This window comes from Eretmochelys imbricata, chromosome 2 (assembly GCF_965152235.1).
Source record: "Eretmochelys imbricata isolate rEreImb1 chromosome 2, rEreImb1.hap1, whole genome shotgun sequence".
Classification (NCBI taxonomy): domain Eukaryota; kingdom Metazoa; phylum Chordata; order Testudines; family Cheloniidae; genus Eretmochelys; species Eretmochelys imbricata.
In genome coordinates this window covers 104,800,460-105,363,616 of record NC_135573.1, presented here as the reverse complement: position 1 = coordinate 105,363,616, position 563,157 = coordinate 104,800,460, and the positions used below count along the sequence as shown (strand labels likewise).

At 42.5% G+C, this 563,157-nt stretch overlaps 2 protein-coding genes across 3 annotated transcripts; both read left to right on the top strand.

Moving 5' to 3' along the window:
• The first annotated feature begins 125,140 nt into the window (after positions 1 to 125,140).
• On the top strand, positions 125,141 to 383,119 carry CARMIL1 (capping protein regulator and myosin 1 linker 1). Of its 2 annotated transcripts, none has more exons than XR_013345180.1 (38): positions 125,141 to 125,230; positions 134,005 to 134,102; positions 234,537 to 234,587; positions 239,055 to 239,114; positions 241,569 to 241,690; positions 244,433 to 244,530; positions 244,871 to 244,941; positions 245,063 to 245,136; positions 252,182 to 252,257; positions 256,758 to 256,846; positions 259,917 to 260,011; positions 265,492 to 265,578; positions 270,049 to 270,152; positions 273,633 to 273,710; positions 273,800 to 273,876; positions 276,820 to 276,924; positions 282,425 to 282,494; positions 288,162 to 288,243; positions 289,059 to 289,158; positions 289,249 to 289,303; positions 297,288 to 297,460; positions 298,683 to 298,751; positions 302,499 to 302,592; positions 307,354 to 307,452; positions 309,830 to 309,958; positions 310,261 to 310,392; positions 315,710 to 315,885; positions 319,939 to 320,026; positions 325,117 to 325,266; positions 349,870 to 349,936; positions 350,247 to 350,443; positions 358,696 to 358,802; positions 360,456 to 360,885; positions 367,094 to 367,172; positions 370,306 to 370,536; positions 373,298 to 373,438; positions 377,249 to 377,456; positions 382,111 to 382,199. XR_013345180.1 is itself a non-coding variant. In XM_077810553.1 (38 exons), the coding sequence occupies exons 1-38, from the start codon at positions 125,191 to 125,193 to the stop codon at positions 382,245 to 382,247; spliced, it is 4,278 nt and encodes a 1,425-aa protein (XP_077666679.1). In that variant the 5' UTR covers positions 125,141 to 125,190; the 3' UTR covers positions 382,248 to 383,119. The 2 variants fall into 2 exon arrangements, 1 of the variants encoding a protein (XP_077666679.1); XM_077810553.1 differs by having other exon boundaries at positions 377,249 to 377,395; positions 382,111 to 383,119.
• Positions 383,120 to 400,717: 17,598 nt separating this feature from the next.
• SCGN (secretagogin, EF-hand calcium binding protein) lies at positions 400,718 to 453,837 on the top strand. The gene is made up of 11 exons (XM_077809095.1): positions 400,718 to 400,790; positions 401,692 to 401,762; positions 427,183 to 427,275; positions 427,499 to 427,588; positions 429,154 to 429,210; positions 430,703 to 430,780; positions 444,937 to 444,992; positions 446,487 to 446,532; positions 446,631 to 446,690; positions 447,390 to 447,458; positions 453,709 to 453,837. Exons 1-11 carry the CDS (start codon positions 400,718 to 400,720, stop codon positions 453,835 to 453,837), a joined length of 822 nt encoding a protein of 273 aa, XP_077665221.1.
• Positions 453,838 to 563,157: the final 109,320 nt, after the last annotated feature.

The window sequence follows — 563,157 nt, the reverse complement described above, 5'->3', positions numbered from 1 at the left end:
TCCTGCAGGACCCATGGGATCCCGCAGGACCCGCGGGATCTCAGTCCCACTGTAGGGCTCTGGGGTAAAACTAGTCTGTGCAGGAAACAGAACTTTCTCAAGGGACAGTCTGAGACTGTAGAATGAACTCCCAGAGGAACCATCACAAACCTCAACACCTTCTGTTCCAAGGTCATGGTGCACTTCTTCACCCTTCTCTTGTCTAACATAAATATACAGTGATGTGTTTTGTGTGTGTGTGCACCTGTGCATGCATGTGTGTATAAAGGACAACCTACCAAAATGAAACACTCCACCCTGGGGAGAGGATAAGAAAACAAACGCATAACAAATGTTAGTCATGTTGCATAACGCACTACTGGAAAGTACTCAGTAACTATGCCTGGACTGACAGATACAGAGATTATAAAGCCAGAAGTGGCCACTAATCATCTAGTGTGACTTCCTATATAACACAGACCATAGGACTTCCCTGAATGTAATTCCTGTTTGAATTAAAGCATATCTCTTAGAAAAACATGCAAACACAATTTAAAAATTGCCACTGATGGAGAAGCCACCACAACCCTTGGTAAATTGTTCCAGTGTGTCATCATCCTCACTGTTAAAACTTTGCACCTTATTTCCAGTCTGAATGTGTCTAGTTTCATCTTCCAGCCATTGGATATTGTACTACCTATCTGTGCTAGATGGAGAACCCATTATCAAATTTCTGTTCCCCATGTAGGTACTTATTAAACTGTGATTAGGTCAACCCTAAATGCTTTGTTAAGCTAAATAGATTGAGCGTCTTGAGCCTATCACTATATGGCATGTTTTCCAATCATTTAATCATTCTTGTGACTCTTCTCTGAACACACTTCAGCATCCTTCTTGACCTGTGAACACCACAAACAGACACAGTATTCCAGTAGTGGTCACAACAATGCCAAATACTAAGGTAATATAACCTCCCTATTTCACTTGATATTCCCCTGTTAACACATCCAAAGATCACATTAAGCCTTTTTGGCTGAAGTTCAGCTGTTTTTTCAGAGTCAGTGCTTCCCAGGATAGAGTCTCCAATCCTGTAAATATGGCCTGCATTCTTTGTTCCTAAATGAATGACCTTACATTTAACTGTGTTACAACACATATTGGCTGCTTTCGTCCAGTTTACCAAGCCCTCCAGATCGTTCTGTATCAGTGACCTGTCCTCTTTGTTATTTACCACTTTCCCAATCTTGATCAGTGATGATTTCATGTTTTCTTCCAGGTCACTGATAACAATGTTAAATAGCGTAGGGCCAAAAACTGAATCCTGCAGGACGCCACTGAAACAAACATGCTCAGCGATGCTTTCCTATGTACAATTACATTTTGAGATCTGTCAGTTGGCCATTTTTAATCCATTTACTATGTGCCATGTTAATTTTGTACTGTTCGAATTTTTCAATTGAAATGTGGTGGTGTACCAAGTCAAATACCTTTCAGAAGTCTAGGTATATTATATCAGCATGGTTACCTTAATCAGCCAAACTTGTAATTTAATAAAAAAAAGACATCACATTAGTTTGACAGGATCTGTTTTCCATAAACCCATGTTGAGTGGCATTAATTATATTGCCCTCCTTTAATTCTTTATCAATAGAGTCCCATATCAGCCATTCCATTATTTTGCCTGGGATTGATACCAGGCTAAGAGGCCTATAATTACCTGGGTTGTCCCATTTACCCTTTTTAAATATTGTCACAACTTTAGCTTTCTTCCAGTCATCTGCAACTTCTCCAGTGTTTCAAGAGCTATTGAAAATCAACATTAATGCTCTAGCAAGCTCTTCAGCCAGCTCTTTTAAAATTCTTGGATGTAAGTTATGTGGACCTGCTGATTTAAAAACGTCTAACTTTAGTAGCTGCTGTTTAACATCCTCCTGCATTATTAGTTGAACAGAAAGTATTTCATGTCCTATGATTTGACTACATCATCTGTTTCCCCCAAATTCGAAACAGAAATATTTATTGAACACTTCTCCTTTTTCTGCATTACTGTTTATAATTCTACCATTTTTATCTAGTTAATGGACTGATGGCATTATTAGGGTTCTTTTTGTGCCAACATACTTCAAAAGCTCCTTCTTATTGTCCTTAACTCTGCTGGCCATAGGTTCTTCTTGTGTCTTTTTGCTTCCCTTATTAATTTTCTGCAATTTTTAGGTTCTGATTTATATTCATTACTTTTCTTCCACTTGTTTTATATATATATTGTATAGCTGCCTTTTACTTCCCCTCTTAAAAATGTTCTTAATTCCCAATTATAATTCTGTTTTAAATTTCTCTATTTTCTGTTTTAAATTATTTCTCCCAACTGCTTTCTCTCATAATTATTTTCAGCTCTGTGAAATTGTCCCTCACTATGGCAATGAGCACACTGTAAGAACCGATAACAAATAGAAGAGAAAACAGAACACAGTGTCTATGCACACTGTCACGCTGTCTGGAGTGGCTCATGACTGTGAGTGCCTACCTCAGGGCAGACTGTAACGGCAGACACCCCAAACTGCCGGTGAGTTCTGTAATTAGATTTCACCAACCCAGTAACAAATGTAAACTCCTGGATCATAACAGTCTTACCATGGAGTCACAGACAGTCCCCTTATACCAGGGATGGGCAAACTTTTTGGCCTGAGAGCCACATCTGGGTATGGAAATTGTATGGCAGGCCATGAATGTTCACGAAATTGGGGATTGGGGTGCAGGAGGGGGTGAGGGTTCCAGCTGGGGGATGCAGGCTCTGGAATGAGGCCAGAAATGAGGAGTTCAGGGTGCGGTAGGGGGCTCCGGGCAGGGGTTGGGGTGCGAGGGGGTGGGGGCTCTGGGGTGGGGCTGGGGATGAGGGTTTTGGGGTGCAGGAGCAGGTTCCAAGCATGGGACCAAGGGGTTTGGAGAGTGGGAGGGGGATCAGGTCTGGGGTAGGGGGTTGGGGTATGGGAGGAGATCGGGGTACAGGCTCCAGGCAGCGCTTACCTCAAGCAGCTCCCAGAAGCAGCGCCACGTCCCCACTCTGGCTCCTATGTGGAGGTGTGATGCCGGCCAGGCGGCTCTGCAGGCTGCCCCGTCTGCAGGCACCGTCCCTGCATCTCCCATTGGCTACAGTTCCCAGCCAATGGGAGCTGCAGAGCCAGCGCTTGGAGTAGAGGCAGCATGCGGAGCCCCCTGGCTGCCCCTACACGTAGGACCCAGAGGGGGGACATGTCGCTGCTTCTGGGAGCCACACGGAGTGGGGAAAGCCCCAACCCCACTTCTCGGTGGGAGATCGAGGGCCGGATTAAAAGGTCTGATGGGCTGGACGTGGCCCATGGGCCATAGTTTGCCCACCCCTGCCTTAGACTCTGCCGTCTCTCGTGCCACGGAGACAAATTTTTGTATTTAGTGATAAATAGTCACTTACACCACAAATCACAATATTCAGGTTGCTTCCAGTCCCAAGAGACCAGTCACTTACCCCAAATCAACTGGTACCCTAGATCTTACACCAAAGACAACATCAGTAGCCAATCCTGTAATAAACTATCTAAACGTTTATGAACTAGGAAAAAGAAATAAGTTATTTTCAGACTAAAGTAAGCAGACACACATATACACAAATGAGTTACCATCTAAATCCTAAGCATGACAGAGTTGTAGTGATTTGTCTATTCAAAGTGTCTTTCAGGACAAACCTAGAGGTAACCTCTGAAAATCTCTTTTCAGAGAGTCTCTGGCCCTGTCAGAGTTCAAACAGCAAAGGGAGATGAAAATTTTTCCTGTTACTTTGTTTTATTTCTTTCATTCAGCTTCCAAGTCCTCAGGACAAACTTCCTTGCACGTAGCATTTCCAAGGTGCAATAAGGCCATTAACCAATCCTTTGTACTGCAATGTTCCTTGATGGCCCTTCTGATTCTGATAGTCCTTCTGGATGCGTGGGGGAGCAGGGACAATTCCCATGCGTGGGTTCACAAGTTCAGAGCAAACATTTTCAAAGTTATAAAGTAAAACTTACGTATTTTCTTATAGCATGGAATAACAACATTACAAGTGAGATTAATGCCTGCAGCAACTTATAAGCATTTCATACAGTCTAATTACTAAACACATTCTTATAAGACGAATACCTATTTTGAGCAATACTATCATACAGGTGAACTGGTCTGGTCTCCAGATATGAATTTGTTAGTTTTTAGCTAATTTGTTAGTTCTTGGCAAGAACTGGCACCTGGTTTGACAGCATCACAAACACTTTTGTACAAAGCCCACTTTTAACTTATAGCTGAGAAAAGCTTATTAAGCAATATTGTTCATGCACACATGGAAGCCTGTGTCTGAAAATCAGGATTATAGAAATGTTACCCTCCATTTTATATATGACACTTAGTTACCACAGTAATGGGCACATTAGACCTGCCTGCAGATAGTGTTATCTCATGAATTATTTGGGAGAATAGACCCCACAAAGCAAACTGGGCTCTTCCCTTGCCTGAGCTGTGTTTAAGACAACACTCTAAGTTCTAAAAGAGAGAGGCACATTAATATATTATAAAGCAGTGGAACACTCAATAATTAATTTTCAACAAGAAGAATATTCTATTTCAAGAGCAACATAAAAGGACTTTTGGATTCTCTCAGTCTGTGAGCAGAACTCTGGGGAAGAATTTGAAGGATATTCAGAAATGGGATAAAGAAGCAGGCTCAGATTTCTCTGCAATTGTGTACTGAGCCCTGGACACAGAACAGCATCTCTTTTAGAAAAAGAGATGGAGCCATTAGCGTACTGACCCTATGCTTGACATGAAAGGCGGAAGTTTATCTGAGCCTAGTGACAAAAATTATAATCCCTTATAGGTATTCATACTTTTCTCAGGTGGTGGCACCTTAGCCTGATCCAAAACCCACTGAAATCAATCATCAGACTCCCACTGAGTTCAGTAAGCTTTGGATAAGATTCATCATGAATGAATAACTTCACTGCCAACCGTATGCACACACTTATTCTAAATTATTTACACTTTTCACTGTGAAATCGCTTTGTACTCTTTGCTTATGTGTGTCTTTTCTCTTTGGGCAGAATTTGGCTCACTAGTATTAGAATCCTGTAAGGCCATAAAAGACTGCAGAGAAGCAGGGTTTGCCTCTGCTAATAAACTCAGAATGAGCTATTAAAAATGGACACTACTGATCTTTGAAAAACCCTGTGTAAAATCAGAGAGCAATAGCTATATGATTGCATGCACAATGAACAAGTGGGTATACAGCATTTCATTACTTTAAATTCACTGCATTATTACTGATTACGGCCATCCTTGGAAATAAAATTACCTTCTGAGACAACAGGAGGCAAAGTGTATTAGATCCACGTATTTCACAAAAATAAAAGCCATTTTAAAGCAATAGTTCATCTCTACAAATATGTGCTCCGTATATTAAAGCAGTCACATTTGGAAGGGATTTGCTTTTTAAGTGGGAAAGTTAAACAAGACCCAATTAGCATTAACGATCTGCTTGTACTAGTAGTTGGGGAGCACAGGTTCTCAAATCACTCCCTGTGGCTTCTAGCTGAACTGCATATGTGATTAGGCTGTTGCTCCTGCAGCTGCACAAAGGTCAAGAGGCCTAGCGACAACTGAGTGGAATCAGACAACAGGTCTCACTCAGCTCATCTTCTTGAGAACAGGGTTAGATCCTAGCAGGATTTACAGATGTGCTTAAGCAGGTTAGGCACCTAATGCCCATAGCAGCCAGGGGAGATAGGCACTGTAGCAACGGGATGTGGCTTCCCTCCAAGACAGATGGGGAGGAACCCCCGCCTGTCCCAGTGTTTTGTGGCCAGAAGACTGGTCAGCATGTTTTGGTCGGATCCCCTCAGACCCAGTGGTGGAACCATCTGCCACTGTTAGGGCCCTGGGCTAGGACTCGGTGGAGTAGGGTGGGCTTGGGTCCCCTAACCTCCTGCAACCAACCCCATCCCCTTAGGCCATCAGGCCTGCGTTTGTCTGCCATCTGCCTGAGTTAGGACATCAGGTGAGCAACAAGGGTGATGTTGTAGTGGGAGTCTGCTATAGACCACCGGACCAGGGGATGAGGTGGACGATGCTTTCTTCCGGCAACTAACGGAAGTTACTAGATCGCAGGCCCTGGTTCTTATTGGAGACTTCAATCACCCTGATATCTGCTGGGAGAGCAATACAGCAGTGCACAGACAATCCAGGAAGTTTTTGGAAAGTGTAGGGGACAATTTCCTGGTGCAAGCGCTGGAGGAACCAGCTAGGGGCGAGCTCTTTTTGACCTGCTGCTCACAAACTGGGAAGAATTAGTAGGGGAAGCAAAAGTGGATGGGAACCTGAGAGGCAGTGACCATGTGATGGTAGAGTTCAAGATCCTAACACAAGGAAGAAAGGAGAGCAGCAGAATACAGACCCTGGACTTCAGAAAAGCAGATTTTGACAACCTCAGGGAACTGATGGGCAGGATCCCCTGGGAGAATAACATGAGGGGGAAAGGAGTCCAGGAGAGCTGGCTGTATTTTAAAGAATCCTTATTGAGGTTACAGGGACAAACTATCCCGATGTGTAGAAAGAATAGTAAATATGGCAGGCGAGCAGCTTGGCTTAACAGTGAAATCCTTGCTGATCTTAAACACAAAAAAGAAGCTTACAAGAAGTGGAAGATTGGATGAATGACCAGGGAAGAGTATAAAAATATTTCTCGGGCATGCAGGAGTGAAATCAGGAAGGCCAAATCACACCTGGAGTTGCAGCTAGCAAGAGACGTTAAGAGTAGCAAGAAGGGCTTCTTCAGGTATGTTAGCAACAAGAAGAAAGTCAAGGAAAAGTGTGGACCTCTTACTGAATGAGGGAGGCAACCTAGTGACAGAGGATGTGGAAAAAGCTAATATACTCAATGCTTTTTTTGCCTCTGTCTTCACGAACAAGGTCAGCTCCCAGACTACTGCACTGGGCAGCACAGCATGGGGAAGAGGTGACCAGCCCTCTGTGGAGAAAGTGGTTCGGGACTATTTAGAAAAGCTGGATGAGCACAAGTCCATGGGATCAGATGCGCTGCATCCAAGAGTGCTAAAGGAGTTGGCGGATGTGATTGCAGAGCCATTGGCCATTATCTTTGAAAACTCATGGCGATCGGGGGAGGTCCCGGATGACTGGAAAAGGCTAATGTAGTGCCCATCTTTAAAAAAGGGAAGAAGGAGGATCCTGGGAACTACAGGCCAGTCAGCCTCACCTTAGTCCCTGGAAAAATCATGGAGCAGGTCCTCAAGGAATCAATTCTGAAGCACTTAGAGAAGAGGAAAGTGATTAGGAACAGTCAGCATGGGCAAGGGCAAGTCATGCCTGACTAATCTAATTGCCTTCTATGATGAGATAACTGGCTCTGTGGATGAGGGGAAAGCAGTGGACATGTTGTTCCTTGACTTTAGCAAAGCTTTGACACGGTCTCCCAAAGTATTCTTGCCAGCAAGTTAAAGAAGTATGGATTGGATGAATGGACTATAAGGTGGATAGAAAGCTGGCTAGATTGTCGGGCTCAACGGGTAGTGATCAATGGCTCCTTGTCTAGTTGGCAGCTGGTATCAAGTGGAGTGCCCCAAGGGTTGGTCCTCGGGCCAGTTTTCTTCATTAATGATCTGGAGGATGGTGTGGATTGCACCCTCAGCAAGTTTGCGGATGACACTAAACTGGGAGGAGTGGTAGATACACTGGAGGGTAGGGATAGGATAGAGAGGGACCTAGACAAATTAGAGGATTGGGCCAAAAGAAATCTGATGAGGTTCAACAAGGACAAGTGCACAGTCCTGCACTTAGGATGGAAGAATCCCATGCACCGCTACAGACTCGGGACCGAGCGGCTAGGCAGCAGTTCTGCAGAAAAGGGGTTACAGTGGAGGAGAAGCTGGATATGAGTCAACAAGAAGGCCAATGGCATTTTGGGATGTATAAGTAGGAGCACTGCCAGCAGATTGAGGGATGTGATCGTTCCCCTCTATTCGACATTGGTGAGGCCTCATCTGGAGTACTGTGTCCAGTTTTGGGCCCACACTACAAGAAGAATGTGGAAAAATTGGAAAGAGTCCAGCAGAGGGCAATAAAAATGATTAGAGGACTGGAACACATGACTTATGAGGAGAAGCTGAGGGAACTGGGATTGTTTATTCTGTGGAAGAGAAGAATGAGGGGGGATTTGATAGCTGCTGTCAACTACCTGAAAGGGGATTCCAAAGAGGATGGATCTAGCCTGTTCTCAGTGGTAGCAGATGGCAGCATAGGGAGTAATGGTCTCAAGTTGCAGTGGGGGAAGTTTAGGTTGGATGTTAGGAAAAACTTTTTCACTAGGAGGGTGGTGAAGCACTGGAATGGGTTACATAGGGAGGTGGTGGAATCTTCTTCCTTAGAGGTTTTTAAGGTCAGGCTTGACAAAGCCCTGGCTGGGATGATTTAGTTGGGGATTGGTCCTGCTTTGAGCAGGGGGTTGGACTAGATGACCTCCTGAGGTCCCTTCCAACCTTGATATTCTATGATTCTATGATAGCCCATTTGGGGTTGTGCCCCTGCTAGGGGCCTGCACCCTCACCCTTTTTGGTGCTGCGTCTCACCTAGGGGCCTCTGCCCTTTAGCAGGTTTTGGTTGTGTGTCCTGACTGGGAGCCTGCACCCCTAGCCCGTTTGGTGGTGCATACTGTCTGGGGACCGGAGTCCCTAGCCTGTTTGGTGCTGAGATCTGCCTGGGGGCCTGCACCCCTATCTATTTGGTGCTGTGTCCTGCCTGGGGGATTGCACCTTTAGCCTATTTGGTGCTGCGCACCACTTGGGGACTTGAACCCTTACCTGTTTTGGAGCCATGCCCTTTAGTCTGTTTTGGAGTTGTGCCCCACCTGGGGACCACCGTCCTTAGCCAGTTTTGGTGCTGCACCCCGGCCTGTTAGGTGCTGCACCGACATGGGGCCTGCACCCTTAGCCTGTCTGGTGCTGCGTCCCGCCTGGGGCCCTGGGCACTTAAGGGTGCAACACCAAATACGTTTAGCCTGTTTGTTTGATGCTGTGCCCCGCCTGAAGACCTGCACCCTTAACCTGTCTGTTGCTGCTCCCCTCCTGGTAGCCTGAATCCTTTTGCCTCTTTAGTGCAGTGCCCCACCTTGGGGACTGCACCCCTGGCCTGTTTGGTGATGCGCCCTTTAACCTGTTTTGGTGCTGCATTCCATGGCCTGGGAACCTCAGCCCTTAGCCTGTTTGATGCTGCACCCCCAATGTGTTTGTTTGGTGCTCATCTTCTACTTGTTTGTTTCATGCTCATCCCACATGGAGCCTCTGCTCCTGGCCTGTTTGGTGCTGTGCCTTTTAGCCTGTTTGTTGCAATGCCCTTCGTGGGGGCCTGAGCCCTTTAGCCTGTTTGGTGTTACTCCCCACCTGGGGGCCTCCATCCTTAGCTGGTTTTGGTGCCGTGTCCCAGCCTGTTTGATGCTGTGCGGACGTGGGGCCTGCGCCCTTTAGCCTGTTTAGTTCTGCTTCCCGCCTGGGGGCCCGTGAACTTAGCCTGTCTAGTGCTGTGCCCTACTTGGAGGCCTGTGGCTTTTAGCCTGTTTTAGTGCTGCACCCCTCCTAGGGGCCCTCAGCCCTTGGACTGTTTGATACTGTGTCCTTTAGCCTGTTTATGGTGTTGCCCTTTGTGGTGGCCTGCTCTCTTTAGCCTGCTTGGTTTTGCACCCTGTGTGGGGGCCTTTTCCCTTTAGCCTGTTTGGTGCTGTGCCCTGCCTTGGGACTGCGTCATTTAGCCTATTTGGTCCTGCGTCCCTTGGCCTTTTTGGAGCTGTGGCTTGCCTGGGGGCCCCTGTGCCCTTAGGCAGTTTGGTGCTGCGATCCACCTGGTAGTCTGCCATCTTTAGCTTGTTTACTGATGCATCCATTAGTCTGTTTCGTGCTGTGCCCTTAGCCTGTTTGGTGCTGCGCCCTGCCTGGGGGCCTGTGCCCTTAGCCCATTTTGTGTGGCAACCTGCCTTAGGATCCGCATCCTTTAGCCTGTTTGGTGCTGTTCTCCCTCCCCGCCGCCGGGGGCCTGCACCTTTTACCCTGTTTTGTGCTGTTTTCTTAGCCTGTTTGTTCCTGTGTCCTGCCTGGCGTCCAGCATCTTTAGCCTCTGGTTCTTCTCCCCGCCTCGGGGCCTTGGCCCTTTAGCCTGTTTCGTGCTGCACCCTGCCTGGGGAATTGCATCCTTAGCCTGTTTAGTGCTGTACCCCACCTTGTTTAGTGCTGTGCCCTTAGCCCAGTGGTTCTCAAACATTTGTACTGGTGATCCCTTTCACACAGCAAGCCTCTGAGTGCAACCCCACCCTTATAAATTAAAACCAGTTTTTTATATATTTAACACCATTATAAATGCTGGAGACAAAGCGGGGTTTGGGGTGGAGGCTGACAGCTCATGACCCCCCATGTAATAACCTCATGACCCCCTGAGGGGTCCTGACCTCCAGTTTGAGAACCCCTGCCTTAGCTTGTCTGGTGCTGCACCTCTAACCTTTTTGGTGCTGTGTACCGCATGTGGGCCTGTGCCCTTTAGCCAATATGGTGCTGCATCCTTTAGCCTGTCTTGGTGCTGTGCCTTTAAACTGTTTTAGTGCTGTGCCCCTCCTGGGGGCCTACTCCCTTTAGCCAGGTTTGGTGCTGTGCCACACCTGGGGACTTGCACCCCTACCTTGTTTGGTGCTGAGTTCCCACTGGGGGCCTGTGCCCATTAGCCTGTTTTGTGCTGCGCCCCACGTGGGGGCCGGTGACATTCAGCCTGCTTTCTGCTGTGCCCCTAGCCTGTTTGGTGCTGTGCTCCACTTTAGGGACTGTGCTCTTAGCCTGTTTGGTGCTGCTCCCTTAGCCTGTGGGCTTGCGCCCCCGGCCTGTTTGGTGCTGCACCCTTAGCTTGTTGGGTGCTGTGGCCTGCCTGGGGGCCTGCACCCTGCCTGGGGTTAGGGCTCCGACTACAGGCTGCTTGGTCCTATCTACTGAGCCAGGACCTTGAAGACTGCTTGTTACAAGAGCGAGGGGGTGTGGCCTCCCTCCTGGCTGAGGGGAGTTATGGCCAGTACCTCCTACAGGCACCTAAACACATTTGGGCATCTGGGCCTGGGTGCCTAACTGACTTAGGTGCTTTGAAAATCCCACTAGTCACCTATCTGTATCTCTACGGATCTGAATATTTTTGTAAATATGGCCCAGGAAGACCAGGGGCCTGATACCCTTTCATTTCTGCTAGAAGACCACCTTCATTAAAGCCAGATTCTGCCATCATTGTTCATGCTGAGCAGTAGTTTACTTGGAACAGTCACTGAAATCTGTTGGAGTGCTCCACAAGTAAGAATTACTTGTGTCCCTGTCATGCTGTCTTAAGGCAAGTTTGACTGGACATTTTGGAGCAAACAACTGATCATTTTCACTGCAACCAAAGTGACTGATTCTGCCAAGAAACAGCTCCTCCTATTGCAGCCTTTTCATCTTATTTTAGAACAAGAAGTGATTTTAAGATGTTGAAATTACACCAGCTCATATATCCTCTTCTATACCTAGTAACCTCATTCATGTCTGCTCTCATATACAGATATGGGATGACACCTTGGTAGGTTGGAAAACTACATGTTTAATGCAGATTAAGGAAGGAATGACTGATTTAATATAGGTTTCAGAGTAGCAGCCATGTTAGTCTGTATTCGCAAAAAGAAAAGGAGTACTTGTGGCACCTTAGAGGCTAACAAATTTATTTGAGCATAAGCTTTCGTGAGCTACAGCTCACTTCATCAGATGCATTCGGACTGAATGTACTCCTTTTGATTTAATATAATCATTGTCACTCTGCATATATATTAAAAATAGCTAAATGTTCATGCTGAATTACTGTAGTATGAAAATGTCATGATTGGTTTACATTTACAATCCCTCTACCTGTATGTTTTACACTGGAGAGGGAGGCGCACCAGTGAGAATTATGTGCATGTCAGGAGGATATGACAGAAATATGGTACAACCAATTTAAATGAAGAACTAGTGAGAGAACAAGAGATTTCCCTAAGACATGCCAAACCTTCATGGACACTGAAACCTTCCAAAAGATATACAGCTAGTCATTAAATAGCATCCCTGTGCACTGAGATGTATAGGATTGAGACCAGCTGACCTGTAAACAGGAGAGGTCAAATTCTACCCTGTCCTGAGTAACCTCACTGACTTAAATGGTGGTGCAGGAGCGTAAATCATGGCAGAATTTAGCCCTGTAAGTCTGTATCTCCCTCGTTTGTATTAACTCCATAGCTATAGTTAAAGAAGCAATAAGAGCAGGTGATACGTGCATAAATCCAGTCAACAGATCAATATATTATACCTTAGACTTGGTTCTTAGGATATTTCTGTTCAATAGTGGTTTTAATATCTAATGTTTAATGGCTTTCCTGACAAACTCTACCAAACACACACTTCAATTCATAGTGAGCCAGTTCTGGGTCACATTAAAGTTTTTCTGAGGAAGCACGATGTCTCCTCTGTAACAAGCTGCATCAATTCTGCCTCACAAAATGGCAGTTACCCGTGGTGACAGGCAGACTTTTTAGCAATCTAAAGAAAGAAAGTAAAGTCATAACAGCCTCCTCAGCCACAAGTGCCAGATCTTAATAGAAAACCACATGCACAAAACAACGGCTACCTAAACCACCGTGCCATCGCTAGGCCTAAAGGCAGACTGAAAGGGGTCAAACAAATCTAAAAATTCCAAATGCCACTGGCTTTTCCTCACAATAAGCTTCAGGGAGCGGGAAAATTAGAGCCACGGCAATGGTTGGTGAGACTGCCACCATCAAGCAATGGTTGCTTGAATAAAGGCTAAAGACCACCCGTTTGAGGGGCACTGGTGAGCTACCATCTCACAAGATAAGGTGAGACATGTCAGGATGCAGTTCTGTAGCCATTCCATGTACAGATTTCCCCAAGAATTTCCAAGTGCAAAAGCAACAGCAGCAGGCCCACAGATTTTATTTTCTGGGCCTCTGCTCCATGTGTCTATATAGCAAAAAAAACCCCCAAAATAAACAAACAGACTCCACAGGGCTCACGCTATGGGGCTAAAAGTAACAGTGTAGACATTCAGGCTCGGGCTGGAGCCTGCACTCTGAAACCCAGCATACCCCATAGCTCAAGCCCAAGTCAGTTGACCCAGGCTCCAAGTTTTGCTGCTGCAGAGATTTTTTTTTTTTTTTTGCAGTGCAGATATACCGGTGATAACACTATATTAATCACAGCAATTTCCTAACAACCTGGTGGTATGTCTGGAGCAATGCACCTAATTTCATATGAATTTTCTGTGAAGTTTTATGGCATTTCCTTGAAATACATTTCAGTGAGTTCTCTTGGATTTCACTAATCTGATATACTATGTGTTCCTGTGATTAAAAATGATGTCACTCATAGCTACAAGGCATGTTTTCATGGTTTATTTATGCTTTCCTTTTTCTTTGTGGTGGATGAAGGATGAGATGAGAGTTCATTATGGAAGGGATGGAAGCAGACTTGTTTGTTTTTACTAACAATGTTTTCTACATGATAAAAATAATAATCTCTGCTTGTACAGGGATTTAGGTATTGAATTTCTCTTGCCCAGTGAAATGATGACAAGCAGATTCCCTTCATTAAGGGAGCAATGACTCTTTCAAGAGTTGTCAGCATAAGCACAAAGTATGATTCGTTCAGAAGGATTAATACATACTGACCTAGATTTGTTCTCATAATTGGTGAAATATATTGCCAGATAAAATAATTTATGCTAAGTATTTAGGAGAGACAAACCTACCTCCATGTAGTGCAAAACAAACAAGACTTAATCTGAGCCTTGACCAAAAATTTGGATCTGATTTCCTACCCAGATTACACCACTCAAAAATTCAATCTAATCACCCTAAACCTTGGAAATAATTGGAGTTGGATTTCCAAAATCTCCAGGTTTTTGGAAGGTTCTAATTCAGAGTTTTGATTTTGCCCATTACAGAGGTACAGCATTTAGATCTACAGATTAGTCTTGGGGGGAGGGGGGCTAATTCAGATCCATCTGTGAGAGACCAAGTTAGATTTTTGTGGCCTCTTTACAGCTCTAAAATTGCAATTGTTCCACGGTGCACAAGGAATTCAGCCGCATAAGCAAAACTGCTAATCCTTATTTATGCTTGTCTCTTTCACCAAATGAAGTTGGTCCAATAAAAGACATTACCTCACCCACCTTGTGTCTCTCATATCCTGGTACCAAAGCGGCTACAACAGCACTGCATACAACCCTTATTTAAACAGAGCTTAATTCTCACAGATGTTATTAGAAGCTAAATAGAAATTTACAGAGAATAGTTAACTATTAATTCCCATGAAAAAAAGAATGAAATACACAATGGCATTTCATCTCTCATCATTCATATATCTGAGAGGAAAGAAGCAGCATAAATAAAATATGAATTAATGCCTTCTAACTCAAATCATCATTTTTGTAACAGGAAGATGTAAGGAAACACCTGAGAATTCAGAGGAATGAATTCAAATTATTCAAAATGTGTTCCATAATAATGATGATTCAGATTGGTCCAATTCATCAAAACTGATTTGAATTTAGCGGTTACTCTAGTGTTCCAAAAACTGTTTAGCTCTTAAAACCTACATTACCCAGTGAATAAATGTTTTGAGAGCTGAAACCAGCAGCATTTGTGGTACAACTAGAGAGTCTGATTATAATATCAGATACATGCCAATTTTACACGGAGTTAACTCCACTGACTTCAGTGGCATTGCTTGTGATTTAAGCTATTCTAAGTAAGACTGTAACTGGACCCAGAACGTTTGTTTGTAAGAGGTTTTAAAATAATGTTTTAAGTTTGATTAAACTGCACTATTGCTTTGGTTAAGTTTTAATAGTATGAAGTTTATAACCATTTACATCTTTCAGATCCCTCCTATCATATATGGACATAGGTCTTGGAACATACAGGATATAATACCGTTCAAAAGCTTTTTTATAGGGCCATATCCTACTGTCCTCACTCAGTCATTTCTCAGGTGAAGATCCCACTGAAATCAGAGTTTTGTCTAAGTAAGGAGCTAGAGGACCAAGGCCAGAAAATTCTAAGACTGTCTTGAGTGGTGCAAGCTCCCTCATCTCCTGTTGAGGCAATGAAAGTTTTTTCATTAATTTCAGTGGCAGCAGGATGAGGTACAAAGTAAGGATTTGGCCCATATAATTCATGCATTACTATCCTTAAAAAGGATGCCAACAAGAGCGGCCCCCCAAAACTCATAATGAATATAGTCGTGAATCTTACACAGATATCTGTTCAGTAATCTGAGAATATGAGCTGGCCTATTTATCCTAGAATACAAACTAAATAAATAATACAAAACCACTACAAAGGAGAGTAAATGCAAATGATATGACATCATTGTGCTCTGATGTCATGATTAGGAAGTGCTTTTTTAATCAAAGCTTTGCTAATGTTCTGCGTCTGAAGCTGTGAAAACAATGACTTCCCAGTTAGTAATTAAAATTCATAATCTCTGTCTCGGATTGCTGGGATGGGAACGAGTCCCTCTAGGGGGTGTTTCAGTGAAGCTGTTTATATTGGCACATTTTAATGTTCATACAACCTGCAGGTATCAAAACGATCATTTCTATTTATTAAGGTTCTGGAAGCAGAACTTTTAAGAGGACAACATATTTTGTACATTTAGAATTTGTGAAAGTACAGAACATAGGCAGATGGAAAAATTAGTGATTTTAATTTTTTTACTATTGATGATACTTTGAATTTATATAGCATCTTCCACTAGTGACGTATGTATTCTAAACATTTTATGGATGGGGAAACTGAGGCACAGAGTAGTAAAATGCATGCCCAAAGTCACAGAGCAAATCAGTGGCAGAACACGGAAAATAAACTAGAATGAACTCCTGGCTCAAAGCACTGGAAAAAATGCCCTTTGAGGGAATAACCTAATCCAGACTAAAAATCACAAGGAACAGAGTGATTTCATGAAATTCCATGTTTGAGAAGAAACTCTCTGTTTAATGGAAAACACTTTTTGCTCTCTTCTAAATGAGTAGGAAAATGATTAAAGGATTAAACAGACATCAAACTAATACAAATGACTGAACTATCTGTTTTATGTAAATACCAAGGTGTTCCGTACTCTTCTTTGCTGACCCATACAAAAATAATCTCTCACACCTTTTCCTTCTCATTCTCTTTCAGTAGACCTGAAGTACCCAAAGTACATGACCATGCCTGTGATGGGGCCTGTGCCCCTCACTGGCCCCTAAGGGGTTAATAGAGCCCTACCAAGGCTGCGCAAGAGGCCACCAATTGGAGAGAGGCTGCGAGGAGCAGCCAATCAGGGCCAGGCTAGCCCATATAAGAAGGGCTGCAGAGCAGAACAGCTTCAGTCACTGCCTAGAGCTTGAGGAGGAGGAAGGGCTGGCTGCCTTGCAAGCTAAAGGCAGCAAGCACCCTGGGCAGAGTAGTGCTGCAGGCAGAGACCTGGTGAGCTAAAGGCAGCTCCTGGCAGGCTGCAGGGATCTGCAGGCTCAAACCAGGGCAAAGAGGATGCTGGGGGCACAGGGAAGTGGCCTAGGGAAACTTACTGAGGAGACAGAGGGGATGCAGCAAGTGGCGACCATCTACAGGGTCTCTGGGCTGGGACTCGGAGCAGTGAGTGGGCCTGTGTGTCTCCCTCACCCCCTACCTTGCCACTGAGAAATTGGCAGACCATTGGCTGCAGGAGCCACTGAGGGAAGTAGCTGGACAGCGGGCTGCGATACTGTCCCCCAAGAAGCGGGGAAGCACAGAGTGTGACACAGCTGGAGGGCTGCGTCATGAAGTGGATGCTGCAGTCCTGAAAGTGACCTGGGTCCAGGAGCAGAAGTCATGGCGGCAAGACATCACCAGAAGAGGACGCACTGGCGAACAGAGCTAATCCCCAGGACAGCTGGCAGGAGGCGCCAGAGTGATGAGTGAACCCTGTCACAGTGCCATTGAAAGCAAAGTATTTCTTTCATGGAACAACTTGCAGTGAAACATTTCAGTATCACGCTTGGATTACACCCATTTTATTCTGAAGCAAATGACTGTTCACAAAAGTGGGATAATCAGACAGAAAACACTATTTAACGATACTACTCTGTATTTAATGTGATCAACCCTGAGCTCCGAAAGATGGAGCACAGGGGTCAGAAACGAGCTGCATCTCCCCAAATGGAGATTTCACTTGGCATGATGGAGTGGCCAGCTGGTGTAGCTGGCTCCTCCACCATCTCTGCAGCCCCTTCAGGCCAGTGTGCTGCACACTGGCAATCTGCAGCTCGTGGATGGTTGGGTGTAATGTAGAAGAGCAGTGGGTCTGCTCTGTACTATGCTGAGGGGGCCAAACTGGCCCTGTCTGCTCTCAAGAATAGAAAGCTGCTAATAGCTCCTACTTGCACGCAATGGATGGAGGACACAGTTGAAGACTAAAGCCCATGTATCCAAGCAATAGACCTCAGGACTTCTATAATTGTTTAACACACCACTGAATATACAATTTTTTTGAGGCGATATGTATCATAGAATATCAAAGTTGGAAGGGACCTCAGGAGGTCATCTAGTCCAACCCCCTGCTCAAAGCAGGACCAATCCCCAACTAAATCATCCCAGCCAGAGCTTTGTCAAGCCTGACCTTAAAAACCTCAAAGAAAGGAGATTCCACCACCTCCCTATGTAACCCATTCCAGTGCTTCACCACCCTCCTAGTGAAAAAGTTTTTCCTAACATCCAACCTAAACTTCCCCCACTACAACTTGAGACCATTATTCCCTATGCTGCCATCTGCTACCACTGAGAACAGTCTAGATCCATCCTCCTTGGAATCCCCTTTCAGGTAATTGAAAGCAGCTATCAAATCCCCCCTCATTCTTCTCTTCTCCAGACTAAATAATCCCAGTTCCCTCAGCCTCTCCTCATAAGTCATGTGCTCCAGCCCCCTAATCATTTTTGTTGCCCTCTGCTGGACTCTTTCCAATTTTTCCACAACCTTCTTAAAGTGTGGGGCCTAAAACTGGACACAGTACTCCCGATGAGGCCTCACCAAAGCCGAATAGAGGGGGAATGATCACATCCCTTGATCTGCTGGCAATGCTCCTACTTATACATCCCAAAATACCATTAGCCTTCTTGGCAACAACGGCACGCTGTCGACTCATATCCAGCTTCTCCTCCACTGTAACCCCTAGGTCCTTTTCTGCAGAACTGCTGCCTAGCCGTTCGGTCCCTAGTCTGTAGCGGTGCATGGGATTCTTCTGTCCTAAATGGAGGACTCTGCACTTGTCCTTGTTGAACCTCATCAGATTTCTTTTGGCCCAATCCTCTAATTTGTCTAGGTCCCTCTGTATCCTATCCCTACCCTCCAGCATATCTACCACTCCTCCCAGTTTAGGGTCATCTGCAAACTTGTTGAGGGTGCAATCCATGCCATCCTCCAGATCATTAATGAAGATATTGAAGAAAGCCGGCCACAGGACTGACCCTTGGGGCACTCCACTTGATACCGACTGCCAACTGGACATGGAGCCATTGATCACTACCCATTGAGCCGGACGATCTAGCCAGCTTTCTATCCACCTTAAAGTCCATTCATCCAGCCCATACTTCTTTAACTCCACCGCCTGAGTCATTTTTGTTAATGACTCATCACATATCTAAATAATGGTTCCAGGACACAGATGACTTAAGGAAACAAAATATACATTTCTCTTGGGAGATTAAGGTTTGAGTCTAACATCCCCTTTGAAGTGAAATGAGCACTGTAATTTAAGAGATCAGATTTAATCTCACAATAATAATGGGTTAGGAGTGGAGGTAGCTGGGATATGTATTAACTGTTTAAATCTACTCTAGTGTTTGGCCACCAGTTAACAAGTTTGTATCCAGCAGCTCAGACTCACTGTCAGGGCATCCTATGTGCATTGCCACAACACAAGCCTTCAGATCTTGTCTGCACTATAAAACTTGAACCACACCTGAGATTAGTTGCCTGCCACAGGTGACACTGAACATTGCTTAGTTTAGCTGCAGCTTCCGACATGATCTTCAGCAACACTTCAACTGCACCGGTGGCTGACCACTGGTGTCAGGAAATGTTTGATTTCATAGTGTAGACAAGGCCTATATGGAATCTTCCTGGTCCATAGGAGGTAGGTGGAGTGAAAGGCAAGCCTGCCCTTAGGTGAGGCAGTAGGAGCTGTGCTTCTGTAGGAAGGTACTCTTTGCACATCATCATAATGAAGGACAAAACTCAAGCTACCATAAATGAGATACTAATGGAGGTGACTGACTAAAATAAACTTAATTATGTTTGTTTATGGTAGAGTGGTGACAAAAAGTGTTAACACTCATCTCATCTGAATTATCACATAGCATTTTTTTTCTAGTGTACATGTTCCAGGAGGAAATTAAATCTTATGCTTGAGTAGAAAGGTTACTGAGAACTAGGAGAGAACCGAAGCCAGAACAGTTCCTGTTTCAACTAGCATATTTCATCAAGAAATTATCAAAACCCTAGCTACAAACAGCAGAATATTCTGACCAACAGCCCAAATAGGTGGTACCGATTGTGCTACATTAGCTAATTAATTGCATCTTAGAAATGTCTCACTGAGCAAAGATGGTAATTGAGTAAAATCATCAAGCAGTAGCAAGTTGTATATTGGTATGAATGTCCTAGCAGGAGCACCCTGTTTCACAGGTTTCAGAGTAGCAGCCATGTTAGTCTGTATCTGCAAAAAGAAAAGGAGGACTTGTGGCACCTTAGAGACTAACAAATTTATATTTCACAGTAAGCTAGCAATCCCAGCAAGACTATGCTGTGAACAAGGGAATCAAAAGGTACCAACACAGAACTGCAAAGGTTGCTCCAGCAACTCCAGTCATTGTCCCAGTGGGACTCTTTACTAATTACAGTAAAAGCTGTGCTATCCGCACTTGCTATCCCGCAGAAAGTTCTATTAAACGGCATTTCTTTTATCTCCCAATACAAATCTTCAGTCTAGTAACCGGGAATAGTATACAGCCCAGGAGATTATGCAGTTACACATTCTGCACTCTACTTTTATGCAAAAAAGGCAGAAGTATGCAAGCTGATACCAGGGATTTATTCAAAAAAGCAACTTCCAGAGTGTGTCATAGGGTCATTACAGATTCAGCCCAGTCTCCTACACCTTCTACATCAGGGGCGGGTAAACTTTTTGGCCTGAGGGCCGCATCGGGTTTCCAAAATTGTATGGAGGGCTGGTTGGGGAGGCTGTGTCTCCCCAAGCAGCCAGGCGTGGCCCGGCCCCCACCTCCCATTCGACCCCCTGACGGCTCCCCCAGGACTCCTGCCCCATCCAACCCCCTTCCCTGTTGGCTCCCCCGGGACTCCTACCCTATCCACCACTCCCTGTCCCCTGACAACCCCCGGACCCTCCACCCCTGACTGCCCCCTGCCACCCCATCCAACCCCCACATCTCATTCCTGACTTGCCCCCTGGGACCCCTGCCCCATCCAACCCCCCTGTTCCCTGCCCTCTGACTGCCCTGCCCCCTATCACCCCCTGCCCTCTGACCACCCCCCCCAACTCCCCTGCCCTCTATCCAACCCCCCCTACCCCCTTACCATGCTGCCTGGAGCACCGGTGGCTGGCCGCAGCTCTGCAACTGCGCTGCCCAGCTGCCCAGAGTGTTGTGCCAGCGGCACAGTGTGCTGAGGCTGCGGGGGAGGGGGAACAGCAGGGGAGGGGCCCGGGACTAGCCTCCTGGGCCAGGAGCTCAGGGGCCGGGCAGGAGGGTCCCATGGGCTGGATGTGGCCCACAGGTCGTTGTTTGTCCACCTCTGTTCTACATCTACAATGATAATTGATGTTGATAAGGATGACACTGAGGCACTGCAAGATCCTGAAGTGCCTTCTGAATCATCAAAGAAAGACTAAATTATGTTCAGTATAGTTTTAGTATTGTGTATTTTTAGTGATCTGGGTGTACGCCATGTGCTGCCCATAGTGATATGTAGTGTCATCAGATAACCTGCTGTGTAGAAAACTTTACCTCTATACACCTAAGTGCTTCAAGAAACCAACCACTCTGCAGTGCAGTACTACTACTGGATTGGTGAGTCCCTGTTTACTATTTTCTACATTATTCATTTTATTGTATTCTAATTCTTTGAAAATTGGTATTCTATTGGTAAGTATAACTCTTAGTTAACTGGAATTAGTGATTAACCAGCACCACCCTGTGATGGGTTCGGTCACAGAAACCCCCTTGGGACTGTCACCTCATGTGCTGAATTTTCCCTGCCAGCTTGGGACTCCAGTACCGTGCCTTGTTGAGCCAGATACACTAGCCTGCTGCAACACAGCCCCAGGATCTGAACCACGCCCCCAAAGCTGCAGGCTTTAACCAAAAACCACTCAGCTGGTCGCCTATCTCCAGCACCCAGACACCCAGTTCCCAATGGGATCCAAACCCCAAATAAATCCGTTTTACTCTGTATAAAGCTTATACAGTGTAAACTCATAAATTGTCTGCCCTCTATAACATGGATAGAGAGATATGCACAGCTTTTGCTCCCGCAGGTATTAATCACTTATCCTGGGTTAACTGATAATAAAATCACTTTTGTTTAAGAATAAAAAGTAGGATTTAAGTGCTTCCAAGTAATAACAGACAGAACAAAGTAAGTTACCAAGCAAAATAAAACAAAATACGCAAGTCTAAGCCTAATACATTAAGAAATTAATTACAGGTAAATCTCACCCTCCGAGATGTTCCAATAAACTCCTTTCACAGACTAGACATCTTCCTAGTCTGGGTCCAATCCTTTCCCCTGATACAGTCCTTGTTAGTTTCAGGAGGCATTTTAGGTGAAAAGCAGAGGTTCTCTCATGAGTGGGATACCCTTTGTTCTCTTTCACCCCCTTTTATAGCTTTGGCAAGGCGGGAATCTTATGTCTCTTTGGATCCCTACCCCTCCTTCTAAATGGAAAAGCACTAGGTTTAGGTTGGATTCCAGTATCACATGACACGGTCACATGTCACTGTAAGACCTCATTCTTCCAGGGCTGCCCCGCAGGAAGGAGGTTTGCAAGTAAACAAACCCATTCACAGTTCATTGGATTCTGAAGCACCCTTGATGGCTTCCACTTAATGTGTTTACATCAGTAATACAAGTTTATATCTTATTCTCCTAACTCCAGACACAGAAATAATACATGCAAACAAATAGGATGAACGCACTCAGTAGATTATAACCTTTGTAATGATACTTTACAAGAGACCTTTTGCATAAAGCATACTTCACTTACAGTCATATTTACACTCATAAGCATATTTCCATAAAATATTATGGAGTACAACGTCACACCCCCATTCCTCCAACATGCTGGATAACAAAGCTTTTACTGTAAATGGTTTGCATATTTCCTCTGTATAATAGATGAGATTTGATATGGATAGATTGCTTGTGTGTCTCATCAAGGTCTTTGTTACAAGTTATTTTTGGAGCCTGAGTTGAAGATGCTGTTTGTGACCATAAATATGACAGGGTGTGATGTACTCTAGGTGCATTTTTTGTTGTTGCTTCTTTTGAGATGATGATGAGCTAGATTTTGCAGGGATTTGCAGATCAATAACTTTTTTTCTTACTACTTTTTGGTATTTTTTTTTTTAATTGGAGATGTAATACATACAGTACACGGTAATATGGTCATTTTTTTAAACCCTCTCTTACTACCACCAGGATCTTCCTCTACTATTCTATACGTGCCATGCCTATAGTGAGCTTGTCAAATGGCTTAACGTTCTCAGCCTCAGGTTAGGCACTCTGGAACAACAAGTTCAAACCCAGGTACTGCTGACTTAGGTTGATGCCAAATTTTTCAAAAGAGCTCAATATGGTCAGCATGAAGCCACAGCAGTTAACATATCACTTGTGTGTGTGCATACTTGGCTCCTTGCATAGACATGGTCTGGGTGTGACTGTCTTTTGGGTGAGACCTCAAAATCCCCAAATTCCTGTCTGTTCTGCACGCCAAGATTCTTTTCCAAGGGTTCTGAATGAGAAATTTCTCTTCTCCATTGACCACTGTTGAGGGCTGGTCGACTACTGCACTGTATACCAGAGGTGGCTGCATTTCAACAATATTGAGGCAACATGTTAAGTTCTTTGGTTCCATCGGCATGAAATATGCTATATAAATTTTCTAAGCAGTGGCATTAAAAGTGACTTCTGATATCAAGTAGAAAAGCCTCATCATCTGTCTTGAAATGTGAAAATCACCCTCTAAGAGCATGGTAGGAAATGTACTTCCCCAAATTAATCCCTCTTAGTTTGTTGATTTTAATGGGATTGTGGCTACTTTCATCAGCGATAAATTTGGTTCAACATACAATACACTGCTCTTTCATACTTCAAGAAAACTAGGATATGTAACAGCCTGTTAACCAAATAAAAGGCTAGAATATAAACTGGTTCAGGGAAGAATTTAAAATTCCATCAAAAAGTACTCACTTTTCTTTACAAAAAGAATGCCCACAGATATGAGCAGCTGGAATTTCAGGGCTGGAGAATATCAGACAAAACCCAAAATATATTTGAAGGACAAAGCCGCACCATGTACTTCTGTTTCTGTTACAGCTGTTTCTGACACCTAAAATTCTAAGGCACCAAATTAAGCCCTCTTTGTGGCACAGCTGAGAATTGCTGAAAGTTTATATGAAGGGAGCGAGAAATGCCAACCGTCTAGCTATTAAAGTAGGGCATTTTCACAAATGGAGAGAAACAGCTGTTGAAGGAACTCCCCTCCTTATGGAAACTCAATATGCATATGCATGTGCACCCACACAATAAAAAACTGAAGCTAAGTTCAATAAAATAATTTGTGATCAAGAAGAGAAAGCAACTCCTGATTTTCATAACCATACTACCATGGCTCTGTTTGTAGAACTTTTTAGCTTTATAGCAGAAAATTTTGGCTGCATAAGAACAGATATGTAGGTAAAGTTAACTGAAACCAGAGGTTAGAACTGCTATCCTTTAATTCAGGTATTGAACAGAAATTTCTTCTGCCCAGTGGATCAAGTTGAAATTAAAAATTCTTTGGCACATCTCAAATAGGGTAGGGGACACAGCTGGTGTTCTAGTCAACATTATCTTCATAAACAGTGAATATCCAAGGCTATGTGGGCTCAGCTCACAGGGCCAGATTTTCACAACTGTTTAACTCCAACAATGGGGAGGTCCAGATCTTCAGAAGAGCTCTTTTTTAGGCACCAAAATAAGTGGCCAAATTTTTCAAGAGCTCAGTATGGCCATAAGTGTCACAATGGGAGCTACTGCATTTTGAACTTTTTCAGAAATCTGGACCCAATTTGTGGGTGCTCCGTAAATGAAAATCTGTCCGTAGAAACTCTTCTGAAAATATGTCCCATAATGACTGCTGCGTTTGCCATTAGAGTCAATGCATTACCAGTCTTTCTTATATAAGCAATATTAGATATGCCACAGTAAAATCATTTTTATTACTTCTAAATTCAGATTGGATATTTTGTTAGGAGGTGTTTTTCCCCAAAGGAACATAGGTGTTCAGCAACCACACATCTGGTTGGTTTCTCTGTATTTTAAACAGCTCTTGTATTTGGTGGTATTTAAGTTTGGATGTTTATCTAAAAGTTATGGTGTAGCTGAAACAGGAATTATTCTAGGGAAGTTCTATGGCCTGTGTGAGCCTCTAGTCTAACCTTCTGCATAATAGTGGTCCCTTCTGGCCTTAGAAACTGAATCTACGATCATATTTTCTCTCTCATCAGCTTCTGATTGTGACAAGGAATTCCTAAAGCCATGGGGAAATGAGGGATATTGCCATGGGTATAACATGAGAATAAATTAAAATCAGAATATTAAAAAAAAACTTGACAGTGATTCTCCTCAGGAAGCATATGGAGATGGGGTGGGAGAGACAAGAGATTACACAAAATGATGGGAATTTAAATGGCCATTAGAAACTTTAACAGGACTGTGTAATAATATACCAGTTTGATTTTACAGGAAATGAATGAAATAGAATGGTGCTGCTGCCTACTACTGCCTAGGAAAGCCTTTGAAAAACAAAGTCAAGACTAAATCTTCCAAGCAGTCAGAGTTACCTTCTTCAGGGACCTGGTTCAGTGCTCAAAATGAGAAAGAGCTCGCAAGAACGGAACTATTGCCTTTCCTTACCATATGTCCACCTCACAAACAACCGTGTATGGAGCATTTATCCTTGAGTGAAAGGAGGACAATTACAAACAAGTATGATTTGTTGCAACTAAAGAAATTACTTAAAGGATCTGGCTGGACTTCCTCTGCTGTCCTCACCCTTTATTACCTAACCTTTTACATTGCTCCTCAATTTTGATTCATTCTGTGAATTAAGCGCAAACCTTTCAGCAGGCTAGGCTCTAAGTCATGCTGCCACTTAGTGGCCACTATGGTTAAGAGAAAACAATTCAGCCCTTAATTGCTCAGGTCACCACATCTTGCTTTGCTGTTTAAAAATGTACTACTAGCAGGAACTGTGCTTTTAAAAAGCCGGATAGCTGGCTTTAGACGACACTCTCAGTTCCTCTCTCTCATGAGAACTGTTTCAGCCAAATCCCCCTTCTATAAAATAGAGAAGTGTGTCCCGAAGGCAGCTTGTCTGTCCAGCAATCCACAACAGGGAAAAATGGTGGCATGTTGCTGTTCTCTCTGCATGTTTATCAATACACTCTACACCCTTGCTGTGCTTTTCTCTGTGTGGGACCTGACTCTCACATGCCATGAATGACCCTATACCTATAACATGGATTTACTGGTATTTCTCTCCTGAGAATGTCAGATATTTTTGAAATAGTTCTTCAATATCTTCTGTGCATTGAATAATCTCTTAAAGGAAACATACACCCCTAACTTTCATTCAGATTCTTAAGGTGGTAATGTCATCATGTGGTTAGAGAACAGGTCTAGCGGGAAGTGAGAGTCAGAAGACTTGGGTTATATTCCTGACCCTGCTACTAGCTCATTGTGTAATCACAAAAGGGAAAGTCACTACTTTTCAGCAAGCATATTTTTCCCCACTTTGTTCCTCCCACAAACCCTACTAATCTAATGTATCTCAACAGAGTTATCACGTTTTTCTCCTTACATGTCCCTATTTATAGATTCCTACATTAACAGGTAGCCACATGAAATTACTCTTATATAGGTAGGGCAATAGCAGAACCACTTCCAATCTGTGAATGCAGTCCCAATGCCAAAATAGAATCTTTGCCTTTATCCCCCTTTATAGACTCATAGACTTTAAGGTCAGAAAGGACCATTGTGATCATCTAGTCTGACCTCCTGCACATTGCATGACTCAGAACCTCACGCACCCACTCATGAAACTCTGGCTGAGTTACTGAAGTCCTCAAATCATGGTTTACAGACTTCAAGTTACAGGGAATCCACTAGCTACATTAGTTTAAAATTGCAACTGACCCATGCCCCATACTGCAGACGAAGGCGAAAAACCCCCAGGGTCTCTGCCAATCTGACCAAGGTTGGTTTTCCATTCCTCGGATTATCCTAGTAGCCCTTCTCTGCAACTGTTCCAGTTTGAATTCATCTTTCTTAAACATGCGAGACCAGAATTGCACACAGCATTCCAGATGAGATCTCACCAGTGCCTTGTATAATGGTACTAACTTTCCTGTCTTTATTGGAAATATCTCGCCTGATGCATCCTAGGACTGTATTAGCCTTTTTCATGGCCGCATCACATCAATGGCTCATAGTCATCCTGTGATCACCCAATACACGCACACCTTTATCTTCCTCTGTCATTTCCAACTGATAAATCCCCAGATTATAGCAAAAATGCTTAATGTTAGTCCCTGAATGCATGACCTTGAACTATTAAATTTCATCCCATTTCTATTACTTCAGTTTACAAGGTCATCCAAATCTTCTTGTATAATATCTGGTCCTCCTCCGTATTGGCAATACCTCCCAACTTTGTGTCATCCACAAATTTTATTAGCATGCTTTCACTTTTTGTGCCAAGGTCGGTAATAAAAATGTTAAATAAGATTGGTCCCAAGTCCGATCTCTGAGGAACTCCGCTAGTAACCTCCCTCCAGCCTGACAGTTCACCTTTCAATATGACCTGTTGTAGTCGCCCCTTTAACCAATTCCTTATCTACCTTTCAATTCTCATATTAATCCCCATCTTCTCCAATTTAACAAATAATTTCCCATGTAGAACTATGTCAAATGGCTTACTGAAATCGAAGTAGATTAATGGGACTAAATCTACTGCATTTCCTTTCTCCAAAAAAGCAGTTATTTTCTCAAAGAAGGAGATCAGATTGGTCTGGCACAATCTACTTTTTGTAAAACTATGTTGTATTTTATCCCAATTACTATTCAGCTCTATGTCCTTAACTACTTTCTCTTTCAAAATTTGTTCCAAGACCTTGCATATAACTGAGGTCAAATTAACAGGCCTATACTTTCCTGGATCACATTTTTTCCCCTGTCTTAAAAATAGGAACTATATTAGCAATTCTCCAGTCATAGCATATGATTCCTGAGTTTACAGATTCATTAAAAATCTGTGCTATTGGGCTTGCAGTTTTATGTGCCAGTTTCTTTAATATTCTTGGACAGAAATTATCCCGCCCCCCCGATTTAGTCCCATTAAACTGTTCAAGTTTGACTTCCACCTCAAATGTGGTAATTTCTACCGCCATATCCTCATTGCCATTAGCCTCCCTGCCACTACCCCTAACCTCTTCATTAGTCTCATTGAAAACTGAGGCAAAATATTTGTTTAGGTGTTGATAATCCTTAATCTCCACCACCACATCCTCAGTGCTCCCACTTAGAATCATAGAAGATTAGGGTTGGAAGAGACCTCAGGAGGTCATCTAGTTCAACCCCCTGCTCAAGCCAGGACCAACCCCAACTAAATCATCCCAGCAAGGGCTTTGTCAAGACTGACCTTAAAAACCTCTAAGGATGGAGATTCCACCACCTCCCGAGGTAACCCATTCCAGTACTTCACCACCCTCCTTGTGAAATAGTTTTTCCTAATATCCAACCTAAACCTCCCCCACTGCAACTTGAGACCATTACTCCTCATTCTGTCATCTGCCACCACTGAGAACAGCTGAGCTCCATCCTCTTTTGGTACCCCCCTTCAGGTAGTTGAAGGCTGCTATCAAATCCCCTCTCACTCTTCTCTTCTTCTTCAGACTCAATAACCCCAGTTTCCTCAGCCTCTCCTCATCAGTCATGTGCCCCCCCCTAATTATTTTCGCTGGACTCTCTCCAATTTGTCCACGTTTTTTCTGTAGTGGGGGGGCCCAAAACTGGACACACTACTCCAGATGTAGCCTCACCAGTGCTGAATAGAGGGGAATAATCACTTCCCTTGATCTGCTTGCAATGCTCCTACTAATTCAGCCCTATATGCCATTAACCTTCTTGGCAACAAGGGCACACTGATTCCTATCCAGCTTCTTCTCCACTGTAATCCCAGGTCCTTTCCTGCAGAACTGCCGCTTAGCCAGTCAGTCCCCAGCCTGTAGCAGTGCATGGGATTCTTCCGTCCTAAGTGCAGGAGTCGGCACTTGTCCTGGTTGAACCTCATCAGATTTCTTTTGGCCCAATTCTCCAGTTTGTCTAGGTCACTCTGGACCCTATCCCTACACTCTATCTTATCTACCTCTCCCCTCAGCTTAGTGTCATCCGTGAACTTGCTGAGGGTGCAAGCCATCTTATCATCCAGATCATTAATAAAGATGTTGACCAAAACCGGCCACAGGATCGACCCCTGAGGCACTCTGCTTGATACCGGCTGCCAACTAGACATTGAGCCATTGATCACTACCCGTTGAGCCCGACAATCTAGCCAGCTTTCTATCCACCTTATAGTCCATTCATCCAATCCATACTTCTTTCACTTGCTGGCAAAAATACTGTGGGAGATACTGTATCAAAATACTGTATCAAAAGCTTTGCTAAAGTCAAGGTATATCACATCCACCACTTTCTCCATGTCCACAGAGCCAGTTATGTCATTGTACAAGGCAATCAGGTTGGTCAGGCATGACTTGCCCTTGGTGAATCCATGTTGACTGTTCCTGATCACCTTCCTTTCCTACAAGTGTTTCAAAATGGATTCCTTGAGGACCTGCTCAATGATTTTTTCCGGGGACTGAGGTGAGGCTGACCGGTCTGTAGTTCCCCGGATTCTCCTTCTTCCCTTTTTTAAAGATGGGCACTAGTTTTGCCTTTTTCCAATCATCTGGGACCTCCCCTGGTCACCATGAGTTTTCAAAGATAATGGCCAATGGCTCTGCAATCACATCAGCCAACTCCCTCAGTACCCTCAGATGCATTGCATCCGGCACCATGGACTTGTGCATGTCCAGCTTTTTCTAAATGTTCCTTAACCTCTTCTTTCACCAATGAGGGCTGTTCACCTCCCCATACTGTGCTGCCCAGTGCAGCAGTCTGGGAGCTGACCTTGTCTGTGAAGACTGAGGCAAAAAAAGCATTGAGTACTTCAGCTTTTTCCACATCATCTCTCACTAGGTTGCCTCCCCCTCTCAGTAAGGGTCCCACACTTTCCTTGACTACCTGCTTGTTGCTAACATACCTGTAGAAACCCTTCTTGTTACCCTTTACATCTGTTGCGAGCTGCAACTCCAGTTGTGCTTTGGTCTTCCTGATTTCACTCCTGCATGCTCGAGCAATATCTTTATACTCCTCCCTAGTCATCTGTCCAAGTTTCCACTTCTTGTAAACTTCCTTTTTGTGTTTAATCTCACCGAAGATTTCTCTGTTAAGCCAAGCTGCTCAGCTGCCGTATTTGCTATTCTTTCTTCACACTGGGATAGTTTATTCCTGCAACCTTATTCATGCTGCTTTAAAATACAGCCAGCTCTCCTGGACTCCTTTCCCCCTCATGTTATTCTTCCAGGGGATCCTGCCCATCAGGTACCTGAGGTTGTCAAAGTCTGCTTTTCTGAAGACTAGGGTCCATATTCCGCTGCTCTCCTTTCTTTCTTTTGTCAGGATCCTGAACTCAACCATCTCGTGGTCACAGCTGCCCAGGTTGCCACCCACTTCTACTTCCCCTACCAATTCTTCCCTGTTTGTGAGCAGCAGGTCAAAAAGAGCATGGCCCCTAGTTGGTTCCTCCAGCACGTGCACCAGGAAGTTGTCCCCAACACTCTCCAAAAACTTCCTGGATTGTCTGTGCACTGCTGTATTGCTCTCCCAGCAGATGTCAGGGTGATTGAAGTCCCCCATGAGAACCAGGGCCTGTGATCTGGAAACTTCCCTTAGTTGTCTGAAAGCCTCATCTACCTCATCCTCCTGGTCTGGTGGTCTATAACAGACGCCCACCACAACAGCACCATTGTTCTCTTGCTTTTAAACTTAACCCAAAGACTCTCAACAGGCTTTTCTCCAGTTTCATACTGGAGTTCTGAGCAATCATACTCTTACATACAGTGCAACTCCTCCACCTTTTCTCCCACGCCTGTCCGTCCTGAACAATTTATACCCATCCATGACAGTGTTCCAGTCATGTGAATTACTCCACCAAGTCTCTGTTGTTCCAATCATATCATAGTTCCTTGACTCTGCCAGGACTTTCTATTCTTCCTGCTTGTTTCCCAGGCTTCTTGCGTTTGTGTACAGGCACCTAAGATATCTAGCTGATTGCCCTACTTTCTGAGTATGAATCAGGAGGCCTCCTGTTACACACTCCTCCTTGTGTTTCTTCCCAGTATCCCACTTTACCACTTACCTCACTTCTTCTTTCCTTGTTTTCTTCTTATGTATATGGCTATAGAACTTTTTACTATTGGTTTTAATTCCCTTTGAAAAGTCCAATTCTGCTTGGCTTTTGGCAGTTCTCACTTTTTCCCTTGCACTTTCTGACCTCCAAGAGGTAGCTTTCCTTGCTGATTCCTCCCATATTCCATTTCTTGCAGGCTTTCTGCTTTCTCTTAATCACTTGCTTGAGATGCTTGCTCATCCAGCTTGGTCTGCAACCCTTCCCTATGAAGTTTTTCCTCTCTCTTGGGATGCAGGCTTCAAATAGCTTGTGCAACTTTGACTTTAAAGTAATTGCAAGCCTCCTCCACATTCAGATCCTGAGTTCTTTGGTCCAGTCCACTTCCCTAACTAATTCTCTTAGTTTTTTAAAGTTAGCTTTTTTGAAATAAAAGACCCCTGTTACAGATTATTTTTTGTTTATCCTTCTATTTAGTTTAAATTGAATTAACTTATGATCATTCGAACCAACGTAGTCCTCTACAACCAGTTCTTCTGTGAGGTCCTCACTACTCACCAATACCAAATCTAAAATAGCACCACCTCTTGTTGGTTTAGTTATTATTTGGTGAATAAATCTGTCAGCTATCACATCCAGGAAAATCTGGGCTCTGCTACTATTAGTAGCACTTGTCCTCAAATCTATATCTGGGAAGTTAGTCTCCTATAATCCCATCATTCTGAGTAGTATTTATTTCATTAAAAACATTAAAGAGGTCTCTCTCCATATCCAAATCAGATCCTGGTGGTCTGTAAGACACCCCAAGCACTATATCAGGGGAAACTCTAATAGCTTTCTTCCCCCAAAGTGATTTTGGCCCAACAGACTCTGTCTTATCCATTCCATCACTTCTAATTTCTTTACAGTCTCCCTCATCATTAATATACAATGCTACTCTACCACCCAGCAAAAAATGCGTGGAGACAATGACAAATCTCCCAGTGACTTCAATGGAGCTAAGATTTCTCCCATTATCTTGTATTGTGCCACTTAGTTGCTTAGTCTTACTTTCCTAACTATAATTTATATTCTTCTATAGCTAGAGATTGCGATGTCCAAAAACATAACTGGAAATCTTTTGCTACGTCAAAAACCCAGGTATATAATAGCTTCCCTACTGACACTCAAATGGGAGCAGGCTACTTATTCAAACCCACTTCTTCCATCTCTGCACTCACTGGTTTTAATCTGGAATTATATGATTCAGTTTTATTATTTTCCCTGATATGCACAATTCTCTTAGGAGTGCAAAAAAACCCATATTTTTTACTGTCCTGAACAGATCAAAGCCCCGAGGCTGCAAAAACTTATGCATGTGCTTAACGCTGAAGCACAAATAGTATAATTGCCTCAGTCTGTACAGTAAAATGCCAGAGTGCGTGACATCCCCATAGTATGAGTGAATAGCTGATACATAGTTGCATCTACCTCCTATAGAATAATTCTGCAGTTTCCTCAGTACCTATAATTATAGCATCTTTAGGTATTTAGCAAATAAACAAAGATGGTAAATAATGGGGAAAAAAGATGATTAGACCACTTAAAAACCAAATGAAATTATTTTGGGCTGATTAGAGTGCAGGCAGGAGCTTTAAGTGATAAAAACAAAAGAAGCTTCTTCATGAACATAGCCAAAGCTTGGGCAGTAATAATCAGACATAAATCAGACAAATGTGAAGAGCGCACTAGAGGAGATAACAGTTTATCTCCAGACCTTATCACACTTGCTCCTCACCCCTACCAAGGCACTTCTTCTGAAAGAAATGTTTGGTCTATATAATAGTAGCTCTTCTTTTGTATCCAAAACCATTCACTATTGCTAGCATATTGATTTGCTTCCCTGTAATTTTTCTTGTTCCACCAAGACCAGGAATAAGTGTTTGAAAATGGGTTCTGATTAGAAAGGAGCCAGGCTCAGGATAGTAGGTAATTTGGCTACCCGTGTTCACAGACACCAGGTCTGTGCAGGCAATCAGAGATCCAGTTATCTAACAGCACTCACCTGCTATTTCCCAGGTGTTATTTTCTCCTAAGAATCATAATACTCAAAAGAACATGGTGTAGGAAATGAGAAGCACCTTTGGTACCAGATTGTTCTACATGGGAATCTATACATTTGTATCTAGCTAGGGTTTTAATTCTCTGAGTTACAATATTTCAGAATCCTTTTTCTGAGTTCAGTGTGTCTTCTGCTTTCAGCCTCAATGTTTTTCATTGTTAGGGAAGATATAAAATATAAGAGGAAAAGCAATTGCATTATGCAACACAAATGGGGAACAAATATTGTGAGGAAACTCTGATCATCAAATGTGTTTTGTTTGTAGCAAACAATTATACATCTATTAGAAAACCATCAAAGACAAATGTAAATAACCAAAACTTTGTGGAGGTAAAAAAAGGACCATTATAACAGGGAGGCGGATTGCCCTGTCTATTAGTAAAGACAAAAGACTGTTTCAATATAATAGAGTGGGGAGAGGCACTCTGTATCCATTCACTGAGGAAACATCTTGTTGGTGTTTTTCATGAAAGATTGGATCCTGGCTCCTGGGAAGCTAGCCAGCTCTGCAACAAATTGAACTTTGGGGGTAACAAGGAAATACTTAAGACTACTTTTTAAAGTAGTGCTGAAGGTTTTCTGCCTTCTTAGCAGTTATATATTTTCTGAAGAATCATCTGCTAGAAATGGAGGAGTGAGCTTGATGATCCATAGCATGATTATACTGTATGTCTCCTCCTTGGGCCACATCCTTTCCCTTCTCTGCCCTCCTCCTTCCCCCACCTTCTGAGTGATATAGGAGTCTAGACACATTCCCCCTGAATCTGTACTGATAAACAGCTTCTCTGGACCCAGCATCAGATAGCTGTTAAATAATGGGTCCTCCAAGAGATGCTAGTACTGGATTTGAACCAAGATCTTTAAATACTGATTTGCTGCAATTGCTGGCTAGAAGCAAAGCAAGAATTTTGCTGGATATCCACACAAGACCAACCAGCGCAGGAGTAGAATCAGATTTTATCTTGAGAGGTGTGCTAGTGTCTGATTTGCCAGACATTATCTTCTTCTGTCTCCCTTCTGAAATAACTTAGATGCCAAGTTTTCAGTAGATCTCCAGGAAGTTTATTTTCATGTTCTGAAGTTTTGGAAAGATAAATGTTGTAACTATGGATTTCACTATTTCCTCCTGGAATATTGATCTCCTTATGGACTTGTTGAGGGACCCAAAGTCTAAAAAGGGCTGAATGCCATTGTGTCTCTTTGTAGCATAAAAATCCTGTGCCCTTTCCAAAATGTCATTCCACAGCACTGATTCTATCATCTTTGGATGCTACAGAGGGATTATTTATGGGGTTGGTTTATTTTAACTTCCTTTGGGAGAAGGACAGAATTGCCCCTGGGGCAATAGACGAGTTCTATTGTATATCCTTCCCTGATTATCTCAAGCACCCATTTTCTGAGGAGGTTCACGCCCAGATAAAGGCCCACCCTGAAGCATCCATCCACAGAGGTAGGGAAGGGGAATCTGCCTAGACTTGGGAAACCCAAAAAAGTATGAGCAGCTTTGGGGTTGAGTTTTTTCCCGGGAATCGCAGCCTTGGTCTTCCAACTCTCAAGAAAGGCATTAATGGCCTCTTCCTAATGTGTAATCTCTACACTGGCACCTGAAGCTTTAAAGGGATCACCTTCTGAGATAAGGTAGTTTGAAGTGTCCTTCACTGGAAGGAGAGAGGGACTTATTTAAAGCCCTCAGTAACTGCTTTATTTTTAGACTCCCCATAGAGCTTCCAACAAAATAATTAGTAGAAGTATAATCAGAGGTTAGCTTTCAGTTCCAGTTTCTTCAAGCTGAGCCATGCCACTGTGACACATCTTTTGAATTGTTGAATGTACAGCAAACCAGAGTCAGGTGAGGCATCCATCCTGAAAAAGCTGCTAGGAAAATCTAGTTTTAAGGTAGTATAGCTTGCAATGCAGTTGGGGTTTTGTTGGTAATGTCCGTCCGTCCATCCCACCCGCCAGACCTCTACAATAAGAGACTGCAGCCAAATGCACTCATGACTGATGCTGCTGTACCCAATGTGGCAAGGTACCACTTTTGCCATGTCAGCCTCAGCATTCTCCCCTCTGGTGGAGGGAGGCGAGGCCTGGACTAAATCAGTCCTATTCCAGAGGCTTTTAATTCTTAATTTTGTTTTTTTTTATAAGATGGGCCTCAGGGTAGGCCCGTGTAGTTCTCTTAAGCAAAACAAAACAAAAACAAACAAATCCCATAACACACAAGAAATATATCTTTTTTTCCCCCCTACTGGAGGGTTAACTTCTTATGCTGGCTTCTGGTTACCAGCCCTTCCCCAAACGGAAGTAAACTCAATGTTTCCCCTACAGGGAGGAGAACAACCCTCCATCTGGGGAAACCTCTTCTTGCTGCTGCTGCTGCCTCTAACTCTGCTGCAGCTTGTTTCTTCTCCCTCCTTCTACTCTCTCACCTGAAGAGGGATTTAAAGGTCATCAACAGCACTTAATTTGACTTAGGTATTCTAATTAACCTGAGGTAACCTCTTTTCAGCTCACAGGAAAAAAGGCCTTCACCAGTCTGACAGATATCCCTGCCCTCACAACCACTCTCTGATAGCTCCTTCACGGAGCCGTACGCATGGGCTTGTACTTGGCGTGGTTCACCCATGTCCCTTCTGTGGTGTGAGGGAGACCCTGGCACACATTTATCTGAAGTGTGCTAGGTTACAGCCCCTATTCCAGCTCCTCCTAGATCTTTTATTATGTTTTTGGCTGCACTTCTCTCCCCATCTTCTCATTTACACACACCCTATCCATGGCCCCACGAATTCGTGGGACCTCCTTGTCAACCTCCTATAACAGCAGGGAGAGGATATTGGCTGAGGGGGTTCTTTGCAACTCTGGGGCCTATTTCTGGTTCTCCCTCCATTCACGCATCCGAGTGGAGTTCCTCTGGGCAGTGTCCGCTGGCTCCCTTGACACCTTTGAGGAGTAGTGTGCGTTGTCCAGGGTTCTCTGCTCAGTGTCCCCTTTTATGTTCTCTCCTTTTGATCCTATGACCTTCACACCTGCCCTTGTTTTCTTTTTGTTGTCCCCCATAATCAGTTGGGTTCCTGGGCTCAGTGGATCCTCCCCAAAGGCTGAGGGAGGAGCCTTTAGCTCTGGTCAGGCTTACATCCGCCTACTTCCCCTCGAATTTTCAATAGGACCACTCTCTGATAGCTATCTGGTCTGACTTCATGTATGCAGTGCAGTTGTAGCCATGTCAGTCCTAGGATATTAGAGAGACAAGGTGGGTGAGGTAATATCTTTTATTGAACTAACTTTTGTTGGTAAGAGAGATAAGCTTTCGAGCTACACAGAGCTCTTCTTCAGGTCACTTTGTCACCCCAAGTTTAGTCTGAGCTGTGCTCTACCCCAGAATAGAGGGTGGGCTGGAGTTCCCCTACCAGCCACTGGGGAAGTGGCATAGACTGAGCAGTGCAGCAGAAGATTGCCATTTGCCTGGAGCAGCGAACCGCGGCCACTGGGAGCCGCGATCGGCCGAACCTGCGGACGCGGCAGGTAAACAAACTGGCCTGGCCCGCCGGGGCTTTCCCTGCACAAGCGGCGGAACAAGTTTGGGGACCACTGCTTTAGGACATGTAATTGCCCATGCCTACGTATACCTCCTATCAACTGTGAATACGAGGTAATTTTTTTTCTGTAACAACTGCCACAATCAACTTTTTTGAATTTTGCACAAAAAAATAGTATCATTATTTGAATCTGTTGTGCAAGTGGAGGGAAGGAAGAGGTTGCAGCTGCTATTCAGAGCATGCAGATAGAGCGGAGGGTGGGGGCAATGTTTGCCAAACAGGAGAGATGCATGGAGAAAGAAGGGAATTAGCAGATGGGTATGCACCCTTTGTGGCATAGGTTTGTAAGTAGCCAGGGGTCAGGGCTTCAGCACAAGATAGAAGCCTACCGCCTGGCTGATCCAGCCACCATTTTGAAAACATGTCTGCAGGGCAAGAACGAAAGGGGACCATGTTGCGGGACGGAGGGAAGGAGGGCAGCAGGAGGTGGAGACTTAGAAAGTCTCCTAGTTCATACCCACCCAAAATGGCAGCAGCCATGGGACACCCGGAACAGAACCTAGCACAGCAGTATAGCATAATAATAGTAAGTTGTGAAGATAGATACTTACCTCACAAGGTCCCTTTGATAGGATCAATAGGATTTTTATCCTGTGTCTGGGGCTAGAAATCAGGCTGGCTTCCTACATGGCTACTCTCAGGTTCATAAAAGCATAGGTGCTGGAACTAGGGGTGCTGCAGGACCCCTTGGCTTGAAGTGGTTTCCATCATATACAGGGTTTGGTTCAATGGCTCTCAGCACCCCCACTATAAAAATTGTTCCAGCACCCCTGCCTGAGAGCCAAAGTGATCCTGATTGTTCAGGGAGATCTCATCACGATCCTTATCTTCCTTCAACGACCCTTACCCTTAGAGGTTCCAGTCTCCACAGAGTCCTTAAAGACATCCACTCTCCACAAGGGCATCGGGCTCCGTAGTGATGTGGTGGCAAAAAATCTTGTCCAGCTCTTCATAAAATGGACAGATCAAATGTGCAGCACCAGACTTTCTTCTGTACATTTTTTCCTAGCTGTTTTCTTTTTATAGGACACTGGTAGGCACCCTGGTTGTGACCCTTTTAGGCACGTTTTTTGAGATCTCCTCAATAAGTTGTTCTTATTGCAGGATCTGCCTGCATCATTGCTTCTCCAGAGATAGTGAGGAATTCAAAGATCTCACCACAGCTCCAAGTGCCTGTGTAAGGCATGGTGGAATGTTGCTAGAGTAATGTCACTGCAGTGCTGATATATCCAAATCCAGGAGCAAATGGGCTGATCCTGGCCCTGTGCCAGTTCTTAAATGTGGGAGGGAACATGGGTCAACTTGACCCCTGAGCAGAGGAAAGTACACAGGGGACAGATAGATTGGTCACAGATTCCCACAAAGCAGTGTGGGATGGTAGTTGGAGGACTACTAAAGTAGGGCACAGCAACATTGTGTCCACACAAGCACTAGTCTGCACATACAGTAACTCCTCACTTAACGTTGTAGTTATGTTCCTGAAAAATGCAACTTTAAGTGAAATGATGTTAAATGAATCCAATTTTCCAATAAGATTTAATGTAAATGCAGGGGGTTAGGTTCCAAGGAAATTTTTTGGGGGGGACAGACAAAAGGCATTATATACTGTACTGTGGTTGGGAAGTGCCCCTGGCTTATTCCACACAGACACAGCCCGCTGTAGGCAAGGATGCTAGGAAGCACCTTCACAGCAGCAGTGGCAGCTTACCCGGAGAAGAACAGGTGCTGACTTTGCTGGGGGATGCACCAGGCCCGCCTCTTCCAGTCCCCGCTCCACCTCCTCTCTGGAGCATGCTGTAGCCCCGCTCCGACAAAGTCCTAAGCGCCACCAAACAGCTGTTTGGTGGGCTTAGGACTTTCTGGGAGGGAGGGTGAGGAGTGGAGACATGGCGCTTCCTCGCTCCTGCCCCTCCCTCCCAGAAAGTCCTAAGTGCTGCCAAACAGCTGTTTGGTGGTGGGGGAAGCGCTGGGAGGGAGCGGGAGGAGGCAGAGAAGAGCAACTTGTGCAATGCTCCCTTGTAAAATTGCTGCTCTTCCACAAAATCTTACATGCAGTGTACAGAGCAGGCAGCTGAATGACGTTATAAGGGAGCATTGCACGACTTTAAACGAGCATGTTTCCTAATTGAGCAGCGATGTAACTTTGAAACAACGTTAAGTGGGAGGACGTTAAGTGAGGAGTTACTGTACTCAGCCTGCATCAAACATAGTATGCTTTGAAAGAGGACTCCAGAATTTGAACCAAGTAGGGAGTTAGTGGGCTTTATTACTACAGAGTAATAATGCATAGTGTACTGTATCCTTTTTACACAGCAAGACCTATCAGAAACACTGGGGGGTAAGGGCTCTATTAGAAAGAGTAGGCTAGAATTACAATGATTCATTCATCTTGCTAGGGACCTCGTCTTCTTTTTGTACAGCACGTTTTGTCCTAATCAAATCAGGACTGGGAACGCCACCACCAATTATCTAAAATTAAATTCTTTATTCTATGAATAAATAATAAAAAGGTCTAGTTGCATGTGCTGACATTTCCATTCCTTAATATGTCTGGAATATTGGGGGGAGGGGTTATAATGATATTGATATGACAAAAATATTAAATTCCAGACTGAGAAACAATTGTTGCAAGCAAGGAATAAAAGTCTCTTTTTAGCTGTCCTTCCATCTTTAGCCAAATACTGAATTTCCTTCTATATCACCTATAAATGTTTTCATTGACCCTCTGAACCTTCTCTCTGAATATGGAGGAGAAAGTCACCTAGCAGTTCTTTTACAAGCTTCTCTCCAAAAGTACATTCACCCTCTGTTAGAAGCCCAGGGTGCGTTGTCATAACAACCGATAGAACACCATTTACACATCAGGTTCAGAAATGAGCTCAGCATAACAAAAGCTTTTCAGCACGGACAGTGGGGACTGAATGTAACATGAACAGCTGCAATAGAATTATAGCAAAAGTAAATGTGACTGGCCTAATACTACAGTTGTTATACAAGCAAACTCCCATTGAAGTTTAAATCCAGTTTTAAAAGCTGTGCCGATATCTTCCAAATATAGGCTACTTGGCCATCCTTCCCCACCCCCTCTTACTCGCATTCTCTATTTCCTTTTCAGCTTGAGCAGCAATGAAGTCAAAGTGCCTTCTGCTTGCTTCAAGTTTGAAGTGAGCAATTTAACACTGCTATTGTTTTTAAAAGAGAGGCTCTGATCCTGCTCCCATTACACTCAATAGGAGTTTTGATATTGACAGCAATGGGTCCAGGCTGAGGGGGGAATAAAGAGGTTTAAGCCATCTTTGCACCCTCCCAATTCTGGGCTGCTCCAGGAGCTGCAGTGGCACTCCAACCTAACAGAAATAAAGTAGAGCGAGTGCATCTCTTTTTGGTGCCACGAGTGGGTGGTGCTTGGGAAAGATCACTTCCCTCCCTGACCCATTGAGCCAAATGATCAGAAGGGAGCATAGAACCTAGGGGCGTTTCTGAGCATCTGAACTCTAATAAGGTAGAGCCAATCCTGCAGACCCAAATGGGGCAACTAAGCTCCCCCAAAAGCAAACAAAGCCCAAGGAGTTTTGCCTGAGGCACCCAGTGGGCCATGTATGATCATACTTTCAACGTCTGCACTATCAACTGAGAGTGGAGTCTCATTTTGTCATCACAAGTATAGGGAGCTTGTCTTGTGGACAGAACTCAGAGAAGCACTGCTTTTCTTCTCTTGCAATTACAGGCAAACTGAATTACTCCTTATATATTCTTCTTAGGAGCTTTCTTCTGTTTCAAGGTAGTCTGACATTTCTAGGTTACACTTTAGGAACTCAGTGTAGAAGCTAGCCTAAGTACTGCAGTTCCAAACAAAAAAATGCTTTCGTTGTGAATCAACCGGCCCCCACCCAAACACCAAGCATCGTTACAACCCAAACTCTCCTTTAAATACCAGAATAAGTAGGTTAAGGCTGGTCCTGGGAGTTATTTTATCTTCCATACTCTCAATCAGACAGATTCCTTCTGGCCTGACAAGGTGGGTGAGTGTAGGGACCCAGGGTGGCTTCCCTCCGAACCAGAGGGTAAAGAGCCACTCTCTCAGCCTGAGTGGGTGGGGCCAGACCAAGCTTACGCCAATCCCCGGAAGGGGAGGGGTGGGACAGGAAGTACAAAGGGCAGGGCCCTTTGCCCAGTGAAGAGAGCACCAGGGAGGGAAACAGACACAGGCTGCTCCCTTGAGATCCTGCTGCCGACCCAGGGGAGACCCTGGGCCAGGAGGAACCTGATCGGGAGGAAGGCCTGTGGCGACCAGGACTGCCAGCCGCTGAGGACCTGGAGGGGCCAGGCTGTAACCCGGGCCAGCGTGAGCCCAACACAGAGGGGGAGCTGGAGCTGCCAGCAGCGGAATACCCGGACGAGCTGGAGGGACCGGAGAGGCCCGCTTGAGAGACCGGAAGTAGCCCAGGGGCAGAACTGCACCGTGGGGTGAGTGTCTTTGGTCAGCGGGGCGCGGATGGTTCCCCGCTGACCCACCGGCAGGACCTTCGCCTCCCGCCAATGTCAGGGCCCTGGGCTGGAACGCAGAGGAGTTGGGTGGGCCTGCGTTCCCCTACCCTGGCCAACCTGCCTTGGCTAGCAGAACCACGCGCTACAAACCCGTGCTGGCACCCCCCTGCCTGAGGGGCGCGCTGCAGACTCGTGCCGGCACACCTTTTCCACTAATTCCCCAGCGCCCGAAAGGTGTGACTAAGGCCTGCCCGTGGGACCATAGCTCTCCATCGCTCCCTAGTGGCTCGGTGGACCGACTGAAACCTGTCACAAGTGGTGGAGAACGCGGGCCGGCGATCCCTATCCCTGCAGGAAGGGGTTAGTGCGAGGGAGCCTCTGAAGCTCCCCTACTGGAAAGATGGAGATGGAAAGGTTTATCACGTTCCTGGCTGAGAGCCAGCAGCAGCACCAACTCGTACAGCAGCTGGGCGCCCACCAGCAGCAGTTGCTTCAAATCCTGGGGGCCCAGCACCATGAACAACAAACCCAATGCTTCCAGCAGCTTGCAACCCTGTGGTCGGGCCATGGTGGGGCTCAACTGGAGAGGGCAGCCACCCTGACCCCTCCCGCCCCACCGATCCGTCTGGCCAAGATGGGGCCTGAGGATGACCCGGAGGCCTATCTGGTGACCTTCGAGCGGGTTGTCTCAGTGGCTGGTTGGGCACCTGAACAATGGGCGACCCTCCTCGCCCCATATCTGACAGGGCTGGCCCAGAATGCTTACCATGGGCTCCCAGATGATGAGGCCCGCATTTATGCTCGAGTGAAAACAGCTATCTTGGATGCCTTCGACATTACCCCGGAGACTTTTTGGCGACGGTTTCAGGAAAAGGTCTACCCACTGGGCGCCAGACCCCAGGCCATGGCCCAGGAATCGAAGGACGCAGGTAGCCGATGGCTACAACCCGAGCATCGAACAGCAGCTGAGGTGACTGAACAGGTCATCCTCGAACAATTCGTGCACATTCTCGCGCCCCAGGGGAGGGCTTGGGTGTTGAGGCACCGGCCACAAAGTCTGAGCACGGCCGTTGCGCTTATGGAGGACTTTCTCGAGGCAGAGGCCCCGACAGGACCGACCAACCACCCCCCAAACCCTGGACCCAATGCACAGAAACTTGAAAGGGGGGGGCCCACCTCCCAAACCAACGCACCCCACCGTACCTGACAACCAGATGGCAGCAGGACCGATTTTGCCAACACCCCAAGTCCACCTCACACTCCGCCCCTGGATGCTTAACCCGACCACCGGGCCCCAGCCAACTCTGCAGCCCCACCGGTGCACCCACGTGGCCGGGGTGCCCAGAGGTAGGACCTTGCTTTCGATGTGGCGAGTAAGGTCATCTGCAACGGGGCTGTCCTGCAGTGGACTGCAACTTTGGCCTGGTGTGCACTGGGGAGTGACGGGCCTGTCCGCCCTCCGTGGCCAAACTGACAGTTCCCATGGAAGTTGCCGGGATCAAACCCGTACTGGCGCTCCCCTGCCTGAGGGGTGTGCTACAAACCCGTAATGGCGCTCCCCTGCCTGAGGGGCGCGCTGCAGACCCATACCGGCGCTCCCCTGCCAGAGGGGCACCCTGCAAACCCATACCGGCGCTCCCCTGCTGGAGGGGCACGCTGCAGACTCATGCCGGCGTGCCCGGGACTTGAGGGGCGCGCTACGGACTCCGGCCGGCACACCTTTTCCGCTAATTCCCCAGCGCCCGAAAGGTGTGACTAAGGCCTGTCCGTGGGACCATAGCTCTCCATTGCCCCCTAGGGGCTCGGTGGACTGATTGAAACCTGTCACAGTGAGGTAGTATCTTTTTTTTATTGGACCAACTTCTGTTACGCACAGCTCTTCTTCAGGTCTAGCCTGACCAGGCTATCAGAGCCACGATCTGTTTCCTCCCATCAGACACCGCTTCAGAAATAATCTCTCCCTCTATGCACTGAAAAAATCCCGGCTGCCAGAGGTGCTGCTGCTGTACTGCAAAACATTCTGTAAATCTGGCCTTTTTAAATCAAATGTAACAATTTATAGAATGTGAGACCAGACAGAACCATTAGATCATCTAGTCTGACCACCTGCATATCATAGGCCATACATTTAACTCAAATGCCCCATGACTTCAGTTAAACAGGGCACTAAACTGCTGTGTGCCACAGGCAGAGAACAGGAGAGACTATGGTGGTACTAGTGCTGGAGGCCCTTGCAATGGCAGGGAATTGATTAGGTGAGATACATACAGATGACCCCACCAGGCGCTCTGCATCCGATGCTGCAGAAGAAGGCCAAAAAAGCCCCAGGTCCCTGCCTGGGGTGGCGATGGGGGGGTTGATTTAAATTACAACACAGAATACAAAGTGTACAGTACTCACTTTATTTTTTATTAATATTTGCACTGTAAAAATAAAATAGTATTTTTCAATTCACCTAATACAAGTACTGTAGTGCAATTTTTCTCATGAAAGTTGAGCTTACAAAAAAAGAATTATATACAAAAAATGTGGAATGGTGGCCGAAGCATGAAGGGACATATGAATGTTTATCTGGCAGGTAAATACGTTGTAATGCCGGCTACAAGAGTGCCATGCAAACACTGGTTCTCGCTTTCAGGTGACATTGTAAATAAGAAGCCGGCAGCATTATCTCCCATATATGTAAACAAACTTGTTTTTCTTAGCGATTGGCTAAACAAGAAGTAGGACAGAGTGAACTTGAAGGCTCTAAAGTTTTACATTCTTTTGTTTTTGAGTGTAGTTATGTAACAACAAAAAAATCTACATTTGTAAGTTGCCCTTTCACGATAAAGAGAACACACTACAGTACTTGTATGAGGTGAAATGAAAAATACAATTTCTTATGTAGCATTTTTACAGTGCAAATATTTGTACTCAAAATATAAAGTGAGTACTGTACACTTTGTATTCTGTGTTGTAATTGAAATCAATATATTTGAAAATGTAGAAAAACATCCAAAATATTTAATAAATTTCAATTGGTATTCTATTGTTTAACAGTGCGATTAAAACTGCGATTAATTATGATTACTTTTTTCAGTTAATCGCGCACGTTAACTGAGATTAATCGACAGCTCTATAAGTAACACTTCCTTATTTACTTTTTCCACACCAGTCATGATTTCATAGACCTCCACAATATCCCCCCTTAGTAGTCTCTTTTCCAAGCTGAACAGTCCCAGTCTTATTAATCTCTCCTCATATGGAAGCTATTCCATACCCCTAATCATTTTTGTTCCCCTTTTCTGTACCTTTTCCAATTCCAGTATCTTTTTTGAGATGGGGCAACCATATCTGCATGCAGTATTCAACATGTGCGCATACTATGTATTGAGGCAATATGATATTTTCTGTCATATTATCTATCCCTTTTTTAATGATTCCCAACATTCAGTTAGCTTTTTTGACTGCCACTGCATATTGAATGGATGTTTTCAGAGAACTATCCACAATGACTCCAAGATCTCTTTTGAGTGGTAACACCTAATTTAGGCCCCACCATTTTATATGTATAGTTGGGATTGTTTTCCAGTGTGCATTACTTTGCATTTATCAACACTGAATTTCATCTGCCATTTTGTTGCCTGGTTTTGTGAGGTCCCTTTGTAACTCTTTGCAATCTGCTTTGGACTTAACTATCTTGAGTAGTTTTGTATGATCTTCAAATTTTGCCAGCTCACTATTTATGCCTCTTTCCAGATCATTTATGAAAATATTGAAGGGCATCACTATTTACTGCTCTCCATTCTGAGAGTTGACCATTTATTCCTACCCTTTGTTTCCTATCTTTTAACCAGTTACCGATCCATGGGAGGACCTTCCCTCTTATCCCATGACAGCTTACTTTGCTTGAGAGCCTTTGATGGACCTCGTCAAAGGCTTTCTGAAAATATTATATCCACTGGATCACCCTTGTCCACATGCTTGTTTACCCCCTTCAAAAAATTGTAATAGATGGGAAATCATGCCTCACCATTTACAAAAACCATGTTGACTTCCCCAACAAATCATATTCATCTAGGTGTCTGATAATTCTATTTTTTACTATAATTTTAACCAGTTTGCCCAGTACTGAAGTTAGGTTTATGGGCCTGTAATTGCTGGGATCATTTCTGGAGCCTTTTAAAAATTGGGGTTATATCAGCTATCTTTCAGTCATCTGGTACTGAAGCTACTTGAATTGATAGGTTACATAGCATAGTTAGTAGTTCTGCAATTTTATATTTTAGTTCTTTCAGAACTCTTGGGTGAATACCATCTGCTCCTGGTGACTTAGTACTGTTTAGTTTATCTATTTGTTCCAAAACCTCCTCTAATGACACCTGTCTGTGACATTTCCTCAGATTTGTCATCTAAAAAGAATGGCTCAGGTTTGGGAATCTCCCTCACATCCTCAGCCATGAAGACCGATGCAAAGAATTCATTTAGTTTCTCCACAATGGTCTTACTGTCCTTGAGTGCTCCTTTAGCATCTTGATTGTCCAGTGATCCCACCAGTTGTTTAGCAGACTTCCTGCTTCTGATGTACTTTAAAAAAATTGCTGTTAATTTTTGAGTCTTTGGCTAGCTGTTCTTCATATTCTTTTTTGACCTTCCTAATTATATTTTTATACTTCACTTGCCAGAGTTTATTCTCCTTTCTATTTTCCTCAATAGGATTTAACTTCCACTTTTTGAAGGATGCCTTTTTGCCTCTCACTGGTTCTTTTACTTCATTGTTTAGCCAGAGTGGCACTTTTTTGGTTCTTTTACTGTGTGTTTTTTAATTTGGGGTATACATTTAAGTTGAGCCTCTATTATGGTCTTTAAAAAGTTTCCATGCAGCTTGCAGGGATTTCCCTCTTGGCACTGTACCTTTTTTTTTTTTTTTTTCCCTGTTTTAACTAACTTCCCCATTTTTGTGTAATTCCCCTTTTGGAAATTAAATGCTACCATGTTGGGCTGCTGTGGTGTTTTTCCCTCCCCTCCTCCTTCTCCCACCCCCCTGCCCCCCCACAGGGAAGTTAAGTCTAATTATAATGGTCACTATTACCAAGCGATTCAGCTTTGTTCACCTTTTGGACCAGATCCTGTGCTCCACTTAGGACTAAATCAAGAATTGCCTTTCCCTTTGTGGGTTCCAGGATTAGATGCTCCAAGAAGCAATCATTTAAGGTGTCAAGAAACTTTATCTCTGCATCCCATCCTGAGAAGACACGTACCCAGTCAATATGGGGATAGTTGAAATCCCCCATTATTATTGAGGTTTTTTTTATTTTTATAGCCTCTCTAATCTCTCTGAGCATTTCACAGTCACTATCACCATCCAGATTAGGTGGCTGGTAGTATATCCCTACAGCTATATTCTTATTATTCAAGCATGGGATTACTATACATAGAAATTCTATGGTACAGTTTGGTTCATTTAAGATTTTTACTTCATTTGATTTTACGCTTTCTTTCACATAAAGTGTCACTCCCCCACCAGCACAACCTGTTCTATGTTTCTGATATATTTTGTACTCTGTAACGATGCTGGTTCTGGTGGGACCCAAATGGAGAGTGCCAATTCAGGACAAATTGCTTAAAGCAGGGCAGTTACAGCCCAAGGCTGGGGTTTCTATGCACACCAAGGCAAACCAAATCAGCCAAACAGAGAAGACTTTGGTTTTACCCCACTGGCTAACCACAAGTCACACAAGTCCCTTAGACACACCAGTTTCCCAGTATCACCACCAATGCCACTTGTTATGGGGACAGATGGTTATGAAAACCAATACCCCAGTAAAAGAAAAAAGGTTCTCTCAATCCCAAAGGACCAAGCCCCAGACCCAGGTCAATATACAAATCAGATCTTACCCACAAATCACGCTATTGCCAATCCTTTAGGATCTAAAATCTAAAGGTTTATTCATAAAAGGAAAAAGATATCGATGAGAGCTAGAATTGGTTAAATGGAATCCATTACATACAGTAATGGCAAAGTTCTTGGTTCAGGCTTGTAGCAGTAATAGAATAAACTGCAGATTCAAATCAAGTCCCTGGAGTACATCCACAGCTGGGATGGGTCATCATTCCTTTGTTTAGAGCTTCCGTTTGTAGCAAAGTCTCTCCAGATGTATGAAGCAGGATTGAAGACAAGATGGAAGAGCTGTAGCTTCTTTCTTTGTCCCAAAGACAAGCTGTCCAGCACATGGCATGGAAAAACCTCAGAGTTCTGTCCATAGGGATGTCTTAGAATCCTAGAATATCAGAATTGGAAGGGACCTCAGGAGGTTATCTAGTCCAACCCCCTGCGCAAAGCAGGACCAATCCCCAACTAAATCATCCCAGCCAGGGCTTTGTCAAGCCTGACCTTAAAAATATCTAAGGAAGGAGATTCCACCACCTCCCTAGGTAACACATTCCTGTGCTTCACCACCCTCCTAGTGAAAAAGTTTTTTCTAATATCCAACCTAAACCTCCCACACTGCAACTTGAGACCATTACTCCTTGTTATGTCATCTGCTACCACTGAGAACAGGCTAGATCCATCCTCTTTGGAACCCCCTTTCAGGTAGTTGAAAGCAGCTATCAAATCCACCCTCATTCTTCTCTTCCGCAGACTAAACAATCCCAGTTTCCTCAGCCTCTCCTCATAAGTCATGTGTTCCAGCCCCTAATCATTTTTGTTGCCCTCCACTGGACTCTTTCCAATTTTTCCACAACCTTCTTGTAGTGTGGGGCCCAAAACTGGACACAGTACTCCAGATGAGGCCTCACCAGTGTCGAATAGAGGGGAACGATCACATCCCTCGATCTGCTGGCAATGCCCCTACATATACATCCCAAAATGCCATTGGCCTTCTTGGCAACAAGGGCACGCTGTTGACTCATATCCAGCTGCTCATCCACTGTAACCCCTAGGTCCTTTTCTGCCGAGCCATTCGGTCCCTAGTCTGTAGCGGTGCATGGGATTCTTCCGTCCTAAGTGCAGGACTCTGCACTTGTCCTTGTTAAACCTCATCATATTTCTTTTGGCCCAATCCTTTAATTTGTCTAGGTCCCTCTGTATCCTATCCCTACCCTCCAGCGTATCTACCTCTCCTCCCAGTTTACTGTCATTTGCAAACTTGCTGAGGGTGCAATCCACACCATCCTCCAGATCATTAATGAAGATATTGAACAAAACCGGCCCGAGGACCGATCCTTGGGGCACTCCACTCCACAATCATAACCAGCAAGCCATAACCTTGTCTTAGACACCTTATTTGACCCCCCTTTATACAAGATTTGGTGCCACTATAGGCCCTTGGTTGCAACAATGATCTATATGGTCCCAGTTCATGTCAGTAACGTCACACCCTGGTATTACTGTCCCCCATTGATTATCCTCATTCCACCAAGTTTCTGTGATGCCTTCTCTATCAATATCCTCATTTAATACAAGGCACTCTAGTTCACCCATCTTATTATTTAGACTTCTAGCATTTGTATATAAGTACTTCTTTAAAAATTGTTACTTTTCAGCTGTCTGCCATTACGTGATGTAAATGAATGGGATTGTTTTTCATCAGCTCCTACCCGTATTTTATCTTCCATCCTCTCCTCCTTACTAGGACATAGAGAATCTCCATTAATAGTTGAACTCCTTTAACCCCACATCATACGGCTTGTTTTCCCCTGGATCATTTTGAGGTCTTCCTTTGAACTCTTTCCAGTATCTCCCCTCCTTCCTTGAAGTGTGGACACCAGAACTGAAGACAGTATTTTAGTAGCCGTCTTACCAATGCTGTGTACAGGGCACTTCCCTGCTTGATATTCTCCTTTTTATACATCCATGCAACACATTATCCCTTTTTTTGCCACAGCACTGCACTGAGAGCTCACAGGCAATTATCTACAATGACCTCTAAATCCTTTGAGTCTTGAAAAGCAGTGACAGGGTCTCCCATCCTGCAGATATAACATGTGATCTTTGTTCTCAGATGTGTTACCTCACCTCTGGCTGTATTAAAATGCATTTTGTTGGATTATGACTATTTAAATAGGTGATTCAGATCACTCCATAACAGTATTTATTATCCCTACCAATCCTTGTGTCATCTGCAAACTTTACCAGCCAAGATTCTACCTTGGACCAAGAACCCGTCCCTGTGGGACCCTGCTCATTGATAACTACATTTGAAGATTATTTGTAAACCAGTTTTTAGCTCTTCTAACATGTGCCCTTTTAATTCCATATAATGCAAGTTTTTTAGTCTGAATACACTTCTATGGTCTGAAAAGTAATGTTTGTAGGCACTGTTATTATTTGGGTTCAATTTGAATCATGTAGGTTTTTCATTTTAAATAACTAGGTCTAGTTTAACTGAAATTTTATTTTAAAATGTACATCTATACAGTGAGTTTTATTCTTAGGGTATGTCTATACTACCCGCCGGATCAGCGGGCAGCGATCGATCCAGTGGGGGTCGATGTATCGCGTCTAGCCTAGATGCGATAAATTGACCCCCCCCCCCCCAAGCACCCTCCTGTTGACTCCTGTATTCCACCGGAGCGAGAGGTGCAGGCGGAGTCGACGGGGGAGTGTCAGCAGTTGACTCACCTCAGTGAAGACACCGTGGTGAGTAGATCTAAGTACGTCGACTTCAGCTACATTATTCACTTAGTTGAAGTTGCATAACTTAGATCGATGCTCCCTGCTCCCCCAAATTTAGACCAGGCCTCAGACAAATTTCATTTGATATAAGGTATAACAGTTACTAATTGCTCAAGCTGTTTTGAAACTTGATGACAAGCGTATATTTTATTTTTATTCTACATTGACTTGGCAACTTATGGAACATGTTTGTCAATTTTTTCAATAATTGTTTTATTGAGTTAACATCTTGAAATTATCAGTACAGTTAAAAATTACAGCTAAATTTATTCATTCTCTGTTTATAAATACTAATTGGCACCTACTGAATGCATATAGAGTTGACTACTGCTTTGAAGTAAATGGTGTCAAATCTAAAGTAAAGAGATTCAATTTCATAAACATCAAAGCATCTTGTGAGTGGAGCTCTGGAGAATGACTGATGTGGAAATGAGGAAGTGTTTGTTTCTCACATCAAAAACTGAGCAATGAAAATGTATTTTTCTGCTGTTAATTATGTCATGGAAAGACTTTTATACTTTATTGGGAGGCTAGTCTCCCCTCTGTGTTATGTGTAACTTCCATTAATGTTAAAGAGAGTAATGCACGTGCATCTCTTAGGGAAAAAAAGCTACATTCCATCACTGGGTACAGGGCCTATGAGAAACACTTATAGTCTGACCTCTCCCTAGGACCAGTGTCAGGCTCCTTTCGGAGCTACTGGGACTCAGCTCTGGTGAGCCTTACTTCCTATACTAGTTCGGGAAGGTGACTTCTGAATATAATTTTAGAATCCTGTGATTTAAAGTAAAAGCTCTAAATGACAAGTTAAGACCACATGCTCTCCAGTTCCATCAAGTGGCCTTAATACTAATTGCATAATGTTGTAACCTGCAAAAAATTAAAGATAGGATTGGTCATAAAAGTGGAAGAATGCATTCCACACTAGATATGCATTCTATTGTTTGGGTGCAGGTCTCCTTGAGGGAGGCTAGATTAGTTTTGTTCCTTCTGGGGCTGTTAAAATGTATGTTCAGTCATTATTTTAATGGCTTTCTTCTCAAGAGTTTTTCAAACAACACAATCTGTTTAGAGTTCACTTCCTCTCTGATGCTGCACTATTGCTTTACAGCTTCTTAGTCTTATTTCATGTCTTTAAAACTCTAGTATAACAAATTTTGGCTGGTTTTCTTAATTTCTGTTATGCGATGTTGTTGTAGCCATGTTGGTCCCGAGACAAGGTCGGTCTTTTCAATGTTCCACTAATCCTTTTGCTCTCAAAGGAGTGACACATTGAAGAACTAAGCTTAAATGCACAGACAAGAAATTAAAAGGAACACCACAAATTAAAGAGACAAGGTAGGTGACATACTATATTTCATTGGACCAACTTCTGTTGGTGAGAAAGACAAGCTTTCAAGCTGACACAGAGCTCTTCTTCAGGTCTTGGAAACATATTCAGAGTTTCACAACTAAATATAAGGTGAAACAGATTGTTTAGCATAAGTAGTCGGCACATATTTCAAGGGACCACTCAAGGAGAAGAGGCCCATTAATACCCTTCCAGTCATAGGGGGGAAAGGCAGCTGGGAGAGGTGTTGTTAGTGGGTTATAGATTGTTGCAGTAAGCCATAAATCCAGTGTGTTTATTCAGTCCATGATTTTTAGTGTCTAGCAAAGTTGTGAATTTGAGCTCCCAGGCTCATCTTTTGAAGGTATTGTGCAGATTTTCTTTGTGAATGAGAATTGAGAGGTCAGATATTGTGACAGTTTTGTGAAAAGTTCACCCACAGGTGATAGTTTGTGTTTTATCATTTTCCTGTGTAAGTTCATTCATGAGAGTAGTGATTGTCTGGTTTCACCCACATAGTCGCTGAGGCATTTAGTGCACTGGATGAGATATTCCACGTGTTGTGATAGGCATGCGTAGGACCCATGGATCTTGTAAGTGTAAGATGTGTTATGGGTGAGGGGGCAGTGTTGGTCATTGTAGCAGTGGAAATATGTCTATAGGTTTTACATCTGTTGTTCTGGCAGGGTCTGGTGTCACTTTGAGTTGGTGTGTCCTGGTCTATGAGGAGCTTGCTTCCAATGATGAGCTTGGAGAGTTGTCTGAAGGCCAGAAGGGAAGGTTCAGGAAATATTTCTTTCAGGATAGGGTCCCCACCCAGTATGTGTTGTAGTTGTTTTATGATATCGGGTATTGGTTCCAGTGTGGAGTGGTAGGTGGCAACTAGGGGTGTGCAGTCAGCGTGGGTTTTGTGCCCTTGACATTTTTGAAAATTTATTAATTTAAATAAATTCTGAATAGACCCCTTGAAGTTGGAACACTGTGCCTACACAATATCAGAACTTCATGAAGCTGTCTATGTATGTTATAATATTTTTTCCAAACAACATTCCCTTTATTTAACAGGAAAAAGACAGACCTTGTATCTAATATTTCATAAAGGCTACCAATATATATATATATATATTTAAAAGCCTACCACATTACCACTAACAATTAGGGGGAAGATGATAGTAGTGGATAGTGGCAAATACAATCTATTTTGAACCTTTACTGCACACTTAGGACACATCTACACTAAGAACTTTGGTTGATGCAAGTTACGTCGGCATAAAGCCGCTGCAGTTAGTACAGTGTTTGTGCACGTGCAACCTTGTATCAGCAGCGGAGTGCTTGTATCAATGCAGAGTGCAGTGTCCCAGGCGCAGGTATCCCAGTGTGCAACCCACCACTGTCCAGAGCACTGGTTTTTGCGAAGTTTAGACAATGCATGGTGCGGCCAAAACAAGTCATGCAAGAGACTGACTGGGAGCAAGGGGTCACTTTCCCAGCAAGTAACAGTCTGTCCCATAATGTCTTCTATATCCCATAATTTTTGCACCTTTTTAAAAAAATCCCACAAACCAGGGTGACCCTCCTCACTATTCCCCATCTCTGACAGAAACAGAGCCTGCACAGCTCTATACTGCTCTGCTGAGCAGCCAGTCTGATTTCTGGCAACAATGAAAAGCAGCTTAATAGCATGAAAGGCAGCCTGGTCTAATGGACTAAGTGCAGGGCTCAGACTAGAGCCCCGTGTATTCCAATCCCAGCTCTGATATTGACTGCTTCTATGGCCTTAGATAAGTCACATAACATTTCTGCTTTAATTTCCCTCATCTGCGAGATAGAGATAATAATACTTATCTACTTCAGTGAGGGATGGCAAGTTAATTTTGTAAAATGATATAATTTACCAGAATACCCTCAAACCCTCCAAAGGCTGAGGACATAGGATTCTCTCAATCCCTGTCCATTGCAAAACTGTTATAAAATGTTGGCATCTGTATCAACCAGCAAACGGATGTGATTTCCCATTCTGCATTAGGGAGAGTAATGGGAGACAAATACTCCCTCTGTGTAGGGTGACCAGATGTACCATTTTTATAGGGACAGTCCCATTTTTTGGGACTTTCTTATATAGGCGCCTATTACCCCCCCACCCCGTCCCATTTTTTTCCACAGTTGCTATCTGGTCACCCTACTTCTGTGCTGCGCCTCACCCTTTATATGTAAACCATTTCCCTGGCCCCCTGCTGTTACCTGATTCTGGTGATCAGGATTCAATCACATTTTGGGGAGGAGCGGCAAAAAATTGTTTTGCAGGCTTGTCCAAAGAATACTAAGTCTAGCTTCATCAGCCTGGTTGCTGCTAGCAGGATTTTAACTCAGTTTCCCAGATAGAAAAAAAAAAAAAATTCTGTTCGTATCAAACACTAGTGCGATAAAATGTTTACTTTGATTTTGCTAATGCAAGCAGAACCATGTACATTTGCTTGTGTTAATAGGCAAAAATTAAACAGAAGCCTTTGATATTTTAAAGTTGTCACAGAGAATCCATCCCATCTACTATATTGGATTCCCTTAGTCTGATCCGCAAAGCTACAATTACAATGCAAAAGCTTGCCTAGAGTTTGAAAATGCTTTTATGCAAGGAAGCATTTTTATAACAGAAAGCTTAAACTGTGCCTCTAGGAAGTTCTCCTCAGAGAACCCCATACAAAATGGTGATCACAATAATTGGGCCTTGATAGGACACTGCAAAATCCTCAGTCTGTCTTCCTGGATGACTACATTTGTAAAGAGAGGCCACTGTGGAAGGCTGGGATTCTAGTGACATCAGAAACCAAATAGTGATAGTTTCCTTGATGGGCACCAGGTGTGTGTTGTTTATAAAATTAATATTTATAAACAGAACAGGTACAGTGTGTCTAGCAATAGTGTAAGTTTTGCCACAGCGCCTCAACCTTGATCACTAAGAGCCGCATCTAGGCATGAAGGGAGTAATTCAGTCCTAGGGCCAGATCCTTGGGCTTGGCCTCTCGGTAGTGGACCCTCAAGCCACAGACAGGAACCCCTTTTGGTTACTATTGTCTCAGTCTGGATTCAAACTAGTAACCTAATAATAAAAGATTCCAGAGTCTAGAACCTCTCTCCTAAATCACCCACACAAGCCTCCCATTCTTTCTTCTCTTAAAATTTTTATTTCCATTTGAACCCCCCCCCCCCACCCTTCTGTGCTACAATGTTTCCCAAAGCTGAAGCCAAAATAAAATGCCTGCCCTGCGATCACATATGTACAAAGGGAGCACTTTCCCAACCAAAGAAACCTCTTTTTAAATTATTCAGAGCATCTCCCCTTCTCCGATTTCCCGTTCTTTCAGTTTGTATAAACTGGTGTAATAGTGCCAAATGCATCTAACCGCTCACTCAAGAGACAACTGAATTAGGGCAAGTGGATACTTATTAAATCAGAATGCGGCGCGTAAATGGGGCAGCCTGTGTTAAGATGTTCCCAAATAATTCCCAAACTATTTGTCAATTCTTTAGTTGTAAATAATGGGGAATTTAATTTGGAAAAGGTTAATATAATCCTAAATAAAGGTGAAACAGGATTGTTTGTTTTTTCTTCTGACTAGAAAATACGAATTGACCATAATGCCATGGAGTGCATAACTATTTGCAGTACACAAGTACTTGCACAACAGCAAATATACAACAGGTGACTGATCAGAACCAATGATTAACTCAGTAAATAAAGAGTGTAGGAATGTAGAACACGTCTGCTGAAATTAGTGTTTCTGAAATCTAGAAATAATACTTTGAATTTGAAGAGTTCTTAGTTTAAACTCCGAATTGGCTCCTGTGACAACATACTGTTCAAGAGGATAACTGTGAGTTTGGTATTCATGGGGCAGGACCGATCCTGGTATCGCTGACATTTCAGGATAATTATAATAAACTAGGATATTGAAAGGACAGTGATTTCTGGGCACCATACTTGGCACATAGCATGCTTGTTTTCACTGTAGTGTATTTTAACCTTTTGTAGTGTGTCCCACTAGGCATTTTCAGTTAAGTTCTCTTTTGCCATAGTTGGCCCATAACCTTAAGATGAACAGAGATAGTTTGTCATCCCTTCTTCATTCCCTTGTATGTCTCTGTCTGTCAACAAGTGGTCAGACACTTACTAAAGAAGTCCCCGCCCTGCTTACTCAATATAGGCATTACTGCTGCAGAGACTCAATAGAACCCAAAGGCCACTGTTCCCTCTTGTGAGCCAGCTAAAAGGGAGTCTTCAAAGCTGGGGCTAAACTAGTATGACCTGTCACCTTGGCTAAGACAGTCTCCGATTTCGACTACATTAAAGCAGCTGCCACTTCAGCGCAGGATATTCATCATGGCAGGGAAGTGATCTACCTCCCTGAAATAATGAATGATGAACACAACCCCCCTGGTACAGTATTTTCCAGTAAAGCCCATGTCAGCTCAGTGCTAGGTTTGAGTTCCACCAACCAAAGCAGGGGCCAGGCAGTTCTCCACACTGTGCCTGCAGTCTGTTAGGTTCCCAAACCAGCCCCCTGGGTTCAGTACAGCTGATCCCATCCTGAGGGGTGTATTCAATTCTTCTGGATTCCCCCCACCCCCCAATTTCTTTCCCCCGTTGTGCAATAAAATGATCCACGTTTCTGACCACCCCCACCAGTGCTGACCTGATTCCAGGGTCCCCCCCAGAGCGAGCTGTTGGGCTGGGGGAGTGTCCGAACTGCCCTGTGCCGCCGTCGGGGCTGGGCCCAGCGTAGCTGTAGCCTGTAGGGTTAGAAACGGTGCATGCCCCGGCCCCGCTAGGAGGCAGTGCGGCCGCCCCTCACCTGCCCCACGCCCCAGGTAAGGGGGGGCGGGGGGGCACGCAGACTGGCCAGCCCAGGGCCGGGAAGTTTTAGGGCTGCCCCGGTGCTCAGCGTCACGCCGGCGGGGCGAGAGGAGGAAAGGGGGATGGAGGGGGCGAGCCCCCCCCCCCCCAAAGTAGCACTTACTCCAGACCTGCCGGCGCCGAGCCCGCTGCCTCCACAGCCTGGTCCTCACCCAGTGCAGGCGCGGCGGCAGCTCCATGGCCAGCTGCGCGGGGCACTCCCGGGGGCGGCCCGGTAAATCCCCGCGCGGAGCCCGTGACCCGCCAGGGCGGCCGTGCCTGGGAGCCACCTGCCTGCCCGGCTCGCAGCCCAGCGGAGCGCTCCGCTCCCGCCGCCGGCCCCGGCCCCCTGTTTTATGCATGAAGCTGTTGGGCGCGTAATTTCATCCCAGGCAGGCAGCGGGGGCGGGGGCGCCTGCCAGCTTGGCTCCTGCCTCCACTTCCAGCTGTACTGCAGCAGCGCCCCGGGCCTGGGTCAGGGCACCGCTGTGCTAGGGCGATACCAACACAGAACACGGGCCCTGCCCTGGAGAGTTTACAGTCCAAGTACCTAACACTGTACCTAAAACCTGGGTCTCTAACTATATATTTTAGCAGCATCCCGGGGCACAGGCAACGTGATTTATTGGGGGGCGGGGGAGGAGGTTAAAGTTAAACAATAATACCGTTGAATATTGCTTGAATCAGAAGTTTTTTGAACCATGACTTAAAATTGTCCTCCTTTATTAAAATGAGCTCCAAACTCAATGGTTCCTTTGTTAATGCAATCCCTTAATTTTCAAGGGCATAAACCTCCCCAATAGTCTATGCCTATGAATATGTTTACTTGGGTGTGTTGTTACCAGCAAATATCCCTCTATAACAGGGGAAAGCAGGTAATCATGCACACAGCATATTCCTTCATCAGCTGAGGGAGAGGAAGAGACTTAAAAAAAAAAATCAATAATGAGTCTCCCTGAAAATGTATGAGGCAGCTTACGCTCCAGGTGCCTCAACTGTGAAGTTGTTCCCGATCTAACGTTCTGTTGCTTGAACATTTACAATTAGACAGTAGAATTCTGAGCTGTGCTAAATGTAGCCATTGAAACTCCAGACCACCTGACGCTTGCTTGGTTTCAGGTTTCCTTATCAGCTTGACATTCACACCAGGTTCAACAAAAGGTCCATTGGCTGATTTTTGTTTTTATTATGTAATTGAGTGAAATTTGCACTTTCACCATAACACCAAATGGGATGTAGCAGTGTTTCACTGCATGTCATTTTGGGGTATTCGGTCTAGAGATGGACCCAAGTCATGATGTGAATCCATAACTGGATTTCAAAAGCTAGGAAGTTGAGTAGTGGTTGAATCTGGAATTTGAGTCCAGGCCCATTCTAGTTCATTCACCCCAGAAAGTCAAGGCTAAACTCAGGGTGTAAGCCCAAGCAGCCATAGCTCTACAACCAATTTTGCCAAGTCTCACTCGCTCATTTGAATTTAGAGGTGCTCAGAAACTAAGGTGATGAGTGATATAAAATGACCCATAAATAACATACATATTATCCTTGTGATGAAGGATTTTGCTATGAAATTTAAGAAATACAAAATGATAAGCATATTAAACTTTTGAACTTCTATGTAAACTATATTTGCATCTTGAGGCAGCTCAGAATAGCCTTTCCACAAGAGTTTATATTGCAGGGAACAACCCAGCTCTCATAATATGAACTAGGTGACCTAGCAGGTCTTTTATGTCTCTCTAACGTATGTGATTGACCTGTCACACTTATCTGTTTCAGTTGCTTACCTTTAAAAATAGACTTTGAGGGTGAAATCTTGGCCCCACTGAAGTCAACAGTAAAACTCCCATTTACATCAGTAGGATCAGGATTTCACCTTTTGTGTTTACAGTACAAGACATTTGCACATGCAAAGTATATCGAGGAAAAATGTCCCTGACCCTTCAAGGCAACCAACATCGGTCCTTGACTCATTCCCTAGCTTTTAACCAGCTGAGACACCCATATAATGTGGACAAAAAGGCTCTCACTGAGGGACAAAAGGAACGCTGGGTAAGGCAACTTTAACTTCTTTATTTAGAATTCTAGGTTGCTATAACCTGTTTCACGAACTACTCACAGTAGTTCTGACATACATAATTTACAATAATAAATGATAAATAACATTAGTCACGTGTGGGTTGGAGATCAAATTGGATCTGAAATGAGAGATGTCGACGGGTATGGCTGTTTTTTTTTTGTATACTTTTGTATATTCAAACCTAAATATTGCCTTTAATATTTTTATTATAATCATAAGGAAAGGTGGAAATAAGAACAATAAGATAGATGAATTATGTACTGTTTCAAGGAAAATACCCTAAAAGGGCAAATACATCTTGCTTGTGCTGATGATAAATTATTTTCTCACATATTTGCTGTTCCTCCTCCTCCTCCTCTTCTTTTCTTTTTTTTTAAACACAAAAAGCTTTACCAAACCCTGGAATAAGGCATTTTGAACATTTTTTTTTTACTTTAGCGTAGGCAGAAGAGATTAATTCTACACTTGAGTGGTTCCTAATAATCGTTGGTATTATTATTTATAACACGTAGCATTTTGATGGCTGATTTGCATTAAATTATCTGGAACCAAGGTGCAAAAAGAAATTGAGTAAAGCTTAATTGTGTGACTTTTTTCCCCTCCTTCCAACTTATTTTTCTGTAAATGAATGTGAAATGTCAGAATCAAAAGAGAGAACAGCAGCATGTGTGTCTCACTGCATTTTCCTTTGAAATATTACTGTGGAGAAAGAGACCTTCAATTACACAGTAAAAATGGAAACTGCTGAGCCAAGTCACACCCAGTTGTGTTACTTTGAATCTCAAATCAGCAAGGAAAACTTTGGATCATTAAAAAGCAAAGGCTGTCAAACTCCACAAAGTTTTCAGGATCAAACATAACCACTTTAAAAAAAAATCTTTCTTAACTGAAACTTTCAGCAAAATAAATAAAACAACTAATGAAATATCAAATGTTTCATATATAATATATAAAATAAAGAGTTAAGAGACTTAGCAATATCTTATACACTAACATTTAAAGCAATCAAGAGATTTAAATTTTCTGTGGTCACAGCAGTGTCCCAAGGGATCTAACTGTTGTAGAAATAAAAGCTTCAAGTTGGCTATGAAGAGCAGCAATAAGTTTATCTATTTCTCACATTTCCTGCAGTCTGGCAATCCATTCTTTTTTTGGTAGGAATTTTTCTTTCTAGCTAGTAAGCAATATATTTCCTGTCTCTACCAATAATATACTTAGCCCTGAACATCCTTAACTATTCAGTTTTCCAGTAAATAATGAGGCATATCAACACTTTTTGCTGATCTATTCATATAGAAAAAAAGACCTGCTCTCCTAAAGCAAAGGTTAAAAATTAGGGTCAGGCTCTGTGCAAAGCCACATTTTCCCTACTGACAAATTCTAAAACTCTCTGGATTGAATTTTCAAAAATGAGTGTTGGTCTTCTGCTCTCACTGAAGTCAATGGGAGTTTCGCCATTCACATGAACAGGAACAGAGTTAGGCCAATGGCTGAGTCTTTTTGAAAATCCCACCCTCCAGGGTTTCAGCAACATATCTAGTCAAACCTCAATTAACCCAAAATCTGATTATCCAAATTGCAAGTGCAACCTCTGATTTTGGATGCGTCCATTTTTGAGTGCCCAGTTTGAGACATCAATACTTGATTTCCTAAGCTATTGAGCACCTCTTGCTCCTGATGATTTCAAATGGATTTCTGAGTGCTCAGCACTTCTGAAAGTCAAGCCCAACATGTTTCAGTTTAAGCACCACAAATCAGTGGGCCCTTAAACAAAAATTGGCCAAAAGCCTCCCTGATATGCAGCTTTTGCATTTAAAAGCTCGCTACTTAACCAAATCCTTGATAGTTTAGATTAATTGAATGTCTCCCATTCCGTTCAAATTACTGAGGTTTGACTGTACTATAATTCACAGAGAATATCAAAAGGCATTCTTGTTTTTTAGGGAGGTAGTACCCAGTCAAAAAGAATGCTGTTATATTCAGGTGTGTGAATTGAGACTACTTCTGAGAATGGTGGTAGAACTGTGTGTGTCTGCATGCACTTCCATACCACCATTATCCCCAACATCATGCTCACTAGTGGGATCATGATCCTCCTTCCATTGAAATTAATGGCAAAACTCCTATTGAAATCAATGGAAGTAAGATTGAGCCCCTGTGACACTTTCTTGGGGCACCCAGAACTATAGGTGACCTTGTTACCTTTCAGTGGGACTTGGTGGAGCCAAACTGGGTGACAGTCTTTTAGCCATCCCAGACAAACTTCCCAGGACTCTGGCAGCCCTTACATTGCCTTGTAGGTAACACTTGGTGCATCCCAGTTCCGGAGCCTCCTGGAAAAGCATTCCCCTTGAGCATCCAGGCCCTGTCATTGGAAGGGTTGTGAATCCTCCAGGATTGTCTTGGAGTCTCCAGGAATTAAAACTTAATCTTTAATTAAAGTTTATGTCATGTGATGAAACTTCGAGGAACATGTCAAACCAAAACTGGCAACCCTAGTCACTGGACACATAACATAAAAATGGCCATACTTGGTCAGACTAAAGGTCCATCTAGCCCAGTATTCTGTCTTCCGTTAGTGGCCAATGACGGGTGCCCCAGGGGGAATGAACAGAACAGGTAATCATCAAGTGATCCATCCCCCGTCTCCCATTCCCAGCTTCTGGCAAACAGAGGCTAGGAACACCATCCTTGCCCATCCTGGCTAATAATCACGGATGGACCTATCATCCATTAATTTATCTAGTTCTTTTTTGAACCCTGCTATAGTCTTGGCCTTCACAGCATCTTCTGGAAAAAAGTTCCACAGGTTGACTGTGCGTTGTGTGAAGAATACTTCCTTTTGTTTGTTTTAAACCTGCTGCCTCTTAATTTCATTCGGTGACCCCTAGTTCTTGTATTATGAGGAGTAAATAACACTTCCTTATTTACTTTCTGCACACCAGTCATGATTTTATAGACCTCTATCATATCTCCTCTTAGTCGTCTCTTTTCCAAGCTGAAAAGTCCCAGTCTTATTCATCTCTCCTCATATGGAAGCTGTTCCATACTCCTAATAATTTTTGTTGCCCTTTTCTGAACCTTTTCCAATTCCAATATATCTTTTCTGAGATGGGGTGACCACATCTGCACGCAGTATTCAAGATGTAGGTGTACCATGGATTTACGTAGAGGCAATATGATATTTTCTGTCTTATTATCTATCCCTTTCTTAATGATTCCCAACATTCTGTTAGCTTTTTGACTGCTGCTGCACACTGAGTGGATGTTTTCAGAGAACTATCCACAATGACTCTGAGATCTCTTTCTTGAGTGGTAACAGCTAATTTAGACCTCATCATTTTATACATATAATTGGGATTATGTTTTCCAATTTGCATTACGTTGCATTTATCAACATTGAATTTCATCTGCCATTTTGCTGCCCAATCACGCAGTTTTGCGAGATCCCTTTGTAACTCTTCGCAGTCTGCTTTGGACTTAACTATCTTGAGTAGTTTTGTATCATCTGCATAGACGCCAACTTCTGCTGGCACCGAGGGGTGCTTGACCTCCCTCTGCCCCTGGCCGTGCCCCGACACCACCCCTGCCCTGCCCCCCCATCCCTACCCCATCCCCATTGCAACCCCTTCCCCAAAGTCCCTGCCCGAACTCCACCCCCTCCCTGCCCCTATTCCAACTCCTTCCCCAAATCCCCGTCCCAGCCCCACCTCTTCCCCGCCTCCTCCCCTTAGCACGTCACATTCCCGCTCCTCCCCCCCTCCCTCCCGGAGCTTGTTACGCCATGAAACAGCTGTTTGGCGGCTGCAAGAGCTGGGAGGTAGGCGGAGAAGCAGGGACACGGCGCACTCAGGTGAGGAGGTGGAGGCAGAGGTGAGGTGGGACGGGGAGGGGAGGGGAAGGGAACTTAGCTGACAATTTTTCCCGGAAGGTGCTCCAGCCCCAGAACACCCAGGAGTTGGCACCTATGATCATCTGGAAAGTAGTTTTGTATCATCTGCAGAAATTACCAAATTCATTATCTCTAAAGAGTCAGTGAACACACCCGCTTGGTTGATTCAATAAAGAATTCACACTTAGCTTAATATTACAGCGCTGAGATTTACATATAATAAAACAAACAGACGTTTGTTAACAAACAGAGTTTTAAGTGATACTGAGTAAAGATGGTAGAAACAGAACTGGTCACAAGTAAAACAGAAGTATAACTGTGTATAACTCCAGCAGGCTATACTCCTTTGTCTCAATCAGTTTCTCATCTTCTGAGTCTTTTTGCAGAGCTTGCTGATTTTTAGTCAATTGAGGATTCAGATTTTTCAGGAATCACTTCCCTCCACCAAGAGTGCTTCTCAGTGAAATGGATAACTAACTGTCTTTCTGCTTCACCTCATATTTCTCCAAAACTTATTGTATTGACCCTAAAGACAAGTCAACCCCCTGTGATCTTGGTGTCCCATGCTGATCTCACATCACCGCATCCACCTGTTTTCCTGTTGACTTAATATGCAAATGGACGTTCATTTGTGTTGGTTTCACAATGCTTATTTTACATTAGAGACAGGGAGATAGTGATGGTCCCTCCTTTTTTGGTTGAAAATGTGTTTTTCCCTTTGATTTGTTACAAACTTTAAAACATAATATCACTGACTATCCATAATTCCTTATGTAGTGTTAATACAAATATTTTACAATTATTAATAACCAGTGTGTTACCAACTTTCATTTGATACCTTACAAGACACTCTTTACAGATTAATATTATGACAGCAATGTGTAAGGTGTTTATTAGGTGAACCACCAATCAGCCTCTATGTGCCAGCACTTAAAAGTGACTTAAAGAATGTCAGAGATATGATCTAATTACTTTTTGTCCTGGAGTGCTTTTCTTATCCTGTATGCCAGAAAATGAAAGTCTTAATTCAGCAGGATGCTTTCAATTTGGCTGGAAATGCCTGACCAAGTGATTGACTCCATAAATGATTTCTCAATGGATTTTTATATATCCTTCTGGGCTGGCCTGCAGGGCTTTGCTCATTGGAAAACTGTACTTTATCCCTCACGAGGATTTCCTGCATACTCCTTGCTGTTTCAGTAATCCTTTTCTGGATCCATTAGTGAAAGACTACAGGTTGAGTCTTTGCTAAAAAAAAAAAAAAAGTCTCTCAGCATTTTGAGTTTCTGACAGTATTTTTCTTGTGCCACCCGTCTATGCCCCATCTGTGTTCCATGTTTGTGTCCTGACAGGTTGAGAAGTAAAGTTGGTCCTCTTTCCTTGGCACAATTCCTAGAATCTTCACATTATTTGTCCACATTTAACTTTCTACTTTATGTTCCATGTTGCAGAAGTTCTTGTACAAAGATACCTCCCTGCAAGTAGTGAAGTCCGTAATCTCAAACTGAGCCCTCAGTTTCTGACATGACTACTGGCTCTTTCCCTAGCATGCTTTTGATAGCCCCATTCTTAGTGAATCTGTTTTATCAGCAGAGCTGATTTGTTGGGAGACTTAAATTACCCAATTCAGAAAGTGCTTTGAGTGCCTCAGATTGAAGGAGCTAGAGAAATTAAAATCATCATTTTTTAGGCTGGCAAACCTCTGGTGAGCCGAATGTCAGCGCACTGTACTTTAACACACATGCCAGACATCCATTTTCATTTTGGCTGTTGGATTCAATCTTAGAATCAGGAGTTATAATAAAAATGCTAGAAAAATGCTGCTAAACTATAATGATGCTATCGGATGTCATTATCATGTTATGAGTTGGACTGAGTTTAAAATCTGATTCAAACTGATGTGTGATGACACCCAGCACCTAAGATAGTTGTCAGGAACACATAAGGGGGCACACCTAAAACAAGGCTTACAGAGTCTGCTCAGAAACTAGTACTATGGGCGTAGGGAGTTTCCATTGGGTATTGTGACTGGGGGAGAGGGGAGGAGGGGCAGACAGCCTGAAGGAGCTACTAGAAGCTCGGTGTCTGATCCTGGATGCATGGAGAGGTTTTTGGGTTAGGTGTGCAGACTGAAAAAAAATGTTCTCGGTGCTGTGAGCCAAATAAACTGTTTCCCACTATTGGATTCCTTCTGCATTCAGAGACACAGGACTTTGTACATTCTTTGTATATAAACAAAACTGCATCATATACCTTACTGTCACCAATTTCTACCCCCAACTGGAACATCTCCTGGGCTCCAAACTTTGACTAGCTGCTCAGGTCACAAAGGGGCAATAATAAACAGTACACTGTATGTGTAAGTGATTTGTGGGTCAGAAATGCCAGTGAGCATTTCCATTTATCCACAACTCATCATGTTGAAATGACAATAATCCAGTGGGGAAGTTAAATCACTAGGTCGCAGAGTTCATAAATACAGTATAGGAAAAAAATCCGTGATGGCTCAGGATAAAAAACTGCATATAGTTTCTGTATATTCATGACGTTCTGTTCTTGTGCCACCTACTTACCAACTGCTTTATTTATGTCATCATTATTAGTGAACTGTCTTGGTTTATTTTTAAATATTAACTTTCTTTATTTAATGTTTCAGAATGAAATAATCACTAGTATATGAAAAGGGTATAATTCCATCTTAATTTTTCTGGTTATAACTTCTTGAGCTTGACCAGCCCAATTCTGTACTGTTCAGGCAAGGTGGGATGCCTTTCTGGAAGATATGCTTTAGTCAAACACACAAAATATTGGACTGAATACAGAGGTAGCTGGATGAAATTCTATGGTCTGTGTGATACAGGAGTTCAGACTAGATAATCTAATGATCCTTTCTGGCCTTAAAAATCTATGAATTCCCACTGAAGTCAATGGGATTGTACAGCTGTTAATTCAGGTCAAATTCGGCCCTAAATTATTTGTTGTCTTTTGGTATTTCCTCCGCCCCCTCCCCACAACTGGCTGAAGTAATCCTCCGGTGCCATAAAAGGGGAAGATCTTGGGATGCAGGGGGATGAGGAAAGAGAATCTTAAGTAACTCAGAAGGGGAGGTGGAGGTGTGAGCAAGTTTAGCCCTGGCCACCTAGGTATTTTTGATGATTGCCCAAGTAGAAAGGCCTGCATTACTTCTTCTTTAAATAATAGATTCTGATATCTATGTGAGCTGTTGGTAAACTAATATCTGCTGCGCTTGCCTACACAGTCATTACATTACTTCTGTAGAACGCCTAGTGAGCTCTTCAGTGTGTAATTATCTGTACAAACAATTAATTATACTATAAATTCTAGACTAGATTTATTTGCTCGGCTGATCATTTTTTTTCATTGTAATATACTGATTGGGTTTTATAGGTCCTATATGTCAACACTTATGTTGACAGGACTATTCAAATGATAAGAAATGCACAAGTCCTGGAAAATAATGGTTGCAAGTCAGACAGGACCTACTAATTGCTTCATTCAAGATGTGATACTATCTGTATTGATGGGAGGGAGATTAATCTATGTTAATGGATCTATCCCACTGAAAACAATGGATATGATTCTGGGGGGGAAATAGGTATGAATCTACAGCCCGAGTCCAGCAAGCTGGTCAGGCCTCTCAATAGCTGAACTACCATACATATCCTGTGCTGGAAAGTCACTGAAGATGAGATAGAAACTTGTGTATTAAGGTACTCCTTAGTTTTTTCTCTTAATGTAAACATGAGATACTCAAGGAAATCATCTGCCAAACAAACTGGGACCAAAAGGACAGCACTGTAGAGAAGATGTGATCCTTCCAGTTATGTAGAATTCCTACTCCAAAAACAAAAGCTGTTTACCATGGGTTCTGCTGAGTTTGAAACCAAACAAGGCAAATGATGTAGATGAAGGAAGTAAACTGGATGTATGCTGTATCTCAGAGTTGTGGACTGCCAAGACTGAAGGATTAATGTGCACTTCTAAAACATGTGGCAGAGGGAGCTTGAGTCATTGTTGCATTTGGGAGAACAAGGGAGACAATTATCTCTGACTCACATATATATTTGAAGGTCAAAGAGAAGAAATACTGGTTATTCATTGATTTCAAAAGGGATGAAATCACATATATTATGGCATACCTGTAAATGACTGATTATGTGAATGTTAACACTTATGAAAGAAGGCAAGTCACTCATATTTGACGTTAATTCTCTTTCTTGTGGTGAAACAAGTAATCAAATGTGAATGATGGAGGACACCTATTTAAAATATTTTACCAGAAAATTAGAAATGAGTTACAACAATTTAATATAGTTATTGAGTCACTGAGAATCAATGTCCTCGTGTATCAATATGACATCATGGAAGAATGAAGTGATAGTGTCTTCTATCCTCTTCCTCCTAACTGCTGAGAGACATTTTTCCTTTAAGATCGGAAGGAGGCTCTGTTCTTCTCTGAGGCTGGGGAAATATGACGCATCTAACAAAGTGTATTGTTCATCATTCCCCGTGCCATATCTGTCTGGCTCCCATCACCATTGTTCTGAACATCTCATATCCATAGGCGCTGACTCCATGGATGCTCAGGGACTGGAGCACCCATGGGGAAAAATTAGTGGGTGCTCTGCACCCACCGGCAGCCAAACTCCCCGTCCCACACCACCTCATCTCCTCCACCTCCTCCCCTGAGCATGCCGCATCCCCGCTCCTCCGCCTACCTCCCAACACTTGCCACTACCAAACAGCTGCAGCAAGCTCAGGGAGGGGGGAGGGAGGAGCAGGAATGTGGTGTGCTTGGGGAGGAGGTGGGGCAGAGGTGGGGCTGGGGCGGGGATTTGGGGAAGGAGTCGGAATAGGGTCAGGGAGGGGGCGGAGTTGCGATGGGGACTTTGGGGAAGGGGTTGGAATGGGGTGGGAGAGGGTGGAGTCGGGGCAGGGCCAGGAGCAGAGCGGGGTTGAGCACCCACCAGCCCCAGTAGAAGTCTGCACCTATGCTCATACCCCTGGGAGGAGGGAAAATGTTAATATCCTCATTTTACAGATGGGGAATTAAGTAACAGAGATAGTGCCTCATCCAAGTTTACACAGGATTCAGTGGCCAAGCCAGGAACACAACCCAGGTCTCCTCAAATCTAATGTAGTATCTTAGCCATAAGGCCATCTTTCCTCTCTGTGTCTTAAGTTGTACAGGAAGTGATCCTATAGTTGCCATTCTGTTTTCTCTGTCTGATACCATTGTAGCACTCTGTCCAGCTACAATGACAAGCTCATGAGATGTTCAGACCCTGTGCAAAGTAAGATGGCAACTGTAAATGTCATTGGATCTTTTTGTTTATTTCCACTTACATTTTTAAGAAAGTACCAACTAGAGTTGGAACAATTCAATTTGATTAATATCATGTACTACTGAATGTATTGTTGTAAGTCTTTTTATAAGTGAAGTGTATTGTCCTCCCAATTTTCCCCCATATGGTGGTTTTTGGAAGTACTGTACCTAACAGCAGTCCTTTACAGAAATATCAAAGAGAAGACCAAAGCCAATTGGCTGACAATGTGACCTCGCTACCAGAAATACTGTTTTTGAGACATGACACTTCCAAATGTAACATGAAAAGGTCTCATATCCCCACATACCCGTAAAAAAGTCAGATTTAAGGCTGAATTTAAACCTGTTGCAGGATAGAGCACCCATTGCGTATTTCAAATCTGTACTGTAATGTGCACTTTTCACCAGTTCTCCGACAAGCATAACAAAATAGACACAGTTTATCTGGGACATAGTAAACCATTATTTGGCCTTATCTATATGGGAAAGTTGCATCAGTATTACTGAAGGTGTGAATTTAAACTGATATGAGTTAAACCAACACAATCCCTTATGCAGATACTTTGAGTGGCTTTTTTTTTTTTTTTTGGTTTAGTTTAAGTCAATTGAGAACAAGTTTAAGTTAAACAGAAATAAGCGACTCTTAAACAGAAATAAGTGTCCACACAGGCATTCACACCAGTTTGACTATATTGGTATAAAAATTAATTTAAGTTAAACTAGTGAAACTTTTACATACGACACAGAACATAATATAGAATAAACAATATACGATTTCAATATAACTATTCATAAAATGTCTTGATGGTCCAAGTCTAAATGCCACTGGGTAGGTGTCTATATTTGAGAAATCACCACTTTAGTGTCACTAACTGGCACCATTGATGGCAGTATCAGCAGAGAACTCTGTGATTGCATGGGCATGGAGACTGAGCCATGGTCAGGGTTGGTCTCTTCAGATCAAAACTGGGACTAATTGATGTGTTAGTGTGGTAAAAATTGAACAACTGCTGTCTTGTTCTGTGCATAAACTCAGGAACAGCCTTTCACTGTTTTGACAGGCTCTACCCACCAACCCAAGGTTCAAATAGACTTGCACCTTTTAAGAACACTGAATTCACCCACATCTTTAGCTGAAATATATTCAAGTCTCCTCAAAATAAAATGCCTCGGTCCTGCATTCTACAGGGGAAAGAAATACAGTGTGTCTCAGAAGTCAGAGTAAATCAATTCATAGCTCTGTTTTATAAACCTGACGGTGCTTAGATATAATGAAGTAGCTAGAGCGTACTAGTTGAAAATGTTCCTTTTCATGCAGCTATTTTTGTAAATCCTAGTGCCAGCTATGCTGCATGCAGAATTCTGAGTGTGGCATTGCCAGTCTCCATGAAATTACTGTGAGGGAAACAAAAACATTTTATATGTTTTGCCGTCACACTTTTTTTTTTCTTCTCCACCTTATAAGTTTGGCATTAGCAAGGTGCTACAAAAATTATGCTCAGATTGACAATATGCCTTGCCATGTGTTAAGACTTTTCTTGGCAAATTGCAAACATTTCAATTTTTGTCATAACTGCCACAAACATGACAGATTTTTTCCTTCATCAGTAGCAAAGATCACTCTCGTTACATTCTGAAGTGGAGCTAAGATGAGCTAAGGCTTCAACTATGCTAACAGGGTATACTAATAAAAAGAAAAGGAGCTCTTTGTGATAAAATAACTTGCCTTAGGTGTATTTACTGTCCATTCTGTCTGCAGTGTGTCAAGAATAATTTCCAGTCAGTTTTTATTTGAAAATGATCCCAAAACCTAAAAGGAAAGGATGAATGGGAAATTAACTCAAAGAATTGTACTGTGCACCAACGGGATCCATTCATTTGCCATGGCAAAGACTGTCAGACAAACTAATCTAGTGCTGGTTGAATTTTGTTCATTGATAAAGTTTTATCATAGATAAGTGGGATTTTGTCAAAAATGAATTATTTTATGAAAAAAATATTTGACAATTAAAAAAATCTCAAAATGAAAAATTTGGGGTGAAATCAATTGTTAAACAAAAAGTATGAAGTAGTGAAGAAATTTGTAGTCTCTGTCAGCTTGTAACTTTTATCTTTTTTGCACTTAAAAAAGGGATTTTTTTTTTTTTAAAAAAAGACAGAATAAGGGGGGAAACCCCTTCTTTTCTCTCACTTTTTCCCGACTTGAAAAATGTGGAAAAAAGTCAAATAAATAATTTTTTAAAAAGTGAATGAAAATGCAGGGAGGAGAGAGTCAACACTTTCAAATGGTCACTTCCCCCCAACCCCCACCCCAGGAAAAATAAAAAGAAATTTATAAAAAATGTGACAGAAAATGTTAATTATATAACATTTTCTGTTAATGGATTTATAATTAATATTTATTATTTCTATAGTGTAATAGAGGAGCATGGTATTTTGCAGACAACTTTTTAAAAAGAGGGGTCCCTGGCACAAAGATGTTATTTCCTGATCTGGTCACCCTTACTCGTGAAAATGCTCTTTATGCAGACAAATGGCTCCAAAGAAATCAATAGACTTACATGAATATAGATTACTCACATTGTAACCCAGAATTTGACATTCCTTCGTGTAACCCCAGACTGTGACAATACTGCAGTCAGCCATCTTGTATGTTCATTCACTGCTAGCTGCCAAACACCACATAGCTAGGAACAGTCTTAGCCCTGAGAGGCAAGGCCGCGCAGCTGCATGTTTTGCAGTTCTGCTAATCAGAATGGGAGGATGCAACAGGGAGTTAATGTATCGTGAAAATAGAAGGAATGTTTGGACAGCCGACCTTGGTTTTAAGTGCCTCTGACACCTTTGATATGTACGTTTTATTGTTGTTCCAATGAGTTCTAAATTGCAGATGTTTGATTTTTGGTTGAGGGTTTTTCCTTTCTTGATGATCATGTTGTGTGAATTAATGGTCTTGGAGCAAAATCCTGCTCTGTGGTGTATTGGGGCAATAAGGAATGAAGAGAACACAAGGAGCCTCTTTGTTCCTCTCCCAAACAAATTTGCACTGCAGTAGGGCAGTATTGAGGAAGAGAGGCGATACTCAGTTCAACTAACACATCCACTGTCAAATTATGGCCCTAAGGAACTGAGGCTTGGTCTCTACTAAACTGTAGGGGGCGTACTCTCATTTTTGAAGGTTCAGTAAGGAGTGATCAAGAACCTGTCCCTTCCCTGTCGCCCAGGGCATCTTGTCCTCCTCTGAGTTTTCCATTAAGAAAGAGAAAAATTCAGAGGCAGCCCTTTTCCATTTTAATTTGCATTCTGTTGTTATATTGGAGACAAATATCAAAGCTACTGCAATGCTATTATACCAAAGGATCTATGAATGTTATGTGGAGTGCATCTAAGTTTCCTGACATCTGATGTTAGTTTCATGTCAAAAAGCTCTAATGGGGCTGCTGTGAAAAATTATAACAAACCTGCCCAACTGTAATCTTTCTGTGTCACTGTTGATAATTCTTCAGCAATATAGTTCCTCACCTACTGCATGAGTTATGTCTGCCAAGTTTTTGGCCATTCACAGTATTTTCAGATACGCATGGATGATATTTTAATTACTAGCCATGGAATAAAATAATGAAGATTTGGCAGCTAACCAGAATCAAGGCTGTTCCTGGCACTTGACATGCACATGATGCACCAATAACCCTCTAACCCTTTATGTTGCAAATAGCTTCTATAAAACAAATGTGTAGTAGTGAGTAAAATATAAAACAGTACCTGTCTAATGGATGGGCTTCAATGAACTATCCGGCAAAAAAGGAAAATAGAATTTTGGCTTCAGGTCTTTCACCATCTGGGCCTGGTAATTTACTAGGTTCTTCCTTTCAGTTTTAATGAACTGAACTGAAATCACAAAAACAACAAGGAGTCTGGTGGCACCTTAAAGACTAACAGATTTATTTGAGCATAAGCTTTGGTGGGTAAAAACCCCACTTCTTCAGATGCATGGAGTGAAAATTACAGATGCAGACATAAATATACTGACACATGAAGAGAAGGGAGTTATCTCACAAGTGGAGAACCAGTGTTGACAGGGCTAATTTGATCAGGGTGGATGTAGTCCTATCCCCTGATACTTGAAATCACAAAGTTATCAGGCTCTACATTGTACAATCAAGAAAATGGGTTTGGTTTTGTTATAAAAAATTTCAGGGCAATTGGTAAATTGATGTTTGTGTCAGGGAGGCCTGTTGCATTTGTGATGTGATTTTAAAAAATGAAAAATATGTGTGGATACGAGGGATGGTTCCAAGGCATACATTTCAGATCTACATCTGAACTATCCTGTGCAAGCCTATTCCTGATAGATACGATAAGTAGAGCATTGATTAGCGGACTCACCTCATTGTGTGAATGTCAGTTGTCCCTTGGGAAAGGGTGGTCCTAGCAATGACTGGTAGGTCCAGCATTGATGTAATTTTGTGTAACACACATGACATGAAGAAAAGTTTGACCGTCATTATCCTCATAACTGAGACTCTTCACCCACACACTTTAGAAAGAATAAAAGAGCCAGTCAAGACACAGGAAGAGAATTGATAGAAGACTGGGAGGTGGGGTGGAAGAATTGCATTGTAATCGAGCTAGCTTGTGTGTTTCAATTTCAAATTACTGTACATTAATAGAAAACTCCCCTGGAGTTGTTATAATAGAATCCTACTGCTGCTGTTTATAGTATGAACTGATAGTAGGTAGTTACTGATGTTTGTGGCAAACAAAAGGGTAGTAAGGATAGATGCCTCTTGTTTGTGTGACCTTGAATAATCAATTAGTAAATTATCATTTAGTAAATCAGTATGTAATAGGATGGATCATGACATCCCAGCCAGTACCGGATTTACCATGGCGCTGGGCCCACGGTCCAAAGGGGCCCCGGCCCAGCCTGTTCTTCTCTGTCCCCCGTCCACTGCTCTCTCCTGTGGGGGCAGCGGGCAGAAGCTTGGTCCTGCCAGTTCCCTCAGCAGGGCAGGCTCCACTGGCAGCCAAGCTCCCCACAGCATGCCACATTCCTGCCCCCTCCCTGCTGCCAAACAGCTGTTTGCTGGCGCCAGAGAGGGGGAGGAGCGGAGCCGCAGCGTGCTCGCCACTCAGGGGAGGAGGAGGAGAAGAGGCGGAGGCGGGGCCTTGGGGAAAGGGGTGGAATCAGGGCATACTCCATCCTGCCGTGAGCCACACCCCCAGCCCTCTGCCCTGACCCCTGCACCCCCCCAGCCCCCATGCCCTGACTCCTGCACCCCCCTCACACACCCCCAGCCTCCGTCCTGACTCCTGCACCCCCCCACATACCCAGCCCCTCCACATCCCATGCCCTGACTCTTGCACCCCCCACACATTCCCTCCCCCACCTTGAGCACCAAAGGGAGCTCCTGCACCTGCCCCCACATTCCTACCTGCACCCGTCGCACCAAATGGGAGCTGTCTCAAGTAAGCGCTCCACACCCCAATCTCCTGCCCCAACCCCGAGCCCCCTCCTACAGGCCAGACCCTGCATCCCACCCCCAGCCTGCTCCTACACCCAAACTCCCTCCCAGATCCTGCACCCCCAAGCCCTGTGCTCAGTGCACCCCCACCCCTCAGTTCACTGCAGAGAGAGATGATGAGAATGGGCTAGAACCAGGGAGAAGGTAGGTACCTGCTCTATGTGGGCAGGGGTGGGGGGGGGGGATCCTGTTTACCCTCTCCCCAGCCCTGCTGTGCTTGCAGTTTACCCCCAGTCCCTCCCTTGCTCCAGGGACCAACCCTAGGTCCCGCCCCGATATGCTTTTGCCCCCGGCCCCTGCCTTGCTCCAGTCAGCAGGGACTAATCCTCCCCCCATACCCCACTGTGCTCATCTTGCCCCTGGCCCCTGCCTCGCTCCAGCTGGGGACCAGATTTTTCCCCCCACCCCCCATGCCCCACTGTGCTCCTGCCCCTGGCCCCTGCCTCACTCCAGCTGGGGACCAAGTCTTCCCCCCTGCACCATGGCCTGCTGTCAGGGTGGATAAAAATCAATGACTAAAAAAAAAATTAAAAATCGGATTTTTTTTATTTAAATCAGATTTTTGAGGAAAAAACCTCTCTAAAGATAGTTTTAATTAAGATACATTATATCTCATCATGGAATAAGGATTATAAATTCTAATTCTATAGTAAGACAATATATTCATGTAATGTTTAAGAAAAGTTTTGTAAATGAGTTCTAATAGTTCATGGATTAGGGACCCAATCTTAATGGGGTTCCACAGGCTTCTGTGTAGATTATTTAGGTTAATCTTTCTATCTACCCAATGGGACTCGGTGCTCAGTCTAGAACAGGGGTGGGCAAACTTTTTGGCCTGCGAGCCACATCGGGGTGCGAAACTGTATGGAGGGCTGGGTAGGGAAGGCTGTGCCTCCCAAAACAGCCTGGCCCCCGCCCCCAACCCCTCCCACTTCCCGCCCCCTGACTGCCCCCCTCAGAAGCCTTGATCCATCCAACCTACCCTGCTCCTTGTCCCCTGACCGCCCCCTCCAGGGATTCCCACCCCTAACGCCCCCCGGGACCCCACCCCCTATCTAACCCCCCCTGTTCCCGCCCCCCAGAACCTCTGCCCCATCCAACCGCCCCTGTTCCCTGTCCCGACTTCCCCCCCCCCCGAACCTCCGCCCCATCCAACTGATCCCTGCTCCCTTTCCCCTTACTGACCCCCAGGACCGGCTCCCTTACCATGCAGCTCAGAGCAGCATGTCTGGCCACTGTGCCACCCGGCCAGAGGCACACACGCTGTCGCACTGCCCTGTAGAAGGGCACAGCCCTGCCACCCAGAGCACTGCCTGTGTTGCAGCTTGGCTGCAGGGAAGGGGGAGCAGCGGGGGAGGGGCCGGAGGCTAGCCTCCCGGGCCGGGAGCTCAGGGGCCGGGCAGGACGGTCCTATGGGCCGGATGTGACCTGTGGACTGTAGTTTGCCCACCTCTGGTCTAGAAGATACCATCAGAGATGCCTGTTAAAGAAAACATGTTTTTAAATAAATAATATATAGAGGTGAAAAATAACAGACCTCAACTCTATTGTCCCTCTGCAAATTTGTGTACACAGAGTCAATCCCTCACCTCTCTTTAAAAGTGAAAAGTTTCAAAAAGTTCAATGAATAGAACATTGTTGGGGGCGAAATAGATCTGGACAAGGAGAAGAAGTCTGGAGATAAATGTGAGAAGCAAGGGACATATGCTTTTTTGTTAAAATATTATGTTTGCTGTCGAAGAAAAAAATCCAGAATACTTAACATAGTTGTTTTAGTTAAATAAAACAATTTAAATGTCTGTCTGGTGATGTTCTCTTCCTAATACAGCATGGCAAGAAAATCCTCCAAATATTAATGATTAACCTGTTGAATTGGAGATAGTTCACCTCCCAATGACTTCATAAATATCTGCTTCAATTATCTTTGGTAAATGAAATAACCAAACAATCATTCATTTTCTGATATAGCTGTAAAACTCATTGGAAAAGTTTTCAAAATAAATCACTGTTTAAAAATGTATAGTGTGTACCTTCCAAAAATGAAACCTACATCTGTCTCTGAGTTGTGAAGAATATGTATTAAGGTTATAACAACCAACAAGAATGCACTTTTATGTAGAAAACCATGATTAAATCGAGTCCTCTTGACTAGTGATTTAAATCATGATTTAAATCGGATCCACTCTGCCTGCTGTGCTCTTGCCCCTGGCCCCTTCATTCCCCACAAATATGTTTGGTGCTGGGCCCACAGAAAGTTAATCCGGCCCTGATCCCAGCTACTCATAGACTGAAGAAGTTGTTTCTATGCGTTGTTGCTATTTTGGGAATCCAGCTAGCTGCAGAAGAGTCTAAACTGGAGAAATGGTCTGAAGTAAACAGGATGAAATTCAATAAGGACAAATGCAAAGTAGTTCACTTAGGATGGACCAATCAGTTGCACACGTACAAAATGGGACATGACTCCTAGGAAGGAGAACTGCAGAAAGGGGTCTGGTAGTCATAGTTTTATCACAAGCTAAATGTGAGTCAACAGAGAACACTGTTGCAAAAAAAAAGCAAACATCATTCCGGGATCTATTAGGAGGAGTGTTGTGAGCAAGATATGAGAAGTAATTCTTCTGCTCTACTCTGCGCTACTCTGATTAGGCCTCAACTGGATAGAGTATTGTGTCCAGTTCTGGGTGCCACATTTCAGGAAAGATGTGGACAAATTGGAGAAAGTCCAGAGAAGAGCAACAAAAATGATTAAAGGTCTAGAAATCAGAAATCAAGTCCTGGCACAAATTAAGCACTGCTTCTAGCCCTATGATTCTATGAAAAGAAGAAACCTGATACTGCAAAGTGTCTTGATAACTGCACAGCAGGGTGAAGTGGTTTTGGCTAGATTTTCCTAGTGTTTCCCTCATCCCACTAACAACATGTCTTTCTTGGTTGGTCTGACCTAGTTGTATTTCATCTGGGCACTGAGCTTACTCAAGTACTGGGACTGCATTTGATGTGACAAATAGGTAGAGTTGAGTGTTGTCTGCACACTTTTAACACTTGATCTGTGCCAGAGTGTATGTTGAATAAGATAGGAGAAAGAATCCTTTGTGGTCTTCTATAAGTGAGGACTGTAGAGGAGGAGAGGAAAATTAGAAACAGGGCAGTAAATTGGTGACATCAGTTACACTGAGCAACAGCTACTGCTCTCGATTATTGCATGCTCTAGAGTGGGTGAAAATTTGCCATTCTTAACTGAAGTTTTTGTTAGCACAGGGTGAAGAAGCTCATAACATCTATCCCTCTGCAGACAAGATAGGCATGGATGTGTGTCATATGTGGACGTTTCACTATCATTCAGTGTTTCCTGTAGAATTAAAGGGCTGAAATCCTGAGAATGAGGCAATTGATGTGTATCCCGAGAGACAATCCTGAGTATGGGAGATGTTGTCTATAAAGGAGGCTAACAATTCCTCCCAGGGAATAGTGCTGAGGGTGCAGTTCTGAGGTCTGAGTTGAGGCATTCTGGTTTTACAAACCAGTTCACAGTCTGGAAATGTTTTGGGGAGCATGACTTCATAGCCGCTGAGACAGTGGAGAAAGATCTCGTGGCTGTGGTGTAGGCTTGTAGGATTCCTTGTACTATAGCCTGTCTGAGTCTGCTTGAATTTTTAATCAGATGCGTATGGAATCATAGAATAATAGGGTTAGCAGGGCCTGCAAGGGTCATCTAGTCTAACCCCTTGGATTTGTTGTGTCTAAACCATCCAAGACAGATGGTTATCCAGCCTCCTTTTGAAAACCTCCAGTGAAGAAGGAGCTTCAGACTGCTTTCTTTATTATTCTTCTGTCATAGATTATCTGAGAACCATGTAATACAAAGGGGCAGTGTGGAAGAGGAGGCATGTTGGTATCAGTGTGGTGATAGATACCATGGGTTTTCCATTAGCACGTATTGGACTACCCTAGGATAGATGATCCATGTTGGACCCTCTTATCACTGACTTCAGTCTGCAGACAGGGATGGTTCATGTGCCTTCTGTAACTGAAGATCAGGTCTATCATGTGCCTTACTGTGTTGTGCTAGGGAGCAGCCTGAGGGGCACAAGCGGAGCTCACTCAGGGCCTGCAGTGTCTCCTGAATATGGTAATGCAGGCCAGATCAGAGATCAGGTCACAGATAATGAAGGGCTTATTGACAATGACCTATGAGAAGATAGAGTTGTGGATGGTGAGTCCATGTTAGGGCAACCTTTGATGGTCCTCCAGAAGCCTGGGAGGTGGCAGGTGTTTAACTCTCTCTGCCACTGTGTTGAGATAGAGCAGTGAAAAGGGGCAAAGTTGATGTAGCTGTCATGCTGTATAGTAGGTGGATGGTGGTTTTTTGTTTGTTTTTGGGGATGAATGAGTGTGGGAGGGAGGAGAATGAAACAGATGGGTGGAGAGATTGATGCTTTCCTTTAGGTGCCTGTGTGGTGTTGGGGTGTGTCCCTACATAGGCCCTGAATGGGTTAATGTGGGCCTGAGAGGCTTATTATGTTATCTGGCTGCACCTGGAGGGACAGCCAGGCTTAACTGATCATGAAGCCCAGCTGGGCAAGAGCAGGCTGTTTAGTTTAAAGAGAGGAAGTTTGTAGTGGGAGGGAGCTGGGCCTGAAAGTGGTGAGGTTAGGCCTAAAGGTCTGGTGAGGGGTGCTGGGCTGAGATGGAAGGTTTTCCTCACCTCTGGAAAATCAAGAGCTTAGTAGCGAGGGAGAATGTGTACAAAGTAGAAAAAAAGAAAAGAGTAGAAGTAAGACTCAGATTATGATGATGACATAGGCAAAAATGCAAACCTGAGCAAAGAAATAAACCAACATGTTAAAATTGTAAGATCACTAGCAAAGGAAATAAGAATAGGTGATGTTAACCCTGTGAAAGTAGCTGACTGGATTGAAAAAAGCATAGGGGACATAGTAAGAGCCTGAAGGTTGCAAGATGGGGATCTTTTAATTGAATGTAAAAACAAAGCGCAGGCTGATAAACTACTGAAAACTAAAACTTTAGAGAAAGTTAAAATAAGTTGCCAGCTATCAAAGTACTTCCCCAAAAGGAAGGGGGTATTATATGCGGTACCACTGGAGTTGACCAATGATGAGATAACAAAAGTAAGGGAATAAATAGTCTTAAAAAAAAAAAAAGAGGTGAAAATAAGCCATCAACAGCTGTACTGATTGCATTTAAGGGAGGGTCTTTACCTGAGAAAATAATATTTGGATATCGGATATTTAGAACCAAGGCATATATCCTCAGTCTCATAAGGTGTTGTAAGTGCCAGTGGAATGGGCATGTAGAAAATGTTTGGAAAGGGAAAATGAGATGCAGTAAATGTGGGGATGAACATTCCTATGATAATTGTATAGAATGGGCAGAGGTCAAGTGTAGTTACTGTGGTGGGAATCACCTTCTGGCACATAAAGGATGTATTGCAGCAAGACAAGCTAAAGAGATACAAAAGACAAAAATTGTTAATAACATATCTTATGCAAAATATGCAAGGAGACTCCCAAACATCAGATGGAAAAGGAAGAGAAAATTAGCACAGGAAAAGGGGAACTACAGATACAGCCTCATTCCATAACGAATATGATCAACACTGCAGAAGGAACAGATGATGATATATTAACTGTGAAAAAAGAGGCTTATTGCATTGAAGATAGAAATGATAAATTGCACGTTGTAAACAGGGAGAAATCAGAGAAGAATGAAAATTATAGCAAGGGCAGTGGAAAAATACGTATATGTTATAAATCTGTCAGTGGACTGTATTCATGAAATATTGAATGAGGGTAATGGTGAAATATGACTGGAATGGGAATCACAATCTTTTATTGGAATGCAAGAACTAAAAGAAAATATATGGGAAATGAGAACTAAACCAGATATCTCACGTATCTAAGAAGCATGGTTGGTTGAAAATCTTGTTTTTAAAATTTCAGGGTATATTGTGTTTAGGGAAGACTGAAAACGAGGTAGCGGAAGAAGTGTTTTAACTTTCATAAAGGAAGGATCAAACTACATAGAAATAGCGAATGAAAAATAAGTCTCAGACATAATGTTGTTGAGATCCCAATGCAGAAGAGAAATATTTCTTTAAGGATTTATAATATCTGTAACCAATGTGGGAAATTAGAAAGCTTGGAATTACAAGAAATAGTGATGAACTCTAAAAGATCACGTTATATGTGGTGACCTAAACCGCCATAATGAGTTGTGGGGAAGTAGGACAACCAATAGTACTGGCACATGCTGTCATAAACATACAGCTAAGGGTAGCATAAAATCCCTCCTTTACCTGTAAGGGGTTAAGGAGCCTGGTTGGCATCTGACCAAAAGAACCAATAAGGGAAGAAGATCCTTTCAAATCTGTGGAGGGAGGTTTTGTTTTGTGCTCTCTTTGTTGTTCTCCCTTGGACAGAGAGGGACCAGGGTGGGAAAAACCATCTCCTAAAACTCTACCTGAAATAAGCATCCAAGATTACAAAAATTGTAAGTAATAGCAAGGAAATGCATTAGCTTATGTTTTGTTTTAGCTTGTGAATTTTCCCTATGCTAAGAGGGAGGTTTATTCCTGTTTTTTTTTTTTTTTTTTTTGTAACTTTAACGTTTTGCCTAAAGGGGAATCCTCTGCGTTTTAAATCTTATTACTCTGTAAAATTACCTTACATCCTAATTTTACAGAGGTGCTTCTTTTACTTTATAATAGAGTTCTGTTTTTAAGAATCTGATTGGTTTTTCGTGTCCTAAAAACCCAAGGGTCTGGTCTGTGCTCACCTTGTTTACCTATTTGGTTGGTATATGATTTTCAGTACTCCCCAGGGAAGGGGGTGAAGGGGTTTGGGGGGATATTTTAGGGAAATGGGAACTCCAAGTGATCCTTTTCCTGAATCTTTGTCTAGCTCACTTGGTGGTGGCAGCAGTACCATCCAAGGACAAGGAAGGATTTGTGCCTTGGAAGTTTTTAACCTAAGCTGGTAGCAATAAGCTTAGGGGTCTTTCATGCAAGTCCCCACATCTGTACCCCAGAGATCAGAGTGCGGAGGGAACCCTGACACATGCCTATAAAAGTTTATAGATGAAAACAATCTAGTGGTTTTAAATGATTTAGATTTAATGCAACAGATGGTAGGTTTTCTTGCTTAGACCTGGGAGTTATAACAGCAGATATTGCAAGCAAATGAAACTGGGAAATACATAAGAAGGAATATGGAGTGTGCTCCCCACACTGGCCCTGCAAGAGTTGAATTAGGTCAGGTGGGCCCAATCAGCTAATTAGTCTGAAAATGGGGGCACTTTAGGCTGGAGGCTGCTAATTAAAGAGAAGCTCTCCCATGAGGGACAGGCAGGGTGTCTACAAAAGACAGGAAATTGGAAGCTAGGGAGGGGCTGTAGGAAGGCAGGCTGTAGTCACTCCCTGAGAGAAGGGAGTTGGAAGGCTGGCAAACCCAGAGAAGGGGGAAGCCAAGAAGGCAGGAAAAGGCTCAGGGAGAAAGCAGCACAGTAGGACAATGTAGGCCTTGGCTGCCAACTGGAGGGCCCCTGAGCTGGAACCTGGAGTAGAGGGCAGGCACAGGTTCCCCTGCCAGCCACTGGAGATGTGGTACAGGCCAGGCAGAAGACAGTGGACTGCCTGGCTGGCTTGTCTGGGAAAGACTGTTACATCACCCACAGAAGGGGAATACTTAGGGTGACCCAGCTGGAGGGCTTAGTCACAAAGAGGATGCTGCAGCTCCTGGAAGCAAGAGAGAGGCTGCAGAGGAGAAAATGACTGGTGTAACTGCTGGAAGGGGCATCAGCCTGACCAAGCAAATCCCCAGAACTGACAGGAGGTGGCGCCATCCAGCTGTGAGTAGAGCAACCCCATTACAGAGCAATCATTTCTCTATACATGTTACTTTTCAAGGACAAGGTAAGACTGAAGGTAATGGGAAATTACCCACCTGGAATTTTAAGAAAGCTAGTGGGGGAAGGGGTGTTACCTGGTATCTGTGAGGAAGATTGGTGCCTAGTCCCTGACCTCCTCACTCTCCACATCAGTTCGTCTCTAATAATTACTTTCCAAGCAAATTAGCAATAGGTTTATGTCATAAAAGTTTAAATTAATCTCCTGGATAAACTTCAAACTGTTGACTGTGGATTCTAATGAAAAAAGACCTAAGCCTGAATCACCTAAGCAGCTGAAGGGGGAGACAGGCCACAGCAGAACCTAGCCCAGCATATTGCAGCACTGCCTGAATCCAGTCGGTCTGTGAGGGATTCTATCTCAAAAGATATTCATGGCCTCTATAAAGATGTATGAAAAATAATCTACAAAAGACTACCATTGAAACCAGTGAAATTAAAGAAGAACTTGCCTTCTTAAAGCTTAGACTAAAACTGGAAGAAAAACAGGAGGACTTAGAAAACAGATTTCAAAGAAGCAACCTTCACTTCTTGGGTATTGCTGAGAGTCTAGAGTGGAAGGATATTAACAGTTTTCTTCAGAACTTGCTCTGTGACACATTTAAATTGGACCCCTAGCTGCCTCTATTAGATATTGAAAGGGCTCATTGAATGCCTTTTACTAGAAGGCAGGAGTCTGACAAGCCCAGACCCATCATCTTCAAGCTGCTGAAGTTCAATGACAAATTAATATTAGTGAATGCTGCCAGAAAAGCTGAAACCCTGATGTACAAAGACCACAACATTTCTTTTTCCTGACTTCTCTGTTACCTGCACACTCTACAGCAGTGCTTCTCAAGCTATCTGATGTGGGGGGGGCAGCCATTTTTTTCCAGTGTGCGCGCAGACCGGCAGCTGATGGTGTGCCGGTCCACGGACCACCACTTTGAGTAGCACTGCTCTACAGCACCCACCTTTACCTAGTTCCTAGGGCACAAGCTGTAACTCGGTTCATTTAAGAACTCACCCTTAGCCAATTCCCAGGGCTCAGGGCATACTCTTCTGTGGGTTTTGTAGCCCATAGGATTACTTTTCTAGCTATTATATCCTACTAATCCAGCCAGCCATATCAAATAATATGTTTCTCTTTCTGAATTAATCCATTTTATTCTTATATTTTATCAGTATTAATTCCTATGAATTTTAGGATGTGTTGAGGCATATGATATGTTTCCTAATAATTATACATAGAATACGTTTTGCTAAAATGCAAGAAGTCTACCGGCCTGTAAAATCCGCTATATAGCTAAAAGTATAATCAGTTAAGAGTAAGTCAGCATAAAAACTGGTAACCTTTGGCACGATAAGAATGGTCCCTGAACTTTGGGGAACCAAAGGGAGGAACTGTACACAACACTGAACAGGTTTATCCGGTATCTACAACCGGTTGGTAACCGCAGGGCATACCACAACTTGGAAGTCTCCAAGAGAGCCTAGGTTGGCAGTTTTTGGAGTGAGCTAATCCTTATTAATATATAGAGAGTAATAATAATCCACTAACCTATAGGATAAGGGTACCCATAAATTTCTTAGGGTACGGAAATAAGATTTGGGTATAGTAGGTTGGGCCTGAAGTACATAGCGTCAGGATCCCACAAAATTCCAAAATATCATATGGAAGGTTTTTGTTTGCTTGTTTGTTCCCCTCCCCCCATCTCTCTTTGAGCTCTCTTGTAGTCTTTAGCTCCTTCTTTTTTTTATTCGTCTATAGACTATAGAAAATCTTTTTATCCACCTATCGTTCTATCAGCTCAGCTTGTGCAGTATAGTATAACTACTCAACATTCCTAACTATTGGGGAAGCCAGCACCATCGTGTTATCGGGCATGCCATTAGTAAGGCTGGCCCTTCACCTTCTATTACTGGGTCCTCAAGGAAGAGTGAGAGTATGTTAAGTTAATATACATAATGTTACCCCCAGGAGTTCTGGAATTCTTTTACTGTTTTGCAGTTATAAGTTTCATAGCTTTTATTATTCTTTTGTTAACCTCAATAAAATTTTTATCAATTTGGTATTGTCCTCAGTATAAGTGTTTTTGCCAGGCACCCCGAGAGTCCTCTCCTAATATAGAACTCTCTGAGTTCTCATACCCTGTTGTCTGGATTGGACAAGAACCTATATATCTTCTGGTTGGATGCGATCAGTGTCAAGCCATAACAACTAACCCAACAAATTCAGGTCAACAGTTTGCAGGACCTTCTACCAGTGAAAGAGCCTTACACAGCAATATCTTTAACCTCTGTTTATTAACAATGACCAAGCAGAATACACACACCAAGCATGCTGTGCTCACCAATCCTGATCACGGAGGCAGTCTTTCCCTGTTGGCCAGGCAAGGTCAGTCTCATCTGGGTTCTGGTTGCTGCATGTCTCAGTCGTGCATAGGATTCTAGAAGCTCTGATGTTGAGCTATGTCTTGGAGGTGAGTAGTTCTTCTTCCAGGTATTTTCTTATTCTTTCTTTCCTTTTCCCAGCTGGTCGTCTTCTTGGACCCCCAGTTTATATAGTGAAACGAGTCCTGCTTAGCTATACCTTAACCAATCATTTTACTAAAATATTACAAAATAATTCTTTGACCAATCCTAATATAGTGCAAAAATAATTCTTTAACCAATAATACCCCACCACCTTAGCTGATTTAAAACTTGCATAATTACTTATGCAACAGACAGAAACAATGAAAGAACCAGACAGAAACCATGCAGATAAGCAATAAAGAGTGGGGACCAAAAAGGCAAAACAATACAGAAGTATAGATTTCACAATCAAAACTCTTGATAAGTGATTCCTTGCCAGAGATAGTGCTATCAATCAGTTTTCTTTAAACATCTTAAGATCTGTTTCTTTATCTGGTGGTGGTGGGTACTCTTAGGACAGGAACACATTCTTAACAGTCCGATATAACATTGTTTTAATGTAATTTAGATGGACTATGAAGATGCGACTTTCTGCTGCTTCTCTCATGGCTGCTGCTCTCCTAATAATGCTGCAGAACAAGGCCTCAGACTTTACATCTCAGCTGAGCCTAGCAAAAAGAGGGCTGCACTCAATGGCACAAAGCAGGAATCAGCAACCTTTGGCACACAGCCCGTCAGGGAAATCTGCTGGCGAGCCGGAACAGTTTGTTTACCTGCAGCGTCCGCAGATTCAACCCATCGCAGTTCCCACTGGCTGCGGTTCACCGTTCCAGGCCAATGGGGGACTGCGGGAAGCAGCAGCCGGCACGTCCCTCGGCCCACGCCGCTTCCCGCAGCCCTCATTGGCCTGAACGGCAAACCGCGGCCAGTGGGAGCTGCGATTGGCCGAACTTGCGGACTCTGCAGGTAAACAAACTGTCCCAGCCTGCCAGTGGATTTCCCTGATGGGCCGTGTGCCAGAGGTTGCCAATCCCTGGCATAAAGCAAATCCTGAGGGGGATCAATGTCAGAACAGCATCAAGTAGCCATACACCTTCACTGTGGATTTAGCAGGCTCCACAAGATTTTGCATAATCCCCTCTGAAGCGTGGCAGTTACTTCAAAGACTGAGACCAGATTTGACCAAAAATAGCAGAATGTTACTTTCTATCAAAATAATCCATATCTCAACTTAAAAACATCAGTTTGTTTTTGTATGTATCCTTGTATATAGGGTAATATTCACTTACATGATCTTCCAACACCTAGGAAATAACCAGCTTGGCTGAACTCTTCTGTTGATCTCTTTTGGAACTGAGCAAAAACAACAATTGTATAGCACTGCAATGCATAGATTAACAGTTTAATGCTAAACTGGGGGAGATAGCACCACCTAGTGACTGAAGTACTAAGAACACAGGAACATAAGAATGGCCATACTGGGTCAGACCAATGGTCCATCTAGCCCAGTATCCTGTCTTTTAATAGTGGCCATTGCCAGATGCTTCAAAAGGAATGAACAGAACAGGGCAATTACCCTCCCCAGTTGTCCAGTTCCAGCTTCTGGAAGTCAGACTTAGGGAGACATCCAGGGGATGGGGTTGCATCCCTGACTATCTTGGCTAATAGCCATGGATGGACCTATCCTCCATGAATTTATCTAATTCTGTTTTTAATCCACTTATAGTTTTGGCCTTCAACGTCCCCAGGCAACAAGTTCTAAAGGTTGACTATGCATTGTGTGAAGTTCTTCCTTTTGTTTGTTTTAAACTTGCTACCTATTAATTTCATCAGGTGACCACTGGTTCGTGTGTTGTAACACTTCCACATTTACTTTCCTCACAACATTCATAATTTTATAGTCCTCTATCATATTTCCTTTTAGTCCTCCCTTTTCAAAGCTGAAGAGTCCCAGTCTTTTTAATCTCTCCTCATATAGAAGCTGTTCCATACCGTAATCATTTTTGTTGCCCTTCTCTGTACCTTTTCCAGTTCTAATATCGCTTTTTTGAGATGGGGTGATCAGAACTAGGTGCAGTATTCCATGTGTGGGCATACCATGGATTTATATGACATTACTGTTTTATGATCTATCCCTTTCCTAATAGTTCCTAACATTAACTTTTTTGACTGCCACTACACAGTGAACAGATGTTCTCGGAGAACTATCCATAATGACTCCAAGATCTTTCTTGAGTGGGAACAGCTAATTTATATCCCATTATTTTGTATGTGTAGTTGGGATTATGTTTTTCAACATGCATTACTTTGCATTTATCAACATTGAATTTAATCTGCCATTTTGTTGTCCAGTCACCCAGTTTTGTGAGATCCCCTTGAAACTCTTCCCAGTCTGCTTTGGACTTAACGATCTTGAGTAATTTTGTAGAGTCTACAAAGGTTTCCACCTCCCTATTAACACCATTTTCCAGATCATTTATGAATATGTTGAACAGCACTGATCCTAGTGCAGATACTTGGGAGAGCCTGCTCTTTACCTTTCTCCATTCTGAAAACTGACCATTGATTCCTGTCCTTTGTTTCCAATCTTTTAACCAGTTACTAATGCATGATAGGATCTTTCCTCCTCTCCCAAGACTGCTTACTTTGTGTAAGAGGCTTTGGTGGGGGACCTTGTCAAAGGCTTTCTGAAGGTCCAAGTACACTATGTCCACTGAATCATCTTTGTCCACAAGTTTGTTGAGCCATTCAAAGAATTCTAATAAATTGGTGAGGCATGATTTCCCTTTGGAAAAGCCACATTGACTCTCCCCAACAAGTCCTGATAATTCTGTTCTTTACTATAGTTTCAAACAATTTGGCTAGTCCTGAAGTTCGGCTTACTGGCCTGTAATAGCCAGGATCACCTCTGGAGCCTCTTTTAAAAATCAACGTTATATTAGCTAGCATCCAGTCATCTGGTTACTCCTGGGGAAATTCTGTGCCAAAACAATTAAAAATTCTGAGCAGAATATTTTAAAATTCTGCATATTTTATTTGTCAAAATAACACAACATAATTTCAATTATTTTGGTAATTTATTTCAAAATGCCTGTCAACAAGTAGGTCTGTAGCAATACAGACTATAAAAATTATTCAGGAAATGTTTTTAATAAATTTCTTACTAGGCATATTAATACAAAACTTTGTGTATGTCCTGCATCTCTGAGAAGCAGTGTAAAGGCTTGGTGGAGTCGGGTAACAGTGGAGCTGAAGGAGAGAGAAGTAATTCCTGGGAAGGACCCTGGGAGTGAACTTGGAGGATTGTTGGGTGTGGGTGGGAGAAGTGTGGGTGGGAAAAGTATGGAACAGTTTTTGTGTTTTTGTTGGGGAGGGGTTGTTGGGGAGCCTCCCCATGTGGACCTGGCTGACCCCTAGCCTCTCCCATTCAGTCAGGCATATCTGCCCCTGTTCCCATATGTCCCTGCACCCCCACTCAGCCCTCAACCCCATGTACCCACTGCCCCTGTCCTCATGTGGCTCTGCACCCCCCAGCCCTCCCTGGTGTCCCAGCACCCCAACTCCCATTCAGCCCCCACCCCAGTCTATCCCCCCCCCAGCCTTTATGAGCTCCATTCTGTGACCCCAAGCAGCCCCATGTATCTTGATCTTTCTGTCTATCACATATCACATGCCCCCCTCACCTGGCCCTGTAGGCATATTGCTGTGAGAAAAGCAGCCTCTGTGCTATTCCTGTCAGCTGATGGCTGCTACAGTGAGCCAGCTGCCCTTTGTTCTGGCAGCACAGCAGCCCCTGGTGGGTGAAAGGCATAATTGCAGTGCCTCTCTGGCAGAATGTATTTTTGGGGGGAGAAAAAAAAATCTGCAAGGGACATGAATTCTGTGCATGCGCACTGGCACAGAATTCCCCCAGGAGTATTTGTACAGAGGCTGATTTAAGTGGTAGGTTCCATATCACAGTTAGTAATTCTGCAGTTTCATATCTGAGTTCCTTCAGAATTCGTGGGTGAATAGCACCTAGTCCTGGTGACTTATTAATGTTTAATTGATCAATTTTTTCTAAAACCTCTTCTACTGACACTTCAATCTAGGACAGTTCCTCATATTTGTCTCCAAAAACGAATGACTCAGAGGTGGGAATCTCCATCACATCCTCTGCAGTGAAGACCCAGGAAAATAATTCATTTCTGCAATGGCCTTATCTTCCTTGAGTGCTCCTTTAGCACCTCAATCCTCCAGTAGCCCCAGTGATTGTTGGCAGGCTTCCTACTTCTGATGCACTTAGATTTATTTATGTTATTTGGCTGTTTTTGTGTCTTTTGCTCTTGCCAGCAGTATCTTCAGAAATGCAAGGCCAAACTCTTTGCTGGCCTTGCTGTAAATTGCCACTGCTCCATTGACAGCCCCAGTATTGCCTACGCCAAACATTCAAAATCTGAGTCAGGCCTGAAAAAATCATGAGATTGGCTTAAAAAAATCACAAGATTTTTTTAAAAAATGTTTATTTGCTTCTGGTTTTGAGACTTAAAAATGCGGCCTGCATATGACTTAAAGCTTTTCTCTCTAACTCTGAGGATTAGATGTGTACTTTTTTTTTAAATTAAAGATGAAATTCTTATGTAATCACTTGACTTCAGGAGCTGGGCCTTAAAGTAAAATACCCAATACCACAAAACTCTTCACTTCAGTGGAGCTGTGGCAATTTAAATCAGCAGAGAATTTGGTCTGCAAAATGTAAATGATCTTAGAGATAAGCTTGAGCTACAGAGCTGAGATCCAAATCAGCACTTTCTCCATGGCATTCCACTCTGGGGCTTGATTCGGCACATTACAGATGGAGTAGTAATTATTTATTGTTTGCACCATGGTAGATAAGGGTGTCTGAGGTGCTTTTCATTCACTCCCTGCCTGAGAGTGTATAATTTTTAAACAAACTCTTGTTCTTATTCAGGATCCAACTCAGGCTACTCCATATCTCATATTTGGCACTAACAGAAATTTTACACAATACCTCTCATGGTTAAATATACTTTTCATAGCCTGTTCACTGTGAGAAATTTTTTTTATTCTGTGATCTTTTCAAATACTGAGCATAATGGATGCAATTTTTGTTTTAAACAATGAGTAATGTCTCCTAAGCAGCAGCCTTAAGATAGCAGAGAGCATTGCAGGCTGTCTTCTTTAACAATACACCTCAATAACACACTAAGGATTTGAAACCAGCAAAATCTTTTACCCTTGACATTACTGTGGTTCAGGCTATTATGTAAAAGATACTGGGATAACTCCAGAAGCACAGAAATGTCTTACTATAAAAATAGTATATTAACAGGAAAAGATGGGCTTACTGATATTTATTTTATTTCAGCGCTTGCTTAAAGTCAGTAACTCATGATCTATCAAGGGCATATTCCTGATCTTCGGGGTCTTCCTATACGGTAATTGGCTAAATTTCTATAGCTGATTAAAAGTAAGGCTAGTAGGGTCCTTTTGTGATGTCCACCAGGGTTCACTCTGGATTGAAAGATAGTTGTGCCGCTTTAATTCTCCAGTCTGGTGTACACTGTTTCCTGCTTTGCTGTATACGCTGCCACTCTGCCCATTCTCCCCAGCATCTAGGATACATGTCACTCCCAGACATATACCTAAATGCTATGCCCAGCCACTCTTGAATTACATATAGGGCAACACTCGCATATCCCTAGTCCCAGCCTTGCACCCCAGAAATGTAGGGTCTTGAACTGCTCAGTTACTCACTGAGCAATACAAGCTCATAGTCTGCCATTTTAACAAAGAAATTACCATGCAGCAGCCTTAGTAACCTGAGTAGATTCCCCAACCCTTCAGTCAAAACCACACTGGTTTAGATAAAACATTAAAACAAGTTTATTAACGATAGAAAGATACGTTTAAAGTGATTATAAGTGGTATAGGTATAGAAGATCAGAATTGGTTATAAAAAGAAATAAAAGATAAAATTGCAAGCTGTTTCCTAAACTTTACCAAACTAAGATTTGAAGTGAACAGCTTTTCTCACCCCCTGGATGTTGCAGGCAATTCACATTTTTTAATACACGGGCCAGATTCCCTTCCCAGCCTGGGGCCAGTTTCCCCAGTTCAAAGTCTTTCAAGCAATTTTGTTTCAGTAGAGGTGGGGGAGGAGAAAGGTGGACAGGGATCGTTGTTCCCTCTTTTTATATTCTGGCCCTTTTTACTGGAAAAGTCCTTGAAGTGTCAAGGAGTCAGGCTGCTCCATGGTGTAGGTGAGCTGCTGACTGTTCTTCAGGTGAATTTTAAATTTCTTGATTACAACTCCCCTGATGGTGAATAGCTGGTTAAACAGACAGTGGTCTCTTAGCACCTCGCTGGGTGTTGGCTACCCCTTCATCTCTGAAGAGCTAGACTGTGGGTGTTCCCCAGAATTACAATATGCTCCAGTAACAAACATTTAGCAAAATCTCATAACTCCATGTACAATGCCGATACACATATTTTAACAGGACAATAATGTTCAACATCTTATGATTTTCAAATGATACATCACAAGGCATACTTTGTACAAAACATAATTATGGCTGTGAGTCTGTCACAGAAGTCACAGATTCCGTGACTTCTGTAGCGGCTGGTGCTGGCTCAGGGGCTGCCCAAGCTGGGCCAGCAGCAGCAGTTTGGGTGTGTGAGAGGGGGCTCAGGGCTAGGAGCAGTGGGTTGGAGGGTGAGGGGGTGCTTACCTTGGGTTGGGGGGCTCCCTCGCTCTCCCTGGCATGGCCCTGCAGCTCCTAGGTGCAGGGGGCTCTGCACGCTACCTGCGCCCACAGGCCACGCACCCACAGCTCTCATTGGCTGCAGTTCCCAGCCAATGGGAGCTGTGCAGCTGGTGCTTGTGGTGGGAGCAGCATGCACAGCCCCCTCACCCTACCGCTGCCTAGGAGCTGCAGGGACACAAGGAGCTGGGTAGGGAGCCTGCGAGTCCCGCCAACCATCCCTCCCTCAGCATTAGTGGGGTCCCGGGCCACCTCCCCCAGCACCTGCGGCACTGCCAACCACCCTCCCAGAGCACCCACAGCCCCCCTGACCAAGTTTTAGTTAGGGGTATATAGTAAAAGTCACGGACAAGTCACGGGCTGTGAATTTTTGTTTACTGCCTGTGACCTGTCCATGACTTTTACTAAAAATACCCCTTGTGACGGGTTCAGTCACAGAGACCCCCTTGGGACTGTCACCTGATGTGCTGAAATTACTTCTGAGCCCATTGTCCCTGCCAGCTTGGGAATTCCAGAACCCTGTCCTGTTGAGCCAGACATGCTAGCCTGCTGCAACACAGACCCAGGGTCTGGTCCATGCCCCTAAAGCTACAGACTTAACTGAAAACCGCTAAGTAGCTGTCTCCAGCACCCAGTGAGATCCAAACCCCAAATAAATCCATTTTACTCTGAATAAAGTTTATACATAAATATAAATTTATAATTTATTCATAAATTGTCCGCCCTCTATAACACTGGTAGAAAGATATACACAGCTGTTTGCTCCCCCAGAAATTAATCACTTACTCTGGGTTTATTAATAAAAGTGATTTTATTAAGTATAAAAAGTAGGATCTAAGTGGTTTCAAGTAATAACAGATGGAACAAAGTAAGTCACCAAGCAAAATAAAGCAAAAACACGCAAGTCTAAGCCTAATACTTTAAGAAACTAATTACAGGTAATATCTCACCCTCAGAGATGTTCCAATAAGCTTCTTTCACAGTCTAGACTCCTTCCTAGTCTGGGCCCAATCCTTTCCCCTGGTACAGTCCTTGTTAATTCCAGTAGACCTCTCAGGTGCTAAGCAATGGTTTTCTCATGACTGGCCTCTCTTTGTCCTGCTCTACCCCCTTTTATAGCTTTGGCACATGGTGGGAATCTTTTGTTTCTCTGGGTCCGCACCCCTCCTCCTCAATGGAAAAGTACCAGATTTAAGATAGATTTCATTATCAGGTGACATGGTCACATGTCACTGTAAGACCCCCCTAGTCTCCATTCTTTATTGGCTGGCCCCCACGTACACAGGAAGGCTTTCAAGTAACTAAGGCCATTTACAACTGATTGTTTCTGGAGTACCCTTAATGGTCTCCACTTATCAAGTTTACAGCAGTGATACAAGTTTATATCTTATTCTTCTAACTCCAGCTATAGAAATAATACATGCAAACAAATAGGATGAACACACTTAGTAGATTACAAGCTTTCTAATGACAGCATACAAGGGATATTTATCATAAAACATATTCCAGTTATTTCATATTCATAAGCATATTTCTATAAAGCATATGAAGTGCACCGTCACACCCTCCTCCTGAACTTACTGCCAGAGACTTGGACAATGTCCATGGCGGAGGCAGTATACCTAAAATTCCTCTTTTCTGGACAGGGCATCTGCTACCCAGTTCTCTTTTCCTTTAATATGCATAATTTCCATGTCAAATTCCTGCAGGATCAGGCTCCAGCGTAGCAGTTTGGAGTTTGTGCCCTTAGTCCGGTTAAGTCATACCAAAGGTGAATGGTCAGTTAGAATCCTGAACCACCTATTAAAGAGGTAAGGCCTTAGTTGTTTGATGGCCCACACAATGGCATAGCACTCCTTCTCTATGACAGAATAATTCTGTTCAGCAGGGGCCAGCTTTTTGCTTAGGAACGCAATGGGATGGTTCTTGCTGCCCTCCTGTGTCTGCATCAGCACAGCACCCAACCCTGTGTCTGATGCATCAGTACACAATTCAAAAGTCTTATCAAAGTCAGGGCTAGCCAGCACAGGCTCTGCGGACAAGAGTGCTTTTACCTTATCGAAGCCTTTCTGGCATGCCTCTGACCAAATGACTTTATGAGGTTGATGCTTTTTACATAAGTCAGTGATTGGGGAAACAATGTCACTTAACCCCTCCTCAAACCTCCTGTAATAGTTTGCCAAGCCTATGAAAGATTGGACTTGCCTTTTAGTTTGGGGTACAGGCCATTTTATGATGGCTTCCACCTTAAGAGGGTCGGGGGATATTTTGCGCCCCCCCCCGTGTCCTAGATAGGGGCAGCCGAAGTCCCTTATCTTGCACCTAGAAGGTTTCACAGTTAGCCCATCTTCTTTGAGCTTTGATAGCACAATTCCCAGATGCTCCTTGTGGTCACCCCAGGTGTTGCTGAATACAGCAATGTCATCTATGTATGCCCTAGCATAATTCTGCAAACCATAGGTGCTGACTTCTTCTCTGCCTGGTGGGTGCTCAATCCCACCCCTGCACTGCCTCTTCCCACCCCTGCACTGCCCTTATCCCACCCCATTCCACCCCTTCCCCCAAGTCCCTGCCCCACCCCACCTTTTCCCACCCCACTCCCTTCCTCAAGTCCCTGCACCTGCCCTCCCTCTTCTCTGCCTCCTCCCCTGAGTGGGCCATGTCCCTGCTCCTCCCACTCCCTCCTGGAAAGTCCGAAGCTTGCCAAACAGCTGTTAGGCTGCAGGGGGTGAGAAGCACTGGGAGGGAGGGAGAGGAGCGGGGATGCGGCTCGCTTCGAGGGGGCAGGTGGAGAAGGAGGTGTGAGCTTGGATGCCGGTGGGTGCAGAGCGCCCGCTAATTTTTCTCCTTGGGTGCTCCAGCCCTGGAGCACCCACGGAGTCGGTGCCTATGCTGCAAACCATTTAACACTCTGTTGACCAGTCTCTGGAAGGTTGCCCCAGCATTTACCAGACCAAAAGGTAGCACTGTAAATTCATAGAGCCGTATATCGGTGATAAAAGCTGATTTTTGTTGTGCCTCCCCCTCCAAAGTATCTTTAGTTAGAGAAAAGGTACTGAGGTACTTGGCTTGGCTCAGAACATCCAGCATGTCATCAATTCTTGGCATGGGGTATGCATCTGTTACAGTGACAGCATTGAGTTTCCTATAGTCTACACAAAAACTTACAGTGCCATCTCTTTTGGGGACCAAGAGCACGGGGAAAGCCCATGCATTGTCAGATTCCTTAATCAGTCCCAGGACCAACATGCTTTGTATCTCAGCACGAATTTGCTCCTTCACCTTGCTGGTAGCCCTGTAAGGCCTGGAAGGGCGGCACTGTGTCCTTTTTTGTGAGGATTCTATGGGACAGCAATTGTGTCCTCCCTGGTTTGTTGGAAGATACCTCACTGTACCTTTGCAGCACTGATAAAACTCCCTCCTTTTCGACTGGTGTCAGCTCACTACGGAGTTCCATATTTTCCAGTGTTGACCCATCTTGGCATTCAGCCATCGAATCAGTGAGTGGGTGTGCCTCAGTTTCCCCTTTAACACAACAAATCATGTTTGCCCTGGTCACTCTACTGTGACAGGTCTTGAGTCCGTTTACATGTATCAGTTGGGGCACAGTATCATCAAGGGGCTTTTTAACACCCATAACTAAAACGTAGCCTCAATCATAATCCTATAACAGGAGTGAATATGGGGGTTCAGGGTGTTATTTTGGAGCACAGTGTGTCACAACTATCTCACAATGTGCTGAGCATCAATCAGTAGATATTCACAACCTTGTTGGATCAGACCTTTACTGACCTAAATGGGGGGAAATTTTCTGAAGGTGGAAGTGTGCTCACCTTTTCCAGCCCAAGTGGTTTCCAAGATCTCTATCAAGCATTCTTACAACTATAATACCCACCTGCTGAAGTGAAGAAACAGATTGACCAAGCCAGAAGAGTACCCAGAAGTCACCTACTACAGGACAGGCCCAACAAAGAAAATAACAAAACGCCACTAGCCATCACCTTCAGCCCCCAACTAAAACCTCTCCAACGCATCATCAAGGATCTACAACCTATCCTGAAGGACGACCCATCACTCTCACAGATCTTGGGAGACAGGCCAGTCCTTGCCTACAGACAGCCCCTCAACCTGAAGCAAATACTCACCAGCAACCACACACTACACAACAGAACCACTAACCCAGGAACCTATCCTTGCAACAAAGCCCGTTGCCAACTGTGTCCACATATCTATTCAGGGGACAGCATCATAGGGCCTAATCACATCAGCCACACTATCAGAGGCTCGTTCACTTGCACATCTACCAATGTGATATATGCCATCATGTGCCAGCAATGCCCCTCTGCCATGTACATTGGTCAAACTGGACAGTCTCTACATAAAAGAATAAATGGACACAAATGAGACATCAAGAATAATAACATTCAAAAACCAGTCGGAGAACACTTCAATCTCTTTGGTCACTTGATTACAGACCTAAAAGTGGCAATTCTTCAACAAAAAAACTTCAAAAACAGACTCCAATGAGAGACTGCTGAATTGGAATTAATTTGCAAACTGGATACAATTTAACTTAGGCTTGAATAGAGACTGGGAGTGGATGGGTCATTACACAAATTAAAACTATTTCCCCATGTTTATTCCCCTCCGACCCCCCGTTCCTCAGACGTTCTTGTCAACTGGTGGAAATGGCCCACCTTGATTATCACTACAAAAGTCTTCCCCGCTGCTGGTAATAGCTCACCTTAAGTGATCACTCTCTTGTTACAGTGTGTATGGTAACACCCATTGTTTCATGTTCTCTATGTATATAAATCTCCCCACTGTATTTTCCACTGAATGTATCCAATGAAGTGAGCTGTAGCTCAGGAGAGCTTATGCTCAAATAATTTTGTTACTCTTGACAGAGATTCCTAGGAGCTACTGTAATGCAAGTAATAATAAAACTCCAGGTTCTGGTGAAATACCTCCTCTTCCTGCAGTTACAGCCAGCATGGTCCCTGGGCCTAAGGAGAATGTACATAGGTCCATATTTTTTGAAGATGGGGTAATTGAGGAACAAGACAGTCTAACAGGTTGTCAGAGGTTATATGGGAAGTTTGCAGCAGAGGCAGGAACAAAATCCCAAGGTGATAGATTCACATTTTATCCCCTAGACTACAATGCTTCTTTGATGGGATGTCCACTCCACACAGGACTGGAAGGGGTTAAGGTGGCCAGATAGGCCTATTAACTCCACAGGCTGTACCTGGTGGGGGAGAGAGGAAATTGATCACAAACAGGTTCAGCTGGGAAGGAACAGGTGGGGCCTATAAAGCCTGGAAGCTGGCAACAGAAAAGAACTGCTGCTGGGAAATGGAGGTAACTCCTTGAGAAGAGGGTGGAGGGTTTGGAGCTGCTACAGCCAGAACGAGGAAGGGAACAAGGAGTTGTAGGGAGCAGTCCAGGAAAGGAGCAGTGAGGGGTGCAGGAGGAAAGGTGTGAGGGTCTGTGGCCTGTAACTTGGAGTGGGGGGCAGGCCTCAGTTCCTCTACCAGCTACTGAGGGCATGGCATAGACCAGTGGGGCAGTGAATGGGAAGATTGCCTGGGTCACTGTGGGAGTGACAGAATTGAAGGACTGTATGCTGGAACAGGGAATGCTGTGTGACCTAGCCGGAGGGCTGAGTCAGGAGGAGGCTGTTGTGATTCCTGGATGAGAGAGGAGCTGTAGAGCCGAATGAGAGATGAGGTGATGGCATACAACTGTGGGAAGGGGTGTTGACCTTGAGAGCTAATTCCCAGAGTGACCAGGAGGAGGCACCAGATAAGTAGTGGGAGGCGCACCCTGTGACAATTTGGTGGAGTATGTGGGCACTTGATCACCCCTGAGGGAAGGGGATTCTGTGGAGGATTGTATACTGAGTGAAGGGCTGTATGAGAGAGCCTCCCTGATGTAAGGGGACTGTGAGAGAGACTCTGTATGGCAGTTGTCCTGATACAAAGGGCCAGAGGTAGACTGTGCAGGACAAGTACCCTAGGGGGGAGTGAAGATGGAGATACCTGCAGTACAGGCTTTTGTGGCTGAGGGAAATTATCCTGCATCAGAATGCATCTGCCCTCCACTATAATTGGATGCCAGAACAGTCCTAGACTTGCTCTAGTTTACTCTAGGGCCAAAACTGTCCAGTCCCATAATCCAAGTGGTCATTGTTCTTATCTACTGATTTAGGTCCAGATCCAGCGATGAGTTCTGCATTGGCACACAAGTCCACCAATGAGGATCTGTGTGTGAGGTTGACGCCATGGGTGCTAGCCCAGGCCCTGGGGAGTGACAGTGGAGAAGACAACGCCTTTCCCAAGATTCCTGTGGAGGAGTGGGGACGGGTTCTCCCCCTACTGAGAGAGAGACCATGAGATATAGCACTGAATAGCCTGAGCGGCCTGGAGCCAGCAGTCATGGCTGACAGCTCCAAAACAGAGCCGTTAGTCAAAGAGGAGGATCCCACTGCGGCAAAGAATCCCCTTGGCAATCAGCAGGGAGAGGGGAGAAAACAAATTTACCCCCAATCTGTGGCTGGTTTCAAAAATATGTCTTGAAAGCAAATATTGTTCTTCCTTTCTGAATTAGAGAAGGAGTAATCATTATATACAAGAATGGTGGGAAACAGTAGGAAAAAACATAGCTTTATATCTGCAGGGGTTTACATGGCTCTTTAATCCCCTATTACTTAGCTTCTTTAAAGAAGGGCTTGTCCTATTAGGAAAGTCAAACTACAAAGAAAGTCCAAAAAAGAGAGGTGTTCCCCCCCCTTTGGGTAATATCTGGCCACTAGGTGTCACTCCTTACCCACAGGAAGAACAGTTAACATTATTGTTCTCACATAAAAATGTAAAAAGAAAAGGAGTACTTCGATGAAGTGAGCTGTAGCTCACGAAAGCTTATGCTCAAATAAATTTGTTAGTCTCTAAGGTGCCACAAGTACTCCTTTTCTTTTTGCGGATACAGCCTAACACGGCTGCTACTCTGAAACATATAAAAATGTAGTAAAGGTCAAGTAGCTTCCAGGGACCACAGCAATTAGGAATATGTAGAATGAAGAACCAATAAAGGTTAAATGAGCACAAACCAACACCCTGGATTGGAGGAGTCTTCCCTCTTCAATTCTTGGGGAGTTCAGATCCAGTCTTTTCAAGTTGGGCCTCTCTCTAATAAATTCATTTAAACAACTCTTTATTCTATTATTTATAATACGTTAACTTTCAGAGGGTCCTATCAAGTTTGGGGCCCAATTTTGGTAGCACTGTACAAATACATAGTAAGAGACAGCACCTGACCCAAACAGTTTACAAGACTCTAGAATAAAGGGTGGCAAATAATTTTCTTGTCCCAGGAAAATTTTTGAATTTCTCAGAACAGAAAAAAAGTCAAAATCTTGAAATTCTTCTCATACTGATAATCCCCCCATTAGCTTGGGTCAATCAAAATTTTGTTTTACTTAATTTCAAAAGGTTTCATTCTGATTTTTATCTTTTTTTTTAATTTTCTTTTTACTATAGCTTAAATTAAAAAAAATCATTTTGAACCAAAAAAAGTTCTGATTTTTTTTTCATTTTAGCAGTGTTAAAATGGGATGTTCTGACCATTCTGAAACTTTTTTCCAACTTGTTTTCAAAATGACAAATCCACCAAAACGGACCCTTTCCTGTGAACACTTTTGGTTTCAATAAATTTGGAATTTTCTGACCAAAAAAAAAAAGTTTTGTTGAAAAATTCCTGATCAGCTCTACTCTAGAGCACATGTTTCTGTTTAACAACAAGATTAAAAAGCAATCCCTAAAAGCTGCTGGGAGATAAAGTCAGAAATGTTGGTATCTTTTGGATAATGGGGGACAGAACAGTGAAAGGTATCTCATGCAGAAAAAACATTGTGTCAGACTTTCAGAAGAGTTCAAAACCCAGTGGATTCCATTTTAGGCACTTCCATTAGGTGGCCAGATATGCCAAAGTTATATATTCCTGCCAGCTAACCCTATATAAACAGCATCTTTATTTGTTGTTGCAGACTTCAGAAACTCTAATAGTTTACTCACTCCAACTAAAACACATCAGACATTTTTTCCCATTTGCCATGGTTAATAGAGGGCCATACACTGTAAACCTTACTCACTCTGGACAGCACTTACTCACACAAACAGTCCCGCTGGCTCCAATGGGATTACTTGGGTGAGTAAATGCCTTACTCACTATGAGTGTTGCAAAATCAGGCCCAGTAGGAAAACTGAAAAAATCCTCTGTAAATTTTGTTAATCTCCTTCAACTGTGCTGTATTTTCCAAGTGGCGAGCAAGGTCAGTGTGAAATGAGTTTTACACATAGAATATCAAATAACTATTGCTTTGGGGGTCTTTTGTCTCTGATCAGGGTGCTATCTTAGTTTGGGAAAGAGGGAAGGAAAGACTTGACCCTTTGTGTCCAGTTCACAGAGGAACTGTTCTCAAAGTGCATTTCTACTCTGAAAAGTGCCTATGTAAAAATAACATCTTCATACACAAAATTTATTCAGTCTTATCTGCTGGTGATAAAAAATAGTTTTTTCACTGCTTTTTTACTCCTCATAGCCTGGAGCAGCAAAACAGCTAAGAGTGAGTGTGGATTGTATTCCATGTAGTGCTTTGTTAATAGGATTGTTTATTAAATTCCAGTCAGTTAAACCTGTGTAATCCTACTGAAAACAATGGAGTAAGACACATGTCACGGGGGGGCATAATCTGAAGCAGGTGCAGGTATAGCCAAGGTCTTAGTTTTGCCTGCATAATATTTATTACTGGTGCTGCTGCATGAGATGGAAAGACTCCAACATGACTGTTAGGGCCCAGGCTGCATTAGCAAGGTTGGCAGTTTGAGAAAACACTTTTGCTCGCAAATGGAATATATTTAATGTAGAAATCATTGTGAGGCAATAAACCCAGAACCCTGCAGTGCTGTGTACAGGCTCTTTATTTAGAATAGAACTGTACTTTAAATTACTCAAGGAAATTGGCAAATATAGGTTGCTTAGAGAGGTGGCCTTCTGATGGTGGGGCAGATTTGTGACTCAGTGGGTTTGGAGATAATTTGGGGTGTTAGATCTGTTAAGACAAGCAGTTGCCTAATAAGGGTAGCTTCTTGTACAGGTTTATAAAAGTTACAGGTTTATAAAAGATTTTACTAAACAACTTAATCTCATATAACTCTGCAGCCTGGCAGTCCTGTGCATTTTAAGGTTGAATGTGCATCTTCAGCATGAGTGCCTTCTGCTGGTTACCTGAGGGGCAGAGCAGCTTCCATAGGTATCACTTCAGAGCGGAATCTCACCCAGGGGTAGGGCCCTACCAAATTTATAGCCATGAAAAACTCTGAAATCTTGTCTCCCCATGTGAAATCTGGTCTGTTGTGTGCTTTTACCCAATATTATACAGACTTCACGGTGGAGACCAGCGTTTCTCAAATTGGGGGTCCTGACCCAAAAAGGAGTTGCAGGGGGGTCAGAAGGCTATTTGGGGGAGGAGGGGGGTAACAGTATTGCCACCCTTACTTCTCCACTGCCTTCAGAGCTGGGTGGCCAGAGAGTGGCGGCTGTTGGCTGGGTGTCCAGCTCCGAAGGCAGCGCCCCGCCAGCAGCAGCACAGAAGTAAGCATGACACGACCGTACCGTGCTCCCCTTACTTCTGTGCTGCTGCTGGCGGTGCGCTGCCTTCAGAGCTGGGCTCCCGGCCAGCAGCCACCGCTCTCCAGCTGCCCAGCTCTGAAGGCAGTGCTGCCGCAGAAGTAAGGGTAGCAGTACCATAACTCTGCCCTAGAATAACCTTGTGACCACCTACAACTCCTTTTTGGGTCAGGACCTCTACAATTACAACACTGTGAAATTTCAGATTTAAATAACTGAAATCATGAAATTTACAATTTTTAAAATCCTATGACCATGAAATTGACCAAAATGGACAGTAGATTGGATACCCATGGGAGCTCTTTGCCTCACCAAAGCATTTGTACAATAGCTCCTGTGACTCTGTTCCCTGCTGTATGTGTAATAGCAAGACTTTAGGAATGGCACGTTTTCCTTAACCCAGAGGAAGAGCTCTTTATAGGCTGATCATCCTCATTTTAGAAATATTGCATAGTAAGACCCAATTTCTTTGCTGAGAAAAGAAATGAGTTTGTCAGATAGGTGCAATGCAGCCATGGAAGAGAGGAAAAATGAGGAGGAGTCAGAACTTGTTTTTTTCCTTTTTCTTAAATCATAGCAACAGGCTTCCAGGGAAGGGATGAGACAAAACAGGCATAAGCTCATTAGTGTGCAGGTAGCAAGTAAATAAGCTCCATCAGGAGACTTATTATAGTCATGTTCACGTTGAAGTGCTGATAACCTATATTTTGCTACCTATAAAGAACATTAAGTTCAGATTCCTTCTGATGCAGCACTGAAGATCGCAAAATAATCCTCCCAAATGAGCCCCACCCTCACACACTAAAATAAGGATTCCTGGAGCAACCAGCACACTAGATCCACCGTGCCACTGTTGGAAAAGATAATGCAGCAGGCTGCACTTTCTGTATCTGGTCCGCACTGCTAACTGGTCAGGAAAAGAGAGGTGTTCACTGCCCTGCATCCTGCCTGCCCCCTTTGACTTGGCTTGTGCCTTTCATCTGTCCTGTGCACTAACTACCCTGCCACCCTCTGAACTTTTGATAATCTTTCTGCAGAGCCCAGCAGTTCTGACACACTCTTCTTGGGCCCTGACCATGGTGACATGGGTTCAGAATTAACTCCGGAACCTCCATTTTTAACCTAAACCTTTAAACCTGAGTATTGTAGCCTATATTGTACAGTATACCTGCTGTGTGGAGATATCTGCAGGATGACCAAGGACGTTTCCAGCTTTAATTCTCATTACCCTGCCTTTGGTTGTTGTAAGCTTTGGGGGATTTATTTAAATTTATTATTGATGAATAATACCAGATGGACAGGACTGAAGACTAAGGATCCTCTATTTATCCGCTGTACAAGAGCAGCAATACCAGCTTTCCCCAAACTGTCTGATCAGCACGACTCAACTGTGACCTCCAGGGACTATTTTTAAGGCTGAGAGAGTAGCTCAGTCTCCATTCAGTTCTTGGCCTCTCTGCTGAGACTACACCCCGGGGTAGCAGTTGTTGTGGTGATGCTTGTAATGTAGACAGATCCTCAGCTGAGTTTCTGGTAAACCCCCAATTCACTTAATACAGGGCTTCTGAGAGAACTTTAGGTCACTTCCATCCTCAGGGTGATTTTAACTCCGGGAACTAGACTGAGCTAAAAAGATCCTGTGTCCCATTACTAGGCTCCTGAAGGGCTTCATATTCTCCGGCCTTGGTACTGTATACCAAGTACTTGTCTATATCTTTAGTGACAAAGAAGCTGTTATTTATCCTGATAGCAGGTATGATATACTATACAGATAAGTGAATGTGGCTATGTCTTTATTGCAAAAGGGGTATATTTTTACACTGAGACAGTGCTCTCTCAGTATAAAATCCTACTGGAGACAAGACCCAGTAGTTTTTGCCTTGATGAAACTAGTCAGGGTGGATCTTGATTAGCTACATCAGGTAAACACTGCCTTTGTCTCCGCTAGGCTTTTACAGTGAGATAGGCATCACAATGTAAAAACACACTTTTTTTTTTTAAGAGAAGACAAAGCCTGAAGCAAAAACCAGCCTATCTTGCTCAGTACTGTGTGCACTGTCTTGGATGCATTGCCTTCTTACCATAGGAAAATTATCTCTGAAGTCTCTGTGTGTACATCATGGTACAGAAGTGTTTTCTTAAAAGCACACAGCAAAAACAAAATGAGGTTAGCAATGATCTTTCTATAAAGGCAAAAAGCATATCTGTTTGTTGCAATTTGCATTTCACACCTTGCTAGCAGCAACTCTTCTATTTTTTTGTGTGTTAACTGAGCTGGCAATCCAGATATCTGACACTAGAAACCAACATAATTTTCCAAAGTACAGAATTTAACAGACTGTCAAAAAAAATCATTTTGACCTCCTGCTGATGAAAGTGGAGTTAATGTCTCCTATCAATAAAGAACTGCTAACATGTTGAAAATATGATGAAAATGAAATAGCACCAGAGCAAGAGAATTTTCGTCGTGTGTTGAGCACCTCATAATTTTGCTGTCAGTTGAAGAGCTAAGATTGCTACCAGCAGCCTATAATACACAATGAAAAGAATAGGAAGAATGAAGTTGTAAGGGAAAGACAAGCAGATGTGTGCAATAAGACAGGGAAGGAAGATGATAATTAAGTACCAGTTCTGATCAGTACATTAACCATTTAGGGCCTAACTAAAGATAGTTGATGTTAACCGGAGTCTTTCCATTGAAATGAAGATAAAGAAAGTTATTTATGAATGAACCTCTGTGCTTTGGTCTGTCACACAAAATATAATATGGTGATGTTGTGCTTGTGCTTTGAGAACTTGTGTGCATTATAGTGACAATAAAGATTGCCGAGTGACTGGGAAAACATTTTCTGAAAATAGTCAATCAAATGTATGAATGAATTTTGAATCCAGGGCAGTAATCCTTTCATATTTGTTTTCAGTGAACATTTGAACACTTGAGCCTCTAGTACTAAAAGAAAATTTTTGATTGTAAAATTCACATTTTGTTGGTTTGTTACATAAATCATCCTCTCAGGAAACAGAAATACTATCGTGTGACCTATGTAATTGACAAACACAGTGCAAACTGTGGACATTACAATCAAACACACAATTCAAAATTTGACACATGGTGGTCACATCCATAAGTCATATGGTATTGTTTCTGTTCTTTGATTGGATGACTTATGTAACTAAGAACAAACAGTGGAATGGAGATTGTAAATTGCAACTATTTATTCACACATTGCAGTCTGCAATCCATCAATTATTTTCTGAAGAAATTTGTGAACAATTTTTAATAAATTCAAACATTTTCTGATCTGTTTGTAGATAATTTACAAACAGAAAAAACATAACATGAATAGAATAAGTTATTCATTACATGTTAAAATCAACTCTAATAATAAGGCTTTATTTCATATTGGCCCTTGCACTGGAGCGTCTGTCTTTGAAGTGTTTTCCTCCTGTAGGGTTCTTAGCAAAATACTCCTTTGGAACCCTGGGCTTGATCCTGCTCCAACTGAAGTCAGTGGTGAAATTCCCATTGACTTCAGTGCAGCAGGACTGAGCATTCTAGGGCTAGCCTTGCACTCTGGTCCACTGTGGGAGGAGAGGATGAGGGCACTTCCTCTCCTTCCTTTCCAAGCAAGTAAAAAGGCAGCATCTCTCCTACTTTCCAAACCAACTGGCCACAAATGCCGCAGTGAGCAGCATGCTTTAGTTACATGCACATGCTGCTCCTGAGCAAAGGAGTAATATGGCTGTCAGTCTGGTGTTCTCTTGTGGCTATATAGTCCAATCTGCAAGGAGGAAGTTCACAAATTGATGTCATATCAGGAATATGTAGGTTCCCACTGAAGACTTGGCATGACACTTGGCCCTTTTTTCTCTCCATTTTTCATATGTCTTTCTCAAAGTTTACAACCTTTTATTGTTGATAGTTCTCCATTCAGATCTGTCCTTGGCTGTGTTTTCAAAGATATCCGTATTATGCCGCATGAGTTGAGATTTTGCTTAAGAGTGTCTTTTGAAGTGTTTACATTGACCATTCTTCCTGGGGTCTCTGAGTTTCAGCTCACCAGAGAGGATTTTTTCATAATTCTGTCTTCACTAGGGCTGTCAAGCAATTAAAAAAATTAATCACAATTAATCACACTGGTAAACAATAATAAAATATCATTTATTTCAATATTTATGGATGTCTTCTGTATTTTCAAATATATTGATTTCAGTTACAACAGAATACAAAGTGTACACTGCTTTATATTTTTGTTACAAATATTTGCACTGTAAAAATGATAAAAGAAATAGTATTTTTCAATTTACCTCATACAAGTGCTGTAGTGCAATCTCTTTATCATGAAAGTGCAACTTACAAATGTAGGGGTTTTTTGTTACATAACTGCACTCAAAAACAAAACAATGTAAAACTTTAGAGCCTACAAGTCCACTCAGTCCTACTTCTTGTTCAGCCAACTGCTCAGACAAACAAGTTTGTTTACATTTACGGGAGGTAATGCTGCCCACTTCTTATTTACAATGTCACCTGAAAGTGAGAACAGGCATTTGCCTGGCACTTTTTTATTTACAAGCGGAATGCCCCAGCGGTCGGTCCTGGGGCCGGTTTTGTTCAACATTAATGATCTGGATGATGGGATGAATTGCACCCTCAGCAGATTCGCAGATGACACTAAGCTGAGGGGAGAGGTAGATATGCTGGAGGGTAGGGATAGGGTCCAGAGTGACCTAGACAAATTGGAGGATTGGGCCAAAAGAAATATGATGAAGTTCAACAAGAACAAGTGCAAAGTCCTGCACTTAGGAAGGAAGAATCCCATGCACCACTACAGGATGGGGACCGACTGGCTAAGTAGCATTTCTGCAGAAAAGGACCTGGGGATTACTGTGGATAAGAAGCTGGATATGGGTCAGCAATGTGCCCTTGTTGCCAAGAAGGTCAATTGGGCTGTATTAGTAGGAGTATTGCCAGCAGAACAAGGGAAGTGATTATTCCCCTCTATTTGGCACTGGTAAGGCCACACCTGGAGTATTGTGTCAGTTTGGGGCTCCCCACTACAGAAAAGATGTGGATAAATTGGAGTCCAGTGGAGGGAAACAAAAATGATTAGGGGGCTGGGGCACATGACTTACGAGGAGAGGCTGAGGGAACTGGGGTTATTTAGTCTGCAGAGGAGAAGAGTGAGGGGGGATTTGATAGCAGCCTTCAACTACCTGAAAGGGGGTTCCAAAGGGGATGGAGCTAGGCTGGTCTCAGGGGTGGCAGATGACAGAACGAGGAGTAATGGTGGGGGAGGTCTAGGTTGGATATTAGGAAACATTATTTCACTAGGAATGCGTTACCTAGGGAGGTGGTGGAATCTTCACCACGTCCCTAGCACTGGAATGGGTTACCTAGGGAGATGCTGGAATCTCCATCCTCAGAGGTTTTTAAGGCCCAGCTTGACAAAGCCCTGGCTGGGATGATTTAACTGGTGTTGGTCCAGCTTTGAGCAGGGGATTGGACTAGATGACCTTCTGAGGTCTCTTCCAACCCTAATATTCTATGATTTTGTAGCTGGTAGGGTATTTATGTGCCAGATATGCTAATCATTTGTATGCCCCTTCATGCTTCTGCTACCATTCCATGCTGATGATGCTTGTTAAAATGTAGAAAAACATCAAACAATATTTAATAAATTTCAGTTGGTATTCCATTGTTTAACAGTGTGATTTAAAACAGATTAATTGTGATTAATTTTTTTAATCACGATTAATTTTTTGAGTTAATTGCATTAGTTAACTATGATTAATTGACAGCCCTAGTCTTCAGTAGTCCTGTCCATATAAGTTGAGCTTTGATATCAGTATGATTGATTTTGACTTTGATACTGATTGTTTTGCCTGTTTCAGGGATGTTAATGTTTGACCCTTTGTCTTGTCAGTGGATCTTCTGAATAGAGGAAAGGCAGCATATGTGAAATTTTTCTAGTTGCTTGATATATCTGAAGTAAACTGTCCATATTTCACTCTCATGTAAAATGGATTCTATCATTGCTGCATTGTGTATCATAAGTTTTGTTGACAGTTTGATAGTATGCTGGTTGAATGTCCTATGGTGAAGTCCCCTGAAAGCCTGGCTTTCCTTTCATGTTCTCTGTGATATTTCTTGATCCAGGGAACCATTACTTCAGATGATACTGCCAAGATATGTAGAGTGATTGATTGATGTTCTTTAGTTTTGCACCATAGATGGTGATGTTTGGCTCAGTGGTAATGGTTGATGGGGGCATGTTGGAAGAATATTCTAGTTTTTTCTAGGTGAGTCCAAACCGTTTAGTTACCTCTGAGAACTTGTCAAGGATAAGCTGTAGGTCACTTTCACTATAACTAGGAAGAGTACAATCATATGCAAAAAGGGCTTCACATACGAGTTCCTCAAGGACTTTTGTCTTTGCAGTAAGCCTTCAGGGATAGAATGCTTTCTAACAGTTCTGCAGATGCCCTTTTGAAGATTGTCAATTGCATAATTTAGAACAGCTGCAAAGAAGAGACAAAAGAGGACTAGTGCACAGGATATGTGTCCAGTACTGCTCATGCTCCCTACAACCAGTGCAGCTCCTTTAGGTAAAGTAGGATTTTGCCTAGAACAGTGGTTTTCAATCTGGGATCTAAGATGTACACCTCCATTTTAAATTTTTAAGGGTCCACAAATGAAAAAAGGTTGAAAACCACCGGCCTACAAGCTCTTATAACACTTGGTACAATGGTGTCATTTTGCACCAAACTAATGATCTGTTGCCATTGAGTATTTGAAAATGAGGTTTGAAATTACAGCCTGTAGGATCTATGCTCTGAAGGAAGACTAATTTGACTGCCTTTCAAAGAGGTAAAATCTACATAAGCAACATATGCATACATACTATTGGAAATACTATACTAGTGCGAGAGAAACTTTTTTGGTGATAATGCAATTGCACATTATTTGTGTTGTACCTGAAAGCTGGCAAATGAAACAACAAAAATTTAGTAAAAAGTAGTGATTTTTTTTTTTAAATAATTTGCTAAAGTTTACTGGTAACATTTATGCATCTGAAATAACTAGAGTAATTTCAACTTCATCATTGTTAGTTAGCTATGCTGTACTGTCTGATGTTATTCAGGACCCAGCTGCAGACAGGCTGGAAAATAGGAATTTACTGGCACACTGAAATCCCTGTTACATCACAATAATGTGATATGAAATTATTTTATAAATTTGGTTCCAGCTGTAAGAAGGAAATAAGATGCAACCCACAAAAGAGGGGGAAAGTTTCACATTAATGTGCTGGGATTTATGTGCTTAACTTGCCATGCACTAAGACAAAGGTATGTTGCTAATAGTAACTACGTAATCGTGTGCTCTTTTTACGGTTACCCTTTTCTCTTCTCATTCTGTTGCTTTCCTTACAGTTTGTTACTTCCACTCATTGAGTTACATCTAAAATTAGTTTCTAAGTTCCTCAGGGAGGGATCATCTCTCTCTCTTTGTTCGGTAACACATGTAGAACAACTTTGGGTGCTTTAGAAATAAGAGAAGATTACTCACCTTGTGCAATAACTGCGGTTCTTCGAGATGTGTGTCCCTGTGGGTGGTCCACTCCTGGTGATGGTGTGTCCCTGCACCTTTTCTCGGAGAATTTTGCAGAAGTGCCCATATGGGTCGCGCACACGCGGTGCCTGCCTTGCACACTGTTGGCGCTTGAAGAGTCGCACATGTGATCCGGACTCCTCAGTTCCTTCTCTACCACAGAGCTTCCTTCAAACTCTGAAGTAGAGGGGAGAGGGGTGGGTAGTGGAACACCCATAGGGGGAGACATCTCGAAGAACCTCAGTTACTGCACAAGGTGAATAACCTTCTCTTCATCTTCATCTGCCTGTGGGTGCTTCACTGCAGTTGACTGTAGAGCAGTGCCATCTTAGGATGGTAAGGGCTTTGGAGTTGGTAAGATTACTGTGGATAGTACGCCTAGGCCAAGCCGGGTATTTACTTTAGGCCTTTGTGATTGCATAATGTTTGGCAATGTTACGTTCGGAGGCCCAGATGACGGCTTTGCATATGCCTAAAGGGGAATGTTGTTTAGGGTATGTCTTCAGTACTCACCAGGTTGGCAGGCAGCGATCAATCCAGCGGGGATCGATTTATCGCATCTAGTCTAGACACGATAAATTGACCCCCCGAGCACTCTCCCGTAGACTCCTGTACTCCAGCGCTGCGAGAGGCACAGGCACAGTCGACAGGGGAGTGGCAGCAGTTGACTCACCGTGGTGAAGACACCATGGTACGTCGATCTAAGTACATCAACTTCAGCTACGTTATTCACATAGCTGAAGTTGCGTACGCTTAGATTGATTCCGCCCCTCCCCCGTGTAGACCAGGGCTTTGGAATGCTGTGGACATTGATATAGATCTAATAGAGTGCATCCTGATTTCTGATGGCAGTTGTGCACCTTGTAATTGATAACATAGGTGAATGCATCCAGATATCCATTTAGAGAGTCTCTGTGTGGTTATGGAGGTACCTTTGGAGTGTTCAGCGATAGATACCAAGTTTTAGTGAAACACTACATGGCTTGGTTCTGTCCAAGTAGAAAGCCAGTGCTTTTTTAATGTCCAGGGTGTGCATCGTAGCTTCGAACGAGTTCTCGTGTGGTGTAGGAAAGAAAATTGGAAGCTGTATAGGTTGGTTAACATGGAAAGATGAGTGTACTTTGGGTAGGAATTTAGGATGGGTACGTAATATGACTTAGAAAAGATTGCATATGGTGGATCTGCAATGAGCACCCCAATTTCTCCCACATGTCTCGCTGATGTGATCGCTACCAGGAATGACACCTTCATGGACAGGTATAATAAAAAGCAGGTTGCTAAAGGTTCAAACTATTTCCAAGTCAGGGCTGTTAAGACTAAGTTTAATTCCCAGGGCAGTGTGGGTGGCCTAACATCTGGGCAGAGTTTGAATGCCCCGGAGGAATCGTTTGGTGATTGGGAGGGCAAAGATTGTAGTGTTGTCTATCTTCTGGTGAAAGGCAGTGATAACTGCTAGATGTATCTTTATTGAGCAAATGGAGAGGCCAGATTGTTTTAGTTCCAGGAGGTAGTCTAATATCAGTGGAAGAGGTACAGATGTTGCATTAGTTTGTCTGGTAGTGCACCATGCTGTAAATCTCTTCCACTTATATAAGTAGGTTCTATGTGTAGAATGTTTTCTTCTGTGGAGTAGCACACTCTGGACCTGGTCAGAACAAGTTAGCTCGTCATTAGAGAACCATAGAAAAGTCATGCCTTGAGATGTAGCATCTTTATGTTCGGATGTTGCATTTGACCCTTCCGTAGTGTCAGTAGGTATGTGTGGAGAGGGAGTGTGATTGGAGCACATGCCGACATCCGTGTTATGTACGGATACCATGGTTGTCTTGGCCATGTGGGAGCTATTAGGATGACTCTGACTTTGTCGGTCTTTATTTTCTGTATTACTCTGGGTAGCAATGGTATTGGTGAGAACGCATAGAAAAGGTCTGTGTTCCAACTGATCAGGAACGCATCTCCCATGGACTGCTTTCCCAGACCTGCTCTGGAGCAGAATTTCAGACACTTGGTCTTGCGGGCAGTCTCAAATAGATCTATCTGTGTGTGACCCCACTTTTGGAATGCCTTGCAGGTTCTATTCCCTTTGGTGGTCATGGGGAAAATGTCTGCTGAGTTCATCTGCTGTGGTGTTCCAGGAATCAAGGTAGCTATGAAGCTGAGATATGGATATTGTGTTGGATACACCAATTCCAGAGTCAGATAGCCTCGGCGCATAGCGAATGTGATCGGGCTCCCCCTTGCCTGTTTATGTGAAACGTGCAAGCAACGTCATCTGTCATTACTGTTATGTTCTGGTTTCTTATGAATGGCAGGAAGTGGAGGGAGGCATTGCAGACAGCACGAAGTTCCAGCAGGTTTATATGTAGACTTGTCTTGGTTGTGAACCATAGTCCCTGAATTGTGAGATGTTGCATGTATGCTCCCCACCCAATGATGAAGGCATCTGTTGTGATCATCTGTGATGCAAGGTCTTGTGTGAATGGGATCCCGGAGCTCAGGTTGTGTGGGTGAGTCCACCAGGTTAGTGATCCTTGACCTTGGGGGGCATTGTTAATCATATGTTTATTCTGTGTTTGTTTGGTCTGTACAGAGTTGCTAGCCATCTTTGCAGGCAACGCATGTGTAAGTGTGTGTGTTTGGCCACAAATGTGTATGCTGCCATGTGGCCTAATAGTTGTAGGCATTCATGGGCTGTGACTTGTGGACCATTAGATAGTGTGGATATATGTCCATTTATGATGTGAACCTGTCTTGCGGAAGTGACGACTTTGCTGCAAAGGAAACAAGGGTAAGCGCCGATGAATTCTAACCGTTGAGTTGGTTGTATTGTTGATTTTTTTTATTATTATTTTTATTTTTTATGTTTAATTATAGACTGAGATTCTGGAAACAATCCATCGTAGTCTGGGTACACCGAATGGCATCTAGACGGGTGTGTGACTTCAAGAGACCGTCATCCAGGTAAGGAAATATTATTCCCAGTTTTCTCAGGTGTGCTGTTACCACAGCAAGGATCTTGGAGAAAACATGAAGTGCTGTTGACAGGCCAAAAGGTAGTACCTTGTACTGATAGTGGTCGTGCCAAAAGTAAATTTGAGGAAACGCCTGTGTGCAGGGTGTATCGTGACATGAAAATAAGCATTCTGCAGGTTGAGGGCTGAAAACAAGTCCCCCTGCTCCAGTGCTGATATTGTTGTTGTTAAGTTGACCATCTTGAATCTTTGTTTTTTCACAAACTTGTTCAGCTGAGGGTCACCATCCTCCATTTTTCTTTTGTGTTAAAAGGTAGTGGGAATAAAACCCCTTCCCCCTGTGTGCTACAGAAACAGTCTTCACTGCCCCCAATTGGAGGAGATGAGCTACCTCTTGACATAATAAGTGTTTGTGAGAGGGGTCCCTGAAGTGGGACGGGAGCAGGTGAGGGGTATAGAGAGAAAAGGAATGGTATAACCCGATTGGATGACTTCCAGGGCCCATTTGTCCATGGTGATACTCACCCAGTTCAGGTAGAATGGGAGCAAATGGTCTCCAAATAGCTGGGTGGATGGTGTAAGCATTGGAATGTGGGAGAGGTCTTCCAGACCCTTGACCAAGCCTTCAAATTTGCTTATTAGAGAAAGTAGGTTGAGATGCCGCTGATGATGGAGGGCATCGTCATTGTGGTTTCTGTCTCTGTCATTGCTGTAGGCCACTGGTGTTGCTGTGTGTATGTCGGGTATCTAGGTCACTGATATGGTTGATACCTGTATTGTCTCCCTCTTGTGGCAGGTGTATGGAAGCCAAGGGACCAGAGCATGGCCCACAAATCTTTCATCATGTGCAGCACCTCGTTGGTTTTGGCTACGAACAGTTTTTCTCCGTTGAATGGGAGATCTTCACCTGTACTCTGTATCTCCCGTGGAAATGTTGAGGAGTTAAACCACAGGGCTCGTTGCATGACAACAGCCATAATGGTGACTCTGGCCACAGTGTCAGCTGCATCCAATGTGGTGTGAAGAGCCGTATGTGTGATTATCTGTCCTTCAAAATTTAGAAATTTAAATTGTAGTCTCTTGTCCTCAGGGATGTCATTAATAAAGTCCATACATTTGCCATAGTTCTTGTGGTCGTATTTGGTGAGTAATGCCAAATAATTTGAGAGTCTAAATTGAAGTGTGGATGAGGAGTATTCTTTGAGGCCAAAAACATCCAATCTCTTATTCTCTTTATTGAAAGGGTGGAGCAAAAATGCTGCTGTTTGCCCCTTTGGTTCGCCGTCTCCACTACCAGTGAGCTGCGTGCTGGGAGCGTGAAGAGAAATTCTGATCCCTTCGAGGAAATGTAATATTTTAGGTCTGCCCTTTTGCAAGTTGGTGGAATTGTGGCTGGAGTTTGCCACACTGTCTTGGTGGGTTCCATGATAGCCCCATTGATTGGCAATGCTATCGTGGAAGAGGAAGATGTCTGTAGGATACCGGTTAACTCCTGTTGAGTTTCCAGCACTTCCTCCAGAGCAATCATAAGCTCATTAGCTACACTTTTGAACAAGTCTTGGGAAGTGGGTGAAGTCATCTGCCGTGGTCGGTGGTGGAGGCCTAATAGCCTCGTCCAGTGAGGAGGAAGAATTTTTGTTGGGTGGCGAGGCGTCAGGAGCAGTGTCCTTTTCCTGCTCTGCCATGGGTTCCTCCCATGTGTCCACTGCTACAGTCTCCAAAAGTGTAGGCGGAGATCTGGCGTCTTCCTTATGTGGTCTGGGGCACCGGTTATGGTATCTTCTGTAAGACCCCCAGGGACTCCAGTATAGCCAGTGACCAGGAAAGGGTAGGGGTGGTCACATCCATGGATGGCCATACCAAGGTGGCATGTCGTGAGCATATGTGGACCGTGATCGTAATGGTCCAGCAACAATAGGTGTCCTGATCGGGGAAGAATGTTGAGGGGAGAATACCTCTTCAACCTCCTCATCTTCATCACTGGAGAACTGGGATGGTAGGGGAGACCTTGGTGAGACACTGGTGCCTATGAGAGGGGACTCCGGGGTCAAGGAGACTGACAAATCCTTGTGGTGCAGAAAATGGCGTGGTGCTGAGAGCATCGGTGCCTCAGGGCAGGGTGCCGATTGCGCCGGTGGTGCAGTGTGCTGAGTCGGTGCTGTTGTCGCTTGTGTCGGCACCATGGCTCTAGAGGCATTAGTCTGCAGCGTTGAAATAAGAGCAGTTGCCGATGTTGTCTCCCTTGGAGGTACCCACAGTGCAATGGTGGAGGCAGGCAGCTTAGAGCCATTAGCTTCAGCACCAGAGCGGTGGGTGCTGGTGGTGCCGGAGTATCGTAGGTGCTGAGCCATGGTGCGTCCAGCAGTCATGAGAGCGATCTAGTAGGCAACTGTTTTTTGCTGGTCTACTCTCTGAGATGAGGAAGACGGACATTTTTTTTGCTGGCCTTTTGGCTTTCGGGGACTTTGGTGGTGAGGGAACTGGTGACCCGTGCTGGGAAGAGGGTTTTTGTCTTGGGTCAGAGGCTGATCTCAAGGAATTCTCCATTAATATAAGTTTAAGCCTCAGGTCCCTGTCCGTTCTTTCCCTAGCCTTCAGTTTGCTACAAATGGCACATTTCTGGAGAACGTGAGATTCCCCCCAGACAACAAAGACATTGAGTGTGTCCGTCTGATACAGGTATCGCCTCTCTGCACATCGTACATCTTTTAAAACCTGGTGAGCCAGGCATTTTTGCAACCTAATACTAACTTTACTACAGGATAAAAACAAGGATATATTTTTTTTTAAAAAACAAGGGACATAAAGCTAATAACTGAAACCTAACCTATATAATCTATGTTAACTCACTAATATATCTAAACGTATCTGTTTGAAACTAAAGATGTTCAACAGGGCTGCTGAGCTCCGTCTCAGCCCAGAGAGAGTTGAGACGGAATTGAGGAGTCCGGGACGCGTGTGCAATACTTCAAGCACAAACGGTGCACGAGGTAGGCAGTGCTGCAAAACTGTCTGAGTGAAGGTGCAGGGATGCACCATCACCAGGAGTGGAGTACCCATGGGACATTTCTCGAAAAAGAACTGAGGCCTCATTCCTTTGCGGAGTTTTGTTTGGGTGGACCATTGTGCCCCCACAGAGCTCCACTGAAGTTGGAGGGGCAACCAAGTGGTATGCTGCAAGACAGGAGGTGTCACTGGGGCTCTGCATGAGCATAAGGCTCCTCCTATTGCTGGGACCATTGTAGGACTGGAGTGTTATTAAAATAATAACTAGGTCCGCAGTGCTCCAGTGAGGTCTGCATGGAAGGACCCCTGTGTGTACATATGCGGAGCCTCACTGATATCTCCTGTTATCATAATTATAAGGCATTTGTCCCTCTATAGTACCTTCCACCCCAGAATCTCAAAGTGCGATATAAACATGAATGAGTGTAGCCACTTGTATCCTGTGTTTAGTAAGCAAATGTTACTACCATTCTTCAGATGAGAAAACTGAGAAGCTGGAGGAGTTTGAAGTACCTTGCCCACTGTCATATGGGAAGCCTGTGGCAGAGTTAGGGAGAGACAAGTCTTCTGACACCCTGTGGTGTATCTTAACCACAAGGCAGTCCTTCTTGCTTAAGGATGGGTGAAACTTAAAGGGCTCATGGTGCAACCAGCTTTAGATAAGAATCTAATATTTTCAGAACTTTATCAAAAATTACTCTAAAATTACTCAGATCTTCCTCTTCTTTCCCATTCCTATCACCAACACTCTCTCCCTAAATTCTAACAGACCTTTGTCCCCCATTCCCAATTCTCTTTCCCCTATATCACATTGGTAATAGAGGGTCAAGGAAGTCAGTCAAGCTGAGAAGTCTCTTAACTAGGGTATTGTTGACATGTGGTATGTTTGATGACTTCCCAGGTTAGAGGTTGTCAAGGTTCCTTCCCCACTCTGAACTCTAGGGTACAGATGTGGGGACCTGAATGAAAACCCCGTATGCTTATTTTTACCAGCTTAGGTTAAAACTTCCCCAAGGTACAAACTATTTATTTTTACTTTTGTCCCTGGACTTTATTGCTGCCACCACCAAGTGTCTAACAAATATAACCAGGAAAGAGCCCACTTGGAAATGTCTTTCCCCCCAAAATCCCCCCCAAGCCCTACACCCCCTTTCCTGGGAAAGGCTTGATAAAAATCCTCACCAATTTGCATAGGTGAACACAGACCCAAACCCTTGGATCTTAAGAACAATGAAAAAGCAATCAGGTTCTTAAAAGAAGAATTTTAATTGAAGAAAAAGTAAAAGAATCACCTCTGTAAAATCAGGATGGTAAATACCTTACAGGGTAATCAGATTCAAAACATAGAGAATCCCTCTAGACAAAACCTTAAGTTACAAAAAGTCACAAAAACAGGAATATACATTCCATTCAGCACAACTTATTTTATCAGCCATTTAAACAAAACAGACTCTAACGCATATCTAACTAGATTGCTTATTAACCCTTTACAGGAATTCTGACCTGCATTCCTGCTCTGGTCCCGGCAAAAGTCACACACAGACAGAGAGAACCCTTTGTTTCCCCCCCCCCCAGCTTTGAAAGTACCTTGTCTCCTCATTGGTCATTTTGGTCAGGTGCCAGCGAGGTTATCTTTAGCTTCTTAACCCTTTACAGGTGAAAGGGTTTTTCCTCTAGCCAGGAGGGATTTAAAGGTAGTTAGCCTTCCCTTTATATTTATGACAAAGGTTCCTCAGAACTCATTGTCCTGGGAAAGCTTTGGACTTTGTGAGATTTAAAGAGAGTAGACTAATCAGCAGAAGTTGCTATGCTTACTAGGACCCTAAGATAAATATTTGCTATGGTAGGAGACTTGTTGGGATGGGAGTCAGATCGAGAGAGCGGGAGAGAGAGGAACTCACCCAAATATTTAGACCCTAGAAAGGGGCTCAGGTTTCAGTTTGAAATTTGGGCTGAGGGTCAGGAGCATTATGGTTCTTTTCTGCACTTGTCTGGCTCACCCCTCCTTCTTCACTAGCCATGAAAAAAATCTGAAGAAAACTTTTTTCAGATATTTTAAAGAGTAAAAATCATTCGGACAGAGTATTTTTCAACAGCTCAGTTCTGAGGGATAGTTAATCTCACAGTACTGATAGAAACTCTATCAAACCATGTTTTTTCATTTTCATCAGAGTCAATGGGAGAGAAAGAAAGATGCATGCTAAGGCATTTCACACAATGGAGGTCTGCAGTGGAAGAGGAGAGGTAACTTCACAGACCTGAAAAATGGGGGAAGTTAAGTTAAAATGACAAATAGGTCAGGCAGCTGCAACTCCCACTGAGCACCCTTTGTAGCTCTTGGAGCGGATTCTCCATTGCCCTGCAGCTTGCATTGTCATTTACACTTGTGCAAAATGGGTGTAAATGTTACCATTCTGATTTGAATAGCCTGTTACTTGTACAGTACTTTATGCAGTGGTAGATGACAATACATGGTACAAGGTGGTGGAGAACCGGACTTTGTGTTTAAGAATTTGTCATCTTTGGCTGTCTATTCCCGAAACTGAAGCCATAAACATTATAACATTGTAACCAAATGTGATGGAACATGCAAAGGATCATGCCTTCATGTGAGAACTAAGCAGCAGAAGCAGATGAGTTCTTGAGAAACAATGATCTTGGAATATGGAAATTAACAGTATAATAATACAGTGGTGGTATAGCCAGAAATTCTTCTGAATAGACTTTTTAAAAGATTTTCATGAGGCATCAGCTGCTGTTTGTAATTCTTTTCTTAATGCTATCTTCAAAGTATGCCTTATCAAAATATTCATCTCTGCTGCTGTATTTATATTCAGCATATTTAAAATCAAGACAAAATAGGCTTTTTACATAGTACCAAAATAATCATAAGAGCATCCAGAAACCAAAGGAAAGGGTTTGAAAAGACTCACATTCACAGCTAAGGGCAGCAGTCTGTTAGCAAGTGTTTTGTTTCCTTTGCCAAATCAGTGATTGATTGAGTGCATGCAATTTTCCTTATCAATATTGTTGTAACGGGTTAAACAAAAAACAGGCACATCATCATTCACCAATTTAAGACATATTTATTTATTGTGCAATAAACTAGCTGTTTGTCTTCAGTTCTCTTGCAGCCTTATGTTTTGTGGCAAATCATCCATAATCACTGGAGTCTTTACAATATTTCTAAACAAATGCAAAATGTGGGCTCCAAATGTTATGTTTAATAGTGACTCCAAATCTAGGCAGTTAAGCTAAATAAATTGTGTAAAAATAAAAAAAGCCAGAGAGGGATCAAAATTAGAAGTCATGCTGATTATTTTTATTCTGAGATGAAACGAAGTGGTTTGACAAACTTCACAAACTTCTGAACTTGGAAGCACATGAGTGATTTGAATGTAATATTTCACTGAGCTCTGCACAGGTGGGTGTTGCCATCTTTTTGGATGTTTTCATTTCCAAAACTCCAATGATAGAAAAGAAATTTTTCCTGAGTTGGACAAGTCTGACTGATGAATATTGTAGGCCAAATTTTGTCATTGGCTAAACCCATTTAAATCCATTATAGTAAACAATATCCATGTGGTTGCACTGGTGATTATGGGGGAAGAATTTGGCCCTATGGCTCTATTCTCAGAAATATTACGTTCAGCGAGGGTTGCCATCCATGCTGATATTCTTGGGACAATCTGATGTTTATGGGTCTGTCCCATAACTGTAAGTTAGCTTTGCAGGATAAGTGTTTCAAATTCACATGATTTTCTACATCATGATGGTGCTTTGCCACCTGTTAACTTGACAGTGTAACTTGAAGGTCAATCCAGCTCCCACTGAATTCAGTGGGAGAGGCATCAAACTCTTGACATTGCATTGTCACTTCTCAGCACAACATCAAGATGCTTCAGTGCAAATATTGCGACACAGTAGTGCAAAGATGTTGCTATGTAGGACACAGTTAAGAATATGGAACTCTGTCCTATGACATAAAATATCTGTGGTAGATCACAATGGTTTGTCATAAGAACATAAGAATGGCCATACTGGGTCAGACCAAAGGTCCATCCAGCCCAGTATCCTGTCTACCAACAGGGGCCAATGCCAGGTGCCCCAGAGGGAGTGAACCTAACAGGTAATGATCAAGTGATCTTTCGCCTGCCATCCATCTCCACACTCTGACAAACAGAGGCTAGGGACACCATTCCTTACCCATCCTGGCTAATAGCCATTAAGGGACTTAACCTCCATGAATTTATCCAGTTCTCTCTTAAACCCTGTTATCATCGTAGCCTTCACAACCTCCTCAGGCAAGGAGTTCCTCAGGTTGACTGTGCGCTGAGTGAAGAAGAACTTCCTTTTATTTGTTTTAAACCTGCTGCCCATTAATTTCATTTGGTGGCCCCTAGTTCTTATATTATGGGAACAAGTAAATAACTTTTCCTTATTCACTTTCTCCACACCACTCATGATTTTATATACCTCTATCATATCCCCCCTTAGTCTCCTCTTTTCCAAGCTGAAAAGTCCTGGCCTCTTTAATCTCTCCTCATCTGGGACCCGTTCCAAACCTGTAATCATTTTTGTTGCCCTTTTCTGAACCTTTTCTAAAGCCAGTATATCTTTTTTGAGATGAGGGGACCACATCTGTATGCAGTATTCAAGATGTGGGTGCTCCATGGATTTATATAAGGGCAATAAGATATTCTCCGTCTTATTCTCTATCCCTTTTTTAATGATCCCTAACATCCCGTTTGCTTTTTTGACTGCCGCTGCACACTGCGTCGATGTCTTCAGAGAGCTATCCACGATGACTCCAAGATCTTTCTCCTGATTAGTTGTAGCTAAATTAGCCCCCATCATATTTCATGTATAGTTGGGGTTATTTTTTCCAATGTGCATTACTTTACATTTGTCCACATTAAATTTCATTTGCCATTTTTTTGCCCAATCACTTAGTTTTGTGAGATCTTTTTGAAGTTCTTCACAGTCTGCTTTGGTCTTAACTGTCTTGAGCAGTTTAGTATCATCTGCAAACTTTGCCACCTCACTGTTTACCCCTTTCTCCAGATCATTTATGAATAAGTTGAATAGGATTGGTCCTAGGACTGGCCCTTCCGGAAGACCACTAGTTACCCCTCTCCATTCTGAAAATTTACCATTTATTCCTACCATTTGTTCCCTGTCTTTTAACCAGTTCTCAATCCATGAAAGGATCTTCCCTCTTTTCGCGTGACAACTTAATTTACGTAAGAGCCTTTACGTGAGGGACCTTGTCAAAGGCTTTCTGGAAATCTAAGTACACTATGTCCACTGGATCCCCCTTGTCCACATGTTTATTGACCCCCTCAAAGACCTCTAATAGATTAGTAAGACATGATCTCCCTATACAGAAACCATGCTGACTTTTGCGCAACAATTTATGTTTTTCTATGTGTCTGACAATTTTATTATTTATTATTGTTTCAACTAATTTGCCCGGTACTGACGTTAGACTTACCGGTCTGTAATTGCCAGGATCATCTCTAGAGCCCTTCTCAAATATTAGCTTTACATTAGCTATCTTCCAGTCATTGGGTACAGTAGCTGATTAAAGGACAGGTTACAAACCATAGTTAATAGTTCTGTAATTTCACATTTGAGTTCTTTCAGAACTCTTGGGTGAATGTCATCTCGTCCCGGTGACTTGTTACTGTTAAGTTTCTCAATTAATTCCAAAACCTCCTCTAGTGACACTTCAATCTGTGACAATTCCTCAGATTTGTCACCTATAAAAGACGGCTCAGGTTTGGGAATCTCCCTAACATCCTCAGCTGTGAGGACTGAAGCAAAGAATTCATTTAGTTTCTCCGCAATGACTTTATCGTCTTTAAGCGCTCCTTTTGTATCTCGATCATCCAGGGGCTCCACTGGTTGTTTAGCAGGCTTCCTGCTTCTGATGTACTTAAAAACATTTTGTTATTACCTTTTGAGTTTTTGGCTAGCTGTTCTTCAAACTCCTTTTTGGCTTTTCTTATTACATTTTTACATTTAATTTGGCAGTGTTTAGCTCCTTTCTATTTACCTCACTAGGATTTGACTTCCACCAGATCCTGTGCTCCACTCAGGAGTAGACAGAGAGTTGCCTCTCCCCTTGTGGGTTCCTGTACCAGCTGCTCCAAGAAACAGTCATGTAAAGTATCAAGAAATTTTGTCTCTGCATTTCATCCTGAGGTGACATACCCAGTCAGTATGGGGATAATTGAAATCCCCAACTATTATTGAGTTCTTTAATTTGTTAGCCTCTCTAATCTCCCTTAGCATTTCATCATCACTATCACTGTCCTGGTCAGGTGGTTGATAATAGATCCCTACTGTTTTATTCTTATTAGAGCATGGAATTACTATCCATAGAGATTCTATGGAAAATGTGGATTCATTTAAGAGTTTTATTTCATTTGATTCTACATTTTCTTTCACATATAGTGCCACTCCCTACCCCGCCCCCACCCCCGCACGACCTGTTCTGTCCTTCCGATATATTTTGTACCCTGGAATGATTGTGTCCCATTGATTGTCCTCACTCCACCAGGTTTCTGTGATGCCTATAATATCAATATCCTCCTTTAACACGAGGCACTCTAGTTCACCCATCTTACTATTTAGACTTCTAGCATTTGTGTACAAGCATTTAAAAACTTGTCACTGTTTGTTTGTCTTCCCTTTTCAATGTGTCTGATCCCTTATGTGAATGTTTCTCATCTGATCTGGCCCATACTTTATCCTCTTCCATCCTCTCCTCCTGACTAAAACCTAGAGAATCTCTATCAATAGACTCTCCTCTAAGAGAAGTTTCTGTCCGATCCACGTGTGCCTCTGCAGCAATCGGCTTTCTCACATTGCACTGACTTCATTTTCATCAGGAGGGAGAATTCAGATTAGATGGTGCTCAGACCAGGGGCAACAGAAAGGTATGGAAAATGTGAACACTGAAACGAAATGTAGTGTATGTAAATACAGAATGTGAAATCCTATTGGTGTGGCTAGACAGAATAACCTCCGAGAAACCAAGTCAAATTCCTGACAGCCTACTTTATGTGAAGAATTTTTAATCTTATGTACTAGTGCTGTGGTTCTGGATTGACTACACTGATTTCCTCTCTTTGTGTCAATCATCTCCCTGATCAAAAGCCCTCTGAAGTTCCTGGGTCCTTCCTGCTCTGTTATTATCAGTACATATAAGCTGTGCAAGCTGCTGTGCTCTGTTCAGCAATCTAAGTCACACATGATCCAGCCCACTGCTCTCCCTGGCAGTTATCATTGTGTCAGAAACTACAATAAGTGAAGTAGTCTTTTTATATATATATATATATATATATATAATAAATATCCACTGTAGCCTATTAAATGACAGGCAAATCAATTATCCCTTTAGAAGACTTTTAAAGTGACTTCATAGACGAGGTCGTCTTCTCTGCTAGTGGGTGGGGGATGTTATTCTTCCTTAAAAAGCTTAGTTAATGAAAAATCGCTTCCTTTTTTTATCCACTGTCAAAATTCACAAGGCCACATTTTCCTCTCAGGAAGTCAAAATGCAATTATCCACTCTGTTCTTCTCTGTCTTACAGGCAGGAATCACTGCAGCATTTCTCAATTGTTACAAGGCTTTTACAGAAGGGTGAAGGGAAAGTTAACCTCTTTCCTGTTCTGTGGACATGCTAAATATACAGCAAATACAAATAATAATGAATAGGTCTTCACACAGAAATTGGACTGTGGCTGAGGGGAGCACTGGAAAGCATCATGCTCTGCGTGCAGATGGTCACTGATTCAAAACCTGTCTAATTGTGTTGCTCAGTAAGTGAAAGTGTTCTCTCAAAATACATGGTACATTCTCCATTTCTTGAAACCTTTAAATCAAGACTAACTGCCTTTCTGTATATGGATGCTCAACTGACCCCCCTCATGTCCACCCCCTCCTCCAGGGCTGTCTTCTGACCCTCTCCGCACTGACTCCCCATGCAGGCATTCACCTCATTGTCTGTACTTGTAGCAGGCCTTGAGGCTGTTGCTGAGGGAGTCTTACAGGCAGAGCAGAGGGGACTCAGGCTACTGGAAGCACGGTGGGGCCAGGTAAGCCCCAGGGGAATCCGTGGTGTAAGAGCCAGCCCCACAGCAGCAACAGAGAGGAGCAGCACTGACCACCGCACTGCTCACTCACATCTGGCTCTGGCATGATTCAGAGGTGTGTGGGGTGAGTTGGCAGGTCCAAAACTGAGTGACATTGCGACATGGTGCCCAGGGTTTACAGTGCTGCTGAGATTTGGCCCCATGGTCCCTCCATCATGGCAGACTGTGGGGCCAAACCTGAGTGAGCAGTGGAGCGGCCAGTGCTGCTCCTCCTCACTGCTGCCTTGAAGCTGGCTCCTGTACCAGGGGTTCCCCCTGGGGGGCTGCTCAGCCTTGCCATGCTTCCAGCAGCCGGGCTGACAGTGATATGCACCGTGCATAATGTGTGTAAGGCCGCAGGTGTATCCCGCACATCTCCTGGGTGCGGTGTTCCTGTCCCATCTAGTGGCACTGAGACCACTAGAGAGAGAGATTAATGAGTCTGCTGTACAACCTCAGCTAAGAGCCATATGGCTTTTAGCTCAAGCTGTAGAGGCTCATGCACTAAGCTCCAGAGGTCCCAGGTTCAATCCCACCGGCTGATGACCAGGGCCTGTTGGTGTTACACAGGCACTATTGCTTCTGAAAGATATGCTTTAGTCAAATGTAGGTTATTGGGCTCAATACAAGAGTAAATGGGTGAAATTATGTGGCCTATATTATATAGGTGGTCAGACTAGATGATCTAATGATCCCTTATGGCCTTCATAGTTTCAGAAATTTTAATTCTTTTTCATTCTTCTGCTTAATGGTACCTATGTATCCTGGTGCTGCATATGCACGCTCACTCTAACATGCATGGAGTACAATAGATCTAAGTATATTATTCAGAAACCATACTAAATGCATGTCTAATAAGTAAAATTGGAATGAGTGGGGGATGATAAATGAAATTTATTTGCTTTATATTTTCTTCATATGTTTTCCTCATTTGCTGTTGATAGATGTCCTTCTAGTTTACTTTTTCTTTACAGATTTGCATTGGCTATTTTTCCGAGAGAGATATATATATCTAATTTCATCAGTTATGCTAGTGAGCATATTTGTTTTGTGGTATGGCTACCTCAAAAATTATTTGAATAACTGGTGGGTGTTGTAGGGGTGAGGAAATGGGTGGTCACAGATTAACCAATACTCACTATTTCAAATGGCAAGTTCTGTTTCTCCTAAAGACCAAGGCATGCAAGTAATCCTTGTTTGCTGTGTTTTATTGTTAAACATATGCTGCTTGGAATTATGCTGCTGTTGCTCTTGTGGAATGAATTTGTTTTTCTCATTAGACATAAATAACTTTGATCTCCAAAACCTGTCACTTACTTTCAGAGTGTTTGAAATATGAGCTTTATGTATTAATCCACCCCTTCAGGATGTGGGACAGCCAATCAGGATCCTGCTGCAGTGAAAATGATCCTTTCAATGAAATTACAGGCCTCCACTAGAAGCTACTCTAAAAGTGTTACAGTATTCCCATTGCTGTTTTACCTCTTCCCTCCCACCCCATATAATAATTTGTCCTTGTTTTCATATGTATACACAATTATATGTATAATTAGGTTATTCAAGGGCTATGTTTTTGTAATTTGATTGGTATGCACTTGCAAAATTCTCAACATAAATGTGTAATGAGAAAAATATATTAAGATGTTATCTATTTAGTACTAGGAAAGGAGGGATGTTTGATTCCTTTCTGTCTACTACAAACTGGAAAACTTTTGCTTTTCCTTCTCTCTGAGACTGGGAAACAACCCCCAATAATGACATCCCTTCTTTATCTTCAGAACAGGTGCAAAACCAACTGACCTTCCCTAAAAAGAGAGATAAGTTATGGGAATGAGAAAGTGTTAGATGAGCTTTGGATCAAAGGTTATCCAATCCATTTAAAGGTTTAAACTGATCCAGGTTTGGCAATCACTTTCCCAGGCAGCAGACGAGAAAAACTGACTTCATGATCACAGTCACTCTATCATATAAACCTTAAAGAAACAAACAAAAGCCAAGTTCCTGGAATACAAATCCAGAGAGTACATGAGCAAAAGCAATTTCATTGCTCCTTTTACTCATGGTAAAAAGTATACATACATACATAAAGAAGTATACATACTTCTATCAGAGGTCCCAGTCCTGCAACTGGGTCTGCAGGAGCAGATTCCTGCTCCCACACAGAACTTCACTGACTTCATGTGTGCAAATGGGTTCTCCCATGTGGAATCAATTGCAGGACTGGGATCAAGATTAGATGACACAGTAGTAAAAATGAATGCTTACACTTCTTGTGCTAGCATTGTTGCAATGTTTCCCATAGGTATTACTGGTTAGGAAAACTGCTAGTGCAAATAAGGCCAAATAGTGATTACTGAATATGAAAAAGTGTAATTAATACAAAATCTTTTAATTCTGTTTATGTGAATTAAGTAAAAGGTGATATCCTGAAAGGTCCTGACTTGACAGCCCAGATAACTGGTGAGTTTGATCCACAATCAGATACTGCAAGGACAGCAATGTAGCTAGTTGTCCCCCCTTAGGCCTGTGTTCCCAGAGGGAGATACCAGCAGTAGTGGAGAGAGTTCCGTCTCCTTATACATTCAATTCTGTGGCCTCTCTGCTGAGGCTGCCAGTGCCAGGGTGCAAGTTATGATGGTGGGTATTATTACTCCAAATTATCACTTTTATGATTTGTGTTGTGGTAGAGAGCCCAATCTAGATTGTGACCCTGGCATACTAGGTGCTGTACAAACACATAGTAAGAGACAGCCCAGGCTCCAGAGAGTTTAGGGTTCAAATAGGCAAGACAGATTAGGGGAAAGAGAGGCATGAGTGACTCACCCAAAGTCGTCAGGATAGGAAACTGATGACTAGAGTGAGAAGCACCCAAATTTGATTAAAGAAATATGCAAGCCACATGATCCGTCTAGGAGGTGACACTGTGTATAAGCAATATGGGACATGTCTGATTGCAACACCCCTTTGCAAAATCATTTTTCAGAGGCGGGAGAAACTTTCAGAACTCAAACTGCTTCACAATTAGATCTCTAGTGAGGCGGTCTTCCGCCCCCCAAGTGTCCGGGACCCCTGCAAGGCATGTGGTTGTGTCATCCGGGTGATCCCTGTCCCGTATCTGCCCCCCCCCCCCCAAACTGTCTGGAAGAGAGGAAGGAGGCTGGGAAACAGGAAACCCTCCAATCCCAACCAGCAGATGGCCCCCTTGGTCTCTCTCTCTCTCTCCCGGCAGGTTCTGTGGCTCCGGCGAAAGCAAGGAGGGGCTGCTTAATGCCCCTAATTTGTCCTCTCTCTCCCTCTGCGCATGGCGTGTGCCTAGAAACTCTCCCGGCGGCGGGCAGGGCTGCCAACATGTCTCCCTGAAGGAGATGCTCTTGGCGGCGGGCGGGGGGGCGGCGCTCCCCGGGCGGGTGTGCGGCGGCGGCGGCGGCTTCCCGGCCGCGGACCGCTCTCGCGAGGGGAGGCGAGCGGCTCGGGCTGGGGCGGCGTAGAGCCCTCCCCGGGGCTGCGCGGGACCGGCCGGGAGCGAGGAATTTCCACCTCCGCCCACGCCTTCCGCTGGCGCCGCGGGGCCCGTCGCTGCCCGCCGGGCGGGGAGGGGAAGGAGGAGGAGACTGCAGGGGAGCGGAGAAGGAAGGAGCCGCGGGGGCTGAGCGCTGGAGCCGCGGGTGACCCGCCCCTGGAGAGACCCCGGCACCGGAGCCGGGCGGAGCCATGGAGCAGTAACCCCTTGAGCCCTTCCAGCGCCGCCACTTGTCCCGTCCCCCCCCCCCCAAACCAGCCGCGCGAGCCCGCCCGCCCCCGTTTTGCTGGCGCGGGGATTGGGACGAGGGAGCGAAAGAGTTTCGCCCGCAGCGCCGCCGCCGCCCCCCGCCAGGGCCACGATGAGCGAGGAGAGCTCCGAGGTGCCCCGGGAGCAGCTAGGTAAGAGCCGCGTTTCTCTCCCTCCTGGGGGGCGGGGGGAAGGACGAGTCTGTTTGGGGTCCGAGCCCGCTGGGGAGGCGGCGGGCAAGCGGTGAGGCCATCATGGGGCGGGTGGCGCTGGCCATTGCCCGCCGGAGCCGGGCCGGGGGGAGGCGTGGTGGGGAAGGTGCCGCGAGGGCGAAGGTAGGGTGGGGGATTCAGCGAGGGAAAGCCAGGCTGCAGCGCCTCTGTTTTTCCCTTGGCACTGCTGCTGGAGAGAGTTGCTGCTGGGGGGTGGGGTGGGAATTACAGCTTTTCAAGCCCTAGAAATAGCAGCCCAGTCCGGAGCGTTCAGCCGCTGTGAGCCAACGAAAACCGGAGTGAAAGCCCCGTTTCAGGGGCTGAAAAGTAGACCGGGCATGTCCCCACCCTGGAAACGTATAGTGACACTATACATGGGCCTTCGTGACAGCACCGCATACAGCAGTGGTTCTCAAGCGGGGGTGCACCGAGGTCTTCTAGGGGGTACTCAACTCCTCTGGATCAGTGTTTCTCAGCCTGGGGGTTGTGACTCCGGGAGGGGTCAGGGTATGGGTTTAGAGGGGTTGCAAATGCAGGGCCTGCATTAGGGGGTGGCAAGCAGGTCAGTTGCCCAGGGCCTCACACCACAGGGGGCTCCGCAAGGCTAAGTTACATGCTTCAGCCCCGGGTAATGGGGCTCTGGCTTCAGCCCTGCTATGCAGGGTACTGGCTTCAGACAAGGCTCACAAGTCAAAAACAGGAAGACAAATCAGCCTCCTGAAATCGGTACAGTAGTCTGGAAACTACCTGAAAGCGGTACAGTAGTCGTGAGAACCACTGGCATACACTGTATCAAGGTTGCAGTCTATAAACGGCAGTCCTTGAAAGGAGTAGCCTATAGATTCAACATGGAAAGCAAGTGGTTAAAGGACTGTTGTTTTTATTTAACTTGCAATAGCAAGAAAACTTATAGTTTAAAACTACTTTTAACTTCTCCATCTCCTTTTATGCCCTTATGCATATTTATGGTGCCATATACAATTGTTTGGAGCCCTTTGAAATACCTGTGCATAAGGGTATGAGTGAGGGAGGATATTTCAGAGAGCCTTAACTTTGACATTTTCTTAGCTTTTGACATGTTAGAACATACACTTAATTTTATTCCAGCATATATATCTTTTTGTAATTCAGTTCTCTGGGCATGCAATGTGTAAGGTAGTGTACAAAGAAAAAACTATTTGTTTATTACTCTCCACAAATCACAACTGATCACAAGTGGTGCTAAAGCTGCTTGAGAGCTTCTATGCCATGAATTATTAGTATAGTAGGTGGTGGGGCTAGGTGTAGACAGAGAACATTTTGAACAATCAGCTTTTTTTTGTCTGCCTTTAAAACAGCCAAATATGTTTAACTGTTGAGCAGCTAGCATGTGTTAACGTTGTGAATGGATTTCCACTATAAATTAATACGTGATGGGTTAAGGTGTGTCACTTATGCTAAGAGAACCATGGAGCAAAGCTGAGTCATTATGACACGTCTTCCACAAACAAGACATTAGATAGTAATAGATGTTGGTACTTTATGGTACAAACTCGAGTGAAATTTCAGAATTTTGCTCTGATCTTGCAAGCTTATCTACATAGGCAGACTTGCTATTGCAAGTTAAATAAAAACAGACTTCTAAGCACTGGCTTTCTATGCTGAATCTACAGGCTACTCTTTTCAAGGCTTGCCGTTTATATATAACAACCTTGACACACTGTATGCCAGTGGTTCTCAAGACTACTGTACTGCTTGTCACCCTCTCACTGAGAGCCAACTATACTTCAGTGGGTCCAGGGTTCTGTTCACACAGATCAGCATACAGTATTGGGGGCCTTAGTGCCTGTGTCTAATTCATATTTTTGTTTGCTTACATAATTTATTATGAAGAGAACACTCTGGTCATAGTGGAGTATTTCATAAGGACGAAAATTTAATTTTCTTGCTAGACAATTCAGGTTCCCTAGTGATCTGAGAGCTCTGTGAAAAGGACATTGAGCAAAACTTAATGGGTAAAACACAATGGCTAGACTGGGAATCAGAACTGCCACATGCTTCCTATGTGACCTTCAGCAGGTCACTTGGGACACAATATTCAAAAGCGTCTATGCTAATTTTGAAACACTTGCAGCCTGGTTTAAGTGGTACTTGGATCACAGGATGGGTACCCAGAAATGGAGACCATCAAAATAAGTGCGTACTTGAAAATATGGGCCTTAGCTTCCTGTTGCCTCATTTTTCTGGTCTGTAAAATGACTTGAAAAATGCACTTGCTAGTGATGGGTAGGAAACGTTCTTTATGTGGGGAATTCTGTAAAATTTTTAAAAAAAAGTTTCTAGCTCTTAGTTACAAAGATAACCTTAGTGTGAATTGGTGCCATGAATTTTTCCTGAGTCTCTACTCCAGTGCCTCTGATGGTCCTTTATAGCTTTTCCAGCCAACAGCACTGTGAAATGGACAAGTTTGTAATCAGTTTTGCTGTTGCTATTTAAAACCCTGTGTGAAACTGACAAGAATCAAGTCAACTTCATTCTGCTGCTGCTTGAGAAAGCTGTGAACAGTGGCAGAAACACTTGGAGCTATTAACTGGGGAGGAGGAATCAAAAGATAAAGGCTGGGTAAAGTTGTAGAGATACCACCAGTACTCCTCTGACAGCAGCCATGTGGCCTGGAGGGACTAAGTTTCTGACTACTGCTGGCTGGAAAACAGAATTCCCCTCCTGAAAAAAATTTCAAGTGTTTTGAAAAAAATGTTCATCCCAAATTTGCAGGATGGATTTGAATTAAATCGAAGTGATTTAAATCCATGATCCATAGTCATATGATTTAAATCCATAGTCAGGAAGACTCAATTTAATCATGGATTTCTACATAACAGTGCATTCTTGTTGGTTGGTATAACCTTGGTACATATTCTTCACAACTCAGAGATAGATGTAGGTTTCATTTTTAAAAGGTACACACTATACATTTTTAAAGTGATTTATTTTGAAAACTTTTCAGATTAGTTTTACAGCTATATCGGAAAATGAATGATTGTTTGGTTATTTCATTTACCAAAGGTAATTGAAGCAGATAGTTCACCTCCCAGTGACCTCATAAATATCTCAGATTCAACAGGTTAATCATTAATATTTGGAAGATTTTCTTGCCATGCTGTATTAGGAGGAGAACATCACCAGACAGACATTTAAATTGTTTTATTTAACTCAAACAACAACGTTTTGTATTCTGGATTTTTTTCTTCAACAGCAAGCATAATATTTTAACAAAACAAGCATATGAAATTTTGAATTTAGTTCAACATCCAATTTTTTAAAAATCAGGTTTGTTTTTGTTAAAATTGTTTTTAACTAAAATAGTTAATTTTTTTTGTAATATTTCATTTGACTATGTCAGCCAGGTCAACATGAGAAACTTAAAAGATTGGCTTCTGTTGCTAACTCAGTTGTCTTCACCTTCATTTTCCTGTTTGTTCATAATCTGGAAAAGAAAAACAAGCTTTCCTGCTTTTTTAGGTCCCAAACAATTTCTCAATTTGGAATGAATTAGTCCAAAGGAAATATTCTCTCTACACTTGCAGAAGAAGCTACTGCTGTAAAAAGTGAGATGATCACTTCAACAGTCTCTGAATCCAAGTGCTTAAGTGACGTCCACCAGTACACTGGTGTGACTTTCTTTAAAACATCATCAGCAAACATTTATTTCTTGAATGGTTCACTCTTAGCTTTGAACTTTATTATAGTTGGCATTATGGAGGGATGATTGCTGGAGGTCCATGTGATAGCCAACTCCTCTTCTTCAGCAGTTAACATTTGACCCTGGTACTGAGTATTGAGAATATTTGCAAGAAAATGAGCTGGAGATAGTGCTTGTCCCATTCGTTTTTTCAGTGCTTGTAATTTAACTCTGTCATTGCATAGTTCTCTTTTTAAGATCTCACTCCGTTCCTTCCAAATTTCAACAGCGTCAGCAATAAAACCGCTATTTCCCTGCATTTTGTTCAAGGCTACAGAAGTAGTATTCAGGGTACTCAGCATGTGTTCAACATTTCTCGTAAGCCCAATGTTGAGAACTTTGGCTGTGACAGTGCCATTTATTTTTTCCCGATTTTGTTCACAAACTGTCATCAGATTAGGCCAGTTCTTGATACAGTGCTCAAAACAGTCCACTGCTGAGTTCCATTGCACGTCTTGTGGGAGAGTTAGCTTGATTCCTCCCACTTTTTTCGGAGCAGCTGCTGCAAAGTGGTTGTTATGGAAGTATTTTGCAATTTCAACATTAGCCTTTATTTCTGGAGCACTGAAGTGTTCGGCTAGGAGGTGCATCAAATGAGACTGCAACCGCATGTTATTAGCTTGGGACTCTCTTCTAAATAATTTCTTCTCATCTTGGATACATTTGAAGAATTGTCTGTGAGCAAGCTGCGTACTAGACATTTGAATTTTTTTCCACAGTTTGTTACAGCTTTTACTGCTGCTTCTTGTAAGTATTCTGCTTTGTGTGCATTTCCTTATGTATCAATTGTTTCTGTAAGGAAGACATTCCCTTCTTCTGTTGTCACGTGCACATACAACAGGATCATTGTGGACGTTGCTCCACCCATCAAGACTCAGGTTAACAATTTCACTCTCTAGACCTTTTGCACACTGCTCAATTTCTCTTTCCTATACTTTATCCAGCAATTTGCCTGCAACATCTGCTCTGTAGGGTGGACTGTATCCTGTTCTTAATGACTGAACCATGTAAATGAAGAGGGGTTCTCAATCAAACGGAAAGAAGAGTTTGTTGCATAAACAAACTGGGCAATTTTTCATCAATTACCTCTTTTTGTAATCTGCTGGTTCTTATCACAAACTTATCTATGGTTGTTTCTGGATGATGGAGATTTTTTTTTTTCTTTTTACTACAGGTGATACACAGTGGCTGTGACATACATGATGTGACTGAAACACTGTCATAGGCAGATAACTTTGAAACTATAGAAAATGATGGGGATCTTGAAGGTGGATAGTCTTCAGAATCCTGTCTGTTGAGGATGGATTCTCCTAAACAAAATAAGTCAATGCAATTATTTAATTATTATTACCATACTGCTCATTTAGTATTACTCATTGCATTCACTGACACTCAGTACTACTTTAAAGGTGAAATTGTAAAAGGGAGATCTGCCCATTTCAGCTCTTTATTTTTTATCACAACTGCTTCTAAAATGATAGTATCATAGAGTAAGAACTATATATTTTTTGCTCAAACATGAGAATTCAAGAATAGTCCAGAAGGAAGACAGGCAGTCCTTAAGAAAGAAGTATGAAATAAAAAAGTTTACCAACCTGAAGATCCTGCATGTTCAGACATGTTCCTTTCATCATCTTCAACACAGCTTCCTCCTGAGAAGGAACACTTCTCATGATGTTGTTTCATTGAGGCAACCAGGCCTTGCATTTTTTTGTTGCACTATTTGTATTTTGCATGCATGCCTGTCTTACCCACAGGTAGAGGGACTTCATTAAAATATTCCCAAACTGGGTCTCTTTTATGGCCTGCTGCCATTGTAGGTTTTCCCTTCTAGTAAGAGCGTGATTTGGTAGATCTCAAATCAGTGAGGGCTACACTCAGAAAGACCTCAAGACTTCTGGAATATGCTGCTCAAACAGTTTCACTTTTGTTTCTACTGCCTGTCCCTCCTTTCTCACATTTATCTCCAGACTTCTCCTTGTCCAGATCTATTCCGCCCCCAACAATCTTCTATTCATTGAACTTTTTGCAACTTTGCACTTTTAGAGAGAGAGAGAAGGGATTGACTCTGTGTATACAAATTTGCAGAGGGAGAATAGGGTTGAGGTCTGTTATTTCTCACCTCTATGTATTATTTATTTACTTAAAAACGTTTTTGCTGTTATCTCTGGAGACACAAATCCAGGGTTTGAGAACTGTAAAACTAAGCATCTCTGATGGTATCTTCTAGACTGCGCCCCGAGTCCCATTGGGTAGGTGGAAAGATTAACCTAAATAATCTATGCAGAAGCCCCTGGAATCCCATGAGATTGGGTCCGTAATCCATGAACTGTTGGAACTCATTTACAAATCTTTTCTTAACATTACATGAATATATTGTCTCATACTATAGAATTAGAATTTATAATCCCTATTCCAAGATGAAATACATGATAGCTCAAAGATATCTTAATTAAAACTATCTTTAGATAGGTTTTTTCCTCAGTAAGCATTTTATTTAAAAAAAATCTAATTAAAATAAAAATTGATTTTTTTTATTTTTTTAAATCATTTTTATCCACAGTGCAAATTGGGATAAAAAGACAAAAATTTGAAATGTTTCATGGGAGAGAAAGTCTCTAATTCCATTTTTCAGGAGAACTGAAATGACATTTTTCAACTTACTCCCTAGGCTTGCCCAACTTCCTGGGGAGTGAGCAAGAAAGCCAATCAGGAAGTCCGAGCCCCTGGGAGTCTACCAGATGGACTGCCACAGATCCAGGGAGCCCAGTAACCTGTCAATCAGCCAGTGTGGGAGCATGCTTCCTGGCCAGCCACAGGATTTTCTGATGCAAAATTGAAATATTATCTCAAAAAAATTTAGATTTTCTGGAAATAGCATTTCCCATTGGAAAATCATTCCAGCAGAAAATTCCTGACAAATTCTGTTTCTGACTCATTGTCATACTACTGCTTTCTGCTTGCAGAAATCTGTGGCTTTGTCTAGGCAAGTATGAAAGGTGTGGTGTTAGTTCTAACACATTTTAACTAATACTTGAAAAATTTAATATAGACAGGGGACAATGCCTTTAACATGTGTTTAAACGGATTGAGTTAGAGCCTAGTTGGGAAGCCTATGTTTTGGCTTTTAACACCACTCCTTTAAATCTTAGCATAAATAAGGGCAAAGTGAAAGAAAAGATAATTTGCCTTTTAAAAAGTACCAGTTATGTACGTTTGAAAGGCCTTTTTCCTCCCAAGTACCATTTTTTCTCTCTCAAAAAAGAAAAGTGAATGTAATACTTATAAGAGGTGATAGATTGCCCTTGTGGCTGAATTCCTCTCTTTATCCACCAGTGACAGTAATAGTGTAAGCTTCCTGACATCACTTCATGGACAGGCTTGAGGCCTTAAGAGAAGAGTGGTTAGTTTGGTCTTTATGTTCATTCAGTACTTGGTTGCTGTGCTGAGAGTGTCAAAAATTATGTAAATTAATATAAGTTTGGGTGTTGGTTCCATGAGGTGCATATGTAACCACTAGGCCTTGGCCTGAAACTAGTACTGCATTTCACAGAGCCTCTGTACAGCAGTCAGTGGTTAACATCTGGAACTGGGCTGGATTTCCATCATAAATTAGGTGTGGAAAAACTCTGTATTCTATTATTAGAGCCATCTGACCACCAAAATATTAACAATAAAGGGCTGAATTGTGCTGCTACAGCATGTCCATTGACTTCAACAGGGTTTTCAGATGAAGTGAGAGCATAAGTTTGTTCATAGTATTTTAAAGTAGTGAAGAATGAGCCATTTGATTTTTCACATACAGTAGTTGGTTCAGCCAGGTTATAAGCGGTGCTCCCAAGGTGGCTTGTCTTGGGGATATTTTTAGTATCCCAATAGAATGGGAACAGTGTAGAGCAGTGGTTCTTAAACTTTTTTTTTCACAGACCACCTGAAAATTGCTGAGGGTCTCGGTGGACCACTTAATGATCTTTCCAAATATTGTTTGTACTGGTCGCTAACTATAGTAGAGCACTTTGGATAAAAACCCCTTAATATAAAGGGGTTAATATAAAAAAACCCTTAATAATAATCTTTTTTTGTTCTACAAATAAAAGCACACAACTCATATTTTAATATCAATAGCCTTACCTTTCTAATGTGATGGATGTGTCCTCTCTTCCTCGCTGCAGCAGCTCCTGAGCTGGGGCTGGGAAGGAGGGGGAGGTCTCGCCCTCTCTCTCCCACCGCGGCAGCCCCCAAGCTGGGGCTGGGAAGGAAGAGGGGTCTCTCCCCCGACACAGCAGTCACAGAGCTGAGGCTGGGGAGGAGGGCCATCTTTCCTCAGCAGCTGCAGCCCTGGAGCTGGGGAAGTTGCCTCTTTCTCTAGTCGCTGCAGCCCTGCACATCCCAAATCCCCCGCACCCCCTCTTCTCAGCCCACTGCCCCCTCCCATCTACCCCCTATTCTCCTCAAGGCCACCACCTCACCTTACATGTGCATCTTCTCCAGGGTACAGGCACCTAATAAGTGGAGCCACACCTGCATGTCTCCATTAATTAGGTGGGTGGCCCTTCATTCTCTTGTGTGTGGCTGCCCAGGCGTGCATCTTAGGGGGAACTATCCGCTGACCACCTGAATGGAGTTCACAGACCATGGACCTCAGTTTGAGAATCTCTGGTATGGAGAAATATGAAATGACATTCCGCTATGTGCAGCGTAAGACTTTAGTATAAGTCTAATCTCTACTCAGGACAACAGACTTGTTCATTAAGTAGCTGAGTATATGACAAACTTCTCATAAATTAATTGTGGCTTTATTTTTTTATTGGAGTCAGACTGATGTGTGTATAACCTATATTAAATGAGTGCAGCAGAGAGGTGCAGGGTGGAAAAATGTCAGTTAATACAATAAGACTGAGGAATTTTCCCTGAAAGTTTGAAAATATTGTTTGTTTTTTTAAACTCTTCTTGACAATGGAAGTATTGATTAAGGTGTTCTCCATTATTTCAGAAAGTATCAAGGATGTTATTGGGAGGAAGATTAAAATTTCAGTGAAGAAAAAAGTAAAGCTAGAAACCAAGGGAGATAAAGTGGATAACAAAATATTGGTAAGTACAGTATAGTAACTCTAATTAAAGTAGACGAACATTTAGGAGAAGCTCATTTCAGCTATTGTTAAGAAACTAATTCTCCCCATGGAAAATTTGTCTACATGTACTCTGAGCAATGTATCACTTGCTTTCTCTATTTTCTTGCCTTGTGTGGTTGAAAACTGTGCATATATCTCTAGGTTATTGGTTATAACATCCCACAGGTCATTCTTGTTGTGGTCTGACAAACTTTTGTGTGACCATATCCCAAAATAAAGGGGACTGTTTATGGATTCCTTGTGTTCCTTAGACTCTCATGGACATCAGTGGGAATTCTGAGTGAGCAAGAAACACAAGATCAAACCCATAAAGAATTGTATCTCTTTTAAGAATTTTTAAATTGTGTCAAACACCGTATTTCACTTGAGGCTAGAGACACTGCCAAACAGTGTAACACTAACACTGTCTAGTCTTTTTAAGAGATTAATCTATTATTTGTATTTGTTTGTTTGCATAGGTTGAGGCTATTATAGTTAAGAGTAAATGCTCTTTGTATGTGACTCTATCATTATTTCTAAAACTGTCCAGGAGGAAAAAGTAAAGTTAATCTCATTCAAGTATATTTTCCTGTTTTCTCAAGGCTAATATGTCTGTCCTTTTAGATAAGCAGAGAACTGTAGTAATGTGTTGGTACTGGTACATATTCTCCTCTTGCATACTTGGATTTGTATTTAAAAACAAACAAACCAAAAAAAACCCCATCACAACGCTTGGGCATTCATTTGCCAGTGTGTTTGATACGTACATGTGGGGAGAAGCAGAGAAAGATAATGAAGTACAAAGACTGTAAGAACAGATTTAAAAATTTTATTAAAGCTAACGTTAAAAAATTATATAATACATAGGTTGGGAAAAGTGTGTCTGTACATCTGGGTATAGTGCTTAAATCATCCACAAATATAAAGTTTTCAAAAGTCATATGATGCATAGAGTACATAATCAGCAATAATCCAAATTTAGGTGAATAGATTTAACAATACAGTTTAGATATTAGAATCCGAATGCTCTGGTACATCACTCATGAAAAGTTGTACAGAGATTTGGTTGTGAGAGGAGATTTTCCCTCAGTAATTGAGAATTAGGTAGGTTGTCCATTTAGAAAATACAGTCCATGAGGAAAGTATTTCAGTTACTTTCCTGACTGTGCTTTACTACTATAAAATTTTGCGGGATATTTTGAAACGGAATGCACTGTTTACTGTATCAGTAAAGTTATGGATTTCAAAGTTTTGTTGCCAAGAGCAGGTTCTTATAGTTGTGTGACAAGAGGCACTGAGTTGATATTATGTGTTTTGGAAACAAGTTTATTTCTTAAATCTAAATGTGTGAATAGTTTGCATTCTGTCTTTATAAAGTATGTTGGTTATTCCTGAGCAGTAGTGATGTTGATAATGGTCTATCTGTCTGTGAGGACAACTACTTAAGGAGTTTGAAATATCTTCTGCGTAACATCTGTCCAAATATCTTTTTATACGCAACTCTAGGGCCTACAGTTTCTATTAGGTTGGGAATGTGAATGTTGATTGATAGCCACTATTTATTTGAAAGCCATGTTTACAGAGTAGGCTGACAGATTCACTGAAGCAGGAACACTTGATTGACTTTTGACTTACACAGAATCATTATTGTTATCAATAGCAGAATATACTGTGGAAATATTGTCTACTGATTAGGATTGATGGAAAATACTCTTTAAAATGATAGTGTCAAGATTAGCCTGGGTCTGCGTGAGGCAGGTTTTATATTTCTTTTTTCAAGTTTTGTGACTTCGTGTATGAATTTTATTTTAAATGTATAAGCTTAAATCGTGTCCTGTCTGCACAGTGAACATTTTTATCCACCTACACACAGTACATGGCAGTAAAAGAATGTCAGGCTTTCAACCTGTACAGGATATTTTGAAAGGACATCAGTAAAACTTTTAAAAATGTGATGACTCAGATAATTTTGTCTCTTTTTTGAAATCTAGTCTCCTAAGCTCTCAGCTGGTGATTTTAATGTTTTATGACTGGCTAGATCTGCCTCTTTTTTTATGAGTTACAAAAGTGTGTGAACATTTATATAAAAATGTCTCATTCATTGCACAGGATGGACTGTGCTTTGGGGTTGAACCACTGAAGGAGGCTGTTGTCTGTAGGACTCCTGCCTCGCTTGTTGCAGAATTCGGAAGGTGTACACCTATTGCACACTGCCTAGAGGAACTCCGCTCAGAGGCATGAACAGAAAAGGGATGGATGGCCATCATGGCCATCGCCAGGAGGAGGCTGATGAGGAGGTCTTGCCACTGGGTTGGGCCATGGATGGGCTATGCATAAATGAGGAGGTTGGGGGGAGAAAGGCAGCCAGAACTGCATAAGAGGTTCTGGAGGAGCTGGAAGAGGGTCTTCAGTCAGTCATACATTTAGGTAGGGTATGCCAGAGTCTCCCTCTTGCTGCAGAAAGGATAGGTGTTGTGGGAGTTTATATACTGTGCCAGGTACGTGCCCATGATCATGGCTCCATGGAGGAGCAGCCAACTAATATCCCTGATGGGCCATGGAACCACAGTGGGGTACAGGTTGGCCCACTGGAGTTCTTCTCCCTCCTCAGGTGGCTGCTGGTCCCGCCATTTTGGTGTGAGGGTGGGACAAGAGGGGCAAGGAAGTAGATGGTAGGAAGCATGAACACATATAGAGGTTTCCTAGGCATGGTTTGGAAATAGTCTGTCTGGATGTCATTTGGTTGATTTATTACTTATTGTGGGTGGCCAAGGAGGCTCATGGGGATCAGGGTTATGTACCTGTTGTGGTTTCCAGGAGACAGTGGGCCTCAGACCACCCATAGCTAAAGACACTCCCCTTTAACCAGTGAGGAGGGGCCGATGAACCCAGGCCACAACTGAATACTGGGGACAACAAATGAGAAAATAGTAATGGGAGTGAAGATCATAAGGTATAAATCCACCCAAAACTAAAAGCCTGCCCCTTCAGCCAAGGGGGCGGAACCACTGATACCAGGCTACTAGTGACTTCTCAGGACAACAAATAAAAATACTGTATCATCGGGAGTGAGGTCAAAGGCTATTAATGAGGGTTCCAGAGGGGGACACCAAGCAGAGAATCCCAGACAGCACCCACTGCTCCTCATAGGTGTCTAAGGAGTCGGTGGACTCTGTGTGGAGGTATAAATGGACAAGGGAATGGAAATAGGCCCAACAGAGCACCTCCCCTCCTCCTCCTGCTATGATGAATGGCTGACTTGGCCAGTATCAGAAGGAGGTTGATGAGGAGGTCTTGTGACTTTGTGGGGCCATGGATGGAGTGTGCTAGGACAAGAACTGTGGGGAGAAGAACAGCCAGAACCTCAGTAAGAGGTTCTGGAGGAGCTAGAAGAGCGGCTGCAACCTGACGCAGTGTGCTGGGGTCTCCCTTTTGTCACAGAAAGTACAAGTGTCAAGAGTTTATGAATCACCACATGATGTCCCTGGTGAGCTGTGGTACCGGAGTTGAGTACAGACTGGGTCCACCGGGGTTCTTTGCCCTCCTTAGGTGGCAACAGGTCCCATGTCACTTGGTATTGGGGCAGGCTGTGAGGGCGAGAAAGTGAATAGTGTGACGTATGAGTGTATACAGATGTTTCCTGGATGTGGTTCGGAAGTGGACTGGCTGTTTGTCATTCAGCCGACTTAGGTTGCATGTCAGGGGTGGCCAGGGAGGCCCACAACAATCAGGATTGTAAAGGCAGAGGCTTGCAAAAAGAGAAAAGATGGTTTCCTGGTTCAGGCAATTTGCTGCCCTGGGAAACTGGATCCTATACCTTCCCCAGCCACAGAGTTGCTGTGTGATGCTGGGTAAGTTACTAAAACCAAACTTTTCCCCTGATGGTAACTAATGGTGTGTTCCTCTTGCTGAGGTTTCATTTGCAGAAATTCTGAGCACTCTGCAACCAAAATCAATGAGAGCTGTACTGTCAACATAAAAATCACGATTTAATGGTAAGTACTCTAAAAAAATCAGGTATTAGCCATCCCAAATTGGGCAACCAAAATTAATGGACATATTATACCTTAATCTTTTTATGCTTCAGTTCTAATAGTGTGCAATGAGGAGAACACAAAATATTGAATAGTTTACTCATTAGTTGAGCACCATCCATCTTGTGCACTGAATGAGGCAGAGTCCTGTAGAAAAAATGTTAATGAAATTAAAAACCATATCATAGTATATGGGCACAAGGGGGCTGATTTAAGCGTGCCCTTAATTCTGGCATTTCCTAGCTTTGGAGTGCTTGACTTTGCAACCTTAGCGCTCTTTTAGCATAGGTTTGTGTGCATTAAAACAGTGATGTTTAAAATATATTTGCCAAGGGTCAACATATTTTAAAATACCACTCGTTTTCCCAGTCTATACCAGTCCAGAGAGATTAAGTGATGTGCTCAAGGTCACAGAGGAAGTGTGTCAAAAGCTAGGAATAGAATCCAGGTCTTCTGTTTCCCAAAGCAGTGTTTTAATTACAAGACCTTTTATTCTTCCTTCACAGTAAAATAATACAAAAAACACCAGCTCTTCAAGAAAATGAAATTATTTAAAAATTACTGCACTTTGCAGGTGGCTAAATGCACATGACCTATGGCCTTGCAATGGAAAATATATTCAAGGTACTGTGGATTTAGGAGCATAACATTAGGCACTGAAGTTGAAAACCGTGAAGTTGTGACTTAGCTTGTCGCATATTTTTCACTTTTTATAGTGAGCTTTTTGCTTCCGTAGTTCCCACTTACCATTATTTTCAATTCGTCATAATGATGTGAGCAATAAACATGGCAAATGTGACTTACAGTAGAATCCCAGAGTTGCGAACACCAGAGTTACGAACTGACCAGTAAACCCCACACTTCATTTGGAACCAGAAGCATACAATCAGGCAGCAGCAGAGACTGGAAAAAAAAAAAGAAGCAACAACAGTACAGTACTGTTAAACATAAACTACTCAAAAAAAAAAAAAAAAAAAAAAAAGGGAAAGCACATTTTACTTCTGCAGAGTAAAGTTTCAAAGCTGTATTAAGTCAATGTTAAGTTGTAAATTTTTGAAAGAACAACCATAATGTTTTGTTCAATTACAAACATTGCAGAGTTACGAACAACTTCCATTACCGAGGTGTTTATAACTCTGAGGTTCTACTATACCTTAAATGCTGATCTCCAGCTTGCAGCCTGAAAACTGTAAGTTAGCTACAAGAACCCCAAAATTACTTCAATGAGAGTAGGATCAGCTCTCGAGTATTTAGGGCAGAACTTCAGCCCTAAGTCCCCCTTGTGCTATTCTGACAGAGCAAGGTGCACCGAAAGCTGCCCTAAGTGAAGACATTGGAAATTCCCCCATCCTGGAGAAATCCCACTCCTTCCAGACCCTTCTTTTTCTCTGATGTGTGAGGTGATTTGGAGGGTGGGGGAAGGGTGGGTGCATGGCTTGAGTGTGCTGTGTTCTATTGAGCACCATCAGTATACCACCCCACCCTGCCCCCAAAAGGGTTATTACAAGCAAGTGCAACTCAAAACAGACCTGAGGCTGCTCTGATCGAGGTTGTTTGTGGCGGAAAGATGGCTAGCATGCCTGAGGACCTGGTCTTTTTTGTTTCCCTTTATCTAATTAGATACAGACTTAGCCCTGGTCTATGCTTGGGGGGATGGGGGGGGCGATCGAGCTAAGTTACGCAACTTCAACTATGTGAATAATGTAGCTGAAGTCGACATACTTAGATCGATTTACCATGGTGTCTTCACCACGGGGAGGCGACTGCTGCTGCTCCCCCATCGACTCTGCCTGTGCTTCTCGCGGTGCTGGAGTACAGGAGTCAACGGAAGAGTGCTCGGGGATCTAGACTAGACGCGATAAATCAATCTCTGCTGGATCAATCACTGCCCACCGATCCGGTGGGTAGTGAAGACATACCCTTAGATTATATCTACGCTGGCAGAATTACAGTGCTGCTCAGAGAGCGCTGAAGGGAAACTGCTGTTGTGTGTTCACACTGTCAGCTTCCTGCGCAATAGCATGTTCACGCTTGTGGCACTTGCATCGCTATTCAGAGTGGTGCACTCTGGGCAGCTATCCCACAGAGCATCTCTTCCTCTTTTGTCGCTAAGAGTTGTGGGAAGGCAGAGGGGATTATGGGGCATCCTGGGCTCTGTCCCAATGGCCTGTGATGTATTGCTTCGCATCCCAGGAATCCCTGTGCTTCCATCCGCATTTGGCACAATCTTTCAGTGGTTTGTGTACTGTGCACCCTGCCTCTTCGGTCTGCAGGAATGGATCTTGAACTGTTGACCAATATGCTGCTCACTCTGACCAACATGTCACAAGTGGCAGTGAAGTTATTCCTTAAACTACAAAGGCAAGAGGAGTTTGACATTGATCTCACCATGCATAGTAGCTATGACACAAGATTGCTTGTGGCATTCACGGAGGTGATGACCACAGTGGAATGTCACCTTTGGGCTCAGGAAACAAGCACTGAGTGGTGGGATCACCTCGACATGCACGTCTGAGATGACAAGTAGTGGCTGCAGAACTTTTGGATGAGGAAAGCCACGTTCATGGGACTGTGTGATGAGCTCGCCCAAGCCCTGTGGCGCAAGGACACGAGAATGAGAGCTGCCCTGTTGCTGGAAAAGGGTGTGGCGATTGCACTGTGGAAGCTGGCTACTCCAGACTGCTACCGATCGGTCGCTAACCAGTTCGGAGTGGGAAAGTTGACTGTTAGACTTGTGTTGACGGAAGTGTGCAGGGCCATTAATTGCATCCTGCTCCGAAAGACTGTGACTCTGGACAACATGCTTGACATTGTGGATGGCTTTGCACAAATAGGTTTCCTAGCTGTGGAGGGGCGATAGATGGCACACACATTCCAATTCTGGCCTCAGATCACCTAGCCACTGAATACATTAATCGCAAGGGGTATTTCTCAGTGGTTCTTCGGGTGCTTGTGGATCACTGTGGGCGTTTCACGGACATTGACACAGGCTGGTCTGGAAATGACGCATGCATCTTTTGGAACACTGACCTATTCAGGAAGCTGCAAGCAGGGACTTTCTTCCCAGACCAGAAAATCACCATAGGGGAAGTCGAAATGCCCATTGTGATCCTGGGAGACCCTGCCTACCCCTTAATGTTGTGGCTTATGAAGCCATACACTAGGCATCTTGACAGCCGCAAGGAGCGGTTCAACAACAGGCTGAGCAAGTGCAGAGTGTGACCGTTGGGTATCCGCTGGCACTGCCTATATAGGAGGTTGGACCTGGCCAATGATGAGTATTCCTATGCTTACAGCCATGTGCTGTATGCTCCATAATATTTGTGAAGGGAAGGGTGAAAGCTTCACTCAAGATAGGGCTGTACCGCTGAGGCTCAGCGCCTGGAGGCAGAGTTTGAACAGCCAGAGACCAGGGCTGTTAGGGGCTCAGCACAGGACCATAAGGATCAGAGATGCCTTGAGGCAGCAATTTGAAGCTGAAAGCCGCTAACATTTGTTGCTATGCTTGGGAGTGCAGTGCCTATAATGCTGGGAGGAGATTGTGATGGATTGGTGCAGATGATGCACTATAAAGGTTTAAGAAAATTGCCTGTTGCTTTGCAGGGCTCTGTTTGCTTTCAGTCAATGGAATAAAGATTGCTTTCAAACCAACACAATTCTTTTATTAAAAAACAACAACTGGAGGAGAGAGACAAACAACAAAATGCGTCAGCATTGTGGGGATTGGGGGAAGGGAGGGTCCCAGGAGGAGGTGGCTTCCCGGGACAGTTAAAGATTTGTGTTTGTACAGGTATTCTATCCAACCTTGTCCTTTGGAGTATAGTGCAGCGGGTACTGTACTTCAGCAGGGCTAAACTGCAGAGGGACGGGTGTTGAGTGCAGTGGGTACTGGGAGTCCGCAGGGCAGGACTGTGATGGGGCACGAGTAGAATGCAGCAGGTATAGACTGGAGCCAGGAGGTTGATAAGAGTGTGTTGGCGGTGTCTGGGGGGGTGCGTGGGAATGAGTTTTGCGACAGCAGCTGCGGGAGAGGGCAGGCGCGGAGCTGCTCGGTTTGTAGTGCCTGGAGTGTGTCCTCTTGGCGCTCCATAACTTTTAAGAGCTGCTCAGTAGCTTCATTCTGGTGTGCCATGTTCTCCTTTCCGTTCCTCTTCTTGCTGTCCCTCCACTCCTTCAATTTTTGTTTTTTGGCCGTGCACTCATCATGACTTCACGCAGAAAGTCCTTTTTAGTTCTTTGTGGCTGTTTTCTAATTCTGCACAGCTGTTCAGCTGGCGATAACAAAGCGGGAGGTTGGGCTCCCAAGGTCATATCTGTGAAGCCAACATGCAACATTTTACAAAAGCAGTATTGTTTGCAACACAGAGACCACTGATTCAGTGATTTTAAAACCCTGCCACTATTCATATACCTGTCACTAACTGGCTGACCCCAGGCAAGCACACATGAGCCACAAGACCCCCAAAATGGTGAGTAACCTCAGGGGCAGGGGAAATCAGTGTTCCAGGTGCAGTGCTGTAGCCCCAGTGCAGAAAGCTGTATGCCTCTCATCGGGGTGGGTTTTTTTTGTTTTTTGTTTTTTAGAGCGCTGCAAATGTGCAGTTTCTGTGCACTAAGTGGCTTGGCAGTGTGTACACCTTGGGAGTTACAACGCAGTAAGCCGCTTCACTGCACAGAAACTTGCCAGTGTATACAAGGCCTTAGTCTTATTGGGATCAAAAAGAGTAGTACGAGCATTTTGTATTCAAGTTTGGAGATTTTTTTGTTTGTTTTTAAAATCCAGTTACTTGCATACTCTTTTTTTTTATTTTTTTTTAAGAGATCTACATGTATTTATTAGACTTAATGTAACTAGTTAGGACTTGATCATTCAGAGATTAAAAAAAAAATCATTAGGTAAAAACTATACATAGACTAATGTGGTCATAAGTGTATAAAACACCAATTTGTTCAAAAACAGTTTAAACCTCTTAGTACCAAGCTAAAAATACGGGGGTTCAATTTTTAAAATTTAATTATTTTTAGAATATGAAGAACAGAAAAAGAAGTGAGGCTTTTCTAGCCATAGTTTTAACACAGAAGTGGAATGGTGTTATGCATATTAAAACTAAGGAAATGAAACTATTTATATCTCATACTAATCACAAATTACTTGTTCACTTTATATAGCTGGTCCGTTTTTTGTTTTCCTAACCTCCAGGTCAAAATAGCTTGATGTGTTTTAGAAACTAGAAGTACTTTAGTAAGAAATTCCATTCAGGTACCTGTCTTATGCAGGTACCATCAGTTCCTTTAAATTGCAGGACCCAGGGAGTCATTTCTTTTGTAGTAAAACGTTGTGGTGCTATCTGTAGAACTGTGACTGTTGCAGCAGCCAGTATGGCACTCCCTCAGATGTAGGCTTTTCTTATCCACAGTGAATCCACATTTGAATATAAACTCATAGACTTTTAAGGACAGAAGGGACTGTCATGATCATCATGTGCCAGCAATGCCCCTCTGCCATGTACATTGGTCAAACTGGACAGTCTCTACGTAAAAGAATAAATGGACACAAATCAGATGTCAAGAATTATAACATTCATAAACCAGTCGGAGAACACTTCAATTTCTCTGGTCACGCAATCACAGACATGAAGGTCGCTATCTTAAAACAAAAAAACTTCAAATCCAGACTCCAGCGAGAAACTGCTGAATTGGAATTCATTTGCAAATTGGATACTATTAATTTAGGCTTAAATAGAGACTGGGAGTGGCTAAGTCATTATGCAAGGTAGCCTATTTCCTCTTGTTTTTTCCTACCCCCCCCCCCCCGATGTTCTGGTTTAACTTGGTTTTAAACTTGGAGAGTGGTCAGTTTGGATGAGCTATTACCAGCAGGAGAGTGAGTCTGTGTGTGTATGGGGGTGGGTTTTTGGAGGGGGGTGAGGGAGTGAGAGAACCTGGATTTGTGCAGGAAATGGCCTAACTTCATTATCATGCACATTGTGTAAAGAGTTGTCACTTTGGATGGGCTATCACCAGCAGGAGAGTGAATTTGTGTGTGGGGGGGGTGGAGGGTGAGAAAACCTGGATTTGTGCTGGAAATGGCCTAACCTGATGCTCACTTTAGATAAGCTATTACCAGCAGGACAGTGGGGTGGGAGGAGGTATTGTTTCATATTCTCTGTGTATATATAAAGTCTGCTGCAGTTTCCACGGTATGCATCTGATGAAGTGAGCTGTAGCTCACGAAAGCTCATGCTCAAATAAATTGGTTAGTCTCTAAGGTGCCACAAGGACTCCTTTTCTTTTTGCGAATACAGACTAACACGGCTGTTACTCTGAAACATGATCATCTAGTAATCTGACCTCCTGCACATCACAGGCCACAGAATCTCACCCACGCACGCCTGTAATAGGCCCATAACTTCTGGCTGAACTACTGAAGTCCTCAAATCTTGATTTAAGGACTTCAAGTTACAGAGAATCTACCATTTATTTTAGTTCAAATCAACAAGTGACCTGTGCACCACACTGCAGAGGAAGGCAAAAAAACCCCAGGGTCTGTGCCAATCCGATCTGGGGAAAAATTCCTTCCTGACCCCAAATATGACAGTCGGTTAGATCATGAGCATGTGGGTGAGACCCATCAGGCAGACACCTGGGAAAGCATTCTGTGTAGTAACTCTGAGCCCTCCCTGTCTACTGTCACTGTTGGAGACATTTGCTAATAGCAGTCGCAGATGGGCATATGCCATTGTAGGCAATCTCATAAGACCATCCCCTCCATAAATTTACAAGCTCAGTCTTGAAACACATTAGTTTTTTGCCCCCACTAGTCTTCTTGGAAGGCTGCTCCAGAACTTCACTCCTCTGATGGTTAGAAATCTTTGTCTAGTTTCAAGTCTATACTTGGTTGCCAGTTTATATCCATTTGTTTTTTTATCAGCATTGGCCATTACCTTAAATAACTTCTCTCCCTCCCCGGTGTTTCTCTCTCTGGTGTATTTATAGAGAGCAATCATACTCCCCTCACCCTTTGTTTGGTTAATCTAAACAAGCCAAGATTCTTAAGTCTCCTCTGTAAGGTCCGTTCTCCATTCCTCTGATTATCCTAATAGCCCTTCTCTGCACCTGTTCTAGTTTTGAATTAATCTTTCTTAAGCATGGGAGGCCAGAATTGCGCACAATGTTTCAGATGAGGTCTCACCAGTCCCTTGTACAATGGTACTAACACTTCCCTGTCTGTACTGGAAATACCTCACCTGATGCATTTTAGGATTGCGTTAGCCTTTTTCACGGCCACATCACATTGGCGGCTCATAGTCATCCTGAGATTGACCAATACACCCAAGTCTTTCTCCTCTGTTGTTTTCAGCTGATACATTGCCAAATTATAGCAAAAAATTATTGTTGTTAGGCCCGAAGTGCATGACTTTGCACTATTAAATGTCATCCCATTTCTGTTATTTCAGTTATCAAGATTGTCCAGATCTTTTTTGTATGATATTCCGGTCATTTTTCGTATTGGCAATCCTCCCAAGTTTGTGTCATCTGCAGATTTTATTAGCACACTCTTCTAGAGCTCAGGGAAGCTTAGTAGCTTATCTCTTTCATCACCAGAAGTTGGTCCAACAAAAGATATTACCTCGCCCACCTTGTTTCTCTCAAGTAGGGTGAGCAGATAGCAAATGTGAAAAATCAGGATGGGGGTAGGGGTCCACCCTACTCTCAAGTCACGTAATAATGAGGTATGTGATAATTACATTAAATGTGAAGGTTCTTTTAGGATAATGCTGCTTCCTCTCGGTTTCCCTGGAACGGAACCTTATGACAGCTGTTAGTGCGTGCCTATGAGGATGAAAGGAAAGTAGGAGTCAGTTTGTTTTTTGTTTTTTGTTTTTTTTGTTAAGTTTTGTGTTTTGTGGCTGTGATTGGTTGGTTGTTTTTGGTGTGTTGTGTTTTGGTGGTTGTGGTGTTGGGGTTTTTGGTTGGTTTTTGTGTTTTGGATATTTGACTCAAGAATAGATGATTGCATGACCAATTTGAGAGCTTAGCCTTATGATTACACCAGAATAGCAGCTCATTTGCATTTTCTTTCTTCTCGTTGTGGGCACCAGACATAAGTGAGAGTGAGCAATTAGCAGTCATTTATTCTTAACGCACACCAAGTATCTACTTTTGTGCTATCACTCAGACTTGCACACACTCCTGTCTGTGTTCTGGAGACACAAGCTGATCTCTAGTGCTTCATTTTACTATTTTAAAAGCTGTCAGGAATAAAAATAGGTAGGAATTCAGTCTGTGTCCAAATGGTTCATAGAATCTCTCCCTTGATTTTTCTCAACACAGAAAACTCAAATGCACCACAAAACCAATTATAGACCTAAGATACATCCATGATATATTTTAATCCTCTGGCCAGACACCTAAACACCCTCATAGATTCCCACCACAACTTCAGCAACCACCACCCACCCATCCATCAAACTTTCTCTAGAACACTCAGTATCAACTTCCTGGACACCACAATGAGCAATGGAACTGTACGGACAACTATATACAAGAAACCCATGGATCACCACAATCACCTCACACATCCAGTAATCACCCCAAACACACCAAGAAATCTGTTACCTTCAGCCAGGCACTCAGATAGTACAGAATATGTTCTGAGGAGAAAGTCTGACACTTCAATAGATTTAAAACTACCTTCACCAAACAAGGATACTCCACCAGAGAAGTAGATTGCATCATGGAATGGGCCACCCAAATACTCTGAGAGTACCTAGTTCAGTACAGAAAATAATACACCTCTGACTGTACACCTCTAGTTGTTATCTGAACCCATATAGGGTATCATTAGGCAATTACAACCCCTCCTCGATGGGGACCCCATCCTGAAATAAATCTTTTGGCCTTCAGACAACATCCCCAGCCTCACCAAAATCAGCATCAGAAACAAGTTTCCCACAGACCAGGACACATGAACTCAGAGTGGCTCCAGTCCTTGCCATAACAGATGGGAATCCTGTAGACCTACCTCCACTGTTATGAAGATCAATATACCGCATAACACACTTTTCAAGATCCATGAGTTCTACGTATGCCTTCACGTGTATCTCATCCAATGCACTAAATCCCGCAATACAATTGTGGGTGAAACGAGACAATCACTATGCTCTTGAATGAACTCTCACAGAAAATTACTAAAAGAAAAAAAACAACATATCCACGGTTGAATGCTTTTCACAAAGTGATCACTCTGTCTGACCTCTCAGTCCTCATTCTCAAAAGAAACCTCCAAAACACCTTCAAAAGATGAGCCTGGGAGCTTAAATTCATAACTTTAGTAACTCATCTAAAAATCCTGGGTTTAATAAAGACGCTTGACTTGTGGCTACTTATAACAATCTGTAATGCACGAACTACTTTTTTGTGCGTCTATGACTGCAGAGACGTTAGCTGGCCACTTTGCCTTGAATGGTCTCTTATAATACATGTTAACTACTTACGCTAAACAATCTGTTCCACCTTGTATTTAGCTGTGACACTGAGGGTATGTCTACACTACGAAATTAGGTCGAATTTATAGAAGTCAATTTTTTAGAAAGCGATTTTTATACAGTCGATTGTATGTGTCCCCACTAAGCGCATTAAGTCAGTGAAAGGCGTCCACAGTACCGAGGCTTGCGTCGACTTTCAGAGCGTTGCACTGTGGGTAGCTATCCCACAGTTCCCACGGTCTCTGCCGCCCATTGGAATTCTGGGTTAAGCTCCCAATGCCTGATGGGGCAAAAACATTGTTGCAGGTGGTTTTAGGCACATGTTGTCAGTCGCCCCTCCCTCCATGAAAGCAACGGCAGATAATCGTTTCGTGCCTTTTTTCCGTGCGGGCGCCATACTGCTTTCAGCAAACCGTGCAGTAGGACTGCAGTTATCCTCAAACAACCACTTCTGCTGCCACTCTGCTCTCCTGATGCTATGAATCCACCTCGCAGGTCCTCTATATGACCGTCATCCACTGCTTCTGCTGCCACTCTGCTCTCTTGGTGGTCTTGTAGGGCCGCTTCTGCTGCAACTCTGCTCAGCTGCTCTTGTCTTGCCATACCACGGCAAGCGTGCAGCCCGCTCAGCTGTTGTGTCCTGGCAGCAGACGGTGCAGTAGGTTTGCAAAACTGGTCATCCAACCACCACTTCACCTGCAACTCTGCTCTCCTGCAGATGCCATACCACAGCAAGCATGGAGCCCGCTCAGATCGCTGCGGCAGTTATGAGCATTGTAAACACCTCGCGCATTATCGTGCAGTATATGCAGAACCAGAACCTGCAAAAGCAGGTGAGGAGGCGATGGCAGCATGGTGACGAGAGTGATGAGGACATGGACACAGACTTCTCTCAAAGCACGGGCCCTGGCAATGTGGCCATCATGGTGCTAATGGGGCAGGCTCATGCCATGGAACGCCGATTCTGGGCTCGGGAAACAAGCACAGACTGGTGGGACTGCAAGTCTGGGATGATTCCCAGTGGCTGCGAAACTTTCGCATGCGTGAGGGCACTTTCATGGAACTTTGTGACTTGCTTTCCCCTGCCCTGAAGTGCAAGATGAGAGCAGCCCTCACAGTTCACAAGCAAGTGGCAATAGCCCTCTGGAAGCTTGCAATGCCAGACAGCTACCGGTTGATCGGGAATCAATTTGGAGTGGGCAAATCTACTGTGAGTACTGCTGTGATACAAGTTGCCAATGCAGTCACTGAGCTGCTGATATCAAGGGTTGTGACTGTGGGAAATGTGCAGGTCATAGTGGATGGCTTTGCTGCAATGGAATTCCCTAACTGTGGTGGGGCCATAGACGGAACCCATATCCCTGTCTTGGGACCGGATCACCAAGGCATCCAGTACATAAACCTAAAGGGGTACTTTTCAATGGTGCTGAAAGCAGGAGTCCACATACAGGTGTGGGGTAGTTGTAGGGGCACCCCCTAGAATTGCATGCAATTCATCATAGAAGCGTCATGTCTAGGGCTGTGACCCCGAGCGGGTGTTTGCCTCTTGGGTTTTTTGGTAGGCTTGACTAAGCTCCTTAAGTTTCATGCAGCACTGTTGCGGGTCCCTGTGATAGCCACTGCCCTTCATGCCCTTGGAGATTTTTTTCAAATATTTTGGCATTTCATCTTTTGGAACGGAGTTCTGATAGCACGGATTCATTTTCCCATACAGCGATCAGCACCTCCCGTTCGGTCCATGCTGGAGCTCTTTTGCAATTCTGGGACTCCATGGTCATCTCTGCTGATGAGCTCTGCTTGGCCACTGTGGCATGACCATGCAGGAAATGAAATTCAAAAGTTCGCAGGGCTTTTCCTGTGTAGTTGGCCAGTGCATCCGAGTTGAGAGTGCTGTCCAGAACAGTCACAATGGAGCACTGTGGGATTGCTCCTGGAGGCCAATACTGTCAAATTGTGTCCACACGAACCCAAATTCGACCCGGCGATGTCGATTTCAGCAGTAATCCCCTTGTCGGGGAGGAGAACAGAAATCTATTTTAAGAGCCCATTAAATTGATAAAAATGTCTTCGTTGTGTGGATGGGTGCAGGGTTAAATAGATCTAACACTGCTAAATTCGACCTAAACTCGTAGTGTAGACCAGGGCTCATTCTTTCCCAGACCTGAAGAAGAGCTTTGTATAAGCTCGAAAGCTTCTCTCTTTCACCAACAGAAGTTGGTCCAATAAAAGATATTACCTCACCCGCCTTGTCTCTACAATAACACTATCCTTTTTAAACAATCATGCCCTCTTCCCGCATACTGTACTGAATGTTATTAGTGTGTCCAAGAGTAAAGGGTATAGCTTCATCTTGTGTCTAAGGCTATGTCTACACTAGAGAGCTTACAGTGTAGGCATAGCCTAAGTGTTCCAAACAACACAATCAAATAAATGAAACTTAACATCTTTGTATTGTTGTATAGGGATCATAGATGATAGAGATGGGAATGACCTTGAAACTCATATTGTCCCTATCCTGGATCCCCATGCTGTGTTGTTTCCTAGAGTCTATTGCTCAGTGGATTTTTGTTTTTGTTTTGTTTTTTTTTCCCCCATGAGTCTACTTTTAAATATTCTAAGCAATAGGCTTCCATCATTTCATGGGAAGACTATTTCATGGCCTAATAGACATTACTGTTAGGAACATGTAGGGTAAATACTAGGAAAACCTTTTTTTAACTAAGAACAATTGAATGAAATTATATCCTGATATAAATAAGTCCTCCTCTCATTGGTGATCACAATAAATAACCCTTACAAGGTTCTTAAAAGTTGCCAGCATAGTGCATTATTCTTTAGAGGGTATCACATAGCCAAGATCTGTCTTGTGGTTTATGGCATTTGAAAATAGTCTATATGCTTTTGTTTATATATTTCTTTTCAAAATTAAGGTATCCCATATTTGGTTCTGTGTTTTCTTTAGGTGAATCGTAATGCATCTGTAATGTCTGGGTGGTACCTGGCTCTCACTAACCCCCCTCCCCCGCATCACTGCTCTTGTCTACCTGCTGACAGATGTGTACAGGCAGCCCCCTCACATCTCTTTCCAGCACAGCCTATTTCTAGGAGGGGAGTAGCACAACTTTGCTTCTCTTAACCCCCTCCGAATAAGAAGGAAGGGATTACTGGTTAACTCTTTGACCAGCCCTCAGCTGGTGTTAATTGGCATAGTTCCTCTGACTGCAATAGAGGTACATCAGTTTATTCTAGCTGAATTTCCTTACCATTTTTCTGAGATGCTGGCTGCTCTGCTGCTTGCTCTGCCTAGTCCAGGGCCAAGGAATTGGGAGGATGACCCTTTAAAAACATCTGTGTCATGGCATTTCATTCCAGTTCTTCCATTCCTCTCGTACGCCATCTACAGAGAAACTCTTCCACTTGCCCTACTGAGGAGCAGGCAAATAGGTTCAACTTCTCGCTTACCAGGACTGGGCTACGTACAGGTTTTTGTACCAATTTAACTATAATAGCAATGGAAATGGTTAAATTGTTGTAAACCCTTAGTGTGGACACAATTGTATCTATATAGAGTGTTTAATCTTAATATCTCTTATTTTAGTCACTTATATTGTCTAACATTGATTACTAGCTATAATGGTTTCTAAACTGAAATGGTATGCAAAAACTGTGTCGACCAGCCCTTGGACTGTAGTATCTTCAGTTGATAACAGTATTCCGAAGACTCATTTTTATTAAAGGGAAATAAAAGCTGGTATATATTGTCTGACATCACACTTCCAGCAGGAGAATGAACATGTGTGTAAAAGCTTTGAAACCCTGCTTCAGGCTGCCAGTTTTCTGAGTAACATGAATAGGCTTCAACACAACTCTGTTGTTCCTAGTCATTGCAGCATGTGTTGGAGTCTCTCTGGTGCCACACCATAAATAATGGACAGTGTTGTTCATGGGATTTAATTAGAACTGGAGAGGTAGTGGTATTTCTGAGACATACCTCCAACTGTTCCAGCATTCAATTTTATTGGTAAATATTCACACAGAGCACACAATCTTCCTCCAAACTGTAGGATGAGATTAAATAATTAATGTTATCCTAAATCTCAGTACCCTAAAGCAAATAGTTACAATTGGAACCTGACTGTTGGAAAGTCAGGTGACAGGATCTGAATATTGATCTGTTGTTTCTAGAGTGCCTGATTCTGACACCTTTCAATAGCATCTTTCCAAGCAAGCAGCTGCATTGATATCTGTGAATAAGGGTGGCTGAATGGAGCTCATAGTGAATGTTGCAACATGATTGCATAAAAGCCAGAGGATGAAGTAGAAAAAAGAATTTTATTGCCAGTTTCTTCTCTCAAACTCTCCCCCAGCTGGTGGTTGTTTTTTTTTTGTTTTTTTTTTTTTTTAAAAAAAAAGGCTTTTTTTTTTTTTTAATGGGCCTTGCACTTGTTATCTGCCTTGAAACAACTTAATGTAAAAATCTGTACTTTTTTTGTATGAAGTCATGGTGCACTTTAATGAAAGTGATGTGGAAGACACACTAAGCTTGAACTAGGCCACTAGGTTCACTAACTGAATAAGTTAGTACAGCATACCATGAAAAATGCCTTTTGTTGCTCTGAGCCACTCTCTTCAGTCATTGTGGCAAGAAAAATGAGGGGGGGGAACTCAATCGTCTAGTTTTTAGTAAAATATTTACTGTACATTGCCTGCTGTTCTTATCCATTTTTTCTAGTGGTGGTGGTATTTTAATGCTGTATGAAGTAATTAAATGCCAAGGATATTAAAAGTAGTTCTTAAACGTAATTGCTGCTGCTAAATGTTCTTCATACTGATAATAGAAGTCCCCAAGCTGATTTCTGCTCTTGTAGTCTGTCTAATCTCTCTGCATTTTTAAAGTACCCGTCCCTGTAGGTGCTACTAGTGTCCTCTATATTAGTAAGGGCTTTTGGATTCCTTTGTGACTTTTAAATTGGCAAAGGATTACTAAAGTTGAAATATTAAGGGCCAGACTCTGATGACTTTATACTCACCTTCAGAAGTACCTTATTCCTCAAGTAGTCTCAGTGAAATCAATTGCTGAGTAAGATACTACTCATGGTAAGGGTATCTGAATATGGTCCAAAAGGAAGACAGATGGAAAATTCATTAATCTTTCGATTTCAATGACGACAAAATGAGGTGAGAATCAATAGGCTAGTGCAAAGTTGGGGGAGCTTGCCAATGGCTGTGCCTATGAGTGAAGTTACAGAAGTCAGGGAGAGAACAGGCTTTCCTATTCACAAATGTGTAGTAAAATCACCTCGTACTGAGAGGAGCTTGGAATGCAGCAAGCAAAGTCACAGTAATGTCATAGAGACTTGGGCAGAAGGTTCTGGAAGAGTGGTGCACGGGCGGGATGAGAGCAAAGGGGAGACATTGACTCTATTTTCCTGCTCTAATATAAAAACACTTAGTGCGTATATAGTGCTGTTACTCTTCAGAGTGTCTCGCAAACATTGATTAATCTTGACAATACTCTTGTTTAAGCGAGGCTCACAGCTGATATAAATTAAGTGTGTGCGCGTGCACGTGCGTGAAAATATTTTTTGCTGGAGTAGATAGTTTTGAAAACTACATTAAAACATGTTGCTACCATAAACTGACTTCATATACAGCTGGCTGATCTAGATGGGGCCAAAGCAATTTAAAACATTGTGTTTAAGACTCCCGGAACCTGTTTGTGCTTTTTGGAACCATTTTATAATGTCACTTTATCCAGTCTGCTATCTGAGCAACTGCTTTGGGAAGTCATGTTCTACCCCTATTTTCAAATGCATCATCTTCTCCTATAGTGAGAACAGGGCCTTGGATATGATAAATGTGGGACATCTAGTTTCTTTTCCCAGAATGAATGTAATTATGACCCTGATCGCATACAGTCTCTGAGTATCACCCCTCAGAAAGGATTCAGTATCTTCATTTTTAATGCTTGCTTGGCTAAATTTGGGTTTTGTGTTAATATGGGGAGGAGGCATAGCTCAGTGGTTTGAGCATTGGCCTGCTAAACCCGGGTTGAGAGTTCAATCCTTGAGGGGGCCATTTGGGATCTGGGGCAAAAATTGGGGATTGGTCCTGCTTTGAGTAGGGGTTGGACTAGATGACCTCCTGACGTCCCTTCTAAGCCTGATACTCTATTATTCTGTTCTTTTTCACACTTTCATATTTGTGCCCAGTATGAAGTCTGAGCAGCTGATTGTCTTGAAGGGCGTGCTTTAATTTGTAAATGACTGACAAAGAAAAGTATTTAACCTTGGCTTTGATTCAGGGAGGAAGCTTTTTTGGTTTCAACAGTGAAAAGAAGAGAGTGGCTTTTTTCTCTCTAAGTAAAACATTAAAAATGCTAACACTGCTATTTCTCAACTTTAAATGTTGTCATTTGTACATGGAAGTTTGAAAGCTTTTAGGTGGCTGTAAGATTAACTCTAACATTGAATCTACTTTGCTGTTTAATCCATTGTTCAGATATGACCTCTGCTAATACATTCTCTGGAACATGCACTTTCCTAGTCCAGGAAGCAGCCTTTAGCAATAATTTACATATATAAAGGAGTTGTTTAACTAAGTAAATACTTCATTGTAGGCCTCTCTAGGGTGAGTATTTTTTCCACTGAAACACATAGTTTACCAAAAGTCCAAACTGTAATGCTGAGTAACTATATCTTAATATTCCAAATGGAATATTGTCTTTTGAAATCTATGCCATATAGGTCACTAAATTGAGCTCCTGTGGTTTGTACGTGTTAGAAAGTCTGTTAAACCAAATGTTATGGATTTTGTGTGCTACTTTCATGAAAGTTGCTTAAAGCTGCTTTAGATGGAGGGTCTCCGGTGTGGTAGACTTTTTTGAGTGGTTTTGGTGAGGAAATCTGGCGCTCTTCCTGGAGGGAAGTCTTTCAGATTCACTTGTGGGTCTGTCTTTTGAGGACCTGGGGGTGAGTGAACTATGGAGGTTGACAGGGCACTGTGGTCTCTCAGGGAATGTCTATGGTGCAGTTGAAAACCCATGACTGAGTCAGGCTCGTAGGGCTCAGCCGAAGGGGCTATTTAATTGTAATGTAGATCAATGGTTCTCAAATAGGGATACGCATACCCCTGGGGGCACACAGAGATCTTCCAGGGAGTACATCAACTCATCTAGATATTTGCCTAGTTTTACAACAGGCTACATAAAACTGCTAGCAAAATCAGTACAAACTAAAATTTCATACAGATGATGACTTGTTTATACTGCTCTATATACTATACACTGAAATGTAAGTACAATATTTATATTCCAATAGATTTATTTTATAATTACATGGTAAAAATGAGAAAGGAAGCAATTTTTCAGCAGTAGTGTACTGTGACGCTTTTGTATTTTTATATCTGATTTTGTAAGCAAGTAGTTTTTAAGTGAGCTGAAATTTGGGGTTACTCAGACAAATCAGACTCCTGAAAGGGGTACAGTAGTCTTGAAAGGTTGACAGCCACTGGTGTAGACCAGGGGCAGGCAACCTATGGCTTCGGCACGCGTGCTGATTTTCAGTGGCACTCAAGCTGCCTGGGTCCTAGCCAGTGGTCTGGGGGGGGCTCTGCATTTTAATTTAATTTTAAATGAAGTTTCTTAAAACATTTTAAAAGCCTTATTTACTTTACATACAACAATAATTTAGTTATATATGATAGACTTATAGAAAGAGACCTTCTAAAAATGTTAAAATGTATAACTGGCACGCAAAACCTTAAATTAGAGTGAATAAATGAAGACTCGGCACACCACTTCTGAAAGGTTGCCGACTCTTGGTGTAGACGTTTGGACTTGGCCTGATACCCAGACTCTAGGACCCTGCAGAGCCTGGGCTCCAGTCCAAGCCTGAACGTCTGCAACTCAGTTAAACAGCCCCTTTGCCAGAGCCCGAGTCAGCTGGCACGGGCCAGCCGCAGGTGTCTAATTGCACTGTAGACATACCATCAGAGGTTGATATCTGGATGTGTGTGTTTGGTGGGAGAGGTTCTGAGCCTTATTAGTTTTATAGCCTAAAGGGTACGAACAAAACCTGCCCAAAATTTGTATCCTTTTTAAAATATATTTTCTTCATTTAATACTGGACTTGCTTCAGTGAATGACTTAGTCTATTTAGGGTATGTGTTCTGCTTACTCCTGCCTCCCAGAAAATATTGCAAACAATTGTTTGAAATGAAAACTGATCTCCGGGAGATATGCATTATTTAAGGCAACAGCTGGCAGTTCCGATCCTCAGCATGCCGCCTTCCTCTCTGTAAGTGTTCCAGATTTTCATCATTCCCCATTGTGTGGAAGAAAAGTGATGCTGTCTGTAACATGTTGGTAGTATTTGGTTGAAACATCCCTTTCCTCTCTGTTGGCAGGTATAAAGCCTGCTTAGAAAGGGTTAAGTGGGTTCTGCTAACAGAATGGGGCAGATGACTATTACCCCCTTTCCTTAAAAGAGAGTTGGGCCTGGCAGCTTGAAGAGAGTGGATCTAGGGTGTAGACTGAGCAGTTCTGAAGGAGGGTAGGAACCTACTTGCACATTTCTTTCTGAATTTCTAGGCCTCCATCTTTCAAAATATAAAAGTTTTCATGGCACTGCTCAGTTTTAAAACTTGATTAGAAACCATATTAATTGGTTTAGTTCTATAGCAATTTGGAGAGAGAGGAGAATAAAAGATTGCTCTGTGAAAAGAAGCCCTTTCTTTTGACCAGCCTTTTGAATTTGTAATAGTGCTGGAAGGAGCACCGTTTTTCTGAATAGCATTCTCTGCCTTAATCATAGGGTTTTTGCTTACCTGGTTATTTTTGGGTGTTAATGGCATCACTTTTAAAGTGCATCAGCATTTGTAAGAGAGGGACACGGGCTTTCCAGAATTGACAACAAGAAGAGAAATAACTTTTTCCACATCCCTGTGTTGCTGTTTCTGAAGTGGTGCAGTGTTAGAGCTCCCTTTCCTGGAGCCGAGACAGGAAGAGCTGGCTCAGCCACTAGACTTGCACTCAGAAGCCTGACAGGAATTAAACAAGCTGCTTCAATAGTGTTTTGGTTTCTTCTCCCCCCCCCCCCCCCCCCTTTAAATATATTTTCTATGGATCAAGCAGAAGGGACTGGTCTGTACATTATACCAATCTAACAGGGCTGTTGTGCAGCTTAATTGTTTATAAAGTAATTTGATATCGTTGGGTAAAGTTGCTATGGAAGTGAAAGCGTATTATTTCTATTTATTGTTCAGATATGGCTGTCCTAGAAAAAATTCAGTATACGATCACTGATCTCGACAGGCTTTTTAGTATTTTTGCAGGAGGAATATTATAATTCTGGTAAGTCTCCAGGAGAGAAGTTGCTGAGAAGTAAAATGTTTGGGAGACCTGATGATGCAGAGACAGCACAAGACATTATAGAAATGTAGGACGGGAGGGGGCCACAAGGTCATCTACCCCTTTCCCCCCGCACTGAGGAAGGATCAAGTATACCTCCTAGACCTAGAGCCATCCCTAATAAATGTTTGTCTAACCTGTTCTTAAACATTTGTCAGCGATGGTCTAGCTTTGTAGTTGCGTTTCAGATTGGATATTAACACTTTGATCCCAATCTCTAAATTAAGGTTTTTAATAATATAATGAAATGTGCTGCAAAAATACTTAAAATACGTAGAAGCTAGATCCATCTTTGGGAAGCCTTCTTAATTGTATCCTTATAGTACATTGCAGTCTTTATTATCCATGTGACTTAAGGGACACTGAATAGGTTTGGATAATCAAGGTTCTGGATAATCAAGGGAATTTTCAGTGTAATTTAATGGATGTCAGGGGAATGTGACCTTCTCTTGGGTAGATGAAGTTCTGCATAATGGAGCTTAGTCAGATTATCCAATTGTATTCGGAAGGCAGAATTGAAACTTTGTCTGCGGTTGTAATTTGGTACATAAATGTTATACTTCTCTTATGACTAACAAACATAATATTTGTAGCAAAAATATTTGTAGTAGTCTAATTCTGTTTTGTTACAGCAGTACGGATTGAGAGTAACTATCGGTTTAATGAAATTGATTTGCATTCATACTTATGTGATTGAAAGTTGATTTTGTCCCGTAATGGTCAAATCCAGCCCTTTCTATAAAAGAAGAGGCTTCTTGCATATTGTTTGGTGTGCACACTTGGGGGAGAGGAATGGATGTGTGTTGCTCTGAGTTTCATGTGCAGCCCAGTGCATGCAGAGAGAGGGGCAAGATTAGAGAATCTGCTGCTACATGGGGCTGGGTGTTAGGTTTAGCGGTTGAGCCATCCTAGGTGCATCTAAACAAGAAAATTTAGTAGCTGGATTACAGCAACCACTAGCAATAGTGCTAAATTGCTTGAATAGAAAGGGTTCTTTTTATATTCAGTTATTTTTTATCACCATGTCATGAAAACTTGTCCCGAGCAGATTATATCCTTACATAGTAGTAAGAACTCCTGAACCCTGTCTACACTTGTAGTTATGTGGTTGTTACCACTGTACAACTGCGCTCTTGCTACCAGTTGCTGTAATATGGATACTATTGTTTTTTCCATATATAGATAAGATCCATTTGTAAATTGAAGATTTTGGTGGGGTGTGTGTGTATATATGTGTGTGTGTGTGTGTATATATGTGTGTGTGTGTGTGTGTGTATATATGTGTGTGTGTGTGTGTGTGTATATATGTGTGTGTGTGTATGTATAAAACTCAAAGTGTAGCAACATTTTCAATATATAATGCATTCAGCTTGAAGTGCTTTGAATCACACTGATTTTTTTTAAAGATCCGGTTTGTTACACCTTTAAAAAAAAATAAGCGACAGAGATCACTAAACTCTGAAATTATTTTGAAACAAGAAGCAAGAGGCAGCGAAATCAAATCTTCAGAACCCAGCATGTTGTCTCTTGAATCAAGATGCAATTCATTTGCTAAATGTGTGGTTTCCCTAGACAACATGCATATCTCTAGGTTTTGGTATGCTGATTTGTTTCAGTCTGAGCACATTCTCCTGTTGTTGCTCACTGTTTGAAATGTTATAGCCTGGTTCACCTTCTATGCTTTTGAGCCCTTGTAGCTTTATCTGTTTCATTTATTCATTATTAAACACACTTCGTTCTGGTTGAAAAGTGCTATAAAATCCTTTTCACTGTACTGCAATCAGCCAGGAACACACCATCTAGATAGTTTGGAAGGATTATTTTTTTAAATAATGTAAGATACTGTTCCCTAATTCAAGTCTACATTATCAATACAGTCAACTTAAAAGCATTGTGGAGTCTCTCTGCCTGATCCCTTGGGCATTGGAGTATGTAAACACATGGAGACTAAGTGTGAGAAATTCCATGATCCTGCATACATTTTAGGTCCTACGCATTGATATTACTCCAGACATAAAATTAGGTATTTTGTGTGTGCCATAAAGATCCAATTGTGTATTTAATGTAGTCTGTATAAAGTCTATGTTTGTATAATTTTTCAAGCTTGGGTGATTAAACTTAGGGACACGAATCCAAATTTAGATGCCTAAATAAATGGCCACCTTCTTTCAGTTGTGTCAGAAATCAGTAGCTAGATTGTTCAGACATCTAACTGCTGCATCATCGAGGGTGGCATGGTGTTGCAGTTAGGGCTGGCCATAGGCCAAATGGCATCCCAGGTGAGGAGCAGCTTTATTGCTGCCCCCGCCCCCCCTGTCATTTTTAAAATACCTTATTTTTTTTATTGCATTTGTAGCCATTTCACAATTTTGAAAGGGCCCGGTGTGGGGAGCCCGGGGTCCTTTAAAGTTCCACCCAAACCCTGCTGCTGGAGCCCTGGGGTAGTGGTGGCCCTTTAATTCGCCCCTGAGCCCCGGGGCTCTCAGCTGCCTCAGCAGCTGGTAACTCCGGGGTGATTTAAAGGCCCTGGGGCTCACAGCCACACACACAGCCTGGGGCTCACAGGCCTCTTCCAGTTGAAGCCACAACCCCTCAGGACTCTGGTGTACCGGTAAGTCCTTTAAGTTACTCTCACCTCTGAGTAGGTGACAGCCTTAGAATGGTAACCCTAGTCCTTTAGTTCAAAAAATCGCTTTTCTTGCCTTTGCCCTCACGAACGGAAGCACCGTGTCAGAGAGATCCAGAGACTGGCCAATGGCATTTTCCAGCGATAAAATAGCAAGCGATGTCAGTCTCTGGTTGGCCATCGTCAATCGAAGATATGTTTTAATGAGCATGAGCTTTGAAAAGCTGTGCTCACCACTCGCTACTGTGACCGGCAGCGTGAGCAGAATCCTCAAAGTTATCCACACGTTATGAAAATTATCCTTTAGCTCTGCATCATGAATGAACTGGAGATCTTGGAGTGGAGAGTGCTTCCCGTGTGGCAGAATGTGACAGATGTTGTCCCGTTCGACACAGAAGTCTTTATCATTGATGTCTGAATATTCCCCGTGTGTCAGTGTCTGCTGAAGGTCTGTACAATTGTTCAAGAGTGTTTTCCTGTCCGCAGGCAGCTTACTAAGGTCATACAAAACCCTTGAGGTCTTTTCATGGTGTTTCATTTGTCCATACCTTTCTTTGATGGGCACTCGAGCAGTGTCAACGAGCGAGCAAAAAAACCGACCTCTTGAATTTTTCTTCCAAGCTTCCTATCATCTGATCTCTGCCCTCGTAACCAAACTGTCTCTTCTTGCGATGAATACGAGTTTCCTTGAAGACAGGCTCAACTCCTACGTTTTCTGCCATTTCTTTGGCAGCAGTGACGGCATCTTCAAATCTGTTGTCTCTGTAGGCCCCAAGGCAGCTTTTCATCAAAGTAGTAGCAGTTGCAATGTCCATCGACTGACTTCGTAGTGACTTGCTTACAGTGTTTATTTGGAACAGGATATCGTGCCAAACCACAGTTGAGACCAGAAATTTGAAGTCAGTGGTGTGGTTTGCCAAGCTTTGCACCTCATGTCTGATTCCACCTTAGGCTTTACTCGACCACGCCAGTTCCATCAGGGCATCGTAAACCTCAGTCACTAGGTACCTCACTGGCCTTATGCTGTCAATGTGGCTCTCCAGTGAGTGTCACTTAGGGGTTTCATGATCAGATTACCATTGTCCATGAGGATCTTCCACCTGATAGTTGATGCTGAAAACAGGACGTATATCCTTTGCAGTATTCCGAAGAGAGATACTGAATCTAAAGAAGGTGACGCTGCATCTGACACAACCAGGCTGTGGGAATGGCAGCCACAAGGCATGAAGAAAGCTCTTGCATTCTGTGCAAGGATCCTTGCCTGGACGCCATTATTTCTTCCCTTTGTGTTCGAACCATTGTCGTAGCCTTGGCTAATGTGTGGCTAAGGCAAACACTAACTATATGGGTGGCTCTATTCAGTTCCAAAGCAACAAGATGCATATGCGAGGCCTGTCTACTGCCTTCTCATGGCATCCCCTATTAGCAGCTTAAAGCAAGACAAAAGTAGACAATATGCAGAATATAGGTTTGTGTTCTAAGTGATGATAAATGGCCCAATTTAGCTGTGACTTCCGTTATGGGTGTTCAGCCACTCTGAAAACCAGCTCACTTTTTTTTTTCTTTTAATGTGCCCAACTTATTAGGCACCCAAGTTGGGAATGTTTTTGGTATTAGTAGTCTTTATTATTTGTAAACAGTGAAAACAACAAATAAATCAAGGATTCTTGTCTCCTTCCTGAGTTCCACCCTGTTTAAGCATTGAATTGCCCATTGCATTGTTAGTTCCCTTAATTGAGATTAGGCATCTTCTGCCTCCCTTTTATTACTGTTGTAGAAGTTCCTTATATTTATCTTTCTTTCGCTTTGTTGGATCAGCTGTCCATCACTGTGTGTGTATTTGTCAATCATATTTGTATCCCTACTACAATAAAGTAGGTGATAGAAAAGGCCATGCTTTATTTTGCTTGCTTCACTGAACCTGCTTTTTTCCCCTTCTAAATTTAACCGACTTTTTTTTCTTCTTCTTTTGGCTCATCCTGCTTCTTGGTAAGCGAGCATCATGGTAAATAATAGGCTGACGTTGGTCTATATTTTAATTTTTCTTTGGTTTTTAAATGTATTTGATTTGGGAACCTTCTCCTTTTTCTTGGGAGAAGCCCAGCTCCTTGGGTCAGCAGCAGTGCACGGAGGCTGCCTGAAGACATGCTCTGGCTTCTGGTTCCAATGGCTGCCACAACCCCAAGGACATTTTACTATGGGAACTGTCTTATATGACAGCGAGGGGAATAATTGGCCCTTCCTCAAAAACGTAGTTGAAAGGCTGTTGGGAGAAGCATCGTCTCTGGGGAGTTCAGGCCTGTGGGATACTGCCCAGCCTGCTGAACTCTTTCTTGCTCTTCAGCTTTTGTGTAACAAACTGTAGCACTGGACTTGATGCTTCTGCCAGTGGTCCTTTGCTGCCCAGAAGGAGCCCAGATGTGCTCTCCCTCCTTTATCAGGATTAGACAATTTATCTCTTAAGTGGGTGAAATGAGGCTGATAAGGCAGTGACAGAGCTTGGTTTCCCTTCTGGAGACCAATCAAAAGGCTGATGTAGTCAGGAAAGAGTTGAAGTTCTGGCTTTAGGCTTATCCAGGCCTGCCTATGTGGGGGGGAGGAGAGCAAAGGGGGCAATTGCTCAGGGGCCTGAGCGATTTATGTTGCCCGAGCAGGCCGCAGGGCTCTTAGACACGCGCGGGGTGATACCGGAGGCAGCAAAGGCAGTCGGACAGGCATGTGGAAGCCCTGGCCATGCCGGAAGAGCGTGCCCAGCAGCGCAGCCGGCAGCAGCTCGCTGAGCACCAGCCAGCGCAGGCGCAGCATCACCCAAATGTCAGGGCTGGTGTGTGCACCAGCCGCTGCACAGGGTCCAGCTCCATGCCCATGTGGCGATGCCATGCCGGGCCAGCAGCAGCGTGGGGCCTGGCTCCAGCCTGCCCTGCACGATGCGCAGCGGCAGCTCATTGACTGTTCTGCCCTGGGGCCTGGACTTGCTGTCAGCAGGCCTGGGTTTATTAATAAGTTCAAGGAGTCTAGCGGCCTCAATTGCTGCTACCCCTGAACTGCCAGACAGCAGCTTCATGTTACCCCAAGCACTGATCCACTGAGAGGAGAATCAAGCCCAGTACTGTAGTACTGGTGTGTGTGTGTGTGTGTGGGCGGGGGGGGGGGGGGTGTTTGAGGTGATTCTGCTCTAGCCCCAATGGTGTAGATGAGCCGTAACGCTGTTCCGGTACTATTAAGCAGCAGCAATAATGTTGTAATCAAGCCAGAACATGCATAAATATATTCTAGATAGCGCATGGATGTATATCAGGCTCCCTAGCTATTGGCTATAGAGCTAGAATTCTGTGAGCTGGAGCCAGGGTGGATTTGATTTAAATCAAAGTGATTTCAATCATGATTTAAATCACTAGTCAGGAAGACTCGATTTAATCATGGATTTCTACATAAAAGTGCATTCTTGTTGGTTGTTATAACCTTAGTACATATTCTTCACAACTCAGACAGATGTAGGTTTCATTTTTAGAAGGTACACACTATACATTTTTAAGTGGTTTATTTTGAAAACTTTTCAGGCTAGTTTTACAGCTATATCAGAAAATGAATGATTGTTTGGTTATTTCATTTACCAAAGGTAATTGAAGCAGATATTTATGAAGTCATTGGGAGGTGAACTATCTCCAATTCAACAGGTTAATCATTAATATTTGGAGGATTTTCTTGCCAAGCTTTATTAGGAGGAGAACATCACCAGACAGACATTTAAATTGTTTTATTTAACTAAAACAGCAATGTTATGTATTCTGGATTTTTTTCTTCAACAGCAAACATGTAATATTTTAACAAAACAAGCATATGAATTTTTGCATTTAGTTAAACATTCAGGTTTTTTTAAATTGTTAAAATTGTTTTTAACTAAAATAGTTAAATGAAATATATATTGTTTTTTAAAAAAATTAAATTGACTGTGTCAGCCAGATCAACATGAGAAACTTAAAAGATTGGCTTCTGCAGGTAACTCAGTTGTCTTCACCTTAATTTTCCTGTTTGTTCATAATCTGGAAAAGACAAACAAGCTTTCCTTCTTTTTCAGGTCCCAAACAATTTCTCAATTTGGAATGAATTAGTCCAAAGGAAGAAAATATTCTTTCTACACCAGCAGAAAAAGCTACTGCTGTTAAAAGTGAGATGATCACTTCAGCGGTATCTGAATCCAAGTGCTTAAGTGGCTTCCCCCAGTCCACTGGTGTGACTTTCTTTAAAACATCAGGAAACATGTATTTCTTGAATGGTTCACCCTTAGCTCTGAAGTTTATTATTGTTGGCATTATGGAAGGATGATTGCTTGATGTCCATGTCATAGCCAACTCCTTTTCTTCAGCAGTTAACATTTGACCCTGGTACTGAGTATTGAGAATATTTGCAAGAAAATGAGCTGGAGATAGTGCTTGTCCCATTCGTTTTTTCAGTGCTTGTAATTTAACTCTGTCATTGCATAGTTCTCTTTTTAAGATCTCACTCCGTTCCTTCCAAATTTCAACAGCGTCAGCAATAAAACCGCTATTTCCCTGCATTTTGTTCAAGGCTACAGAAGTAGTATTCAGGGTACTCAGCATGTGTTCAACATTTCTCGTAAGTCCAATGTTGAGAACTTTGGCTGTGACAGTGCCATCTATTTTTTCCCGATTTTGTTCACAAACTGTCATCAGATTAGGCCAGTTCTTGATACAGTGCTCAAAACAGTCCACTGCTGAGTTCCATTGCACGTCTTGTGGGAGAGTTAGCTTGATTCCTCCCACTTTTTTCGGAGCAGCTGCTGCAAAGTGGTTGTTATGGAAGTATTTTGCAATTTCAACAACATTAGTCTTTATATCTGGAGCACTGAAGTCTTTGGCTAGGAGGTGCATCAAATGAGCACTGCAACCATATGTTGTTAGCTTGGGACTCTCTTCTAAATAATTTCTTCTCATCATTGTCTGTGACCAAGCTGCATACTAGATATTTGAATTTTTTTTCACAGTTTGTTATAGGTTTTACTGCTGCTTCTTGTAAGTATTCTGCTTTGTGTGCATTTCCTTATGTATCAATTGTTTCTGTCAGGAAGACATTCCCTTCTTCTGTTGCCACACAAGCACATATTAACCCATCGAGACTCAGGTTAACAATTTCACCCTGTAGACCAGTGGTCCCCAACCTTTCTGTGGCCAAGAGCACATCCATGCCTTCAGAAGAGTGTGGCGGGCAGCGATGCTTCTTGGTGGCATTTTGGTGGAGACACTTCTTTGGTGGCCAAACTCCTTGGCGGCATTTCAGCGGCAGCTTCTCCGCTGGAAGCGCTCCTCTCCTCTTCGTTCCTTGACACCGGCCCTGACAGCGGGCACACACAAATGCCACAGCGGGCGCCATGGCGCCCTCAGGCACTGCATTGGGGACCACTGCTCTAGACCTTTTGCACACTGCTCAATTTCTCTTTCATACGCTTTATCCAGCAATTTGCCTGCGACATGTGCTTTATTGGGTGGACTGTATCCTGGTCTTAATGACTGAACCATGTAAATGAAGAGTGGGTTCTCAATCAAACGGAAAGGAGAGTTTGTTGCATAAACAAACTGGGCAATTTTTCATCAATTACCTCTTTTTGCAGTCTGCTGGTTCTTATCATAAACTTATCTATGGTTGTTTCTGGATGATGGAGATTTTTTTTTTTTTTTTTTGCTACAGGTGATATACCGTGGCTGTGACATATGTGATGTGACTGAAACACTGTCATAGGCAGATAACTTTGAAACTATAGAAAATGATGGGGATCTTGAAGGTGGGTAGTCTTTAGAACGTTGAGGATGGATTCTCCTAAACAAAATAAGTCAGTGCAATTATTTAATTATTATTACCATACTGCTCATTTAGTATTACTCATTGCATTCACTTTAAAGTGCATTCACCTACTTTAAAGGTGAAATTGTAAAAGGAAGATCTGCTTTTTTCAGCTCTTTATTTTTGATCGCAACTACATCTAAAATGTTAGTACCATAGAGTAAGAACTATATATTTTTTGCTCAAACATGAGAATTCAAGAATAGTCCAGAAGGAAGACAGGCAGTCCTTAAGAAAGAAGTATGAAATAAAAAAGTTTACCAACCTGAAGATCCTGCATGTTCAGACATGTTCCTCTCATCATCTTCAAAAGCAGCTTCCTCCTGAGAAGAAATACTTCTCATGATGATGTTTCATTGAGGCAACCAGGCCTTGCATTTTTTTGTTGCACTGTTTGCATTTTGCATGCATGCCTGTCTTACCCACAGGTAGAGGGACTTCATTAAAATATTCCCTAACTGGCTCTCTTTTACGGCCTGCTGCCATTATAGGTTTTCCCTTCTAGTGAGAATACGGTATGGTAGATCTCAAATCCGTGAGGGCTATACTCAGAAAGACCTCAAGACTTCTGGAATATGCTGCTCAAACAGTTTCACTTTTGTTTCTGCTGCCTGTCCCTCCCTTCTCACATTTATCTCCAGACTTCTTCTCCTTGTCCAGATCTATTCCGCCCCCAACAATCTTCTATTCATTGAACTTTTTGCAACTTTGCACTTTTAGAGAGAGAGAAGGGATTGACTCTGTGTATACAAATTTGCAGAGGGAGAATAGGGTTGAGGTCTGTTATTTCTCACCTCTATGTATTATTTATTTACTTAAAAACATTTTTGCTGTTATCTCTGGAGACACAAATCCAGGGTTTGAGAACTGTAAAACTAAGCATCTCTGATGGTATCTTCTAGACTGAGCCCCGAGTCCCATTGGGTAGATGGAAAGATTAACCTAAATAATCTATGCAGAAGCCCCTGGAATCCCATGAGATTGGGTCCGTAATCCATGAACTGTTGGAACTCATTTACAAATCTTTTCTTAACATTACATGAATATATTGTCTCATACTATAGAATTAGAATTTATAATCCCTATTCCATGATGAGATATCATTGACCTATAATGTATCTTAATTAAAACTATCTTTAGATAGGTTTTTTCCTCAATAAGCATTTTATCAAAAAAATCCAATTTAAATTAAAAAAAATCATTGATTTTTATCCACGCTGGCTGTAGTGCTAGGGCTCTGTGAGCTATAGAGATAGCAAGATTGTTCTAGTGCCCTGTATACTATTCGCTTTTGGGATATAGTCATAATGTGCGGACTCCTCCTGTGGCTAGACAGTGCTTGCATTTTCCATGCCACCCCCTGGGGCTGAGCTGAGCCCATTCTCTGTCATTTTACAGACACCAGCTTTCACACTGAACCACTAAAGCATCTCCCTAAGGGCAGCCATGCTGCGCCCTTCACTGGTGAGTCCAGTCTGCTCAGTGTTCCCTGTACTGCTCAGCCCTCTGCCCAGCTGTGCTCCACACTGCTGCTCCTCAGTATCTCTGCTGCCTGGCAGCATCTGGTGCCCATGCGAAGAACCTGCCCACAGCAGCTTGTTGGTGCCTGCCCAGAACCGGTGCTGATTGCAGCCTCCTGGTGTTTTCTTGTGTATTGTAGTCAAAGCTGTACAAGGACCTGTGCTGTTCAACATATTCATCAATGATCTGGAAAAAGGGGGAAAACAGTGAGGTGGCAAAGTTTGCAGATCATAGAAAATTACTCAAGATAGTTAGGTCCAAAGCTGACTGAAGAGTTACAAAGGGATCTCACAAAATTGGGTGACTGGGCAACAAAATGGCAGATGAAATTCCATGCTGATTAATGCACATTGAAAAACGTAGTCCTGACTATACGTATAAAATGATGGGGTCTAAATTAGCTGCTATCACTCAAGAAAGAGATCTTGGAGTCATTGTGGATAATTTTTGAAAACATCTGCTCAATGTGCCATAGTGGTCAAAAAAGCTAACTGAATACTGTGAATCATTACAAAAGGGATAGGTAATAAGACAGAAAATATGTCACTATATTAAATCCATGGTAGGTGCACACCTTGAATATTGCATGGAGTTCTGTTTGCCTCATCTCAAAAAAGAGATAGAAGATACGGAAAATCTTCCCTCTGAGGAGAGATTTAAAACACTGGTACTATTCAGATTGGAAAAGAGATGACTAAGGGGAGATATGATGGTTGTATAAAAAATCATGAATGGTCTGGGGAAAGTGAATAAGGAAGTGTTATTTATCCCTGTCGTAAATATAAAGTGAAGGGTAAACACCTTTAAAATCCCTCCTGGCCAGAGGAAAAATCCTTTCACCTGTAAAGGGTTAAGAAGCTAGGATAACCTCGCTGGCAACCTGACCAAAATGACCAATGAGGACACAAGATACTTTCAAAAGCTGGGAGGAGGGAGGAAAAACAAAGGGTCTGTGTCTGTCTGTGTGATGCTTTTGCCGGGGACAGAATAGGAATGGAGTCTTAGAACTTAGTAAGTAATCTAGCTAGGTATGTGTTAGATTATGATTTCTTTAAATGGCTGAGAAAATAGCTGTGCTGAATAGAATGAATATTCCTGTCTGTGTGTCTTTTTGTAACTTAAGGTTTTGCCTAGAGGGATTCTCTGTGTTTTGAATCTAATTACCCTGTAAGGTATTTACTATCCTGATTTTACGGAGGTGATTCTTTTTACTGTTTCTTCTATTAAAATGTTTCTTTTCAAGAACTGAATGTTTTTTTCATTGTTCTAAGATCCAAGGGTTTGGGTCTGTGGTCATCTATGCAAATTGATGAGGATTTTTATCAAACCTTCCCCAGGAAGTGGGGTGCAAGGGTTGGGAGGATTTTTTGGGGGAAAGACGTTTCCAAACAACGTTTTCTGAGGAACCCAGAGAAATGTTTGGTGGTGGCAGTGGAAAACCAAGGGCAAGGGGTAAAATAGTTTGTACCTTGGGGAAGTTTTAACCTAAGCTGGTAAAAGTAAGCTTAGGAGGTTTTCATGCAGGTCTCCACATCTGTATCCTAGAGTTCAGAGTGGGGAAGGAACCTTGACAACCCCTTTACATACCATAAGAACCAGGTGTCACCCAATGAAATCAATAGGCAGCAGGTTTAAAACAAACGTAAGAAAGTCCTTCTACACACGACATGCAGTCAGTTTGTGGAACTTGTTTTCAGGGCGTGTTATGAAGGCCAAAATTATAACTGGATTCAAGAAAGAATTAGATAAGTTCACGCAGAATAGGTCATCAATCGCTATTAGCCAAGATGGTCAAAGATGTAACCCTATGCTCTGGGTTTCCCTAACCTTTGACAGCCAGATGCTGAGAGTGGATGATATTTGCCCTGTTCTGTTCATTCCCTTTGAAGCAGCTGGCGTTGGCCGCTGTTGGAAGATACGACGCTGGGCTAAAAGGAACACTGGACTGACCTAGTATGGCTAGTCTTACGTTCTTATGTAAAGTGGCTGCTCGGCAGTGGTGGTGGCAGTGGGTGCAGGGGAGATTGGACGCTCCCGAGGTGGGAGGCTGCTGCGTGCAGGAGCACTGAGCAGCAGCAGCAGTAGAATGCTGGGCCCTGGTTGCTCCAACCTTCTGGCTGGGAAACTTTTACTAAGGGACAAATGAGCTGAGACCGAAGAACAGATGAGCAGGACAACAGGCATGGAGGACTAGCAAGGTAGGGGCGCAAGAGCGGGTCAGTTAGGTGAACAGAGGCACTGGGGCAGGTGGCCAGGGACAGACAGGATCCTGCAGGACAGCAGGGTGGATGGTAGCGCAAACGGGGGCGGGGGGGGCAGTTGCTATTTACAGCTCCCAACTGGGGGGATTTTCTCTGGACAGCGGCTGAAATTGGAGCTGGAGGTGCTGCTTGCCAGGAGCGAACAGGAGAAACTTTCCTGAGATTCCAGGTCCTGCTGGGTTAACTGCAAAAGGGAGATGCGACCCAGACCAGCTTGGGCTGGCTGTACCTCCCTACCCCTGCTCCACCTGCCTGTGCCCTGGCCCTTATTCTCCCTGTCGCCCCCACTCCACCGTGCTGGAAACTGGTAGCCTGAGCCCTAGGCAGCCCCCGTGCCTTACCCTTCCTGGTCCTGTAAGCTCTCTGCTCTCCACCTCCCCCGCCTCATCCCCTGCTCTCTGCCCCTTCTAGTGGCATTCCAGTATCTTCAGTTTTAGGACGACACCACTGCCTAGCTCCCGTGACTGATACAAAGCAGGTTAGGTGTATACATCGCAGACGGTGTCAATCCCTTCAGGGTGTCAGAAACAGTATCCTCTACTGACTCAAGTACTGCTATGCCCTAGTGGTGAAATTGTGGGCAAATCCCAGCAGGGTTGGGATGTCTCCTTAGAAAACAGGGATGATGTCCAAAAGCTGAAATATTTAAAATAAATCAGAAATAAATCACTGGAGCCCATGACCAGTATGTATCTAAAGACTGTGGTTCCAGTAACTCTGTAGTCAGTGTTCATTATCTAGTAGAAGCCACTACTCCATTTTAACTTAAGGGATACCTTTTCAGAGCTATGTGTCCAATGGATCAGGTGCATGTTGTTCCTCTCCAGCAGCAATAGTCCTAAAATTATAGCAGTTTAGGACAAAGAAGATGCATGTTTAGTTTTAGTGGTGCAGATATTGCTGAATGATAAGTTAATGTATAAGTTACAATGATCATTGTGAATAATTTGCAACTAATAAGTTATCCGATGACATTGGCCCCTCTCCCTGCTCATAGAATCCAGGCCAACAGATTTATGGATATTTCAATGTATTCATTCTTCAATTTGATTTAATACTTTTTTCCTTAAAATTTTAAGGACGAAGAGTGAATAGTTCACTGCAAGTGTGCATTGTTCATCAGTCAAATGCTTCATTTTATCTGGTCGGCTAATTCAGAGAGTAGTGTGTCCATAACCAAAAAGGATGAAAGTGCAAGCAACACTGGCACAAATACTTGCGTGTGTGAACTTCAGATTCAGTTTTTGTGAAGACTCATGCATGTGACTCTGAAAATTATTTATATGAATGTTCTTATCACAAAACCCTATTTCTCAAATGTGTGTGGAAGGCAAACACGCAAGGGGCCTGAGCATTTCCGAAGGGAAATCCATTAAAATATTCAAGTGAAAGGTTGTGGACATGTGGAAGTGTGTTTGGTTAGGTGTTTTTTTTTTTTTTTTTTTTGCTTTCTTTTTCAGTAGCTTTAGCAATGACACATTTTGAAAATGAGTGGTTTGGAGTTTTATTGGGATTTCTACTGCTTTCCTGCAGCTCTTCTGGATTGGAGTGTTTCCTATTCAGTTGGCCCATCTTTGTTGGAAAGGTTTAGACCATGTTATTTCTTTGTAAATCTGGCTTCTGACAGAATGGTGGTAATTCCAGAGTAGGTAAAGGTTGGTTTAATGAAGTGCACATTCTATTACACGAATGGGTGAGGTGGGGGTTGAGAGAGAAGTTGGTTGTTCAGAATTACTGGTGGAACTCATTGTATTGGTTCTTCTAGTGACAAGGGAGTAAAAACAAAACTCACGGTGTACAAATGTCTCATCTTTCCATAATCCCTTCATCTTGATAGCCACATCTTCTATGACTTGTTTCTTTTGGATTTAACAATATTAATAATAAGAGGCCCATACAGAAGCTCTGAGCACATTGCGGTAACCGTAACCATCCAACAACATTAAACAATAAATAAATTCCACCAGCCAGCAGCATGAAACAATCAAATGGAGACAGCAGTTTATCTCAGCCAGCTAATAAATCCCCTCACCCGCATTGTATCCAGGAACGTCCTCTCATTTCCCCAAGCTCCTATCAAATAAGTGGCTTCTGCAGCATGGTTAGAAGATCATCAAGTGTGGATTTAGTGAGACCAAATGAGGGGAGCAAGTTCCAGAGTCCTGAGGCCTCTACCCATAGCCACCTTTCTCGTAACAAGGGGGATCCTACCTCCTGACTGTAGCTGCAGCAGCCTGTCACAAATTTAGAGCAACTTGGTACATTTGATTTCTTTTTTTCATTTGGCAGCCCAGCTTTTCAAGTAGAAAGGATGTAAGATGTGATTGCTCTAGCATTTCAGTAGAGGTGGCGCAGACTCAGCAGGATGGGTGATTATGCATTTGTTTGAATTGTGATTCTCCATTGAAAGAGGTATGTGTTGGACCAGAGGGAGTGCTTGAGGTCTGGACATATTTCTTTTTTTCCTTTTTTTTTTTTTTTTTTTTTTTTTTTTGCAAAGAGAAAGTTTGAATCAAGTACAGAGTCGAGCTGTTGATGTAAACCACAGGACTGTGTCAGTGAATAAGACGCTCAGATCTTTTTGTGTCAAGTATGAAAGGAGTTTGAGCATAATGACAATTTCCATAGAATGCCTGAAGAGCAGTTTTCAGAAAGGATCCTGTTTCACAGTTTGCTGTTGTATTGTCAGAATTTTTTTTAAAAAGGTATTGATTGTGACTAGTAACCATAAGTGTGTACTCAGTAAGATTACATGTTTTTATTATAGACTCTGTAGACACATAATCTGTAGTTCCTGCTTTCAAAGTGATAATTTTAAAGAGATATAATGCAGTGTGAGATTATAAAAAAGGACACATCTGGTAATTGTTGTGATGGCTCTTTTTAAAAATGAAAAAAAGTGAGCATATTTAAAACGAAGAATGGATGGCTGCAGCATCTTCTACTGTGAATATTACCTGTAACTTTGAATTCAAATTCTATCCCCAAGCGAACCTCCATACCGATTTGTTGCTAGGAAGTGAGGTAGACATTTAAGTATAAGGCAGGTTAGATACTTAGGTTACTTATTCCAATTTGTGTTTTTGTTAAAACAACAAGACCTTTATTAGTAATATTGCAGGTCTTGTTTCTCAAAAGTGGCCTTGAAAGATACATATGAAACCATTTTACTATACTAATTTCAATATAGCCTTTTCAAACATGAACTTCAGGGCACGAATCCTGTCTTTTACTTTTGTAAGCTTTATCTTCCTGAAACTGAATTTGTGAAAATAGAGATTTGTGACCTAAACATCTTGGTTGGTAGCACTCTGTGCTTCACTGGAGTGGACTATTGGTTTGAGAGAGACTGTGGGAGGAGTTCTTCTCTAGGATGAAATGCTGGGAGCCAGGAACCCCCTTAAGTAGTTCCTTTCTATTTTGGCTGGTTGTAAAGACAGGGAAGAGGCCTCATTGCCAAGAAGCTGGCTGTGGAGCAATGCTTCAGCTTCAGAAGATGCTTTTCTCTGTCTCCTCCCTAAACAGTAAATACAGCACATTAAATTCCTGTCAGGGATGGGAGGATTTAGATAGGAGATAGAAATTGAGCTTATTTCTCATCAGGGCCACCCTGCTGTATACATTTCCAGTACAGAATTCATTCCTGGAATGTGAAGGCATTGGCGAAGAAAGCGAGTGGTCACTTGGGCCAGGTGTGCGCTGCAAACTTTTATCGGTGTAACTGCATCGCTCAGGGGTGTGAAAAATCCACACCCTTGAATGACACAGTTATACCGACCTCATCCCCAGTATAGACAGCACTATGTCGACAGGAGAGCACAGCCGCACTGCTGTACATGAAGACAAGCCCCTGGTTTGTATTCTTTAGTAGAGGGGAAAGCCAATGTGTACATGTCTGAAGCCTTGTCTACACTACAGGGGAAATTCGATGTAAGCTATGCAATTTTGAGTTATGTGAATAACGCAACTCAACATAGCTTAGATCTATTTACTGTGGGGTCCACACTACGCGATGTCGACTCCCCCTACTCTTCTCCATCAGGTGGAGTACAGGAGTTGACGAGAGAGTGATTTGCGGTCAATTTAGCGGGTCTAAATTGACCACCGATGCATCGATTGCTGCACCTTGATCCCGGTAACTGCAGAAAAGCCCTAAGACTCCCTCTGCCACAGTAGAGAGAAAAGAGATTTAGTGAGTGTAATGTACTTCCATGCTCAAAAGGCATTTGACAAGGTTTTACATCAGAGATTAACTGCCAGTCCTAGAATGAGAAGTAAAGTATAGTTCTGTGTGGGAAATTTGGCTGAAGAGCTGGAAACAAAGTTGGATAAGGTTATTGTAAACAATGGCTTGCAAATAAAGTGGGATAAATGCAACCATTCTGAGACCTTTGTTCCCCTGCTTTTTCTGTGGTGGTCACCATGCTTCATCCTGTTCCTTAATAATCACAGACAACATCTTATCAAAGCCCCTTGGATAGTGGGAAGCATTCTTTTGCCCTCTTCCTTGGACTAAGTGCCCCAGGCTAGGAATGTCTTAGTTCTTTTATTATTCCCCCAAAAGCAGAAGGTTCTCTTTGTCTCTGAGAACAGAACAGAACACAGCAAATTATTCCCCTAAATGTCCAAAACCCAAAATTCTCTTAAATAAAAACAAATTTATTAGAAAACTGAGAGGAACATCCCATTAAATCAAAAATAAACAATGTAAAATCGTATCTAATCCCACTCTAAGAAACATCTTAACTAGATAGGAATGATCTTGTGGGAATGGTTATTTTCTTCCCTGAATTGATTTAAACTTATGTTCTGCATTCTTCTCATGCTGTGAGTTCTTGCATGTTGCTTAGCACCATAGTCTCTTGGGGTATGTCTGCACTGCAGTTAGACACCCACAGCTGGCCCGTGCCAGCCGACTGGGGCTCATGGGGCTCAGGCTAACGGGCCATTTAATTGCAGTGCAGACATTTGGGCTCTGGGACCCTCGCAGCATCCCAGAATCCAGCCCAAGCCCGAACATCTATGCTGCCATTAAACAGCCCCTTAGCTTGAGTCCCGAGAGCCCAAGTCAACTAACATGACCCAGCTGCAGGTTTTTAATTGCAATGTAGACATACCCTTGGAGGCCAGCAACTGGATCAGTGGCTTACCCACTCCTACTTAATACTCTTGACCATTTTGAGAATCCAAGGTGTGAGTCTTGCATTACCATATTAAGCCATGGAATCCTAATTTGTAGTCACAGAATGTTTGTTCAGGTGCAATATCCTGGGAGATGTAGTAATCTATTGTAAATATAATAGTCGTATACCTTATTTAATGGAAGCTCCCCTCAAGAAATACAATTATTTTTCCATACTGTGCACAAAAAATTTGGATTTATTACTGTTACTCTCCTCCTTTCCGCCTGCTAGTTGCCACACTCACACACTCAGTTGTGTGTGTCATCTTAAATTTGATATGGAAAGCTTTTGAGGGCAAGGACTGTGTTTGTACATCACAATTGAGCCTCATTTCTGATTGTGACCACACTGTGCTACCACAATACAAAAAATAGTTTCTCAACATTTCAGAAGTTTTTGTTCCTACATAGGTGTCAACCATCAAAGCACAAACTTTCTTTGCATACAGCATAAAGTATGTTTGCATGTTAATGGCGTTTAATGACCCCCCCCCCCAAACTATTTTTCCCTAAATTGCCAGACAATGGGCTATTTCCTTCTTTGTCTTAACCTTAAAGTTCCTGGATTTTTCCATTGTTTCCTGTTTCCCAGCAATTGGAATCTCTCTCAAATATGGTTTCTCCGTGAATGGCTTCTACTCTGTCACACAGATTTCAAAGACCCAAAGAGGTAATAGAGCCAACACTTGTCAGAGATAGTTAACTGAAGAGAAATGTAAAACAATATACATGTGAGGTGATGTGTATTGCCAGGTTCTAGTCCTTAAGTTGTTGCCATTTCCTTCCATCCCCCCCTGTCTGTGACCCTACAGGATTGTTGAGGAATGGAGAGCTGAGCTGTTGGTTGGTTGCGTCTCTGCCTTTTGGAAGCAGGCTAGTGGTGACCAACATCTTCTTTCTCTCTTGGAGATGGCGGGATTGTGGTGAGAGGACCCTTGTGACCTGTTCAACACTCTCTCTCTCTCTCTCTCTCTCTCTCTCTCTCTCTCTCTCTCTCTCTCTCTCTCCCCAAAGAAGAGGATCTTTTTCCCCTTTCAGTTCCTCCTGATCAACCTGGCTTCCTTTTCTCTTTTCGATTAGATATCAGTTGCAAGCAGTATTTGTTGTGATTAATAAGAGAAGTTGTAGTGAATCTTTCAGTATTTAATATTTGCATGATGTTGAAGTGTTACAATAGGTGGGGGAAACGCAGAAGGTGGAAGAAGCATCTAAAATTGGCAACTTGCAGTGGGCAGTTTTCAAGCCCTTATGGGGCAGGGCTAGGGGTATACACCCCTGGTATGTTTTCAGAGCTTCTTGCCACTGGGTTCATTCAGAGGTGTCCGCTTTTGCTCCTCAAAAGTCTATTTGTGTGTTAAAGCATCTCAGGTGGGGAAGGCTTTGCACTGTTTGCATGACGTGGGAAATGCAAAGTATGGAAATTGTTTTCATCCACCCTGTGGTCTTTCCACATCCTTCCTTTCATTCTGAAGGCTGTGTGCTCTATTCTGCCCTCACATACATGGGTGCAACTCCTATTGGAATGAGTAGGATTGTACAGGGCATAAGTAGAGGGCAGAATTCAGTCCTAGGTGGAAGAACACCAACAGAGGAAGCATTTATCAGCTGAGTCACACTGTATAAACAGTGCTGCAGAAAGCAAAAGGAGGGCTTACTTGTACTATCACACATTGCGGCCAATAATTAATTTGGGAGCAAGGGATCAAGTTGGGGAATATGTGTAAAATAGAGGTGTCGTTCACCATAGCAGTCAGGAAAAGGAGTCAATGTTATTGCAGAAAAAGCCGTCAAAACGATTGAATGCCCAGCAACCACACTAACACAGATAATACAGTAGGTTGTATTAGCAAAGGAATAGAATTCAGAACAAGGAGTGATGCTGGTACAGAACCAGAATGTTAAAGCAACCCACGTGGAATGTGTGGGCAATGCTTATCAGCCCCCTTAGTACCTTAGGGTGGTGCCTGATTCTAGTCCCTTTGAAGGCAATAGCCAAACTCCTATTGACTTCAGTGGCATAGGATTGAGCCTTCATTGAAGTTACAGAGTAAGATCAGCATTTTTAAATGTGGCACAGGAGTTTGGTAAGCCTGTCTTCTTCTCTCACAGTCTTTAAAACGACCCATGCAGGGTCCTGCAAGGAAGAACTGTGTCTGTGACCTGGGGAAAGCGCTTTTAGGAAGGAACAGAGTAATACCACCAAGAGCAAGTATAATGTTTTATAATGTCCGCTCAGTTAACGCATTGACATATTGCCTTAGGAAAGAGCTTTTAAAAGACACCACTGTCTTTAGAGTATTCTCTTGTATAGTATCTTGTCTCTGAGCAGTATAAAATCTCAATTTATCATAACCTCTTCCTAATCCTCAACACTTTTTTCCCCTCTGAGGATGCTCACATCAGAGGGGAGTATGTAGCCTCATACAACAAATTACCAACACTTTCCTTCTACGGTAAGAAGTCCCTGTTACTTCATGTCTAACCAAACATGAATATTTTAGACCATATGGGAAACTGTACAGAGCCAAGGGTGTACTGTTGGAGCAGTCCAGTGTGTCTTTCCAGCACCTGAAATCCAGGACAGAGTGGCATTCCAGCACTTCACCTGGCTCATGGGGTCATGATACCACTCAAGTTTGGCCTGGCTGCCCCTCTGTCCTGATGTGGGGGTGGGAGCAGCAGCCGGGCCCAATTTAAATAGGTGGCGTTGTGACCCAGGTTATAGGGTTGTAGCGTCGCTCAGATTTGGCCTGACTGGCTCTCTGCATGATGGACGGGCTGCCTCCTGGGCGAATCCTAAGTGGTGCAGAGACCTCATGAGCCAGGTTGCAATCTCATTTGATGCTCAAATTTGGCCTGTGCTTTGACAGTGTGGGGAAGGCGATGGGAGTGAGCAGAGCTGCTGGGTGGCCGGGATCAGCAGGAGCAGGAAGGAAGTGGAGCGCCGAGCTGGAGTGGGGTGTGGGCCAGTGAGTGGGCAGGAAGATTGTGGGGGCAGTGGATGACGGGCTGGGGCAAGTTGTTGGTGGGCTATTCGGTGAGTGAAGAATGTTGAGGGCCAGGAGGTTGGGGGTGAGCGGGGCATGTAGGGGGCTATGGCTTGTGAGGCTGAGTTGCAGCGAGTGGGATGTTTGTCAAGGCTGCTGGGGTGCATGTGGGGACTTTCAGAATAAGTAGGGGTTGGTGGAAAACCATTGTCAGCCTGGTCTGATCATCCAGTTAAAGTGTTTTTATAGGGTGACTCAAGAGCATCTGGATCATGCCACTGAACTCTTGCCCTTATTTGAAGTTTGCACAGAATATTAATATTGTAAAAAACAGTATTTTACATGCGCTGCCAGTGGGCATTTTGATGAAGTCCATATGTGCTTTGGATGCACCTTGTGAGTTTAAGGTTTGCCGTGTAAACCCAGAGTTATGCGCATTTTATGTTGGTACAATGTGTGAAGTTATTACTAATGTGTGAAGTCTCATAATTGCTATTGCATGGATTTTCAATTAGATACAATTTCCTGGTAAAATGTTAGTTGGGTTTTGAGTGTGGGTGCTTTATTTTATGGTGATGTCACACACAAGATGGATTTTAGAGACTTATCTTGTGCATGAGAAAATGACCAACTGGAGAACTTCTACAGGGTTCCTGTGCTATAAAATTTAGCACTGTGTCACTATATAGAGCTGTGACTTTGAGATTAAGAATTATACAGGTTACATACCCATAGGTATTACGCTTTCATATAGGACCAGATTTACTTAATGCACCTAGCGCCCATTGAACTCAATGGTAGTTACGGGCCTACCCTGCTTAGATGCTTCTAAAAATTCCACTGGGTTCTTTTCTACATCTTTAGATACTTAAGTACCTTTGATAATCTCGCCCATAGTATCTAATGCTAGGATGTTAGTACAGATGAATGGTTTGCCTTTCTATCTTTGAGGATCAAAAATAAGAAGGTCTTTGTGGATGGAGTAATATTTTATGAATCACTTTATCCTATGTTGTGGGAAAAATGTCTTGAAGAAATATTGGGTTGTTTTCTTGACACATCTAGTTAAAAATGGGGAAGTACCACGTCTTAACTATTGATCCTCTACTAGTTATATAGAAGTAATCCGTGAGGCCACATACCAGCTTCTCTTTGTCCTTTCTTATTAAGTTGTCAAGTTTTAGGAGTTCGTCCTCTAAACATGGAAATGAAAATGTTTTCTAACCTGTGAAGCAGAATTTGCAATCATGACTGAAGTAAGCAAAATTCAGGAAAACAAATTCTTTTTGCATAACTGTCAGTCTGTGTCAAGGAAGGCTGAACAGTAAGTCTGTCTACAGTACAAAGATAATTTGACCTACGTTAGGTTGACTTACAGCCACCACATTAATTGCTGAGGTGTCTGATGTCCACACTACCCTCCTTCTCTTGGTGGTGCACATCCTAACCAGGAGTGCTTTCACTGACTGAAGAGGGGCAGGGTGGGGGAATGAGCTCTCAACACCACGCAGCTCCCCACCGGGAGTCCAGCTGCCCCCAGTGCCTCTCGCCCCCGTGCTCCCAGCTTGTGGGAAGCCACCCGGGGCTTCTAGCCTCTGCTGGGGAAATCCAAGCTCAGAGTCTAGTCAGCTGCCATGCTCCCAGTGGGGATCCCAGACCCTGGAGGCAGCAGGGCTCCCTGTGGGTAGCCTGGGTGGCAGCCTGGCTTGGGAGCCAAGAGGCGGCTTTCTTGTCAATTTCATGAGCTGTGAAATAGACAAGAATGACCGCCAACAACCAATGTAAGGAAAGCAATGTCTCTACATGGACATTGCGTTGCCCTAATTACACCAACATAAGCCTTACACCTCTCATTGAGATGGTTTTATTATGTTGGCATAGCAGGGGAATTATATCAGCAGGAAGAGCATTTCAGTGTGTGCACCTCCTCTGTTTTATCGACAAAAGCTGACTTTTGTCGACAAAACTGTGTAGTGTAGATAAGGCCTAAGGTCTGAGAGTTATGGGTTGACGTGCTTTTGGTGGAGCTGTATGGAAGAATATTGCCAGTATACACTGTGCCTTGAATTAATAGTTCTCTTTTACAAACACTAGGTTACACCCCCCCACCACCAAAAGAAAGTACGGTACTTACACTTATTTCTACACTTTAAGAGGAGATGAGGGAATTTCCTGCAATGCTAAGTACCTAGTTTATCTTTTAGTTTTCCTGTTACGTGCTCACTTGGCAGTTAATTAATTTTAATTCTCTCCTGTTCTGACAGGCATCCCCACAAAGCAATAATTTATACATTGATATATTGCATTTATCAATATAAAAATACTGTCAACCGAGTTATTAATGTGCACGCTGGTAAATACAAATCTTCACCCGTGTAACTGCTCAGTGGATACATGGTCACCCTATCACAAAGAAAATCTTCGTAGAAGTATGTTTTTTGCACATTTCACTAGCACTGTTGACAACAAATCATATGCTATTCTAGAGATATGTTTCATTACGGATCTCTCTGCAGAAAATTTGTTGAGAGAGAAGCTATAAATATCCAGCCTGTTCAGTCAGTGCATTCATACGTTAGGTAAAGTCATTTGTCAGCGTATCATTGGATGGCCACATTATGATCACATCGGAGAAGTATGCCTCTGAGGAAAGAATAAGCTCTAACTAGTAATGACAGACAGGCTGGACTTTTAGAGGCTGCACAGAGCTGTGCTTTACCCTATCCCTTTTTGCTTCTATACTGTATTAAAAATCAGAATGCTAATCCCTAAATTGTCTAGATTTTTCATAATTTAGGAAGATGTTACGGGGAAATCTGCTTGGCATGCTGAATGTCCATTGATTTTTTTTTTCTCCAGTTGTAAGATAAACCAATTACATTTGACTCTGGTTCAATGGATTTATAACCAGGATAAATTAATAGTATTATGACTACTAAATGAGGTCTTATCATAAACTGTGTTCTCTAGAAAATAAGATTAAGCTGTTTTGTGTGATACTTTCATAAAACATCCAAAAGGCAATGTGTTCTTGAGACTTGTGTTGTGCTTATTCTTAACTAGATAGCATTACCCTTACAATCAAACGTGTCGCAAACTTCGGTAACAAAACTTTGCTTAGCCCTGGTGTACACTATGGAGTTAGGTCGAATTTAGCCATGTTAGGTTGATTTAAAAATGACTGCGTCCACACAACCAACCCCGTTCCTTCGACCTAAAGGGCTCTTAAAATCGACTTCTGTACTCCTCCCCGACAAGGGGAGTAGCATTAAAATCGACCTTGCTGTGCGGACACAAATCGACGGTACTGGCTTCCGGGAGCTATCCCAGAGTGCTCCATTGTGACCGCTCTGGACAGCACTTTGAACTCCGAGGCACTAGCCAGGTACATAGGAAAAGCCCCGGGAACTTTTGAATTTAATTTCCTGTTTGGTCAGTGTGGCGAACTCAGCAGCACAGGTGACCATGCAGTCCCCCCAGAATCGTAGAGCGTAGAATGTTTCTACGCTACCCCTATCAGCTTAGTCCTTGAGGTTATCGCAGATTAGAAGGCGAAAAAAATGCACTCGCGATGACCTGTTTTCCAAGCTCATGCAGTCCTCCCACACTGATAGGGCACAGCTTAATGCATTGAGGCATTCAGTGGCAGAGGCCAGGAAAGAATTAAGTGAGTGCGAAGAGCGGATGCTGGATGCAATGCTGAGGCTAATGGCGGAGCAAATGGACATGATGAAGCGTTTGTTGGAGCTGCAGGAAAGCCAACAAGAGCACAGACCCCCCGCTGCATCCACTGTATAACCTCCACTGTATAACCACCTACCCTCCTCCCCATGTTCCATAGCCTCTTCACCCAGACGCCCAAGAACGCAGGCCAGGGGAGGCTCCAGGCTCCCAGCCACTCTACTCCAGAGGATGGCTCAAGCAACAGAAGGATGTCATTCAAACAGTTTGATTTTTAGTGTGGTTACAATAAGCAATGTGGCCTTGTCCTTCCCTCCTCCCCCACTCCACCTGGGCTATCTTGTCCGTTATCTCATTTTTTTTTAATTAATAAAGAAAGAATGCATGATTTCCAAACAATAGTTACTTTATTTCGAAGGGGGGAGGGTGGTTGGCTTACAGGGAATTAAAATCAACAAAGGGGGTGGTTTTGCATCAAGGAGAAACACACACAACTATGACAGGTTTCAGAGTAACAGCCGTGTTAGTCTGTATTCGCAAAAAGAAAAGGAGTACTTGTGGCACCTTAGAGACTAACCAATTTATTTTAGCATGAGCTTTCGTGAGCTACAGCTCACTTCATCAGATACATACCGTGGAAACTGCAGCAGACTTTATATATACACAGAGAATATGAAACAATACCTCCTCCCACCCCACTGTCCTGCTGGTAATAGCTTAAGTCTGCTGCAGTTTCCACGGTATGTATCTGATGAAGTGAGCTGTAGCTCACGAAAGCTCATGCTAAAATAAATTGGTTAGTCTCTAAGGTGCCACAAGTACTCCTTTTCTTTTTACACACAACTATGACACCGAAGCATTGCCAGTCATGAAACTGGTTTTCAAAGCCTTTCTGATGCGCAGTATGCCTTGCTGTGCTCTTCTAATCGCCCTGGTGTCTGGCTGCTCAAAATTGGACTCCAGGCGATTTGCCTCAACCTCCCACCCCGCCATAAACATCTCCCCCTTACTCTCACAGATATTATGGAGCACACAGCAAGCAGCAATAACAGTGGGAATGTTGGTTGCGCTGAGGTCTGACCTAGTCAGCAAACAGCGTCAGCACACTTTTAAACATCCAAAGGCACGTTCTACCACCATTCTGCACTTGCTTAGCCTATATTTGAACTGCTCCTTACTACTGTCCAGGCTTCATGAGCCATGGGAGCAAGGGGTAGGCTGGGGTAGGTGCAACTGCTCGGTGCTGCCCCCTGGGAGAGCAGCCTGAGGCAGAAGCCTCCAGCTTGCAGGAGAGCAGAGTTGCAGCGGAAGTGGTGGAGCCATACACCATGCCCTGGAGGTTGCTAGGAACCAGGCAGGGAAGATGTTCCCAGAACCCCCAAATTGCCCCAAATTTCCTGGTGCCTATGCAGCTGTGTGCTGCTCCAGTGGCCAGCCCAATCCCCTGGCTGGCTAACCCAGCCAGGAAAGCTGCCCCCGCCCCTGTTCCGCCCTGCCGCTTCCCCAAAGCACTCGCCCCGCCTCTTCCAACCCCTGCTCTGCCCTGCCCCACTCCACTCCACCTCTTTCCACCCCAGCTCTGACCCCGCTTCACCCCTTCCCCAAAGCCACAGCCCTACCTTTTCCCACCCCTGCTCTGCCCCAGCCCCGCCTCCACTCCACCCCTTCCCCTGAGCTACATCCTGGGGGACTGCAGCAGGGGTTGGGCGTGCCCTGCTCCGTTGGTTCCCAGATGTGCTGCCCGTGAGTTCTGGGGGGCAGTTCCCCCGTGCCCCCACAAGGCTGGGAGCCAGGGGAGCAGAGCGGAGCAGGCTGTGGCAGGGTCGTTCCACTTCCTGCCACCCTGTGATTGCAGGGTCGGCTTGCCCTGCAATCAGCGGGCAGCAAAAAGTGGAACGACCTGGCCCCAACCTGCTCTGCCGGCTCCTGCTGGGGGGCGGTTCCCCCCTGCCACCCAAGCCTGCTCCGGCCTCCCACAGACCTTGGGCGCACATCTCCTCTCCCTGCCCACCCCCGCGGAGGCCTGGAGCCAGCCCTCGCCCACGGGGGGCTGTGTAGGGCACCACAATGTCTAGGAACAGCCCTGTTTGCCCCTCACAGTGCCTTGGCTCTAATACTAAAAAAAAAAAATGGCTTCAAGTCCATGCACTTGAAGTTCTTCTCAAAACCTTGCTGAAACTCTTTAGACAACATTTCTGGAAGAGGACAGAGGTTCCTTGTTAAGATAATCAGGAGTTATTTATCCAGACGAGAGATTATACTGTAATAGGCATCAAGAAAGCTTTTTCAGAAATACTGTAAACCGGGAAGTAAGAGACAGAACTCTCTACCTATGGGCAATGATAACCTTTGACTTAAATACTTTAGAATGTGATTAAATTGCTAGAGCTCTTGAAATGTCAGGAGAAGTGATATATATCCAACAGTGCTATGTTTTCAGCCTCAGAGGTAGGAAGAAATAAAGTGAATAAGCTTCACTTGAACAGAAGTCATGTGAAGTATTCAGTCCTCATATATCTGGTGTTTGTTATTAGATGCTTACTTAACATTAAAATAGAAAATGCAAAATAAAACCTTAGTTTTGTTGTTGTTGCTACTTATAGCAAATATACTTATTCATGCTGGCAAATATATGCCAAAGCATTACATTAGGCTCAGAAACAAATCAAAGCAAAGAAATTTAAGGCTGACATAGCCATCAGTTAGCCAGACTGTACTTTGTATCTAGTATCTTTCCACTTATTGAAGTAAGGTTGACTTCAGAGCCCAAGCTCCAGCCCAAGCCACAATTTCAAAGTGTTTCTACACAGCTATTTTTAGAGAACTAGCGCCAGCTAGTTGACTAGGGCTGGGAGGCTCACTCTCACTTGCTCTAAAAAGCTGTGTAGACAAACCCTTGGGGTTTAGTAATTGCTCTACTTTCTCTCCCTGCCATAATGAACCACTAAATCTTATGCATATAGTGTATGCACCTTCCTCTGGAAAATCTAGTAAAGACCGTTAAAAGTATATCAAGTAAGCTTTTCTATGAAAGCTAGTAAAGTATGCTACTACAGTGTGCAGTCAATTGTTTCAGCTGCTTGGTTTGGGGGCTTAAACCTTCTGTTCTCCCCTTGAGGTGTCGCACCCTGATTATCACACCCAGGTCCTCCTTTTTCCCTCCCCTCTTTGTAGATGGGTACTTATATTTGCCCTTTCCCAGTTCTCCAGAACCACATCCGTCTCCGTGAGTTCTCGAAGATAATTTTTAAGTGATGGAGTGTTTGTAGGATGTGGTCCTAATTTGTAAATCAGATTGTAAAGTACAGTATAAGATGTAATATGTTGTTTTTGCAGAACTATGGTTCTCATTTTACTATAACTTCAGATATTGATCCAACTGTCACCCTTTGCTTCAAAAATCTTTACTTTTGGTGGTATAACATCACATGTTTTTAAATTATTAATTTTTTTTAGCAGTTAAAACCAATTGCATGAGAATTTACATGAAAGGGTTTAACATTGATCAAGTCATGCTAGGAGAGCTTTAAATAAATCTGCACAGTAGAGAAATGGCTCTTTATGCTTTTTGAAAGACAGATTAAAAAAGTAAACTAAGGGTGAGGTGGAGTACTCCACTGAAATGTGTTTTTCCGTAAAGCACAGCTGTAGAGTAATAGTAATGTTGGACATTACTAGCATTCACAAGCTTTCTTAGAATTCAGTGTGGCCTAGTTCAGCGCCTGGAAAACAGAATTAAACAGACAGTTGAATCATATTTTCTGACATGACTTCTACTGTACTAGTAACCACAGCAGCCCATAAACCACTTAGCTAACTTACAGCATGGAGAAGGAAGTTTTTGAAATCAAATAAGAAAATTGATGTTTTATGCTTTTATATTACCGTAATTTGAAAACTGCAACACAAATACACAAAGAGGATGAGTGCCATGAACTATGTACAATAGTTAAAGTTAATGCAGGTGAATACAAGTCCTTTTCCATGTTTTTTTATCAGCCAAGATGGATAAGTGTTGTCCAGGAATGTTGCCGTGGTGGGTAACCAAAGCACCTCTGAAAGAAAGCATTCCAGTCTTCCTATGAGCGTGCTGTTCCCAGCCCCTGGATGCTGTTTGGGAGTCAGTTTCCTTTCCACTCATATTTTTAAGCTCTTTGTTTCTGGTGGAGCAAATTCCCATGTCCAGTCTTTGGTTGCTTCAATAAACTGTTCGTGGTATGGTGCAGAAAGCTACACACTTCAGTCAGGCTGAGGTATCAACTGATGGGAATATTTTGATGGATTATATGGTTTCTGGTATCACTCTTGAAAATTTCAGTCCCATAACTGGAGTTTGAATAAAGCGGAGCAGCCAGAGGCCTGCATTCACCCATTTTTGTTTTTTCTTTTCAGCCCCAAGAAAAGAGGGTCCATCTTACATGCAAAGTTGTGTGATGGACAATTTTATTTTTAGAATACTAAGCTACATACACTCTAGTTTGCTGGGATAGCCTGCATGGCACTGTTTGGAAGAGATAACTGCTAGTATTGCAGCTATGGGAAAGGAGTGGGTGCCCTGAGATGCTGAACATGTAGTGCTGAAGCTTGTTGAGTTTTTGTTTGCTGTTCACTTTAATCTTTGACTCACGTTACAAAAATGAGCATATACATACATTCCTTACAATGATGCACCAGTGTTTGTAGATTATATGTTTTGGATAGGATAAGAAACATTAATGTCCCTTTGCATAAGGAGCTAGGTGAAGTACTGTCCCAAAAAGCAAACTAAATATCCAGTAGGATGAAAGAGAGAGACCGTCCCAAAAGCCAGGAAGAATAGGGAGGGGTAGCAATCTGTTTAAAACAGCTAAATCTTTGGTCAGGGTAGGGGTTCCAATATTTCAATACTGTAATAACGAACCTGTTGTCTCAATCTTGCTTCCTCTTCACCCACTGAGAGGCTAGAAATTGTTTGGAACAGTTGAACAAGACTCAAGAGGTCAGTTCCAGGAATCTGGGAAAGGCAGAATAGAATAGAGGAAACAGAGGATGCAGCTGTTAAGGAGAAATTGGCTCAGGAGGTAGGGGGATCTTCTGTACACCAGCAAAAGATGAAGGCAGGTCCCCTCAGAGCTATCTAATCTTCTCTAACCTGCCCTCTTTCCTTATATGTGTAGGGGTTTTTTTTTGTTTAATTTTGTTTTTAATCTAAAACTTGACACAATGATTGACTGGGTAAAGATATTGGCATTTTCAGTTTCCTCAGTTTTAGGAAAAAATTGCAAGTTTCGTTTGCTGCTTTCTTATATGACATGACAGATGTTCCAAACCAAATACTTTTTAATGGCTGTGCAATGCCTGAGGGAAATTTGAATAATTGTTCTTTTTTGCAATATGATTGCATGCTAGAAGCACAGTACTGCTTCTGCTTAAGTCAGTGGTAAAATTCCCAGTGATTTTAGTGATAGCAGGTTGCCTTCCTTGTGTGTTCAAGAATATTTATCAATGATACTTCTATGCGAAATACAAACATGATTTCTAAATATAAGCACATTAATCATTTTTCTGTGAAGTTTACTGTTTGAACCCATGTTTTATGAGTATGGTAATGCTGATAACAAAACTTGGAAAGCTGGCTGTAAAAGTTCATTGCAGTTGGACACAAGTTAGTTCTTGCTCTAAAAGCTGAATAAGAGGAATTAGCTATGAGATTTTTACAAGTTTACTAAAAATTGTTCCCATTCTATAGTTGCATGAAATGATATCATGGATCCTTTTATCTTTCCTGTTGCTGCTGAGTCACCTCTGATTAAGCAGCATGACTTCCAGGCAAAATGGGTAGGCCTCTTGGTTTTGTAACTGTTTCACCCCGACCACTTCCATTTTTGTTCTCTTTATTTAGTACACTGAACCAAAACTGATTATTTCCTTTAAATCTAGTTTAAACTGGTTCCTGTCTCTATTTAGTTAAGGATTCATCTGGGTCTAGAAGGAACACTGAATAGTAAGTGAATCCTCTCCATATTCTGGGAAAGTCCATCTTCTGGGAAGGAGATAGCAACGATAGATTTTTACTCACTTCAGCAGCATGTTTTAAATCCTGCTGTGACCAAGGCTAAAATGAGCATTCACACAATAAACAAATTTAAAATTCACTTGCCTGTATCCATATATTTTTTTTAGATTCATAAAGGGTATAAATCAATAGAAAACAACTCTTACAAAGATTGACAATGTATTAAAAAAAATTATTGGATTCCCAGCCTCTCGTCAACTGTCTGCAGGGACGTTCTATGGTAGCGATTTCATATCCTGATACATGCTGGGGACCTAAAGTGAGGCAGAAGTGAGTTTCCAGTTGTCTCTTTTGAATGCCCGTCTTACTCATTTAGTGGTGGTTCACTTGTTGCTAAAGTACGTACAATTTTGTATGTACATTTTGCAGTTCATCTTTAACTCCTGCATTAAAAGTGGTTGGGTTGGGAAATTTACCTGTCTTCATCCTCACGCTATCTATTACAGTTTAGCCTTCTTAAAAAGAAAATCTAGCTACTAAATATTTCCAAGCTATGTACTGGGGGTGGGAGAATTATGCAACTCATTATAAAAATCAGTTGAAAGACACTCAGAATTAAGTGCTCTGCTGATTATACTATGGAACTGATAATTTTATAGCCATTGCTACATTATTAGCGGTTACTGGAAGCTTTTTTAAAATGGAAAACTTTTCAGAAAGGCCTTACTGACCTGATTAATATGTTCTTCTAGAAGACACAGAATGAGATCAACAAATCCTTGTATAGCTTAAGTGTACTGTAGAAGATTTAATGCTGTAATTGCAGTAAGTAATTAATCTCTATAAACCAAAAAATATAGATAGTTTATTCAGTGATATAAAAAAGAAAAAAAATAAACTAAAGATTAAGGAAAGACTTTAAAAGAAAAGAAAGAATTAGACACATCAGTAACAGAAGCACTATAACAGTAACAGAGGCATCAAACCTTTACATGTAACTGATAAAACATCAAAGGTTGCAAATTTTGTTTTTTAAAAAAGCTGTTTCCTTATGACTAAGCAATGAATCAACACAATCCATTATAGTGAAATTTTTTTAAAAATGCTACGTAAATGTTGCTTAAATATATGGGAAGGTAGTGGAGCTGTGCTGCTGGCTTCTGTAATATGCTGAATAGTGCTCTTTGGAAACAAAAATAAACCAATGTCAGTTGGTTGCGGAATTTCAGTTTTTTTCCCTTCATTTCCATATAAATTCTCCTATCGCTTCCCATGACTCCTTGAGCCTGAAGTGTAGTCAGGTTTGCTGCCTCAAAGTCAATCTCATCAGATGGTTTTAAGGTCCTTCTTGCCTACTTTTTGGAGCTGAAACAGCTTTTATTTCTGCCCCATTTTAACCCTCTTAAAACCTCTCCTCTTTTGCGACTGACCACTTTGTTAATTTTCCTCCTTGTTAGAACTGTAACATTCTGTGAAACTGTGTTTAGAATGGTGTCAAAAAAGCTGCCGCCCAGCCTTTCGGGTAGAGGCATGGGGCTACAGAAGTCACTGATACAGAGAGGCAGCAGGAATTGAAGGATTAAAAAATTAAGAAAACAGAAGTTGTCTTTGTCCATACCCCAACTGGAAGGGGTAACTGAAGCCTTCCTCTCTCCACCTCTTCTATCAATACACAGCATGTCATCACTGATAGTTCTGTTCTCCATTTGTTCACAAAATTGAAGTTTTTATTTCCTCATGAGTACTTTCTTATGGCTGCGTTGCTTCTAGGACCTCAGGATATTTTCTGCCTTGCCTTTTAAACTCCCTGTTGACCCATTTAACTGAGTTCTCTTTTCCTCAAGAGTTGGAAGCATAAATCAATCTATCATATAATGGAACAGAGTTATTTAGAGGGAGGTAGTGGCTCCAGCTTAATTTTTAAACAATAACTCTAAGGCTATAAATTTTGCCAGCATATGTTGTTTAATATATATGCTTTTCTATGGTGCTCATTACCATCATATCTGAGTGCCGCAGAAACATTAATGAATTTATCCTCTCAACACCCCTGTAAGGAAAGGACTCTTTACTGATGGGCAAGTCACAATCTCAGCACAGGGTTGCACAGAATCTCTTTTCTGAGTCCCAATCCAGTGATTTAACCACAGGACCTTCCTTCCTCTCCAAGCAATCTCATTGCCTGCATGTGGTAGATGGGTTTGTCCTGTGACTATTGCAATGTTCAATGTCTTAGGTAAATTAAAATCTGGCAAAGAATAATTTCACAGGTGATATGGGGGGGGGGGGAGGTTCTGTTAAGTGTAGTCTGAACCAGATAGCTGTGCTAAAAATAAAAATTAATCGCGAATAAATTTGAACTATGAAAAGTTTGAGTGTCTCACAGTCCATGAATGTCAGCGTAGGCTGTCTCCTATGACAGCTCTGCTAACTCTTTTTACCCTCCAGCAATCTTGCCTCAAGATTGCTAAAGCTGACACATTAGCATTGGTGCTTTTCATTTTTCAATTAATTAGGCATTCAGCTGCTGAGTCCGTGTGGTGAGCTGAATTAATAAATTAGTAATTAAGTTGTGCTTTCCAGGCAGGCAGTGAAAATGATAGTGGTCTGTCCAGCAGACCTTATTTTTAGCAGGAAACTTTTTGCCAGGATTTCATTAGTGAATGGGAGGCTGTGAAAGCATTGTGCCTGGTCAGTGTGGGAAGTGTCTTTTTACATATAAAACTAATCTTCTTTCCTTCCAACTTGATGCCTGGTTTAGAGAGTATTTTTTTTTAGTGGAGTCTCATTCAATGAAGACTTCCTGGGTAAATTTTACTTCCACTTCAAGTTGGAAAAACTAGTGTTAGCAAGCCAGACATTTCTTCTGTTCTAGTTTACTTGTGGACACTGGCATTCAGTGTTTGCTGAAAGCTGCAGGAACAGAGTGAAACTGTTGTGACCCAAGCCACTTTCAGTCTGGCAGGCCTGTGTGAGGATTATGGGGGTAGGTACTTGTTTGGGGAAGTGGGAAGAATTAGTTTGACATGTCCTTCTGAGAGTTTGTGTCCTATAAATCTAGTAGGAGCTACAGAGTAAAAAAGTGTGAAGTTCTGGCTAGTTGCAGGACTGCATGTTTTCATTCTGCTGCTGCCCTGTTTCTGTCACTCATCAATGGGTTTTGCAGGAATATTGAGAGTGTCTTCATCCTGCCCTGTGTAAAATCCTTTCTGAACGGAATTTTTGAAATGTGGAAATATAGATGGGATAACCTTGATCCTGTGCCAAATTTAACCTCCTAGAAATTTTTTAGACTTTCAAGCCAGATGTACCCATTTATACTATATATATACTCCTGGTGGAATTCTGCACCACTGCGCATGCACAGAGTTTGTCCCCATGGATTCCTTTGCTCCCCACTGAAAAATGACTTTCTGACGGGGAAGCAGAGGGAAGCCACAAGAGTGGTCATGTGACCCTCTGTAGCAGTATTTTGCGGGTGCCCAGGACAGCTGGCAAAGAGGCAGTTCCAAAAGGGAAATCTTCCTATAGCTGGGGAAATGTAACTAGAGTGGGTAAATGTGTATCTGTTCATGGACCGATAGGTTACCCTGGGATCCCCTGCTTGTATTCCACCCACCTCCACCCTCCCATAGATAGCTGCGCCAGGCAAGGCTTTTTTGGATATGGATATGGGATCTGTGTTTCTGTGCCACTTCCTTTGTTGTTTATCAGAGTCTTGCTTCGGTACTCGTTCAGCAAGCTGTTACAGTAAGCATAAAAAAAGGAAATTAAACAATGAATAAAATGCCAAGCTTCTATCACACTGTCAGCCTCATTAGAAAAACCAGTGATAAAGGACGTATGCATATAATTACAATAATTAAACATTTGTATCCAGCTGAATAGTGCACGCACTTAAATTAAAATAGCATACTTCTGAAACATAAAAGGCTGGAAGCTGTGCACTTCAGCACTACTGCGGAGCTTTCATCACCGGAATATGCAGAGAGGTTATTGGATAATTTTTAACCTTAGCTCAAGAAAGCTCTATACTGTTGGCTTCACTCTGCATCATTTGTATATTACAGCAGAGCTGCTCCTTCTGCTGTACATCAGCATTTTCAGCATTAAATGTTTTTAAATTAAGGAATTTTAAACTTGGCTGTGCTTGTGGATGTCCAGCTTCAAGCTGAACAATGCATTTGTTTTTTTAAACTGTCAGTATGGACAAAAAGGTGGAGAAGGAAAAAGGTAACACCTCACTAAATGGATCTACTCCCTTGTATAGTTATGTATTGAGGAAGCTTTAATTTGAAGGTTTCAGGACAATTGGAGGGAGGGTGGTGTTTGTCTCTTGTCAGTTTTTTGGCTCTAGTCTTGTCAGAGTGAATGTATGTTACTGAAGATTTAAATTCAGTTACTATTCCATTTTAAGTACCAGAAATGTGAACTATTATTAATTCTTTTTAAAAGAGTATCCCCAGACTGAACGTAGTATTGCCAATCCCAAAAGTTTAAAAATCATAAGCGAGGCCCCAGATAGCGTGAGATTAGAAAAATAAATCTGTTGGGTCTGTCTTCTGATTTTTGAACTCTCCTTGTTCTCTTCAGGCACTAATAGGCCTGCCCCCAAATACGTACTGATGTCACATCTTTGAGAATGAGGCTTACTTTGTGGGGGGAAAAATATTGGTTATGTGATGTTCTGACCTTCTTGGAGCTTATGCAGTCAAAGTCTTCAACTTTCTGCGTGCTCTAGAAAAATCTCCCCACTCTAGAAATACAACAGTAAAACCAATATTAATGCAAAGTCTATAGTCACTTCTAAATACAATGTCCTGCACTATAAAATAATTCTAGCAATTGCTCCAGTGGCCGTATACAGACTTATATATATTTTCACCACCCCCATATGTGTTATCTTCAGGGTTTGAACTCACAACTTTCAGATCCATAGAAGATTCCTCTTCTACTTCACAGATGAAAGTAAACTGTGGGGGAAAGCATGCTGTTATCTTTTGTGTGGACCCACCCATAAAACGGGTGGTCGGGACCCCTTGGGGTCGTGAGGTTATTATGTGGAGGGGTCGCAAGCTTTGCCTCCAGCATTTATAATGGTGTTAAATATATAAAAGTGTTTTTAATTTATAAGGGAGGGAGGGGCGTCACACTCAGAGGCTTGCTGTGTGAAAAGGGTCACCAGTACAAAAGTTCTGAGAATCGCCACCATAAAAGGAGATACAACACAGACTGTCAATTGGTTAGACAAATATTTGTCAGATAGCAGTTGGAGACTGGATATCTGTATTCTGGGTTTCTGTTCCTGGCTGTGGAACCAATTTGTGGTCTAATAGTGGTTACAGTCAGCATAGCCAAATGTAATAATATCCTGTTTGGATTGTCTGTGGGATTCTCTGAATGTGAAACCATGAGCTTGTTATCCCTTGAGCTAGAGAAGCAAAGCTCATAGTATGGAAGCAAAAGCAGAGTGATAAATTTCTATATGTGGTCTAGCTGCCACATGGAGTTAGAATGGGTTACAGAAGAACCTAATTTACCATATTGCTTCTAAAATACTGTGTGGCAAAGTGGATGAAGTTATATAAGTGACGTGGGTTCTCGGTATTGCCAACAGCAAGCATTCAGAAGTCATTAGGCAGGTCCCACAATCTTGAAATTGGTCTTAGAATTAATGAGATTTAAAAAACAAAACAGCATTTGGTTCCTCACTTTCAGGTTTCTGAGCCATAAGGGTGAACTTGGGTCATATCAAGTTCTTTGCAACCATGACAGCTAGAAACTTTTTCAAAACAAAACTGAAATTCTGACATAATTACTTGGCTGTAGGAGCTGGGGCTTTAAGAAAAACACCACGTGTGCTGAGACTTGCAGTAAAATTGTGAAAATTGGCAACACTGAGTTCTAACCCCAGTTCTGCCGGCAAATCCTATGTTATCTGTGAAACAGGCGTATGATAGTTATTCTCCAAGGTATAAAACATTGACTCAGGGTTGTGAATAGAGCCCATCGGGAACCAGAATTTCCATGTTGTGGGAAATGCCAACATTTCTTAAAGCTAACTTTCATTCTGATTTAGAATGAAAAGCAGAAATTTAGAAATTTCTCACAAAACAAAATGCTGAAAAATGTGAGTTTGGGACCACTGAAATATTTTGATAGTGTTAAAATGTTTAGATTTGACTTAAAATATATATATAAAATATATAAATATCAGATACAGTCAAATATTTTTATATAATACTTGAGATGAAACATTTCAATATTATTAAAACAAACTATTTCAGTTTTTCCTTGGAGGGTCCCAGAGCCCAGGCTCCAGCCCAAACCTCTACACCAGGGGTTTTCAGACTTCATTGTACTGCAACCCCCTTCTGACAACAAAAATTATTACACGACCCCAGGGGAGGGGAAACCAAAGCCTGAGCCCGCCCGAGCCCTGCTGCCCTAAGTGGTTATGGGGAGCAAAGCCTAAGTTCCAGCACCCCAGCCAGGGGGGCCAGAGCTGAAGCCCAAGAGCTTCTAGCCCCAGGTAGGGGGTTTGTAACCTGAGCCCTGCCACCCGGGGCTGAAGCTCTTGGCCTTTGGCTTTGGCCCTGGGGCCCAGCAAGTCTAAGCCAGGCCTGGTGACCCCATTAAAATGGGGTCGCGACCCACAGTTTGAGAACCACTGCTCTACACAGCAGTTTTATATCCCCTTAAGCTCAAGTCAGCTGACCTGGACCAGCCACAGGTCTCTAATCTCAATGTAGACATATCCTAAATGTTTAAGGCTGTGGTCCCCAAACTTTTTGCCTCCTGCCCCCCCCTTATGCCTATCCACGCCCGCCCCATAAGGCTTTATGGAAATATGCTTATGAAAATATATATATGGCATAACTGGAATACGTTTTATGCTACATATGCCATGTAACGTGTAACATGTAACATATCCATGTAAAGGTTATGATCATCTGAATCTATTAATCCTATTTGCATGCATGTATCAGTTTTGTATTCGAAGTTATGAATATTGGCTGTGTACTGGCTTGGTTTTTAAGTAGCCTTTGTAAAGCATTTGGTCAGCTTCTTAAGAAAGGAATGTGCAAATTAAGTGCCCAATCAAGAAACATTTAAAAAACAATGGATGCTGGAAGGTTCCATAAGAAGTCTTCCTGGAGACATTCAAGATACCATGTGGACAATGGCTGCTACCTGTAAGTTCTGAGTCGTGCATGGACATGTGACTTGCCCATGTGACTCCAAAACTCCATCTTGGGCTGGACTTCGCATAGGAAAGAGGAGGGGGTCTCCACCCACAAGAGAGAGTCTAAGCCCGTGGGAGACCCCTCCATTTTGTCTTCAACTTGCTCAAGAGGTAGCCTCTCCACCCCCAAGGATACCTGAAAGAAACTGGAAAAAAGGACACTACAGGGGGTGTGAGTGGTTGCTGGACCCAGACTAGAAGGAGAGTAGTCTGTAAAAGGAAGCTTACCACTTAAATCCTACTTTCTGTACTTAATAAAATCACTTTTTAATTAACCCAGAGTATGTATTAATACCTAGGGGGGCAAACAGCTGTGCATATCTCGCTGTCAGTGTTATAGAGGGTGAACAATTGAGTTTACCCTGTGTAAGCTTTATACAGGGTAAAATGGATTTATTTGGGAGTTGGGCATCTGAGTGTTAAAGACAGGAACACTTCTTAAGTTGCTTTCAGTTAAGTCTGCAGCTTTTGGGGCACCTGGTTCAGACCTTGGGTCTGTGTTGGAGCAGACTGGCATGTCTGGCTCAGCAAGACAGGGAGCTGGAGTCCCAATCTGGCAGGGAAAGCGGGGCAGAAGTAGACTTGGCACATCAGTTGACAATCCCAAGGGGGTTTCTGTGATCCACCCCATCACAGTGGTGTAGTCGAGCAGGATCTGTGCACAGCTGATTGCTTTGAGATACTGGTAGTGATTTTAAGTGGTTCCAAGTAGTAACAGAACAAAGTGAATTACCAAGCAAAATAAAATAGAACAGTGAAGTCTATGTCTCAGAAAACTGAATACAGATAAAAACCTCACCCAGTAAGCTTCCTTTTACAGACTAGTCTCCTAGAAGTTTCGTCAAGTCACTGAAGGCTGAATACAGGTCAATGTTATGCTCCAAACATTTTTCCTGGATCTGCCTTATGACAAAAATAATGTCCATAATACTATGACCTGGTCTGAAACTGCACTGCACTTTTGACAAATTCTCCTCAGATATGTTTGCAATGAGTCTGTTCAGTAGAATGCGAGCTAGTACTTTCCCCTGCTGTACAGAGGAGAGCAATGCCTCTGTAGTTTCCAGTCAGCTTTACTGCCTTTGTTTTTGAACAGTTGTACAATAATAGCATCTTTGAACTCTTGTGACATTTCTTCTTCCCAAATGCTACTCAAGATGTCATGAAACATCTCAGTAGCCTTTGGGTCTGCTACTTCGTACAGTTCTGCTAGAATGCCATCCTTTCAGGACGCTTTGCCAGAGTTCAATTGTTTGATGGCTTTCATAACTTCCTCCACTGATGGAGGGAGGTTGAGATCCTCTTTGATGGGTTTCTCGGTCGATCAAGGACATGCCGATCAACTGTGGATGGTCTATTGAGTAGACTATTGAAGTGTTCAGCTCATCCCTGTACGATTCCCTCCTTGTCTTTGAGGATTATACCATTTGCCGACTTCAGGGGAGCTGTGCTATATTAAGATGGTCGGTAGACGGCTTTGAGACAATCAGAGAACATCTTTGCGTTGTTTGTATCCATGTAATGATGAACTTCTCAGCTTTCCTCTCCCACCACTCATCCTGCATTCCCCTCAGTTCAAACTGGGCCTTGCTCTTAAACATATCTTTCTTTGAGATGGAAGTGAGATCATTCTGCCATTCAGCAAATGCTTTCTGCTTGTCACTTAGGAGTTTGGAAATGTCCTTGTTCTCATTGAACAATCCTGGTGTGCCCTTTTCTTTGGCCCCAGCTCTGATTCAGCTGTGTCACTAATCACGTCTTTGAACTGTTTCCATTTTTCTGTTGAGTTGCCAGTGATTGGTGGCCATGAAAAAAAACTTGTCATCAAGTGACTGCTGAAACTGATCCTGATTGTTGCTGTGCTTGAGCTTTGCTATGTTGAAGACTGTTCTGTTGAGCTTGTGGCGCTTGTGCTGTGAGGGGCTATATGCAGGTTGAGCACTGCGCTTACCTCTCTGTGGTCTGTCCAGCATTCTGCGTCACGCATGGCTCTGATAATTCTGACATTGTGGATGTCTCATTGGTGGGTGATAACATAGTTGATCCGGTGCGATTGGACCGTGGGTGCATCTGGGTCGTTTCGTATTTATCATTTTGCTTAAAGATGGTGTTAGTGTTGAGCAAAATATGTTCTGCATTTACCCAAGAGGAGGGTTCCGTTGCTGTTCATCTTTCCACTCCATGTCATCCTATCGTGCTGCTCCAGTAACTGCTCTCTCTCCCATCTCTAGCGTTGAACACTTCCAGCAGGATGAGCTTGTCATATGCAGAGGTTGATATGACGGTGGAGTCCAGGTAAAAGTAGAACTGCTCCTTGCTTTCCTCTATATTGGTTACTATAGGCGCATAGGTACTGACGACAATGACATGCCATAAAGGATTCAGAGGAAATCAGAGTTTCATTAGCCATGCATTCAGGCCAACAGGGAGGTCAGGGAGTTTTTTCAGGAAAGATGATGTAACTGCAAATCCAACTCCATGGATCCTGTCTTCATCCCCTGCATTTCCTTTCCAAAAGAAAGTGTAGTCGACTCTTAGCTCACCGATGGAACCTTCTCCAGCCAGTCTAGTCTTACTCAGTACTGCAATATTAATATTGTAGCAGGCAAGTTCTCTGGAGACAAGAACTGTTCTCTCAGGCCTTTGTGCATTGCCTCCGTCCATAATGGTGTGGAAGGGAAGCTGCAAGAGCAGTCGTGTACCCCTCTTCAGCAGCTCGGGTGTGTCGTTTTGGGCGCCCGGAGCAGCCAGCAGAGAGGTAAATCACTGTTGGGGGGAGAGCGGGGAGAAAGGGGCTTGGAGGCCTGGGGAGGCCCTGGCCAGTGGCTCCTACCTTGCGCTGGGCTTAGCTGCTAGTCCCAGCTGGAATGGGTGCGGTGGAAGATGGAACTTTCTCTTCCTTTGCAAGGATGGTCTGAGTCTGGTTCAGACCCACTCCCAGAAACCTCCCTCAGCTGCAGGAAGCGCTGCACACCTCTTCCCTCCCGCGCCCCCGACTTCCTGCCCCCATCACTCCTTTGCCGCAGGTGGAAGGGTCACTGTATGAGGAGCTGCTTACCAGTTCCTCCAACCCGCATGCACCCAGACCCAGGCTAAAGGGATTTGTAGCCTGTGAATGGAACACCTGGGGATTTTAAGCTGTAAGCAAGTGCAGCTTGCCCCTTAAGAATCTGCAGCCTGCTTGTATCATCACTTAAGGTGAGGATTTGCTATTCATATCCAATCTCTTTAGTATATTAAGCTTAGTTTGTGTTTTTGTTTATTTGCTAGGTAATCTGCTTTGATCTGTTTGCTATTCCTTATAAATCACATAAAATCTATCTTTTGTAGTTAATAAACTTGTTTTTGCTTTATCTAAAACCAGTGGGAGTTATAACTTGGGGTAGAAAGCTGTTGTATATTTCCTCCCCACATTGGAGGGGCAATTTTCATGAGCTTATGCTGTACAGTTCCATGTGCAGCACAAGACATAAGTTTGGGTTTACGCTCCAGAAAGGGGTGCATGCCTAAGTAGCTGGGAAATTCCTTAGCTGAAGCCTCCCCATGCAGAGCTGATCACAGTGTCTGCATGTAACTACAGCTGGGTGTGTCCCTACCTGTATATGTGCTGGTGAAAGTGCAGGTTGGAGCCTGGGAGAGGGCTTGGCAGGCTGGACACAGCAGTACAGTGTAAAGGGAGCCTAGGCTGATGGGTTAGGAGGGCTCAGTGGTACCCCAGTTCCAGGTGGCACCCTGGGGGGAACCTGTCCCACCCCTTACACTCAGACCCCCCTGCAGATTCCCATTCCCCCTGCACCCGGAACCACCCCCCACCAATGAGCCCCTGTACATCCAGATCTGCGCCTGGACTCCTCACCAGGGCATCTGCACCCAGATTGCCCCACACATAACCCGATCTCCCCACAGTAAGCTCCTTCACACTTGGATCGTGCTGGGCTGAGCCTGCCTGCCCCACATCTGGATTGGGGGCTAGACTGGGCATGTATGCAACACTTTGTCCCTCTCACTTGCTATGGTGGTATAGCCAGTACAGAGGGGAAGGGCCCTGGGGTGTTTCTGGGGCATGCCCAGCCCTTGTGCTATGTCAGGGTCGGATGCAGCCTCACTGCTGAATCCGTGTCATGGGGGAGGAGAGGCTGCAGGGTAATCTCACATCTCCATGCAGCCAGTGGCCTGTGCTCCCCATTGTCATACTGGAGCCTCTACGTTTAATTATTGACAAAATATGCAAAATTTTGCAGAATTTTAAAATATTGTGCACAGAATTTTAATTTTTTTGGCAAAAAATTGTTAATTTTTTAGTGCAGAATTCTCTCGGGAGTAAGTATCTTAATATTGTATGGGTATATTTTTAACCAGGACCGTAACTGAGTGGTTTTTAGATATTACATGTCCATGTAAACTGGCACATGACAAATTTAATATTGCATATTAGGAAATGAATTTTTTTTGGTTAATTTTTTTTGCATTGGTTAGTCAAGGTGAGATATTCCTTCTCTTTTATATTTGTAATAAACACAGGTTCACAGGAGATGCACTGCAGGAATCCTCTATCTACTGTATGTAGATTTGCGGCATTTCTCTGGCATTTCATTTGATGGAATCTCAGAACAGCGAGAGGGGTGGAGTACAAATGACTAATTATGAACATTGTACAACAGTAATTCAATTAATGCATATTCTAAAATTTAGATTTACAATGTTTATTTTACCAGGCTCTGAAATGTGAAGATTCTCAAATTTTGCTAACCGTTTCATGTTTGCAAAGTAGGATAGAGATAATTTACAATGGATAGTCTCTTAATCCTGTACTATAAATTTGGGGAACTGTTAAATGTACCTCTGTGTGATTTCTAACTAATCCATGTTTGTTTGAAAAAAAAAAAGAGAAAGAAAAAAGTAAGTAGCCATTATGAGTTCACTCTAAATTAGCTGATTCTTTGTCAACTCTGAGAGGCATAATAGATCATCCTTGGTATTGGACCTTTGTGCTCTTTCTCCCCAATGCTTTATGAAACAAATGTACCACAGTATTAGAGGCACTTGAATTGACATCTTGATAAGTGGAAAAGGTGGTGCTGAAGTCAATACCTCAACCTATAATGATGGGAGCCAGACGATATGCTTAAGAAAAGACAGGTTACTGCTGGAGTGGATAACAGGAATAAGGATTGTGTATGCTCTTTTTTGGGAGTGCAGTACTTACATGTAATTATGTGAGCATGCAGACTATGTAGTGTCACCAAAATTTGGTTACAGGAGGATATCTAAATAGATGTTACTGAGGCTGGTTAAGGTGCTATTGAATCAGGCTAAGATACTGTAGGTAAGCCATTCACAAAACTAAACAGTGATTTTGAGAAATGTACTAATAAGGGTGTTGGTTTGTTAAATATGATATAGTTAACTTTTGCAGTGAGCTGCAGCCTTTGACATTCTACCTGTATCTTCTATCACCTTCCACACACAGTTCTGGAAAGCTTTTCTACGTAGCCGGAACTGAGCATTTGTCCTGTTGCAATGAGGTATGTGCCTACTAGTAAAAATTCAGCATAAGTGACACCAGGTTCCTGAATATGGTAGAGGGTAACAAATGTTGAGTTTTAATAACACTCACTGGCTGAAGGTGGGAACTAGAAAGGGCTAGTCTTTAATGTGAAAAGTCTAGGACACAGAAAATAACAAATACCAATGGCACTCAAATATCAGAGCTGGAAAGACAGACTTGGTCTGTAAATGGTGTATGAGAACCATAAAATAATTGGCGACACCCTGACATGTTAGTGTGTTGAGGCATGGTGTTCTCTCACCATATAAACAAAAACATAGAGGAGTCCTTGTGGCACTTTAGACACTAACAAATGTATTTGGGCATAAGCTTTCATGGGCTATAAACCACTTCATCAGATGCATGTATTTTCCAATCCAAGCATCTGATGAAGTGAGTTATAGCCCACAAAAGCTTATGCCCAAATAAATGTGTTAGTCTCTAAGGTGCCACAAGGACTCCTTGGTGTTTTTGCTGATACGGACTAACGTGGCTACCCCTCTGAAACCTATCACCATATAGGTGCAAGTCATGAAACAAATTCATCACATCGAGCTATTGCATATTGATTAGTACGTCTCTTTTTGATGTTGTTCAAAACAATTTGCTCTCTCTCTACTTCCTCCACCCAGCCTTTGAGGGTGCTTAATGGGGTTATTCCTCTTTCTCCTACTTACTCCTTTCTCCTCTTTATTGGAGGGACAAAAAAGAGCTCAGTAGCTCCATCTACTTGTTCAGCATTCTTCATCTTGACCTGATAATGTCAGGCAACCTGATTCATGCTTCTCTGATCACAGCAAAAGGAGCTCCAGCCAAATCCATTAACTTGGAGGTTGAAATTTAGCATGACAGAGTGGAATAAATTTCGGCACTAGGTCTACACTGCTAACTGGTGGGAAGGGGGACTTTCTCAGAGTCGGCAAGGCCCTTCAGAGCCACATGTAGATCCCCAAAAAGCTGTGTGAAGCTCTAGAGCTATCGATGTATCAGTGTTTTGTAATGAGTCCATGCTGATGGTAAGCCAGATCTGTGGAGAAAAGAATGACTACAAAGGTAAGTGATGAATTAATCTGGCAAGAGTGCTTGTGAAAGATTCTCTGACATTGCTGATAAACATTTGGGAATTTGCATTCCAGTGTCTGTTACAAAGGACTCTTTTGTAAAACACTTTGGAGTTAGTAAGAGTTGTGTGGCTTGGTTTTGGATTAGTTTGATTTTGTTTTTTTCAGGTGTTTTTTGTGTGGGGAGGGGCAATTGTCATTAAAAGTAGTGGTAATAGGCTAATGCTGGATAAAGAGTCTAATGAATGTAGTTTAAACTCAAGGCAAAATATGTCCAGTATTTTGAATTATTGCTACTTTTCTTGAACAGTCTCCCTAGTTTCCACTGTATTGTGAAGCTTGTCACTGTCTATAGGTTTGCTTGCTGAACCAAGGAAAATTAAGGATAGTTCAGCAAGAATGAATGTGTGCGGAAAAAATCAAAAATGGATTTAATAGGATTGGATAAAAAAATTGGAATAAGATCCAAATGAGAGAGATTTATGTACTTTCTGGGGTATTGATGATCTGCTTTATATGAAAGACTTCTGTAGCCTCTCTTTCCTGGGGAGTGTTGTGGTTTTTTTTTTTTTTTTTTTTTTTTTTTTTTTTTTAAATCACCTGCAGTTTTAAGATGGCGTTCACTCTCTCTAATACATAGTGGTGACTTAGGCTTGAGCTGAATAATTTTAATGTTTAACTTTTAATGACTCATAGAAATATTTCTTATTAAGCATTCTTGGTTGGTTGGTTCTCATGGCTAGTAGAAGTTGGAAAACTAATACTTACTTGACCTAAGACAGGCAAATTTAAAAATGAGCCCATTCTGAAATTTTCATTTTTAGAGAAGGCATTGTAATTACAGACAAAACCTCAAATAACCCTGGGTCATGGTTACTGACTTGAGACGTTATCGTGCATGGAGGTACAAAGATGTTTCATTTACAGTTTGACTGGTGAGCAACTGTGGATGGAAGTGCCAACAGATGTTTCAAAAGATAAATCGGAAGTGTGAATTTGACCAGATCACACTTTGATTTCACATGTCAGGAGTATTTGAGAGAGTGGATCAGAATTTGGATTGCTAGGGAGCTGCAAAATTAGATGAGTCTTATTTCAAGATGGCAAACTGTTTGATCGCTACTCTAGCTGTCATGGGTCAGCTAGGCAGAAATGGCCAGGAGGTTGCCATGGGTTATTTATTCCACTGGCTTCGTCTTTGGATTTATGTAGAGATCAAAGGAAATTAATGACAGATCATAACCTTCAACTTGTGGTCAATGCACTGTCAACTGCTACTAGCCATAATTTGCTTGTAGATGATGCACTGGATTTTGTAAACCTTATCAAGACCTGTTCGGATAAACTTTATGGCCCTGAGTTGTCTTATCTTGTTCTTGAGTGATACTTGGGTTAACATGAAACTTACAGGGCTAGGTGGAGTACAATGCCATGCATTTTTGCATTTAATCTTACATGTCAGAGAGATCCTGTCACAAGGCTACACTCTTTTGGTTGTGCCAGTCTTGAGTGCCAGGCCAAAAGAAAATGTAGGGCACTCTAAGATTCACTGGACTTCTTACCCAAACTACCGGTGTTCTTGTTCAGTGTGTTGTTGGCATCAATAAGGTGACTTTTTCTGGATCACTTTAATTTTCATGTGGATGAGGCCTCTGATAGGTTAACTCATGCATACTTGTGAACAGACTCATTTTGATTTTTGTTTTTTTTTTGGTGGGCATGTTATAATATTGAAAATAGTAGGAATTAAACCATTGTTGAGGTTCTGTCATCTTCTCTAGATTGAGATCAGGCTGCTAGACCCATTTCCATGATGTGCCCTTAGAAAATAATGGTCCCCATTAAGCTACAAGACGTATGTCGTATTAGTAGTAGTAATATTAGTAAGGGGCATTATTATTATGAGTGGAATTACTGGATTGCCTAAAGGCACCATTGTGGTAGGTGCTGTACAAACACATAGTTAGAGATAATGCTTGCTCCAAAGATCTTATCTAAATACGCAAGACAAGGTGTGGGAAAGGAAATCTTATGATTCATGTGTTAAAGATGAGGCACAGACGCACGCAGGAATTGTGACTTGCCCAAAGTCAAACAGTCTGTGATACAGCTGGGATTTGAGCACATATCTTCTGAATCCTGGGCTAGTGCTTTAACTATAAGACCATCCTTCCATTAAGCTTTGAAAGATATTGCTGTTCAGTGACTGGGTCACACAGCTGGTGATATAATGGAACATTATAGCCATGTGTTGTCATAGCACCCAGAAACCACCTCCCTCTGAATTATGCTCACAGACTGACACAGTTTACGAATGGCCTGTGACAGATGAAATGGCAGGGAAGAAAACCATCTGTGTGGCTTTTTTTGTTTTAAATGCTCACCACACTGGTGTTGGAACCCCTTAATCCATCTTTTAAAAAAGATTTCTGTACAAGTGTTTTACATATCTTAAATTTCCCTTCCTCCCGCTCCTGCACAGGTATTGATTTATTGGTTTATCAGAAAGCTAGGTCAAATGAAGTAAGCTGAGTATTCTGAATTAAGCAAAATTCATGTTCATTCAGGGTACGTCTTTACTGCAGTGTTAACTCAAGTGATTGGTACCCAGATGCGAGTGGCCACACTACAAATTCCTACCCAAGTGTGTCCACTTGACGGCGTCCACACTACTGCAGCACTGTCCTGTGAGTGGTTCTTAGTGCTGCAGTAAACTGAGCCACTCGAGGATTCCCTCCCAGTAAATTGTATAAGAACTTGTCTGTCCTCCTGGCACACAGGGGAAAGTATGGGAAGGCACTGGAGGAAAGTCAGCACTCAAGTGGTTTAGCCTGCGTCCTCATAGCAATTTGGGTACATTACCAACCAGAGTATAATCAGTGCCTTGGCTTTTGGCTACGCCCCAGGATGGGCCAGCTAGCCTAGTTGTAAAGCATCACCACACAAAGGGCTTGGCTACACTTATATTTTATAGCGCTCTAACTGTCTGGCTCGGGGGATGAAATATCACCCCCCTGAGCGCAGCAAGTCAGAGCGCTTTAAAGCGCTAGTGTAAACAGGCTCCGAGGGCTGGGAGCTAGTCCCCTCGTGGAGGTGGATTACCAGGAGCACTGAGAGAGCTCTCCCCTAGCGCTTGCGCGGGACCACACTCTCACTTCAAAGTGCTGCTGTGGGAGCATTCCTGCGACAGCGCTTTGAAGTTTCCAGTGTAGCCATGCCCTCAGATGAAAAAGTTTTTCTTTGTGAACAGGTGCTGGATTGGGGCAACACCCGTGTAAGGGCCTACGTTAACTCTGCAGTAAAGACACACTCTCTGATGTATTACTGGAATAATGGTGTCTTGAGAACGACAGTGTGCCATAAGCCTTGTCTTCACTGCTGAGAACTGACACGTGTGAGCTATCTCCAGATAAAACCATTACGAAGACTCGGCACTTTAGTTTTACCACAAAGTTAATTAGGCAGGGTCAAACACGGGTGGAGGTATAATGATGACCTCGCTTAGTTTACCTTGTGGTAAAACTGAGTGCCTGGTCTTAATTGTGTTTTTACCTGGGGATAGCTCACACGTGTATTTTCACCTCTGGGTAACTTATACCTTTTCTTAGCAGTGAAGACAAGGCTATAGAGTGTGTTTTATTCTTATGCTGAGGTGGAGAAATTTTGTTTTCATTGCATGTGCAAAATCCTCACCTGATTATCTTTTCTGAGTTGTAAGCAATGTCATTAAACTGGACTGCCTTTATTCTGTACAAAACCAAGCGTGGAAGAGTTAACTTTATTTTCTGCATAAAATCATTCAAATGTGGACACAACTGCTTCTGTGGTGGTTTTATAAAAGGCAAGAGATGATATACACACTGTCCTTGTTAGCTGGTTTTCACCCAGTTACTCTTGCTCAGGTTTTGGGTGATATCTAGTGTTGTGCTCAGCCAACTGGGGGGGTGGGCCTGAGTACTTCATGGCTGGTTCTTAGGGGATAGGAGTGGGGTCCATAATTGATAAGCACTGGTAATTCCTTCTCTGAGGAGAGCAAGCTGTCATTCACCCATGGCAATAGGCACTGAGTAAACAAAGCGTGACTAACTATAATATTGAATTTTACCAGCCTCCTAAGTACAAATAGTTCATTGTTCTTGGTACAGCAAGATCAATGGTAACATTGAAGTCCCCATGCCCTGCAGGCATGCATTTGAAAATGCTAAGAGGGTGGAATGAAGTGAAATTCCGTTTGGACTCCACCCCACTGCCCGTAATGTTGCAGATGAGAGATAAGTAGTTCATTACCATAACTGACTACAGAACACAGGGGCGAGGTGGGGGGGGGGGTAATATATTTTATTGGACCAACTTCGATTGGTGGAAGAGACAAGCTTTTGAGCTTACACAGAGCATTTCTTCAGGTCAGAACAGAAAAGGATTAATGTGGTTGGCTTGACATAGGTCATAATTAGGGTTCTATGTCTGTCGCGGAGATCACGGATTTCATGACTTCCTGCGACCTCCGTGACTTCTGCAGTGGCCAGTGTGGCTGACCCAAGGGCCCTTTGGCGGGGGCTGGAGCAGTGGTGGTCCTCCCGGGGCTCCCCCTTTGCCGGAGGCCGGAGTGGTAGCCCCCGCCCCAAGAGTCAATCTTGTGTATTTTTAGGAGAAGTCATGGACAGGTCATGGGGCTGTGATTTTTTTGTTTTTTGCCTGTGACCTCTCCATGACTTTTCCTAAAAATACTCGTAATTGAATCGTAGCCTTAGTCATAATATTCTTTAGCTTTATTCAAGTGCTCCAGACTAAGAGATGTTCATCACTGAGTCTCCCTAATTACTTTACATTGATGAAAAGGTAACGTAAGAAGGTATTTTGTTTAGCTGGTGTACCATTACTGTGTTTTATTTGATAGGCTCATTAACTTGCATAATCCTTATCTGTCATAAAAATATCTGAATGCTCAAAATAGCTTAGAGCATGTACTATAGTTCAATCTTGTGGTGTCTGATAGTGGTTATAGCTTAGGGGTCTAGTGCTCTGATTATCATGGTTCTAATGATCAAAGCTTGGTCTGGAATTTTCCCTTTTGGCTTCCTCCCACCCCTTCATGGTGTATAGAACCTTACTATGTAGCTCATAGGGTTATCCCAGGTGGTACAATTTAAAAATAAATAAGCTGGACTGAAGGTTCCTGTGGAGGATGTTTTCTCAAAATTGTAAAGTCTGGATTTTTTTTAAGCGTGTGTGATGGATACAGAGCTGCCCTGTAATAATTTATGAATTCTATATGTAGACCAGGTTATTGGGATATTTCCTGAATGACAGTTGGGTTAAATGATGAAATGTTTATTGTATAAATATGTTGGTTTAATAGCAGGCTGTTGGAAAAATGAATAGAAACAATAGTTTGAGATAAGCTACTGACCAGTAAATACCTCAGGGTGGTTAAGAGACTATGCCTGAACTATTAACTGTCAAGATCTTACCTCCAGGCTCCAGCCAAGTTACACAGCTTTTTTTTGCCAGTGATGGGGACCAGCAGATCAAAAGGACTATAAACAGATAAAAAGACACTCCCTCTGTGCAGAGGTCAGGCAATTATTGTTGAGAAGTTGTTGAGATTCACAGATGCACTGGAGATGTCTGAAGGAGCTAGGACAATTTGAGTCTCCATCATAGGTAGGGCCATACCAAATTCACGGCCATGAAAAATGTCTCACGGTCCATGAAATCTGGTCTTCTGTGTGCTTTTACCCTATCCTATACAGATTTCATGTGGGAGACCAGCGTTTCTCAAAATGGGGGTTCTGACCCAAAAGGGAGTTGCAAGAGGGGTGCAAAGTTATTTTAGGGTGGTTTGCGGTATTGCCACCCTTACTTCTGTGCTGCCTTCAGAGCTGAGCGGCTGGAGAACGGCAGCTTTTGGCCGGGTGCCCAGCTCTGAATGCTGCGTCCCACCAGGAGCAGCGCAGAAGTAAGCGTGGCAATGCCATACCATGCCACCCTGCTGCCTTCTGAGCTGGGCAGTCAGCATGTGGCAGCTGCTGAGTGAGGTACCAGCTCTGCAGGCAGCATCACAGAATTAAGGGTGACGGTACCATACCCAGGCCATCCTTACTTCTGTGCTGCTGCTGGCGGGGGCTCTGCCTTCAGAGCTGGGCTCCTGGCCAGCAGCCGCCGCTCTCCAGCTGCCCAGCTCTGAAGGCAGCGCCACTGCCTACAGCAGTGCAAAAATAAGGGTAGCAGTACCCAAACCACCACCCCCCGCCCACAATAACCATGTGATTCCCCCCACAGCTCCTCTTTGGGTCAGGACCCCTACAACTAATTAATTGATCTTTAAATATTCATGGTAAATAGGCCCAATGGCCTGTGATGGGATATTAGATGCAGTGGGATCTGAGTTACCCAGGAAAGAATTTTCCGTAGTATCTGGCTGGTGAATCTTGCCCATATGCTCAGGGTTTAGCTGATCGCCATATTTGGGGTTGGGAAGGAATTTTCCTCCAGGGCAGATTGGAAGAGACCCTGGAGATTTTTCGCCTTCCTCTGTAGCATGGGGCACAGGTCACTTGCTGGAGGATTCTCTGCTCCTTGAAGTCTTTAAACTACGATTTGAGGACTTCAGTAGCTCAGACATAGGTGAGAGGTTTGGGTGGGTGAGATTCTGTGGCCTGCGTTGTGCAGGAGGTCAGACTAGATGATCATAATGGTCCCTTCTGACCTTAGTATCTATGAAATTACAACACTGGAAATTTCAGATTTAAATAGCTGAAATCATGAACTTTACAATTTTGAAAATTCTGTGACCATGAAATTGACAAAATGGGCCGTGAATTTGGTAGGGCCCTAATCATAGGGTAATAGGTCTGGTAAGATGGGTATGCATATAAACTGTTTTTAAATCCTTTTTTTTCCTCTTGTTGTGGTTTAATCCTATTGTTAAGATTAAACAGTACTTAGGTTTGTAGAAGGCTGTCCAGTCCTGCTATTGACCCAGACTGCCGAAAGAGAGAATCTTAGGTGCTGAACCCAGTTGGACCTGCTGGGTAAGCACAGTCGATCCACTGGGTACTGTAGCCCAGGCCCTGGTCTGAGAGTGGAAGAACAAAGGAATCCCCACCCCCAAACTCGGGCACAAAGCATGCCTCTGAAGGTGTGCACTGAAGAGACCAGACAGAGCACAAGTGTAGCTAGCCCTATAACTGTGACAACATGGTGTATTATTTTTATTTGATATAGAACCATAGCTGTATATGGTGCTGTACCGATGTAGAAGACATGGGCCCTGCCTTGAGCAGATTGTTTTTCTGTTAAGTTGTCTTATTAAAATAGTAATTTAGTAGAACATTTACGATTTTTGTTCTGTGAAAGGGAATGGGTTTATTAAATGCAACCTTATTATTAACATATCATTAATGAGGAAAAAGCTATATGTTGTTTTCATGGAAAGGTGAATAAAACTACAAGTATAACAGTGTCAAACATTTAATATTTTGATCAACCCAAGAAACATCATAGCGACACATTGTACTGGCTTTTTACACTGTCCAAAGGCAGCTATTACCAGTGTTTGCTACAGCTTTCTTTAGGAAAATTGATTGGAAGTGCTGTAAATAAATGGCATATGGACTGCTGCCTGCTTTGTAAATGACGAATAATACAGGAGAAGTGCTTTATAGTGTTTTTTTTTTATCTTAATGTTAAAGGCAAACCACAAAGGAAAATAGGGATTTTTGCCCTTTTTTTGGTTTCTGTCATATAAAGAAGTCCTGAAAGGTATGAGGTGGTGTTTTGGTTTTTCTCTTGCATGTTTTCCCCTGAGAAATATCCAGAATATCAAGCCTTGCGTTCCCATATTATTCCCCCCTTCATGTTACCTCTGAGTGCCTAATTTTTTACTCCTCTAATTTTGTACTCCTCTTATTGTTTCACAAGTCTTTTTATCCAATATGCAGAAGACCTCCTTTCATGGAACAGTGGATAGTGTAGGTGACATTTTTAAAATTTGCAAACAAAGAAAACATTGTCTTTATGGTCATAATCGCCCTTTTGACTGCTGTGATTCATGTTGGAGAGTTGCCTTATACTTAGTATGAAGGAACAGATTATAGATTGAGAGGAGAGATAACCTCAAAGGTATTCACACAAGCTGAAATGTGATTTCTGAAGCTACTCATGTCTCTTCAAATATCAGGAGTGTTGGAAGTACAGCCAACCTGACCAAATTTTACTTGTTAGATTATAGAAAAGAAATACAGTATGAGGTTAATTTGAACAAATTAAAAACTGATTTTCCAGTCCATGTGTTCATTTGCTGTGTTCCACTGTTCAGAAGTTCACATCTTTTAATTTCTGTAAATTAATTTCAGTAGTCTCTGTGCATCTGTTAGTGTAATGTCGTTCTCTGTTTAGGCGCCATGTCTATAGAGAAATGGGACATTTTGAGAACAAAGTGGATTTTCTCATTAGATCCTTCACAAAATGATTCCGGATAATGGGAGAAGTTGAGTGTCTCATCCTTGTTGCTAAGTTTTTATGGTGTATACAGTATAGCATTAGAATTGGACACGTCTTCAGGAGTGTAATATTAATCTTCCAATTACCTGTAAGCAATATGATTTCACTAAGGTTATGCCTGCGTAGAGTGAATTTAGGTGAGTTGCTCCTTTTTTCCCCTCCATTGAAAAAGGTGCAAGGACTGAAATGACGAAGGATAGAACTTGTATGAACTCTAAGCTCAAAGTTCATTGTTGAACTGAGATTCAGCATGCAGCCTAGGAGTCACCTGAACAGTTACCTGATAACGTAAGATGAGATCAGGTAGATATCAAAGAATGAATGCTGCATAGTAATGCTAGCTGTGAAGCAGAAGAGCTGGGTTTAGAGTGTTGCCACTGAAATTTAAAAGTGGAAATAAATGCATATGTTAAATGACATTTTCAACCATTTTAGGAAAATTGGTCTTTTTTTAGCTAAACAGCCCAAAGCCATAAATGAAATTGACTGTACATATATAAATATTCTACTGTACATACTTTTATTCTTGTTGAGCTGCCTGCTGCCCCCGTGGTCAGTCTCCATCGCCCATTTCGCCCTCAGGCACTTTCATGCTTCCTTCATTGTGTTCTTATAAATATTGAACACACTTCACCAAACAGGTCTGCGGAGCAGCTCTCCTGTCCTCAGTCAGGATTCACTTCTGCTGCAATACCCACAGTAAAATGCTAGCTAGTACTGGTGAGGAAGATGGCTGGTAGACACTTTGTCAATACTGTACATCTAATTAATCTATTACAACATGGGGGATGAGGAAGGACTCAGAATCATCCAGCTTGCATGTAACTGGTCTATAATGCTTATTTCCATTGTTCTTCCTCTTCTGCACTTTCCTACTATTCATTTATATCCCTGGTTGTATCTTACCTTAAATTGAACTGGGAGCTGTTCTGGCAGGGATTGTCCCTGCTACTTGCTTTATAAATACCCAGTACACAGGGCCCCTGATGGTGGTTGAGTGCCATTGTAATAAAAATAGTTTAATAATAATAATAGAATTACATAAGGCATTCATTTTACTTAGTCTTTTTTTGAAAAGCGTTTTGATTCATGTTGGATTGTTGTGTGGATTTCTGCTGCTTAGTCACGGTTTATTGGTTCCAACTGAATTTTGAAAGATATCAATTAATTCTGGTGGACAAGACAGAAAGAAAAAGTAGATCCTACCATTGGTGATGCTGTTAGGTGGCTTGAGACAGTTTTCTGCATGGCCATGTTAGCTGGACGACACTATAATGACTGACTTTGTGATCACTTTCTAATGGAAAGTATGGAAAAACCCTTTTCTAAAGGTGAAATGAAAGCTGTTTAAGATCTCAAATCAGTAACATAAAATATTTAGACAATCTCCTTTACTTAACACAGAACTCAGGATTCACTTTCACGGCTGCAGTTGATATCATCACTCACTTCCAAAGCAGTGTCAGAAACACAGTGATTTAGGTGTTAGTGATATCATTAACTGTTGTAAGAAGAACACAGGAACCAGAAGTCATGGGCCAGAACCTCACCTGGTGTGAATCAGCATAGCTCCATTGACTTCAAAGGAGTGACATCAATTTATAGTAGTTGAAGATTGGGCCCTATGTATTGGCAAATTAAAAAAAAAAAAAAAAAAATCCCCACTTTTCCATTACAGTTTAAAATATACAGTTTCCTGGCACGTGTGATCTTTCCAGAATACCTGTTATGAAGGACTAAGGCAAATAACATTTGGAGTTAATTTTAACATTATTACCAAAAAAACCTACAATATTGTATAGTAAGCACACAAACCACTGTAGTATTACTATTGTAAGATGTAATGTTTGGGCCTGTAGTCTAGTATAGTGCTTTCTTTGTTAAGAAAGTTGCCATCTTATGTGTATGTATAATACTCACAGTGTGTTTTGTAATAGCAAGAAAGTGAATTCAGGATGTGCTATTTGAAAGTGCTTTAAGGGAGGATTCTTTTGCTGCTATTAGATGTGACTTGGAAAGGAAAATGTGGCTTTGTGACCCACCACTCTCCCCCCTCTTTTTTTTTAAGTTGGTATTTTATTTCCATTTGCTGATCTCTCTGTCATGCACAAGATCTCCAAAAGATTGCAGCACCTGTTAAGTTTTCTTTTACCACTTCCTGGCTGTAGCAGAAATGGTCCCATACAAGTAAGTCTCCGTGGAGCCTAAGGTCTACAAGTCTCCAAATGCTTCTTTGGAGGCATGTCAGAATTACTGGCATTTTCTCTTCATTTTCATTCACTATAAATTCAGGATAAAGGAAATTATTTCCCCTCAAGGGTCATACTGTGAACTGCAGAACAGGGGATGCAGTATTGTTCTTGCTAATAATTGTGATTCATGGCCTTCACAGGATATTGATTTATTCTACTGAAGTGGGTTGTGACATTACTATGAAAGTAGTTGGAGTAGGGGTGGATTTTCATGTGATTCCTAGGGAAGTTAAAATGTGCTGTTTTTCTCAGTCAGTTTTGTGAGTTTGAAAGGGAAACTTTCAAGCATACACCTCACATTTGAGTGATAAACCCAATAGTACAGTAATATCTGCAATACTTATTTTGGCAATTTTTTTTTCAAATTTGGGTGCTTAAAGTTAAGCACAAAATCCATATTTAGTCACCTAACTAAGTGTCCTGATTTTTTTCAGAGGTGCTGAGCACCCACAATTTCCATGTATGGTCAGGAGAACTGCCAGTGCTCATTTCCTGAAAATCAGGACACTTTTCACTTAGGGGCCGGAAGTTATGGGCTTGATGCAAGAATTGCTGGCTAAAATTCTCTGGCCTATGTTCTGCAGGAGGTCAGACTGAATGATCATCATAAGCCCTTCTGGCCTTAAAATCTATTAATCTGACTTCACTGGCTGGAAGTTTTACACTCTCACCCTCCTTCCACCTTCCTGCACTTAATGTGCATACAGGAAAGTGGGAATTAAATATTTTAGAACCTGATCAGAGAACCTATTCAAGATGATAGAGATTTAATTGAATGGTAGTGTTCTGTGAGCTTTTGACCAGCCCTTTACGAAAGGGTTTAAGTAAAGGAGGGAGGTGGGGAGCACATTCCCCTTCTTCTGTTAAAAGCAGAAAGAAGGGAATGCTCCCTCCTGTTGCTGGCTTTGGCAGGTCCCCCCCATCCTCCTTCGATGGCGTCATGAGAACTCTTTCTACTGCTTCAGTCTCCTTTGACCAGGCCCATTATTGCCAACCCCAAATGTTCAAAAATCATGAGTCAGGGACACCAAAAATCTTGAGATTAAGTAAAAAGAATAGATTGGGTGTTCTTTTTATTTGCCTTCTGCTCTTTGAGCCTTTAGGGTGCACTGGGGGTCACATTTTGAAGCTTTCTCATCAGCCACGAGGGCTAGAAACTTTCTTTTTCTTTAAGAATGAAGGCTGAAATCATCACATATCCACTTTACTCCAGGAGCCGGGGCTTTAAGGAAAACAATAATTATCATGAGACTCATGACATAATCATGAGAGTTGGCAACACTGCTACTGTCCTAACAAGACATTGCAACATGTGATAGCTCACGTACTGCCCCATGCTTATCTAAAGCAAATTGCTTCGTTATTCATTTTACAGTAGTGCCCAAATAGTGTGAAGTGCTGCACAGAAATAAAGGAATATGCAGTGTCTGCTCCCAAAAGCATACAGTCTAAAAATTAGAGAGACAAGACTTTTATTGGACCAATTTCTATCAGTGACAGAGACAAGCTTTCGAGCTTACACAGAGCTCTTCTTCTGACCTGTGCTTAGGGTTGTCAGACGTCTGGTTTTCTACCAGAACGCCCGGTCAAAAAGGGACCCTAGGGACTCCGGTCACTGTTAAAAGTCCGGTTAGCTGTGCAGTGGGGTTAAGGCAGGCTCCCTGGCTCCGTGCAGCTTCCGGAAGTGGTGACATGTCCCTGTGGCCCCTAGGCGCAGGAGCCAGGGAGGCTCTGTGTGCTGGTCCTGCCCCAACCGCCAGCTCTGCAGCCAACGGGAGCTGCAGGGGAGGCACCTGCAGACTGTGCAGAGCCACCAGGCCATGCCTCCACCTAGGGGACGAACATGCCTTAGCCCAGGAGTCCCAAACATGCGGCCCGTGGACTTACTTGCTGCAGCCCACCAAGCTCCGTACCCTCCCTCCCCTCCAGAGCGCCGGGTTCCCGCTCCTCTGCCTACCTCCAGGCACCTAGCGCTTTCCAGGAGGGAGGGGGAGGAGCGAGGAGCTGGCAGAGAAGAGGTGGGGATTTGGGGAAGGGATTGGAAGAGGGGCAGGGAGGGGGTGGTGTTGGGGTGGGGACTTTGGGGAAGGGGTTGCAACGGGGGTGGGGAAGGGGTGGGGAGAGGCGGGGCGGGGCCTCATGGAAGGGATGGAGTGGGGGCAGGGCCGGGGCTTTTGTATCTTTTTATGAAAAGGTGTCAGTGATGCGGCCCTCGGGCCAATGTACTAGTCCTCATGTGGCCCTCATGGTGATTTGAGTTTGAGATCCCTGCCTTAGTCCCGCTGTGCCACTGCCTGGGACCGTCTGAGGTAAGCGCTGCCCGGCTGGAGCCCACATCCCCTCCTGCACCCCAACCCCATGCCTCAGCCCTGAGCGCCTTCATGCACCCAAACTCCTTCCCAGAGCCTGCACCCGAACCCCCTCCTGTACCCCCAGCCTTAGCCCTGAGCCCCCTCCAATACCCCAAACCCCTCATCCCCGGCCCCACCTTAGAGCCCACACCTCCTCCTGCGCTCCAACCCCCTTCTCTGCCCCATCCCCCTACTCCATCCCTGAGCCCGCTCCTGCACTCCAAACCCTTTGGCCGCAGCCTGGAGCCCCCTCCTGCACCCCAAACTCCACACCCCCAGCCAGAGCCCTGACCCCCTCATCCACACCCCCAGCCGGAGCCCTCACCCCCTCCCACACTCTAACCCCCCTGGCCCCAGCCTGCAGCCTCATCCTGCACCCAAAACCCCTCATCCCAACCCCAGAGCCTGCAACCCCTGCTACATCCTTGCCCCATCCCAGAGCCCCCTTCCGCCCATTGAACTCCTCATTTCTGGCCCCACCCGAGAGCCCGCACCCCCAGCTGGAGCCCTCACCCCCTCCTGTACCCCTGCCCTAGCCCAGTGAAAGTGAGTGAGGGTGGAGGATAGTGAGCGATGGGGGAGGGGGGCTGGAGTGAGTGGGTCTGGGGTCTCAGGGAAGGGCGGGGCCGGCCAGGGGTGTTTGGGTTTTGTGCAATTAGAAAGTTGGCAACCCTACCTGTGCTGGTATCATTGATGTTAATGGGTACTCTGTAGTTGACTTTAATGGGATCAGGATTTCACCCCAACACTTCGATATGGACTCCTGCTTCTGTAGGAGGGACTCTGATTTAAGAAGAAGAAAAAATAATCTGCTTCCAGGCTGAAGAAAGGGACTCTAAAGCAGAATGGTTCTCTAGAGTAGTGGTTCTCAACCAGGGGTATGTGTGCCGCTGGGGGTATGCAGGGGTCTTCCAGAGGGTATGTCAACTCGTATAGATAAGTGGTTCTCAAACTTTTGTACTGGTGACCCCTTTCACACAGCAAGCCTCTGAGTGCGACCCCCCCCTTATAAATTAAAAACACTTTTTAATATATTTAACACCATTATGAATGCTGGAGGCAAAGTGAGATTTGGGGTGGAGGCTGATAGCTCGTGACCCCCTGAGATGTTACGACCCCCAGTTTGAAAACCCCTGATATAGATATTTGCCTAGTTTTACAACCAGCTACATAAAAAGCACTAGTGAAGTCAGTACAAACTAAAATTTCATACAATGACTTGTTTATACTGCTCTATATACTATAGACTGAAATGTAAGTAAAATATTTATATTCCAGTTGATTTATTTTATAATTATATAAATGAGAAAATATAATGAGAAAGTAAGTAGTTTTTCAGTAATAGTGCGCTGTGCCACTTTTATATTTTTATGACAGATTTTGTAAGCAGGTAGTTTTTAAGTGAGGTGAGACTTGGGAGTACGCAAGACAAATCAGATATCTGAAAGGGGTACAGTAGTCTGGAAAGGTTGAGAGCCACTGCTCTAGAACTGGTCAATTATTCATTACAGATGATAAATGTAGCCTGCTTTCTTGTCACGAATTACTCACAAACAAGTCATGATTTTTTAAATGTTAATTATTGGCAGTTCAGACGTTGAATGAAAAATGAATTTTGATCTATCGCTTGTCCTTGAGCATTATTAAAAAAAGATTAAATACTGGATACAATAATTTGGTAAATCATACCAGCATTATGCATTGATTATAAATTTATTGATTGTATACCAGTAGTACTTGATGAGTTCTGGCAATGACAAGTCATTATAGGAAGATTTAGACTAGGGGAAATAGTCATATTAAAAACCGATATAGCTAAACCAGTGCAAATCCATGTTTGAATGCATGTAGATCATCTACAACTGCTTATCCATTTAACTTTTCCCTGTAAATTTAACAGAGTAAGTTAATATAAACTATATTTAAATTAAAGTAAGTGTGGGATTGTACACCTTTTTTTAGCTAAATCGCTTTAAAATCACACCTTTAATTAAACAAGTGTGTATGTGTTTGCATTGGGGTGGGGTGGGGGACGGATGACAAGGCCACAGCTGCAGCTAGGTAGAGTTCTAGCTAAAAGATTTTAAAGCAATTTGGATGGAAAGTGCTATAAATAGAAAATGTTTATCAGGAATGAATGGGGGCAGATCATCTTAAAACAGCATTAAAAACCAAAGAAACCTGTAATTTTTTTAAAAGTACAGCAGTTCTTGTCTAGACTGCAATATGATAATTCTAACATTGTTTAGCCCCATTCTTGTTTAATGCCCAAACTATCATGATGATGATGACCTGTTTGGCTACAGCTGTGTTTAAGAGCCCTTCTAGAAGGGGGTGATGGTTAGGGGTTTTTTGATTTTGTTTAAATAGTAACTTACTGTCCTTTGAGCAAATGTGAAGAAAATCTTTGTGTGGATACCCTGCATCATAGGGCAGTCCTTGAATATATAAGGCTTTCAGCCTTGTCTACAACAAGCTTTTTTTCTGAAAATGTTCCCAATAGTGGTGCAGCTCTAATGGATGGGGGTGCCAGTGTTTTTAACCATCAAATTGCGTATACTGTGAGGAGCAGATTTAGGAGCTTCCTGGAGCTTTTGTCTGTATTGGCTCTTGCTCCTCGTCTACCATTGGTGGAGCTGCACTAGTAACAGTGGGGCATTTTTCAGAAAAAAGCCAAGTGAAGACACTGCCTTAGGCTATGTGGACACTGCAGTTGGGACAGCATGTGTAGGCATGTGCATGCTAGCTCTGATTGAGCAGGCTAGCTAAAAATAACAGTGTGGCCACAGTGGCACGGTTGGTGGCATGGGCAAGCTGTCCAAGTACAATCCTGCCTGGGACTTTGGGCATGCATTCGGCTGGCTAGCCCATGCTGCTTCCTGTACCATCATGGCCACGCTGCTATTTTTAGCAACCTAGCTTGATCAAAGCTAGCTCAGATATGGCTACACATGCAGCATTCTCATCTAATTTCAGCATAGACATATCCTTACAAATGACTGGACCGGATAACAGTTCCTAGCTGATGTAACATCAATAGCCTCATCCACAAACAATCTGAACTACCACTTGGCCATCAAGGAGACGCACCAAACATTGCAAATGCACTAATATCCTAAGCAAACAAGGTGAGTACTTCTCTTACAGACCAAACGTAGGTCATGAAGCTACCCCCTCGAGGTCTTGGCTTTTCCTCCTCTAGAAATTAACATAAGAACGGCCATATTGGGTCAGACTAAAGGTCCACCTAGCCCAGTATCCTGTCTTCTGACAGGTGCTTCAGAGGGAATGAACAGAATAGGTAATCATCAAGTGACACACTGCCTGTTGGCCATTCCCAGCTTCTGGCAAACAGAAGCTAGGGACGCCATCCTGCCCATCCTGGCTAAAAGCCATTGATGGACCTATCCTCCATGAAATTCCTTTTTAAAAATAAAATATGAAATGATAGTAAACAGTAAAGTTCCAGGAAGACCCAGCTAGCTTTATCCTTTTGTAGTGTATGGAGGTATATCAGGGAAGCTGAATCAGAGGGCTTCTTATTCAAGTTCAATGTAATGAGAAATTAACATGAAACAAATTGATGGCACTGTCCAATATTTAAATGGGCTACAGTTAAGAAGCTTTAAGGACATCTGGCTTAATGCTTGTGAAACTAGACGTCATCCCCAGAACTGGCCAGGGAAACCACTTTGTCGTCATGGGCTGTGCAGAGTTCATGCAATGATCATCTGAAGGTTATGCTGAAAGAAAACTCAATTCAAACTAGTTTGTCAAAGGCAAGAGCAGTTAATAAAACATTAGAGCCTTCCAAATGGTGATCACACTGAGAAAATAGCCAGCTCCCAAGCATCAAATAAAGTACACATGCTTTTAGACCCTGCATCAGACTTAGTTACAGAGCAGAATTCTCTGCTGCCCTTAGCTTTAAGGGACTGTGATTTCCCTTTTATAATGAAGCAGTGTCTGCCATTTTCTTGAACGTTTGACCTGCATTTGGGTTGTTGGAAATGGATGTTTTTAACTTCCACAGGGGCTTGGTCATACTGACTGTGCATTTTGCTAGGTGTGGGTTTTGTATGGTGCACATTGAATAGGCACAGCTTGGATCAAAAATGTTATGAATAAAAAAGCAGATGGCTTTGTAACTAAAGACTAATATAAGGCACAATGTGGCATGTACAGCCTTTCATTTCTTGACTTTGGAGTGTTTTACTGTGCAACCTTTAGGTTTTTCACAATGCAATATTTAAGGGAAAAAAGATAGACTATATAAATTTGGAACTCACTGCTATAGGTTGAAGTTCAGGCAAAACAGTTTAGTAATTTATATAAATTTACAGTTTATATAAATGTCATATTTGAAGTTGCAATTACAAGACATATCAATCCTCTTATTTCAACTGATCATATAAGTTGGGGTCTGGAAGTTATTGCATGACTAACAGGAGCATTACTGCAATGTTATGCCTTCCTTAGAAGTCTCCAGTATCGACTGCTGTCATAGATGACCAGACTAGATGGAATATTGTTCAGTTTTGGTGTGGCTAGTCTCATTTTTGGATGGAACAATGGTAGACAAATAATACATCACTACTCAAGAAAAATAATTACAATATAATATTTATTCTGTAAATAAATTGACATTTTTGGCTATAGGCTGCTCAAGCTACACAGGCAGACAAGAAAATGTGTGAGAGATGGGGCGGGAGTTGAAAGGGTTTGTTTCTTTGTTTTGGCTTGGCCGGGGCATTAAACACTCAAGTGATTTTACTCAAATATAGGGGTTTCTGAGCACTGGAATTCCTTTTAGCTAGATGTAAGAAACCAGGGGACATAAGTAATTCAACAATCAGTGGTAGGTACTGTCTGAATATTTGAAATTGGCCTAACCTTCAAAGTTCTCTTCAAAAATTTCTCCAACAGTATAAAAAGCTTGACCAGGTAGATGTAGTGTGTATACTGAGATTATCTGATAATATTCTGTGTCAGTCAGATAAGAGAAGGCGTCTACATGTTGAATAGTGTTTACCCTACATGGGGGAATAGGTCCATTGTTGAGGCCTCATTGTTTTGACCTCCATGGTATATAGGAATAAAATGCCTGACAAAAAACCTATTGTATGTTTTCCTTGGGAGGTGCTGCTACTTATTACTAAACTGCAGGGGGGAGAGGGGGGCGGTCAGCACTGGTTGAGCCATTGGAGGGCTACCTAAGCCACCTTCAATTCTCTCTTAATCAAGTAAGAAATTTCAGGGTACATAATTACCAGAGAGTAGTTTGTTCTTTTTCTTCCACTCTGTAGAAGAGTTGTTTCAGAGTAACAGCCGTGTTAGTCTGTATTCGCAAAAAGAAAAGGAGTACTTGTGGCAGCTTAGAGACTAACCAATTTATTTGAGCATGAGCTTTCGTGAGCTACAGCTCACTTCATCGGATGCATACCGTGGAAACTGCAGCAGACATTATATACACACAGAGATCATGAAACAATACCTCCTCCCACCCCACTGTCCTGCTGGTAATAGCTTATCTAAAGTGATCATCAAGTTGGGCCATTTCCAGCACAAATCCAGGTTTTCTCACCCTCCACCCCCCCACACACAAACTCACTCTCCTGCTGGTAATAGCCCATCCAAAGTGACAACTCTCTTCACAATGTGCATGATAATCAAGGTGGGCCATTTCCTGCACAAATCCAGGTTCTCTCACCCCCCTCCAAAAACCACACACACAAACTCACTATCCTGCTGGTAATAGCTCATCCAAAGTGACCACTCTCCCTACAATGTGCATGGTAATCAAGGTGGGCCATGTCCAGCACAAATCCAGGCTTTCTCACCCTCCCCCTTTTTTTTTTCCGGGGACACACACACACACACACACACAAACTCACTCTCCTGGTGGCAATAGCTCATCCAAACTGACCGCTCTCCAAGTTTAAATCCAAGTTTAACCAAAACGTCTTGGGGGGGGGGGTAGGAAAAAAACAAGGGGAAATAGGCTACCTTGCATAGTGACTTAGCCACTCCCAGTCTCTATTTAAGCCTAAATTAATAGTATCCAATTTGCAAATTTCAATTTCCAATTCAGCAGTTTCTCGCTGGAGTCTGGATTTGAAGTTTTTTTGTTTTAAGATAGCGACCTTCATGTCTGTGATTGCGTGACCAGAGAGATTGAAGTGTTCTCCGACTGGTTTATGAATGTTATAATTCTTGACATCTGATTTGTGTCCATTTATTCTTTTACGTAGAGACTGTCCAGTTTGACCAATGTAAATGGCAGAGGGGCATTGCTGGCACATGATAGCATATCTCACATTGGTGGATGTGCAGGTGAACGAGCCTCTGATAGTGTGGCTGATGTTATTAGGCCCTGTGATGGTGTCCCCTGAATAGATATGTGGACACAGTTGGCAACGGGCTTTGTTGCAAGGATAAGTTCCTGGGTTAGTGGTTCTGTTGTGTGGTATGTGGTTGTTGGTGAGTATTTGCTTCAGGTTGGGGGGCTGTCTGTAGGCAAGGACTGGCCTGTCTCCCAAGATTTGTGAGAGTGTTGGGTCATCCTTTAGGATAGGTTGTAGATCCTTAATAATGAGTTGGAGAGGTTTTAGTTGGGGGCTGAAGGTGACGGCTAGTGACGTTCTGTTATTTTCTTTGTTAGGCCTGTCCTGTAGTAGGTGACTTCTGGGAACTCTTCTGTCTCTATCAATCTGTTTCTTCACTTCCGCAGGTGGGTATTGTAGTTGTAAGAAAGCTTGACAGAGATCTTGTAGGTGTTTGTCTCTGTCTGAGGGGTTGGAGCAAATGCGGTTGTATCGCAGAGCTTGGCTGTAGACAATGGATCGTGTGGTGTGGTCAGGGTGAAAGCTGGAGGCATGCAGGTAGGAATAGCGGTCAGTAGGTTTCCGGTATAGTGTGGTGTTTATGTGACCATTGTTTATTAGCACTGTAGTGTCCAGGAAGTGGATCTCTTGTGTGGACTGGACGAGGCTGAAGTTGATGGTGGGATGGAAGTTGTTGAAATCATGGTGGAATTCCTCAAGGGCTTCTTTTCCATGGGTCCAGATGATGATGATGTCATCAATATAGCGCAAGTAGAGTAGGGGCTTTAGGGGACAAGAGCTGAGGAAGCGTGGAAGAGGTGATGTTTGAGCCCTCAAAAAAAAGTTTGTGTTCTGCAGAGGGGGAATATATGATGTTCCAGCCATCTTATTCCTATAATTTGAAGAACGTATCCAAAGGGGTGTCATCCAGTCATACCCACCCTGTGCTCCCATTAAAGCTCATAACCTAAGCAAACATGGGTTGTGTCAGTACTTGAGTGGGAGACCTCCAATGGATAGCATAAGGGCTGCATAAGATGGTTGTGTTTGACTCAGTAGCTGCTACTCACCTCTTACAGTCAGAGTTGATCCAGTGCCACAACACAGCATCAGGAGGGACTGTGCTAAAAGCATAGTTTTCCAGATGAGATGTGAAACTGTATTGGAGCGGGGAGGGAATTCAACAAAGGCTCAGGTTATGAACCCAGGAGAGCCACTAGGAAAATTTACTGCTCCCTTCCTCTACCAAGGAGAGAGAGGATAAATAACTTGGACTGAGGAGAGTGGGGAAGTAACATCTTAAAAGTCCTGGATGGGGGTGGTCCCATTTTTGTCCTACTTATGCAGGTGCATTCTGCTGTGTGCTCCTCCCCTTCTCATAGAGGAGAGCAGTGTACCCGTTCAAATGAGGGGAGACTTTTTTCTCAGTGTAGTGGTAATACTGAAAGAATTAAAAAATCCAATCTTACCTCAGTTTAATAGCTCACAAACAGATAGAGAGTTCTTCATATTGTAAATATTCATTTACATTTCTGATTACAAAAATCAACCTAACTCTGGCTGTTCAGGAAGGGAATGGAGAGCTGGTGACAAGTTTAAAAATCATTAAACACATGTTGCCAGTTCACATTCAACCCAGGTCAATAGTGAATGAAAATTGCCATTAGAGCTTGTGGGGAAATTATATTTTTAGCCTGTAATTTTTTTCATGAAAATGAACATTTTCCCCTTTTTTTTCTAAAATATTTTCTTTGATATTTTTCAGGTTTTTGCCAAAATAAATTTAAAAAATGAAAGAAGTTTAGTTTGTCTGAAAACCTTAACTCCTTTGATGAAAGCAGAATTTTTTTCATGGAAAATTCCTTTATATAAAAAATCTGTTCTCTGTTGAAGAAATATTGTGATAGAAATTTGTTGTCTAGCTGTAGTAGTTACCATATGATAGCTGTTCACTAGCTAGGAGAAATAAATTGGTAGTCCTATTCCAGTTCATAGTGGGAAAAGATCCATCACAATGGGCACTAGCTGGGACTCTCTCAGGCAGTCTCAGCAAGGAGGCGGTGAGCATGGATTAGCATTCACGTCACACTCCCTGTCAGTACGCGGCCCGGGCTGGGGAAGCTAATGATCCAACCAGTGGACCAAATTCAGCGATGAATCCTGGTCACATGCCATCTGAGGCACATTACATATAGGCTGAGAAGAAGCACAGAGGCCAAGGAAGCCTTATTTGCATCAAACTTTCTCTAAAAATCTTTCACCGTTGCTGTAGCACTAGCTCAGTACAGTGCTAGCAACAATAGGGAATACTAATGCAAGTACTTGATCAGCAGCTGCCATGTTTTTACCAGACACACACTTTAAGCAGATGACACGGTTGCTAAAACAGCAAACGACCTGCACTGGCTCTCCCTCAATTACTTACCCGTAGTAGGGTGGAACCGGTGACATCAATGATGGGAGATATTTAAATAGAGTTTGGTATAGATGCAGCTGACTGAATGGACATAGAGACTGGTCCATCTATGTTAAGGTTGAGTTACGCTGGCGGGCAGTGCGGGAGACAACATTATTATTTATTACTACTGTAATAATAATGGTATTTAAGTAGAGTTGTCAGGGAATGGTTGGGGGTTTTCCCCCCTGCAGAACATTTCAGTAACTTTTTTTAAAAAAAAACTACACATTGAAAAAACCTGAGAAAAATATTTTTTTGTTTTTGAAGAAAAGTCTGAAAAATGTATTTGAAGCAGCCTTGGAAATGTTAGTTTTGACTTAAAAAAAAGCTATTTAAAAGAAGTTTTGAATAAAAATTTCAACCAGCTCTAGTGCTAGACACTTCAAATAGATGACAAAATTCCTCCCTGGAAGAGCTCACAATCTAAACAGACAAAAAAAAAGATGAGATTGGAGGGGGAAGGAGTATAACCTTACCCAAAAAAGGTTGAGGCAGGTGATTGACACGGGCCATGTTAGTTTCAGTGTTGTTTTGTTACATGTGTGGAAATGAGAAAGGAGTCAGCAGAAGAGCAAAAGCAGGAGGGAGGAAACAACAGTTGGCCAGGAGAGTGCAGCTGGGCAACTGAGGGGATGTACCCACAGGGTGGAGGGGGACCAGTAATCAATGGCAATACAATGCATGAAAGGAAAACTATCCAGACATATTCAACCACAAAACTAAAAACGTTTATCCCTCCCACTCTTTGGCATTCTCATCATTTTCTCTCTATATATGTGTTTACATTATATACAAATACAGACACACATTTTACAAATTCTTGTCTTTTGTACTACTGCCCCAGTTCCAGAAATAAATGGCACTACACAAGTTAGTTAAGTGGTTATAATGTTAGAAGGCTGGGAAGGCTCCTTCCTGTTGTTCCCCATGTGAGGAAGGGAGAAGGTTGGGTGTAGTGGGACCTGAATGGTTTTCTCTGGGCTGGGGAGAAAGAATCAAGGGATCTAGAAGACCTTGACTTACACCTGTAACATTGGCTATAGATGATGATGGCTGCTTTAGGAGAGAGTCCTGAAGGTCTGGGGATTTCCATAGTTCGTCACCGATAAACTCTTCTTTGCATTTCAAGTGGCCTATGCTATGGAGGAAATTAAATGAAGTATTTAATTCTTTAGGATTAATAATCTGTTATCTTTCAAAAACACTAAACTCCTAGACATTTAATTATTGATTAGAAAAAGCAAACAGGAATGGGTGTAAAAGAGTTACTTTCTGAAACTCTCTTTTCATTATGGAACAAATACAATTTCCATTAACTCCTCTGCAGGGTGAAGGGTTTTGTTATGTTTTGTTTTCTGTTTTCAACAACTTTGCAAAACAGTTGTGTGTGTACTATACCATACTTGTGTGTGTGTGTGTGTGTATAAACCCTTTCTCATTAAGGAGAGAAAGTGTCAGGTACAAAGTATTAAATCTGACATTTCTTAAAATGGATGAAAGTAGAATGGGGGGGAGGGGGAAACACTGCAAAAAGCAAAATCTATTTCCAGCTATCTCCGTGTAGAAACAGCAACATTCTATAGCACAGCAGGCTGCTTCTAGTCTGATCAGCTGGAGAGGCTGTCAGTTGCCCATAAACCTGGAGAGAGGCTCAGTGTACTAAGAAGGACGTTGTGACCATGACTGAATGTCGTTCCAACATTAATACCTGCAGTGGCTTAAATCAAAAGTGGGAGAGTGTGCCACCTCTGCATAAGAAAATGTTACCATCATAACAAATGAAGCTGGGGGTGATGTTACTTTTTTCTGTAGAAGAGCATATATGCATATGATCATGAAAAATAAAGTTGAAGCATAAAAAACTGTAAGGTGCAAGAGGCTGGGGTTTTTAGAATTGCAAGTCAGTTCCACACCTACAGCCTTGTTACGTAATTAAGCTTCAGGGAATGGAATATAAAAAAGGCTAATACATGGGAAACCCTTGTAGCGCCATTTATTTCTGGAACTGGGGCAGTAGTACAAATGACAAGAATTTGTAAAGTGTGTGTGTGTGTGTGTATGTATGTATGTATAATCACACACACACATACAATGTGTGTATATATATATATAGAGAGAGAGAAGACGATGAGAATCCCCTCCCATTCTTTGGCAGACGTTTTTAGTTTTGTGGTTGAATATGTTTTTAGGCTGCTCACAAACAGAAATAAACACATACCGAGTTCTAAAACGGTGACCGTTCTTTCTAGCTGCCTCACAGGGATATTGTGAGGATTCGTTCATTAATGTCTATAAAATGCAAGGTGTTCTTACAGCTGGAGCATGAAGGAACGACTGTGCAGTAGTTTAATAAGCATTTCCATTCTAGAGGGCCATTTTTCAATTGCTGATAACTTTGTCAAATGTTCACCCTTCAGACTGAATTTTTGTTTTTAAAAATGCTTTGCAGGTCACCTTTAAATTGTGAATGAGCATTCTCAGGGGTGGCCCAATTCAGCAGTACATCAGACCAGCTTCTGTGCTGTGCATGTGTAATCAGGCCCTTAAGGTACACCAGGGTGCCACCTTGTGGTGGTGTTTGTCATATCTATTAAAAGAGTTCTTACGATGTTTGTCTTTTCTTTGTTTAAATGTGATCTACCACAGATACTGATATTTGACCTCACTTCTGCACAGAAAATATGCAAAAATCCATTTCCCCTCTCACTTCTCCCTCCCATTAAGAAAATGCAGCAATACAGAAAGTGATCAAGCAGTGAGAGCAGACAGTAAATTAGATGTCAAATCGTAATGAGATATGGCAATAATAAAGGATGATGCAAGTTTGAATGGCATCCAGAGGTGGCATGCAAAAGTGCAAAGATACGTTAGTCTCTCTCTATACAATTCTCCAACAATCCATGCCAGGAATATTATGCTCGAGTTTAAGGGATTTCAGAAAAGAGCTATGGAAATTATTGGGGCAAAGGAGAATGCAACATGGAATTTCCAATGGGCAAAAAGAGGAGTTAGGCTTTGTCTGTAATGGGCTTTTGCACTGACTGCAGCCATCAGTGTAACCACACCTTTGCAGTCTCTGATGTGGACAGACCAGGTCTGCGGCGCTTACCACAGTTTCGCACAGGAGTTATTTGTATTTATGCAAAAAGTTGTTTTGCCTACTCATGCCAGGGGCTTGCACTGGTGTAGCTATGTTGGTAATTGACCAGAAATGACAGTAATCTGGCAAACTCTCAGTCTAGAGAAGGCCTTTATCTGTAGCTTGGCTAAGTGCCAAGTAAGTAGCATGGGAGGGGAGGAGGAAACATCATTCTAATATTTGAAGAGTGCAAATGCTAAGGAGGGAAAGGAATTATTTAACCCAATCAGAGGAGGAGTAGATGACTATAAACATCCCCCTACTCCAAAAGTAAAGGGTAAATGAGGGGAAACTTTCTGATGGGAAGAAGTGGTGTTCTGTTGAATATTCTCCCAGAGGAAGCTGTGAAAGTTTCATCACTTGTGATGCTTTAACACTACAGTGTACTAAATGATGCAAGCCAAATTCAGCCTTGGCTCAACTGGGAGCAACTCATTTGAAGTCAGTGGAGTTGCAATCACTTACACTCTCTAAACCTAATCTAGCCCCAGTCACTTTGGTATTTAGGTATTTACAAAATTAGGAATGCAATCATTTGTACAATGATCAAAAATCCTGGGTGAATTCTCAGAGGGAGAGTAGGTGGCTTAGTAAGTCTAGATATGAATCATTACATCTAAAGTACAGTACTTATTAGCAGAACAAAGACTATTTACATTACTGTTTGGTTTAGATTTTGCAGGGAAACTACTGAGGATGAGTTCAAGGTGAAACAATAGAGTAGCTGTGCTTTTTAAAAAAGTACAAATATTGGAGGGCATGAAGCAAATTTGCATGGCGTTTTCCTACGAAGAGTCTAAATAAGGAAGCACATCACAAATACGCCCCCTTTCTTCCTTCAAGTAAAATGTAGTGCAAGTGATTGAAACTAGTTAATGCTGAAGTAATGGCAGGAGCAGGGTGAGAGGGTAGAGTTCATATGAAAGGGTAAGAGGTAGAGAATCTGAGATGGTAAACTACAAAATTTGACCACTATATATTTATTATATAGTTTATTTATTGCATCCATATTTCAAAATAGAGAAGGTTCAAAGGGTGCATATCAGCTGGAATCAACATATAGTATAACCTTTTTCTGTTCCTATTTTAATCTTCATAGGTTTTTTACTTGTTTTGTTTTTGTTCTTAAGTAATACACAGTTATTGTTTTGTAAAGTTTCACTCTCAGGTTTTCTCCAGAGGGAAAGGATTGTTAAAAGAATTATGTATTTAATTTGCTTGTGAATTACAAACCATTTAAGTATACAATAAATTTGATGGCCTAAGTTGATATGGATTATTAGATAAAAATGCAAAATTAGTGTAAAACTGTGCTACACTAATGATCTGCCCAAGACTGATAGATGCAGTGTGTTATGTTAATTTGGTACAATAACATTAGCAGGGCTCCATAAATGCAAATTTCAATATCTGACGAGATTGCAAAAATGGGTAATAAGCCTAGAAAGAAAACGTAACACAAGATGCATCTGTATATTAATATTTTGTTGATGTACTAGTTGCACGGGTGTGGGGTGGGGGGGGGGAGAGGAGTCTGTCGTCAATGTTGTTGTTAGTTGCTGAGGCAAAATCATGAATCTGTACAGAAATAACTGCTTTTTGTAAGCAGTTTTATTTCTATACTAATTAGGTGGCCTTGTATAAGGCCTGGTCTACACTTAAACACACGCCCTAAATGTGATAGCTATACAAACCAGACCCTCCAGGGTGGATACAGCTATGCTGATGGGAGGATTCCTCCATCGATGTAGCTACTGTGGCTGGGGGGGATAGGGGTGGTGTTCCTACACTGATGGAAAAGCCCCTTCTGTCACTGCAGGTTGCGCTCTTCTATGGCGTTATGCCAGCATAGCTACAGCAAACTAGCAATGCAAGTATAGTCTTCATAGTGTAGACCGGGGTTCTCAAACTGGGAGTCGGGACCCCTCAGGGGATCGCGAGGTCATTACATGGGGGGTCGTGAGCTGTCAACCTCCACCCCAAACCCCCTCTTTGCCTCCAGCATTTATAATAGTGTTTAAATATATTAAAAAGTGTGTTTAACTTATTGGGGGGGGGTCGCACTTAGAGGCTTGCGTTGTGAAAGGGGTCACCAGTAAGAGAGTTTGAGTCCCACTGGTGTAGACGTACCCTGAAATGAGCTACAGTATAGGCAGTCCTCTGCTTTACGATATTCGAGTTGCAACGAACAGCACTTACGACGCTTCTCCATTGACACCCTGATTCGACTTACCGCTATCGGTTTCGAGTTTATGACACTCAGTCCCGCAATGGAGTAGATTGCAGCTCTGAGTTACGACGTTCCGATTGACGATGCAATTGTAAGGAACCAATGGTGTCATAAGTCCAAGGACTCCCTGTACACTTATTCAGACTAAATTGATTAAAGAAGCTGAAGAATGCGATTAAATGTTACGTAAACTGGGAACCACTGGACCTAGGTTAAGAAAAATAATGGTTCCCCTTAGTCCTGGTCTACACCAGGGGCTCTCAGACTTTTTCATTTCTGAGCACCCCTCCATGCTATAAAACCTCCACGGCCCACCTGTGCCACAACACCTGTTTTCCTGCATGTAAAAGCCAGGGCCGGTGTTAGGGGGTAGCAAGCAAGGGTAACTGCCAGGACCCCACACCACTGAGGGTCCTGTGAAGCTCAGTTGCTCAGGCTTTGGCTTCAGCCCTGCATGGCAGGGCTCGGGGCCCTGGGTGGCAGGGCTTCAGCCCCTGCAGGGTTGTGGGGCTTCGGGGCAGTGCTAAAACCAGAAAACGCCCTAAATCTTCTTTCAGATAGCCAAGAAATCTGTTTCATTGTTTGTATACTCTATTTTTGTTATAAATGTAAATCAGTCAATCAAATAAAATAACTGTTTTTAGCAAATCATCGGTTAAAATGGTCTCTCTCAGGATCCTATCATGAATATACCCATCAAACCAATTTTAGTGCTTTGGGGCCAGACTTAATCTCAGATGTATAATATACATTATAATAGATCTTAAAATGTCTGCTTATTGTGCAACTGCAGTTGCAGAGCTTTTCTAGATACGCAATAATTTTGGACTATGCGTGCATCTGGACATTCATTAGTTAGGGAAGGCTATGGAATTAAGGATAAATACATTTTAGAAATCATTTGTGTGTGGGGACGGTGGTGTTTACTATTTAAATTGTAATCCTTTCTTGTCTACAAATACGGCTTTGGAAAAGGCAGAGTAAGATGTTAGATTATAAATATAGTGAGCTGGATACCTCCAGAGCAACAGTCTAGTTATGTGCTTTGCATAACATCCTGTCTCATGATCTACTTCCTTCTCTCTATCATGTAAATTACACATACCCTCACACAGTCCTCTTACCTGTTTTATCCTACTAGTCATTACGTCCACAGTACTCTATATCCCTCGCTAGTGTGTGCTTCTCTCTTGAAAAGATGATTAAATATATTTTACTTTATTAATGAATTAGTAGAATTTGTGACAGAACAAATTGAGTCGGTTATGAATGAGTGAAATATACATGTTTTGGCTAATTTAGTGGAATATGTGAACATTTTGTTATCTGATATTAATGTGAGGCACAAACTGAGCTTTACTGGCATTTTTAACAGATTTACAGTATTCTGAAAGGCAGGCATTTTAGCAGGATGCTAAATTTAAAACAGTGCACATTATTTTCAGGTGTCTTCATAATTCAACATCTTTTAGATTAGAAAAATAAAAATCTTTCGGTAACCTTAACGTCTACATTCCATCAATTCATGCAAAAAACCAATATTTCATACACATTAAAGAAATGTTCAATTACACAATTGAAATATATATGGATTACCCTTATTTGTATTATGGTAGCATAGAGGATATGTCTAAATTTCAGTATAAGCCCAAGGCTCAAACTGAGGCTCAAGCCTAATCCCTCTTCTGTCTACACAAATCGAGCTCACCTGGGGCTTGGCCCCAGGGTCCCAGAACCCCCCATAGTAGAGGGTCTGAGCTTGAGTCAAGCTGGGACACAGAGTTCAAGCCCTGTTGCTTTGCAGCGTAGATGCAGCCACACTGGACTTGTGCTCTGGGAGTCTGCCAAAAGTATCCCAGAATCCCATGGATGGACTTTCTTTGTTCTTTGAACAGGCAAGTTTGGTAGACAGTCCAGTTCTGCCACACTGCATCACAAACAAAGGGCTAGAGCCGTCACATTTTGGGAGAGTGCTAGGAAGTCTGGAATATGGGTGGCTGGACTCAAGCCAGCATAATATAATGTAAATGCTGGAGCCCCCGGTCAGCACCCTGGGGTTCAACAATTCCTAACCTGGGGTTACAAATGAGTTTAGACACTCAAGCCCTAGGTTAACAAACCCAGGGTCTGCTAACTTGAGTTCTACAGATCTGGGGCTTACATTGGAGTATAGACCTATTCCTAGAGGCTGCGGCCCCATTGTGCTAGGCACTGTACAAACATATTTTGTACATGCGAGTAGGGCAGATGGCTTGTCTCCCTAGCTCAGGAAAGACTAATACCATGCCTAAAGCCTTTCCTTCAGGACCTAGTTTATCCTTCAAACACAGTAAAACTGTTCAACCTAAGTTGTACACATGAATCTGGTCTTTTCCCCTAACCAAGGGTCTTCACATGGGTCCGGAGTTCTTTCCCCTTTTGTGTCTCTTCCCGTCTCGCTCCAGGGCCTGACACTGGAGCCAGCCTCCCTCTTCCAACTGAGTCACTTGCAGGCTTCTCTAATCACTTTATTAGTCTCAGCAGGGAGCTAGCTGAGCAGTCACTGGTGAGTCTGGGCCCATCTCCCCTTAAAGGACCAGCCACCCTTTGACTGTGATTTTGAAAAACAAACAACAAAATACGCTTTTTATATTGTCCTTTTTAAAATCAGTACCAACTTTACAGAACCTTCTCCACAGAACAACGATTAGCCCATACCTCATCTAATTTTTTCTTCCCTGTGGCCTTACCTTCAAGGAATAAGAGAAGGGTAAAAATTGGTGTTTCCAAGATTGTCTTCGTACATTTTTGAACTCTTTTAAGTTGTCTTAGGGAAGATGTTAGTATATTTTTAAGCGTTAACAATGTTACTTAAAAGGAATTTAGATGTCGCATAAAATTTTGAAATGTTTAAAAAAAATGTCAAAGCCCTAAACTCAGGTCAGCTATATGAAAGGTCAGGTTGCATACTCATGGATTCAAAAGGCCAAAATTGTGATAAATGTCAACACTGTTCTCGTCAAGTTGGTTATTACGGTGCGGCAGCAGCTCTGCTATAGTTAAACTTGAGCATTCGTTTTAAAGTAACAGAATTGAACTTTTTGTACAACAGTAATTTAAAAGCAATCAAATTCTTTTATTAGTTTGTAATTACATTTGTAACCGTTTCACCAGTAAGAAATGTGGAATTCTGAACTTTGGCCGAATGGAAATCTCTCTCTGTTCTATGTTACCCTTCAAGTAGAAAGGCTTTTGAGCAGTCTGAGAGTAAGTACCCTTTTGAAGTGATGCGTTTAATAGGAGCTCCTTAAGTCAAGCAGACACTCTGGCAGTGTGACTTTTACAGGTACTTCAGTCTGAGACCTTGGTACATTTAAAGACTGAGTACATTCTGTGGGCCAGCATTCTGTCCTGCACTACAGTTATAGCTGAATTGGGGCATCCACTTACAACTCAGTTGTGCTCCAACCTTGTTATAGCATGGTTTGGGTTTGCTTGCATAGGTAGAGTTATGATATGTTATAACCACATTAAAGAAACATGCTATCTAGTTATAACACAGCTTGGGTCCATCTATGCAGGCAAACCTGTTAAAACAAGGTTGTGGGGCACAATTTTAATGTAACTAAAGTGTTCCAGTGTGCTTATAAATGTGTTGACAGGACCTACATGATTTGTAGGCCAGCAGCTAGAATATAAGTAAAGGAAGCAGCTCTCCAAGAGCTGCCCCGCTCCAGATACTTTCCTAACTCTGACCCTAAGACTAGATAGCCAGGGGCAGAAAAAAGGAGCAAGGAAGCTCTTGCCATGGCCAAGAGCCCCCTCCCGTGCCTGCTCCACTCGTGAGACATTTTTCTAGTTGAGCTTGTTGCTGGTGAGCATTGGTGAAGCTGGCCTTTCATCCCCAACTGGGTGCTACTACAGCGGGGTGGGCAAACTATGGCCCGGGGGCTGCATCTGGCTCTCCAGATATTTTAATCTGGCCTTCAAGCTCTCGCCAAGGAGCGGGGTCCAGGGCTTGCCCCGCTCTGGCACTCCAGGCGGGGATTGCGGTCAAGAGCTTTCCCCACTCCACACAGCTCCTGGAAGCAGTGGCATGTCCTCCCACCATGTCCCTCCTATGCACGGGGCAGCCAGGGAGCTCTGCACACTACACTTGCCACAAGTGCTGTCCCCGTAGCTTCCATTGCCCAGGAGCTGCGGACAGGGCAGTGTGCAGAGCTGCCTGGCTGTGCCTCCATGTAGGAGCAGGAGGGAGGACATGCTGCTGCTTGAGGTAAGCGCCGCCCGGAGCCTGCACTGTTGAGCCCCTCCTGTGCCCCAACCCTCTGCCCCAGCCCTGATCGCCCTCCCACCCTCTGAACCGCTTGGTCCCAGCCCAGAGCCTGCGCCCCCAGCCGGAGCCCTCCCCCCCCCCATACCCTAACCCCCTGCCTCAGTCCGGAGCCCCCTCCCGCATCCTGAACTCATTTCTGGCCCTACCCCAGAGCCTGCACTCCCAGCCGGAGCCCTCACCCCTTCCTGTACCCAACCCCCAATTTAATGAGCATTCATGGCCCACCATACAATTTCCATACCCAGATGTGGCCCTCGTGCCAAAAAGTTTGCCCATCCCTGTCCTACAGCAACCCCTGCTGCATCTAGCTGTTGAAGGTAGTCAAACGTCTCCTAATGCCACCTGTTCTCTTCAGTACCAGAATTGCCAATAGAGCTTTTCGCTTGATGCTTATTGGTTCCAGTTAACGATTAAACATCGCTGCCCCCCAATGCGCTGGGGGTGGGGGGGGCCTGGCTGCTGCCCTGCACGCACCCAGGGGTTTCCATCTGTCGGCCCCACGCCTGGGGCTCTGCTACTCCTGCATCCAGGGCTCTGCTGCCACCCCTGGATGTGCGGGGCTGGCAGCCGGGATCCTGGGCAAGGTATGTGGGGGGGGGAAGGGCAATAGAGCCCCACGTAAAACATGGGGGGGCTGCAGCTCCCTTGCACCCCTAGTTTCCCATTAAACATTTAACCGATTGAATTTCAATAGGTTAAACAGTTACTTTTTTTTACCCACTATTTACATCCCTAGCTGCGCTAGAAAGAGATCAGAGTTCAGATCTGGATTTCAAACTCTCAAAGTCGGGGGTGTTTGGCTCTGGATAGTTGGTTCATCTTTCATGCTGATGCTAGCCTAATATGCATAGAACATGGGTTTTTTGTGTTTTTATTAAAGCTACTTATCTGAAATTAGATGCCAGTCTAATGGTTAAAGTACAAGACTGGATCTAAGAAATGTGGATTCTATAATTAGCTCTGCCACTAACTGGAGGTGGGGCTTTGGTCAGGTCATTGGACCCTAGGTGGATCAGTTTCCCCATCTGTGAAATGAGAATGAGTACAGAAATCTGCTACTTTTGACTTACCTACATATTGAGGTAGTGTTCTCTCTGATCTGCCTGTTGAATCTCCAATTTTTTGCTTTACCTACCCGCACATTCTTTCCCATTGACATCAGTGGGAGACACATGCATTGTTACTTTAGAGATCCACTGGGTTTATTGGAAGGGAAATGTTTGTCCATAATCTCTCAGAATGCTAATATTTTATGTACATTGGACATATTTGTGTTCCACTTGAATACTGGCATTTTTGCATTCCTGGTGTTTTCACTTTTCAAATTCATTTCTTTTAATAATTTCATAAGAATGCAATTATTCAGATGTTACTGTGCAATTTAGTTAAATATATTCTGTGTAGGTGGTATTAAGATTCCTATAGTAGCCGATTTATAGAAAACCAGATCACAGAATTCTCCTTGCTCTTGTCTACTAGATTAGAGACCAGTCCAGCTCCCAGCTAAGTCAACTGAAAGACTCTTACTGACTGCAGTGAGAGCTGGATCAGGTCTATATGGCCTGACCCTGCAAACAATCTTTATCATAAGCTTCAGTGGGATTATTTACCTTAGATAAGTACTACATCTGGGTAGTAAGTGTTTGCAAGATCAGGCCCCTGGTCACCAAAGAAGACCAAAATTAGTGTCCTTATTGTCTGTGAAGTTATCTTGTTCGGTTCTGCTCATTTTTATCTGTTGGAAACTATAAGCCTGTCTTTTAAACAGTCAACCACTGACTCAGTGTGACTGTGCAAGTCATTTGTTCATGTGGTGCCTTGGATTACTTAGTTATGAAAAGAAGTAAAAGTCTTCGTAAAGAAAGATTCTTACCAAAGACACTAATATTTCTGAGTGCTGTCCCTGTAGATATGAAACACGGCTTCTGCTCTCCATTTTTTAGGTGCTTACATCATGTCGGGCCTTCTTGTTGACCTCCCGCATTCCCACCAAGGTAAGTTTGTTTTATTTCAGTACTTGTGTTGCAATCATATTCATACGTTGCACTGATGTAAACTTACTGGTGATAGTGCTTGTGCATCTGAAACAAGATCAGAGGATTGGAGTAGTAATGTTTGTGTAAAGTTGTTATAATGCCTTTTCAATAATGGCCTTCTTAAATGGTTTTGTCAGCACATAGATGAAACGTTATAGGAGAACCTAGACTTTTAAAAATGTGCATGAGTGAAGAACTGCATTACAAATAACTTGAGGTGTTTGAACGGCACAATCCATAAGACTCCTAATGGGATCTAGGTGAGTTAGTGCCCAAACAAATTGATAGCATTACTCTATGGGTATTGCCTACATTGCAGTTGGTGGGTGAGATTGCAATTAGGGGAGACATACCTGCTCGAGGTTTAATCTAGCTGGTGTGGCTAAAAAATATAAGTGAAAATGTGGCAGCATGGGCTATCCACACAAGCACTTGCTTGTACAGCCCACACTGAACCCTGTATCACTGCATCTTCACAGTATTTTCGCTACACTTGCTAGATTTAAACTAACGGGTAGGCATGCCTATCCACACTGCAATCATACCTCTGATTGCAGTATAGACATATTCTAAATTGTAGTATCTCTGATTTCAAAAGGGATTATATTTCAAGCTCCAAATTAGAAATGATGTGGAGTGTTCTGAATCCTACTGTTCTCGGTGGAATAATCTCTGTTATTTTCCATGGGGGCCATAGTTTGCTATGAGAAGCATTTTGCCAACCTACCTTATAAAGGCCATGAAATACTTATTTCAGTCCCATGACAATTTGGAATGATTGTCATGGCAGAGGAACAATACATTTCTGTGTGGAGCAGGATGATTTTGAATCAGGTGGTGATCTCTCCTCCCACCCAGAGTCCATTAACATGCTTTTGGCACATGTTCATGTTCTGCTTAGTTGTGCACGTATGCACAGAAAGATTAACAAATGATAATCATTGGTGCTGTAAAGTGTTCCCCTCTCTCATATCCAGGTTGAAAACATTTACTGAAGGCTAAGACTCTCCTTTTGGTGTCCCCAATGTTTATGGAAAGAAATGAAGGCTGCACATTTTCATATGCCAAATGGAAATGGTGTCATTTAATGTTGTGAGTTTGGAAATGGCAGAAAAAATCAATGGAAATAGCCACAGTATTAATTGAGCACTGGAAACACTTTTAAAAATGTCTTTTTAGTGGCTTTTTCATAATATCTGTGAGGTTTATTGTGCTGTATTTTCTTCTTTTAAATCAAAGCCTAAAATCTGTATTCTAGGCTAATGAAAGTGGTGGCATCAGTGATAACTGAAATGGATGAATAATTTTCAAAAGAAAGCCGCTCTTCACAAACACAATTTCTTTTGGAATTTGGATCCCTTCTGTTTCAACAGCCAGTATGCTTGAAGAAAGCATCTTTCTTTATTAGCATAGGCGTGCATGATAGTTGACTTCCTAAAACCTAGAAAGTTTTAAAAGCTGCACAGGATCTTAATGTTACTGATGGAGCTCAATGACTCCTCTTGATGTCATCTAGCGAAGGAGCATTGATAGAGATGAGAACATACAACATTTTCCTGGGATACTATTATAACCTGTGATTATTTAATACAATAACAATGAGCAAGTGGTAGAGTAATCTAGTTGTCCTGAAAAGTGCATTGTGGACTGGAGGATGATGTGATTGATTTGTATTTTCAGTTTTGTTAAGTTTATTGCTATATTTTTTTTCTTTTATTTATGGCTGATCAAGTGTTTTCTTCCCTCCACTCCCCAAATGATGCAAAAGACTTTATTTTTGCTATATGAAGACATCTCTCCCTTATGCAGACCTTCTGAAGGAGGAATTGAAAGGTTACAAACACTCACCACCTTGGTTCCTTCAAGGAACTTGAGTGAAATCTAATATGTCCTGAGAACTTCAGTTTTGAGGTTACTGTATTACTTTTGTATGGAATTCCAAGCATTAACTCATCTTGAACAGCTCACAAAATTGACACTGAAATTTTATTCCATGCACATGAATATAATTAAAGAGATTAAGATTGGTTAAATGTGACATTTGCCTAACACACAAAAAAAATGTCAAGTTATGGACTCCTCTTCACAATACTTTAATCTCTGCACAGTGCGCTTCCACACAGAGTGACAGACTCCACACATTCACAAGGAACTGTCTTTCCCCTCTAATAGAGAAGGAAACACACCACATACACACTCTGTATTACAAACTTAGCAACATTATCAAATATTGAATGTAGACATAAATGCACAGATTAAGTATCTGGTGTATGATATGTTTGAGGGGTCAAGATTAAAAATGTATATTTGGTACTAGTTTGCAGTGAGTTTTAGCTACGTGGAAAGTTTGAAAGTGAACAAACCCAGATGGCTGTTAGCTAGAAGTATCCTAAAAAGGTGAAACACTCAGAATAGTGTTTATCCTTTATAGGATACTGCTAGCTAACAGAATAACTCTTACCTATTTTTAATTAATAAATTAACATGGATACTTGACAATCCTGAGAAAATTTGACTCAAATTATTTGTTATACATTTTGGAAAGATTTATTGTATTACACGTATGTGCGCGTGCGCACACACAACATTGAATCCCTTCTTGAAGTGGAAAAAAAAGAAAAGAATACAATCTTAATTATAGAGGTGTTGCCACACCTAGCTATTGCACACTGAAATTCCAAAAGGGTTCTTTGCAGGACCAGCTTTTTGAGTCTGTTGCTTCTGTATAGATTTTTGTTTTGTTTTGAAGAGGTGTTTCAGGTTAGTGTGAGTATACAGAGTTGTCACACATGCAACACATACTTGTTGTACTGGGGCCATCAGAGACTGCTGGATAAATAATGTGCAAAGTGAGAACAATTTAGATGATGGAAAGTAGCTTCTAAAAGATGCCCAATGGTCTGTTGGGTCAATAGATGTACACTATGCTCCTGACTATGAAATGTGTTAAATAGACTCTTAAAATGTTCCGAGGTTCTAGGGACCTGGGTGACTTGGTATTGGACTAGCAATGGGATATGGAGACTTTCACTGCTTTGAATATAGTGTATGTCACTAGTGATCAAAAGCTGCCATCTGATGACTGGCTGACCTATGTGAATGTACAGGAAGTTACAGAAGATAGGTGGCCACATCACAAAAACTGATATTAACTGGCAATTTCAGATAAGAAGTAACTGAATGGGTATGAAAATGAATGAATTCCTTACAAGGTGGTCTCTCCATGCCAAAATGAGATACTTTGGTGTGAGCAATGAGGAAATGCTTGCACTGCCACTGCCTGGGCTGCATCTGTTCTGTGGCTAAATAAAAAGGACCTTTCCATTCTTGGCTGAGGGGCACCTTTCATGAACAGTAAGTGTAGTTTTCCAGGCTGCTTCATGTTGTGATGCTGCTGTACATTTTGTTTCCTAGTTTGGTGCATATTCTTTTGTCCCTCTCTTCAGCTAAATGATTGGAAAGAAAGTTCACCCTTTCGTGAAAAAACATTTTTAACCGAAAAGAAAAGAAAAAAAAAAAGAAAGAAAGAAAAGAAAAAATCAGTTTCACTAAACTAAATACAAACTTTTTTTGCAAAAAGAAAAGGAGTACTTGTGGCACCTTAGAGACTAACAAATTTATTTGAGCATAAGATTTCGTGAGCTAGCCGAAAGCTTATGCTCAAATAAATTTGTTAGTCTCTAAGGTGCCACAAGTACTCCTTTTCTTTTTGAGAATACAGACTAACATGGCTGCTACTCTGAAACTTTTTTTGGTTATTGTTCATTTCTTTGGAGGACAGAAGTGATGAGTTATAATTAGAAACTTTCGTTGGATTTTAGCCTTTAACTCTAAAATCCTCAGCGAGAGCAGAATGGCTTTAAACTGTGCTGCCCATCTACTCACTGATGAAAACTAGTAGTCTGTGAGGAAGATTACTCTAGATAAAAAGTGTCTTACATAGTATTATAGGCCTGTGTAGGTATTATTTCCATAAAATAAATTGTCACATTTATGAAGAGTGCTTTTATAAATAGCTTCTAAAGGATTAATTAATGATTAATAAATGGTTAACCAGTTAGAGTACAATAGGTCAAGAAGTTGTTTATAAACATCTATAACATTTTGTACTGATGTGCTTAGAACCACTTATAACGCATACTACTCAGTAACAGCCTTGAAACTTCTACTAGTCATTTTTAACCCATAAAAAGTTATTTATAAATATACTCTTAATATAAAATGTAGTTAAATATACTAAATATTTACTTGTACACAATAAAGTTATTACAGCTGAGACACAATTACTGTTAACCTTCTTGTTTAATCAGTCCAGATGCATTCCTCTTGCTTAACTTGTGAATAATGTGGCGTTTTAATATGTTTTGGTTAATGTTTAAAAATGAAAACAAGGTATTTATATTCTGCACTTGTTTTACATTACAGCTAGAACTAACTTTCAGCTACTTAGAAATCCAAGGAGTAACCTCCAGTAAACCAGGTCAGGTGAGTGCTTTGAAGACCAAAAGGATTTAGTATTGTGAAGTTCTGATCTACAGTGCCAGAAGTATGCTAATTAGAATGAAATAGTTTACTTTCTACTTAGTTTTAAACCTTCTTTCTGATCAAGCAGGTAATGTTATTGAATGTAGAGGTTCTCGTCTAGTAAGCACAGGGCACATTTGAATTCTTATGTTCGCACTGCTTGTAAAGCCGAGCAATAATAATAGTAATTTAAAAAGTCAAGTTTAGGAATGAAGTGTGTGGGTGGGATGAAGATAAGAAATGCATCCCTTTCATAACTCAGCTGGAACAGAACTAATTGGATTAAGTTTTCATTTGTAATATAAATGTGATATTTTTCTCAGCAATAATGAAGAACAATGATGTTCTCAGGTTATACATCCCATACCCTGCAACTCTATGGATTTTTATGAGAAACACTGGCAAATAGTGGTGCTTAAATTACACACAAGACCTGAAGAAGAACTGTGTGGCTCAAAAGCTCATCTTGCTCACCAACAGAAGTTGGTCCAATAAAAGATATTACCTCCCCCACAGTGTCTCTCTAATTTCCTGGGACCAACACAGCTACAACTACCTGCATACACAGAATTAGTTTAATTTCAACAGGGAAGTTGAGCATCTTGGCCAGAGTTCTCAAATCTAATTGTATCAAAGTCTATGTAGGTTACAATATCGTACCTCTCTGTGTTGGTTTTTGAAGAGGTTGTTAGAAAGGGGTGCTACTGCTTTTTTATTCAAACACAGCAGAACTGTACATTTAGCACTTGATGTTTTCAATCTAGCTTTTGGCGTTCTCTATGTACTCATTTTCTTGGAAAACTGCAGATGTTTTTCTTTAAGTAGATATCAGGAGGCACTTATAAAACTGTATGTTGTGGTGTTTTTATTTTGGGGGGGCTGGAGTTTTTTTGAAAGATGCTAAAATGTAATAGCAGTATTTTTTAAAAGGTGTCATCCTATTTATAATAGGAGCAGATGATGAGAGAACAGATAACTGTTTTTGTGTGTGTATGTGGGGGGGGGGGCATTTATGCAAGGTTCACAAGTAAAGTGCTTCTCTTCAATGGCAGAAAGAGGGGGAGGAAATTTTAGCTTTCATCCAGCATATCATTCTACCTAAATCTTTTGATATGTTTAAGCAATCCTTACATTAATTATGTTTAAGCATTTAGATCTGTAGATGAAGACTGGCTGACTCAATGACAGCTTCTTGTGGAGCAGCAGCAGAGCCTTGGTCTACACTAGGGGGATGAGTCGATGTAAGGTACGCAAGTTCAGCTACAAGAATAGCGTAGCTGAAGTCGACATACCTAGATCGACTTACCGCGGCATCTTCATGGCGGTGAGTCGACTGCCATCACTCCCCCATCGACGCCGCTTGCGCCTCTCGCAGCGCTGGAGTTCCGGAGTCGACGGGAGAGCGCTAGGGGATTGATTTATCGCATCTAGACTAGACGCGATAAATCAACTCCCGATATATCGATCTCTACCCGCTGATCTGGTGGGTAGTGTAGTCCTACCCAGAGGCTATGAATCTCCCTGTGAATAGAGTGCGTAGTAGGGAAAAAAGTTGTCCATTTGCTCAGCTCCTGAGAGCAGTTGTCTAAAATCGCTGTAAAGGAATTAAAAAATAATGTAGAAAAAAGTGCTTGAGGGTCACCATGTACACATTAGACTATTACTACATCTTCTAGGATTATCTTGTGTAGAGGAAGATATAATGTGGTGCCAAATGGTAAAGCCAAAGGCTGTTGAATAGTTTGTGTCAGTAATGCTGCAATCTAATTTAAACAGTTGGATAGCAAGATCACTTTTTTGTTTTAAAACTCCCTCACCACCTCTCCTTTGCATCAGTGCTGTTAGGTTAAACAAGTTACTACATCCTTTGAACTTAGGATAATACAGTTTGTTATGCCTGCCAAAGATATTTTCTCCCTGTCAGGGTATTATCTTATCTTTAGACGTAAATGGCACAGATCAAAATCCGTGAGTGTCTCCAGAGGATCATACTTGTTGATTACTTAGCTATTGTTTAAGCTCAGTAAGGCAAGCTCCATATATTGCATATTTTTCTGCTTTGCTGTACTTTTCTTGAGCTCTGAAACACGTTTTAAAATTGGAGATCTCTGCTGCTGAGGCTTTCAGTTTTGGCTTGGAAGTCTCAATTGAGATCAGTTCATTTTTAAGCCTTCATGCTGTGATGGTGGAAGACATTTGGCCTAAAGAAAAAGAAAACAGACTTTGAATATAAATTTCCTTTCTGTATTGGAGAGTAGTTCTTACTTGGAGCATTTGTCACATCATAGTAATAATCAATGTGTAAATAAGCATATGTTTAACATTCAACCATTATTATTCAAAAAATTTCTTTAAATGGAAATTAATTCTACAGTGCTTATATTTTTTTCTGATTTTCTGATATATTTTATGTAGCTGATTGTTGAAACGGAGAAATGCAGCATTTCCATGAAGATTGCTTCATCAGAAGATGTGAATGAAGTGATGGCACACATTGGAACGTGCCTCAGGAAAATATTCCCTGGTCTGTCTCCAGTGTAGGTACTCATTTTTTGGGCACCTGTATTACATATAGCTCACCAAATTGTTCAGGTAGGCTGACTAGCCACTGTTCCCTGCCCCCTGGTCCTTACCTTTCATTAGGAACATACCTTAGATGTAAGAAATGTTTTGGGCCCGGGTCTGACCCTCACTTGAGCTCCTTTGTAGTAATACGGAAGAATCCTTAACTAGTGTGAAGTCTGCAGAGAGGCAGGCATGGCTGGAGCATGCTGTATTTTGGAGAATCCCACTGGCCTAACAGCCCTTTGAGAGACTGGGTGCCAGACTGTCTCTGCAGTTCCAAGGATTGAAAGAGAGCCTAATGGTGCCTAAAGGTCACCTTTTTTTTTTTGCCCCCTCTCTTCACAGATCTTTGGCACACCTGAGGGTCCCGCCCTTTGTTTTCAGTAACTTCTTTTCCCTAATGGTTGTCCCTAAACAACTGTGATGTTCGCTAGTTCTTTCCAGTTAATTATCCGTGGCTAAGATCAACTGGGGGAGTGGAGGGAGGACTGACTATAACATTCATCATTTTTCATACGTCAACAGTTGGGAACCCAGTTGTTAAATCACATACCTTCAGCAAAACATCTCTACTGCTGTCTTTCTCACCTGCCCTCAGAAATTTGTCTGCATTTTGTACTCTGCTCCAGCATTCCATCTTTCCCAATCATTCCTACTTTCTGTTTCCTTTCTCCTATCTCTGCCATGCTCCTTTCCTTCATTCTTTCATCCTACAGCAATGCTGAATAGTTTCTTTTATTTTCTTCACTTTGTTCTCACTTGGTTCCTTAGTCTTTCTCCCTGCCCCATTTTAATTGGTGCCTCCCAGATCTTATGACTCTGCTACTCTCCATTCTACTCCTAATTTTCTAAGAGTTTAAAAACCAAACATATATATGCTCCATATAAAATATAATTTTCCCCTTGACAAACACTTTCACAAGTAATAGTTTTAATACTCTCACTCCAGAAAAATATAAATGATCCAGCAGAAGTCATTTATTGTTTTTTCTCTGCTTTGCATCCTGTGTTGTTCAACTTTCCTGTAGGTTGAGTAGGAAATAGTCACTAAACTTAAACTGGTATTTTTTTCTTCCTTTCTTTTTTTAAAATCTCTAAGGCATCACTACTGTTTACCATAATGAAAACTAAAATCCTTCTTCAGGCTCATAATAAGGCAATATGTTGGCAGGAACAGCTAGAGATACTGTAGCCAAAAGGGAGAAAGGGAATGGAAGGAAGGGGCTGCAAAAAGCTGCATATTTTTCAACATCTTATTTGATTATTTTGGACTTCATACCTTTTTCTCTTGGGCTGCGTTGGTGGCATTGCTGCAGCATTTTGTGAAACTATATAGAGATCTGGATTCGGGGAGGAGGGGAGGAAAGCCAGGTGTGATTCTGATGTCAAACTGGTGTAAATCAACAGACTCTCAAAGTCAAGTCACTGAGTATTTGCAGTTGTAAAACTGGGGTCAGACCAGAATCCATCCAAAGGGCTTTGTAACCACATACCCTATATGCTAAGGAAGTTGACATTCGTAGGTCTGTAGGGGAAAGCAATTGATGCATCACGCCATTAGCACCTATTACTAACTTATTCTAGAGTTTTACTGAACTGAGGGAGCATGCATGTCTGTTCTTCCCCATCAGACAAACATGATATTATTTCTTAAGAATAAAGGCAAAGGGGATAATTTTTTTTGTTCTAGAGAGGAAAGAAAACTATCTGAATATAGAAGTTAGAACCAAGGTAGCCAAAGTGTGATCCACAGAGTACATGTAGCCCTTCAGGAATCCTCATGCTCTCTGGCACAGTATTTAATATTTCAGTAGAAACTTTCACATGTGGCTCTATAGAAATAGCAGCATTTGAAGTGTGGCCATTACTCTCATTGTTGATGTAAAATAATGAGAACAGGAGATGAGCCTGGTACAGAACAGGAATAAATGAGCCTTTGGTGTCAGAAGGCCTCTGTATGATAAGAACTACAGTTGAAGACTGTGTCTAAAAAAAGAGAAACACCTTGATGTAGTTGCAGCGTGGTCTCGGGCTGTAATGACTATATAGTCTAACAATGTAGCCCTGTTATTTTGGGGGCCTTGAATTAGTGGACAGATGCCATGAGGCTATGTTGCTTCACTGAGCCATGGATTTGAGTTGTTTGCCCTTGCTAGTGTGAGGGAAATGGGATAGATTACTCTAGGAGTCATGGGATTAGTTCACTGGATAGGAGAAGGGAAAAATAAATACTTAGGGCAGGTCTACACTGAAAATGCTGCATCAGTGCAGCTGCAGCACTTAAGTGAAGATGCTCCCACTCTGAAAGGAGAGCATCTCCCCTCGGCTTAGTTAATCCATCTCCACAAGAGGCAGTAGCTGTGTCGATGACAGATGCTCTCCCACTGACATAGCGCTGTCTACACCAGGGGTTAGGTCAGTATAACTGTTGCTCAGGGGTGTGGATTCTTCACACCCCTGAGTGACATAGTGATACTGATACAAGTCTGTAGTGTAGACCTGGCTTTACTGTTTCTGCAGCTTTACATTTGGGTTTGAGGAATAGACTTGAGGTGTATTAAAGATGCTAATATTTTCCTTTATGTGCACAAACATATGACAAATATATAAGATTATATTTAAAACACATTCAAGGTGTGTGTGTGTGTGATATATGTGTGGACACATATGTACAAACTTTTTAAAATCATGCACGTCTTTCCCCTTGCATGTAGGAGAATCATGAAAAAAGTAACTATGGAGCCCTCAGAAAGACTGGCTAATCTCCAGGCACTGTGGGACAGCCAGACTGTAACAGAACTGGGACCTTGTGGTGAGAATGCAATTTTAAAGCTGAAATGTAAAAAAGTTGGAATCATCAGAGTCAGGAAGTTCAATTCTATTTCTGGCAGAACCCAGTAAAGGTTTAATTTAGTGTTAAGGTATAATTAGCACAGAGTGGACTCCTGACTGGTGGATGAAGATACTATTTTTAAGCTTCATTGCAACCTGCCATATATTATAGACAACATACTATAGTCTTGGTCTGTTTCAGCTTCTGCCTGCAGTATAATGGATAGGTTTCTGAGAGGGAATGAGGGCAAGTTTTGAAACGTTGTGCTTACTGTTTTTGTTGTTTGCTGTATTGAAAAGTGTTTTTATTTTGTTTCCAGGGGGATTTTCACAAATGTATGCATGTGTTTGTGACTGGCTTGGATTTCCATATAGGGACGAGGTACAGTGGGTAAGTATGTGTCTCACACAGGTATATTTCAGTGAACTATACAAAAAAGGAGAGACTGCACACTGTGAAACCAAGAAAAACAGTTTTCCTGAGAAGATGTGTTTTTGTGCTTTTATAACAGGATGTGGATACAATCTATCTGACCCAAGATACCAGGGAGTTGAATTTGCAAGACTTCAGCCATCTTGACCACAGGTGAACAATGTCCAATAAGTATAATATACTCCTGGGGGAATTCTGCACCAAAAAAATTAAAAATTCTGCATGCAATATTATAAAATTCTGCATATTTTATTTGTCAAAATAACACAATATAATCATGCCAGTTTCAATTATTTTGGTAATTTATTTCAAAATACCTGTCACCAAGTATGTTTGTAACAATACAGAAAACAAAAAAGATTCAGGAAATGTTTTGACAAATAGATTCCTTACTAGGCATATTAATACAGAACTTTGAGTAGTAATTCATTTAAAGTACAAGACAGAAATGAATTTCCCGCACCCTTCAGAAGCAGTGCAAAGGCTTGGGGGAGTCAGGGGCAATGGAGGAGCTGAGAGAGAGGGAAGTAATTGCTAGGAAGGAGCCTGGGAGTGAACCTGAAGGGTTGTTGGGTGTGGGTGGGAGAAGCATGGAGCTGGGGATTTTGGGGGGATTGAGGGGGAGGAAGGGGTTGTTAAGGAGCCTCCCCCATGCAGACTCTGACTGACTCCTAGCCTTTCCCATTCAGTCAGGCACATCTGCCCCATCCCATGTGTCTCTGCACCCCCACTCAGCCACCCCCGAGTCCCCATGTGGCTTTGCACCCCCATTCCCATTCAGTCCTTGCCCCAGTCTGTCACCCCCACTAGCTCTTCTGAACCCTAGTCTTTGTGACCCCCTGCAGCCCCATGTGCCCTGCTCTGTCTGTGTGTCCCGTTTCTCCCTCCCCCCCCTCGTCGTCCCCCCCTATATCCCATGCCTCTTTACCTGGCCCTGTGAGAAACGCACCTTCTCCTCCTCCCTGTCGACTGCTGGCTGCTACAGCTGATGAGCTGATTGCCCTCCGTCTGATGCCACAGCAGCCCCTGGTGGGCGAAAGGCATAACTGCAGCGCCTCTCCGGCATAATGTATTTTCTGCAGAGGAAAAAAAAAAATTGCAGAGGACATGAATTCTGCATGTATGCAGTGGCACAGAATTCCCACAGGAGTAGTTGTAATACTCTGAAAGTCATAATTTTCTCCTTTCATCTTAACTAGTCCTTCGTAAAGGGTTGCTCCTTTCCCATGTAAAATGGAGACACTGTGAGAGCTGTCAGTTGGGGGTTACCTAATGGAGTGGTCTTACCGCTCAGTTTAGCTTCCACAAAGCCGTTCTTCCCCATCAGCACAAAAACCATGCAGAGCACACTTCATTTTGGAGCTTGCTTACTTGCATTTTTTCCACAAGGGTAGTGTGGTGAGTTTGCTATGTGGGGTTTTTTTTTCTGTCTGAGTTCACCTTTTTTAATTTGACTTACGGATGAAATTAGCTAATAGATTTTTTTTGTCTGGGGCACCACAACTTGAAAGTTCCTTTCTAAGTCTCCTAGATAAAGTGAAGAAGCAAACTGTGTAGCCTTTGCTCCTGCAGAGTCTCCTTCCCCTTGTGTGTGGAGTAGGGGAAATTATTTTTGCCAAAAGTCTGCAGAAAATTTAGAAGTTACCTGTTGTTCGGAAGGTAGAGATTTTGGCTGGAATGGAAGTCATCCTGGATGTGCTCACTGATGGAAAAAATAACTAATTGAGAATAATTGGGGATCGTGGAAACAGTGACTATGAGCTGCTTGAATTTGCTAAGTACGAAATTTGGTTCACCAAGTGCAGCAGTATAAGGATAGTAGTTTTCAGGAAAGCTAATTTTGAATACATTTAGTATGTAAGATGTAGTGGGAAGAAATATTTAATTTAAATTCCACCAGCATGGAAGAAAACAGGGAAACCTTGAGACACTATAATTAAGGTGTGGCAGTTTCACTGATAGAAGAATGAAAGAAATAAGAATCTGCCAGAAAGCCGGGGTTTAAAATCTTATAATGGAAAAGGGAAATGCAGGAGGCAGGCAAATAAGAATATTCAGTCAGGGTTTCCTGAGGCAAGATAAGGACAGCAAAAAAGCAGAATAATTCCATACAAGCCAAACAGGTAAAGGAGCATAATAATTTAAAATGTATTGCAGGTGAAAAATACCAGAGAGAATGTAAGGGTCCATCAGTAAATGAGATGAGGTTATGAAAAATTATTTAAAAATAGCTGACCTCCTTACTTACATAGAAAAGAAGTTTGAACCATTAGTAAGTAAGGAAGATCCTGTAAAAGTATTATCTATTGATGAGCAGATAAAGGCAATACTTGAAAAACTGAAGCATGTATGGTACAAATCAGCTGGTTTGGATGACAGGTGTCCTAGTATCTGAAAAAAATTGACTAACAAACTTATTCGAGCACATGCAATTGTGTTGCAGAAGATGCACCAGAGAATGGAACACTGAGTTTGTGGTCCAAAGATTAATAGATAGGGAATCAGAATATCATTTTAAGATAACTTCTAGGAGATTACTTATTACTGCTTCAGATCAAAGATCCAGTAGTTATTAAGGGACATTTACAAGTCACAAAGCCTCTTGTGATGTCAGGACAAGACCACTGCAGCATCCCATGATTTAGAAATTAGCTAAGGGAGAACTTGTGGGTGAAAACATGCTAAGTTGCTGGTACAAACTATTGGGAAGCCAAGATCTTTTGGTATCAATTAAAGATACTAGTTATGAGGTCTGAGATCACAGTCTGAGCCTAAGATTTTTAGGGCAAAAAGTATATTTGTATGTGTTTTGTAATATGTCTAGAACACTGAGGATGCTATGAATAAGCAACAAAAATAATAATTTACCAACTTTAGTGAGAGTCTTGATTTTTGCAGTACTATCTTATATCCTTCAGACCAGACTGTCAGGATCACTAAAATGCCATGAAAACTATTGTAGTTCAGCATCCTGTCTTGTGAGGTAACAGTAGAGTGATATGGCATGGTGATAGGAACTGAAGTGTTGACCCTACCTTAGAGTCATAGAATCATAGAATATCAGGGTTGGAAGGGACCTCAGGAGGTCATCTAGTCCAACCCCCTGCTCAAAAGCAGGACCCATCCCCAATTAAATCATCCCAGCCAGTGCTTTGTCAAGCCTGACCTTAAAAACTTCTAAGGAAGGAGATTCCACCACCTCCCTAGGCAACGCATTCCAGTGTTTCACCACCCTCCTAGTGAAAAAGTTTTTCCTAATATCCAACCTAAACTTCCCCCACTGCAACTTGAGACCATTACTCCTTGTCCTGTCCTCTTCCACCACTGAGAATAGTCTAGAACCATCCTCTCTGGAACTACCTCTCAGGTAGTTGAAAGCAGCTATCAAATCCCCCCTCATTCTTCTCTTCTGCAGACTAAACAATCCCAGTTCCCTCAGCCTCTCCTCATAAGTCATGTGTTCCAGACCCCTAATCATTTTTGTTGCCCTTTGCTGGACTCTCTCCAATTTATCCACATCCTTCTTGTAGTGTGGGGCCCAAAACTGGACACAGTACTCCAGATGAGGCCTCACCAATGTCAAATAGAGGGGGACGATCACGTCCCTCGATCTGCTCGCTATGCCCCTACTTATACATCCCAAAATGCCATTGGCCTTCTTGGCAACAAGGGCACACTGCTGACTCATATCCAGCTTCTCGTCCACTGTCACCCCTAGGTCCTTTTCCGCAGAACTGCTGCCTAGCCATTCGGTCCCTAGTCTGTAGCTGTGCATTGGGTTCTTCTGTCCTAAGTGCAGGACCCTGCACTTATCCTTATTGAACCTCATCAGATTTCTTTTGACCCAATCCTCCAATTTGTCTAGGTCCCTCTGTATCCTATCCCTGCCCTCCAGCGTATCTACCACTCCTCCCAGTTTAGTATCATCCGCAAATTTGCTGAGAGTGCAATCCACACCATCCTCCAGATCATTTATGAAGATATTGAACAAAACCGGCCCCAGGACCGACCCTTGGGGCACTCCACTTGACACCGGCTGCCAACTAGACATGGAGCCATTGATCACTACCCGTTTGTTACTACCTTGATTGTTACCATGCATTCCAGGCACTGCACAAATGCTTTTTATATTTTTCCTACAATGTAAAATATTTCTGTTAAGCCTGTTTTGCGGGTGCACATTTCTGCAAGAGGTCAGCATAAAATTTCATGAATTATAGATAAAGAGTTTGGGAGCCAAGGTGGTCTAACACAGTAGCAGTGTATAATAGAGTTTGCCACATGGGAATGCTCCTTCTTATGTTTTATTCGAAGGTGTATTGTGCTGTGAACCAGAAAATTGTTTAACTTGCGCGTGCGCGCACATACACACACACACAAAGTGAGAAGAACTTGCTTAGCTTTGCATCAGAATATTCACCTGGGAGGCATATATTTTAGTATGTTTGAACGTCCTATGAATTGTCTGGGGGAAAGTGTGAGCAACCTTCAGTTGGAGACGTGTGTTCTTTGTTTTAAAAATATTTCCGTATTTAGATTTCTCACCACTTTTAAACACACTGGGGGCAAAGATGTTGGAAAAACATGCATGTGGTGGCAAAACTTGGCATTGTTGAGACTTGCTGAGATTTTCTGCATTCCCTTCAATGCTTTTGTGTTGTGTACAGTATTCTTTTAGTAAATAACCCTTTATTTTTCAATAGTGAAGTAGCTAACACAATAACTTATAAATACGACCAGCTAAATATAAATTAGTGAAGAAAGGTTGTGGAAAATCTCCATTTTTGGAAATGGTCAATAATTAATCATTTTATTTAGTATTCGTTCTCATTTCCCAGCAAAAGCACTGATGTCACTGTACAGCATATACAACATAATCACAACAAAATGTAATAAAAAAATTATAAAATATTTTTAAAAAATTGAAATCTCAAGAATGAGTGAGGGGGAGAAGAGAATTAAGAACAGGAAAGAAATAGATTAGAATGAGGGAAAGTAATAGACACAGGGCTGACAGCATTCAGAAGCACCTTTTCAAATAAAATTTAACAAAAATATACTAAGGTTTTTCTGAAATGTGAAGGATGAAATTAGGTAGATTTCCATGGGGAGCAAGTTCTACACAGTAAAAAGTAACTGTCTTGCCATCTTCAGGCATGATGGGTGAGAAGATAGGAGCCCTAGACAGCTGAGTTGAGTGAGCGCGCAGGTACTCCTATCAGTCATATAAGTCGCTAAGAGTAGGTGTTGAATATAGTTAGGGGCAGGAATTAAGGATAAGGATTTATAAATCCAGCAGTGTCAGTTTAGAGTTATCCCGTCACTTTTTAGGCAGACAATGTTGTTTAAATAACGGATTTTTTTAGGATCACGATATCTCAAATGAGTGAGCAATCATGTTGAATAAGTTGTAGTTGGTTGATGGGGCAGCATTACTGAAAACCTTGCAAAGAAGGAATTGCAACAGTTGCTTGTCTGACCACAAAGTTTGTATGCTACTGTTGCGAGGTCATTATGGTTTAAATATGTGTACCTGACACAAAAACTGCACAACTGAAAAATAAGTCTGCGTTTGTACCATGTTCCATGCATAGCTTTCCAAGACCAGGGCAATGACAAAAGAGACACCAAGGTTCTTAACCTGAATCATTACCTTCATACTAATCCCATCAAGTGGAGCCACACAGGAGAAACAAGCTTGTTTTGTATAGCTGAGTCAACAGCAAGACATCTGTTTTTCCAGGCTTGAAGATGAAATAGTCCTGATTTATACAAAGTTATGAACTGCCCGGTCAACCACACACCTCATTTGGAACCAGAAGTACACAGTCAGGCAGCAGCAGAGACTCAAAAAAAGAAGGTTTCAGAGTAACAGCCGTGTTAGTCTGTATTCGCAAAAAGAAAAGGAGTCCTTGTGGCACCTTAGAGACTAACCAATTTATTTGAGCATGAGCTTTCGTGAGCTACAGCTCACTTCATCAGATGCATACCGTGGAAACTGCAGCAGACTTTATATATACATAAAGTCTGCTGCAGTTTCCACGGTATGCATCTGATGAAGTGAGCTGTAGCTCACGAAAGCTCATGCTCAAATAAATTGGTTAGTCTCTAAGGTGCCACAAGGACTCCTTTTCTTTTTTCAAAAAAAGAAAATGCAGTACAGTACTGTTAGTAGTAAACTACTTCTACAAAAATGGGGAAAGGTCAAATTTTTTTTTAAAAAAAGGTAAGGAAACAGTTTCTTTGCTTGTTTCATTTAAATTAAATAAGCTATTGAAAGAACAATCATTACATTTTCTTCAGAGTTGCAAAAATTTCAGAGTTATGAACAACCTCCCTTCCTGAGGTGTTCATAACTCTGAGGTTCTACTGTATGTCCTGTTTCTACCGTGCAAGGCAAGGGTTTATAGAGTGATTTGTGTGTGTGTGTGTGTGTGTGTGTGTCCATATATATTAATGTGGGGGAGGGAAAGATTATCTGACTGCTGAGTTGTACTACATAGCATGCTAAATGCTATGATAATATTTGATATGTTATTCTGCTCCGGTGTTGCATCAAAGGTTTTTACAGCATGCCTTTATCAGTGTTTATTTGTGGAGAAATTAACAGAAGGAGAGAAGATCAAATTAAGAATCTTAGAATAAGGGAACAGGAATCATTTAGAATTTCATTTGTGAAATCCCTTTTACAATTAGGAGAGGGTTTTTGCTGAAAGTTACATTATCCTTTTGCGCGGCCCTTATTTCCTTTGGGAATATGACTTGAGAGAAGAGACAAGGAGATGCTGACTAGAATTAGTCAGTCACAGAATTATATTAAATCATCAGGCTGCCAAAAAGCTTTTAGGATCATGCTCAACTATAATTAATGGTGATTAAGAAGCTTAAATATGTCATAGGCTGAAAAAAAGTAAGGTATGACTAGGGACGGCAGCTCAGACAATTTCCTGGTTTAAATATTCATATGAATATTATTTGACCAGTCAAATGTTCATATTAAAATTAAGTCAAGTCATATCAAATCCAATTGATTTCCCCCACCACTATTTGTATTTTTAGAATGGAGAGCTTTCTAAAATCCTGATTGACTATTTATTAAGAAAGAGTCAAAGTAAATTAAGTATATAAGAGTAAGTGTTCAGCTGACCAGCTTGACAATAAGTGTGAACAATGTGTAAAAACATTTTTCTTTTTCTAGAGACTTAATACCTATAGTTGCTGCCCTGGAATACAATCAGTGGTTTACAAAGCTGTCCTCTAAGGATCTGAAATTAGTAAGTAATAAAATGAAGGTGCATCTACTGTTATCCGGCTTTGCTGTATTTTATAGCACACTGTAACCCTTCTCAGAAAGATGCATTTATTCATCAATGGAAAGCTGAGTAGACTTAGTCTGCTGGAAAATAATTTTTCTAAAAATCAACTTTCAATAACATTTAGTTAATAAAGTTTACAAAGTTTATTTGAATATAGTGATGCCACAAAATACTTCATTGCTTATTTTTAGCTGTTTTCAGCAGTTCTATGTGACTAAATAAGAAACCATTTTGGGGGGTAAGGGATATTTGGATTGTGTTTGCACTGCTCCTGCACTGTGAAAGTAGGCTTTCCTCTCACTCTGCATTACATCCTGATTAAAAGAAGCATCCACTTTCTTGTAGTGAAGACAGTCAGATATAATCATAAATATGTAATCATGTAAGATAATTACATTGTTCCACCAAACCAGCAAGCTGGACTGGAAGAAGCTGTTAAAAATGGCTGATTATTAGATGACTTTAAACTTAATACATCAAAATAGCTTTATTTAAAAAGTGAAGGTTAATCCTCCCAGACGCATTGTTTTTCACACCTGCCCAAAAATCTTTCTTCAGATCTAGGATTGGAGTCTGGGGATCTTAAAAATGAAGGACCAAATGCTCTGCTAATGTGAATTGGTGCAAAGTTATTGACCTCAAAAATTTGCTTGTAGCTTTTCCCTCAGTAGTGTTACATTACATGAAAACCTGATTGCTAGTGATGTACTGAAAGCTGTGGCATCTGAAAATAACTTTAAGAGGCTTAAGAATAAATGTAGAAAGTGCACTTTCCTTTCTTCTTTGGAGACCTAGTTTCAAATCCTGTTGTTAAAGTGAGGTGGAGTTGAGCTGGGTTATCTTGTTCTAGTATCATGAAACCACCACCAAAGCACGTGGCACAATTGGTAGTCTCTGCTTCAGAGACTCAGGACTGAAACTGAAATAGTGTAGTATTGCAAGTCTCAACTGAAGTATATTGTTAAAGCTATTCAGAGAGGCTTGCTCAGTATTAGGGCTGGTCAAAAATTTTCCATCAAAATTGCTTGTGATGGAAAATTGGGTTTTTGTCAAAAAAAAAAAAAAAAAATTCACAACAAGTGTCTGCTTTCTGTGGAAAATTCCATTTTTCTTCAGAAAAACCAAAACCCCGCAAGCACCCAAAGACTGTGCTATTTCTACTAATGATGGAATAGTTTGATGTGGACATGCCACTACAGTATTTAATGGGATTTGAAGTTCTGATGCCTCATGTCGCTATTCTCCTCTGTGGGCCCGGGTTCCTAGCTGGACTACATCTCCAATGATGCACCCCTCACCAAGAGGGGGACTGTGGTGCATCATGAGAGACGTATTCTGACTAGGGAATCTGCCCTATAGAGGAGAATGGGAACATAAGGTATCCAAACTACAACTTCCATGAGGTACTACAGCAGCATTTTTAACCTGGAATCTTTGATTTTTAGCTGAAAACTTTGGGTATTTGCATTTCTGCCAAAATCAAAATTTTATGTTGAAAATATAGATAACTAAACTTTTGTCTTAATTTTGTCAAAATTTTCTGCAGGGTAAAATATCCAATTTTTCAACGAGTTCTACTTAGTACCGCCTTATCTGACTCTCAGTTGGAATATGCAGTGTAGTTGTATCCATTTTGGTCCCAGGATATTAAGAGAGACAAGGTAGGAGAGGTAATATCTTTTCTTGGACCAACTTCTGTTGGAAGAGAGACAAGCTTTTGAGTCACACAGAGCTCCTGTGGGTACGTTTTTCACAAAGTGATCACTGTCTGACCTATCAGTTCTCATCCTCAAAAGAAGGCTACACAATGCTTTCAAAGATAAACCTGGATGCTTTAATTCATAACTCTGCTAGATACTAAAAATCATGGACTGAATAAAGACTCTGGATTTATGGCTTATTACAACAATCTGTAATCCACTAACCCTCTTTTTTTGTCTCTTAAATGCAAGAGGTGTTAACGGGCCAGTCTACCTTGAATGGTTCCTTAGGATATGTGTTAACTGCTTATGCTAAACAATCTGTTCCACCTGGCGTTTAGCTATGACACTTCCTTTCCCAGGCTTGAAGAAGAGCTCTGTGTAGGTCATGTCTACACTGCACGCCTTAACGGCATGGCTGTGCCGCTGCAGCCGCGCTGTTATAAGGTGTGCAGTGTAGCTGCTCTTTGTTGCCAGGAGAGAGCATCTCCCATTGCCGAAGCGCTGTCCACCTGGTGCTATTCATCATTAAAACTTTTGTCATTCAGGGGGGTGGTTTTTTCATACTTCTGAGCAACAAAAGTTTTAACAATGAAAGTGCCAGGGTAGAAAGTGCCAAGCTCGAAAGCTTGTCTCTCTTGCTTACAGAAGATGGTCCAAAAACGATAGTACCTATTCCACCTTGTCTCTCAATTTGAGTGACAATTAGCCCTTTTGTTTTCATGATAACTAAGCTAGCTACAGTGGTGTGAAACCTTTTAGCATGGAAACCTAAAAATCAACAGTGCTCAGACTATTTCCTGTTCCATAGCTGATTAGGGTTGCTGTCAGACATTGTCCTTTTCTCAGGACACCAATATGGACGTTTGTGTGGAGGGGTTTAATAACAAGCTTATTTGATGTCCATCGCCTGAAAATCTGGGAGTGAGCCAGTGATGGGCTCAGTCAACCAACTGAGGCCCACCAAAAAGGCACCTGAAGGGGTTGCTGGTGGGGCAAAGTGATGATGAGGGACATGGGGCTGTGTTTGGGGAGGGGGTGTATTAGAGAATCTATATAGAGGGAAAGAGTGATACAACTATGGTTTCTTTAGGAAACTGTTTTATTTTGCTGGGATTTTCTTGAGGTTTCTTTGGCATTCTGGGGTTTGTACAAACATAAAACTTTTCAAACAAACCACAGGGGACACAATCTTAGCAAACAGAACCTAGTGGCTTTGATTTGCTGAAACTGGTTGAGTCCAATTAGCAAATTTTGTACAGCTCTAAAATAAAGGCAGTTCTTAATGTAACTCCTTAATTCCATGCACTGAAACTGGCAGTCAAAAATATCTGGAGGATAATACAAAAGATGATTGATTGCTAAATCCATGTTATAATGTCATTACAGAGAGCCAGTTTAAGAAAAACAAATCCAGAATCAATACTATGTACTGCTCTTTGCATCTCCCACTATGACACTCTTTGGTAGACATAACTGTACCTTTCTCACCAACCGATTAAAGCACTTCTTTGTAATCACACTGGTAAACCAACATTGATCATATTCTGAGTTACCTAAAAAATAGAGTGCAGAATCCATGCCTGTGGTGATAGAAAAGTGACAGTCCTTAAAACACCAGTACAATCTGCATTATTTAAAAGGAGGACTGAAAGTAGATTTTTCTCCCCTCTGTGTTGTAGAGGTTTTGGTTTTTTTAAATGAGTTAAGAGCTATACTGAAAAGCTAAAAGGCTAAGAAATTTAGCCTTAGAAATTGATTGAGCTGTGGGGTCAGACACCAGATAGAAGCATAAACTCTCAGACCCCAATACCAGTGTCGTGGGGGCACTTTTAATGGGGAATGATTTATTGGCCTGAGCAAAATCATCTTAGCTGTCATGGTCATGACAAAAGCTCAGTTTCAGACCTCTAATGGAACCTTGGTTTTGTATGTTGGGGGACCACAGAGTTCAAAAGCAAAACAAAGAATAAAATACAAGTGAGGCGATAGTATTATTTGTTGTATAGCTCTTGGGATCACAGCTGAAGTAAAATTTTAAAAGTACAAAATTTCTCTCTTCACTTTTACCCTCTCCAACATTAGCAAATTAATAGCATAAAAGCAGCATTATTTTACTCTAATGTTTTGGCTCATCGTGGATCCTACAACTGCCCATGCAAATTGCTTATTACAAAACATGACTAATGTAAACGTGGTGGGGTGTGTAATGGCTCTATGTGGGTTAGCAGGATCCACACTAAAATTCCCAGAGCACACTCCCCAACCACAAAGCTCTTTCATGGAGTGCCTGCAGCCAGAATGTGTCCCTTGTGGGTCTGCATTATGATACTCCTGTTTCTGGTTTTGTGGTCATTCTAGTTCAGGCTTATTAATTATGTCTGTTCTGTAAAAGAGTATCATGGACACAAAGTTTTTAAATAAGTAATGTTATTAATCACACGGTTTTTCTGTCGGAAATAAGGTTTTGTCCTGTTTTGTTGGCCTACACCTTGAGTGACTCTGTTAGTTTGCCTCTTACTTACCAATTTCCCACTTAGCAATAATTCATTTGGGAAAGATTCTATCTTACGTCCTCCTACTGGGTTTTGGAGGCTTCTGCTACTATTATTTATTTTTTGTATTGTGGTGACACCTAGGAGACCCAGTTATGGCCAGGGCCTCATTGTGTGAGGCTATTCCTAGCTTACAGCTGTATATTTTCAGTGATGTAAGAATGTTTTTGCTTTAGTAATATTTTATACCATTTTCATGGCAGTCCACTGATGTCTGTGAGCAGATCCTGAGAGTGGTGAGTAGATCCAATCGATTGGAAGAATTGGTATTAGAGAATGCCGGGCTTAGAACGTAAGTAATTTTTAAAAAAAAATTACGTTAGTTATGATTTACCCATAGGACCGTAGAAAGTAGACTCTGTGATAGAATTGGTAAAATAGCTAATACAAAAATTACAACCCTGTTCCAAAGAGCTCATGGTCATATTTTTCAGAGGTTGTAAGTGTTCACAAACTCCATTGGAGTCTCTGGGAGCTACATGAGTTAGCACCTATGAAAATGAAAATTGTCTACCTTCTACTTATTTGTTCCTTTACAAAATAGGAAGCTGGCTGAACAGTTGGTAGCTGTGCAGAACAGACAGTTTTAGAAGTGATTTGAACCTCAAATATCTCATGATTTCCTCTCAAAACTTAGTTGCCAACGTTGATATGAAAAACTTGATCTTTTAGAAAACGCTATGTTCAGTTTCTTACTATAATAAGGAATACTATTGGACAACAGATTGCGGTATGGATGTTTTTTATGTTGGTGGGACACACAACCTGTTAAGATAAAATGAATATATCCTAATATTCAAACTACAAAATGTACTTCTCTGTATTTTTACTTGTGGTACTTGAAAAGCAAACAAAAAATAGACCTCTTGCAATAGTCATTAAAAAATGAAAACTTTTAGAAATAATGCAATTTCACGCTTAAATACTCCAGCACTATTTCAGTACCTTAACCACCTCCATTTTTTGTGAGAGAGACAGCAGATTCTTACAATCTCTAGGAATTAGCCCAAAAGTTAAACTTGTAAACTAGGATTTGCTGTGGCTCTTTGGAGCACACACTTCTGTATTAGAATTGGAATAGCATGTAGTTGCTCCAACCCATTGTGCTAGGAGTTGGACCGTCAGATAGTAAGAGACAGTCCTTGCTTCAATGAATTATTAATCTAAATAGACAAGCCAGACAAAGGGTGGGAAAAAGGAAGTATTATCCTTGTTTTACAAATGGGAAACTTAAGCACTAGGGATTAAGTGACTTTCCACAGGTCACTCGAAGTCTGTGGTAGAGGTTGGAATTAAACACATCTCCTGATCCCCAGTCCAGTCCCTTAATGTCCATCATTCAAAGTGTAACAAGTAACTGACTGTGTCATTAATTTCTTCATATTTTGTGTCATTTTACACAGAAATAACATTTTGATACTATTATAAGGTTATTGACTGTCATTGCACGTTGCCTTCATTAACTTGTCATATATAGGTCTGGTTTTGACTTTAATAGAGCTTGACTGACAATCATCCCTAAGACTTTTGATTTTGTAGCACCATATACATTCAGAGTACTTGGCATGTTGACCTTGTCTTTCTCTGCTGTAATCAGCATTAGCTATCTGTCCCTTTAAAGGTGTATTTGTCAGTTCTGCAGGTTATTATGTCTCTTTGCTGGGAAGAAAGGTATTCATCTCCTTGATACTGGCTATCCTCACTTGGCATAGGCTACAGACAAAGCATTTTTAGGGAGTTATGACCACTTTCATAGTCAAAGTTGAGAAATGCTACTAAGGGTAAATTTCAAAAGTGCCTAAGTCCCATTACCTTTTAATGGGACACAAGTCACTCTATGTGCTTTTGAAAATTTTATCCCAAATCTGTAATACAGGGAAGTATTTTCCAGACTACTGTACCCCTTTCAGAAGACTAATTTGTCTTGAGTACCCCAAGTTTCATGTCATTTAAAAACTACTTGCTTTCATCAGACATAAAAATACAAGTGTCACAGCACACTATTCCTGAAAAATTGTTTACTTTTTCATTTTTACCATATAATTATAAAATAAATCAAATGGAAAATAATATTGTACTTACATTTCAGTATAGAACAATATAAACAAGTCATTGTATGAAATTTTAGTTTGTACTGACTTCGCTAATGCTTTATATGTAGCCTGTTGTAAAACAAGGCAAATATCTAGATGAGTTGAGATACCCCGTGGAAGATCTCTGTGCACAGGGGTACACATACCCCTGGCTGAGAACCACTGCTGTAGTATCCTAACATAAAGAGGATAGATTGCTCTTTGTCCCTATGTAAAGCAGAAAGTGGCATTTTGATAACTATTTAGATGGGTAATTGGGACAGAACTTATCTAGTAAGGCTATTGGCTTTTAGTTGAAAAGGAAAAATGATGAGTAGGGACACTGCAGTAGAAGCTTAGTGAGTTGGCTGAAATAAGGTACAATAACTATGTAGCCCACATTGGAAGAATGAGGTGCATATAATAACCAGAGGACTGGATTCTTTGGTTTGGCAAGGCTTGTCACCTTAAAGTGGCAGCCACGGGAGCATAACCCTTGTGTATGGGGACCTGTCTGCTGGCAGAAATCTGGCAGAGTTGGCTGGATGGTTTCCTGGTCAGTGCCACCCTTCCATCACTAAAGGGAAGGAGGGGTATGTTAGGAAATTTCGGTCCATGGGTATGGCACTATGAGGAAGGGACATAAATTAGGGAGGAGTGTTGAATCAAGCCCTAAGACAGACAAAAATGTGGTGATAACAGTGGCTAAGGGGTAAGAGAAGAATGAAGGAGGAAATTAGTCGTAAAAAGTTGTTAAAGCTCAAAACAGTATAGGCCCTGCCAATACATAGCACCTTGTCCTTAATGAGTGTCTGTTTGTTGACCTTCTGGATATGCTGCAAAGCCTATTTGTTTGAGCAGGTACTGATGGGGAACTGATGCACATGAGGGCAGGATTTCTGGGAAAGCATGCTGGTGATTAAACTGTACTGATCACATGATGATCAAATGATGTGGTCGGAGGGAGAAATGGGGCTGCTTTGGACAGTTTGTTTTATAACTCCTATTTTGCTATGTTTGTTTTTTTATAATATATATAATCTCAAAGGCACTCAGAGCTAGGATGGGCATCCTTTAGTGTAATATTGGATAATGTATAAATAAAAGATTGCCGTTGAAAGGCAGCAAATTGTATAAATAGATGTGACTAAGGGAAATATTGTACATGTTTGCAACTGGTAAATTTGGCCATTTCCATTCATTCCAGTAATTGGGTCATTTTAAGCCTCTGAATATGGTGTTAATGTAGGAGATAATATAATAGTCTTCTTTTGTTTTATTTTCTTGCAGAGATTTTGCACAGAAACTGGCCAATGCCCTAACCCATAATCCTAACTCAGGACTTCATACAATTAACCTTGCTAGCAACCCTCTTGAGGACAGAGGTACTATAACATTTACATTTTTCCTTTTATACAGTCAGAGTAATAGGATTAGTGCTACTTCATTCCCCTTTGCCTGAATAATAGAGCATTGTGCTTGGTGTAATTGCATCGTAAATATCTGTTGCTCATAGGTCACTGAGAATTGCTTTTCTTCTTTTAGTTTGTAAATGTCAATTAGTTTGAGATTTACCAATAGGTGTTGAACGGTTTTAGTGTAACCATGGATTTAATTAAAGTTGGGCTTGTTTGACTTCACAGAGATCACTTTTAAGATAACTGATGGGGGGTGAAGCACTGTGCCTGGGGTGGAGAGAGAAGAAAGGTTTCAAATACTTTATTCTAAAAAGTAATAGAATTGGTTTAAGGCCCATCTGAGAGTGAGACACAACTTTGTTCCTTGCGTTATATATTCCAGATATTTTCTACCAGCTAGAACTACCTCTTTAATTCATCTGTGCATATATAAATATTTCTAAGTGCATTGAAGCTGTCAATTTTTTGAGCTCCCTTCTAGTGTTCAATATTGCAAAAAATTTAGCCCCATCAGTGCAGCCCTTACACTGAGCATCTACATAAGTCTGTCCCTTTTCAGCAAAACGAGAGACAAGCACATGCTTAAAGATTCAGCTTTGCTGAATCTAGGCCCTAATTTCCGAGCAATTTCAGTTTAGACTCAAGTCACTCCCATCTCTTCTTTCTCCTCTTTCCACCCACCACCCTAAAAACTGAAAATTGTATTTTTAAATTAAAATAAAATGTTCAGTCTAAGCTTGATCCTGGAAGTACCCTGCCTATGGAATTCCTGTTTACTTCACGTAGGCATTCCATGCAACGGGCATTCTCATGATCACATCCTTAATACATCACTTGTAGGGCTGCTTGAAAAACAGGAATTCTGTTCTGTGAAACCTTTTGTTTCATATTGTTTTTTGAGGAAACAATTCAAAACAAAAAAATTTCACTTGTCACTGGAAGACGGATGTGGGGGGGCTTAGTCTCCCCATCTCCCTTTCTCTGTACAGTGGGAAAGGTGTGTGTCGGGGATCCCCCCACAAATTTGAAAATGTTTTAGTTGGATTCTACTGTTTCAAAATGAATCAAAATTATTTTTTGTTTCAAATTGTTTAGTTGAGAAATCAGAATTTCAAACAATGGGAATATTTTTCATGAACATTTCCATATAATTTGAAAAGCCTTTTTTGAACAATTTTGACCAGCCAAAGCTCTTTGTAGTAACCACATTAACTTCTTTACAATAAATAGTCATGAGGAAGAAAAAGGCTGTCACATTTTGTACAAGTTGTTGATTTTGTTTTTTAATAATTGAATTTAGGTTGGTTAAAAGGAAAGCTCACTGTGTTTCTTTTTTATTTAAAAAAAAAAAAGCATAAGCAGACTTGATATAATGGAAGATCTTTTGTCTATAAGTCAGGCTGGGTATTTCACATGCTACAAAAAGAACAGTTCAAAACATACAGAAGTAATGACGTACAAGAGAAAATGTAGGCAAAACAGTTAATTATGGATGTACAAACTTGGATTTTGACCAGTTTCTTCTTAGTTAAATCTTTTCGGCTGAACGTTCAGTTAAAAGTTTAGTCTTCTTAAAAATGCGAAAATTAAATAAGTTACTTGGCTATTTTAAATTGCAGAGACATTAAATATAATTTCCGTATGCAAATGTTGCATTTCATTCAATTCAAAATAAGACCTGTTCAGGAGTTCTGATCTCTTTTGTGTGCAAATTGTACTTGAGATTGTGTGCGCGAATGGAAGAAACAATATGACTTTGTCATAAGAAAGATGTATGCAAAATCATAGTTAATTACAGATAGGGAATATGGAAAACATCTCTGTTTTTAACTTGTCACATCAACACGAACTGGAGTTTACCACGGTTATTATGCAGCAAACCGAGTATTCAGTAGTAGTAGTAGTAGTTTTCCGTTGTGTGAATGATAAGGGAGGGAATGAGTAATTTTCCATGGTTAAAATAGATTGATTTTTTTTAACCTTATTGAGCGCAAGTAAATATATTGTATGATTACTCGAATAGAAGATCAGAACAGGTGTTTGTGTGAAGATAATGCCAAAATAATATTTTATTTGCTTGAGATTTAACAATTAGTGTCTGTTTAAAAAAAACCGTGCTGAGTGTAATGGCTTTGTACTATGAACAATGCGTTAAATCATGGTTGGATTCCCTTCATTGCACTGTCAGATTTTGAGAGGTACCTGTGGAGTGTATTGGCAGTCTAGAAATGAAATCCTGACCCTTCTGGCTTGAATGGGGCCAGGATTTCACCCTTGGTTTCTTTTAAACACCTCAATGTTCAAAATCATCTCTGTACTTTTGTCTTTTTATCAAGCTCTCCTTGTATTCCGGGTTGCAGCTTGGTTGTTCTCTCCTGCTTTGTTACTGGAACTGACACCGGTTTTGTTGTATGTTGCCTGAAGGGGCAGTCTGATTTAAAAAATTCAGTCTCCTGCTGCTCCAAGACTTGAATGGCTCCACTGAGTTTGTTTTTCTCTACTATTACCTTTCCTAGGTCCTAGCTCACTGGCTCCCAGGGCCTCATGCTGATGAGGCTATAAGGCAGGGGTGGGCAAACTTTTTGGACTGAGGGCCACATTGGGGAATAGAAATTGTATGGTGGACCATGAATGCTCACAGAATTTGGGTTGGGTTGCCAGAGGGGGTGAGGGCTCTGGTTGGGGGTGTGGGCTCTGGGATGGGGCTGGTGATGAGGAGTTTGGGGTGTAGGAGGGTGCTCTGGGCTGGGACCGAGGGGTTTGGAGAGTGGGAGGGGGATCAGGGCTGGGGCAGGGGGTTGGGGCATGGGGAGAGGCTGAGGAGTGCCGGCTCTGAGTGGCGCTTACCTTAAGCGGCTCCTGGAAGCAGTGGCATGCCCCTTCTCCAGCTCCTATGCAGAGGTATGGCCAGGTGGCTCTGCATGCTGCCCCATCTGCAGGCACTGCTCCTGCAGCTCCCATTGGAGCACTCGAGGGGGCCATTGGAGTGCATAGGAGCCAGAGCGGGGCCATGCTGTGGCTTCCGGGAGCCACGTGGTGCGACCACCGACCCATCGCCCTGGCTGGAGGACCGGGGCCAAGCCCTGTGCTGTGGCCCCCGACCCAGCACCCCAGCCAGAAGAGGGAAAGCCCCAGACCCCACTCCCCAGCAGGAGCTCGCGGGCCGTAGTTTTCCCACCCCTGCTATAAGATCTCAGCAACTAATGTGGGTGGTGCTGACTGGATTAGAGATTTTGTTGGCTGTAGTGTGAGAGAAGGGGAAAGGATATTTGCTACACTCCAATAAATAGCCCAGGTGCAACAGAACACTATTTACTCTCCTCATACTGCCTTCCCTCCTCCTTTCTGCCCTTTTATTATCAAAATCATATTTACCTTTTAAGCCTCCTGCAGAGAACCAGCTACAACCAAGAAGTGGAGAGGACCTGCCAGAGAACATAAAATCCTGAGGCTGTAGCTTAAAAGCTTTTAATACTTGAGTCTCTTACTTCAGTGGAGCTGAAGAGATTTGTAAAGTGTAATTGGGAAAGAAAATGTATCAAGGATCCCAACCCAGTAGTCACTAGAATTAAATATGACCCAGGATTAGCAGGTCCAGAATTATACCTGCATCATCTTTAATGTTTTTTGCAAAATTTGTGAGATTCTTTGCATGGGTTTTTATGTCAAGAGAAATATTTTGTTTCTGCCTTCAGTTGGGGTTGATTTTTATTCCTGATCTTAGTGTGCTATATTGAGTCTATTGTCACAGGGGTTTTTAAGCAATGTATAGACACCTTATCCATACAAAAATAACCACCTCTTTTTTCAAACAAAAACGGAAGGAAATGTAAAATAAATTTCACTAGTTAATAAAATGTTTAAAACATTGTCAATCGGTGCTTCATTGAAATTTATCCAGAAGCAAATGTTTGTTAAATAATCCCAGGTATTTTTCACCTTGTTTTCTCTAACAATAAATTCCTACAGAGGTGAAGTGCAGTTACTTGCATATTCTCATAAAATAACCTGAATTCGTTCTTGCAATAAGTTGGTGAATACATCCAGTTACTATTGTATTTTTACAGTAGCCAAAGTAATGCATCCTCATGGCAACAACTTAACCATATACACAAAATATGGCCTGGAGTTTTGGACAGTCTGTGAAAGCTCCATGTATCGGCAGTATACATGCCAACCGCACTTTTAGAAACAACAAAAAAACCTTGAAACAAAAATTCCACAAATGTCTGAAGTATAATCACTTATATACTTAAGGTAGATAGATAAAACCTTATGATAAATATAGAAAAAATATTTCTATGTCCATTGAAGTAAACTTCAATATTAGATTTTTTTTATTATCCATTTTGGGTTTTGGCACAGAGGCAAGTGTATTCTTTTTAAAGAGATATATGTTCCCCCCAGGAAAGCTTAGCTGGATTATAACCTGTGATCTGGTACAGAGAAGTATATGTCACACCTCATTGCATTGCTGCAGTTTACTTGTTGATAGATTTCTTCTGGCAATGAATATTTTATAAATTGGTTCAATCGTTACTGAGCAGGTGTCTCCTTAAATATTCCATCACCCATTTAAAAATGGAAAATACATTTATGGAATGCAGAACCTCAGAGTGAGAAATTGGGCTTTTGTGTTTCTTCTTTCAGCAAAATGGTGCTGAGTAATATAGTTGGTGCTAGAGCCCTAATTCTTTTTTTATTCAGGAAATGGTCTATTATGTGATTTTGAGACTGTATAACGGCCAGTATATATTTATCAGTCTAATTAAATGAGATAAGTGACCATTATGACTAGAATGGAGGCTTCAGATTCCTAAAGCAAGTTCTCTGCTATGTTACCTGCATCAGAATTATTTTATACAAAACACACACTGCTCTGCAGTACTAGTTCAGCTGTACAAAATACTTCAGTCCTTTTTCAGCAACGCCTTTGCCTGTTTATCTACTGAAGAAAGGGTTTGACTCAGTTAGGAAGAGAGGTCAAGGTTAGCTAACCTATATTAACGAAACTCCGTTGAACCTTGACCTTCTTTCAATAGACCCAAAGAGATCCTTATTAGTGGGGAAGCTGCACATTCACTACTGTTGTATTTAACTTCATTATCATTTTCCTGTGGCGGAACCATAAAGCTCTCAAACTATCCATGTGCTGACATCATGGCACACACATTACCTTCTCTTTGACCCTTGATCCTCAAAAACTTAAGCACGCACTGGGTAGCTTTAAGCATGTTAAAGTAAAAGGGACTTGAGGTGGTTGTCATCTACATCTTTGGGCCAACCCTAGAAGAAACTGAATTGTGTTTGTGAGGTGTTGAACACCCTACACTCCTTTTACTTTCACTGTGTGGTCTATTTTTATACCAGTGGTTCAGAATCCTGAAAGCCACTTGCCATCAAAAAAACTACAAACTTTTACGCTCTTTTTTCCCCCCCTCAAACAGGTGTGTCCTCTCTAAGTATCCAGTTTGCCAAACTCCCGAAGGGACTGAAACATTTAAATTTATCTAAAACCTCATTGTCACCTAAAGGTATGTTTTGTACTTAACCCTGCACTTTTTCTCTATTTGGTGAATGAGTAAAATGAAACATTTTTGGTAGTGATGGATCCTGTTGTTATATAATTGTAAAATAATTTCTTGTGTACTGGATTATTTCTCTCTGTCTAATTTGCCTATTTATATGGCTGACATTATGAGAGTATCTGAACCTTATTTCTTACCCATAGTAGGCTCTTCAATTATGGGCCTGATCCAAATCCCACTGAAGTTAGATGGAAGCTTTCCACTGACTAATGTAACACTGACAGACCCCAGTAGTCGGCAGGCAGGATCAAACTGGGGCCTCTGGAACTAAATGCATGAGCTAAAAGCCATATGACTCTTAGCTAAGGCTGTAGAGCAAACTCATTAATCTCTAAGTGGTCCCGGTGCCACTAGATGGGACAGAACACCACACCCAGGAGGTGTGTGGGTTACATACTTCCCATAACTGAGGAAGCGTGTCCTGAGCTTCGGAGACTTCCCAGTTGAAATCCTGAATGAGGCCCCACTTGTAACACCAACAGATACTGGTCATGGGCGGGATTGAACCTGGGGCCTCTGCCTCATGCTAAATGCATGAGCCTATACCGCATGAGCTAGAAGCCATATGCCTCTTAACTAAGGCTGTAGAGCAAACTCATTAATCTCTAAGTGGTCTTGGTGCCCCTAGATGAGACAGAACACCACATCCAGGGGGTGTGTGGGTTACACTTATGTAGGATTCGGATCAGATCCTATATTATTGAAGAACTGTCTGTGTTTAGCTTATTGTTGGAATAAATATATCTTGCATTTATGGCTTAAGAAGAGGTCTGAAGCATAAAGGGTTTTTTTATAATAGCTTATACTTTGTGTTAGCCTTACAAATGGCATTTTGAAAAGTTTATCGAAATATCCTTTTTGTAAGTCGCATTTGTAAAGTAAAATGGTTTGTGGGTGACTGTTTAAAGATTGCTTTGTGGTGATTGGGTCATTTAGTTTCTTAATTCACAAATTTCTCACTTAAAATAATTGAAGAATGTATAACCACATGAAATACTGTGCATCACTTGTTTTTTCCATCCTGGGTAGTGAAACAAAAGAGATTTTAGATCTTCCTTTAATTGTCATTTCACTTGTAACAGTAAACCAAGCTGTGTTACCATTTTAGATGTTGCTTTTTGATGTGGGAGCCCCTAGTGCTTCTAACTTTCACAGGTTGATCTTTTTTTGAGAAAAGCTCTATCCAACATATTTCTTCAGCATACCATTTTAGTAGATGGCTCATGAAACTACTGGGAGTGGAGGCAACTCTGCACCTTTGAAAATGGACCCGCTACTAGCGAGTTGCCTTTAAATTGATTTGACATTTGTTGTTGTGCAGTGTGTTTTGTATTATGATTCTTACTAGCCCAGTCATGAGGCATGGTTGCTGGAATTTTGGTTCTTTAAAACCTTATAAAACTTTAGTTCTGATCATTGTGTTAGTAGTCTGTTCTTGGTGACAATCATTTAATCAAGGAATTTTGACCACCCTGATATTTATTCTTGGGATAGGAGAAAACTCCAAATATTTACTCAAGTCTTTAGACCAAATCCAGCCCTGGCAAAAGTGCACACAGCTTCCAGTATGTTCAGTCACCTCCTGTACTCTTCCTCACTTGAAGCTCCATCATTTGGTCCAATGGCATCTACAGTGCCATTTGGGATATTCTATCTGTTTCCCCCATCTCAAGAACAGTTGTCAGATTAGTCAAAACCGTTCAACCAAATGTTAATCAACAAGAACAGAGTATTGAAGCAATGAACAAAATCAAAGGGATTTTTGTGGTTTATTTTTAAAAAGGTCTTAAAACAAAAGCAGAGTCCATCTAACATGCCTAATGATGACCTAGTAACAACCCTAATGCAGACTGCACTGCAATGATGCTCAAATCTACAGAGACTAAGACCTTACCACTGGATATTGTGCTAGAGTAACTCTTCAATATTCCTATTGAAAACATGCCGTTCTGACTAAAACAGCTCGCCTAATGATATGACTTATCTTGCTGTTCATGAGAGTTTGTCTATATGTGCGGTCCCCTCAAAACAGTGAATTTCCTGCCTCCCATACCTCCATCTCTTCACTACTTTTGTGCTGTCTTTACAGCTCCTTTTATCAGTCTGCTCTCCCTTGACTTAGACAGCATTGCATTAATTTAACCTTGTTTTGCATTTGAAGGTTATCTTTGAAACCATAAAGGTTAGAACTATTTTTGTAATAAAAGCCTATTTTTGAAGTGAGTGATGGGACTCACTTGGGAAAGTTTCCTATTCAACACTAGGCAACTGGACAAGTGGATTTTTTTTATTTAGGGAGATAATAAGCAGCACTTACAATGCTTTTCACTTCTTCCCAAAGCTCAGTATAACCCCTTCTTATTGTTTTACCTTACTACTTAACAAATACATTTGATTTGAGATTTCTTTATGAGATTGACAAGTGAACTGCAGGTAGCAACTTCCCAGATGATCTTTCTTTAAATACGGTGTTTCATAGTTCCTAACAGTTGTTAGGTCTAAGTGTGATGAAACAACATTATAGGCTTCATTCAGACTGAAGTAGGATCTCTATTAATAGCACAGTATACAATAAGGGAAGTGCTAGTAGAGGTTTAGCAATTTGGAGCTTTGACTCAAATAGAAAATTCCATGTGCTTGGTTCAATTAAATCTCAGCTTTTTGAACCTGATCCAGAGCTCATTGAAGTCAATGAAAAGGCTCCCATTGATATCATTGGGCTTTAGATCAGATCCAGTGACTTTGTCGTTAATGAAAGACTGATTCATTTAAAAACAAACAAAAACCCTAAAGGAGAAGCGATTCTACTTTTTAGCCTAGTGCCCCCCAACATTAACTAGCTCAAACATTGCTTCATTATCCTAGTTCTCAGAATCATTTGCTGCTGTTGAATCATATATTACTGTTGCTATTCGGATGGGATATAGCATGGTGTTTGTGTGCGTGTACATGTGCACTGCACTGCTCCTTTCTACTTCCGTATAGTAACAACTGCTGCCAACACTCATTAAAATGGGCATGTGGCTAGAACCCATTGTGCCCAAGTAGATCTGTTAAAGATTAAAAAAACTTGCATTTTGTATATACAGTGTTCCAGGCCTGCAGTTTGCAGGTGGAATGTGTTTAGTAACAAAGACTTACCGTAAAAAAAATTAAAAAAAAAAAATTGCAGAGTGAAGAGTGAATATTTGAAAGCTTGGCAGATATATTATCATGTACTGACTCTTTTCAGAGAGAGGCCCATTTCCAAAAATAATCCCTGAAGCCAACAAGCATGCTACTGTACTAATATTGATCTCATCTTAATATTTTGGTGTTTGGAAAACTAGAGCACCAAATCTAAACATCTGTGGCTCCTGATTTTGCCAGCTTCTGCCTCATATGTTCCTTGGCAAACCTATGTCCTTTCTAGCATTACGAATTTCAACGTATTTTTAACCTGAAAGATGGGCACTTCTATCCATTGCCAATCCGTGTTTATGAAATGGTTGTCTAGTCTGAAAAGCTGTCGACTGTTGCTCAGCAATTCAAAGCACTTGTCTTCTCTGTTGCTTTGACCAAGCACTTAATAAAATCCATCCTTCTATTATAGGAGGCAATGATGCTTGTGTGTCTAATGGATTTTCTCAGGTACTTACTGATTGAGAGGCAGCCTACAGCCATCCGGAATGATTCAAGAGTTCAGTGATAAACTACCATGCCTAATATGCAAGTTACATTTGCTGGAGGTGTCCACTTCATCTCTGTTTTAAATAACTTAGGAACCCTTTTGAAGGGAGTGCTGATTTGTTGGTTCTTGACACACAATTTTTCAGTTTAATACCAAAAATATTTATTTGTTCTGAACAGGATTTAATACTGTACATCAGTGTGTTCAAATATATATTTCCTGATATGTTAGTTCGTCAAATATTTTTCTGAAATTACCGGTGAATACATAATTTAAATGTTTGAACTTCTATGTCTTGTCAACTGCCTTTGAAGTAATAGTGAACTATAATTGTTAATGTATTTGCCTTCTGCAGATGTTTTTGTTTAAATATTCTTGTTTACAATAAGATGCCTTCACATTACTTAAAATATAGTTTGTGTGTAATGTTAAAAAAAAAACCACTAGAATTGAGCTAAATACATGGTACAGTAACTGTATCAGAAGGTTGTTCCTAAGGATCTGGTAATACAGGTTAAGGGCCTGGTCCTGCTTGATGTAGGGAACCCCTAATGAAGTCAATGGGAGCTGAGGGAGCGTGGCACCTTTCAAGACTGGGCCCTGTAGGAGAAAAATAAATCCTAACAATTCTGATAGCAGGAGACCATTGATATTTGACAGTGTGTTCACTGAAACTGTGTCCTGACAGGATTTATGATAATTCTTTATTTAGCCCAACTAAGTTAAATATTGACATTTTGTTGCAGGGGTGAATAGCCTTTCCCAGTCACTGAGTGCCAACCAGCTGATTGCTAACACTCTCACCTACCTTGACCTCTCAGGGAATGTTCTCCGGGGTGATGATCTCTCCGTATGTGTTCCTTATTCTTCTGATTCCTGAAAAAAATGTATATATTTAATGTAGTGTGAGTGGGGAGGGAGGATTATTTTGGGGGGGGAAATTGTGTTAATTTAACTCAAGTTCTAGTGGTGATTAAAATGACACAGTGATAACATTGCCTTCCAGTTGTGACGCTGCCTGGTATGGGACAGAGCTAAGAGTGCCAGTCTCGGGTCAGACTGCCAGAAAACAGGGCATGTAATCCAAACTGGTGGTATATTCAATCCTAAGATTTCATCAAGCCAGTAACAAATGTGTGCTTCCAAAATACTATACTAGTTATTTTGAAGCCATTGACAGTCCCCTGCAGGACCTCTAGCCCCTCATGTACCACCCAGACAAACCAGACTTCTGTCATAAATTATTATTAAAACCAAAACTCACATATATTAGGTTCTTCTAGTTCCAAAGAACCAGACCCCAGGTCAAAATATACTTCAGATCTTACCCCAAAAACATGCTGGTAGCCAATCCTTTCGTAACTAAAAACTAAAGGTTTATTAATATAAAAGAAGAGCGTTATTAAGAGGTTAAAATGAAATCATATACATTACAGTTCATTTCAGAGTTTGTAGATCAGTATAATAGCAATGATGTTAAATCTGCCATCTTGCAGTAAGTTTCTCTGGTTCATCCCAGATATTGGGGTCCTTAGCCCATTGTTCAAAGCTTTTCTTTGCTAGAAATCGTAATCCAGAGATGTGGAGCAAGAAAGAGGCAAAGGAATGATGATACCCCCGGTCCATGTGCATGGAAAGTTACTGTCTCAAACATGGAGTCAGGGATCACATGTTCTACATGTCCTGCTGAGTCATTGGGCCTCCACTGTCTATGTGCTCCTGCTCTCTGAGGTGTCCTTGGGAGGGGCTCACTGGAAGAGTTGATTCTCCTTCATGGCCCATCAATCATGGCTGGCTAGTCTGGATGTAAATCTGTCTGGTGGGTGTTTGAGATACAAACACAGCAAGGATTCATAACTTCATACACAATGATAATACACACATATAAACAGGATAACATTGTTCAACCAATCACAATTTTTCCAGTGATACCTTACAAGGCATACTTTGCATAACATCTATCACAACTGTGCAACAGTGGTGATACATCAGTGTTAATACTTCAGTGTACACATGGTCATCTTTCCTTCTATACAGTGTCACACTAGTATAAAGGCAAATTAAGTTTTAAACTTCCCATGCAGCTAAACTAATTCACTTCACTTTGCTCCTATGCAAATTCTCACATTCTGCTGATCAGTCAGAAAACTGTCAATTGTGGCAAACTCTGGTGGTCATATGACATAAAAAATTGTCCACTGAATACCACATTAAAGTAACCAAATTCAATAAATTGGTCTGGTCTTTTGTGTTACTGCCAGTGAGATCCAGCATTGTTTCATTTTCGGTGTGTTGAAGGACACTAGGCTCAAAATAACATTTTATTCAGACTTTCTTCATCACATCCATCCCAGTCTCACTTATTCACACGTCCTCGGTGTCCAGGCTGGGATACCTAAGAAATGAAGTTTAAGGAATTCAAAATAAGCATTACAAGAGTCCATTTTCACTTGATACACACTTGGAGTATACAAAATAAAATGCCTTCTGGCTTTATGTGAATTCCACCCCAGATTTTCCTTGGTATCTGTTAGACATTCATATACACATTTACAAAACACATCATCCTTTGCCTAAGAGAGCAGAACTCTCAGGTGAAGAACTAGAAGAATGTTGACAAATGAGAGCCTTTAGAGAAGCAGCAAAAATAAAATAAGGGAATAGATTGGTTTACTTAAAACCACATATTTACAGAATTTATAATAAAATTAGTGTGCGTAGCTCAATCAAACAGTGGTTGAGGGGAAAGTGATAGCTGGCTGCAAATATTTTAAAGGGTGCAAACACCAGAAGGGAGAGACATTTTTAAGTGCCACAAGGGGATGTATCTAGTATAGGGGTAGGAAACCAATGGCACGCGTGCCAAAGGCGGCACGTGTGCTGATTTTCAGTGGCACTCTCACTGCCCAGGTCCTGGCCACCGGTCCGGGGGGCTCTGCATTTTAATTTAATTTTAAATGAAGCGTCTTAAACATTTGAAAACCTTATTTTCTTTACATACAACAGTAGTTTCGTTATATATTATACACGTATAGAGAGAGACCTTCTAAAAAGGTTAAAATGTATTACTGGCACGTGAAACCTTAAATTAGAGTGAATAAATGAAGACTTGGCCCACCACTTCTGAAAGGTTGCTGACCCATGATCTAGTATATTAATGAAATGAATTTTAGCAATGTAAAACTTAAAAGTATTTTCATGGTATTGCACCTAACAGTCAGATCTGTTAAATTGTGGAATAATTTTCCAACAGAAGTGATGGAAACTCCATTGTTTGCAATATAAAATTAAACTGAGGGTTTGTCTACGCTTGCAATTTACAGGGCTGTAACTTTCTCACCCCTCTGAGCGCCACAAATTTCAGCGCTGTAACGCCCTGGGAGCTATGCCCCTCGTGGAGGTGGGTTTTTTAGAGCACTGGGAGCGCTCTGCTGTGACTACACAAGCCATGTTAAAACGCTGCCACGGCCGCGCTTTAGCATTGCCAGTGTAGACTAGCCCTGAGCAAAGCACTGGAAAATTTACTGTAGGGAATATTCATGCATTGGTACTAGAGGGGCTAGGTGACCTAGCGTTGTAGGGATTTGATTTTTCAAAAGTCCTGAGCACTCTTAACTCATCTTGACTTCATTTGGAGTTGCGGGGGCTCAGCACTTCTGAAAATGAGGGCCAACTTTTCTTAACTCTAATTTGTTTGGTTCCTAGACATTAAAAAAAAATTGTCAGATGTAGCTGGTGCCTTTACCTAGGCTAGTGCATAGGTAATAGATCCTTAATATTATAATACACATCATTCATTAAAATATTATGTTATCAGACCCATTTTACAATATCTCTGAATTGTTCTAAGGCACTGGTAATATGTGTTTTAATAAAGTCTTGTCAGAAAGAATTATAAGGTTCAGACACAACTTAGCTGCCGGCCTAATGCAGTAGAAAGGGTTGACTTAAACTTTCAAAACTGATTAGCCTTTTTGGAGTATGGTTGCAATCCGGATGGCATTCTAATCTATTCTGAACTAAAATTAATTAGCACTTTCTGCAAAATGTGTAGCAAATTGCCGGCTACTCAAGATAAATCAAGCTATGAAAGTCAAGAATGCTATGTGGTAAATGTGATCCAGGCAGCATTCTTTTCCTGTCATTTTAACAAATGTTTTACTTTTGAGGGCTAGAAGATAACATCCATTCAGAGAAAATAGCTTCAGTCAAAACTGTTGGAGTCCAATTTAAAATAAATGTCTGAATTTTATTTGAAGAGGTAAAATAAAAATAATTCTGTGTAATATGTACAAAACATAATAATCATATTTTTTTTTCTCATTTGAAGAGCTTGTATAATTTTTTGGCCCAGCCAAATGCCATTGTTCATCTGGATTTATCCAACACAGAGTGCGCACTAGACATGGTAATCTTATTTCTTTTGATGGTTCAAAAAAACACCATTAGTATACCAACAGGTTTATTGCATATAAGCCTACTTTCTTTATTTCTCAGGTGTGTGGAGCTCTCCTCCGTGGATGCCTTCAGCACCTAGCTGTGCTCAGCCTGTCCAGGACAGTTTTTTCTCACAGGTATGGGTTTAAATATAGTTATTTCCAACTCCTGGAAATATTTTATTATTCTTTTTTGCACTTCTGCAGCAGTTTTCTTATGTGGACCTCAAGCAGCTTTAGACTTTCAATTAAGCGCTGTGTGACAGAGATATTATTTATCCCCAAAGTATATTCACCTGTGCAACAACTGTTTCTCTGCATATAAAAGCCAAGGCCGGTGTTAGGGGATAGCAAGCAGGGCAGTTTCCTGGGGCCCTGCAAAGCTAAGTTGCTCAGGCTTCAGCCCCAGGTGCAGGGCTTGGTGCCTTGGGCTTCAGCACCATGCAGTGGTGCTTCAGCTTTCTGCCCTGGGTCCCAGCAAGTCTAATGCTGGCCCTGCTTGGCAAACCCCCTAAAAACTGCTCGCGGCCCCTGAACCCTGGCTGAGAACCACTGGAATAAGCTATCCTACATAATATGCTCGCTCTGATCCTGACTCAGCAAAGCACCTATACACATACTTAACTGAGGTAGGTAGTGCAATTTGAAATGTGACTATTCCCTTACTTATGGTTAAGCATATGCTTAAGTGCTTTGCCGGACTGGGCCCTCAGTCAGGCCATAGACTCAACAAAGTGGAGCCCTGCCTTGTTCTATTTGTTCCTTCCCATACCCTTTGGAGCCCTGACTGTTTCCTTTCCATTCCCTCACGTGGAGCTATTTGCTAAACATCAGCAGAACAAGCTATCCTGCATAATATGCTTGCTCTGATCCCGACTCTTTCCATACTCACATGCACATTGAAAATTAAATCCACTTAGGTTACACTTGCACATACACATGGTTCCAGTGAAATGTTGGCAGACTGTAAGTTTAACATGAAACAAAAACCCAGGGCACTCGCTCAAGGTAAAATTTAATAGCTAAAGCATATTGGTTTCACCCCCTACCCCAGAAATGGCAGAAGTTTTCCCTCAAACTATCAACAGAACAAAACCAAAAACCACTCCTGAAAGCTGAGCCCAAATATGCAAAATTTTAGCCTAAAGATAAAACTTTGTCACCTGTAATTGTCTGAAAATGACCCTTTGAATTGATATTCTTGTGCAATTCTAAGTGTAGGTGTCTACCTGCATTACTATTGTTACCATTTAGATTGTGGTAAAGCCCATCCTGTTCTAGGCTCTTTCCAAACACTGAGGAAGACAGAGTTCCTGTTCCCAAAAAGCATTAGTACTGTACCAAGGGAATTGACTTATCTGCTTGTAGGCACAATATTCCAGAACTGCACTGAAAATCAGTGTTAGCTAAAAAATTAAACATTAATTTTCAGTGCTTTCTTATCTGCTTTTTTTTTTTCTTTTCTTTCTCTCTTCCTCCCTCCCCCCAATTGCAGAATAGTCCTTTCTTTTAGGATAGAGCTGGGCATAAAAGATAATGTCATTTCACAGAGGATTTCAATATTTCTAAATCTGGTTTTGTTCCAATGCAAAACGAAAACCAAAAAGTTCAAAAGTCTCTGTGAAAGGGAATGGAGGCAGGGACCCTGGAAGTGCTGGGGTCCCTGTTTTCAAGACAGTTCATCTTTCAGGCTGCCCCAGCATGGGGGACCTTGGGAGCCCAGACTGCTGAGCAGCTGAGGCTCCTAGAGTATCCAGGTGCTCTCAGTTCCTCATCAGCCCACCAGGCAGGCTGCCAGAAAACTAGGCGGAATTCCAGTGGAACCCTGTTGAAATTGAACAGTCTCTACAAAATGTTTGCTTTGATGTGTTGACCAATTTGGATGAAAAAACTGTTTTCTCTATCTTTCGGACCATCTCAGTTTTGGGGGCCTGATCTCATATTCACTGAAATCAACTGGAAAACTTCTGTTGACTTTAATGGACATAATGTGAGGCCCTAATCAAGCTGAAAACATAGTTTAGTAAGGAAGAGAACACTGATTTGAAGAAGAGAATTTGCGTTTGTGGTGGTCAGTACTCAGTTCTGCCCCTGACTGGCTCTGTGATCTGAGAGAGTCAATTACTCTCTCCAGGTCTCAGTCTTCCTTCTGTAAAAAGAAGACAGGCCTCCTTTACAGACTTGTTAAAGTTACTCTTATGAAACCTTTTGAGAGCTGGTTATGAAGCATTGCTTTTATTTTTATTCTAGGGGATTCAGACTCTGCCATGGTACTGTTTTGCTATTTATGTTAAAAAGAGTGGCAGATATTCTATCCTTTAGATTTTCAGTCTGCAGTGGTGCCCACTGAATATTGAAATTAGACCATAAAAACAATAGGAATAAATACCAGAATGGCCTAAGTACATTTGCTCCTCTTGAAACCCAAGTTTCACATTATATAGCTAGTATTTTTATTTATTGTTATTGGAAGTCAGTAGTGACTATTCTCCCCCTCCCCCTTTCCTTTTTTTATTGAGCGTAGTCCTTTAGAGGATATTGACTGACAGCACTGGAGGCAGAATCCTCTCTCTGGAGAGCAGTTATATCACAGGAAATAGCAGCGTAAGCTGCCCTGTCTTTCCAGATCAATATGCCTCAACACTAACCTGGAGGCATCACTTCTGCACACCTATTGCTTGGTACTACATTCAAACGTTAAACAATAACTGTCTCTAGGGATGAAAAGTTATTTCCTTCTCATAACAATTTTGACCCTTTGCTTCTCTCCTGCTGTTGTGAATGCCTGTCGACTAGTAACTGGGCTGAAGTCACCTGGTTATTTTATGTAGGTCACCAAGGAACCATTAGTTAGTAATACCTTCTGAACAAGAAATGAGACATTGATGAATGCTGTTGAGTCTCCATTTTGATGCCTTTTTGTTTTTGAACTAATTGAAAGCTACCTAGATACGATTGTTAAAGATTAAGTACATTAATTACTAATAAAAGAGTGCTGCTGACCCTGACATCATGAATTTGCAGTCTGTTGGATGTTCAAATGTTGCTTTTTCTCCTCCCCCCCGCCCCCCCAATTTACAGGAAAGGAAAGGACGTTCCCCCATCGTTCAAACAGTTTTTCAGCAGTTCACTTGCTTTGATGCAAATCAGCTTTTCGGGGACTAAACTCTCTCCTGAGCCTCTAAAGTAAGTGCTGCATTGATTTTTCCTGTGACTTAAAGACACAGTTTGCATGGTTATTTATATACATGTCTAATCCTGAAAATGGAGAGGAAAGCAGATCATATCTGCACATTATTCAGAGCCCCATTTACACTTTGTCACTGAGAAAGTGAGTTTCATAATGGTCACCCATGCTGAACTGGCAGAGTTGGAATGTAACAGCCTGGCTCACTGCTTAAGGGCTGGGGCTAGCCATCCCTGATCACAGAATGAGCCACACCTGGGAAAGATCAGGGTGATTGCCATATGAAGAACAGCAGGAGGCTGCAATGAAGGGTGCTCAGGAGTCAGCCAAGCCTGTTACACCTGGCACAGGCTGCTGCGGGGACCCCCTCCTCTCAAAGAGAGAAGCAGGAGGCCTGGGAGAAAAGTAGATGCAGAAACTGGAGGAAGCCATTTGTCTGCTGGCTGAACAGCACAGTGGACTCAGGCCGTTCTTCTGCAGGAGCAGCAGTAGGGGCAGCAACAGCAGAAGGCACAGTTGGCCTTGCAGCAAGAAGAATAGATGGTTGGGTTTGGGGCCCAGAGGTGTTGCAGAGACTACCGCCACCTGCGAAAGATAAATGTCTTTGTGTGTTTCTGGTGTGGAAGACCATGGCTCAACAGATTTGAATACTGGTAGTGCTGTGGGAGGCATAAGAAAAAAACAAGCATGAGAGGTCAGGGACCCAGAGTAAGGGTCCATCCCAGTGTTTTAGATGTGGCATGGAAGAGTACATAAAGAAGGTCTGCCCCTTGCATAATGGGAAGGAAAAAGCCCTGCAGACCAAGAAAGAGTGAGGGAGAGTTGACAGGTGGAACAGTCTGTGTGTTCCCAGAAGTGTGTCAGTCCTGTCTACCTGTAGTGAGAGAAGCAAGTTGGAACGGTGAACTGTGTTTAAGCACAGGGGGAAAGAAAGCCAGAGTTGACTGCCAGGAATGTGACCAAACTTGGAGGATGCCCAAGAACGGCAGGGTTGTGTTAGTGTTTGGGAGAAGGGGGTGAACACAGAGGCTGCGGTGAAAGTGGACATTGCAGTCATGGCAGCCCCTCTTAGAGCTGCCAAGAAGGCAATACAGCACTGGGGGGAGAGGCTTCTCTGATGGAGAAGGATCAGAAGGAACTTGGTGCCTTGAAGGAGAAGTGGCAGGCCCTGCAAGAAAGGGAGCAGTTAGCAGAGGAGCATCAGATGACTCTAGAGGAGAGAGATTGCCCACTCATTATGCTGAGCCAGTTGGACGGGGAGCTAGAGAATCTGAGATGTCAGACCCCACAATCATGTTGTCGACAACAGTGGAATTGTATGGTGTGGGGAAAGTAGAACTTTCAGGTAGAACTTGACCCGGGGTGGGCAAGGTTCTAAGTGGTGGGAGGCAGGTAACAGGGTGGCTCTTCCTTTAAGGGCTGGAGGGCTGGCCAACCCTAACTACAGAATGAACCACACCTGGGAGATACAAAAATGATTGCCCTATAAAGAGCAGCAGGAGGCCACAATAAAGAGTGGGTGCTCAGGCATCAGCCAACCCTGTTACGAAGCCTAGGCTCTCCCCTAGGTTTCTACTTGCCTAGCTAATATTGCTACACACTGCTCTGTCTACACTAGACTTCTAGAATGTGTTAGTTAGCTAACATTTTCTAAATCCCAGTGTAAACAGAGACTGTAAGTTGACCTGCCTGGTTGGGAGACCGATTGTTATGGGAGGGAGATGTAGGAAGCAGGCAGTAACTTAATAGGTGGTTAGCTAATGGACTGGAATTTAATATAGCTTAAAGGCTAAATCAGTGAGGTGGAGGGGGAGGTCTGGAGATAGTGATTGGGTTAGGGTTGGAGGAAAAACCTGGGATGGAATCAGCCCAGGAGAGAGAGAAAAGTGGAAAGGATAGGTGGTGGGGTGGGGAAATCACAGTGAATACCATAAGCTAAAGAATAGCATAGCTTCTTTTGAGATGCAAATTGATACAGGGAGAGAAGAGTAGATGAGATAAATAAGACATAGTTAATGAACCATCCTGGGGAACTGTGTAACCATTATCTTCCGTTCTTTCCATTCCCTCTATTACGTTCTCCTTTGTTATATCCTGTCTTAAGCTTTGCCTAGACTGGGAAAATGTTGTATTAATCAGTGTTCTTGAACACTACTTACCACCTAGTGTAGGCAAAGGCATGGTGTTGAAAAACATATTCGTTATAGTTAACCCACGGGGGTGCTCACTGTATGGTGGATGTGGATAGCAGTGAGAGCAAAGGAAATGTGTAGCCATCAACACGGAGCAAATGTTGTTGTTCTTATGAAAAATGCCATGAGATCTTTTAATGTCCCTATAGAGAGTAAAAAAGACCAAAGACCCTAATTCTGCATATTTAACGTTTGGATGTGACAACTCACAGACTTAAAGTTAACCATGTACCTAAGTGTTTGCAGAATTGGAACCTAATTTGTTAAAGATGGTCTCAAAAAACCCTTTTCACAATACACCACATGGTATTTAATTATATACTTTCAGCAGTATGGTACTATTTATTGCAACCCCTCCCCTTTTTTTTTTAATTTAAAGCAATAAAATTGTTTGGCTGTTTCATTATTGTGCTGTTTCTTTGGTTTACGGTTTTCCCTCCGTCTGAGCTGAAGTGTTTCAAGGTACTTCCAAGTACAGTGAGTCTAAGTGCAACTTGATTTCACCCTCAAAGTTGAACGGTACAGTACAGATTGAATGGTACAGTTCCAAAAAATCCCATGGATAGTGTTTCAGCCATGATGGTACTTGGGACTCAGTGTGTTTTCAGTGCGATTGTTAGCATTTTTCTCTGAAATACGATTTTTTTTAAAATCTTGCATAAAATTAAGGGCTTGTCTATGGTGGGGTAATGAGCACTACATAGCTGTGAGTTCTTAAGTGCGCAAATGTGTTGTGCATTAATTGGTCCATGTGGACCTTGCTGGTGTGCACTAAATGTTTCCCAGTGCACTTTAACATAGTGCGAACCAACAGTGCTTGCACAGACCAGTTAATGCACAACAGTTTCGTGCTCTTTAGAATCATACCTCCACAGGGCACATCAACCCAAACCCTAAAATTCTGGTTTAAATCATGAAGAGGCTATAAGATTAAGTCTGAAACTGTTGTTTTCACATTTACTGGGCTTTAGTTATTACAGAGGTCTCTAAATAGAAGATAACTTACTTAAGTAAATTGGAAATGAAGGCAAATCAAGGGAATTTGAGAAGTAACATGGTATACAATACCAATAATATTTCTGTATCATCTTTCATCTGTGTATGTCTAAGAGTTTTGCAAACATAGATCTTGCAACAGCTCTGAGAAGGAGGGGCAAATTCCCTTTTTATAATGTGAAACTAAGGCGCACAGAAGTTAAGTGACTTACCCAAGGTCAAACAGCAAGCCAGTGGAAGAACTTGAAATAGAGCCTTAAAGTCCTGACTCCCAGTCTTCTGTTCTACTGCTAGACTATATTCTCTGAAAAGTCGCTGTGAAGATGGTGCCATCTTAAGCAATTGATCTGCTGCTTGTACGTATTCAGTTATATCTGCCCGCTTTAGTGATTGAACATACGTTTAGTAGAGCTGGATGTAACAATTTCATCCAGGGTTCTCAGTTTGCTTGAAGTTTCAGTATGTCAGAATTTGCTTTAGTTTATAATCGGAATGAAACCAAATGTTAATTAAACTTACCATAAACAAGAAAACCTTCTCCTCCCCCCCCCCCCCCGCCCAATTTAGTTTCAGAAACACTGAAACATGGTGATCCCAAAACACAATATGTGAAATTGACCTTCTTGACGGTTTCACTGCCGCTAAATAGTGATGATCTCAGCAACTGCCTGGACTCCCAGGATCTGCAGCTTCGGGCAGCCCTGCTATGGTCTTCCTAGGTCTTCCAGGCTACTGGGCTGCCCTGGAGCTGTAGCCTGTGCTAGGCCTTCCATGCTCCCAGCTCCACAGCAGGGTGTCTGGCAACCCTGCTGTGCCGTGGAGCTCCAGCTGGAGCCTAGGCTTTCAGAAGTCTAGGTTCCCCACTCGGCAGCAGAAATCCTGGCAGCACTGCCGTGGAGCTGGGAATCTAGCAGCTTGGAGAGCTCCTGCTCCTGCCAGGACTCTGGGGGCTGGCAGCTCTCTGCTGCAGAGCTGAAGATCCTGGAACATGAACTCTGGCAGTTTTCCAGTGCCCCATTCAGTTTTGCCTATGCATTTCCATTGAAGAGAATGGTTGCACAGGTGTTACTGAGGGCATAATTAGAACACAGTGGGGTTGCACAGGTGTAATGAGGACAACATTTGGCCTACAGTGTCTTTTATTACTGCTGATAATTTATGAGAAGAAAAGAATTAACACTGATTCTAAGATCCTAGGGGGGTGTTTACAGCACTGGCAGTATGCCATGCCTGCATAGTAGCTTTTGAGGGAGCTTTGACAGAAAATGGAAGCTTTAGGAAGCTGTTGCTGAGCTTACACAGCAGCAATTTCTCCAAGTTACTTTTTCGGCTGTTAAAATGAAAATAAATGAATTAATCAGTAGAAAAGGACGGAATCTACCGCTCAGATCGAGGGGCAGGTATGATGTGGTTTACATGAAGGATTACCTGGGCTCGAAATAGTGCTTTGAAATTCTCAGCATGGATAAACTGAGAATTGTCTGTATGTTGACGTGTTTGAAATGCCATACTTCAGGGGGAACAGAATGGGTGAAGTTTATGTAGAAACAGCTGACTAGCAGTTGCTTGTTCAAACTGTGAAAAGGAGTTTGCAGCATTTGTGGCATGTATATGAGTAAGCTGGAGGTCATTTCATTCACATGCTTTTAGGCTGTGACATTACCTGGTCATGATGACAATGGCATCATGCGCTACGGTAATGATACAGCTGAGTGGGGACTCCCAAGGCAATGACGGGCATGCCCTGATGATGGCTATGTTTGTGTGATGAAAGTAATACTGTATAATGCAATGTATCTTCGCCAAGTGAAAATGTAGATTTTCAAGTAATGGATGTTTAACTTTAAAAACTAAATACTATGTTCTAAGGGGAAATACTGTTGATCTGCTCCAAGGTTAATCGCAGCATGATTCTAGTGCACCATACACTTTAAAAAAAAATATATATATATATATATATTTCCTGCAAGTTTTTGGGAAATAGTCTGTGCTGTACTGCCATGATAGCTCTCTAATGCTGTAATCATTAATGTTCTTCTGATGAAAATGCAGGAAATGTGTCTGTGGTGAACACAATTAAACGTTGATACACAATCTGTTTTACTGTGTATTTATTTGCATTACATCCCTTCCGAATTCACTGCAGGACTCTAACTATAACATAAAGAGTTACATGGTCATTGCCATTTAAGAGTAACATAATTGCTGTGTTTTGTTTTAATATGGCTCTTTGAATTATTGGTGGTGTTATTGCTTGGATTTTGTTGTGAATTTGGTGTTTTATAATACTTCTAATCTTGATCTTTTTCAGAGCACTCTTATTAGGCTTGGCTTGTAATCCGAACCTGAAAGAGGTGTCTTTAGATCTCAGTAGCTGTGAGGTAAGAATACTGTATCAGAACAAGTTGGAAAGCAGCAATTACTTGGAATTACTCTTTTCCTCAGATACATGGAACCATTTGCTCCTCTTTTGTAGTTAAAAGATATAGAAAAGATAAATTATTTTTATAAAAATGAGCTGATATATATATAGTGCCAACCAAATAGGAGTAAATCTATTTGTGGTGGGCTTGGCTGGTAATGCTCATTGCAAAGATTTTTCTAGATGATGCAGAGCACTGCACTGTTAGAGGCATGGCATCCCCTGTAAAATGGAGTTGTAACGTAAAGTGGGCTTTTCTAAACCCCAGGCAACCTGAGCTGAATGGGTAGCAGCAAGCTGCATATCTTGAAGCTCTTACTGCAGTCTGACTCTCTTCTCCCCAATTTCTCTTTGAGTCCTGCACCCCTTCCCAGATTCACTCTCAGATGTTGTAAGAAACTCTGGTTTTCTAGTTCCAGTTGGAACCTCTTGTCGGAGATTATTGAAACATCTCTTTCACTTTAGGAGGCCTGGTTCAGATGTTCTTCGAATTTTTCCACAATAAATAAATAAAGCACCCTTGTTTATAATAATCCAATGGAAGTTTGAAGCTAGAGTTCACTACTTTGCTTCGGTTCTCTACCCTTTCCACAGGCTGGAGCTTGCTGTGTGCTGAGCACTCTTTTGAGGTACTTGGCATGCTATCTCATAGAACTACTTAGCATTGCTCAGGATAAAGACCCAGTTGCATTCACTAGATGGTTCCTATGAGTGCTGCATAGATAAAAGATCACTGAAGAAGTTGGGGAAAGGAGGAGAATCACTCACTCAACAACTGTGTGGACTTTGCAAACAAATATGAGAACAAAAGAGTAGTCTGAACTTTAGTCCTCCTAAGCTTAGCAGTGAAAACCCCAGAGGAAAGAGCCCACAGTTTTTTGTAAAGGTGACTTGAATGTCCTAGTCGTGGGGCATCCATAGTGTGATATGTATGGAATGCTGTTTGTATCAATTGCAAACTAAGCTGTATACTGGCATCTCTGGACCAGATGCATAATGTCTTGGTAGCAGGGGTGTAGTTTGGGGGAGGTAGATGGGACATTGCCTTCCAAAATGGCAAGCCTCAGGCAGGCATGGAATTTGCTCCCTTCCATCCCCCCATGCAGCCCTGTTGGGCTGACTGGAGCCCTTCCAAACATAGAAGTAAAACTATGCCTGTGCTTGGTAGCCAGTATGAAGAAAGGGAATTAATTAGTGGAGATTTGTTGAGAAAAGAGGATAGGAAAAGTTGAGGCTAGTTGACCTGAAAATAAGACCTCGTGAGCAGTTCTGGTTTGTGTGTGCTTTCACATGACATACCTATTCATGTTGCATCGTCCCCATCCGTCTGATTTTTGTGAGCAGTCAGAGCACTGAAATGTACAAAAATTCTGCTCTCTGAAGTGCTTCTCGAGAGTAAAGCACACTGAGAGAGCAGAGGTTCAGCTCGCTACCTGCACCTCCAATAATCATATAAGCCAGAGTTTGGTTTTGGTGGGTCTCCTAAAAGAGAAGTTGGCAGCACTCATTTGGGGAGAACTGGTGGATTTTTTTCAAGATTTAAATAAAAAAGTATGTTTGACATATCTTAAATTCTGAGCCTGTCAAATCTGACTCTTCCCCTCCAAATAGGAGAGAGCTCAACTTGATGAATATAATTGAAGTGCAGAAATCCTTATCCTATGCTATGTTGTTGTCTGATAATTGATCACACAGTAAAGAGTGGGAATTACATTAGGAGTTTCCCTGATGAGAGAAACACAACCTATTTTTGAATGCATTTAGTACTTTGTTTTGATCTATTGTATCCTTTTGAAACCATTTTCTTTTAAAGAGCAGTAGTGTGTAAATTGCAAATAAGATAGCTTTCAAGTCAGGAAGATGGAGGAATGGGGGGTGTAGTTTCAAAGTCCGTTTTTTAAAATATGGAGTCCTGGTTTTTTTTGTTTTTTTGTTTTGTTGTTTTTTTTAAGAGTAGTTGACTTTCGTGATTGTAAATTACATACATAATTTTGCTGGAGTTCACAGGAAGGAGACACAAACGTGGCTTTAAGGGCTGGCATTAATGGGGGCAGTTTTTGGAATTAGGCAATTTCTGCAGTCGGTAGAGGAGAAAGTTAAACCACCAGGGCCTGGGGGTGGAGGGAAGCCCCTCAGTTGGGGGCCATGCTATGTTGAACACTGAGCCAAGTCTGATCATGGCATATACCTATCACCTTGTGAGCCCTCTTCCACATCTTGTGCAGAGAGGCTGGCCCCTTTCTCACCCCTGTCTTTCTTAATTAAACTGTCCAAGCCTGTACTGGTACTGTGGTTCCTGACCCATGGGAGGAAGTGTATCCCAGGAGTAATGCCAGAGTCAGGAGAAGATGTTCTCTTCTACCTTTTGGTGACTTAAATAGGCTTCCTGCTTAGCTTAGTTTGAAGGATTGCCTCCCCCAAGACAAAATGTGAACTTAAAACAGCTGTAAAAGAGAAAATCGAGCCAGTCAGTCAACTGACATTTCTCCATAGTCCCTTGCCCTGACTTGTCTCCCCATGACTAAACCGCATCTATCCTCTTGTGCTTTTAAAAAAAAAGTTATGCTTGCAACAATCTCATCCATAATGTAGGGTAGGAAGCACCCTGACAGGAACTGAGACTGGTTAGCTCTCTGACCTGGTTAGACCTCTGACTCGTTCTGGATGAGCAATCAGCGCAGCCTTTGCCCAGCAATAAAGTCTGTGAGCCAGTTTCCCTCCTCTCTCCCAACTCCAGCTCCTGTGAGGGTGTAGCAATAAGAGGCAGGAAGCCCTGATGCTTCCACCTTTGTCCTTCCTTCTTCCTGCTCATGCAAGGTTGTATCCAGGCTGCAGGGCCGGGGGCCTTAATTCTGCATGGAAAGATAAATTTCTCCTTTCCGCTCTTTCTTTTCTCTTTTTATTTGCCAGCACATCAAATTTCTGGTGTACTAACTCCAGTCCAGAGCTTGATTGTTTTATATTGCTAATTTTATTATGAAAACTGCAGTTTTATTTCTACCTGCTCAGCACTGATATATTTCACTCTTTTTCCCTTCTGCTTCACTTAGCTTGGTCACTGTGTAAGTACCCTCCATGCATTACGTTCAGCATATTAACCGTTAAATTAGTAAGCACTTTGTTTTCACTCCCCGCATACTGGTACATTATAGCTTCTGCTGTGCTTTCTGCTTTTTAATTGCTGAAAAACTGGTTCTTAATATGTGATGTATTGGTATTTGTTATCTCTGAAGTATGGACACAGGATGTGGGGTTTTATACCCTGTCATGGGTCAAGTTTACAAAGGACTGTAAACCTAATCTTTACTTTTGTACACTCTGTCTTTTGTGGGAGCAAATAATATAATTTTGACTCTCTCTGACTTTTGGGATCAAATGTTTCTTTACCCTTACATTAAGTAGACATTGGTCCTGCTTCGAGCAGGGGGTTGGACTAGATGACCTTCAGGGGTCCCTTCCAACCCTGATATTCTATGATTCTATGACATCAATATTCTTATATTTGTGTCCCCTAAAAATTGCAAATATAAAATTGTGGATGCAAACTTAAAAGCTGCCCTTGAAAAATTGTTCCTGTGTGTATTTAAAGCATGCACAGAATTAGCATTTAAGCCCTATTTTGGATGTAATTTTGGCGCAGAGAAATTGTACCATACTATTGATTGATACAGAATCCCTTTCGAGATTCTTATAAAGTTTTTTTAATTCAAAAAGAAATTCTCTGAGTACAGAAACTGACAGTGTGTTGAAATGTAGCCAATGAAAAATGTGCTCAGAGAAATGTTTGTCTAAGTTATACTTTCTTTTTTATGTAACACGAGTTCAAGTCCGAGCAAAGCCAAATTTATAATATGCCACTAAGATGTCCATATTTTTAAAAAGACAAATTAAATAAAGGCCAAGTCCATATAATATGTCAGTTCCACTGGCTTAACAATAATTAATGTGGCAGGTTGTGTAAAAGGGTTGTCTAATAGCGTGTGAGTCAGTGAGCAAATTCCAAAGTGAAGTGGAATGATTCTGGCACGCATATTGCAAGTGTTACAAATGCTGTTAGTAAATTAGAGATGGACTAAAGCTGCACAAATTTTGATCCAGATTTAGATTTTTAACTCCACCAGTTCCAGGAGGGTTTGGATCCGGGGTTTCTTTCAGTCCATTGAAAAAAGAAGGGCTGTGTACAAAATATCCTTCTTGGTTTAGGCGTATTTTATATTTAAGATTTTAGCTTGGCCCCATCACTGTAATAAAAGTCGAAATTGGGGCATTAAGCTCTTTGTCCACCGATGAGAAATCTACAACCTTTCTTAAAAATTGCTAGAACAGTTAACTGAAAAATATTGCTACAAAATATTAGTGAAATATTGCTACAAAATATTAGTGAATCTGGATTAGAGCTGGGTTAAAGGACCATTTTTGCTTAGAGAATATTCACAAAAATCTGCCAATTTGGTTCAGGATATTTGGTCAAATCTACAAATGAGGTGAAATGTTGCCCCTTTTTTATGCATAGCAATATAACAGAGATAGTACTTATCCCCCCGATGGGTGAAATGGCAGCTTGTTTTTATGCTTATAAATCCTGTCTTTTGGTTTCATGAAAACCAGAAAATAGTTTGGAGTGACAAATATAAAATGTATCATTACTGTCTTTTTTTGTAGTGGTCCTACTCTGGGTGATGTTTATGTAGGGAAGACATGATTGTGTTGCATTAATAAGAAATATGAAAATGTTTTTCCTTCTTGGAAAATGTTACTTTAGTATGCAATTCATAGAAATGGTCAATAGTTTTTAACCTTTTAAAGTCTGTGGTTTTAATAATTTGTATCCCTGCCTTTGAAGCCTTTTCAGAAAATTCACTAAATCTTGAAACTGTATTTTAATATGCTGCAATAATTCAGATTAATAATGCAGTACTCTAAACCACACAAGTAATCCTTTCTGTCGTAACGTTTTTCCTCATCCCCATTTTGAATAAGGAAAAGCTCATCTTCTGATTCTCGCTGTTATGATTTTATTAAAGTGTTATAGCTGTTATAAAGCTTTTTAAAAAGTCATGATTGGTCAGAAAAGGCCAAACCCCTGCTGATCCTTGACTTGTTGCTATTTATCACCAACTCTCTTCTCTCTGCTGCACATAGCACCTTGCTTTGGTGCTTAGAGGTAGCAGAAGGCTCTTACTGTAAAACTTTGTCTGTAGAATTCAAGGACGGAAAGGAATGCATAATATCTTTGGCTTTTATGTTGATTGATATCCATCCTTCCCAACAGGAACATAAAAGCACTTAAACGTTTTTACAATAAGGCAAGCAGCAAAACCCCGAAGTCTCTGCCAGCTTGAAGAGTGAAAGGGGGTTTGTCAGTACCACTTAAACGCATCCCTGGTTAAGCTTCTGTCCAATACTTGTTACCAGAAAAGAGAGAGAATTTTACTCTTTTATTATATGCATATCACGAGAGATAAGCATAGAGATTTCTGTGTAGGCTGTAGCATTAATGTCAACAAGTTATAATGTTGTTGCTATTTTTGCTCTATGTGGTATCCTTTATATTTACAAAACTCCTGCTGCTATTTTCTGTTATCAAAATACCTTAATTAGTTGCAGATGTTTTGTCTGTCTCTAGTTGAGATCTGGAGGTGCACAAGTTCTGGAAGGGTGCATAGCAGAAGTACACAATATCACCAGCCTAGACATTTCAGACAATGGTAAGTACATATAAAAGGGGTGAAAGGTAATGCATGCCCTGAAGCTGATTAAGAAATGCTACTTAAATAATTTTATACCATGATGTAATAATGTTTATGTACCATAGGGCTTTGTGTGGGGTTTTTCAATATCACAACAGGTTTTATTAAGAATGGCATCAAAACAAAGTGTGTCCTTGGCTTTGTTTAAGCTTAAGATAGCTGAATCCGAAAATTATCCAGTGCCTAGTAAGTTTCATCAGCTGAAACATTACCTTTATCAATATGGTAGCCAGATTTCAGCATATTCATTTTCTCACCCAAGAACAGACTGAAATGCAGCCTGTTTTAGCAGGTTGGTTTATTCAAAAGCTTCTTACATTAGCCTCTTTGTATCTGGAGGCTGCAAGAGCACGTTGGTACATGTAACTGTTGAGATTGGCAATGTAGCATGTTCCTCTAATTCTCAAAGCCAAGGAACAGAAAAGATCTCCATTGCTTAACAAAGAGAAGAATGTTTGTCCTAGTCTTCCGCTGGAGGAGTGAGGTTTAGGGATTAAATCCTCCTCCTCTTTTTTTGCTGTGTATGCAGTTGCTGATTAGCGGAGAGCTTTTAAATGGTTGGATCACAAACAATAGAGTTGCCTTGTGGAACAATGGAAAATGAAAGGAGACCAAAAGATTTAAAAATAAAAGAATTTAAAAGAAGTGTTCCAGAGTCATTTAAATTGACATGTTGGTGTAAAGTCACTCAAGTGAATGTGGTTTTGTTGATTCAACCCCGTCTAGCAAATGGAGTGTGTTTTTAATTCTGCATTTAATCTGATTCCTCACAGGCCTAGAATCTGATCTCTCGACACTTGTAATCTGGCTTAGTAAAAATCGATCAATAAGACACTTGGCGTTAGGCAAAAATTTTAACAACATGAAATCCAAGTAAGGTTTTTATTATTTTTTCAAATACTAGCAAAATTGATAGCGAAAAGCTGCTGATTTTAATTGTCTCTATCACTTTTTGCCCTGCAGAAATCTTACTCCTGTACTTGATAATTTAGTACAGATGATTCAAGATGAGGATTCAGTGAGTACCCTTTACCTTACTGTAATAATGCATATTTTATGTAGCATCATCCTTGCAGTTTACCACTGGTTTACTACTGTGAAATTATTTGCTGCCTGTTATTTTGACATTATAAAAACATATTTTGTTTGTTCTGATATTTGTTTTGTTAAATAAGAAATTAGTTTTAAATTGTAATTGGGATTACATATAACTAAAGGGGGATCTGTTTTTCACTTAGTGCATGCTCAGAGCTCTCTTTATGCAGTAATAGAAGATGCACATTGGAAGGATAATTTATTCCAAAATGTTTGAAGTTCTTAACCTAGTTTTCTGTAAGTCATACAGTCCTATAGGCACAGATTTTAGACATTTTCATTTCTTAGTAGAAGATTGCAACCCTAGTTTTTTTTGGGGGGTGGGGTGAGGAGAGGTATTTCCTCATACTGTTCTTGATTACCACATTTTTTGCTCAATAGCATACAGAATTGCTGCATCCACCCATCAAAATCTCTTTCACCCAAGAAAAACTGAAGAAAACTAGAAGAAATTAAAGGAACATTTTTCTTTATATATTTATTATTTTCTTCACATTCTCTCAGTACAGTACTTCAGTGGGTAATTTTAATGCATCTTTGCATTGAGTGCTCCATTGGCAGCCTGTCCTACAGTCTTCCTTTCCAACCCTTCCCCAAATTTCAAAAGAACCTTTGTTGGCTGGACTTTGCTCCCCCGTTGCCCTATGTGCGTTGTTCCTGGGTTGGCCAGAAGGGATTTCTTAGGGATGCTGACCTCTCTGTGCTCTGCTTTGCTCTGCTCTATATAGGTTTTTGTAGCATGTTTATCACCTTCTTCAGTTCCTTCTCTTCTCTGTCTCCCTCAAATTACAAGTAAGCTCTGCTTTCTCCAGCCTCCAAGAATAACTAACTCTTGACTCCAGCTGCTGGCCCACCTCCTTTATTCCCTTCACCTCCAAGTTCATTGAATCCACAGTCTGTAACCATTATTTCTGTTTCCTCTCCTTCTGGACTACTCCAGTCTAACATCTGTCTTCTCCACTCCTTTGAAACTGCTTTTGCCAAGGTTTCTAATGACTGATTATTTCCTGGCCAGATCTTAGGACCTCTACTCCATCCTCTCCTTCTTGACCTCTCAGCTGATCCTCCCACTCCCTCTATTCATACGGGTCACACAGGGTTCTGTCCGGCCCTCACCATCTCCTGTCTTGATTGTTAGAGCCTTCTCCTCTCTACCTACCCTGGCTCCTGTACTGTACTCTCCATTTCATGCATAATGCAGAGACTAACACTCTTTGGATCCATGTGCTGACTCGCTCTCCTCCTCAGCATCAACTCCAAGATCCTTGTCCTCATTTTTAAGGCTCTGTATAACTGCTTCTCCCCTTCCTACTTATCTGACTTCACCTGAAAGCCATCTTCAGGGTTTCTTCCATGTCCCTCCTGAACTGATACACAACATGCCCTCACCCTCTCTTAAGTCCAGAGCAGTCCCTAGGGTGAGTGGAGGGCCCGGGACAAATCAGCCCCCACCATAGGTGTGGGAACTACGGGTGCAGAGGTGCTGCAGCATCATCCCTGGGCTCCCGGCCTTATGCGTCCAGGGTCTCGGCTGCCACGCCACGCACTCAGGGTCTTGGCTGCTGCTCCGCGCGCTCAGGGTCTTGGCTGCCCAAAGCGCAGGGCCCAGAGCAGTCACCCCGATTCACCGTACCCAAGGGACAGCGCTGCTTAAGTCACTTCCTGCCTTCAAACACCCTTCCCCAGTGACAAAGGAAGTAAGCCAGTTAAGTCATTTATTTAGACATTTGAAAAAATGTCACCTCTTCTTTGTGCTGTGCACTAATCTTCAGTGCAGAACCATGTGATCTTATTTCTGTAATCCAGTGTCTATTCCCCCCAACCCCCTCCCTACAGTTTTATTATCTCTCTTTGCATCACGTTCGCAATTAGTTTGTAAATTTCTCGAGGCAGGGATCTTGTTATTATTCTGCATTATGAGGTGCCTGGTATATTCATGGGTGCCGAAAGCAACAACAAAACTGTCTTCTAGCATCTGAAGGATCTAGCTCATAAGCCCGAGCTCTGTTGTCCTGTGTGTGAACAAGTTGTTTCAGACAGACTCTAAGAATGACTCTCTGTCCATGCTGAGGTACTCCTGAAATGGAGGTATCTTCACTTTCACATGCTTGCCAATATTGTAAAATGATCCTCTCATTTTCAGTTCTTTTGTTTTTCTTAATCATAACTGTTACTTAACTAATGGTTGAAAAAGATTATCTGCTGTTTTGTAGTACCTGATGTTAAGAACACTGGGGGGAGAGTTTATAATCTGAAAGAACCCCCTGCAAAATAATTCTTCAGATATTTATACATACTTTAAACAGAGCTATTGCTGTGTTGAAATATAGAGAGCATGTTACTTAGCTGTGTAGTGTTTTAAAGGCTCTGTTGTTTTCATACCATTGATAGAGAAGCAGGATACTAATTGTTGGTTTTTTCCTCCCCTGCTGAATGACTAATGAATGAAATGCTTTAGATGTTTAGTAGTTTGGTATAATGACTGAAGAAATGCAACCAGCCACTCACATTTTTCTACACAATTTTTAAAACAACCAGCAAAATACCAGGTGTTGAAGATGCATGAGAATACAATACCTGAATTGTATTTTTTTTTTAAATCTATAAATAGATCTTGTACTGCACAGCCCATAAAAACTTTTATTTCCTTGCACTGCAGTAAAGGCTCAGGGGCTGTATAATTATCATACTTTATTCTTTCCCGCTGCAGAAAAATGGATGCTGCACTGCTGGCTAAACATTACTCAAACTGATGGTTGAACCTCCTGTAAGGGGTTGAATGCCCTCAGTTCTGATGTCAGTGGAGGGTGCTCAGCACTTCACAGGAGACTCTCTGCACCTTGCAGGATTGGGTCCTTTGGGTTTTTTTAAAGCATTTGTATTCTTAGATTAAATAAATTGAATTTGATAATTAACCCCCAAGTGTACCTAGCAAGTGTGTGGCAGTACCAAATGTATATGGTCTCTAATTACATTCTTTAGGATGAGAAGTGTTTTTCCCCCTATTCCCTCCCTGAATAAGATTAATTTGAAAGATGTTTAATGTAGCAGTTCAACATCCATTTTCTGCAGCAGGAAAGAAGAAAGTGTGTGTTTGATATCAAGCTCCCAATATGCATCTGAAATCATAGGGTGCTGCTGGGGAATAAAAGTTTTTATGGTCTGTGCAGAATTGCATCTATTTATACAGGATTTTTTTAAAAGGAAATATTCAGTTCAGATATTGCATTCTCATGCATATTTAACACCTGGTCTCTTTTTTTTGATTTTGTAGAGTAACGTTTGCTCCTGGTTGAATTTTTGCACTCATGATACCAGATCATTTAAAGCATTTCACTCATTACTCATTCAGTAGGGGCGAGGGAAAGACACAAGAAAACCAGTTAGTAATTCACCTACCTCTCTGTCAATAGTGTGAAAATGAAAGCGTTTAAATGCATCACATGCTGTGAATAACATGCTGTCTATATTTGTAACGTGGCAATACCATATGTATAAAGAGCTGAAGCATTACGTTGCAGGGAATTGTTTCAGACTACAAATTCTCCCGTCAGGGTTTAAATAGAGGTGGACAGGAAACAGTTTTCCCATCCTGTGAGGATTTTGAAAACATTTCCAATCCCAAATTACAGCAAAAACGTTGAAAATTTTCATCAGGCAAAAATGCCCATCCTCCTACCCCCAAATCAGATTGGGTCAATTGTTTTAATTTTTGACCTTTTTTCGAAGTTATAAATTAACTTAAATTTCTAAATAAATGGTTGTTTCAACCTGAAAACCAGAAATTTTTCAGTTCAGATATGTCAAAATGGCATTTTTTTTTCAAAAAAAATTTCGAAACAGAAAATTTGTCAAAGCCGACCCTTTCCAGTGAACAGTTTTGTTCACTGACTTGGCATTTTTCAATGTGAGACGTTTTGTAAAAATAGTTCCCAACCTTCTCTAGTTCTGACTGCATAGTCTAAGTAAACATCAGGCTCTTCAGAGCAACTGATGAGCTCCCTAACTAAATGCTGAAAAATTTGAATACGTTGATAATTGTTTAAGAAAACAAAATACCAGAAAGCATAACTGGCCTCTCAACTGGTGAAAATGAAGCTGCCTTAGCTTGAGAGGTGGGCCATTATGAATGGGTTCATTCCTGCAAGCCTCATGGAAATCACTCATTCCCACACAGGGCATCAGTTCGGGTTATGAGCTTCTTTCCTCAGCCAGCAGGAGACACAATTACTTTATGGCACTCGAGTATAGCAGATCGCTCATAATGCAGAAAAAAAAAGAACTCTATCATGAGGAGCTAGCTGGCAAACTAATCAACTTCAGACATAAAGCAATGTGTGGGGCTAGCATGACCGTCGGGAGCAGCTGCAGGTGGAGAGACAGGGTAACAGAAATAAAGTGTCACAGTTACTCACTCAAGGCTATTGGCTAGCATGAAGAAATAAAGACATTTTTATATTCCGTGTTTAAATGTCCTGGTTGGCTCACTTCTTATCACTCTCAGGGGAGGGGATTCAAATGAGAAAGAGAGATGTTCAGGTGTATCAGCTCAGCTCTATGCATTGAGAGTTGGCAAGGAAGAAAGCGTAGGAACAGTTGTAAAAGTAGACAAGTGGATTATCTGAGCTGGCATCGTAGAGGTGGAAGGAGGGCAGTGTCATTCAAAAAATATTGTACTGAGTTTTGTAGGACTTCGAAAGTAAGGACAAGAAGCTTGAAGTTGATGCTGTGGAGAAGGGGAACTAGGGGAACATCTGAAGAAGGATGACATGGTCTGATCAGTTGGAGATGAGAGTGCTCGTTACTAGGGCCCTACCAAATTCACAGCCATGAAAAACACGTCACAGACCATGAAATCTGGACTTTTGTGTGCTTTTACCCTTTACTATATAGATTTCACGGCGGAGACCAGTGTTTCTCAAATTGGAGGTCCTGTCCCAAAAGGGAGTTGCGGGGAGGGTTAAAGGTTATTTTAGGGGGGTCACGGTATTGCCACCCTCACTTCTGCGCTGACTTCAGAGCGGAGCGGCCGGGAGAGCAGCAGCTGTTGGCTGGGCATCCAACTCTGAAGGCAGCGCCCCGCCAGCGGCAGCACAGAAGTAAGGGTGGCAGTACCATACCCAGGCCATCTTACATCTGCACTGCTGCTGGCGGCGGCTCTGCCTTCAGAGCTGGATTCCCGGCCAGCAGCCGCCACTCTCCAGCTGCCCAGCTCTGAAGGCAGTGCCGCCATCAGCAGCAGTGCAGAATTAAGGTAGCAGTACCACACTCCCCGCCCCCTCCCCCCCGCCCCTACAATAACCTTGCAACCCTCCTCCCCAACTGCTTTTTGGGACAGGACCCCTATAATTACAACACCATGAAATTTCAGGTGAAATAGCTGAAATCATGACATTTAAGATTTTAAAAATCCTATGACCATGAAATTGACCAAAATGGACTGTGAATTTGGCAGGGCCCTACTGATTACCTTCCAGGAGACATTCAGCGTTGTGCAGGGTCAGGTCCCAAAATGGTTGTAATGTGTAATAATTTTTCCCCATTCTGAAAAAATATATAATTCAAGCACTAACAGGTCTAATTTATACGTTAAATCACTGGAGTTACAATTACTCTAGCCAGACTAGCAATTCTTTAGTAATCCAAGGATGCTGTGGTGGTATTAATTTCATTTAATGGGAGGTAAATGTCTCTAGGCTTATACTGGGAAAAGTTCAAGTGTGCATTTTTATGTTCACAAAGGTTTTACGTCCTAATTTTAAAATTAAACAAATGCAGCTTACAAGTCCTAAGCAAAGTTTAAAAGGAAAATAACTTTTCAAGACGAGAAAACTGCTGGGCTAATCAATCACTGTTCAGAAATGGTCCATTTTACTATACAACAAGCTCCACAACAGTCGAATTTTCTCCTTTTAAGAATAATTAAGGTTGTATGTAGTAGTGATCCCCTGCCTTTTACATTTCTGTTTTACTTGGTGGCAGTGGGGTAGCTTAAGCAAGTACTGCTGGACTGATTAGTGTGTTCATGTGTCCTGTTTTTCTGCTGTGACTCTGTCTCACAGAAGCACTTAGTACCTCAATTAAACATGTGCATCCAGTCCCAATACTATTCCAATGTGAAGTTAATATTTTTCTGACTGCATAAGGGAATAGAACAGGGAAGCACTGACAGCGCTAGGAGAATTAATAATTATTTGATAGCTGTCATTTAAAATAATCAGTGCATTGCTTTGTCAGTGTTAGACTCTTTAATTATAAACCCACTATGCCTCCAAATCTGTGTACATTCTGTCTTTATAAACATACATCTCAATGCAACATGCTTTTTGGTTATAATTTGTTGTTACTTGTCATACAGTAGTGACAAGGGGCCTGGGCTGTGTAGTGGTAGGTAGTACTGTACAAGCATTTTGGTCTCTAAAAGGGGTATTCACTTTTTGAAGGGTTATAAACTTGGTGACTGTTGAATAAAGGGAAATATTTTAAGTTATCACACATCATCAACTTTGTATTATAGTTCTTAGATGTCTTTAGTAGTTGTGATGCCACAGCAAGGTTAAGGTGATGGAAAAACTTATAATTCATAAACTATTGCATTTGGCTATTTGGGGCCGCGGGGAGAAGACAAAAATGAGTCTGTGTTTGTAGGTATGTTTTTAAAAAGATATTTTTAGTATAAGTCTTTCGAGTCAATATACAGGATCCACAGCATACCAGTGCTCCATAGTGGCCCACAAGAAGCAGTTGCAGTAGTACATGTTGTTGGTTTTTTTAAAAGTACCTAAATGGAGCATAATCATGCAATGAACAATAATCACAGTGATCTTTCTACTGCGTACAGATGTGGTCCCCTCATCTCAAAAAAGATATACTGGCATTAGAAAAGGTTCAGAAAAGTGCAACTAAAATGATTACAGGTTTGGAACGGGTCCCAGATGAGGAGAGATTAAAGAGGCCAGGACTTTTCAGCTTGGAAAAGAGGAGACTAAGGGGGGATATGATAGAGGTATATAAAATCATGAGTGGTGTGGAGAAAGTGAATAAGGAAAAGTTATTTACTTGTTCCCATAATATAAGAACTAGGGGCCACCAAAATGAAATTAATGGGCAGCAGGTTTAAAACAAATAAAAGGAAGTTCTTCTTCACTCAGCGCACAGTCAACCTGAGGAACTCCTTGCCTGAGGAGGTTGTGAAGGCTACGACGATAACAGGATTTAAGAGAGAACTGGATAAATTCATGGAGGTTAAGTCCCTTAATGGCTATTAGCCAGGATGAGTAAGGAATGGTGTCCCTAGCCTCTGTTTGTCAGAGTGTGGAGATGGATGGCAGGCGAGAGATCACTTGATCATTACCTGTTAGGTTCACTCCCTCTGGGGCACCTGGCATTGGCCCCTGTTGGTAGACAGAATACTGGGCTGGATGGACCTTTGGTCTGACCCAGTATGGCCGTTCTTATGTTCTAGTCATCTTATGCGTGTCTACAAGGGACCTCTCTTAATTTCAGACTTGTCACCCATGCAGTCTTTTTTAAAGGAATGGATGTACACCCCCAACCTCTCTCCCTTCCTCTCCTCCCCCCTCCCCCCCAAAAGCTCTTAATGTTGAGGTTACTGTAGTAAAACAATATAAGCAAGGCACTTCAGGAATAAAGTTGTCAGATTGTTTGACTTGTTCTAATTGTATTTCAAAGATCTCAGATCATTATGTTTGTTTACCATGTTATGTTACAGTAGCTACAGTAAACACTGCAATGAATCTGTTACATAGTGTCCCCCCTGTTCCCCACCCATCCCTCTGAGAGGTTCACTAACTTCTAAGGGAGCCCTAAGAACCCTCTTTTAGTTGATGTACTAGAATGCATTCTCAGCTCTTGTTTGTTGTTTATATTGTCTATATACTCCACAGCCTTTGCAGTCACTCTCCCTGGCAGATTCCAAGCTGAAGACTGAGCTTACCATAATTATCAATGCATTGGGCAGCAATACTTCTCTTACAAAAGTGGATATTAGTGGGAACGGAATGGGAGACATGGGAGCAAAGATGCTAGCAAAAGCCCTACAGATAAACACCAAGCTCAGGTATAGCTTATTTGCACTAGAAAGGTTGTATGTTTAATAATGTTGTCATCCCTGTTGCCAGCACTCCCTTTCTCCTGTTTTCTCTTATGCAACTGACAGGAAAGTCACCTTGCAGGGTTATCAGTTCCCCAATCACCATCCTTTTTATTTAAAATAAAAATTAAGTAAATTCTCCCTGCAAAAACCTCTACAAATAAAATACATTTATTTGTGAGAATTTTAAACCGCAAAAATCTGGAAATTCTCCTTTAAGGTGGCTGTCTTAAGTTTAAATTAAATCATTTGACCACATCCATCAGTTAGTAGTGGAGGAACCAGTTTAGACAGAATAAGAATGGATACAATCCTTTCGTGGTCCCTCAAGCAAAATCTAAATCCTTTTAAAGTTCAGAAGTAGCAGGATTTCAGAACTGCTTCTTCTGTGGCTCCTCTTGGTTTTCCCTGGGGGGCCGTGAGCAGGTTTCAGGGGGTCTGCCAAGCAGGACCAGTGTTAGACTCTCTGGGGCCTGGGGCAGAAAGTCTAAGCCCTGCCATGCAGGGCTGAAGTCTGGGGCCCTGAGCCCTGCCACCCAGGGCTGAAGCAGAAGCCTGAGCAACTCAGCTTCATGGGGTGTGCCGTGGGGCCCCGGGCAGCTGCCCTGCTTGCTACCCCTTAGTGCTGGCCCTAGCTTTTATATGCAGAGAATCAGTTATTGTAGCGCAGGTGGGCCATGGAGTGTTCATAGCATATTGTGGGGGCGGGGAGGGGCTCAGAAAGAAAAAGGTTGAGAACCCCTGCTGTAATGAAAGCCTACTGCAGTGCATGTCTGTGAAGAGGAAAGTTTAAATGTGGTGGAGGTACTGTAACTGAGAAATCTCTTGCCTGTGTAGGTTTAAATTAATAGCGGTCAACGTGTGTTGTCATTTTTAGTGAGATTGCTGCTTTTGATGTATTACAAATAGAAAATATAATGCAGGGTCAATTCTACATTGGAAGCAAGGTAGACAGAATAGCCTAGTAACTCTGTCCTTTATTTCTATTATTCTAAGGTTTTAATGAGTAGCTAAATTTATGTTTCTAAATGATTTTGCCCTTTACTGTGTATTTTTGGACACACACAACTGCATAACCTTACAATACAAAACTGCATTGGAGATTACTGCTCTGTTCAGTTTGTTTAAAAAGGGGAACTGCTTTTATTAATTCAATCTCTGAGCTTTGTACAATTTTGTTTCCTAACAGAACCGTAATATGGGATAAGAATAATATCACCGCACAGGGCTTCCAGGACATAGCGGTGGCATTGGAAAAGTAAGTTTAAAGGAAGATAACTGATGCAAGAGGAAATCAAGAAATATCTCCTAACAGTGCTGGGCAGGAGACAATGGGATTTAAGGGTGCTCAGCACCTCTCATTTTGGGGCCTGTTGGGACTAAATCTAAAGTAAAGCTTATGAATTCACACTGAGCTCAAAAGGGAGGAAAATGGTTCTTTCATTCTTCTTCCGTGCTCCAGTGGTAGGCACTATATAATAATGTTAAAATGTGGAGGAGGTTGTATTAAACTCTTTTTTCTCTCCATTGATCTATGTTCTTAACAGCCATAGTTTGTGCTTTAAAATAAATTAGTTGTCTGAATGAAACTCTGTGTCCAATAGTCATCACCATAAAATCAGCATTTTGGTCTGTGTATCCATCAAGTAAAAGCTAATAATGAGGGTTTTGGGAACTGCAGTTGTTCATTATAATCCCTATGAAGGTGTGTAATTTTGGGATCGTTGAGATCACATATGCAGTAGCATCTGTTAGAATGACAGACTGAATTACTTTGATCTATATCCATCTCTGTCACTTTTCTGTATGTGATTATGTTTTTCAGGGGAAAAATGCAGATTTTAAGTTAAGCAGCGATTGGAGTTGTTTCATATCATTAGATCCTATAGACAGGGAACAAAGAGAGTCTTTTGAAGGTGAAGATAATAGACAATTGCTAGTCTCCAGACAGGATGTTTTGCAAAAATGTACAGCTATTTGAAGTAGTATCTTAATCCTCTGTAGAATCATAACTCTTGCAGTTGGAGTTCATCAACCAGATTTCTGTTATTGGTATAGGATGCATTCATTTCCCTCAGTTTCAGTTTGTGCTTCATTTCAAAATGGAATCAGTTGTACTGATGGAGGAAATTCATAGGAATGGTCTATAATTAAGAAAGTAATTTTGGAGTGATTCCAGTGATATTAGTGAATAATTAAAAGAACTTGGAAAGGCTATTTATCAGCTTGCAGACCTTTATTCTTTATAGAGCAGCAACATGCATTTACGGGAGAAGTCTGATCAGAAAATATTACATATTTTTCCTGTTAACATGAGGTGCTTTTCCCCTTCAGATATGCTCAGGTAAATAAACAGAAGAGGGATCCTAAAGCCAGAGGAAATGAACTAGACAGGAAAAGTAAATGGGGCAGATAGTGCTTTTTATAGACGTGACATCTCATTTACTTAGCGTGAAAGCTTAGGTCATTTTCTGTCGTCCTTAATGTTTTAATACCACAGACAGTATCACAACCCAACTCATGAATAGCGAAGCTTGAAACTCTGAAGACTGGGATTTCTGTCAGTGTTTGCTGAAAACAATTAGCCTTTAAACAAATTCATCTCAAAGACATATTGGGAACATCTTCCTCCATATGTTTCACAGAAATACATGAGACTTTGCTAGTTTTCTCGGAGAAGATAAATGTCACCCTTAACAGAATGTATTGTAAAAATATTAGATATTTTTAAAAATGTTGCTGAGACTAGATTTTTGTATTCCTACACTGGCAAAGCCAGGCTTCTGTAGTGCCATGAGTCTAATTGCACAAGATATGGAAGGAAAGCAATATAACACATGCATTTTTAAAACGTCAAAATTAGATATATTTTTCCCTTTTATGTGACGGTCCTGTGACCTAAATGGGATTTCTGCTATGCAGTTCTATAGGATCAGTCAAAAGAAATACAGAAAGGATATCATTGTCTGTTAAGTTTTATGTAAAATGTGAGTAATTTCTGTAGAATTCGGTTAAGGCCCTGGTTCAACAAAAAACTTAAGAATGTAGTTGTCTATCCCCATGCAACAAGACCCATACTTACATTCCATTGGCTTTAATAGAACTTAAGCACTGGCTTATGTGCTTTGCTGAATCAGAGCCTAAATTTCTGTAGAATTGTATGGTACTCAGCTTTATAGGACTTTCCATAAGAACTTATAAGAGAAATATCTCAATTTCCAAGCCTAATATTGCAGGAAGAGAAGCAAGTGCTGTGTACCCCCTGGGGAGCTGGGACTCTTCCCTTGCCTGTGGTATCCAGTTCAGATCACAAGACTGGAAGTATAAACTGACCATAAACCTATTCCTGTTAGAGCAGAGTAAACAGTGAATGTTATTGCAGTAACTCTGCAGTATGGGGCAGGAGTCCTGGAGAAAACATAACATATAACAATATCATGTAGGATTATTGTAATGTGTGATACAAAGGGGCAGAGGTAGGGTTCTATGGACATCCTTCACTTCAGCGTTTCCTGTCCTTTGAGTGCTTCTCTGCAAAACTTAACAATTCTTTTAATATAGGTTTATTGGTAGGGAGTGTAATAATACACTGGATAAGCAAAGCAACACGTGTTTCAAACCTGGAAATGGACTTTATTGGATTAATGAGTTATTAGGGAAAGCTGTTCTTGTTATTAGAGAAAAATGGAGCTTGAAGAAGGAAAATAACAAGCATGAAGGGGTGTTTGAGACTTCAAAGGAAGCCAAGAAAAGAGAAGTAGAGTGTGAGGATAAATATTGGTTGGTCTGATGATCAAAGTTTCGTGCAAGCTTTAAATTCTTTTTTCCCCCTAGAGTTTAATTCAGAGATGAAAATAAATTAACATTCCAGAACAATTTTGTGTGTCGGGAAATAAATGGATTATGGAATTTTTCATAAGATGCTGTTCATCTAAAGTTCTAGCCTCATGATTATACCCATGGAGTCTCCTCGTGTTTCATTTCTTTTTCTTGTCCTGGGGGCTCAAGCCTTTGCTTATTGATTGTAGCATATAAGCACTAGTAATTATAGACTGCACTGAACGTGCTATAGTAAATGACAAACCGCTGCTCGAAATCCACATGTTTTTTTAAAAAAGGAGCCTTTTTCTCCCCTGCCAGGTACTTTCAACAGCTTCCATAGCAACTATCCATCTTGAGGTCTGTTATCTCTGATATTTAAAAATAGTCCATCCTAATGGAGGGCCAGTTATTGACTATTCTATAGCACATGGAGACACACAAGCTTTTGTGGTGTGGACAATTCTTTTGAAAGATAAGGCAGTAAAATATAGGAAATAATTATATAAAATAATATTGGGTTGTGGTTGCTGCTGTATATGTTTTGGCAATTGCTATTAAAGAAAAATGCAGCAATTAGTTGCAGCTCAAGTAGCTGCATATATAGTAATATGTTAAATAGTGAATTTCACACCCATTTGTGGAATTCTCTCTTTCTTTCTGATTATTTCCATTCAATAGGAGCTGATAATTCCTGGTCTTTCTTGTAAGTAGAAAAAAAGGTAACCCCACTCCCGGGGGAAAAGTTTTCAGAAACATAAACGGCAGCCTAGTCATCCAACTCCCATTGAAAGTCCATATCTTTACCTAGTGTATAAATATCTTTATCTCTCTAATTAGATATAGGAGGAAAATTTTCAAAGGCACAAAAGGAAGTTAAGTGCCCAGCTCCCATGGACTTTCAGAGGCAGAACCTTTGTATCTTTGAAAATCTCCCCCTATATCTAACTAGAAAGAAGAGTAAGGTTCCATTCCTGCAAATATGCATGTGCTTGACTTTAGTGTGGCTACTCATGGAAGTAAAGTTACAGACATGTGCAAGTGTTTACAAAATCAGGGACAGAATTATTGGCAAAAAAACTAGGAGCTGACTTTATTTGCTACTTTATGCCTTATAATTATATGTAGTAATTAGATTATTGTCTCTCATTACAGTAAAGGTTTGGTTTTTTTTATTTTGTTTTAGGAATTATACTTTAAGGTTCATGCCAATACCTATGAATGATGCTTCTCAAGCACTTAAAACAAACCCTGAAAAAACAGAGGAGGCGCTGCAAAAGGTATTACATATACAATTCACTCTCAGAAAAAATGAGAAATAACTTCATGTGGTTGTAAATTGACTGAGTAAGAATTCTTTGCTAGATTCATTGAGTATTTCATTTACATGGACACGCATGAACATGTGGACAGGTTATGGTAATCAAGAATCATAACTGCATGGAAGGCTCTGTGTTCAAAATGATTCATTTGAGCTGAGCCATAGAATGCAATGGCTTAATAACAACGAACCACAAAATAAGGAAATACTGATTAAACTGTGTGTGTGCGCACACGCGCGCATGTATATGATTAGAAATTGGCACGTGTGTGTATTTCTGTGTATTTAGATGGTTTTGTGCATTTTATTGCTGTTGAAGCGCAGAGAGTACTCAGCACAGTACAAGACACAAAAGACTGAGAGAGGCTGTTGTGGAATGTAGACTCGTTTTTAATTTGATGGGTAGATATCAGCATATTTACTTGATGTGTTCACGTTACATAAACACCACACACACACCATCAAAAATTAATTTAACTGAAGTGATCTCTTGGATAAGGACTATGTTGGCAAAAATTTGTCTGTAGCTGTCTAAATCTCATGGATTATAGAACTCCCAACTTTTAATACAGTCAGTCATGCAGGCTCTACAGGAGTCATCTTGTCTATCAGGAAAAAAAAACATGGTCTGCAACTTTTTAATGCGTTGAGTTTTTTTAAAATAAGGCTGGGGGCATAAAAACTCACAAAGCTGTGATTAAGTAATGTAAGTATGTGATCCTTACGAGCCAAAAACCTTTCTGTTAAGTGATCTTCAAATGGAAAAATACTGCTTTTTTTTTCTTGATGATGTACATGGATGGTCTGAATTCTGCTTCTTTTTTAACACCTGAAGCATATGGGCTTATATCCCTTACGTTAGACAGATTATAATATTTTCATAACAGTGGATATTCCTTTTATCAAGAAAAAGGGAGATCTTTTCAAAATCTAATGAAGCTCTTGGCCTTAATGTTATCTTGTGGCAATGAGTTCTGTGGCTTACTTATGCACTATATATGAAGTATTTTCTTTTCTCAGTTTAACATTTATTCACAGGATATACAAGACCTCAGTTTGTTTGGCTTCTTTTGTTATTAAACAACTTTTCAGGTATTTTTTTTATACATCATGAAGAAACAAAAACAAAAAGTACAGTCATCTTTAAAGTAGATCTGGGTGAAATTTTTCAGGCCAATAGTTTATTTGTTGAAAAATGCTGTTTTAGTGGATCCAAAATTATTTGCAAATTTGACATGAATTCACGGAATAGTTTTGGCCCAAATATTTTTTGTGGGGACTTAGATGCCACCCACAAAGCAAAGGTGGTGGTGGCCAATTTATAAGTTTTAGCCCAGTGGTTAGAGCTCTCACCTGAGATACGGGAGATCCAGGTTCAGATGCCCCTTAGAATCATAGAATCATAGAATATCAGGGTTGGAAGGGACCCCTGAAGGTCATCTAGTCCAACCCCCTGCTTGAAGCAGGACCAATTCCCAGTTAAATCATCCCAGCCAGGGCTTTGTCAAGCCTGACCTTAAAAACTTCCAAGGAAGGAGATTCCACCACCTCCCTAGGCAACGCATTCCAGTGTTTCACCACCCTCTTAGTGAAAAAGTTTTTCCTAATATCCAATCTAAACCTCCCCCACTGCAACTTGAGACCATTACTCCTCGTTCTGTCATCTGCTACCATTGAGAACAGTCTAGAGCCATCCTCTTTGGAACCCCCTTTCAGGTAGTTGAAAGCAGCTATCAAATCCCCCCTCATTCTTCTCTTCTGCAGGCTAAACAATCCCAGCTCCCTCAGCCTCTCCTCATAAGTCATGTGTTCTAGACCCCTAATCATTTTTGTTGCCCTTCGCTGGACTCTCTCCAATTTATCCACATCCTTCTTGTAGTGTGGGGTCCAAAACTGGACACAGTACTCCAGATGAGGCCTCACCAATGTCGAATAGAGGGGGACGATCACGTCCCTCGATCTGCTCGCTATGCCCCTACGTATACATCCCAAAATGCCATTGGCCTTCTTGGCAACAAGGGCACACTGCTGACTCATATCCAGCTTCTCGTCCACTGTCACCCCCAGGTCCTTTTCCGCAGAACTGCTGCCTAGCCATTCGGTCCCTAGTCTGTAGCGGTGCATTGGATTCTTCCGTCCTAAGTGCAGGACCCTGCACTTATCCTTATTGAACCTCATCAGATTTCTTTTGGCCCAATCCTCCAATTTGTCTAGGTCCTTCTGTATCCTATCCCTCCCCCCCAGCGTGTCTACCACTCCTCCCAGTTTAGTATCGTCCGCAAATTTGCTGAGAGTGCAATCCACACCATCCTCCAGATCATTTATGAAGATATTGAACAAAACCGGCCCCAGGACCGACCCCTGGGGCACTCCACTTGACACCGGCTGCCAACTAGACATGGAGCCATTGATCACTACCCGTTGAGCCCGACAATCTAGCCAGCTTTCTACCCACCCTATAGTGCATTCATCCAGCCCATACTTCCTTAACTTGCTGACAAGAATACTGTGGGAGACCGTGTCAAAAGCTTTGCTAAAGTCAAGAAACAATACATCCACTGCTTTCCCTTCATCCACAGAACCAGTAATCTCATCATAAAAGGTGATTAGATTAGTCAGGCATGACCTTCCCTTGGTGAATCCATGCTGGCTGTTCCTGATCACTTTCCTCTCATGCAAGTACTTCAAGATTGATTCTTTGAGGACCTGCTCCATGATTTTTCCAGGGACTGAGGTGAGGCTGACTGGCCTGTAGTTCCCAGGATCCTCCTTCTTCCCTTTTTTAAAGATTGGCACTACATTAGCCTTTTTCCAGTCATCCGGGACTTCCCCGGTTCGCCACGAGTTTTCAAAGATAATGGCCAATGGCTCTGCAATCACAGCCGCCAATTCCTTCAGCACTCTCGGATGCAACTCGTCCGGCCCCATGGACTTGTGCACGTCCAGCTTTTCTAAATAGTCCCTAACCACCTCTATCTCCACAGAGGGCTGGCCATCTCTTCCCCATTTTGTGATGCCCAGCGTAGCAGTCTGGGAGCTGACCTTGTTAGTGAAAACAGAGGCAAAAAAAGCATTGAGTACATTAGCTTTTTCCACATCCTCTGTCACTAGGTTGCCTCCCTCATTCAGTAAGGGGCCCACACTTTCCTTGGCTTTCTTCTTGTTGCCAACATACCTGAAGAAACCCTTCTTGTTACTCTTGACATCTCTCGCTAGCTGCAGCTCCAGGTGCGATTTGGCCCTCCTGATTTCATTCCTACATGCCCGAGCAATATTTTTATACTCTTCCCTGGTCATATGTCCAACCTTCCACTTCTTGTAAGCTTCTTTTTTATGTTTAAGATCCGCTAGGATTTCACCGTTAAGCCAAGCCGGTCGCCTGCCATATTTACAAATCCCTTCTGCCTGATGTGGAGCAGGGATTTGAACTTGAGTCTCCCCCATTGCAGGAGAGTGCCCAAGTCACTGGGTGGGTCTCTCTCAATCTCCTGTTGAAGCTATTTCACTTTGTATAAATAATTAGTTTTTGAAGCAGGGACTTGAACATGGGTTTCCCACCACCAGGCTAGAGTCATTTTGCTCTTTTTTCCTTGGCCCAATGCCTATTCATGGTCATTCATAGTGGAATTTGGTTTCACCAAATCTGAACTTTTTCTTTTTCTTTTTCTTTTTCCTTTCAGAACTGACAGTGAATTGAAAAATTAGTTATTGACCCATCTTTACTTTAAAGTGCACGTTATCCTTTAAGTTGTCGTTTGAGCTTTTCACAATAGCTTGAGTAGTTGTAAAAGAAATGTGTACAGTATCTTGTATGCATCTAATTTCTAGTATAGATCATCATGGTGTTAAAGACAATATTTTAATGAGAGAGAAAAATGGTAGCTCATCCCCTTCAGACAACTTTCGAACATTAAATGTGTAAAAATGAATAATTGGCCATATCAAGAACACTTCATCGGCAAAATGGGTAAAGAGCCCTCCAAATTTATTCAAAACACCAAGCCAAATTTTACAACTTATAGCTGTTCTAAAGCAAACACCTAAAATGGGACCTTTTAGTGGACCAACAATTAAAGTCCAAATAGATATTTTAACGATTTGTAGCTTTGTTTTTTAAACAAAAAAATGCTCATGCACCAGGATGCTTGTTAGAAATTTTGTAACTTGAAATCAATGACTTTTATACAACACTGTAAAGCCGGGGTTTATCCTGGCACAGCTGACAGCCCTAGCTGTGATAGCATAGAAGTGCTATTATAAAAATATGTAAGCAGTATTTGTTTTTTAAATTTTCTGCAAGTGTATTTGTTCTCACTTTTCCCAATGGTGTTTTTTAGGTTTACCTGTCTGATGTGAAGATATGGTCTCACTTTGTTTCCTAGTTGCAGAGGACTACATAGAATATTTAAATATCACATGAAAAATGTTAGGTATATGTTGAGGTGGATCAAGGGTGTTAATTGTTTTATTTTTTGTTTATTTGCTCCTAATAGCTCTTAACTTTATAACTCTTCAAGGCCCCCAAATCAGCAACATACTTAAGCACATGCCTAACTTTAAATTAGTGAAAAATCCCATTTGAAGTCAGTGGGACTACTCACATGCTTAACTAACTTTCTGAATCAGCACCTAGATAGTAAAAGTTTACTTGAAAGAGAAATATTGAAAGTGAAAGATGGGGAGAGTAAAAGCAGTATCCTAATCTGACTTTTACTTTTAGATAGAAAACTACTTGCTTCGTAATCATGAGACCAGAAAATACCTACAGGAGCAGGCATACAGGCTGCAGCAGGGCATCGTCACCAGCACCACACAACAGGTGAGAGCCTTGTGCTTTGCTGATAGCTCTTCCTGTATTAAATGACTGCCTCCGGGCCAAATTGTTCTGTTTACACCGGCTGAAAGAAACATTTGGCTTTGACAGCCTGGTTGGTTTTCAAAAAAAGTTGTCACTGCCAAATTCTGCACTATGGAAGCTGCAGAAAGACCAAGTTTTTGCAGAAGCACCTATGTGCTACATGGACAGGTGCTGTGCAAAAGCCTAAATTGAGCGAGAGAGAGAGTGTATCATGTTCTCTGCTGTGCCTCCAGGAGGTGCAGTACAGAAGATTCAGCCCTGAGGCAGTGAGGAAAAGGGTGACTTTAAGCTCCCTTTGTGCTCTCCAGCTTCTGGGCTGCTGCATGGGCTAAAAAGGCCCAGGTGTAACTTAGGAAGTTATGAGTGGTGCTCTAGTGCAACCGAAGCCAGGGTGGCTTTGATGGCAAGTGCTATAACTCTGGCACCTCCCACCGTGGCATACCTCCTACACCAGAGCTTGCAGGAGGGCCAGCAAACGGGGTGTAGGGTGATCCTTGGCAGCCCAATACAGTGCCTGCCCCCGAGCAAGTCTTTCCTGGCTTCTTACAGGTTGTTTACATCCCCGATACACCACCAGGGCAAGGTGGCAGAAGATGGATATGACAAAATGGCTTTTACTTTGAAACTCTCTTAGCCGCTTGGTATTCCAGTGAAACTCCAAAGCAAATGGAGGAGCAGAGCAGCCTTATTCTAATCCTTAGTGTAACCAGTAAAACGATTGCCTCTCCTTATTTTCTCTGTACAATCTTTTTCTGACTTGTGATTCAGAAGTTTTTTCTTCTCGCTCCATTATATGACAAATCAAATGTGACAACATTGTATTATTAGAGCCTGAAACAATTTTCCACCCTCTTGACAGAGAAAATGATGCACAAGGATGTACTGGCATTAAAAACTGCAAAGGCAATGCCTTTTTATTTTATTTTAGTTGTCATTCATCTAGTCCATTAGCATCGTTTTCATGTAAATAATTTCCTGTGACATTGTTTAGATCTTTTTACAACTTAACCGTTTCCCTTTTTTCCCCAGAATAAAAGCACACACACTCTTCAATATATATAAACGTGCGTAACTACGGAACCTCAAGGGAGTTCATCTTCACTATTTTTATGCTATATATAAATTACTCCTATATGGTATGTGATCAGGAGTGAATAATCTAGTTCATCCTGTGTCACTGCATGATTATTCCCCCAGTATGTTCTCTGTTGATTTGTCCAGTCCAGTTTTTTTAATTATCCCAGCAATGGAATTTCCCCCCAGTCTAATAGTTATTTAGTTGTTTGTAAAGCCCTTTGAAGAGGAGAAGCACTATAGAGCAGCAAAGAAAGAAGGTGCTGTGGACGCACTGCTGTACTAGTTGCAGTTTGAAAAATGTTGAATCTACAAATATTACATGATCAGGCATGTACTTGGTTGGGGTTTCAACTTGTTAGGTGGATACCAATTTTAATGAATTCACTTAAACTCTCTGTATTGTCCATGTCCTTTTATAAGTGCTTCCTGGCCACACCCCCGATTCCTTTAGTCACAAGTGACTGTTAAACAGAACATGTGGCTCGTGCCTGCCAGGCATATTGGTCTGTCTTGCCCATCTCATAAAGGCACACCTACACTACCTTCCCACTCTGTGTTTGGAATATTTTGTATTGAAAACAAGTATTGAGCATGTGATTCAAATACATAAAGCTTGATATAGTGCTTTGTGAAAGATCTGGGGCAGCTTTCTGCTTTGGTAGCCACAGATCCCAAATGAGTATTCTTTGTGACTGAAAATATCTACTGTGCGAAAGAAATTCCCAATGCTTACACAGTAATGTTTTGTTCAGACAATAGAAATCATTGCTAGTGTTTGAACTGGTCATGGGGGAGCTTAGTGTTACTGTGTCCAAGTTCTTGGAACAATTCAGTAACCTTCACACCGAGTTTTATGGTTGGTCAGTGTTTTTATGCCATGCCAAAAAACAAAACAACCCCACACCAACCCTGAAAAGATAACTTACAGCTGTGGGGAAAAACAAAATTAATAATAATTAATAATAAATAAATAATGTGGTGGTGGTTTGTTTGGACCTTTTTTACTATAGTAAGAAATATATGTAAATTTTTTAAACCAGGAACGTATGTACACACACAGACTCTGATCATGCATTCCTAGTACTTTTGCATCCCAACAGCAATTCCCACCAGGTTCATTTTGATTTGGAATCTGGGCTGAATCCCACAAAGACTGATATTTAACTTTTTGTTTGTTCAGCATCACTTCTTTGCAATTTAACCCCTTATCTACTTTTACATCTGCTATTTCCTCTTCGTTTTTTTCTTTTGTTCTGAGTAGATGATTGACAGAATATGTGTTAAAGTGCAAGATCATCTCAACTCCTTAAGAAATTGTGGTGTGGATGCTGTACAGGAAGACCTGAAATCCGCAGAAAGGCTTATGCGGGATGCTAAGAACTCCAAAACAGTAAGCCCTGCTGAGCATTTAATATTTGGTTGTGCTGAGGAGGCTAGTATAAAAAGCTTTGTAAAAGAACTATAACCCTGATTCAGCAAAGCACTTAATTACATACAAAGTCCCTCTCTTTTTCCAGGGCTTATAATAATGTATCACATGAGAGTATTTTTCAGAGTATATGAACTGGTTATTATTTAAAAATGAACTTTCAATAAATATTTAAATGAATATAGTCATTTCCATCAGTTTGTTCAGGATTAAAGGTAGTTGGCTGAAAGCTAACTTTTAAAGTTGTTATATCTATCTTACAGCTATTACCAAATCTGTACCATCTTGGTGGAGCTTCTTGGGCAGGAGTGAATGACTCATTATCCAATCCGATACAGGAGACACTGGAATCCATGGCTGGGGAAGTCACGAGGGTTGTGGATGAACAACTTAAGGTCTGCATGTAGGGTTTTTTCTAATATACCTTGCATATACAAATGATAACTAAACAGAGGTGTGCAATTGCATCACGATTTTCCATTGCCATTGTGAACAAAAGAGTATATCTCATGCACGTTATGAGAACTAGAAAACCCATCAAACTTCAGTTATATTCTTGATGTTGGTTTTGGCATATTATGTGCTTATTGCCTGGGTGGCTAATCACTAAGACATTTTTCTTAGTAAGAAGTACAAAATTCACTTAAATGTTTGGCACAGAAAGAAAAGGAGGAGGGTACACCACCTTGTATCAAGCCAGGTATTGGGACTTCCACCCTGTCTTGTGGTTTTGCCAGAGGAGGGCAACTTTTAGATTGCAGCTGAGACTGTAGGAGAGTTATACTGAATGAGGGAATCTCCCAGGCACCCTAGAAACTTTCTAGGATGTACTTGCCAGTCTGGGTGCCCCAATGGAGTGGAAGTTGTGAGCACCATGTGCTGAGAAGACTGTGCTGCTAGGGAAGATCTATCAGCAGAAACTTGGTCTGTAAATCAGTCCCACCAATTTCACTTCTGTCTTTTTGCTTGCATGTCTTTACCAGAAGGCTTCCTTCTAGGAGCTCCCAGTCAGTTGCTGTCCATCTTTTCAAGGGGGATCCTTTTAAATGTTTCTTACCAAACCTGCAATTCTTCAAGTAGGAATTAATCCCCAATGATCCGCAATCACTCAGCTTCCCACCTGCTTAATCATTTGAAACTATATACTAGGTCCTGTGCTATAGTTAAAGGAGCTGAGGAAGAGAAGTGCATCCCACATAGTTCATATGTTTAAAAAAAGAGATCTACATTAGATCCAGCAAAGGGACAAGGTGGAAGATTTTTTCAATTCTGTGAAGGAGCATTTGAAAAGTATAAGAATGTTGTTTGGGGTGGGGAGGGATTAACCCGTTCATACCATTGTCCTATTCACCAGTAAGCAGCCAGGCTATGTTTGACTATATTTAAATTTATCAAAGAATCTGAAAATGCAGATTAGACTTCTGAGACAAAAATAAATGCTTTAGTCAGTGGGAATGTAATGAAGAACAGTAATAATAGCACATTACTAATTACTTTTCCTAAATTAAAAAAGTTAATGAGGAGGAAAATGTTGTGGATTATAGACTATTTTGTTCCCCTCTCCCCTTTATGCGTAATAAGGTGAGGATTCTATGTATCAGTTTTTATTTTAAATCTCTTTTTGCATAAGAGCTTGTAGAGGTGAAGCTAATCTCTCCACAGGGTTCTTGACTGTAGAGTTTCCAGGCTTAGTCATTGAAATATGCATAATCAGTTCTGTTCTCTGTGCAGGACTGATGCATTTAAGTAAGTCCTGTGCATTTTAAACAGCCTTGTCAAAGAAAAGCTACATTTAGAATTTCATTTACAGAAGCATTGCTTGGTTGTATTGTGGTTTAAGATTGAGGCATTTATGCTTACACATCTTTAAAGCAAATGGCAGTTTTTTAGGTCAAGTTTAGTATCCTTTTACAATTACTTCTATTATCTGTATAGCACCAAGGGTCTGCTAGGTGCCTTATAGATAGCGACGAAGTGAAGTTCCTCTATATATACTTAGGTGTCATTCTTCCAGGTCAGGCTGAAGACTATTTTTTTTCTTTAATTTGAGAAGGGGATTAATCTTTTTTTTTTTTTTGTTCTCTTGGATTGTTTCTGCTGGTTCAAGAACTCTCCTGGTGTTCACCATTTGTTTGTGAACCTAAATAGGAGGCTTATGTAAATCGGCCTTATTGGCATATTGTCCTCAGGACAGAAACTGTGCCAGAAATATTTTGGAGCTCTGGTTTTGACTTCAGTTCCCATAGCAATAAGAGCACACCTTTTCGGGAAGTAGCCAGTGGAAGCTGGAAAAGGTCACCAAAGAACCTTTGAACAAATGGGAAATGAGATTTTTCCCTGAAATGGAAGGTAGGGGAGGTGAAGGAAGGAGTGGAAGAAGAATAAGCAGCTTGAAGTTAGTGAGTCAGCAAGGGAAATCACAGCTGAGTTAGAAATCACAGCTGAGTTCCTAGAAAATACTTTGCAAGTTCCTGCAGAGTATCACTGCCAGGCAAAGTCACCTGCTGATGCAAGGAACCCAACGGTTCTTTTTTCAGCCAATGAAGACCTCAGACAAGACATAAGATCCTGAAGCAAGAGAAGAGACTCTTATATGGCCCAGGGGACTGCTTCATCCAATCCTCCTCAGAAACACCTGTCTCATAGATTTTAAGACCAGAAGAGACCTTATCTTAATTTTAGTAAGGGTTTTGACGCAATCCTGCATGACATTCTCATAAGCAAACTAGGGAAGTGGGGTCTAGATGAAATTATTATAAGGTAGGTGTACAACGAAAGGAGTAGTTATCAATGGTTCGCTGTCAGACTGGGAGAGCATATCTAGTAGGGTACCACAAGAGTCAATCCTGGCTCTGGTACAGTTCAGTATTTTCATTAATGATTTGTATAATGGCGTAGAGTATATGCTTTTAAAATTTTCAGATGACATCAAGCTGGGATGGGTTGCAAGCACTTTCGAGGACCAGATTACAATTTAAAGTGACTGTGGCAGACTAGAGAATTGGTCTGAATTAAACAAGATGAAATTCAATATAGACAAGTGCAAAGTACTTCACTTAGAAAGGAAAAATCAAATCAACTACAAAATGGGGAATAACTGGCTAGGTGGTAGTACTGCTGAAAAAGGATCTGGGAGTTAAAGTGGACCACAAATTGAAGATGAGTCAACAATGTGATGCAGCTGCAAAAAGGCTAATATGATTCTGAGGTGTATTAACAGGATTGTTGTATGTAAGCCATGGGAGGGAATTGTTCCACTCTCCTAGGCACTCGTGAGGCTCAGCTGGAGTACTGTGTCCAGTTCTGGGCACCACACTTTAGGAAAGATGTAGAAAAATTGAAGGAGTCTAGAGGGATATGATGGTATTGCCAGGCCCAAACATTCGCAAGTCTTGAGTCAGGCCTCAAAAATCATGGGATTGGCTTACAAATCATGATATGGGTAGGTAGATAGATGCACACACACACACTTATGTATATAAGATTTTAGTTTATTTCTGTCTCCTGGCTTTGGAGATTTTAGTGTTCACATTTTCTAGCTTTTCTCTGCAACCATGAGGGCTAGAAGCTTTCTTTTTTTTATTTTTATTTTTTTTAATGAAAGTTGAGATTCTCATGTGTAAATCACTTGATTCCAGGAGCTGGGCCTTAAGAAAAACAGCTAATTTATTGAGACGTGATAAAATTGCAAGCACTAGCGACAGTGGGGATCAGTCCACACACGTCTGGCTTTGCTCTCAGGCCACATGGAAGGAAGACTCTTCTAAACACCAACAGGGAAGCACAAAAGCCCTTATTTGTTTTAAAAAAAAAAAAGATTTAAAAATTTGGGCATAGGTTTTAAAAAGTGCTTTCTCTGAAAATATTTTTTTTTAAAAGGTCAAGCTTTAATTTATATGTCCACTGGAATATTTATATGTATTGTAATTGAAATCAATATATTTGAAAATGTGGAAAAACATCAAAAATATTTAATAAATTTCATTTGGCATTCTATTGTTTAACAGTGTGATTCAAAATTATTAATCACAATTTTTTAATTGCAGTTAATTTTTTTGAGCTAATCACGTGATTTAACTGTGATTAATCAAAAGCCCTAGTGTGTGTGTGTGCGCGTATGTATATATATTATAAATTAATGGTGATTAATCACACTGTTAAACAATAGAATTCCAATTTAAATTTATTAAATATTTTTGGGTGTTTTTCCATATTTTCAAATATATTGATTTACGTTACAACACAGAATACAAAGTGTACAGTACTCACTTTATATTATTATTTTTGATTACAAATATTTGCACTGTAAAAATGATAAACAAATAGTATTTTTCAGTTCACCTCATACAAGCACTGTAGTGCAATCTCTTTATCGTGAAAGTGCAACTTACAGATGTAGAATTTTATTTTTTACATAACTGCACTCCAAAACAATGTAAAACTTTAGCGCCTGCAAGCCCACTCAGTCCTACTTATTATTCAGCCAATCACTAAGACAAACAAGTTTCTTGACATTTACGGGACGCAATGCTGCCTGCTTCTTATGTAAATGTCACCTGAAAGTGAGAACATACAATTCACCACCAAGGAGTTCAGTCACAAATTTAATTAACATTTTTTTTTAACAGGCGTAATCAGCATGTTCTCTGGAAGGGTGGTTGAAGCATGAAGGGGCATGTGAATCTTTAGCATGGCACATAAATATCTGGCAATGCCGGCTACAACAGTGCCATGCAAACACCTTTTCTCACTTTCAGGTGACATTGTGAACAAGTAGTGGGCAGCATTATATCCTGCAAATGTAAGCAAACTTGTTTGTCTGAGCGATTGGCTGAACAAGAAGTAGGGCTGAGTGGACTTGTAGACTCTAAAGGTTTACATTGTTTTATTTTTGAGTGCAGTTATATTTTGTACATAATTCTGCATTTGTAAGTTCAATTTTCATGATCAATATATTGCACTACAGTACTTGTATTCGGTGCATTGAAAAATACTATTTTTTTTATGTTTTACAGAGCAAATATTTGTAATAAAAAATAATATAAAGTGAGCACTGTACACTTTGTATTCTTTGTGGTAATTGAAATCAATATATTTTAAAATGTAGGAAACATCCAAAAATATTTAAATAAATTTAAATTAATTTTTTTAATCGTGTGATGAATTTTTTAATCGCTTGACAGCCCTAGTGTGTGTGTGTGTGTGTATATTGGATATTCTTGCCGGTAGATTCCTGCTCGCCTCTCAGGCAATGTACCTCTGCCTATTTCTGAAATAGGAAATAGTTCACAGTTGTCGCCATCCCCATCTGAGGAGACTCTGGACACCTTTTAAACAAGGAGGGTAGGACTGCAAAAGAAAACTGTGATTCAGAGCACAGATTAGCTGACCGTTGGAGGGTTTATTAGACTTCTTCAATAGAGTTTTCTTTTGCTTCTTAAAAATGCAGAGGTAGTGCTGAGTGTGCAGTGGGAACAGATGCATTGTTCTGGTAATTAACCAAATATAGTTTTCCCTAGTTATAACTTTTATATTTACAAAAAAAATATGTGTTTGGTTATCAAATCAGGCAAGTTGTTCCTCTCAGTTTTGTTCTGTAAATGCTTTTAAGATGTGTAAGCATACACAGTGCTGTGATCTCTCCTTCAACTAAAGCAATGCTGTGGAATTTCTGAGGGAGTGTTTATTGTTTTCTCTCACTTTGTGCTGCAGGCGCTGCTTGAGTCTATGGTGGACGCAGCTGAGAATCTTTGCCCGAATGTGATGAAGAAGACCCACATTCGGCAAGACCTGATTGAGGCCAGCACCGAGAAGATTTCCATTCCACGTACCTTTGTTAAAAATGTGCTCTTGGAGCAGTCTGGAATTGATATCCTCAATAAAATTAGGTATGTTAAAAGCACTATGAAACCTGTCCATAAATACTCTGAAGATGGTTAAAGGCCATGTGTTGAGTTGTCTTTCTGTGTTGCTTGTGTATATGTATATCAGTATGTTTCCTGAACATTCCCACGTAAGAATTCATATAGAAACTGGTATGTCACCATACAGGCCAATCGGCGTGGTCCAGGAAATGCAAATATTTAGGTTTCTACAACAAAGTTAATTGGATCATGTAGCACATATCTAGTATTTGGTATGCCTATTTTCCTTCTTATTTCTGTGGCTTTAAATGACACAATCAACATAAAAATTATATGTCTGAAATATGTTATCTACTGTTGTTACTGCTAACGCCTAAAATTACTATAACTGAAGGAAATTAGAAGATAACAAATACTATTGGCCACTTTACCACTTTATTTTGTGCATTTGATGGCATATTGTGTGTTGCTGGTTTTGCTGTTCTCCCTATTTAATCAGAAGACACTGTAACCCTTTTATGTGGGGGGGAGTTTTGCACAGCAACAAGGATCAGACAAACACATTTAAACATTTGAAAATAGGATATTCAAGCCACTAAAATTGGAAGGGGAATGCAGAGGCAGGTATAGCACTTTAAACTACTTGTAATTAATTATTTCTGAAAGACAAGATTCCAAGCTAGTTTTATTATATTTTTCTTTCTTAAATTTACACCAGAGCATATACAAGATGTACTATATGGTCAAGTTCAGGAGGTAGGAAACTTAAAACTTTATGGTTGCTATCATTTCGATGGAGATAATTTTCTGCTAGGCAGGATTAATAGCAAAAGCATGTCATTTTGCATTGTGATGGTTGTATCTTTGCAATGGGAAAAGAGAGATTTATTTGTAAAGCATTAAAACTTAGCTATGTAAGCTTTTCAGAACACAGTAAAATTTCAATACCCATGGCTAAACAAGTGTATTTAGATTTTGTTTTTAAATGGGAAGCGTGCGCTTTTTTCCCCATTACTCTTGTCAAATTCAAGAGTAGATGAATGAAACTCCTCTCTCTTTTGATCCTCCCTCCCTTCTCACATTTAAAAAACAAAACAAAATGACCTTTGCTTTGAGACCAATCGTGGAAATTTTCAGCCCCACAAGGAAATGTCATAAAAGGTTATAAGCAGCTGAAAACATAGATATTGCAGACTTAGCTACACCTTCTGATACTAATGAAGGCCATAAAAGGACTTTTTTAGAGTCACAAGTTGTAAATAGCTGTGGGGGTTTTCAAGCATATCAGCCATATGTTCTTCTACGTTATATTATTAACGCTATGCACCAATATAATACAAGGCAGTCCCATCTAATGGATCGGAAGGCATACAGACCAATTCTCCTCTCATTGTTTTCTTACCAGAAACTCTTATAATGGGATTGGATTCTCAAAAGGAGTTTATGGGAGCTCAGAACCGAACTTCATTGCATTATAATAGGAATTGGGTGCTGCATTCCCAGAGGCTCCTTTGAAAATACCGGGCACATTTAGGTTCCATTATTATGTCACTGCTATCTGTTGCTATTATTGCTTGTACATATTGCACACAAAGAGAAAGGGAACATAGCTTTGTGTGTTAACTTAAACTGTTTTGTGGGTTGATACCGATTTATGCAATTAGGAAAAGATCACAAAGCCAAGAACCAAACCATCTACTAAAGCAAGCATATTCTTTGTTGGGACACTTGTCTTTGTCTTTGTTTATGCTAAGGCCTAGCTTGCACTTAAAAAGTTTTACTCATATAACTATGTCAGTTGGGGAGAAGGGGTGATTTTTAAAAAAAAATTTTTAAGTTGACATCATTATGCCAGTAAAAACCCTGGTGTAGATGCAGCTATACTGTTGTAAGGCACTTTATACTGGTTTAACTTATTTTGTTTTGCCGAACCAGAATAAGCCATATTAGAATAAGCATTTTTATGAGAGTTAAATTGCATCCTCACGACGGAGTGGGATGTGTGTTAACGCTTTAACTATGCTGACACAGTTAAAACGATACAGTTTTTAAATGTAAACAAGACAGGACAAAAGCAACCAGAAAACGTTTTTTAATCTATTTATTCATTTAGGAAGTTTGACAGGTTTACAAATCGTTGCCATGTTACCATATCAGAAACCAAGTTGTAATCATTACAACCGTGAGCTTTTGTTACAGAAATATTATACAGTAAATATAGTAATCTCTCTATTTAATAGGGTATTACTATATTGTAAAAATGAGCCTCGGGCATGCCAGAAAACAAATTCAGTCACAATAGAAAGTTTGTATTTATTCATCCCTGTGAGATTTCTTCTTGCAAATAGGGAAGAAAATAAAGGGGGTTAGAGATAAATAAATCCTTGCTGCAGCCAATTTTAAATTCTGCATTTTGTGAGAAGTTTAACATAGGGAAATTCTGACTCAAGGCATCAAAGGGTTAACCATTTAATGTCTTCAAAAGGGCCACTGTACATCTTTTGCCTACAGCATGTTGGTTGGTTACCTAGAGTTTGTTTCAAGATTTGGGCTCCATGAATTAGTATAATTCTGGAGACTTCTGCACTCTGGGAATACTTACTACTACTAACATCAGAACAAATAGTGAAACATTTCTCTGTGTGTGTGTAGACGGAACAGTCACCATCTAAAGATGTGTGATGACAGTCAAAGCTAGAAAAAAAAAGTTTCATTTCCATGAAGAGAGAGTGGTAAACCGCAACACCAAGTACAAATCTAATGTAATGTTGGTTTCTGTGGGCTTGTCTTCACTGCAGTGTTAGCCTGAGGTATAGCAAGCACACAACCCAACTCCCATCCACAAACACACATTTCTAAGTCAAATAAGTGGTGTTTTAAATTCTTGTTAGCTGGCCCATGCTGGGAGGAGTGGGTGGTTTTGAAGCTGAGGTGATGCTGACACACAAGCTAGTAATGGATTGGGGATGCCACTGCAAGCTGCAGCTCAAGTGAGCTCCACTGCTAATCCAATCAGCGTGCTAATCAAGTCACTCTGCGGGTATATCTACACTGCAGCTGTGAGTGAGTCTCCCAACGCAGGCGAACAGACTCACACTAGAGGGGCTTGAGCTAGCGTGCTAAAACTAGCCGTGTGGACTACTACCGGCTCCTACGGAGACTCAGCCTAGCAACCTGAGCTCAGGCCCAGAGTGTCGGGGGGGCGTGAGAGTCTGAGCTGCCATCAGAGCCACAGTGTCCACACTACTATATTTAGTGCTAGCTCAAGTCTGTCTGCCTGGGCAGGGAGGCTCATTCCCAGCTGCAGGATTAACAAACCATGTGTGACTTGAGTGTGTTTTTGCAGTGTGGCTGCTCTAACCAGAGCTAAGCGTGCCCGAGTGGAGTAACTAGAGTATAGTAACTCATACTCGTTGCAGTGAAGGGGCAAGCCCAGTGTATACAGCGCTGACGTGTTAAATCTATCAGTGAGTCTGTGTTCCACACGTGCTTGTTGAATGCTAAATACATGGGACTGGCTGAAACAAAATTTGTAAGGCAGGAACTAGTTATTTAAAGCAAAAGCACAAACAGTTTGCATCCCAGGAATGGTGATGGCAGGTTGCAGAAACAATACAGTTGTCATTTAGCTGACAGAAGGGTACAAAAAGGAGACAGGGCAATGTGTATAGAGACTAATTGTTAGGTAAAACAAGCCTTAAACAGGTAAGACTGTCTGAATTCACTCCAGACCAGATTTGTCTTCTCTAACATCAACGCATGTATTATTCGTAAGCAAATCTGACCATATAGTTCTTATTAAGTTGTCCCTTAGCCAGATGTTTTTGTTTCTGCCATTAGAAAAATGTTAGAAGCAGGTTGAAAATGGTCCAGGAGTTCTTGTGTGTATTGCAGGATCTGAGAGTTATTTTTGAAGGGTTCAGTCCTTCTACTTGCACCTTCTTGTGTTTCATTCTCAAAGACAGTGGCAGACTCACAGATAATCTTCACACCCATAGAGCTAGTGCTGTAAGGGATGGCAAAGTTCTCTTGTGTGAATTGAAAGTTACTCTGTTCTCATTTTCAATGTTCACACAGCGAAGTGAAGCTGACTGTGGCGTCTTTCCTATCTGACCGAATTGTGGATGAAATCCTGGATGCACTTTCACATTGCCATCATAAACTGGTGAGTGTTTGCCCCAGTCCAAGTAGTTCAGGGTGTCTTACCCCCACCACAGCATTCATGACTTGTTCACTTTCTTCTTCTCACAACTGCATTTCTAAATCTGCCTAATTTTCATCAGCAGCGTCATTTGAAACATGGTCATAAGGTGAGTAGTCCTAGTTTAAGGCGAAAACAGCCACAGAAGAAGCTGCGTTATTTAGCTGCCTTACTATCTCTTGTATGAATTATCACATCTGAAACCAAAAATGGCTTTGCAAGAACATATATTCACTAGTTAAGGAGACAACTACTGGCTGTCGCGGTGAGACATTAGGCATTGCGATTGAAATAAAGTCAGATTTCGTTCTGTAGGAGACTGTGGAGCAAGCTGTAGAGACCTTACTTCCCAAACCGGTGCATATTCTGAGGCTACTTCAGAAATGTGAGGTCTTAGACTGGAAGATGTATCTATGTAGAAGATAAAATGTTCAGCTATTTACTGGAAGACGTTCTGCTGTCAACCACTTAACTGTCGATGTACCTGCTTCCTGAAGATTAGAGAAGAAATAGTGCTGTATGTCTACAGATCAGTTTATGGGCTCCTGTATGTTAAATGTTATTTTTAGTGGAGAGGGAAGTAGATTATTGGACTCAGACCCAAGTTTGATGAGGGTGGGAGTAGCTAATGCTGGATTGCACAGAGCTATATAAAAAGACTGGCAGCAATAGCCAAAAAAAAAAAAAAAAACAAATTTCCAAAATTTTCCCAAAGTTCCACTGAGAGTCAACGCTCCAAGCGTAGGAGCAGTATTGGCAGCATTGTCAATATAAGACAGATTTGTTTCACTATTATTGGTGCTCCTGCTGTTATGAAATGCTTCCTTTGTAGATCAAAGTATAAAGCTATTGCATGCAGAGACATTTGGAGAAACACAGTAGTTCCACCTAGGAACTATCCAGTTAGATCTGTGTCTACCTTGTTTTCTATAGCACTGGCATGTTAAGGACCCTGGAGAGAGAGAATTTCATTAAAAACATTAATTTTAAGGCTTATTAAATATGCAACAAATTTTACATGTAGGGGAAATTTTACACCAAGTATAATTAAAAACAGCTGAGGATTCATGTAGAGTCCTTTCTGAGATTATGAAAGGCTAGTCTCAAACAGAAACTTTTGTTTCAAGTGTGAATGCTTTAGGAACAAGCAAATTCAAATTGCCCTAAACCATTATTAAGCCCAAGGTCAACCTATCTCCCATTCTATGTTGGAGCTTTAAAATCATACACAATATTAAGTGTAGTGTCACATTTCATTTTATATTGCAACCAGGTCTCTGATTATGGTATTTAGTGGGCATACAACACAATGTCACAATTTTTTTTACCACTTGCTGGCCACTATCTTGGGCCAGCCTGGCAGCAAGTGACTCTGTTGCATCAGTGACCAATCAGGGATCTTTACTGCCAAATTCAAACATCAGCAGCATCCTGAAAGTTCTTCTAAGCCCAAGGCAGAATCCAAAGAAAGAAGCACAAGAGAGAGATCTGATTTGTTATCGGACTGTTGCCCCAAGGAGGACTGTTACTGCAACCCCAAAGGGGCCAAAGTCACCCCTACTGCATGAGGACTGACTGTTTAAAAATAACCAGCAACAACTCTCGGCTGGGTTGAATTGGGAAGCAGGAGGACCACAGCAGAAATCCAGACTTGAGACCAGCTCCCTGCCAGATAAACCCAACACAAGATCTTGGAGCAGAAAAAAGCCCCTAAATCTGAACTGAAGAGACCCTGACTGGAGAGAAGCCAGCAGACGCCAATTAGAGGAACCCAAGGAGACTGCAAACAGGATGGGAATGATTCCTATTCCACAGCTGAACGTGAAAGAAGATTCAGCAACATCAGTGACAGCGTGCATACTGCTCACTGCAGCCTCTCAGTTCCCAGATGGCTGCCCTGATGTTTGTGAACATTGTTGGGCCATCAGTCAGAAAGCTTGGTCCAGAAAAATATATTGGATCAGTTCTTCTGAGTGGGAAAAGATGCCACTGTATGCAAAGCACACAGAAAAAGACAATCATAAAAAAACCTATGCGATCAACTGGTGGGCACATTTTGGTAGAGTGTACCCACACAGTTTCAATTCTGACCCTGGACTGAAACTGGGTTCAGTGTTCTCCCTTCACACCATCCTCTTCTTCTGATGCTTCCCATATGAATGTGCTCACAATCTTTAAAATACTAACTTTAGATATTTTCTATTGACAGTTCATCATAAGGCGAATCCAAAATGAGATCCTGTATTGACAAACATCTTAAACTGATTCAAGTAATACAAACCACAGAGGTGTAATGGATACTTTTCTCTTATTATACCCTTTGTCAGTGTTAACATTAGCAGGGAACATTTTCAGGTCAACATTCTAAGCATTATGTTTCATATATTTTAAGGCCAAAAGTGACAGTTAGATCACCTAGACTGACCTGCTGTATTTCAGAGATCATTATCTCTGTACTGAGCCCAATGATTTGTGTTGGACTAAAGCATATCTTCCAGAAAGGCATTCAGTCTTGACTTGAAGACATCAAGAAATGGAGAATCCACCACTTGCCTTGGTAGTTTTTCCAATGCTTAATTACCCCCACCATTAAAAATTTGTGCCTAATTTGAATTTGTCTGACTTCAGCTTCCAGCCATGGGTTCTTGTTATGCCCTTCTCTGTAAAACTAAAAAGCCCTTTAAAACTCAGTATTTTCTCCCCATTAAGGTAACTTTTTCCATCTTCTTTTAGATAAAATAAACAGACTGAGCTGATAAAGCTATGTCTATACTACAGAGCCATTGCCAGTATAGTCCCCTAACATAGATGCCGCTTACACCGTCAGAAGTTGTTTTTCTGCCAATGTAGGAACATCACCTCCCCAAACAAAGTTAGCTATATTGATAGAAGCATTCTTCTCTAAGCACAGGTGCATCTACACTGTAGGTTTCACACCCCTGATCAATATAGCTATCCTGATATAAGTTTTTAGTATAGACCATGCCAGAGATCCTGTAAGAAGTTCTCTACAGTCCTCAAATTTGTGTATCTCTTCTGCTTCCACTCTAATTTGTCAATATATTTTTAAAATGTGGATAGTATTCCAGTATCCATCTCACCAATGCTGTATACAGAGGTAAAATCACCTCTGTATTCCTACTCACTTCTTCCCTGTTTACATCGCCAAGGATGTCATTAACCCTTTTTGTCACGGTAGCACAATGGGAGCTCATGTTCAATTACATGTTCATTATGAACCATAAGTCTTTTTCAGAGTCACTGTTTTCCAGGATAGAGTTTCCCATTCTGTAGATATGGCCTGCACTCTTTGTTCCTTAATAATATAGGTTCCTTAATAACCTTGCATTTGTCTGTAGTAAAATATCTTTTATTTGAATGGGCTCATACTGGATTGCTCTGTATGAGTGCCCTGTTCATTTAAGTATTTGTTACTTTTATGCAGTTACCTTTATCAATCTAGCATGTCATCTCGTCAAAAAACAAAATCAGGTTCAGTTGACAAGATGTATTTTCCTCAAAACCATATTGACTGGCATTAATTATATTCCCATTCTTTGATTCCTTATAAATTTAATTCCATATCAGGTTTTCTGTTGTTTTGCCTAGCATAGATGTCAGGTTAGCTGGCCCATAGTTACCCTGGTAGTCCCACTTACCCTTTTGGAATATTGGCACAATGTTAATGCTCTTCCAGTGTTCTGGAATTTTCCTGGTATTCCAAGATTCATTAAAAATTTAACCTCAGTGGGCCAGAGAGCTTCTTAGCCAACTCTTTTAGGATTCTTGGGCTCAAGTGATCCGGGCCTACTGATTTAAAAATGTGTCCTGAATAGATGCTGTTTAACATCCTCCTTTGTTACTAAAGTACTTCATCATCCTCATGTGATATGAGTCCATGATCCTACTTCTTTTCAAATATAGAACAGGAATATTTATTTAACACTTCTGCCTTCTCTGCATCATTAACCATTTTAATATCTCCTTCTAGTTATGGCCTGATACTGTTTTTAGATTTATTTTGTTCCTAGTATACTTTTTTTAAAAACTCCTCCCTAGCCCTGCCAGACATAGATTTATCCCTGATATCTTTAGCTTCCCTTATTAATTTTCTACACTTCATAATTTCTAATTTATACTGATTGCTATATAATTCCCCCTTTTTCTATTTGTTTGAGAGAAAAACAGGGTAACTTTGAGTAAATACCATCCTGGTTCAGTGAGAAGTGAAGGCAGCAATTAGATATAATATTTATTTAGATATAATTATTTATTGTAAAAATATAGTATTTACATTTACCCAAAATTGTCCTTTTTCTTGATTATATTTCGTGGCTTTTTGGCCATCTAATAAACTCTTCTTAAAGAACTCTTCTTAAAGAACATCCCAATCAGTTTTACTCATGATTTTCCCCAGCTGTGAGACATTAGCCCTTTTAAAACACCAAGTGTTGTCTTCTGTTTTGCCCATATTAAATATAATCAAATCAGGATCACTGGGCCGTAGGCAGCCACTAGCTTCCAGTCCAGTGATTCATTCATCATTATCCATCATAATGAGGTCCAAAATAATTACCCCATTTTGCCCGCACATTTTTTTATATTAGAAAAGATGCAGCACTTGTGATTCCTACATTTATTAGTGAAAATCATTCAATCCTCCTTTTTTTCACCAGTTGAGTATGCTAGCAATTTGTACATTCGTCACAGTAGTTTTTAAATGAAATGGCTTAGAAATATTAGGTATGGTATGAGGTTTTTTTCCTCCTTTGGGTGATTTTATTTCCACAGTCCAGATAAGCAGAATCTCTTACTATGTGATTCTCTCTTATTAGCCCTGTTTTCTCCCCTCCTCCTTCCCTACCATCCAGTGTTGTGTGATGAGGGAATAGTTCTACAGGAAGATGCGGGAGGGCCTCCGATGCAAACAGTTGAGCTCACCCATTGTTCACCACCTATCATCACCTGCAGTGCACAACCACTCTGTTTAGTTTTTGTTGTTTGTTTTTAAAGATTTCTGATCAGTAGTTTCATCTCTTGATCCTTGTCTCTAGGCTGACCATTTGACCAGACGTGGTAAACCACTTCCACATCAGGAGTCACTGGAGATTGAATTAGCTGAAGAGAAACCAACTAAGCGCTCCACCATCACAGTAGAAGATTTGACTGAGATAGAACGTTTGGAGGATCTAGACACTTGTATGGTAAGACACTTTTCTTCAGTCCAATGGGTAAAAATCTAATCTTAAAAACGTCCTTATGCAAATTTCAGTGGGCAGTTTTTATTACATCAGCAGAATGAAATTAGGAATTTGGCTCAATAAATACAAATAGTTGTATGTAAAACAAAAAATTATCCAAACCAGGTATCATAGATGAGTGGAAGGAAAACCCTTGCCTTTGTTCCATTATCCCTTTTCTTGGTATCTGTTCAGACATATTTGCTTGTAAGATAACCTCTCTTGCCCATGTTCATACAATACTGCTAATATAACCGATACCTCTTCTGCAGAGATTCTAGTATATGGCGCTGCGATGGCAGCAATAAATCAGACTATGCTACTTTGGCATGCTGTTTCCTGTCACAATATGCTTCTCTCTGCCTCTGTCATCGTGCCACTTGACACTAATCCATCAAGGTAGATAGTGGGCTTTTTGAGACCCAGAGGTTAAACTGATGGCCATGAACTGCAGATGTTTTTTTTATATATGGAGGAAGTCTGAAACTCTTGCACATGTAATAAGGCTACAAAGGATGTAGAACTAATGATGGTGTTGGGTGAGATTTTCAAAAGCATCTGCATGCGTTAGGAGCACATCCCATTGAAATTCAATGGGACTAGTGCGGTAAATCACTCAAAAGCTTTTTATATAGTTTTTGCATAAACGTTTTAAATAAATTACCTCTGGTCTCCATGCCATATCTTGAATCTTTACAGATGCACTCCAGTAGGCTGCCAATTATAGTTAATATTCGTTACCCTATTTCTTTTCCAACTCATTGTGGACATTTTTTGCTCAGTGTCTTGTTTGCTGTAGAGGTGACATCCGTTGGAGGCAGCAACTTAAATTAACTATAGTATCCACTCCCATGCCTGGCACCTCACCAGAGTTTGCTTTGGTGCCGCATGTGTCTCCGACATCAGCAAATCCCATTTTCCTCCCTTTGGGGCATTGGCTGTTACAAGGGTCATCAAAGATTCTCATTACCAGTCCTCTTGAGTTCCAGAAGCTTTCTGCAGCCAACTGTCAGTTTAGGTGTTTAGTGATTGCGCTTAATGGTGGCCCTGAGGGACAGCGTCATAAGACACGTCACACTTCAGCACAAGCTTGATTGTGCCTGTAAATGAACTTGAACGTACCAGATTAGTATGCAGAAATCTATGGTAATTGAAATTTCTGCTCTTAGAATTGTACTTTCAGTATGAAAATGCTCTCCAGGTAGGGTTTTTTAAAGCAAACATAGCCCTTGTCTCTGCATCATATAATGTATGTAAGGGGACCATGCTAGTGTTTTATCTTTTTCTTTGCTCAAGTTTAAAAAAAAAAAAGGAAAATATGAAGTCACATATTAAATATTAACTGTTTGTACCTTACCTAGAGCAGCTGTTTTGAAGAGTATTTAATATCCCTGTCTTCCTCCCCATTCATACAACTTAATCACATGGCTGAACCCCTTTTGTAATTCTGATTCTCATTGACATCCACTTGCTATGGGGAATGAAATTATATTTCAGATAAATACACTGTATACAGGAGCTCTGATCGCCCATGGTGCTGAAAACTCCATTTGTTCAAAAATTAAAATGTATCCAGTTTCAAATATATATATTCTTGAGCTGAGAAATTCATATAAGGGCTGTTTTTGCAAACTGTGTGCCTTCATTTTGCGTTGTGGTATTGATTGCACTTGTATAGGAGACAAGCTGAGAGACAAACTCAGTAATGTGGGCATACCAGCCTTGCACAGTGCTGGTGTCAGTTTGTTGATGTTGTTATAAGTGTCCTAAGAATAGATATCTTCGCTTCTAATTCCATCCAGTTTAGCTTATATCATGGATGTTTCCAGATGGGTCTATTTTAGCTGTATGAATTCCATATATACTTCAGACATGGCCCTTGAAAAAATGTGGATATAGAATCAATGTGGTGAAAGAAAGGTTTCCATTATATTAGTTTCATAGTTTTCCCAAAGCCATTTATGTATAGTTAGAAAAGTTTGTCCTGTGGGGCCCCTTTTTATATGGCATCAGAGAAACTTTGGGAATTAGTCCATGCAAGAAACAAATATATTAATGAAAGGTTCTAAGAGGGAATAAAAAATGCACAAGATTTATTAACCATAACTTAGTTTATTTTATTATCATTGAATGAGAAATAGTAGCTTACCCCAAAGTTTCTAAAACTTTGTTAATTATATAGATCATTAGCTTGTTTGTCCATTAAACATCTGTTTAAGGTAGGGTTTTTTTTGTGCTGGCAGCCTAAATGCTCCAACAGACCAGAGCTGTGTGAAATATTCTCTTCAGATCTCAAACTCATTCATGCTGAATTTGGCTTCGGTGCTCAGCCTGAACCTGAGCCCGGGCTTTCCACTGACATCTATCCCTTTGCCCCAACAAGCTCCAAAGACACCTGTGGTAGAGGAAGCCAAGGAATTGTTGGAGAGGGAAATATAAGTGGTGAACTTGAAACTGCCAATGTTCTAGAGGGGCTAGTTGACATCCATCTGCAAATGGGACCCTGCCATGTTTGGGCAGCCCTGTGAGATATATATTTAGATACAGTCAGGATGAGGAATGGTCTCCACCAGCCCAGTCCAGAGAAGAGAGCTGCTATTCATTTCTGAACTTTCTGTATCAGACAACAGAATAGAAAGGAGTGCAAGGAATGTGGCTTTGAAAATGACTATTTAAAATAGAGATTTGAGTTTTATTTCCAGTATCTGCCTGTAAAGAATTAGAAAGAGTTTAACACTGTACATTTACAATGCTTCAGAAGTTATTCAGACTTGATTCCTAGACAACATGTCATTATGGCCACAACCCAATAATCTGAATGACTCGTCAGCCGCAGGAGAACTTGCCATTCTATTCTGGAGAGCACTGGGAATGAGTGAATGGTCCAATATAGAGCAGGATAGCTTGATCATTATTGACCTGGGAGTTTCTGATCGCCCTGAGTTGTAATACAGTAAATTGATGCTACCCTAATCTGCAACTATCATACTTGTCTAAATTTTAATTAGAGCTGTATTTATCTAAGGGCCTATTATGATCAAAGTTGTGTGTAAGTAAGATTGAATGTGACAGCTTTGTTGTTTTATGCAAAAGGCCACTTAGTCTGCTCAGATGAAAGGAATAGGCATAGACTTTTTGAAAGATTTGAGTCGGTAATGAATGTTGACTTAACTTAATAAAACTATATGTTTTCTCACATTTTCTAGATGTGTGAGACAAGATTGACACTTTTTAAGGAACAATGCATTTTACCACTGGCTTAAGATAAATTACCCATTTTAACCTAAGTAGAATATCAAGCACATCTGCATATGTAATTTTTTCAGCAGACTGACTGATTAACCTTTCCTACAAAAGGGAACTATGTACATTATTTGTTCATTCTTTATTCTTTCAACACAGGAATTATTCTGCCGCAGGACTGTAGTTTTTAAAGGATGCTTGAAAGCTGCTCTTCTTTAGAATGGACAAAATATAGCTATATTTCCAAGAAAATTATTAAGCTATTTGAATATTTTTCCCCCTAGAATATTAAGAAATAATCATTTTTGAGCTTTTATTTAAAAAGCAGAGAAGTTATGAGTGACATATATCCTGTACTAGAAGACCGTCACATGTTAGTGATCTTGAAAATACCCATTCTAACAACATAACGTTGTTACTCTCAGTAATACAGAGTGCAGGGCCAGTGTAAGATAGTTTCCCAAGAGAAAAGCAGGCAATCTGTTTATTTACATTCCTCTGGTATAATAATAATAATAATTAATAGGAAATTATTTCAAAAAATGTCAAAGAACTGTAGGTTGTAGCATATGTATCTGTTTGTGAAATCCTTTTAATAATGTTCCTGTGAAAGAGTCAAATGTTTGGGCTGTGAATTATGAATTCACTAGCTGTTTGTGTAACCCATGCCTGCTGGGTGTGGTGCTCTGTCCCCCTCTAGTGACACCTAGATCACTTAAAGATTAATGAATCTGCTACAGCCTTAGCCAAGAGCTGTGTGGCTTTTAGCTCATGCAGTAGAGACTCATATACTAAGCTTCAGAGGTCCCAGGTTCAATCCCGCCCGCTGATAACTGGTTACATTCGCCGCTAATAAAAATGGCCTGCCTCAATGAATATCAAATCCGTTTTTTTAATACCATAAGTAGACAATGGTGACTCTATAGGAAAATGAAGGACCGGTAGAAAACTTTAATGAAATGTAAGCAATAGCTTAATATTGTAGTCTTTCAGTGATACTGCAAGATAAAGAACAATTTCTGTAAAGGAACAGAAGACTAGGGGAAAAATGGCACTTACTTGCTTTGGGATATACTAAAGAGCAATTGTGGCACAGATCTAGCACATAGGTTCAACCTCCCGCAATGGACTCATGATCCTGGAAGTCTTGGAAGATAAGACAAACGTTTACTTCTCTGCTTTCAGAGCCAAATATAAAACACACTTCTTTAACCTACATTTCCCACAATAACACATTAAATAAAAATTCACAAAGCACCAAAAATCAGCCCTTTCTGACTGTGGAGGAAAGAGAATGAGCAATATATCTGGTATAATTTTGGAAAGTGTTGTGATGTGGTATATTGATTGGGGCAGATAAGAACAAAGCTAGTGGCTGTCAGTGTATTTACTGTGACTCTCCACTGATACCCTGTCCTCCCACACCTCTGTCTTATCACTTCCCATTTGTCTGCTTATTCACCTGCTGAGTAATTGACTGAATCCTACATCTTGCATGACTTGCATCCGATGAAGTGAGCTGTAGCTCACGAAAGCTCATGCTCAAATAAATTGGTTAGTCTCTAAGGTGCCACAAGTACTCCTTTTCTTTTTGTGAATCCTACATTGTGAGCTCTCTGTAGCAGGGACTTTCTTTGCTCTCTGTGCAGTGCCTAATACAGTGGAGTCCTAATTCTTGCTTGGGATCGTTGTGTACCACTGCAGTAGAAATAATTAATGGTATTACTACCGCTTGTATATGCTAGCAATGATGAGATCTGGAATCTATCACATCAGTAGTACTTTGCTTCTAGCCCTCATTTGTTTCTGTCCCCCACCTTATTGTCTGTTCTGGAAGTTATGGCTGAATGGTTTTGAAGGATTTTGAGATTTTAATTTTTGGAAAACGGAGACTATTTTTATAAAGTGGGGCTGCTTGCGAGCACTACTATCTAGGGGAGGTGTAATGTGCATCCAGTGCTAGCTTTGGCATTGCAGATCTAGCTTTTTTGTGGTGGTATAGTTCAAGCAAGAGACTTTTGTGTCTGCAGTTTCTCCAGATTCAAAAGGAGTTGCACAGATAAAGAAAAGCTTAAAAATGATATATTGTCTCATGGCATTATTTTGTACCACTCCTTATGGGTCCTGGATTGGTTAACTTTTCCACTGACTCTAAAGCCAGGGGTTCTCAATCTTTCTCACATTGTAAACCCATAGTCCCTCACAGGTAGTCCCCTGCACATACACACCAGAATCCTATGTGCTGATTCCCAGAGCACTTTTAGGAGTCACTTTAGAATCTGGCACAATAGCATATGGGGACATTCCTGGAATCCAGGGAGGATCGATCACAAATGATAGAGCAAATCTACTTCACAGGAAGATCAATGTAAACAACTCAGGGAGGTTAATAATACCTCTGCCTCCCCCACATTCAGGACAACTTCTGAAGACACTCCTGGGACTCATGATCCATGATTCTGTGTCCATAAGCTTTTTTTCCAGGTATACAGTGCCATCTGAGAAATCAAAAGACAGTTGGAACTTGCATGAAAGTTGACAGTTTTGCAGAATCCTATAGATGTCCCATTCATTTTCAAACATTAGGAATATGCTAATACAGTGGAGTCACGTCTTATGCGGGGGTTAGGTTCTAAAGTTAGCGTAAGCCTCGTGTACTTGGCCTTGAAACAGCGAATCACGCCTTGGTCGCGAGGTTGGAGGATGGAGGTGGTATTGGTGAGGAGAAAGACAACTTCAACGTCATTATGTGCAAACTGGAGTACCTCAGGATGGCCAGGAGCATTGTCTACGATCAGCAACACTTTAAAGTCAAGTCCTTTCTCTTCGAGGTACCGCTTGACCTCCGGAATGAAACACTTGTGGAACCAATCCAGAAATAATGCTGCCGTCACCCAAGCCTTTTTATTTGATTGCCAGAACACAGGCAGGAGATTTTTGTTCTTGCCTTTTAGGGCACGGGGATTTGCAGCCCTGTAGAGCAAGCCCGGCTTTATTAAATGCCCAGCCGCATTGCCACAAAACAATGCAGTCACATGGTCTTTAACTGCTTTGAAGCCAGGAGTTTTTCTTTCTGATTTCGAAGTGTAAGTGCAGTTGGGCATTTTTTCCAGAAGAGCCCAGTCTTGTCAGTATTAAAAACTTGTTCCGGAAGATAGCCCTTTTCTTTGATTGTTCGGGGTAGGCTTTTGCTGCCTCTTCATTTGCAGATGCAGCTTCACCAGTAGTTTGCATGTTTTTGAGGTTGAAGCGGTTGCTAAAACTGTTAAGCCAACCTTGGCTGGCTTTGAATTCCTTCTCATCAGAAAGCTGTCCCTCTTCGGCGGGAGGTTTGTACAGCGCATAGAGGCTAAGAGCCTTTTCTCACAATGTGTTGTCATCGATAGGCACACATTTACAGTTCGTGTTTTCCAGCCATAAGTTTAATGCCTTTTCAGTCTTCACTAAAGTCTTACCATGCACCTGGCTCGTCACCTTAGCAGTTACTGGAGCACTTGATGCCACTTCTTGATGAATTTCTCTCTCTCGAACGTTGATGGCACGGATGCTAGATTCGTTGTGGCCATATTTATGAGCCACATTGGAGACCGACATACCATCTCGCAAAAAGTCCAACACAGCCAATTTTTCCTCCAGCATTGGAACATATTGCTGTTTCTTTGGTTGAGCACCCGATGAAGTAGTTGGCTTGTGTTTAGGGACCATATTATATGAAAAATATGTACAGTGTCTTTAAACACTAGAATCACACTCAGCGCAGCGAGATGCTCACACTATGAGAGACACGCGGGAATTGAGACTGACTGAGGGAACAGCAGATTCATCTCTCCCATCTCACGCTCACTCTGGGGCATACGCTCATTGAGTGAAATGGTGGGCGGAATCGCCCGCACTATTTACAGGTCTCTTGTTGTTTTTCTTTTTTTTTTGCCGAACGCGTATTGTTGAATTTGCGTAAGTTAAATGCGTGTATGATGCAACTCACTTGTATTGTTACTTTTTACTGGATGACATTGTATATAGTTTTACACTCTGACTCTACCAGTGGTTACAAGACCTCTGTCAGTGATTATCCAATACATACTGTGACCGTTTTTCTTGGGATGCAGTGTGGGCTGCTGAGCCCTCAATCTCACCAACCTGGGGTATCCCTCTCACTCTGTGTTGCTGTTGCCAGGCTACAGACCTGTGGCAAGTACTGCACTTACACAGACATTCACAGGCAGGGATTTACCCAACTGAGTTACATGAATGCTTTGTCAGCCACTCATGAACCAACAACAGAGAGGCTTCAGTCAGTGCCCCCCAGTTCCCCAGCCTTACACCTCAGAACTATACTGTCTTGCCCTGGTCAGAAGCCTTATCAGTGCAAGTTCATTACCCAGTCCACCCCTCCGTCGATGTGGAGAGGACACACACTTGCCTTTGTAAACTGAGCTGAGATTTTCCAAGCACTTTAACCAAAACTCACTGTTTTAGATAAAATATAAAACAGATTTACTAACTACAGAAAAACAGATTTTAAGTAGTAAGTGTAGAAATCAAATTGGTTACCCAAAGAAATAAAAATAAATTTTCAGTCTGAGTTCTACAAACTAAACAGGATTTGAATCAAGCAGTCTCTCACCTGATAGATGGTACAGTCAGGTCACAGATCTTTAATACACAGGCTGGAACTGCCTTCCAGCCTGGGACCTCCCTCCCCAGTTCAAAGTCTTTGTCCTCCAGATGTATTTCCAGGTGTTGAGTTGTGCGGGGAGTGAGGCCAAGTCATGATGTCACTTCCCCTCTTTATAATTTCTTCCAGCTTTCTGGAAAGATCTTTTGCTATGGTGTGGGTCAAGCAGTCTCCATTTTCTCTGTGCTCTCTCTGAGAAGTCTTCTGAGATGATCACTGGGAGAGTGGATTCCCTTCAATGGGCCATCAGTGCATCTGGCTACTCCATTGTTGTACCTAAAAGGCTGGTTGTGGGTGTTCCCAACCTCACAATATATTTCAGTAATACACCCATAGAAAAACTTCATAACCTCACATACAATGACAGCACATACAATCCAACAGGATATTAATGTTCAACGGATCAGTACTTTAAAAATGATACCTCACAAGGCATACTTTGTACAAAACACATCATAATTATATGCCAGTGGTGAATTTGGGGGTTCCAGGGTGCTGCTTTGAGGTACAGAGTGCCACACATACCCACAGGGTGGGCAAGCAAGGTGGTCTCGGTTGCCAACTTCCAGAGGGCACCACCATGCTGCTGGGCTATTTTCCCTTCTGCTCTGATTGGCCGGCCTTTATTTTTATTTTTTGGGGCACTGAAAATATTTTCAACCCTCAGAGTCAAAACAGCTAGAGGTGGACCTGCATGCCCATTACATTTTTAGGCTACAATTTTCAAAAGTCACTACTGACTTCAGGTTTCCAACTTGAGACACTTTAAAGAGACCTGACTTTCAGAAAGTGTTGTATACCCAGCCTCTGCAAATCAGGTTCCTTTAAGGTGTCTGAAGTTGGGAACCCACAATTACAAGACTTGTTAAAATCTTGTTCTTAGTCTCTATGGGGTTGAGAGAGGAAACACATTAAAATTGTAATACTGGACAATTCAGGTACACAACGGTACTATATGTTTTCCTAAATCTAGCTCAAATTTCTGTGTCAGATTCTACCTTACTTGTCGTGATCTATGCTAGTTATTGGCCTGTCATGAAATACATTCAGAATGCAAGAAACTGTTTTCAATAACAATCAGCTACACCTGATGAAAAAGGTGTCTCCACTTTTCTAACTAGAACATGAATTGTGTAGTGCTGATATTGGATATTTTTTACCTTAAGGCACTTCGGTGTCCCGAGCTTTGGCAGTGATCCCTCAGGTCTGATCCTTTCTTTTTCCCCAGAAAGCTCAGGTTTTGTAACAGAAGAGTGTGTAGTTGCCTGTTTTATGGTGGTATCTAGCTTATTAATATTGACTTTGTCACTTATTGCCAGTTTGATTGTTGGCTCATTCTTGTGGGTTTTTTTAAATGAGTCCAATGATCATCCATCATTGGCTCACTCTTGTGGGATTTTTACTGCACTGCATATTTTCAAGGGGAGAGTTTTACACATAAGTTAGGACATTCTGATTCAATTAATGTCTAACACATTGGTTCTCAGCAAGGGGTACGTGTATCCCTGGGGGTACTTAGAGGTCTTCCAGGGGTACGTCAACTCATCTAGATATTTGCATAGTTTTACAACAGGCTACGTAAAAAGTCCTGGCGAAGTCAGTACAAACTAAAATTTCATACAGACAATGACTTGTTTATACTACTCTATATACTATATGCTGAAATGTAAGTACAATATTTATATTCCAATTGGTTTATTTTATAATTACTGTATATTGTAAAAATTAGAAAGTGAGTAATTTTTCAGTAATGTGCTATAACACTTTTATTTTTATGTCTGATTTTTAAGAAAGTAGTTTTTAAGTGAGGTGAAACTTGGGGGTACGCAAGACAAATCAGACTCCTGAAAGGGGTACAGTAGTCTGGAAAGGTTGAGAACCACTGGTCTAGCAAGCTCACCCTCTTCTAGTGGTTGAGGAGCTTTCTGTTCCGATTTGCAGCATGGGCCTTTTCACATCCTTTTAACTCCTTTAGTGTTTCACTTGATTGGTTTGGCCCAGATTATATATCTGGTTTGTTCAAGGCAACCTAGTTGGCCCCAGAATTCTATGGTATCTTTTAAAAAATAGGAGAGACACAGTTCTTTCCTACTCCTAGTAGTCCATGTGCACTCACTTTGGTTTCTACCTTAAATTGTGCTTTGCCGGGAATGAGAGGAGGATGTCTGATTCTTTTTACTATACTAAATTTCTATCTCCAGACAGTGTGGGCAGAGAATAGTAGCTCACAGGAGGAGGAGGGAAAGAGGAAAAAGAGGATGTCTATAATGGGAGGCAAGGGAGAAAGAAATTAGCCATTTTTTAAAGTGGAGGTGGATTAATATGATTCTATTAAAACAAAATCATGTGGAAATAGAGGGGGAAAACCAGGAACAGCAAATAGTCCATTTCTTCTGCCCTTATTCAGGTTCTGAAGAACCTTACTCCATGTATAGTCCCATTAGAAAAGGTGGGGGTATTAGTGCAGTATGATGTTGCTCCACGTGAGTAAATGTGGCAGAATCCATATAAAAATTATGCATTGGAAAGGGAAAAGGGGACTAGAATATTGAATTTAAATGAAAATAACAAAAATTGGGTAACATTTAGAATAGGAATAAGCAGAGGGTGGTTTTGTTTCTTTAAGACAAAGTGTTTAACAGCATTAAACAAACAAAAACAAGACTGGGGGACAGATATATAGAAAATGTCCTGTTAAAACAGAATGGAATGTGACTTCAGCTCTTCAATTCCAATCATGAGTAGAATCCCATAGTGCAGTCTTTAAGTATTCCAGGGAAAGTTCAGGTCCATGTGTTGTAATATAACTCTGAGTAATTGCAGCCTGTGGCTACATTTTGTTCATTACCTAGCCTATCAATTCTTGGCTTACAGAAGATGAGGTCTTTCCTTTTGGACAGAAGTACCCATTCTCTGTCATGTCTAACTTATTTTAAGACTATATGCTGTCTCATGGACATCTGCCTAGGTAGGGAAATCTCAATTAAGGATAAAATTCACAACCCCTAAACACAGAGTCAGCACAAGGCTTATGCACCACTCAATCATATTGAAAACCTCATGTAGTGCTCAAGGTGGACTTGAGTGAAGTGTAGGCCTCATGTTTTCCCTCTTTATAGGGGTCAACTTCACCCTCAGGGCTTGATCTGGCTCCTATTGAAGTCTGTGACAAAACTCCTGTTGATTTCTGTGGTGTAGGATCAGGGCTAAGGGAATATTAGACACACTTAAGCTGGAGACCGGGGTATAGGATCCTTCAAGGTAGGAGGGTCCGAGAGCTTGGGCTGAGCCCAAACCGTTTACACCACAATTAAACAACCCCTTAGCCCAAGTCCCTCCCGCCTGAGTAAGCTGGCACAGGCCAGCCGTGGGCATCTAATTGCAGCGTAGACGTACCCATAGACTTCAGAGGGGTTGAGATTTTTATTTTATTTTTTGTGTGTGTTGATATTTAGTAAGGATGTCTTAGAAGTGACCTAGAGGATTCAGGATTATCTGTATGCTAGGAAGATATACCTGACAGCCTCTTGTGACTGGTACATTTTGTGCCTTGAGGAGCACATTGGCTCGGTTAACGTGTTTTTTTTCAAGGATACTGCCTCAAATCATAATATTCTGAGCAAAGAGGCTGCTAAGCCATTCACTGCTCCAAGTAATCTAGGTCTGGTTCAGTGGCATGAGCCTCCTTTGTGTCTGAAATGTCATAGCTTTCAGAGCACAAAACCTCCGAGGATCTACCGATGGTGAGGAGGTTACTGGCGTTTATGCCTTGGTGACTATTGTTCAGTTCAATAGTTATGTCATTCTGAGCGTAGAAAAGAGAGACACAAAAATAATTCTCTCTCTCCAGTTCAGGATCTAGTGCTGCCATGATATCCACACTCACACGTGGCCAAATAAATCAGATCCTTTTTACAAGCATTAATATCCACCCTGTGAGCTCAGAAGCATGAGGAAAGGCATGTGACTGGTTCCCCCTGGGGTGCCACCTGAAACTGGGGTACTACTGAGCCCCCCTGACCCAGAAGCCTGGGCTCCCTTTACACTGTACTGCTGTGTCCAGCCTTCACTTTAACCAGCACACATACAGGAAGGGGGTCACCCAGATGCAGTTACATGCAGATGCTGTGATCAGCTCTGCATGGGAAGGCTCCAGGTAAAGAACTTCCCAGCTACTCAGATACACACCCTCCTCTGGAGTGTAAACCCAAAATTATACCATCTTACGCTGCACAGGGAACTGTACAGTGTAAGCTCATGAAATTCACCCCCTCCCCCAATGTAGAGAAGAATATGCAATAGCTTTCTGCCCCAAGTTATGACTCCCCCACACACTGGTTTTAAAGAAAGCAAAAACAAGTTTATTAATTACAAAGGATAGATTTTAAGTGATTGTAAGGGATAGCAAACAGATCAAAGCAGATTACCTACAAATAAAACACACAAACTAAGCTTAATATACTATACTAAAGAGATTGGATATGAATAGCAGATCATCACCCTAAGTGATGATACAAGCAGGCTGCAGATTCTTAAGGGGCAAGTTGTACTGGCTTACAGCTTGGAAACCCCAGGTGTTCCATTCACAGGCTAAAAATCCTTTTACCTTGGTCCAGCACTTCCACCAGTTCCATCTTTGTTCCTCAGGTGTTTCCAGGAGTCTCCTTGGGCGGGGAGCCAGTGAAGAACCTTGATGATGTCATTCCCCTGCCTTCAATAGCTTTTGCAAATGGCGGGAACCCTTTGTTTAAAAACGTGGCTCCCACGCCAGTCACTGGAAAAACATTGACATTCCAAGATGAAGTCCAGTACCAGGTGACCTGTTCACATGTCTCTGTAGTGTTACAGCAGCCGTGAGTCAGAGCTGTCTGTAGCATCCTCAGGAAAGCTCCCCAGTGAGAGAGAAGCTTCTTCTAAGGCCTATTGTTTCTCCTAATGGCCCTTCAACCTGAATGGGCCCTTCCCAGCCAGCCATCCTAGACTGAGAGCCTTTTGCCTAGTGGGCATTCCACAGGTATAAACACATTTGTAATATAGATACATAGTCAATATTCCTAACTTCAGATACAAAAATGATACATAGGATAATCGTATTCAGTAAATCATAACCTTTCCAGTGACACCTCACATGACTTATCTTGCATAAAATATATCAGAATTATACCATAATCATATCATCATAATATCTCTGTGACTAATATGGGTGCAGTGTCACAAGGAGTTTTAATGACATTGTTCTCCAATTCTCCAAATATACAGGGGCCATCCTTCAAAATGTTCATATTGCCTTAGAATTATGCCTTCATTAAACAGCTCAGTATTTATAGTATTCTAGGAGTTTCCTATACTTAATATAGAGACGGTTTAGGTCATAATGCAAATATTGAAGTTATTTAATTATGTAAGGAAGGGTGACTGCTGTAGAAGAGGCTCTTAGCCCCATCCTGGATTTCAAATTTTTGAATAATTCTGTCGAAAATGGAGAATTCAGGATGGTTTTTTTCAGTATCTATTTTTCCCTTACAAAATGGATGAGACTGGATGTATGCTCTGAACCAGATGCAAATTTTTCTGTACACGTGGTTCCTTGAGATAATTACGCAAGATGAAGAAGTGTCAACTTATAAATACTTTCAGGAACTGTTAAATTTATTCCGTACAGGCTTTTTCTTCCTTGTAACAAAAACTTTGGCTTTTTTCCCCTTACGTACTTTAATAGCAGGCATTATGTGGTTTAAAATAAAGATGTAGAAGCAGTATTACTAGTTAAAATAAAACATGTCTGTAATTTTGTTGAAATTTCTTAGTGTGCATTTGAGCCATATCTCAGCAAGTAGCAAAGTTGAAGCTTTCTTGGTTACTAAAATTAAATTAAGCTCAAGGACAAATCTGCTAAGTTTATTTTATTACATTGCTATGCTTTTATTTTGGAGGCCATTGTTATGCAAAATAATTCTAAAAGTCAACACAGTTTAGAAGAGACTAAAATGAACGAATCATGTACTTTCTCCAGAATAATTTGACTCCTTGAAAAAAATAAAACAAAAACATGCCTTACATTTGTGATACACATATCATTCTGCAAACATAAAACCCATTGTACCTTATGTGTAGAGAGCAAATAAATTGTGAAATACAAGAAGCGACTTTGAGGTTGTATCCTGAACTGGTATTAATTAGCATAACTCCACTGAATTCAGTGGAGCTACTCCTGTTTACACCAGCTGAGGACCTGGCTCTTGATTTCTAAACAATGCATTAGTGTTTTTGCTGTTGAATTTTATGCCAGATATTTAGTTAACAGTCATGTATTGTAATATTCTATTTTATTTTCAAGGATAATGGTACTCTAGGGTAGACTTTAAGGATTATGATCAGTGATGCCATCAGGGTAAATGGGAAATGCTTGGCTAAATCCCTGCACTTTGTGCTAAGAATTTACCTCTTTAAAATAAGATATAAAATCATTGGCAGTTGAAAGTATTAGCCACAACTCCGTTTTTGTCTTATTTCTGGATTCTTCTATAGTGATGGATTAGCAACCTACCCACCCAAAGACTCAGTGGTCCAAGGAAGGATAGTTTATTTACTACTTAACCCAATAAGTACTGATACGCTTTTCATGATTTACAGATGTGTAATGCCCCTAACCATTGTGCTCTTTGAGAATAAAGTAAGTGTGGAAAATCATGATTGATGGAATGGTGTTGCAGCCTTGAGGGTCATTTTCCCTAGGGCACTGGAATTGTGCAGGGATTTTGGTAAAATGCCGTACTAAACTTTTCTTTTGCATAATCTGTTAAAAGGACATTGCCAAACTCTTTTTTAAGAATGCATGTTATTTCAATGATTGTTTATAACATCTTAAATCCTTGAAAATAAATATTCTCTCTCTGCTAGTTTATTCCCATTTGGCAATTTCCCCTCTCCTCCTTCCCACTCTCATTTTCAATGAAGCTCTTTGAGGTTTACATGCTCTTTTGTGCTCCATCTTCAGTAATGGTGTCCCCACTTACTCTAGGAGTTGTTATTTTAACTTGTATTTATTTTGACAGATGAAAAGGAAGACATTTTACAGGGGACTCTCTCGATCTGGAGTCAGACCCTAATTCTGCAGTCAGTTTCCTCCATGACCTTGGGCAAGTCTCTGTGCCTTCCCCATATGTCAAATGAGGATTATAATGTTTCCCTTTTGTCTGCTTTGTCTCTTTAGGCCCCAATCCAGCAAAGTTGTTAAGTATACTGTAACTTTAAGTATGTGAGTAGTCCTGTCGACTTCAATGGGACTACTCAAACCTTGAAAGTTAAGTATTTGCATAAGTCTTTGTTAGACCAGGGCCTTAGATTGCAAGCTCTTTGGAAGCTGTCTCTTCCTGAGGCGCTAATCTCAGCTGATTGCTCAAGGTACCTATGCAGCAGTAGCAGAGCATTATGAGGAATAGTGGCTATAAAGAAAGGTTTTGCTGTAGTTTGATTTCTAAATGCCAGCGAGGGAGATTTATCGTAAGAGCTCTTTAGTTTTGGAAAGATATTTCTCAAAAGAGTCTACACTTTTAAGGCAGGTAACATTTTGGGTCCAAACTACATAATATTCATTGGGGTTTTTTTAGCCAAAAAGACAAAATATTGAAAAAAGTTAGGGGGTTAGGGAGTTTCTAATGTTGTTTTTCAAGTAAGCATCAAACCACAGACAGAATAAGTGATAGGTAATGTCTATACAAAATGAAGGCACTCAACAGGTATTTAACAGACAATGGAAAAGTGCGAGGGTGTTTTCCGTTCTAGCAGCTATGAAAATAAAATAAATATGCTTTAAAACAGCATTTTCATTACTTCAGCAGATAAGTAAGAAAAAGAGGAAAACAATCAGAAAATTCTTTTACTTCCATCCCAATTCTGTGCACTATTCACAACGATTAATATAATGGACCAGCTCCTCCAGTTTAAGGCTCTATGTGCGGCATGGCATCTGCACCCCAGACCACATAGTTAATATTCCACTAAAGGGATCTAACACAACAGCACTTCACTGAACAGCCCAGCACCTATAACAGTGCACTAAAGAGCACTATCAAAAAGTCTCTTAAATAATTAGCACCCTATAGAGCTAAGGCAAGTCATGATCCCCAGCCTAAAATGTTTTCCATGTCATCTTCGAAAATACAAGTTTCCAGAGGATATTTAAAGAGATGTTTTGGAGAGGAACAGGAGGGCTGTTCCAGAAGGCAGGAGCTCTGTGGGAGAGCAGGCTTTCCCACCACCACAAAGCCTAATAAGGGACAGAGATGAATCCCTGGCAGAGGGAATTTAGCGGATTAGAGAGAGATGGCTCCAGAGACAGGAAGGGGGGTGGGGGCAAGTTTTATGGACACTTTCAAAAACAAAGGCAGTTTGACCTGGATCGTGAAATGATTTGGTGCCCAGAGGAGGTGTTTCAGGGTAAGAGTGGGGTAGCCATATATGTCTGAGGAGGAGGGCAGAAGGATTCTGCCCCAGGTAGATTCTGGACAACCAGGACTTTGGGGTAACTCTAGAGAATGTAGTTAAAGTAGTCAGTCAAGAGGAGACTAAATGGAAGTACAGAAGAGGATTCCAGCAGAAGTGTGGGGGACCAGCATACAAAACTAATGCTGCAGCCATGATAACAGGTAGGTTTGCCCAGACAAATATTGGAGGAGAATTCAGTTGTGAATAAAGCTAAGACTGAATGCACTGCAGCCAAATGGGATTTCTGAGTCAAGCGAGGAGATAAAGGACATGGTGCTTATGTGAGGATTTTGTTCTTGTCCTTCAGAAGCACTTCTGTCTTTGAGACATGTAGCTGAGGGTAACTTCAAGGAAATTAACTGCCTGACAAGAGGATCATTACTGCAAAAAATATAAAAACATAAAGAAAAAATAATATGATTGCTTTTCTGTCCCTTGAAAACCTAAACAATGAACTTCACATTATTAAGAATACAGCGTTCTGTTGCAGGGCTGGCCTTTTCTTGACAAGCTAAAGGACAGCATATTAACCATTAAAATGCAATACTCATCACAGTACAGTTCAACAGGATACTTGAGGGTATTAATTTTTCAGTCTGAAGAAGATGAGAATATCTGTGGCACTTGATTACAGCAGAAGTTCTTGTGAAAATTTAAGACGTGGTATTAAATGTAAGCTTTTTCCTTACTCTAAACTCTCTTATGGAACTATGTTACCTCTGGATCTCTATTCTGCATGTTAGTGTCCACATTTAAGACTAAGATGAACCTAATTTACATCCCATCCTCTCCTCGGACTGTTACCTTGTTGTGGTAAAACTCCACTAGTAATAGCAACAGGGGAAGCGTGAGCACAGACAGAGTGCAGGTGTTGCTACCATTGGTGGAGCTGCATTGGTTGAAAATTACAGGTCTTAATTTAGCCAGAGACCACATCCCTGGTTAACTATCACATCCAAATATGGAGAAGAGAAAACTATTGCCGTGCCTCTCTGTGTGAAGGGTTTTTATCTCATTCTTGCATATCACCTTTCCTGCTAAGACTTGTAAGTGTTTCAGCTTTAGTTTTCTTTACTTTTGGTGACTTTTAGTTTGCCTCTCTCCCTGGGAACTGCTGTTGCTTTGTCTTCCCTCCATTCATATTCTGTTTTTCTTTCTTTTTTTTTTGCTGCATGGAGACTCTCTGCTGTACAAGTGTAAGTATTTTTTTAGCTTTGCTTTTTCTGGCCTACTTGTTTATGTTTTTGTGCTCCATTTGCTTCTGTACTGCTTTCCTAGTCTCCTGGGAGATTGTAGTGTCATCCATCTTCAGTTACTGAATGAAATACGCAGCAATTTAGAGGTGAGATTAGGTTTTACAAGAAGGTTGAGCTAACATAACGTCTGATGAATTTAAAACAGCCCTGGACTTGAAGACTAAATGAAGCAGAGTGCTGATGAAAGAGGTACAAACAAAAATGTTACTGCTCAAGAAAACTCTGTTCATTCAGTTTCATATTGAAGCCAAGTCCATCTTAATGAAATGAAAATTGATATTTTCCTGTCATAGAAATTTGAGATTGAAGAGACCATTAGGTCATTGTGTTTGGGCTGGTTTGTTTTTCTTTGTCACATTGAATAGTACCTAGTTTATGAATGCTGGTCTCACAATTAACTTTCTACACCGTCACTTTCTCTGCTTTTTTACAAGTGGAAAATGCTTACATAGGTTTTCATGGGGTTTTTAAACAAATTTTTGAAAAGTAAAATGGGAATGAAGGGAGAGAAGGCAAATCACTGGGCTTCTGTGGGTGGAACAAGATCAAATTTGAAAACTTTTGGAGGGGTGTGGGGAATGTGGAAAGTGCCATATCCTGATCATTTTGAGAGTTATATCAGTTGTTCTAATCTGCATGACTGTTTTGTAAAGATAAAACATTCTGCTGCTTACCACACATGGTTTATTAAAACCTAGAAAAGTGCCCTGAGTGTTTATATGTGGTTCTAGTTGTTGTTTCCCCATGCATTTCCATGTTTTTTCCCCAGCATTTCTCCATGTTTAGTTATATAATTGGAGAAGAAATATAGGGGGATAGCTCCAAGAGATTCCAGAAGGGCAAGAATTAGAGTCAGAAGGCAAGGGATCTGGTAAAGTGACTCAGTTACTTAAGAAAATGGCATGGGACTTGGGAGTTCAGAGGCAGATTGGACCAGGGCAGCTTCATGGGAATATCTGACCCTCCCATTAAAGAGTCCTTAATCAGTGAGCATGGTTCAGTTTGTTGGGTCCCTGCTACTGAAGAGGGCTGACCCACTTATATGGGTGCACCTCCACAGGGGAAATAACTGGTGTGAGTAGACACAGAGACCTCAACATGCTATCTAGATTCTGAGTCCCTGTCCCTGGCAAAGCAAGGGTTTGTGGACTTGGGAGTAAGTGTAGCAAAGCTCTCTCTGTGTGACTTCTACCTGAGTCTCCTCATAGACAGAGCAGCCCTTAGCCCTTTGTCTGTTCCATTCAGCCACCTGCACCATACTTGGAAGAGTAGGGGAGGGTGGAGGAAGCATGGTCCAGAAAAAGCTCAGTGCGTTGACCCATTCAGGTAAAATCTGGGGGAAAATGTCACTCACTGCAGCCCCAAAATGTGTGTGTAAAAGCCAGGATTGTAACAGGAGGCAGAAGAACTGAGTCGCTCCTCTGTTTGTATGGCCAAAGGCGGAGAATTGTTGAGTGAAGGTAGAAGGGGCCTGGCCATAGAGAAGTCTGAATAGCCTCTGGTTACTGTGGGAAATTGGATGCAAGCCCACCATCTCAGACTGGAAGAGAGGTCACGATCCGGAAGTTCACATGTCCTCTGTAGTAATGAAACATCCTGGGCTGCCAGAGGATACTGCACACTGGCTGAGATTAAGTCTTCTAATAGCCTCTAAAAAGAGCACACTGTCATGTTTAAAACAACACTTTGACCCATTTTGCTGCGCCTGTGATCCAGAAAGGTCACTTGGTAAGAAGCCCATCTTGTACAAAATCTAAATGGTTTAGACAACTTAAAAGTTTTCAAATAAAATTGTATGTATAGCTACTCCTCATGCAGCCCTGGCAAGTGGATAGCATTTATACCCTTCCACCTCCAGCCCTGGCAAACACTGCAGTTGGTGGGTCCTGCTTAGCTGGCAAAGAACTTTTAGTGGTGATTCATGTCCACAGATTGACACATGATCACCAGCCTGAGCCTGATCATGGGTCATAGTCTCCCCTTCCACTGACATCTCAGTGAAGATGACACCCAGTGCGTGTCTGGGAGCATCAGTGCAAGAAATTCAGTGCTTGTCCTATACCGCTTTGTAGCGGTGCCCCAATTTGGCATTCTAGTGCAGGGGTCTCAAACTCAAATGACTATGAGGGTCACATGAGGACTAGTGGATTGGCCCGAGGGCTGCATCACTGACACCCCCTCCCCCTCGCTGCCCCCGCCCCCACCCCTTCCAGGAGGCCCCGCTCCTGCCCTGCCTCTTCCCACCCTTTCCTTACCCCCATTCCAACCCCTTCCCCGAAGTCCACACCCCAACTATGCCCCCTCCCTGCCCCCAGGGGGGGCAGGAGGGGTGCGGGGTGTGGCAGGGGCTCAGGGCAGGGAGTTCGGGTGCGGGGTGCAGGGTGTGGCAGAGGGTTGAGGTGCAGGCAGACGGCTCAGGGTAGGGAGCTGGGGTGCAGCAGGGAGTTGGGGTGCAGGCAGGGGGCTCAGGGCAGGGAGTTGGTGCAGGGGGCTCAGGGCAGGGAGCTTGGGTGCAGCAGGGAGTTGGGGTGCAGGCAGGGGGCTCAGGGCAGGGAGTTGGGGGACAGGGTGAAGGAGGGGTTTGGGCTCCGGCCCGGCACCGCTTACCTAGAGCAGCTCCAGGGTGGTAGTGGTGCGCACTGGGGCCAGGGCAGGCTCCCTGCCTGCCTCTGCCCCTGCCCCGGCCCCGCTCTGCTCTGGGAAGCAGCCGAACCATGTCCCTGTGGCCCAGGGGAGGGGGGGGGGGTGAGGGCACAGGGCTCTGTGCGCTGCTTTTGCCACTCCTCCAGGTACCTCCCCTGAAGCTCCCATTGGCCGTGGTTCCCTGTTCCCGGCCAATGGGAGCTGTGGGGGGCGGCGCCTGGAAGCCAGGGCAGTGCACGGAGCCCTCTGCCCCTCTCCCCCAGGCTGTGGGGATGTTGTGCTGGCCGCTTCAGGGAGCGGCACGGGGCTCGCAGGGCCACGGGGGGGCAATCCCACAGGCCAGCCAGCCCGTGGGCTGTAGTTTGCCCACCCCTGGCCTGGAGGTAGGCTGGTGGGTGGGGGTGGGGGCGGGGGCCGCTTGGCAGGCCGCAGGAAATAGCCCCGCGCGCCGCATGTTTGAGACCCCTGTGCTAGTGCCTATGCAGCTCTTGTAGATCCCAACTGTTATTCCGAGAACACCTGTTCAAGCTGAAATAGTGTCTGTCATTCCCCGTGAATGCAAATGTCAGTTGATGAGATGTTGGATAATCCCCCATCAACCTATTTTTTGTCACTGTTTCTGATCTTCAGAGCATGAACTCATCAGTTTGGTGGATCTGATTTCCAATTGCAACACCACAAAGAACAGCAATCGGACTAAAATTCACACAGATACATTATTGTGAGGAATAGGCCACAATTGCTAATACAACCAGGAACTGGAATAGTGATCTAATTGCTGACCCTGCTCAATGCTAAACTGGCTTCAGCTTCTCATAATTAGAGTTGAAATGCCTTTAACCATTTCAGACACAGATGTTGCTTGTAATTCCAATTCTGCTGGAGTGGACAAGCAACTGTTCTGGTGTATGGCTGTCCACTAATTGCATTCGCTCGTCTACTACGTGTTTAGCAGAGCAGTTCTGTACAGTTCCATCAAGCTGCTGATGGAGCCTGTGCCTGCTGATGGAGCCTGTGCCTGGCTGATGAATCTTGATATAAAAATTGCATTTATTTTATTGATAGCCATTTTATAGTACTTGTCACTATAGTGTCTGTGCTCCTGGCTTGTTCTTTCCACTTGCTCTGTATTATGGTGCATTACAGAAGCACTTTTGAATTTGAAGTGCCGCTATACTCTGAAAAGTGTCAGAAATAAAACCGTACTCTGGGGCTTCAAGTTTATTGTTACTCCATGACTTAAATGCTAAATGTGCTCAGATGACAATGGAAAAGGTGCTGCTGATGACTTCTTCCTGGTTGCTCATGAAACTATGTTATTTATTGATGTGTGTCAAATATGACATCCTCTGGAACTGGAAACTCCCTGCCACATAAAGGCATGTTGGCTTCAGACAATACTTTATAATAGTAGTGGGAAAACATCTCTGTTGCTCAAAAGATACAATCAGACTACTATGTAGTCTGGCCTCTCCTTTTTATTATTTATTTATTTGATCAAGTGGAGGCAGGTAAACCGCTTAATGCTAATATGAAAATCTATCATAATTTTGTCCAGGTCTGAACAGTACAAAGTTACAGCCATTCAGATGGAAATACTGATGCAGACAACTGAAGTATGTGTGTGTATATATATTGCATGCACACATCTATAAATCATTTGAATTGTCATTATTTTATCTAATTATATTTTTCACTAAATTTCCTATAAATAAAAAGCTAGAAAACTCTTTTTAAAAATTAAACCATCCATGTTGCAAACTCATTCTGAAGTCTTGGTGCCTAGGTACACCCTCTCGGGCTCAAGCAGCATCTGAAGATTTCTGAAGCTAGAACTTGATTAACAATTCTGTTGATTGTGCGTAAACCAGAATAGAATCCAGCCTGCTGACTCACTCTCAGTTGTGTAGATATTCTACTGTTAACAGGAATAAACAGTAGGTGGAAATATACATATGCCGCTAAAGCAAGCAGATAAAGAGTTCCGTGACTCAGTGGAAACAGATTTGTGTGAGTAAGAAGTTGTCATTTTTTTAGAGTGACTTCTCAAAAGATAAGCACAACTTATAGTTTAGCTTCTTTGTCCACATTAAATTACATGAGAGGCTCAGAATTGCTGATACCTGCCTTATCCATTGCAAAAAGCCTTTCTTACCATATGAACTTTCAGGATATTTCATAGAGCAAAATAAATGTGTCTTTCTTCCAATGAACAATGTGAGGCGTTACGTCTGTCAGTTGTTTCCTTAACACAACATTTTCTTTAATCTAGGAGTGAAAAAGTCATCTAATAATAATGTATACATTCAATAAATAAATTTTTCAATTTATATTCTGTGAATATAACCCATACTTGTGGAAACCCTGACATTGCCAGAGATATTGCTGATAAAAGCTGGTTTCCACTTTTTAAATACGTCCCAGAGTTATATCTTCTAGTACTACTACGTATACTTGGGGAATCTGTGACTGGGCTCGGCAGGATTCAATTTCCTGACACGCTGAAATCGACAGGAAAAAATATACAATTGGTAAGAGTGCAGCCTCTCCCTACCCACCCTGCACCTTCTGGGATCAGGTATCACCAGCCATGCAGCAACACCGGGAGCCCTCTGCAGTCCTGCTGTCACTGGAGTGAGAGAGAGAGACCGGGTACGTGACAGCAGAGCTGCAGATGACTCCCTGTGCTGCCGCAGGGCAGGTGACACCTAATCCCGGCAGGTGTGGGGAGGCTGTGGTCCTGGCTCAGTGGAGCAGAGATGCCTGGCAAGGGCCACAAGGTGGTCAAGTCCCTGGCCACGGGGGATGTCCTCCAGTGCTGAATGGCTCCTACCCAGGGATGTCTTCCATGCTCCTGGAAGGTGAATGAAAAAGTGGATTTGTGACCAGCAGGGTTGGAGAGGGCACCCTGTACTGCTGCTGCAGGGCCGGTGACACCCAATACCTGCAGGCACAAGGTGTGGGAAAGGCTGCAGTCCTATCACGGCAGAGCAGAGCTGTGAGGAGGAGGACAAGTCCCTGGTGCTGAGGGAGGTCACCCTACTGCTGACTGGCTCCATTCCCAAGCAGGAGACATTCAGCTGCGGGTGCCCCCTACCCCCTGCTGCAGGGTGCTCATCGTTCTCCTCATAGTCCTAGCCAGGGGTCTCCTCTGCATCCCCACTCTCACAGCCCTGCTCCCTTACCAACCAGGGGTATGAGAGCCATCCCTGGGCAGAAACTGTTCAGCAGCACCCTATGGATGGGGCTCGTCATCGTCCTCTCATTCCTGGCTGTGGGTCTCTACAGGACCAGGAATGCAGCTTCTCGTGCATCTTGGGCCCCGGTGTCTTGGTCCCCTCAGCCATGCAACAGCCCCCTTGTCAGTTCTGGGAGCCCCTTGCAGCCTTGCTTTCAGTGCAGCTTTAACCCCAACCCTACAGCGCCCCTCCTGAGTTTCCAGCAACTGTAACAATAAAAACAGTTAAAAATAAAAATCAACATTAATCACTGAAATGAGAAAAACAAAAATTGAATTCTGCCAAGCCTGTGTGTAAGCCAGAGTAGTAATTAAGCAACGGAATGTCAAAACTGCTTTGAGAAAATAGGGCATTTAGCTATTAGGAAAAAATAATTGCTTTTAACAAATTTAAACAAAAAACTGCAGCACACTCAGCAATTCATCTGGCTGACAAGGAAGTGAAATAGGCTTTAAAAGACACAATCTATGGTAGAAAGGGACATGGAGAACCTTAGGGTGGTGACAAAAGACCTATATGCCTAAATTTTTTGATTGATTTCAATAAGGTATCATTGATAAATGAACGGAGGAAGCATGGTTTTGTCGTTGCAACAGAAGTCCGAACAACTGGGATCTATTTCTGGCTTTGCCACAGACTTACTGTGGAGTAGTGGGCAACTCAGTTAACTCCTTGTACTTCACTTTCCCCATATGTAAAGCTGAGATAAAGTAGCCTCACTTGTGCCGAGAATCACTTTACTAATGTTTGTAAAGTTCAGTAATACTTATATTTCAAGTCTGAAATCAGTTGGATGTTTTAGACTCAGTTCTAGCCCTGCCTCATTGGTGTACAATTGGTTCATATCAATGAAATGTCAGTTAATTTTAAAGTATTTAGGAAGAAAAAAAATCTGTTCCCCCCTGTATTTACAAGGCAAACATGCCTTATGAACTGATTTGTTTGTTCTTAAGGTAAGAATTACTCTGAACTATTTCTTCTATCCAAATAAGCACCTCTTTATTTTATTTTTTATTCATAGATGACTCCGAAGTCTAAAAGGAAAAGCATCCACAGTAGAATGCTCCGGCCTGTATCTAGGGCTTTTGGTAAGTGGGTATCTTTTCTTTTTCTTTTTCTTTATAATTTATTAAAACCGCTTCCTTACATTCAGAAGGTGAGAAAAGTGTTCCTGTATTTGAAAATGCAGAAGACTCTCGCTCTGGACTGCAGTTTGTGGTCCAACGAACTTACTTTATTTTTTGAAGTTTCTATGGTGAAACACTTCAGAAATAAACATTTATTAGCTATAGTCCACCTTTTTCCACAAACATGTTACTGTCCTAATGCAAATGATGCCATTACTTTCTGTTTAAAATACCATATTAAGTCCTCATTAAAGGTTTTGATTGCTCTTAGAAATGGAATTTGACCTGGATAAAGCACTGGAAGAAGTACCTATACATATAGAAGATCCACCGTTCCTTTCCAGTAGACCGGACAAACGAACTTTTGGATTCATCTCAGAGCTGCCATCCGAGGAAGGGAGAAAACTGGAGCACTTTACAAAATTAAGGCCTAAAAGGAATAAAAAACAACAGCCCAGCCAAGCATCAGTGAGTGACCATTAAAAGATTGCTGAGGATCTAAGTCAGGGTGGGCAAACTTTTTGGCCCGAGGGCCACATCTGGTTATGGAAATTGTATGGTGGGCCATGAATGCTCACGAAATTGGGGTTGGAGTGCAGGAAGGGGTGAGGGCTCTGGCTGGGGGTGTGGGCTCTGGGGTTGGACCAGAAATGAGGAGTTCAGGGTGCAGGAGGGGGCTCTGGGCTAGGGCAGTGGGTTGGAGTACAGGAGGAGGATCAGGGCTGGGACATGGGAGGAGGTCAGGGTGCAGGATCTGGGCAGCACTTACATCAAGAAACTCTTGGAAGCAGTGGCATGTCCCCCCTCCGGCTCCTATGTGGAGGTGCAGCTAGGCAGCTCTGCGTGCTACTCTGTCCGCAGGCGCTGCCCCTGGAGTTCTCATTAGCCACAGTTTCTGGCCAATGGGAGCTGCAGGGGTGATGCTTGGGCGGGGGCAGTGCACAGAGTCCCCTGGTTACCCCTAAACGTAGGAGCCGTGGAGGGGGGACATGCTGCTGCTTCTAGGGGTCTTGACACATGCGCAGAGCGGCATCTGACCACGCTCCCCAGCTGGAGCGCGGGAGCAGAGCAAGCCCCAGACCCAGCTCCCAGGCGGGAGCTCAAGGGCTGGATTAAACAGGCTGGAGGGCCGGATGTGGCCCCTGGGCTGTAGTTTGCCCACCCCTGATCTTAGTACTTGGTTGTTTCTTACAATAAAGACAAAATCCCACTTTTGCCAACCCCAAGCACTCAAAAAGCATGAGTCAGGCCCCCCACAATTATCAGATTGTCTTTAAAATCTTGAGATTTAAAAATATATTTTTCTTTGCCTCAGTTTTTTGAGCCTTTAGGGGTGCACTCAGGTCACCTTTTCAAGCTTTTCTCTGTAACATGAGGGATAAAATCTTATTTAGATTTTTAAGTGAAAGCTGAGATTCTCACATAGTCACATTACTACGGAAAAACTAAATATCGTGAGACTTGGTGACACTGAAATCCTTCTTTTTCTGCACAAAACCTGAGTAAACTGGCACATATTCCTGTCTCCAGCAGCTCTCAGTAGAACCATTCCAGGACCTCTGCAGCCACTTGTGACCCCATACTCAAGACACAGGTTGAGCCAGTGGATCTGAATAATAACAGATCACTCTCTATGCCATTGCCCACACCAAAAAATACAACCTACTTCACTGCTGCAGATGGAGCTCCTGTGGAGCACAGTTTAAACACATATGTGGGGTCTCTGTGATTCTTTTTGCTCCATAAACAACCCCAGTTCTTTTTCTCTGGCATGGACATCTGCAGACAGAATTTGCATCTAAAGCTATACAGCTAGATCCTTGAGGAGAGCAGAGATGGTGTTATATCACTTGTCAGCACCCCTTATCCAAGAGGCAGCCCAGGGGCCAGTTTGGCCCCTGCTGCAACTTGGAGCAGCCTCATTACTGCTCCAAAATTATACTAGCTGGTTAACAGGCTCCTAGAGACCCTTCCACTGGTCTGGGATTGCCGGAGCAGAAATCACTGTGGCCAAATACTCCCTATGCTGGGAAAGGCCAAGAGTGGATAGTATAGAGTTTTATTTCACTCAGAAGTTCTCCTGTGCCAAAAGAAACCCTAGCCAGCTGTTTGGGTCTTTTTTAAAGTCAACTTGCCATCTCTTTTGTACTGACAGAGCCGTGCAGAGGGGACAGAGGCTTAGCTGGCCCTTTGACTGCAGTACACTACAGCCTTGTTTTTCCAAATCTATCATACTAAACTGAGTCATATTCTCCCACTTTCTAAACTTCCGCTAGTCGTCTCAACTTATTTAATGTATCCTGTGACATCTGGGTAAGTGAGGTCATCTGGCACTGGGACTATACCTCTGTTATGGAAAACTTAGCACCGGCACTATGTCCAGGCAGAGTCAAGTTCCATTCTCTTCTGCTTCCATGCAGTCATATGTTTTCAGAATTGGAGGATCCTGCTGTCTGGGGGGAGGGAGGAAGGATTGGGGGTTTTTAGTGCAGTGTTACCTGGCATGGAAATGTGAAGCGCAGCATAGATAGCATCTTGTATTTGAAAAGCTTTGCTCACTGTTTATGAAGAACAAGCAAGTGTTATTCCTTATGTCAGTGCAGTATTTCTGGGAACAGTGACCACATTTGGATGACAAGGCATTTGTTTTTTCTTACTTGCACAGACTCAAGGTGACCGGTAAAAGAGGAGGGGACGCTTTGTTGTCATTATTTATTATTTTGTGCTTTTTATTGGAGCGTGGGGAGGGACACATCACACCTTTCAGGTGTTCTTAAAGAAAAGTGTGGTTTTCTGTTTCCTGCTTGTTTACCCCAGTTATTTCAGAAGTGTTAGGTCTGGGTTTCCCTGGTTCCCTGGTAGAAGAATCTGAAGCAGTCCCTCCCCCTTACCTGAAAGGGTGAGAGTGCTAAATTTTTAACAAAAACCTCTTTTCTCCCAAGTTTTTCTGAGGCATTGTAGTTACAGGTGTTAACAAAGAACAGGCCAACAAGTTTTGGCTGTATAAAATAGACTGAATAAAAATCCATTCCTTTCTCAGTTGTTCAGCATTCAGTCTGTTGTGAGGTCTTATCCCACTGATTTTTCCAGTCCTGCATGTAATTCAGTAAAGAAAGGACCTGAATTTCTTTCTTTCTTTTTTTTTTTTAAATTGTTTGCTTTTTTTCAATTTTCCTTTCAGGCCACTTTCTTACAGCATAAAGAAATTCTTTATCTGCTGAACGTATTTTACATATTTGATGCAATTTTCTCAGCATTAGATGAGTAAAGTATAAAATATGCAGAAATCAATGTATTGTTGCAGTATTGAACAATAACTAGCATTACAGATTGCATCTGTAAAATCGTTCTGTGCCTTGGTTATTTTGGTGGTGATTGTACATTGTTAGTGATGCAGTCACTGTATTCAGTAGAAATTTTAGTTGTTGGGGCATGCCTTCAGACATGACAGACGGACATGCAATTAGGATATCCTATGTCTTCAGACATGACCAACGGAGACACAGGAATACACGGAGATTGGAGTCTTCAGTTACGGTTGTGCGTTTATTGTAGCAGAAGCTCAACTACTCCCTGCAGAAGCATAGCTGTACCACACTCGTTCCCTCCCCCACATCCCGAGAAGTGAGCACCGATATCCTTTTGCGTTTCCCCTCCCAAGGTGGGCAGTTCTGGTCTTGGTCTTGGCCCAATAATTGCCCTCTAATTTCCCTGCTAAAACCCCCACCTCTGTTTATGTTTACCTCTGTCATTACTTTTGTTGCCATCGAAGGAGCTGTTTTGAGCACTTGACTGTCTTTTTCAGTGCACACCTGCAGGCTTGTGGTTATGGGGTTTTTCGTATGCGTCTTCTGCCAGTAGCTTACCAGACAGACTCAACGTCAGATAGAGCCAGCCCCTCACATTAGTTACCTCTTTTTCAGAATGTTACATGCCTGCCTCCTTCAGGAAATGCTCTTGGCTTTGATACTTAAATATTTGTTTCTCTGGAGAGTTTCAGTGCCAACATTAAATGGATTCCGACTTCTCTTGAAGCCAATATCAAGATTTTTTTGACTGATGAGCTAAATATTTACATCCAGAGACAATAAATATCGATGTCCAAAAACAGATGTCAGTATATGTGTTATTACATATGTTCTGACATTTCCAATTAGACAAATTCTTTTCAGAAAAAGAAGTCATCACTGTGCTACTTTGAAAAAGATGTTTCCCTTATTAAAAAAGAACACATTCTGTTTTAAGTGGAAACAATGCAATTTTACCAAAAGGACTTATATTTTCAAATGAGGAATACAGTGCCACAGCAGAGGTATATAAGTGCTCTAGTTACTGTCTTATTGTTCATTTTATTATATTACAAAGCTCATCACATGGCTCAGCAATTCAGGAACCAGAAAGTTTCATGTATGTATTGTGACAAAGTTCCTCCTCTACCTTGGTGGGTCTTGCGCTTATTGACGGATTTGCTTGCCTCGGAGATTCACGGCAGCCGTCAGTTTGGCCGTTTACATGAACCTACAGTTCTGGTCAACTCCTCCTGTGTCTGACCAGAAGTTGGGAGGTTTGGGGGGAACTCGGGCCCGCCCTCTACTCCGGGTTCCAGCCCAGGGCCCTGTGGAATGCAGCTGTCTAGAGTGCCTCCTGGAACAGCTGTGCAACAGCTCCCTGGGCTACTTCCCCATGGCCTCCTCCCAACACCTTCTTTATCCTCACCATAGGACCTTCCTTCTGGTGTCTGATAATGCTTGTACTCAGTCCTCCAACGGTCCGCATTCTCACTCTCAGCTCCTAGTGCCTTTTGCTCCCAGCTCCTCACACGCATGCCACAAACTGAAGTGAGCTCCTTTTTAAACTCGGGTGCCCTGATTAGCCAGCCTTAATTGATTCTAGCAGCTTCTTGATTGGCTGCAGGTGTTCTAATCAGCCTGACTGTCTTAATTGTTTCCAGAAAGTTCCTGATTGTTCTGCAACCTTCCATGTTGCCTTACCCAGGGAAAAGGGACCTGCTCAACCTGGGGCGAATATATCTGTCTTCTATCACTCTCCTGTAGTCATCTGGCCCGATCCTGTCACAGTATCAATACATTAGTTCATAGTCAGGCTGCTGTCTTATTTGTCTTAATAAGGAAGGGTTTGATATTAACAGTAATTGTTCTCTCATACCCATAAGAGGAGAATCTGTCCTGGCCCCTTAGAAGCACAGAACCTGGATCTCAGGTGCAGAGGGGCTAAGGTGGCTTTATGCCACCTTTTATATTTTCTAGATTTTGGGGCCAGAGCATTCCCTGATGTAATTTAGACCATCTAAGTTAAGTTTCAGTGTGGTAGCCGTGTTAACAACTTCCTCGTGCTGCTTTGTGAGTGGTGGCACTGCCAAAACTGGGGCTGTTTCAGGGTCCTCTTTAGAGCCATCTAAAGAGGCTTTATTCAGTTTTAAATTGGGAGTGTTCTCCCCCTCCTGGATATGGAAGTTTGGCAGCAGAAAGGGATTATGGAAGACCAGCATATAGAGGCAGAGCCAAGGAGAGAATCCCTCCCATAATATTTAGTGTGTTTCATCTTCAGAGAGCTGTATAAACACTAACTGATCTTTACAATACTCCCATGAGAGAGTCACCCAAGTTGGATAATCTCTTCCTTTTGTCTTTGGCTTTAAGGTCTACTTTTGAAAGGCACAAAGAGGAGTTAGACCACAGTTCTCAATGAAAGTCAGTGCTGGGTGCCTAAAGTTAGTCACCTAAATCTGGCATTCAGTTTGAAAGTTTTGGCCTAAAGTGCCTTGCCTAAGACCACAGAGACAGTCTGTTAGAGGCATAATTAGTACACTACAGTTCTGGCTCCTAATTTTGTATTCAGACCACTAGAACTCACACCACTCTCTAAACCAGGTGAACAACAGCTGACAAAGATTCTGTCTCTGCCGGTATCTACAATAAATACACAGATCAGGAGTTCCATTTTGAAAAACTGCTAACAAAAAAGTATGCTTGAATACTAAATAACTGCTCTTTTTACACAATTTAAAGGATTTGAGCTTTTGCCTTGTTGGAATTAATAATATATTAAATTATTAATATGAGAAACCACCAGGCACTAATTTAACCATAAATAAGAACATAAGAATGGCCATACTGGGTCTGACCAAAGGTCCATCCAGCCCAGTATCCTGTCTACTGACAGTGGCCAATGCCAGGTGCCCCAGAGAGAGTGAATCTAAAAGGTAATGATCAAGTTGTCTCTCTCCTGCCATCCATCTCCACCCTCTGACAAATGGACGCTAGGGACACAATTCCTTACCCATCCTGGCTAATAGCCATTAATGGACTTAACTTCCATGAATTTATCCAGTTCTCTTTTAAACCCTGTTTTAGTCCTAGCCTTCACAACCTCCTTAGGCAAGGCGTTCCACAGGTTGACTGTGCGCGAAGAACAACTTCCTTTTATTTGTTTTAAACCTGTTGCCCATTAATTTCATTTGGTGGCTGTTAGGGGGCTTATTTCTTCACCCACTTACTTCTCTGGTTCTTCTCGCGTGAACAGAGAGCAACAGTACCCGAAGTCCAAAGTTGCAAACAATTCAATGTTTATTGGGGTGAACTTCCAGCAAGCATGATTCCAGTTTCCTTCCTTAGTGTCCCCCTTCCCAGCTCTGACACCACAGAGCCTTACCTGTGTCCCTGTTCCCATTTCCCCCTTTAGCTAAACATGATTCCAGTTTCTCCACCCTCGTTCTCTGTTTCCATTTCCCCCACCCTCACACCCACCCACTTCCTGGTTGACTGCAGACTATATAGTAGAACTTGAGTTCTGCTTAGCTATACCTTAACCAATCATTTTCCTGAAATTTAACTAACCAATCCTAACATATTGTAACATGATTATGTAACCAATTATATCCCACCACCTTAGTTTACACCCGGCAAAATTAATTATACAGCCGACAGAAACAATCACAGAACCAGACAGAAATTATACAGACAAACAATAGAGAAATGGGGACTACAGTGATAGAACAACAAAGAAATGAGGATTTCACATCCCAGCTATTGATAAGTGAGTTCTTGCCAGACAGGATGCTATCAAACTAAGTTTCCTTTTACATTTTCTAGGCACTTCCCTTTCTCTGGAGGTGGTAGGCATTATCAGGACAGGAGTATATTCCTAACAGCCCAATAGCACCTTCTTTCAATGTGACTAGTTTGGAATGTGAGGATGTGACCGGTCGCTTCCTAGTTTATGGCTGCCTCTGTTGCTTAGCCAAAGATTTTAGCCTAAGAACAGGGCCTCAGACTGTCACAGTAAGAGAAGGACCTTACACTGGCAGACAGTGATTTTGATTCTTTCTTTTATACCTCTAACTAGCCAAGTGATAAGAATACACCTAAATTTTTAGAGTATAGGCCTTTACAGACAGGCCTGAATATCTATATCCTAACAGTGGCCCCTAGTTCTTGTATTATGGGAACAAGTAAATAACTTTTCCTTATTCACTTTCTCCACACCACTCATGATTTTATATACCTCTATCATATCTCCCCTTAATCTCCTCTTTTCCAAGCTGAAAAGTCCTGGCCTCTTTAATCTCTCCTCATATGGGACCCGTTCCAAACCTGTAATCATTTTAGTTTCCCTTTTCTGAACCTTTTCTAATGCCAGTATATCTTTTTTGAGATGAGGAGACCACATCTGTACGCCGTATTTAGGATGTGGGCATACCATGGATTTATATAAGGTCAATAAGATATTCTCCGTCTTATTCTCTATCCCCTTTTTAATGATTCCTAACATCCTGTTCTCTTTTTTGACTGCCGCTGCACACTGCGTGGATGTCTTCAGAGAACTATCCATGATGACTCCAAGATCTTTCTCCTGAATAGTTGTAGCTAGATTAGCCCCCATCATATTGTATGTATAGTTGGGGTTATTGTTTCCAAATATCTTTATTAAATCCAAAGGCCAAATGACATCTGTACAATTGCTCTAAACATGCCTAAAAAGCAGTTTGCTACATCCAAACACTAACAAAATGTGTATATGTTTTTGATCAAGATACTTACAAATGGGCTAAACCCAAGAGTGCTTAGATCCACATTGGTTGGCTCCAACGTGGTCAGGCAGATATTAGCAATGAATCCTTTAAGAGTTTTACTTTTTTATACCCTTAAACAAACAGATTATGTCATTCCCAATTACTGATTTGAGCTAAAAACCAATTGGTGACAGTTCACCCTTATTTCCAGTCTTAATCCAGGGGAGATTTACGACCTCCTTTCTTCCCAAGGCCTTTCCTCCCCTGCTCCTTGCTGTCTCACAGTTTTTTCCATTGCACTTGAGTTCACAAAGGTTTTAACTCTGGTGTATGGGTTGGGAAGGGCCATGTTGGCTCATTCTGCGACTGATTCTCTTAGAACCATCTGCAATCACCCCTGTTGGTCAAAGGCCTTCTTTTTAGAAACTTTCCCTTATCTTATTAGTTAATCTTTTGAACCAGACATCTTCCCTTCTTCATTCCTTATGGCCTTATAATTTATTATTTTCAAGGCCTGCCTTCTGCTTGCTAGTCAGGGCCTTTCTTTACAACTTGTATATTTCCTTAAGTACTGTTAAGATAACTCTATTGTTTAATTTCATATTTATCCTTGTGCCTTACAGCATCTGTGAAAAGTGAGATTTCTTACTGCCATGCTTTGTTTCTTATGTTACGTTTGCTTTATTAGGTGTGTGGGGCAACACCTCAGGAAGGAGAACAGAATGGCCTCATGGGTAGAGTGGACGAAGGTGTTGATGAATTTTTCACCAAGAAAGTGACAAAAATGGATTCAAAGTATGTTCAAATCCTCTAATGAGTCAAAGTAAAGACCATGCTTTCTTACTGATAGTTTGTGAGGATAGAATATTTATGGTTAACACATTGTATTTGACTTCTTTTTCTAATATTCAGGTCTCCAATTTGCATAGCTACTGTCAAACCCAGACTATATCTTAATAGCCCAGTATATCAGTGAATTTGATTACTCATTTTAAAAAGCTTACTTTGAAATAAATTGCTTTTAATATACACTATCAACCAGATTATCAGATGATGTATATTAGCATAGCTCCACTGACTTCTTCATACCCATAAATGGCATCACTCATTACATCACTTATTATGACATCACTGGAGCGATACCAATTCACAGTGGCTCAGGCTCTGCCCCTGTATCTTTAATGTGTGTTTAGTTAAGATTGTTGTCCTCCATAAATGACATGGGGAAGTGATTTATGTTTATTGATATGTATAAATTAAACACTTGTTTTACAAAATTGTATTGCTCTGTTTGTGTATGACTCAATCCGAAAGGTCTGCCTTCTACATCTCACATAACAAGAGATCCAGCCTACAAGGGTGTAAACTAGATGGATATTTTATAGAGCCAACAGTAAGATGTTCTGGTTTCTTTAGTGTGACTGTACAAACAAAAGCTAGTTCAAGACTACCTAAAGTGACCTGTTATTTGCTATTTTTGATTAAGTAAATAAAAGTAAAATGTTTAAGTAAATAGTAAGTGTAAATTGGTAAATGGCTGGAGGAGAGAGGGAAAGGAAATGTTAAAATTAAGTGTGAATGATAAATATCAAAAATGACAAGCAGATGGCAGTAATTCAGGATTGCAAATACGAAACCATACATGACATCCAGTAAGTTGCTGTGAAATCATGTTAGCTAAAAAAAGAAATGTTTTGAACAACTGCTATATGCAGTAATTATGGGAATTTTATACAAATTATGTATACCTTTAAACTTTTCTTGTGTTGCCAGTGATTTTGTTTTATTGAGGGCAGCAACATATCGTATTTTACGGTTTTTCAGGGCAAACATTAGATAGTGTATATGTTGCCACCCGATGTACCATTCTCCCAGAAAAGCTGTGAATTTGGTAGGGTTGGGAACATGGCTGATCAGAACTGCATTGGTTGTTGGTGCAGAGATCTGGAATACTAAAAGGGGCAGCTCCCCAAAAGTTGTGTTTTATCCAGTACCTGGGTCATGATGGTAGCTGGTAGCTATTCATGGGGGTGAGGATACCCTTAAAAGAGCAGACACATTGAAATTATTCTTGGGGGGATGACTGAATTAGAGCCACTCTGATGCGACTTGCAGTTTAGAGGTAGGAGTAGTCAGGCCAGAGGTACGCCTAAAAATAAATTAGTGAAATATGTGTCCTAAGTGGCTCACCTGCCTCTGTGGCACAATGAGTAATGCTAGCCCTACAGTTCTTAGTGACTTTAATGGACTTTGGCCAATAGCATCAATCATAATAACCAATTTCTCATTTATAAGCGTTGGATAATAATTGGGCACAGAGCAACTTCCTGATGATGCAAACGGTTAGCTTTGCCCAAGAGAAATCTTTGAAACTATTAAAAACAGGTATTTTTCCAGGAAAAAAATCAAAGAATGTATGAACATTTGTCTGTGTGTCTGTTTTATTAGGAGATCGTCAATGAAACGTTCAGACGCCAACGAGTCCAGTGAAGTGGGTGATGAAAGGAAAAAAAGAGATTCTCGGAAAAGTGGGTTTCTCAACTTAATTAAATCTCGATCCAAATCTGAACGTCCTCAGACTGTATTGGTGGCAGAAGAGCCCTCGTCACCCAAGGGGGCTGTCAAAAGTCCAGCTGTGGACACTACTAAGAAAGAGCTAAAATCAGCTGAACAGAATGGCGGCACAGAACAAGCCGAGGAATTAAAAACACCAGACTCTCTAGAGGAGATACAGCCAGAGGATGCTGCAAGAGCGGAGAGGGGTGACAACAAAGGCAGCCCACAGGGAGGGCGTAGGTATGGGGTGCAAGTGATGGGCAGTGGACTCCTAGCAGAAATGAAAGCCAAGCAGGAAAGGAGAGCAGCTTCTTCACAGAAGGTGAGGGCGGCTTATTTTTGATTTGTGGTGACTCTAGTTGATGAAAAGTAGGAAAGAACTGAGCCCTATAAAGGAACACAAGGGTAAGAGGTTAACATTTAATATATTGGCTATGTTATATTAGAAAGACAAGATGGATGAGATAATACTTTTTATTGGACCAATTTCTGTTGGTGAGAAAGATAAGCTTTTGCTTTTACACCGAGCTCTTCTTCGGGTCTCATATGTTATATGTCATGGGTGACTTACTGGCACATAAATGAAATCTGTATCACAGAATTAAAGATCAGTTAGTCCCTATCTCCTGCCCTATGTAGGATTGTTTCCTACTGTCAGGATTGAGTTTACGAGTGAGCCAAGTTGGTAAATGGGTGGGCCCGCTCTGTTTTGGGGGATGGGTCTATTAAGGAATGGTTCTTCCACCATTTGCACTGTACTACAAATGAATTACTTTGTGTCGAGGAATAATTCTCCCTTTCAAACAATATTTGCTGATATTCAGTTTCAATTGTTTTTTAATTGCATCCCTTTACTCCTATTACAAACTGTTTTGTACCACATCTAATCATTCCTATTCTTTCTTTATGCCCTTAAAATACAAATAATCATAGACACTAGAGATGGAAACTACCTATTTGGTCACATGTGGATTTCAGCTCTTTTTTTAGTGAGCAAATAGCGTAGTATATTGAATTGAACAAAGAACCCTGCTCTCAGTACTGTTCAGGGAGCAGTGTCTTTGTATAGCTTAATATGTAACCTTCCTGTAACTGTGTCCCATATAAACCTAGTTTTGTCACTGAGCGCAATGGTTTTAAAACTGCTTTTCTTCTTAGGATTTAAACTATAATGCATTGAACACTCTTCTTAGCCTGTCAGATGAGGACATTCTGCATTAATCTATAGGCATTCCTATAGCACTAATAGCCAAGGGCTATTCAAGGGACACTCAAGTTAAAAATCATATATTTTTTTACAAAAGAAATTTCCTTTCCCAACTAGGACCAGATCCTGCCATCCTGACTCATGTTGAGTAGTACAGTAAACCCTTATATAACACAATAGTTACGTTCCTAGAAAACGGTGTGTAATATAAAAATGCGTTGTATGAACTGAATAGGGTTAAGTTCCCAAACATCACAAAGTTGTACATGTTGGAGGCGCTCAGGGCAGCGGGTTGGGGCGTGGGAGGAGGCTCAGGGCGCCTCCCCACAAGCAGCTAGGAGGCTCCATGTGCTGCCCCCGTCCCTCCCCGACCGCTGACTGCGGGGGTGGCGCCTGCGGGCAGAGGCAGCGTGCAGAGCTGCCTGGCTGCGCCTCAACCTCTGCCAGGAACAGCAGGCATGGGGAGCCGCCCGAGGTGAGCGGCCTCTGGATCCGGCACCCCGCACACCCTCCTGTGCCCAAACTCCCTCCCGTGAGCGCACGCACTATATAAGAATAGTGCGCGCAACATAAAAATGAGTCACTAAAGGATAATAGCTCACCTTAATTGATCACTCTCATTATAGTGTGTATGGCAACACCCATTTTTTCATGTTCTCTGTGTGTGTGTGTGTATATCTGTATATATCTTCCTACTGTATTTTCCACTGCATGCATCCGTTGAAGTGGGTTTTAGCTCACAAAAGCTTATGCTCAGATAAATTTGTTAGTCTCTAAGGTGCCACAAGTACTCCTGTTCTTTTTAAAGGAAAACCTCGTTATGTCAAAAATGCTCTGTATAAATGCGCGTCATATAAGGGTTTACTGTACTGTGACTAGTTCCATTGATGTCAGTGAGACTGTTTGAGGAGTAAGGTACTATAGAATGTGAGTCAGAGTATCACATTCTGGCCCTTAACCTTTCATAACCCAAGGTGCTATTAGTTAATTGTTCAATTCAACAATGGGCTTGGTGCTGTTCAAAACAGAATCCTTGCTTCAGTGGCTTTCTAATCTAAAGATTATAGTTGTGGAATACCAGCATGTTGTAATTTTTTGAAAAATTGTTAGGTAACCGCACTTCTCACATCAGTAGGTGTTAACACAGGTATCATTGGTTGAAAAATTGAACAAACAGAAGGTCACTCACCTTTTGTACTAATATTTTTTTATTTACTTTCAACTATGCTGCTTCTTTACTCTCTGTATTTCTCTCAGCTTGGAAAAGAAAATAGACTACTCAGTTTGTTCATAATTCATTTCTAGTTTCCATTCACTTGCCCAATGGTGTAAGGGAGGGGGACGTTGGGGAGGGGGGAAATATTTATATTGAAATTTTAAAAAAAAATTGCTGAAACTTTTTTATTGGTCTTAGGTTTTTGTAAAACCTAGGGTTTTACCCACCTTTACCTTTTGTATGTCTACACTGCAAATAAAAACCTGTGACGGGCCTGTGCCAGTTGACTAGGACTTCCAGGGGTTCAGCTGCAGGGCTTTTCCTTTGCAGTATAAACTTCTTGGACCTCTGGGACACTCCCACCTTGCAGGGTACTAGAGCCCAGGCCCCAGCCCAAGAACTTGAAGACTACACTGCAATTAAACAGCCCCTTAGCCCGAGTCCTGCGAGCCTGAGTCAGCTGGCACAGGATGGACACAGGTGTCTAATTGCAGTGTAGGCAAAACCCGTAGGGCCATTTTTGACCTGGCAATGTTTTATTTTTAAAGTGGTGGTCAGAAAGCTGAATTAAAATAGGATTTCTGTACAAAAAAGGAAGTTCAGTTATCTTTGTTTAAGATTAATCACAAGTCTTTGTACTGTGTTGCACAAAAGAGGAATGGTTAATGTTTATGTACATCATGCAGGGTTGAAATATGTAATAGCTTTGCTTTCATTTTGATGAAAACTTGAGTACTCTGAGTAATCCAGCAGATCTCAACTAGTTTTGTTATGGGAGAATTCAGTCTTTCATTTTTATTCATAACTTAAATGATGGATCACCAATTCCCTTAAAGTTTTCAGATTTATCAGGATTCTGATGTTAGTGAATTAAATTTTTCTTAAAGATGGTTGTTTAAATTCAGATCTATCCTAAGTAAAAACAAATCCATAAGGAATTTACTACTTCATTCATGACCTTCTGCAGTCTTATTACAGTTACAGATGATGAGCAGGTGCACAGTAGATGAAAAGATGGCAAAAGCTTTTTTGTTTTCTTTTACTGTGAATTTGATGTGTGAATTGGCACTAATGCCACAAAATAAATGAGTCGGAATCAGTGTTTTTTCTGATTTTCTCCAGATATAAAGATCATCTAGCTCCATCTAGTGTTTGCAGAACTGAATATTTAAATATCTTTTGGCAGGATATACAGGCAACCAAGCTCCTTAACAACCCTGTTTCTTTATCAGGGCTTTTATTAGAATTTTTGCGCACTCAGGTGCAAGTGCTACATTTCCCTGTCTTGCCCTCCTTTTTTATGGAGCCAAATAAATATTTGTGTGTGTAGTGCAATAGATATTTTACATATGACATATTCATGTAAGTAGTCATGGACAGACCTAGACTGCAGCGAGACTAGCATAGCTCTGGTGCAAATGATCGATCATATATTTGTCGGCCCCTCCTAGCAAGCGCCAGACAGACACTGCTGATTTGGTCAACTTAATGTACCCTCTCTACACACATGCACATGATACATCGTTTGAAATATGATTGTCTACTTTAATATGAGCTATAATGTGGAGCTGTCCAGTGGTGCTCTTACCATAGAAACGGGGATAAACAACACATTAAAATGACCACTTGGAAAAATTTGCATTTGTTTTGGTTAGTTGAATTAATCTCTGTATTATTTCAAGACATAAAAGTGGATTTCTTTGTGAACTCAAAACATCAATCTAAAGGGTAAAACAAAATCTAATAATACATTTACATAGTTATGCACAATTTTTTGTACTTCATCAATACTTGCAAAGGAAAAGGAATGTTTTTTTAAGTATGAATGAAAATTCACAATCTATGGTGAAAATAGCAAATTATATTCTTGAACGCAAAGTGACTTTGCCTACATTAAGAAAGTGAATTTTCCCCACAAATTTGGGGAGGCTTTTTCTCTTTAAAAAGAGAGAGACACCCCCTTAAGGCACGTTGACAAAGAACGTGGCTTGGGGGAGAATTTAGCCAAAATAGACCATGGGTCAGGAGAACTAGGAGTGGAAAATGAACCTGGATCTCTTATACAGTGGTACAGAGTACAACACTCCTGCAAGAGTGGGCTGGCTTTCACTTTTTTTTTTTTTTGAATGACCTTTTAGCTTATATGGGACTTGTGCACTTGAAACCAGTCCATGGTTAGGCCTGCTCTACGCACAATTTTTGAACGGATTTAACTATTTCGGCTAGGGAGTGAATTTATACAGTGTAAAACCCCCTATTGTGGATGCAGTTGTACTGATATGTCGTATCCTCACTAAGAGATTGTGTGCTTTAACTAGATCAGTTTCTAAACAACAAACTGTGCGTTGGCAAGCGCTTAGTGCAAATGTGGGGAAATGCAGTGACCATGTCAGTTCTTAAATAGGTGGAGTAAACATTGAATAACTCCATTCCTTTGTATACGATATATGAGAGACGCTTTCTCATTAAAATGTTTTGGGAGCCATTAGAGCATTAGCAAAATGGAAGCACCAGTTAATTCATGAAGCCCACTGTACTGTCCTTCATAGCTCTCCTAGGCAGCCAAGTCTACCAGGATACCTGTGGTAAGTTCCACCTGACAATGGCTAGACAGGGTGGCCTTCAGGGATAACAGATGTTAATAGTTTTTGTTTGTTTATTTATTTATACCTAAAATACTGTGTTTTATTTGGTTTTTACTTTAAACCCACTAATTTTCATATAGCTAGTATAAGCCTCCCTATCGGTTCTTATCACTGTTACCCTTGTCTTCCTTCCTCCGTTTTCCTCTTATGTCTCTCTTACCTAAATGATGCATTTAATCTTCACTTAGATTGAGAGTTCTTTGTGGCAGTGTTTGTCTTCAGTATGTGTTTGTACTGTGTCTGGTTGGGACTTCTGGGCGTTACTTTAAAGACAGAGGATAACCTCACAGTGCCAGTCATACCACATTGGTGTCCTGATGGCAATAGGATGTAATGAATGTGACAGTTTTATAATGCTGAAAGTAGTAATAACTATGCAAAGAATTTGTTTGCGTTTCAGAGTTAGAGATCTGTCTTCAAATGGCAGATTTAAACCAAGATCAGAGCTACCTGCAAAATGTATTTTATTTTTTAATTTAAGGTTTACACTTTACGCCTAGTCTTCTGAGTACTAGCCTTCCTATTTATTGCTGGTTTGCAGATAACTTGTGGGCTCTGTATGGTTCTTCTGGTCTCTTTGCTCTATTCATATGAGTGAGCAGGGTATTGAAAGGAACAGTATAATCCCAGAGACCAATTCTTGTACCACTGTATAAACAGGATCCTCTTGAAAAGGGATACACGCATATTCCTGGTGCACTTGGCCTCTAGACAATAATATGGCTCAAATAATTTACAGATTTATCTCTTATAGCTTTTTTCTCCTTGAGGCAAAGACATCATGGTTAAGATTTTTAATAATGTGTGCATGAAGTTAGGTTCAGGATCCATATTTTGGCACCTAAATAAGTGACCTGATATTTCAAAGGTTTTGAGCACCCAGCAGCTCCTATGAAGTTAAAAATTTTAAAAATCTCGGTCTGTAAATATTGAAGGAACTGGCACTTCTTGGATTCAGCTCAGATTTCCAAGATATTTCCCCACATGCACATAGGTTTTCATATTAACTAAGACCAGTTCAGCAATCTTTGCTTCAAAATTTGGATCTTTAGAAAGGTGTCTGTTTCTTCCTAGAGCAGATAAACTCTTTAATTTTGTCCAGTGTTTTATTTCACTTAACGTCAATAATACATTTGGTCATCTTGAGTGGAAAAGAACAGTTTCTAACTGGACTGTCAGATTCCAACTCTCATTATTCCTTAGCAGGTTTGTCACTTAATGAGCATGTTGTCATGACTCTGCCAGCACTGTGGCCTGGTTGGTAACCAAAATCACTGTGGTCTCCTTCCCACATAGGAGATTTCCAAAGCTGCAACCAGAAACATAAAAACACATCCAGGCATAATCACTAGAGCTTCTTTCTGCAGTTTTTAACTTCTGGATATAAGATTCTTTGTAATGAACCACTGAATACTGTGATTTATAGATAATAATTTTGAGGGATTCTCTTTCTCTTTTTTAGAGACTAGGGAACGAAGTGGCTTCCAGGGATTCTCACGATACCACCGTGAGCTCTGAACGGCTGGATGGCAGTGGTACAGGTACAGTTGTTTTGAGTTTCCTTGAGAACAGCACTTCCTATAATGCCAATAAATTGAACACTTTCCGCCTGAAATCACACTTCCAGCTGCATGTTGTGTGCCTACTATTTTATAAGCAACCCATTAAGATTAGAATAACTGAAAAGTGATTAGAGGAGAGAGCCATTTTTCTAGTTTATTTACTTTCTGCATTTGACAGCACTTCATATATAGTCAGTTTCAGTGCTGGGTTGATGGCCAGTTGTTTCACTCGTACACTGCTCTGTGGGGGTGGGGCGAGAACTCCTGTACATGTTCTTCCCGGAGCCCTTTAAGAGGGTGTTCACTGGTAACCGTGGCAGCAAAGCTGAAACTGAAGATCAGGAGGCAGCAAGTACAAAGTGCACAGAGAGAAAAGGGGGCCGTAAGCATGTTTGCTCCTGTCATAAACCAGGAGTTCATTTTGCAGAGTTTATAGCAGTGGTTCTCACCTTTCCAGACTATTGTACCCCTTTCAGGAGTCGGAAACCTGAGCCCTGCCACCCAGGGCTCAAGCATGTCACTTAGCCTCATGGGACCCTCTGTGGCATGAGGCCCTGGGCAGTTGCCTTGCTTGCCACCCCCTAACACCAGCCCTGCACTAGCGACCCTCTTAACCCTGTCCTGTGACTCCTCTGGGACTCCGAACCCCAGGTTGAGAAACCCTGATTTAGGTGAGTTGACGTACTCCCTGGAAGACTTCTACGTACCCCTGATTGAGAACCACTGGTTTATAGTGCTCACAGGAAGGTGCTGGATTGATAGTCATGCAAGCGAAGTGCTTAGTCCACTGAGCAGATCCATCACAGGCAGCGGCAGTTCAAGGTTTCGGGTGTATACAATATAGTGTTGCCAAAGCGTGTGAAAATAATTCACAAACCATGTTTGAAACAGCATTGGCTGACCAGTCGTATCAGAAACCAGTTTATGGTTTCCAAACCATTCCTAAATGTGGTTTAGAAGCTAGCGTAGGAAGAGATTGTATGAGAGAGCCCCATGAAACCATGCTTTTAAATCATCCTGGCATCACAGACTAATATCTTTTGCTGTCTATGTTCCAATAAGATAGGCAGATCTGAGGTTAGAGGACCATGGAAAGTGGGCACACTAAGAGCTAACGGGTGGTTGATCTCTATTTTTCCTTGCTGCTCACTCCTGTAAATAACACGTTTCCCCCTCCCCAACACCAGTGCAGTGTGTGCACAGCAGCCCCTCCTGCCTCTGTCCGTTCTCATTTCACCACTGTAAGGAACTCCCTCCGGCTGCTCCTGTTGCAGTTATAGTTTGTCATTGTTTTGGTTAATTTATATCAACTTACTGTGTTCTAATAATATTAACAGGCCTGAGGTTAGAAAAGCAAGTAATGGAGTTAAAGGGAAATTGCTGGATGTTACTGAGAAACAGAAGACAGTGTATGATTCAGAGACAGAATATTTTCCTCTTTTAGTTCATGTAGGAAACTGCTGTCTGAGTGTTAGCCAGGCTCTCCCTTTCTCTCACACATGCATACAAGTGTGGGGATAAAAGTGTGGAGAGCCTTCTGCTGTTTAGCTGACAATGCAAAGATTTATTGCGCACACATGCATGCATCACAATCCTTTTGGTTAGCCCACAACTCAAATCCAACAGAGCTGAAAAACAACTACGTAAGCTGGAAAAACATTTTGGAGATTGGCCTGCAACTGACTATATCAACATTCTTCCTCCCCACACGCTGCACTGAGAATTCCTGTGCTCAGCACTACTGTAACAAGTAGGTTTTCTGAACTGGAATAGCAGTTAGCTAGGCCAGGTCAGCATCTGTGGGCACATGTTTTGCCTTGTCAGAAAGCCAAGGCAGCCTAAATTTAGGTGAAACAAGAATTATGTGCAACCCAAGCATACAGATTGTAAATCACTAAAAGTGAAGAATGCTGTCACCCAGTACGCATACAAATCCAAAGATTGTTTGCACATACATGCGCATATAAGCCTCCTGGAGTCCTCCCAGGGTTTGGAGGAAGGAAGGAAATTAGGGCAGGCAGTTTGCTTATTTGCAAACTAGTGTCCAGCAAGCTTTATACCAGCTTGCGCAGCTGGCTCTAGCTGTATTCGATTTAAATCCTGGGAAGCAAGAGAGATTCGTGTGCAAAGGCATTCAGTCTTTGCCTGGTGTAAGGAATGTGCTGGCAAGCTTGCTAATAAATGTGTAACAGTGTATTCCGTAGGCAGAGTTACTAAATAAATTAAAGTTGTATACATAGGGTCGCCGTTGCTAACAGATTTCAAATCTGATCTAAAAACAGAAAAACAGAAACACGCACACATACTCACCAACAGGTCCAGGTTCCTTGTCTGTGTCCTGGATTCCACTATTAGTCTTTGGCAGGGAAAAAAAAAAAGAGAAAAGGTGGGTGGGGGAGGGCTGTGGTTTTCCACTTTGGCCCGTAGCCGTGCTGTTCTCAACGATGCTGGGCTGTCAGAGGCTGCCTGTGCTGCTGCTCCTCTCGTGTGGTGCCGGGATCCCCTGCTGAAATCCCACCTCTTCACGCCCGCGCAAGGAAGAGTCCCGGAAAGAGAGGGTAGCCTCACTCCCTCCTCCTCCCTCCCCGCCCCAGCCCGTGGTTTTATTCCACCCTCAGGGCAAGAGAGAAGGGGGAAGGAGAGGCAGAGACACCCGAGGGAGCAAAAGAAAGGGACCACAGGAGCGGACGAGATACCTGGGGAGAGGGGAGGATTTGATAGCTGCCGGAGAGGAATGGGGGATACCAAAGGGAAGGAGAAACCCATTGGATTAGAAAGTGTGAGAAAATATCCCATGAAATTGGAAAGGGGAAGCAACCCATATCACCAGCTCCTGCCGACAATGACAGAACAGCCACCTCCCCGATGTACCCAAGAGGGTGGTGACACCCAGGCCTGTTCATGGGTGAGTCGTACAGCCTGACAAACACATTGCTGGCTCCTCATTGGACCACTGCTCAACTCCAGGTCTTGTGAGTTCTTCCATCACTGCCTTTCTACTGTGTGTGTATTTCTGCCAACAGTGCGCTTTGCCCTGTGGGTGTACCTGCCCAGCATGCTTTCTGCTTTGTGTAGGACATTTTATTTATTATTATTGTTACTATTATTTTAGTGCCTAAACTCCACCAAACCCTCCCAGAGAATCGTTTTGCCTTGAGTAAAGGTGACTCTGTCATGGCATCCTTGGAAAAAAATCCAAAAACTGAACCAAAGGCTGAAGCTGGTGCAAGGGCTAGATGTTCTTCCAATACGCCTTCGAGTCCAAAACCCCCAGTGCAGTCGAAGCCCAGCCCTACAGGACGTCCCACAGTTCCACAGAAGCCACGCTCTGCCTCTCGCAATGGTGAGGAGCTGTTCTGGCTGGTTTGTCCCATTGGAAAAAAATGTGTGAACAGGGTTTGTGTGTGAACTATAAAGGAAATGCTAATAACTAAATCCTGGAGAGAAATTGGACACAAAGAGAGAGATTTTTCTGTCATTTGCTCTTGAATTGCTTCCCCCCCGATTCCTAACTTTTTTTTTTAATTACCAGAACTGTGATTTGTAATGGTAAATTCTGAGAAGAAATAATGACAGATTACAGAAAGTCACAGAGCTGTTTTATGCTAGATATTATTTTATTATAAAAGTATCCAGAGACACTACTTTGGGATGGAAGCCCCATTGTGTGAGGCACTGACTAAACCAATTACCTTTGTATTTTCTCTAAACTCAAAACCCCCTGACTCTAAATACCAAAATGTTTAATTTTTTGATATTTTGTAGGCTTCTCTAAGCCCTTTGAGGAATTAGCCATCACACCATATAGTATATATAAATCTCTTCTGTACTTAGATTCTTCATTTTTGACTTTGGATTGTTTTCCTAAATGTTACGAAGCCTTATGCCCCTATCTCTTTTTCCTTTCTTGCCCTTATTGACTGGAGGAATTATTATTCTCACTCCAAATCCATTGGTTTTGTCTTTTATAATCATGAAGAGTTGCTCCTTGAGCCACTGCTAATGTCTGCTCTCTACTAACCTCCTTTTCAGGTACTATCTAAAGACTATAAATGGAGATAAAGTTTAATGATTCAGCTAGTCTCCTACACATTTACCTGCCTGTCCACTAGCATGCAACTGCCCAAAAAGTTATGGACATTGAGAGTGAAAAGAATTCAACTGTGGAAACTCTGACTGGCCTGGCAGCTATGACACACACACTTTTTACTAATTACTAATGGCTAAAAAGCATGATTGTAACCACCCCGATGCCTTTCTGATATTTAGGCTCTTCCCATGCTCACATTGGTACCTGCTGGCCCTAGAGAAGAACCATTTGCAGAGGGAAATTGCAGCTCTTCCTTGCCCTTGATTGTGTACTCTGTCCATTACCTGCCTAGTCTTGTCCCTGCCTCACCAGTGGTTAGAACGTACTTTCTCCCTCTCTTGCAGGTACCAGATCACCATCCAGCCTTTAGGTTGTCTTAATATATTTGTACTGGTTATTTTATAGTCAGTCATAAAATAAGACATCCCTTCAAGTAAACACTACTAGGTGTGTACAACAGGAAGGCATCACTTGTTTAGCCTTCTTCTTAAGTTTAAAGTAGATATCTGAAAAACCTACAAATAGGGAAGGTCTGAACCTACCTGAAGCTCCACAGCTGTCTGTTCCTCATGTTTCCTACAAAAGATGTATGTCCCAGGCTGTGCCCTGAAGGGAAATCAGATATTCCCCATCATTGCTACCACTGTTTCAGATCCTCTAGTGGTAGCAGAAATGTGAGAGTTAATGTACAGCAGACTCCAGCAATTCCTGGCATTTTTACCACCCTGCTGTGGTAATGCAATAACCAGAGCCCTGTTTACCCTTGTGCTCGACCATTGCTACCACTGATGAGGCTGGGTCAATTTTTGCCAAGAACTGTTAGTGCAGAGAAGGCCCTGGGATACCGACAGCCCACAAGCTTGGTCAGTTCAAATGTTAAGTAGCATTTGGAGGATTATTTCATTCCTTAGTCTAGACCAAAATTGCTGTTTCCTTTGTGATGGCCACTCATTGGTAAGACAAAACCCCATTCTTTTCCAATATTTGTTTCAGTGAACTCATGTTCTAAACATTCACATAATATCAGTCAATGTTTCCTAAGTACCTATTTCTCCCACCTACACCAGTGCACCATTTCCTTCATTAGGTGTTTTTTCATAAGCATAAATCTAAGATACCTGCTTTGCAGGCAACCTAGTTAATGACAAAGACATTGTACTTGTAAGGGGTCTACATGCAAAACATCACTGACGTATTTATATGGCATGTATAATGCACATCAGACCACTGAGAGAGTGTCTGTCAGTTATGCAAATGCTTAAAAAAATTAAAAATACCTGGAGATTTCTTCAAAGTTCAAAACGGAAATTATTTTATTTTTATTTATTTATTTAGAAAAAGGTGTATGGAAGAAGCTGTAGTATTCCCTTCAAAAGTGTAGGGTTCTGCAGAATACCTATGAAAGTTCAGTTTGCTTTTATTTTTATAATTTATAGCTATGACACTTGATTAATTTGTCACATTGTCAAGATGATTAAAAACATCAGTGTGACAAAACAATTTTTAAAGACATTTCTGAATAATTTTCTTTAACTTTTCTTTATTAATTGCATAATTCTCTTCTAGCCCTATAATAAAATTAGGTTGGTCTTTTCAGATTTTTATTTGTGCTTCAATAATAAATCAACACAATAGGAGTTGAAATTCAAGTCTACAAAATAATCAACAGCTGTAGCAAAACAATTAACTACTGTATATTAGTGGATAGTTTCACTAAACTTGCTAGCTAGTAAAATTCTTCCAAAAGGGTTGAGTACCATCAAGGATTCTCTGTTAACCTTGTAAGATGGTCCCTTCTGGCCTTAGAATCTATGAGTCTAAGACTTCCTGGACATTTCTTCTTGTTTGCCCCAAATTCTAGCATAGCTAAAACACTGAATATATCCTGCATGTTGTTAGTTGTGTATTGTTTTTTAAATAGTTCATTAGAATTGTATGCTATGTGGATGGTATTCTTGGAAGCTGTCTAGCAAGAAATATAATGTATGTGCTTGTGTGCGTGGTATTTCCACAGAGGACTTCCCAGAGTCTCCATCAGGCCCTGGTTCCCCTAAAGTTCCTCTGCTTCCACCTGTGCTAAAGAAAGTTCCTTCTGAGAAAGAAAAAGATGGTCAAAGCAGCCCCCAGCCCGCTATCAGATCATTTTCTCAAGAAGGTAAGATTGTTGATATAGTCACTGTCCCAATATCCTTTGCCTGGCCTGACTCGGTTAATGAGTACCTCTTCAAAATATATCAGACATGATTTCCTGGTTTCTTTTGCTTTGTACTTTGGGATAGGAAACAGGAAAATGGTGTGTGATAACTCGTGGGTCAGTATTTTCCCTCCTGTCTTATTTCATACAGTTTGATCAAAAGAGGAGAAATAAATCCAATGTCAATATTAATATAATATAATGTAGCAATTTTACAATGAAATCACAGCAACAGAAACATGAAGTAAGTGACACGTGTCATATACATTATATTTTGGTCAGTTAAAATCAGGCTGGAGATGTGTACTGATCACAAAAAGGTAAATACAGCTTCCTTGGTGAGCTGGTTGGAGTGGTTAAATTTCTTTTTCTAGTCTGCTTGCTGACTCTGTCTCCCCTCTGGGATCATTGCATTCTATTGAGTTCATGTCAAACACATGCTCAGTATGTCAGGGTGCCTGGGCAAGAACTCTGAACATTGTGAGTTTCTAGGGGATTCTGTAAACCACTTTCTTCTCTTTGCCTCACTTTTTGGATTCTAGCTGTTGCTGATGTGCTGTTCTGTGTGTGTCGCACAGAATTGGCTTCCTCTTAGGAGAGCTGGGAGTAGGGAGACAAGGGAATTACAGGGTATGTCTGCACTGTAGTGTAAGCCCATGGTCAGTGTTCGAGAACTGATCTGTGTTTTAGAACCCTGGGCTTGAGTTTCTACATTATATTTTAACCCTACATTAAGCCTTTTGTAACCTGTGCTCGAACTGTGCCCAGATCTGAGTCAAAATAACCATATCCCAGAGTCCCACCACTCCCCCCACACACACCTGAAATGTGGCTGCTCTAGCCCTAGGCCCATTGTGCACTGTGGGAAAACTTTACTGCCAGTCCTGCACATTCACTTTGCAGAAGGCTTGGTTGGTTCACTCTCCATTCCAAGCCCAGAAGGCTCTCTGATAGTGTGCTTGCAGATTGGTGATCAGAAGAGAATGGGTTAATGTTGACCTGAGCTGCTGCTAATGTTGACCTGAGCTGCTGCTGTTTACAAAAGGGGGTTGGCTGCCGTTTTCAGCAGAGTAGATTGCGTATTGTTGAGCCAGAGAGGACGGACGAGGGGAGTTTTCCCAGGGAATTGTGTGATACTTCTGGCTGACTTCCGGGACTCTAATCAAGAGGGGCTGTGTCTACACTGCAAAGTGAAAGGGCTCAGACCCTAATTCGAGCTTGCACCCTCCAGGCCTGCAGGGTCCTGGGATCCTGGATCTGAGACCTGAGTTAGTGTAGTTACAGTGTAGATGCAAGTGCGGTTGGGTTTGAGCCACACTCAAGCATGGCTTTACGTCGCACTGTAGACATATCCATGAAAATCCAGCTCAGCACAGTAAATTGCACATAACTCTCTCATTATCTTTGTGGAGATCACCAGCTAATACAAACCAGAGTCTTTGGAACAGTGCAGACGTCAGACCTTTAAACCAGATAAAAGGGCCAGAGCAATGTAAAAGGGCTCAAGAGTTCCAGCCAAGAGAGAATTCCTCTGGCACTGCAGAAGACAGCCAGGCTGTCTTCCAAGGACCCCCTTACAAATCCTGGCATAGAGGCTGTGCTGGAGTGGTGCATGGCAATACTGTGGAGATTGTGAACAATGTCCATAGCTTAGACCCCCCAGGGCTGTCTGAAATACTCCAGGTGCTGTTCCAACCCCAGAAGTAGCTCAGGATCAGGAGGACATAAAGATGGCTTAAAATCACTTTTCCCCTCCCTGCCATCCCCCTGGACTGTAAGTTCTGTGTTGTGTCTCCTAAAGGTGCAGCCCAGGCTGTCCAGACGTCCTTGTGTCAAATCATAGCTTGTGGAGACTCGTGGACTAAACACAATATTGCACTGCTCAGGAAAACAGAACATCACCAGGATAAAGGGTCTCTATCCAGATCTTGACTCTCACTTGAGCCCTTATGTGCAACACTGGCAGCCCAAAGGAACCATAAAGCTGTCCCAATGGGGCAACTGGGGAGTTCCTGAATTGTGTAAAGCCGGCATAGCTAGCTTTACATCTCCTACCCAGCATCCCTTCCATGCTGGCGTTATGCTGGGAGCATGGCCAGTGCATGCAACAATCCATGACCGGTGTAATGGACCCAAGGGAGCTGCTCTAACTGGCTCCAGGGCTAAGTTGGCCCCCATCAGCTCTGGGAATTGGGAGATTGCAAAAGTAGCATAGTGAAACCTTCCTTCCTACCCCCAAACCCCTTGGGTCTTGCACTGAGACCAGCTTCGCTGGACCCAAGGATTGGGACCTGGAAATGCTTATCATAGTCCCTTCCTCACACTGGAAAGTAGGGATAGTCTCTGCATTATTTCCTGATAAAACACAGAGGTTTTAGCTTACAAATTGATGAGAAAGTGGCCAGAAAATGTAACCAAGCTTGTTACCACTTGTATGTAGCAATAAGATGGTGTAACAAGATGTGGGACAGCTCCCAGCTAGTGTGAAATCTGAATACCCCGCTCCTTTGCCAACCCCCCTCAGCAAAGGGGGCATGTTAGAGAAGTGAAGAGAAGTGATTGTGGCTGGAGTGTTCCTGCACTCCAGTAGTGCCTGGCTATCTACATCAGCAGGCAATGGTAAGGTACTGCTTCTCTCAACCCAACAGAATGTGAGTTGACCATTTTGATAGTTCTGGAATATTCATATGGGTCCTGATGGAGTCAATCAGACTCTTTCCCTTAACTTCTGTGGGCTTTGGATATGGAGAAAGAGAAATTAAAAATGAAAGATATAGTGGTGCCCCTTAAAATCTCACCAGTTCTGTTTTAGATAAATAGATACAGTTACCCCAGTACGTACTTACTCCTGTATAGTGAAGACCTAGAGGATTACAGCTATTAAGTAAAGTTTAGTTATCTAAGGCAGTTGGCAAGTTTTTGAATTACTGTATTTGTGTGTATGTCAATAGTTAGGAATGATCGGCTTATTTAAAATAGTCCACAAATTCTTGTTCTTAAAGGGAGTCAGCCATGCTGATGATTTCTCCACTCCTTGCTGTCATAGATCTTGACTCCAAAAGAGACACGATCTAGTAGACAATTTTGATTGCAGCTATGGAAGACTGAGAACATTGTTCACAAATAATTTGTGATTGGAATAATAGGATTTCCTAGTCCTTGATTTATCTCCCACACAAAATAGACCATTTATCAGTTATTTAAATTAGAATTGCCTGGGGAACATAGAAAATTACGCTTCTGTTTGTTTTTGTTTTTTTTATCCAGTTACCTGTTTCATTTATTACTACGGTACTTGTTCATGTCAGTTACTCCTATTTCTTTATTCTTTGCCTCTTTTCAGACTAGCATGCTCAACTGATTCCTTAAACTGGTAAATCGCTGCAAATCTGCCAAAATTATTGCTTGGTGTAAACATGGTTATATCCATTGAGAAGGAAGGTGGAAATTACTTAGATTATAAAATCCTCTTATGTTAATTAATACAACTACACTATTTGGGGTAATCACAAAATACACCTCTTTTTACATTGCATTTCCATAGATTAGCTGCTGAATTCTGTAATATCAACAAATGCAGATAACTGTGCCAATTAAGTTAAACATGAATCAGACTCTGCAGAATACTACCCTGGAGTAACATACTACAGAGCATATTACTGATTATATGGAGTGGATAAGAATAAAAAGACAATTTTATAACCATTACCTTCCATATGTGGCTTATACATAACATTTGAGAGATATAAATTAATCCCTTTTCCCTGCTAGAGCAAACAGGAGAGTATAACAAAAGAGATACAGATCATGACTGTGACAAGCCAGCCAGTGGAGGGAAAAGAGCTTCAAGGCAGTACTCTACCAGTGCAGAAGAGGAAGTGAATGCACTTGTGCACAGGAAGTCACAGCCAACAACTGGTTAGAACCTTCCATTTTCATTTTTCACTGGCACAGTGCTTAACAACTGGCACTAACAAAGGTAAAGATGCATGTAGAAAATAACAGCAGGGACACTGATAGGTATTTTGGTTTGCCACCAAAAAATGAGAGTGGTAAATCCTAATGGGACATCCATCATTTCTGTGCTCCCACTGGAACCTCTTTCTCTAAAGGCAGATGTTATCCAAAATAGAAATATGTGTGCATTCTCTCTCCCCACTGTCAAGCACTGGAAGCTATCACAATGCACATTGAAGTTCTCTGACTGAGGGGACTACATTGAGATTGAAAAACCCACAGCACCAAGCGTCAAACCTTGGTCAGATGACTCGGGCTCGCAGGGCTCAGGCTGTGGAGTAAAAGTAGCAGTGTAGACATTCTTGCTCGGGCTGCAGCCTGGGCTCTGAGTCCCTGCCCCCTCGCATGGCCTCAGCCTGAGCTGTAGCCCAAGCCTGAAAGTTTACACTGCTATGTTATACTCCCGCATCTGGAGCCCTGCAATCTCAAGTCAGCTGACCCAGGCCAGCCCTGGCTGTGTCCATTTTAGATTGAATGTTGTTAGTGCCAGTTTTAGCACATCACTCACTGAACCTTTTGAGAACTTAGTTTGTTTATTTGGATACAGTACTTCACTAGAATTACTGGAGTATTGGTTCTTAAACTGAAAAGCAAATTCTGCTCCATGCTTAAGATTTTACTGAAGAGTAGCTTTAATTTACTGTAAAATTATTGAAATAAACTATTTTCATAACTTGCTTGAAAGCATGTATTTTTAAAATACCTTTTAGTAACTATTGTTCTCAAAATGTTGTGTGCTTCTCATTACCTCTCATAACTGATTAATATAAATGATTCAAAATGACTTGGTTTGAGAAGGTATTTTGACACTAATGTACAATTTCATTCATCTACATTTTTTTAGCGACATCTCATGTGATCATTTTGTACCCTCTGTCTATTTCTTTCACTACTTGTGCTATTTTCTTTAAAGAAAATAGACTTTTTTTCTGCCTTACCATGCAAATTGATCTTTTCTCTTGGGAGGAATCAAACTTAATGTACTTGAATTTGAGACTTCCCCATTAGGTGAGTCATATTTTTTTTCTCTCCATCATAATCGAACTTGCATTCTCCAGATTCTTGATATTAGGTCCGGCTTTAAGATAGTTATCATAGATAGTGAATATTCAAGGCCCAGTCATGCAATGGGATCTGTGCAAGTGTATCCCTGTGTCACTGCAGAGCCACACTGACTTGCCTTCAGTGGCACTCTGCAAGGGTGCAGGGATCTGCCTGCACAAATCGGATTGCAGAATCTGGGTTCACATGCCCAGTGCAATATGTCAGCACCATTCCGGATAAATTTCCCAGTCCCATTATGTTATGGCACAGAATAAAATAGCTTCTATGGTAAGCTGAATTTCAGCCTTTGACAAAGGTGTGAGTGAACAGTAGGAGAGAGGATATGTCTGGGTAAAATTTTCAACAGTGCCGAAGTCCCATTTTCAAAAGAAACTTAGAAACATAAGTCTCATTTAAGTTGCTTTTGCAAATGGGACTTAGGCACTGTTATATTTCAGTTTATCATGACATTTGCTACATGAAAGAGAAGGATGTTGCAGGATGTGGCAAATCAAGAGGTACTTACTGTTTGCAGTTTGACAGTTCTTGGAGTCTTAAAAGAAATACAGTAATAAGGGACATAGTACCCATTTCTTTATAACGTGCTTTTTCAGGTACTGAAGTCTGCGCACTAGTGGATTGATCATGAGTTTGGGAGTTGGAGGCTTGGATTTTATAACAACTCTGCCACCGACTCACTGTGTGACCATGTGCAAGGCACTTAGCCTCTTTTTGCCTCACTTTTCCCATCTGTAAACCTGGGATGATGATGTTTGCCCTGTGGATGAAAACTGCTGCTACTTACTTATATTTCGGCTAGCATACTTTGGAGTGTCACGCTGATAGCTGGGCAGGCAAGATGCACCGCGTATGTAAGCGGAATTGTGTGAGATACATGCAGTTGTCCCTAGTGACGCAGGGGATTTTTATTTTTTTTAATTTTCCTCACACTAGAGATCCAGAAATGTGCTATTGGTGGTCTAAATAAAACTTGTACAGAAGCAAATAATGTCGTCATTTGTTAGCATTTTTATATAACACTGTAGCCCAGGGGTGGCCAACCTCTGGCTCCGGAGCCACATGCGGCTCCGTGTCCAGGCACCGACTCCGGGGCTGGAGCTACAGGCGTCCACTTTCCAATGTGGCGGGGGGGGGCTCACTGCTCTACCCCTGGCTCTGCCACAGGCCCTGCCCCCTCCCCTGAGCCTGCCATGCCCTTGCTCCTCCTCCTCCTCCCCCCCCCCCACCCAGAACCTCCTGCATGCCACGGAACAGCTGACGGGGAGGGAGGGGGAGGTTTGATCGGCGGGGCTGCCGGTGGGCAGGAGGCACTGGGAGCGGGAGGTAGGGAGCTGAGTGGGGGGCTGCTGACGTATTACTGTGGCTCTTTGGCAATGTACATTGGTAAATTCTGGCTCCTTCTCAGGCTCAGGGTGGCCACCCCTGCTGTAGCCTACAGGCGTGCATGGAACTTTATAGAGAGAATAAGGACATGAGGCCAGCTTCTGTGTTCTGCTGTTACCCCTTTGCACCTTCGTGGCAGTGTAAAGGGGCTGTATATCTAGAGAATCAGACCTCAGGGAATACCTCTGCTGGAGTTAGCAGGACGGCTCCGCACCACCTAGTCCCACCGGAGAGGAGCACATTGTACTGTAGGTGTTATTGGTCAGTGTGCCAAACCAGCGTAGCCGTTTAAAAACTGGCACAATTTAGAGCAGACTTAAGTCTACACCACGGGTGAACCAGTCCCAGATAACCCCAAAACACAGGAGGCAAAACTTTGCTTAAAAGGCACCTTTGCCCCCTGTACACTCCTGTTCCAAATGAAGCTTGGACAGTATGGTGAATCTAGCCTAGATTCCCTTTCCAAAGGTCTTGCCCTGGGTGCCATTCAAAGGATAGGAGTAAAAATTGTTGTTACGGTCAGTTTGATCGTGTGGACAGTATTCGTGGAAAGCTTCGGAGAGAATACAACCTTTGAATAGACTTGGAACAACACTTCTGCATATGTCGTCCTGTCTACACTAGGCTTCTTTGCGAAAAATTCTCCACTGCTGCTAATGGCTATACAGCTCCGTCCCCACTAGCAGTGCTGGGAAAACTAGTGCAGGTAGGCTGCTGTTGGCATTTTGAGCACTACGTTGGCCAAATCGGCTCTCAGCAGGTCTGTACAACATGGGAGTGGGGGACTCGAACGGCTGCCAGTGCCTTGTCTGCACTAGCTGCTACTACAAATGGGACTGTACTGGTACAGACAAAGTGGGCAATTTTTCAGATAAGGCTTTAGATGAGTAATGTGTGGGAAGACTTCTGGTTATGCTAGATGATGGTGCCTTGGTACATTTCACATCAAATGTAAGCAGCCTAAATGATGAGCAAGATTTACAGATTTGATGATGCTAAGTGTAGAAGCTATTTTAACTAAAATGTTTTGTTTAATTGGGTGGGAGGAGATGACTTGCAATAAAGGGAGATATCCCCATTGGTCTCCTAAATTTTTAAAATGTCATTTTTAAAGTGAAGTGTGGATTTTCTTCAAGTGCTCAGCACTGCCCCAGTTCCACTCCTCTTAAGGTCAGTGGTAAAACTCCCCTTCATTTCAACAGCCATTTTAGTTAACGGTAAGCTCAGAAATCTTCTAGCATTAAGAAAGTTCTTTTCAAACCAGCTTCACTGTTTATACCTTACGAGAAATACTTCTGACTCGAGCTTTTAGAATGCTGGGCTGAGGTCATTTAGTGCCCATTTAAATAGGTGGTAATTTCACTACCACTTAATTGACAATATGCTGTAGTTCAGCAGCTGAACTTTTCATTTTAATTTTGCTCGATCTAGTATGCTAGTTTTACTGCTCTTCTTTCTTCACTCAAACTTTGTCCTTCATATTCTCCATTGGGTATGGAATGATATTTAAACTTCAGTGCTAATGGCCAAATTCTGTTCTCAGATGCATTCATGCTGTTGAATCACTGTATGCATCCGATGAAGTGAGCTGTAGCTCACGAAAGCTTATGCTCAAATAAATTGGTTAGTCTCTAAGGTGCCACAAGTACTCCTTTTCTTTTTGGAAAACAAATGCAGTCATCCAATGATACAATGGAAGGGCAAATTTGTGTGTGTGTGTGTGTGTATAAAAATAATGCAAACTATTGATTTGGGGGTTATTATGAGTGTCCCTAATAACTTGTGGGTACATCGTGCCAGACACACGTACGCCTGGAGAAAGTGCTAATTTTGAAATGGCATTGACTTGTTAAGTGTTTCAATTAAAATTTTAGGAAACTTTTATCCAAATCATCATTTTAATGTGTACAGCATAATGCTTTGTTTTAGATCTCAAACCAAAACTTTCCCTGTTTGCAGACTGACACTGGTGTGAAGTTCTTTTCCTTTTCTTCTTCCCTTCCCTTTCTAGTTTTAATAACAAAGGGCCCACACCAGTCACACTGGAGGGAAATGGTAAAGCTTCTATTGAGTTCACGGGGAGTAGGAGCAGGACCCAAGTGTGCTAATGTTGTTTTTTTTCCCCCTTGTGAAATCATTAGTAAGACCTGCTTCCATATTTTATACAGCTCCAAAAAGAAGCCCTGGACACCAGACCCATGAATACCAAGAACTAAAACAGAGGTCTTTAAGTAAAGATGGCCAGCAGGGAAGCAAGTCCAGTGACTCTGGAGAAGAAGCAGATAAAGATTTTATTTTTGTTTAGTTTTCAGTACAAATGCTTGGTAGTGCAAGATCTTTCATAACAATCTGGGTACAACAATCAATGACCCTTCTATTTACCAGCCATTGTTTAACCCTGGATGCATTTTTGTGTATACATCTAAGTGATCATGATTTACAGTACAATCGGTATGCATTGATTTGGTCTTTAACTTCCATTATGTATGATTTCAGACCTTCCCTTCCATGCCTTTGCTAAAGCCAGCAATTATATCATGACTCTACTTGAATTTCTCTGAAGCAGCTACAAGGAACACCCCGCATTAGGGCATTTAGAAGCAAAGCAAATAACTGGACACTATCTTACACTAATACACTGTACAGCAGGTAATGTGTTGTACTGCTGAATGTAAATGTGTCAAATCTGCACGTGACTTACCTATAAATATATTCTTGCGATATGAAATTGCACATTGTAATTTATATTAACAGAGCACACTAATCAAATAATTTGTATAAATTATATATATTAGATGCTTGAGTATGGTTTTTACATTCTCCGATAGGGACCTTCTTTCTTCCTGTTGTGTTGTACATAAAACTCAAATGCTTACATTTGTGTACTGTCAGAAAGCACAACACAGAAGAATCTGAATGAAATCTTATGCTTCCGCATTCATATATTAATGTATATAGTTGATCGGAATGAGAGCAATTGACATTTTATTAATATTGGTGTTTTCTAGAGGCCTTCTTAAGTTCTGTCTGCATATTAGCTTCCTTTTAATGTGTAATTCTAAGAGAAAAATAATTTGACGCCTGTAAAAACAATTCTGCTTGTTTTTTCATATTTCACAGACATTCACTTGCATTACAGGTTGAAGCGATTTTATGTATATTTGTACCAATAAAAATGATTTTACAACTGAAATATCAGTCTCTGTTTTTAGGTATAAGGCTATTTTATTTATCATATTTCAGTTCCTATGTTTGAATGATGTTAGTGTGTCATCACAGACCAGGCTTACAATTTTTAAAAAATGCTTTAAAATTTGCATAGTAACAGATATCTTCCTGTTGCAGATGGACATGAAATGCTTCATAATTTTCTTTATAAAACTGTTTGAGGACACATACACAGATCGCTTTGCTCATGACTTTCAGGTAAAGCATCTTTCACACAGGCAAATAGCCACCAGTTACATCCAGTTTGTGTACTCTGAACTGCATTACAAGTAGAGGGCCTGAATTCCACAAAGAATTAAGCATGTGGGCAACTTTACTCACATGAGTAATTCCACTGACTTCACTGTGGCTGCTTCAATGAGTAAAGTCACTCATTTGCATGTTTGTAAGATCAGGCCCATATTTTGTATTTCCAGGGGATCTGATTCTCCAGTGCCCTGGATGAGTGTGGAGGTGCTGGGTCCTGTGGCACCTTATAGACTAACAGACGTATTGGAGCATAAGCTTTCGTGGGTGAATACCCACTTCGTTAAATGTACATGCATCTGACGAAGTGGGTATTCACTCACGAAAGCTTATGCTCCAGTACCTCTGTTAGTCTATAAGGTGCCACAGGACTCTTTGCTGCTTTTACAGATCAAGACTAACACGGCTACCCCTCTGATACAGGTGCTGTGTGATGTGGGTGGCCTGTGGTACGCAGGAGGTCAGACAGGTCCCTTCTGTCCTTCAATTTCTATGACACTATAATGTGCCCTAGGTTGAGCAACAGGTTAGTGGCAGACCCAGAATTAGAACTCAAGTTTCCTGACTCCCAGCCCAGTACCCTATCCACTAGGCCACACTGTCTCTCAATTATTAAAGACGTGTGCAGGGTCCTAATAAGAATCATGCTGGGTGCTATATAAAAACCTATTAAAAGAAAGTCCTGGTCCTGAAGAGTTTTCAGTCTAACCCAATATGAAACCTAAAGATGTAATAAATAGCTGGAGGGGAGATTGACCATAGATGAGCGTGTCAGTGATTGGAACAGGTGGCTGCAAAGTGACTTTGTGTGCATTTCAAAGCAAAAGAATTTGTTAAACTATAAATAACTCAGAAATAATAATAGGGATAATCCTATTGTCTGCCTGTCTAGCCATGAAGAGCTGGTGATTTACTGTGAAAACATAATGATAGAAGTACAAGTGGGTCTTCAAGAGGGCAGAGGCTCTACAGAGGGATTTGGGGAGAGTGTTCTATGCATAAGTGGGGACATGGAAGAAAGGGCGAAGGTGTGAGTGGAAACAGGTAGGTGATGGATGCTGGAATCCTTGGTGGAGTAGAAAACAGGAGAGGGTGACATGCTAGGATAGAGGCAGACAAGTAGCAAAGGGGCAAGTTGTGAAGGGCTTTAAAGATAAGGCCAAGAAGCTCATCTTTGATGTGGTAGAGGAGGAGGGAGCCAGTGCATAGAATTAGCAGGGGTGATCTTAGCATTTATGATTTGAGTAGACCTGTCAAAGTGGATGGACTGAGCCCACTTGCGGATCCCTCCCCAAAATCCATTCTTTAAAGGCTCTACAAAAAAGTCAACAAAAACATATTGTCAGTGCTAGCAAAAGCTGCTGATTGGTCTAACAATCAGCAATGACACCATTCACGTGTCCATCACTAGACGGAGATCATGAATCACAGATAACAAGAACAGCTCCCTATCTGAAAACAGACCGGGATCAAACATACCTGTCAGATCAAGATGTGACTTGAATTGCTTCAACACCATTTTCTCAACGATCTTTCCCCAAAACAGTAGGTAAGAGGCTAGATGATAAATTGTTAGTGTTTTAAAACATTCCCATATGTAAGATGGGATCCTGGTGGTGAATATCTGCTTTCTAAAAGGAGAACTGTGACCATTTGGAAATCCTATTTTTAGGCTGGTTGACCCACAAAACCACTATCCCAGAATGAACCAGGGATTAATTTGGCCTGTTAGGCAAAATAGAAGATTTATGTCTGAGTGCCCCTTTCACATCGCAAGCCCTTGCTGTCTCTGAGAGCTGTTTTATTTCTCCATTAATTGAATAATGCTGATGAGATTATCCGATTTTTGTTTCCTGTTACATGCACAGTGCTTACTGAATAGAATTTTGCAAGAAAACATTACAAAAGTTCTGCTAGACTGGGAATGTTTTTCAGATGAGGCATAAAAGTGTGGTCCTGACCAGTTCTGGTCATTAAAGCTTCCATAATACTTTTAACATGACCAGAAGTGTTAACCCTGGGATACCATAGTCCAGCATTGGTAATTACACTCTGCCTATCTAAAATTTATCCTGTGCTTTTAAATAGTGAAGCTGTTCTTGCCTTCTCCTAAAGGAAAAACTTGTGGCACAGATTGTTACTGACAAATGCAGCCCAGGTGAGTAGTGACCAGAAGTTGTCACCAGCTGACAGTGGTTCAGTGGCCAATAACTTGAGAGGTCACAAACCACCAATACAACAGGCTAATTACACTCTTGCTAGCAGTCTCAGTAGACTGGCCAAAAATTGAATGGGCACGGAGACCAAAGAAACCATCTTGTTCCTGGTGAGTGAACCCCTGTTGTTCAGGGGTGGAGCAGGGTGGGAAAACTTGCACTGCCATTGCCGTTATGTGGCTGGACAGACGACTTCAGTCTCTCATGCTGATGTAAGGTGTTGGATTGACTGTCCTTTACACCCCACAGATAGCAGCTGTATTTCAGTGATATGGAAATTGAATGCTCCCTATGAAGAGTTTGCCAAATTATTTGGGTTTCTTCTGGATGAAAATTGCTGTACAAATCGTATAATAGCTCTCTTTCTCTTTGCTTAGAACGTAAATATTGTCAAAAACAATTCCCTTGACTGCTTACTTCATGAACAGTTGTTCCTCAGTCCTAATACCTTTTTAAATTGTACCATTTATATGAAAAACAGAAAGCCCAAACGTCTGGGCTGAGGTTAAGTACAACAGAGCACAGGAGGTACAGTGTGGCTATGTCTGAATAAAAGCATCCTAAGCCCAGCTAAATGCCCAAATAGTGTTGCCAGAGAGTCTGCAGGATGATAAAATTTGTAGGCCACAATACTTAGATAATTGTTTATAGTACCTTCACCCTAGAGTGTGTGTGTGTGTCCATTAACGCCCACTAACTCTGCTCTTATGGTCACTTCAGCATTTTAACCCATATTTCCGTAGATCGAAAGACCTCTCCTTTTTATGATTTTCCTCATCTCACCTCTCATTATTGGAAACTCTGTCTTTCTGCATTCCTGCGCTTCTTTTCCCCCTTACTCTTTTTTCTCTCTCTCTCTCTCATTGCCACTTCCTGCCCTTCTCATTAGTCGCAATATATCTGAACCTCCAGAAGGAACACCTAACCTGTAGCTAACTTCCCACAGTGAATTACCAGAGAGGGGATGCAGTAAGTTATTTCTAGCCAAGAACTATGAGCTCATCAAAGCAGCCAGGCATTCCTGTCCCTAAGGCCATGTGTGCATTGTTACTTAATTAGGCACTGTTAGATACTGGCAGGTTAAAACACTGTGCTCACTGCAGGTAGGAATCTTCTTTTCCACTAGTAAAATCTTTAACTCCTTCAGTGATCCTTCCAACCAAGGATGGGTTATAGATAGATGTGGCAGAATTCAATTTTTATTTAAATATTTTTATGGATAATATTACTTTTAAGCAATTTTTTATTTCCATCTATTTAAGTTTTCATAATTGTGCAAAACTATAGGTTGTATGCTTTTTTCATTTTTTTACTGTGTACATTTTAATCTGGAAAATTATGGGGGTCAGACAGTTTATTTAATGACAGATGTTGTGATTCAAAACATTAAAGCTTTCTAACTATTAAAACCCCAAATTGTCAATATCACATGTCAAAGTATACACGGTAAATATCCTTAACACCAACTCTAGCAAGTTCTCAAGCATTTTTCTTTGTGTATTTGTACATTTTTATTATTATAGAGGGAAATATTTTTTCATCGGTTTGTGAATATATGTTAAAATCAACATTTGTTGACACATCTCATCCTTCCAAATCTCCTTGTAGTTTAGCACTGTCTTCTGAGCAGGTCAGTTTTGTTGGATGGATTTGGCTGTGCAATACGTGGCAACCCCCTCTCTCCTCCTCATGAGAACAAGAAACCAGCAGTTGCTGAATGCATTCTCCTACATGATAGTGCAGAGAACATCCCTTGGTCCACAAACCGAAACGTGAAGAAGAAGAAAAAAAAGAGGGGGGGGGAAGGGAGTCAGTCAAAACATTTCATTCCCATAATTAAAAAAAAATAGTTTTGCCCCCCCTTTTTTTTTACATTTTTAACGTGTAAATGAACTTAAAATTGGAAATAAGTTGTTTACCTTGAAAAACAGAAGTGTTTTTCATTTTGAAAATATCAGAATATGGTATGTTGACAATTTTGCACCTTTTTTCAATTTTTTTCTGAAACAGGAAATTTGTGAAAACAGTTTCCCGTGAACAATATCCATTTTAATTAATCAGCATTTTCTGATGAAAATACATTTTGTCAAAAAATTCCCAACCAGCTCTACTCCAGAGAGACTTTTTCCATTTAATGATGGCAGAATATTTGAGAATCATGAGAATGGTGGTTCATGGCTTCACTGAGATTGATGGCTTATGAAAGAAGACTGGTGCACACTACATAACTGCAATGGTTCTAGACATCTGATGGGCATGAGCCTAACCGCTCTCAGTATTATTTTCACTGACTTCTTGGGGTTGCATGCGGGAAAAGTTGGGCCCTTATCTATATATTTGTGCTTTTTGAAATGCACAGCAAAGTAAGCAAGTGGCATGGAATATTTTTCTATAAAGGATAAAACACTCATACTTCCAGGCGTATGTCAGTCAATTTATGGCAGTTCAGAAGTAGCTACTACCATGGATAGAGGTTAGTATAAAATTACCAATTCTGGGGTTTCTTCACTTTCCCCTGAATAGCTGGTGCTGTCACTTATCACAAGATACTGGTCTGATCCAATAAAGCAACACCTATGTTCCTAACTCTTCAGTCATGTAGAGATTAATTAGCATGATGGTCCTTTTCCCATGCCTTGGGTTTTGCTTCAGAGGTTTCTTGGAGAACACTAACACACCACATAAACTATGAAGCTGATTTATTCTCAGTAGAGAGAGGCTGATCAATGGGACAAATGAATGGGAGGCTTCTTCCATTTCAGAAATGCCTGTAGAAAAGGCAAAGAAATGTGTGTTTGGGGAAATGTTATATTTCTTTTGTCACTAAAGATGTCTGCATGGGAATCTCTTCCCAATCCCAGTGTTTCGGGCACTGGCTTCTCTTCAGCCAGATCCATCCACAAAGCTCCCTTCTTCCATAAAGTAAGCAAATGCTGACCACCATCACCCACAACATTAAAGCAAAAGGAGACACAAAATTGGGGGAAGGCAGAAAATCAACCTTCAACTGAGTCTCCTTTGTGTTCTCTGTCAGTCTAAATGTAAATTCCAACAGCCAGAGACCATGTTGTTTTCTGTGTCCAGTGCTTAATAATGGAGGAAGGATGATCTGAGGGTTAAAACAGTGGCCTGGACTTGGGTGAGCTGCCCTGCTGTGCCACAGTGTGTGACCTTGGGCAAGTCACTTAATATAACTGTGCCTCAGTTCCTCAGCTCTAAAATGTCCCATCTTTGATCTGTCTTGTCTAAACTGTAAGTGTTCCTAGGCAGGGACTCTCAGTTTGGATGTACAACACCCAGTACTGTGAGGCTCTAGCAGGCGCTGACATCCTCTCTACCTGTGGGGGTGCTCAGCTCCGCCCCAGGCTTGCCCCCACTCCACCCCTTCCTCCAAGCCTCCCGCCCCACCTAGTTCCAGTCCTGCTCTGCCTCAGCCCTGCCCCCATTCCACCCCTTCCCCCAAGACCCTGTCCTGCCTCTTCCTGCCCCTGCTCCACCCCCAGCCCTGCCCCCACTCTACCCCTGCCCTGCCTCTTCCCACCCCCTTCTCCAAGTGTGCTCTGTCCCTGCTCCTACCTCCCAGCACCTCCTGCATGCCACGGGACAGCTGTTCTGCGGTGTACAGGAGGCACTGCGGGGGGGAGGAGCTTAGCTGCCAGTGGGTTCTAAGCACCCACTCTTTTTTTTCTGTGTGCACTCCAGGAACAACCACTAATTTTCCTGAAAGTGCTGTGCCACCAATACCATCTCTCAACATTTCCAACAGGGGGAAGAAAACTCCAGGTCACCTCTTACGGGAACGAAGGAAAGATGCACCTTTTAGTCAAAGTAGCAGGAGCTGAGCTCCTTCTACCCTTGTGTCTCATTCCATATTCTACAGTAAAAAGAGTAAGATGTGCCAGCAAATACAAGAATGGTCTATTCCAACATGAAACTTTACTGACAAAATTCCTAACAGAGAGGTCAACTTTGACATCTCTTCATCAAATATCCTGGGGGCTTTAGTATGAGTGTATGCATTTGATAAGCCCAACTAAGATGGTAAAGATTAGGCACTGCAGTCTTCCTTTAGCAGAGATAATGACATTATCCAAATGCTAGTGTAGAGTTTTACTCCTATCTGATGAACCCTACCACCTGACACCAGCCACAAAATCTTTAAAGTCTTTTTTTTTCCCCCCTTGGCAAGTTGAATTGAGGAGGATAAAAGCTGCATGGGAGAATGATCATTTTAATTAGATTGATACTGCCTGGAAAAGGACTGCTGTCTAGCCAAATCCAATTTGCTTTAATTTAGCAGAGGAGTAAAGTTAACTCTCTAATCTCTGCTGAAAGACAATGTTACAGAGAGGCCAAACATTAAAGACTTGTCTTTTTTTTTAGCTTGTTTAAATGGAACAGAATCAGAGATTGGTGCAGGTGAACCATATGGAAGGTTTTCAGCTTCCACCTTACTAAAATTAATGTTAAAGCCTAGCAGATTGATGAAATAATTGTCATTAAGAATAACTGTGATGGCAGCCTTGGCTGAGTAACAAAAATCAGCATATGATCAGCAAAAAGATTTGACTTTTGCTCCCTCAACTGCCCACAACTTTGTGCAGCTTTGCAAGTTGTCTAAGTGTAACAGCAAAAAGTTCAAGAACCTGGGCAGAAATTAACCAGGGGAGGGGGAGCTGGTGGTGATGGGAGGGAACTCCTCCCCCACCATAGATGGTTGGTGATAGGGGGACAGATTTTTCAATATAGAAAAGGAGGTGATTTAGGAGACTCTCAGTGGGGCTGCCTATACTTCCTCATCGGGTGCTGCTCACGGTTCAGGTACAAGACTGGAAGTCCCAGAAACTCCTCAGTCAGAGACCAGCTCCTCCTCCTGCCCTCTCTCTCTCTCTGCAAGTTCCCCTGCTTGGTGAGTCCTCCCCACACTAACCAGGAAGAGAGGGGGTTGCTGCTAACCACAAGCCAATGAGAGGGAAGGGAGATCGCCAATACTTTAACCTGAAGAGTTGAATGTGAGCTCCCAGTGTGACGCTGTGGCCAAAAGAGCTAATGTGACCCTGGGATGCATAAACAGGGGAATCACAAGTAGAAATAGAAACGTTATTGTACCTCATATTTGGCACTGGTGCGACCACTGCTGGAATACTGTGTCCAGTACTAATGCCCACAATTCAAGAAGGTTGTTGATAAATTGGAGAGGGTTCAGAAAAGAACCATGAGAAAGATTAAAGGATTAGAAAACATGCCTTATAGTGTTAGAATCAAAAAGCTCAATTTATTTAGCTTACCAAAGAGAAGGTTAAGGGCTACCTTGATTATAGGCTGTAAGTGTCTACTTAGGGAACAAATATTTAATAAAGGGTTTTTTAATCTAGCAGAGAAAGGTATAACACAATCCAATGGATGGAAGGTCCAAAAGCCTAGTGGAGCGGATGAAGATTGATGTCAGGAAATGCTGGTGGCTGTATGTGATATGTGGGTGATCTTTTGCTGGAACTCAAGTTGTGGCTACAGTCAAAATTGGATCATCATTTCTTTAACTAATTAACCCATCACCCCTTCCATTCCACCCTTATATCCACATGATTTAGAGGTTTCTATTGGTCACCATCCCCAAGCACCTGGATGTCTACCTTCAATATAGTACATTTAAACAAACAAAAAATGCCCACCCTAGCACTGTGTTACTGGGAGCTGTGCTGGAGGGGGACAACAGGACTCAGGGTGGGACTCAAGGACTGCAAATAGGAAGCTTGTGTCCATCTTAGATTTTTGGTGGTGGTGCAGGGGGAGAGAGAGCATCTTTTTTCAGGATAGAACTTTATCTCCAAATTGATTTTCATGGGGGGTATATTTAATCTGTTGTTTTGATTTAGTTCCCCCTTCAGTATATCTTTTATCTGCTTCTCCAGCATTCACTTTTCTGAAACTCTCGAAGACCCCTTACCAAGCTGCAATGCTTTGTTCATACCATCTCTAACTCCAGCTGCTTGGAACAGCTCATTTGCCATAAATACTTCTGACTGCTCTAATTTAAATCATACGATGTGAGGTGATTAGTGCTGGGAATTGAAACTCATGCTCCTTACAGTATTAATACACACAAAGCAGGTAGACCTGCACTTGACAAAAATTACCAACAATCATTGCACGCTCATCAGGGAGGCAAAATCAACTATGCTGAGAGGTACCAACGCTAGCATCATCATTATTGTTTTTAACCACTGCAAGACTCAGGGTACCTGCTGAAATTATTTGTTTTGGGAAGCTAATCTCATTCATACATCTACAACTTTTACTCTCTTTCAGATACTCTGTGCAAAGCAGAGAGCCAAATTCTGGCCTCAAATCTATGTGCTGAAGATGGCCCTAATTCTCCTTCTGGAGACACAAAAATATGAAGGTTTCAGAGTAACAGCCGTGTTAGTCTGTATTCGCAAAAAGAAAAGGAGTACTTGTGGCACCTTAGAGACTAACCAATTTGAAGTGAGCTGTAGCTCACGAAAGCTCATGCTCAAATAAATTGGTTAGTCTCTAAGGTGCCACAAGTACTCCTTTTTTTTTTTTAAAAATATGAAGCTGATAGTTAGCTGGGGATCCTATTGCCCAATAACAATTTATTTAAATGTAGCTCCTTGTTCTGTTTGAAAATTATCAACAAACAGACCTGGATTTTTACTCACATTTTGTCATCTGCAATTACTGGATGAATCCTTTACATAGACACATTTTAGCCTATGGGTTGCTTGCAGATTATTTACTGTAATTATTACTCTGACAATTTGCTATTGGTAATTCACTACTGCGCTTTGTGACTGGTCACCTTGTGAGTTACATGGTATTGCTTCTGTTCCCTGACTGGAAGAGTCCCATACCCACAAAGAGATTTCAAGACAGCTAGGCAAACACTTCCAACATAATTACTCATGCAATAACATTTGTATGGGGCCTCAGCCAACCCCTACTGAAGTCTCTGTGTATTTGAGGAACTTTCTCTTCTTGCAAACTTGATTGCAAACAAAACATTTGCTTGTGTGAATTTTCTAGAGAGGGTTATGACTACAATTGAAAAGAATTATTATTACCAACAGTGCTCAGCAGCGTATAATTACTCTAGGTCAAGAGAGTCTGTTATGGAGAGTTTACAGTTTTGACTACAAAACAAGATAGGCAATTCAGAGGAAGCTAAAAGAAAAGAAGTACTTGTGGCACCTTGGAGACTAACAAATTTATTTGAGTATAAGCTTTCGTGAGCTACAGTCTATAGCTCACAAAAACTTATGCTCAAATAAATTTGTTAGTCTCTAAGGTGCCACAAGTACTCCTTTTCTTTTTGCGAATACAGACTAACATGGCTGCTACTCTGAAACCTGTCAGGAGGCTGTCACCTTAGTTAATTGTTTCATTACCCCTGGTGATTAATTTTCTTAATTTATAATTAATTTATATTCACAGTTCTGAGTAAAACAGATATTGCCATATATTTTTGCAGTGTTATTCCAAAGTTAATGATAATTGTGGTTACACAAAAATACTTTTGCTCAATATGGTCAGAATGAGAATAGATCCCAGAACTTCGTAAGAACCAAAAAGGCTCTTTGTGATTTGAAGTTTAATTGCTATAATTTCAAAATAAACCAATAAAAGAAACATCTGAACTAACAATCTGCCCTCATGAAGACTTAATGGAAAAATCTCATACTGCTAAATATTATTATATTATCTTTCCATCTATTTCTGAATAAAAAAGGATAGAAAAAGGTGTAGATTTCAAAATATTAGAAATATATCAGTATAATGCAATGGGACAAAATATAGTTATTTCAAGTCATTTGGGCTTAGTTTTAGTAACAACTGTTTTGAAATCCTTTATCACTACATCTAGGATGTAATCCACAGACAGGACATGACCTTTTGTTATAAGATTATGGCACCACACAAAAAAGGTTTATAGGAGCAATATTTTAATCTTAAAATAATCCCAGTTTTGTTTCAGATGCTGCAAATCTTTAATCCTATGGCTTTAGGTAATGTCTAAAATAAATGTAAAACAAAAAGGATGGGTTACTCACCTTACAGTGAGTGGAGCTCTTTAAGATGTGTTGTCCCTATGTGTAGTGTACTTCAGGGTGCGCATGCAGCCCAGACCAGAGAATTTTCCTTAGCAGTGTCTGTCTAGAACCCCACTCTCCTTGTGCTCCCCACTGAGGTGGGGGGAAAGGGGCTGCCAGACTGCCACTATCTAAATTCCTTCTCTACTGCAGTTCCCAGCAAAGGGAAACCAGGCAGTGGGGAAAGGAGAATGGGTAGTGGACATACAGGGGCAACACATCTTGAAGAACTCACTTTACTACAAGGTGAATAACCTTTCGTTCTTTGAGGAGCAATTGTCCCTGGGTTGTGCCTGTCAGTTGTCTCATGAGTGGTGTTTCTTGAAGGAAGCAGGCGCCTGGAGTCCTATGACACAACAGATTGCGGAACTGTCCTGCTTAGAGAGGCATCAGAAGCAGCTGCTTGCAAAAGTGCATAGTATCTAGTATAGGTATGTAAGGAACTCCAAGTTGCCGCTCTGCAGATGTCAGTAATAGGGACTTCTCTAAGGGAAGCTACCCATGCTGCCTGAGCAAAAGTTGACTGCATTCTCACGTGGCTATCAAAGAGACATTGTTCACCTTGTAGCAGAAATAGGATGCACACTGAGATGCATTTCAATAGCCTCTGTGAGGAGATGGCCTCTCCTTTTGTATGTTCCATGAATGAGACAGAGCCAAGGGAACTTCTGAAATGATTTCATTCTTTGCAGGTTAAAGGCAAGAGACTTACACGTGTCAAGCGAGTGCTATGCTGCATCTTCCCAGCTACATTGAGGCATATGGTAAATCACAAGTAGATGGATAGTTTGACTGATAGGAACCAAATCCCTAAAGCCACCTATAAAATGTTTTAAAACTATTTACAGAGAGAAGCTGAGGAAGTCAACACAAGCACTGAAGCTGACCATGGTTGTCCAGCAGCCCCTTTTATTCCCTCAGGGCAGGGCAAGGCAAGGGCACGTGTGCAGACCACACAGACACTACTAAAGAGGTTCTCTGGTCCTGAGTACATGAAGTGAATGCACAACCTGAAGTGCTTTGCACATAGAAACAACCACTCCAAGAAAAACCTGCTTTATTAAAAAAAACGAATATACGGCAGATGTACTCGAGTTGTTTTAAGTCTGGTGGTGGTAAACCCACATTTCAATTTATTCCTCAAAAATACTGTATTCTGAAGAGCACCCTGCAGAAATAAGGCAACTTGTTGGGAGTCCCTCTATTTTGGTCCATATAACTCCATACACTTTAGAACTACTGATGTTCTGCTGTGTAAGTTTTAGGGCAGGATGTTAAAAGTCTATGTAAAAGGTCCCCCACTCCTGAATGCTAAGGCTCTTTGGGGCTGGGACCAGGGGACAGCTGGCAGATCTGCTCCTATACACACCCTCTGACCCTTCAGCTGCTTCCTTCCCCACAAATAAGGACACAAAGTCCACTCCATTGGTTACAGGGAGGATTTTTCAATGGGGCAACGTTGAATTCCCTGGTGCCCACCAGCATTATTCTGGCAGAGTGGTAAGAAGAGCATTTGGGCCTTACTGCATACCTGTTTGAATACATGTTTAATAGTGCTATAAATTAAGAGCCATATTCTGAGATCCTTCCTTGCAGCAAGTAGTAACTTACTCCACAAGTACTCCCCTCTCCATTGACATCAATGAGACTCCTCAGGTAATAAGTAGCTACTCATCAAGAGAAAGATTATCTGAACCTGGCCCCAAAGAAATACCTCAGGCCTCCAACTCCATTCCTTATTGAGTAGCCTATATCAAAAGGATTAATCATTTTACAATTACACCTTAAATGGTTGGCACAGTTTTATAGTCTATTTCACTATACATTGTTCAGCATCTTTAGTACTTGGTTTTTTTTAATGACATTCATGTGGTCTTCCATGATATTAGAGATATTAAGAAATTGCTGTGGGATATTTTCCCAAATCTCTTGTGTGCCTTCCCTTTACCCTCTCAACCTTCCTGGGGTGTCTTTGTCACCTTTGGGTGCCTACGTAAGATTGTGTCTGGAGTGCAGGTTGTCCAAATGATCATTCTTTGTATGTGTATTTGTTACTTTAGTGCTTCTGTTTGACAGCTCTGGAGACTGGTATCCCGTATTTACCACTGAACAGGTACAGCAGAGTGAGTGGCAGCATCCTCATACTGCCCTGCCAATGGGCCTGAGCTCTGACCCAGAGGGACGATCTCCATGAGAGAGAGGTTAGTTCATACTGAGTACTCATTCATACCCTTTGGGATGAGGCTGCCAAGTAGGTCCAGTTGTGGTGGTGGTGTGGTTTGTGATGTGAAAGCTTTCACACTGCGAATTGAACCAAGGGATTGAAGCAAAGCTCATTGAAAGTTAGTGAAAAAACTCCAATGGGCTTTGGATCAGGCCCTTAAACTGCCAATCTCTTTCACAGCGCAAGCCAAATACAAGGCCAACAAAATTATCTCCTGACGACACTACACAGTATATTAGGATTTGTTTGTGCTTTTAAGGATTATGGGTCCATTCAATTTTAGTTAGTTTCTCTTGAATTAGTTTCTTTGAGGTGCAGCCTCAGATATTCCTAGAGCCTTCATTGTGTTTTTCAGTTTTTATGGACAATATTTTAGGGGGAGGTTGTATAGACTAACCAGCTGAGTCAGCAGATATGGAAGGTGTAACAAATGCAAGGGTGCGCTCCTCCCAGGAGAGCAACTTCATGCATGCTGTTGCGATGGCAGCGGTTCCTCCATGCTGAAGCTAGAGTGCATGGAGTAAAAGAGCCGGGGTACAGCCAGAGCTGAGATCAGGAAGGGCCTGTGCAGCAAGAGACAGAAGAAAAAATGGCGCACCACGTCAGCCACCTATACACAGAGCCAGCACAGGCCCTGGGGATGGTGTGTGTGCATATGCCAAATTACCACCCACCCTCTCTTTCTTAATGATCAAACACCAGGGTGCCTGGGGAGTGGGAGGAAAGATGGGGTCTGAAGCAGCAAATCTTCATCATACTTGCTAGAAGCTGTGCCTAGCTGCAGCTCCTTCTCCCTCTCCCTCCAGATGGGACTAGTTGGAATAACGGCATCTCTCTCCACTACTGTGTTGTGGCATGTTCCCAGTTCTTTAATTTGAGGTACAATGAACCTGGCCAGCCTCCACCCCACTTCCTTCTCTCTCCATGACAGCCAACCCACCAGATTTCCCTCTCCAGCAGCTGCACACACTGGAGGGCCTGAAAATATGGCTGGCCCGATTGAGTAGAGAGGCTGAAATCTCAGATAAAAGTGAGACCAATGGACAGGTGTGTGGATCGAAGCTTTGAGAATGGGAATAGGGGCAGGCAGACTGCTCAGGAGTGGGCTGGACCAGTCAACTGAGGCTAAGCATGGTTCTGAGGTGGTGGGAGGGGACCAGCCCCGAGGTGGAGGGGTTAGACTTTGTGGGGGTGGGAGGCAGAACAGATGGTCAAGCAGGAATGGAAGGCAAGGCTCACAGGTAGCACTGACCATGCAGCTCCTGAGCTAGGTCTCAGGAGGGCTATGAAATCGGGAAAAAAGTCATAATCTCTCCCTCTCATTTCTTACCCTCAGCAGGAGACTTATTCTGGCAGATCCCAGCTTGTTATTTTCATGGTCTCCACCCAGCTGGCATCCTGGATGGGGCCCTCGAGCACAGCTAAAGAAAAGTAATTTTTCAGAAGTTGGAGGAGAGGGGCAATGAACAGCTGTGATGCATTGATGTTATGATCAGATAACTGGGGTGTGGGAACTGATAAAGCTATTGGATAACACTGAAAACAACAAGAAAAGATGTTCTTTTAATTGAGTCCTACTCCTACATTTAACATAGCATCCTGGCAACACAGAGGAGACTTAAGAGATGGCGGGAATAATTGCGGTCCTGAATCTCTGAGCCAAGCTAAGCTGTGGGGACTGGGAAAGGGAGCTTACCCTACACTGTGTTGTTTTTCCTATATTAACATTGTCTGTGCTGACGTGGAAGGGGTGGGGGAGCCCATGTTCTTTCTCCTCCACAGGCAGATCACTGATAATACTCTAGGGTGGGTAGGTGGATGTTGCTGAAGAGTGAGTGCCATCCATCCCCAAACTGTACAGACTGTGCCAAGGTTCAAATGACTATGGAGTTAGAAAACAGTTGACCATATGGTTAAGGAATCAAGTGGATCCCTCTTGCCTCCTTCCCCTTCTAAGCCTGGACCTGATTTGTTGGGGCTCTGGGAGGTTTTGAAAGGACAGCAGCAGTTACAGGAAGCAGATTTTACCATCCCTTGTCTACTCTTTCTCCTGTAATGTCACAGCTAGGGAGCCAAGCTGCTGCCTACAGGACCAGAAGAGGAAGTTAGGAAATACCCTTATGGAGAAATCCTATAGAAAACTATTAAGTTTCTGTAAGTTCTTTGCACTGTCCTATAAAATGTACTAGAGAATTATAAATATGCTATAGAATTCTACAGGATGGTTAAGAAACCCTATGGAAAGGATCTCTTGTCTGTATTAAATTCTGTTGGTTTTAAAGTAATTTGAAACCTTAATAACTTTCTATAGAACTTTCTTGGCTTTGTTCCTATTAAATTCTATAGACACTTTCCATAAGAATTACAAAATATGGTAATATTTTCTTTAAATCAACTAAAATGGGTTTATAAAGACCAAGTTTAGTCTCCTAGGCCATCGATAACGGCTGCCTAGTAAATGTTTATGGAAGAGCCATGCTTTTAAAAGACAATTAATAAATAAGTAGCAAATAACTTTTACTGATATTTGTTTAAGGCCCATATGCTCCTTCTCTGTGAGTAGACAGAACAGGGATCCTGCCTAGGTGTGCTTGGACAGGAGGAGTGCCTCCCCCACTGCATCATTCCCCTTACCCTGCAGAAGCCCCTTATAAGATATCTTACAGAGTTTGAGCCCTGCAGTGTGATTGAGCATGCCCAGGGAACTGCCACTCTGCTATATCAGCCTGAGGGAATTTAGTGGGTAAGTGAACATTGACTCCAGAGAGCCATTTCAGGAGCAATGGCAGGTGGAACTATGGGTCCATCAGGGGCAGGAAAGAGTCAGGAGCGCCTAAGGCTGTGCAGAGGCATGGGGGCCTATGCAGAGATGGCTAGAGATCTGGGGGTCCAGAGGGCTGAACCCCATTCAACGTCCATGTAAGGGAGAAGCAGAGGCAGCCTTCCTCAAAGGAGTGATCAGATAGAGAATGGTGGAGTGTTCAGTCCTGATGATGAGAAGACCTGTGCGGATACCCCCAGACTGCCTGATTTATCTGTCTTTTTGCCGAATGCTCCAGTTCCGGGGGCTCCCACTTCATGGTGGGGGCCTTTGGCTGAGGCTGCTTACAGCCTAGGCACTCCATTGAACATGTCAGAAACCTTTTGTCTAGAGTACAGTGCGGAGACCACAGTCAGCTGGCTGGGATATAGTTCTAATAAACAGCTTTCATGCTGTCAATTAAATGCCTCTGCTGTATGGCAGCTACTTTTTCCTTCCCCTACTTAAACCAACCAAGTGGTTTTATTCAATTACCTAAAAGGTTAATGGGCTCTGGTAGCTTAGAATAGGTCCATTATGGATCTGAACGTTATATTTATCTAACCGATTGGCCACAGATTAAAAACTTGTAATTCATAGGTGTGATATCTCTAAAAGCAAGTAATTTGCAGGTACAGTGTTCCCTGTGTGACCAGCAACTTCTACTGAACAAATGCACGCAAAGATTTTCAAAAGCGGGGGCCTAAAGTTAGCCTCCTCAATCTGCATTTAGGCGTCTAGCTACGTGACTGGCAGGATTTCCAGCAGTGTTCCCAATGAAATCAAATATATTTATAAATTAAGACGATGAGAGTTGCTGGGTATCAGAACTTTTTAAAATCTTGTGACTTACAAATGAGTTCTTTAAGGGCCTGGCCCAAAGTCCATTGAAGTCAGTGGAAGTCTTTCCATTGATTTCACTGGTCTCTTGCTCAGGCCCTAACAGTCAAACATTAGCCACCCATTTTTGATATTTGGCAGTGCAATTCTCCCTCTCACTTCAGCATAGATGTGACTTTAATTTCAAAGAAGAGTGGGAGAATCCTAGTAAATACTCTGGAACTTCTTTTTATAGTTTTGGTTTCAAGGGAACTTTTTGGAGTCTTGTAGGACATTTTTCTTTTAATTAAAACTCACATTTTTCATGCAAAATATAATTTAAGGAGCCCCTTCTGTCCCCCCCAAAAACCCTCATGTATTTTTCAGAGTAAATGGATGTCTGTGCAATGCCAACATGAAGGATTCTAGTTTTAAATCAATCCTCCCCCTGCTTCTAGGTGTACTTGAATTTCTAGGTCTACCAGTGTTTGAATAAAATACAAAAATGTGCAAACCAAAATCAGTCTCGCAAAACTGTATGCAAGAGGACTGAGGAAACAAGCATTGCCACGGGAAAAAAACAGACCAAGACTTCAACAGCACTGTACAGACAGCTCCAAGGGCTAGGTGCAGTGTATGCAGACCACACACATCCCCCTAAACAGGACAGTCAGGTGACTTTGGTGGGCTTGGGAGCAGGCCCTTAGGGAAGAGCCACTGTGAGAGATGCTAAAAAGGATACCCCCCAGCCAGCGCTCTCTAAGTGGCCCTGCCACCCTGTATGGAGCAGAGCAGAGCAGGGGTCAACAGGGAAGCAGTTTCTAAGAGCCCCCCCATGTAGTTAGCGGTGTCCTCTCTTTGCATCCCTCCCGCTCTCAGACACCAGAGAATGAGGGGGGGCGGGTTGATTTTTAACTTGGGGGGGTGGGGAGTTCTCTTCCCCCCGCCTCCCAATGGCTCAGCCTCCGCCCTTCCTCTCACCTGGGCCCATGCGCGCGAGCGCAGGGCGTGTCTTCCCGCGGGCTCCTCTTCGGAAAAGCGCCCGCCCCTCGTCAGTCGCGGGGGGCAGGCAGAGCCGGCGGCGCGCTGCAGGGACCGCGGGCGGGCAAAGTTCTCTCCCGCCGCAGCACCATGGACAGCAGCCCCCTGGAGCAGCTGGACGCCGCCGGCTTCCTGCACATCTGGCAGCGCTTCGACGCCGACGGTGCGGGAGGTTCGCTCGGGCGGGGAAACTTCGCGCGGGAAGGGAGCGAGCCGCGGGGTGGGGGGCGCTGAGTGTCGGGCGAGGCAAGGGGTCCCGGGCCTGGGAGGACGGATGAGCTGGGCGTGGGGTGGCTTTCGGTACCTGGGCTGCAGGTGGCTGTGTCTGCGGGACTCCCTCGTGAGGTAGCTGGGGCGTGGTGCCTAGGTGTGCACGCCCCGGGCCGGTGTGATGCACGTGAGTGTGGTGCCTGAGTCTATGTCACCTTGAGCTGGGGCTTCAGGTAGGTCTGTGACTTACCACGTACTTCTGTGCTGGCCAGCCGTGGCTGATGTGGCCAGCGCCCCTGATAGCGCGCAGGCAGGTCGATAGCATTAACAGCCCCGTGCAGCAAGAATCAGGACAAATGTCCTCTTTGCACACCAACGACGATTTTTTTTAAAAAAATCAAGTACTTGCTGAGCATCCACCAGCACTGAGTAGCTGAATCAGTCCTTCCAGGAAATCCTGAATTTCCAAGGGTTGACCTTATACACATAAGGGGGGGGGGGGAGTAACAATAAACTTACCTTGCAGAGAATGCACTCAGAGCACAAAACATTTGTCTACTATGTTACTACTACTGCTTCTTTCTTCCTTTTGGCCAAGACCTTTGCAATATAATAAAGAAAAAATAAAAATATTAAAATGCTAAGAATTTGAATTAAATATAACAACTCCCAACTTTAGGCGATGTGTCATAAGATAGGAAGGATGAACAGACTTATTTAGGAATAAAGGGAATATTGTCCCAACTTGGTACAATTTCTATAAACATAAAAATGGTTCTATAGTATGTAAGTTGTGCTTAGAGTTAGAGCAATAATTATGTCTGATCAATAATGTATGTTTTAATTGTGTTTAGACAATGGTTACATAGAGGGGAAGGAGCTTGATAATTTTTTTCATCATCTGCTGAAGAAACTGGGCACATCTGTAAGTACTTCCCAAATTACATGCATATGAAGATAAGCACAATTGCATTTTTAAAGGTTTTGTATTTTTTGCTCTGTGACTACTAGTTTCCTTAGTGAGAACAAAGATAAAAGGTTTTATTTTCTCCTAGCAACAACAGGTGCTAGGAGAAACAGGTGCAATAACTCTACCAGTATTAGAGCTGTTTATTTTCAGTCCAACATCTGTTACTCACTCCAAGGTTATAATTTTGGCACAAACCAAATCTCCTCTTTGAAAGCTTGGAGGAAAATCTATTTAGATGAATAAAAATGGAACTAAAGCTCTTTAATACAGAATTTAGTCTTGGAGGGGGAAGTAACAAGTATTTATGCTTGATTCAAACCAGTGCTGCTTTGTTAATATGATCACTGACTTTGGAAATAAAACTACCATAGAACTCTTCCTGCATTAATTTTAACCAGTGCTTATGAAAAGTTATGCCTTCATTCTTAGAACTGGCTAAAGGATAATCATATGAGTCAAACATTATTGCTCATAAGATCAAGACTTGTGTATATTTGTTTAGTTTGGTTTGGTTTGGGTTTGGTTTTTTTGTAGCTCTGTTTCATGCTATTTATCAGTGCTTCTCATCTTATGCTGTCCACAAATCAAAATGTACAAAAAGTTTTATGTTAAAATCTCCCTTTCCCCTTTATCTTCAGTTCATACTTTGTCTTTGAATGTCACTATGTGCCAGAGAGAACTACTGCCACTAAATATATCTGTCCTAGAATTTGCACAACGATTACATGTAAAAAATTATCTTTTCACTACATGGTCAAATACAAGAAAAAAAAAGTCAGCATCTCTTAAAATAGAAGAAATGGACACAAAGCAAATAAATGTGAAGCAACTCCATTAAATAAAAACAGATAATAAAACAGGAAAAACAGGCTAGTTAAATCTGAACAGATTTCTGACTGCAACGTGCAAAATTAAGAATGGGGGTCTTATATACTCCAATTTGTAATTATTCTAAACAAAAAGGAACTTTTGTTTCATTCGCAAAAAGAATAGTTTTATTATGAAATATTGCTGGCATGTATAGAAAAGTCTATTTAGAATTTAGATAGAAATTGCATAAAGGCAGAGGATTCAGAGATGAGGAACGAGAATGATTATGGATATTGAAAAATTCATGTGAAGAGAGGTTGAAAAGACTGTGATTATTTATTTTAAAAAGGAGATGAAATTGAAGGCTTCCATTCTCCCTGTTTCATAACATAAGAAAAAAGGGCATTCAATGAAACTGAAAGGTGGCATATTCAAAACTGATAAAAGTATAATTTCACACAATGCAGATTTTGACTAGAACTCATTGCCATCGGATGTTATCAAGACCAAGAACCTAGCAATATTCAAAGAGGGATCAACATTTATATAGATAAGACTATCTAGATTTATAACAATGCTAAAGAAAGTATTGGAAGGGATATGAGACTTCAAGCTTTGGTGTTTAAGCCAACCTTTAATTATGAGGTGTTAGGAGAAGAATTTTATCATGCAGATTATCTGATGTTTGCCTGCTGTGGGGTTTCTTGCACCGTCTTCTGAAGTGTCTGGTGCTGGCCACTGTAGTACCGGACTAGATGGGCCATGAGACTGCTGCAGTATAGCAAGTCCTATGTTTCCGTGATTAGGTATTGCACACAGAGGTCTATGTGAAGTCTATTTTGACTTGAAATAGGGCATTACATACCAAAACAGTAGTGCACAGAAACTAGCATGTACAGGGTTCATAATGAAACATATTTTTCCCTCTGTTCAAGAAGGTACATAATGACAACTCTCATTATTGCCAAAAGTTATATGTTCAAATGATTTAATTTAAATCAGCCTGCTTTTCCTTTCTGCATCTCTCATTTTCTATATCTACTGTTGCTATTATAAGAAAAAGTTTCACATAAATAAAAACCCTCTGAATTAAATTTAAGGAACAGATTATGCCACACTTACTCATATGGAGAGTAGTATCTTGCTTTGCACAGGAGTCTGAATGAAATCAGTGGGACCAGTAAGGGGCTACTTAATAGTGAGGGTGCCAGTATGTGGCCCTTAGACAATATGATCATGTGTTGACTTGCATCCCTTCCCCTGATATCCACCATTCAAGAAGGATGTTGACAAATCGGAGAAGGTTCAGAGAAGAGCCACAAGAATTACTAAAGTTTTAGAAAACATGCCTTAGATAGACTCAAGGAGCTCAATCTGTTTAGTGTAACACAGAGAAGTGTAAGGGATGACTTGATTACAATCTGTAAGTACCTACATGGAGAGCAAATATTTAATAATGGGCTTGTTGATCTAGCAGAGAAAAGTGTAACACAATCCAGTGGCTGGAAGTTGAAGCTAGACAAATTCATAATGGAAATTAGGCATAAATTTTTAATGGTGAGAGTAGTCTGGAACAATTTACCTTAGGTCACAGTGGATTCTCCATCCCAACATGACAATTTTTAAACAATGTTGAATGTTTATCAAGAAGATATGCTCCAGGAATCGTTTTGGGGAAGTTCTATGGTCTGTGCTATAATCTGACCTCCTGTGTATGATCACAATGGTCCCTTCTGGCCTTGCAATCTATCGTCTATTTTCAATTCTAATTGTTTAACTAAGGGCAAAATTATCTCAAATCTGTAGGGCAGTATTCAGTCTCATTATTCTGCTTTTCCTGCCCGTGTGGATCTCCCATTGAGGCTACTGAGAAATACTGAGGCTGAGTAAGTCTGAGAGTAGAATTTTGTGCTTTGTTTGGAAGCTCCTCAGGGGAAAGGACTCTTAAGCATCGTGAGCATTGTAGCACTATATATGAATGACTTATTTTTGTATAATTATCATATAACATTATGTTTACCCACCGTTTTTCTTTCTGTACACATCACCTATTGGTTAGTCTCTAAGGTGCCACTAGTACTCCTTTTCTTATCACCTATGCTGTAAATGCTTCCTACTGATGTGTGAAGAACCCCTTCCCACAGTGGAAAAAGTCAAGGGTCCCCCTGGAACTATTTTTCATTACTCTAAAGAAACACCTGGCCTACTGATATCAGCACAGGACTGGGAGTTAGGATCTCTGCATTTTAATCCTAGTTTTGACACTGATTCCTTTTATGGGCACTTAACCTCTATGCCTCTTCTACACTCTGGTACAGAGAGACAATAACACTTAATGACATACCTTGCAGACACATTACAAGGATTAATTAGTTACTATTTCTAAAGTGCTATACAAGTGATAAATAACATTATCAGCTCTGGAAGTTGTCTCTGCTTGAATAGTGAACAGTTTCATAATTATATTTTTTCAACCTCCGCTCTCTAAGCTATTATTTTCCCCTAATGACCACTGTAGTCTGCAACTCTGTTATTTTTCCCAGCTACATCTTCGTCTGACATTAAATGCAAGGGCATCAAAGCAGCTGGGGAAACAATTAAAGACAGAGTCTATGAGCCACTTGAGAATCAGATTTGTGGATTACGATCATTGGGCAAGAAAGAGGATTCAGAATGTGTCACTAGTGGAGATGGGTCCAAACCAAAGTCTTGAATCTAAATATCTTTGAACTTTTGGGGGTGTTCTGAAACAAAGGAAGATATGAATTTTGCAAAGGACCCCTAACTGTATAATGGGCCAAACCCAATCCCAGGTCCAACCCCCTTTTCCTTATCTAAATTTGAAAAGCTATCAGGTCACACAGTTCTACCATAACTCCTTTGATTTGCAAGTAGATGTAGCTTAATGGTCCACTTCACCTTGAATTGTCCCTTGAAATACGTTACCTACTTATGCTAAACAATCTCTTCAAACCTTGTATTTAACAGTGACACTTCAAGTTAGTTTCCCAGGGCTGAAGAAGAGCTCAGTGTAAGTTCAAAAGCTTGTAGTGACAGCTTCCCTTGTAACTTTTAGCCCAGTTACTAGCGTATTCATCTGGATGTGGGAGACCTGGGTTCCATGTTCCCCCCTTCCCTTCCTGATGTGGAGCAAGGATCTGAATGTGGGTTTTCCCAGTTCTAAGGTGAGTGCTCTAACCACTGAGCTACGGAATAGTCTGATGTGGAGCTCTCGCCTATTGAAGCTGGTTCACTGTGGACAAATCGTTAAATATGCACTTGGCCAGAGAGAGAAGTGAAAGAAACCATAGTCCAGTGGTTAGGGCACTCACCTGAGAGATGGGAAACTCATGTTCAACTCCCTGTTCCCCATCAAGCAGAGGGGAGAACTGAACCTAGGTCTTCCATAGTATGGATGAGTGACCTAGAGGCTAGAAGGGAGGCTGCCTCTTCCTTCCCCCATCCATTGTGTGAGTTTGCGTGTACTCTGACAGTGCCTACTGAAGTGGGCCCTGTATACGACACAGGGGAGGGAACACTTAGTTTAAGGATCCTGCTGGAGCTTATGCTTGATGCTGCTGCCCTGCCCAGTGATGGGGTGCACTAGGGGAAGGGATTACTTGCACCATCTCAACACATTCACGCTAGTGGACTCAGCTATGATATAGATGGCTGCACTTCTGGAGCACTCCTGTCCAGAAGCCTAAGCCTAGTGAAGCAGGGGAGGGCATAATCATGTTATCTCCTCAGTGCACCAGTCTGACTGGATGGACTCATGCCTATGCTAAACCTGTAGAATGATAGAGCACACTCCCCACAAAGCCCCAAAGGCATTATGCCTGCTCTTAGCCTCCATAGCCTTGTTGTAATTGTGCGCTTCCTCCCACAATTTGTTATTTCAAATAGATCCCTTAAGGTGTTCAGACATTAAGTAGTAAGTCGTATGAATTAAGGCTTATATCCAAAATATGAACTAGCCTCAAAGCCACCCCAATACTATCTTTCCTTTCCACTTTCCCAAAAAGTCACTGGTAGAAAAGAACATCACAGAATGACTGAAATCTGGGCTCTGGTGATTAGAGGAAACAAGAAGTCGAAAACTCCTAATTGAATGAAAACACCCTTCCTGTATCCCTCTCCAGACTAAACCAGTGGCCTATTTGCTCAAGCACCTCAGCAGTTCTCAGCTATTGCATATGTATATTCATGTATATATTTGACATATCTTTTGTCAACTTTGACCGCCTGGACCTATTCCTTTTTCTGTTCCTTAGTTTTAAGGCAAGACATTGCACGTATTTAAAAGTCTCTGCAAAAACAAGCTAAGAATACTGTTGGGAACAAAAAATAGACAAAAATGAATGTTTTCTATATTCAAAGTCATGTCTAAAGAAGACCAGGCTAGAGAAAATAAGCAGAACAGCAAGCTTGTCAAAAGCCAAGCCACGCAAACTAAAAGGTGTAAGATCCTTGCTTGACCGATAAAGTCTGCTGCAGGAAAAAACATTTCCCATGTGTGAACTGGTGATTGATATCGAAAGAGGAAGAGGAATGAGTGTAAATCCAAGACGCTGCAGCAGGGGTGGGCAAACTACGGCCCTCCAGATGTTTTAATCCGGCCTTCGAGCTCCCATCGGGGAGTGGGATCCAGGGCTTGCCCCGCTCCACGTGGCTCCCAGAAGCAGTGGCATGTCCCGCCTCCGGCTCCTACGTGTAGGGGCAGCCAAGGGGCTCTGCAAGCTGCCCCAGCAGCTCTCATTCACTGGGAACTGCAGCCAATGGGAGGCACCTGTAGACAGGGCAGCGCACAGAGCTGCCTGGCTGTGCCTCCATGTAGAAGCCGGCGGGGGGACATGCCGCTGCTTCTGGGAGCTGCTTGAGGTAAGCACTGCCCAGAGCCTGCATCCCTGACTCCCTCCTGCACCCCAACCCCCTGCCCCAGCCCTGATCCCCCTCCTGCCCTCCAAACCCCTGGGTCCCAACCTGGAGCCCCCTCCTGCACCCCAAAACCCCAGAGCCCACATCCCCAGCCAGACCCCTCACTCCCCCACACCCCAACCCCCAATTTCGTGAGTTTTCATGGCCCGCCATACAATTTCCATAACCAGACCTGGCCCTCGGGCCAAAAAGTTTGCCCACCCCTGCACTATAGTGATGGGGGGTATAGAAAATGTTAAACTAAATAAAGGGCCAAATTCTCCACTGGCACAACTCCCCTGTAATCACTGGAGTTATTCCAGTGGAGAATTTGGCCCAGTATATGCAGGAGTACATTACATTCCAACTAACTTTAAAATTTTCTAGTTTTAAATCTCTCTTCCTCTTTCTCTGGTAGTTTAAAATAAAGAAACCAATACATTATATTTTTTTAATGTAATATTTAAGGAACTAAGACTAATATAGAAAAGATGCTTGTTCTAAAGTTAAAATATATATTGTCACAGTGCAAGGCCACTGCATCAGTGTTCCCCCTCTATAGTCCAGTGAGAGCACCCACTCTCAGACCTTTGGCTCGCCAGTAGTCTCCTCTCTTGGGAAGAGACATGTGTCTCACTCCCTCCTGGCTGGGATTATTTCCTGGCTGCACAATTCACTGCCTGCACCATGAGTTCCCCAGCAAGTCAAACTGCCTAAGCAGGTCTGCTTTGTTTTTCTCCTCACAGGCTATAAAAAGCGTAATTGCCCACAGTTATACAATACCACACAGCTTTCCTAAGCAAGCATGGTTATTCTTAAGGTGAAAGCATTAGAGAAAATATATTAAAGTATTAAAAGAACTTACACCCATGCTAATTAGCTTACTAGAGATCACCCCCGAATCTTTCAGCCTCACCTAGGGCTTGTTCTGCAGCCATAAGTTCATAACAACTATTAGCTCAGAATAAGCGCACCTATGAATCTCAGAGTCAGTCCTACCATTTGGGCCTCTGACCTTGTCCTCATGTAACAGGTGATCAGCAGACAAAAGTTCCCCTCCTCAGGGCAGAGCGCAAGGCTGAGCTCTTGCATAACCTGAGGGGGTAACATTTGTATGCGCCTTCCCCTTGAGATTTCCTGGGAAACCCACTTAATTTTAAAAGTTCACATGGTTTCAAGTAGTCCTTTGAAGCTCATAACGCTTCCCCAAATTTACGTTAGTCATGTTTCCCGCCTAACAAGTTACATACAGTCCCACAATAATACATTAACATTTGCATTTTTAATACAGTAAACTCCTAAAATACTTAAACTTACTTCTGTAGGGTTTGTCTGGGATACTGCTGGAAGTTGCCATTTCTGTCATAGGTATATAAGTCCTGATTTCCAGCATGACTTTAGTTCCATTTTTGTGCTCACTGTTTTTTTTTTTTTTTTGAGTGGAAATACCTACTGGTTCGTTTTCCACCCACAATCAATTGTAGACACAGTTGGTAAGAGCCGGTACACAGCCGACCGTACCGGCAGGGCCACTGATGATGGGGGCCAAAACGGGCAGCTTCTCCGGGGCCCGGCACTTTAAATCACCCACAGAGCCCTGGTGCTCCCAGCTGCCACCGCCGCTACGGCACCAGCAGCCAGAGCCCCAGGCCCTTTAAATCGCTGCCAGAGCCCCGGGGTAGCGGTAGCAGCGGTCTAGAGCCCTGGGCCCGTTAAATTGCCACTGGAGCTCCAGGCGGAGCAGGCCGTGCAGCGCTGAAGAGCTGGCTGAGGGAGTGTAGCCCCAGCCCTGCCCCTTCTGCCCCTGGGGCCCTAGAGCCACCCCCCCAACCTTGCTCAGGACCCCGGCTGCCCTGCATACCGTAAGTCCCTTAAGTTACTTTCACCCCTGCAGGTGGTCATATATATGCCTAAGATTTGTGGAGAAATAAATTGGGCCATCAAATATTTGTGCCCACAATTTGTGGGTGCAAGTAGAAGGCTAGCTTTTTTTAAAAAGAGGCTATTGTAGGTACTCTGCATAGGGGCACTTAGCATATGGCAGATTCAGGCTCTCTCAGTGAGTTCAGTTCTCACTGGCTTCTGTGGGAGCTGCATTGACTAAGATCTCAATCCTGCATCTGGCTCCATGTGGACACAGGGCTTTGCATGCATGGAGCCTGTTAAAGGATCAGATCCTAAGGCCTGGTCTACACTAGGAGTTGAGGTCGAATTTAGCAACGTTATCTCGATTTAACCCTGCACTCATCCACACGACGAAGCCCTTTTTTTCGTCTTAAATGGCTCTTAAAATCAATTTCTTTACTCCATCCCCGACGAGGGGATTAGCGCTGAAATCGGCCTTGCCAGGTCGAATTTGGGGTAGTGTAGATGCAATTCGACAGTATGGCCTCCAGAAGCTATCCCAGAGTGCTCAGTTGTGACTGCTCTGGACAGCGCTCTCAACTCAGATGCACTGGCCAGGTATACATGAAAAGGCCCTTGAACTTTTGAATCTCATTTCCTGTTTGGCCAGCATGGCGAGCTCACCTGCACAGGTCACCATGCAGAGCCCATCATCACAGGAGACCATGTAGTCCCAGAATTGCCGAAGAGCTCCAGCATGGACCGAATGGGAGGTACGGGATCTGATTGCTGTATGGTGAGACGAATCCGTGCTGGCAGAACTCCGTTCAAAAAGACGAAATGCCAAAATATTTGAAAAAATCTCCAATGGCATGAAGGACAGAGGCTATAACAGGGACCCGCAGCAGTACCATGTGAAAATTAAGGAGCTCAGGTAAGTCTACCAAAAAACCAGAGAGGCAAACGGCTGCTCCGGTTCAGAGCTCCAGACATGCTGCTTCTGTGATGAGCTGCATGCCATTCTAGGGAGTGAATCCAGCACTTCCCCAACCCCATGCTTTGACTCCATGCCAGGAGTGGGAGACAACATGGAAGCAGGTTTTGGGGGCGAAGAAGATGAGGATGAAGAGGTTGTAGATAGCTCACAGCAAGGAAGTGGAGAAACCGGTTTCCCCAACAGTCAGGATCTGTTTATCACCCTGGACCTGGAGCCAGTACCCCCCGAACCCATCCAAAGCAGGCTCCAGACCCTGAAGGTGGAGAAGGGACCTCTGGTGAGTGTACCTTTGTAAATATTATACATGGTTTAAAAGCAAGCGTGTTTAATGGTTAATTTGCCCTGGCATTCGCAGCCAGTACAGCTACTGGAAAAGTCTGTTAATGTGTCTGGGGATAGAGCGGAAATCCTCCAGGAACATCTCCATAAAGCTCTCCTGGATGTACTCCCAAACCCTTTGCAAAAGGTTTCTGGGGAGGGCAGCCTTATTCCGTCCTCCATGGTAGGACACTTTACTACACCAGGCCAGTAGTATGTAATCAGGAATCATTGCAGAACAAAGCATGGCATCGTATGGTCCCGGTGTTTGCTGGCATTCAAACAACATCCGTTCTTTATCTCTCTGTGTTACCCTCAGGAGAGTGATGTCATTCATGGTCACCTGGTTGAAAGTGGGTGGTTTTAGTAAGCAGACATTCAGAGGTGCCTATTCCTGCTGGGCTGTTTGCCTGTGGCTGCACAGAAATCTTCCCTGCTGTTAGCCACGCGGGGGAGGTGGGGAGGGGGGAGGGGAGGGATGAAGCCATCATCCCAGAGAATTGGGTGTGTGGGGGTTGGGGGTTAGTTGGGTTTCTGTTGCACATGAACCCGGAAACCGCAGCCCCTCCTTTTAAATTGCCAACCCATTTTTAATGGCCAACCCAACGGCTACTTCGTATGGGAAATGAGGGCGCTGCTGTTTGAAGCCATTCCCACAGGTTATGAAGGTTAAAGAAGCCAAAAGACTGTGGCTTACCATGGCTGCGTGCAAGCCGAATTCTGCTGCCCAGCCCTGCGTGAGTGACCTCTCACACCAAACCGGCATACCCTCAATAAGAGGCAAAATGCGACCTTGTAATGAAAGCACATGTGCTATGTAATGTTAACAGCAAGGTTTACTGTGAAAGAGTGTACTCATTGTTCTGTAAAATCTTTTTAACTACCACTCTCCCTTTTTTTCCCCTCCACCAGCTGCATATGTTTCTCCTTCCCAGAGGCTAGCAAAGATTAGAAGGCGAAAAAAACGCACTCGCGATGAAATGTTCTCTGACCTCATGCTGTCCTCCCACACTGACCGAGCACAGCAAAATTCGTGGAGGCAGACAATCTCAGAGTGCAGGAAAACACAATATGACCGTGAGGAGAGGTGGCGGGCTGAAGATGGTAGGTGGCGTCAGCTTGCTGAAAGAAGGCAGGAGTCGATGCTCAGGCTGCTGGAGGATCAAACTCGTATGCTCCAGCGTATGGTTGAGCTGCAGGAAAGGCAGGAGGAGCACAGACCGCAGCTGCAGCCCCTGTGTAACCAACTGCCCTCCTCCCCACCAAGCCACTCCACCCCAGAGGATTGCCCAAGCAACAGAAGGCTGGCATTCAATAAGTTTTAAAGTTTTTTTAAGTGCTGTGTGGCCTTGTCCTTCCCTCCTCCACCACCCCTCCTGGGCTACCTTGGCAGTTATCCCCCTATTTGTGTGATGAATTAATAAAGAATGCATGAACGTGAAGCAACAATGACTTTATTGCCTCTGCAAGCAGCGATCGAAGGTGGGAGGGGAGGTTGCTTAGCTTACAGGAAAGTAGAGTGAACCCAGGGGCAGTTTCCATCAAGAAGAAACAAACAGAACTTTCACACCGTAGCCTGGCCAGTCATTAAACTGGTTTTCAAAGCTTCTCTGATGCGCACCGTGCCCTCCTGTACTCTTTTAACCGCCCTGATGTCTGGCTGCATGTAATCAGTGGCCAGGCGATTTGCCTCAACATCCCACTCCTCCATAAACATCTCCCGCTTACTCTCACAGATATTGTGGAGCACACAGCGAGCAGTAATAACAGTGGGAATATTGGTTTTGCTGAGGTCTAACCGAGTCAGTAAACTGCGCCAGTGCGCTTTTAAACGCCCAAATGCACATTCTACCACCATTCTGCACTTGCTCAGCCTATAGTTGAACAGCTCCTGACTACTGTCCAGGCTGCCTGTGTACGGCTTCATGAGCCATGGCATTAAGGGGTAGGCTGGGTCCCCAAGGATAACTATAGGCATTTCAACATCCCCAATAATTATTTTCTGGTCTGGAAAGTAAGTCCCTTGCTGCAGCTGTTGAAACAGACTAGAGTTCCTGAAAATGTGAGCATCATGTAGCTTTCCCGACCATCCCACGTTGATGTTGGTGAAACGTCCCTTGTGATCCACCAGTACTTGCAGCACCATTGAAAAGTACCCCTTGCAGTTTATGTACTTGCCGGCTTGATGCTCCGGTGCCAAGATAGGGATATGGGTTCCGTCTATGGCCCCACCACAGTTACGGAATCCCATTGCAGCAAAGCCATTCACTATGACCTGCACATTTCCCACAGTCACTACCCTTGATATCAGCTCAGTGATTGCGTTGCCTACTTGCATCACAGCAGCCCCCACAGTAGATTTGCCCACTCCAAATTGATTCCCGATCGACTGGTAGCTGTCTGGCATTGCAAGCTTCCAGAAGGCTATCGCCACTCGCTTCTCAACTGTGAGGGCTGCTCTCATCTTAGTATTCTTGCGCTTCAGGGCAGGGGAAAGCAAGTCACAAAGTTCCATGAAAGTGCCCTTACGCATGCGAAAGTTTCGCAGCCACTGGGAATCTTCCCAAACCTGCAACACTATGTGGTCCCACCAGTGTGTGCTTGTTTCCCGGGCCCAGAATCTGCATTTCATGCCATGAACCTGCCCAATTGACATCATGATGTGCACGTTGCAGGGGCCCATACTTTGTGAGAAGTCTATGTCCATTTCCTCATTACTGTCGTCACTGCGCTGCAGTCGCCTCCTCCTCGCCTGGTTTTGCTTTTCTTGCAGGTTATGGTTCTGCATATCCTGCTGGATAATGCATGCGGTGTTTATAGTGCTCATAATTGCTGTGGTGATATGAGCGGGCTCCATGTTCCCAGTGCTATGGCTTCTGCACTGAAAAAAGGCATGAAACGATTGTCTGCCATTGCTCTGACGGAGGGAGGGGTGACTGACAACATGGCTTACAGGGTTGGCTTATAGGGAATTAAAATCAACAAAGGGGGTTGCTTTGCATCAAGGAGAAATAGAATGGCCCCCTCAAGGATAGAACTCAAAACCCTGGGTTTAGCAGGCCGTTGATTTCACGGAGGGAGGGAGGAGAAAATGAATGCAAAACAAATCTGGTCTATTTCTTGTTTTTATCCACTTCATCTATCTTTATACATCTTGCTGGCAGCAGACGGTACAGTACGACTGCTAGCCATCGTCATCTCCTGGGTGCTCGGCAGAAGACCGTGCAGTACAACTGCCGGCAGGACTGAATCGCCATGAGACAAAACCTAAAAGGGAAATGATCTAGCTGAGTCACTCCTATGTCTGCCCAGGCACCCGTGACTGACCTCACCGAGGTCGGCTAAAAGAGCACCCTGGAATACGGCAACAATGGCTACCAGTCATACTGCACTGTCTGCTGCCAAGAGGCAATGAGCTGCTGCTGTGTAGCAATGCAGTACCATGTCTGCCCGCACCCAGGAGACATACAGTGACGGTGAACTGAGCGGGCTCCATGCTTGCTGTCGTATGGCGTCTGCAAGGGTAACCCAGGAAAAAAGGCGCGAAACAATTTTCTGCGGTTGCTTTCACGGAAGGAAGGGGGGGGCCTGACAACATGTACCCAGAACCACCCACGACAATGTTTTTGCCCCATCAGGCATTGGGATTTCTACCCAGAAGTCAAATGGGTGGCGGAGACTGTAGGAACTGCGGGATAGCTACCCACAGTGCAACGCTTCTTAAGTCGATGGTTGCCTCGATACTGTGGACACACTTCGCCGACTAAATGCACTTAGAGAATTTGTGTGGGGACACACACAATCGACTGTATAAAAATGCTTTCTACAAAACCTACTTTTATACATTTGAACTAATTTCGTAGTGTAGACATACCCCAAGTGAGGTCTGAATTAGTCCAAGGATTTGTTGTTCCAGTTTGGCAGACACTGACAGCTAGCTGCAGACAGAATTGAATGGTGCAATTTGCCTGCCTTTTGTACCAATGAACAAGGGAAGTTGGGAATTTAAAAATAAAAAAATCACTTGCAAACAAGCATTTTTCAGTGCTTTAGACTTTTTTTCCCCTACATGTGATGTACCTACTTAATTGCAGGGAAAAATTCTATTTTCCATCTCCTCATGTGGGGGAGAATGTTAATGACATGACCTGTTCTTGATTAAAGTGATACTCTCAAGGTTGGCGTATCCTAAATTAGACCTACCCTTACATCAAGTTCTAAAGTCCCTGTGATTCTCTGCACATTTTATTTTTTCCAAAACAAATGATTCATCACTGTGTTTTCATTAAAATAAATCACTACCAGCAGCACAGCTCTCTTAACAAGCAAAGAAATATGAGAGAACGTGGGGGCAAGGGCACCCAAAAGAAAAAAATTTGATAAAAGGAGAGAGATTACTGTCAAGTTTCCAGAAGGTTATGAACAACCATCCTTAAGAAATTAAACGCTGTGGGGATAAAAGGTGAACCTGTCCTTTCCATCATAATGAGAAGTATTAATATGTCAATTACATTTCTGATGTAAAATATTTTTAAAGGATTTTTCACAAAATTGAAGGACAGGATCAGATGTGAACAGGGGAAAATGTACTTACTATTGTGGGTTGAATTACAGTAGTTTTTCCATGCAAAGCTTTGTGGAGTATTATCCTTAATAAGAAATGTTCTTATAAAAAAAATTGTCCTTAAATCAAGCGATTTATGAGAAATGCCATGTGCCGTATTTTTTAGAGATGTTTATGTTTTCATGGCAAAATTATATAATCTTTTGTTTGCTAATAACATACATGTTATGGACTTGACCCTAAAAAGTGGTGTGCCTTCAATTACCATAGACTTTGCTGGCCATTGAGGATGTTCAGCTGCTCTCAAGAGATACTCAGCCCTCCGCTGGATTGGGACCTAAGCCAGTGTCTTTGAAGTTTTATTGTTCACGTGATGATAGCTAAGGGGTAAAAGTAAAAATCCCTCTTCCAGGCTTGGTTCAGTCACCATTATAATCTAATCTAATACTATCGTACTATCCTGGGCTCCTAAGCTTGCAGACTTGGTGTCATTTTTGATTCCTCCTCAAATAGCCACAATCTCCATATGCCTAATTTTGAGCAAAGTTTGAAGCAATTCTTATTTTATCTGATCCTGTTTGCCCCTTTCTACGGAAGAAAAATTCCCTTAATTATACTCACACTGTGTTTTGACTAGGGCTGTCAAGCAATTAAAAAAATTAATTGTGTGATTAATCATGCTGTTAAACAATAAGAGAATACAATTTATTTAAATATTTTTGGATGTTTTCTACATTTTCAAATATATTGATTTCAATTACAACACAAAATACAAAGTGTAGAGTGCTCACTTTATATTTATTTTTATTACAAATATTTGCACTGTAATAAAAGAAAAAGTATTTTTCAATTCACCTAATACAAGTACTGTAGTGCAATCTCTTTATCATGAAAGTTGAACTTATAAATGTTTTTTATGTACAAAAAAACCCTGCATTCAAAAACAAACCAATGTAAAACTTTAGAGCCTACAAGTCCACTCAGTCCTACTTCTTTTTCAGCTAATCATTCAGACAAACAAGTTTGTTTACATTTGCAGAAGATTTTCTGCCTGCTTCTTGTTTATGTCACCTGAAAGTGAGAACAGGCGTTTGCATGGCACTGCTGTAGCTGGCATCGCAAGATATTTACATGCCAAATGTGCTGAAGATTTATATGTCGATTAATGCTTCAACCACCATTCCAGAGTACATGCGTCCATGCTGATGACGAGTTCTGCTCAATAACAATCCAAAGCAATGCCGACCGACGCATGTTCATTTTCATCATCTGAATCAGATGCCACCAGCAGAAGGTTAATTTTCTTGTTTGGTGGTTTGAGTTCTATAGTTTCCACATCAGAGTGTTGCTCTTTTAAGACTTCTGAAAGCATGCGCCACAGCTCGTCCCTCTCAGATTTTGGAAGGCACTTCAGAGTCTTAAACTTTGGGTCAAGTTCTGTAGCTATCTTTAGAAATTTCACGCTGGTACCTTCTTTGCATTTTGTCAAATTTGCAGTGAAAGTGTTCTTAAAATGAACAACATGTGCTGGGTCATCATCCTGGACTGCTATAACATGAAATATATGGCAGAATGCAGGTAAAACAGAGCAGGAGACATACAATTCTCCCCCAAGGAGTTCAGTCACCAATTTAATTAACACATTATTTTTTTAACAAGTGTCATCAGCATGGAAGCATGTCCTCTGGAATGATGGCCAAAGCATATGAATCTTTAGCCGATCTGGCACATAATTATCTTACAACGCCAGCTACAACAGTGCCATGTGAATGCCTATTCTCACTTTCAGACATTGTAATTAAGAAGTGGGCAGCATTATCTCCCATAAACGTAAACAAAGTTGTTTCTCTTAGTGATTGGCTGAACAAGAAGTAGGACTGAGTGAATTTGTAGGCTCTAAAGTTTTACATTATTTTGTTTTTGAGTGCAGTTATGTAACAAAAAATACATTTGTAAGTTGCACTTTCATAATAAAAAGATTGCACTACAGTATTTGCATGAGGTGAATTGAAAAAATACTATTTCTTTTGTTTATCGTTTTTACTGCGCAAATATTTGTAGTAAAAAATAATATAAAGTGAGCACTGTGCACTTTGTATTCTGTATTGTATTCTGTGTTGTAATTGAAATAGATATATTTGAAAATGTAGAAAAATATCAAAAATATTTAATATATTTCAATTTGTATTCTATTGTTTAACAGTGCAATTAATCACGGTTAATTTTTTTAATCGCAATTAATTTTTTTGAGTTAATCGCGTGAGTTAACTGTGATTAATTGACAGGCCTAGTTTTGACTGCTAAAAATTTTCATCTCTAAAAATGTTCCTGTATTCTATAGGCAACATTAAATGGGCAAATTTCACACACCTCCCATCCAGGCCAGGCCACCCCAGGATTCTCACACATGCCCTACGGGGGAAGGCAGGCAGTGTTAGCACAGAAGTCCACCCCCAGAGGAGGGCAGGTTGAGCTTGCTGTTGGAAATACATAGGAGCCCTGCCAGTAGAGACTGCCCAGAGAAAGCACTGAAGCATTTTTGCTTAAAACTTTCCAAAAATAAAGTTATCAGACAGAACATGTCTAGAATATTTCAGCCCATAGTGGTGGGAGGATAGTAAGAATGGAAGTGCTTCTGCAACCTTGAAGTGCCATTCTGCTCTGGATGGTGACTACACAATAATGGCACCACAAACCCTTGAGAAAGACTATGCTTGACTACAGCTGTTTATTTGCTGCCAAATCATCCCACCAGTTTATAAAGACAATAGGTGGAGAATCCCATCAGGCTATTTCTAGAGGCACTTTCCAGGTCAGAACTGTACGGTCACTATAGCATTTGCTGCCCACTGTAATAGACAGTTCTGAAACAAATTCAATGTAACCTTTAGACATATGAAACCAGAGCTTGTTTGGCTTTGCCTTTTCTGTTTGTACCAACTTTGTTGAATAGCTAGTTAATAATTTAAAAAAAAAAACCCACACAACCTACTTTCCAGCGGGGATGGGTTGTTTTAACAATCCTGCTTTATATAGAATCATAGGAATGGAAGGGACCTCGAGAGGTCATCTAGTCCAGGAAGTTTCTCAAATGCGGCCACCAGCAGCTTTTAGTGCAGCCACGACAGCCTCCTGGGTGGTGATGCGGGGGGAAGCATCAGCCCTTCCTCCTCTCTCCTTATTGCTCCTGGATGCACCGCCTGCACCACCTCTAGAGAGGGGCACAGCACTGCAGGAGCAAGGTGAGTTCTTGACCCACGTTGTGGGGAGGGGTTTTGGATGGCAGGCTCCAGCGGCAGGAGTTCAGGAATCTGGCCATGAGGCCCAGGGCTCTGACTGCGGGGCAGCAGGTACTGACTCCCACTGGCTCTGGCCACGCAGCCCTGGCCTCCAGCTGTGGGACTTCAGCCTCTGTCCCCTGGTTCCAGCTGTACAGCAGCAGGTGCTGGCTCCCGGCTCCAGTCCTGGGCTTCAGCCGTGCAGTTGCAGGCACCAGCCACAGGTGCCAACCCCAGGCCCAGCTGCACAGCAGCAGGCTGCAAGCATGGGGCTTTGGGCTCCAACCCCTGGCTCTGGCCACAGGGCAGCAGGTGCTGACCCCTGCCTCCAGACATGGAGCTTCAGTCAGCCTCTGGCCCCCAGTTCCGGCCATGCGGTGGTGGGTGCTGGCCCCGGACTCCAGCTACGTGGCCCAACCCCTAGTGCTGATCCCCTGCCCCGGCTGCACGGCAGCAGTCATCGACCCACAGCTCTGTTCCCTGGCTCCAGGCCACACTGTGGTGGGAGCTGGCCCCAGGTGCCAACCCCTGGCCGTGCAGCAGCGAGCACTGGCTCGTGGCTCCAGCCATGCACTCCTGGGCTCTGGCCCCCAGCTCCGGACTCTGGCCCTGCAGCAACAGGCACTGGCCCTGGGTGCTGACCCACAGCTCTGGCTGCATGGCAGCGGACTCCAATCGCTGGCTCCAGCCACACATTTCCTGTCCCCAGCTCCGGGTTCTGGCTGTGGGCACTGAGCCCTGGCCACATGGCAGCAGACAACAGGCCCTGACTCTGGCCATGCAACAGTGGGGCTCATCACCCACTCCCATTGCCCCTGGCCCCCACTGCCTCCCATGGCCCTGTATCCATCCCTCCTCCCCGGCCCACCCAGGACCCTGCTGCCTTCCTGGCCTGACATACATCCCCCCATTACCCCGGGCCCCCGCTGCCCCCCCCAAACCCGCATCCATCCCCCACATTGCCCCGGGGCCTCCACTGCCTCCCCCTTTCCACCCCCATCCAGGACTTAATGAGTCCTGGGGCTTGCTGAGAAAAGTGATGTTAACAAACATGCAAGTATCTCTTTTCACAGCAGACTTACTAGCTATCTGTGAAAAGAGATATTTGTATGTTTGTTAATATCACTTATCATTTTTCATAGCTGTGATATTAACAAATATACAAATATCACTTTCCACAGCAAGCCCCAGGACCCACTAAGCTCTGGATGGGGGGGGCCGAAAGGGAAGGCAGCATTATTTTTGTTATTCAGTCTGCCAAAAAAAAACCCTACAAATACACATCCAAATCATTGTAATGTATTTCTGTGCATATTTAATTGTTTTTCCTAAAGTTAATTAAGTATTTTAGGGAAAAAGTGTCAGTATGGCCACCAGTGAGAGTGGCCACTCTGAGGCCGCCAAAAAATTTGTTGCGAGAACCCCTGATCTAGACCATACCTGAGAGTTGTTTGTCTAACCTGCTCTTAAAAGTCTCCAATGACAGAGATTTCACAACCTCCCTAGGCAATTTATTCCAGTGCTTAACTACCTTGACAGGAAGTTTTTGCTAATGTCCAACGTAAACAGACATTAAACAGAACTGGATCCAGAACTGATCCCTGTGGGACCTCACTCTATATGCCCTTCCAGCTTGACTGTGAACCACTGATAACTACTCTCTGGGAACAGTTTTCCAATTGCTTCTGCATCCATCTTATAGTAGCTCCATCTAGGTTGTATTTCCCTAGTTTGTTTATAAGAAGGTCATGCAAGACAGTATCAAAAGCCTTACTAAAGTCAAGATATACCACATCTACCGCACCCCTTCCTCCCTCCCCCCCCCACCCCACCCCCCGCAATCCACAGGGCTTGTTACCCTGTCAAAGAAAGCTATCAAGTTGGTTTGACGTGATTTGTTCTTGACAAATCCATGCTGACTGTCACTTATCACCTTATTATTTTCTAGGTGTCTGCAAACTGATTGCTTAATTATTTGCTCCATTATCTTTCCGGGTGCTGAAGTTAAGATGACTGGTCTGAAATTCCCTGGGTTGTCCTTATTCCTCTTTTTATAGATTGGCACTATATTTACCCTTTTCCAGTCCTTCCACGACTTTTCAAAGATAGTCGCTAATGGCTCAGATATCTCCTCAGTCAGCTCCTTGAGTATTATAGGATGTATTTCATCAGGCCGTGGTGATTTGAAGACATCCAACTTGTCTAAGTAATTTTTAACTTTTCTTTCCCTATTTTAGTCTCCAATCCTACTTCATTTTCACTGGCATTCATTAAGTTAGATGTCCAATTGCTACTAAACTTTTTGGTGAAAACTGAAACATAAAAGCCATTTAACACATCTTCCACTTCCACATTTTCTGTTATTGTCACACCTGGCTCTGATCAGTGTGGTCCCTCTGTTTCTATGTAGTTGATGTTTGTCGGTCTGGAGTGCGCTCTCTCTCTCACTTCTTCTCCTTGTAATATGAACAGTCTCCAGTTACGCAAGATTTGGGGGTATGGAGGAGGAGGAGAGCACTAATGTGGGCTAGCAGTTACCTTTCAAACTACAGCAGTATCTTCTGACTGCAGAAAATGCATCCTTAGGTCACATCTACACAGTGTAAATTAATTGTGCATTGGCAAGACACTTTTTTTCGGGACATTTGAATCTTGTCTGTGGAAACCATGGCAATTATTGAAAACCAATTAAATTAATCCAGTTAAGTGATAGTAATTGATGTTTGTACTGTGCTTTGAAGATATAAAGATCTGTAAGTATGTTAAGCACTATAACTAATAGTAACAATGTATCTATTTAAACATTTTCCACTGTAAGACCCAAAGCTGTCTTAAGATCCAGACCTCTAGTATTTTACATTCTGTTCCAGGTTGATGGGTAACAATTTTTTCCCTGCTGTTTCTGGGGTAAGCCCTTCCCAAATGCACAAGACTTCTGAAGTTTTAACTACCAGCAATATTTGTTACTCTGATGTTAACACTATCATCTTTCCAGACTCACTGCCTCATTGTAGTAATATAACAGCAGTGATGTGAAAACAAAACCTAGCACCCAGTGTAGATTCAGACTTGTTTAAGCTTTCTAGAGTCAACATTTGACCCCTGCTTCCCCCCTTCTTCAGGTGGGAAATAAGCTGCCTCAGGTCTTTTCATGGAACAACTTACTTGGCCTCTGCAGCAGCTCAGCAATAGCTGGCATGTTGGGTTACAGAGCCATGGCTGCTCCTAGTCCCCATCCACCTGCACAGTGGAGAGAGTAGCAGCCCCAGGGCTGCCACACAAGATGCTTTCTTACTCCCCTATGTGGGGGTGAAAGACAGCTCTTGACTGCCTCCATCAACAGCAGAATAGATCATGTCATTCCAAATTTAGGATACAGAGCTAAAGAACAAAGCTGGAGATTGAAGTTGAAGTTGTACAATTTGATATATAAATACTTTACTTCTAGCATACCTCTCATAAAACCCAGATTGTGTATTTTTGACTCTGCCTTTGATCTCCAGAAGTAAAATGATCTGCTTAGTGATAGTAATATACTGCTGTTACCTTTACATTACAAGAAAGAGAATGGTGCTGCATAGAGAGGGAGGGCAGCTTTGAAACACCTGTCATACTGAAGAACATCTGGACCGAAAGCTAATGGTGCCATGATTTGCATACATTCCAAATGATGCATCTTTAAGCGATTTATCCAATAAGACAACTAATTGTAAAAAATCCTATTTTTATTCTCATTGTCAATGCTCTTACGGAGCTAAAATTCAATGAAGTTGTTAAAAGCTGACACGGTTGAACAACAAGCTTTTATAATAAAACACCAGTTTGAATTCCACACCACATTTTTTCAAATATCAGTGATGATTATAGTTTCAAAAATAGCTTATCCTACTGGGCATGGAGGAGGATAATTTCAGAGTAGTTTGCCAGGCTATTGAAAATAGTAACTGATATGCTTGCCTAATGCCTGGGAAGTGTTCTGCTCTTGAAGCCAATTTAAATACCACAAGAAAGAGTTATAATGTTGAGGTGAAAGAAAACAGTATTGTGTTTCTTCAAAAGTGCCCCACTTTTTTGATTGTCTGCCTGTCTATCCATCCATCCTCCACACTCACTCACATCATCAATTGATGTATACAACCAGGTCAGAAGAGCTACTTCATTCTTTTCAGTAGAGCTATTCTCTATTAATGAATTGGACTTGACATTTATAAACAGAAGATATTTACTTGATTAACAAAATCCTTTTGATTTCAATGTAGGATGCCCAGTGAAGGGCATTGTATAATAAATGTATAGACCAATAACGTTCTCATGCATGAGAGAGTTGTTGAGATCTTTTTTTGCTGTGAAGTCAGATAAAGAGAAATCAAATTATGTTCTTATGTCATAATGAAATAAAACAGAGCTCTTTACTATTGATGGGTGAAGGGCATTTGAAAAACAGCAGGCACTTCTAAAGATGCACGATGTGTTGGGAACAAAGAGGGAAAAGAAAGACCCCAATCCAGCAAAGCATGTAAGCATATGTGTAACTTTAAGCACATGAGTAGTCCCATGGAAGTCAGGACCAGATCCTCAAAGGTATTTATGCTCCCAATGTTCATTGAAATCCATTTGAGGATCGGGTCTTAATTTTCAAAAGCAGTGATGAGCACTAGCTCATATTTTGTGTCATAAAAATGTAGCATCAGGTTTGGGGAAGATGTCCGAATGTGATCAGACAAATACAAAGATGCATGAGCATATTGACTGAAGTATGTGTAGAGGGTAGATACTTCAGTTCCAGTGTATGTATGGCCTAGTCCAGGGGTAGGCAACCTATGGCACGCGTGCCAAAGGCGGCACGCGAGCTTATTTTCAGTGGCACTCACACTGCCCGGGTCCTGGCCACCAGACCGGGGGGCTCGGCATTTTAATTTTGTTTTAAATGAAGCTTCTTAAACATTTTAAAAACCTTGTTTACTTTACATACAACAATAGTTTAGTTATATATTAAAGACTTATAGAAAGAGACCTTCTAAAAATGTTAAAATGTATTACTGGCACGCGAAACCTTAAATTAGAGCGAATAAATGAAGACTCGGCACACCACTTCTGAAAGGTTGCCGACTCCTGGCATAGTCTGCACTAAAAAGTTAGGTTGACCCAGCTATCCCAGGTATAGACAGTGCTCGGTCAACAGAAGCATTCTTCAGTCAACCTAGCTACTGCCGGTGAGGGAGGTGGATTACCTATGCCGATGGGAGAGCCCCTCCTGTCAGCATAAGAAATGTTGACATGGAAGCACTACAGCAGTGCAGCTGCACCACTTCAAGTGTAGGCAAGCCCATAATCTAATCATGGTTCCATTCTTTCATCTATGAAATCCTGATGTTACTGTACTACAGTGACTACTGCTGACTGTGGCAGAGGTTCTAAGGGGAAAAATCCTACACAGTAGTATTCTTTTGTACCAGCTGGAAATTGGTACCATCATATTGTGATGCTTCCCCAGGGGTACTCAGGGCTGTGAGGCACTTTGCTACCAACTGGCCTTAGCATGAGGAAGCCTTGTCTGTGCCTGCTCAGAGTCCCCTCCACTGCCACGGGCAACACAAACACTCTCCTCTAAGACTATGCATGCCCCACTCTGATTCTACAGGTTGGCAATAGGCACACTCCAACCCCCAAGCCCTCTGAGGTCTCCCTGGACCATCCAGCCCCTGTTCACTGGACACTCAAAGTGTTCACAGATTCACTGATCCCAAAGGAATAGTACAACCCATCTTACAGGTACACCTCAGACCACTGTTCCCCTTGACACACAGCACTTAGGTAAGTTTATAGTGAAAACAAATAAGTTAGTTCAACGAAGCAGAGAGATTTGAATGATAGCAAGTAGAAGTACTGGAAGAAAATACATAAAATCAAATCATAACACATTCTAGAACCTAGGCTTAATTAACAAGATCCTTGTGTCTAATAAAGTATTACCAACACTTTCCAGCCACACAGGCTATGATCCCTTTTTCATGAGACAAGTCACACTGTCAGCTTCTCTCCTATATGAAAAATCTAGACTGTACCTCTGCACTCCCAGGTATACCCCAGACTCGATTGTCTTTACTGATAAACAGGATCCCCTCCTGCTGTTTATTTCTTCCTGTAAATATTGCAGTGGGTATTGGGCTCAGGATACAAATAGGCCTGCATTGTGAGACATACAATGTCCGATACACATGACCAGACAGAGCTAAGTATCTACTACTTCCTGTTTGAAAGGAACCTGTTGAAATCATGTCACCTCTTGGTTATCTGCCTTAACTTCAAGTCTTTGAGAATATAATTTCCAGTATAGATCTCTAACTCCTTAATTATTATCCATACGTACATTTTGAAATGATTGGGGTGACGAGTGGGCTACTGGCTCTTATTAGAGACCTCACACACCACACTTTGGTGAACTTAATATGCATATATCTGATCCAGTGGATCCCTATTAACACCCTATGAATCCCCTTTCCCTCAGCCAGTTGGCACCAAAAGGTTCCTGGGTCACACATGATTACTGATTATTCTGCATGGTATCAAATAGATTTGTGAGATTCAAGGCATGGGTGTCCTTACTGCAATTCATTTCAGCAGGGAGCAAGTTTTCAAAATATTCACTTGTGGGTTACCAGTGATAGTACAGTGCTAGCCTTGGGCATTGTGCCTACAGCACAACCATGTTAGCTGCAAGAAGTTTATAAATTGTTCTGGAATGAAAGATTGAGGGCCTGATTCTCTACAGCCTTGTACCTTTGACAGTGCAAAGTGGATGTAAATGCTAATTGAGCCCATTCTTAAGTGTTTTGCTGACTCAGGGCCCAATGACAACTCCTTCTGTTGTTGCCACGTTTAAACCCTGGAAAGCTGCTGCAATAATAATTAGTTAAATTAACAATAATTTCCACATTTGTCATCCTCAGAACACTTTATAAACATTAACTACTGTGAAGCAAGTAGTTATGATCCCCATTTTACATATAGGGTAACTGAAGCAGAGAGGTTAAGTGAGTTCCCCAAGACCCCACAAAGCCGTAGTGTCAGCACTTGGACTGGAACTCAGGAGTTCCTGGCTTCTAGTCCCATGATCTGACATCCCCATGTGCTCAGTCTTTCCTATGCTTGGTCCTCAGCTCTAAATATCTCTGGCTTCATCACCCTCAGCAGTGGGAGACAGAACTGGTATTCATTCTTTATATCAATCGATTATGATTTTAATACTTCCCTTGTCCTTAATCAAGTGATATGCAGCCATGGCAATTATCTTAATAGTACTCACTTTTCTAGGACTGGTTTCAGAGTAGCAGCCGTGTTAGTCTGTATTCGCAAAAAGAAAAGGAGTACTAGTGGCACCTTAGAGACTAACCAATTTATTTGAGCATAAGATTTCGTGAGCTACAGCTCACTTAATCGGAGCTTATGCTCAAATATATTGGTTAGTCTCTAAGGTGCCACTAGTACTCCTTTTCTTTTTTCTAGGACTACCTGTCATAAGAACCTAAGAATTACCATACTGAATGAGACCTAAGGTTCACCACTATTCTGTCTGACAGAGGCCACAATGCTTCAGAAGAAGGCATATGAACCCCACAGTAGACAGATAAGGGGTAATGATGATTCTCTGAACTAGCCAAGTGGGGAAGCAGAGAAGAGTGATATAAATGGGTATTTCTATTCAGACTGCCTTGCTAGTTCTATTTATCTGAAATTATGGGAGATAACTCCTTTGGAAATCCTAATGGTCAGCTGTGGTGTATTTCTTTTTGGATGCTGTGCGTATGACCACTAAATATCTTCTCCCTATCTCTGCATCTCTGCTTGAGTTTTTCTAACCAAAATAATATCTTAGGTGTAGCTGCTTTAGTATCACAAGAGGTGCAGCCCAGCCAGACCAGTTGTTCAAAAATGTTGGCAGGTTAAATTGGCTACAAGTCAGTATAATACCTGCCAAATCATATAAACGGTTAAACTCTCAACTTCTCACATTCACCACCTAGAAATTGTTTGAATGGGGAATAAGTCATTGGATATGCAAGCACAAAGAATGCAGGATGTTTAAAATTCCATATCATAAACACTGATACCTCGAGGGCTTAGTTTCAGAGCAGTTCTAGATGTTCATTCACATTGGTAATAACAGTAAGAAACAAGCCAGCTACAATGTCACCAACATCTACTAAGCCAAATGTCCTAATGAAAAAGTACAAAGATGTATTTCCCAGGAAACTGCTCTAATCCATAAAGTACAAGAGTAAAATGGACATTATAGCTCTTCTAATACATACTCCCAGGGGGTGGGGGAAGGCGGGAGGAACACAGTTGCACTGTGTGGACCAACTAGCTAAGGAGAATGACACTGAAACATTTAGGCATCTCCAGATGCCTGAAATAAGCCTCCATCATACTGTTTATGAGCCACTGAGCTACACGTAAGGGCTCCTTTCTAAAACTTATCCTATGTGGCATCTGTGTATGGACCAATAGAAGCACTGCACTGAGAATTCTAAGTGATGTAACGTTCATATATGGGACAGTTGTGACAGTAAATTTCATCCAGGAGATGTTCTGGTGCCCTAAGTGATTCTGTCTGAGTGTGTGTGTGGTTTTTTCAAACTGCAGGATGCCATCACAGAGGAAAAGCTTCAAAGGGTGAAAGAGCGATTCATGTCTGCCTATGATGTCACTGCAGATGGACGTTTACAAATACACGAGGTAAACTCCCAAAATATCTCTTTTCTGAAAGGCAGTGAAATTAGAAAATGGATCATGCATAATTGGGAAATTGGGGGGGAAGTGGGGGACACAAAGATAAGCCAGGTTGTATGTAAATTTCAAATTGCTTGCTCAAAGTATAATTTACATGGAAACATGTTCATCTTTTATTTTCTGCATAGCATCATGTAAGTTTGCTCTAATCTTTACCTGCCTCTTTTAGCTTGCATATATGATCTTGCCAGAGGATGAGAACTTTCTGCTGCTTTTCCGACGGGAAACACCCTTGGACAACAGTGTGGAGTTTATGCGGGTGTGTGTCTTTTGCCTTCATCCCTTGTATGTTGCTGTCAATTATTCCGAATGGCACCTATAACCAGACTCTTATTTAAAGTAGATTAGTATATTGGACATCTGTGGAATTTTGTACAAATTCATGTTCAGTAAGAAAAACAGTGTTATTTTGAAGGCTGCATTTTCTTAGCTGTTGAAGTTGTGCACATTCTGGTAGGAATGCTCAAAAGACAGAGATACCATAGATAGGCTGGGCAAAACCAGGAGATGCATATAGTAGATGCTTGCACTTTGCAGACTTTCTTAAAGATACATGTCCATTTTCTCCAGAGATGAAAGGTTTCTATAGCAACCCACTGAACAGTTTAACCCTTTAGAGAGCTGGGGTCAGATCCTTGGCTCTATCATTTGTGCACTGGACAAAGATCAGTGGGGGTTGGCAAAGAAGGTTTTGAGCCACCTTGGTACTGGCACTCTTCCCTGATTCTGGAGATGTCAGTTTAGTTCCAAGGCACAATTTAGAGTGGATTGAGGAATCTGCTAAGTGGCTGTGGGGTGGGGCTGTGGACAGCCAGTGCAATTCTGTCAGTCGGGGAGCACTGGGGCATAGGGATGCCCTTGGAATGCCTCCTTTTCCTTGCCACGCTCCTGCACAAGGGGGGCCAGGAAGGAAGCAGAGTGAGAGCCATTATGGCAACTCTAGACCACCCAAGGAGTTCCCCTACATTTGGGGAAATCAAGTGGCCTGATCTACCAGCTTTTGAACAGCTTCATAAATCTGGGGGAGGATTTGGTCCTATATTCTTGGCATTGCTAGCTGCTGCAGAAACTCTATATCAGCCTTGCAACACTCATGAAAATTGACCAGCCCAGACAAAATCTACTTGCTTCCCTTTATTAGGATGATGGTTATAACAAAAGACATTACACTTGCTCATTAAAATTACTTGCCTACAAAAAACAAAAATACCCCACCTGGGTGAATAGCCAAACAGTATTTTGCAAGGCTTCTTCATAGACATTGAGCGACTTACTCCTATAGGAAAAGCTCCAGAGTAGTGAGGCTTTTAAAAGCTATTATTAAAAAAAACTTTATTTTTAAATATATTCCTCTACTCAAAGGCTTGATTTCCAAACTGAATATATAATCTTGATTAACATGTAAATTGGGTGTCTGTGGACACAATGACCAGTTATGCATCATTTACACAGGCAAATTACCACTTTGAGTATGCAACCATGATGTCTTTGTGCACAAATTAGGTACACAATTTTGATCAGGTTCTCAGTCTGATTATATTTTTCCTTTATAGAAAGAGACTGTCTGTAATAAATAGCTGATTGCAGATTCTTTTTTTCCACAGCGTGCTATACACTGTTCTGTCAACATCAAAATAAGAGTAAAAAACACTGTATGTGAATTATTTTACTTTGTCCATAGTGAATTAAGTACTCAATAATATGGCTACATGCAAATTATGGAACTGAGTGAGATCTGACCTAGATAAGATATGTATGAGATAATCAACTTCTTTGATGATTAAGTGCAAAATTCATGTGGTCTTACCAATTTTTCCCCTCCAGATTTGGCGCAAATATGATGCTGATAGCAGTGGATTTATTTCAGCTGGCGAGCTCAAAGTAAGTTATTTTAATCCTCTCTTTGGGCCTGATCTATAACCCACTGAAATCAATGGGAGTCTTTCCACTGGCTTTAGTAATTCCACTGCCTTTTCGTGAGCTTGATAAATGGCATTTTAAAATTGTTCTGTAGCCATCAATCACTAGAAAACACACTGGCTGTAATTATAGCTGCTGGATCTGTGGTTCTCTTGCATGGCTGTGTGAGGAACTGACCAGTAGATCCTCTTATTTGTGGACCGGCTGAGCTCACCTTTGTGCCCCACTTCTTCCCCCCATCCCTGGGTTTACATCCCTTCCCACCCACCCCCCAATCACCTCTGGGCTGCTGTAGAGACAACCACCAGAGCACTCCTCCATATCTTACAAATGTGCACGGTCCCTAGCCCACCTCTCCTCTCCAACCCCTGCAGAACAGAGCCACAGCAGTTCCATTTTATTAACTAGCTAATTACTGTTGTGCCTATTAATAAATGGTTTTCTGTGCCTGCAAAGGTGGGGGCAGGATTTGGCTCAACATTTATTTCATTTTCAGGCCCAAGTCCGATTCAGGAAAGCACTTAATCAAACGCTTCACTTTTCACCACGTTCAGATCTATCCTTGGTCTGCAAAGCACTTGGGCAGCAAATTCGGCCATGAATCTGGGTTACATGCCATCTGACTAACTCCAATGTATTGCCATCTTTTGACTTGTGAGCCATTGGACCGACGCTTCGAATTCTTCAGCTTAATGTTGAGGGTCTGTCAGCAGCCAATGCAGAGTCATTAGTCCTTAGCCACTCATCACAGTACCGACGTAATTTGTTTGCAAGAAACTTACATTGCTTTCAGCATAGCAGGACATTATGGTACTGATGACTTTGACCTCATCTCACACTGAAACACTGATGTTTCAGATGGGTTTCTCTAACAACTTGTGATGTAGATGCAGTCAACTTCAGACTATGTCGCACATTCTTGACGAGTGCCTGCTGACTTCAACAGCAGGCTACTGGCTCTTCACCTGGCTGATGATGATGCTATCAAATGGCTGGGCACACTGTGCAGATGCTGAGAGAGATCATGTGTTTATGCTTAAGTGTGGATTTAGGTGATTAAACACCTTTAAAAGTCTGGTCCTAAGTGCTTTGTTGAGTTGGGGCCATAATGATTTAAGTTTATTTGGAAAGTTAAGTGTTTGGGAAGTAATAAATATCACTTACCAAAAAAAATACACTGTCCCCTCATACAGCTGATCCTCTAATTCACGGTTCCATTATGTCTGTTATGGGAGTATCTGATTATTTTAAAATGTATTTTAACACTACATATCAACTAAAAAAACCAAAAGATCAAACAAATTTAAATTAAATTGAAGCCAATGGAACTACTCATGTACTCAGAGTTAGGCATGTGTTTAAGTAAATTGCTGAATTGGGGCCTCAGTTTTTAATATTATTCCTTGAACTCCAAAGGGTAAAGTCTATTACTCTGATTCTTTTCTGTCAATAGGACTTCCTGGGAGATCTCTTTTTGCAGCACAGAAAGATAATTTCTGAGGCAAAGCTGGAAGAATACACTGATACAATGGTAAGCAAAGAGAGTATCATTTATTGTGACTAGAATTTCAGACAAATCAAACTCTGTCTAAACTTGCTCAAAAGTTCAGCTAAGGAGCTACCTTCATATTTACACAACCTAGACCCAACCCTCAGCTCCCTCTCCCTGCATAGACGCTGTCTCTCCCAACCCACACACAGACTTTCAGATCTCTTGTTCCTTAAAACCCACAATGCACTGCTAGTTCCCTTCTTCACCCCACATCCTCGCAGGCTTTCCAGCTCCTTCCCTTCCTCCCTCCAGCCATCATGTAATCCTCAACTTGCTACTGGTAACAGCTTTTTGGGTAAGCAGCGGCATTTTGAAATTCACTAATCTAAGCCTGATCTTCAGGAATGAACACACACATACTTGAAATCATTGGTGGTTACGATGTATCCACAACATTGTGGCTGCAAGCAGGCATTTGTATATGCAAAATGGGTAGTTGTGTGCATAACATATGTACCCATCTGCTTGCATAATCAGCCACTTTGTATGCACAAATGTGGGTTTTATGCAAACAACTTAGGTTCCCACATTTGAAAATTGTGTGCGGTGGGGAGGGTGGGGAAGGGTGTGTGTGAGAGAGAGAGAGAGAGCATAAGAAACAAACTCAGAGAAAAATAGTTCATTTCTGATGTCAGTAATGAAGTGGATGATGTCATCCGAGTTCCATCAAAGGCTTCAACTAATACTACTTTCATAAACAATTTGTGGACACATTCATAAGCACCCATGACTTCAAATTAGACCATTTATATCTAACTCGAGAACTAATTTAACTTCCTTTTGTTTTACTATCAAATCTCACATGTCCACTTATGACCGTACCTTTCCACTCCCCCACAAAAGGGATGAAATCAGACTGCAGAAGCAATTTTATAGCAAAAATAACTTGAAAATAGAAAATAAAAATCCCCACAATTAGCATGAAAGTCTTTTCAGGAGAGATTTCTGGCAGCAAATAGCTTTTGCAAGGCTCCATTAAGATTTACTTCCCTGATGAGTACTCTGAGCAACAGGTGGAGAGTAAGCAATTTGAAATTTGTAGACAATGGTTGGCTCATAGCCTCTGACTTATTTTCCCTTCCTATGAGTTTCCCCCATAATTTCCCAAGACACAGTAACTGCCATTGCACACAATATGATTGCCAACACAACAGGTGCAGTTAGATAGTAATACAATTGAGAAGAAACATGGTCCAGTGGTTCAAGCATGGGGTGGGACTCAGAAGTTATCTGGTTTCTATTCTTAGATGCTCTACTGTCTTGCTGTGTGTCCTCGGACAAGTAATTTAACATTTCTGTACTTCAGAGTAAGATTCAACTTGGAAAAATGGCTGCTTTAGTGTATTTGGAGATATATAATCTGAAATGCAAATATGCAAAGTTTCAGAGTAGCAGCCGTGTTAGTCTGTATTCACAAAAAGAAAAGGAGTACTTGTGGCACCTTAGAGACTAACAAATTTATTTGAGCATAAGCTTTCGTGAGCTACAGCTCACTTCATCAGATGCAAAGTGTGAGCCATTAATGATGGCTTGGAATCTTGATGGCTCCCATTAACCAGGACAATTGGTTGTAAATGGCTCTGTTTACTTACAGGTTTCAGAGTAACAGCTGTGTTAGTCTGTATTCGCAAAAAGAAAAGGAGTACTTGTGGCACCTTAGAGACTAACCAATTTATTTGAGCATGAGCTTTCGTGAGCTACAGCTCACTTCATCGGATGCATACCGTGGAAACTGCAGCAGACTTTATATATACCTTATATATAACTTTATATATACCTTATATATAACTTTATATATACCTTATATATAACTGTAGTTATAAGTTATATATAAAGTCTGCTGCAGTTTCCACGGTATGCATCCGATGAAGTGAACTGTAGCTCACGAAAGCTCATGCTCAAATAAATTGGTTAGTCTCTAAGGTGACACAAGTACTCCTTTTCTGTTTACTTGTAAGTCTTCCTGTATACCTGTGTGCTGGCAAGTGGGTAATGAAGTCTTGAAGTGACGTGTGATCATGTCACCTGAACTGGAATCCATCTTTAACCTGGTGCTTTTCCATTTAGAAAGAGGGGTGGGAACCCAGAGAGGGACAAAGGATTCCCGCCTTGTGCAAAAGATATATAAGGGGGTGGAACAGAACAAAGGGGGCTGCAGTCATGAGAAATCCCCTAGCTACCACCTAAGCTGGAACAAGGACTGTACCAGGGGAAAGGATTGGGCCCAGATTAGAAAGGAGTCTACTCTGTGGAAAAAGAAAAGGAGTACTTGTGGCACCTTAGAGACTAACAAATTTATTTGAGCATAAGTGTTAGTCTCTAAGATGCCACAAGTACTCCTTTTCTTTTTGCGGATCCAGACTAACACAGCTGCTACTCTGAAGTCTGTGGAAGAAACTTATTGGAACATCTCTGAGGGTAAGATTTTATCTATATTCAGTTTCTTAATGTATTAGGCTTAGACTTGCATGTTTTATTTTATTTTGCTTGGTAACTTACTTCGTTCTGTCTGTTATTACTTGGAACCACTTAAATCCTACTTTTTATATTTAATAAAATCACTTTTTGCTTATTAATTTACCCAGAGTAAGTAATTAATTCCTGGGGGAGCAAATAGCTGTGCATATCTCTCTATCAGTGTTATAGAGGGCAGATAATGTATGACAATTTACCCTGTATAAGCTTTATACAGAATAAAACAGATTTATTTGGGGTTTGGGTCCGATTGGGAACTGGGTATCTGGGTGCTAGAGACAGGAGCACTTTCTAAGCTGTTTTCCGTTAAGTCTGAAGCTTTGGGGGGATGTGGTTCAGACCTGGGTCTGGGTTTGCAGCAGGCTAGGGTGTCTGGCTCAACAAGGCAGGGTTCTGAAGTCCCAAGCTACCAGGGAAAATGGGCTCAGAAGTAGTCTCAGCACATTCGATGGCAGTCCCAAGGGGGTTTCTGTGATCCAACCCGTCACAGATACAACTTGGAAAAATGGCTGCTTTAGTGTATCTGGAGATATATAATCTGAAATCTGCAAAGCAGTTATGCCAGAAGAATTTAGGGTGCTATCTAACAGCAAATTAGACTTGAGTTTGCAATGCAATATTGCAGGGAAAAAAGTCCAATACAGTTTGGGCCTGTAACCTTCTATGATTCTATGAAGTCAGGTGTAGTGTCACAAAAGAGCGTTGTGATAATCCTCCTCTCTGTGATTCTCAGGCAACTGCATCTGGAATATTGTGTTCTGCTCTGGGCATCAAATTACCATAATACTGTTGACAAACTGGAAGGAGTTCAGAGATGAGTAGGCCTGAGGGATTCATTTACTAAGAAAGAATCAAAATATTAATTATGTATAGCTTGACTGTGCTATGACTAAAGGGCACATCGTAACAGTCCACAGATATTTGAAGGGTGTAAATATCTAGAAGGGAGCAAGCATAACTTGGACTAGTGGGATGAAACTAAGAAGGGGAAATTGTATCTGAACATTAGAAAAAATGGCAAATCATTAGGGTATGGAATAAACTCCCTTGGCAAATGATGGAAGCCTTATTTTTTGGCACATTTAAAACTAGACCAGTTTTAGTAAGAAAATTTCTAGTAAGAAAATAATAGGAAACAAACCTGCACTGGCAGGAAGCGAGATTAGCTAACCTAATGTATACCTCTAATCTCTAGATTCTAGGATACAGTTTCCCCATCTGTAAAATGGAGATAATAAACTTTAGCTATTCCACAGTAGTATAGTGGGATTTATTAATTAATCATTGTAAAGTCTTTTGAGATCCTCAAATCAAAGATACTATAGAAATGCAAAATGTGATTATTATTATTAATCATCATGTCTATCTAGAGAGAAAGGGTGATCTTGTAGCTACTGCATTGACCTGGGTTTCAGGAGTTCTAAGTTCAGTTCCTGGGTCTGCCACAGACTTCCATGAGGAAGTCACTTAATTTCTCTGTGCCTCAGTTCCCTGACTGTAAAATTGGAATAATTATACTTTTTTCCCCACTTGTGTCTATTTAGATTGTAAGGTCTTTGAGGCAGAGACTGCCTCTGCTATGTATAAGTACAGTGCCTAGCACAATGGTACACTAATCTCACTTGGGGTCCTAAATGCTTCAGTAAAAAATAAATAATAAAAAATAATATCATGGTGTCAATAAAATGTGTGATGATCTAAAAATGTGTGGTTTCAGAGTAACAGCCGTGTTAGTCTGTATTCGCAAAAAGAAAAGGAGTACTTGTGGCACCTTAGAGACTAACCAATTTATTTGAGCATAAGGAGTACTTGTGGCACCTTAGAGACTAACCAAATAAATTGGGGTTAGTCTCTGAGGTGCCACAAGTACTCCTTTTCTTTTTGCTAAAAATGTGTCAGTCTCAACAGGAACATCAAAGTCTGTGCATCGTGGCATATATAGTCTGTGGCTGGCTGCGCACATCTCAAATAGCACTGACTAGATGAGTGGGCCCCAGTGCTTCTGAAGGAGTGAATAAAGGACAGACAGATAGGTGTATTAGTTTTGACAATATGGCGAAGGTCTGAAAAAAGCAGCAGTCTATGATCCCATGCTGGGTATTTACAGCTTCTTGCATGTGAGAGAAGATACAGGATAGGTATCTGATTGATCAAGTGACAGAAACTATTGCTCCTATTAATATAACTGCAGCCCAGATGAAAGAAAGGTATCAGAGGCTTTGCAAAAGTCAGCTGTTATCTTCTGAGGTCCCAGAAATGGGCCAGGTGCTCACAAAACAAGTGAAGATACTCTCCCTGCCCCCTTTTAATTACTGCTCTGGGCATTAGCAGCACTATGCTTGTCTTTGGAAGACTGCCTCCAAAGCAAATGATTTTAAAATCAGAGCACTTAGGATGGAAAAGATTAGATTTGGGAGTAGGGGATGTAACCCTCCCCACCCACCCTCTCCAACAATCCAACCTATGTCATAAGGATTTGTCCCTCTGCATACTTTTATAACATATTCTGGGTCAGGAGGAGCTTATGGACCAGAGAGTGACTGCTGTGAATGTTTGTCTTTCACTCTGGGAATTGCTTTCATAGGCGCTAACATCATGGTAACTTTGCTGAAGTTTATTCTATGTTGCTTTGCCTTATAAATTCTACCTAATCACCACTTTCCGCGTACCATAATACATACCCCTCTTTTTCCTCATCTTTATTTGTCGATCCCTTAAGTGACACAGATCATCTGTGTGAAACACAAGGCTTGTCTACATGGATGTCTAGTTTGCTGCAAGCTGGGGTGTGCATTTACCCCATGCTAACCCTCTTTCAAAAAGGACTAGATCAGAGCTCACTAATGAACTGTTAATGCACGTCAGTAGGGTTCACAGGGACAGCTAGTCTGCGGGAGATTAGTATGAAGCAGACCGACTCCCCAGCTTGCTGCGAACTACTTGTTCATGTAGACAAGCCCACAGTGTCCAACGCAGTTTCTTTGCTTTATCTGTTTTCACTGTGAGTTGGAGACTTTTTCCCATTTTGAACACCCCTGCCTGAGTAATGTGGATTTCACTCATCTCCAGGAATGTGTTTCAGTTTAGCATGTTGCTTAGCAACCATGCATTACTAGATCATTCCATTGCTTCACAGTACTTTATGATCTATGCATCGTTTTTGCTCCTTCCAAAAGACTGCTGATTGTTCTTCAAGCTCCGGATCACAAATGGAAAGTAGTGAACCCTCTGGGATAGAAAATGGGCAGTGCTTTCACTAGTGTTTATAAGGGCACCTTATGTATGCAAAATACGACCTTCAGGAGCGTCATTGGATATAGTCACGATGGAAACAGACGTAACCGCAGGATGCTTCTTTTCTTGGTGGTGGTGGTGGCACTCTTTTGAGCCAAAAGGAATAGTCAGAGTTCACGGGGTATAATGAAGAAGAAAGAGATTAAATTAAGCAAGGGAGAATTTAGGCTCAATAGCAGAATGAATGTCTAACAGTAGGGCCTACTAGACAGCGGAACAATTTCCCAAGGAAAATAATTTATAAGCAGACTGGAGATTATATTCTAGCAGTTGGGAATTCTGAACAGTCTAGGGCAGTGGTTCTCAAAGCCGGTCTGCTGCTTGTTCAGGGAAAGCCCCTGGCACGCCGTACCAGTTTGTTTACCTGCCATGTCTGCAGGTTCGGCTGATCGCGGCTCCTACTGGCCACGGTTTGCCGCTCCAGGCCAATGGGAGCTGCGGGAAGTGGCGCAGGCCATCAGAGGAGTGAAGTTTTGGAATAGCCTTCCAAGGGAAGCACTGGGGGCAAAAGACCGATCTGGCTTCAAGATTAAACTCGATAAGTTTATGGAGGAGATGGTATGATGGGATAACATCAGTGGTGAGCTGGAGCCAGTTCGCACCGGTTTACGCGAACCAGTTAGTAAATTTAGAAGCTGGTTTAGAACCAGTTGTTAAAGGGTTGGGCAAACTCCAGCCCGCGGGTCACATCTGGTCCCACAGGACCGTCCTGTCTGGCCCGCCTGAGCTCCTGGCTGGGAGGCTCCCCTTGAGAATCCCTTTTTACTCACCCGGCAGCGCTCCAGGTCTTCGGTGGCACTTGGGCAGCGGGTCCTTCACTCACGTCGTGTCTTCGGCAGCACTTCGATGGCGGGTCCCTCAGTGCCACCAAAGACCCAGAGCGAGTGAAGGACGTGCCGCTGAAGACCCGGAGCAACTGAAGGAACTGGTTCTTCAGATTTTGGCCGCTCATCACTGGATAACATGATTGTGGCCATTAATTGACTTTTAACTATTCATGGTAAATAGGCCCAATGGCCTGTGATGGGATGTTAGATGGGGTGGGATCTGAGTTTCTACAGATAATTCCTTCCCGGATATCTGGCTGGTGAATCTTGCCCACATGTTCAGGGTTCAGCTGATTGCCATATTTGGGGTTGGGAAGGAATTTTCCTCCAGGGCATATTGGAAGAGGCCCTGGGGGGTTTTCGCCTTCCTCTGTAGCATGGGGCACAGGTTACTTGCTGGAGGATTCTCTGCACCTTGAAGTCTATAAACCATGATTTGAGGACTTCAATAGCTCAGACATAGGTGAGAGGTTTATTGCAGGAGTGGGTGGGTGAGATTTGGTGGCCTGCATTGTGCAGGAGGTCAGACTAGATGATCATAATGGTCCCTTCTGACCTTAATATCTATGAGTCTATATCTATATGTACAGCTAGATACATAGCATTTTGCAATTCCCCATCGTTCAGGGGAAATTATATTTGGAAGTGATTTAAGGATTCTTGTTCTTCCAGTTGCGGGGGAGGGGGCATATTCTCGGGGCAGAGTTGAAATCACTGCACTTTCTACCCATAGCTCTTAGCAACAGCAGCCTGCTACAGGAATACTATAGCCGTGTACCTTGGGAGACCAGCAGGTACCATAGTTTAGAAAAGAAAATGGGAGGTTTTGATGATAGGGTGAAAATATTCAACCCTCCTAAACTGATGAGAAAGACAGTGAAAACCTATGCGGCAATGCCTGATACTGCTTCACCACAAAGAAAAAATAATAATAATAGTAGAAATAATCTCTCTCCAGCTGCACCTAATGAGGCTTCAATTGGACTTATGGGTTCTGGTGAAGTCACAGAAACCACAAGACTCAAGCTCATATGCTTGTCAGAACCTCAGCATGGAATCCCAGTCTTAATATATGTACTTTAGGGGGTATTGTTTATGGGTGAATATTAGCCAGACCTAAAATTAACCTTGTGCTTGAGTTAACATCTCCTTCTCTCTCATTTATCTGTCTTAGGTCCCCCTGCTGTATTAGTACTGTAGTACTTCTTCACAGCCTCCTCCCACACCTCATTTCTGATCCTTTTTACCATTTTATTTAAGTTTCTTATTAGCCAGTAAGATATTGTAAATAAAACATCAATGGGCTTGATTCTTCATTGCCTTATATCTTGGGTAGTCATTTATATCTGTGCCGAGAGGGTGTACATTGTTACCACTCTAAGCTGATAGCATTTTGCACCCATTTTGCACAGATGTACTTGGAGTACAGTGCAGGGGAGAATCAGGTCCAGGGAGGCTTTCTAGGATACTGTTGTCAATGGGCCAAATGCCAAGCTCCTTACCTGATTTGCTTCAATGCCAAGTAATTATTGAATCAGCATTTGCAGAGGAAGACTCTTTTTACACCCATTTTCTAAGCTTGCACAGAAATCACCATCCTTTAGAAGCTTTCTTGCGTCTGTAACCATATAGCACTCAGTCATTTCAAGAATGACCAGAAACCTTTCATTCTTACACAGAAGCCCCTTGCGCTCCTTAGTTACCTTGAAAGTAAAGGCACTGACTGTTCTTAGCATTCTATAGTTCACAAAACTACTTCAGCTGTTAGTCCTGATGTAATGCTGCATGCAGGAAAAGCTCATTACCAGTTTGTGCTTCTGCAAATCAAGTTACATAGGCTGTTGAAATAATCATATACAGAGAAAGGTTATTGTTGTTCATTTGTTTTGAATACCCACTGATGATAACATCAGATTCACCAAAAGCCTTTAATTTGAGCACCACAATATCCACTACATTAAAAAAAAAGCACCTCAAAACACTATCTTTTCCTACAAAAGAATAAAGCATTAGTTTTGTGTGATAACAATATGAGTGCTGAGACCAAAAATTCGAACAGGATTTTGCCTGAATAAAAACTAACTATGAAGTACAGTAGTTGTTCCATGGAAATTAATGAATGGAGAGAACCTAGGGTGAAAGCCCCTCTGAAGTCAATGACAAAACTCCTATTTACTTTAATAGGGGTAGGTTTTCGACCCAACCTCTCCCCATATAATTTGGTGGGGAAAAAGTTAACGCACAGGAGATATGGATGGGTTCTATCGTCAGCTCTGTCACAGACTTCCTTTGTGATCTTGAGCAGTTATTTAGTCTCTCTGTGCCTTCCTTTTTCCATCTGTAAAATGGAGGTAAGAGAACTTAGTTTCACAACACCCAGTTAATTCAGTCATATCTATGAAGTTCATAAGATCATCAGATGGAAGGCATATAGAAGTGAAAACCATTGTTTTTTATGACTAGTATACCCCAATTGCAGTATGTTTATGCACATTGTATGTTTTTTTTAGTGGCTCACAGTGCAAACCTTCATATCACAGGGTTTACTACTCACTGTTGGAGCACCTCCTTGCGGCCACATCTGGGGATTAGCTCCTGAACATTAACATCAAGTTTTTCACCACAAGGTTTAACAGTACCACCAAAATTTTCAGCACAAATGGGCATTTACAAGTATCTTTGTCATACAACACCTTCTGTTTAGACAGTCTGGTTTGTTCAGTACCCATTGTGTCCTTTAATTCCTTCCTGTACCCTTGCATGTAAATGGGTACTGGCTTTCCTTTTACTACAGTGTTCCGCATAAGTTTTTAATCCAAGCATATCTTTGGGGCTTTGGTATTTAGGGTTTGGTGAGGTAAGGATGCAGGGGTACCCTGCATACTGGCAGGCCCCTTATGGAGCTGTCTCCCTGCCCCAGGGCTGTGCATATGCAAAAAGCCCATTTCCCCTCTTGGGGTCACCCTGTGGGTGAGTCCTTCCCATCCCCCTTTCTGGAGGATTGGGACTTGAGCTCTCTTGGTTAAAGGAAAAGGAGTACTTGTGGCACCTTAGAGACTAACCAATTTATTTGAGCATAAGCTTTCGTGAGCTACAGCTCACTTCATCGGATGCAACTGTAGCTCACAAAAGCTTATGCTCAAATAAATTGGTTAGTCTCTAAGGTGCCACAAGTACTCCTTTTCTTTTTGCGAATACAGACTAACACGGCTGTTACTCTGAAACCTTGGTTAAAGGAATCTACCTGCTGATTAGGGTTAAATGTTTCGATCAGCAGGGCCTCAGCTGCTTGCTCTATGTTGTCAGCTAGGGGCAAAGCTTCCTCCTCCCTGTCAGCCAGGTAATTTGCATGTTCCCAGACATACTGCTGGTTGTTTGGATGTGGATTTAAAACCACTGTAAACTCTAATACTGGGCTCTGCCATAAAGAGACAGCATCAATTTCTGCCAGCATGTTAAAACTGATGTCTCGGTGACTTACAGTTACCAACTTCTGCTTCCACAAGGAATCAGATGTGTCTGAACCCCACTACGGTACTACAAAGATGTCTTCACTGGCATCTGGCAGTCTACTCTCAGAATTTGAGACACAGGCTGATTGCCTGGATGGACAGGTGCTGAATCAGCCACGCTGTCCTAGGTATTTGCCCACGTGGGATCAGCATGAGGATATTCATGTGCGAACAACATTACTTCCTCAAGATGCTGAGTAGGCAAAGACAACTGGTTACAGGGCTGCCTACATTCCATAAAATTCCCTTTTCCCCTTCTGAGGCCCCTTTTGAGAAACCTTCCTCAGTGGTCTGTAAAGTGAGTTCAGAGGGACTGTGCTCATTTGCAGAACTCTGGCAGTTAGCACTTAGAATAATTCTCTCAGCAGGCAATCTGCTACAATGGTCCCATCAGGAGTTAATTGGGCCAAATAACTCCCATACCCTTCAGGCACAACTACTTACTTGCAAACCTCACCAGGAAGCATTTTTCCTGAAGGAGCTTCCCCAAACAATAATCCATTTTTCATTAAGCTTTGATAAAAATGCAATACTGTTTAAACATGCTGGGCCTTATTCTCATTTACACCACTCTGGCAATGTAAAGGTACCTTAAAGTGGGTGTACATTTCATTTGTTTCCCCTGAAAGGCATCTTTATGCTGCCAAAATGGTTTAAATGAAAATCAGGCCCACAACTATTTAAACCTCCCATATGTGTTTGTACATAAATAGATCCATGATATGGGGGTGTACCTGCTGTAATTCTTTGTGTGTGTGTGTGCAATTATCAGATTAGATCAAACACTTGCACGCTTGACATTAGCAAGTTTAATTAATAAATGTATCCCCAGGCATTTGATGTGTAATACTTGCAGAGATGGCACATAGCAGATGTGCATGAGCTACAGTTGTCCAAGTAATGGGATTATGTCTAGTTTAGTAGCTGTGGTACCTGAACTAATTTGTTGAAAGTCATTCCATATCGAGTACATAATACTCCATATTTCCATATTTCATGTGAAATTCATTTTTACAGAAAGGGACAACCTAGGCCTTCAGGTAGGACTTTCTTTTTCTTTGTTGACCTGAATGGACAAAAGATTAAATGTATTTGGAAATCTTATTTAGGATATTGGTCCTATAATAGGCAAAGTAGAATTTGAAAAGATGAGAGAGCTGCGGGAGGGGCTAGAAGTGGCTATAGCCCAAAATTTGCCTTATCTCTCCCGTAGCCACCCCTCCCAGCACAAAAGTCAACCATTATGCAGAAGAAAGGGTGGTATGGTATGGTATGGTATTGCCACGCTTACTTCTGTGCTCCTGCTGGCAGCTGCACTGCCTTCAGAGCTGGGTGCCTTGCCAGGAGCAGTGGCTGCCACTCTCTAGCCACCCAGCTCTGAAGGCAAAGTGGAGAAAGCGGCAGCAGCTAGCCAGGCACCCAGCTCTGAAGGCAGCGCTGCCACCAGCAGCAGCAGAGAAGTAAGGGTGACATATCGAGCACAGAGAAGGGGTGGGGGCATGGAAATAACAACAAATGGGAGGAGGGAGCATGCCGGGAGAGAGATTGGGAGGAGTGTGCATAAGGGAAGGGGATCACAGACGGGGAAAGGGGAAGCATTCATAGGGGAGGGGGATCACGGAGGGGGGAGGAGGGCCTTGGTTAGGGGAGGGGAATCACAGCAGGCGAAGGATGCATAGGGGAGAGGGCAACACTGACAGAGGAAGGGGGGCATGGTTAGGGAAATAGGGAACATGGACAAGGGGTGGAGAGCCCCAAACAGAGGAAGTGTGGGTGGGGGTGGAGTTCCAGACAAGCAGGCATCATGCAAGGTGGGGACTGCCACGTGGTGGAGTGGTAACGCTCAGCCCAGTGCAGGACACTGCATGCTGTAAGGGTGGCACAGGGATGGGGGGCTGTGGCAGAGTTGGGAGCTCAGGGGATGCTGCTGCTGTTAGTGGGGTGGGTAGGGGCCAGCAGACACCATGAGGGGTCCAGTCCCACCACTGTGGCAGTCTGAGGGCACCAGTAGCAGGCTTGCCAGGCACTGAGCTGAGCTGTGTTGCAGGGCGGGAGGTGTGAGGTGTGCAGAGCTGTCCTTAAGCTGCACGTTTGGAGGCCAGGCCAGCTTCAGGCCCCTTCCCATGAAGAGGCAGCAAGGGGCCGGAGCCCTGCACGGGGGCAGGAGCACCTCAGTGCTCCCATATGTGTGCCCACAAGATGTAAAGTGCAGCCCCTGCAATTTTCTGTCTAGCCCACATCATACACACACACACACCTGGGAAGAGGCTGGCACTGCTCCTGAGAGTTTTTCTTGGTTTGGCAAAGGCAGAGCTCAGAGAAAGGAGGCGGATGGGGGACCTGGAAGCAAAAGGAAAGAAATTATTCTGATTAGTTAGAAAATACACATTTAAAGTCAATAAAATTTAAATTTTAGCTCCAAATTAAAATTAAGAGGGGACCAAACTGCTCAGGAGATTGGCAATGGGCTAGGGATCCTTTCACGTCTAGGTCACCAATTCTAATCTAGCCCATAGTAGTAGTCATGAACACAGGTCATGGCTATTTGATGACACACACAAAAGACATTTTCTACTCTAGAGCTCTTGTCATCTAAGTCAAACAGACACAAGGTAGACAACACACACTGGAAAGCCCAGATGAGGGAATAACTACAGTCGGGAGGGTTTTTTATTCTTATTTTATGTTTTATATTATGTACTGCTTGAGGGCATCCTGGAAGGCAAGGAGACTTTAGAAGACACATGAATGAAAAAGTAATTAGTGGCTTGGCTTGACCTATGCACAATGAGTTATTGGCCTCAATCCACTTCTTAAGGTCACAGTCACATGTCCCGATCACATAAATTGCCATCACAATTGGTATTAATTAGTATGTTTATTTCAGTCTCATAGAGAAACCAAAGATTTAGTGGTCATGGAGGCTGAAATCCCCAAAGAGACCTATGGGTTCCCTATTTGATGTATCGCAGTGTATTGTGCTATTGGGCCTGTATTTAAAAATGTAAGGACCCTGAAAGAGGGACACTATATTGAGATTCTTGCTGACACAAGAGCAGGGGTGAAAATAACTTAAATGACTTACCGGTACACAGGGCGGACAGGGTCCGGGGCAAGGCGGTGGGAGGGGGACGGCGCTGCGTCCCTGGAAGGGGCGGGGACTCAGGTGGAAGGGGCAGGGCTGGGGCCAAAATCCCACACAAGGAAGTGGGAAAGGTGCCTGCACCTTAGATGGACAGTATTCCATGCTCCGAGTTACCAGCAAGGTGTCATGGCTGGGTTGTGGGCAGCCAAACCTAGAAGTCGAAGCCAGAGTCCACAATCTTGAGACAGGAGTCAAGAGTCGGCTGGGTCGGGATACTGGGAGGTCAGAGGCAGGAGACAGACAAACTGGCAGTCGAAAATCACACGTCAGATGCCAGGAGATCAAGCTGGGTCAGAATGCCAGGAGGTCAATCGGGGGAAGCAGGAGCAGATATAGCTAGCAGGAAGCACAGGAGACACAGTCTGGACCAAGCTGAAACCCAGTTGTTCAGATGGCTTCCTGTTCCTGGTGCTAGCTTAAGTAAGGCCAGCAGGTCCATCAGCCACTCTGGGACTCAACCACTCAGACCTCGGGGCAGAGCCTCACACTGGGCTGGGCTTCATGGGTTTCAGGTAAACTATTGCCAGCAGGCTGCCAGGTGGAGGGTTGGAACATGGCTGCTCCCATGACCCTTGCAGGCCCTGGTTTGAGACCTGTGGGTCATGACAAAAGGGATTGGTATGAAGAAGTAGGCATTCTCCTCCCCCTCCCCTGCTGATCAGGAATGGGAGGAGCATGCTGCACCATAGGAGATGTATAGGTGGTGTGCTAGGGTAGTCAGCACACCTCTTGGGGACTTGGGCAATATTGCATTCCCTCTTCTCTGCTCTCCTTACAGTGGGAAGGGCACAGTGTAATTTTTCTAAGCCATTCTATGTTTGTATCTTCTTACCCAGCTCTCTGTGTTACTATATTTTGGCAATTTTCTCGTCTTGATTTTAGATGAAGATCTTTGACAAAAATAAAGATGGACGACTGGATCTGAATGACTTGGCAAGGTAGATATTAATGGTACTGTTATGATTTAGCGGCTCCTAGCAGCAGACCTGGGCAAGCTGATGGTTTATACAGCAGAGGCCTGAGTTTGAATTCTTCCTATGTTTCAAGTGACATTAGGCAGTCTAGGTGTTTCTATAGCATGGTCCCCATCACCACAGCATCCAAGTGCCTGATGCATTAGAGCTCTAAGGAATGCCAGGATTTGCCTCCCCCTCTCTAACATGCCCTAGAATACTTTGTACTGGCTGAAGAGGTGCTTCAAAGGAGGTGACATGGCAGCAGATGGAAAGTATTAGAAGGTTCTGGACTGTGTATATAGAAGTGCAGTCAAAGAATAACTAAATATATAGAGAGAGGTGCCTTGATGTCACCTCTGCCCATATAGATGTATATAAAGTGCCTCCCTTGTAACATGCATACTTAAAGCTGTCTCTTAATGAGGAGAAAATGTATTTATTTATTTATTTATTTATTTTATATACATATTCAGCTATGCCTTGCCTGCAGCTCTATACACAGTCCAGAATCTTTTAATACTTTTCCTTAGCTGCTATGTTACCTCCTTTGAAGCACCTTTTCAGCCACTACAAAGTGTATGTGTCTGTCTGTATGTATGTGTGTGTGTATATATATATATATATATTCACTTGTGCCTTGACCTCACCTCTATCCATGCACTCCAGAATCCTTTAATGCTTTCCATTAACATTTAGCTGAGAATAATAACCCAGAATTCTTTAATACTTTACTTTCTGAGACACACATTGAGAGAGAGAGAGAATGAAAAATACCATAGGGAGGCCATTATTCCAGCTTCCTCTTAGATATGGCTCTGTAAGTGGTCTGCTGATAACACATATGCTAGCTGACTCTTAGTAAAATGAGTTTAGTAGATTCCTCCAGCTTAGAGTGAACATTTGTCATTTGTCACATCCCAAAACCTCCAGTGAGGGCACAATTTGACATGATTGGCATCCTGTGCTCAGGAGAATCCCAGAGCTGGAATAGTAGCTGGAAAGAAGGGCTTTTAGTAGTGCTTTAAGGGGAAATTTGTACATTGTCAGTGCTCAAGACAGTATTACTTTCACAACCAGGGAATTCATCCATGAGAAGATCTCTCTTTCTCTCTGTGTCATATATGTATTCCACTGATTCCACTTTAAAGAGCTAGAGAGAGAATTTCCTTTAATCCAGTTACAGAGGAGTAACTGGACAGTAGCTCTCACTTTTAAGGCTAACTGCCTCCACTAGTCCTACCACTGGAAACGTTCTGTAAAGGTCATTAACATAAAGAAGTCCATTTTCAGAGCAGTGAGCCAAAGGATTCGTACTACAACTCCCCACAAACAGAGAGGGATTTATGGTCACATCACCCATAGATCTCTCTGAAAGTACCTCCTTCTTAAGACTGCTATAACCTACAATTTTGCCTTCTGGACAAGTAGAACTAATGCGATAACCAAAAAGATCATAATTTAGATCTCTCCCTTTAGGATTTTGGCACTTCAGGAAAATTTCCTCCTTCAATTTAAGATGGATGTAAGTAGCACTATTTTCTAATGCATTCATTCTGCTTTCTTCAGCTGAGATAACTCAGCCTTACCTCAACCCATTATCATTTTTTCCCCTGCATTCAGGCTTGTAGTACAGAAGAAAGGAAGAACGATTTTGAGAAAATCTTTGCACACTACGATGTTGTGAGTTCTGTGGGGTGTTTTATTACACTGCAGTTTAAGTGGCACATCTGGACTTGCGCTCACATTCATAGAATATCAGGGTTGGAAGGGACCTCAGGAAGTCATCTAGTCCAACCCCCTGCTCAAAGCAGGACCAATCCCCAATTTTTGCCCCAGATCCCTAAATGGCCCCCTGAAGGATTGAGCTCACAATCCTGGGTTTAGCAGGCTAATGCTCAAACCACTGAGCTATCCCTCATTGGGTGACGCTCCATTGTTCAGAGTCCCTTTCCCCAGGGGAAGCAGTGTTTATAGAATCACAGAAGCAATGCTGGCCTTAGCTCTGGGCCCTTCAAGCAGTTTTGCACCACATGCATGTCTCACCCCATCAAACAGAATGCCCCATTCATAGCTCTTTTGAGTGCAGCACCAGTGGGGCACAGTAGAGACTGAATTCCCTAATTGTCCTATCTCACTTGGAAAGCGGCACTTCAATGCCATTTCCTGCCTTCACAGGACTTGTAGGGTAGTCACCACAGAGCCTCACAAACAGCTGAGGGAAGATGTCACCACAGTTGGAGGGGAGAGGAGAAATCACAGGTGATGGTTTGGGGGATAGGATTTTATGGAGACATAGAGTTTGGGGGGACCTGATGGGTAGAAAATATTACTATATTTCTGACTTGGTGAAATGCCTTTAATGTTTCCTCTGTCTTTCAGAGTAAAACAGGAGCACTGGAAGGTCCAGAAGTGGATGGGTTTGTCAAAGATATGATGGAGCTTGTCAAGGTGGCTTCAGGATTCTTTGCATTTATTGTTTCCCGTATTTTTTATAGGAATGACATGTTCCTGATTTGCACAAACCTTTGAAAATCTGGAATCAGATTTAGTCATAAGATGAAATTAATTTCATGGTCTCAGCATGAACACTATTGGACATTTGTCCAAGTCACACTAACACTGTCAGACATACAGTCTGGTATAATTCAAAATGACCAGCAGTTTCTTCTTAATAGACACCTAAGATAGTTTATGTTCTAAATTAGACAGACAATGCAGTTCGACAAACACTAGTTGAAGGTTCAGTCTCTGACTGGTACATATACACACTTTTTTCTTTGGTCAAGTTCATGTAGGATTCAATGATTGAAGGGCACTGATTTAGCTGTCGGAGGTAAAGGGGAAAGAGGGGAATCCTGCATAGACAGTACCTGGCTCTGTCTTTTCTTATCAGTTCCATTATGAGTGCAAAGGAGCCCAATCCTATGAGGTGCTGAATGTTCAGTTCCCAGTGAAGTCATAAGTAGAGTGAGTGAATAATTGATTTTTTCGATTTGGTGGCCAAACCAAATCACACAGAATGTTTCAAATGTTGATTTGAAATGACATTCGCTCCAGGTAACACTGAGGTGATGGTAGTATGTGGGTAGAACAACCAGAGGAAATGGTGGAGATTACATCACTTCCTTCAATTACAGGATCTTACCCACCTTTTATTACTGTGGTTTGCAGTCCGGTGGGGGAGGGGATGTTAATCAAGTCTTCAGGTGTCATTGGATGTGCAACCCTGGTCAAGACCTTGTCTACACTAAAAAGGGTTTGCTGATATAGCTATCCTGGCAAACTGCCATAGTGGGGACGAGTTTATACCAGCTAAAGAGAGCTTTTGCTGGTATAGCTTCGGTGAATGAAATAAGCTATGCCAGCAAAAGCACTTTTTCCTGGTATAACTGCATCTACACTAGGGCTTTTACAGACATGTCTATGTCAGTTAGGAGAGTGATTTTTTTTCACTCTCCTAACCAACATAGTTATATCAGAAAAATTTAAGTGTAGCACAGATTCAGATTCCATTTGTGCTTGCCAGGAAAGTGATAATCTTTTCTTTAGATGTGGCCCTTGCCATAATTGTCCATGTCTTTGCTATCTCCATATTGAATTAGTACATATGTGTTCTGCATAGAGCTACACGTGAAAATCATCTGGACTCTTCAGCTACTGCAGGCAATGCCCTGCCTGTTTACTGGTGCATCTCACAGACAGCAGATTATAACTGCACTGACTTCCATTTCGGTTCCAGGTGCAATTTGAACTGTTGATTTTGACCAACACAGTTTCAATCTTGGCAACCTTAGGGTATGTCTACACTGCAAAAAAAAACACGGCAGCAAGTCTCAGAGCCCAGGTCAGTTGACTCAGTTTCATGCTATGGGGCTAAAAATAGCAGTATAGATGTTTGGGCTCAGGCTGGAGCCCCGCCTTTGAGACCTGACAAGGCAGGAGGGTCTGGGAGCCCAGGCTCCAGCCCAAGCCCAAACGTCTAGACTGCTATTTTTAGCCCTATAGCACAAGTTCCACAAACCCAAGTCAGTTGACCTGGACTCTGAGACTCACTGTGTAGACGGACCCTTAGAGGCTTTCCATATGAAACTGCATTTGAGATACGCTTCAGCTAAGAGCTACCCCAGTTTAGAATCATCATCAGAGTTTGAACCTTCAGCATTGCAGCACAGACTGCTCCTACTTGAGCTACAGGGCTAACTGTATTTGCTGGCAGCAAGGGAAGGTTGTTTGAGAGTGGTTGTGGGAGAAGCCCAGCTTGGCCGAGTGCTCTATGTGTTCCCCACCCCTGGAGTTTGGAGAACTCCTGTCCTATGTGTTGCCCCCAGAGGGGGAAATGGCTTTTGGTGCCATGTGCTGGGTTTTGGTGGATGGCTGAAGGAAGCCCAGCCAGTCTGTCTGTCTCTTCCCTCTCAGGAGTTGGGGGAGCTCCTGACCCATGTGGTAAACCTAAGGGAAAGGACGTAAATGGACCAGTGGGGCCATGCTCTGGATCAAGAAGTTAATAGAGAGGGAGCCTGCCTGACCAGTCTTCCCTTCCCCCTTCCTCTACCTACAGTTAGTCCAGTACTTTGCTGGTGTTCCCATTGCAGCATGTGCTGGTACTGCTGCTTTGGTCCAGCCTGGGAATGTGCAATGACTTTGGCATGTTACCAAAACTTTCCTGAGGAATGTCAGAGAGAGAAAGGAATTGGCAGTTTTAACACTTTGTACCTCAGCAAATTCTGAATGGCGTGTCTGGAGAGAAAGAAAAGGCACTTGTGTAGCCCAAGAGGATTTCCCCTGCCAAATATCAAAGGTGTTCTGCAAACAATGGAGATGGGGAAGCTTCTCAAAGAAAAGGTCCCAGGTATTCTTTATAATGGAAAGTGCTAGGCAGCCTAAATATAGGGGGGTTGTTACCAGCTCCTCCTATAATAAAGTGTAATTAATCAGGAGCGTATCTTATATCAGTTAAGAATCAGAACTAGCCTTTTATATTGACTGTGCGTATCCAGAGACTAACCATATGGATTGGATATGATGCCATCTGCCTTTCCATATCTGAAAGGCTGATGAACATCAGTTCTTGTTCTTCCATAACCTGTACTCCATCCACTCTCAATCTTTTTCGTCCCACCATTTACACACAGTTAACTGTTGGCTGCCTTTTAGCCTTGTGTATGTGTAGCCAATAACAACAACCACAACAACAACGAAAATAGCAGATACCACTTATCCATGGAAATATATAAAATGTACTTTTGTAAATTGGTCTCAGATGAGCAGATACGCTTTCAATAACCTGTTTTCCACATTTGCCACGGTGCCTGAAAAGGTTGTGAAGACCTTAGTAACCAGGACAATGACTGAAACAAAGAAAAGAAGACACTTGGTCATGTGCTGTGGGAACATTCTTCCCTCAAGGGATTTCTTCATCATCATCTTCCTCTTTGTAACCATGGCTGAATCTGATATTTTTGACACCACAAATTCTGTTCTCATTGTGAGACTGTGAGAACAAAAGAAAGATGTTAATGCAAAGAAATGATACAGCACTATTGCAATACAATGGAAATGTAGCCATTAAACTAAGTCTTCTAAAGTGTGTTAGCCAGCCCATGGTATTTCAGGATTGTTTAAAGCAATAGAATTAGTCTGGGACATAGTACTAACTTAGAGAATATTTATCTATCACACACATTCCACAAGGCACAATGTTTGTGCAAAAAAACAGGGTTAAAGTACAGGATTGGGAGTCAGGAGAGCTGGGTTCTGTGCACAGCTTCGCAGCACGTTTTGCTGTGTGATCCTAGATCGTTTAACATCCTTGTGGCAGGGAAAACACCACAGCAGCCCAACACTTTAGCATTTAATTTCAGAAAGGGAGACTACACAAAAATGAGGAGGTTAGTTAAACAGAAATTACAGCACCAAAAGTTAAATCCCTGCAAGCTGCATGGAAACTTTTTAAAGTCACCATAATAGAGGCTCAAATTAAGTGTATACCCCATATTAAAAAACATAGTAAGAGAATCAAAAAAGAGCCACCATGGCTAAACAACAAAGTAAAAGAAGCAGTGAGAGGCAAAAAGGCACCCTTTAAAAAATGGAAGTTAAATATTAGTGTGGAAAATAGAAAGGAGCATAAACTCTGGCAAATGAAGTGTAAAAATATAATTAGGAAGGCCAAAAAAGAATCTGAAGTACAGCTAGCCAAAGACTGAAAAAGTAATAGCAAAAAAATGTTTAAGTACAGGGGCAGGGGATTGGGGTGCAGGAGGGGGTGCGGGGTCTGGGAGGGAGTTTGGGTGTAGGAGGGGGATTCTGATCAGGGGCAGGAGGTTGGGGTGAAGGAGGCAGTGTGAGGTGTAGGCTCCAGCCAGGAGGCGCTTACCACAGGCGGCTTCCGGCTGGTGGCACTGCAGGGCTTAGGCAGGTTGCCTGCCTGCCTGCCTGCCAAAGCCCCAAGCTGCTCCTGGAAGCAGCTGGCTGCTAGCACGTCTTTGTGGCCCCTGGCAGGAGAGGGACAGCATGTCTCCATGCGCTGCCCGTGCCTGCAAGCGACGCCCCCATAGCTCCCATTGGCTGGTTCCCGGCCAATGGGCACTGCAGGGATGGTGCTGGGGGTGGGGGCAGCGTGCAGAGCCACCTGCCCCCTCCCCGTTTCAGGCCTGGGGCCACAGAGATGTGCTAGCAGCCAGCTGCTTCAGGAGTGGCGTGGGGCCACGGCATTCAGGCAGCCTTCCTGAGCCCTGCTGCGCCACAGGACTGGCCCAGAGTTGGAGATCGCTGCCTGTAATTTATTTTTGCAGGGTCCCCCTTGAGCCAGGGCCCTGGGCTGCAACCCCTAAAGTCCCTGCCTTAATCTGGCCTGGGACTAATAACTAAACTATCATTTAAATCAGCTTCTGTACCAAATGACTGGAGGATAGCTAATGTGACACCAATTTTTAAAAAGGACTACAGAGGTGACTCCGACAATTACAGGCTGGTAAGCCTGACCTCAGTATTGGGCAAACTGGTTGAAACTATAGTAAAGAACAAAATAGTCAGACATATAGATTAACATAATTTGTTGGGGAATAGTCAACATGATTTTTGTAAAGGGAAATCATGCCTCACTAATCTACTAGAATTCTTTGTGGGGGGTCAACAAGCATGTGGACAAGGGGGAACCAGTGGATATAGTGTATTTAGATTTTCAGAAAGACTTTGACAAGGTCCTTCACCAAAGGCTCTTAAGCAAAGTAAGCAGTCATGGGATAAGAGGGAAGGTTCTCTCATGGTAACTGGTTAAAAGATAGGAAACAAAGGGTAGGAATAAATGGTCAGTTTTCAGAATGGAGAGAGGTAAATAGTGGTATCCTCCAGGGGTCTGTACTGGGACCAGTCCTATTTAACATATTCATAAATGATCTGGAAAAAGGGGTAAACAGTGGGGTGGCAAAATTTTCAGATGATACAAAACTACTCAAGATAGTTAAGTCCCAGGCAGACTGCGAAGAGCTGCAAAAGGATCTCTCAAAACTGGGTGATTGGGCAACAAAATGGCAGATAAAATTCAGTGTTGATAAATGCAAAGTAATGCACATTGGAAAGTATAAGCCCAACTATACATATAAAATGATGAGGTCTAAATTAGCTGTTACCACTCAAGAAAGAGATCTTGGAGTCATTGTGGATAGTTCTCTGAAAACATCCACTCAATGTGCAGCAGCAGTCAAAAAAGCTAACAGAATGTTGGGAATCATTAAGAAAGGGATAGATAATAAGACAGAAAATATCATGTTGCCTCTATATAAATCCATGGTACACCCACATCTTGAATACTGCGTGCAGATGTGGTCGCCCCATCTCAAAAAAGATATATTGGAATTGGAAAAGGTTCAGAAAATGGCAACAAAAATTATTAGGGGTATGGAACGGTTGCCATATGAGGAGAGATTAATAAGACTGAGACTTTTCAGCTTGGAAAAGAGACGACGAAGGGGGGCATATGATAGAGGTCTATAAAATCATGACTGGTGTGGAGAAACTACTCTCAAATAAGGAAGTGTTATTTAGTCCTTCTCGTAACACAAGAATGATGGGCTACCAAATGAAATTAATAGGCAGCAGGTTTAAAACAAAAGGAAGTATTTTTCCACACAACGCACAGTCAACCTGTGGAACTCCTTGCCAGAGCATGTTGTGAAGGCCAAGACTATAACAGGGTTCAAAAAGAACTAGATAAATTCCTGGAGGATAGGTCCATCAATGGCTATTAGCCAGGATGGGCAGGGATGGTGTCCCTAGCCTCTGTTTGCCAGAAGCTGGGAATGGGCAACATGGGATGGATCACTTGATGATTACCCGTTCTGTTTATTCCTTCTGGGGCACCTGGCATTGGCCACTGTGGGAAGACTGGGCTAGATGGACCTTTGGTCTGACCCAGTATGGCAATTCTTACGTTCTTATCAGTCACTTATGCTCTGGGCGAAATACAAAAATTATGTTAGACTTCCTTATTTAGACTCCCTTAAATCTAATTAAACCCACTGTACCTACGTGGAGCCACAAGACCTTTTCCTCATCCTTCTGTCCACTTCATTTGTATCTCCTCCCTCAATGTGTTTCATGTGCTTCAGTCATTCTGGAATTCCCATTGACATATGTTGTTAGAAAAATGACTTAGAGATTTTTTTCTCCCAACAATGATTCTTTCTTTTGTCTCCAGCCCAGCATTAGTGGTGTGGACCTGGATAAGTTCCGTCAGATTCTGCTGCATCACTGTGATATGAACAAGGACGGAAAAATTCAAAAATCTGAACTAGCCTTGTGTCTTGGGCTTAAAATGAACCCATAGATTTGAATGTGCTTCACCTATTGTTTGCAATGTTTTCTTTGTAAGAACTTGCTGTTGCTGGTAGAACTCTTTCAGTCCTGTGTTAACAATCTGTGTGATAGTGCTGAACGTGGAAGATATAGGCACCTCACTGCTGTAATGAAAGTGCATTTGCACCAGGATGCCACGGAGTGGAGAATGCATGAAGGGCCTTTCAATTCAATAACTAGATTCACATTGTTCAGTAGAAGAAATTACGTGTGGAGCCTCTGTATTTTTTACAAATAATGTCCATATCCACAGACATACCAGTTTATCAAAAATGGAGATGTCGTTCCATTACTTCCTTCATAAAATACTGCCACAATCAGTTCTTTGGAGTAGGATGAGTCTTTCCTTAAAATGTAAGATTAGTGCTCTCATGCTGTAGCTGCTTTCATTGTCTGATTTTTATGATGACTGCCTTCTATGTGAAGTCACGATATTTCTAAACATGAGCATTGTGCTTTACTTGTGCATACAACATTATAATACTGGATGGATTGCAGTTTATTTGTGCAAGAATAAAAACAGCAATTAAGAAAATACGATAAGATTGGTGCTTATGCATTACTTATGGACAGCCATACATCACAGTTTGATAGTCATACTATACTATGCATATGCTATCTGTCATCTCACAGTATTTATACTGAGCACATCAAGTGGAAAGATTCACATGGTTCAGTAGAAGAAATTACCTGTGGGGCCTGTGCATTTTTTATAAACAATGTCCATATCCATAAACATACCAACTGATCAAAAATGGGGAACACCATTCCATTACTGCCTTCATAAAATACTGCGACAATCTAGAGTAGGATGAGCCCTAGTGGATTTGTCAAGCCTTAGCTTTAAGTATGCCAGACAACAGAGTACAGTGGAAACTTCTCACAGAGAAATCACTGCACAAAATAATTTCACTCTGGGCCAAATCCTTTGTTTGACACAAATCTAAGTAAAATGGCTTTGTGCAGAGTTTCCCATTAAGGAGACTAAGGCTCAGAGTCAGCAAAGCACTTGCTCAACCTGAACTTTATTTTTTTAAATCAGTGGGTCTTAACCATGAGTTTACATGCTTTGCTGAACTGGGAACTAAATCCCTCCCTCCATGGCCTCCGTGACACTATTGGAGCCTTAGGGCCATAGCATCTGTTGCACTCTGTGATCTTCCATTTCAGGGGAACCAACCAGTGGATACATGTGGTCAGTGATGCACTGATCATACCCACAATACACTGTCTGCTCTCCCTTCGAATAATCCCCTCTTTATTTGCAAAGAGAAACCAGCTGAGGAGACGTGTTCAGTATAACCTCTGTAGTTCTGTTGCACTGAGGATCTGCCATATCCAAGAAGGCATGATTTCCCCTGTAAGTGGAAGTTCACTAGATCTACAATGCACTTTGCACATTGCAAAGAACTGGAATGGTATGATTCTATTCCTTCATATACTATTTACAGAAATGACCTTTAATAAGTCAACGTTAAGTCCTATTGATTTCAATGGGATTACTCATATGCTTCAGTACTTTGCTGAACAGAGGTGTGTTTATTCGTGTCCTTCAGTGTTTTGGTAGATCAGGACCTTAACTCTCAAATCTGATTATTATCATTCTGACAACAACATGGAATCACAACAATAATAACTGAGTTTTAACAGTGTTTCATGGAAAGCAGTAAACAAGAAATCATGTCTTACAAGAATAGAGATGCACTGTTATCCACATCCATATTCATTCATCTGATGAACAATCTGTGCTCATGTTGCATGACAACAGACAGAAAGCTCAATAGCTAAGAAACCTGTAAACATGCTGTACGTGATATATGAGTTATCATGGTCTTTAATAATTTTCTACAAAACATAATACAGGACATAACCAACCACCATTCCATCATATTTCCAAGTGGCTAAGGTTCATCAACCAAAATAATTATCCCTTTCCTTTCACTCTTTGTCTTTCTGGCTCTCTTTCTATTATCATGTATTACTATTACTTTCTTAATCTAGTTTTCCATTACTTTAATATCAGAGATATTTCTGCACCATGATCTTGCACTGTTTCATATGTTTAAACATCCAGCTTTATGATGCTGTTGAAATGTTTATATGCTAGGAGGCTAATTCTGATCATATACTAGTTTAACACCACTGACATTACTCCTCATTTACACTGGTATAAATGAGATAGAATTTGGCCCTAGCTTTAACAAAATTTTACTCTAAAATGAAAAATCTTCTAAAGTCTAATATAACAGCACTGCTCTAATTACCCAAACTACATAATAGTTCATCTTTACTGAAGTTCTTTGTCCTGATCCTTTTCACCCTGTAATTTATTCAACAAACAGCAAGAGATAACATGCCATGCTATGCCAATTTATTTCTGTTTCTTTGTACAGATTTATATATAAATATTTTTTCCTGTTCTGGGTTAAAAAAGTCTCTGTAAAAAAAAATTCTGAAACGTGGTATTGAATAACCTTAAAATTACAAAAAGAAAAGGAGTACTTGTGGCACCTTAGAGACTAACCAATTTATTTGAGCATAAGCTTTCATGAGCTACAGCTCACTTCATTGGATGCATACTGTGGAAAGTGTAGAAGATCTTTTATACACACAAAGCGTGAAAAAGCTATTAGCAGCAGGAGAGTGGGGTGGGAGGAGGTATTTTTTCATGCTTTGTGTGTATATAAAAAGATCTTCTACACTTTCCACAGTATGCATCCGATGAAGTGAGCTGTAGCTCACGAAAGCTTATGCTCAAATAAATTGGTTAGTCTCTAAGGTGCCACAAGTACTCCTTTTCTTTTTGCGAATACAGACTAACACGGCTGTTACTCTGAAACCTCTCCTTACAATGTGTATGATAATCAAGTTGGGCCATTTCCAGCACAAATCCAGGTTTTCTCACCGCCCCCCCCCCCCACACAAACCCACTCTCCTGCTGGTAATAGCTTATCTAAAGTGACCACTCTCCTTACAATGTGTATGATAATCAAGGTGGGCCATTTCCAGCACAAATCCAGGGTTTAACAAGAACGTCTGGGGGGAGGGAGGGTTTAGGAAAAAACAAGGGGAAATAGGTTACCTTGCATACAATTTGTACCGCAATACAGCCAAATCGCCGCCCCACTGACAGATCTAACCAAAAAGAAACATCCAAATGCCGTTCAGTGGACCGAAAAGTGTCAGAAGGCCTTTAACAAGCTTAAAGCGACACTCATGTCTGACCCTGTACTAAGGGCCCCAGACTTTGACAAACCGTTCCTAGTAACCACAGATGCGTCCGAGCGTCGTATGGGAGCAGTTTTAATGCAGAAAGGACCTGATCAAGAGTTCCACCCTGTAGTGTTTCTCAGTAAAAAACTGTCTGAGAGGGAAAGCAACTGGTCAGTCTGTGAAAAAGAATGTTACGCCATTGTCTACGCTCTGGAAAAGCTACGCCCATATGTTTGGGGACAGCGTTTCCACCTGCAAACCGACCATGCTGCACTGAAGTGGCTTCATAATAAACGATGGTCACATAAACACCACCCTATACCGGAAACCTACTGACCGCTATTCCTACCTACATGCCTCCAGCTTTCACCCTGACCACACCACACGATCCATCGTCTACAGCCAAGCTCTGCGATACAACTGCATTTGCTCCAACCCCTCAGACAGAGACAAACACCTACAAGATCTCTATCAAGCATTCTTACAACTACAGTACCCACCGGCGGAAGTGAAGAAACAGATTGATAGAGCCAGAAGAGTTCCCAGAAGTCACCTACTACAGGACAGGCCTAACAAAGAAAATAACAGAATGCCACTAGCCGTCACCTTCAGCCCCCAACTAAAACCCCTCCAACGCATTATTAAGGATCTACAACCTATCCTGAAGGATGACCCAACACTCTCACAAATCTTGCCTACAGACAGCACCCCAACCTGAAGCAAATACTCACCAGCAGCCACATACCACACAACAGAACCACTAACCCAGGAACCTATCCTTGCAACAAAGCCCGTTGCCAACTGTGCCCACATATCTATTCAGGGGACACCATCAAAGGGCCTAATAACATCAGCCACACTATCAGAGGCTCGTTCACCTGCACATCCACCAATGTGATATATGCCATCATGTGCCAGCAATGCCCCTCTGCCATGTACATTGGTCAAACTGGACAGTCTCTACGTAAAAGAATAAATGGACACAAATCAGATGTCAAGAATTATAACATTCATAAACCAGTCGGAGAACACTTCAATCTCTCTGGTCACGCGATTACAGACATGAAAGTTGCAATTCTTCAACAAAAAAACTTCAAATCCAGACTCCAGCGAGAAACTGTTGAATTGGAATTCATTTGCAAATTGGATACAATTAACTTAGGCTTGAATAGAGACTGGGAGTGGCTAAGTCATTATGCAAGGTAACCTATTTCCCCTTGTTTTTTCCTAACCCCTCCGCCCCCGATGTTCTTGTTAAACCCTGGATTTGTGCTGGAAACGGCCCACCTTGATTATCATACACATTGTAAGGAGAGTGATCACTTTAGATAAGCTATTACCAGCAGGAGAGTGGGGTGGGGGGAGGTATTTTCTCATGCTTTGTGTGTATAAAAGATCTTCTACACTTTCCACAGTATGCATCCGATGAAGTGAGCTGTAGCTCACGAAAGCTCATGCTCAAATAAACTGGTTAGTCTCTAAGGTGCCACAAGTCCTCCTTTTCTTTTTATAGAACCTAACTAAAAGTTGTGTGTGGACTACTGCAGACTCTTGAGTTGCAAGGGATTATTCTGCCCTGGAAGAGCAATTCACTCATTAAACAATTTATAAATTCAGGTGCACAACTGTTTTTTCATACTCTCTTGGGATAATGTGGTGATGGTGGTGTGGCAGGGTCCTGAACAACAACCTTCTGAGTGAGTGTAGTTTGTGCCCAACAGCCACATGGAAATTCCTTACATGTCCATGGTTCTTTGTCTCCCCAATTCATGAGATGAACTTCTCAGTTCACACTTAAGCCCAAAGAATCCTTCTCTGTAGTTCCCATTGCAACTGCTACTTCCACAGCCTTCTTGCACGTATGTTGCGGTTCAAATACAAGACAGGACAAGCTTTAAGCAAGCAAGCAGGCTGGTCTGCCAACAGGCTGCTCCTGTCAGCTTTCCACCCTCTCTTTTATTCTTTCTCTCCCCCCACGCATTACATTCTCCAACAGATAAAAGGAATACACTGGCTTTGTTTAACATTCTTATTTACCAATTTCTATCTACCACATTCCTTGCTCTCGGGCCTTGAGCCCAGTCCTGGGAGGCTTCCCACGGTGCATGTCATCTGGGCGAGATTCCAAGGTTCATGCCCTTGAGAGGAGCCGTGTGTGCACTGCTCCTACACAACACTCCGGGCATGCCCTGAATGTTGCCAAGTGCATGAACCTTGCATGAATGCTACACACGTACGTGCTGATACAGTCCCTAACTTCTTCCAGACCTGGTCCTTGTGTAATCCAGAGACTAATTGGTCACACGGGGCATTACGTAGTATTTGTCTGAACTGACAATGTTCTGACAACTTCCGTAGCGCAGCAATGAACTGTGCTACTGACTCTCCCCTTCCCTGATGCCACTGATGGAACCGATAGTGTTCTGCTGCCATTGATGAGATAGACAAAAACTGTTCCTGCATTGTTGCAGTAATTACAGCATACGTGGCAGTTCCAAGCCCAGTTGGAGACAATAGGTCACGCAGTAGTCCATATGCCTTTCGACACATCACTGTCAGCAAGGTTGAAACTCATTGTCCATCTGCAGTGGTGTTGCAGGTTACAACTTGCTCAAAACGTTTGAGGTACACCACCTATGATTCGTGGTTGTCATCAAATTCACCAACGCTACCCACAAATATTGCCATTTTTCTGCTCTCCCGTTGGACGTCATGCCTACTGGATGTCTTCACTGGCACTGGGAAATTCTTTTTATGTAACCGCTCTATCTATATCAATCACCCTCTGTTGGCTGTATGTTTATATAGCAAACTGCAGAATTCCTCCTTTGGCTGTACTTGGGCGCCGTCTGCTGCTATAGGTCCTCAGTGCAGGCTAAGTTGTTTGTCTCTCAGCCTGGCCATGTGGTCAATCAATATGGTTCCTCCCCCCACTTTGTCTCTGCACTTGCTAGGCAGAAATGGCAGAAAACTCCTCTTGTGTTCTGCCATTAATTGCCAATTTCCTCCTTTCTGCTTCGGTTTGAACAGCTCTATCAGTAATTGCAGAGTCCTTCTACTTTGTTCTATAGGTGTTTGCCTACTTCCCCTCTCTTGCTGGATGGCTCACACTGCCCCAGCAACCGTCTGTCACCTTGTGCCTCTAGGTGAACTTTTCCCTTTTTTTTAATAGTATTATTTGCTTACTGCTTCATTTTCTGGCAGAGGCAACACTGGACACTTGTGGGATAAAAATCCTGCATCACCAAATGTTATATGTGGACCCTGCAGAGAAAGAGCTAGTTGCCACCACAGAGAGCATTGATAGAAACACAGTTGTCTGCTGTGGTTGCCTTTACTGCTCAGGGAGCAAAACAGAAACCAACACAGAAGTGAGGCTTTGCACTGGGGATGGGGGCATGCACCGTCATTTAAAGGGACAAGACATCACATCTGGGGTTTACTGTGTTCCAGGTGTGTTTGTTTCTGTATTGCGTTGTGAGCCTGGAACCAGGCATTGATGGCAACCTTGCCCATAGGTGGTTAAACTGAATTAAAGCAAGCTGGAATAGTGTTCTGGCTCCGGCCCAAAACCCTGATGCCAGTCTTAGCCAAAATGCTGTCCAGGTGGGTTGCATAAAGAACAGCCAGTCCGAGACTGTGTGCTGTAGGGACTGCAGCCCCAGCACACAAAGGGGTGACAAGAAAATAGTGGCCTGCCCTTTCCCTCGCTGCCCTAATCTATCAGCTATGATGAGCACTCTGCTTTTCCCCCAGCCAAACAGCTGCCAAAATCTGTCCTGGAGACATAAGCCTTGACCCCTCACCCAGCCACCTGACACGCTCACTCCCTTCTGCCCGCACACCCAACTTCTCCTTCCCCGGTCCGATGCCTGACCTTGGCCTGTCATTGGAGGGAGTTCATGGGGGAAGCTCTCTCCCCACTCACTGCCTTCCCTGGAAACCCCAGAGTTCTCTGCAGTAGGCATCTCTTTGCAGGCCGTCTGTCCTGCTGCATTTGCCCAGCTGCACCCCTGCTAGTGCATGAGAGAAGGGAACATTGAGTGTTCCCGTGGCTGTTATACCACATGCATCCCCATTGGTCCGTTAGAGCACCAATGAGGTCACAGCAGGAGTAGGGCAAGTGCCCCCCGCCCGCACCTTCCCTGCCTGTGCCCAAGAAGGGGTGTGCCTGGAAATGGCTGGCTCCTATCCCTGTGCAGACTGGGAGAGGAGGTAGGGAGGAGATGCTCAGAACCACTGCCTGGAAGGAAGCCTGGGAGTAATCTGAGGGAGGAACAGATTGAATTCAGAGTGTGGCTGAGACACACGGCACCGGGAGCAGGAGGTTGAGAGGCCCCAGAGTCATTTTGCTGGAGGGTAGAAGGGACAAAGGACGAGATCAATTGGCTGGGGCCAGGTAGAGGTTCCATTTGCTAGTAGGGAGGAGGCAGAGGATGAATTGGTTGGTGGGGAGCAGATGATCAGTTGGTTAGTGGGGCCTGGGAGCTAAGAGATGGGAGACAGCAAGAAAACAAAAGGTTTGGGAAGCTCCTGGAAGAACTACCAAATATGGGGGGTGGGTGGGAGTGGGATGGAATCAAGAAAACAACCTGTTGTTGTGAAGGTTCTTCACACAAACTTTACATATGGGAGAGCCATATTTGCACTAGGACTCTGTCCCCACAGCTCTTCAGCTCCACGATAATCAGGCCAGAGTGGAATAAAATGGAGCGGTATTGGGACCATATTACAAATCTCACAGTAGCAATAGTTAATGAGTTGTCTTTCACAAAAGTACACAGAATATGCTCTTCTTTTAACCCCCCGGTGAACAAAGCAATGAGCTGAAATTATATCGTGGCAAGCAGATCTTTTCATACTTCTTTTTATCATGAAAAGGACACATTCGCCTCCCTGCAGAGACTCCTTTCTCGTCTCACTAAAATGATGAGCACCCCTAGGCATTTCATTTAGTCACAGTTTCAGCTGCAGTTCTTTTGGCAATCCTCCCCCCTCCCCTGAGAACTACAGATACAGATGGAGGCAGCATGCCAACTTCTCTCCATGATCTGATTTAGCCATTTGTTATCACTTAAATGCAGAGTATTTTTTCATGGAATTTAGATTCCCTTCCATATTAGCATATGGGGGGCTATTTAAAGTCATATTTGAATGACTATATGAAAAGACCTTCAAATTGTCAAATCCTAACTACAAAAGCTTAAGATCATATGTATTATGATGCTTTAACTACAGTAAATATGTTGAAATATACCAGTAGGATCTTGCCATGTTTGATAATTCAGTGCATCCTCTGTCTGCAAATGAGCAAAAATATTTGTTCACATTATTTCATGGAGAGTAATATTTTTCCCTTTGCTATTTCACTAGAAAACTGGAATTTCTGATGGTGTTGTCTTTAATGTGCACTTTTACAAAGTCAAACCAATACATCGTACGCAATCAGACTTAATATCTAAATTTCCAAGGTAGATTGGGTTGTGCATAAATCCTGAACTACTAAATCTCTTATTCTCCTCAAGCTTGCCCGATAGCTCTCTCCCACTATACGTGTAGCAATTTATATGCACAATTTCCCTAAATATGACTTGATAAGTGTTTTGTAACTTTGACAAACCACTGGATGTGTAAAATCAGTGTATGAACCATCTTAATACAAATCTGCTACCTTGCTTTTCTTTCCACTAAGCATTATTTGGAGAGCAAATGCAGGGCCCCTGCATTGCTTTGTGCTTATCTCAACTTTTCTCATCTTAGGTCTTTAATATCTTTTTCTGGATGACTTGCCCTGATAACTGTGTTTAGGGGACTCTGTGTCTGACAGCTCCATTTGCCTATATGAAACTGATACCAGTGCAACATGTGCATTTGTGGGGCTTTTAACTCAATTTCATCCCTCATGTAACTCCATTGGCTTCACTGGAAACGATGCTATAAAGACACAATCTTTCCTCTTCCGGCATTTTGTACCTTAACAAGCCCCCTTTTTATTCTATGCCATCACCTTGGAGATCTGACACAGGAGATGCATAATTTCAACCTATTGCAAATTGTTCTTGTGCCATCTTGTCCCTTGATCGTTTCCTATACAACATTTTCCAGAATAATGAACCCCACTGAGCTCTGCTCATCTCATTTCCAGCTTTGGACACATTTTGATAGCCTCTCTTCACTGCATGAAGCTGTAACCAGATGAAATGTTTATAGAGGCGTAACGTTTTGGTTTTGTCAGCACTTTATTTTCAAATTTTTAACAAAAGAATTCTCCCCCTTTGTTCGTATAATATTGCTTTAAACAACATGGGCAAAGCCAGAAGTCTCTCTTTTGGAAAGTACTTTTCACCTTTTTGGTTACTGAAAGCAATTAATTGAGCAGAAGCCTGAAAAAGAACTAGGAACATAAAAACCTAACAAAATATTTTGATTAGTCTGGTTGTTTGTTGGGTTGTGTGTGTGTGTGTGTGTGAGAAATATTGTTGATATTATTGAAAACAATAGCTACTAATGCAGCCACGAGTATATCATCGAAACATCTGCCCACATTATAATAACAACCCATCATGAGAAACACCATAATTACAGCCATTATCTCTTAAAATGGTTGGGTAACTATTGCATTAATCTGATTTGGAACAGAAAGTTGCCGTTATGAACTGAAACGTTTAATGGGGCTTTGCTGGGTAATTACACGGGGTAAAGTAGCTCTGAAAGCCATTTTTGTATTAGGGTTACAACAACAGATAATGAAATGCTATCATTTTCCGGCTGTTAGTTGCACCTGTGTTTTCAGTGATTCCATGGAGAATTACATCTTACTGAGGAATCCTTGCAGTTGGGAACACACACAAAAAGACCACCAGTTACGACTACTGAGAGAGAAAAAGAAGAGTCATTTTTTAGTGAAGCAGCAGAATTTACCTCACACCAAGTGTTACTTTACAGTGCATGTGCGCCCTGTCTCTGGGATAGAAATGATCTCCCTGTTTGAAAATACACTTAATAATTGATTACTGGTTATTTTTTTAACTGAGCTTAAAGGGGCAACACCAATTTACAATCCTAGGCCCGAGGCAGAACTTTGCACTTGTGAGGAGACCCATTGATCTCATAAGGGCTACACACAGACTCACTTTCAGGATTTGGGCCCTCAAAAATTGAATTAATAGTAATTTCAGGTACTGTACTGCCCCCTGAAATTCCTGGTGGTTTAACAATCACATTTTACTATTTTCTAAACTTTGTTGCTGGGTCAAAAATACACACAGACAACAAAAGAAACTGCCTGACTGTATAGGAAACCAAGTTAAAATGACTACAGAAATTTCCTTCCCCAGCACAAAGTAAACAAACTGAAAAATCAGAGCAATATACGTTTTTCCACTAACTTCCTTCAGAGCTAGCAATCTTAGGTGTTCGTTGTAATGATAGTAGGATGAAGTGGGAATTTATTTTAGATTGATGGAGACATCTATTTCTAGTAAAACTGAACTAAATTCATCCCTGATGTAACGTCATTGGCTTTGATGGAGTTACACCAGGATTTAGTTTGGCCTAAAGAATTTGGGAATGGAACTACAAGGCTGATAATTACCTGGATGGTATTTAGAGAGTTTGTATAACTCAGTATGGTACAGTTGTGTGTCTGTGTGCGTGTGCACCTTTATATGCAAACATAAATAATGTATAATGTATCTGTGTTCAGTGGGCTAGCCATGACAAAACAAAGGTGATTGTATATCACACAGAACTATAATAATCTGCATATGCTGGTTGATATCATTAATGATATGGTGCTTATCTGAGAGCTATACTTTCTCTGTTACATCAGGATTTTTGGCATAGCAGTATCCCAAATTAAGCAGCTATATAGCAGTGCAGCACTTCTCTAGAGAAAGAGGATTGTCAGGAACAGGGACAGCCTAGACAGCATATAATTAATTCAATAACATAAAACACCCAAGGGGTCTATAGGTCTGATATCTGTGCTCTGGAGCTCAAAATGACCTTCAGCAGTTGCAGATTTACAATGGAAAGATTTTGGAGCCTTTTACTTTTAGATTCCAGGAAGTTACCAAACATTTTATGTAAGGCCTTTATATCCTCTCTATTTTCTGAATGAGGTTAGAAGAACTGGGCCTGTTTCTTCTCTCATATTGGTGTATTCACAGAAGCAATTCAAAGCAATCTGAGCCCAAGAATTCAAAGATCGTGAATCAGGCCCCCTAACATGAGGAGGTTGGCTTAAAAATCATTCGATTTCTTTTAAATATCTTTTACAATTTTGATTCATTTTATTTGCCTTCCGAGGCTTTAGCCTGCATTTGTGTCACAATTTCAAACTTTTCTCCACAACCAGCAGGGCTAGAAACTTACTTCTTTTTTTTCCCCGTCTTTTTTTTTTTTTTTTTTTTTTTTGAAAACTAAGATTTCTTTTGATCTCTTGATTTCAGCAGGTGGAGCTTTGCAAACACTATCAAATATCATGAAACTCGTGATAAAAATCACCAGAGTTGGCAATGCTATCGAAGCAAATCCAGTGAATTCCACAGAGTTACTGGAGTGGAGAAAGATTGCCAGCAAATCCACCTATTGCTCTTTTCTCCTTCCTTATCAGCATGAAGCAGCTCTGTTGACATTCAAACGTCACCATGGGACACCTGCAACTATATTGGGGTGGGCAAAATACAGCCCAGGGGCCGCATCCAACCCTCCAGATGTTTTAATCCTGCCCTCAAGCTCTCACTGGGAAGTGGGGTCGGGGCTTGCCCCGCTCCACGCGGCTCCCAGAAGCAGTGGCATGTCCCCGCTGCGGCTCCTATGTGTAGGGGCAGCCAAGGGGCTCTGCACGCTGCCACCACAGCTCCCATCGGCTGGAAACCACAGCCAATGGGAGCTGAAGGGGCAGCGCCTACAGACAGGGCAGCGTGCAGACCTGCCTGGCCACACCTCTGCATAGAAGCCAGAGTGGGGACATGCCCCTGCTTCTGGTAGCTGCTTGAACTAAGTGACGCTCAGAGCCTGCACTCCTGACTCCCTCCTGCACCCCAACCCCCTGCCCCAGCCCTGATCCCCCGTCCTGCCCTCTGAACCCCTCGGTCCCAGCCCGGAGCACCCTCATGCATCCCCAACCCCTCATCCCCAGCCCAGAGCCCACATCCCCAGACAGAGCCCTCAAACCCCTCCCCCCCCCGCACTCCAACCCCCACTTTCATGAGTTTTCATGGCCCGCCATACAATTTCCATAGCCAGATGTGGCCCTTGGGCCAAAAAGTTTGCCCACCCCTGAACTATATGGCTCCCATTTGGCTAGCACTGGGGATTTGAACCAATGACCTTCAGTGCTAAAAGCACCAGTAGTTACAGTTTGTACTTATGAGTCAAGCTCTCACTGTGAGATCTGTCCCAGACACTCACCCCTTGCTCTGCAAAAGAGGCGAAAGTTGAACTCCTGGTCTTTGCTTTCCTACCTCAGGAAGTTTTGCCCTAGTCTACAGGGGTATTTGGTGAACCCAGCCAGCCGTCCAACTCTGCCTTTCCCTTTCGCATTTTCTTTTATGGCTAAAAGGTTTTTTTAAAATGCTTTATAGACAAACAGTATCGATGTATAACTGATATTCTCAGCATCAGCACCTGAGGAGCAACACAAAGGACTGGTCCTACGGTGTTTTGGATCAGTGGCTCTCAACCTTTCCAGACTACTGTGCCCCTTTCAGGAGCCTGATTTGTCTTGCAAACCCTCTACTTTCATCTCCCTTACAAACTACTTGCTTACAAAATCAACATAAAAGTACAAAGGTGTCACACTATTTCTGAAAAATTCCTGACTTTCTCATCTTTACCATATAATTATAAAATAAATCAATTGGAATAAAACTATTGTCCTTACATTTCAGTATATAGGGCAGTATAAACAAGTAATCGTCTGTATGAAATTTTAGTCTATACTGACTTCGCTAATGCTTTTCCTGTAACCTGTTGTAAAACTAGGCAAATACCTAGATGGTCAATGTACCTCCTGGAAGACCTCTGCGTACCCCCAGGGATACAGGTACCCCTGGTTGAGACCCACTCTTTTAGAAGCTTTCCAAAAGAGGCATGAAAATAAATTGAGTTAATATAGTGAAAAATTCCCTAAAGGGATGATTTTTAAACTTTCATTTCTCTCTCTCGCTATCAGTTCATTTTTCAGCAACCCACCACGAGAAATTCAAATAGTCTCAAAGTTTATATTCTACATTTTGGTTTTAGCCATTTCAATGAGATTTAAACCTCCCGTTTGAACTCACCCGGGGACTGCAATGATGGAGCAGTATGCACACACACTTAAATCACTCGACCAATCACTGACTTGCAGCTGCCTCTGGAGAGGTATCTGGTAGCTATTTAACAGCACACAGCAATCCTACACAAAATCTAGGCCAGTTTTGGTGACAACTTTGGGGAGAACATCTTGACATTTATGGAGTCACACGTATTTCAAATGCGTCGCAAACGAAGAAATATTCTGTACATTTGATATGAAATGTAGCAAATGATTCCTACTCAAGTACAACACATTCCATCCAGGAACACTTCCAGGGATCATAGAAATAGCTCAGATTCATCGGTGACTAGCATTATGATCATACACTAACTGATTTGCTGAAATTTACATGCAGGCTTTCAGATTGCATTCAGCCACTAGAGATAACTTTTACAGGCCAGATTCATCTTCATTTCAACCCACACAAGCCCACTGAAGTTAATTGAAGGAAGAACCTGGCCTGAAATCTGTAAATAGCCCCATAAATATAATATCTTGGACGAGGGGGAACTCCCTTTCAAATTTCAACATTGACTAGGAAATACAGCCCCACTACTTGGCTTTGAGCATCTCAGACTCTTTTCTTTAGGATGCAAAGCACATGGGATGCTGAGAGGTGCTGAGCATCCAACTCCCATTGATGTTACCTGGAGTGTTCCTGTGTTCTCTGCAAGATTAACAGATTCACCAAAATGTGGGGAAGGGGGGCAGAACCCACAAAATCATGACATTTGTTGGTAAAATGAGAACTGACAGAGAATGATGAATTGGTCAGGGACAAAAATGCATCACACCCTATTCAAAGAATGGTGAGAACAGATGGGGGCTAGGTCAGTGTGCAGTGTGGGTCAAATTCCTGTGGATAATTACCCATTAAAATCTTGTGTAGTGCTCAGTCTTTTCTAATCAGGGGTTTAAGGTTTTGCTTTTTTTTAAAAAAAAAATCTAATTAAAGAAAACATCGGAACTGCCAACTTAATGGACATTATATCACACCATATTCTTCCTTTCTAGATCATTAGAGAGGGGGCCAGACCACCTCAGACCTATACACCCCCACACCTTGGGGGACTCGTATCCAAAGTTTCCACTTCATTTCCATCTCTAAATATGAAGTACTGAGTCAGACCATGCACTTAATCCAATGCAATTGCAGTCTTTCCATTGACTTCAGGGATCAGACCCTGTATCTCTAGTACTTAACAAATTTCTTGCAATGACTTTAGGTACCCCCTCTCTTTTCGTCGTTGTTGTTTGTGGGACTTTTGTGGTTTTTTTCAAGACTTGATTAGTTGTTTGAATTTATTTGATTCGTTTTTTACAAGTTTCAGAGTAGTAGCCGTGTTAGTCTGTATCCACAAAAAAGAAAAGGAGTACTTGTGGCACCTTAGAGACTAACCAATTTATTTGAGCATAAGCTTTCGTGAGCTACAGCTCACTTCATCGGTGGTTCATCACTTTTACAAGGTGGTTTTTGCTTGTGTTTATTTTTCTCTCCTCTCACTGGATCGTTCACTGAAAGTGCTCAGTACTCTAAAGCTGAGCTTTGATTGGTTTCATAAGTCACATGGTCTGGATTTTGCCTCCTGCTTCAAAAAAGCTAACATTTTACCATCAGGAGGGGAGTTTAATGATGCAGCTGTGGCTTTGGCTCACTCAGGTGAGCTTAGGAAGAGGTGGAATTTTAGAAAATGTCAAACCTTTTCCTTGTAGGGCCACACAAACCTGGTCTGAGGCACCGGTCCTAGAAAAAAGGTGGGTATTGTGTAAAGTGTCGTGACTGGGTAAAGAGCTTCCCTTTCATTTTCTCTCACCACAGATTGTGAGCTGTCTTGGGTACTGCCTGTGTTGTTAGTGCAGTGTCAGGTACAACGGGGTCCTTAGGCACTCCCACCAGATAAATCATGAGGCATATGATTGTATGTATTGTAATTGTAGGGGTGGGGCACTGATCGAGGGAGAGTGGTATTTGTGATGGAGACCTTGCTGCACTCCTGTTTCTACATTATGTCAAGGATGCCGAGAGAACATGGATGGACCCACACCCCCCTTTTAGCATTTCCACTGAATAAATAAATGCATAACTCTAGTTTTGAAGAGTCAGGTCAGCTCCCTGTCTGGCTTGTTTAATTCCATGGTGTAATTTCCTACCCCAAACTGCTCACACATGCATTCTTAACATTCACTCGCCATGAGCGTTAGCGCAAGTAAAATTCAATTGCTCAAAGTGTTACAAGAAATAAAACAGTGAGGCTGACCATTCTTTTAAATTCCAGCTAATACTCATGGAAACATTCCCATGGCACTTGCTCAGCTTACCTTACAATTGTGAATGGAGTCAGTATAGCAAGTGGAAGTTGTTATGAGCTGATTCTAGGCCATTCTACTCTATATATCAGGGGTGGCCAACCTGAGCCTGAGAAGGAGCCAGAATTTACCAATGTACATTGCCAAAGCGCCACAGTAATATGTCAGCAGCCTCCCCATCAACTCCCCCCTTCCCGCCCCCAGTGCCTCCCGCCTGCCGGCAGCCCCACCAATCAGTGCCTTCCTCTCCCTCCCCATGCCTCCCACCCGCCACAATCAGCTGTTTCACAGTGTGCAGGAGGCTCTTGGGGGGAAGGAGGAGGAGCAAGGGCATGGCAGGCTCAGGGGAAGGGGCAGGCGCCTTGGGGGCAGGAGTGGAGTGTGGCGGGGCTGGGGCCTGGGGCAGAGCCAGGGGTTGACAGTGAACACCCTGTCGCACATTGGAAAGTTGGCGCTTGTAGCTCCAGCCCCAGAGTCGGCACCTATGCAAGGAGCCTCATATTAACTTCTGAAGAGCCGCATGCAGCTCTGGAGCCACAGATTGGCCACCCCTGTGATATATGTTCTCTTACTTCCCTCATTGCTGTAGTGTCCGAGTGTCTTCCTGTCACGCATTAAGTAATGTGACTAACGTTTGTGGTATGTTCACGCTCTCTCTCTTCTGCTCCCAGGAGGCGTAGGGGTACGCGTGCGTGCGTGTTTTGTTTCGGTAGGATTTTGGTTTCGATGGAAAGAGCTTCCAGAGGAAGCAATTTGCAGTACTCGAGTTTAATTCATCCTATAAAACTCAGGGAACAAGGCAAAAAAAACCCAACCCTACGCCAGCCCAGGCCAGGTCAACTGACTTGGGCTGGCAGGGCTCACGCAGGGCGTCCGGGCTCACACAGTGTAGATTCCTGCTTGGGCTGTCACTTGGGCTCTGAAACCCACCCCTCTCGCAATGTTTCAGAGCCCGGGCTCCAGCCCAAGCGGGAATGTTTACACTGCTGGTTTCAGAGGAGCAGCCGGGTTCGTCTGTATTCGCAAAAAGAAAAGGAGGACTTGTGGCACCTTAGAGACTAACCCATTATACTGCTGTTATTAGCCTCGTACTGTGAGCCCCGTGAGCCCAAGTTAGTTGATCTGGGCTCTGAGACGCTGCTTCAGGTTGGTTTGTTTTCATTTTAGGGTTTTTTGCAATCTTGAGTACCATCTGCTGACACGGTGATGAGCTGCCAAAATCTTAACAACGGGTTCCCTCCTCACCCCACGAGGAGGTCGTTGCCCACCCCCGCCCCCTGGGACTCCTGCCCCATCCAACCCCCCCGCGTTCCTTGACTCCCCCCCCAGGACCCCTGCCCCATCCACCCCTCTCCCCTGTCCCCTGACTGCCCCCAGAACAGGGCAGGAGGGTCTCGTGGGCCACCGTAGTGGGTGCCCACCCTACCCCTAAGAGCCAGAGGCACCTGCCGGGGGGCGAGGTGGGGAGTCCCGGCGGTGCTTACCTGGGGCAGCTCCCAGGAAGCATCCGGCAGGTCCCTTTGGCTCCTAGGGGTGGGGGAGCGTAGCTGGGGGGGAACAGGGGCAGCAGCTGCTCCCGCACTGATCATATCAAAAGTGGCACCTTAGGCGCCAACTCCCTGGGTGCTCCGGGGCTGGAGCACCCACGGGGAAAATTTGGTGGGTGCAGAGCACCCACCAACAGCTCCCCAAGCCCAGCCCCAGCTCACCTCACCTCACCTCCGCCTCCGCCCCTGAACGCACCGCCCCGCTCTGCTTCTCTGCGCCCCACCCCCGGCTTCCCACAAATCAGCTGTTCGGCGGGAAGCCTGGGAGGGCAGAGAAGCAGGCAGCGGCTTCCTGCTCAGGCCAAGGGTGGTGGAGGCGAGCTGGGGTGGGGAACGGTTCCCCTGCATGCCCCCCCCAGGTTACCTGCTGCGGCGCAGGCGGCCCTCCTCGCGCCCCCCCACCCCAGCTCACCTCCGCCTCCCTGGGCCAGAGCGGGAAGCCGCGGCCTGCTTCTCAGCCTGCCCCAGCTTCTCGTATGAACAGCTGATTTGCATGAAGCCGGGGGGGGGGGGGGCAGAGAAGCAGAGCGGGGCGGCGCGTTCAGGGGAGGAGGCGGAGGCAGAAGCGGAGCGGAGGTGAACTGGGGCTGGGGGTGGGGCAGGGAGCTGCTGGTGGGTGCTCTGCACCTACCAAATTTTCCCCTTGGGTGCTTCAGGGCTGAACAACCTCGCGGAACAACCGGTTCTAAAAGGACTTCTAAATTTAACAACCCGTTCTAGTGAACCGGTGCGAACTGGCTCCAGCTCACCACTGTGCTGAGACCATATCTATTAACTATTTACCAGTATGCAGATATAGCACACTCCTGTAAGCCATGCAAACTTTTTTCATTAAATGGAACTTTGATGAACTAAAATTAATTGTATTTGATAAACAAGTGATCAGCTCTAAATTAAATAACTCCACATTTCCCCCCTCCTTCCATTAGTCTTCCATTAGTACTGTGGCACCTTAAGGTTAGAGTGTTTTTCTTGAATTTCATTTTTGACAGTTTCTTGTAAAATTTTATTATTTTGTCATTGCTCTTTTTAGACTCAATACTGGATCTCTGGGTGTGTCCATTTGCACGTATGTCAGACTCCACCCACCCACACAACTCCTCCTTGTGTAAACAAGCATTTGAACTACCGAGTAGGCAATTAGATACAATTACCCAGGTTGTTCAGGTAAATGGCTATTCTATGCACAAATGTGGGTTTTTGCAAAAGGAAACATATGCAAGAACAATTAACGAGACCTGTTTAAAATGTCATCCACAGAATTTATCCTGTCTGCTTGAAGAGAGTTTTGGCCAGTTAAGGCAGCTGCTGGAATGGTTGCTTCTGAATAAAACATGCTTCTGTGTACCAATGGGCTATGCAGTTGTTTCTTTGTTCTCTGCAATAAATGTTAGGTGCAGTATATTGGAATTACTAGGGGCCATATTCAGGCCAGATGAAACATGTCCATCAGGCTTCCACACTTCAAGCTTTCAGGGCTTGTGCAGCTCTTTGCAAGCTTTCAAAAAGAAAGTTAGCTGGATTTCTATTTAAGAACATAAATCTGACATTATCATATAGCATCCCATGAGGCCAGATTTTCTGCTGGTGTACACTGACACAGCTCCCTTGATTTCAGTGTAGCTGTGGCCATTTGCAGCTGAGGATCTGACCAGTTACTGTAATTCTTATTTTAAAACTTCGAGATAAAGCATGTGTTAGCCTTTATTTGAACATTTAGGCAGCTGTTGTTTACCAATAATTGATGGGGAGGATTTCTAGCAACTCTAGCGGAACAGAGAACTGATGTTTCTATAGTCTGCACATAGTACAGTGCATCACTGCGATCCCAGTCCCACAGGATGATGCAGTGCATCTCCTAGGAGTCTATGGCAGTTGAGTCTGCTCTGCACCGTGCAGGATCAGGCTGCTATGGGGCCAAGTTCATCCTTGGTGTAAATCCAGTTAAGTCCCCAGGGATGAAATTGGCCCAGTATGTCATAAATCTGGCTTGCTAACTAGCACTGAATTTCGGTTCGTGTTATTCTCCTATTCGGTTCATGAGACTTTTTTCAGACAAGCTAATCTGAGTGCTTGTTTCATGTTTGTAAATGGTGCTCAGCTGAACAATATAAATCAAGTCTTACATTTATGGTAGCTGGATGCATGCTGAGCAGTGATTATGATGGGTATATTATAGTTTTTCATAACTGTAAATGGGGTAGAACAAAAACCAGGAGCCCAGTTTGGCTAATTATAATGAATGGTTAGGGTGAATTTTCTTCCTTAATCACTGTGGGGAGGTTTTCTGCTCACCCTGTGTGAATACTGTGAAGTGCTGTTAATTTGGTTTTTAATAGACAGAGGAGTTTAGGCAGTATTTGCAAAGCCTGCACAAGCTTCCCGCCCACACGCCAAGAAGCTCATCTCCCCAGGGCTCCATAAATGGTTGCACAGAAGTAGGGACAGAGTCGTTGGATTCAGTAGCCATTGCACATGTTGGAGAAGGGGATGGAGATGCCACAGGAGCTACTTTCAGAGTAACAGCCGTGTTAGTCTGTATTCGCAAAAAGAAAAGGCGTACTTGTGGCACCATAGAGACTAACCAATTTATTTGAGCATGAGCTTTCGTGCATCCGATGAAGTGAGCTGTAGCTCACGAAAGCTCATGCTCAAATAAATTGGTTAGTCTCTAAGGTGCTACAGGAGCTACTGCAGCTTTAGTGCCACATTAGCAGCTGTGAAAAAGCTCAGCCAACACTCTGCAGACTTGGAAGACAAATTCTTTTTATCCTGCCACCTGGAGAACACCGGAGCACAACTGAGTCACTCAGGCTCTGCGCTGGGTTCCTGGACATGGGCCTACATCTTAATGCTGCCAAAGCCACACTGATGCCATCTGACTGATCATACTTGATGCAAATATTTCAGGGGACAAAAGCACACTGGGGATAATCGTATATGGATTCATAATCCAAAGTACAGCTGTAAGTGCAAAGAAGCCAAGAAAGATTTTTACCGAGAAGAAAGGAAATACAGAAAGCATGATAAGACAATAGTTTTATTGTTTCACAGTTTTAATCTTCCTTTGTTGTACAATAATAAATCCCATCTAGTTCAGATTTTTCTCCTGCTTTATTATATGCATGTATACTTATATAAAAGAGTTGCTCACAATTTTTGCACCCCTGGGTGCAAATGAGGGTAGTCACACCTATAATTAGTAAGATATGCAATAGCAATTCATTTGTAGGCATAAAAATGCAGGCACATCTTTGACGGGTGCAAATTGCAGCCAGAAACAAAAAACAATTCTGGGTGCAATTTGCATTTACCGCACACACAGACACTTACATGCACTTACATTGTGTGGGTGTGGATGCATGTGCATAACTATCTACACACACACACACATATGCACATTGTGCAAGTGCGTGTGTGCTTTTGTCTATGCATGTGCTTTGTGGTTAGTGTATAAATGTGTATATATTTAATTCAAATAAGATAAGAATTGTTGATTGCATATACCCTTCAATCAAACAAAGAGAAGGGCTGAGTATGTATCTCTCACAATGTAGAACGTTTTTTTAAACTTACACAGGAACCTGAAGATATAGTAAAATTGTTTCCCTAAGCAATTCAAGTTTTCAATGGGTTGGTTTTACACTGTAATTTAGCATTTCTGGTGTGACTCAGCAGAGCTTTAGACAAACCAAAATGTAATTCCAATGGTTTGGGGGATTGAACTTTTGCAGAATTTCTAAGTTTTGGCTGCCATGGAGTCTAGTCCAGCCTGATTCTGCAGCCAGAAGTTTAGCTTCTGTTATGTAATGGAGACTTTGACCTTTATTAACAGCCACTTTCCCCATCTAATACAGAACAAGGGATCAGGCTTGTAAGGAGCCAAGTGATCATACACAGGGTAAAGAGAAAGAAATACTGTCAAATATATATGATTTTCATAGACATTTTGTGGGGGGGAATTCTGATAATTATAAATATATAACATGCCAGCTATCTCCATCTGTCCCACCAGCAACTATTAAATGGCTATTTTCCTAGAGGCCTGTTGGCAGATGTGACCCTGGAGAAGAGGTATGAAGCAGGAGAGGGTAGTGGTGTTACAGACTAGTTCAGGGAGGGCATTCCAGGCAGAATTAGGCACAGACATATTTTTGCGAGTAGCTGCGAGTATAGTTCCGGGTTTGTGAATGCATGCCTGCTGATAACAGACTGTTCCAGCTGATTGTGATGGATACCCATAGTGGGAATAATGTACATGTGCCCAGCCACCGCCGGGTCTAGAGGTGCTAATCCCACTTGTGCTCTGCCACTGATTTACTGTAATGTGTGGCCTTGGGCAAGTCACTTAAACAGTCTGCGTCAGAAAGCACTTTCTTTCTCCAGAGCAATGTTCTGAGGATTAATCAATTTGGGCGTGTCCAGCACTTTGAACAGAAATGTGTAGAGCACTATGCAAGTGTTAATATTGTTACAAGGGATGGCAGATCTACACTTAAAACGCTGCATCGGCGCAGCTCCACTGATGAAGCTGTGCCACTGTAGTGCTTAAGTGAAGACGTTCCTACACCGACAGGAGAGCTTCTCTCATTGGCGTAGTTAATCCACCTCCCCGAGAGGCAGAAGCTATGTTGACGAGAGAAGCTTTCCCATCGACATAGTGCTGTTGACACGGGGGCTTAAATCAGTATAGCTACGTCGCTCGGGAGGGGGTGGATTTTTCACACCCCTGAGTGACATAGTTATACCGATACAGGTCTGTGTGTAGACCTGGCTTATGTTTAAGTGGGAAAGCATCTTCTTTTTCTGCTCTTATTCTCCACTTTACTCAGCACCACTGGAATTTGTTTTCTGGAATCCTTGGATGGATCAGGGAGTGAGACTGGGGCACACAGTGCCTTTTGCCTCAAGAACACCTGCTGTAATCCGACCCCAGGGGCAACCAGTCCAAAATCATCCCCAGGTGATGACTGCACGGTGGACTGGGTGAAAGGAGATAATGGTCTCAATCCACTTCTGAGTGGACAGGTGTCAAAATCACCAGCAAAACTGACACTAAGCTGTCTCAGCTGAAAGACATTATCCCCCTCATTGATACATGTGGCACCTACCAATTAGAACTGAGGTGCATTGACTGGGAATCTCGAACTGATCGCTGTGAGGATAAACAGAGGTCTTCATGTTCCAGTGTTGTTCATCTGGCATGTTGCACAAACACCACATTTACTTTAAACTGTGGCGCTGAGAAAATAATTGTTTCTCTCGTGAGGAAAACCATAGACCAGCTTTCCCAGGCCATTACCAAATGTGGAAGAGTTCAGAAGAGACCGTTAATGGATATTCAGGATTACGGCGTCTGCCACTTTTCCAGGACAGGTCAAAAACTGATTTTCCAGGGCTGTGCTGGAATCGCACCTGTGCTGCAGTTTGATCATTTATGCCATTGTCTTATATACCGGGGTGGCCAAACTGCGGCTCTTTTACTGTTAAAGTGCGGCTCACGGAGCCCCCCAGGCCTTCCCCCATTCTCCGCCTACCAGACTGGGGGCAGGGAGTTCAGGGTTTCTGCTCTACGGTGGGGTGGGGTGGTGGAGCCTGAGACAACGTTCACACCCCTCTCCCCCACAAACAGCTTGAGTCATGCCCCTGAGGCATACCCCCCCTCTTACCCACAGTGGCCCCTCCCTGCAGCTCCCAGGTGTTAGCTCTGCATGGAGAGGCAGCAGCAAGCAGCAGGCAGCTGCAGAGAGAGGCTGCTGCTTTAGCTCGGTAGGGAGAGGCAGCAGCCAAAGCAGCAGCTCTCCTTGCAGGTCCCAGCTGTTTGCCGCTGCCCCTCCCCAAAGCCACAGCTCCCAGTTTGCCAGCTCCAGCAGCTGCCATGCAGGAAGGGGGCCCAGCAGCACCATGTGACCGAGCAGGGCCATCAAACCCTGGTAAAACTCTCAGGGGGGGCTCGTGACCCCCCCACACACACATGTCGCTTCCGGCTTCTGCCCAGCAGGGAGGGGGCTCTCAGGGCTTCAGCGCTGCAGGGCATGCCTTCTGGGGCCTGATGCTTCAGCAGGAGGGGGGCTGAAGCCCTGAGGCCGCTGCAGCCACTTCCCATCGGGCTGAAGCCCCAAGCCCTGGCAGGTGCCTCCTGCGAGGCTGAAGTCCCAAGACCCTTCTTCCCGCAGGGCTGAAGCCCAGAGCCCCGTCAGGTGCCTCCTGTGGGGCTGAAACCCTGAGCCCTGGCAGCCCGCCCCGGCTCTTGAACTTCGGAAGTTTGTCGTATGCAGCTCGGCGGGTCAGTAAGTTTGGCTGCCCCTGCTATATCCACTTATCATGATCAAAGACTTCCTGGCCTAAGGGATGAACGCTTATTTTAGCTTAAGTATGGGGAGCAGGAGAGACTATTTACTGGCTTGTTTGCTGCACCAGCTGACTGTCTAGGACAGACAAGTGATGCTTTTCACTAGACCTAAGGAGAGAAACTTGAGTCTCCAGTAAATCATGAGCCCCTCCCACCCTTCACTTTATTTACACAGATGTTACAGGTGGTTTTTGGTATAATTGTCTCCCCTTTCCCCACTCAGAATCAGGAGCTCCTTCTCTTCAGAGGCACATATTTAAAGTCAGGAGTATAGGAAGGTTTCAGAGTAACAGCCGTGTTAGTCTGTATTTGCAAAAAGAAAAGGAGTACTTGTGGCACCTTAGAGACTAACCAATTTATTTGAGCATAAGCTTTCGTGAGCTACAGCTCACTTCATCGGATGCATACTGTGGAAAGTGTAGAAGATCTTTTATACACACAAAGCATGAAAAAATACCTCCCCCCACCCCACTCTCCTGCTGGCAATAGCTTATCTAAAGTGACAGGTTTCAGAGTAACAGCCGTGTTAGTCTGTATTGTTTCATATTCTCTGTGTATATATAAAGTCTGCTGCAGTTTCCACGGTATGCATCTGATGAAGTGAGCTGTAGCTCACGAAAGCTCATGCTCAAATAAATTGGTTAGTCTCTAAGGTGCCACAAGTACTCCTTTTCTTTTATCTAAAGTGATCACTCTCCTTACAATGTGTATGATAATCAAGGTGCCACAAGTACTCCTTTTCTTTTTGCGAGTATAGGAAGGGGAATTCTCCAAGTTCTGTGTGTATGTTGGCCAGCGATACAAACCCTTCAGCCCGAAAGCATGGTGTCTGTGCATGCTCCCAGTACGTTTACTGGAAGTGTGATCCTACTGCCTCTCATGAAACTGCTGCGTCTGATCCTGTTCTCCTATGTTTTAGCTCAGAGTGCATGGAATCTTCTTTAATACTTAGTTTGGTATCCTCTGTCCATTAACCAGCATCAGCTTTAATTTTTTAGTTACCCAGAGACTTCCAAAAATGATTTTGGAACAATGCTAAACATAGACATCCTTATGTTTGAAGTCCTTCTACGGTGTTATCAGGTGAAGGTTGGGCAGGGGTGAAAGTAACTTAAAGGACTTACTGGTACGTAGGGCAGCCGGGGTCCTGGGCAAAGTGTGGGGGTGGCTGTGGGCCCTTGGAAGGGGCGGGGCTGGGGCCAGACTGTAGGAGCAGGATTGTATAATTGTACTGTAAGAATGAAGGTATCAACATATGTCTTGATTTCATCCTGCCAGCCACCCTTTTTGAATAGCAGAAAGGAATGACCCTCTGTGACATTGGTAGAAATGCATCTGACAGACTGCCAGTGTCTGTCCTGATGTTAAGGCAGGGATAGACCAGAACAATCCTTATGACTGATTATGGTCACCCTTTTGTTTTAGGATAAGTTATAATGTCTGCTATAGTTTTCTATATGTATTACAAATTAGGCACTCTAGTTAAATATACATTTCTTTGTTTTAAGGTTTAGTAAGTAAGAGACAGGATCTTGTATTGTGTCTATGTTGAGGAGATTAGAGGAATGTTGAAGGCCTGGGCCCCAATGTGAATTATTTTGATTATAAGATTTAGGAAGGCTTACTTTACAATGTCTTTTGCTCAATATAAACTGGTTTCAGAGTAGCAGCCATGTTAGTCTGTGTCCGCAAAAAGAACAGGAGTACTTGTGGCACCTTAGAGACTAACAAATTTATTAGAGCATAAGCTAAAACCAGCAGGAGAACACTTCAACCTCCCTGGCCACTCAATAAAAGATTTAAGGATGGCAATTTTGCAACAGAAAAGCTTCAAAAACAGACTCCAACGAGAAACTGCTGAGCTTGAATTAATGTGCAAACTAGACACCATTAACTTGGGTTTGAATAGAGACTGGGAGTGGCTGGGCCATTACACATATTGAATCTATTTCCTTAAGTTAAGTATCCTCACAGCTTCTTGTCAACTGTCTAAATGGGCCATCTTGATTATCACTATAAAAGTTTTTTTCTCCTGCTGATAATAGCTCATTTTAACTAATTAGCCTCCCACAGTTTGTATGGCAACTTCCAACTTATCTGAATGTGTATATATATATATATATCTTACTATATCTTCCATTCTATGCATCCAATGAAGTGGGCTGTAGCCCACGAAAGCTTATGCTCTAATAAATTTGTTAGTCTCTAAGGTGCCACAGGTACACCTGTTCTTTTTTCAATATAAACTGAAATTGTTTGTATTCTCAAAGGTCTCTGTAAAAGACTGTTTGTGTGAATGAGGAATGCATGCATCAGGAAAAGATAAGGTGTGAAGGCCATTGTTATAGCCAGATGGTCAAGGAACAAGGAGTGAAGAGAGTTAACGACATTAGAGAACCATCAATGTGCATCCATAAATAAGGAAGGGCAGATTGAAGACCCTGAGGTGAAGGCTGGCACCCCTAAAGACAGGACAATTGATTAAATCGGAACCAGGACAGGATGACCCTCTCAGAGGTGTATTGGAATGTTTACATCAAAAGATACACCAATTAAGAAGTAACCGGTCACAAACTGATACAGCAAAATCCATAGACTTCAACAGAGAAAAAAGACTATAAGAATAGGGTGCTTGGCCATGGGACTTTGGGTTCGTCTTGCCACACTCCAGGAGCATCGGACGTGACCAACAGAGCCCTGCTCCCCTCTGCGACCAATCTGGCTGGCCACTCGATTGATCCACACTCTGGACTGGTAACTATAAACATCAACTGGCGGGACTGTTTGCATGGTGTGTGTATGTGATTGAAAAGCATAAAGCTAACTGTTGTATTCTCAATAAATGCAGTGTGCTGCCTTCTTCCCTATAAGGATCCCGTGTGCTTCTTATAAGTATAACAAGACTCCCCCAGCCAGCCCTTCAGCGCTGCCCGGCCCGAGCTGCCTGGGGCTCCGGTGACCATTTAAAGGGCCCGGGGCTCCGGCCACTGGCGTGGTAGCAGCAGCAGGGGCCTTGAGCCCCAGGCCCTTTAAATTGCCGCCAGAGCCACCAGCGTAGCAGCAGTGGCGGCCGGGAGTCCCGGGCCCTTTTAAATCGCCGGGCCCCGGGGCAGCTGCCCCTTTTGCCTCCCCCCCATCAGCGGCCCTGCCAGTATGGTCAGCTGTGTACTGGCAGCCTCTTTCTCACCGGTATGCCAGGCTGGACAGGACCGGCTTACTTTCACCTCTGAGGTTGGGACATACATTATTTGAAAATTAACTTTCCATAGGCTTGCAAACGGGATTAGATTTGACCCAAGCCCCTAGAGCCCACAAATGAGACAAGGGGTCGCCACTGTGCTGGGTGCTCTATGTGCACACAGTGAGAGCCAAGCCCTGCCCCAACAGCTTAGCATCTGTTTCTCATGTTTATGGGTTTTACTCTTTTCCTTTCATTTCTTCAGTCGTTTGTTGGGGACTGGAACTGATGGTGCTTAGGTGGTTTTAGCACCTGGCCAACCATAGGAAAGTCCAGCTTCATCCTGAGATGGCAGAGAGACTTTACTGTACGTAGTCTGTTGCTTTGAAAACAGATTAAGTAAGCATGGTTCAAAGACCGTCATAAATAAAAAAGTGTGTCTTATGTAGTATCCAGATACCTGTGTGCTTGAATAAATAGACAGAGTCCAGAGCAAAGCAATTAAGCTGTGACTGTGCCATTGAATGATTTCAGCCACAACATAACAGACGGAAGAAACAACTGGTGGAAAGATAGTGCCTAGAAATAAACTTAACGAACTCTTACTGCCTGCTTTTTGCTTTCAGAAATATAGGTTTGTAAGTTTGCATGTACCACACAATTTAAAATGCATTTTAGCAACTGATGTTTTTATAACACAACATTTTTACAGAATGATCTTGTTTTGCTTAAAAAAATTCCTATTTATTTCTGTCTGAAATCTAATTTAATTAACATGCAGCTGATCCACCTAATCAGTAAAATGGAAACTTACGCAGGCAGCAAAAACCACACACTGTTTCATTAACCAAAGGGCAGTTTTCTCTTACAAGGAAATGTCATAGGCATTGCTTACTCTGTTTATTTCCTATTCATCTTTACTCCAGCACACATGCTAATAGAAGACATGAAGGTGCTCTCTAACTATACTATGCGAGTGCTATCAGTTTTGAGCTGACAATAAAAGGCACAAAGAAGTTAGTCAAATATAATTTCTGCAATGTTTGCCTCAATGTTCCAGTATCTGTTGACATAGCTGATGAAAATGTGTTTAACTACTGCTGCCACCTGTACTATGTTAATCTTCCTGCGACGAGGAAAATGTCCAATGAGGTGGTATTGGAGGCGAGCAGATGTAATCTCAAGGAAGACTTCTGCCAGTTTATCTGAGATGTCCCCATGACACAAATAGTTTTCCAAAGGCAGCAGATTCTGGACCAGTTTTCAATGTGTTTAGCTATTACTAATATTTATAGAGTAATTACAGGGGTAATTCACTGATCACACACGGATCTGAAATGTAGTAAAAGCAACATCTTTACGGCTACACGTTGAAAATTTCATAAGGGTGATTGGCGCAGCTTCCATGATGCTCGCCCGCCACCCCACACAAATTCTTTACCAGCCCAGCTGCTGAATCCTGCAGAAGTCACATAACGAAAAGAAAGAGCATTCAAAAAAATTTGCCAACAAAGAACATTTCTCTATGTCATGGAGTCACTGAGTGATGCTCTGGAACTACTTCATACAAAGCCAATCAGGACTCTAGGGGAGCCTCTTCTCTCTGAGCATACTGTCACAAGGAAAGAAGCTTACACAGCTTCGACCTTCCTGGATCTGACCTCGGAGCATTCAGCATCCCCTTCCACACTGTGTGCTTCCCACAGCAAGTCCACCCGGGCGGGGCTCCTTGGGAAGCCAGAGGGCCCTTCACCGCAACTCCGCAGTCAGACATGACTCTCAGCCAGCCAGTAAAACAAGATTTATTATTCGACAGGAACACAGTGTAGACCAGAACTTGCTTGCACAGAAATCAGTGACTTTCAGCCACGTCCATCTTGGGGAGTCCTGGGCCAGATGCCCTGGCCTCCCCCTCTTCCAATGCCCCCAAGCAGACTGCCAGCTTCCAGTGACCCAATCTCAGACACCCCGTTGCTCCTCTTCCTTGTCTTTGTCGCACTTCCGGAGAGTCCGGAGACCTGATCGTCACCTCGTTGCATCCCCCTTCTGGGTCTCAGGTTACGAAGGCACCGGTCATAGCATACTTGCAGGCAGCTGGAGCAGCCTTGCCTGCCCCAGAGGTCTCAGCCAAAGTCCTCTATTCCCACCACCAAGGTATTGGTGCAGCACACAGGGAAACTGAGGCACACACACTATTCATGCAAAACAGTAAGACTCACATACAACATAACAAGGGGAAATCCCCACTTCATCACGCTCTACCAAATGGCCAGTAAAATAGACCTTAAATCGTCGTGGCTGCTAAAAATACTGACCTAGCTATCCACAATAACTGGCTCAGAATCACGAAGTCTAATGGCCAGAGCTGCTAGCTTCCCTTAAAAGCAGCACAGGGCAGAAAGCTCAACAGAGGCAGAATGTATATCAAACTACCAAACGCAAATAGCAATTACTATGTTTGGCCAATTTGCATTACTCACTGTCCTCCCACTCCTGGGCCAGATTCTCAACTGGTTTAAATTGCCATGCACTTTACACCATCTGAGGATCCTTGTCCTCTATCCCCTCTTGTAACACTGTAAAATTAATTCCCATTCTGTTTATTGTAATATTTAACTCAAGATTAACTTGTTTTGCATTAGCAAGGATGCCATAAGGTTTTTGCTGTTATTCAGCATTAGCTGATGTAACACTATCTTGGTGTTACCCGAATCTCTGGGTATATCTCTGATACTAATCATATGTCATCTTTAACTCCTTGAAGTACACAGACACCTACGGGGAAATCCTAGCTCCACTGAATTCAATGACAAAACTCATATTGACTTCAGTGGGGTCAGACTTTCACCCACAGTGCATATCCTAAATATATGGTTTCATACTGACCAACCTGTCCTTTACATGGTGGCAGTACATTGCATCTTCTACACTTTTGTGTACCTAGCTATGACTTAAGGTGTGAGGTTAATAGAAGCAAGCACTGCTATTCTAACAGTGACCTCCTGTTAAATTACCAAATTCCAGACACAGCCTAGGAAGCGTAGATCATGTTGCAAGTGTCACTTTGAGTGCAACACCAGGAGGCATAATAAACTAGTCCTGCTCTCTTCCCACAGAGAAATGGGCAGCGCATAACATTAAATGGAACATTCTGCCTTCAGGGCCATTTAGCTACTCCTTTTTTGGCCCATCTTGAGTACACGGCATGTATGGCTGAACTCAATTAGCAGCTGAAAATAGGATACTGCAGCCAATGAGACAGATGTGAGTGAGGACTTTGCTTTCCTAGAGCTGTTTGCTCTCTCACCTGAGCAGAAGCAGCTGGGATCTAGCTGTGTTACCTAGTTACTCTACCCAACCTGTGTCTGGTTTCTGGACAGCTCCTGTTTCTAATCCAAATGACTTATCTCTTTTTAGTAGCTTTAATTCTGAGGCTGTATTTCCTAAGAAACAATTATTTGCTTTCAGGCTCTTTTTTTTAAAATTAGGCAAATTCATTAAATAGGCTAACACCAACAGCTGCCTACTGTCACCCGTGTGAACGTTTGACTGAGGTATTTAAATATGACTAGAGATGTCTGTGTGAAGAAATACCAAGTACCACTTGTAGCGGTGTTGTCCGCTAGTATCTAGAGATCTAATACAGGAGCTAACCTGTCCTCAGTGGTAGAGTGGTCACTGGGTGTGGGTTTTTTTAATCCAAAAGTCCCAGGTTCAAATCCCACTATCAGTATCCCCTTTATTTTACCCATTCGAAATTGTAGGAAACATTTGGGGCTTGGTTTGGATATTTATTTCTACACTATAGTGATAGCACCATTTCCACTGCTCTTTCTGTTTTGGTAGGTCTCTGTGTGCAGCGCTAGCTGAGGGTGTGGTTCCAACATCTGTTCTTCTGTCATATAGGGCCAGTATTTATCCATACATATGACCAGTAACTTCTTTTATTTTGGTCTACTATTGATCTCGCTGCCCAACAGAAGAAGAGCATCCCAGCCATATTTCTTAAATTATAGGCGTATCCCAAGATGGCCTTTTTATTAGAGGAGTCCACTTTAAAACAAACATCGCCATTTGCAAATAGTTATCACGCTCAGGTGTCAGAGATCAAGGTATTTGCCTACATTAGGAACAAGCGGTAATTAATATTTTAGAAACATTGGTGCAGTAACTGATAGCAAAAGCTGACGTTTTACATTTGTTGTTTGACTCTTGAATTATGTACATCCCCTGCATCTCCTGCATCCAGGGTTATTTGTTAACGTTCCCACAGTCATAATGCCAGATACTTCAGCATGCACCTGACATTTTCTGCAAGAGAGAACCCCTGTCTAGACTTCACTAAGTTACTTTATTATAGATTTTCTCACAGTATAATTCAAAGAGACATTTAAACAGCAGGACTCTGTGGTGATTATTATAAGTCAAATTCCTAATTGAGACTGCTGGAGACCCACAGGCCCTTATGTTCTCCCTGGTTCTCTAGTTGAGATTGACTGAATTCAGCCTGTGATGACTCATTGTAAAACACTGGGTCTCCCCTGGCCATAAATCCTGACCTGGACTCACTAGTTATGGAATGGACTAATGTCTAGACCACATTTATGCTATTTGATTGTAATATTGGTATAATGTGTACAGAGTATACAGTGTGTTCCCATACTATGTTGGTATCTATTCACTACATACAGCTCTTCTAATAAGGAAAAATGTAATGGTGTATCTGTATTGCCTACTAGGAACCAACTGCACAACATGCAAGGCAGTGCATGTTTTGAGCCGGAATATTGTGAGTTTGCTGTGAACCTATGTGAAACTCAGTGGTTTTTGTTGACAAAATTTTCAAGCAAGATTTTCTTCCAGCATTAGTTCATGTGGAGTCAAATCTCCTGAGTTTGAAGGTTGAACAAAGCTCAGAAGCTCAGACTAAAACTGAGATGAAACCAGTTAGTTTTCCCGTATGGTAAATCAGCCCAAATTCGCTCAAAAGGTTCACAAGCTTTGAGTGAGTTTAAAAGGTTTATGAAAACAAGAATCTTCCATGTGCTTTGAGGTTTTGTAACAAAAGCTTTGAACTCCTCTGGTTTATTAAAAGAAATTTAATTGTCAAAAGCTTTTGACCTTGTCAGTAGAAGTATTTGCTCTTCTAGAAAAGATTGGAGGTCCCCCCAAGTTCTTAAGCACAATTTGATCCTTCTATGAAAACATTTATGGTACAGTTCAATACAGCGGCTCAGTCTATGAGGCTTTCCAGATGCGTAGCGGAGTTAAGCAAGGCTGTGTACTTGCCCCAGCTCTGTTTGGGATCTTCTTCTCCTTGCTACGGAAACAAGCTTTTGGTTCCTCAACTGAGTGAATCTACTTGCACACGAGATCTGATGGAAAGCTGTTCAATCTTGCAAGACTCAGATCTAAAACCAAGACACGTGAGGCCCCCATCCAACACCTCCTCTTTGCTGATGATGCAGTAGTGACACCCCACACAGAAGCTCATCTTCAAAACCTTACGGACAGTTGTTCCAAAGCCTGTCAAGACTTTGGGCTTCTCATAAGCCTAAAAAAGACTAACATAATGTGCCCAGGAGTTGAGGAAGAATCGTCCATCAAGATCAACAACTATGAATTTGAAGTGGTGAATGAGTTCACATACCTGGGGTTCACTATCACAGTCAACCTCTCACTTGAAACGGAACTCAACAACATCCTCATTGGAAAAGCCACCACGATAATTTCTAGACTGAACAAGAGGTATGGCAATACAACAAACTGACAGAACACACGAAGATCTGTGTGTATCGTGCATGTGTACCGTGCATTTATATGGGAGCAAGACATGGACCTTATACTCTCATCAGGAAAAGAGGCTCAACAGCTTTCATTTGCGTTGACTTCATTGAATCTTTGGAATCTCCCGGAGGGACAAAATCACCAACACTGAGCTGCTCAAGTGGGCCAGTATACCTAGCATGCAAAGACTCCTCAGACAGAGATGCCTCCACTGGCTTGGGCATATGTGCCAAATGAATGATGGGCGCACCCCAAAGGACATCCTCTACAGTGAATTGGTATCTGGAAAAAGACCCAAAGGACTCCCAAAATTGCGTTTCAAGGATGTGTACAAGCAAGACCTCAAAGAAATGGACATAGATGTGGACAACTGGGAAGATCACACTGAAGATCACAGCCCTTGTGAACAAGAGCTTAACAAAAGTCTTCAGTGTTATGAGAGGAAGCAGACCAGTTTAGCAGAGGAGAAAAAAGCTCGCAGCAGGCAGAGTCCAAAGGGTTGAAACACCACCTTTAAATGTGACAGATGCGACAGAGATTGTCTCTCTCAAATAGGTCTCTTCAGCCACAGCCGTTGCTGCCATAAAACCAACTGAGTAAATCCTTTACCTCTCAGGGGCGCATACCCAGGTCTCTCAAGACTGAATGATGCCTAGTATTACCAGTGTTGGTCTAACACCAGCTAGGAAACAACTGGAAAGGTTGGGTGAAGAAGAACCTACTTAGATACTGCAGTGATGGGCACTACAGAAAAATCCAGGAGTGATACATAGAAGAGCTAATTTCCTAAAATAAAGGCTTGCTGCCCCAAACTCTGCTAGTGATAGAGAGGGCAGTGGGCCAGACCAGATTAATTGTACAAGGTAGGAGTTCCAAGGGAGAGGGGCGGAGATTTGCAAGTGGAACTGGTATAGCCGCAATGTGCTAATTGAAGGCTAATTAACTTAAAGTAGCAGTAGGCCACCAGGTGTTCTGAGCTACATCAAAGAAGGGCCTTGGAAAGCAGCAGAGGGTGTTTTTGTTCAGAGAGTTGGTTAGAGCTGAAGAGACTCTGATTAGATGGTAGAACACCTCCTTTAGTTGTTATGATTCTATTTTTGACTTAATCTAGCAGCATTACCTGTTAGATGGGGAAAGAGCCATTTAAGCAAAAGTCTTCATAATCTGTATGTGAAATATCCTTTTTGTGTTTGTCCCTTAGTGGATTTTTCTCAAAGTGAATAAAGCCACCTGTACAGCACCTTTAGAAGCCATTTTAGTTTGTCTGTCTTTCAGTGATTAATCTGATCTGTTATCAAGAGTTAGTCACTGTTTCAGAAGTTACTGTTTGGTTCCTGATGCTGCCTCTTTGGTATTAACCATATGCACTGGAGGGGCTTAGAGAATAAATTTTTGTTGCAGATAATGTCCCTCAACATGCTTACTCTTGTCACCCCAAAACTCACTCTTCCCTTATTCATTTGCCTAGCAAGGGAACTAACCCACAGTCCCTGATATGGTAACTCAATGGATAGACAGCACTTAAAGTGGTTTGTAAAAGGTGTGTGTGTGTGTGGTAGGGGTGTCTATCATCACCCCCACAGCTGCTCATCCTCTTATTCAGAGATTAATTCTGTCCCCAATCCCACATCAATTCTACCTTCCATCTCTTCTGCCCCTCCAACCCCCATCAATTCTACCCCCTCCAACCCCATCTGTTTTGCCTCCCCAGCCACACCTCTGCTACTCCTGCAGCTCCTTGGGGTTTTTATCTCCTTCTCCCAGGGCTCAGAGGAGCTGCAGTAGCATCCCCTTTCCCAGGCCGTGTGTTGCAGGGAGGGAAGAGGAAGAAAAGAGCCCTCCCATTGCTCACAGCAGGGAGAAGGGAACAGAGCTGCCCTGAACTACTGGGCTATTTCTGTTTCTTCCTCCTCCTCCTCCTGTAAGAATGGCTGCAGGTTGCTGAGGGATGGGGAAGACAGCTCTTCTGCTTCCTGCAGAAGCCCTAATTGGGTGCTCTTCTCCAGAAGGTAGGCAAGCAGGGAAAGGAGCCAATCAGAGGGGATTTTCTCCCCAGGCAGTGCTAAAAACTTGCACCCCTCAGCAAGCCAGTACACTTATTAGAAATTGTATTTCAAGGATCTGTGACCTGGTGCACTTGAAAAATAAGTATTTGGGGGAATGAAGACAGACACCAAAGGTCTCCTGCAACATCAGTAACTTCTCTTTCCTTCTTTCTCAGCACTAAAGGGAAAGCTCTGCCAGAAGGGAGTGAAGCTCAAGCTATGGAGGAGGGACATGTCTCTAAGTAAACTGTGATTGAGGGAAGGCAGTAGTGATCACTTACATGTGCGGTGGTTCTAGTCTCGGGCAGAAATAAAGAACCTGGTGTTCCTCAGTACAGCAGAGGGGTGAGTGGTAGATTTCCTTGTGAACTCTAAACACAAGAGGGAATCAAGCAATAGAGGGAATTCTAAGGGAAGTTATGATGTTTGATTCTTCTCTACAGGCATGTCAAGCCATCACACATGAGCAATAAGGTTGATATATTAGTTATTTTATTTATCTTTGGAAAGTTTTGTTGACCAAAAGGTGGGTGATCAGAATTATCTCCCCAACTTCAGACCTAAGCCTTTATGGAAACCTGGTGGAGTGGTGGAGCAGTGAAGCCTGGCATAACTGAGAATAAGCACAAAGGAGAGTTCAAAGCCTGAGAGGATCATTGCATCTGTCCCCTGAGGCTGATGAACAGAAGATTGAACCATTAAGGGAGAGAATTATTTTTGTATTCTGTTGTGAAAAGCTCCAGACCTGGGCTTCCCCGCTTTAGCAATATGCCTTGTCTCCTGAGTGTTTTCATTCCATCTCAGTTCAGTATCATCTGCCTTGCTGTATTGTGTGCACAAGTATAGGTACAAATGACTCTGCCCTGGGAGAAGTTTACTGGTGTTTAACATTTGCTTAATTAATCATGTACTTGTAAGTTTATGCAAACAAACTTTTCTTGTATTGAACTGTTGCTTAGTGCTACCTGCCCTCTTCTCAAGGACAAAGGGAGAAACAATTCTTCATAGAATCATAGAATATCAGGGTTGGAAGGGACCTCAGGAGATCATCTAGTCCAACCCCCTGCTTAAAGCAGGACCAATCCCCAATTTTTGCCCCAGATCCCTAAATGGCCCCCTCAAGGATTGAACTCACAACCCTGGGTTTAGCAGGCCAATGCTCAAACCACTGAGCTATCCCTCCCCCCAGGGGAAACCACTCTGTTACACTCTAAGGCCCTGATCCTGCAAGCACGTATGCACGTGCTTAACTTTGCTCATATGAGTAGGCGCATTGGCTTCAAAGGAACTGCTCATGTGATATTCTCATGTGAGGACAGTTAAGCATGTAGACAAATGTTTGCAGGATCAAGGTTGTAGCCCTCAATTCTGCAATCAGATCTGCTAGTGAAGACGCCTGCACCTTTGGGGAATCTGATTGAAGTCTTTGTTGTATAAGGTAAATCCACTGCAGAAATATAGGGTCCACATCATATCACTGAAAGTATATTGGCAAAAATGAGGTTGATCAGAAGTACCTGGAGGTAATAAATCCTCCTGGATAGCTATAAACATCTGTAGAAGCTGATTATAACATAATTCTCTTCACCTTGGATATCACAAGACTCAGTGACATTGTCAGAATGTGAAATTTAAAAGTGAACATGAAACTCAGTCTTCATTCCACATGAAGACCAGCCTGCCTTATCCTCTTTTGATTTTTCTTTCTCTCTTAGTATTCTGCTGCGTTGTGTGACAGAACATGCTACTCTCATTTGTATGCTTTTCCTTTGTTTGCACTAACCCCTCTGGACAGAGCACTCCCTCCCTGACAGAACGGGTTTGGTTCCTTTCTGCCCTGACCCTCATGCAGTGATTTCTACCTGTGTGTGTTAAACACAACCCATCAGAATGAGAACTGGGTATAGTGCGACCATGCATCCCGTTTTGGCCGGGACAGTCCCTTGACTCTTTATTAAGCCCTGTCCCAGCCATCCCAACTTTTTTTGTTGTCAAAAGTGGGCATTTGTCCTGTTTGCTCTTGCCAACTTGATCGGTTGGCAAGAGCAAATGAGACAAATGCCCACTTTTTTCAAAAAAAGTGGGGTGTAGTGTGGGGGAATGTGAGGGGGGGTGATCGGAGATGCCAGCCCCTTGTGGGGGGGGCAGGCAGGGTTCCAATGACCCCAGCCTCGCATGGGGGGCAGGCAGGGTTCGAGCAACCAGTGATCCCAGCCTCGCTTGATGGGGGCAGGGGAAGGCTCAGGCTAGCCCCACACGGTGTCCCATTTTCCCTTTGGAAAATATGGTCACCCGTCCCTAACCAGGTGTAAATGAGTGTACTTGGGGCAAGGCAGCAAAGAATCAGGCTCAGGGATCGTCTTTGGGATAGTCTTCCAGGGGAGTCGGAACGAGCAGCTGCAAAGTAAAACCTAACGATCTGTGTCCTTCTTGTGTGATTTAAAACAAGGCGCAAAACATTGTGTGGTGTCAGAGGAATAGAAAACATTACAAGCTGAAGAGAGAATCCAAGTCTGGCTTCATTTCATACCACTGAAGAGGGGGAAGTAATCCCCTAACCTGATGTCAGTTTGTTCAGCAGATCAGGTGTTTTCTCCAATCCTGCGCGGCTTACTGGGCTATATGGAACTCTCTTCTGAGCTTCTGGGATCTTTTTCGCATCATCTCCAAAAGGGAAGAAATATTAGTGATTTCATTTTCTCTTAGTATGGAGACTTAGCAGTTAAGGCCCAGTTCAGCGAGAACCTAGTCTCCTGCAAGACAATGAGCACTTTAATCTCCCATTAACCTCAACAGGAATTGAGGGCACTGTGCAGAATTGTGCCTGAAATTAGCATCACCAGCAATACAGTTAGTGAAAATAGTTTAGGAGGAAGTATCTGACGGGTAGCTGTGTTAGTCTGACGAAGTGGGTATTCACCCACAAAAGCTTATGCTCCAATACGTCTGTTAGTCTATAAGGTGCCACACGGCTCTTTGCCGCTTTTAGTTTGGGAGGGTATGTCCCAAATGTACCATAACACAGTTAGACCTATGCCACATTTTGGAACTTTAAAGAGAGACAGATATTGTCAAGTGGCTTAAGCCTGCAAATGGCCTGCCTTAGAATTGTCGTAACAATTGGTAGAGGAAATACCCAAATGGACTATTTCTAAAAGACTTGCCTGCTGTTCTGTGATCAAGACATTTTTTTTTTAAATGCAGTAATGACTTTCTGTAAAACCTACAATGGGTTGTGTTCTGCTTCTATCGAGACAAACCAAGTTATTTACACCCAGCAAACTGATGATCTGATCAGTCTCTGAGCAGGCTAATATATTTTTTAAATGAGGAAGAGAAAAATGACTTAACTTAGTGGGGAAAGTGATAATTTCCCAAGCTTCCAAGACAATATTGCAAAGGATGAAGATCAGAATGTAGGGCCTGATTCTTCACTGTACTGGCCCTTGCTTAGTCATTGCAGAAAGGGAGCTTTAGGTTGGACATTAGGAAAATCAAGGTAGTTAAGCACTGGAACAAATTGCCCAGGGAGGCAGTGGAATCTCCATCATTGGAAGTTTTTAAGAACAAGTTAGATAAATACCTGTTACGGATGGTCTAGTTATTATGTAGTCCTTCCTTGAATGCAGGGCACTGGACTAGATGACCTATTGAGATCCCTTCCAGTCCTACACTTCTGTGATTCATATCTGTGCAAACTGCTACCAGAGCTGAATGGTAACATTTTAGACTGGCTCTGAACAGGTGTAAATGACTACACAAAGAGCCAGGCAGTGGAGAATTGGGCCCAACAGTTCTGAATAGAAGTTCTCAGCAATGTCTCTTAAGATCAACTCTGCTTTTCTCCACAGCTCTGCTGCATCATTAGATGGATGCATCACTTTTTTCATATCATCTTTGATCACTTCTGAGTGGACAAATTAGTGTATTGCCTTTCTGAAGGCCAACAAGCTGTAAAATCCCTCATTTTACAGAAATGTTACCTTGTCACTGGCAAATGTGTAAAATGAGTGGGCAGTGGGACCACACTTTAATTTCCATCTGAGCCTCTCCAGAGAAAAGAATAAGTGACAATAAGGAGCACAGAGAATCTTAGCTTGCATTTGACATGGCACCTGAGCAACCGCAGTGTGAAAACTGCCCCTTCTCAGCACCCCTCATTCTGGTGTAGTTCTCGTAGTGTGGTCTGCGTGTGTCTCAGAGCATGCTAGCTACTAACACTATAGTGTGACCCACAGCCTCCTAAAGCTAATGACAGTAACCTGTTGTTTACCTTCAGGGTGGCTGGATGGCCTATCTTCCTTAAAAGATGATTACTCTCGGACTCCTGCTCAATTTAATCCCTTCAATCCCTTTCTCAGCTGTATGTTCAAAATGTAACAAAGACACCTTTTATTTTCATGGAGGGTTGTCACAGAATTTGTCAAAATTACAAACAGCCTATACAAGAGAAAGAGATTATTTCTCTAGCACCACTTTGACAAGGAAACATTTGCTTTACCTTAACCACATTGCCCCTAATGTAATAACCACCTTCATTTATTTTGTCTTTAGGTTTTCTACTTACATCTGTATGCATTTTCCAGATTAAGACACAACCATGTTTTTTTCTCAGATGGTTGCTTTGAAATAATCCCAGTCTGCAGCGGTCACAGAAAATATTTTTATCCAATCTGTTTTCCCCTTGCCTATGTCTTTTAACTTGTTCCGTCTTCTACAGATAATGCTGTAACTAATATTACTTATATGAGCTAGATTCTGACACACTGACATGTCAAGTAGCAACTTGCTCCACAAATAGTCTCATTGAACTACTCTTGGTGAAAGGTCTAGTCAAGGTGAGTAAAGGTGTCAGGATCTTTCCCTATGTATTCAATTGCTTAACTCTACTGTGTGTCAGAGACCAGGACATGGTCATGTCTTGTGGTTGGAGCAGGAGTCGGTAGCCAGGAATAGGAGCCCTGGGTTAGAGCCAGAGCCAGAGCCAGAAGTCAGGACTTGGGACAAAGGGTCAGAACCAGAGTCAGAGGCCAAATGCCAGAGCCAAGGGTAAGAACCAAAGTCAGAAGTCAGGAATAGGAGCTGAGGGTCATAGCCAGGTTATCTGGAGTGAAGCAAGACTGGGTGAGAGCCAGGTCCAAGGTAGGAGCAGGGCTGGGCATAAGCAGACACAGGAACTATTGCAGCCATGGGTGAATGCTTTGAGCAGTCACCCAAATGCTGCTGCCCCTGGGTTTAAGATCTAGTCTGCTGACTCTTGCCACCAACCAGGCAGTGCAGCCATTCAAGCAGCCTACCACAGGCCAGCTGCACCTGCTAGGTTGCCCTGAGACTGGCTGTGCTGCAAGTCCTGATTCCTGACACTATGTAATGATACAACTAGGCTGTTACTTGTGAAAGATTTGTGATACTTCTGTGAGAACCAAAGGTTAATTTAGAGGGAGCTGATTAGGCTCCTAGTTGTACTGGCTGATATCCACCCAGATTCTGGCCCATGTTGCTTATTCAAAGAAATATGACTTGGTGTCCTTGTTATGAATTTTATTAATGTTAATGAACAAACAAAAATACTAGCAAGCAAAAACAAGAAAGCATATCACTAGAACTACTATTATTAACATTACTAAATTAAACAAAGAATTAAGCAATACAATTGTCAAATCAACAAATTAGCAATAATACTAGATTAGAATTAAATCACTAAATTAATCAAATCATCATATTAGTGCAACAGATAATTAATCCTTATAAATCTTACAAAGAAATCCAACAAGGGAGCAGTCCACTTGGTTACAAACCACAGCTACAGAACTTTAGCCATAGGGGTCCAGTCAGATCTTAGCTATTTGAATGTTTTAATATTGTAACCAATTATAATTTAAGGTCTAAATCGCAACCTCAAAACCAATTCAAGATCCTCATTAGATTTCAGTCCTTATATGATGACTCACTCTTTTCTGCGCCTTGCACTCTCTGCCCTCCCACTCCCATCCCACTCACCCCCAAACACAAATTACAACAATACATACTTTGACAGAACACTGTGATAAGTGGAAGTTTACAACTCTTATCTGGCTGTTTACAATAGAAATAATTCTAAGTGTCTTGGGATCCTTTACAGAATACTTCACTATTATGAATGTAATCAATTATTTGCTGTTTGTGTCGTGGCAGTCATCAAATGCCAAATCAGTTTCATGGCCCCCTCATGCTAAGTGCTTTCATTTTCAGGCCTAATAATGCCAGGTGCTAATAAAGCCAGAGTGAGTTGAGCGTGCTCAAGATTGGGATCAAGATTTTGGATCTGGATCCAAATTTCTGAAGAGGTTAGATCTGGAATTCCAGTTCAGGACTATTACGGAAAATTAGCTGAAGACACAAAATTTGGATCTGAATCCAAGTTTCCCAAAGTTGGTGGGGAGGAATAGAGAGAGATTGGATCCACAGCTCTGGTTTGAGCCAATCTTTATTTATTATTTTTGCATGAAAATACAATACAGATGTTCTCCTCTCAAACTAAAAATTCGCATAGTAGGAACGTCCCTGTTTTAAAATAAAAGTTAAATCAGCTACAAGTTCCCAGTATTAAATCAGCCCCTACAAAAAAATCTAACTCTACCTTTCTGTTTATTGCAAGACCACCTGCAAACATGAGTGACAGCCACTGCCCCTTGTGCAGGTGGTTCAATAAACCAGCTCTTTGTGTCTTTTGTCATGTTTAATTAAGGCCTGAGAAACTTGCAGCCAACAGCAGTTGCCATGGCTGTGTTCCTCTGTAATTACCATGTCAATCCTTTCTGCTTGACTTGCTGCCAGATGAAAAATCCATAGTAAGCTACAAACTAAAATACAGGACTAGGCTAGCAGCCAAAGGAGTCTTTTTTTGTCCCTGCTGCAATCAGCGGTGCCGCCTCAGAATTCTTCACAAACATTTCTGAATATTTTTATTTCTGCAATTGTGTTTTGCTTGTGTGGAGGATTTCATTATTAGTTTCTTCTGAAAGCAATTATACCTCTATTTATTTTTCATACAACAATCAATTTTATTCAGATGCTTGGGTCGCTGAAGAATTTATTTCTGCAAACATCCCAATGTGCTGAATCAAAACATCATGTGTTGCTTGCCTGTCACAGGGCAGTTGACTAATATACATTGTCTACCATACATATATATTAAGCATTAACTATACGTATCATTAAGGTATCAGTATAGTAGTTATGTAGCCCAGTCTGGCCTGTACTTTTGTTAGAATTCTGTTCACTTATGCTAAGTATCCCATTGCACCTTGCATTAGCTGAGGTAAGTTTTGGCTTAAGTAGATGGGAAAACTGTCAGTATTTCCTTATAGCAATAGAAAGGGAGTCACCTCACGAATCTATTTATCCTGGTACAGGCCTCAGAGGTGTATTCATGCCCTTTAGTACCTGGAATGCATGTACCTGGAACAAAGATAAGGGTGCATCATGACCTGGAATGCCTGGTGGGTTCAGAAAAAAGATAAGGGATTCACCATGGTGTGACACTTTGTACCTCAAAGTATCACGCTGGAACCCCCATATTCACCACTGTGTTATAATTATGATTTGTGAGGTATCATTTTAAAATTCTTGATGTGTTGAACCTTAATATCCTGTTGGACTGTATGTATCATGGTATGTGAAGTTAAGAAATATTGCTATATGTGTTACTGAAATATGTTGTGAAGTTGGGAAACACCCACAACCAGCCTTTCAGCTGCAACAAAGCAGCAGTTATCACTGCCCAGACGAGCATTAATGGCCTATCCAGAAGAAGCCATTCTCCCAGAGGCTCCTTAGAGAGGTCCATACGCAATGGGGGACTGCCTGACCCCATGTCAGGGCAAGGATATTTCTAGCAGCTGGAAGAAAGTATAAAAGAGGGACAGTGACATCATCACTTGGTCTTCCCCCATCTCAACACCTGGAAGATCGTCTGAAAGACAAAGGCTTTGAACTTGGGAGATTGGACCCAGGCCGAAAGAGAGTTAAGTCTGAGTATTGTGAACTGTAAGCTGCCTGTGACATCTATTAGGGTGAGAGACAGTTTGATTCAAATCTTGCTTGGTCCCTTAAAGTTATAATTGAGACTGCATTTCTATTTTTATTTCTGAGGTAACTAACTTTGATCTCTATACCTGTTACTTATAATCATTTAAAATGTATCTGTCTGTAGTTAATAAATCTATTTTATATTTTAGGTCAAACAGGGTGTTTTTAATTAAAGTGCTTGGGGCATCTCAGCTTAGATTACAAAGGCTGGTGCATGTCCACTTTCCTTTGAAGAAGTGGGGACTAATTAATGAGCGTGCACTGTCCAAGGAAGTGTTGAGCAGTGTAAGATGGCATATTTCTGGGGTACAGGGCTGGGTGGTTGGCTGGTGCCTCTCTCTCTCTCTCTATGATTCATGAGTGGCTTATGGAGCATTCATGCAATTTAGCTGGGTGTGGGACTCCACATGCTGATGGCTGAGTGATCATAGCACCTGTAGGGGTTTTGCTGTTTGTCACTGGCATAGCATTATGTGAGCTGGGTAGCCCAGGCTGGAGAGTTAAGGGAGCACAGTGATCCCACTGTTCTAGGTTGTACCCCAGGGATCCCATCACACATGGTATCAGAAAAACAAGATAAAAGGCCAATTGGTTGAATCTAGTTTCAAATGACAAATACTGCATCTTTTACTGGTAAACAAGTAGGGTATAAAAAGATGGCTTGAGAGGGGTAACTTTGGGGAGCACACCTTCTGTGTAAAGTGAATGTAACATCACTGCATAGGACTGGTCTTCAGAGACTGATATCATAGAATCTTTTTCCTGTATCTTATTAATAAACTTGACTGATACTGGTTATTTGGTCTCTTGAATATATTTCATAACGAACCAAAGCATGGCCAAGCAATTGACTATACAATTTATCAACAGGGAAAATACTGTTTTAAATTAAATCTTAACTGACCTAGTAAGGGCCCAATTCTGCAATTCTTGTGGAGTCCCGCACATGGAATGTTTGCCAGATCAGGCCCTGAAAATTCACTAGGCCATGGGTATTTCTCCAATAAGAGTCATGGCTGAAGGAGCGCAAAATTATTCTATGTATTCTTTGTATTACCATATAGTGTCTATGGTCCCCAGTTATGGACCAGGACCCCATTGTACCAGATGCTGTACAAACACAGAACTAAAAAAACAGATCCCCTGACCCAAAGACTTCATTTCTTTTTCTCACCGGCCTCCCCAGCTACAGAATGGGATTTTTCTTTCTCAGCCTTCACCTCCCTAGGCCTGGCTATTCCAAGGGTTCTTTTGCTTTAGGTCCTGTCTGTCCCAGGCCCTCATTCTCTCAGCTACAAGCTCATTCCCACCTGCCTTCAATGCAGTATGGAGTCATACCACCCTCTGAGGACACACCCTCAGACTGACAGAGAGGAGACTAATGAGCTCCTCTGGGCCTGTTCAGCATCAATGAGGTGCACCTGCAAGGCTTGTGCTGCCTGGAGCAGGGAGAGCTTGAAAGGGAAAACCTGCCACAGGAAGAGAGCTGTCTTGCTTTGGACATCACAGGCCGAGACAAGCCTCACTGCCCTAGAAACTGCAGCATACTCTACAAAGAGGAGCTGGAGGTACACTCCATTTAGACTAAGTCCAAAGAGCTGGCCCAGGAAGACTGCCTGAATTCCTTGCCACCCTTTCTCCTCTTTATTTTTCCACAGACTCCCCTCTCCTGAAGGAAAGAAATTGGGGAGAGGACTTTGTGTGTGTTTGTTTGCTCCAAGGATTCCCCTCTGGGGTGTCTGCTGGTAGGGGGGAAAGAAAGATAGTATAAGGATCTGAAGTGGAGTGTGCAGAGGGCTTGAGGGGACTCCTGTGCTCCCCCCGTGTCATCTGTAATTACCCTGAAGCATGGGCACCGGAACAGGGGGGCCAAGGGACTAGGGCCCTCCCACTTTTTGAAAGACCTATTCACTTTTTGCCAAGGGCTCAGCCCCCTTCCCCTCCTCTTCTGTGGCCCGGGCCCTGCCCCCTGGCCACGGTGGAAGCTAGCTGGAGCCTGGCCTTTATAAGAGTGGCCCGGGCAGCTCTGGGGAACTTCGGACCCTCCACCTGCCAGGGGTGAGGGTGCTTGAGAGCAGCCCCCAGCCCAGGCCCCCTGGATGGGAGGAGGGTCCACGGCTCCCCACAGCTGCTCAGGCAGCTCTTACCATGGCCTGGCTCTGGCTCTTCAGTTGAGCGGGAGGTTTCAGGAGTGGGGACATAAGCAGGGTGCTTTTCTCGGCCCCCCCTCCCCACTCCAGCTTCTGGCTTGGCTGGGAGGGTCGGGGGGGGAGTCATGAAGGGAGGGGGGCTTGTATTTCCCCCCCCCCCCCCCCCACACACACACAAACTTTTAGACAGAATCTGTCTCCCCTGCCCTGGAGCTCTCCGAAGGATTCCAGCCCCTGTGAATAGGGAAAGGCAGCAGGAGAATCCTGTCAACCTGTTACACCGCCCCAGTCACTCAGGACTCTGAACAGCACATCACTGGGGGCTCCTAGGCACTACCACAATACAAATGAATAACAATGATTCATAGGTTTCAGAGTAACAGCCGTGTTAGTCTGTATTCGCAAAAAGAAAAGGAGTACTTGTGGCACCTTAGAGACTAACCAATTTATTTGAGCATGAGCTTTCGTGAGCTACAGCTCACTTCATCAGATGCATACCGTGGAAACTGCAGCAGACTTTATATATACACAGAGAATATGAAACAATACCTCCTCCCACCCCACTGTCCTGCTGGTAATAGCTTATCTAAAGTAATCATCAGGTTAGGCCATTTCCAGCACAAATCCAGGTTTTCTCACCCTCCACCCCCCCACACAAAATGATTCATAGCTAATTCAGGCAAGCTTAGCTAGCAGTGAATGGCACCTTGCTCTTAGCAGTTGCACTCCAACAGCAGTAGGAATTGCTATGCTGGGTCAGTCATCTGTCTAGTCTTGTACGCTGCCTCTGACTGCAGCCATTAGCCAATGCTCCAGAAGAAAGTGCAAGACACCCCACAGTGGATGTTTATGGAATGACTTGCCCACACGGGGGAAGTTTGTTCCTAACACAAATCAGTGAGTGGTTGGCTTTTGCCCTGATGCATGAGGCTTTGTTTCACTTCTTAAATCAAAACGTTACCCTATCTAACATAACTGACCATTCTTACTATCAGTATAAATGTCTGTTGAAATCCTGTTATCTAGATACGTGGGTTTTCTAACCCTACAAAATCATTGGCCTTACTTATGTCTTGTAGCAGTGAGGTACAAAGACTAATTATATACTGTGGAAGGGGGTTGGGGGTAGAGCTTCTAGACTCTAAGTTCTCTAGGGCAGAAAATCTGTTTCTTCATCTTTGTTACAGGCCTGTAGTTGCTACCTCTTCTGTATCATATCCCCTTAATTTGTCTCCTCTCCAAACATTTTCATTTTTTCAATATTCAAGACTCTCTGTGTCCCAATTGTATGTGTTTGCCTCCTTGTGAGTCCCTGCTATTTCTTCTGTATGTTTTTTAAAATAAGGTGACCAGAAATGAACACATTACACCAGGTGAGGGGAAACCATTGATGTATATAATGGTGTTATATTCCCAGGAATCTTAACATTTTGCTTGCTTTTTTAACTGCCACCACACATTGAATAAAAGTGTTCATTGAGCTTTTCACAATGCTGCCCAGAATCCAGCAATATGCATGAGTAGTTCAAATTATTCCGTCCAACATACTATTGCCTTGTATTTGTCAATACTGAATTTCATCTGACATTATATTGCCCAGTTGCCCAGCTTTGTTTGGCCTCTTTGAAGTTCTTCACATCCGCAGATGTTACCAGTTCATGGCTGCCCTCTTTTCCAGATCACTTATAGAGCTGTAGATTAATCGCAGTTAACTTGCACAATTAATTCAAAAAAATGATTCGCGATTTAAAAAATTAATTGCAATTAATTGCAGTTTTAATTGCACTGTTAAACAATAGAATACCAGTTGAAATTCATTAAATATTTTGGATGTCTTTATACATGTTCATATATATTGTATTCTGTGTTGTAATTGAAATCAAGGTGTATATTATTTTTATTACAAATATTTGCACTGTACAAATGATAAATGAAATAAATAGTATTCTTCAAATCACCTCATACAAGTACTGTAGTGCAATCTCTTTATCATGAAAGTGCAATTTACAAATGTAGATTGTTTGATTTTTGAGTGCAGTTATGTAACACAAAAAAAATGTAAAACTTCAGAGCCTGCAAGTCCACTCAGTCCTATTTCTTGTTCAGCCAATTGCTCAGACAAACAAGCTTGTTTATCTTTACAGGAGATAATGCTGCCCTCTTCTTATTTACAATGTCACCAGAAAGTGAGAACATGCATTTGCATGGCACTTTTGTCGCCGGCATTGCAATATATTTATGTGCCAGATATGCTAAACATTCATATGCCCCATCATGCTTCGGCCACCATTCCAGAGGACATGCTTCCATGCTGATTATGCTCGTTAAAAAAGAATGTGTTAATTAAATTTGTGACTGAGCTGCTTGGCGGAGAATTGTATGTCCCCTGCTCTGTTTTACCCACGTTCTGCCATATATTTTGTGTTATAACGGTCTCGGATGATAACTAGCACATGTTGTTCATTTTAAGAACACTCACTGGAGTTTTCATAAAATGCAAAGAAGGCACCAATGTGAGATTTCTAAAGATAGCTACAGCGCTCGACCCAAGGTTTAAGAATCTGAAATGCCTTCCAAAATTTGAGAGAGACAAGGTGTGGAGCATGCTTTCAGAAGTCTTAAAAGAGCAGCATTCCAATGCGGAAACTACAGAACCTGAACCACCAAAAAAGAAAATCAACTTTCTGCTGGTGGCATCTGACTCAGATAATGAAAATGAACATGCATCGGTCTGCACTGCTTTGGATTGTTATCGAGCAGAACCTATCATCAGCATGGACGCATATCCCCTGTAATGGTGGTTGAAGCATGAAGGGACATATGAAACTTTAGCACATCTGGCACTTAAATATCTTGTGATTCCGGCTACAACAGTGCCATGAGAACGCCTTTTCTCACTTTCAGGTGACACTGTAAACAAGAAGTGGGCAGCATTATCTCCTGCAAATGTAAATAAACGTGTTTGTCTGAGCGATTGGCTAGACAAGAATTAGGACTGAGTGGACTTGCAGGCGCTAAAATTTTACATTGTTTTATTTTTGAAAGCAGTTTTTTAGTACATAATTCTACATTTGTAAGTTCAACTTTCATGATAAAGAGATTGCACTACAGTACTTGTATTAGGTGAACTGAATAATACTGTTTATTTTGTTTTGTACAGTGCAAATACTTGCCACCAAAAAAAATAAAGTGAGCATTTTACACTTTGTATTCTGTGTTGTAACTAAAATCGAAATATTTGAAAATATCAAAAATATCCCAAAATATTTAAAATAAATGGTATTCTATTATTGTTTAATAATACGATTAATTGTGCGATTAATCACATTAATTTTTTTTAATCACTTGTCAGCCCTACTTATAAATATATTAAACAACACCGGTCATAGTTTGGAACCAGGCGGCATCCCCTCTGATAACATTTTGCCAGTCCCGTTTAATCTTATAGCAGTTCTCCAGCTTTTTAGTTTGGCAGACACCTCAGAAAGGGTCAGATTCTACTCCTTTTGTACTCAGCGGGAGTTTTGTCATTAAATTCTGTGGGAGCATGAGCAGACCCAGTGGAGGCAATTTTTCTGATGGGCCCCCGACCCTCCCAATGCCTACCTAATCTCCAACTGCTTGGTTCTCAAAACCTTTCGTTCCGTGGACCACCACTGCTCAAATTACCTTAGTTTGAGAACCACTGACTCCATCTGTCCTCCTTGCACTGCCGGAACTCAGTCCTGGTATACTAACTCCAACCCTGCAACTGCAAGCAGGTACGCGTGCACCCACACACATACCTCAGTATTACAGTCTCAGCTAATGAGCATTCCTGATGTTACAGTGCCCTTCCTGTCTGTACACCTCTCTGCAGGCAATCTGTGTTGCCTTACATCTTTATTGATTTTTGTAAAACTGCACACAGTAAGTCCAAAAATGATACAGAGGGCAAAAAACCCACATATGAATAATAATCAAAGGCAATGCTTAATAAAACTTGGAAACCTGTTATGGACAACAGCTATCTTGCCACTCTAATGGTTGATAACTGTGTAAAAATATCTCCCCTGTGGGAGATTAATTTTTTTCCAACCGGTTAAATTACAAATGTAAAAGGTTACCGAGCTATTAAAAAAACAAAGAAAAATGCAAGCTGTGTAATGCATGTTCTCTTAAAGGACTCGTAAAAAAACCCACTTGAGTAACAATCAAAGCATAGTAGAGATTTAATCTAAGTCTTTCTGTTAATTTATCTTACCTTTAGATGTCCATTTCTTTCTGTCTTTTAACTAAATTGTGTGGACTAGTAGGTGTCATAACAGAACTCACTCACTAAAATATACTGTGTGTGTGTGTATATATATCCAGTTTTAAGGAAAGAATGCATGTTAAAGAGATGGGGCGGAGTTTGGGATATAAATATAACATGTACGTACATACACACATATATATTATGTATATACATACATATCTATCCCTAATTTCTCCCCATGTCTCTGACATGCACTTTCCCAGTAAAGAAAGAGCCCACTGAGAATATGCATTGAGGGTTAAATCCTGACCTTACTGAAGACAATGGGAGTTTTACCACTGACTTTAAATAGAGCCCAGATGCAACCGTAAATCTCTACATATGCAAGAACACAGGTCAAATGAATGGGAATGTTAACATATGATATATTAGTGATATTTATGATGTTTTGAGTGTAATGTATCTATCTAATAATCGGACTGCGACTTCTCTAAACACCCCCATGCATAGAGATTAAAAGTTATCATCTTTACCATTTAAAAAAAAAACTTAAAAAAACATTTTAACTTAAAGTATTAATAACTATCATTATCTTTGTCCTTGGTGTGCATTTTCTGCCATTTAAATATATACAAAAATATCCACATAAACTTACCTAACTATATTATGTTAATTAGGCCCTTTACAGCTTATTAAAAGTGATTCTTTAACTTTATCTCTGGGAGCAGCTAAACAACCAAATCTCCTTAGCTTGAAGGTTACATCAGGGTATTCTGGAAAGCGCCTGGAATTCCAAAATAATTTAGGAAAGAATGTCTCTACACAGCTGAGGGTGTAATACTATCTCTGTCCTTTTCCCTCTTAGCTGGAAAAAAGGTTTTGCTCAGAATTTTTAAAAATATCCTACATTTGTTTTCTCAAGGGCCTCAGAATTGTTTCTTCCTCTGGAATGCAGAGGTACATCTGCTCCACATCAAAGCTGACTAGACATTTCGCTACCCTCTGCCATCCAATATTTTCAGTACGTTCTCTGCTCTTTCTGCTCAATTTTCTCTTTTTTTCTTTGTTGGCAAGCTTAAAGGATTTCACTGAGATCTGCTGTTGCTATCCTTTCTTTTAGGAACATATATGCAAGTATCTTTGTTATTCAAGGATCATCAGAACAGTTTCTGACGAACTCTAAGCAACCTAGCATGTAGCATTATTTCCTAGAGCTGTTAGTGATATCATTTCCAGCATAAAGTCTCATCATGGCTGTTTGTTTTATTAGCTTTTGTGAGCTTTGATGCAGATATCCAGATGGATTGCAGTTTAGATTACAGAGAAACCTTTAACCTTGACAACAGCACACTTCGGCCTATATGATGCCCTTCTTTAGTTTAAAGCACAGAAGGTGCCAAAATCCACAACAAGATGTGACAAATCAGGATAACTGTTTACAGGGCAGCATACTATTATCCTTACAACAATGAAAATACTCCTGAGTGCTACAGTAATAGTCTAACCCACTACTTACAAGAGCAACAGTGCACGTTTGGGGCGATTACTGTAGCGTTGCTCTGTAAAGGCGGAGCCAAAGGAGAAAACAGAATCAAGAAGTTGTATGACTACAAAGTGAAGCGGGAGTACCCAAGGTAGGTTAAAGCTGTTAGAGAAGCTCTGATAATGCACTTTTGACCAATGTTCCATCAGCTATACTGACTAAAACTAGTACTACCTTCTCCTTAAGTGCAGCAAAATCTGCAGAGCCCTCAAGAAATACAGTCCACTTTGCTGTGATCTGTATAAGCTTGGTGCTCTGTTGCATATAGGTACATAACTTGAAGGACTGTGCACAGATCCTCAACTGGGTTGCCTAATGCTGAGGGCTGGATTGTTTTGTTCAATGTGTTTTTACTATGTGTGGCTCAGTAGTAAAAAGTGTTGATAGCGCCATGCCAATTAGGAAGCTTTGGCCACTTATAAATTACTTTTAGGGCACGAGCTCCTTTTCTCCTCTCCTTCTAAGGCAGACCAGTTCACTCATTGTTAATTGTATTTCTGTCCCCCACCTGAAATGGATTCTGGTTACCCATTCTGTGCAAAAAATTACAACACAGCTGGATTTCTTCCTGTCAATGGACATATCTTCCAGGATTGATATTCTTTGAGCACAGTCAAATATATTTACAAGGAATTAGCTTTCTGTCATTCAGAAGTTTGAACAAAATCAATAAATATTGTAAGAAGAGAGATAAAATTCTGGGGGCAATTCTGGTTTTGCAAAACTTTGTTGGTCAGGCTTTGGCTTGGCAAACTTAAGCTCAAAACTTGGGGTGGTTCAGAGCTGAGCCCCTTTTATGTAAACCCTCTCATTTGGGAGTTCCAAACTCGTTCTTGTTTTGGCCCAGATGTGTTCAGTAAATGTATTTGGTTTGGGTTTTTTTTTCTCTTGCCTTTCTTGCGTGAGATGTCAGCTCACCAGTACCCATATTACTCACAAGTCTGATCTGCTTTGGAAAGTTTAGTCAATCTAACAAGTAGCTTGGAGAAATGCTTGCTATGAGAACCTGCATAGAATCAAATTTGCAGCTCTTCTGGGCTGTGTCTTGCAAGGGGGAGGGGTTATTGTAATTCCCACCTGCATTACTTTTTGTGCTTCATTTTCCAATCTGTTGTTGCTTCTCACTGGAAAACATAAAGGCTTCATGCTATCATGTTTTCTTCTCTTATCTAGCATTAGACAAGCAGTAATTGATGAGATTCCATTACTGGGTCTCATCTGAAAGCTGTTATCTGTTTCACTGGGCTATTATTCTACCTTTGAGTTTGGGGCTAGAGCTCACATTCTTTAGTGTCTACTAGGAACATTTGTTTCATCTTGTTTTTTACATTATTTTGTTCTTCATTTCATTGTGGGTTTTCCAGAGCACAAATAGTTGGAATATGCCACCTATGGGCCTGAGGGAAGCTTGCAAGTTTTAATAATTGACTACTCAAGACAATATTATTGTTTGTTTATAGACTTTGAAAAGGGAGATGGGAAACCTGATATATGAACTCCAGTCCAATATCTTGAAAGCGCTTCTCTTTCTAATTTTAAACAGTAATAGCTATACAAACATATGCTGTTCATAAGAACAAAAAATTGTCCCCTTTACTCTTGTTGAACTGTACCTTAGTCTGTTAGCTTGTAAGTGCTGCTCAACAGGAGGAAAGATTCTCTGGTCTGATATTTTTATATTAACTTTGCAAGGTTTTGTTTGTTACGAATTCATGGCTGATTTTGCACTCTTCTACACAAGTGTCATGGTTCTTGCACCTGCCTGACAGTAAAACTGAAACACAGTGGCCCACCAGAGTCAATGGGAGTTGTAAATGAGAACTATATTTGGTCCTTAGAGGCCAATCAGGCAGGAAGCTAATGAGAATTTTGCCTGAGTCAGAGCTGCATAAATTAAGGCCTTTATAAAGGACACCCATAAATCCCTTAAAGTTTATTCTGAAGATGCAGAACACTGAAAAATAGGGAATCTTCTAAGATTTACATAGTGATGAGCCAATAACATATTTACTAAGGGACAAATTCCAATACCCTTACTCACACTGAATTAGTCCCGTACTTAGAGATTTCAGTGGGGACTACCCTAGGAACAAGGTACTATTCAGCATAAGCAAAGAGAGCAGAATCTGGCCTCATCGTAGGACGTAGCTACCTGTAGCTCAGACGCCAGTGGTACTCCACCTGGAACGCTACTCTGTCACCTAGGGGAGTGGTAAAGAGCTACAAAATAATTGCAGGGAAATCCTGACATTGCCTCACGATGGCACATCATCACTGTGTATTAACAACAGAAGATATTACAATGCAGGTCAGGGCACCACAATGGGAGCAAGAAGTGCTCAGAATTTTCTGAAAAGCACGCCCAAGCTGTCTCAAGTTGGTCCCTGTAATAGTTGTGCCATCCGAAATCAGTGGCCACTGTCGAAAACGTTGGCAGAGCACCTTGTGCTCTAAATACTTCATACATTTTTTTTATATCCATGGTTGGACCTGCAGTCTTGGGCATGCAAAACAAATCAGGCCCATATAAGGACAGAGTAGAACCCGAGTAAGAGCCTAAAAATCTGGTGCATATTATTTGTAAGCTTTTATGTACTGCAGTCTAATTAAAATGTCTAGCGCTTACATAGCATCGCCTTCTAAGCACTTTACAAGCATTAACCAGCTATTCATCACCAGCACCCCTGTTAGCAAAGGAAGCTCATGCTGCACATGACATAGGGGAGCCTTCCTCCAGGGCTATTCACTGGGCCAGCCTCATGACCACTCTACCATGTCTTTGTGGTTGGCATGAAGAGGCTCTAAGGCACCTGTGAATCTGGCCTGGTGGACCTGGTTTTCCTCTCGCTCTCACGGATTTTACATACGTCCATTGAACTCAACTGATGTCCTGAATTACACTTACACTTGAGTTACACTCATGTGAGAGAAGGCTCAGGCCCACTGTTTCCCATACTACCTGTAGTGGGCCAACTTCTGCTCTCAGCTGCACAGGTGCAAGTAATTACAGAGGTGCAATGGAGCAACTCCATTGAAATCAAATGGAATTAGGCCAGATTTCCAGCTATATAACCAACAGCAGAAATTGGCCCAGTATGTTCATAAATATATTGGCCAACAACTAATTCCATAGTTAGAAGGCCTACGTCCCATTTCAGAAATGACTTAGGCACTTAAGGCCAGATTTTTAAAAGAATGTGGGCATCTAAAGATACTGATAGGCACCTTACTTGGCTTTTCGGAAGTGGCTAGGTGCCTAAAAATGGAGTTCATGGGATTTGACTCTTGGTCTTTCACATCCTGAGCCCTGAGAAGTGCAAGTATTGCAGAGGACATGATCACAACTATGAGCGGGATAAATCGTGCTGCAACCATAGCAGCCTTTCGTGGCTAATCTGGGTAGGAGCCTGGCTCCTGGTCTTGACTGCATTAGCTCAGGCCCAAAATGGGGGGAAAGGTTGCTGGAAGGCTGTTCCCTATCAGACAGGAGACACCTTCAGAGGAGAGAAGAGTTTAGAGAGGGGAAAAATGCAGCCTGTCATTAATCAACAAAATTACTTCTTGGACGGTGCCTTTCACTCCCCCCTTCTCTAGATCCAATACCAATGGCACCTTCGCGCTTTACAGGGCACTGTGTATGTGCCAATGCATTCCTTGGTGGCTCAGTCCGATGTGCGAGAGACAGTCCTGCCCACAGGTAGGGCATACCCATTCACTAGCAATGCTCTGAATCCAAGCAGCAAATTCTGTCCTCCTCTGACGCCAGTCATCACAAAGCTTGTCCAGTCCGCCTCGCAACGCCTCTCTCCGTCTACAAGCTGCCTCCGTCAACCAGAGCGGCATTCTGCACTCCTTTCCCAATCATCCACAGAGATTCCAAAGGATAGTAAGTCACCCTTGCAAGCATCCCAAAATCTGCACAGCAGTTGTCTCTCTTTCTAGACCCTCTGCAAGCTTCAGAGTACAGAACGCTCTTCGGGATCCTGTAATCCGGCATTTGCTTAACATGTCCAGACTCCAAGCCACTGAATCTCTTCTTACTAATCAACATTACCATGAATGACATACTAGCATGATTTAACACTTTCACATTTGCCACCCTGTCTTGCCATCTTGAAGAATTTTACGCAAGCATCTGATATGAAAGCTGTTTAGTCTTTTTGGTATGCTTCACATAGGTCATCCATGTTTCTGAGCCATGTAGAAGAGTGGATAAAACATATGTCTAGGTCCATACTTCTCCAAAACGTGGGTTGGGTCAGATTTGGGGGTTTGGATGAGCCAATTGTACAGGTAGGGGAGAAGGGTTGGCTAGAGAATCTAATGCCCCTTTTCTTCCCCTACAGGATATAAGTAACCCCTTCACTGGAGAGCCTCTAGAAAGCTGGAGAGACGAGGGCTCTGGGGATTTTAGTTTTGGTCCATCTTATCTTCTATTCAGCACACTATTTTTCTGTAATGTTATGTAAGACTTGGTACAGACCCATGACTTGAGATCTACTGATCTATATGTTTTGCTTTCCAGCACCTGACATTCAACATAATTTTAGCAGCTTTTGCCCCTTTGGCTTATTTCCCAATAATATAGGAGAGCTCTCGAGATGTCCACTCTCCCTCACTTTCAAATTTGTTTGAAACAGAACTTGGGCACATGGTTCTGATTGGTGAATGCGGTGCTCTTATAGTGTATTTATGTAATGTGTTCTGGCGAAGCAAAACGTTTGTACTACTCAAGAAGCTTAGAGTGGAGGGGCGGGTGGACAGAGGCAGGGAAAAGGTCACCACAGGTGTCCGGTCAAGAGTCCCCTTTTAACTTAAAATTCTACAGAAGAGAGAACAGCTGGCTTTACAGATAATAAAAAGTAATGTTTTAAAATCACCACCCCCACTGCTGATATAAATGACAGTGGCAATATTCCTGGCAGTACCAGTTTCTGCCAGGTAGTGTCTGAAGGACACTACCTTTTTTATGGACGCTGTTCTGACACATCTTGATTTTTGTGGCCACTCTAGTGGCTAAGGGTTTCTGATTCATTGCTGTTACGTTTTCCCTTGAGGACTTCCAGATGTATGTTAGCCTGATAAACAGGCTTTCTGAGAAGGCAACACAGGATACTTCTGGGAGTCCTTAGGGGAAATACTTCACAATTTCAGTAATCGTATTAATCTTTTAAAGGGACAGGAATACGGCAAGTTCCTGTAACTTTTATACATGCATACTTTAAAGTTAGGGTCAAGGAGAAAAGAAGAGCCAAGGTGAGGAATGCTTCAGATTTTTCCAACCTTTTTCTAGCCCAAATAAGATTTCTCCAGAATGCATCACTTACTCTGCAGAAGATGGCTGTAAATCATATTGCAAACACTTTAAAAAAATGTTTTGCTGTTTGATTTGCTGCTTGTTCTTATTTCTTCCACTGCAGCATTGCTAATGTGAGCACAAGGTAGAAATCCCAGCCGCAGAGTATACATAGTATAAAACTGTAAAGTTCATTAAAAGTATAGACTTTCAAAACATGAAGCAATCAACACATTTGTGAAAGCAATAAAAGAAATGACAGTGGGGCAACTGAGACTTTGCAAGGGTGTTCACAGAGCAATGAGCAGAGCCCAAAGCTCCTGACCTACCAATCTCCTGCTCTGAATCGTTAGACCCCTTCGCTTTCACACTGGATTTAGCTCCTTCCTATTAATATTGATGGAAGTTAAGCACCAGCATAGAAAGAAAAATAAGCCCCCTCCATATAACAGTTCTATTGTAAATCATTCTCACGGTCCTTCTCAGACCATGTACTAAAAAGTTCCTTCATCATTCTTCTGTTTGCTCAGTAGCTCTATTTCTAGTGCAGGGGCAGCAGTAGATTAATGCAATGGCAAATTGCTGTGTAAGAGCAGACTTGCACCTTCTGCTGATTTTCCTTCTGAAGATTGAGGATAGACACCAAATCTCTGTGTGTGTGTGTGTGTGTGTGTGTGTGTGTGTGCATAGACAAAGCAATGCTCTACTACGCTAGATGATGATGTACATAGAAATGTTAAAAAGGGAAGCTGTAGAGGATACCACTGAGTACCTTGTCTTTGACTACAAGTGTGCCTCTCTGAAGGGCAGTCTGACTTGCTTTTCTCAGGCCCAAACCCACAGGGTCAGCACCCCAAAGTTGCATTCACTTCAATGGGAGTTGAAGGTGCTCAGGATTTTGCAGGATCGGGCACAGAATAAGGGACTGAGGAGGGGGGTGAAGGAGGAAAGTGAACATAAACTGAGAGACTTCATATGTGCAGAATAATGCAGTCCATCTCTTGTAATGGACACTAGACCAGGAAGTCTCATTTTTGCCAGTAATGGGATGGGTGCGGGGCATGGACCAGCATTCATGTTGCACTCACCATCAGTGCCTGACCCGGCTCAGGGAAGTTAATGATCCAACCAGCAGACCAAATTCAGTGCTCAATCCTGGTCACGTGCCACAAGAGGCACATTGCGCATACGCTAAGGAGGATGAGGTGGGTTAAAAATCAGCACCGGGATCAACAAATGAGACAATGATAATGGTCCAGAAACAAAACCACCTAAGGTTGATGGAACCAAAATGTAGTATAAGTTACCTTTCAGAGGAGACCTGCAGATTGAGAAGACAGATGAGCAGGCTCTTGGGCCTAAACCTGGGGGAATTCAGCAACTGTGGGTAATTAGGGTGAGGCTTTCAATGTTTGTGTTGAAGAAATGTTTCAAAAGCTATGAGAGGAACCCTCTACCTTTACCAGGATTTTTTTAAGCGCTAGCTGCCAAATATGGCTGCATTATCACAACATGTGCCAAATGCTGCTTTCACTTACACCTACACAGTCAGCTTCATGGGGTACATACACACTTCATTGGGGTCTCATTGTCGTGAGTGAGAGCAGAATTTGGTCTGCAATAGAACTGAAGGCTCTGCTGGTGTTCGCATCATCGGCCTCTGATTTTGAGGCGTTTGTAACTCGACTGTAAAAATTCACTGGCTGCTGAAAAATGGGTCGAAGTTCAGAAATAATCGGTTTTGTTGGGATTTTTAAAAACTGGTTCAGATCAGTGCTTGACTGGTGCTTCAGTGTCAGTCTATCAATTTTATAAGTGATAAAGTGGATAAATGATAACTGTCTGGGTGCCTCACTGTACAGTTAAGAAAACCTGGCCCCTACCCCAAAGGATTTACAACCTAATTTCAGACATTTGGTGTCTCTTTGATATTTCCAGATAAACTGAAGTTGCTGAAATATTAGTGATATAAAAAGGGGCCAGGGCACATGCACAGGAGCTACATCTATAGTAGGTATTTTGGGATGTGGTTTTCAAAGGTACGGATGAGAGTTAGGTGTCTAGCTGCCTTTTGTGCCTTTGAAAATCTCCCTCTTGCTGTTTTCTGGATCCAAACACCACGCAAATGCATAATATAATCAGTACTGCATTTTCTCATTATGGGCCGTTCTCTTTACTTGGTAGTTATCACCGGCAGTCACAGGCTTTGGCAGTGCCAGCTGTGCTGGTTGACTGTAACCCTGGGTATGTCTTCGCAGCATTTTGGAGCAAGTGGGATTGAGCCTCCCAGCCTGGGGCAACGCACTCTGGCTAGTGGGGTTCATGTTAGCGCTCTAAAACTAGCGGTGGAGACAGTGCTTTGAAGTTGAGGCTCAGGCTGGAGCCCAGACTCTGAACCTAAGGAAGAGGGTGTCACCGTGCTGTCACTGAGGCCAAACTCAGGCTGGCCCAGGGCAGTCTGCAATGGGTATTCCTTTCCAGACAGGGCGTCACAAAAACTGCAGCTGCACTAGTTCAGCCTATCCTCCTATCCACATCCCACAAGGTAGTGCCTGGAGACTGGGAATTACCCCCAAAGCTCCTGCTTTCAGCAGCAGAGTTGTGTTCTGTCGATAAGTGATTCAGAGCTCCTAGAACACACTGGTGCGCCCTGGCTATAAGGCATGCAGCCTACGGATTATGACCAACAGGCTCAGTGGGGGAAAAAACAGTGTTGTAGTTTGAGTGCATTGAACTTTTGCAGGACATGGAATAAATCCTGCTCACTTTACTCATGTGAGCTGAGCAGGATTTTGCCCCCAGTGAGATAACTAGCAATTTCATATAACTAATATTTCTTCATTTAGGCCTCAATTCAGTATAGCGCTTAAGCTTGTTGTTCATTTTAAGCATGTGTTTAAGTCCATCCCTAATCAGAAGAGCACTTAAGTCCCAATAAAGTTCATAGCACTTAAGCATGTGGTTAAGTGCATTGGTAAATTGAGGCCTTAGGCTCAGTTTTAACTCTTGTCCAGTCAGGTGCAACTAACTTTGGCTTCAAAGGGAATTGCATCCATTTAGTTGGAGATTAGGTCCTCCTTTTGAGCAGGGGGGTGGACTAGATGACCTCCTGAGGTCCCTTCTAACCCTTATATTCTATGATTCACAGGTCAGTTTGGTCCTTAGGGCCTGATTGTGAGCTCAGTGACCTTACACCAGTGTAAGCCTGGAGTCAGCGAACTCAGAGTCAGGCCTTGGTATAGGAGACATTCTTAAGGGAGATCCTAAACTGCTGTAAATCAGCATAGCTCTGCTGATGATTTGGCTCTTAATCTCCATTAGTTTCACAACAGCCCTTTTAGAAAAGTTTCTCCTCTTCCATGCTGGCTGGCATCCGCTAAAAGCACTGTGAGCAGAGCAGGTTTTGAAAACTGCTTCATGAAAACTGCTTTAAGACACGGTGCATTTCAGTGTGGACAGGGCCAAAAAGAGTATGGAGCTGATGGAGCAGAGCATGGAGATGGTGGAGCAGAATGTAACATTGGTCCTGGAGGAAGGGGGTCCCAGGAAAGAAAAAGAAAAGGGAGAACTTAACAGCATGCTTTCTTTTAATTTGAAAAACTTTTCCATAGTCCAGCTGGTTATCTGAAACTAATAGAGGTGACAGCCTGGGCCAAAATCTCCTCTTACACTGGTGTAATACCCATTAGAGTCAACAGGGAGGAGAATTTGGCTCTGTGTTTTACTTCAGGTTTTGTGTTTGAGGTGGGAAGGTTTTTGATTTTAAGAACACATATGGAACAGTGTAAAGCTAAATATTTAAACACATGAAGTTGCCTTTTTTGTAGAAATTATTCAACGTGGCAGCGTATGATGTGAAAATGTAAAATGTGTATGAACCTGCCCAGTCTGTGTGACAGTGAGTTACTGTTGATGGAAGTTCAGAAACAACGCCTGGTGGAACAGGCAAATGAAAGAATTCCTTTCATAACATCTGCCTACATGAGGATGGTGGAATTTGAATCTGCCGAGAGCCTGCTTTAACTCTCTCTGCTAACTTTTTGGCATTTGCCTCTTTTCTGGGAGATAAGAACACATTTACAGTGCTAGTTTTGCAATTACTGATCCTCTTTACTTTCTTTCATGACCTTTAAGGGGATGTGCAAAACAAATTCCTTTGTACAACAGCAAAACTCTTTAATATGTGTAGGGGTTCAAAGAACAAATACCATCTTTGCCTAACTCCCATGTTAGACCCATGTAACTCTCAACTATTTTATAAGAATCCTAGTTGCACACTATGGAAGTAAGGGCTCATATTGTGAACCAAGGACGTTAATCTAGACTCTAGATTCTAGAGCATTGCAAAAATGTAGAGAAAGGTAGATCTTGAGTATGTCAAAGAGTATGTGTACAATATAAAATTCTGCAGAGTATGCCTTTTATTTTGGCTTCATGAAGCATTTATAAATTTCTTTAGTGTTTAAAAAAAGATTTAGGAATATTATAAGTGTGCAAAGGACAGCCTGTGAACTGTTTGTGAACCAGGGGCATCATTTCAGAAAATCTCAGGGGTGGGGACAAAGTTACATCAGCATATAGAACATTATATGTGTTCTCTTATATCCTGTGGTGTCTTGCAACTGGCCCCCCATAGCAAATGATGCCCCTATTGTGAAATGGTTGACACTGGTTTTCGTGTTTCCAAATTGGTCACCCAAGTATTCTTGGGCATGTAGAACACATGTATGGGATTCTGAATATATTTGTGTTCACCCAAATATTGGAGAGAAGTTTCAAAGCTTTGTGAATTCACACCGTCTAAAGGGCTGAAGTCCATGTGGATGGAAAAAGATCCTTACTGAAATGTTTGTGAATCTTTTTACAGTATTTAACCAGCTGTAATGAAATGAACAATGGGTCAAATCCTGATTCTCTTCTGAGCAGTAGTAAGAGATGAGCAGGGTTGTTTTTTTCTCTCATGTCTGCTGGCTCCACACTGGTCTGACCAGTCCTGAGGATGGTGAGGCCAGAGTGGAAGAAGACATGGAGGTGCACCAACTCAGAGGAGGGCTCTTCACACCCACACCACTGTGAGTCCCTTGAAGTTGCTCTAGGGGGACAGGGCTCATGAAAATGAACTTTCCTCCGCTAAACATCCCTCTGTGAATCCTGCCCTCCTGCCTCCTCAAGCAGGTCTCTCAAAGATTACTGGCACCCAGGCTGCAATGACCCCTTACAGCAGTTCTACTGGGGGGAGAGTGGACACTGGGGAGGGGAGATAACAGAAGGTAAAGGTTGTGGGTGGGCTGGGTGGAGTCACAGGGATCTCTGGTTCCCACCCTTCAGCTCCTGAATTGTCTGCAGAAGTGGAGCATTCTTTACTTTGATTGGCCCATCCTTCCCAGAAGACATCCTTCCCAGAAGACAGCACTCTTTGGAAGGATTTGGCCCAGTATTGAAGGATTATTGATTAAATTGAGAATTGCACATTGTGTTGCCATATCACTAACTTTTCTTCTTCTGTACCAGATTTATATTCATCTTTATAATTCTATATAAACTACACATGGGTTACACACACACACATCTGGCCCACAAAGAGGCTTATGAGTCTGCTAACATAGTAGTTTATTCTACAGCTCCAGTTAATGGATTTTAGACCAGATTTTTAAAGGCATTTAGCCACTGAAAGATGCAGATAGGTGCCCAGAGGGATTTTCAAAAGTGACTAATTCTCATTTATTTCGATAGGCACCTATCTGCATCTTTAAGTACCTAAACATCCGACCTTCAGTCCTGTAGCTCAAATAGCAGAAACTCTTAGCACTGAAACGTTGTGGTTCAAACCCGTCTGCTATGGGCACAAATCGGGTCAAGTATGCATACATATGGTGTTTTAAAGGTCCCAAGACTAGTGGGTGAGCAGGTTACATAATATGATATGCATGAGGAAAATGCCAATCATTATTTATATTGAGTAGTATCCAGAATGTGCTAGATGCTGTATAGATAAGCAGTGTTGGCTGGAAGAGCTCACTAAAGACAAAAACCAGAAATGGAAAGGAAGGGGATGTAACATACAAGCCGCAATGAGGCTGATAACTGGCACATGCATTGTTAGTTCCAGGTTGTTTCAGTTTTGTTTAGTGAAGCACATATATGGTAGTTTAGTGCCATAGCAACTGATGTTTAGCTTTTACTCTGCATTTTCTGCATCTTTACTATTTTAATATAATTTTTTTGTGGTTTAAAAATGGCTATATCACTAAACAGATTTCCAACAGCTTTGGAGCCAACTTTCTTGAGTCTAGGCACTATAAAATTGTAAATAATTGCTTCTCTTACGCTAGTCTCAGTAGTACAGAATACATCAGAACCATGCAGGAAGAAGTCATAAAGTGGAAACATACAAATATAGAACCAGCTTCATTTTATAATTCTTTACTTTTTCTTTTTTCTGACAAGACACAGTATTTTGTAGAGCCATATTGACCCTCCCATGAATAATCCAGGCAGCTGTAGTATCTGCCAATCCCAGGGGTAACTTCATTAGTGCTTGTTGTCTTTTATTTGAATTACATATGCAGTTGCAGGTTTAAATTACAGGAAGACTGTTGCTTTCTAGAGTTTCCGCAGCATGCTCGACGGCTGGGGAAGCAGGGTTTGACGCATAATAAAGGTGGATGTGTGTTGGTGTTTCTGGATAGAGAAAGACCTTCAACAGGAAGAGCTAGGGAAATTATACAAGAATAAATAGACATTGCTAAAAATAGTGTTTGATTTATTCTTATGATTCTAAAACAGAAACTCCAGAGGATGCATTTAGTATCTACTTATGGAAATGCTTCTTGCTTAGCGTGTATTCTATCCCTGATCTAGTAAAGCACTTGCTTAACTGCTTTCCTGGGTTGGTGATACAGTGCTCAGAATCTTGCAGGATTGAACCCTTGGCCCATAAAAAGTAGACAAAGTTAGCAAAACCCAGGGTGAACTTTACTGCCAAAACTGGGGGGGGGGAGAGAGAGTGCCTGTGAGAGTGATTGAGTTTCAGCCTCAGAGGCATAATGATCCCCAGAGGAGGGAAATAATTAGTCGAGTAATTTACAGGTAATATGCTTTCATCTGAATATCATTTATCCATTTAGTGTTAATTTGCTAAAATGCAAAGTAAGTGCTAGATCAGGAGGAAGGATTGGGGCTCAGGGCTAGATTGGAACAATATAGTCTACCACCCTGAGTACATGGGGAGCGTGTAGCTGCGCTGCCTTAGTAGAAGAGCAGGGAATGGACTGGACTCAATTTGGTCCCTTGTTCCCTGGCTCCAGGGGGCAAGTAACCTGCACCAGCCCTTTATCAGCCACTGATTACTTCCCCTCTGTGCCAGCTCAACTGCACTGGCTTGTGCATTGAGGGCAGTGGGATGAAGCCTCTGGGCCAACCCATTCCCTGCTCACCTGTGAGGGAGGGGCAGTAGTGGCTCCACAGAGGCTTCTCTCTGTGCATTGCTGTGACTCTGTTGCCACTGCTAAAAAAAGCTGTGTTTTTTACCTCAGGGTAACTGACACACATGAGCTATCCCAAGGTAACCACACAGTGATGACAAGGCATTTTAGTTTTCCAGCAAGGTAAACTTGCCCAGGGCAGCACTCTATCCTGCCTGAGGCTGACCTCACCTAGTTTACCTCCTAGTAAACCCAAAGTGCCTTCTCTTCACTATGTATTTCCTCATTTCTAAGTGTTTGTTACCCTGAGATAAAAAACACACCTTTTTTAGCAGTGAAGGCAAGGCCTGTGACCTGCCATGCAGAGAGAATGTACAGGGAGCTAATGAGGCCCCGTATGCCTGCTTCAACCCCTGTACAGGTGTATAGGACAAGGGTCCACAGTCTTGCCCTTTGTGATCAGAGAAAATTAGAGACGAAACTCCGAGGACGAAGCAGTTCAACAATCAAATTCACTGAGAGCCATATCTGAACAACTTGACTCCATTTCTACTCAGTCCTACCTCAGGAGTCTGGGCAGTCTGCTTGAGTAAAGCGTAAGTAACGCTGAATACAGACCCTGCAGGGTTGGACCCTAAAACAGGGTCAAATGTAAAGCTAATGCTTACAGACTGTTCTTCACAGAAACCCCAGTAAAACATGGGTGTGTAGCTGGGAGGATTGAGGGACACATTTGGCATTATCGCTGGGTGGCACTGGCCCGTTAAAAGGGAGTGAGGCCAGTGCACCTTTGACTCATCATCTCATTCCAACTGGGCTTAAAAGAGGACCCATAGGCCCTAAAGGCTGGAGACTTGGTGAGTTAACTTAGAGCTGTCTGGGAGGTAGCTAGGGAAAGGCAGGTCGGAGCTGCCTGGGAGTAAGAATTCAGCAGGTGAGAGCTGCTGAGCCTGAAGACTGATGAAGTGAGCTGTAGCTCACGAAAGCTTATGCTCAAATAAATTGGTTAGTCTCTAAGGTGCCACAAGTACTCCTTTTCTTTTTGCGAATACAGACTAACACAGCTGTTACTCTGAAGACTGGATGTGATTCCTGGGAGGAGGTGGAAAACAGAAGAGCAGCAAGAGGGGTTTGCCAGCTGAAGGCCAGAGAGCAGCAGAAAGTGCTGGTTGCTGAGGGGGAAGGCAGGGGAGCAGTGATGGGGCTTACCTGTTGACCTCTCCATGCTGGAGAGCTGGACCCAGAGGAACAGTGAGAGGGCCAGGGGGATAATGCTCTCCTGGTGAGTATGGTCTCCTAGCAGAGAGACTGGGGATTCCTGCTGGGAAAAGTGGGATTTTCAGGACTGTATACACAGGGTATGGGATATGGGCTATGTTTGGGGGCTTCTGTTGGGGATTATTTGAACTATGTCTTGATAATACCCCAGCCTCAAGGAGGGGTATTATTTAAGCAGGAGAGCCTGGTATAGTGTTACTGTGGTCTCTGAAAGGGGAAACTGAGGTAGGTGTGCCTGCTGTGTTGCAAGAGGGTATCACAGAGAAGGGGACAACGTGGGGAAATTAGGAGGGGAAGTGTCAGTCATTCAAATTTCTTTATTTTCTTCACATTTTGAAATGTATTAACATTTTTTGAAATGCAGGTATTCTTGTACATGAATAGCGGATGGGGTCTCTCAGGTAAACCTATATTTATAGTGTTGCAAAATCAGATGTACATGAAAACATAAAGTTTATATGTACAACATATTCTGCAACTGTTATCACACAATGACCTCTAAGGGAAGTAAGAAAATACTGTTTAGGCACATTTAAGAAGCAGATCTTTGTTCCTAAGATGCTAGCAAATCCTATTACACGAACTCCTTAGGGCCCTGTACGCTCCTCACTGGGAGTTGTCTGAATAGACTGTGAGAAGTACAAGGCACTAAATTTGCAGATTATAGACTAACATCTCGCATATTGTTTTTACCATTGTTCCTTCTAATCGTGACCAGGCAGGCATGTGTAAGGAATAATGCTCTGCCCCCACACTACAAACAAAAACTGGCAAGAACTCCCAGTTCTGTTCTGATTATCTTTATTTTATTCTGTATTTGTTTCAGTGCTCTGGATACAGTGGGCATTTCTTTATTTCATCTGCTTTTTAAACAGGAACTGCAGGACAAATGCTTGAGAAACAGAGGGAAAGAGAGAGAGGTTAGCTAGTTTCACTGTGACTTCCTAAAGTATTCCCTATAGCCTTTCTTGGCTGACAGATTTTTGTATGAAGTCTGACATCAGTTATTTACTTTATGTATGCTATTTATTGGCTTTTTTGGTTGCTTTCACTTTGGACAATGAAAATAAGCTAGTCAGTTTCACTTTGTTTCTAGTCACTCCACTTTTTCTCATGGTACTAGCACAACACTTCAGTCTTTTCCCCCGTAGCAGTTCCAAACAATATTTACAGCACAAAAGAGAAATTTGATGGATTTTTTTTAATCAAATCATGAAAACATTCTATTAAAAGTAGGGTTTGTAATATTTGTTCTTCCCACTAAACCAACTCTTTGGACCTAAACTACCTGGCAATAGGCCATAACCATTGAGAGCCCAATTATCCATCTCTGATCAGGAGATCCTAGGTAGAGGTGCAGTAATTCTCTTTTGACTGTTTCAAGCTGATGAAGTGCCTTTAAATTTATACTGCATTTAAGTGTTTCCAGGAATAGAATTTGCATGGTAGGTTAGCGGCATTGTGTTATATTGCCACACTGGGTTCTGGAGTGATATTGGCACACTTGCTTTCACTGAAGTTGAGAGTGTTTGGACTGACACCAACAAAAACAGGATCAGGTCCTGAAACAGTGGAATTCAGACTCTGCACAGAGGTTCCTTGAGCTGCTCAACTGACTGGTTTGCAAACTGCTATTAAGTGTCAGCAATGGCCCTGGAGCCTTTCTAGTTGCCAGAGTGACAGACCTGCAGGACAGGAGAGAAAAAGTTGTCCTCTATCTTTGTGAAGAGCTTGAGGACAACCAAAGAAAGCTCTCTGGATCAGCCTTTTATAGTGGGGCTAGTTGCAACAAGTGAAATGCCCCCCTAAGATATCTGATTTCATTTATTGGGTACACAATATCCTACATTACACCACTTCACAAACGGGTGTCATTCTACTTACAACTATGATGATGTGCAGAATAGTCATTGTTCCCAACACCATTGATCATAAACAGAGGTAAAACGCTCCTAGGAGTCAATGTTTTGCCTATTACAGTGATAGTCCTATTAACATGGTTGGCTGGTAATACAGTACTATAAACTATTTGCATTTTTATAGCACTGTGCAAATATTAACTATTTAATTCTCAAAAAGAAAAGGAGTACTTGTGGCACCTTGGAGACTAACCAATTTATTTGAGCATAAGCTTTCGTGAGCTACAGCTCACTTCATCGGATGCATACTGTGGAAAGTACAGAAGATCTTTTTATACACACAAACCATGAAAAATGGGTGTTTACCACAACAAAAGGTTTTCTCTCCCCCCACCCCACTCTCCTGCTGGTAATAGCTTATCTAAAGTGATCACTCTCCTTACAATGTGTATGATAATCAAGGTGGGCCTTTTCCAGCACAAATCCAGGGTTTAACAAGAACGTCTGGGGGAGGGGGGAGTAGGAAAAAACAAGGGGAAATAGGTTACCTTGCATAATGACTTAGCCACTCCCAGTCTCTATTCAAGCCTAAGTTAATTGTATCCAATTTGCAAATGAATTCCAATTCAGCAGTCTCTCGCTGGAGTCTGGATTTGAAGTTTTTCTGTTGCAATATCGCAACTTTCATGTCTGTAATCGCGTAACCAGAGAGATTGAAGTGCTCTCCGACTGGTTTATGAACGTTATAATTCTTGACATCTGATTTGTGTCCATTTATTCTTTTACGTAGAGACTGTCCAGTTTGACCAATGTACATGGCAATAGATAGATTGATAAAGCCAGAAGAATTCCCAGAAGTCACCTACTACAGGACAGGCCTAACAAAGAAAATAACAGAACGCCACTAGCCATCACCTTCAGCCCCCAACTAAAACCCCTCCAATGCATTATTCAGGATCTACAACCTATCCTGAAGGATGACCCAACACTCTCACAAATCTTGGGAGACAGGCCAGTCCTTGCCTACAGACAGCCCCCCAACCTGAAGCAAATACTCACCAGCAACCACATACCACACAACAGAACCACTAACCCAGGAATCTATCCTTGCAATAAAGCCCATTGCCAACTGTGCCCACATATCTATTCAGGGGACACCATCACAGGGCCTAATCACATCAGCCACACTATCAGAGGCTCGTTCACCTGCACATCCACCAATGTGATATATGCCATCATGTGCCGGCAATGCCACTCTGCCATGTACATTGGTCAAACTGGACAGTTAAATTAAAATCCTCTTTAAAAAACAAACAGATATTCATTTTTATCCAATCCGGCTATGTTCATATTAAGGCACATAAGTCCAAGTGACCTTTTCAGCAGAAAAATTTTTTTTTTCTTTTTAAAAATAAACCTATTTGAAATTGACAACCCATGTTAAGGCCTAATCTTACTACAATCTCTTAAAATCACTTAAACTTAATTTTTTTTTTTTTTAATTTTAAGGAGTACATGTTTGTTGCCAAAGTTTTAAAGACAGTCAAACCACTGAGCTGGTAGAAGTCACTGAATAAGCACCTGGAACCAGAGTTTGCTGAAGTGCTAAGCCAGTTTGACAGCAGAAACTTCTTCTGTAGGTGCAGAGGGAATATGGGTTAATTTCAGTTTATTCTGCTAATTCCATGCAATGACTATAGTTCAGTCAAAGTTAAGAAACGAATCAGGAGTCAAAAAAGCAGGAAAGCTTGTTTTGTTCCTAGATTGGAAGAGGAAAGTCTAGTTGAGAGAGGATGAGATCTACTAGTTCTAAAATCTTAAAGAACATGGTGACTAGGAGCAATAAATTCAGTTCATTAACTAAAAATACTTCCTTTGTATCAAGCACACTTAAAGCAGATTTAACCAAAAAAAACTTCAAAGTTCTTTCTTTATGCATTTTAGCTGAATTCCAATTTCCATCCAAATAGACTTTGACAAAAATCATGAGGACAAAACTTAATCATCTAATAACTGAGAAATGCATTTGTGATAAATGAAAGGGTGGGTAGCTCCCTTTTATGGACACCTAGCCAGCAAGTTAGCTATAAAGTCCCTCTTGGTGGCTGTTCTCTGCTTGCTTTACCTGTAAAGGGTTAACAGAGTCCCCCAGGTAAAGGAAAAGGAGTGCACACCTGACCAAAAGAGCCAATGGGAGGGCTAGAACTTTTTTAAATTGGGGGGAAGACTTCTCTTTGTCTGGGTCTTGTGGTTCTCTGGGAAAGAGCAGAGACACAGAGCAGCAATGCTATAAGCGGCTTTAAAACCAGGTATGAAAAAGCATCAAATCATACCTCAACCCTACTTATCTGAAACCCCAAATATGTAAGTAATCAGGGAATGTCTAGGAGGCAATTAGGATTATTTCTTATTGGCTTGTGGACTCCTCTGTGCTAACCTCAGATGCTTTTGTTTGCTTGTAACCTTTAAGCTGAACCCCCAAGAAAGCTATTTTGGGTGCTTAATTGTTGGAATGCTCTTTTAAAATCTAGCAAAAGCCTAAATTCCAGATGTATTTTCTTTCTTTTTGTTTTTAATAAAGTTTACCTTTTACGAACAGGATTGGATTTTTGGTGTCCTAAGAGATTTGTGCGTGTGTTGTTTAATTAGCTGGTGGCAACAACTAATTTCCTGTGTTTTCTTTCTCCGCTTTTCCCTGGAGGGGGCGATGAAAGGGTTTGAGGTACCCCACAGGAAGGAATTCCCAAGTGCACCTTCCTGGGTTCCACAAAGGGAGCCCTAATATGATTTTAATTAAGTAGCATGTTTGTTTGCATTTTTTTTTAACCCCTTCTACAATATACACTGCACATGTCCTGGGGAAAATGCACATTCCTTCCATAGGTTTCAGAGTAACAGCCGTGTTAGTCTGTATTTGCAAAAAGAAAAGGAGTACTTGTAGCACCTTTAGAGACTAACCAATTTTATTTGAGCATAAGCTTTCGTGAGCTACAGCTCACTTCATCGGATGCATCTGGGGCATCGGGGGCATCCGATGAAGTGAGCTGTAGCTCACGAAAGCTTATGCTCAGATAAATTGGTTAGTCTCTAAGGTGCCACAAGTACTCCTTTTCTTTATTCCTTCCATAGTTTAACTTCTATAACATTAGCCATATCAATTTTTACATAAGGTTTCTTTTCTTTTTCTTTTGTGCTCACAAAATTTTCATGTACCCTTATCGAAGTGACAGTCTGATTACTCGGAGCCACGTTAAGGCTCAGTGTTTCTAACATTGCTTTTTTTGTGCACCTCACCCCTGCTGTTGCTCCAGAGGGGCACTGTCTTTTTTTTTTATTATTATTATTTATTATTCTTTTACTACAGCTCTTATCTGCAATTTTGTTACCCAAATAAATAAATAAATCTCTCCCCATTCTCCTGGTTTTGACTGCCCTGCTGCAGCCACGACTTTGGTCTTTAAAAAGATATTGAACGTTATAAAGCACTGAGGTACCGAAGGGTTAAATGCTAAATACCAAAGCCAAACCACACTAGTTACTTTTTGCCAGACACAGGTATTTCTCATTTTTTCAACTTTGAATGAAAGATTCAAATGGATTTTAGTGGTATTATTTAAAAAACAAACCAACTCATCTTAAACCTACAAAACAAGAGTTTTACAAACCAGGAGTGTTGATTTAAGATCCATAAAACCTCACATATTTACACAATTATATTTACACACACACACACACACACACACACACACACACACACACAGATATACATACTCTTTTTTCTTAACATCCCTTACACTGCTCTAATAATTTTTACACAGCTGTACATAGATTACATCTTCTTTTATACATTTGCAGGCAGTTAAGTTCCAATAGAAACCCCTTATATTCTATTAGAAAATTTGCCTAAATGGTCCATAGTCAAATTATTTAAATCAGATTATCCCTTTGCCTGGATTATTTACAGACATTTCTTTGGAAAAGGGCCCATTTTTCCTTCAAAATGGCTGCAAAGAAACCAAGAATTCTCTTCCTATAACACTTTTCCTTTTTAACATTTTTGCAGCGTTCAACTGCTTAATTCCCTCCAGCCTCTGCAGAGTTAACTTCTCACTCTTTCCTTAAATCACTTGCTTATCTCCCAAAATGACACCTTCATCAACTCAGATTTCACCATTCCAAGTGTTGTCCCAGGGATCTGAATTCCTCATGCCTGTACTTACTTACTCCTTTCCTTACTCCTGCCACTATGCCCCTCAGGGCTCCCAACCTCTTTTTCCAATCTTTTTATCTGTTGCCTGCCTGCTTGTCTGGGCCTGATCCTGCTTTCCTCCCTGAACCGTCCCTTCCCATGGGCACAGGTTTTGTCCCACTAACCATTTAGCTCCTCAATGAGCCCCCACCCCTCCTGGTCCCTTTTCTTCATTCCCTTTTTCTCTTGTTGCTCTGGGGTGGTCATTCTGCCAGATAGGTTCTGTTCTGATGGAAGGCACAGGTACTCTATCATTTACTCTGTTAGATTCTATCAGTTCAGTCCAAAAGACCGTAGGCTGCTCAGGCATTCTCCACCAAATTTGTTGCCTGCACAAAATTCTCTGTTACTCACACACTCTAGGGGTACCCACCCTTACCCCATTCCTAGGGCTCAGGCGTAACCTTACACTTTAGAGCAGTGGTTTTCAAACTTTTTTTCTGGGGACCCAGTTGAAGAAAATTGTTGATGCCCATGACCCAACAGGGCTGGGGATGAGGGGTTTGGGATGTAGGAGGGGCTCAGGGTTGGGGTGCAGGGGTGAGGGCTGCGGGGTGAGGCCAGGAATGTTCATAATGTGGGAGGGGGCTCTGGGCTGGGGCAGGGGGTTGGGGTGTGGGAGGGGGTCAGAGCTCTGGGCTGGGGGTGCAGGCTCTGGGCTGGAGTCAGGGAGGGGGGGTTTGGGGTGCAGGAGAGGCTCCGGGTTTGGGGGCTCAGGGCTGGGGCAGGGGGCTGGGGTGCAGGAGGGAATCAAGGCTGTGTGCTGGGGGTGCAGGCTATGGGGTGGTACTGGGAATGAGGGGTTTGGGGTGCAAAAGGGGTTCCAGGTTTGGGCGGTCTCAGAGTTGGGACGGGATTGGGGCACAGGATTGGGGCACGGAGTTGGGGTGTAGCTAGGTTACAGAGGCAGGCTTCCCGCCTGTCCTGGCACTGCAGACCACACTGTGCCCTGGAAGCAGCCAGCATTGGGTCCCGCTCCTAGGGGGAGGCGCGCAAGCAGCTTTGCGTGACTCTCGCCTGCAGGCACCGCCCTCCCCCCAGCGCCCATTGGCTGGGAACCAGTCAATGAGAATGCAGAGCCAGTGCTTAGGGTGGGGGCAGTGCACGGCGCCCCGTGGCCCAACTACCTGGAAGTCAGACCCGCTGCTGGCCGCTTCTGGGGCCCAGCACAGTGTCAGAAATGGTAGACACTAGCCTGCCTTAGCCAGGCAGCACCACCGATGGGACTTTTAATGTCCTGGTCAGCAGTGCTGACCAGAGCAAGGCGACCTAGTGCCTGACATGCCGCTACCCAGTACTGGGTCACAACCCACAGATTGCAAAGCACTGCTCTAGGGCACCCACCCTTACCCTGTTCCTAGGGCTTAGGAGTAACCCTTGGGTTTGCAGATCTTTTACTAGTGAAAGTGTGACAGATTTATGTTACCAATCTACCTAGGGCTTCAGGTAATCAGGCTGAGGTTGCAGGATCTTTAGGGGAGGAGATGAAGGAGCACACCAAGTGACTACGTTTAAAGCTTTATTAACCAAATAACAGCGGTGAGTGCACTCAGAGGGAGCAAGAAAACATTGGTGCCAGAGCACCACTTTCATACTTACACACGCACAACCCAAGGCTGGCCAACCCTGGGTGTAATGTAAGAAGAAGAGGGGGAAGGGTAGACGAGAGTTCTGCCCTGTGCACAGGTTGTCTAGGGTCTCCTGTAAATCTCCAACTTGCTTCAGCTCTTGGGAGGGTTTTAAGCCCTGGGTTCTTCCGGGGGAGTTTTCGTCCAGGGACCCTCGTCCCCTGTGCTCTTGGTACCAGTCCGAATTGGCGTTCCGCGGTTCCCTTAGTTTCCCCAAAACACGCCAGTTTCAGGGTCGCAAGACTGTTTTTTTTCAACTCACTGACCTTCGCAGTCTTACTAGTTTTGCAACTCCTTCAGTTGTGTCCAGCTCAGTTCTCCTTTCTCATGGCTGGCTGGGGTTGAGATACAGGCTTCTGGCTGTTTGGCAGCAGAGAGCTTGTTTGTGTGCATTGGCCTTGGGCTGCAGTTTCATTCCTTATCTTCGGGCCTAGCTGGATCATCGAGTTAACCCATTCCTTTCTCCCTTCCTCCCCCTTCGGCCTCTTGTAACCCCCAAAGGAATCTTCCACTCCGCACTCACACCTTCAACCCTTCCCAAGTTACTTTCCAATGTATATAAAGGCATTAGCAATATACAATGCTGGTGCTGACCCAGGGGACCCCATGTGGGGGCCATTTTATTGTGACAAAAGAGCCTTACACAGTACAGTGAAGTCACATCTGACGTGGAGGTTAGGTTCTAAAGTCCGCGCATAAAGCGAAAATTGCGTATAGTCAAAAAGAGAGAGAGAGAGACGGAAGAATGAAAGAATAAAAAAGGGAGACAGACCACTTCAACGTCATTATGTGCAAACCGGAGTGCCTCAGGATGGCCAGGAGCATTGTCTACGATCAGCAACACTTTAAAGTCAAGTCCTTTCTCTTCGAGGTATCACTTGACCTCCGGAATGAAACACTTGTGGAACCAATCCAGAAATAATGCTGCCGTCACCCAAGCCTTTTTATTTGATTGCCAGAACACAGGCAGGAGATTTTTGTTCTTGCCTTTTAGGGCACGGGGATTTGCAGCCCTGTAGAGCAAGCCCAGCTTTATTAAATGCTCAGCTGCATTGCCACAAAACAACGCAGTCAGACAGTCTTTAGCTCCTTTGGAGCCAGGAGTTTGTCTTTCTGATTTCGAAGTGTAAGTGCAGTTGGGCATTTTTTTCCAGAAGAGCCCAGTCTCGTCAGCATTAAAAACTTGTTCCAGAAGATAGCCCTTTTCTTCTATGATTTTCTTTAATTGTTCGGGGTAGGCTTTTGCTGCCTCTTCATTGGCAGATGCAGCTTCACCAGTAGTCTGCACGTTTTTGAGGTTCAAGTGATTCCTAAAACTGTTAAGCCAACCTTGGCTGGCTTTGAATTCCTTCTCATCAGAAGGCTGTCCCTCTTCAGCAGGAGGTTTGAACAGCGTGTAGAGGCTAAGAGCCTTTTCTCGCAACGTGTGGCCATCGATAGGCACACGTTCACAGTTCATGTTTCCAGCCATAAGTTTAATGCCTTTTCAGTCTTCACTGAAGTCTTATCATGCACCTGGCTCGTCACTTTAGCAGTTATTGGAGCACTTGATGCCATGGCTTGACTAATTTCTGTCTCTTGAATCTTGATGGCATGGATGCTAGATTCGTTGTGGCCATATTTACGTGCCACGTTGGAGACCGACATAAGGTCTCTCAATAAGTCCAACACAGCCAGTTTTTCCTCCAGTGTTGGAACAGATCGTTCTTTCTTCAGTTGAGCACCAGATGAAGTAGTTGGCTTGCGTTTAGGGGCCATGTTGTACGAAAAATACGTATCTTTAAACACTAGAATCACACTCAGAGCAGCGAGATGCTCACCAGATTGGTGGGCAGTGATCGATCCAGCAGGGGTCGATTTATCGTGTCTAGTCTAGACACGGTAAATCAACCCCCCCGCCCCCGAGCGCTCTCCCGTCAACTCCTGTACAGTACTCCACAGCTGCGAGTTATTTTTATTTTATTTTGCAGAGCGCGTATAGTTGAATTCACGTAAGTTAAATGCGCATATGATGTGACTCCACTGTAATATCCTTATCCTCTATTTAAATAATCACCAGTAACAGAATGCACACGTTACACATACAGTGCTCACCACTCCCAATAAGACAGATGAACTTTTCTTGATGGCCAGTCAGGATCAGGTCCATCTGGGGGACTCCAGTTTCTGCACAGTGTTATTGGCAGAGTGTTGAGGTCGGGCAGCTCTGGTCTTTGGGGCTGTGTCCTGGAGTTGGTTCCCAAAGAACTTCCTTTTGGACCCGTTTATAAAGTGAAATTTGAGTCCTTTTTAGCTATACCTCAACCAATTATTATACTAAAATTTTACTAACCAATCCTAACAGAGTGTAACAAAATTCTTTAACCAATCCTACCCCACCACCTTCCTTAATTTAGACCAAGCAAAATTAATTATGTAACAGACAGAAACAATTAAAGAACAAGACAGAAACCATACAGATAATCAATAGGGAAGTGGGGACCATAATGACAATGACCATAATGACAAAACAATAAAGAAATGAGGATTTCACAACCACAACTATTGATAAGTGATTTCTTGACAGACAGAATGCTATCAAACTAAGTTTTCATCTTAAGATCTGTTTCTTTATGTAGTGATAGTGGTTGCCATTAGGACAAAGTCTCCTTCTTAACAGCCTGATATTACATTGTTTTAATATAAATTAGATGGCATGTGAGGATGTGACTTCCTGCTTCTCAGCTAATGGCTGCTGCTCAGCTGCTCTTTTAATCTGGCTGCAGACGAAGGCCTTAGGCTTTAGGCCTTACAATATGTCTGCAGACAAAGGCCTTGCCCTTACAGGCGTACCATGGATTAAAATGGAGCCATTATTATATTTTCTGTCTTATCTATCCCTTTCATTCCTAACATTCTGTTAGCATTTTTGACTGTGGCTTCCCATTGAGGAGATGTTTTCAAGAACTATCCCCAGTGACTCCAAAATCTCTTTCTTGGGTGGTAACAGCTAATTTAGGCCCAATTGTTTTGGATATATAGTTGACATTACATTTTCCAATGTGCATTACTTTGCACTTGCCAACACTGAATTTCATCTGCCATTTTCTTGCCCAGTCACCCAGTTTGGGGAGATCCCTTTGTAATTCTTCACAGTCTGCTTTGGACTTTAACTATCTCGAATAGTTTTATATTGTCTGCAAATTTTGCCACCTCACTGTTTTACCCTTTTTTTCCAAACCATTTATGAATATGTTGAACAGTACTAGTCCAAGTACAGACCCTTGGGAGACACCACTATTTACCTCTCTCCAGTCTGAAAACTGACCATTTATTCCTACCCTTTGTTGCCTATCTTTTAACCAGTTACTAAGCCATGAGAGGACCTTCCCTCTTATCCCATGACAGCTTACTTTGTTTGAGAGTCTTTGTTGAGGGACTTTGTCAAAGACTTTCTGAAAATCCAAGTACATTATATCCACTGAATCACTCTTGTCCACATGCTTGTTGACCCCCTCAGAGAATTCTAGTAGATTGATGAGGCATGATTTCCCTTTACAAAAGCCATGTTGACTCTTCCCCAACAAATCGTATTCATTCGTGTGTCTGATGATTCTGTGCTTTACTATAGTTTCAACCAATTTGCCTGATATTGAAGTTTGGCTTACTGGCCTGTAATTGCCAGGATCGCCTCTGGAGCCCTTTTTAAAAATTGGTGTCACATTAGCTATCCTCCAGTCATCTGGTACAGAAGCTGATTTAAATGATAGGTTACATATCACAATTAGAAGTTCTTCAATTTCATATTTGAGTTTCTTCAGAGCTCTTGGGTGAATACCATCTGGTCCTGGTGACTTATTACTGTTTAATTTATCAATTCATTCCATAACCTGCTCAACTGACACCTCAATCTGAGACAATTCCTTAGATTTGTCACCTAAAAGAATGTTTCAGGTGTGGGAATCTCCCTCTCATCCTCTGCAGAGAAGACTGATGCAAAGAATTCATGTAGTTTCTCTGCAATGGCTTTATTTTCATTAAGTGCTCCTTTAGCACCTTGATCCTCCAGTGGCCCCACCGATTGTTTAGCAGGCTTCCTGCTTCTGATGTACTTTAAAAAATGTTGCTGTTAGTTTTGAGTCTTTGGCTAGCTGCTCTTCTAATTCTTCTTTGGCCTGCCTAATTACATTTTTACACTTCACTTGCCAGAGTTTATGCTCCTTTCTATTTTCTTCAATAGGATTTAATTTCCGGTTTTTAAAGGATGCCTTTTGGCCTATAGCAGCTTCTTTTACTTTGTTTAGCCACAGTGGCACTTTTTTTGGTTGTCTTACTACATTTTTAAATTTGGGGTATACGTGTAATTTGAGCCTCTATTATGGTGTTTTTAAAAAGTTTCCATGCAGCTTGTAGGCATTTCACTTTTGAGTCTGTACCTTTTTAATTTCTGTTTAACTAGCTTCCTCATTTTTGTATAGTTCCCCTTTCTGAAATTAAATACTACTGTGGTGGGCTTCTTTGGTGTGTCTTCTCCCTCCCCCTCCAATGTTAAATTTAATTATATTATGGCAACTGTTATCAAGTGGTTCAGCTATATTCACCTCTTGGACCAGATCCTGTGCTCCATTCAGGATTAAATCAAGAATTGCCTCTTCTCTTGTGGGTTCCAGATTAACTGCTCCAAGAAGCAGTCATTTATGGTGTCAAGAAATTTTATCTCTGCATCCTGTCATGAGCTGACATGTACCCAGTTAATATGGGGATAGTTGAAATCCCCCATTATTATTGAGGTTTTTTTAATTTTTATAGCCTCTCTAATCTCCATGAGCATTTCAGTCACCATCATCATCCTGGTCAGGTGGTCCATAATATATCCCTACTGCTATATTCTTATTATTTAAGCATGGAATTTCTATCCATAGAGATTCTATGGTACACTTTGGTTCATTTAAGATTACTACAGTTGACTCTATGCTTTCTTTCACATAAAGTGCCACTCCCCCACCAGCATGACCTATTCTGCTATTCCTATATATTGTACTCTGGTACTACCGTGTCTCATTATCATCATTCCACCAAATTTCTGTGATGCCTATTATATCAATATCCTCATTTCACACCAGGCACTCAAATTCATCCATCTTAGTATTTAGACTTCTAGGATTTGTAGATTTGTAAGGAGAGTGATCACTTTAGATAAGCTATTACCAGCAGGAGAGTGGGGTGGGGGGAGAGAAAACCTTTTGTAGTGATAAACACCCATTTTTTCATGGTCTGTGTATATAAAAACATCTTCTGTATTTTCCACAGTATGCATCTGATGAAGCTCAGGAAAGCTTATGCTCAAATAAATTGGTTAGTCTCTAAGGTGCCACAAGTTCTCCTTTTCTTTTTGAGGATTTGTATATAAGCACTTATAAAATTTGTCATTTTTAGCTGTCTGCCTTAATGTGATGTAACTGAATGGGACTCCTTTTCATTTGACTTTCACATCAGATCCTACCTGTACTTTATCATCTTCCATCCTCTCCTCCTTACTAGGATATAAAGAATCCCCATTAATAGATCCTCCCCTAAGTGATGTCTGTCTGAACTGTGTGCTCTTCCGCATCATGTTGTATGCAGTGTTGTTGTAGCTGTGTTGCTCCCAGGATATTAGACAGACAAGGTGGGGGAGGTAATATCTTTTATTGGATCAACTTCTGTTGGTGAGAGAGACAAGGTTTTGAGCTTACACAGTCACCTGAAGAACTCTATGTAAGCTCAAAACCTTGTCTCTCTCACCAACAGAAGTCGGTCCAATAAAGCATATTACCTCACCCACCTTGTCTGTCTCTGAGATCATGTTGTGACAATTGTCTCTGGCATATTGGCAACAACTCATACCTACTAAGTAACTTCGGTATAGTAACAAGACTAAAGTCCTCCTCTTGCAAAAACTTACACGCACGCACACACTTAACTTTACTACCATGAGTTGATTTCAATGGGACTACTCATGGCAGTAAAGTTAAGCATGTGTGTAAGACATGGAACTGAACTTGAATGCTTGGGCTTTATTTCTCTGACCTTCCCCCTCATCCTCGCAGCTGGTGAATAAGCCTGCTGGCTTACTAGACCACACAAACTTTCAGGGGACCTATCTCCTCCTCTTCCTTGAAAGCCATTAGGCGCAGGCTAAAGGAAATTCTCCTTGTGGATTGTAGAGTTCATGCACCTGGAAACATTCAGGGCACACCCTGAGTGTTGTGTAGGAGCAGTGCACACACTGCTCCGTCCAAGGACATGGACCATGGGAAGTCGCCCAGAGGACATGAAACGTGGGAAGCTTCCTTGGACTGGGCTCAAGGCCTGAGAACAAGGACTGTAGTAGATAGAGGCTGGTAAATAAGAATATTAATCAAAGTCATATTATTTCCTTTGTTGATGCCTTTTGCGGTCGGAGTATGTAATGCGCAGGGGGGAGAGAAATAAAAGAGAGGGTGGAAAGCTGACAGGCAGAAGCCCGTCGGCAGACCAGCCTACTTGCTTGCCTAAAGCTTTGTTCTGTCTTGTATTTGAAACCGCAACAACTGGTGCCCAACGTGGGGCCGTCAGCACTCACCTCGCCCGGCAAGGGTTTCAGACGCGTCACTCATCTGCTTTGCGGATCCCGGTGAGTATTTTTCATTGTGGTAAGTATGGGAAGCTCCCTCTCTGCTTTGCAAGTGCAACACCACAATGAGCTACAGAATTTGCTGTGTTTCAGAGTAACAGCCATGTTAGTCTGTATCTCAGCATGATTGCCCCACTCGAGAACTCACTCTCCTGCTACAGGAGGTGAGTGCCCAATGCCCGTGGTACCCTGAAGCTGGAACCCTTAAGCTAGCGGACTGGGAGCGGTTGGGCCAGACATTGCACAAAGAGCCTCGGGCGCCCGTGCAGGCTTTACATGCCTGGCACCTCTGCCGCGACGCGATACAGCGTGTCGCCTCGGAAAGACCCTCTCCCACGCCAATAGAGGGGCTGCCGATCTCGCCACCCCCGTCCGCTCCTGCAGCCATCCCTCCCCCTGCTTCGCCCCCAGCGCCTCAATTACCACCGCCTCCCCTGTCTTCCCCACCGGAGCCGGTGTGTGATCGCCATCCCCTCGTGGGGCCCCATGCTCCGGGGCCCCCCGGGGGGTCGTCCGGATCTGCTCAGGGGCTTTCGCTGGTGCAACAAATGGTTCACACAGCGAAGACTCGCTCCGATATTACAGCAGAGGAGCTGGCTGATCTGGTCTCAGTTTGTCCGGTGACCTGGCAGGATGATGGCCAGGGCAACCAGCTTGCAAACTGTGTCAGTTTGCCTTACTCGGTGATCCGAGAGGTAAAGAAAGCGATTCACGAGTTCGGCCTGACTAGCACATATGTACGTGGTCTCATTGAAGGGCTAGGTACTGGGTACACCCTGGTCCCTGAAGACTGGAAGGCGCTGTTGCGCATGATGCTGACACCCAGTCAGTATGTTATTTGGCTTAGTGAGTATCGGCAGATGGCGGAACGCCAAGCCCAGGTATACAGAGAGCAAGGTGTCATTTATGAGCACTTGGCAGGGGAGGGCCAGTTTGCTACCGTTCAGATGCAGTCTCAACTCCCTCAGGCCGTCTTCCCCATTATTTCCACCTGCGCCAAGCATGCCTTCCGGAAGGTCCCGGATTCGGGCAGGCCTAGTAAAAGCTTTGCCAGTATCCATCAGGGTGCATCAGAGTCCTTTATGGATTTTACCAACAGATTGCAGGAGGCTATCCTCCGACAGGTGGATAGCCCTGCAGCAGCTCAGGAGATCCTGTTAAAAATGGCGGTTGAAAATGCGAACGAGGATTGCCACCATGCTCTCCAGGCGGCACAAGCCTCTGGAATTCTAGAGCTGTCAGACATGCTGCGGGCATGCCAAAACATCGGCACACAAGCACATAAAGCTGGAGTTCTGGCTGCCGCCCTGCGAAAAAGCAGGAAGGAGGGGAAGCGTTGTTACCGCTGTGGTAAGGAGGGTTACTTTCAGCGGGAGTGCCGCTCCTCGACGGCACCCGCTCGCCCCTCAAAGAAGTGCCCCAAGTGTCGGAAGGGCTATCACTGGGCTAATCAGTGCCGTAGCGGGTCGGGAAACCGCACGACGGGTCCCCCCCGAACCCAGGGCCAAACGGGGTTGTTTCCCACTCAGACAACTGTTCCTCTGCCTTAAAATCCATAGACTCCATGAGGGCGGCAACTGCCAGAAGTGCAGGGCTTGATTTGATTATGCAGGAAGACGCTGATTTTCGGTTGCCGGGGAAGGTTTGCGCCATACCTACACAGGTGACGGGACCCCTCCCGGCCGGATTTGTGGGTCTGGTTCTCCCTCGCTCACACGCTGGGAAACAGAGTTTTTTCGTCATTCCAGGGGTTATTGACGCCAATTACACTGGCGTTATTAAGGTTCAGGTGTGGACCCATCTTCCGCAGTCGCTCCCACGTGGATGATCGATTGCACAATTGATTTTAGTCCCCTATCAGGTGCTAGCCGCAGAGGATCAGGCCCGGGGCAGGAACGGCTTTGGATCAACGCTGTCTCAGTTGCCGTCTCACAACACGTCCTCTCCACTTGTTGCTCTAACAATGTCGCTCTGCCCCTCGAAACCTCAGTTAACACTTCTCTTAAATAATGTTCCTTTTACAGGGCTGGTGGACACTGGAGCTGACGTTACGGTGATTCGTGATCCGGAGTGGTCGGTTAGTTGGCCAACAGTTCCTTCTAAAGAGTTGTGGGGGATCGGGAGTAGCAAACCCGGCGCCAAAGTTTGTCTTGGGTCACGGTCTCTAAACCAGGAGGCCGTGCCCTTGCTACGATCCGCCCTTTTGTGCTCCCTGTCCACCTCAATATTTGAGGCCGTGACTTACTTGCAAAGCTGGACACCACCCTCAATATTAATATGTAATGGCCCAAAACCCTCCCTCACCCACCTTGCCCTCTGCATTACCATTGGTGTGGCAATCCTTAGAGCCCGTATGGATTGACCAGTGGCCCCTCCCTCTAGAAAAGCTGAAAGCGCTTCATTCGCTTGTGCAGCAGCATTTGCAAGCACAGCGCTTGGAGAGCTCCACTAGTCCCTGGAACACCCCGGTGTTCGTTATTAAGAAAAAATCTGGTGCGTGGAGGCTGTTACATGATTTAAGGGAAATAAATAAACGCATCCAACCCATGGGCCCCTTGCAGTTTGGGTTGCCAAACCCAAATTTAATTCCTCAAACCGATCAGCTTTGTGTGTTAGATTTAAAAGATTGTTTCTTCACCATCCCCCTTTGCCCACAAGATCGCGAAAAATTCGCATTTACGGTGCCAGAATATAATAATCAGCGACCCTCTCAAAGGTATCAGTGGAAAGTCTTGCCCCAGGGAATACAAAATAGTCCAACCTTGTGTCAACTTTTTGTGGATCGGGCCCTCGCCACTTTTCGTGCCCGATACCCCACACTAAAAGTCTACCATTATATGGATGACATTTTGCTTAGTGGTCCCCAGGTCACGGCACAACAGCTTGAATATTTGTCCCAGATTCTCGGCCAAAATGGCCTGTTAGTGGCACCAGAAAAAATCCAACGCTCTTATCCCTACCAATACCTCGGGCATAAGGTTTTACAAACCTATGCTGCCCCATTCGCCCGGAAGTGGTCCTACCCCAACCCCTAACCCTTGTTAAATTACAACAGATTTTGGGTCATTTAAATTGGAGTCTACCTTACTTCCGTCTCCCCACATCAATGCTGCAGCCGTTGTTCGAGCTCCTACATGGAGCTCGGGCACCGGGCGCAGTTATCACTGAGGAGCACATTGCCTGCATTCGACAGATCAATGCAGCATTGAGCCAGCAGTTTGTGGATAGACTCACTGAGGTTCGTCCCCTGCGGTTTGTTCTCCTTGCCACCCCTCATACGCCTACTGCGGCTCTGTTTGTACCTCGTACAGACACAGCCGTCTCTATCATAGAGTGGATATATTTGTCTTCCACTCCTCCTCGGAACATTTATCCTTATTTAGACGCCCTGTCTGACCTTGTTCGTAAAGCCCGCCACCGTGCCATGCAACTTACGGGCACTGATTTAGTTGCCATTGTGTTCCCCTTGTCACGTAGTGAATTTGATTCCTTGTACCACACCTCCTTGGCCTGGCAGGTTGCTCTTTGTGATTATGTGGGAGAGATCTCTCATAATCCCCCGAAAGATCCTCGGTTGGTGATCACACAAAAGGTGCCACTAATTGTACATCGTCTTAGCCGCTCTCGACCTCTTGTTTCAGCCGTCACTCTTTTTACTGATGGCTTTCCACATCGCGGTGTTGTCACCTATCAGTTAGGTGACCCCCCTCATTGGCATTCTCGTTTTACGCTGCCTCAGCATTCCGCGCAGCGCTCAGAACTGGCTGCTGTTATTTTGGCCTTTCAACTTTTTGCTGATTGTCCCTTTAATTTAATCGTGGACACGCATTATGTTTATCAGGTAATTGATCATTTACCCCTTGCCCTCATTACCCCTCAGGTCGATGCGGACCTTCTTCGCCTGTTTTTGTCCTTACAGTATCTCATCACCACTCGTAATTTCCCTTATTTTGTTGCTCATATTCGCAGTCATACCCCTCTGCCTGGGCTACTTACTGAGGGCAATGCGCGCGCCGATCATGCTTTACGTGGTCAGGTAAATTCCCTTTTTTCTGACCCCATTGAAAGCCATTCTTTTTTTCATCAGTCTGCCTCTGTTTTGGCCCGACAATTTCACATTCCTGCTGATCATGCACGTTCCATTGTTCGTTCCTGCCCCCACTGTGCCGCTGATGCCCCTACCTTTTCTTGTGCCGTTAACCCCAGAGGTACCGCAGCGAATCAGCTGTGGCAAATGGCTGTCACTCACGTGCCACAATTCCGCCCCTATTCGTTTTTACATGTTTCCATTGATACCTATTCGGGATTCCTCTGGGCGACCCCACAGCATGGGAAAGCCACTCCCAAAGTTATTCACCATTTGCTAGCCTGTTTTGCTGTTATGAGTCGCCCGAGCCAGATAAAAACGGATAATGCCCCAGCCTATTGCTCCACCGCCCTATCCACCTCTTGTGCCCAATGGGACGTCCGTCTCAAACACGGGATCCCTTATAATTCCACGGGCCAAGCCATTGTTGAACGTGCTAATCGCACGCTAAAAACCTTGCTTGATAAACAATTAAAACAAGGGGAGCTGTGTCTCCGAACCTTAGGAGACATTCAGCAACAATTGCATATCCTTTTGTTTACTTTAAATAATTTAACGCTGAACGCAGATCAGCAGACCCCCGCGGATCGGCATTTTCACAAATCCAAGGTACTGGAAAGACCGCGTGTCTATTACCGTCAACTGCCCGATCCGCAATGGTTGGGCCCAGTACCTTTAATTACTTGGGGTCGGGGATATGCTGCTGTGTCTCTCCCTGCAGGACCGTTGTGGGTTCCAGCCCGGTGTGTGCGACCAGCACTGAAACAGCATGGCGTGGCACCAGGGGCTGTTGAACCCCATACCGGAGTTTCAGCTGACCTTGGAGGAGAACGCGGTGCCTCCCGGGTCGATAACGGCGGGACGGAAATGGAGGAGGCGTAGCGTCCCAAGCCAGCCCGTGACATGGGGAGCAGTAAAAGCATTGGTTGCCGCGGCTCAATGAAGACTGGCAGCAAACCAACAGCCAGAGACTCCTGAGACTCTGTTTGTGGCAATTCTCGCCCAAATCACTGCTAATTCTGTATTGATTGTATGCCTTTTGTGCCTGCTATTTCCTGTAGGGGTTGGCTCGGGAGCACTTCCTCCGTTACGGGCCTGAATGACATATAACCTATGGGAAAGATTGGCTTCAATAGCAAATGTTACCCACTTTTGTTTATCTGATTCTGTAGCAGCCGGAGAACTGTTAGGTACATGCCTCATTCCAGTATGTCATCACCCTGAAGAAATAGGGAATGAGACACTGCTCGCTGCTTACGCGAATCTCTCTTCCCAGTACTCTGGCATGGCTAATTGGGGCCCAGCCAACTATACTTTGCCTCAAACGGCCGTATCCCTTCACACACCGTATCCGGCCGGGGCCAAAAATGTCACCTGTGCGTGTGTGGTCAATTGCACTAGTACAAAGGTGCCCTTAGGCTGTCGGCAAATTTCTCAACCTTTTTTAAATTGTTCCCACGCCATGAATGTTTCGTACAATTATGGCCATATCATCCTACCATCAGGGTGGTTTTTTACCTGCGGCTCACACTGCTTTAGCTATATTCCCGCAAATTTAAGCGATGGCACCCTTTGTTGCCTCAGTAGAATGACACTCATTTTGCCTTTTGCCGGCCAAAAGCGCAGTAAAAGAAGTACACCCCTTTCAGAAGATTGTGTCACAGATGTCAATCTTCTCAGCCGCTCTGAGTATACCGCCTTAGCGGCCTTTCTTGTTGTGGTCCCCAGCAAGAACTTTAAATGCCCTGGCATGTTTTGCGGCAAAGGCAATTAATACCACATCCCAGGCAATTGCCCTACTTAATACAGAGCAACACGAATTAAGGGATGCAATTTTGGATAACAGAGCAGCCATTGATTTTCTGCTCTTGAAACATCATCTAGGCTGTTCCACGTTTCGGCATATGTGTTGTTTTAATTTAACTCATAATAGTCGTTCCATAGAAACTAGACTGGCCGAATTGGCCAATCTTACGGCACACATACGCCAAGATCTGGGGTTTGAGGGCTTTTGGAATTGGCTTACAGGTTGGCTGCCCTCTCTAGGATGGCTGCGGCAACTTTTCGGTTATGCTGTATTTGTGATTTGTGTTGGGCTTATTTTTTGCTGCTGCTGCGTACAATGTATTCCCTCTTCGTTAAGGCTTTGTAGAGACCCGCCCTGGCAGGCTCCCTGAGTTATGTCCTTGTCTGTCCGGGAGTTAAATCGCTGGCAAAAGCAAATTGATGGCTACCATGAGATGGCCGAGCACAAATAAACAAAAAAGGAGGGGATGAAGGGTTCATGTAGAGTTCATGCACCTCCAAACATTCAGGGCACACCCTGAGTGTTGTGTAGGAGCAGTGCACACACTGCTCCGTCCAAGGACATGGACCATGGGAAGTCGCCCAGAGGACATGAACCGTGGGAAACTTCCTTGGACTGGGCTCAAGACCCGAGAACAAGGACTGTAGTAGATAGAGGCTGGTAAATAAGAATTTTTATTTCCTTTGTTGATGCCTTTTGCGGTCGGAGTATGTAATGCGCAGGGGGGAGAGAAATAAAAGAGAGGGTGGAAAGCTGACAGGCAAAAGCCCATCAGCAGACCAGCCTGCTTGCTTGCCTAAAGCTTTGTTCTGTCTTGTATTTGAACCGCAATAGTGGATCTAAATTCTTCCATGGGGATTGAGGTTTACCCACCTATGGAATAGACAGTGGGTCCACCCACAAACCCAGTGGATCCCCTGGATATGCGTTTTTAGCCTGATTTCTTTAGCAATCTAGGGGTAGTTGCTGCTTTTGCAGGATATAACTTATTGCATTCTTTATCACACATGGAACTGTGTAGGATTCTTCAAATTACACACAGCAGAAGTATGGTGAAGTAAAGTTCAGTATTTCTACTTTTATGTTTTGTCTCTCACCAGCTTCTGTGCTTAATATATTTTCAAAGCACACACAGTTGGTAGCACATTTTCCGAAAAGAATTTGAAATAGCAGGACCAGATATTTCCCAAAGGAATCCTCACAGTGAAAAATGTTTTTTTTTAAATCAATATTACTTCTCAGCTGGCATGCTTTTCCAGGAGTGACTATTCCTCTGAGAAATGTTTTTGAGAGCATTTTATAACATACTTCAAAATGCTGAGCAATCTCATAAATCCCATACCTTCCACAAAAGGAATGTGCTAGCATCTAAGTGTTTCGTAGTTCATTGATTTGTGTGATTGCACGACTGACTAAAGTTGGTTGGAATTGTCTCATTTTCAAAGGAGTTATTTCTACTTGAAGACAACTGGCCAAATCCATCCACGGTGTAACTCCACACCTGGGATTAATTTGTCCCAACATAGTTCTTTGTTTACCAACTCTTTGAGCTGGCGTACTCTAATTGCACGTGGTTCATCACAGTAGCTGTAGTGCAGCCTGAAGCCATGTTACTATTGTTTTAGAAACTATACTCGGTCTTTGCAGAATTATTATTGCCCACACTCAAGTATTCCATACTGCGTTCCATTTTAAACAAATGCTTTGAGGCTGTTTTTGCTCATAGACTTCCTGCATTAATACATAATGGAGACCTCCTGCCATGTGCTGCATAAGTGACTGAAATTGGACAGGCTGACCAATCACAGATCTTGCCTGCGTGCTAGGGTTCTATAGAATACCTAAGTATTTACAGGTGGAGCTGGTAGCCAACCTATTATTAAGGTTGCCCCACACTTCCCGTTATTAGACCCTGCCAAACTCTAGCCATTCAGGTCTGACTTTTTCCATGCTGGGTCTCTGCCTCAGGCTTTGTTTGGTTTTTGGTTTTAAAGTTCAGCCAGAATAGTTCAGTGGTTTCTGAGAATGAGGCTAGGAGAAAATGTTGTTTTGCCCATGTTAAATACAAATTCTGACAACCTATTCTTTGAATGCCTCTCTTGTACCCCTGTGCTTTGAAGAGGACGAGCTGGGCTCAGGGGACAAGGAGTAGATTGGGACTGTCTACAGTTCACAGAATGGACCTATTCTGTGGAGGAAAAAGGACTGTGTAGTGAAGGAGGCTAAAGTCTGTAGGTCTCATATCTCATTATTACCAATGTTGGAAGCTGTTTAGTGAGTCAGGCAGAGGATTGCAGGAAGAGAAAAAACAATCTCATGGTTGAGGCAGTCGAATGCTGCCCTGGAGAACTGGATTCTATTCCTTTCTGCCACAGAATGCCTGTGTGATGTTTAGCAAGTCACTTAAAACTTTTCAGAGGGGGTGACTAATTGGACACCCAGAAAATGAGGAATACACAACTTGAGACCCAAGGGTCTGATTAACAGATGTTCTGGGCACTCTTAGCTGCAATTGAAATCAATGGGAGCTGTGTTTTGTGAATACGAAGTACTGTATAATACCATGTACTCTGAACAATCAGGCCCTAAACATTTCAAATTGGACACCCAAAATCAGTGGATACTTTTGACATTAATCTCTCTGTGCCTCAATTCCCTGTTTGTACATTGGGCTAATACCACCCCTTCACCTCACAGGGGGACTGCAAAAATAATTTTTTTGTGAAGCACTCAGATACCATGGTGACAAGCACCATAGAAAAGTCCATGAGGAAATTAATAACTGTCTTCAGACCAGTACTTGAATAGTGTGCAGTAAATAAGTCATGGGGCCACACACTGAACAATGGGCATAAAACTAAATATTGAATAACTGCTCATTAATTGAGCACCATCTTTCCTGTGCACTGAATAAGCCAGGGAGAGGGAGGGGGAAGTATGTGATCATAAAATTAAAAACTGTTGCATAATGCATATGCACCAGGGTCCTGAAATATAGTTGCACAGGCCACCTGAATTCTGGCAGGTTTCAGAGTAGCAGCCGTGTTAGTCTGTATTCGCAAAAAGAAAAGGAGTGCTTGTAACACCTTAGAGACTAACCAATTTATTTGAGCATAAGATTAGTGAGCTACAGCTCACTTCGATGCATCTGATGAAGTGAGCTGTAGCTCACGAAAGCTTATACTCAAATGAATTCTGGCATTTCCTAACTTTCTAATGCCTGATTTTGCAACCTTAATATTATTTTAATATAGTTTTTGTGTGTGTAACTATTAAGGAGTTCAGGTATGATGCATTAACTGTGTGCATCATGTATCTTTGCAGATGTCCCTATCAAGCTCTGTAGCACTGAATATACATAAACCATTAAAAAGACAAGTGAGCTGTAGCTCACGAAAGCTCATGCTCAAATAAATTGGTTAGTCTCTAAGGTGCCACAAGGACTCCTTTTCTTTTTGCGAATACAGACTAACACGGCTGTTACTCTGAGACCATGTAAGAACCTTCTACTACATAAAACTGTAAAATCTTTCATCCCAGAAAGGGTCTGGAAAGCAGGTGCATCTTCCAGGATCTACCTTCTCTATAAAGTACTTGTATATCCTCCTTTACGATAGTATCTGAGGTCAGGTCTACGCTAAAAAGTTGTTGACCCAATTACATTGCTGCGGGGTGTGAAAAATCTACACCTTGACCGACATAGTTAAACCAACCTGACACTTGGTGTAGACAGTACGGGGTTGACAGAAGAATTCTTCCATCAACCTAGCTAATGCCTCTAGTAGAGGTGGATTTCCTACAATGATGGGAGAACCTCTCCTGTTGCTGTAGTGAGTGGTTACACTGAAGTGCTACAGTGGTGCAGCTGTATTGCTGCCCCTACAGCTGTTTAAGTGTAGACAGGGCCTAAGTGACTCCTAATCTTTAATGTATTTATCCTCACAACACCTTTGTGAGGTAGGGAAGTGCTATTATCCCCATTTTATAGATGGGGAACTGGCCAAGGGCCTGTGTACACAAACATTTAGTTTGCAACAAGCTGGGATGTGAATCTACCCCTCACTGTCCTGCCAGGCACTGACTGTCCATGTGGATTCTGTTGATATGCACTAACAGTTAGTTAGTTAATGTGCTTCGATCTAGTCCTCTTGTGAAAGTGAATTAATGAACTGTTAATGTACATCAGCAGGGTCCATATGGATAATGCCTGACACTGGTGCCTGGTTAGTGCCTGAGGTAGGGTAGATGCACACTCCAGCATGCTGCAAACTAAATGCTGATGTAGACAGTGACTTGCCTAAAGAAATGGAAACGGTTGGTTTCCCAAATCACAGGCTAGCACCCTGCCTACTGGACTATCCTTCCTCTCCTTCAGTATGACCAGAAATCATCACACTCTGCCTGGGCTGAAGGAAAGTTTAGCACCCTTACCCAGAAAACCCTGACTCCAGCTCCTTGTTTAAATCAGGGTTGTTAGCTCAAGCACCTCAGATACTAATAAGCAGGACCCAGTTCTGCAGCTATGGAGTGTTCTAATGAATTACCAATCTGGAATAGAAAACTGGCTATAGTCAAATAATTGCACCCGAAAAAATGCTTTCGCTGACCTCCTACACAACAGAATTCCTGAGGAGCCTGGTTATTCAGCCTCCAGCCAATGTTTTATTTGGCATCCAACGTCAGAAAAGATGTCCGATCCTAATCAATCATGCAATGCCAGCAAGAAACAAACAAAAGCCAGAACAGTAGTGGGAAGGGACCATTGTTCAAAAAACTTAGAGATGATGTTGCTGTATTTTTAACACCATCAATAAAAGTCCTTTGAAATGACTGTACCCTCCTTTCACAGTTGCCTGCAGCGAGGGCTCTGGGAATAGGACGGGGGATTAGGCTGCTTATTAGTAGGTAGTTAAGTGATGGCAGTATCATAAAACATGTAAAAACCTTTCAAAAAACCCAAAACCCTTCCTCCCTTGACAGCCAACTAAGCTGTGGAGGGAGGGCAGTCCTTGTGCGGGAGCAAGTGGCATTGAAGCCAGCAGGGTTTTGTTTGCCTACGGACAGAAGAGAGGATCTGAGAGACTCAGCTTATTAAAAGCAGTCTGACATGATTTAATATAAGTCATGGCATTTTTAATTTTTGCTTTCTATTGTTTGTATTGTGGTAGTTCCTGGATGCCGTTATCAGAGAGCAGGACTCCCAGTGCCTATACATGAGCTTGCGCCTGTTTATTAGCCACTATAATAGCAGAGGATTTCAAAGGGCATGAGGAGCATTCATTCATTAACATCTCACAAGACAGGTCGGTATTCTCGAGTCCCGATTTACAGAGGAGCAAAGTGAGGGGGTGTCTACACAGCATTCTGGAGGGAGCAGGAGGGAGCCTCCCAGCCCACTTCGCTGGATGCAGGCTCGCAGTGCCGGCACAAACCTTCTACAATAGCTGTGTAGCCAGAGCTTTGAAGTTGTGGCTCGAGTCGGACCTCGGGCTCTGAAGCCGTGGGAGTGGCAGGGGATGGGCTTCGTGTAGTCTGGTTTCCTGTCACCGCAGCCCACCACCGCCACCACCACCTGCACTCAAAACCCAACCATCAGCATTTCAGACACCGTAATCTTGCCCGCAGGAGCCTCAGCTGTTGTGTGCCACAAGCAGAAACCAGAAGGGACTGAGGCCTCTGCCATGGCAGCACACTGATAAAGTGAGAGAGACCCAGATGATTCTGGCACAGTGACCTGTGCTATGTGCTGCAGGGGAAGGTGAACCCTGCCCTCACGCCCCAGGTCACTGCCAAGTTGACCTGCAGGAAAAGTCTCTTCCTGACCCCACCTATGGCAACCAGTCAGAGCCTGAATATGTGAACAAGAACAAGCCAGCCATACATCAGAGAAACGAGAATGATCTGTACTACCTCAAAGCACCCGTCCAGCGTCCCATCTCAAGCCGTGGCCATCTTTGATACTTCAGAAAGAGACTCAGGGCTTGGCCACACTTGCAAGTTAGAGCGCATTAAAGCAGCCCTGGGCGCCCTAACTCCTGAGGTGTTCACAATGGCAAGGCACGTAGAGTGCCTGGACTCTGCAGCTGGAGCGCTTCTGGTAATCCACCTCCATGAGAAGCATAAAGCTTGCTGCGCCCCGGCTGAAATGCCTGGGCGTCAGTGTGGATGAGGCGTTGCAACACTGCACTGTGATGGCCTCTGGAAACATCCCATAATCTCCTGAAGTCAAGTGGCCACTCTTCTCATTGTTTTGAACTCGGCTGCAGGCGTGCGGATAGCCCCTTTCAAAGCTCCATTTCTGGCAGCCGGCATGTTTATCTGCTCCGGGACAAACCAGACCATTAGTATGGAATGCTGCTGTTGTGAATGTGGGGGGCAAGGGAGGTCTGCTGCTGCCTGAACTTACAAGACAGCATGCTGACACACTCTCAGCCCCCCAAAACACACTGTCTCTCCCCGCACATACACCTACCACACTCCCTGTCACACTCCACCCCTCCCCACCATTTGAAAAGCATTTTGCAGCCACTTGCACACTGGGATAGCTACCACAATGCACTGCTCTTTGTGGCATTGCAAGATCTGCTAATGTGGCCAGCCAGGGCGCTTGCATGCTGACAGTGTAAACACATGGCAGCATTTCCCTGCTGTGATCTCTGAAAGCTGATTTAACTCCCAGCACTCTACATCTGCAAGTGTAGTCAAGCCCTCAACAAAAACAAAAACAAAAACAAAAAACCCAACCCAGAATACAACAGAAGGGGCAAAAAAATCCTATCCTGATCCCTGCTGGTGACTGGCTGATGCCCTGAACCATAAGATTTTTAGAAATTTAAGATGTGAACTGTGAGGGACCCATAGGGCTGCTGAGCCCTGCCTCCCACTATCACAAGCAGCCCTGTCATATGATCTCATAAATGTCTCATACTTCTCTTAAAACTAATGGTTTTCCCCCACAATTCCTATGGGGAGGCTGTTCCAGAACTTCAGTCCTCATTAGAAAATGCCTAATTTCTAGCCTGAATTTCTTCATGACCAGTTTATAACCATTTTTGTGTCAACATTGACCTTTAGCTTGAATAGCTCTTCACCCTCCCTGGTGTTTATCCCCCTGCTATATTTATAGAGAGAAATCATATCTCCTTTCAGCCTTCATTTTGCTAGGCTAAACAAGCCAAGCTCTTCCAGTCTCCTCTCATGAGATAGGCCCTTCCATCCCCTGCTCAACCTAGTAGTTCTTCTCTGCACCTGGTGCAGTTTGAATATATCTTTCTGAACAGGGGTGACTAGAACTGTATACAGTATTCAAAATGAGGTCTTACCAGTGCCTTGTACAGTGATATTAATACTTCTCTGTCTCTAATGGAAATGCCTCGCCAGATACATCCCAGGATCACATTTGCCTTTTTTGCAGCCATATCACATTGGTAGCTCATAGGCATCCTGTGATTGACCAACACACCCAGATCTCTCTCTCCTCTGTCACTTCAAACAAATAACCCCTGAGCTTATAGAAGAATATTTTATTATTAGAGCCTAAGTGCACGATCTTGATGGACTTGCTACATTAAGCATGTTGGAGTTGATTCTCCAAACTAAAAAGTGAATGTTTAAAATTTATATAATTATCACCTAAAGCAGGGATGGGCAAACTACGGTCTGAGGGCCGGATTTGCCCTGCCGGCCATTTTAATCCAGCCCTTGAGCTCCCACTGGGGAGCGGGGTCTGGGGCTTGCCCCACTCCAGCCCGGGAGCAGGGTCGGGGGCCACTCCATGTGGCTCCGGGAAGCAGCAGCATATCCCCCTTCTGGCTCCTATGCATGCGAGCATCCAGGGGGCTCCGCTCTGCACACTGCCCCTGCAGCTCCCATTGGCTAGGAACTGCAGCCAATGGGAGCTGCAGGGCAGTGCCTGCGGATGGGGCAGCGCACAGCAGAGCCACCTGGCTGAGCCTCCGCGTAGGAGCCAGAGAGGGAACATGCCGCTGCTTCTGGGAGCTGCTTGAGGTAAGTGCCGCCTGGAGTCTGCACCCTTGATCCCCCTCCTGCCCTCCGAACCCTGCTATTCCAGCCTGGAACATCCTCCTGCACCCCAAACCCCTCATCCCCAGCCCCACCCCAGAGCCTGCAACCCCAGCTGGAGCCCTCACTCCATCCCGCATCCCAAACCTCTGCCCCATCCCTGAGCCCCCTCCCACCCTCCAAAGCCCTCAGTCCCAGCCCGGAGTCTACACCCCCAGCCAAAGCCCTCAAACCCCCAACCTGAACTCCCTGCCCCAGCCCAGAGCCCCCTCCCATATTCCAAACCCCCCAGCCCGGAGTCCCCTCCTGCACCCCAAACCCCTCATCCCCAGCCCCACTCCAGAGCCCACACCCCCCAGCCAGAGCCCGCACCCCTAACCCCAATTTTGTGAGCATTCATGGCCCGCCATACAATTTCTATACCCAGATGTGGCCCCTAGACCAAAAAGTTTGCCCACCCCTTACCTAAAGCACGGTCCAGGCCACTAGATCTCAAGTAGGAGAATCCAATAAACTAGATTCTCTCTCTCTCCTTTTCTTTGTAGCCTTTTTTACTACAAAGTAGTAAACAAAAGGTAGATTTAAAAACAAAAAATCTGGCAAACAATCCTACAGTTTGGGTATCATAGTTTGGGCACCCCTTGTCCAAATCGCTTGAGACCTTACAGAAAATGTTTTCCTCTGCCCCAACCCTAGACTTCCAGTTTGAAGTAAATATAACTTTTGTGGTTTTAGAGGGGCTGCCAAAATTGAGCTCAGCTGAAACCTAAACTATGGAGCAATTATTGTTTCACCATTTTATTTTGCAGTGATCTTGACAGTCAAAATACTACTAAAGTCGATAGATCTTGATTTAGTAGCAAGCTACTCCAAAGCTATTCTTACATGTGTCTCAATGGCTGCGTTTTGAAAGGAACCTCACCATTCAAGCTGCGAGCTCAGCTGCTTAGGCTGGTGGATTGTAAGCAGAGTTATGTTCACTGGAAATGCTGTTAAACAGAGGAGAACACTGTCTTAGACATGATTCTGGAATGCAATAAAATTATTTAGTTCTGGGGAACTTTTGTTTCCACTGGTATTATTGAAGGGAAATATGGGCCTGATCCTGAAAACCTTACTCTAGTGAGTAATTTTCTAATTCATGCACCTACAGGAAATAAATGATGGTGAATGGAGGGAAAATAAGACACAGAAATATTCTTATGTCATGAGCTTGTGAGACTGCATAAGAGAAAACATGCAAAAGAAAGTCCATGAATTCTGAGCATGGAAAAACTGGAAGGAAAAAATATGTATACATTTCATTGAAAGCCACAGGTAAACATTGGTCATTGTCTTGTGGTTAGGTCAGCACACTAGGCTGGAGAATCAGGTTCAGGAGTGACCTGAAGAGTTTTTCTTAGGGACTTGATTTTGCAATTTTTGCTCACCCAAAACTCACCTAAAAGAATTCCAGAACTGGCTCTAGGCTGGATCACATCTAGCAGCAGTGATCTGATGTTGGCGGGTGTTGGGGAAAGTCACCAGGTTGAAATGCTCTTAGGGCCAGATTGTGTAAATCAGTATAGCTGCATTTTGAAGTCAAAGTGTGGTTATGCTGATTTCTTCCAGCTGAATATCTGCACCTCAGCCTCTGGGAATGGGAATAAAGTGTGAATTGTGCTGATGCGTCCCCAAACAGCTGTTTTCAGAGTCTCCTTACAGTCTCAGATGAGGCTGTTTGTCCTCCTATCTGGAAGTCCTTGCAAGGATCACTCATGAGGATTTCTGCTGGGGAAGGGTACTTATACTGGGAGAATTCCCTAAAGAGGTAAGGTGATTCTTAGCACATGTCCTTGCCAGTCTGTTGGGTAAGGGAAAATCTGTTTAGTCCCACACAGTGATGGATAAAAATGTCTTCTGTGAATTATTTTGGGGTTTGGTAAGTCTGACAAAATCAAGTGCTTTCTGACAGGTACAGCCACAGACATTGTTTGGCATGTATCAAAACCCTTGCTGAATAAATATATTGACACTCTCTATATAATCAGTGTGTGTATGTCGTTTTTTGGTTGGTTTTGTTTTTGTTTTTTTGTGATTAAGCAGTGGCTAAATCTTTGAATCTACCATGTAACTCCTTAAAAGCATCTGTCTTTAGCTTAAAAAAAAAATAAAATGGCTTAGCTGACTTGTGCCTTAAAAGCAAAAATGCCCAATAGTTCTTTTGAAGAACTATTAATTAATCATCTGGAAATTCATTTTAACAGGTTTTCAGCCTTAGTGTCATATTTTTAAAGAGATTCCAATTAGTGCGCAATTATAAATCAATGTGAAGCAAGGAACAGCGGAGAACTGAGCGCTGTGTATAACATCAATTAACCCCATCAAACCAACTTCAGTATTCTTCCTTTACTAATAAGTGAGGCAGTTAAACACTGTTTTTGTGGAAATACAAGTCAAAACATAAGACAGCTAAAGGTAAAATAGTCTTAATATTTTAAAAATGCACACAGGGAAAGTAATGACGGGAATGATCTTTGCACTTTATTTCAGACAATTGTCCATTCATTTGTAGAGACACAAGGCAGGTGAGATAATATCTTTTATTGAACCAACTTCTGTTGGTGAAAGAGAAACTTCTGAGCTACACAGAGCTCTTCTTCAAGTCTTCCAAAGCTCTGTGTAAACTTGTCTCTTTCACCAACAGAAGTTGGTCCAATAAAAGATATTATCTTACTCACCTTGTCTCTCATATCGTGGGACCAACACAGCTATAACAACACTGCAAACATTCATTTGTAGTCATCTTTTAAAAAGTTAGCAAACCATTATATTTTTCAATGCCATTCTGGATTCTCCAGCCTTCTGATCAATTTCATCTCAGAGATCTTTCAGCATGGCATAATTGACTCTGCACAGTAGTTGGTGGTCAGACTGGAAGAAGTGGTACTCTCCCAAGCTGGGCTCATGACCCAAGCTCCACCCACATGTGATCACAAAAATTATAGCTGTCACTGATATTAATGAAACATGCATCAAAAGGGAAGAATAAATCCCTTTGTAAGAGCGAGAAGAATCACAGTGAGATGCTATAGACAAGTTATATAATATAGCACCTCATATTGGTTCAATAAATAATTTATGTAAGTGGTTGTACAAAAAAAAAAAAAAGAGAGAGAGAGAGAGATGCATTTAAGCATGTTTCCTAATAATTCCCAATGTATTAATAAATTAGTATTACTCTTTGCATTTCACTAACCAGTAGAAATCTGGTTAGAGTATGCACATTTAATAATTTAGTAACATCTGGAAAAAAGTGATACACTGCTATTATTGGTCTGTATTTTGATGACCAAGACTAACAGAAACCACAGCTCCACATAGAAGAGGTTCATGAGAAGATAAAGATGTCAATTTTTTGTGCATCTGATAATATTGGATTGATTAGATCACAAAGAAATTGAATTTCCAGCTAGTCAACGTATGGTTATGTACTGTTACTGTAAAACTAGGAGTATTGTGTAGAGAAACAAGCAAAGCACAACTTTTATCTCAATATAAAAAGAAACCTGGGGTGATTGGCAGAAGCTCTCAGGTCCCTTGACTCTGCTCAGTAACTCTGATTATCTTTAAATCAGTTATGTAGCAGTTAATAATATTATTGCATTTTAAAATACTTTGTATGTATATAGGCGCTCAAAGTGCCTTACAAACATTAACTCAGGGCTCAGAAATAGCTGATATGGGCTCAAATGTTATATTGCACTTCTCTGAAGCTACTATCTTGTTCTTCAGAATCTGAGATTTCTTTCTTGTTGGGTTTTTCTTTTAAGTCTCTAGCTGTTATGGCTATGGAGAAAAACCTCAAAAATGTGACTCAAGTATAACTGATGTAGAGAATTCAGAGAGCCTAGAACAATAGCTCTGAAAGGTGTGAACTTCCCTAGTCATCTCAGTGAGGAGTTAACTCAGATGCTCCATGATAGTAAATTTAAATGTTAACATTGATAGTTGTTTCATCCCTTGTGTAGGAAGGGAGAGGGAATGTCATGGATCTGCACAATTTACTGTAAGTGACATCTCATTTTGGTGCTATAGATGGCTCGTGTTTGGGAGATGCCACTACAGTACTTATTTCCCCCCCAGGCAAGAAGGAGAGAAGGCCAAGGAGCCAACCATGGGTATGTTCAAGCCGCAAAGCCCAGCTGAGGCAAGAGGTAGCACAAACTTATTTTGAATATTTGAACCATCTACTGTGATCTTATTCTGGTGATTCGCATAGGTGGAGCTTATTTTGTGGGTGGAGCTTGGGAGAATACCACTGCCTTTTTCTCCCCATCTGAGCCCTGCTAATTAAACTTCAGCACCTTTGTAAAGTATGCAAGCATTATCATGTACCCCATTTAACAATTGGGTAATTTGGAAAGAGGGAAATTATCCTGGTGACCAAATCTAGTCTCCATCTGATAATGTTCTAAAATTAGCTACTGGGATCCTGGAGTTTCAACTGTACATTAATTCTTGTGTTGCTTGCATGTTGTTGCATGTAAATAAATAACCAGCCAAATAACAAGTGAACCTCCCCTGAAGTCAATGTACTTGCGTCCAGTTACACGAGTGGTGTGTTGGGCCCAGTATCTAGTTATATGGAGAGAAATGTCACAGACTTCCCCTTTTGTGAGGTACAAGGCAACATACTCACTTTATAACATGGTAGAAATGCAACAGGGTACTTGTGAATTTCTCCTATGCTAATCAAACTAGTTTTATGTGTAAAAGAAAGAAATGTAGCTATAAAATGTATTGCAACTGACATACTTCTACTGCCATGTTCTCTCTAAATAATTTCTACTTGTGTTCTCATGCATACAAAATTACACTATTAACAGAGCTGTAGAATCTATTCAGAGCTGTAAAGTAATCATGATTTTCACGGATCCTGTATGCAGAGATGTCACTGAATTCAGATTAATTTCCATGTGATGGCACAGTGCCATTCCACCCACAAAGGGGAAAAGGAAGGGCAATACCAAATGTAGGAGCCAAAATTTCTAAAGTTTCCAAAGCCAAAGTCGTTGTGTGGGGGGGTGTTGTTTAGTTGAGTCTGAAAAAACGAAGTCCTTCAATAACAGTCCATTTCTCTCCAAGGAAATGTTGCAGAGTATAGTATTACATGTTCAAACCCTTTTTTACTGGTAAACACTGTGGCAAGGCTCAGTGGTTCCAAGGCAATTTATAGCAGCTGCAGATCAGGCCCTTCATCTCTCTTTTTTTGTAATTTGGATATTTTACAGGCAAGGAGGTTTTCCTCAAACTTCATCTTCCTGGTAGTGGTGAAGCCTCAGGTTTCCCCATCCCTTAAGAGTAAAATGCTGTTTGCTCTTTTTCCTATTATGTTAAGACAAAACTCTGCCAAGAATATAAAAGCTCTAAAAGGAGGGGAAGAGATTGGCTCTCTAGAAGCTGGTGATGACATTTCACCAGCAGGGGACAGACAGCAGAAATACCTTGTAGGGTCTAGTCTCCTTTCTTTGTGTGTCTGAAACTCCCATTGATTGATGACATTATTCTGTCTAGTCTCCCTGGAATTCCCCTCTGCAGTTGACTAAGGTGAGACCATAATAATTCCAGCAGGCACACCATTCAATATGCATGCCCAAGTGCAGACACACACACCAAATATTACAAGTTTTCACTGCTTTGTGTGTTATTTAATTTTGCTTTCAACCTACAGAAACTGAAGATGGTCTATCAATATAGCAGCTCCCACAGAATTTGCTGAATTATAGTTTGTAACATTTTAACATTCAAAATGGGAGAAAATAAATCTGATATGCAGTGGATGAAAGTCTATGGGATATTTTCACCTTTCAAAGCATGCCAGGTAACTGTCATTAATATTAACAAGACATTCATCAAGAGGGGAATAAACCCCCTTGCTTGGCCAAGAAGAATCACAATGAGATAGTATAGGCAAGGTAGAGAATGTAACACCTTTTAATGGTTTGATAAATAAATGCTTTAGAGACAGAAGGAAAAGAGAAGTATCTGAACATTTTCTTCCCAAACATACTTTTTGTATCACAGTGCTGCTTCCATGCCAGGTTTATGGGCAAGATCTTTCTCCTTGGTAAGGTTGATTTGTGCTTATCTGGTGGGGGAAAGCAGTCAGCTAGAATCCCAGAGCATAGGGGAATCCTTGTGTGGTTTAAGGTTGATATACCCACCCCCTTCCTGGCTACAGCATAGGAAGCATATATGGGGAAAGAGGGTAGAGATAGAGGAGTTAAAGCAAAGGTAACTTAAATATAAGGAAAGAAATGTTGATGTGAACTATACATTTGAAGGAGAAGTAGGGAAAATAGTTAAGGATCAAAAAGACAGATAAAGATTACTGAAATATGTATAAGAAATTAAAGGAATTTGAAATGCTTGGCAAATAACCAGAAGCCCAAGGAAACAACTAAAGAGATGATTATGTGAATTAACAGAGTTTACTCAAAGACATTCCTGTGCATGAAATATGTTAGTAGGTTGGAGAGGCAATCTGCTGGTGATAACTGTGACTCTTGGTGCATGAGGAATTCAGGATACGTTTGGTTGGCTGCCTTTTGTACGTGGGCATGAATCTACTGCTCATGAAAGCACTGACTAGAGTCTGAAGTCTTCCACCTACACAACAATGCAGTATAGATAATACGCAGGGTGCCCTATGCATGTGTCTCAGCCATGTTCTGGAGACAGAAGATACCTAAAGTGTAATTGAACTTAAAAGAAAACATATATTTTAAGTAGCTCATAAAAAGTGGACTCAATAGAGGTAAAACTAGACTCAGAAAGTAATTTACTAGCTAATGAGTTCTATGTACATATCTGACTTTCTTAGACAGTTTCTATTACTTTGAACTAAAACCATAGTAATATTTTCACACTCTTGTCTTTTAATTATGTGCGTGTTTGTTTTTCCTTGATGAGGAGATAGCCAGATAATGGCAAATCCCTAGATAACTGAGGGCAAGTGATTATGCTCTTCTGCCTCTCATCTCTTTCTCTTGCTCAATAGCTTCCATAGCATCTTGACTGCTTGAGAATCCATGTAGCTATGCTGGTTTCAACACAGCGTCAGCAGTCACAGCGCCGCTCAGCGAGCGCTGAAGGGAAACTGCTGCTGTGTGTTCATATTGCCTGAGCAATAGCGTGTTCACGCTTCCGGCACTTGCAGCTGTATTTGGAGCGGTGCACTCTGGGCAGCTATCCCACAGAGCACCTCTTCCTCTTCTGCCGCTAAGAGTTGTGGGAAGGCGGAGGGGGTCATGGGGCATCCTGGGCTCTGTCCCAATGCCCTTTGATGCATTGCTTCGCATCCCAGCAATCCCTGTGCTTCCGTCCGCATTTGGTGCCATCTTTCAACGGTTTGTGTACTGCGCACCCTGCCTCTTCGGGCTGCAGGAATGGATCCCGAACTGTTGACCAATATGCTGCTCACTCTTGCTAACACATCACGAGGGGCAGTGGAGTTATTCCTTAAACTACAAAGGCAAGAGGAGTGTGACATTGATCTCGCCACACATAGTAGCTACGACATGTGATTGCTTGTGGCATTCACAGAGGTGCTGACCACAGTGGAACGTCACTTTTGGGCTCGGGAAACAAGCACTGTGTGGTGGGATCACATCGTCATGCACGTCTGGAATGACGAGCAGTGGCTGCAGAACTTTCAGATAAGAAAAGCCACATTCATGGGACTGTGTGATGAGCTTGCCTGCCCAGCCCTGCGGCGCAAGGACATGAGAATGAGAGCTGCCCTGCCATTGGAGAAGCATGTGGCGATTGCACTGTGGAAGCTGGCTACCCCAGACTCCTACCGATCGGCCGCTAACCAGTTCGGAGTGGGAAAGTTGACCACTGGATGCGTGTTGACGGAAGTGTGCAGGGCCATTAATTGCATCCTACTCCAAGAGACCATGACACTGGGCAACGTGCATGACATTATGGATGACTTTGCACAAATAGGCTTCCCTAACTGCGGAGAGGCAATAGATGGCATGCATATTCCAATTCTAGCACTAGCCACCGAGTACATAAAATGGAAGGGGTATTTCTCTATGGTTCTCCAGGTGCTTGTTGATCACCATGGGCATTTCATGGACATTAACGCAGGCAGGTCCAGAAAAGTGCATGACGCACACATCTTTAGGAACCCTGGCCTGTTCAGGAAGCTGCAAGCACGGACTTTCTTCCTGGACCAGAAGATCACTGTAGGGGAAGTCAAAATGCCCATTGTGATCCTGGGAGACCCCGCCTACCCCTTAATGTCATGGCTCATGAAGCCATACATGGGGCAAGTTGACAGCAGCAAGGAGCGGTTCAACAACAGGCTGAGCAAGTGCAGAGTGTGACTGTTGAGTACCCACTGGCACTGCCTATATGGGAGGCTGGACCTGGCCAATGACAATATTCCTATGCTTATAGTCGAGTGCTGTATGCTCCATAATATTTGTGAAGGGAAGGGTGAAAGCTTCACTCAGGGCTGGACCGCTGAGGCTCAGCGCCTGGAGGCTGAATTTGAACAGCCAGAGACCAGGGCTATTAGAGGGGTTCAGCACAGGGCCATAAGGATAAGAGATGCCTTGAGGTAGCAATTTGAAACTGAAAGCCACTAATATTTGTTGCTATGCTCAGGAGTGCAGTGCTTGTAATGCTAGGAGGTGATTGTGATTGGTGCAGACGATGCACTATGAAGGTGTAAAAGAATTGCCCATTGCTTTGCAGGCCTCTGATTGCTTTCAAACCAACACAATTCTTTTATTAAAAAACAATAACGAGAGGAGAGAGACAAACAAAAAAACACATCAGCACTGAGGGGGTTGGGGGAAGGGAGGGTCCCAGGAGGAGGTGGTTAAAGATTTGTGTATGTCCAGGTATCCCATCCAACCTTCTCCTTTGAGTACAGTGCAGTGGCGGGTACTGTACTTCAGCAGGGCTAAACTGCAGAGGGATGGGTATTGAGTGCAGTGGGTACTGGGAGTTCTCAGGGCTGGACTGTGACGGGGCAGGAGTGGAATGCAGCAGGTACAGACTGGAGCCAGGAGGTTAATAGGAGTGTGTTGGCGGTGTCTGGGGGGCACATGGGAAAGAGTTTTGCAACTTCGGCTGCAGGAGAGGGCGGGCGCAGAGCTGCTCGGTTTGAAGAGCTAGTATCGCCTGGAGCGTGTCCGCTTGGCACTCCATAACATCTAAGAGCCACTCCATGGCTTTGTTCTGCTGTGCCGTGTTCTCCTTTCGGTCCCTCTTCTCGCTGTCCCACCACTCCTTCAAGTCTTGTTTTTTGGCTGCGCAGTGCATCATGACCTCACGCAGAAAGTCCTCTTTAGTTCTTCGTGGCCACTTTCTAATTCTGTGCAGCCATACAGCTGGCGATAACAAAGAGAGAGGCTGGGTTCCTAGGGTCATATCTGTGAAGCCAAAATGCCTCATTTTACAAAATGTGTGTTTGCAACACACAGACCACTGATTTAAAACATAGCCACTATTCGCATACCTGTCACTAACTGGCTGACCCCAGGCAAGCACACATGAGCCACAAGACCCCCAAAATGGTGAGTAACCACAGGGGCAGGGGAAATCAGTGTTCCAGAACCATACTGTACACTGGGGATGTGGCTCTTGGGGAGAGCCAGCACTGTAGAAGGGGCCTTATAATCATTCCTGTCCCTACATTTTCCACAGGCTGTATTCATTATGGAAGCTATCTCTCTGCTGAGGGTGAGCAGGAAATCAAGGGAGGGTCTTCTCCGAGACAGTGACTTCGGCCCTGGCCCTTATGCGGCTCGCCTGTGTGCAGCAGTGGTCCTCCCCACTCCCCAAGTGACAGCAGAGTGGCACAGGAAAGTTACCCTTAAAGAGGCAAGAAACAAAGCAACTCTGCCAAAGAACCTGTGGCAGCGGATTGTCCAGTAACTCCATGAGAGTTTCTTGAAGATCTCTGAGGCAGATCCCCGTAACGTGAGGGAGTCAATCGACAGCCTGTTCCACCGCTCAGACTAGTCATGTGGTGGTATCTGCGTCACACAGACAGAAGCCTGCTTTCTGCAACCCTCCTGCCCCCAACAACTCACTTCAGCGATTCCCAAAATCAAAGCTACTTACCAGGGGCCTCCTCTCCAGTTTGCCAACCTCCGACAGCTGTGACTGGCTAGCCCCCTCTGGGGTAGAGAAGGGCTCCTGGCTGCATGCATCTCTGACCTCCGAGTCATCCTCTGCCTCTGAGTCCCCTTCCCCCTCCACATCCTCATCCAAGATTTCCTCCTCCTGGCTCGGTCCACTCTCGACTGGCACGCAAGCCACCGAAGTATCCACAGGGGACTTTGCAGTGGAGGTGGGGTCGCTGCTGAGTATCGCGTCCAGCTCTTTGCAGAACCGGCAGCTCGTGGGTGTCTCCCGCGCCTTGTGGTAGGCATTCTGCAGCTCCTTCACTTTGACCCTGCACTGCAGTGTGTCCCGGTCATGGCCCCTTTCTGTCATGCATTGTGAAATCTGTCTGTAGGTATCATAATTCCTATGGCTGGAGCGCAGCTGGGACTGGACAGCCTCCTCTACCCCAAATGCCGATGAGGTCCAGCAGCTCGGCATTGCTCTAAGCGGGGGATCACCTGGTGCGTGGAGCAGGCCTGGCCACCTGGAAAGATCACCATCACCGAGCAAACAGGAAGGGGACTTTCAAAATTCCCAAGGAATTTACGGGGTGGGGATGACGGTTGGTCACCTGAGGGCAGGGCAGTAGAGTTTCTAACCAATGACCAGAGAGGTGAGAACAGGCATAGGGGGACACTTCCCGGAGGCCAGTCGCAGCGCTGTAATCGACCAGGGTGTCTACACCGGCACTGTGGTGCTGTAGCCCCGGCGCAGAGAGCTCTACGCAATTGAGAAGTAGTGCTATCATCGGGCCACAAATAACTCCCTCTCAGATTTGTCCTGGTTGTATGCTTTCTCACCTTACATGTAAGATGTAAAAAGAAAAGGAGTACTTGTGGCACCTTAGAGACTAACCAATTTATTTGAGCATGAGCTTTCGTGAGCTACAGCTCACTTCATCAGATGCATACCGTGGAAACTGCAGCAGACTTTATATACACACAGAGAATATGAAACAATACCTCCTCCCACCCCACTGTCCTGCTGGTAATAGCTTATCTAAAGTGATCATCAGGTTAGGCCATTTCCAGCACAAATCCAGGTTTTCTCACCCTCCACCCCCCCACACAAATTCACTCTCCCGCTGGTGATAGCCCATCCAAAGTGACAACTCTTTACACAATGTGCATGATAATCAAGTTAGGCCATTTCCTGCACAAATCCAGGTTCTCTCACTCCCTCACCCCCCTCCAAAAACCCACCCCCATACACACACAAACTCACTCTCCTGCTGGTAATAGCTCATCCAAACTGACCACTCTCCAAGTTTAAATACAAGTTAAACCAGAACATCGGGGGGGGGGGGGTAGGAAAAAACAAGGGGAAATAGGCTACCTTGCATAATGACTTAGCCACTCCCAGTCTCTATTTAAGCCTAAATTAATAGTATCCAATTTGCAAATGAATTCCAATTCAGCAGTTTCTCGCTGGAGTCTGGATTTGAAGTTTTTTTGTTTTAAGATAGCGACCTTCATGTCTGTGATTGCGTGACCAGAGAGATTGAAGTGTTCTCCGACTGGTTCATGAATGTTATAATTCTTGACATCTGATTTGTGTCCATTTATTCTTTTATGTAGAGACTGTCCAGTTTGACCAATGTACATGGCAGAGGGGCATTGCTGGCACATGATGGCATATATCACATTGGTGGATGTGCAGGTGAACGAGCCTCTGATAGTGTGGCTGATGTTATTAGGCCCTGTGATGGTGTCCCCTGAATAGATATGTGGGCACAATTGGCAACGGGCTTTGTTGCAAGGATAAGTTCCTGGGTTAGGTATTGGAGGTATTGTTTCATATTCTCTGTGTATATATAAAGTCTGCTGCAGTTTCCACGGTATGCATCCGATGAAGTGAGCTGTAGCTCACGAAAGCTCATGCTCAAATAAATTGGTTAGTCTCTAAGGTGCCACAAGTACTCCTTTTCTTTTTGCGAATACAGACTAACACGGCTGTTACTCTGAAACATGTAAGATGTAGAGAACTACTTTCAACTGAGACTGATAGCCCAGTTCCTACTGCCTTGATCAGGAGTTTCCTTTTTGTGGCCTACATGGTAATGTTGCAGCCTTGGGAATACAATGGACTAGTTTTGAGCCTCATCTTATGTATGTGCAGGATGCACCCAAAGTGAAAACATGGCTCCACTGAAATCTATGGAAAACCTCCCCTTGACTTCAATAAAGTCAGGATTTCATCCCCCATGAGCTGTCTGACTAGACTAGACACTGATAATTGATTAAATGCGTTCTAATGTGTCTGGCTATTAGTTGACAGATATGACTTTATATAGTCAAGGTGGTAGGCAGCAGTTATTAAGGGAAAGGGAGCCCCTTTTTCTCCAGGTATTAAACCACTAACCAATGTGAATCCAGCTGTATGATTGCTGTGGAATCCTTAAACATCTATTTTGAATGCTGAAACAGACCAGAATAATTTTACAGATATCCAAGGCATTGATGGAAATGCTCCTAACCTTAGCAACTGACCCATCTCATTCAAGGTATAAAAGTGAAGCTCTTTTAAAGAAAAAAAAAAAGGGGGCGGGGAATCTTGTGTTCATGAAAAGGTTTCATTTTTTCAAACCACCATTGTTTTATTTGTTACAGTTAAACTTGCACTTCCAATACAGTAAAACACCAATACATTTAGTAAATGTTAGTTTCACACATTTTTTCCAGTAAAAATGAATGAAGGCTCTTGTTTCTACGTTGTTAATCTGTGTTGTCTCATTCCCTTCTTGCCCCTAAAATTCCGGAAGAAAGACACAGGGCAAGGCAGTGGAAAATCAGACTCTTTAGATAGTCACTTATACCTGTGTAAAGTAAATGCAAAATAGGTGTAAAATGTTCAGATCTGGTGATTTATTACACTCACTTTACACAGGTGTAAATAACTGTAATGATGCAAGACAGTGAAGAATCAGGTCCACAGTTAGTAATTTTCAGAATATGTTTTTTTTACACTCAGGTGCCTTTCCTCATATTGACATTTTTTGGTAGGACTTTGGAGGAGAAACACCATCCTGGATCTTCAAAATGCTGTCTATTGCATAACACTTTTTGAGTAAAAAGAGACATTCCATTCTTACCCATTTTATGTTTCCATCAATGTAGATTGAATGAACAAGTTCTAAGCAATTTCTTAGACTGTAAATTTGTTGGGGAAGGGACTGTCCTTTGACCTACATTTGTGCAGTGCCTCACACAATGGGGTCCTGGCAGTGATGAGCTGCCAAAATCTTAACAACTGGTTCCCTCCTCACCCCACGAGTGGGTCGTTGCCCACCTCTGCCCCCTGGGACTCCTGCCCCATCCAACCCCCCGCGTTCCTTGATGCCCCCCCAGGACCCCTGACCCATCCACCCCCCCCTCCCCTGTCCCCTGAATGCCCCCAGAACCGGGCAGGAGGGTCCCGTGGGCCACTGTAGTGGGTGCCCACCCCACCCCTAAGAGCCAGAGGGACCTGCCGGGGGGTGAGGTGGGGAGCTCCCAGGAAGCATCTGGCAGGTCTCTCTGGCTCCTAGGGGTGGGGGATCGTAGCTAGGGGGGGAGCAGGGGGAGCGGCTGCTCCCACCACTGATCACATCAAAAGTGGTGCCTTAGGCTGGAGCACCCACAGGGAAAATTTGGTGGGTGCAGAGCACCCACTGGCAGCTCCCCGCCCCACCCCACCCCACCCCCAGCCCCAGCTCACCTCACCTCCGCCTCCTCCCCTGAATGCGCCTCCCCGCTCTGCTTCTCCACACCCTCCCCCGGCCAGCTTTCCGCGAATCAGCTGTTCAGTGGGAAGCCTGGCAGGGCTGAGAAGCAGGCGGCTGCTGCCCACTCAGGCCGAGGGTTGCGGAGGCGAGCTGGGGCGGGGAGCGGTTCCCCTGCGCCGCCACCCCCCCCCCCCAGGTTACCTGCTGCGGCACAGACGGCCCTCCTCTTGCCCCCCGGCCCCAGCTCACTTCTGCCTCCCTGGGCCTAAGTGCAAAGCCGCCACTGCTTCTTAGCCCGCCCCAGCTTCCTGCATGAACAGCGGAGAAGCAGCGCAGGGCGGCGCGTTCAGGGGCGGAGGTGGAGGAGGAGCGGAGGTGAACTGGGGCTACGGGTGGGGTGGGAGCTGCTGATGGGTGCTCTGCACCCACCAAATTTTCCCCTTGGATGCTCCAGGGCTGGAGCACCCGTGGAGTCGCCGCCTAAGGCGCCAGTTTTGGCCAGTTAAATTTAGAAGCCCTTTTAGAACCGGTTGTACCTCGCGGAGCAACCGGTTCTAAAAGAGCTTCTAAATTTAACAACCGGTTCTAGCGAACCGTTGTGAACCGGCTCCAGCTCATCACTGGGTCCTGGTCCATGACTGCGGGTTCCTGGGTGCTATTGTAATACACATAATTATGATAATTAGCAATAACTGGTGACAAGAGAGGGAGAGAGACCAATAAGCACTGATTTGCAGGAGGAAGTGAGGGAAATTTTCCCATCTAAACTTTCTGTTCTCAGACTCTAAATCATGATAATCATCATAATCTTACATTTATATAGAAATGTTTTTCCTCAAAAGATCCCAATGCACTTTGCAAACACTAGCTCTGAACCTGCAAAGAGTTCCTTGTGGTCCACCCCTGCACATCCACAGAACACCTTGTAGGATCAGGGCCTTATATTTCAATGGATATGTTCACACACCCTGCAAAAGCATTCAGGCTTGGGCTGGAGCTCTGGCTCTGAAGCCTAAGGTGGGGGTGCATGAACCCCTCAAGACCAAGTCTATTGACCTGGACTCTGAGATTGACACTGCTGTGGGCTGCTACTTGCTGTGTAGACATACCCTATGACTCTACAAGGGTGCAAAAGTCCTGTCAAGATGTACAAGTGTGCTTAACTTTATGCACTGTGCGTAGTTCAATTGAAGACACTGGGAATGCTCACATAGTGTGTAAAGTTAAACATGTGCACAAATCTTTACAGGACTTGGGCCTAAAATACTATGAGAGAGAGAGAGAGAGAGAAAAGAAATTGCTTTCTTTTCAAGTTTGTTTACTTTACAGAGTTGCCAGCATTTTGTTTACGGTCTTTTTAACGATTTCCTCTGTAAAATCAGTCAGTTTATCTTTTTTCTGTGGGTTTTTCATGCAATGGGATAGAAAAATATTTAAACTAAGAAAATTCTACTGACTCTACTGCCTGGAGTGATTTTTAATATTAAGGAAAATTATCATTACTTTCCTATTATTTTTAAAGTGTTGCCAAATCTTGTGATTTTTATCACAAGTTTCATATTTGGTGTTTTCTTTAACGGGCCAGTTCCTTGAGTTATGTGACAGGTTTCAGAGTAGCAGCCATGTTAGTCTGTATCCGCAAAAAGAAAAGGAGTACTTGTGGCACCTTAGAGCCTAACAAATTTATTTGAGCCTAAGCTTTCGTGAGGTACATTCCACTGAATGCATCCGATGAAGTGAGCTGTAGCTCACGAAAGCTTAGGCTCAAATATATTTGTTAGTCTCTAAGGTGCCACAAGTACTCCTTTTCTTTTTGAGTTATGTGATGAGACTATCAACTTTCATTTTAAAATCAAGTACATTTTTAAGCCTCATGGTTGCAAAGAAAAGCTTGAAAACGTGAACCCTACAGGCTCCAAAACTAGAAGGTAATTTAAAAAAAATCCCAGTCATAATTTTTGAGCACTTGTGCCCCAACCCTGCAAACACTTTACACAAGTGCTTAACTTTACTATTGTGAGTAGTTATATTGAATTTCAATCGAAATCAGTTGAAATATTCATGGTAGTAATATTAAGCACATGCATAAATGTTTGCAGGATCAAAACCTTAGGACTGGCAATATTATTGATGATAGTTATTATAGTCTCGGGCTGGTAACTAGATATAGTACCGGGGCTGCTAAACTTTCATGGCAATTGTACCTGTTAGTAGTTTGCCTTATCATTTGTAAATACATTACACAGATATGGGTTTGCACCACAGCGATCAGATTTGTATCCACATTTCTCCAAATTTGTGGGAGAGGGAGAAGAGGCAATATCTAGCCATCCGCGTTTTGGTTTGTATCCTTCTCTAATACGCGGACTCCGTAATTACTTCTGTCCGCAGCTCCC

Bases quoted from the DNA above. Each gene is read 5' to 3' on its own strand.
- CARMIL1 (XM_077810553.1), top strand. From the start codon at position 125,191: ATGAGCGAGGAGAGCTCCGAGGTGCCCCGGGAGCAGCTAG. The intron at 373,439-377,248 runs GTAAGATTGTTG...TTTCCCTGCTAG, and splicing joins CAGATCATTTTCTCAAGAAG to AGCAAACAGGAGAGTATAAC. The intron at 377,396-382,110 runs GTTAGAACCTTC...TATTTTATACAG, and splicing joins GAAGTCACAGCCAACAACTG to CTCCAAAAAGAAGCCCTGGA.
- SCGN (XM_077809095.1), top strand. From the start codon at position 400,718: ATGGACAGCAGCCCCCTGGAGCAGCTGGACGCCGCCGGCTTCCTGCAC. The intron at 427,276-427,498 runs GTAAACTCCCAA...TGCCTCTTTTAG, and splicing joins GACGTTTACAAATACACGAG to CTTGCATATATGATCTTGCC. The intron at 430,781-444,936 runs GTAAGCAAAGAG...TCTTGATTTTAG, and splicing joins AAGAATACACTGATACAATG to ATGAAGATCTTTGACAAAAA.